Source organism: Amblyomma maculatum, chromosome 5, assembly GCF_055883805.1.
Source record: "Amblyomma maculatum isolate TAMU_Amacu chromosome 5, ASM5588380v1, whole genome shotgun sequence".
NCBI classification, from domain to species: Eukaryota; Metazoa; Arthropoda; class Arachnida; order Ixodida; family Ixodidae; genus Amblyomma; species Amblyomma maculatum.
In genome coordinates this window covers 100,182,438-100,759,153 of record NC_139348.1, presented here as the reverse complement: position 1 = coordinate 100,759,153, position 576,716 = coordinate 100,182,438, and the positions used below count along the sequence as shown (strand labels likewise).

General features: G+C 44.5%; 7 protein-coding genes across 24 annotated transcripts; 4 read left to right on the top strand and 3 right to left on the bottom strand.

Annotated features, from left to right (window-relative positions):
• The first annotated feature begins 54,206 nt into the window (after nucleotides 1–54,206).
• Cht7 (chitinase 7) lies at nucleotides 54,207–225,724 on the top strand. Its single transcript, XM_084603964.1, has 16 exons — nucleotides 54,207–54,816; nucleotides 159,736–159,829; nucleotides 189,101–189,373; nucleotides 194,253–194,431; nucleotides 196,524–196,772; nucleotides 197,293–197,478; nucleotides 199,021–199,140; nucleotides 199,951–200,245; nucleotides 200,829–201,138; nucleotides 206,294–206,417; nucleotides 207,091–207,215; nucleotides 207,727–207,850; nucleotides 209,632–209,817; nucleotides 212,438–212,557; nucleotides 214,212–214,404; nucleotides 221,412–225,724. The coding sequence occupies exons 1-16, from the start codon at nucleotides 54,814–54,816 to the stop codon at nucleotides 221,612–221,614; spliced, it is 2,784 nt and encodes a 927-aa protein (XP_084460090.1). The 5' UTR covers nucleotides 54,207–54,813; the 3' UTR covers nucleotides 221,615–225,724.
• Nucleotides 225,725–231,695: 5,971 nt separating this feature from the next.
• On the top strand, nucleotides 231,696–243,167 carry LOC146189027 (TNF receptor-associated factor 6-B-like). Its single transcript, XM_084603197.1, has 2 exons — nucleotides 231,696–232,049; nucleotides 242,058–243,167. Exons 1-2 carry the CDS (start codon nucleotides 231,762–231,764, stop codon nucleotides 243,165–243,167), a joined length of 1,398 nt encoding a protein of 465 aa, XP_084459323.1. The 5' UTR covers nucleotides 231,696–231,761.
• Nucleotides 243,168–254,113: 10,946 nt separating this feature from the next.
• LOC146189026 (uncharacterized) lies at nucleotides 254,114–316,761 on the bottom strand. Of its 2 annotated transcripts, none has more exons than XM_084603947.1 (11): nucleotides 316,371–316,761; nucleotides 287,183–287,351; nucleotides 284,804–284,925; nucleotides 279,199–279,373; nucleotides 274,608–274,759; nucleotides 271,311–271,566; nucleotides 265,673–265,836; nucleotides 264,985–265,076; nucleotides 258,255–258,413; nucleotides 256,942–257,011; nucleotides 254,114–254,276 (listed from the first exon to the last, which is right to left on the bottom strand). In XM_084603947.1, exons 1-11 carry the CDS (start codon nucleotides 316,417–316,419, stop codon nucleotides 254,164–254,166), a joined length of 1,521 nt encoding a protein of 506 aa, XP_084460073.1. In that variant the 5' UTR covers nucleotides 316,420–316,761; the 3' UTR covers nucleotides 254,114–254,163. The 2 variants fall into 2 exon arrangements, with proteins under 2 accessions (XP_084460073.1, XP_084460074.1); XM_084603948.1 differs by lacking the exon at nucleotides 316,371–316,761 and adding an exon at nucleotides 286,490–286,531 and having other exon boundaries at nucleotides 287,183–287,316.
• A 61-nt stretch (nucleotides 316,762–316,822) lies between these two features.
• LOC146189023 (2-Hydroxyacid oxidase 1-like) lies at nucleotides 316,823–460,134 on the top strand. Of its 13 annotated transcripts, none has more exons than XM_084603950.1 (10): nucleotides 319,140–319,305; nucleotides 320,468–320,618; nucleotides 321,320–321,471; nucleotides 324,894–325,149; nucleotides 326,072–326,241; nucleotides 328,713–328,804; nucleotides 346,317–346,475; nucleotides 355,825–355,894; nucleotides 436,043–436,190; nucleotides 460,098–460,134. In XM_084603950.1, exons 1-10 carry the CDS (start codon nucleotides 319,233–319,235, stop codon nucleotides 460,117–460,119), a joined length of 1,293 nt encoding a protein of 430 aa, XP_084460076.1. In that variant the 5' UTR covers nucleotides 319,140–319,232; the 3' UTR covers nucleotides 460,120–460,134. The 13 variants fall into 13 exon arrangements, with proteins under 13 accessions (XP_084460085.1, XP_084460076.1, XP_084460075.1 ...); XM_084603953.1 differs by lacking the exons at nucleotides 436,043–436,190; nucleotides 460,098–460,134 and adding exons at nucleotides 392,496–392,550; nucleotides 393,144–393,237 and having other exon boundaries at nucleotides 319,141–319,305; XM_084603951.1 differs by lacking the exons at nucleotides 436,043–436,190; nucleotides 460,098–460,134 and adding exons at nucleotides 359,762–359,835; nucleotides 360,978–362,168 and having other exon boundaries at nucleotides 319,141–319,305.
• On the top strand, nucleotides 336,241–337,707 carry LOC146189025 (uncharacterized). Its single transcript, XM_084603417.1, has one exon. The coding sequence runs from the start codon at nucleotides 336,241–336,243 to the stop codon at nucleotides 337,666–337,668; it is 1,428 nt and encodes a 475-aa protein (XP_084459543.1). The 3' UTR covers nucleotides 337,669–337,707.
• On the bottom strand, nucleotides 364,536–370,618 carry LOC146189024 (2-Hydroxyacid oxidase 2-like). Its single transcript, XM_084603963.1, has 3 exons — nucleotides 370,282–370,618; nucleotides 369,043–369,112; nucleotides 364,536–364,684 (listed from the first exon to the last, which is right to left on the bottom strand). Exons 1-3 carry the CDS (start codon nucleotides 370,468–370,470, stop codon nucleotides 364,617–364,619), a joined length of 327 nt encoding a protein of 108 aa, XP_084460089.1. The 5' UTR covers nucleotides 370,471–370,618; the 3' UTR covers nucleotides 364,536–364,616.
• A 16,645-nt stretch (nucleotides 460,135–476,779) lies between the features above and the next one.
• Nucleotides 476,780–540,627, bottom strand: LOC146189022 (uncharacterized). 5 transcript variants are annotated; one of them, XM_084603942.1, is made up of 16 exons: nucleotides 540,478–540,627; nucleotides 539,419–539,451; nucleotides 538,102–538,140; nucleotides 534,971–535,012; nucleotides 533,348–533,380; nucleotides 525,465–525,494; nucleotides 524,066–524,143; nucleotides 515,491–515,520; nucleotides 510,732–510,761; nucleotides 510,604–510,633; nucleotides 500,588–500,668; nucleotides 486,853–486,891; nucleotides 481,371–481,400; nucleotides 478,166–478,224; nucleotides 477,974–478,045; nucleotides 476,780–477,181 (listed from the first exon to the last, which is right to left on the bottom strand). In XM_084603942.1, the coding sequence occupies exons 1-16, from the start codon at nucleotides 540,518–540,520 to the stop codon at nucleotides 476,957–476,959; spliced, it is 894 nt and encodes a 297-aa protein (XP_084460068.1). In that variant the 5' UTR covers nucleotides 540,521–540,627; the 3' UTR covers nucleotides 476,780–476,956. The 5 variants fall into 5 exon arrangements, with proteins under 5 accessions (XP_084460068.1, XP_084460070.1, XP_084460072.1 ...); XM_084603944.1 differs by lacking the exon at nucleotides 486,853–486,891; XM_084603946.1 differs by lacking the exon at nucleotides 500,588–500,668.
• Nucleotides 540,628–576,716: the final 36,089 nt, after the last annotated feature.

Genomic DNA, 576,716 nt, shown 5'->3' with positions numbered 1-576,716 from the left:
ATTTATACGTTTTCCCGGGCGCACCAAGGCCCGCACCACAGCAGACAGCGATAAGAAACCGCTTCGTGCTTCGTCAGCTTAGGTATATCCGTTGCCTAGGTTACCTCTGATCGCCTAACTTCTCAAGGTCCTAGTAAGGCCTGAAAAGTTTCGTCAAGATATCTTCCACCGTGGTCAAGACAGATGCAACATCAAGGAGGCGCGTTAAGAGTTTGGCAAAATTTAGAAAAAAATTAAGAATGTCTTAATAAAATACCTTACCTCATTCATAAGCAAGTTATCAAAATGTCTATTCCTCTTATGTTGATTGATACTTTTTAACTAGTAGTAGTATAATTTCTCAGTCTGAGTGATTGGCCCCCCGACCTATGGCTATGCTGCGGTACTGCTAAATTGTAGTTCGGCCCAGCCATCGCCACCACTCTATATACTTCCGCCATGCAACAGGCAGCAGCAGCGATACAAGTATGGTAGGCGCTCCCAAAATGCGTGTTGCAAAATAATGGATTGGATTGGCTTGTTGCAGCAAGAGTGGCTTGCGTAATTTTGTTGCGAGCATCAATGCGTTTCAATTGCCAGTAAAATCGGAGGTTGTTAACGGTTGTACACATTGGTAATAACTTTTCAGTGCTGATAGTCACAAAATATAGCAATGTATTGCATTATGTATCTTGTTTTGCTCTCGATTGGGGGGGGGGGGATACGAATGTGTTTGAGCAATCTGAGTGTTTATCGCCAAACAAACAGAAGTTGCTAGTGTCGCCACCTCTTTCTTTTGCCCCATGGCTTCTATGAGATTGTCACCCTACTAGCGAAGGCTCGCTGTGCCAGAATAGGTACAGATCAAGTGCTGCAGGTCAACGGAGTTAGCAGGGCAGTTTGGGCAGCCGATCTTGGCTCGGTGACATCGACTCAAGATGTCTGGTGTGTACTCTGCATCAGCTCGCGCCTCTTGAGTGAGGACTTCAGCAAGGCGAGAAAGGTCGGAAGGAACTGGGGGAGTAATGTCGGGAACAAGGTCCCGCAATAAACCATTCCGCTCATATTTAAGCAGTGTGATGACAAAGTCTGTTATAATGAGAGAGATTGGAGAACAGTAAGGGTGGTCAGAGTTGGACGGGCCCACATCAAGGCTACGCCGGCGGCCTTCCTCTATCGGCGCGCCAGCTTCCTCGTGGGCAGTCCTGCTCCCAGTCCTTTGTGCGTGATGTCCAGGTATCCAGCGAACCCGTACAGGGGCTTGCAAAGTGTCTTGCAGGTAGTAGCAGTGCTGCTTTGTGAGGTGTTGCAGTGAGCTCTTGTAAGAACGAGCTTTTCGAGTTTTTATATCCTCTTGACTATCGGTATAGGTATGGATGATACAATGCTTCCTTGGTGCAGAGCTGAAGGGCCTCGTCGATGGCTATTAAAGCATGTTCAGCTCAATTTCCGCGTTAGAACAACGGAGGACAGCAGCAACGCCGACACCGGCGTTTCTGCGGCTCGGGGTCCTTAATGTTATAGCGTTAAAATATTCACGAACATCATCGGATCTTCTGTAGCCCCTAAGCACCCCTTGCCGTGCTTGTCAAAAAGAAAGGTCAGAGCTTGAAACATGGCGGCGAATGTAAGCACCTCCATGAGGCAGCAAACAAGCCATCCGCTCTTTCCATGCATCTGCAATGCGCTTGAGTGTTTGGGCGGATCCAGCTACTTTTTGTTCATTGGCCTTCATTCCAGCCGCTCACAGATTTTCGTCGGCGAAAAGGACCATAAAAAGAGTTTTAGTTTCACATTACGGTCCCCCCACTTTAAATAAAGCCATTTGACCTTTCTATTGTCCTTGGTATCTTCGAACACATGATGAACTTTTTTGTTACTGCAGGGGTTGAAGTAGGCGACTTGTTTATACTATCTACACGGCGTCTTTGGTTTCTGTAATTTTTATAATAGCCTTCTTTGCCTTTCTACAACCCTGGAGCTTTTTCGCTGCATCTGACTTCTACTGCATTCTAAATGAAAGCTCGTCGCCAGCATCGACTGACAGCAATCTAGCAAGGCTAACAAGCCCACGATTCCCTAAGCGCCGACAGTACAGTTTTTCCAATCTAGTCCAATGTCTATTCATTACTGCTGCTTGCATTCAGCCTGACCACGAGAAGATTCGTACCATGAGGGCTTTTCGCATTCCGCGTTGATCAATCATCTTAGAAGATTTATTGCCTGCAACATTGATACCTCACAGTTCGTCCACTCATTACTGCTGCTGGTGTTCATCCTGACCACGAAATGACTCGAGCCATGAGTGGTCTTAGTATTCTGTCTTCATGCATCATCTTAGAAGATTTGTCTGGTTGTACATTAATATCTCACGGTTCTCCACAAAATGTACGGCCTTTACTCGCCCTCTACCCAACAGCTGAAGAAAGACGTTTCTTTCCTAGGGGACCGGCACAGGTTGCAGCTTTCTCAGAGTTTAATTCTCTTCCCAACACTCCACCAGCTTTCATCAATTCCGCCTCCTGCTTCTCTACTTAACTTCGCATCGCCGTAAGTGGCCAAGGCACATCTCTCGAATGTGAAGCTGGCGCATACATCTTGCTTTTGCCGGCGTTTGCAGTATTGCCGACGATCAGCGTTTCGATTCTTTGCTACGTTCCTTCATCTTCGGTTTAACTACGTTCTACTCTTATCTTATATTCTCAATGTTCTTACTCCAAGGAACTGAAGTACATCACGGCAGTACGTCACATTGTGGTGCTTTGCTCTTGCTTGTCCTACCCAAACTCTGCCCTCCCAATTTCTTAATAGCTTCAACATGCTCCCTACGGCTGGACACGTTGGCGTTTTCCGCGCTTGCGGCAGCTTGCGCCAGCGGTTCAATATATCGCACCTCCGTAGCTCCTGTAAAATACTGTGGCCGTGTGCGAGTTGTGTGAGCGCCGTAAGAGCCCTCTTTTTAAGCAAAACTGTACTCTTCCCACTGAAACCCTCAAGGTAATCAATCACTTTGTTCTAATGCAAGTATACTTCAAAAATTTCCTTTGCTACCCAATTCTTGGCCGATCCCTCTCTGTGAATATGTGCCATAAGTTATTTGGTCAACAACAACAACTTGCGGCATCCACCGAGAAGTGAAAGCGACAATGCACCTTCCTTTTAACTGAAACCTTAAATTTTTATTTCTTGAAGGCACACTTTGCCAGTCTCTGTGGTAAACCGCCAAGCACAACCATGCCAAAAAAGTGCTTCCGCACATCTAAATCTACCCCGCCGGCGTGGCGCAGTGGTTACGGCGCTCAACTACTGTTCCCAAGGACGCGGGATCGAATCCCGGCCTCGGCGGCAGTTTTCGATGGAGGCCAAAAGCAAGGCCCGTTTGCTGTGCGATGTCAGTGCACGTTAAAGAACCCCAGGTGGTCGAAATTTTCGGAGTCCTCCACTACGGCGTCTCCATAGCCTGAGTTGCTTTGGGACGTTAAACCCCACAAACCAAACCACACCAAACATCTAAATCTGTTTAAGCGGAGTGCAACCGTCGCCGATTTTAATACGCATTTTTAGGTTACTACGTGAAGTATAAAGTTTGTTTTGCAGACAGAATAATAAAAATCTCGGATGAAAATATGCACGCAAACACAGGGACGTCTTGTTCCTCTTCAATGTCGTCAGCACTCAGGCGTAATTATTAAGAATTTACGGTCGACAATATCAGGTAGCAGGGAAGTCGTGCATTCCCATCTGCATGGAAATGTCATGAAAATAATGGTTTTGACTCACATTGAGTGGTACCTTGAGCCCTATACAACATACTCGAAAGGAATGGCCGGCATATGGCGGGGTTGCTCCTCTATTGACAACATCGTTGACTTCGTGTCCACAGTTCAACAGCAGAAACGAACGAAACGTCTGCCCGTGGCACTCTTTCTTGATGTCAAAAATGCCTACGAAAACCTGGCCCATGAAACCATCTTTGATGCACTGGAAACTAGGCATTGGTGGCCGGATGTTTACGTGAATAGAGAATTATCTGACAAGGTCGTTTTTTATTCAGTGTGAAAGTGGCTAGACTGCAGCGTATTATACCCACCGTGGTGCGCCCTATTTTGTTTAATCTAACACTCATCGCCTTCACAGAGAACCCCTCTTTCACCGTCCAGATATCAATGCACGCCAATGACACCTGCATTTGGGCTTCCTCTGTGACGCGTCTCCAGGTGCGTGAAAGACGTCAACGGGCAGCAGCAATAACTTCGTCTTTATTTATTTATTCATACATGCTGCCAATTCACTGGGGATTATAAAAGTAAGGGCATTTAACACAAAAGCATATGAGGGTGAAAAGCACTACAGGGCTAAAAATTTGCAGATGCAGAATGCGTTGCTTAAAAGGAGCTTAAAAGATAAGCCAATGGGAATACAGTGCCACACTTCATTACCCAGTTATACTAGAAGTTCGCCAACGCTTGACAAACATGATAGCACTGATAAGTTAGGCATGGCACACATAGCATAACGTAGAAACAATGATATGACCGAAAAATGCAGCATTGAACATGAAGTTATTTATTCAGGCTGACATTTGAAATATGTGATAATGACAGGAGGTGATTTCTAACAAGTTTCGGAAGACTATTTAGTAATGCACTACTAGTGATGTGATGAAGGTCATTGCACTCTCTTACTGAAAAGGGGAGAAAGGAATATTTCATGCAGTCAGTGCGGAAAGAGTATCCTTTTAGTGTTTCAGTTTGCTTATGCCTAGTCGGTCTCGCCTCTGAGATCACGATGTACTTAGCTTTATCAAGGTTAAGCTGGTTATGCCGCAGTTGATAAAGAAGCTGTAGTCGTGCAACGTTGGCTTTATTTTCCATGTTCAGTCGAGTCGTTCTCTGATGTGATGCATCATAGCAGGTGCTGCACGCCCTCTTATCACACTGTCATCAAGAAGAGTGGCTGAAAAATTGACTTTCAGACCCAGCAAACACAAGAGAAACCGATAGTTGGAGCACATCAGCAGTGCTCAATGGGTTCGGTTGAGTAATTTTCAATCTAAAGCCGTGTTTTCTCAACAAATTAGTCGGGAAAGTGGACTTAAGCCATATTACGCCTTCACAATTTCTAACAGCACACTGAACATGCACTACCGAGCGCAATGTCCATACAAATTCTGCATAAACATGCCCGAGGTAGGAAAAATTAGCGAACATTTTTCCACATGGCAGTTAAACGAAAGTTCAGTCAGCTTTTTCTGAACAAGCCTCCATGCCGGTGCTTCCCTTCAGTGCTTTCTAAGCACATAGCATCGCAAAGCGTACGTAAAGAGCTTACATGAGCATGACACATGAATCCAAGGTATATGTCTGCAACGTTCACTCGTGTCGCTGAAATGAGATGCGGAGCCAACGAGCGTTTCCGATTGAAGCGCACAACTTCTACATGCCAATGTCACGGGCGCATTTTCCTTACCTAAGATATAGGACGTCCAGCGAGAAGCACATGACAAAACGCCTGCATGAGAGGCAGCGGGCACTAAGATACAAGCAAAATAAAAAAACTCGAGCCCACGGCTATGCGAGTGCACATTGACACGCAATACCACGCGAGGAACAATCGCAATCACCGGGCTGTGACTGCGTTTGGCAAAAGGGCGCTTAGCATTGAGATATACCTGCCGCATACAGAAGCGCAAGTTTTCATCTTTACGTTCTTGCAACCTTGAAAAATTTCCTGCTGCTTTTAAAAAGACGTACTTAGTAAGCGCGAGCGTATTGTCCCACAACCATAAAGCAGCTACAACACAGCGCATGGCCCGAAGCGTAAGCTTGTCACTTTCTTTTCTGTAACGCACTCGATCCAACAGTATCAGCCACGTTTCCATCTCATGCCCACAGCGAGAAGCAATACGTCATGTGCTGGTGCACAGCTGAAAGAGAAGTCAAGGCCGAAGCCGTGCATGAAGCACATCTGGGCGGCCCACACTGCTGGCAGGCTATGAAGTAAAGGTGACTTTGCGCAAACGTGCGGCAACAGTAGCCCGAATAGCCGCAAAATGGCTTTAAAACATTAACAACGGCACATATACTCAGGCATTTGATGGGGAACCTTTTTCCTGTTTTCCACGGCCACGACACTCTTGACAGCTTCCACAATCGGGTGAACAAGGTCCCATACTCTGCGGAACAACCGGCGCCACCGTAGCCCTCCCGCCAAATCGCAAGCGCGAATTTCTTTTTTTTTTCTTTTTTGGCGCTGTGCTAGTCCTGTTGCATTGCCGCGACGAGATACGCATGGGTGTTCTTCAAGCGGGTATGTAGGAACCGACGCCGGAGCTTCGTCGTTACCGTCGCAGCACTCCTTCACCCTTCAGCTCTTTTTTTTCCTTCCCTCACAGAAGAGCTCGCGCGACGGACATATACAAGAAAGCGATGTTTCTTTTGGACTACAGCCGTAATGATGTAGTTTTTACGTTGTGCAGCGCGTAGAAAACACGGTACTTCTTACAGTGTATGTAAACTATTGTTCCTTCCCAAGAACTACCTTTTACGTTTCTTGTCTAAGTCATCAATCATTTTTTTCAGTTTATCCACTGAGTTATTTAGCGAGGCAGTGCCATCAGAGAATCGCAGGTTACTGAGGTAATCTTCATCAATCCTTATCCCTAACTGTACTTATTCCAAGTACCTAAATACTTCCTCTAAGCAAGCTGTGAATAGTACTGGGGCGAACGCTTCTCCTTGCCTAACAACTTTATGGGAAATTTGTTACTTTCTTTATGCAGAAGTACAGTTGGTATACAGCTACTATAAATTATATATTCCAGAATTTTCAGATACGGCTTGTCTAGTGCTTGATTTCACAATGCCTGCATGACTTCCGAGGATTCTCATGAAGTAAAAGTACTACGTGATGCTTTCATTGAGTTACGATTACCTAAAGCTGCAGCATTTATGTCATGTATTTTTGAGCGGATGGCGTTATTTTCTTGGCTTTGTATGCGTGCTGCAGATGCTGCCTGGAATGGCGGGTGGCGTGCGTGACGTCGCACCTTGCACAGCAACCTGCTCACCATCGTAGCAGGTTGCATCGCAGAGAACGCGCATTTGTTCTTTCAACGTGCCTTCATTTTTTAGGTCGCCTGCAATTTTCATGTATTTCGGGATTCCCTTTGCGAAGGCTGGCTTGAAAGTGTTGTTTCTTGCTCTTTCTAGGCGTTATGTGCTGCTAAATATGATGTTTGAGCTGCTGGAGGCCCTGTGCTGAGGATTACTACAGAGCGAAGTGGAAGATGCTACCCAATATCAAAGAAAATGGTGGAAGGACTTAATGGAGCCTCAGTCCGCAAGCCAACTCTTCAAAAAGACTTGCATTCGTCTGGGCGCACAGATGAAGACGCGCGCACACACACAAACACACACACACACGCACACACACACACACGCACATCGTGAGCGCGGTGCGCGAACTTTCACCTCTTTTTTTTTTCTGTGTAGACCGAACCATCATCATCATCATCACTCGCTTCTGTTCGGAGCAACACACTCTGTGTGCCAGGTTGAAGCGGGGGCTTATAAGTGGTTGAGGTGCGAGTCGTATTCGCAATTTCTTGCATTAGACCCATATACGGCACCTTCCTTGGAGCTCCGCTACAGCCTTCGCTTGCGTCTTGCCGCCTTCCGGTATGGTTGACGGCAACGATATTCGCCTACCCCCCGGCGTCTCTAGCTACTGCTGCGGCTCCTCCTGCCTGGACAATCACCAGCAGCCAATCGCGATTCCAGATGACTTATCGGCTTTCGCGGTGAAGATATCAATGACTGGTTCGAGAACTACAACATGGTCAGTGTGTTTAACCGACGGGATGACTCTCATAAACTGCTGATCATCGCCTTTTAAATGGCCGACGTCGCAAAATTTTGGTTTCTGAATAGTGAGGACAACGCCAGTGACGCGCCGACATTCACAGACCAGTTAAACATATTCGGCACTCCTGCTGGTTGCTCACAAATGGGCACGAAAAAACTCGATGCTCGTCTCCAGCAGTCAGGCGAGTTATATATATACCTCGTCATCGAGGACGTTGTGGTCCTTCGTCGCCTTAATTTTCAGCGACGCTATGCCGGAGTCTTAGCGTGTTCGAGAAACACTACAGAGCATCACTACTGTCGCACGGCTTGCTTGCAAAGAATCCGTCTTCTGTGTCTGATATTACATGGACCTATCAACGTCTGGACGAGTTTTAGTCGTGCCGCCTCATAAAGACCCCGGTGATGGCGGCGCCCTCATAGACAGGAGCTTGCGTTCCCTCATACGTAACATGATACGCGAGAAGCGCCACAACCACCCCAATTCAGCACCTGGACCTCTGACTCGCCTGCCAGCTACCGCTTTCGCAGCAATATCAAACATGAACTGGCTGGCCACTTTCACCTGCGCTGTGGCACCTGCTACGCCTCTTATTGCTTCTCGGTTGCCCACCTATGCCGCGGTTGCTTCGCGTCCACCCGCCCTGACTCCTACAACTGACTCCTACAAACGTCTTCGCGGTCATGGTGCTGCCGTGGTACAACATGAGCGCGTGTTTTCTAGTCGTTTTTGTGTCTTTCCTTTGCAGTCTGTATATTCTGAGAACTTGTAGAAATAGTTCAGTTGATATAGGCTTAAGATGTGCAACCAAAAACCAAAAGAAGGTTAGATGCACGCAGTGTTAGGCGCAGGTTAATCTGAAGGAAAGGCGTTTTGACTCGGTAGAGGAAGCGGAAGGCACTGACATTTTATGCCGGTGTTGCGTGCTGAGTGCGCGCCTAGACAGGTTTAAACTAGATAAGGACGGTCTAGTGTCGCTTGTGGAAGCCTTGGAAAAGGAACTAGGTATAGTAAGGGTAGAAAATTAAACTCCTGGGACAGCTTCCACAAATGGAAGGAAAAATAGCCGACACTGTCCTTGGAAGCAACAAGTACGGACATTCCAGTGCGGGCCACGTAGCTGGGATCAGCACTGGCATGGATGGCAAAAGCAAAGTAGGTCAGTCGGGGCCGAAGCGACAGAGTTATTCAGAAGTAGCTGCTAAGAAGTTGGGAAAGAAGGAAGAAGCAAAGAATAATGAAATGTCCAGATAGGACACAGATAACCCAAAGCAGGAGGCAGCAGTTGGGAGGGAGATAGAGAATGCCTGGGTGCGTATTTCCGGGGATTCCAATATGAGCAGGTGCAGTCGAGCTATCATGGAACGTGTATTTTTGTTGGAACCTTCACACGGAGGACAATTTACGCAGTGCTGAAAGGGACCAAGAATAAGTGGCTGTCGAAAAATTCCGCAGAGTGCAATATGGTTATAGTAGCAGCAGGGCTCAATGATGTCCTAAACGGTGACGCTGCAGGGATGGTGAAAAGTTTAGCTCTGGGAGTTGACACTTCAAAATTAGGAAAACCAGCTGAAAGACTGGTTGCACTGCTTAGAGAATGTCAGCAGGGATCCCTTGGGACTCTGCGGCCTCCAATGCGCGCAGAATGAGCTGGCGCTCTTGAGCGAGCTCGGTGGGAGGCAGGAGGGACTTCCACGCATCCACTGTAGCTGAATTGTCTGCGTTGTGTCGTGTAAATGTCCACATCATGTGAATGAATGTGACCGGTTGTGAGCAGTGTTTGCACGTAGGTGCAATAAGATTTGGGAAAAGTTTGCTATATAGCCATGGGTTTGGAAAGGTTCCTGTTTATATTCGCGCCAATGGACGGCCTCGCGCCGGGATAGTTCCCGGTGTGCAGGGTGGTATCGACACCGTTCGAGCCGATAATGCTGGAGGATGTGCGTGTACGTTACAAGGCGTAAATGAGTGCCTTGGGGAGTGTCAGTTGAATCGGCAGGCTGAGAAGGGTGCTCCGCCAGGTAGCTCAGTTCTCGGGCTAGAGCATGCGCCTGTGCGTTCTCGCTGAGCTCCTCATGAGCTGGGGCCCGTATATGAAGACGAGGTGTAGACGTTAAGGGGGAGATTGGAGGATAGTGTGCACCTGTCGGGATATACGACCTGCATCGAAATTACGAATTGCTTGTTGAGAATCGCTAACGACAAATTTGGTGAAGGGGTCGGTCAGAGCCAACGCGATGGCAACCTCTTCCGTGGTGGTAACAGTTGCGGGCGTTGAGGACGCTGCAGGCATTGTGCCAGTTTCGGTGCGGTGCCAATGCAACCGCAACCATAGCGGGGAGAAGGGGGTGGTGGGAGGCATCTGTGTATGTAACATCGGGACGACCGGCAAAACGTTTCTGGAGTTGCCTGGCTCGGTCGGCTCTGCGCTCTGCATGATACTCTGGATGCATTCGTTTCGGAAACGGAGGGAGGTATACGAAGCGGAGTTGACGATATCAGGGCTATAGCGCAGCAAGTGCATATGTTGTGGGCACAGTACCCGATGTGCTAGGAACGATGGGAAAGCTTGAAAAGGATGCCGTTACTGTTAATCATCCCATAATAAAGTTAATCCTGGGGAAGCGTTTTGAAGAGGTTGAGGTAAACAGGTAAGTGCATAGAGCAGGCTTTAGCAAAGCGTTTCAACAAAATGGCATTCATTTTAACATAAAAGAGGGAACAGAGATCGGATGGCGCCTGGTGGGCAGGGCTGTAGCTTTTTCAGGGGGTCCGTGAAGGCTCCGCGCTGAGGGGTAATTGGAAGTGAAGCAAAAGAAAGCATAATAACGGAGGCTGAGCCAAACAAAATGGCAAAGAGGTGGTCCAGAAAGAAAAGCTCTCGGCTTCAGGTTTCGCTCAGTTATAAGTCGGGTTTCATAATTTTGGCAACTCAACTGATCAGAGTCTTAACATACAAGGCCACGAAATACCCAGAGTTGGAGAATATAAATATCTCGTGGTATGGGTAAACCAAGGATTGGCATACATTGAAAAGCGTGAGCAATCACTTACGGCAAAAGGGCGAATAAATGCCGGGTTAATAATGGCTAGGAAATTGTTGGCATACAACAGGTACCCGATGCTGAGGGGCATTTGGAAAGGAATTATGGTGCCCGGGCCTACTTTCGGAAATGTGGTTTTGTGCCAAAAAGCAGAGGTACAGTCGATATTAAAAATAAATAAGACAGCCGTTGGAAGATTAGCGCTGGGTGCCCACCGCAAAACCACAAATAAGGTGGTACAGTAAGGTATGGGCTGGGCATCTTTCCAAGCACGGGAACCTTACAGTAAAATATTATATGACGAGAAAATTGGTTAATATAACAGGCGACGGTAAAGTGTTTAAATACCTATAACTCAAAAGCGTTTACTCACAATGGAGAAAAGTACTAGGAAACTAACCAGTGTGTATGCTGGTCCAAGGACGAAGAAAGGGCGTTAAGCAACAGGGTGAAAACACAGAAGGCAAAAAGTAATTAATTCTATGGAAAAGAAGCATATAGTAGAATTATAGCGAAAGTGGAGAAGGCAGATCAGGAAGGAAGCTTTCTTTGATAACTACAGAGGCAGTGCCCTACTTTTTGAAGCTAGATCAGGGTGCCTTAGAACACGCAGCTACAAAAAGAAATTTAACCATGAAGATGACACATGTGCAGTATCTGGTAAATCTATACAAAACATTTCAAACATTATACTCGAATGTGATGGTATTCATCCGGAAGTCGATGCAGGCGCAGTCCCGTTTCCAGAGGCCCTGGGATTTAGAGATACAGGTGGCCGGATGAATGACCCTGCGGTGGAAGCTAGCAAAAACCAATTGGAAGATTGGAGGCTTGAAAGCTGGAAAGGGACGTAATGTTAGTAATGTAGAAACAAAAATTCAATACACGGAATGACGGTATAGTTACGCGAACTAAAACAATACGTAAGATATAGGGAAAAAACGAGCATTATAGCAGGTATGCATGCATGCGTCCGTCCGTCCATCCGTCCGTCCTTCCGTCTGTCCATCCATCCATCCATCCATCCATCCATCCATCCATCCATCCATCCATCCATCCATCCATCCATCCATCCATCCATCCATCCATCCATCCATCCATCCATCCATCCATCCATCCATCCATCCATCCATCCATCCATCCACCCATCCATCCATCCATCCATCCATCCATCCATCCATCCATCCATCCATCCATCCATCCATCCATCCATCCATCCATCCATCCATCCATCCATCCATCCATCCATCCATCCGTCCGTCCGTCCATCCACCCACCCACCCATCCATTCATCCGTCCGTCCGTCCATCCGTCCGTCCATCCGTCCGTCCATCCGTCCGTCCATCCGTCCGTCCATCCGTCCGTCCGTCCGTCCGTCCGTCCATCCGTTCATACATCCTCCAGTGTCCCGTCATGTTCAAGCCTGGCGCCCTTCCCGTCCTGTCTGCTACTATTGTGAGATACGTGGCCACATTTTCCGTGTTTTTCTGCGCCGCTAGCAAAATGAGCATTGGAGTTATACCCCCTCAGGCTTTCCTCTGCGTTTTCCCGTATCCGGACTCCCACGATATTTCCCGGCCGTCACCTGATTCTCGATGCCGATTCCCTTCGTCTTTTTGGCGCACGTAACCGCTTTGTCCTGCCTCTTAATCCTTCGCACCAAGAGCGGAAGACAAAACGAAGCAGCTTTTGGAGGGAAAGCTGCATATACGTCATATCTTGGAATATGACGTATATGTCCCGTCATTCGTAAGCAGGCGGCCATCTTAGATTATGACGTATACATTACGTGAGCAGTAATGATGGCCGCCATCTCGGATTATTACGTAACCGTCACTTGAAAACTAAACTATGCCACCATCTTGGGCGGCGCCACGTGACATTAGGATGGCCCGTATGGTGGCCTCCATAATTGCGTGGCACGCCGTGACTTAATGTGGGCTTTCGAGTGGAGGCCATCTTGGGTGGCACCACGCGGCATAGGGTAGGCCTTAGGGTAGACGCCATCTTGGACTGCTAATATGGCAAACATCATACCATGCTGAGTACTGCTTCGAAAGGAAAATTTCAAACTTATCCCCTTGATTTATGTTATACATCCGCCATCTTGAATTTAGAGTCGCCGACAGACAGACAGAAATCGCTAATTGTGAAAAGTAAGAGCTTGAGCTCATAATATAAGGATATTATTTGTGCGCTCCGCTGTGTGATGCTTCCAGCTGAGACATGGTTTGAAACCCCTTTTGCACTTTTTATTCGTGACGTTGCTTAATTTGAGTGCTTGAAAAACAATCGCAAAGCCGAGAGGCCTAAAGACGGGCACTGGCTAGGAGTCTCACTATTATTACATTGCCACATAGTCCTGGTGCTTGACGATGTTGTTTATAAGACCTGATTTCCCGAAAATACGTTTTTTTTTGGCATTCAACAGTAAAAGGCAAGTCATGCGTGGATTTCATTAGTTCAGAGCGCAGTGGTATTGTGTAATGGCGCTGTAGGCTACGACGTCTAATCCTGAATTCAGCGGGAAGGGCTGGGAGTACCGGCTTTCTCTGCAAAAAGAAAAAATTTGGACTCCATAGCGTGGAATTCTTCTACATTTCCTTCTTTTCTGGTGCTACGCAGCGCGATACAATTTTTTCAGGTTAAGCTACGGCCCGAGTCCTATAAGCAGGGCCAAATGCAGTGCTATGCTATCGCAGCCGCGTAGAAGAGGCCGACGGCTCAAAGCGGTGGCTACCGTGCTTTCCGCGGGCGCTTAGAAGGGGGGTCGTCGGCGTGCCTTGAACGGGGTCAGCTGGTCTGGAAAGATCTACGCGACGATTTCCGAGGCGCGCCGCTGACGCCGTTCCATCACGTGGCGCACGCCGGGTCGGCGGCGGCCCGCGAAGGCGACGCAAGGCCGATAACGGCCGTGAGGGCTCGCGGCCGCTGGCCCACAACAGCTGCCCCGCGGGAGTACGGGGGCTGCTCCTTGTCTTCTGCCACGCGTCTTGCACGTGCCGTGTCCTACCGCTGTCTCGCTTTTCTCGAAAGAATGCCCCAGCTTAAGGGACGCAAGCAAGGGCATCGATGATCAGGAACTGCTAGACAGAATCGTAGTGCTACAGATGCAGAGTGTCGAAGATAGAAAAGTTTTAAATAACTTCACAGTGGCCGCTGCATGAGACCCAGCCTGATATCAATAATAAAAATGAGATCGTGTGCAGGGAAAGAGCATGTCTTTGCTCATCAATTATCAAGAACAGCAGTGTGATCTTAATTCCAGTTTCTGAAAACTTGCGCGGGCATCAGGAACAGCCCTGCTGGGCGCGAAAATTGGTTGCGAATGGTAAATAATAATGCGATATCGTTAAGGTACTCGTTACCCAAAATATCCGACGTTGGCATCAGCAATGGCGTCGGCTTTTTGAGAGAAAATACTAGCATGGCGCTGACAGGTGGTAACTAACAGCTGACATTGCCGAGCACTGGTTCCTGTTTGGCTTTTGAATTTGCGGAGACCTCATGATACCACAAAGCTGAGAGGAGCTTCCAATTATAGTTGCTAATATCAAGTGGGAAGGTAGAATAAGAATCAGCCTTCTAGTGTGCTCGGATGGCGAGTGAGTCATGCTACTCTAAGTCCACGCAGGCATGTTCGTACAGTTCGGTTGACGCGGGGCTTCATATCTCCGGGGCGCGCCGCCGTCTCCAAGTTCGAACGAACATACTCTCCTAGATACTCGCTGTCGTCGTTCGTCTCTACCAGAGTGGTAAGTTGTTGTTGTTGTTGTTGTCCAAATAACTTATGGCACATACCCACAGAGGGGGATCGGCCAAGAGAGTGGCAAGTACTGAGTTGTTATTATCAGCGGTTTCTTTGTCTTCTTCTTTTTGTTGCCGTTTTTTTGCTACAGCAGCGGCGAAACCGGTTGCTAGGCAATGGGACGCTCTTTCATGAACCAAGGCTGCACCGGCTAAATACTCAATTGAAGATTAGTGTAGTTTTCGCTGAAAAAAATGGAGCTCATAGAAATGCAAGTACAAAGCTGAGTATACTTCTGGAGCCCATGGTCAACTTTGGCTAGTAAGTCCGAGCTAGACAGTGTTTCACCATATTAGAATTGCCCATGGGTGGCCTTAAAAGCGCTCCTGGTCACCGGAATTAGCTTCTGGCACGAAGACTTAGCTACCTTCACTAGTGCGGGCCTATCAAATATTGTTATATTTCTGTTGTATCGCTCCCCAATGAAGGTGGAGAAGCGAACTCGGAGCTCATGCCAAACTGAGAAAATCAACAATCATCAGCAAATGAGTATTAATTTTTGTAAATCTGTAGTGATGACATTTTCTAACAGCTCCTCCCCTTCTTTTTTCGCCTACTCATGTAACAGCAAGTCACTAGAAAGGGTCTTTAATTATAAATATTTGGGAGGTATCTTCAGTACTAATTTATCTTGGTCCAAGCATATCGATTACATTTGTAGCAAAGCCCTCATGAAATTAGAATATTTAAGACGCACCATAGCCCTAGGTCCAAGTGATGTGAAGTTACTAATGTATAAATCATTAATCCATCTCGTACTAGACTGTGCATGCATTGTATGAAACCCTCACAAACTAATTGATATTACAAAGATCGAAAGAGTTCAAAAGAAAGCCATTCGTTTCATTTGTCACCATTATCACCGTGATTTTGAGATTCAGGCTGCTTAGTCCAAGCTATTATCGAAATTAGTAATGAAAGAAAGCCCTTCCTTGCAAGTCTCTGCATCATAGAGGCTAATTTGGCGCCACTTCTACTAATGCCCTGTGCCCCTTATAAATGCGATGCAGTAGGTGAAGAAACTTTGTCAGCGTGATTAAAATAATTCATGCTGTTTAGTACTAAAATATATGCTAGAATAAGTATAGTACCCTTGACTAAACTGCGGGGCAGCGGTACAGAGTAGTATCGAGAAAAAAAGAGAGTGGGGATGCACCCGATTCCGCTGTTGCGGGTCCACCAGTAGCAACGACAGGCGATGACGTCGTAGCCGCCGACGTATTCCTAAGGGACATCACCTCTTGAGGTTACTGCTTCATTCCGCCACGCATTGCTAAACGGAAAGTTGAAGGCCGCTTCTTGCTGCTGTTGGCTCGACAGTAACCACTGAAGAAGGGACTGAGTCGGTCCTAAAACGTCGGGTTGAAAATAAGTATTAAGGCGAAAAGCCTTTAATGGCTCATGACGCGTTACATGCCCATCCGAGCGTCCGCGAGAAGCGTCCCACTTCTTAGCGAGATTCCGGGGGATACCATGGGATTCCACTTGTAAATTCCTAGAATATTCCTTTTGTCACTTGTCGCGTCATTAGAAAAACAAAAAAATTCTCTGTCACCGGAATCGAACCTCCATCCCTCGAATCACCAGCCGAGTCCTTTAACCAACTGCCCACGCCTCTGATTCTTCTTGCCTACCTTGACGATGATAGTTGTGGGATTGCATGAGTGACTAATACTGAGCCCTTCATCATCATCATCAGCCTGATTATACCCACTGCAGGGCGAAGGCCTCTCCCATATTTCTCCACTTAACCCGGTTTTGTGCTAGCTGCATCCACTTGACCCCTGCGAACTTAATAATCTCATCCGCCCACCTAACTTTCTGCCGCCCCCTGCTACGCTTTCCATCCCTTGGAGTCCAGTTTGTTACCCTCAGCGACCATCGGTTATCCTCTCTTCGAACTACATGTCCTGCCCATGTCCATTTCTTCTTAATTTCCACTAGAATGTCGGCAACTTGAGTTATTTCTCTGACCCACTGTGCACGCTTTCTATCTCGTAATGTTACCCCTACCATTTTTCGTTCCATAGCCCTCTGGGTTGTCCTCAGCTTAAGTAGACCTCTCTTGGTTAGCCTCCAAGTTTCAGCCCCATAGGTGAGTACAGGCAAGATGCAACTGTTGTATACTTTCCTCTTGAGCGATACCGGTAAGCTACTAGTCATAATCTGCGAGTGCTTGCCAAATGCGCACCATCTCAATCTTATTCTTCTTGTTATTTCCTTTTCATGGTTCGGATCTGCGGTTACTACCTGTCCTAAGTAGACATATTCGTCCACTACTTCCAGTATTTCGCTACCTAATGTAAACTGCTGTTCCTTCCCGAGGCTGTTGAACATCACCTTAGTCTTCTGCATATTCATTTTCAAGCCTACCTTTCTACTTTTCCTGGCTAGGTCATCAATCATTATTTGCAGTTCATCCCCCGAGTTGCTTAGCAAGGCAATGTCATCAGGAAATCGCAGATTACTGAGGTATTCTCCATCTGCCCTTATCCCTAACTGCTCCCATTCTAAGTCTCTGAATACTTCCTCTAAACAAGCTGTAAATAGTACTGGGGAGATTGTGTCTCCTTGCCTAACACCTTTCTTTATAGGAATTTTGTTACTTTCTTTATGCAGAACTATGGTTGCTGTGCAGCCACTATATATATCTTCCAGCACTTTCACGTACGGCTCGCCTACCCCCTGATTTCGCAATGCCTGCATCACCGCCGAGGTTTCCACTGAGTCAAATGCTTTTTCATAATCAATGAACGCTATGTACAAGGGCTGGTTATATTCCGAGAATTTTTCTATCACCTGGTTGCTGGTATGGATATGATCGATAGTAGAGTACCGTTTCCGAAACCCTGCTTGATCCTTTGATTGATTGCAGTCTGAGGTTGTCCTGATTCTATTAGCGATTACCTTAGTAAATACCTTATACGTAACAGACAGTAAGCTGATTGGTCTGTAATTTTTAAGGTCCTTAGAGTCCCCTTTCTTGTGAATGAGGATAATGTTTGCATTCTTCCATGGTTCCGGTACCGTCGATGACATCAGGCACTGCGTATACAGGGTAGCCAGTTTCTCTAGCACGATATCCCCCCCGTCCTTTAGCAAATCTGTAGTTATCTGATCCTCTCCAGCTGATTTCCCCCTTTTCATAGTTTCTAATGCTTTCTTTACCTCGTCTTTCGTCACTGGTGGAACGTCGGGCTGTTTTTTCCTACCGCCAATCTCATTACGGTCCTGACTACTTTGGCTGCTGTAGAGATCTGTATAGAACTCCTCGGCTACTTTGACTATCTTGTCCATATTAGTGATGACGTTGCCCGCCTTGTCCCTTATCGCATACATCTGGTTTCTGCCTATGCCCAATTTCTTCTTTACCGCTTTAAGGCTTCCCCCGTTCTTTATAGCATGCTCAATGTTCTCCATGTTATACTTCCTTATATCGGCTACCTTGCGCTTATTGATTAGCTTTGATATCTCGGCCAATTCGATCTGGTCTGTTGGATTGGAAGCTTTCATACTCTGGCGTTTCTTAATCAAATCTTTCGTCTCCTTAGACAGCTTAGACAGCTATCCTACCGCCTACTTCTACCGCGCACTCAGTAATGATGTCTCTGAAATTATTGTTCCTTGCCTCTAGGGTAATGTCGCCATCCTCAGTCAGAGCTGAATACCTATTCTGTAGCGAGATCCTGAGCTCTTCTGCCCTCCCCCTCACCGCTAATTCGTTGATGGGTTTCCTTCTTACTAATCTGTTGCGTTCCTTCTTCAGATTTAGGCTAATTCGGGACCTCACCATCCTATGGTCACTGCATCGCACTTTCCCGATTACCTCTACATCCTGCACAATGACGGGGGTTGAACACATTATGAAGTCGATTTCATTTTTAGTCTCTCCGTTAGGACTTTTCCATGACCATTTCCGGTTCTTCCGTTTGCTGAAGAAGGTATTCATGATTCGTAAGTTACTGCGCTCTGCAAAGACAACTAGTAACTCCCCCCTGCTATTCCTAGAACCAATGCCATAGTCACCTACTGCCTTGTCTCCTGCCTGTTTTCTCCCTACCTTGGCATTGAAGTCGCCCATTAGTACTGTATACTGCATCTTTACTTTTCGCATTGCCGATTCTACATCTTCATAGAAGCTTTCAACTGCCTGGTCATCATAACTACATGTAGGTGCATAGGTCTGTACAACCCTCAGTTTATACCGCTTATTAAGCCTAATTACGATGCCTGCAACCCTCTCATTAATACTATAGAATTCATCTATATTACCCGCTATATACTTATTGACAAGGAAACCTACTCCTAGTTGTCGCCTCTCTGGTAAACCTCGATAACAAAGTACATGCCCATCCTTCAGTACAGTATATGCCTCATTCGGCCTCCTAGCCTCACTAAGCCCTATGACATCCCATTTCATGCCCTCTAGTTCCTCTAACAGCACTGCTAAACAGCTTCACTAGCTAGGGTTCTAGCACTAAACGTTGCCAGGGTCAGTTTCCAATGGCGACCTGTCCAGCGGAGCCAGGCTTTCTTAGCACCCCCTGCTGCGTCACAGGTCTGATCGCCGCCGTGGTCAGTTTTTCCGCAGCCGCTGGTGACTGAGGGCCGGGGCTTTATGGAACTTATCATAGGAGGTTGTGGCCAATTACTGCACCAGGGTGGCCAACTCTTGTTCTGGTGAGGGAGTGCGTTGCCGGAGGTGTTCACCGGCATCAGGTCGCACTCCAAACCTGTTTATGCAATTCCATCGACACGCGGATATTTTTTTTCCATCCGGTGGAGAATTGCGCGGCACCGGGATTTGAACCCCGGTCCTCTTGCATGCGAGGCGGATGTTCTACCGCTACGCCACCGCTGCATCAATACCATAATTGGCTTACAGGAAAGTAAAGGAATACTGAGCCTTTACTTTCCTGTAAGCCAATTATAGAACGTCGGTGAATTTTGATGTGTTCTACAAGGGGCCCGCGATGTACCGTGTGCTGCAGCAATGTTCGTGCTTTCGCATGTCTGCACTCCATATTCTGCAGTGCTCTCGGAATTTTTTTTGTTTGTTAGTATTTCTCAGACTTCTTTTTCAACAACGTGACCGGGCGATTTCCGCCAAAGTTCTTTTGAACTCATGCTTTCGCCACCGGGGATTCAACTAAATACCTCTGTATCCGGACAGATCTGCGATTAAAAACAAAATCGAGAAACTGTCATTGCAGAAGCTCTGTGGAGTGCACCGGCGATTGTATGACGTGAAGTGTAATCGTGGGATCGTGGGTTGAATTGGCTGCCATATAAGGTATATCGATGCTAGGTGGACTCTCAGATATTACTATATACGTATATATATGAATAATGACTGATTTCGCTTGAGGGCAGTGCATAGTAGTACGATAAGAACATAAATCACTAAATCACAGGCAATAAATTGTGTTTTAAAGTGCAAAAAAAAAAACCTTGTCTGTGCATATTGCTGCGCAGCGCCCTCTGTTCGTGTTGCAGGTAACATGGCAGATGCCTAGAATGAACCAATGAGTTTATGTTGGTACAGGTAGCTCATTTTGAGTTAATTTTATCCACGTGAGATTAAAGCGTCTAATTTTAGATGTTTGAACAAGAACAGCGGCTGTTAACAATCCTTCTTTGCTTAAATGTATTTAATATTGTTTCAAAGAATAATTCAAAGTATGCATGCAGCGGCTGATGAGGTCGGCCTTGCCGTTAAAGGCGGTTGCTGTCATTTATGACTGAAATACTTTGCACTATTTGTTTACAGTATTTCTGAAACTACCTTAGTTTTCTGAGTCACACTTTGATTAAATCACATGTGCAGTGTTTAATGTCACGCTTATTGATACCATTACCCGCCGCCTCAGCGAAGTAGTTGTGTTCATAATGTTGCAAAATAGTGCACTGACATGATTAGCGCGATAGCTACAAAGACAAAAAGGCGTTGGCGTTGCAATGAAAAATGTTTCACCAACACTGCCTCAGGGTTTGACTTAAGAGCGTTAGGTTCGGGAGCTTCAAGCAGCGCCATCTACTTCATGAATTTTGCGCCACTATGGCGAAGCATAGCAGCCTTCGCTATATAGGGTTCATTTATTCGTTATATGAGTTACTGAATTTCATAAACGTGTCCATCACAACACGACAAATCGTTTGACATTAACCGAAACCCTCTGCGAGAAACAGTTTAGCCGCACTGGCGGTCTGAAACTCTTGGGAGTTCAAGGTGTGGGAGTTAAAATATCGTCGATGCGAATCCCACACATTTTTCAAATCAAATTAAATCAAATTTATTTTTAAACAAGTGGATGGTCGCTTGGGCTAAAAGCTGTACAAACAGCTTGACAAAGACCTAGAAAACCCGTACACAACATAACAGGAGCAAGCAGCAAATTCCAGTAGTTCATTATTAATTAGGCTGTGCCATCCAAAAGTGTTATACAATGTATACTTCTCTACAGCAAGATATAAAAACAAAAAATAAAAAAGGTGATCAATAATAAATTAAATGCAAAAGGCTCAACAAGGCACCAAGTTCGTAAAGGCGAGTATAATATTTAAAGAACATCTGTATTGATAGATTATATTTGCACGAAGTAGGTTCTCAACTGCTTATGACTGAAACTAACAGTGTCTTTTTATTTGTTGAGAAAAACGGGAAGATTATGAGCCAAGGATTGCAATTTGTAGACTGTTCCAAAATGTGGTAGAGACCACGTGTCAGTGCATCTAGTGTTTACTATTGCAGTGCGGTGTTCAAGAGATGCACGTTTTACCAATACATTGCCCACACCTGTCGAATCGAAATAAGTTAATTGTAACAAGCGATATTCAAAATATTATCCATATGGATCATATTAAGTGATGTTATTATGAGTTGAATATTTCACGTTGGTTCTAAGTTTACGATGAGACGTATAATTTTTCTTGGCAAGACAAGAAGCTTGTTCATATTTGCTTTAGTTGTTGTTGCCCATACTAGAGTACAGTAGTTAACGTGAGAAAAGAACAGAGCATAGTAAATTTGCAGTTTAGCACTTATGGCGGGCAATGTGCGGCAGCGTGAGATTACACCAGAAACAGTAGAGAGCTATTTAGAAATATGGTTTATATGAGCGTCCCATTTAAGATGCGAAGAAAAGTACACACCTAGAACCTTATGCTCGTGAATTATCCCTATGTGCTGGTTTTGGAAAATGAGTGGACCTAGGGGAGGAACTTCTTTATTATGAGCTCGAAATATAATGGCTTTGGACTTAATAGGGTTTACATTGATTTTATTTGTTTTGGTCCAGGCAGAAAGTTTAGTAAGGACAGATCCTAATACTAGTTGGCTGATATTATTCACAAAAATAAGTAGGGTGCTATCATCAGCATAGATTACATATCGAACTGAGGTGCCAATGTGTGACAATATTATTTATATAAGTGTTAAATAAAAGGGGGTCCAAAACACTTCCTTGCGGTACGCCATATACTATTGGTAAGAGTGATGACCTTTTGTTACTGAGGCATACACACTGGTGCCTATTTTCCAAGTAAGATTGCAGTAGAGCCAAAGCTGTTCCACGAATTAATTCCATAAGATTGAAAGTTTATTAATGAGAATACTGTGATCTATGGAGTCAAATGCTTTGCAGAAATCAATACATATTACTGCTATGAGTAAATTATTATCAATATTTTCCAAAATTATTTCCTTCAGGGTTAGCAAAGCAGCCTCAGTCGAGCGACCCTTCCTAAAAATATACTGTGAGCTTGTTAAAATGCTTGGCTTGTGAAAAAGAGTTTGCAATACGAGAAAAAAAAATCTTTTCTAATCTCTTGGAAAACACTGGGAGTACGGGAATTAGCCTGTAATTGATTACAAGATTGTAATCACCACCTTTATATACTACAGACACCCTTGCACACTTCATAGCAGTGGGAAATATACATGACTCAAGTACCCTGCAGATTGAAAATATGAGCTAAAGGAGATGTTAGCAGTTCTAATACGTATTTAACGGGTTTAATGTGAATATTGTCAGCATCGAATGACCTAACTGTTATTTAGTCCCATGAATGTGCTGTATATTTCGTTTTCATTAGTAGGATCAAGAAATATGCTTTAAACACTATTATAAGCTAGGACAACTGCGTCTGATGGAGTACAAATTGGTGGTGCAGGGTTTGCGAAGTAGTGGTTGAAGTTGTTCTGCCAAGTCACGATGTATCAGATCACACCCATTAACGGTAATTGTTCTTGGAATGGGAGGAGAGCCATAACATCCAAGGACATTATTTATCATTTTCCAAGCAGCGCCAGGCAATGGTCTGTCAATATTTGCAAACAGGTTTTCATAACATGCATTCTTTGCCCGCTTAAGCTCCGCGTTTACTTGATTTCCTGTTTTTTTTAACTCCTTTAGCGCAGCTTCGCAGCTCGACTGGAGAAATGAATGATAGAGGCGGTTTTTATTTCGGATCAATTTTAAATGCTGCCGGTTAACCTATGGTTTTCTTGTTTGATTTCATGTTTTTACTGATACTAACGGAAAATGTTTTGCATATGTATTCACAAAGAGTTTAATAAATTCACTGTATGCCTCACTTGCATCTGTTTTGCTGCAGACCATATACCAATCACAAGCCATTATGTCTTGTTTGAACAATTCCAGACTATCTTTGGTGATGGACTGAGAGAGAGAGAGAGAGATAGAGAGAGAGAGAGAGAGAGAGATAGAGAGAGATAGAGAAAACTTTTAATGAGCATAATAATGAGTAAGAATTCGCAGGAGCTGGATGGTCGGTGCCCCTAGTCCAGGGCTCCGCTGGCAGCAGCTGACTTGCGGACTAGCTGGATAATCCAGGCTTGCTGGTCCAGGTTGTCGCTGGTCAGGGCCGCCTCCCACTGCTCGTTTGTCGGGCATGACACTAATAACGTTTGGTCAGGTTTGTCCTGGCATTCCCAAGAGATGTGATAGAGTGTGGGGCTTGCACCGCACCAAGGACAGTAACTCGTGTATTTTGTTGGGCTTATCTTATTTAAAATGTGAAGATTAGGCAATGTGTTTGTATTTTTCTCCAGTCTATAGCGTCCGAGGAGGGAAGTTGTTTGTGTGGTGGTGAGAAAATTCTTCTTTCTAACCGTAGGTGTTCCAGCCTGTCGCCGTTGGGGATGGACTGAACTATCAGCAACTCCTTGCGTTCCCTTGGGCCTTTGGATCTAGTATGATATGTCATAAATACAGGCCAATGGTCACTTATGTCAGATGTTAGAGTGCCAGAGCTGTAAATTACAGTATTATTAATCGTCAAATTGAAATCGAGCAACGATTGAGTACTGACAGTGATTTGTGTAGATGTTGTTATTATGTTCAGAAAACCAGAAGAATGCAACACGCTGTTAAAGTCCCGAGTAGCTTTAGTATCATCAAGCCAATTTATGTTGACATCGCCACCGCAGACAAAGCGGAAGTTGCTGCACACGCGTTTGAGCAAGAGACCAGAAAACTGCATGAAAGAACTCATGTTATCTCTTGGTGGGCGATATACAACAGAGATGGTTTCATTTTCACTCTGTAAGGTTATTACCTCATAATCGGACGTTACTTTAATAAATTCAGGTACAATTTCACAGCTCTTAAGCATTGTAACAAACCGCGACACCGTCTGCCTGTACGAGCTTCATCTCAATTAGTAATTTTATACAGCGGAGTATGCGAAATCGTTTGAAGCCACTTCGCACATTCCATGTCAAACGGGAAACATCCTTTAGAATACACAAGTAGCGCCATCTACGACGTAGATTTCGCCCTAATATTGCGAATTGCAAACACATTAGCTATATCGGAAACATTCATTCGTTATATTACGTATTACGTATGTGTGAAAGTGCATCTCAACTAGGCAAATCATTTGACACAACTCAAAATCCTACGAGACAAACAGTTCGACACTAATGGTCGCCAAGAGATGGGCCATATTCACAGTTTCCGGGCAGAAAGATCCTCGGTGTCACTCTCACACATCCTTTAGGCTTTTTCTCGATTAGCAATTTTATTATTTAGTACGCCCCGGATAATTTGATACCAACAGTAATATTCTGCTTCAAACGGGCGGCCTTCAAATTTTATCCAAATCGTGGTAATGCGATGGTCCCACATCAATGGCAGGTATACTGGCACATGTATAAGGAATCGAAGGTACAGTTACGAAAGCGCTGTGCGCTCACTGTTGTTATGCACCTTGGTAGGATAGCGTGACATCTATTTTATTGCATTTTCTTCTCAGTTTGACCTTCGTATCAGGCACAAGCGACTTTGAAAATAGTGAGCGCTAACGCTCTTAAAATCACAGGCAGCGATCAGGGCTAGTTCGTAGTTGACATGTCCGTGCACAGGCAGGTACTCGGGTTCTGTTACTTCGGAACACCACATGAAATGCGGGGTGGGAAAAAGCTGACATTTGGGGCTTCGCCTTTTAGGGGAAAGTACAAGATCGGTAGCCCATCCCTGGGACCCTTGTATTGCGTATTACTTGGCACACTGCCCTGGGTCGATTGGTCGATTAGGAGGGGGGGGGGGGATGGTGGCGGTTCCTTTATTCACTTTCACCAGCAAAAAAAAATAGGTTCCAATATGCTGTCTTGGTTAATGGTTACCATGGTTACTGTCAGCATAAAGAGCCGTGTATTTCACTACAGTTGAACCACTCTAAAACGTTTAAACATACGACAGGTGTTACAGCCTCCGTTTTTGCGCTTATTCTCTACGTTTATGGTTGCTGCTGAACTTTCTCGGTGAATTATCCTTTTTTGACGACAGCTTCTTTGAAGATAGCTGGTTTTGGTTCCTGCAGTTTAATGAAATGTGCATCAGTAACGTTCCACGCACTCTTTCGGAAATATGTAAACAATTATTACCTACGTCCCTCTCTTGTGGGGCTTCGGCTCGGCTATCAGACACAATGCTGTATTTCAATTAGGAGGAGGTAAACTACATAACAACATCGTTATAAGGCCCTTAAGTGGCCATTATTTATATGCTGTATCTATAGTGAGATTGTAAACCACTCCAGGAAGTGCAATTACAGACATGAAACAACTTTTTCTACGTGGTAACACACCGAAAAATAAACACACACTGCTTGCTTCACCTGCAAAATGTGATGTTTGTGAATTCCTTTCACGAGACACACTGAACACGAAAAATTGTTACGTTGGAATATGTGGCGCTTAAGCGAATAAAGCTAGTCTGTATAAAATTGTTTATATTGCAGTAATCTGGAAGAACTATACAGAAATGCGCCATAAATGCTAGCCGCTTTTTTGCTGCAAGTATCTGTTACACAGAAGCTTAGTTCTGTTTGTTCACATTCAAAGCCCCTGAGCCAAGGCTTTACTATATTCAGTTTTAATGCAAGTGCATCGAGTTTATCTGCATGGCGTAGCCCATGTCACTGTTTCTGAATTGCTCCATGTTGCTGTGATGCCTTTGTCGGCTTTGCACATAGGTTTCTTTGCCAGCTGAAGCATGGCCCAGAGCGGCATCCGTTCCATACTTCGACGCTGTCGAGCATGGTTCTTAGCGCGCCTGACGGCGAGATGTTTAATTTTTTTTGTGTGTAGAGAAGTTAGACTTATAAAGAATCAATTTCTGTGTCACACCCATCTGTACATTTCTTTACGATGGTGCTGTGACCACCAAGTAAAATCATTTCCTAATAACGGACCATTTTGTTAGCCACTATGCGAGGGCGCTGACTGGCTTTTTTTTTCTTATGTTCTGATCGCCTCTAGGCAGAGTCGCCTTGAAAACAACTGTAGACGAAGGGTACGCATTCATAGCATACTCGCTTCCTCCTGGAGGACACGGATTGCTAGTTTTCTCCCTGCAGTTTTTAAATTTGTTAAGTTTCTTGAAGAGAACCCACAAGCTTCAAAGTTTAACGTCTTCAAATAGGGCTCGCCAATTCCCCAATAAGATGTCCGCGTGCAGCAATATATCGGTGTAACGCAAAATAATCACAGGTGGTCTACGCTGATCCGGAGTTCCCAACTGCAGCCTCTACTCCAGAGGCCGCGGAGCTCGACTGCTGACGAAAGAACAGGGAGCTCATTTTCGGACCGAAAACCTCATAAAAAAAATGCACTGGGCTTGAGTGCTCGCGTTAAAACCTATCTAGAGGCTGCCAGGTTAAAGGGGGCTGTATTGTCCTGCGTTGAGTTTGTTCATTTCGTGAGAATCATCTGAGTATATTTGTAATAAATTAGTTCGGTGGCTCCTCAGGTCTTGGCTCTTTCGTTTCCGTGTCTTCTTTAAATGCCATGGTTATGCCTGAAGGCGCTGCTATTCTTCGCTAACATGTGTCGGTGTACAAAACCACCCAAGGTCCCTCGATTTCAGCTCAGCAGACGAGAGCTGCGAAATGAAAGTCGCGTTATTTGCATTGGACCAAGCCAGAACACTTAAAACACTGCACTGCAGAAACTAAAGGCGCACTGCAGAAACTAAAGGCTCTTCTCAGCTTAAACATAGAATTTATCTCTCTATATCAAAGACTATCTTTCCTTGCGGGTGGCACTTGGGTTTACGATCAGTCATTAGTATTTTAAATTTATTGCTATAGCTTTGCTATAAGACTAACATATCGAGGATCAGGATTTATGGTTGGTCATAGTAGGCGCCTCAGACCAGAGTTCTTCAGGGTTCAGGGTGAATAACTCTGGATTTTAAGCACGTGTGTGTTAGTGGTCACTTGTGATTAGGCCGGTATAAACTCGTCTCTAGCATCAACTTAATGTTTTGCTGAGCGCGTGTTTCTATAATTATGCCTTGACGAACTGCAGGAACGTGCTGACCAAGTGTGTCAGTGCGATCCCAAGTTAGAGATATGCTTAATTTAAAGGGCTTTCCCTCGTGTATAGCTCATAGGTACCTACGGTAGGCTCTTGACTCGTAGGGACATATTTTTCTCCCCCGTACGAGAGCTAAACGCCCGATTTGTGCGTACATGGCTAGAATATTCAATCAGTGCCGTCAACTGAATCTGCGTAAGGTGTATCAAGAAAGCAAGAAGTGATATACGAAGCTGAAAGCTCTTAAACAGTCCGTGATATTGTGTAGCAATAAGAACAGCGTGTGCAGCCAACGACGGACCGAAAATAAGTGGCAACTCCTGTGGCGTTCCACGAAACAGGCCAGCCTTTAAAGAAAAAGATATAAGCCATGTTTGGACTTATTAAACAAGAGTGAAAGGATGCAGTACAAAAAATTGCAAACGCTTGGGCTAACATGCACTCTGGTTTTGCATTTGCGTGGGAATAAATTCCCGTTTTTTGTGTTTCTCTAATTACTAGTAAGTGCTGGTAACCTGATATACATAAACATGTATTTTACCGTTATTTTATATCTGTAGCATTGCTTTCACCCATTCAATTTTGGTTTGGTTTAATTTGCCTGTCTTAGCCAAACTTACAGAAAGGCTGTTTTAGTCAAGCTCAGAAGATACAGGAACCTTGCTTTCAGCAGGCACACTCGTAGGCAAGGAATTTAAGGCACCTCGAAGCAGTGCCATTCGTCATCTAGAGCCACAAGGGCAAAATAATGACTTCATATTTGAGGTACCACGAAAATTCGTTGTGGTGTAACTGGCACGTGCGCCTTCACACGTGACTAACCGGCAGTGTGCAGAAGAGTGCGATCACTGGGGTGTGAACCGTAGGTCTCAGGCCTGGAATTCAAGCAGAGCCAGGTTTCCTACCCTCCTAGAGTTTTGTGGACACATTCTTGCCGCTGCACGAGCCCTCAAGCATGATTCAGCTTGATCATGATGCTTGTGCTCTTCAATCAACGGACACACAGATACAGATGACATACCGAACACCGTCTACTGCTCTCATTAATTTACACGGTATGTAGGTAATCTCGGTACCGTGAACATACCATGCCTCCTGTTCCATGTGTACAGATCGATGTGTTCTATTTAGTAGGCGCTCTTTTTAAAACAGGGCGATCCTATGGTAGTAGAGGCACATGGTACAGGCAAGACCAGTGTGAAGAATTATTCCTTTATGCCTGGTAGAACCTGAAAGCATCTTGTGTTACCTGTGCCACGTATCACATCCACGGTTGCTGAAAAGTGGCCAGGTGTCCTTATGAGCAGTATTATCGGTCATGTATGACACAGTGAGGTAACTAACCTTATCTGGTAAGTTTCCTTCTAATACAATGAGGTTACCTCAGAGGTAGGATCACACTTCATATCCCTCTATTATTTGGACACCACTCGTGCGACAGCAGAACCTGTGGCCTCGTGAAGGTGTGGCCAACCCGACACGCTTTATCTATTTGCGTGCTAACTGCTGCATTTCCGCAGCACTGTGACATCGCGAATTGCGAGCCTTCAGGGCTTGCGGCTGAGCTGACTGCGTCCAATCGTGTGCAATGTCTTCAAAGGCTGTGCAGTAGAAATACTTGAATGACCAACCTAATTTCTGCCAAGAGGTAGCAGAGACGATTAATCCAGTTTGGCCGCGATGAGGAGTTACGTTCGTTGTGCTTTTCCACGCAAGATAACTATTGTGTAACAGATTTTCATATCTGATGTACGCACATAGATGATTTTCCTTGTAGCAAGCACATCTGGGAGATAACGGCACGATAGACGACTTCCCCGCCCCCGCCCCCCTTCTTTTCTGCCCCCCGAAATAATTCAATACTGCATTCTGGCTATTCTAGGGCAGTTGTGATGTTCATCTGTCGTTCGGGGACATTCGTATGCACCCAAAATGTAGGCCTTAATCATTTTTTTACCTCCGATTAGCTATGCCCATGTCTCGATATTTGAAACTCCAGTAGTGTTGTGCTCCTAGATCCACTTGATTGGAAGAAAAAGGAAGAAAACTGTGCCAACATTCTGCAGTGGCCTTCACAGTGTTTATAAGGTAAAATGTGAGATTGCAATGTATTTTGAAGATTCTATCTTTCAGCGACTACAAGGTACACAACATTTACTCTGGACAGAGCTTTAGCCGAATATTTTAAATTATGCAAACACAGTTAATTCCTCAAAACGTCGATCGTAGACAGCTGCACCTGAAAGACCCACCCACCGGACTTAAGTGCATAGAAAAAGCTCTCGTCGACAAGGCGGCCACGACAGAGTCGATGCGTCCTTCCGGTTTTCCCTCTTCGGCGCCGTCGGCCACCGGAGACCGCGTTTTCTCGCGGCCGCGATGCCAACGTTCCATAGCCGCTCTACAAAACCGCCGCTGGCACAAGCAGGCGTCGGCACGTTCGCTCGCTAGACTCGGCGTCCTCAATTCGGCGCAGCGCTGCTAATACCATAGATCGGCACAGTCCACTCTGGAGGGCGACCAACTTACACGAGCGGTCTCCTGCGGTTGATTTTATATCAGCCATTTTTGTTGCTTTGAAAGAATCTGTAGCTTGAAGCTTAGATTTCGGCTAAAATATATATTCCTGATATGGCGCTCTTCGACCAGGGTAGACCTTACACGTGCCCAATCACCTACGACAACCTCAAACCGCATGAAAGCCGAACCAACTCGGTTGGTGTTTAGGCTCTGCACGGAAGTAGCGAATGAAATGCCAGAGAGCCTGATATGACAGCGATAACGTCCCTACAGGCCCACTATAGGGGCAAACGAGGTTACAGGTCTCTACCTCAGAAGAGAGGAGCGCTCGACTACACACTCTCACGAAGGCACAGTCACGCACAGTGTCACTCTCTCCTTTTCGTCAAACCCTTATGTGGTCTCGCTCTCCTGCGTCGAAGGCGGTGGTGTTGCCTGGGCGCTGTTCACTGAACGCAAGAAAGAGAGGGAGCAGCCGAACGCTACACGCGTCCGCTCAAAAGGTTCGCAATAGTGACGCCACCGGAAGGCAAATTAGCGACGTCCCTCCCGGCCGGAACGCGAAGCCTGTGACGCAAGCTCTCTGCCACGGGCGGTGTTTGGGGACTGCTGCCTTCGCCGCGACCGCCCGCCTCTTGCATTGAGCGCGAGGCTCCTGAGGCTTTGTGGAATTTATCCATCGCGATGCACGCATATTAGTTAGGCAACCTATTAGTTATTGTATTATTCGCGTTGTTAGGTAATATTCAAGTGTCTAGTGAAGGGGGTTTTTGATGTCGCTGGTAAAGCCAAGGCAATACAGGCATTTTCCATTGTAGTATTCGGGTTTCGCGGTGCTGCCTTTAACCGTGACAGCCATTAGACACCGAGCGTTGCGTCACTTTGAGAGGAGCGAGGAAAAAGTGTCCCGGATACATCCAATGACCGTTTCTCGCTAATATTTCGCGCAGTTATACCATTTGACGGCCATTTGTTTTCCATTACGTTTGGTTTATGTAGAGAGAGAACCTCTGTTGAAGAGAATAGATCAAAAGTGCGCTTTGTGTTCAACGATGCCGAACCAAAACTATAGTTTTGAAATAGTTTCGCAAGAACTGTACTGGTGGAGAGAGTTCTTTTTTTGGCGCCAAAATGTCAAAAGCGGATCAACCCTCAACGTGACAAAAAAAGCGCTCCCCAAATATTTGAGGAAAATTGGTGGCACTTGTGGTGGAGGTGCCAAAGGCTCTTTATTTTTCCGGCGTCACCTTATATGGTAGGGGCTATCGATTAATTCCCATTGATTCGTGCAAGTATCCGGCTAAAGGTTGGCAAGAAAGAAATATTGTCTATTACTACACTTGCAAGAAATTTAGGCGCCCCGAACAAATTAATTACTCAATTGTTTTTTCTGTGAGCGACCCTACATTCAGCACTTAATGGAAACAGCTTAAAACACGACGAACTTCGGACCGCTAGCTACTCCGCATTCGCATAAAAACAAAAATAGCAAATCTGCAGTGTAACTGCTACACTGTCTCTCGAGGCTTCCTGAAGCGTATCTTAAGGGACGAAATGTCACCGAAAGCTTTAGCTTGCCTTGACCCTAATTGAGGTGTCTGCATGGAGGAACTCTACTGTGCGTAAAATGAATGAGGTTGATTTCGAAATGGCACATTCGAAATGGTGGCATATGACTAGGCTCCGAGCCTCTCACAGAGAGTCTAGCATGTGCTTTGAAGCAACAATGGCAAATGAAGAGTCCGAAGAGGTGGTCAATGTGGACCTGAGCTTGTGGATTCTATAGGAATTACGAAATTCCCCATTTACTCCTGTACTGGTGTACTGCTGTCTGCTATGGCCAATACCAAGAGGCTAGCAGGGCGGCGGACCAAGCACAATATTCACTTTTTTTAGGAGGGAATAGCAGAAGAAAAAAACGTCTTCCACAGAGCCCAACCGTCTGGTAACCTCCGCAAAAGGAATAATAGATACGTTTAGCATTGCGGAAGCCAATAGTCGAAAACATGCGCACGGGCCCTGCTTAGCCTCGGCCTAGACACTGCGTCTGTGCAGCAGGTATCCATTAGTAGGTATAGCACTTTGCTACCACTTTCTAGAGAGAAACAAGAGGCCACGACCCATTGCACTTCAATCCTAGGCGCGGCGGCTTTTGATAAATTGATCAAATTGATACAAGCATAAAATGCAAGTGGTCTTCCATTTTGGGCCCTGAACCCTAAATGCCCTTATATTGTTGTTGACTGGGCGGTAGAATAATATTCACTGAATTCCCACATTGTCCGCGAAGCTTTGCTAACTGGCCGCAAGCCCGAATCAATTAGAGTTCCATAGAAACTGCGCGTCACCTCTTCGCAATGAAGCCGATGGAGCCACAATCAAGCATCAAACAAATTGGCTGTTTTTACGACAGTTGTAAGGCTTTAGGACTCCATCACTCATTACAGGTATTTTCACGCCTTTCAATTTTTTCACTAGGTTCTCTCTCCCCAAGTAGATTCTCCTTGCTTCTTTTCTCACCTTATCAGATGCGTTTGCACTAACGCCGACGCATGTGGTTACTGATTTCTTGTATATAGCTTCTCGACAATATCTTTCCCAATTCCTCTTGTTTTACATGCATTCATTCGGTTTGTGTTGCTCGTTTGTATTAACGTGTAATATAAGCACATTATCTATCGAATATTTATTTGGAAGTAGCCCGATTGCAGGTGTGTTCATTGAAGCGCGATTTGAAGGTTACCACCTTCGCTACGGCAATGCAGACAGAGAAGAGACGGCCGCTGAGTCCGGAACAAACATTGTGGTGGACGACAGAGGAATCGTTCGGTTATAACTATTGAAGTGTTCTTTGCCCTGCTCTTGTGGAAATACATCAGATCGAAGCAGATCAATTCGAGTATACAAAGCCTGGAATTGACAAGGCATGATGCATAAGGCAGGTCTGAGAGAGTGGCTCGCGTCCGCTTTCTTACTGTATCGCGACGCCGCATAATCGAGCAATAAGGGATTATTTAAGAAGTATAGATTGAAGACGTGCGCACATGAGACGCAAGATGCCTTGTACAGCTAGACCAAAAGATATCAATAAGGATGGCATTTTCTTACAATCACCTCGGCCCTTCGTCACACACAGGTGTAGGAGCCACAGCCCCCTGCGCATAACGAGAGCGTTCTCAGAAGGTGATTCGTGTGATAGTGTTGTGGATATCAGAGTCAATCATGTTGTATTTTAAGCGTTAAAACGTTTCGCACGATTCTTAAGACAAATTGAGGCACAATACGCGAGAACCCTAATTTTTGGCTAGTAAGCTGCTGCGCCAACGCTGGTTGCGCCTTTGCACTTTGAGTTTGTTGCTTCGTGTGTATTCTGGCTGTGTGATGCAAAGACACATATTCTGCTCCAGATTCGCAGACGATGCGAGTTCGTTACGGAGTTTATCATGGTACTGCCCGCTGAGCACAAATAACGACCTATGAGCCTGCCACAGCTGACCCTAATCGCAAGAGATATGAGCAGCCGACCGCACGACGCAATAAACATTCGCCATTGTAAAACGCTTTCTTTCCTTTGCATGAAGCTTGGCTCCAGGCTTTTCAAGACCAATGTTCACCATCAAGGTCACGGCGAAGCAAGAGAAATGACAAAACCGTCATTGTCCATAGATGTCCACATATGAGCGCACTTTTGCCATACTTGCGACCGTTCGTTGTTCGGTCGCTCTGATAATGCAGGATTCCATGTCTCTACGCATCTACCGAGATCAGCGCAAAGGAGACCCATGGACTTATAATGACGGAATCCTGACCTCGGTGGGGTTAACTAGGAAGTTGGGGGTTGAAGTGACGACAGCGGTCTTCAGCGCTAGTCGTTGTGCCCATGGTCCCGCCATTTATCTCAGGCCCCGACTGCCTTCGGAGTGTGGGTGCTATCTCACCAGAGGTCGCTTCTTTGGGGGCAGGTCGAGGTATCGCTTGGAAGCTCGTGCACTATCCGTTATTGAGACCGCATGAGTGAGCAATAGCCACGCACAAGCACGAGCTACGAAGGTACTACGGGGTTGAATATGGGTCAATGCGCCCTCGAGACGCGCCGTACGGCACACGCTCATCTTGGTCCCGTGAGACCTTGAACATTGTGCCGGCGGCGGCGGAGACGCGGTCGTGACCGACGCGAGCCGCAGGCAAATAAGCCTACGGAAGAAAGAAGAGCAGAGGTAGAACCTAGCTCGCATCTTTCGCACGCCACGAAGGCTGATCACATCTTGACCTCTTTCCTCTGGACTGTATGTAGGTTCAAGACAACATCCAGGAGGGGCGACGCATGCTCGAAGGGTAACGGCCACAAATGCAGTTATTGCCGCACCAGGTGCATTTAATTTGTCGTCTTTAATTGGACGTAGAACATAATTTATTCTTCTTGAAACTCGGATGCTTTATGTCCAAACTTCCCTTGAAGGTGTGCGACTGACAGAAAATGATTTGTCACCACGCACTCAAGAGTGCTTATTGAAGCTGTAAGTTAACATTGCTGAAACTCATTTGCTTTAAGACCGAAGATCATGTCCGAACATTGCTGACTAATCAAGCGTGATCTTGCACAAAGGACTCAATGTGTACGCCGAGCTAAATATATTTTTCGATAGAGCTTGAGCAAAGCTCTATGGAGGTATGTCGTGAAATTTTCAAGCAGCTACCAAGTTCAGCCAAGAACATTTACGCTTCGTGCACAAAGCGCCGTATCGCCTTAGCAATGACCTGCACTGAAATTTCATTTCAAATGCTGTGCAGTGCACTGCTCTATATTCCGGAATAAGCGTGCTCATCTATTTATTCCTGCAAAAACCACTTTCAAATTAGTAGGCAGGAACGTTGGCAGCAAGCATTATGGGCCCAATATTGGCAATGTGTCGACACTGGCAATGGCTAGTTAGGCGCAGCTTCATTTACTTCTCGTGGCAGCACAGGGAAATCTGCAATCTCCCTTTAGAAGCTGAAATAATGCCCGCACATCCTGATAGCTGAAGTTACAATACCCGCCATATCTCGCTACCGACAAATGTACCGTATTGTAGCCTCTATCAAGGTTAAATATACTGAAAGTATGGAACTCAAAAGTAGCGGTGCTTTCCTACATTAGGCAGGATCAAAAACGGGTATCTAATTACTGTACCAGCTAGTGTAGTCTCATATTTTTCGAAAGTGCTTGTGTACCCGCCGAATCTCGTTACCGACAAATGTGCCGTATTGTAGCCTCTATCAAGGTTAAATATACAGAAAGTATGTAGCTCGAAAGTAGCGGTGCTTCCCTGCATTCGCAGGATCAGAAACGGTTATCTAGATTACTTTACCAGCGAGTGTAGTCTTATATTTTTCGAAAGAAAGTGCTTGTGTGCGCCTTTGATTTTTTTCCTGCCGAAAAACAGCGCGAATTACGTTTATAGCTGGGTATATTCTTCGCTACATTCCTATATCTCATGATATCTGAAATGAGGAGGAGTGGCTAAAGTACTTAGACAAAACTGACTAATGGAAACTGTTGGTTGGTTGGTTTGTGGGGTCTAACGTACCAAAGCAACTCAGGCTATGAGAGACGCCGTAGTGGAGGACTCCGAAACTTTCGACCACCTGGTTTCTTTAACGTGCACTGACATCGCACAGCACACGGGCGCCTTGCTTTTCGCCCCCAGCGAAAAGCTGCCGCCGAGGCCGGGATTCGATCCTGCGTACTTGGGAACAGTAGCCGAGCGCCGTAACCACTGCGCCACCCCGGCGGGGTAATGGAAAATGTGTTTGACACGTAGCATATGTACTCGTCCTCACAATGCCTGTCAGTTGCATTATATGCGATTTTGCAGACTTTCTTCATAACCTTTGCATTGATTAGGATAATTTAGGATTAAGGAACCTAGCGCTCAAGTTTTAATTATGTAAGATAGAAGAAAAATAATAGGCCCATGGTGAATGGGACAATTCACCAGTAACACATCGATGCTGTCGTAATGGTGGATATGATCTGACGCTCCTGTGCTGCAGGTAAATTATTTACTGATAAAATTTAAGTAATGCAAGTTCTACCTTCAAAGATGGCGCACCTCTCAAATTTTGTAAAGAGAGTTACTAACAAAATGGTGCTCTGACATGTAGCAGGAGATCCTGCGCATGCCCGTTTTGCTTCATACAGCAGCCCATCTCGAATGAATCAGTCAAAAATTATGATTCTTTCCCGTTGCTAGAGTAACGCAGTAAAATGCATAGGTTAGACTCCACTTTTACCATCTTTGTTCCGTACACTTCTTTATTACAATTTATAACTATTGTATTCCCATTTAGATTGAAATTTGAGATGTTCTTTTATCGAAAATGGCCATAAAACTATTCGTGAACATAGCCGGTATTTGGTGTTTGACGATGCTCACATAATAGAATTACGTTCATCGTTACCTTGTGCCGCCTTCCATGGGTGTGTGTAACCTTTAGGTTGCATTCAGAGACGTTTATAAGTCGAAATTATGGTGTAACTCGACATGAGAAAACCAGTGAGGTGAAAGAAGAAGTTACGGGAGCCCACCATTGAGAGATCGGAATTACAACACGCCCCTCCAGACGCCTTTTAGGAAACTTCCAAATACTAGCAAGATGCTCCAAAGAAATGCCTTGTTTTCTTCGGGCAGACGTGTTGCGGCCCCCGAACGAAACCCTGAATCTATGGCTGAAAACGCAATTCAAAGGCGTCAGCCGGTTCTAATGATGTAGCATTATAAATAGATAGTGTAGTTATGTGACGCTGTATTTTATAGTTATCACAATTGTACCAAACACGAGACCTGGGCCAAAATATATAGAACGCATTAAGAAACGCAATAACGCATCACTTGTCATAGCTTTGCTTTCCAAGTCGGAAATATTGGAATAGACCACAAAGAAATGATAAACTACAAATTATTTTCGCTACAATTATATCGTCTCTCTGAACGAGAGAAAGAACACGTCGTATTGCGTCAAGCCTCGCACACCTATACCATCACTGCTCTCGGCGGCCCACATCGGCATGACGTCACCCCAGCCCTGCCAAGTGTGCCGAGAAAGGCAACCTCAAGGACCGCACACACACACAGGCGGATGTGAGATACTAATCCTATACTTCCCTTCTTTCATCGCCCCTTCGGGCAAGCACCTGGTATGGTGAGCCATTCACTGCGGCAGTTCGCGACACGCAGACACGTTGGCAGCCTCGCCGACGTCGGGGGTCGTGCTGGTGCTCCGAAAACGGGTTTCCTTTCAGCGAGCTCCTGGCTGGCGAGAGCTTGACCGAGGCTTTTCTTTGCTAGCGCGGGCCTCGTCAGCGGCGGTGGCGGACTGGCGTACTCCGCCGCCGGCACGCGTGGGGACCGCGGGTTGCGTTGCTCCACCATTGCTGCTACTCTGTCGGCGTGAGGGGCGCGATAGCATCGTCGAGTCTTCCTCCCATTCAGCGATGAACGGTGCGCAGATTCCTTCCGCGTTCGCAGCCACCACACCACGGCGCAGGCCGCACTCAGACAGCCGTGGTGCAACCGGTGGCGTAATAATAATGGTACGCGATGATTGCTTTGACAAGCTACTCTATGCAGGTTATGATAAACGATCGGTGCTTTAAGACTGGGACAAAGGCAGAAAAGGCCAAGCCGGGAGGTACAGTATATAACGATCTCTATGTTGCAGTAAAACGGGGTGTAATGTCTCGCGAACGCGGCAAGTGCTCTGGCAGATTGAAGATAGAGGGCCACAATAATGCACAATTTCTAGCTCTGCACTCGCCCGCCTAATGAAACAAGCAAGTAATTATTTACCACTTCGCTCCTAAGCTTTGCCACATGGCTAAAAGCAATACGTTGTATCTGCATGTCTAGTCCAAACTGCCACTACAGGATTACATTGGTCTCAGGTTTGACTCACCAATAAGGACAAGCTACAACAAGCTATAAGTGTTGTTAATATTCTCTTTTCTCCACAGTGTATGATAAATGCGAGTGACTGCGAGAAACGCGTATGGGAATGCTCGCACAGCCAGTGGGCATTTCATTGAAAGCGTGACTTATCCGAAAGCGGCATGCCGTTCCCAAGTCAAAACACCTTAATGGATTCAAATGTTCATCGAGCTGTCTAACGTAAAGCGTTTTTGAAACACAGTGTGGCCTGAGTTCTCGCTGTGCGTTTAAATATTTTGCTTCAACTGATATTTGCGCCCCCTGTAATTGTCATCGTGAACTGGATGTACATGTACATGGTTCAGTTGTCCAACCCAGTGATCAGCGAAGCTGATCCCGTTACCTCGGCCTGGGTTCGCAACTCACTGCAAATAATTATTATTGCGTCGGCATGTTAAAGATCAAAGGGCAAAGGTCAAATCGGCTTCAGACACATATCGAGAAAATGTGAGAATGAAGCTAGTATAGTGCTATCGAACACAAAGGACTTCAAATGCGTATGTTGATACCACCGGCTTTGAGAGCTTACGGTGCGAACAGTGTCTCTAAAAGGTAGTCGAAGCTATCTCATATACTGGCTTTCTATCTGTGAAATTATGATTTACCATTTCGCCATTCAATTACAAATAGTACGGCTACTCTGGCCGCTAACCGTAGCAAATTATAAAGGCTGCGACGAATGTGACGGTCTAAGCCCCTGACATAACCCGGCTTATCAAATCAAAAAGAACAAATATGATTCGAATGAGAAGCAATTATTGTCGGACTGTCTGGCCAAATGCCACGACGCCTCGATCATTTGAGACGTGCTAAATGAAACTTCTTAAATGATGATCCCAGAGAGCACGAAGACGGTGAATATGGTCTAGCCGGTGATTTCAAGGGTGTTGCGATGCAAAGAAACGTAGTTACGTGCTGGTACGCATCTGTGAGACGTTTGGCTCCACAAGCGAGATATGAAGATAGGCATAGCCGTGACCTTGACACTGCTGTTGCTGTTACATAGTGTTCCTCAATTCGAAAAGACAAGCGTGCCTTAGTGGCGAAGGGGTAGCATGATTGACTCGCGAGCGATAGGTCAATTTCGATTACACCGCTTGACAATACATTTTTCTTTTTACTAAGGATCCCTAATGGTGTTACTCGCCCAAAGAGAACTTTCTCTCAGTCCGACCTCAGGTTCGTGCCGAGAGAGGCCATTGACTGTACCGATTTAAAAAGTGGCTTACAATTTGCCTGCTGAAATAAATGTGACACGGCTGTTAGCACTGTCACTTTACTTTGTGCATGCTCGTTAAACTGTTGATCGTGCTGCCGGGATTTAATCGGGAGTTCAATTTGGGGTGAGCAATTTAACTGACGCGCAGAAAACGAGGAATCATTCACTCTTTAGACTCCGCTTAGTCAGTAATGAGGAGCACATAAAAGCTCTCATTTTATCAAGGTGTTCAATATATTCGATTCTTTGCCTCTCCCACCTCTTCCATACGAGACGGAAAGGCGGACTACCGTCTGTCTATTCTGTCTATAAGGCAACCTATCAACAATAGCGGGATGCGTTTTAGTGATTTAACCTCCCCGCGAACACGGGTTCCTTTGTGGATTCCTCCCCAGAGAAGACGTTTCTTTCGCTGGCGAAGCACTTACCCCAAATGCTAAATTAGGGCTCGAGCCCTCTGTTTTAAGGTGAAAGTTTTTAAGCGCTCATACTCGGGGTGACTCGTGTCTGGTGGCGCCGTGTCGTGAAGAAGAAGAACAAGAAGAAGTAGTAGTCGTCATAGGAGGCGGTAGCTAGCAGCTGACATGGCGGAGCACTAACTGGACGTAGGGCTTCCTCACATTACCTTTGGCAGGAGCTGCCAACTCGGGCCTCTCTTTTCATATGGGAAGGTGATATCACAATCAGCCTGCCAGGACCCTTGCATTCACTTTGTCCCTATGCCACTCAGGCACGTTAGTACTGCTCGGTTAAAACGGGGCTTTATGTATTGGCTGGTAGCTTACGCTGTCGCATCATCGCGAAGGTGGGAGTAAAAACAGAGCGAAAGAGGCGTCGTAGTGGAGAGCTTCGGACCACCACACAATAGAGGCTTTCATCTCCTCACAGTTTAATGATCCAAGGCGCCCCCTAAAATTCTTTTTCGCATTGGTTTCGGTTTACGAATCAATGGCAAAGGAATGGAAGTTAAAGAGGAGGATATGCAAAGCACAATTCAAAAGGGAACAAGAATCTGGAGTTTAGTACGCGTGGTGCTACAACTAAAGGGCCTCTATGAAAGAAACGACTTTCCACCGCACTAGTCTCCGCTACCTATTCTCTCAGCCTATTATTCTTTCTTTTCTTTCAGCCTAATGCAGCTTAGCCATGGGTTGGGCGATTTGCAGCGTTTATATTTACAAGGTCGTTTTTTAGCTGTTTGCAAACTTTTATTTGGAGGTATACGAGATACTTATTAACACAATAAGCCTCAACACAAGCGGTATGTCTGTGCGGTTTGGGCTGGTGGAGTTTACAGCAAAGAAGACACCATGTATGTGATACAACTTGACTATTAAGTGGATAATAACCTGCAGTTAGCTAATAATATTTGAAGTAAATTAAAAAAACTCCAGATACAAAATAAAAAAGAATCTGCAGGAACAAGATCTCGTCTTCGGCGTACACGTTATGCCGTGAATACCTCTAATTACTCAGCTAATTACCTAAAATCGACTCAATCACTTCTTATTAGCACAAACGTGCGGTTAGTATCAATAGAGAGTTCCACATGTTAATAAGATGATGCCATTTCAGCATTTCAAACGAACCAGAACTCCGTTTCTAAAGTCCTGTAGTGAATGAAAATTCGAGTCTCCCAAACTAAAACGAAAATGAGCGCCAGAGGCGCGCAGGGAGGCTAGTAGTGAAGCGGCGTCCGGTGATGACGTCATGAAGTGTCAACGACACACTCGATTTGAACTGCCTGCTCTACTGTGATGTTTCATACACTTTCTTTCGTTCCGTCCCTCTTAAATTTACCGACCATGCAGCTGGAAATGACCGGCCTTTTCATTGCTCTAAGATTTGAGGCCGAAGAATGTGCCCGATATGGCGCAGTACCAGTTGGAGTTCGAACTGAGTGCCATTGTCAAAGCTGACGCCATCACCGTACTTTTGTTTCTTTACCGATGTGCCTGCGAATTCTATGTGATTTTCCGTTGTTGGTTCTTTTGCTCTGTGCATCAGGGGTGCGCCGTCAGAGACGATATACCGTGTTGCAGCGGAGGTTCCCTGCGCCAGACGTGCCCCGTCGGAGACGGTATATAGCGATAGCTTGAAGACAGGAGGTTGCCAGAAGAATAAATAAATATTTATGTATGCAGAAAATATTTACAAGAACAACTTTTAAAACATAGCTGCAAGGTGGAACTGGCTAACAGGGAAATATTCCCACCTCAGCATAGCCGAATATGCAGAGCGTCTAAACCTAGCCCAGAACGCCAGACTGGGCCCTCGGGCTCGGTTTTACCCCCTGAGGTCCAGCCCTAATTTCCACAACGTCCAATCACCACAAACATCAACCTGATTGGCAGGTTATTACGTCCAGCTCCCCCTTCAACTTTAAGAGAATTAAACCCTCTCTGTCATTGAAAAAAAAAGGAAAAGCAAAACTCCTAGGCTCACGTCCTTACTACATTCCGCGGTACACGTGGCTGTTCACCTGGCCGTTGCAAAGTTCAAGTCCATGGGTACCGTTGCTAAAATAAAAAAAGAGAGGAGTGGTCCGTGGTTCTGTTACAGCTCGGCTGTCCTCACGAGTGACCTGCTTTTGTTAGTGCTCGCCACCACATTCAATCGGGCGCTCGCGTGATCGAACGTCTCACCTGCAGCCGCGAGGTCGAGACAGTGCGCTCAGCCCGGTGTACAAAAAAAGGGGGGAAAATAAAAGAGCCGTCAGCGGTCCTGGCACGGCTCGCATGTCGTCACAAGTGCAGTGCTATTGTTAGGCGCTCATCACTGCATATCATCCGGTGCCCGCGTAAATGTGTGTATCGCCTGCGACTGGGGGTTAAGATGACGCATGCAAGCTGGTGATCACCACATCGCTGACTGTCACTCAGCTCGTAACGCTCGTCATCCTAAATGGCTTTGCGGGCTTCGCCAGGTGCCTCTCGGCGCCCTCCTGTCTGCACACCACCTGCGTCCCCTCATGCTACGTGAACAAAGAGGAGCTGGGCTGATAGCCACATACTTTCCCCGCGCTAATCTGTTGTGCCCGTCGGTCCCTTACACGGCGGTCATCAGAAGTTTAACCCATTCGCACGAACATATGCCCAACAATACTTTGAAATATCTCGCAGTTACCTTGCAATTAAAAGGTGTTCGAGAATCCTGGACCTGTCTAGTGCCCTACTTATTTGCCCAAACAAGCTATCAAGGCCAAGTGTTAGTGTTAGAGAGGTTTTCTAAACCACAATGTCTCTGATGTACCTTACTAATTCAAGTGTGATTTCATATTCGTCATCATATTTCTTTTCACGGTGCGCAAATTTATTCGATATTGTTTTGAACTTCCTCAAAGTTATAGAATTAATAGACTTTTTCCCCAGAAGTCAATCATTGGCATCGGCGTTATTGGTGAAAAATCATGGGGGTACTTCTGGTACATGGTATTATGTTGAAATGACATAACTTGGCACTAATCGGTCGGCGCCTTGTTTGACGTAATGAGATCGTATGATATAACTGTGTTGGGTTTAGATTCCAACTCGGCGAGCTCATGTTGAGATAGAAATCTACCCCTCTGGGACTCTTGGATCTCGAGCCAACACGATATATCTAGGCGATGCCAGTACTTTCTCACGGCTTCGTTAAAGCAAGTCTTTATATCACGTCGGACAGTCTTCTACATAATGTCGTATCCTACTCCTGTGGGCCAATGAGTATGTGCAAGAAAACAGAGGCACAAAAAGGAAATAGTAAATAAGCGAGTAGCAACATGCACGTGCACGAACAAGGATCCGCAATCAGAGCCGTGTAGGAGAGCCACCAGCGCTCTCGCGTCATACTCTTAATGGAGTATAGGGACGCAATCTTTGGGTGGGTTTTATGCTTTATATTGATGAGTTATTATTTGTTAAACACGAGTATCCACGCAATTGTGCGTACGGCTCCTTAATTTAAAACGGAAAAAATTCTCTCAGCTGTTTCGATTTCTATTTCAACTGCCAAAGAATCGCTCTGATGTCTAAGTTCCATATTCGTAATGTGAGCAATGAAAACCAGCCTCGTTGCGTTTTCAATGGATGTGGTTCTGGCTCTTGAGACAGGTTATAGGTACGTTCTATGGAATCAAAGTAACAAAGGAGCGAGTATATTGCAAACATTCTTTTTTATTTCCTTACCTGACCTATACACTAATTCCGATGTCTTAGCTATCGCCCGGTTTTTAAACGAATGCCGAAACAGGATAGAGATAAAGCTAATTATAAATCGTTTAGGAGTTATACAGAAGTATCACAGGGCGATGCATGTGCGGTAAAGTCTTGTGCTTAATTAAGAAGAACCAAACTTGAAACCTAATTTTGAAATTTATGCTCTTGTAAAGGTGCAACTTTTGTGTCCCGCAATTTTTTTTTAGTTGCATTCGGAATTCGCGTGTTTTGGATCTACCATTTCTCGATCCAGTCTCCTAGCCTTCCCGTCTCCCATGCGTTTGTACACAGTTCAGTGTGCAGCTTGTGTGAAATACAATAAAATCCACCTTCCTACGCAGTTAGCCCCTTCCCCTTTTCAACGCGTGTTACTGTTTTCTCGCGTTCACTTTCGAAGCTTGCTTAATTCTTAGTGCTCTCTGAATTCCTTCTGTGCCATGCCATGCCTTTAGCTTATCCTTCATTTTAATTACTGCGTATCCTCCTTTCCCTGCAGCGATGCAGTCTTTTGTTAAAGTGACAGAACACTGACCAAAATGTATGAAGAGATTGAATATGGAGGAATGAAAAGATCTTGCCTCGTACCATACATGAGGCTTCACAATTTTAATTTGCTTCGAAAATTGCACAAAACCAACTGAGGCGCTATCTTGCGGAGATATCCTATTACTATCACTGTAGCCCCCCAAGTGGCTACACCTCAGCAAAACAGCGCTGACATTCATAAGGGCACACTGTTCCTTATTTGTCCAGGAGTGCATGCTATATTTTATTATATTTTGCGCTCTCTCAGTGAGTACTTAAATATACCCCCACTTCCTACTTTCACATCGCGAGAGGCATGCTTTCAGGTTCTGTCACTAGATGGCATCACAGTGTTTTGAATTCCGTCGATGAAGCGGGGATGGCTCCCACAAAAACATTCCTCTACGAGGCGTACATTATTATGCCGTAACCGCTTTGGGCTTTGCATCTATAACTGCCCTAATTAATATGTAATTACTGGCGCATGCACTGATCAAAATACTATCGCTAACATTTTTGTACAGCGTTGCAACCAAAACCGCTATGAAATCGATAAATTTACAAACTATTCATTTAACAGCGCGACAAAAAAAGTTCGGCACCTAAATTCTGTCTTTTTCCTTTTAGCACAGCAGAAGGAGAGGAGATGGCGTACTCTATAGCGAGGATATATCTTTCTGCGGTGAAGCATTAGAGGCTGAGCAGGAAAGGGAACGATATCCCTCGTTGCAAAGACTGGAAATTAGCCGCGAGTATGAAGGGCATTTAAGAATATAATGCCTTATATATTTCTTCTATCACCCATAATTTGTAATTAGTGAAGTTTGCAGACATTATACCCACATATCTGCCGCGTAACGTAGTTATAAAATGCTATAGTTAAAAGTCCCACTCCTTGGTCGCAAACCAGGAACGCTGCTCCTAAACCACCGAGGCGCGTTCATTGAGATGAGTTAAACATTCTGAGTAGTATAGCTCTCGATGAAAAAAAAAGGGTCCCTAGCGAAAAAACTCTATCAGTCACAATAACCTCGTACAGATGTCTCATACTAAACTCATTTTAAACGTGTATAAATCTCATAGAATCTCATATAAATACTCATATAAATATCGTTCAACATATTCCAAATATACGAGATGGTATGAGATTTGCATGAGTTTAGTATGAGAAATCTGTATGAGGTTATTCTGCCTCATACAGTTTTTTCGCTACGGGTATGTTAAGTCTAAGAGGTGGGGTTCGTCAAAGGACCCTCAAGAGTTCATAGCAATCGCTTAATGCTATTCCATCATGCTCTTTAGATGGGCCCTCAAATCGTTTCTTTCTTCGTCTGGTGTGGTCCAGTCCTTACGGTGCGAATGAGGCGCTTCACCTTTTCGAATCTGAACAAGCAAAATTCAGAGGAAAATTAAGTATTGCCAAAGCAGATCAGTGTACGCAGAAAAATCCTGCAATTAACTGATTTGTTTTCAGTCTGATGTGAAAGTTTGCTCAGTCGTCCGTATTGGCGCCATAAAGTGGGCAAGCTGTGACAAGTAGGTAGCCATGGCTCCGTACATCTGCCGCACAAAGCCAAAAAATTCATCCAGATCACTCTGAAAAGTAGTATGAGTCCAGCCGATAGTAAAGTTCTGTTGAGCAAACGTTGAGAAGTCTTAAGCATACATCGTTGAAATAACAGGAACACAAAGCTCTTTTGCATATTTCAACTTTGCGATGCATGAACCAGAAGATTGTTTTTGACTTTATAATATAAGGATTCTGTCATCCCATCCCGTTGACTAGACGGACCGACCTGCAGTATTTGGGATGACCATAGTAGGTTGTGGCAAGACGAGCACAATCTTTCTCCCATGATTGGGCAGTGTTAACAGTGCATGTGATCGGGTGCCCTCTTCGGCTACACTAAAGCTGCCCACCGGTTACGCTGACTACCAATTCGTAGATTTTTGTACTTCAGTTAAGCCTAACGATGTTTCTCTAACATTAGTAGTAGTAGAGAGTATTTATTCAGGGAAAATGAGATAGAAGACACGGGCGTGGTCAATCAAGTCCATAGTAAGGACTTCGCTGGTGGACGCCGGTGCCCGAGCTCTCACAATCAAGGATATTTCGACCGTGGGTCGAAAATGGACTAGGCCGGTAACCGATCCCTTGCGGCTTTCTTTCCCCATATGCTATATTGACCTTCAAAATATTTTAGATGTTTTGCAACACTTCTGAGGTAACCTGCGAAATATATCATTGTCTCTAATTACGACAATGCGAGGAATAGCAAAATTAAGGAAGTTGTCTAACGGAGAGCAAAAAAAAACAAACAGGACTATTTCGCACAGGCGGTGATATCAATAGCACCGTCGCCTCATAAGCTATGAAAGAAAAGTCTCAAGGATCTCTGTTTCGCACACTAGAACTTTGCGACTGCCCGGCTGTCTTATCCATGAGAACATTTCTTTCGGTTGCATTCCGGCGAGCGACACCAACTGGCCTACCGGACGCAGACACTTCCAATTTGCTTTGTCGCTGCTTTTGCGCTGGCTTATCATCATCGTGAAAGCAGTGTCTGTGCGAAGGCACATTTTTTAATTTCTTTTTGACGTTGCTCTGCAGTCACCGGTGCAGCGGTGGCCAAACCGGGCGACCTCGGCAAGCGTTTCTACGGCGAGCACTCAGCCGAAGGCGATTTCGTGAGTCAGCTGCTTGGACGGCGAAAAACCGCAGCATGAAAGAAAAGAAAAAGAAAAAAACAATTTGTTGACGGCGTCGGAGCATTTCCCGTTTGTGTCTGACACACCCTTGAGGAAGCTATCGACTGCAGGATCATTTTTATTATTGAATGTGCGTATCGCGTCCCTTTTTCCGCTGCCGCAGTGATTTCATAGCCTAGCGCGTGTGCAATCCAACTATACTGCACATAGGACGTGCAAACGTAACCACCAGTTTCTGTAAATGAAGTGGATGTCATGATCACGATTACTTTGATTCAACAGATAATACGAAAGCGTTTTGCAGGGTGACTTAGTTTCGGATAAATACCGGTGCTTTTCGTGGCGTCGTGGATAAGACGCAGTCACCCACTATACGAACACTAGCGCGATGTGTGCTATTTCACCGTGTTTTTATCCCAAACATTAACGCATGAGGATCGCATTTTGTCTCAGCACTTCTTTCGCTTTAACATTAGCGACTACTATCACACGACGATGAAGTGAATGTGGGATGGTCAGAACGCCTTCTTTAACGAAAAAACAAAACAAAAACGAAACTGCTGTATATATGGCACTGCTGCAGAAAATCTACCAAAAATGCATCTTACCTATCGTCCACAGAAGATTTCTTGCTCTCTAAAAGCTATCTCCATCCCTAAGCGTGGACAGCTGGGCTAGTTAGACGTTCGTAGCATTAGTAAAAGCGTTCTGAATTTAGTGCCCATGAAAGCTATTCGTTTGCAATTCCGTTGTAGTCCGACATCCGAGTAGTAATCGATCACCATTTATCGTGTGGGTTTTGTACACTGGAAAGTGGATTCATAGTGCTACCTTTATTGTTTACTTGTCTCTCCTCTTCCTTCTGTTCCTCTCAATCAATTTGATAACATTGGCAGCCTATCAACTTCTCAATCTGTTATTTTGGCCCTTACATAATGAGCTGTCCTTCAAAATGTAATTAGTTTTAATTATATTCATTCTGCATCTTAGGTGAGCATGCGAATGGAAGCTAATAAATGCTCGTGCATTGCTGCTGGTAATCAGTGGTAATCAATTCGAAACTTAGTGACTCAGCATTCAGCGTACGCTCAACAGATAGCACTGCAGTGGACGTGTAGCTACTCTTACTTTAAGCGCAGACGTCAGGGGGCATTTCTTGCAACAAATGCCCTACATACTTTTTCTTAGCGTTCCAAAGGAAGGCGGTGCAATCAGAAAAAAAAAATAATTAAATTGTAGACGGCACTTTGGACCACTCAAGTGTGATGAGGCGAAATCCTTTACAGCGTGATGGATCGGAGCCGTCCACTAAAGCATCTCTTTCTATCTCGCTTCTTTCACTCCCACCTTCCTCCTTTCATTTACGACGTGATACATGTGTCCACGGATAATTGTGACAGATACTGCGCCTTTTCTATCCTGTAAATCAATTTGAAATTCCGCTGATTATTGCTGTACTAATGCTTCTTCTGGGTCTGCTTCTGTTTGCTCGGTGATGCGGCATTCGAGAAACCGGCAAATGAAAGGCGCCACACAAACGCCTGGATCGGAGGCCCGGCGGGGTCAGCTTTGTACATGCATGAATTGCCTGATGACGTCATGACTAGTCGTGACGGCACATGACGCGCCCCTTGTCGAACACATAAGGTACGATGGAGTCCAAAGACAGACTGCTCCCGTCCTTGTCGAACACAGCCAGCATTCCATTGAATGCAACAAAGTTCACCGGCGTTCTACAATTCGTTTAAAGGGAATTAAAGGCGCAGTATCTGTCACTCGCGGAATCCCGCTATCGTAACGGTAGACAAGGGGAATTATGATGAAAATTTCACGAACCGGGGCGTGGCGCATTTGGTGAAGCGGTCTGCTGGGTATTCAAAGAACGGAGGTCTGATTCGCGGTGGAGACAAGGTTTATTTATTTATTTTTAACTATCTCCCTCGAAAGTGTGACACCTTCTGCCGACAGCTTCTGCTGACGACGATGAGACATTAAAAGCATTCGCCTTTAAAACACAGAATCTACGTGACAGCGCACTTGTGGGTTTCAATGTTGGTGGCACTCAGCGTGTGGTAGATGAACAAGACCAGCTGCAGCGTGAATGGGGCAACGGTGGAGCGAAGCGGTGTTGTACCGATTGCAGGTACCTGGAACCCTCCCTTTTTTTCCTAAGACGACACAGGTGAATAATCTTCCTAACTTAGCTTTCCTCCTTTAAAGCGGAATAAAAAAAAAAAGCAGTTTTCTTTTTTTTTTTACATTTATGCTTGGACGATTTATCGCTTCGAAAACTCTTTGCCGGCGCCCAAGACATGAACGTGTCTTAGATACCTGTAACAGATATAACAACCTGTCGTTTCGCCATGCCTATAATACCACGTGCAGCAGCCGATATTTTTCATAAAATCGTATGATTTAGAAGCGCTAAGTATTACAGATTCTCCACATCACAGGGAATTTTTTCCTGTTTCGCAGGCTTTCCTTCAAGTGGAAAAAGGACTACATGTGATATATTTCGTAGGAAACAATTCAATAAGCGCGTTCTGAGGGAGCTGCACAAAGCAAATCACATTACGGGTATGTAGCCAATATTTGAATTGCCTAGAATAAAACATATGTAGTTGGTTATCATAGGAAAACAAAATGCCCTGAGTGAATATGAGCTAGCGTCAACATCTTTCATCCGTTTAATTTGGCTCAGAATTCCCTGATGCTTTTGAACTCTTGGTGCAAGTTACGTGGAGAAACGTGTATTGGTAAACTCAAGCACATTGCAGCCTAAAATAAAAATGTTCATTGCTGCATATTTTTTTTTCTTTTTCGAGCACTTGACATTCCAGAGAGAAATTTAGTCATCTTTCTCGCAAACGTCGAGATCGCCGTAGATTTCTTCCTCTATTTGTTTAATCTCCGATGCTTTGTTTACCTACTTCCTGTGTAATGTTCTATGTATTTGGGTTCCAATGCTCCCATTCGTATATTAAACACAGGATTATATCTAAATGTTTTCAATTTCCCTCCCATGAACAACAGACTGGAGGTAAATCCTCATCAGGCTCTTTGTCCTTTGTTTGCTTTGTCTTCCACTTTAATTTGTTGTGTTACGTCATTGAGCCTTTCATTTTTGCTGTTGTGCTTTTTTGCTTATTATTAATTTGTGGCCTTTGTACTTTTTTTTCTTAATATTTGTACTTACCTATTTTCTGTATGCTCACCCTGCGAAAATTCCTTCCTGGGATTGCAGTATTAATAAATAATAAATTAATTAATAAATAAAATTTGCAATATTCTAACTCTACCTCTCCCTCAAGGAACAGTGCAGAATGATGCCATATCCTTGACAATGTAGGAAAGCCGCTGGAAGACCACGCCCTGCACATTGGTATTAAATTTTAAAGTTCCCTGCGGCATGCAAGCATTACATCCGGTGTTTAATCAGCCAACCCAGCGCTTTGCAAAAAAGTACAGAAGGATGTGCAAGAAAGAGAGACTGGACATGCGCACCGAATGTTGAATGTAAAAAAAATGTAGAATGCAAAAGAAGTCTGCGATTCTATTTGTAAAATTATAGATCAACTTCAAACCTCCTTGACGTGCTCGAAAACATACCTTGGCCACACTGGCCCGCGCATCATTGGTCCTCTATCAGACCATGATAGCAACTTAAACAATGTCAGTAGGCCTGACTGTCATATTATTTTAATACCTGTAGCAAATATATCAGAAAATATGTGAAGCTAAGCTCAGGAAAACCGATATCTGAAAAATGAGTAACGTCAAGATAGCCCGTGAAAGGCACGAGGCATTCCACATCAAAGAAATCAGTAGTGATTGTAGAACCACACCACCTGTTGCTATTTATAAGACTGAAAGTAGACTTTTAGCAAGGTTGACGACTGGGCAAGTTGGTAAGGGTTCATATTTAACCAGCCAAAGGACGAGACACAGGAAAGAAGAGGACAGGACAAGGCTGGACTAGCAACTGAATGTTTATTGAACAGAAGAAAACAACGAAGACTCCTTCCGAAAAGCACGCGCACAACCCAACCGGCGGAATGGCAGGAAATTGAGAAGAAGATGAAAAAAGAAAATTCAAAGCCGATTCAAAGTCAAGGCCTAACTAATGACTTTTCTAATAAATCAAATTCCTTACAATGAAGGCTAACCGACGCCTTAGCCACAGGTGGATGGCACACGCGTGTGGATGCATTTTTTTATCTGTATCAGATTATTCTCCCCGTCTGTAAAGTTTGTTCTCTTCAAAATTACTCCTTTTGCAATAGCTAGCGCAGAAGCGCAGTAAATAAATATTTGTAAAATTTACAATCCCCCTCTTATCTTCCCTTTCTGCTTTCTTTTTGAGCCGAATCTTTTTACGGAAACTTGCACCAAAAATCCCCCAAGTTAGAGCGGCTAAGTCGGTCCTTCTAGCGAGATGGCGAGGCTGAATTAATGGAAGCCGCAGACAAGTATAAAGTTGTACGCATTACACCCGGATATACCGACATGGCTGTGAACTTTGCGTCGGATGCCGTAGCTCAATGGTACGGAACTAAGTTGCGAAGATCCCTTAATATCCAGACGAGTGGCCCAGACATAACACCTTGCGACACCATCGTGGGTGGAGGATTGCTCTACCTCCTACTTCTAAACGAAACGGCAATAAGTCGCTTCTAAGTGGTTTGAAACAGATACTTACACTAGTTTCTATACCTTAATCAAAGTTTACCCTGCATGATGAAAGCCAGTCTCCTCATTCGGCGGGAATGTGCTGACACTTTGTTAGCCCGTGCAGATATGACAGTCCTGGAAGCCATTCATCAATATGCAATGACAATCACAGAAACAGTGCAAGCAAATGCTTTGCTCGAATTAATACATCCCATTCATTTATGCATTCATCTATATCACTTCCCGAACTAAACCACATCAGTCACTTTCAGCATGCCCCTAAAATGCTGAAGTCACTTGAGAAACGCTGGAGTGCTAGTATGCCAAGTTTGGCAGAAAAAGCTGCATTGTTAGTTACTTGGACAGCCTGAGAATTGGCACCGTCGCCTCGACTGAGAATTGTTCAGTCGTTTACTAAAACGTTGCGTTGAAAACAGGACAAAACGCTGGGAGATGATACGCATTCACATCATGTTGTTGTCTTGTTTACGATATAACGTATTATCTAATCATTATTTACCAGCTCGTCCAAAAAGAAGTTTAAATAAACAGTTTAATCACCTTGAATATATACATTGAGTTCTGTGATGACGGTCATTCCGCGAAAGAAAGCTGGCGAACGAACCGATTTTGGAACGTGAGATTTATCATACGCCCCATATACTCTAGGCATTGCTACAGTGGCGAAACATTTGCATATGTTTCGTTCAGGTAAGCAGAAATCAGATCAAATTGTGCAGAGGATAAGAATGATCCAAGGACGCAGCTTTCTCGGGTGCCTTTTTTTATCTTGTTTTTCTGCTTTCACGGGAAGATGCGACTGACTCTGAGCCAACTTAGAGCAGCCTGCTATCGTCACGTGCCAGAACACGCACCTGGAAATTCTACTTGGTTCTAGCAAACCTCGTAGGCGTCCGTGGAGGTTTCAGTGCGCTTGGTTGGTTGGTTGGTTGGTTCATAGGAAGGGAAAGGCGCAGTATCTGTCACACTTGCTCTGTGGACACCTGAACCGCGCTGTAAGGGAAGGGATGAGGGTGGGAGTGAAAGGGGATAGAGAGAAAGAGGAGCCGTAGTGGAGGGCTACGGAGTAATTTCGACCACCTGGGGATCTTTAACGTGCGCTGACATCGCACAGCACACGGACGCCACTTCGTTTCGCCTCCATCGAAACGCAGCCGCCGTGGTCGGGTTCGAACCCAAGAACTCCGGCACAGTAGTCGGGCGTCTTACCACTGCACCACCCCGGCGGGGCTCAGTGCGCTTGGCAGGGATTTAATGTTGTTAGCTGTATTCAGCAGCGGCGAATGTCGAGGCTCAGGAGAAGAGAGGGTGAAATACGTGTAACGAAAACAAAAGGCAGAGAGGTCGGCCGGCGCTAAAAAGATCCTGGCCTGCTACTCCGCACTGGGGAAAGGCGAAAAGGGAAATAAAAAAGAGTTAGGATACGAATGGACGGTGACGGTGTCATAACGCAATGTAGTTTATGGTCTTGATTCAAGTTATTCAGGAGACTTCGAACTTATTTGATGGCACTTTCATAAACATCAGTTGCCTCTGTATGCAAATCCGCACATTTCCAGAGAACATCTGTTACAGCACTCTTACAGCAGGATATACTGCGCTACGGTCTAACGCGTCAACGCGTAGGCTCTGTAGCAATCATGCCAGTTCATGCTAATGCTGTGCAGTGCATCCGCATTTTCGGAAAAATTATTTAAGACTCCATCAGAAAGCCTTGGCTCTAGTTTATATTTTTGGTCGAAAGTATACCGGTGAGTAGTTTTGCTATTAGAGCGTGCAGGGTGGCTCTGCAATAAACATGAGCCATAACTCAATATATTCACTAATTAGAGCTCGGTATTTCAGAACTATAAAGGCGCCGCTGGCGGTCATGTGGCCACCTCTTTAGGGCTCGCACAATTTAAGCCTTGGTATGCCTGAATGCGAAACACTTCCGTTCGAACATGTGAGCAGTGATTCAAAAGCACCCTTTCATCTCACAGCTAGGCATGAATTCACAGTAGCAAAGAGCAGATCTTTGCACTGTGTAAATACAAACTAAATTTGTGACCGAACAGCGGAAAGGAGAGACAAACGCTGCTCTTTCTTGTACCACTGCTCTACGCTTTTCCCTCACAAATGAATAACCAAGATGCCCGAGCTGCTGTGTTGAAAAATCTAAATGTAGGTACTTTCCAGCGAGGTGCACCTGGAAACCATCATGTAGCTATAGGAATGACGTCTACAGTTCAAAAAGCTCAGGATGACCAACGTATATCCGATTTTGATGAGTTTGTCAAGACTTTGTGCGGGGAGTTAGAAAGTTCCGACTTCCCAGGAAACAGCTGCGAGAGTTGTCGATTGGAAACTACAGAGGCATTAAAAACTCGGCAATCGGTTCGAGCCGCGCAAAGGCATGGTTGCAGAGGAGAGGCATGGCTCAGACACACACGAATCTTTATGAAAAACAAGAAAAGGTCGCGAACGAGGCAAGAAAAGCAAAGTCTAAGGAAGGGGAAAGGACCGAGCTGGGCGCAAGAAAGAAAGGAGAAAACTCGCGCGATAAAGGAGGCAGTCGGACCAGACTGCACGATGCAGGGCAGGTAGGTTACCTGGTTTCTGGTCCGCTGGTTGGGCCGGCGGCGCTCACGTGACCCATCAAAGCAAGAAAAAAAAACACGTTCTTGGACGATGGTGAGGGCAAGGGGACACCAGGGGAAATGAGCGAGGGAATGGGCGACGGAGTTGATTGTTGCCAGACTCCGTGTCGCTCCACCGGTTTCCGAGGGGGTGGTGGGGCGTGAGGCGGTGAGACGCTGGGACCCGTTACGTACGCGCAAAGCAGGTAACGGTGCTCGAGCAGGTCGGTCGGTCCGCTCGCGATACCTCAGCGCATCGTGCTACGAGTGTGCCACTACCGAGACAGCGCATCGTCGCTCTCTGCTTCAAGATCGTGGAAGGAGGCTTCGAGGGAATTCGTACTTCCACCGGCAGGACTAGCGCGACGCCAGCGCGAAGACGGTTCGCTCTTTTTTTTCTTAGAAGTTGAAGAAGAGCGGTCACTGCAAACCGAAACCAAAGAATCGTCGTCGGTGACGTCGTTTGCGTGGCTCCGCTGAGGGCGCGCGCTCTGCTTAACTTTATCGCCGTCTGCGAGTTGGTGTGAGCTTTAGGCCTGATCGCCTTCAACTGCCGGAGGTGCATTCTTTCTCCCGCTTATTTGACATTAAGCTGCATAAACTGCACACTTTGCTGCCTTTGTTTAGCATCGTCAGAAAAAAATATCGAGGAACATTTGGCGACAACTCGCCGGGCATACCAGTTTCGGAGTAGGACTACGGTGCCTCGGAGTGTGTGATATTCAGTGAATTCGGGCTACCACTGGGGTTATCTGCTCTTTCGAACAAGGACTACCCGTCTACAACTGGATTCGGAAGCCATCGTGCGCATTAACATTGCATCATGGTAAGTCTTCTTCATGCCTCGCAAAACTTTTATTTTTTTATCCTTGCTCGTGGACATCAGAGCACAATGGTATATGCCTTTGTGGCAATCTGCAGTGCTTCACATCCGGTCTACGAAGCATAAAACTGATGACGGTTGGCAAAAGGACTGTAATAGGATGTTTAGCTGAACAGCCCGGCAATAAATCAGCGACTCAGAAAGTTTCGTTAATAAATGCGGGATTTGGCTTTTATATCGCAATACCTTATGGTCAGCGAAGACTTTGTAAAGCAATGAAGGAAATGAAGGAATGTCAAAACGATACTTGAGGGTGCCAAGGAGGTGGTAGTTTGCCTCTGCGACTGTTTTGTGGAAAAGAAAATTAGCTCTATTCACAAACACCCTGAATGGAGCGATTGGTTGTTTCGATCACCACTTTACACAGAAGGGAATTACATACACTTGGTACTTTATGCTCAGTGCAGCAATGAAAACACACTGAAGTATTCCATCCATCTTTGCATAATAGACAGAATGAGAGCAGAAACAATAAGAAGACCACGTTTGCTATTCCGCATCGCATAAGTCGCGTCCAAAAGATACGTGACCGTAAGACACCACCAAAATGCTGCAATGCTGGTTTCTTCTCACAAGCGGTGCAATCAATCCCAGAACGCATTATAGTGCCATACGTTCAAATTATAATTCACCCCTCGATCACATTATCGAATCTATGCTCTGTATTTAGGTTTGCAGTTTCTGCGGGTGTTATTTAAAATTCTTCTACCGTAGAGATCTCTTAGATATAATATATTCTATTCCACCCAAGTGTACGTGGTTGAATAATGACGTATAGCACTTGTATTTTAGGATATCACTGGCAAGACAGGCATGTTGTGGATAAATCTGAACTCAGAAATATATTTACGTGACGTTCTGTGCGACTAACCTTGTCCACCGAACCTAGGTGAAATATAGCTTTTTTGCCACTTATGATACCTTACTATCACGCCCTATGCAATAGTGCACTCAACGTTTAGTTTAGACACACTGACAGGGTGTTTATGCTATACATGGTAAAGAATAAAATCTAGAACAATGAACTCCTGATGAGCTCTGGCCTCGCACTGGAGAAAATTCTAGAACCCTTCGCTGTTACGCAGGGTGACCATGCAGGAGTTCTGACATAGGGTTTGCCACTGCATCAAGTGTTCTTATTTTTTTATTGAGCTTCTGGCGGTTAATGAGAATATAGGTCAATATAGGTTTTTTATCTATTTGAGCCAGACATAAGTAAAGAAGCTTGCACAGCCTTTAAAAAGATAAAAGTACACACTGTCGGTATTTTAGACGCTGTAAGCGAACTATGTGTCGGTAGAAATCAAGCCTTATAACGAAAATGCTTCCGCATGAAGATAAGCTTCGAAGGCAAACTAACCGCCTCGTTAGTTGACTTAACTACCGGAATCAATCGCTGTGTGTGCGTGCAGCTCTGGCACGGTTGGTTGAAGGTGTGCAAAGGATCAGCCAGAATAGAACTTGACGTCATATCCACATGCGAACACTATTTAAGAAAAGCTGGCCAATGCTAGTGCACATGGTCACATGAAGAAATGAAGGGAAGCATTTTTAGACAACGAATTTTTTAAACGATCTTGATCTAGAGAATCGAGGTCTAATGGGACACGCAATGCAGTCTGTCGAAGAGGCTTGGTGGGCTGCTACGGGAATGCCTGTGCGGAATGAAAGACGTGCAATGGCGGATGTGGTTCAGATAAGGATTGCTTTTTGTTTTTCAAGGCTGCTGTCTGCTGTGTGAAGCAAGTGGAATTTTCCCTGATTGTTTCATTGCCAGGCCAAAATCGCTTTCATAATCATATTATAGTTAAGCAATGTGATACATGTTTTTGTAGAGTCATCTGTGGACCGTGTTCTGAATAATGAGATGCTAATGATCGTCAGGGCTGTGGTACATGCTTCAAAAGGATTTACGGATAAGCTTAGCCGTGTGCGAAATCAATGAGTAAAAATCGCAAACCGAAATAAACTACTTGGACGACAGAAATGTATTATTTCATGCTACCATGTAGTCTTTTTCTGCCTTAACATAGTGGTTAATGTGAACCACAGGCAACGCGCTTTGAATGCCATACCAAAGGCCCAGAGATTGAATCCTGACCGGAATCAGACGCAATAAATACGCATAACATGCCGGTGGGCCGGGTTAGTATATATAGACGACTGAAATTATCCCGCTGGCCTTCAGCTTTCTTGAAGTACATGTGCATCTCTTAGAGTAAAGCTGCGCATACAAGCCGATCCCACTTCAAATGTTCTTTACTTACGTGAATTTTCTTTACTTCTGTACATATCCTTACTTAATATTCTTAATTTCCGGCTGGCAACTCATTTGACCCACACTTCTCATGCGAATTCATTAGAAGGTGGCTTACCGTCTGAAGTCTGAAGCCCTGATGGAGGTGAGCGGCCTAATCGCTAAGCAATGTCACCGGTCAGACCTTGTGATAGCGGCAGGAGACTGCCGGATTGAGGTTAATTTTCGGACCGACGCAGCAGTTAGCCTCCTTGGTAGTTCTTCTCTCTTCTTTTTGTTTTCTTCCAAATGCGAAAAGAGCGCCGCTCCATGCAGGCAGCTGAGATGGAATTAGTGGACCTCGTTTTTGTGTTTCAGTGGAGCTCACTTTAATGACTAGGCTTTTTTGTCGTTTTCCGTCTCGCCAGCCTTTTCTTTCTAGCAGGTCAGGGTCAACGGCGACTCTTCATAACATTTATTGCACAAGCGGGGTTGAGATTTCTGGGACTGAGTTTTACTTGAATATGTTCGTGTCCTCACTGAACAGCTTACTTGCCCAACTGTACATGTCCTAGTTCATCTCAGTTACTGGGACAAGCGCACGTGTTTTCACTAGGTGCAAGCGCGGGGAAAAATACTCAGAGTAGCATGTGGCTACTCTTCCAACGCAAACACAGGATGTCTCACGAATAGTGGGAGGCATGGCACATACAGAATGGTACAAATTCATGGTGCTGTGTTCGCCGGCACGCAACGTGCCTTTATTTCGATTTATAAAGAGTGTATGCGTTTTAGGATAAAATAGGCTGCTCCCTCTACTTATGTCCGCACCCGTGCACTGTATACGTGACTGCGCAAACCTTCATTGCATAGGCATACATCGAATGCGTAGGTTCATGATGTTATCCATGCTATCCTCGTAAATGAAGAGGTGGACGGAGAACAACGAAGCTACCAAAGAATACGTGAACTTCTGTGGGCAGTCGCTGCAAACGTGTTTCTAGGAGCCATTGCACCAAGGTGCCTGTCGAGTGTGCTCGAGCTTCTCGCTGATAATGTAGCCGCATGCGAAACTCGTTCGGTCGTGCGCTTTGCATGTCATGTGGAAAACATACGCCGGACTCCGAGTTGTTTAAAAAGAAAGCCCTTGAGCTCCCATCATTGCCGAGGAACTAGTTCGTTGGCGATAAATGTGTGCCTCGATAAAGAATTCATTTCGGATGAAAGAGCGCATTTAATGCACATGTTTGTACATGAACGTGAATATAAATAGATGACCGTTCCTTCACTCCTCCAAGTGTGGTTATGCTCTAAATAAGCAAGGGGGAACAGCGCAAGCTAAACACGGACAAAAAGGGAGGACGAGACACACACAGCGCTGACTTACAACTGAAGGTTTATTTTAGACACGTCGGTAAATATACAGTAGCATCAAGGGATACAACAGCAACCTCCCTTAATGCTACTGTATATTTACCAACGTGTCTGAAATAAACCTTCAGTTGTAAGTCAGCGCTGTGTGTGTCTCGTCCTCCATTTTTGTCCGTGTTTAGCTTGCGCTGTTTCCCACTTGCGATGAACCAACTAGCCCGCAACGTTTTGTTCAGGCTTTAAATGTTGTCATTATAATAATAACATATAACTATTTTATGTTTCACCCAAAATGTTTGTACCCAATGACCCTGAAAGAAGATATATCAGAAAATAAAAATGAAACGAATGAAATGAAAAATTTTCAATGTACCGCGGGGCTCACTCCAAGGCCGCAGTAGGCTGCAGACATTGGATTAGACTGTATGACCTAATTTCAACATTCTGCAGTCTTGTTAGAGCATGCACGGCACAATTAATTAGTACAGAGACGTAATGACATGTAACCGCACAATTATCATCGTGTACCATTGACAACTAAAGGTATAATGTTGCATTCGGGCAGAGAGAGAGAGCGAGAGAGAGAGAGAAAGAGAGAGAGGAGAGCATGATTATAACTCCCGAACATCTGGAGATGTAGGCCACTGCGTTTAGTTTCCATACTAGCCATGTGACTTTTGCATGCAACTTAGATGCACCGCCCACGTGACTCAGTGAGTAGCTGCAAAAAAGGAGGTGCACCGCACAGACAACACTGAAGGAAGAAGGACGGTGGCAACTGTCCGTTGTTTGTGTTGTGCATCATCTTTTTTGAGACCATGCACCAACTAGCTCAAAGTGTATTTATTACTAGGCTACTTTTCAGTGAGTAGTTATTTGGAATGGGTAAGGCCTGAGTGAAGGGTATAGTTGGTGCTCGCATGCGCAGAATATACCTGAAGGCGGTTGCACTCGTCTTCCACAATTTGCTCTTTTGTACAGCTCCAAAGGCCCGAAATCTGATTAGTGGATGACACCGCATCATTCTGGTTTTGCATTTAGTAGACAGGAGCAAGCGTACCTGTTGCAATATTTTATCGCTAGATCCTGAAAACCTTTTTTAGTCGAGGTAAGTGAGCATGACGTAGCGCAGGTTGTGAATTACTAGGCGAACCACGGTAGCCTTTTCAAATCGTGTGATCAAGAGCAGTTGACATCTCATAGCGTTCAGCACTCATCTGAGTTACTGTAGACTCAATTCGAACGCCACCCCAGTGGACTTGTCTCACTGTAGATCTTTAGATGAAGGCAGTTTGCACACGATAGTATCTGCTGATGAAAGGCGGAAGAAAAAATAAATATAGGCGACTGTCACTGAGACTGAAGTGCATGTCAGGCATAAAAAAAGAACAGCTCCTAAGCAGCGCACGAAATCGTCTCCAGTAAAGGAACTGCACCCACGTCACTCATCCTATTAGTATGGGTGCGGCCTTTCGGACATAAAATACCCCACTGCACTAATTGTGTTTGTCAAAAGCCCCGGCGCAGCTTGTGCCAGTCTCTGCTGAAGGGAAGGGTAGTGGAAAAATTCCCGGTTACCATGCAGGGACCCTCCAGGTTTTCAGCGGGTGATCGGTTTTAAGCGGGTCACGTTCGGGGATTAGATGATTGCAGTGCATTTCGCGTACTTGATATAGCGTAAACATATAAGGCGCCCGTGTGAGATAAGATAAAAGTTTTGCCTTTTTTGTTTGCATTTCTTTATTTTACACGCTTTGTCTGGTCGGTGATGACGCACGATGTTGCCGGTGGCCTACTGGTTAAGCACTGGGTGCGCACTGGGTGCGCACTTTTGAAAGGAAAGTTTGAGGTAATTTTTGAAACTTACTCATATTAAAATCTGCCAATGCTCTCTTTTGTAAATTTCAGCTGTATTCTGTTCAGTAAATCATTTCGTACTGCAAGTACCACGGGAGACAAAAGTAGCATTGGGGATGGAGAAGCAACGATAAGGGTGAGTGGATGAGATTCGTAAGTGTGCGGGGAAAAATGAAGCATACATAGCACAGTACAGTCGGAATTTATGATTTAATCTTTGCTTTCTCAGATGTGAATTAGGAAGCGGTACCTGATTGCGGCTCAGGCTACTTTTGTTTTTTAGGAGACGAAGAAAATCATATTAGAAGGTCTGCTTTCGCCATACCCAATTATGGCTGCAAGGAATTATATTCGATATGAAAACCATAAGGGTGGATGTACAAAATACGATCGCAGACCTCCCAAAAGAAAGTTAAAGCTAGAATTAACTTTTTGTTTTAACTTTATTCAATAAAAACGCCTCGCATGCCACCCTATTCTTACTCAGGTTTCATTGTAGCACCCTCCACCACTGCCATGTGTACGTGTGTTGCAATTTTCCACCGTTGTCACGAGTAACTGTTTTGATTACAGGCGTGAGAGAAAATCCGTTAGCAACTCCCTGTTCATTGAGGTGGATTTCAAGAAAGGTTTATTAACACGACATTCAGGGGAGTTATACACATGTCGCATGTCTTCGCTTTATGAAACGGCTTAACACCAATGATAATATATGTGGCGATTGCTTGATCGAGATGAAAGCCAGTGCTCGTTACTTTCGGTAAATTGATGAAAGCCAACCTGTTTGGAAGCAATTGAACCTATTTAATGTTTGAAATTATCAAGACTATACGAAAACAGGTGACGTGTATTGATTCCTGCGTATATGTTACAGATGTTAATCGGGAGTAGGAACAGGCGCAGTGTTGATGAATAACCGGCTTGGCACGAAAGAAAACCTGGACACATTGATGACTTTTCTCCTTGGAGCAGAGTTGACTAGCTTATTAGGTGAGGATTAGTTAACGCCCTACTCACGTCACTGAACTGAATTGAACTGAAGTAGGCTGGTAAAGTCTCTTTTGCTTTCCTGCATGTATATTTCTCATTCTTGGTGGCTATGTAGCTGCCGTTATATCAGATTTTAAATTAACAATCAATGGCAATGATGTGAAGCATTCGCCCTTTCATCTACGCTTAAGTCCTAATGAGCAGAATATTACAACTTCATATCTGAGGTTTTTTCGCTCCCACCTCTCCCCTAAAATACGATAAGGATGAGATCCTTCTGTCTATTTTTACGCCTGCCCATGAACCGTGGCAGTTGGATGGTAAGGCTTGGTTCGCTTAGGTGTTGGATTATCTGCGAATTTCATGTGTCGGGACTGCATCTGGGAAGAAAGGCGTTGCAGTGGAGTGTTTCGTATCAGTTTTGGCTGTTTTCTAGTTTATTTTTGCGTACTCAGAGGGCGCAGCATAGGGACGCTTTCTCCTTTAACCTGCATCGAAATAGGATTGTCGCAGCCAGCAACATGAACCCGCGACCTCGGCTCAACTACAGAATGCCCTAGGGCCACGGTGGTGAATAGGAATGCGAAGTTCAGTATATATATATATTTATGGTTAGCAGTGTGAGTGTCTACTGCTAACAATTATCAGAATGTTTCACGTTTTTGCTTCTGCCCGTTGGAATGCTTCGGTTTTGTTGTTCAAAGACAAATAGGATCATATATCTGCACCATATATCTATCAAGAGTAGGATCAGAAGCAGCCAAATAGAGTGCACTAATTAAGACTTCGGCTCAGTGTTGTGTGAATTGTTCCTGCCGTTTAATTTCCGAACATCTTCCTGTAACCAAAACAATATTCTTCGTCAGATTCGTCTTCTTTAGCCTAACTGGAAGACACAAGGAATAGGCCATCGTTAAGTGCCAGAAAGGAGCATTCGGGTGCTTTTTCCTCCTGCGCTTTTTAGTCAAGGTGCCACGTAAAAACCTGCACGACGACTGGCAAACGAATGAGCAGTATAGATTGGAGTTTGCCCGTGCTCCGCATTCACAAGCAACCAGCTAATGACAGCAAAGGCACTGACGCCAGTCGCCGTGAGCGGACTCGCTCCTGAATCACAAGCCGAAGAAGCGCTGCTCCGAGCAGTCGGTTCATTTCGCCTCTCCGGCTCCTCGAAAGTGGAGCGCCATAAAACGAATGGCTCTGCACTCACCGAAAGCTGTACTCATATGTCACCCCCACGAATGTTTTTCCAAGCGAATTAATTTTCATGCTCCAAGATTACTGTGCGCTTTAGTGACGTCGAGGGGAAAACACTAGATCATCTGTGGGACCACCTCGATGCCTTGTGAACGCTAAATTCCTCCGCGAACTTACATTTTACAACATGTTTGCCCCTGTGAGCATTCCATGGATCTTCTTCTTTAATTTGTACATACCATCGTCATCGTCCCGCGGCGCCGGCTCTGGCAGACTTGGGTCCATCATCGGAATAAAACGTCGACGTGGCCTTCTTTCACACCTCGAATAAGTGAAGCTTCATTTGCTGAGAGGTTGTAAAACTCTTAGAGGCCAATAAATGCTAATATATTGTTACTTAGCTGTATTCGCTGTTCGTGATGAGGATGAAGAAGTGCAACAGACTCGGAGAAGACGACGATGCTGAGTGTTGTGAAATCGGTGCCCTCATCAGCGTTAGTTGTGCAAAAGGCAAAAGGGCTATGAAACGTTTACTTTTAAATTCAGTACCACCCTTCTGCACACTTAGCTTCACTAACTCACCATTTATTGATGTTTGCACGGGTTAGTCCCCCATGCCTGATTTGGCGGTGTGTGTAGGTGTCCACACATATAGGGAGCAAAATAACTCGACCAAACGAGCAGCGCATGAAAAAATGAAAACATGAAAAATTTGATCATAATCTAGATATGAGGCCCCCCGTTTGTAGAGGTCGCAGGTGGACGCGCCTAAAGAAACCGTAGAGTGAGCAATTATTTCTCGCAGCACATCGAAGATGCAACGCAATTCGCTAGTTTTCTTCACTCTAGTGGTCTGGAAAGTTTTGCTCGTCAAAATGTGTGCCACAAACATGCATCGATGTGTTGACGCAAGCACCACATAATAACATGTAGCAACACTGTCTCCAGTCGGCTTAGATTCGCGTCATCTGGATGCGCATACGTCAGTGAAGTTATGACCAGTAACTATTCAACGTCGCAGCCACCGGAATTAACTTATGTCCACTTAAATTGTTCTGACCTACACGCAACGTTCGGGCTATCTGCTAGATCCAACCTGTACCCCATACATGGCTGTAGATTCCGGTCACCAAGGAACGTCGTTTTTTCACCTGAAAACAAGGGAAATGATGTGGGTCATGGTCTCCCTATCGCACTTTCAAACACTTAGTACAGGGGAGATTGTTATGTATTTAACTGCAGTAAAATGAGTTAAAAGACATACAGTGCAGTATCTGTAAGGAGACTGCAGCAGGTCACTAAAGAGAGCTTGGTGGAAAAGCAACGGAGACCCCTTTCTTTCTGTTGAGGGTAGACAGCTGCCAACCCAGCCGAAAGAACATTGCATCGAACTAGAAGAAACAAGGTGAAGTATATACGCGCGCTGTCGGAACTGCTTCGGGCAACAGGAAATCTGGAAGGCCCTTTCGTCGCGTCAACCGGACAGGAAAGAAAAAAACTTCGAGGCGAGCAGGGAACAGAGGGTTGTCCGCTAGGAAGCCCGACTGTTCCGCGTCGTGCCAGAAGGCTGCCCACAATTATAGGGAAAAAAGTAAGAAAAAGAAAATAAAGCAATAACGGAGAGAAATCGAGCAGCAGAGGTCAGGTGGTCGCCGAATCTACGAGGCTTGCAAACCATTAGGGCTCGTTCGTGCCGTAGTTCTTCGCTCCCGAGGTATATGACTTTATGCGGGTGCCTCTAATCGCTCCTAATAATAGCGGCGCGAGAGGAGAGCTTGGATTCGAGCCTGTAATGGTGCCGGCTCGGTCTTTTCCCACATAGAAAAGGCACAAACCGGTCGCACAACAGCTAATATTTCTTCCTGTTGAGGCTACTGATGCCTTCTTGTGGGCAATATATGTTGACGTGCCACAGACTGCTTGAGAATCAATGCGCTGCTAGTTGGGGTAAGGTACACATGACATGATATTGCTTTCAGCTTTGGGTTCGACATCGCACTATAAGATGGATTTGCTCCGCCATGAACTAGTAAGCGTATTGCCCGTATCAATAGCGATTTGACAATTCTTGGGAACCGATTTCGTATTAAACAGACGTAAAACGCCTTTGTCACGGTGGGGAGACTAAATGAACCTTTTACAGTGACACGTTTCGTCTTCCAGTGATAACGAGCAAAGCTGTATACGAAACATTTCGCCTTGAAAAATCCTCTATTGTGCAGCTAGTTCTTCGTCATTATCATGGTAACCAGCATCTCGTTTGTATCCACTGCATGTCAATGCCCTTGCGGTCATTTCTCCATTTGACCACGTTTCGATCGTGCCTCAATGAAACTGATCCTCCGAAGGCTCTTGCCCTGTTTACATGGGTATCAATAAAGTATTACGTTACCGCATGGGGCCGTGTGTTATAACATAAAACACACGATTCCGTCAGGTAACTCAGTAATATCCTCATTCGTCTTACACACACTTGAATAAGATGCCCTACCAATGCATATTTGCTTATCTCGTCTTAAGCGATAACATCGTCAATAGCTTACCAAATTTTATGCTCAAGTAACGAAAGGAGAGTTTATCTTTACATTGGGCAAGGAAAAACCGATCGTAGCTTTTCGGTTTTTGACCAGCAAGAAACCGCCACAATGCATTACACGCACATCTGTCTCCTGGAATCCTGCACGGCCGGCTAATGGTTTAGGTAACGATGTTAACTGCTGAACACTCATGTCGACCTGGTCTACACGTGCTATGTTGCGGCGATGTCGAAGCGGTAGGCTGCACAAAGAGTCGGCCATCGGTGGCCAATGGGCCTCGCAACACGAGACTCCCACGAGTTTCGCTTTAGCGCTAAGCGCTTCCGTTCACCGCGGAGGTCCTTCCGCTCTTGCACGAGCCGGCGCACACTTCCTCCATTAGCGTCTCCAGGGAAGTAATCGCCTAAGGTTTTTCATTGCTGTGCGTTTGGCACCGTGAGACTCAGCTTCGTGCCATAATTTGAGGCCGGACATTTGGTACCGGTGATGACCTTCCTGCCTTCTCGGCTATTGGTCTTTCCAGAGCAATGACCATGTACTTGGAGAACGCTTTTGTCCTTGATGTATCCTATTCTAAAGATAGTAGGTAAATAATGCGCACGTGTCGTTTGCGGAGATCGTACATGAAACGAACATTTTCCACAAAATAAAAAGCAAGAGGTAGATTATGGTGCTTGGACTGCCCTGATACGGGAAGTTGGACGTTTTTGGTAATTACATATAAAAACATTGGACGGGCAAGTGGAAACTGGCACAGATTGTGCGTAGCACAACCCAAGCAGTGCATGTGCTATACGCAATGTTTATTCGTTTCCGGTGTCAGTAGAAAGACAAGGGGCTTGATAGAATGATAGACCTAGTGTTCTTTAATTTTCGAGCGCTCAAACCAGCATCTTAAGTGCTACAAAAAGTATTGGGGAAAACAATCATTTCTTAACGCCTCTTTTATTTCACTCAAACCAGCCGGAGTTTGCAGAACAGTTTCGCTTTCCGTTATCTTACATGAAAGCGGGTATGCCCTGGTTAAAAAACGGCGGAATGGCTCATAAGTCGCAACTATAATTCTCTTCAAACGACCCTTCTTTGGCAACCGTGGCTATAATGCAAACATTAAACTTCCTGTATTTTACTAAGGCCTAATAATAGATACAAACTGTCAGAAATGCACATTTAAGATTATGACTGCTCCAACAAAAGGCAGAAATAAAAATGCCCGGTAATAATTCTGTCCTATGCAAGCGGCTGCCCTAATGCAAGCTTGTAAACGTCATTTGTCTAACTTCTATTTCTTTAGCTTCTTTTAAGTGCAAACCAGTCTTATGATTCACACTCGCGGTAGCGGCCCGTTCCTACTTTTTTTTACAGCTGTAGTTACAGATTTCTCGAGGAAGTGGTACTAGCTTCCTCTTTGCATTGTGCGCGCCGGTGTTCTCAGGGAAGTGCTCGTTTTCCTCTCGGCACATCGCGCTCGAGAGTAAACTTACGCGAAGAAGCTCTGCATGTATTCCGAAGTTATCGGGTATGCAAAATCATTTAGATTTGCCGGGGCCATTCGCTTCTACACACAAGCCTTTACGCATAGGCTGCACTTAGGGAAACGGGAATAGCAGACGACCCCCTATACTTTTCCTGGGTTTTGTCGCAGACGGCGCCTTCGGTGGTCAAGTTGAGCGTCGTCTGCTGATAATAGAGATGGGTGAGCAGGTGGCTTTCGGTCGTGATACGAATTTGCGTTCTTTACGGGGTCATTCTAGATATTTCTTGCTTTTTCAAATGTAGCCCCATGCATTTCAAATTCCCCCGCGCACATTATATTTGCAACTGTGTCACAGCCAGCGAGCTGCGGCTGTGCACTTCCTCGACAGATACGTCGCCCAGCGGCACCTGCCGAAGCAGCGAGCCTGTGCTGCAGGAAGTTTTTATTTTCTTTTATTCTGTCTATCTGAAGCTAACGGCGCCTGACGGTGACACGGAACGTGCACACGCACGCGTGTTTGAACCACGTGTCTCTGACATCCATCACTGCCAGAACAGGCCTGATTGCTTCCTTCTAGTTATTCCTTTACTAATTAACCCATAACACAGGCGAAGAGGGAACATCACGCATTTATTTCGCGGTGATGAATCTTGGCTGCTGTTAGCGAAATCAGATTGCGTCACTGGGGATAAGAAGCTAGTGTTGTCTGAGTCTGCAAAAATTGTGCTAGCATAGCATTGGCCTTTGTAGGCCATTTGATCATGCCAGAGCATTCTGCGCGTTTTCACACTGACGCAATGAGTCGGAACTTAAATGTTCATTGCGAAATTATGTTGGTGGCGAACGCAACGGCAAAACTTATTCACGAAGATGTGACATAGCCCCAAAGTGCGAGCACGAGGGAACTGAAATGTGATTCATGGTTGGTACATCGCAAAACGTAACGTCGATGAACGAAAGAGCGACCCGGAGAACTGCTACCGGCTATCAAGCGCTTGTCCGTGCCGCTGTTTCGTGTCGTCCGCGTTTCGTTTCGCGCTTTACTAGCTACGCATCTTAACCAATGAGGATCTTGGTATGCGCTTTTCGTTCATAGTTCTTTTCTTTAGTCTAGCACAGTGCGAAAACCCAGGACACGAGAAGAAGACAACAAGCAAGACGGGATGGGCGCAGACTTCCAACTTTATTACATGATGAAGCATGATATATACCCTTTATTAGAAGTAGGACTAGTTACCTACTTGCCCAAATATCTGCTGTTTTTTAATGTGATCGCCTGACTTGACCTATCCAGGCCTAAGAGGCTTAAAGGCCAGCTCGTTTTCAGAATTAAAAATCAGAAAAAGAATTCATCTGCATAGCACGCCGTCAGGTAATCTCATATTACACTGTCCCCAAACCGGACGATTGTAGGAGTAAAAATATACTGGTAAATCTACTTCAGCTAGCAGCCCTTTAGCCATAAACTTGCACTCCTCCTTGAACGTGGCCCTTGGTGACACTGCATAAAAAACAGCATATATCAATCAATGCTATTGGTTTGCGTCCTGCGTGACATTGGCACAGACAAGAACAGCACTAGCACATTTCACTGAGATATGCCCTCTGCATGCCACATTCCTACTATGCCGAACTTTGTCCACTGGAAAGTCTGAAGAGGGATACTTAAAGCGAGGCCACATATAATGGCTGCATGAAGAAATTCGTGGCGGACCATCGAAGTCTATAATGTGCTCGAACACTGTGAGCACCGGTATTGTGCGACGTGAAAAGCTTACCAGTCAGTGGCTTCATTACGGGCTTGATTCATTTGGAGGCATTGTACACACATCCATTTGTGGGTGGCAAGAATAACTAACCAGACTTATTTCTGGTAGGGGAGGGGGGGGGGGGGGGCTTCTTAGGGCTATTTTTTTATTGATGAACTAGTGGTAGTGACTGTTCTTACTTTCATGCGCGTTCAAACGCGGCAACGCGCATCGGTGATCACGTGTCCAGCAGCACGGTTCGTGGGTTCTTCCGGTAGGCAACAAAGCAGTGCGGGAGTCGAAGAAAATAAATGGACTTTGATACCTTGAGGAGCTCCACATTTTTGACATTTCAGTTTTGCTCCAGGCAAGCTTAGGAATGCGGCTAATGATGATAAATATACCTTTCAGGAACAAACCAGCCTTGAGTGCCATAAAAGCTAAGTATGAGTGGAAAAAAATAACGGCTTACTACATATCTTGGCGAACAACAAAAAATTAAAAAAACAAAACTAAAAGTAAGGTAGACTGAAAGGAACAAAAGAAAATCATCAGTAATAGAAAGCTAGTGGCTAACAGAATGCTCAATCTACTAATTATCGTTCTTATAGGCAGCGAGGTTCTCGTCGAAACCCCCCTCTGCGCAAGCCACGATTCATCGTCGAAGAGCCGCAAAGAAGCATTCCGCATCATCTAACTGGAGACCGTTCTCTACTCTAGAAGTAGCGTCAGCAGTCGCGCAGCCTCTTGGCACGTCGGTACACGAGCCGATCGACATTCGCATATTTATATCGGCGTCCACCAATCGTTCTCCCGGAGGCCGGCCGCGTTCGTTTCATTTTATTCTGTTCTCTTTCTCGCTTTCTTCCTCAATTTCCTGCTCTGCGGCCACGACGCGGCAGCGGAGAAAAGCTTGCGAAGGGCGGACTCTGCACAAGTGTGGGACCTTGAAAAACAGTACCAAGGCTGTCGCAGAGCGACCGCTATTCATTGCCTTACTCTCGCGGAACGCATAAAGGGCCCCTAGCTGGCGTTGCTTCAAAGCTTGCTTTCAACCGTACACTATTCTCGAGGAAGGAGCGGCCGCTTGCTGAGGAGGTGCGGTCACGGAACGCGCCAGGAACGCGGCTGCGTCCACCGCGGCCAGCTAAGCGCGTGCTTCGGTAATTGTCGACCTATTTGGCTCGGCCGTGCACACGGTGGCGGTTATGATAATATGCGCATAACGGTCGAGGATAATGAAATCATCGCGCTTTCACTCTTCCTTTTAAACTAACAGCGCGCTACTCACCGTGCCTGAAGAAAAGGAACGAGGAAACAATGCTTTTCTTGCGTAATAATAATTAGTGGTGAAGGGAAGGGAAAGCGATTCATTCATCCACGGAAGCTGTGCTTTTGGCGCTTGGCTACTTCTCGGGTTAATTTGGCGCCATAGCCACCGCGTGTCTGTGAAGATTTCGATTGCAAAAGTTTCCAAGTGTTCTGTTTATTGTGTCTGTGAAACGAATTTTGTAGGTTCGAAGGCCCACCTGTGCGGCAGCCGCTTAACCGCGTTGCTATAGTGTAAGTGGCAGTTACCTCTGAAAAACCAATGCTCTGTTATATGTACCATTCAATATAGGTTGTATTGTTTTTGAGCGCTTCTATCGCGTAAAGCTTCGATAATCGGACAACACCTGGATATGTCTTTGTATGTAGTGAACGAAATCTAAGTGATTGGTCACGGTGATGAGGATGTTGACGACCAAGCTAAACTACGTGCCCTGTTATGCGACACTGAGCATTCATCGAACTCAACTACTTACATGAATATCTGCGTTATATAGATAAAAAGATATCGGCTGGACGGTAAGGGGTCAGGTGAACATTTTAGCGTTAACAGAATGAAGGACAGGCAGAACCATTGACTGCTGCGTTAGCCATTATTTAGCGCAGCCGGCAATCGCAAGAGTCAATGGTTACGAACTGCATTTCCTGCAGTGCGGAGAGCGGAGCACACTGTCGAAGTGAACAAGCAGAACACAACACGCCCTAGGGCGTCGACGGCCAACCAGGCACCTGTTATATTGTTATTTACTTCCTCCCAGCTATGCCTCGCTTTCGGAGGGATCTTTTCTTTTTGTGCGTGTGTTCTTCGGCGTTCCCGTTTATCTCTCGCGTGAGCGGCCGCTAATAGTCAGTTGTCAAGAGAAAGAAAAGAAGGGCGTCGGCGACGTCTGGCGCCTTTTGCTCGAAGGCCGTTGGCGTAAACGAGCATTCATGGGCAGCCTTCGCCCTGGCTTCGTTACGAACGCCAGCGCGGAGACGACTGCTCTGTTATACGGCCAGCCATTCACCGGAGGCGTTTTGTTATCCACTCCTGAACGTCAGGGACATACCGTAATACACTGACGGGCCGTAGTGAGGAGAAAGCGCTGTGAAGGGTCGCGAACGGAATTCCCCTCTTAACGTCGGACGGCTATTCACATCCGTGATTGATGATCAGCTGAAATGCAATGCAGGTTGTGCAGTAGACTTCTATTGTAAGGGCCCCTATTAGAATAATGAGTGCGGTTGCCATAGGATTAGAAAGTCCTCGAAATATTCTTCAGGCAATGCTAATGGAACGTGGAATTCAGAAGCACTTCATTCCTACCTGCCGCAAAAGAAGGTCGATGAAAAAATAAAATATAACGGGGATTAAATTAAAAGCTGCAGCGGCTTCTATGAGCGATATCAGCGTTTCTGGTTTCGCACTTTCGAATACTTCACTCACGTAACGTCTTGCATCCGCTACACACCATCCATAATAACAATTCCAGTAATTATTGCCCGACAAGCCTATATGCAAAACCAACACCTTACCTTTAAAAAGCGCTGTGGTTCTACGATGCAATGCCTTCCTAACCTGCCACCATTTTCGTGAACTGCTTGGCAACGTCGGCTCAAGTAAGGGGCGCACTCGAGTTGCTACGTCATACCATGGTCATTTTCAAGGATCGCAGCAAACTTCATGCCATAACCTTGTATTTTCAACTATGTGGTAATTTGTACTGAAAGCGAAAATATTCCTACGCTTGAACGGCTAGGACAAGTACCATTGCCTGATCAGGAACAAATAGATTCAAATATGTGAAGATAAATGCCATCACTACAACCGGAGTCGGAAAAGTAGATTCAAACAAATACTAAAATGCAGGAATTGAAATCATACTTATCATAATTTTAGTGAACCGACACTCTTCCGTAGATTCCCTTTCACCGATGGCTCATCTCGTAGCTAAATTTAGATTCACCGATTCTCAAGGGGTGGAAACCATGTTTGGCGGCTTGGCGCGTCAGTTTTCTCACTGTGTATACTAACCCTCGAATGCAGGACTCGACGACAAGGCTGGATGTGAAATCCACAGACAATTTCATTCGCGGAGGTAGGCACTCAGTGTCTATGAAAGCAGAACGAAAAGAAAACTATCATTGCTAGAACACGAAAGTGACTTTTCTGACGTGAAACGGGGCAAGGCATTGGAGATATTAAAGGCTGCTGGCTGCAGACAAACTCCAGTGCCACACCTTCCGTCGTTGTACCCGGTTCTGTCGCTTTCTTGGTCGTCGTTCAAGCTAAAAGCAACCGCACTTCGTCGGAATGAGTTATGAATGCGTCAGCCTCACTTCCACTGGCACCGAAATTCCCTTGAACGTACGAACGACTCTTTAAGGACCAACACAGCCGCGACTCTGGCACAGTCTCAACGGCCGTGTTAACAGAAGGCGTCTCGAAGACAAATCATTTCGCGCTGTGCGCATGCTTGCATTCTGATCGAAGCAGGGGGCCTTCGTTACCATCGATGCATAACTGCCGCTTTTTGCTGCAAAAATATTCCTGCAGAGGCAGCAGGGCGAAGTTGCGGCACACTTGAAGGGCGAGCGCCCTCGTGAAAGCCTTTGATTAATGAACCCATTGGAAATGGCCACTGCAGTAATTGTTCTGTGACTGAAAAACGCGCACTGTGAAAGGAAGTTGCGAACACACATGATTTTTACACCTATGAACGTTCAGGCTACATAGTGCGTAAATTATATACCTGGAGGAAGTCATTAAGTTTTCTTCGGTGGATCAAGCTTCACCACTGATAGATCGGTACGTATGGGGTCGAACGGGATAAAACGCTTGCGCCAATAAAACATGAGCTTCGAGAAACGTGCGAAAACGTGAATGCGAAATAGGTGCGAAGTTTAATTCTCTGTGTATTATGTGACTAAAGCCGGCTGCTCATGGTTCTTTGTTGTGGAGGAAAGAAAATAGCAATGAAACCTGAAATCAAAGCGCGAAAATTAATACGAATCATTGTTTTAACCTATACCAGTGTAACAAAACTCCAATATCTCCGATGGTGTTCTACTACACTAGTGTAGCTGGTGTAGGGCAAAAAAATGGCCCTATTAACGCTTTACGACTGAGACGCTCTCACAGATAACCTGAGTGGAAGAAACAAGAACACGCTTACGATGACGTCAGCCAACGCAAATAATGTTCCACATACGCAGTCTACTTCAACCGTTTCCTACGCCGAAATGGAAAGCTAGCCAAGGCTCTACTTCTCCCGATGCAATTTAGCACGGAAAATGCACGGCAGTAACGTGTAGCAAAAGTACTAAGCATGAAATTAGTTGATCGATGTACACGCCGCTGTATGTTAAATGGAAACAAGAATTTTAAAGAAAAAGTTCCGGGAGTACTGCAGAATTTGCAGTGAAGAAATCAGAAAGCCTGAGCGTTGCTGCTGCATGCATGCATACGCTACATCGCGCGCCCCTTGTCGAACACAACCAGATCTAAAAATAGATCGCTCCCTCTTTGCTGCTTTTCTTTGTATGTGCGCGGCAGTCAAAGCGGGGAAAACGTACTCCTAACCACGCACAAAACAGTAACCGAGAATAGGTGCGGGCGCAAAGGAGAGGAAGTCGGCCTTTAGGAAGCAGGAAGAACGAGACAGTGGGCGCACCTCAGACGTGTCAGTGCCATTCGTTTCTTATCCTGCGCGTGGAAACATACTGCGAAAAAATCAGGCTTAAGCGACTGCATTCATGGTTTCCACAACATAAATTCTCAGTTGAAACGTGTGGGATATTGAGTTAGCAGCTCCAACTATCAGTAGGCAGGAGTACTGTTAACTTCATCGGGCCTGGCTGTGGAAGTGATTGAAAGAGTGAGTGAGTGAGTGAGTGAGTGAGTGAGTGAGTGAGTGAGTGAGTGAGTGAGTGAGTGAGTGAGTGAGTGAGTGAGTGAGTGAGTTTCTAACTTACAGCACATTTAACTGCCGACAGCTGTAGTTTATTGAGGGATCAATTTCAAGGAGAAGGCAAAAACGTGCCGAAAGGCTTTCAATTAACTGCAGCTGCCGGCAGCTGTAGGCGCTGCAAGTTAGAAACTCGCTCGCTCGCTCACTCACTCACTCACTCACTCACTCACTCACTCACTCACTCACTCACTCACTCACTCACTCACTCACTCACTCACTCACTCACTCACTCACTCACTCACTCAATCACTCACTCACTCACTCACTCACTCACTCACTCACTCACTCACTCACTCACTCACTCACTTCCATAGCCAGGCCCGATTAAATTAAGAGTGCTCATGCATGCTGACACAGCTGCTAAATTAACATCCCGACATTTTTAATTAAGAATTTGTCTTGTAGAATTCATGAATGCAGTCGCTTAAGCCTGTTTTTTTCGCAAAGCCATGATTATGCCTTTTGCTCTGGGGTTCTGAGTTTTGGAAAGCAATGGAGGCTCTGGAAAGTGTCCCCGTTTTTCCCGACGCAAAGTTTCACTTCAGCTACAGACGCACAAATACCAACATGCTGGATCTGCACCTTGGAGATAGAACAGTGATATTAGAGACTTCGTTATCAGCACAGCGATTGAGCTGCCAAGCTTCCTTGGGCACACTCGCCAATTCCAACTGGTCATCAAACTCCTCCCAAACTCGCTATTATTATTGCAACCTTCCAACAACTAACCTGTCAGCAGTCAAGCCGCCTTCGCTTGACGGCAACGAATGCAGGAGTAGGAGATTGCTCGCACTACAAGAACGCAGCAAAATGTCCTCCAGAAAGAAAGGGCAGGGGTCCGTGGAAAGAGTGACACGGAAAAAACAAAAGGTCGCAGCATTACGAACAGCCGGAAAGAACCCTATCTGGGTCACTCTTCACAGCGGATGTCAAATTGTGGCTGCGAATACAGACGTTCGTAGCAGGGGCTCCGGATTCGAGATGTAGGATTTTTGTTCTCGCTATTTCAGGCCCGATTTGGGTGCTGCAGCCGTAAGTGTGATCAGTAAGACATTCTGTGACGAAGAAGCAACAAGAGGAAAACGATGGGAGCCTGACCTGAATAAAGCGAAGCTGCAGGATGGTGGCTGTCTTCGGGTATTAACATATCGGCGAACGCTGTGAACCTCGCTAACCTCTGGGTGCGAGCTGATTGCAGGGCAGTGGCAACGCCAGCATCGATGAGAACGGTTTGCGATAAACGGCCCGCGGGGCGCCGAATCTCAATGTGCCGTTGAGAAAATTATATGGCACTGGACTCCGTGAACGATGCATCCTCTGGTGGGTGATTATGGCTGTCCAAGGAGGAAGATCTCAGATGCTGCGGGTGTAGTGATAGGCACGTTCTCACATGTACCATGAACGACGACTTTGGAGGATGATAGCGAGGTAGATACACATGGGCGCTGGAAGTGGACTGGGGTTCAGCGGCGACACTCTCTTAGGTGATCAAGAAATGGCTTGATATATAGTTCTTCATATATGAAGCGCAAAATATTTTCACAAGGTTTCTGCTCTGCAGTTGTCGAAGGTACTCGAGGGAAAGCGAGGAAACCGTCAACAGAGTACGGAAGGTGCATCCGAGGGTATGCTGAACTGTCAGAATGTGTATCAGGAAAAGGCAATTATGATAGCAGGCGACTGAGTCACGTTGACTGACGAGCTCAGGAAATTCACCAGTGGGAAACTGCCGTATATTCAGCTATGTACACGCGCTTCGATGCCATTGGAAATGCCCTTTCATGTACATTACACTGTATCATATTATTGACGACGTTTTCTTTATTGTTTTTATTTTGTGAAGTCTGGTTCTTTATCGCCGGCTGACCAGTTCTTTCAAAATTAAATTTCGGTGTCTAGTCTCTGCCTAAAATAAACAGCCTAAAGAATTGGTGTACGAGCCCTGCAAGGGGACTCTTGAAAACACAGGTCAATACGAGACTTCTCGTAGACTGCAAAAATTCGAAGGCTGAAAATGATCAACGAGCCGTTTTGTTTTTTCTTAGAAACAAGCCCGTGAGAGTGCCAGTTTAACGGTTGGCATGGTGGTCGTTTTGTAGGAGATCAAGAAATACACGAATCAAAGAGGCTATCATTAGAAGTTTTTCTAGCACAGAGCGAAAGTTTCAGCGCACTGTCATTTTCACAGCTCGTGCGCTTAGCGACCAAGCCCCTGTCGGCTTCTAAGGGTGAGAACCATTCTTATCTTGTTTTTGGGCGTTGCCAGTTGGCATGTATCGGTCTTGTATTATTCGTGCTTCATAGAGCGCAAGGTTGGAGACCAAATAAAAGCCGGAATATATTCACGGGCAGAACAGCCCGCGATGAAGTGGTTAAAGAAATTATTAAAATGTATCACTGTTTATAAATGAACTAGCCCAAGAACCTACGACACCTTCCACATTTCTAATGCATGTAAACCGTTTCATATCTATAGCGTCTGGTCGCCTGTGTTACATCCCATATCCAGGCAGTGAACTAATAAACTAAGACAGCGTTATCTGAAGAGTGTGTGAAGGCCGGTTTTCACTTGCACTGAGCAGGTGTAAAAGACACAAGGAAAGGTACAGCAAACCTAAATTAAATTACTCTCCTCGAGGTGCAATCTTCCAAAGCCCTGAGCATCGCAAGAAGCAATTGGTTGGAACAAATTACCTTAGCCTTGCACTGCGACACCACTTGGACGGTGGAAGGCTACGCGGAGGGAGACGAGGCTAATGGTACCGAGGTGCCAAAGGGCTTGACACTTTCTGCCTGCGAGATAATTGGGTTCTTTCGCCGCTATCTGTATAACCGCCAGCACAGGGGCAGGACCTTGTCTTCATTCTCTTGAGTAGACCGCGCCAGATGACTTCCACAACGCATTTCTTTAACCCCAAGCTTCACGTCGAAAAAATAACAACGCAATAGAAACGAGTGAAGGGAATGGTAGGCAAGGGAAGAAAAAAAGAACGAAGCGAAAAAAAAGGTCCTCGTTCAACTCCTTCGCACGCGTCATTTAAGCTACACGAGGTGAGAGTTCAACAGACAGATCGCTATTGCGCGCGTGCGCGCGCAACGTGTTTCAAGCGTTCGGTCTTCGCTTCCCCATCACGCCTATTAGATCCAACGACTTCTGCGGGATGCTCGAGTGGTCTCGCGCGCGACGAGACAATGGGCACGAGGCGGCTACGGTGTGTGGTCCGTGGCAGGCCTCATTGCATGCAGCGTGAAGTGGCTTCACGAAACGGATCACGTGTAATGAAGCATTGTGTTGTTGGCGGCCGATAGCATGGCGGCCGAAAGGAAGGCGATTCCTCTAATTGAGCTGTTGCGGGGCAAATCGTTTCGTCGGTAGCGTTTCGGAGGATTGCGGCTGAAGAACAGAGGAGCAGGAGCTGTAGCCTCGAGATTAAAGAGTAGTAGGGATGGTAGACTGCAGTGAACGAATCATGTGTGAAATGGAATGCCTGAAAGGCCAAAACTGCATTACCAGTAGCTCTGAACGCCATTTACGAGGAAGCAAGAAGCTAGTGTTCTCAGAAGGTGCGTTGGTAGAAAATTATGCCATTTGTTGGCAACGCGACGCAGTCAGCTCGCGCTGTGGTACTTCATCCAATTACGTTAGTTTAATTACTAGTAAGAAAGACTGAAAACCTCCGCTGATACGACAAACTGAGCCTTCTAGAGTATCAATTATTTTTAAACATTATTTTTTGTTGCAAAGGAGAGAACCAGCATTATGAAATACAGACGACCAGGAGTAGAAAAAAGCGCATTTTATCACTACATTAAAGACTGCACATCTACGGAAATATTTGAGATGAGAAAGTTTTTACACAGCATGCTGCGATTCATTTTTCCAACTGTGTAAATCTGGGATTATCAACATTATCAGCGCTTTCGTGGTGCCTATTTCTGCGAAGAAGACGTGAACAAAGCCTGAATTAGATCTTGAAATAAACCTACGGCTCCCTATGCACTATTTACCGAGTGTAATGAATAGTGAAACAAAAGTTTACTGTACAATTACCCGCTGATAGCGACGCTGTATGACACTCGCTTTGCGCACAAATAGAGCCGAAGTGAAAGCAACGCAAACGTTCCACACTCTTTCAGTGTCGTGGTGTGGGTAGAAGTAACACAAAATATTCACAGGAACACCAATACATGAGAAAGACGATTCGAAAGCACAACCCAATAACATTTTAAAGGTAAATAAAAAGAAGAGCAAGAGTGGCTGAGTACGGGACTCTGGGTGAGACATCCTGATTAAAGGATGCGGAGTTATCACAATATGAGCTTACGGGCGCTAGCCGAGCTAAAGTGCTCCTGCCGTCCTAATCCTACGCTTACGTGCTCTAGGCTCATAGTTGCACAAGGTCTCCATGCATCAATTTAAAAGTCGCCCTCCCATCATGATTACTATGCGACCTGCGCGATCGTGCTCGACCCCGACATCTCAATAGAGAGAGCATTAAGTAGTGTGCCTCAACACCTGCCTATGGGAATCGGCTTGCATTCGGTCCGTTGTTTATCTGCAGACATCGCAACCACTGCCTGAGATAGCGGAATATCAAATCGCTGCCCGCTGGGTGAAGTCATGAGGCGGAGTTAAAAAGCGCCGCTCAGATAAAGTTCGAGCCCGCACGCTGGGCGTCTACAGAATGCGGGCACGATACAATCGAAGCGGTGTATAGGGGGCGAGTGGAACAACAGAACGATCTAACGCGCTCTAACTACCTACGAGCAATTTTGACGTGGGCGCGCTTTGCACGCAGGCCGCAGAGCGACGAGTCAAGTTGCGCAGGGACGTGCTCAGAATTTGAGATTGTTCTTTGCGCGTCTATTATGCGCGCGATAACTTAGCTTTGTCCTTACTCGGCACCGGGACTGCATTCGCTCGAAGGCTCACAAACAGTGACGAACACTGTGCAGTAGATGTCCGATAACGAAATTGCCGCCCACCAACAGGAGATTTAGTCCTCCTTAGTGTCCCGGAAGGAAGCTTTCTGGAGGCTGGCCATCCGGTGGCCGGGAAGAGGAATCTTAAATGGGCGATAGGAGCAGTGGTAGGTAGCCCCAAAACGTGTATATGGTCTACTAATGCACACTGAGAGATGTAAAGGGGAAGAAAAAATGGATGTAATGAAGACACAAGTGATGATGGAAGAAACGCGAGGAGCTGCACATGAGATGCGCGGTTTCCAAGGTGTAACACACACGCATCTCTCTTCAAATGTTCGCTAAAGGCTTGAGCGACGGGCAATCGGTTTAACACGTGATTATGAAGGCATAAAACAGGTACATGCATCCCAGCGCTACTCATTGTCAGGGCTCGGGCAAATATGAAATATCATGCATACATCATCACAAGTCTGACTACGTTCACACCAAGGCAAACGCCTCTCACATATCCCTCCAATCAGCCCGGTCCTGTATCAGCTACCTTCAACTAATCCCCACAAACTTGTTAATATCATAAACCACCTACTTTTCTGCCGCCCCATGTCATGGTTTTCGTTCCTTGAAATCCAGTCGTTCACCTTTAGGGACCATCTGTTATCTTTCCTTAGGATTACATGTCCTAGCCATTCCCATTTCTCCGTTATTTCGAGCAGAATCGCGTTAATTAGAGTTCGCCCTCTGACATCTCCTTCCTTGCAGCCTATCATTTTGGGCACTGATATATTACATAGAATGTTCAGGGGTTTTGTCAAGCTCAGTCTTCTAGAGATTGTGTTTGGTAAATTCCACAGGAAGCCCAATGTCCCCTGGTGTTTTTCGACTCTTGAGTCAACAAAAAGAAAAATTCGTAAGTAAGCCTGCCCATACATAGCATTCAAGGTACTTGGCCGACCATTCCAGGTATATTCCAAGGAGATATTTTCTAATTACGAGATCCCCCATTTAAAGCAGTCTTTATTGTCTCGATCCTGTTTTGAAGACGTAGAATGGTCTTTTATCGCTTGCAGACTTGAAAGATCGAGTCCGCTCATTCAACCAACATCGCCGGTCGTTCAGAACAGGTTTCGTGCACATAAAATTCAAACACAAGAAAAACAGCGCTCTTTCGTCTTAACAGTACCCATGAAATCTACTGGCCGTTAGAACCTAATGACTTACGAATTATAACAAAAATCAATTAAAACGGCTCGGTTGTAGTGGGATGCCAGACAAAACGACAACATATTCAAAAGGGTTGTGCACTCATGCTGCCTGCTCTGGCAACAGAGAACAGTACCCCCGAATATTGGGACAATTTTTTGCCGATCATTACGTGAAGCTGGGTTAAATGGAGTTCGGCAATCTCTCCTTCACGTACCACCACTGTTGGCTGGACTCCAAGGACGAACAATATTAGAAAACTGTTTGCGTTAATGTTGCTTGAACAGTAATGAGCACTAACGAAGCGACTGCTGTAGGTAAGACCGACATTTGGTGTTTCGGATGCAAATATATGAAAATACACGAGCAACCTTCACCACAACATGATTTTGTTTAGAGAGCTTGCAAATCGTTCGAGCTTCCTGTTGAGGAAATGCAATTAACAAAACCCGAGAGCCATGCCGCGGGTTGATAAACGCAAGAAGTCGGTTTGAGCAGCGTAGATCACTGCAGCGGCTATCAAAGAAGAACAAATTTGACCGGTGCTTCATTGACAAGAACGTTGCTCATCGAAGGCTGCGCAATTCAGTTTTTCTCTTATACAAAGCGAGCGGAGGCAAGCGGGGCATATCAATTTCTCAGTACCATGTGGCCGGAAATAAATGACCCCTGGAGCAAGAAAAAAGCAGTGCCAGTCGCCTTGTTTGCATTACGTGCATAGCGTGCTTCGCATGCTTCGGGCGAAAAAAGAATATGAAAACGAATGAAGGCCACGAGCTTTTCCCCGTTCTCTTTTGCCCAAAGCCCCGTTGCTGGGCGGCCTGTGAAGTCTATGGAGCGCAAGGTCACGAAGCTGAAAAGAAAGCGCTCGCGGGGCCATTCTCCGGAAGTTGGCTTTAATAAGGACGCGGACCTGGCGCCGTGTGTGACGCCAACGAGGATTTATACTTGCTGTTGGTCTGGAAGGTGATAGCGGGGCTGAAAGCTTAGTAACACCTCATCCGGGTCCTGGAGGTGGTATGCAGACGGAGCAGTGGTTTTGGAGAGGAGCACGGGAGTGGTAGCAGACATAGGCCAGGTATAAGCAAGCTTCATTCTTTTTGGTTTGCGTAAAGTTGTTAGAACCGTGGAATATACTATCCCCAAATGCTTTTGCCTGAACCAGGTTGGCTGCGGACACGCTCATGAAGTCCTTGAAAATTTGCAGCAGTCCTGCGGGGTATAGTTCAATGACAAGAGCAAACTGTTAATTGCTTTTGAAAAACCCGTATCAAACATTTTTTGTGAGCCATCGTCAGCGCCTGAAAACAGTTAGCTTTTTCTTTTCAAAGCAGCACGAGGTGCAAAACGTCCTATCTCAATGGGCGACTGTCCTAATGTCATTTTAATCACGTATCTCAACTTCTCAGCGCCTCAGCATGTGTGTCCTCTGTGCATACTTGCCTCGTTTTTTCGAATGTGTGGAATGCAAATTGCCCGCAAATAGACCAGGGCTCACATAATGCGATCGAGAAATACGGAGCAGAGAATGAAAAAAAAAAAAAAAGAACAGAAGAGCGAGCTGTGGTGCCTCGCGGCGTTTTGACCTTTTCGCACCTATGATTGTGTACCAACCGGACGTGTGCTAAGTAATGGGATACTTATTTCCTTCATTATATCACCCACTGCTTCCTGCGTACACGGGTAGTCGTCCGCGGTAATGAAGCGGGCGAAACTGCCTCGCACTTCCGGGCTGTCATACTATTTATCTATGTTTATCGGCTCATTTTCTCCTTCCTAAGTATCTTCTGTCGTTAATAGGCGTCGTTTAGTAGCTGTCGAACGGGAAATGGCGGGAACCCAGTGTGATAAGGGAAGCGGAATGATCCGGTAAACACGGAATGAATGTGACTGCAGAATTTTAAAAAAATCCGTGTTGCCTCCGGTACGTTCTCGGTAATAGCGCCTCATACCTTAAATAAGCAAAAAGCATTATAGGACTATCGGCATGCTCCATATGCAAATCTACGCTATTATATGCGAAATATCGCGTAGTATTGAAATGCGACATGTCTTTCGTTGTTATCAACTGCCTTTAATAATAGTACTCTTCGTAGTCTTATCTACATGGCACGTCACGTGAGACGGGATACATATTAGTAGGCATTATGGGTAGCTAAACGCCGCAGAAAATGTATCGCTTTTCCTAACCAAAGAGGGAATGAAGAAAATAAAATGAAGAAGCCAGGAACTTTCAAATATGTTGATACTGTATAATATCGGCGCATTTGTAAACGTGCGTCGCATGCGGACACTTCTCTTTGGAATAAAAGGCCTTTTTATTACGAGCGCTCTACCCAAAGCTCAGGGTCACGCTGGGAATTATATAAGAGCAATGGGTTTCTTCTCCGATCAGAATTAATATCGACCACCCGCGGGCCTTCCAATCGCGCGGTGAAATCTCACGTTTTGAGCATTTCGCAGACATCGTTCCGGTCTCCCACTGAGGCCAAGATTCGCGATGCTCTCTTTGGATGCGGCGCAAGTGTACCTCAGCCACGAAGGGAATGTCTGTCTTTTATTTCCCGTCTAGTCACAAATAAAGCCTAGGCTCTACGGTTCTCAATGGTTCGCTCATTCTACATGCGTAACTTTATGTAGTGAAATGGCGCGCGAATCCGAATAGGTGGTACGATATCTGATGTCTTGAGCTCCTGGAGTTCCTCTGGATTGTGAGAGGCGATGTAATGAAAAGAAGCCGGAACTTTGACTACCTCGGGAAGTTTCATACGGATTGTAATCACACGGCAAATCTACGCGTCTTGCATCCTCCTTCCATAGAAATGAACAACAAGCCTGCCACAGAGTTTGATTCCACAACTTTGGGCTGTACACCCGAAAGACACGTCCAGTGAGACAGCTTGTGAGCTGTGTTGCACGTGGCAGTGCTTCATCATTCGCAGAGGTCGTTCCCGTTAAAGAGGATGGGACAAAATATTCTTGCCTTTAGGATGTATTTAACCAATTCAATGCATTAGGAGTTGCACAGTGTGGCTCAGAAGGAAGCACATTGGGCTAAAATTTTTTCACGAAGACTGTACATTGATCAGTCGAGCGCCACTTCTGTATCGAACGGTTGCTCGGTTAAAGTACGAAAACTGTGCTGCACTGGGAACGGCAAAGCTACTCAACCAACGCTGTTGCTTAGCGGGCTCGAGTAGAAGCACTGACAACCCGCGCGAACCTCCCCCTTCCTCCGAGACCAGACAAAGAGGCTGTTGCCCCCGAAGCGCTGCTCCGCCACCACAAACAAGCCGGCAAGCACGCCGGTGGCCGAGCGCGCACCGCCGTGCGACGGGCTAAACTGGGTCAGCCATTCCTGCGGGGAAGCAGAAGAAATAAAGAACGTGCTCGCTCAGTCGCGCCGTCTTGGCTTCGGCGGCCGATTATTCGACTCGTGTAGTGCTGCCAGCTTGAACCGGCGGCCGTCATTATCCGGCGGCGGCAGCGGGGCACTGGGCAGGCGAGTGGCGATTCGTGTTGCTCCCGCTTCTTTCACTCAGAGCAGCAGCCGAGGCGCGAGCACTGTGCGCTGGAGAGAACTATTAAAGGCCGTTGCAGCTTGTGTTGCAGAGATTGCTTGGCGGCGATTTAATCCGACGTCTTAGGCACTCCACGGGCGTATTGTCCAAAACAAGGCTGGGGTCGTGTAACATGCTTAATTCGCCGTAGTACTTTGTGCCTCCTTGTGACGCCCTCAGCTTTACTCTATTGTTCTGTAGCTTTTAGTACGGAGCTTTGTTATAACATAGTTTAGAGCAGCACTCAATGTGTTTAGGCCCGGTGTCACAATATTGTTGTATAGAGTGTTGCAATGTCACATCCCCCCCCCCCCCCCATCTCACATCTCCCTCTCTTTCTTACCTTCGTCATTACTTTGGAACATCGATAGGCGGAAAGCACTGTGCTTCGTTATCTTTTCAATAGGGTCCGCTGTCTCGCCAGACTGTTTGACAAACTTACCACGACACATCTAGCTCTGCTTTAGCAGATGGTACTCCAAATGCAAAACAAATAACGTAGTGCGAGCTGTCAGCCAGGTATCGATCCTTCCAACCCCAGTGCTTCCATCTCTGCAATGGCTTGGTCGCACAAGAAACTAAATCCGTTAAGCTGCTTGTAGCACAGCGAAATGTAGCAGGCGTCTCGGTTAATCTGAACGGGCCGTAGTTCATTATTGTATCCCTACGCTCAAGTTGGCCCCGGTATAAGGATGCGGAAGGGACCCAGTCGTGCTGCATGAGTAATTCTGATTATCCCAGGCCGCCCTTACGTTTCGTGCTGCATCAAATAGCTTGTGAAAGGGAGGGAAAATGCGTTCGCGTTTTTGCATTCCTTCTACACAGCGGGATTGTTTGCAGTATATGGCAGCACGTTGAGAAGGATTACTACTCCCACTACCGTGGACTGCAGGGATGTACCAATGGCGTGGCTGCATTAGCTTCTCTGCATAGAGATAGAGGTTTAGGTATGCACCATGAGTTATGCACCAGGTACTCATATAAACAGGAAGTTCATCGATATTGAGCTCTCTTCCTAGCGATTGTTATAAGAATCGCTATTCTTGAATCAGCATGAAAAAAAGTCATTGCTGGGTGCAAGGTTCATGATGTTTGCGGCAGACTTGCGTCGAAAGACGAAACGATCTTTGGCCGGCTTCAACCACAAAACTATGCTTTCGACTATAGTGATCTGCAGTTAGTCACGTACTTTCATTCGCACCAATAAGTATTCTAGCAAATGTGCTCATCTTATTCCTGTTCGTACATCTCTGCCACCACAGGGAACATTTCGTATGCCCTAGGAATCCACTCTAGCATTCAAACTGACTAGCCCCGGATGCTGCTTCTAGACACCAAAGACCTGCGGCGAGGCGCAGGCCGGATGTACTGAGCGCAGAATTCGATGCCGGAGCAGCTGCACTGTACGCAGGAAATACGGTTTGCGCGTGATGGCATGAATACGTTTTTTGAATATGTTTAATTCACTTTTTAGGTTTCGTTTAGCAGAGGTATCCTCTGAGGTAAGATTTGTTCGAATTGACAGAAAATACAAGACGCGCAGTACAGCGTTACGCTGACGGCCACATGAGTGAGAGCTTACATTTCGAAAAGAAATCCCTGTAAAAAAAAATTGACATGATCAAAAGATAGTGATGCTGCCAACCCTGCTTGCTGCGGTTATTTCGAGCAATAACAAGAAAACATATGGGTCACCCTATCGCTCTCTAAAACTCATTCACACACCGGAAGCGATGTGAATCAATGCAGCTGGAAGTGCTTCTTACACTCCGCTTTTTCGTAGTTCTAATTTTCACACGAACAATGAACCGTTGGCCGCAATTAGTCAACCTGCAAGGTGCTCCCCCCTGCAGTAATAGACATGCAGACGTGCTCACATGCCCGCATTATCCAATGCACGTCACGGACAAATGAGTGTTATTTCTCATCCACGGATGGGAGCAGCACGACTGTACAACGAATAGAGCGCTATGGAAACCTGCATAATTTATGTTTACGGCTTAACATCCGTGCCGTCTCATCAACGGCCGCTGCTCACTGCCAGTGGGAGTTCATCCTCCTCCAGAGCCGAGTTCCGTGGGTTAAAGCCGGGAAAGAGTACATCATACGCTACACTTTCTAGGTGCCAACCTCTGCGCGACACCCTTGTAGCAACCGTTTAAGGTCGTGGCGGAGGTTGACGCAAGGTTTCGTATTACATCCAACGCTTGTCCATGTAGCATACCTACAGGTAACATATGCACGTGCCGTGGCTCGTGTGCGTGTGATAAGGGCACCTGACAGGTGCACGGACAGCCCGTGTCGCCCTTGCGGTCATAGGAAGGAAGAGGGGTCAGCAGCGTCCCCGGCCCTTCGGTGGAGGAGTTTCTGGTGAGGGCTTCATGATCAGCTAGGAAGTATGACCGAAGAGAACAGGCCCTAGCGCGCAGAGCTCCGGCCTTGTTTGTTCCGGCCCAGGTGGTCTCCGGGGGCGGCATTTTCTTTCCATCAGCCTGGAGCTCTCCGCCGCAGACAAAGGCGGATAAATGTTGGCGAAGTGCGCGGTTCTCCCCTCTGCCTCTCTTGCTCAAAGGTTTGAACACAGCGTATATAAGGATTCTCTTCTCCTCCTCAAACGAGCGAAAATACAGGGAAGGGTGCGCGCAACAAGGAGTGGTGTTGGCGAAGCGCTTTGCTGCCGGTGAAGAGAATGGACCGTGGGGTAGTCCGCGTGTTTTATTTCTTCGTTTCTTCGTTTATTTGTTTTTTCCTCCTTCTCCTGTGCCATTGTGTCTTCGTCTCCGTGCTGCAGCTGCAGGGGTTTCTTTCGTGACGGAACCCTTGCTCGCGCACTCAGCACAATGCCACTCAGACTTCTTTTTTTTTTATGCCCTCCTGTTTTTTCCGTGCACGAGTGAGCGTACACGACAGAGCACAGCTTCATTTCCCGTTCCAGCTCCCGTGTACGCATTACTGTCGTTGTTACTCTTTGAGGCTTGAAAGGAGCGGTGTGGTAGCACCCTTCAAGGAAATCGTGAGCAATGACGGTGGTGTAGGAGGATAGAAGGTCTGTTGGGGAATGTTTCGCAGCAGGCAGCACGAAAACCTAAAATCTTTTAATGTGTTCCGACTGACATTTCAAGAGAAAAGACGCTGTTATGATGTCAGTCGCACGCTTTATAGTAGGCTTCACGGATGGTGATTCGCTCAACGATCCCTGACTCGCTCATAGATGCAGTGCGGAAGAACGTATCCTGTCAACGCTTTTTCGTCATTTGTTCAGTCTTCTTCCTCCAGCGAATAAATATAAGCGTTTCTTTCCAATCAAACTGCACGAAAGCTGACCGTGTAATGACTGGGCGTGTATTGAGGAAATACGTGATGCCTTCATTTCATGACTACGATTACCGTTCGCTCTCTCCCACAATACAGAGCACTCATACTGCGTGTTAAAAAAGGTGGTCACATGGCGATATACTTAAACTTTCTAGTTAGCAGTTATATCCGTGCTAGTATGTCGGCGAGCTCTTCAACAAACAAATTCACCCAATGCTTAGACGGATATCGCATGAATTAGTAGACGAGTGCCTATTTCGATCCTGAGTCAAACTATTCGACTACCACGGATTAGAGGTAATAGTCAGCGTGGTCGGCTTGCTCTTTCTTGTGCTTGTGTCCGGAGCCCAACGGTGAATAAATTTTATCGACATGGCTAGCCGGCACAGCTCACGCATTCATCCCGTGCCGCCTATGTGCCTTATGCCATTCTCCATGTCGGCACTTCATGAGGCACATCTATTCCGCATACCTGGCGGGTATGACGGGCGGAATCCTCTAAAGACAGAAGATACGGGCTCCCACTCGACGGCCACCACTGAGGAAGGCGAAGAAGGCGAAGACCATTGTCCTGGCAAGGTGCTTTCTCGTATTTGCCGACCTCTGTCCCGCTTAGGAGGGCTGCGAGTCAGTTGTATCAGCATGTCTCTTGCCTCCGTACACGTCGCGAATACGACGGAAGCCGGGCCGGGCACGATCAGACCGCGGACTTTCCCCACCCATAACGGAAGGAACAATTCTTGAGTCCCCGGTCGGTGCGACACCATTCCGAAGCACATCTACTCAGAGTAGTCTTAGAATATTTCTCTCTTCTTTGCTTTAACATTTTCTTTCAGGAGGCGGGTTTTTTTGCGACCCAAGTCCTGCTCTGACGCACGAGACACTGAGGTGATTACCACATGTCAGAAATTCAGAATTCTGATTATTCAATGACACACTCCCGAATACTGTCACTAAACCCCTAAAACGTACAAAATTTCCAGCCGACCTACTCCTGTGTATTCCATCCGCGCCATCCTGTCCCACTCCTATCTGAGAACGCGGCACTGAGCACTAGCTCTTTACATGCACCACGTAACATGCCGTCCCGCAGAAACTCAAGAAACGACCACAGGATGTAGACGAGTGGACAATAGCGCCTCGTACAAGGCTGTTTGTAGGCTTACTTCAAGACGCCGACATGCAGCTATGTATGTAAAATACCGCTTTATGGTAAAAGGCACGATATCTCAATAAACTATTTATGTGAATGTCAAACATTTGGACTTCATATCGTATTTAATTGCTAATGCAAGTAGCTCTTACAGCCTGTCAATATTTCATTATTCGTTTGCCCGAAATTTGCGCTGTGCGACTTTCGTTCATTGCAATTGAAACTATTAAACAATAAAGCTGCAATTGCGATTGCTAAGGAAAGAAACATCCTATGATTGAGTGCTTCCCTTTGAAATTTGGCGATTTCTGATGCCCATTTTTGCAGGCTTTCAAGGCGATTAATGCCTAAAAAATACTTTCAGTGCAGTGAGTATTTCTGCGCTTGCTTTCTAGTCACGTCCAAAGGCTGATAAAAATAAGCCTACGAAAGTGATTTGTCCGCGCCTTCTTGAAAGCTTACAGGTGGAATGCCAACTTATATGAACTACACAGCTTGTATACAACGCCCGTCATCCAGAAATTAGTTGCATAGCCTTTTGCGTTTTCTAAGGCGACGGACGTTTACGTGCGGACATTTTGCGGACGTTTACGTGCCTGACAGCAGTGCCTCACCAAAGCTCGAGCACAGGGCTGGTAAATTGCACGGAGCTGCGAAGAAGAGCGATAAGTTTCTGGCACAAATATGAGTCCTTTCGTGTGAGGTCAATTGAGCTGAGCAATTCCCGAGTGCGAGCGCTGTAGAGGAAGCACTTAGCCCGTCTGGCGGGCCTACGAGCAACGCCTATTCGCTTCCGTCTCACATTCCATATCGGGTTCTCAAAACAATGCGTTCCATTGTTTTCAGACTCATTCTGTTTGCGTCCGCCGGGCTCTAGAGGTCACGGCCTTAGGCGACCTCACAACACCGGAATTATGCATGAGCCAAAGCAGCATGCCCTAAAGGGTCACTTCCGCGTTTAGGAGGCAGTGCTGAGAAGAATAGCTTTCCATTTTCGCGTTGTCTATCGCAGATTAGGGTCAAAGGTCTTTTGTCTTCAATAATGGTGGTGATGTCCAAGCTCTTGTTTCAGAGTAATAATAAGCCTCTGTGGAGAAGTTGCAAATTGTAACAATGGCACAAAAACTATATTGCATTGTTTGCAAAACATTCTGCATGGTGGGGCAGTACAATTGCCTCGAAGTCTCGAAGTTGTGTGCCGATTCATGATATGTTGTTATGAGATGATGCATGAATCATTTTGCAACTTTACTTGCTTTGGTGTGTTTGATGTTGGAATCAGTATGATGATATAAAAAAAAAACTCGCGAAAAAAAATCGTTCAAAGCCGCTTTCAAGCTTTGTCGATTAATGCCCATGGATAACTTTGTAATGCAGGACGTGGATACCCACATCATATGTCATTGGCTGTCGAGCAAGCAATTTTTCAAAATTATAAAAACGGTGAAGAGAACAGGTACAATTACATCACTTTGCATATATAGCGCTCTTATTTTCTCCGTTTTTATTTATTTATGATTGTCTGGCAAAAGTTTGTTTCTACACATTTAAGATGTGCGCATATATTGAGTTTTAGTGTTATTGAACAATAGGTTAAATACTTACGTGCAACAACCCATTCGCAGAAAATGTCCAAAGCATATGGGTATGTGAAAGCCAGTATAACTTCTTCATGGGCAAGTTGGTGCATATTGAGCATTATACAGTAGTGCGCAAGAAAACAACAACCACACAAAGACTAACGACACAGCATAAGCACTGTGCTTGTGCTGTGTCGTTAATATGTCTGTGTGTGGTTGTTTTTGTTCGCGCTCCACTTTATAATGCACAATATGTGAAAGCGTTAGCACATGGCTTTTGTGAAATAAATATTGTTCTTTTCAATTTCTCAAGACTGTATAAATGAAATAATTTTTTTCCTGGGCTCAACGAGAATGACCAGGCTGCATCAATGCCAGTGTACGCAGCAAAGAAATTTTGGAGAAATTTCGAGCCTGATCTCGCTGGCAGTCCGAAGCGGCTACGTGGAAAAGAAAATGTAAAGTTGTGACTATATGGTAAAATCGATCGTGTCCTGGCAAAACGAGAAATAGTCATGCTCGATGAATTGCAGCACGTGAATAGGACAAACGACCAGCAAATAGCGAAATATTGTGATGCTCTGGCACGCTCAGGTTTCTGTTATTTAACTGAGGTAGTGTTGCAAAGACAGCTACCGCAGTATGGCTCGTCACCAGTGGCCACATCAGCGTATGCTCACTGCTTCGCGCACTGGTAGATTTGCGCCATCAGTAAGTGATATTTTTTTCAGTTGTTCTTTTCTGAAACAATGATTCCAGCCCAGCACGACGATAACGTGCTCACCCCGGCTGATTCCAGATATTGAGGTCAAATACGAGCTAAGGTGACGTGTGCAGCCCATTAAAGAACATAAACACGAGAATTGCCTATAGTACACAGAGATGACCGCAGCTCAAACAAAAATTCTAGAGCTGATGAACGGCATGCGCATCGAAATGATGTCATGCTTGCGCCATAGAATGCGTAGCCAATTCGCCTAGCAAACTGCTTAGAATTTTGCAACAGCTTCTCTTTCTGAGCGAATGATGAAAAACTCGATCACAGGCGGACGATTTTGACGGACAGGCGCATAAGAAGAAAGGAACGCGGCGGTGACGTGATGATGACGCGAAACAGACGACGCATACGCTTGTGCGCAGGGGCGTCAGTAGGCGATTTCAAGGACACCGTATCGTATACTAGGCCTATGGCGGCGCCCCCTCGCAGCCGGCGTTGAGTGAGGTCACCGAGTTTGTGTTACTTCGTGCGCGTAATGCGCGCCCATTCGTCACGCGTCATTTGTGCTCACGACTACGCGCACGAGCGGATTAAACTGCGCGTGTGCATTCTCCCACGTCCGAACCGGGCACAGAGCGTGCGGGCAAAGCCGCCGCCGCCACTGCAGCGATGGAGGCGAAGTGGACAGCTTCAACCGGCGGCCCCAGAGGGCGTCCCAGATCTCGCGCTTTTATCAAGGCATTTTCTCTTGTATATTCGTCTCTCCGTCTGGTTGTCGGCCGAACGACGGGACGGTGCCCGCAGCCAGAGGGGTCAGGCAGATCGTTTCTCGAGACGCGTGGAACAGCTCGAAACAAGAAGATTGAGGGCGGAGGAGGGGATGGAATAAACAGGCGGCCAAAGGCAGATGTCGCTGGCACTGGAGTGCTTTACTCTGCTGGAAACACCGAGTAGCCATGCTAAGGTGTCCCCGCGCTTATTTATGGTGGGAAACAAGAAACGCTCTCGTTTCATTCTGTGGGAAATCCTTGTTGGCTCCTTGTCCCAACTTAATTGTAGGTCGATTTGTATTTCGCGCTTTTGCTGCCTCCGCTGGAGCACTGTTGCGTGACTTCGTGAACGAAGCTCGCTTAGAAGCGAAACCTAGATGGGGCGTCGACTGAGGATTAAAGGCAATGTCTGCCGTGTTGCTTCACTCATATGTCTTCATAGAGAAGAACTAACATCAGCAAATAAAGCCACATGTACACGACAAGGAAGATGCTGAAGATAAACACATGTTTAAAAACCATTCAGAAAAGATAAAAATGGAAAGCAGTCGTACTCTACGTTGTCCCCACACGACCTGAAGGAAAGATACTGTGGCGAGTTCAGAAGCAGCAGCAGCAGCGACTGACCTAATTTCCGTCTAGGTTCAGTTATTCACTGTAGCCGCTAGACGAACGAGCTCGTGAACTCTCTCCCGTCGTCCGTAACGGTCTCGGTCGAGATGTCACTGCATTGCCCTGGGGTAGACGCATACCTACAAGCCTCGCTCCGACAGGCGACCTCGTCGAAGATTTGGATGGGTTGCAGCCGCGCGCTCAGTAGAAGAAAATCTAAATAAAAATACACTGCGCTTTCGTTTCGGTGCAGCTGGTAGAGCAGCCCGGATGATTTATTTAGCAGCTACCGCACACCTCACTGCGTTTAGACACCGGGTCATGAATCAACCTGCGGTTCGCTGACCAGAAGATGGAACGCTTATGTAGCTTCCTTTGTTCTTCATGCGTGACAGCCTCCTTAGGAGATGGCTAACTGTTTTGTTCCTATTTTCTCTTCTTGTTCATGGTTCGGTTGTTACTAGAACTGCAGCTTCAGTCACCCCTCTCGAGATCAGCGCTTAACGGCTCGAAACGAAGTGCAGAACTCTACCACTGTCATCGTAAAAACTGTTTAGGATATCCCGCATTGAGAGCAAAGTTACAATTTTCAGAAAGAGGTTAGCAGTACGAAAATAAGCATACAGCTATTTCTACAAAATTTAGTACGCAGGCTGTATTCGTTCTGCTCTATAAAGACAATCTCTGACGCCGGGTTTATTTTAATGCAGACGAGAGTGCGCAGCTGTTACATATCGGGTCATTTATCAATGTGCTTCCTACAAAGATTACGCGACCTTGCCCACTTAGTATCGTCACTCCCTTTGAAGAGGCCCATTGGTGTGCGCTTTGTGAACCTGTCTCTAACTGACGCAAAACATTATCGCTTACCTAATTAAGACCGCGTACAAAAACGTACGCGTAGGAAGATCAGTGCATGCGTGCACAAGAAGAAATGTTGTTATCTCAACACAGCGTATACGTTGCTTCGTAGTGTTAAAAGCCCACATTCTGAGTGCATCTGCGGAGCATCATCTAATAGAGCTGGAGGTCCCAGCGCAATGGCCGTGAGGGCTGTTAGCATCAGTGGTGGTTAGCTCCCAATTGGTGGACGATGCGTATGAGGCCATAGCTTGCGTTATCGTCTGCTTGCACAGCATCAGAAGGAAATTGGTCAGCTGCACGCGATGCGGCTTCTCTTTGGAACGGTTGTTAGAGCCATCGCGCACCCTCCATCTCGGGTTGCTCATACACGACATAAAAACGGTCCCATGGAATGGAGATGAACAGGCGGCCATATTCTAAACTTCCGTAGACTCCTGGCGTCCGGCTGCATTTCAGAACAAAGGACTGCAAGTGGCCGGTGCGAAAACGAAGCGCAGGAGGTCATGCAAATGAGACACCGTTAAGGGATATGCGTAATCGGGTCGCTGTGTGTGTATGTGCAGGCACGTACGTTGGGACACGCGATAAGGCGTCCGCCTCCTCACGGACATCTAGCTGTGACCGCCAGTATACCCGTCGCCGCAATGCTGAAACCGGTAAAAAGGATGATTATGTTCGCTTTCCCCGACGCGTCGGTGGCTTCTAGCTTCCTGCCTTAGTCCAAGAAAGGCAGTGGGCAATGTGCCATGAAGGGCACGCAGGGACATTTCAGGCTAGCATTGGACATCCTGTTACGTTCGCTTGTGTGTACCAGAAAGCTCTCCTTGTAATATGTAGCAGTATGCCGTGCCGTTGGTGTCAGCTATTACGCACAATGTTTTATAGAAACCTTACGATATAAATTTGTTTACTGGTAACCAGATGCGTCTAGGCCGTTCAACTACACTGGAACAACGATTTATCAGTGGTGAGTGCGCGGCGCCCGGCGTGGCATTACGAATGGTGTCATCGCCCAGGCAGCACAGACTGTCGGCTTAGTATAGTGTGCTGACAGTGTACTGGCCCTATGTGGGGCCTTGTTTTGCCAACTAACGCCCAATAATTGGCTGATTGCGCTTGCGGATGGCGTCTTAATTTCGTCTCTTTGTTTGTAATTTTAGGAATTAACTGTTACCGCCATAATTGTTATCCCCCCGGGCACGGTCTCTTACAGAATGGGGCAGGGCCGTCAACATCTGGACAGGTAGGGTACAAGATGTACCAAGACCTGATTAATCCGCCTCCATAGTTCCTCTGGAACAACAAGCTCTGGTTTTCCCTTTCTGGTGAAAATTGAAAAATCTTGCCATCGTATCGATGCTGGCCTGATCGTCGTGCCACGGTTGAATCTACAATGCTAAATGCTTTTTAGTTCACTCGCAAGCGTGTACTCGCAAGTAAGATTCACTCGCAAGCGTGTACATTGAGGCCATTGTGTACTCATGCATTGTGGAAAAGCACAGCATATGCTAGATGGCGACGAGAGAGGGAAGCGTGAAAAACAATTCTTATGTACTAGGGCTCCTTCATACGTTTTTCTTTTTTTTTTTACCGGTATTTTGTGTGCGTTATGAAGAGCCAGTATTTGCGTATCTTCTCGCAGACGGCAGTAAAAAGCCCGGCACAACTAACGCAGCATGTATATTGTTAGTTGTTTACGGCTAATAGTTGTATCCATTAAGAAAAGAAAAAGTTTAAGCCTTCCGTTGCCTAGTCATTCGCTGCAAGCTCTACACTAGCCTTATCGGCATTGCTTCTAAAACCACGCATTCAAATCGATGTCCATGGAACTAGGTTTCTTACTGCTTGCCAGCCTTGGCACAGGAAAAGGGCCATGGTTTGATATTATAAAGGCATGAAGCGGAGAGCTCTCGCAGTGCGCTAACTGAAGCTACAGATTATAAAGACATCATGGAAATGAAATCTTGAAAAATAATGAAGAAAATAAGAACGTTTCATTCTACGCATATATAAAAGTGCGATTCGTGCGCATATTCGTCTCCATCCCACAGGCAAAGCTATGGTTTTTTGTAATTTATGTTATTTTCTAGAACACATCCGTTTCTTCGAAAGCTCAAGCGGGTTCACAAAACGCTCTATAACAGGATCGACTGCTCATTTTTCTTACGGCCGCTGGAACGCACATGCGCTAGGCGCGATAAGGGGTAGAGACAAACGACGCGTATGACGCATATCCTTCACGCAGATGTAGTCGCTGGATTTCTCCCGCGTTTCTGCACAATCTCCATGGCCTCGGGGAAACGGCGAAATCCACTGTGGCGTTTTCTGCCCAAGGCCGCGAACGGATTTTATGCCAGTAGACAGAGGAGGTCGGCACATCTTTGGAACGAGGCACCTATGATAACCCAAGAAGAAAAGACAGCCTCTCGCGGCAACAAGGCCACGCGAGTCGAAGTGCGCAAAGAAGAGCGTGCGGGATAATGGACTGTGCAAGCAAGGATTCTGCTTTGGGCGTAGACACGATACGGCTGCTGGTCTGTCACGGCAGTCCGAGCACGTTCTGCCGACGCGAGTGCAGTGTACCAGACCAGTTCGCAAAATAGGCACGGCGCAAGTCTCTCTACCCGTGGTTGTCTACGTGAGTATATCAATGAAAAGTAAAAAGTGCGTGGGACGCCATCATATCTGTTGAAGCAGTCTTTGCAGAGGAGGATGTCGCAGGTGATTAAAATTTTGGTCGTGCTGGGCGTAATCGAAAGCAGAAGAGTTACTCATACAGTATTTAATGAGCCGAGAGTAGACTAGAACAAAGGGAGCCGATAACGCAGCTTTTCTTAGACGTTAGCCTCGACACTTAACATTCAGGCTTGCATTTTTTTTTCTGTTCAGGAAACTCATTTGTGTTAACTGGCTCCTCCCCGACAGCATTATCTGCATGTGTATTGTTCGTGGTGCTGTGGGAAGAAGAGAGAACGAGCGACTGTTTGTATTCTAGCAAGGGCTCACAACTAATGGCTCTATCATGTGCAAGACAAGGAGGTGCTGGAGATACTTAGTATGAATGAAGAGGGAAAAGGGTGAGAGAAACAGGCTGAACCATATTGACGCCACACAGATACAGAGCAGCAGAATTCGTCTGTCCACTACCTTCTAGCTCCCAAGAATTCAAATAGTGAATGTTGCTAGAGTTCGTTGCTCGCTTAAGAAAAAATGAGAGCACAAGTTACACGGACGTGACATTACTTGATCTCGCTGTTGTCTTCATGTATTATTTTTATAAGCGAAAACATTTACTTCTCCCTTAATTAGATTGCTCGCCGTGTGCGTGTTTGTGCGCGTCTGTCCTTGAACAGAGGAGAAATCACATGGGAGCTACAACTCACTCAGCTGCCGCCAAAAACGAGGTAACCGCTCGCTCGCCTTTGCCTATAATAATGTGGCGACTATGACGTCACTAACCCGCAGCTACGTTAAAACTAGCTAGAACCATGGCGCTCGCTCTGGCTACATAGACTCCTCTGCTTCTTAGTCTGTGCTAACGGATCGCAACAGCTCACAACAGATCACAACAGCTCAGAACAGATCACAATTTAACGGCAGCGGTCGTCATGAATGATCCAGGCGAGACGCCTCGTGAAGTGTCTGCGCCTCAGAGGGGGTGAAGATGACAGGCCGAATCCGATAAATCACTTTAGGGCTTTTGCTTTGTTTACTCCTTTGTTCATTCACTAATAGGAATGGGAAGGTCCGGAAAGGTTCGATTACCCTAACCCTCCCGGCAGAATTCGGAAGCACGAGTGTGCAGCTGCTGAAAAATTGGCAGTATCACGCGACTGTATAAAGTCGCACAACCCTACGACCAATCAGGTCTGGTCATATCAGCCTCCAGCCATAGATATACACCACCTGACCGAGCACCGCTAGCGATTTTAAAGCGAAAGCCTTTCTTGGCATATGAGTGACGCCATCAGATGCTGTGCGCGATAGTGCGCAGAAAGTGTTCACCGTAGTGGCACTTGAATAAAATATATCTGTCTCCACAGGAAATGCAACCACTTCAAGTGTTTTATAAGCATTGAGAGTGCAATGCTTGGCCCCGGATGTCTAAGCCTCGTCAAGCATATTTCAAATGCCTTTTGCTGGTGTTGAATTGAAAGAATCTTCATCATGTGACTTTTCTTCATTACGTGCACATTTCCTCTAGCAATATAATTGCAAATTCAATTCAGCCGAGCGCGCGAGCTACTACTCCACACTGGGCTCGTAGGATGAGACCGCAATTTTCTAGCGGGAGGATGATAGTAGCGACGAGAATGAGCTTCAGTTAGTGATAATGGCAATTAAGATAGTAAAAACGAAAAATGTGGCTCAGCTAATGAAAGCAGTCCTGCAAAGTGGCTTTCGCATTTCCGCTCTTAAGCAGACTTAACCGCACGAAGAACTATATTTTTTCTCGACGTCGACGACGCAGAAGCAGTATTCTCTGGCGAAAAAAGCATTTAACTCCATCACGTTAAAAAAAAAAATCCCTCTTGGAATGTGCCTCTGATTAAAGCGCGTAGCGCTAGCATTTTACACCAAAGTCTTCGGTTTCGTGTAAGACGGGCTCGGCATTAGAATAAGAGCTTTTTTGTTTTTATTCCAGAGGGTGTAAACGCCACCGTGCATAAAATTCCAAAGGTGGAGTAATCCACTCATTTAATATGCCATTCCACGTCTTTGAGCCGGAGCTCTTCAGCGCCGCAAAGCGACTCACTCACATCCAGTGACGTAATGGCTTCTGCATAAACGCGCGTCCCCGGCGGAGCCATCCACCAAACGAATCGCTTTCGTCGCGCAAGCGCTCGGCCGTGTAGATGATGACGTCAGCCGAAACAAAAGCGACGTCCTACTATCCTCTTCTCATCTTCAGTATACGCTGACAATACACAGATGACTGCTAGCATTGGGTAGAATCTGTGTCATATGACTGCTGCTTCTACGTGGGGCCCATTAAACGGATCGGGTTCCAAGCATTCCGTCCCATGTGCAGCCTGTGTGAGTTCGTGACACGGCTGCGTCGTCGGTTGATGCCACACGATGACGCGGCCTGATGATGACGGCACAAGTATTACGGACGCAGTCGAGCGAAACGACGGTGACCTCATCTGTTCGTAGCGGCCGCTGGCTGTGCGTGGATCCGCTTGGCATATATTTGTACTATGGGGGAAGACAATGAACCGCCTCATCTGAACCGGCAACAATGCGGAGTCGTTACCTGCCGGTTCGCGAAGGCTGGAAAAAGGATTGCGTCGAGGACACTGCTTTTGGCGGCAAAGCGATGTTTGCTGGTCCCGTGATAGGATTGAGATCGCGTCTAGTTAGGGCTAACCAGGCAAGAGAAGAGTATGGGACAAAAAAAGGTGGCAGACGAAATGAATAAAAAACGACAGCAGGAATGAAGGATGGAGAAAGAAAGAGCGAGGAAGGTAGGGGGAAGGACGAAAAGAAATAAGAAAACAGAGAAAAATAAGAAAAAACGCAGTTAGAATAATGAAGTACGAGATGTAACGGTTAATGTATGGTTATCTGTGTGTTTTGGTCTAGCTCGATAATGCGTCTAAAAAAGCGTACTTCGATACTGCACTTCTCGCGTCGACAAATCCGTATCAAATTCTTGTGAGTGATTTTCTGTTGCAATTTTCGAGGCTGCGGCTCTTAAACACAGCCTTAAACAGCCTTTCATTTGGTGTCTAGCAAAATCTGCGCATTGAGGAGTTGTGTGTTTGCTTGCTTGTCTATACTTAGAAGGTACAGCCCTCCTGACCACTCCAGAAAAAAACGCTGGACTCGTTTCTCTACAGCTGAGGCCGGTCGCCTAGGGTCGTTTGGGATCCATTCTCCCACGCCAAGCAAACGCCTGCCTAACATGTGGTATTGGTCCAGCAGTTCTAGCTTCATCTATGGTCAAGTTCCGTGACCTAACCAGACGCCTAAAAGTACCAGACGCCGTGCCTGTGACCCCCATGTCGCCGATTGACCACAGAAGCCATCGTAGTCCCTGCCGATGCCACTTTCCTCAAAAACGGCCTCTCCGAGCTTATGCACGTTATATACGAGGAGAGTGGCTAGTACTTCAAGATCGAGGACAAAGGTCGTGGCCCGTCAGCGTTACGGCCGTCCAACGGGAAGTGGACATCACTCTCGAAAAGACTCAGCAGCCGAACGCACCCTCCCGCACAGCGCGAATGGTGACCCGTGAGCTCTGACCTCAAACAAGCATATGTCTCTCTCTGTGTGCATGAGACGTCGCCTGTTGGAGCGACGAGTCGTAAAAACTTTAACGACTGTTTACTCATTGGTCGTATGTTGAGAAAGCTTCTCCGTGCTCGTATGGCCAAGTTTATTTTCTAATACGGGATTTCGATTGCCTCCATCCTTCCTCCTTATGTCGAAACTGCACAACGTGGAATAAAAAAACTGAAACGCTATCAAATAGCAACACACAAGGCGACACAGCTGGCACACTAACTGGTAGCTATACTACTACGATCCGGGACCGATTGCTGGTTGGTTTGTGGGGTTTAACGTCCCAGAACAACTCAGGCTATGAGAGACGCCGTAGTGGAGGAATCCGAAAATTTCGACCACCTGGGGTTCATTAACGTGCATTGACATCGCACAGCACACGGGAGCTTTGCTTTTCGCCTCTATCGAAAAGCGGCCGCCGAGGCCGGGATTTGATCCTGCATTCTTTGGAACAGTAGTCGAGCAACGTAACCACTGCGCCACCCCGGCGGGGCGGGACCGAGTGTTACTTGTAGGTCATAATGCAGTAGCGAGACGGCAACTCCCTCCACAGCAGCTAAGTTGGTTTAGAGTTTCACTTCTTAGCACAGTATCTTGGGATCAAGACCAGAGTTATGCAGCAGCATTTAAATAACGAAGGAGTGTCAACACATCTCCCGTTTTTGTCATGCATATCCCTGCTATGCCCTTACATACATTCTGTGTACGGCGTGTTACCAGGCCGGTCAAAATTAATCTGAAGATCGGCACTTGTAACACGCTTGGTTGCTTCACTTTCTCATGGTGGGTCACTGTGAATGAAAATAACAGGCGCAAGTGGCGAAATTTTCGTCTTGTCCCGACCACTTTTCGAGGCATAACTAGCGGCCACTTCTATGGCTAAAGTATTATTTGTGCCGCGTACACGACAAAACAAACAAAAAAAAAACATTATGCGATGTCATTAGGTATTTACAAAGACTTCAAGATTTTGAAATGATTCATGAGCTGTACTGCGTCTTTTTCTCTAACTTTTAACAGCATACTTCATCCTTTTGAATATATGTGTTTAATATTAAAGCGATACTGCAAAAAAATAGCTTATTTAACTCCGCTTAAAGCGGTTAAAAAGAAATGTTTGGCACGGTTTTCCGTGGTTTTGCTTGGCGGTTTAGAATGGAAACACTAGCATAAAGTATGACAATGTCAAATGACTTAAAGGCAGGGCTTATATTTGCGGGCACATGCTTCATCAATTTGAACCCTTATCGCAAACTAGCCTGCAACTTGACTAGCAGGTGAATGCTACAGACGAGTGGGAAGCGGGACAGAAGCAACCTAAACGTTGCACAACAAACAGCTTGTAGGCGTTTCTATGCAAAAAAATTATATCTGGCGCAACTAGAGTTTCTTTAATGACGCCGTACGTCAAATGGCGTTTATGAGCGGATAAGAGGGAGGGTTCCTATCATAGGGGTACACCGTTTGTAAAACGTTGTGAGGCCAGGGTGTCTCGTAATGCATTCCGAGGTTTCCAAACTTAATAATATAATATATAATGTAATATATTAAATTTAGTTCACCACCACAAAGTATACATGGCGGCAGGATGCCTGCAGTAAAAGCTGCCTCTTGGGCAGCTTTACAAGGCCACAGGCACCCAGCCGTTGGCAGCAAAAGTAGTACATCATATTTAGAAAAAGACAATGCATGTATCACAGAAAACTACATAAGCACATGACAAGTATTGGTCACAAAAGCAAAAATAAAACCACATACATAATTGTTCACATGCAAAATAAAATCACCATGTAGAATTTTTACTTTCATAAGGGGGTGTCGTTCAGTAGGAAATATTCAAACAGTTTTTTGTATGAGGTATTTTCTAGTCGTATATTATTGAAATGAAGGGAATTCAAGAGACGTGGCAGTGTATATTTCAGTGTTTGACAGCCGTATGTTGTTCTGTATGGTTTAATATGCCACTTATCGATGTTTCTCGTTTCGTAGGCTTTGTAGCTGAGTTCAGTGTTAGCCAGCCCAGCTTATGTTGAAGGCAAGAGGATTTTTTGTCGCTGCCCTCTCCAACGGCTAAGACGTCCACGATTGCTAAATAAGTTGTTTTACACGGCTTAAAAGCAAACCTTTGGGCTCTAAACTTTTGACAAAGGATGTACCTGTTGTGCTTGCCGTCCCTCGCATGGTCGGCTCGATGATGGCTGACGTCAAACCTGCTAAAGCAAAGAGTGATGCACGCACATTTATTTTTGCTCGTTTCTGATGATCGTATGAGCGACTTGACACTGAAGTACCCTGGCCCCACTCTGCTTGCCAAATTGCTACAGCTCTGCTTGCTGGTTCGAATATGACACTCGGAATTCAGTGAACCCGACAGACACTAAACGGGCCTTCTGGCATAGTGCATGTACTGTGCCGGTAATATAGGTTTCGGGACCAGTCTCGACCGCGTTACGTCTATTCGCTACTGTCGCTGGCAAAGAAAGAATGATGGGCCCCTATAAGATAGGGGACACCATGTGGACATGCCCACTTCAGTTTGTGCTTATTGATCCGAACCCCGGTTTGGCGTTGGCTGCATGATGACAGGTAACTTTTTTAACCTATCAAACCACATTGTCTGAATTTGCTCTGGCCAGTTTCTTAAAGTGGGCAGCGCAACGGCACGATGCCTAAACAAGAGAGTGGGACAGACACAGCGCTGGCCACAGCATTAACGTCTGTAACAGAAATTTTATTAGCGCTGGAAGTATTATTGTTCACTCTTTTTAATTTAAAAGTGTTGCACATAAGACAAGGACTATGAATTTTGTAAAGATGCTGCCTGATTTTATGCTTCTAATGTGCTCTTTGATGGTGAATTCCGTAATGCAGAAACTGAATACATCCCTTCCGTACAGATTATTTTGGCCAGTGATATTCCCCCTCGCTGCACCTCCCATCCTGTTCTTAAAGTAGAGCGGTCAGGAATTGCAGAGTCTGGCATTCGCACGTCGTTGTTTACTTGAGCTCAATTTATCTCTCATTGCCTCCAGACAAAGATGTTATCAGACCATCGTACCGCTATACCCGCAATACCCACTCCAACGCTGTGTATCTCCCGCGCACGCGCGCTGTCACATACCAAAATTCATTCTTCGTCCGCACTGCCAATGATTGGAATCACCTGCCTGACCATATTGCCACCATCAGCGACCTGCCACGCTTCAATTCTTCAATCGAAGTCCATCTCTCATGCTTTCCCTCCTAAATATATTTGCCATGTTTGCCCACCCCTCATGTAATGTCCCGGCTAGAGACCTTTGAGGTATAAAAAATAAATAAATAAATGAATAAATAAATAAATAAATAAATAAATAAATAAATAAATAAATAAATAAATAAATAAATAAATAAATAAATAAATAAATAAATAAATAAATAAATAAATAAATAAATAAATAAATAAATAAATCTTTAGAAGTTGGCTTCATTTATGTAGAAAAAACAAATAAATATTCCCTTCACTACGCGCTCAGGGCATCGCTGTCGAAGCGATGTCGGACTAGTTAATTTGCGGTGCAAATTGCGCCTTCCACCTGAGCAGAAAGCTAAGGGGTGCCGGATAGTTCCTGTTAAGGCGTCAAGACGCCGGTCCGATCGTTTTCATTCGGTTAATATTGCATATCGCGCGGCTAATTTTCGTATTATTCGCTCTGATGTTTACAAAGGTCGGTCTGGCTTCTTATAATTGCGCTCCAGCTAGCGCGTTTAACGCAATTAGCAACTGCAGAAAGGAAAAAAGAGAATTGAACGTCGTTTAATACAGTAAAGAGGTCAGTGAAGCGCTTGTTCTTCAGTACAGAAGATAGGATTTGTCAAATGATGCATGTATAGTTGCATATTCAAAGATACCAGAGAGGAAGTTGTATACTTACGACCCTAACCGCTTGCTCGCCTGTCTGTGAAAGGATGTCACAGCATTCTTCTTAACAGTGTACTCGAGAACTCTGAATGATTATGTATGGCATTTTCTTTGCGACATCAAATCACTCCTAATCTTCTGGCTGAGAAATTTTCGAATGAGTGCTCTTCAAAGTTATACAAAGAAGGATGTTCTGATAGACTGTTTACATGACCGATGTCGCACTTTCTGTGATCCAGTGGAATAGATGCAGAGCTGTGATTAGGTAGAGTCAGATTATAAAGATATAGAAGATATTTTAACTTTTCACGAATGAATACTGATTCTCGTGTTCTTCGCCAATAAACAGAGCACAGTGGCTGGTATCGAAAAGCGCATCATTAAGCGAGCTTTCGCGCGTTTTCCGAGGCGTTGGCCGTTAGTCCAAGTAGTATACTAGGCTAACATTAGCATAAGTCATGATGGGCTTCAGTAAGGAATACAAGTAATAATTATAGAAATCATAACTGCAAGCCATGCTTCCGTAATATTGCTAAGAGCGATTGCTTTATTATAGCAAACGCTAGACTCGTGTGCCCGATCAAATCAATATTGTCGAACTTCTGACTCGAACGCCGACACACGAAAAGAGCTAAAATTGTTGGCCCAACAGGGGCGGTACTGAATGTTCATGGTTATGCGTTTCGTGAGCGTACCCATAGCAGAATGTTATGTATGTGAGATTTTTTACACGTATGTAAACTGGACAAGCATCTCATAAAGCCAAAAGAAAAAGCAAAACAATAAGTGTATGAATAAAGCTAAAATCCACATCTCTATATTAGATGTGGTTTTTCAAATTCAGTGTCCGCTTCCTCAAGCCTTGCATATGCTGCACTTTGGCATTAAATAATTTTAGGCATACAATATTTTTTTGATGATTAACGATTGGAAAACCGTCTCTCATTCAAGTCATATAGCCGGTACCAGTCAATGCCGCAGTGTGATATTTAATAGATCTTTGACTGATTTGATTCGATTGAACTTTATGCTTGTGCCGTGTCATTGCTTAGGCTAAACACTTTCAGGCCGACAGTAGAAATGGATTGATTAGTTACCGGAGGGTGCCGAAAAGCTGGTTGCACATATTCCTGATAGCAAGGACATACGTGCACAGTAATAAATATTCTCCTGGCTAGAAAGCGATAAAGGTAGCAGTGAATGAACTGTTTCTTTCAGACAACAACGAAAAGAAAGATTAAACCAATGAATAAATAAAGACAAGAAGAAAGAAAGAAAAGAATAAAATTGAAGGGAAGAAAAAAGGAAAGCAAAAAACAAAGGAAAGAAAGAGAAGAAAAGGAAGGAAGGAAGGAAGGAAGGAAGGAAGGAAGGAAGGAAGGAAGGAAGGAAGGAAGGAAGGAAGGAAGGAAGGAAGGAAGGAAGGAAGGAAGGAAGGAAGGAAGGAAGGAAGGAAGGAAGGAAGGAAGGAAGGAAGGAAGGAAGGAAGGAAGGAAGGAAGGAAGGAAGGAAGGAAGGAAGGAAGGAAGGAAGGAAGGAAGGAAGGAAGGAAGCTTTAATAAATGAGTAAGTACAGAGATCAACAAAGAAAGAAAGCAAGCAAGCGAGCAAAAAAGAAAGAAACGAAGAAAGAAAGAAAATCACAATAGACGAGACCACCCATCATAGGTTGACTCGATGTGTATATCAGCAGCAAGGGCAAAGGGATAGCCCCAGGGCTTCATTTGGCCACGACCGGACAGCTGCCGTGAAGCTTCCCCTCCCGCCCGCGAGTTCAATCACAGCTTTCTCTTGTCGATCTGCATGTTTCGCTCGTTCCACGCGAAACCCTCCGGCGTCGCTTCCACCACGACTTGCATAACCGCTCAGTCCTTGTCTTGTCCAGCTGCCTTCGGCTGCTGCGGTGCAGCCACCGAGGCGTGGTCAAAATCCAAACGGCATTCTGCGAGGGGGGCAGAGGGCAGGATGCCGGGACCGCTACCCCTTTCTTCCTGCTGCTGCTGCTGCTGTTTGCTCAGTGCCTGCACAAATGATATGCTCCACATTTCATTTCAGTTTTGTTTAGCCACGGTTCTTTTTTTCGGTTCGAGTGAGCGGCCCGAGCGTCTGGAGGTCTCGTTCCCACAGGGCGTATTATACATGCCCCACATTCAGCGTGTCCTTTCCGTCTGCGGTAGCACGCAACAGCGCGTTAAAACTTCCTCCCACAAGTTCCGGTTCCGCAGGAGGCGCGGCAGTTGCCGCTACGCAGCCTAGCAGCGATAAAGTAACACGGTAAGTTGGGGCCGCAAATTTAAAGACCAGAAAACCGCTGGAAACATGTAGATCGCATGGAAAGGGAGAAAAGAGTAGCGGAAGTGGCTGGTACAATGATGGCAGAACGCGTGGAGAACCGCATAGGTCATGCGCTTAACGGCAAGATGCAATGTGTTCAGCAGTGTAACACAGAAACCCACTAATGCAGTTGAAATTAGCAAGGATAAAAAACCAGTTACATATGCTCATTAATCCCCTGAATTTCTTGTGTACACCTGAAAGCAAGAAATTTTAGCGCTATGTCAGATTTTGGATACGGAAGAACGGAAGGTAGCGATGGCAAACCGGCTCAGTGGTCTATTGACTATTTAGCGGTCGCTTGGTTAAGGAGGAGATAAAGAAGAGGGAAGAATTGTTCATTTTGGTTATAGTGTTTATGTTCATGGTGGCCTTAGGGTGGGTAACACAATTGACGTAATGTGCGACGGGTGCCAGGGTTGTGGCATCATAGGCTCAGCCTTCGTCAGGTTCGCGTAACCTTGCGTATCAAGCAGCCAGCGAAGCTGTACATTAAGGTTGGAGGAAGCAACGCTGTCTAAACAGAACTTAGAGGAATTAACGTACACTTACCTACTAGACCTGCATAGCCGTAGAAGCAGCAAGTACCCTACTGACTAGTCATCAAGCCTGTTGAGACCCATATCGCAGTATCAAAGTTGTTTTTCTTTTCTTCATTTATTCATTTACTGAGCGCCAGACCGCACGAGAATGCAACGCTCTTCAAAGAACATCAGGAATCTCGTATCTCGTAATGCTGTCGGCCAGTCAAGTCGAACACTTCCTTGAGTGACCTGTCCCTAGAGGAACCATCAGCAGTGTGTTTCGCTTGAAGATGGGAGAAGTGATTGCGCTGAGTTCGACGAAATACACCTAGGCGTGCCTTTGTCATGTTCGTTTTCCCTTCACTTCAGCTTTATCAACTGCTTTCTGGCGCTCTATTTTTTATTGGGGGGTGGGGGGATAGCATTTAGCTCAGGCGAATAGGATACGATCATTCAGCGCTACCAGCAGCGGAAGATCCAGTTTCACTTTCATGCTGGATATCGGCCATTTAGTTTTCGAAGACTCGAAGGCGCGGCCATCAGGGAATGCCGCAACTCCCCTACGGGGGCATTTCGTGTTCGATGAAACATGTAGCGTGGTCTAAAGCGCATTTAACAACCACTTTCTTCTCGTCTCAAGGATTCAGTCTTGAGAGTCGGTCGACTAAATTCATTTCCTCCGCGGCTTTAGTGTCTGCAGATTCTCTTCCTTCAACGTGTTTTATTCTACTTTCAATATCTGTAGGCTGTGTCATTGAATCAGTTCCGACTTCTCAGCGTTGCTTGTCAGAACTGCGAGCGGGTCCGCCTCAAAATTGAGCAAGTGTAGGTTTATGTCCTGGCGGTGGTGTGACCTGAATTCCAGACTGCTGAGGTTGCACTTTAGTTACTTCTTTCCGCAGAGTGGAGATCTCCCACTTGCACAGTCGCTAGCTAAATTTCTTGTAACCTCGGGCTCTTTAAACAAAGCAAAGGGCATACGCGAATTTATGTTATGACAGCAGAATAAGAAAGAAAAAAAAGAGCCAAAGAAGTTACGTGCACTAGTTAGCACGGCTCAAGGTTTTGCTTGCACAGATGGATGGTGTCGCAGGTCATTCTTTTGTGCATGCAATGAAACAAAGAAAGGTAATGAAAGAATGAAAGCATTATAGTTTCTGAGTATTAGCTTTTGCTTGAAGGAGAAGAAAGCTTGATATCTCAGTACACTTAAGATGTGGGCGAATAGTTGTCATAGCAGAAGATTTTGAGTTCGTCCACCGTAAACACGAGCCATTTTTTGCCGCGCCCTACTCTGGGGAGTGTCACCGAAATAAGAGCATGCAAAAGTATCCTTCCCAGAAAAGCAATCAGGAAAGAGCGCTGGATTGATAACACACCTTTTAGGATGCTCCAGTTTTATGAATGGCTAATTTCAACCACAGATGCAGCGACTCTGAAGGGGTAAGAAACGCATGCCAGTCGAGAAGTAAAGAGCACAACTATTGAAAAGCGTTGGCAAACAGAACGTCGACGAGGTCACGTTCACGGTCACTCATGCGTCTGAACAAATGGTGGAGTGCTTAGAACTAATGAACTAAAATTTAGCATTCAGCGAGTCAGAACGATTACGGCAGGCATTGAACCTAGAGATAAAAAAGTAGATGAAGGTAATAAAAAAACTACACAAAAAATAAATAAAAACGTACATAACTTCTTACTCTAACAATGCATGCAATAATATAAAATCGCTTCAATGACCGCACCTGTATTATTTAGCTATACTTGATAGAATTGGCCCTTTATTGTCTCTGACGAGTTCGGAGAAGGGAATGGAGCAAGGTAAATGTAGAGAAGAGGGAAAGTTTTTTTGATGCCTTCAGAAGAAATATAGCATCCACGGTAAGCAGCCTTCACCGCGAGGGACTAATAGACCTGAAGGCACATGCGTACGTCATACGAGAGGTATCTTCCAACGTGAATACCAGTTATGAAGAGAAGCTGGCCTGTGGAGCCATGGGCATACTGTGTAAGATCCGGAAGCCGTCTGCGTTGGCCCAAGAAGTCACTTCGAGTTCGCGCCGTTATCTTTTATCCGCGACGAGAGACAAAGAAAGCTGGCGCTTTCGCGCGGTTCTCTCCGAGACAAAGGGGAGTTTCGCAGCGCCAGCGAGACAGCGCCGAGACGGCGTTTCGCTGGCCGTAAGGAGTGGGGATGCTACCAACATGATAGAAAACAAAGAAAGCGCATGCGTATTTCTCCGATACCGGCTGCGATGCCAACGCCGAAGAGAAGCTGATCAGGTGCGCGTGCGCTTGCAGTGTGCGATTCAAACGGTAGACTAACACACTGCGTTCTTTCGCTGGCAGTGACGGATACTGTGGCTTATGGCCTGCTGCCTCTTACAGTGGAATAGAACAGCAATGAGACTACAAAAAAAATGCTAGTTTTCTAACGAACGCTGTAGCTGCCGTTTTACTCGTAATCTTTAACCACATGAAGGTTACCGACAAGTTCATTAATAGTTCGTATTATAATTTTTCCTTGGCATAGCTAAGCAAACTGAAGTTCACTTGATTGCAGTCTTCTTCCGGGAGTGTCGAAAGTTTGCGGTGACCAGTCAGCACGAACGCTTCATCGTATTCTTGTGGAAGGTGGGGGTCATGACTATACAACCTCCAACCAATGATTGGTCAAGCTATATCCTTTGTTGCTTGTCGTGCAACCATGAGAAATATGTTTTGTTCAATATGTCCACGTGTGTAGTTCACATTCACCGATTGCTTAGGAAGCATCTACGCCAGGCTTGTCTCGGCCGTCCGTAGCTTTCTGCCTGTAATAACCAATAAAGTAACGCGTGTTGATGAGAAAGCACGGGTTAAGCTGGTATGCAGCAACGTTTTTTCCGAATTGCATCGGACTTCGAAAAATTTGTAGGTGTGCGGATCTCCGCATCGCACCTAATTTTCCTAAATAGTGAGATGTTTCACGATTTTCTTTTTTTTTTCTTCAAAAGCTTTCCTTGAAGTAACGAAGGAACGTTGTGAGACAAATGATTTTGGAGAGAAAGTTTTTAATATTACTTTGTACTTGGCAACACTTAACGGCAGTTCCGCGTACACTGAGAAAATGAATCACAATTCCTATACAAATGGTAATGGGGAGACCGCATGTTAGTCACGCTGAGAATATCGCAGAAACCAGGCTACCGATTCCATTCTCAGACCTCCGGCTGCCGCAATCTGCTAAGAGCAAACGTGTTGTTCTGCTCAAAACACTACAAACAGTACGAGCCCTCGTTTGAAGCTTAGACTACATCTGAATTAACTGTTCGAAGATTTAACCTTTACAAACATCGTGAGGTCATGTGTGGTGTTACGCTGCTTACGAAGCATCTACGTCAGGCTTCTCTCGGCCGTCTGAGGACAATCAGCAGCGTCCAGACAAAGCGGTTTGCCAGCTCTTCTTTTCCAGCTTTGCGGCGTAGTTTTCTCCGAGTAAGAATCTTATTAACGCTTGCTGTATGCGCTTTGCGGAAGTTTTGTTTCTCCTTTCACTTCCGGTCGACTGCTAGCGTGCCTGCCAGACGCAAACGGCGCGAGGTCGTGAAAGGCGTGTCGGTATCGGGTGCGCACCCTTAACTGGCCCACAGCCGACGGAGGCGCACTTGCAATACCGGCCGCGATGTGCTCGTTGATACCTTTTGTCATCTCGGAGGCGCCAGGTTGTGGTCCTAAACAGGTCGTTCCTCTTTGCACGTGCGACCGGCTGGTTGGCTGGCTAGAACTAGTTCTGCCCCGCTCTATTCCTGAGCAGATGAGCGTCTGCTTCCAAGTGCGTGGGAACAGGTGTGTGCAGACGACACCCATACGAGCATGGGCTGGAGCCGTTTCCGGATCCGCTGCTTAGAATACGCGTGGCTACTCTGGTAAAATAGAACAGTCGGTAGGTGGCATCTTGATCAGCAAGTAGTGATCTGAGCACGTGCATTGCAGCACACGATTTAACAATATACGGTGGTCACGCACCATCATCGCTCATCTCCTATCTGCGGCATGCAGGCGGCATTTGCATACAATCAAATTCTTTGCACTTTTACATGCATCTCGTAAGTATACCAGTACGTTGCACTCTTCCGTATATTCAAGAAGCCACTAATAGGCACTGAAGTGTGCTTTTCTTTCAGTGCGGAACTTTTGTACATTCTGCATTTTTCAAAGCAAAACAAAACAAGAAAAGAAACGTTCTGAGGCGGACGGGTTTCTGGTAGGCCTTCAAGCCGAAGTTTTGGTATCATCGCTTTATATCAGACGACTCAACACCGCTTGTCAGGCCCTAACATTTACCATGAGGTTTCCTGCTGGGAATCTATGAGAGCAGAATAAAAGCAGACGTAAAGAGTGGTGGTGGGCGAACTACGGACATGGGCGGTACATGTATACGTACACGCGATACACGGGCTGAGGAGAAAGCTGAGCTCCCGATTATCAAACAGTGATATACCACCGTTATATTCGTGCGAGGGCGGCGAACACGGTAACTAGTAAAGTATTTCTTCGGAAGCGCACAGGACCAGAACTTCCTGTTTCTCCTCCGAACCCGTCTTTCCGGTTGTTATACGAAATTTCAGTTTTATGAGAATTGCCAAAGATGCAAATTAAAAGCCAGCATGTACATCACAGCACTGTGAATTTCACAAAGATCCTAAATATATTATAGAAAATAACAGAAGATAAGAATTTCCTGAGAGCAAGAGCTGTTACGGGTTCATGACCACTGCTCTGATCAATGTTGTTAGATAACTTTTATTTATGACATTGGAAAGACTCGATTATTATGTAATGTATAGTTCTGCTCAGCGTATTATCTTTAACTCAGCGCTTCTTTTGCCGCTTAATTGAATCTGTCGGACTCTACCGGTAAAATGACTTAGTCGTGCTAACCATCAGAGTGCTTCACTGGTTACGCCGCAGTTGGTAAAATGTAAAAGGTGGAAGGAAGGTCAGAATTGAGCATAAAGTTGACAGAGGATTTAGGAAGAATTAATAAGAATTTAGCCTGTGCTAGGAAGTTACTTGACTTATAATCCCGAATGCAATCACGAAGGAAAACTGTATGCTACAAAGCTTCAGCAGTAACCTACTTGGTCGTCATCAGTGGACTTCCTCTTCCTCAACGTGAGAAGAAAGAAAAGCATTAGTGGAGAATAAAGTGTTTCTCTCTCGCTGAATAGACCGTAGAACATTCATTACGTTCTTCTATTTCGACAAGCCAAGGCACCTAATGCGTGTCTTGCAAAAACTCTGCCGGAAAGGGGTAGCTTAACTATAACATTCATCAGTGAGGGACGACGTCACATGAATGTTCATCTAGACAGCGTTATAATCCAAATTAGATTGCCTGCATTGTTCTTCTCAGTGGCTTTGAGAAAAATATTGAGCGTAAATTACCCCCCCCCCCCCCCCCCCCTAGTGCGTATTTCACTCAAAAATTAAGTCATTCATAAATGAAGTTGTATTTGAACGCGTAGTTTCAATTTCAGCGGCTGAAAAATAACTTTGACATCGGAAGCAATTTTGCCGTCACAAGAAGCATAGCCCGCCTAGTAGGAGCAGTGGTTAGGGTGCTCGACTACTGTGCCTAAGAACGCGGTATGGCGACCGCTTTTCAATGCAGGCGAAAAGCTAGGCGCCCGTGTGCTGTGCGATGTCACTGCACGTTAAAGAACCCCAGGTGGTCGAAATTTCCAGAGCCCTCCACTACGGCGTCTCTCATAGCCTGATCCGCTTTGAGACGTTAAACCCCAAAACCAAACAAGAAGCACAGAGCATGCACTGTGTAATATATACTCATTTCCTCGTTGCTTTACCGTTCCTACGCAAGAGTAGCCTTAGAACGGAAGAAGAATTAAAATCAGGGAATACATAGATCGCCGTTCTTGGATGCATAACATATGCTGGGCGTGTCTCATTGCCTGAGTCGCTGAGAGACGTTAAACCCCACATACCAAACCAAACCAAGCCAAATCATAACATATGCTCAACAGCGCTTTAGACGCCCCGCTTAGTTTTGCTGGTGAACCTGAGTTCCAAGAAAAAAATGTAGGTGACATAGTACAGAATATTTACCAAGTCATAGCCGACCTCTCTCGGTCATCCATTTTCTTAATACTTGCCTTTTGAAACAACGTACACTGGCCAAAAGTTTAGTGTTTTCCAACCGGATAAAAGACGAGGGAACTATACTGCGTATTCTTCGTTCTCCACACTATGATTTTCAGGATAAAATTTGCATCCGCTTCTACAAGTCGCTCCTCGGTTACTATAGAAAACGCGAGTAAGACTGCGAAGCCGATTGCGGAGGAAAAATAAGAGATATCTCGAGTTGTGCGTGCGTAATGGAAATGCGGTGCCGGTCGTCCTTGGCACGCGACTTTTGTCACAAGGACTGAACGCCTGATCAGGCCTTTTTTTACTTCTGTTTCTTCTTCGTAAGAGGACAGTAAAGCAACGCACACAGTTCGCAAGGACGAAACGACATCGGAGCGCTCGCACGCCTAGCGGAAGTGGTTGGGGGGCAAAGGAAGCAGGCACCTAGCGGTCCTTTTACGAAGTAATCGGATTTTAGCGTAAGGGCTGAGGAAGATGCTTTAGTAGACTGATTCGTTTTGGTAGACACAAGTCTTAGTTTAACGAAACTAATGCTGGAAATACGGTGACGGTTCGAGCAGATTTACTGAGTCCTAATCAACTAAACCTTCTCAACAAGAAATAATTGATTCTTACTTTACCCTAGCTTTTAACTGATTGATTTATTAAATGAATGATTGAAAAAATTTATTATGTGAAAGTTAGGAAATGAAATCAGTCAGTTCATTCCAATCTAGGTCGAAATTGTGAAAACCGTCTTTGCCTTCCTAACATATTCTGGCTTTTTAGTTTTTGTTCTGTATTGAAGAAGTGTACAGAAATATAATGTAATGATGTAGTTTTTCTTGCTGGCGTTATGCAGTTGTTACTGGCAGTTGTGTGCCTACGTAGTGATTACGCATTGCTCAGAGCAGCATACCTGTTATGATATGTAAGACATTCTGTATATTTTGCTGTGTCATTGTTCATTTTAATGTATAGATCCAGTGAGTTCGATATAGGGCGGATTGTAGGGGCAAATAATTAAAAATAAATGCAGTCCGGAAGATAACTCGTATTCGAATTATAACCCGTAGTCAAATTAACAGCATATCTGCTACGTCAGTTGTCATAACGAGGAGTGCCTGCAGAAGCTGTCCCTGAAGTGCGAGCACATCTAATCCTCGACTGTAGAAATGTTTATCACAAAGCAGAAAACGAACTAATAGATATTTCGACAGACGAAGATAATTGCTAAATAGGAAGTGGGCTGCTGGACGCACTTAAATCGATTAATCTCTACTAGCAGAGGGTAACTTTCTTTCTTCTCTTTCATCTTATCCGGCTTGTCTATCATGGAGTGCATTTTTCTACTCATTCATCTGCACGTCTCCCTTAAATTATTATGTCGGTGCACTTGTATTCCTTTTTACTCGAGTGTCCATCGAGAAGTGGTCTTGTGCTCACTCCTGTGGCACCTCCTCCTAATGTCTCATACATGCAGTAGGGTTTTCAGTGCGCCATTTAAGATGTCGCTACGTTGCGTTAAGTTTCCACATCGAATATCGGCTGTGTATGCAAGAATTTTATTACATTACTCGGCGACCGTTCATTGCACATTCTTACTACGCAAAATAACATTGTTCTTCATCGGAGTGGTAAAGAGTAGCTTAGATTTACAGCATCACGTGTATAGGTGAAAAACGTCTCAGTTTGTTAATGTATGCTCTTACGAGGCTGCGAATTTCAGCTTCGAGTCGCGATCAGTGTTAGCGGTCTACACGAAGTGCACAGTGACTTACTGAGCTTGAACCGCCAGCTTTAATAAATGTATTTCTGTAAATAATTTGAGCGGAAACTGCTTGAACTCGGAGCATGTATAAACACGTAACCTTATGAGATTTTCAAGAACAGCACCTATTTTCTTGCTGTACATACCGTGTACGGCCAGATGTCGCCATGTTTATGCTCTGTACTCGCAGTGAGATAAGAGCTTCTAGTTCATGTAAACCCCTGTCACGCGCGCCTTGCTCGCAAGTTAATGAGCTGGCGTGGAAAGCCCGTAAGAAATTGGGAAGCAGCCTGTTGAAACATGGCACCGAGCATCCACCCTCCCTGGTAGCGGCGAAGTGTTGCGACACGTTGTCGTTCCCGTATTGTAACACCTCCGTGTGTTTAGGCTGGTCCAAGCAAGCGCCCCTACTCCGCATATCTCCACCGGATCCCGTGCCTCATCGGATGCTCGAAAGCGAGCAAAACCCTTGCGCGCCCACTATCTTACTGACCTCTACGTGAGGAGCGAGCTTAGTTGGCAGCGCATAATAGCCTTCGCCGCAATTTTGTTCCTGGGTACCGGTGCGTGCACATAGAGGGAGAGAGAGGAGAAGGTTCCCGGTATTTAGATCGTGGGTGACGCAACGTCCGAGCCTTTTGACGGCGCAGTGCGCGGTGGCAACGGCGGGAGGTGACGGGCGTGACTCCGCCAGTGTTTGCGTTCGTTCGCACATTGCCTTGGCTCCCGGCCACGCGGCCACTTGCCAGCTGAAAGCGGCTGCTGGTCCCCTGCTTGTAGGCGGATGCTGCTCCATATGCTCCGTCCACTTCGTCGCTGGAGAACGGAATGCCGCTGACGTGGAGTTTTTGCGCGCTATGCGTTGACGTGTAGCAATATTCGTAAGACAAGTTTTCTTCAGCGTTTTGGAAAATGTCGCAGTATATATTTTTCTGTACAGCAGAAAGGGAACGAGCTTGGTTGATCACCCTGTTAGAGTTCACAATGACTGATTTATTTATTTCTGGGGTTTAACGTCCCAAAGTGACTCAGGCTGTGAGAGACGCACTAGTGGAGGGCTCAGAATATTTCGACCACCTGGTTCATTACTTGCACTGACATCGCAATGTGATTCCGTATCCTTTCAATCAATAAATCAATCAATCGATCAATCAATCAATCAATCAGTCAAAGCTATCTTTATTTACATGCAACGAAATAGATAAAGAATATTTGGAGCGATAGCCGTGGGGCTAGTAGACACACCAGTCCTTGGACACACCAGTCGAGAACCCTAGCCACTGAGCCGCCACGGCAGCGCAGAGTTAGCAATGAGGCTCGCCGAAACGGCGCTGACAATTTTTGAGTAGAAATAACATATAATAATAAAGGTAAGAAGTTTTGTTTAACTTTTTGAAAAATATTTCCTTTAACTTGCTCCCCGACAGCGGAAAGGAAATGGTTAAGCACCATGTCGGAGTTTATAAGGCGGTTCACCGTAAACTGCGCCTATGGTTTAGCATTGTTTCGGAAAAAAAATAACTTAAGCGAAATATATTCCAGCAGGTGAGCATGCAAAAGCGCAGAAGAAATAAATAGTCCGATTGTACGCAAGTATATGTCTAAGGCGGGATCCAGTGACCCACACATAAGAGAAGAGCAATAGAGCCTCAGCTGTAAAGTGAGGCTACCTGTCGAAGGTTCTTCGCAGAAAGGCCAGCTTGCAGGTGAAGCCTGGGAGCTAGCTGTAGGAGGGAAAGATGCAAATAGTACAGTAGTCAAATATGCGGAATTTCTTTACTCGCAGTGCAGTCACAAGTATATTATGGTCAATTGTCATGTGGCGATTCGTAATGCAGGAACCAGAGTTCGAATCGAATTCAACTCAAAAATGCTTTTTGACACATCGGACCTAGTGCGCCTACGCTGCAAACAACCGTGAAGACCATGTAGTGTTGTTGCTACGTTTAGTCAATCTAACTTGCATAACAAAACGATCCACCATTACTCCGGTCGTTAGCGTTGGTCCAAAGCAACAAGGTTGAAGCGAAGCGGCTAAATCTTAAGGCGAAATGGGGCAGCGGACGCGACAGATTTCTTGCGAGGGAATAGCGAAACAACGCCGCAAAACCCAGCGTGCCACTTACGCTCCTAGCCGGAACGGCCTTCAGGTAACAGGTGCTTGGACTAGGCCTATGTACACACCCGGACAAGACAGAGGGCCGGGAAACGCTGGAAGCAGCAGGCGTCCGCAGGGGCTGTAAGCAATGAGCGAGGCATTCTGTACGCGCACCCTGATGCATTGAAGTGAATGATTTGCTGGCACTCCACCCCGTTTGATACGGAGAATGGCGGGAATCAGTCATGCGCTACAATGGACCGAGTTATGGCGCGGCGTTCAATCAGAGAGGAAAACTAACTTTTTTGGCCAGCCCAACGGCGCAGAGAAAGCGGCAGAACGGATCGCACGCTTGGCAACGAAATTGATACTGGGGCCGAGTAGAAAGCGAGCCTCACTCAGATTCTTTTCTCAATGACGTTTAGCTGAAACCTCGGCCGGATCGCTCTATCGAATTCGGAGAGATCGGCGTTATTCTTTTTTGTTGTGACGGCTACGGCTAGCCGGTTCTTCGCACAGGTTTCCCTGGAATGTGGACCTCGCAGACGGCATCCCAGACAGAGTGGTGAATCAAAGAGGGAAAATAAAACAAGAAGAGTGTTGGAGTTACTCAGAATATTTCTCCGAAAATCAAAGAAGTTGCCATTTCATGGAACGGGCAAGAACGTTATCTTCAGACAGGAGCGAGCAGGCACGCAGCGAAAGAGAAGGCGCCCGCAGCTGTCAGGGTAGTCTGGGCAAAACAGCATTCGCCCGAGTGCGACACGGTCCTAACGTGGGAATGACTGCACGACACCCACTACGTCATCATTATCATCATCATCAGCCTGACTATACCCACTGCAGGGCGAAGGCCTCTCCCATATTTCTCCAATTAACCCGGTTCTGTGCTAGCTTCATCCACTTGACCCCTGCGAACTTCTTAACCTCATCCGCCCACCTAACTTTCTGCCGCCCCCTGCTACGCTTTCCTTCCCTTGGAATCCAGTTTGTTGCCCTAATCGACCATCGGTTATCCTCTCTTCGCTCTACATGTCCTGCCAATGCCCATTTCTTCTTCTTAATTTCCACTAGAATGTCGGTAACTTGAGTTATTTCTCTGACCCACTCTGCACGCTTCCTATCTCTCAATGTTACCCCCTACCATTTTTCGTTCCATAGCCCTCTGGGTTGTACTCAACTTAAGTAGAACCTTCTTGGTTAACCTCCACGTTTCAGCCCCATAGGTGAGTACAGGTATGTCAAACAGACCAAATACCTTTCAGAACCATACGTCAAATAATTCCGACAGACAACCCTTCAGGAATATCGAATGCTTGCTGACGTCAGCCTTCGATGTCGATTTAGACCCCTTCGACGTTCCACACACCGAAGGCCTTTGCTTACACCTGTGCGTCTACGGCCTCCGACCGACAACTATTGAGCGAAGACCGAATGAATGTTGACGGAGTGGCTTCCGGTGCCGATGTATGAAGGTGCAGACGGCGACTTCATTGGAATGAGCGCGTGGCATCCCATGATGCAATTGGAAGCCAATGACAGCGCCCATGCTCGATCTCAATGGTTATCTCAATCACTATTGTAGCTTCATGGAAGCCCTTGGGGATAACAGACACAATTTCTCTTCGAAGCCTAACAGCGCTACAATTTAAGAATGCCACACAAAAGAAATCAGGGTCAGACATGTCACGGAATTCCAGCTCTTCGTAATGCTAGTGAAATGTAATACTTTTCAAGTGACGCGACAAAGTTTGCCTTGAAATGCAGCATCGCCTCACAAGCATGAGCTTGGAATTTGAACTTCGTTATGCAGTACAATGTTTACAATATAACTGTGTTGCAAACATCGATATCAGAAGTCACTATTGTGTCAATCACTATTACGTTCCTACTGACCTTGCATTTGCTACCAGATTAAAATCTGTTCTCTATTCCTCCCGCTTATGTCATGAACAGTACTAAAAACTCATGCAGTATTCTTTTCAGTCAACGCCTTTGTAATTTTCTTTTTTTTTCTCTCGCCTTCCACTGGCGCCTATGCTTACGTGGGTGTGTATGTGTATGCAGCGTACAGAGGGGCTCAATTTCTAGGGCTCAATGTCTAGTCTGTAACAATATAGAAGGAAACACGGGGACACGGGGGCGCTAAGCAACAGCGCGAATTAGCGGCATGCGCGGGAAGAGCATTTAGCCGCACCTTCTGCGCACTCTGGTTTGCTGGTTACTTATATGAGCATTTGGGAGGCCGCGTGCTGACCTGTTCTGTGTCGTAGTGAACCACCTTGCAATGCCAGGAAGAAAGGAGCAGGATGCGAAGAAATGAGCATGCCTCCCAGTGCGTAGTTTACAGCGCCTGCCTGTCATCGTCCAATATAGCCAAATGGCTTGCGATAGGTTTGCTTCTGCTCTCTTGGACACTAGTTTTCACATTTTGCCCCTGCAGCACGACCAGACGCTGACAACACAGCGATAAGCTACGCAACCGAGCGATCTCAGTTCATTCATGAGAGCATGAGAGCCACAGCCGCTGCTTGCTGCTAAATATTGGTAATTAATTTGAAATCACTCGATAATATCATGTGGCTCTTGAAAGGCAAGTTTAGAAAGGAACATCAAAATAAAAAATTCTCGATCATAACTATTGCAATTCGGATTAATGCGCCGATCTGGTGCGACGACGTAGACAAGGCCTTTCGTCAAACACTCCGCTGTTCGAATTTCGTTTGTTACTTATAGTGCGCGGCCTGGATTTTTATAGAGTATACAGTGTACACATATGAAGACTTCAGGGACCTCCTTTGGAACCAACAATGCATTGTAAACAGGAGAGCTTCCTGGTGCACAAATGAAAGTCTGAAGGCTAAGAACGTATCTTTTAATTAGTTTAAGCTTTGCGCACTGGTATAAGTGGTTTATTTTTGACAGCAAATGTTTTGAGGCCATTAGTTTATGCCCCAACAGAGAGCCTTGACTTAATGCATACATCTTCAGTAGATGGGGAGATATGTCTGTCCTGCTGGGCGGATGAAAGGTCGGCGGATTGACAGCAGTATGAGGGTGCTGAAATAAAGGCCACAAGTAGATCTTCAAGCAGACAATGAAGGCTTAAGCTTTTGTCTCAAGTGGACTACACTCGTGGCGATTTCTGAACCGTATCGTATCTGTCCAGCACATACTTGAAGTCTTATGATGATGGCATCCAACGTCGTAATGAAAAAAAAAAGTGTGCACGTAACGCTCTTAGGTGACAGAACAAGAGCCACGCGTCTCGCACGAAGTCAGGGCAGCGTTTGAGCTGAACTAAGAAAGGAAAAGAAAGATACGAATGGGGGAAAGAAAACGAGATAACCAGAACCAAGACGGCAACTACCAAGAGTAGCGGGGTCGCCAAGGGAGTTAGGTGACAGTGTTGCCACGAGTAGACGACAGTCGGCGTCTTATATATCTTTCGCCGCGTCAAGGACCACCATCGATGGTGCGTGCGCCTCACGCGTGAGGTGCCGTTGGGCTAACAACGCGTTGCTCTCGAAAAGAGCCCCACAGCAGCGACGAAGGTGAACAACTCGCCGACAATCCGTGCCAAGGCTGCCTCTTTCGTCCCCTCGCTGGCGGTGGCAGTGGCTTACGACGGCCACCGCTCTCGGCTAGCTTCGACACCGCCACAGTCGCGTGCACTGGAGCTGTGCAGCGCGGTGGGGAGAGGAAGTTGTTTGCAGTATCCCAGCGAGTTGTGTGTATTGCAACGGACACGGAACTGCGTCAAATGTGCGACATTCACAGTAGACTCACGCACCCGCCTTCACCCAAGAAGGTTTATCTAATCGAATCATATAAATACATTAGCCGTTGTTAAGATATTCATCAAGATATATATTGGTTACGAAGTGTATAATATTCAGCGCGCTCGTGTATATTTATTCACATCTCTATTCTCCTTTGGTTAGCGATTGCGAGGTCCTAGCATGCATTCTATCAGTGATGCCACGTGATAACACGGATGGGTCAGTTGCATCTATTGACTGAATGTCTTGCTAAAAAAGATATTATATCGTAGAAAACACTATGGTTAACGTTAAGGCACACTATGTTGAGGTGGCTGAGATAAGCAATGGCTTCGTCGAATTTGAAAGATGTATATTTTAAGAAAGGTAGTAGTGGGCGCTTTTGGGGGCAAAGCAATTGATCTTCACTTAACTTCAGCGACTGCGTTTTAAGCTTCTCTTTTTTGCCTGCGTGGTGAATGCATATTATTTAATTTTACCAAATTAGGTTTTCTTCTCGGTCCATCATCTCGCGTTTGGGAAACCGAAGGTCGTAAGACTGCAGCATGAGGCTGATGAACAAACCATATTATCGGTCATTAATTAGCTGCCATAGGCTCTAACCGCTTTATAGTAAAGCTCCTGGTATCATACTCCGTCCATTACACACGCGAAATCTCGCGACACGATTGCATAACTACAAGCTAAGAGAAACTATTCGATATCACCATCCACTACAAGATAACTACACCTTCTGAAAGGCATATGTCTCCGCCATATTTCTTCAGGTGATCCAGTATTGGACCAGTTGCAGCTACCTTATCTCCAGAAACTTCATAATCTCCTCTATCCAATCTAACTTAATTAAAACAACAATACTCGTAAACGGCCCCATCACTGTGGTGCAGTGGTTAGGGCACTCGACTATCGGGATCAAATCTTGGCCGCCGTGACCGCGTTTCTATGGAGGCGAAAAGCTAGGCGTGCGTGTGCTGTGTGATGTCAGTTATTGTAAAAGAACCTCAACTGGTCGCAATTTCCGGAGCCCTCCACTACTGTGTCTGTCGCAGAGATTCTTTCTTTGAATGACTATTTCTATTTTAAGCATGAGTCGTAACTAACTGGCAGCTGAAAGAGCAATGTTCGGTTAGCTGTTGCGATGCTGGCTTCAAGGATGATTAGGTGCCAGGAATTACAGGAGCGAATTAAGGAAGATATTACCTCAAAACAATCTGGCCATAATAGTAAGTGACATGGTGTAGCAAAGGAAGGGGAACGAATCCTTGCAAGTATTGAATGGTCGCCATAATTAACGTTCCGCTTAAGTTTCTTTCATCACGCTGCATAGAACTAGAAATGGTTCCAGGAAAAAAAAAAGTAAACACGTACTGCTTTTTCCAGCCACTAGCAACACCCGCGCTAGAGGCTCTGTTGCGATGCACGTGCTTTCGCATGTAAGGCAGCTGCGACGTCAGCGCAGACAGGAACCGGAGTGGCTAGGGTGAGGAAAAAAAACAAACAAAAAGATAAAATGGCCGCTCACCTCGCTTGGTTCTTTTACACACTGATCGTGTGTGCGCACGTATGTGTGTATGTGAATATTCACTCCCAGCGGCAGTGCTCTGCATTAAGCCGCCACACCCTTAATTCTTCGCGTGCATGGCTCCCTGTCGGAGCAGGCTCGGCCAAGTAGGTGGGTAGCAACGCTGTCTGGGAACAGGAGTAGCGATACAAGGTAGAGCGTAGACTGCCCAGCGTAGGAGGCGATCTTGACGCCGGTCGCCAAAACTAGTTGTCCTTGCCGCCGAAGACTGGACAATAGCGCTTTTTAACTCTGGACTCCGAGACGCTATTAAGATTTAATTCCTTAGGAGCCACCCTTTTTTGTTCCTTTGAAAAGCGGAGCAGGAAAGCTGGATACACGAAGTAGAATGAAACTACTTCGTGGGTTAGCCTGGACTTAAATTGGACGGAACTTCAGTCTCGGTACACCGCTGCTAAAATGCAACAGAGCAGCGAAGAACAAACGGAACTAAAACAGATCGGGGAAGACGTTCAATGAATGAGCAGGACCGTGACTGATGAATGTCACATTTGCCACATCCGTTTAAAAGCAATGCCATGCTTGTGTAACGAATGTGATAAATTAAAAATAAATAAAAATAAACAAGCAGGCAATAAAAACTGAATAATTTGAAAAACAAAGACAGGTATATTATGTATATTATGGCATTGAAATTCATATGCCGAAGATAAAATGTTCTCACATCACACATAGATCACACAGATCACATATAGACACTTCGGTTGTCACATAATGCACTGGAGCAATTAGACGGTTCACTGACGAAATACCGGCAACGAACAAAACTGCAGTTCGAATCTCTATGCTCTCGAACATAGTAACGTGTCCTTTGCGCAGGGATAACCATCACAGACGTGACCGTTGTGCTTTCCTGGTCGCCTGGCGACATGCAGTAAATTGTGTCCCCTCATCGCCTCGTCATGTTGATTTTACATTAGACAACAGGTCTCATCTATCAAGCTGACTTTCGGCTGGTCCTCCCGCCTCGTCGGGAACGACACCACCCGCCACGTTCTAAACCCAACACCTGCTACTGCGCCGTAGCAGTCTCTTCAGTTACTAAGATATTTCTTCCGAGCTCGGAAGAGGCCCTTGAAATGTTTCGTTCGTTGGTTGGTTGGTTCGTTCGTTCGTTCACTCGCTCGCCCGCTTGCTAGCTAGCTAGCTAGCTAGCTAGCTAGCTCGCTCGCTCGCTCGCTCGCTCGCTCACTCACTCACTCACTCACTCACTCACTCACTCACTCACTCACTCACTCACTCACTCACTCACTCACTCACTCACTCACTCACTCACTCACTCACTCACATTCTTGCAAGCATGAAAGCATGATCAGCCGAATTGAGGATTTAAGAAAAAGGAAGTACCCATGCCCCTTGAAGACAGGAAGGTAGACCAAAACCGCACAGGAAGCCACGCTGCCTTCCCCTATGAAACGGTGGCAGCCCTGTCCTAGCAGCAAAGGAGCGGTGAAAGCCGCAGTCAGACGTACGGACAGACTGACACCTGGCTTGTTATGCGAGAGAGGTCATTCTTTTCATCGCTCTAAGGCGGACAGTAGCAGTGGCCGTCCTTGTCTCAGGCATACACCTGGCGTATGACAGGCGGCGCCGGAGCAGCCCACACGAGACGCTTTGTACGAGTCTGCAATGGCGGAAGCGCTGAGACGTCATTCGCGACAGCCGTAGACGAACTGAAATCCTTGCTCTATCTGATGCCGCGTAAGGTGGGAGCCCTGAGCGAGGGACGCCATCACCTGGCAAGTGCAGCCTCGTGGCTGTCAACGAGGAGAAAGCGACGCTACGCTATTAAGATGGAATTTATTTTGAGATAACGCGGTGAGAGTGAAGGCTCACGTTTCCAGTGTGTATGGGATGACTGACAGACGGGAGAAAAATAAATGAAAGTGAAAAAATATATTTTCCCAGGCATCGTTTCGAGAGGGTAACATGTTGTGCAAGCGCACGCGGCATAATTTGCTTTTGGTGCCTTTATTTTAGTTAACAAGGCAAAAAAAAAATGGACTAACGCAGCTATACGCTCATCCGTTTTTAAAGAATCGGGTTGAGCAATCTGAATGCCAGTGCCATGTGGACAAATATTCTGCAAAAATCATTACGTTATCGACGAAATATCTCTTCATGATTTCTTCTTTCTCGTAGGGTGAAGTAATTTATTTTACTCCTCACGGCCACCCAATTTCTGTGCTCTTGGGAGAATAGAGTGGGTGAGGCCTCCGAAAAAAAACAAAGACCTGAACGCGACAAAATGTACCGTGCTCTGTTACGAAGAACGATACAAATAAAATTCGAGATTGCAATTCACATGCACGCGTAGAACACGCTTCAGGCGGCGTCTTAAAGACATACAGATACCGAACTACGGTGGCATTTTTCTTCTCGCTGATGATACGTGATCGAGTACATGGATTACCACCTGGCTTTCGTCTGCAGCCGATAACTACATCAAAGTAAACATTTTTGCTGTGGCACCGAAGTGAAGTCTAGGTGATGCGGTGGAAAGAAAAAGAACTCGTTACGATAGCTTCTTCTTCACTCTTTGTGATTCTTATTCTTGAGACAAGTTTTCTTCGCATTGCAGTGACTAAGACGATAGAGTAGCGATTATATCCCAGTTTTTTTTTTCATCCCTTATGAGACCTATTAACTTTCACGTCATAGCCATTGCTTGGCTGCTGAAACCGAAATCGGAAGAGGTAAGGAAATTTAATCATAAATTATTTGTTGAGCTTAGGGCAATAGCACTTATAGAAATGTCTCAAACATCATTGCAAAAGATAATAAAACACGTAACCAAAAATTAGGTGTCTGTAGTCGTTTAAAATGCATGCAAATCTGGAACTGTCAGAAGGTGCTTGCGCGCACAGTAGATAATGGTCTAGGAAAGGTTCAATGTTATTTTTTGGCAGATATAAATCCTAAACTGAACACTTACCTTTCAGAGAGGTGGAGACGGATGGTTATGGTTATGAAAGAAAATGGGGTGCGGTAAATCACTAAAACGATTTTCGCATGTAATTCGTTTTCCAGCAGAAAAATGAAATTAGATCGAATACATGCCGAAAGACATTCCGTCCTACTGTTGTAGAACGAAACACATTGTCTAAAACCTTCCCTGGCATATTGTTCGAATGTTTAGGTCTGTGTGAGTTTCCCTCTGTATGCTATACTACCCTAGTTTAGGCATTTACCCTTGATCTGGACTGTTTCGCGGCCCCCTTCGTACAGAGACCGTTAACGTGATGCTTAGTGGAGAATGTCAAGGACAGCAAATCCAGCAGTCTCAGAGGTTTAGTGCAATGTTTGAGCTTTATCTGTTTCGATCATACTTTTACGAGTGGTTCGGCGAGCTATTGGCAAACTGAGACCGTGAGCCACGAAGACACAAAATATGAAAAAATCTGGTAATTATTGTGTACAAATATTTCTTTTTAATGACCGGATACTGATGCGAATGAATGGCTACACATGGACAGCACGCCGCATAATGATGTCCAGAGAGAAAGAACCCTGAACGCTCTTTACTTGGTGCAAACCAGCCATTGTTTCCGGTTTCTGCGTGAAACAATGCCAACATGCTAGACTGAAGCACGTTCTGGTGAAGCTTTGGAGAAGCTCTGCACTGCGGTGTTGCACATATGTCTCTTTATCACGAAGCAGCACGATAGAGGACCCATTGTCTGCCAGCTGATAGCTCTTGCGTGTGCCTTGCGTCTTCGGCCCTGTTGTTCCAAGACAGAAAACACGCGCGTCGCAAGACTTCTGAGAACAAAGAACCGTTTAAGATGTTACCTAACGTGAAGGAAATAGAGGAAGAAAGTAAACGGGGATGTTGCTTATACTGTGCAACTCAGCATGGTCAAACATCTGCGTTGTCGCAAAGCATCTGGCCGCTTGTGTTTCTTTTATTTCCTTTTTTTAGTTGTTAAGCCATGGAACTGGGAATGTTTTCTTGTTGTGCCATCAATTGATAGAAACTTGCAGTGCCTTACTGCCCGCTGTGCTCATTAAGATACGAAAAAGAGGCGACACGGTCGAATCGCAATCAGTCGTTCAGAAGTAACGACGGGGAATAACCGAGAGAAAAACCTCTGGTAAGATCAGCATAGCGAACGCGACATTCAGCAAAATGAATATCAACCAGTCAGCCGAATGTTTTTTCATTAAGAAACTTAAAACACATGAACTTCTTGTGAGTGAAGGCCACTTGTAAAAGGTTCCCAGCTACACGCGCAACGAACTACTTTTTTCCTGTTGACAGTCAATAAATAAAGATCAAGTGGGACAGTGCACACTTCGAGTGTATCACTACGTACGAATGTGCCTCAGTGACGTTCATTTCAACGCACCTGCCCTTGTAAGCGCTGAAAATGCGGGAAATGGATCTTAAATCAACCAATTTTCGTGCAAGTTGGTACGTCACACTTATCATGGCTATTATCTCTAAAAACACAGCACATTGATTGCCAAAGTAGGTTTTAAACACAAATGATTATAGGCGACCAAACACACTACCTATGTGTCTGTATGTATAAGGATGGCAAACAAAGATTGTATATAGGATACCTGTGCATACTAATATCCCGGAACCTACAATTTCCATTAAGGCACGAAAAAAGGAGCGCAAATTCCTTGCCCGAAGGTGAAGGAAAAGGGGGGAGGAGTACCGGAAAGAGCGCTGAGCGGATAACTAACACTTATTGAACAAAACGTACACAATATATATGAAGGTAGTGGCAGATGCAATAAGATGTAGCCAACTTCAGATATGGTGTAAAGGGCCATAAAACGTAAGAGGACAAAGACGACGAAACCTCACAGAGTGGCAAAAGAAATAAAGTATACAAGATGAAATAAATAAAGAAAGAAACCATGAATCGATAAGCCATGCACGGGTAACTACTAAAATTTAACGATGTTCTTCTATAAAGAAATGTTGACTCCAGGAAAACGATTGTGACGCATTACTGAGTCACTCTATCCATTTTCCTTGCACAAAGAAGGTTTCCTTCATTTCCTCCATTGTCGTCTCTTGGTTTCACCTACGGGCGCTTAGTTATCACTGTTTATTTCATGCCAAAATTAACCAAATAGTCAACCAAAATGTCCTACTTTCTAATAAATGTAAGGTAAGTTAACGGTAATTATCCTGCCATGAGCTACGCTTTTCCCCTCTCCTCGTTTCTGATTACTCCCCTTTTGAATCCGCTTCCTTCCTTGCGGCAGCAGGGAATGGAGGAGATCAGAGGTACCAATTTCGATCGTTAATTTGTCCGTCTCTTGTATGAGGTGCAATCTTAACGCACTCGCAGTGATTGACCGAAATTCCCTTCTGCGTGCACCAAACAGGTATGCCGAACGCTTAGCTGTCTCTGAGCAGTGAGTGCTACATTCTAACTTGCGAGCGTTCCTTTCGCTCCATCAGTCCTTGCAAATGGTTTCTGTCGTCCACCACCAGATAAAACGAGGAAATAGAAAAAAATGCGATATTGATAGACGACCTGTCACAGCAATCATTTTGCCCTTCTGGCAGCATGCCTTGAGCGAGGCATTATTTCTTCGCCAAGCGGAGTCTGCGAGGTAAAAATAGGAGCAATTACAAGGATCTTGCGTAAGAAAAAGAGAAAATATGTGCCTACTTCCATACGCGTGCATAGACCTTGCGCTCCGTCTCACTCAATGCGACTGCGACAAAATAGTTCGAAGCCGGAGTTGGTGTCAGTAGATAAGGACTTAGTGAGGCCTTGTGCCCGCTATTGTCAGAATCTACCTGACGACTTGGTCGGATATAAGAAGGCGTTATAATCACCGAAATGCTTAAATTGCGTGGACAATGGGGCCATTTGTAATCATTTATTCTCGAGGGGAAATTAGAATACATGACACAAATTCTATACATGGCGGCTCTAGTCTGCAACTCAACATTCACTTACTATCCCGCGGGCCCCGCAAGCTCGAAGACGTTCACGAACGGCAGCCAGTGGGTGGCAAAATCGAATGCAGCACCAACACTGCAGGATGCTGTTAATTTCTAATAAGTGAAACATCCGTGGCGTAACTTGCAGGGGTTCTCAAACTTTTTTGCTTGGAGGAACCCCAAAAGCCTTCAATAAGTTCCAGGGAACCCCCCCTCGTGCTTTCATTTACCAGCAATGTTGTCGAGTGCATTTTTGCAAAGAGATTGATTGATTGAATGTCCTTTATTGAATAGGAAGGCTCATGGCCATGGATGGGGATAAAGGGGAGTAGACATAATCTTCATTGTTTATTTAGGTCGTCACTCGAATCACATTGCTCTAACCAGGCCACTAAGCGAGCCATACTTGGCAAATATCATCTGTGTGTTTGCATCAGTTTCTAGAAGGGAACGGTAGTTCAGGCGGTAGGGCTCGATCTCGGGGCGTCCAGTAGAAAAAGCAGGGCATTCCCAAAGTAAATGAGATATGCCGCCGCAGGTTAGAGTCGTACAGTGGGGGCACGTAATCATTTTCTCTTTATACTGACGCCAGCGGGCCATAATACGTGGCGTGTAAGCCGCATGGGCGATGAGCTTATTCAAAAAGACTTCTTGACTTCGGGTGAGGTGGGTTCTTCTCGTAAAAGGTGGGTCTGGTGTGGCCACCTGCATGCGATGCTGACTGAGGCTACGAAGACTGGTCCGAGTATAGTGCATAAGGGCAAGAGAAGGGGTGAGTTGCCCGCCCAAGGTCGAATAAGGATGAAGCAAGGGGGGTGGGGAAGTAAATGTGGACATCCCACCTAACAAGGCAGCCGCGGCGTGTGCCGCCGCATTGCCCCCTGATTCGTCCGAGTGACCTGGGGTCCAGTGAATAGCGACAGTTCTGGTCGCGAGTTGGTGGCGTTTAAGGAGGCGCTGTATAGCCGTAGCTGTTGCATCTTGTGAACCCGGAGTAGCGATTTCCTTGTAAGCTTCAAAGGAATCAGTAAGAATACGTAGTAACCCAGTTCCGGTGCAAGGCACTCCTGACAAGGCTCCCCAAATCGCGAGGAGTTCAGCGTGAAGAGGGGTACCCTGAGGTAGATGGCAGGCATAAGCGCCTGAAAGGGAAGGGTTGTCATCGCATACCCAGGCCATAGATGCGAATTCGCTTGTAATGGATGCGTCGGTGTATATGTCAGTCGTATCGGGGATTCGCTCTTGTCGGTGATGGGCAGCTAGGAGCTCCCGGGGAATGACAAAATCGCGGTTTATAGGTCGGCGATGGACGCGTGTGACTACTGGCATCTCCCAAGGGGGAAGTGATGCATATAGGGCTGGTGTTTTGTCGTTACGCTGTTCATCCCAGGCCAGCAGGCGACGCCCCTGGACAGTGTTCTCTAGACGTATTCGATGACGCGTCTGTGACTCGGTAACGATGGTAGTGAGCGGTGGAAGAGCGGCCAAACGCTCAAGTTCGGCTATAGGAGTGTGCTTAGGTAGACCGGTAATAGTGCGTAGTGTAGCGCGATGAAGGCGTTCGACCTTAGCGAAGTCAGTCTTCGACAGTTGGAGGACCGGTGTACCATAGAGAATTTTTCCGACCGCCGCTGCTCTGGCCATCGCACGGCAGGCATGCTGCCGCGCACCGCCGTGCCGGTTGGACAGGCGACGAATAGTATGTAGCAGTGCTGGCCAAAGGCGTTGTAACTGACGAACCCATTTCTAGGGGCTGTTGCAGCTTGATATGGGCAGGCCAAGAATGCGGATTTGCCCATTTGAGGAGGTGATGGTGTTGCCTCCGATGTGAAGATGGATCTGCATACTGGGGTTGGTTTTATGTTTTCCGTCGATACTAATCAATTCTGTTTTATGTGGTGCGAGTTCGAGGCCAATTTTGGTTAGTGTATCTTCAAGACAAAGAAGGGCCGCCTGAAGTTCAGTCTCCATAGGATATTTGTCTACGTAATCCGCTGCCTCAGTCCAGACGGTAATATCATCGGCATATATAGCGAATCTTGCGCTTGTGCTGATTTCCAGATTCTCGGCGACGCGTGTCATGGCCAAGTTGAACAATATGGGTCCGAGAATGGAGCCCTGAGGTACACCCCTATCCAAGTAATAGGTTTTGGGCACCCATCCCGGAGCTTTGCCATGTAGCTGAATGGGTCTAGATGTCAAAAAATTGCGGATCCAGATTTGGGCACGATTACTAGGAAAGCGTTTGGCGAGTTCCTCCAGGATAACATCATGGCGAACATTGTCAAAAGCTTTGTGTATATCGACAGCCAGGAGATAGTCAGGTAGCGTTTTACGATGAGCTCTATTCAGAACTCTTCGCAAAAGCCAAAGGCAGTCATGCGTTCCAAGGTTAGGGCGGAAGCCGGCTTGAGCTGGATGAAATCCAGGACTGACGTATTCAATGTAGTGACTAATCCGGGTATGCAGCAGGCGCTCGATGAGTTTACAGATATGTGAAGTCAGTGCAACTGGACGCAAATTACTAGGAAGTCGAGGGTTTTTGCCAGGTTTAGGGATAGGAAGAATAAGAGAAAGCTTGAGGTTATCCGGTACCGTTCCGGTCTCCCAGTAAGAATTAATGATGTCGAGAAGGGCATCCTGGGCTGCCGAGTCGAGATTGCTAAGCTCCTGCCAACTAACTCGGTCGTGCCCGGGTGTGGCGCGAGCTCGGCCTCTTCCGAGGGCTGCTTGCAGTTCTCCCTTTGAGAATGGGCGATCCAGGTCTGGATCAGGGTTTCCGACTGGGAAAATGGAAACTGCTGGTGGAGGCATTAGGCTGGCGTGTGGGAAAAAGGTGCGTATAACTTCATCTTCAACATCAGCCGGGTTGCCATTGAGAAGGAGATCGGCGAGAGGTGGTGCCCCGCGTGCCTTGCCATTTAGGCCACGAAAGATGCGCCAAAGTTGTGATAGGCCCGGTACTTGTCCAAGACGGTCGCATGTAGAGTGCCAAGCCTCACTTTGCAGGTGAATCTGGTATGCCCGGATAAGCTTGAATTGTCGTCGAAGAAGCACGAGATCTTTGTGACGTTTTCGCGTGTCCGAAAACGTTGCGTGAGGTGATCTGCGCGACGCCAAAGGTTAGCCAGGTGAGCATCCATGCCAACTGTGGAATCGTCACAGGGGATATATTCGAGAGCTTGAGTGCGGGCATCTCGGAGTACAGACAGAAAGGAGTCAATATCCGAGAAGGGGGTCGTAGTATTAGCACGAAACTTGTCCCAGTTGAAAAACGAACGTGTTGTCCGAACGCGAAGACATTTACGATTGAGAGTGAGCAAGATGGGCAAGTGATCACTACCCCAAGAATTAGAAAGGACTTCCCAGCGCCGAAGAAGACGCGGTGATAAGAATGTAAGGTCCAGTGTAGTGTCTGCTTGAGAGGGATGGAGACCGATACGGGTCGGCACGTTAGGTTCGTTGCACAGGGTAAGAAGAGTTTGATCAAGGGCGTCATATAGGTGTTTACCACGTTGGTTAGGCTGAGATGAGCTCCAGGCTGCGTGATGTGCGTTGAAATCTCCGCCAATAAGAATAGGATAAGGGTGTGCTGCGTTTTCAAGGTCAGGGAGCCAGGAACAGGGTTCTGCCATGACGTTACCTGGCCGGAAATAGGCCGATGCTACGACGAAAGGTTTTTGGCCAGGGGGGAAGATTTTTACTGCAACAATCTCACGAGTGGAAGAGCAAAGGGATTGAAGCGAGAGCTGAGTGGAAGGACAATCGTTTCGGATTAAGACGGCCGCCTGTCCCTCTGAACGGCCGTTTTTATGTTGGATAGTAGGTGTCTGGTAAGGTTAAATGTTTATTGCACAGATTAATACAAATACTAATGTGATGGGTGGTACTGCTTCCTTTTTAAGAGCAAGTCAAAGCATGGCTCAGTAGCACTCAGAGCCAGTCTCATATCAGCTGCCGGGTCAAGACGGCTCCTGTGCTTGTTCTTCAGATAGGCGAGGGCTGAAAATGCCTGTTCACGTGCATATGTAGTTGCAAAGGGAAGCGAAATGTCCACTGCCCTTTCAAAGAGGCATGGACACAGTGGAGAAGTCCCCATCCAAAATGTCACCAAGTCTTCACCATTAAATTTCTCCTTGAGAGCAGTGCTTGCCCTGAGCTCTGAGGATTCTCGCGGAACACAAGAAGACAGCCCGCGGAACCCCTGTGTTCCGCGGAACCCAGTTTGAGAACCCCTGCTCTACATGGATGTTGTCTCTTGTTCTTGTTTTTTGTCGCTATCACATTCCTTTTTGAATATCCATCTCGAATTTTGTTATAGTTCTGCATTTCTAACAAAAAATCAATTTCATTAAACAACTTGAATTTTGACTCATTACTCCGCAAAATTATGCAAGTGTGAGTTGGAAAACTAGTGGCGATTTATAAAAAAAAATGGTTTACAGGAAGGGAAAGGTGCAGTAAGTGTCTCACTTGCTATCTGTGGACACCTCAACTGCACCGTAAGGGAAGGGGGAAGGTGGGAGTGAAAGTGGAAAGAGAGAAAAAGGAGCCGTAGTAAAAACTGAATTGGAAATTAAAGAGGTATACTGCAGAACGAATCTATGCGTAGCTATATTCAAGAAGAAAGAAAAAGCACTTAACGCCTCGTGTTTGTTTTCCTAAGGGACATTAGTATTTTGAAATAGTGAAGCTGCCCGTGCGATATTAGTGCGCCTTACCAAGATGCAGTGGTGAGGTAGAAAAGCATAGGGGTAAGATTTCCGAGGGTGCTTTATTTATTATGTATCTACAGATACTGCTAATCCCATTCAGGATTGTTGCAGGTGGGCATATGTTAGTACAGAGAAGTGTATATAGAGCATATAAGGAACACACAGTGACATGATCATATGTACAAAGCAAATCCAGAATGTAAAATTTATAGGGTACAAAAATGGTGAAACATATTATAGAAACAAAAACAAATATGAGGCAGATATGAACGAGAATTATACATGTATTACGACACTAGACTAAGAGAAGAAAAAAAAAATAAACGTACTGTTTTCACACGTATACGCGTAAATAGATAGAGCACGCCGGTGCCGCAATACCAGCCTGCGATGTATACGTCATAGAGTATGGGTCCGTGTTGTATAGCAAGATCATTTTAAGGCAGTTATTGCTGATCTATAAAGTTCGTAGTAGTGCCCTAGCGACTTTGAAAAACAAAACCAGAAATCAGCATGACCAATTCCTGGCGGTGGGGCTAGTAATGTAGCACAGCGTTCAAACAACACCGAAACGAAACATTCTGACACTCGTGTCAGACAGGGCACCGCTGGCAGCTCGGCCCTGACAGTGTGTCGGTAAGCCTCACCACGTTTAAGCATTACAACACACACGATAACAGAAGCACGTGCTAATTTGAGGACGGGCTGGCGGCCACTTCTTCCAAGGGGGAAAGGTGAGGTGCTGAACCCCCGAAACAGGTGTAACGGGGAGGCGAAACCAGTCTTGGAAGCTGCCAAATTTGTGCGAAGCTCCGCACCACAAGAATCCAAGAACAAGACAAAAGGGAATCGGTGGCTGCGAGCAGGTCCTCCCCGGAGAAGCCAGTAGGGCACGGCCGCCCGCAATCGGGGAGCTGGCTCGGAGGCGGGACGGTGTGACCGCAATTCCCTGTGTACACGGCAAGGCGCAGCGCAGAGGCTTGGAAAAGAGACACAACACAAAAAATGAAACTGCCGAGCATAAGAGAAACCAAAAGCACACCCTCATCAGCCTTTACGAACGCCGAAACGAAAAGTGGTTCCACGATTTTGTTCGAACGCGACGAAAATAGGAAGACAAGAACAGCTCAAAAGAAGCTCAAAAGAAAACTGCAAAACAAGCTTGAAGCAGTCGACGCCGAAGTTACTGCATCCTTCTCCCTTAGGGCAGATGATCGCCGCATCGAATGGAGTTGAGGAGTGGAGGTCAAGTCCGCGGCACGTGACCTGCATTTGACCTGGAGCTTTTGCGATTTTTAACATTCCAGGGAGCGCACTTATATTTGAGCCAAGTAAGACGCCAAGGTCAGGGACGTCGTCGACGACGACGTACCGAGTCGCCGTTACGATACGCTCTTCAATTGGACAATCCTGCGGGCACACAGTGCACATCCACGCGCAGGCACAACAAGCAGAAGCAGCATTGAGGCTGGCCTCCAACAATGGCGGAGAAGTGGGCAGGCACGAGTGCGTGCGTACGCGTCCCTTTGACCCGGGGCTGGCTTCTGGCTTGGCTTTCGCCGCCACTTGCAACATGGCGGCGGCCGCGTAGCCTTGTGATCACTGCAGAAATGGGGACACGACGCCGCTTTTCATGACCGGGCCCTCCTTGATTACTGGAACAAGAGTCAGTGGAAGGGGGGCTTGAAAAGGTCGGGGGTTAGCCGGCGACTATGGCACTACAGCAGAGCCAGCAGCAGCGAGATGCCGCGTACCCCAAACAGGAGCGCACAAGGGGTAGCGATGCGCGTGTCTTGTAATGGTCGCTTTGTTGTCCGGATCTGAATGGAAGGCTCGTTAGGCTGCGTGCTAGCCAAGGTCTGAGAGGTGCGCGCGGTCTCGACGATGAAATGCGTGGTCCTGGAACGATGGTGCTTCAGACACCAGCCGTCGCTATGGTTCTGGTAGTGCAGTCTCGGTCATAATGCAGTGATTGCGACGAATGGCTGCCAATGCCAAAACGATCACAAGGGCACTTGAAAAAACAAAAAAAAATGCATTCGCGGGAAAGCGAAATAGAAGCGCATGGTTGCTTCCAGTGTGGTCCCGGTGAGCTAATTTCGCTTGTTCAGGTAAGGGTAGGCAATCTTTTTAGACAGCCGTGTCATTTGGAATTCGTTTGAGTGGAGATAGAGGGCTCTTGATGCAATATATCGTCCTTGATTGTGCCTTGGTTGAAGACTTTTAAGGTTTCAGCGCTTCGCCTCCGCCCCCACCCCCCTCCCCTCTTTGGAAAGGGGAGGAACGAGTACCTGCGTGAGGTCACCACGAGAAGAGGTACAGATAGATCCAAACTAGAGAAACTTGAACTTGTTGTTGTAGATAGCTTCAGAATAGCCGTTTTTGCTCAAATTTCAACCATCGTTATAATATACTATGATGTTATCAGAGCTCTTTGACAGTATAAGTTGGGAAGCTTGAGCTCAAAAAGTGGCCAGTTTTAGAGTGCACTTTCTGGGTGCTTATGCACTCTACCGATATCTACATGTGGAAGAAAAAGCTATTTACTTATGTTATTTGCATTTTGAAAACGGCTTATTTTCTTTGTTCTTTTACCTACGTGATATTTATACGCGTTAACGACTGAACAGGTTATTGTCGAATCTTTTCAACTGCTTTAGTTTCTACGTAGCTGTACATTTATCTGAGCAGTATCAAATTTTGCAATTCGGTCAAAGTTTCCTTTAATGACCGCGGGCGCCGCTACTACCAGTAAGCGGCCAGATTTTGATCAACTCAGGAAACCGTTTTTGATGCACGTACTCCGTGGGCAGTCCCCCACTCTGTAATACTGAAAAAATAATTATGTTATGTTAACTACAGGGGTACGATAACTACGGAGAGTTCAGCGACTTGGTACTTTCTGAACGTAGCCACCTGTTGTCAGGAGCAACGTGTTGCCACCTAGTTGGTTTCTACACTGTACAGGGAGTAAGAACCTGCTTCTGCAGGCAACTAAATAAAGTGCAGAACGCAGATATATCCTATTGTTCAGTGTGGGGAGGTAACCATGGGATTTGTAGCCGAGAACTTTTCCTTTAGCTTTTGGAGGAAAAGAACATAAACATGCATCAATAGACGCGCACAGAAAGCCGTATTAAGTCGCTGTGCAGTTTTACTTTGCGCGAAAAAATGCAGAAACCGACTATAAAAGGCAGACCCAAAAAGTATGGTGTTTTAGCACCGCTGGTAGTACATTTATTCGAAACGCACGACGAAAGGCGAAACATGGGCCAAGGGAAGCTATGAAAGCAAAGGAGAATGATGACCTCACAGAAGGCTTTACGGTATCAGCGCTGTGTAAAAGCACCCTGTCGCCTCCCCCAGGGGCCAATCGCGCCTTTGCCGGTATGGGAACCTAGTTTATCATTCTTGTGTGGTATATATTGCCGGAGGCTGCCATGCAACCGACTAGTAGGCCGTCGACCTTTCCTCGTGTGCGGGGTCGGTCTTGACAAAGCTCGGAGACGACTGATGGGAGCTAAGAGGGATGTCAAAGTTTCTCCCGCCGTAAGAAATAAAGTGAACGTATTAGATGAGTGCGGGCGAGGTTTCGGGGAGTATTTGTGATTCGGTAGGCACATGCGGTAACGAGGCGTCATATTTGCGAAACACGGGCTCTGTTTCATTATAGGGGGCCAAGAAATGGCTCCGATTCATTTCTCTATCAGGTATTTTAAATTCGCCAGAGGTTTGAACTTGCCAGAGCAACACCGACATCAGAGGTCAGAACCACCTAATTTGGGCCAAGAAACTATTGCAAGAAAAGATGTAAGAGTGAAGAAGCTTACGTTTAGTTTTTAAGGGGCAATTTCAGTGGGTTTTCAGCATTTTTATTTTACAATAATATAGCGTAGTCTCCTGATCTTTCCCCGTTTGTTAAAATATATTGCTGTAAAAATGAGGGGCGAAAATTATGAAGACTTCTACTAGTAAGAGGCAGAAAGCGAAAAAACATTAAACATAGCGGCTGCTTCCCAAGACGCGCACATAAAATCACAGTTATTATGCTCTAAAGTTTAGCGTCTGATTACAGTGGCAATGAACTCGGTCATTAAACCGTTAAGATTATCGGAAACGACGCCAAGCTTCTAATTTAGCAGGCTTTTCTTCGAAACGTCGCTAAAGACATTGCAGGAATCGTGACCTTAAGACCATTTCTCGTCACCTGAAATAACACGCTTTGTCATCTGGCACGAATATTCATGTGAGCGCCCAGTAGCAACCATAAGATCTTGTAAATATATGGTATTCTAAAAATGCCAGGTGTTGCCCAACTGCCCATTAGATGACAAAGAGTGTATCTTTATCGCTGAAAGTGGCTTACAACACGAGCGTCTGTGGTAGGAATATTGTCGAGACCGGTTAAAGGTAGCGCCTAGGTTGAAACGTTACACACGCAAATCTCCGATAGTGATGTTGCAAAATTATCAGTGTGGTCCACGGTGCAAAATAGTTGCGTTGGGGTATTCTCAGTCGACATTTCATCAAAGAAGGCCGCATAGAGTCTCAGCTTTTACTGACTTTAGCACAATTGCCCCCTCATCCACTTTTTATTGCGATAGCAATACTACGACAGGTTTCGGCCCATTGCTCCTCTCGGGAAGGGCCACGTTTGACATTCAACAGCCACGAAGAAGAAGAAAAGGCTAAGTAGAAGAAGAAGAAGTAGAAGAAGAAGAAGAAGGCGAAGAAGAAGAAGAAGAAAGAAAAGAAGAAGATGACGACGAAGAGGAAGAATGCTCGGTCACCTGCAGCTAATGATTTCGCTCCACATTCGGTTCAGCAGCATTGAACCCTTCTCATTTATATGTGGGCTGGTAGCTTACGGTCTCGTGTCATACTCTTAAAGGATGAGCTTAAGCGTCCCCACCTTACACTGACAGGGCATGATAAGGGAATATTGTAGCAGGCAAAAGAAGTTTCCGCCGATGCTATCGCAATTCAACTAGGGTTAACCAGAGTTAAACCACAATAATTTTGTTTTGTCTCACAAGATGTTAAAAAAACGTCCATGAAATAAAATCACGCTACGAGACTTTCAGATGCCCATCTTTTCCTTGGAAGCAAGCTAATGAGAATCCCGAGCAGTTTCATATACGTGCGACCTGGCGCCCAGCATCGGGATATTTTTGGCTTCGACGTTTGCACCTGGCATCTTCGGGGAACACGCGTATAGACCGTGGAGAATTCTTCGTGCATGCACGCACGAGCGTCAACGTTTGTACGTTGTGGTTTTACTTTGTTTTGTCTGTTTTCATTGACCCTCTTGTATTTTCGTTCTTCAGCCTCTGCTCGCTCCCAAACACGCATGCGTTCCGGGACGGGCGTCAACCAAAGAACACGCGACCCCGCAAGTAGCGACGCGCTTTGCTTCGGTGACTCCTGAAGCAATGACTTCCCTGATCCTGCATAAATCCGCGGTGGGCTTAGCTAATTTTTTTTTTTCTATTTTCCCGGGTCGGAGATAGATAAAAAATGAACCGAAAGCCCAGCTTTCCTTTTCTATTCTGAGAATATCTAACACTTTCTTCGAGCCGAAAGCGTAGCCGGTTCCTGCAAGCGAAAACAAAGAAAACCACAGAGAATCGGCACTGTTGAAAGCCGAAGTGAAAAGTGTGTACCGTCCCTACAGAGTTCCTACTTTTTTCATTGTGTATGCTTCCTCACAATCGGCTCGACAAACTAAAGTGCCTGGAAAGGAAAAGACACGTCCGTATTTTTGCGTTTGAAACAGCCGCGTCTCAGTTATCAGATCGTCCAGCGACCTGTTTCCTTATTGAGCTCGTCCGGGAAAGCACAATGCCACTTTCCCACGGTATTCGCCACTCAGTGAAGTCGTTGAAAGAAGCACGGTTTGTTGCGTGCTCACGGCTTCTTACAGAGATAGTGTGAGATGTAACGCTCGAGAAGACGTCTCGGGCCCGGCAAGTTGGGCGATAGAGTTGGGAATAAAATGAGAACAGCGGTGACAAATTGGAATTGGATGGATGGATGGATGGATGGATGGATGGATGGATGGATGGATGGATGGATGGATGGATGGATGGATGGATGGATGGATGGATGGATGGATGGATGGATGGATGGATGGATGGATGGATGGATGGATGGATGGATGGATGGATGGATGGATGGATGGATGGATGGATGGATGGATGGAATATAGAAGCGTCCCTTTTGAAACGGGGTGGTAGCAGTATCTATCATGATCATTTTTCTCCCTATATCTTAATTATTGATTTAGATCCGTTAACTAAACCATCATACTATTTATTAAATTTTTGTTTCTACATTACTAACATTGTCACTTCTCTGCTTTTAAGCCACCAATCTTCCAGTTGTTTTTTTGCTATTTTCCACCGTCGGTTTATTCACCCGGCCACTGGTATCTCTAAACCCCAGAGCTTCAGAAACAGTGACTGCGCCAGCATCAGCTTCCGGATGGATACCATTACATTCGAGTATAATATGGTGAATTGCTTCACTGAAGGTACCACATACAGCACATGCGTCATCTTCATTGTTAAATTTCTTTTTGTAGCTGCGTGTTCTAAGGCAATTTGCAGACATGCAACACGACACCTGGAGGAAGGCGTCGTCCCCACGAACAGAGATTAAAAATAAGTGTTAAATGAGGCTAAAAATTACAAATATATTATTCTCATTTTACCAAATGGCTGTGTAGAGGAAATCCAGAAGAGTATAAGTGAAATTAAAGCAAGTAGATGCTTTAAAGAACTCGTGAATTTTGCTTATGATCACTGTTTTTTTGTGTTTTTTTTTTTTTTGCTGCTGGGACGGTGAGATTCCATGCCTAGTCATAAGGACAAAGGGTAACTATAAAACCATCGTCCCCCAGTTGGTAGATCACACTGCTCCAGTGCAGAGCGTTACATGTGTGCCAGATGCACTTCATTTTGTACGATGTAATTCAACAAACATTGCATTGCTTTGTAGGCGCATGTGATGCCCCGTTGTTTCACAACTTTGTCTTTGCTCACCACTTCTGGGGTGCCAACGACAAGTGCTTCCGCGACGGACGGAGTGGACTGTCTCATTTGGCCGAAAATACGTGGCCGTCTCCCGGAGTTTATATATTTCGTAAAAATGGATCGAAAAAAGATTCTGTCGTGCCGAATTGCGGTGACCAATAGAACTCTATCAAGACAATAAATGTCATTTTCAAAATGGACGGCGGCTGACTATTTTTATCTTGAAAGCGGATTATGCAGTTAAAACTTCGCGTCTACGCCGATATAATAATGAGAAAGCACTCCAGAAAGATCAGACCAATTTCGCTTCGTACCTGTAACATGGAGCTTAAGTGTCCGCCTAATTCTGGATAAACGCTATCACCTTCGTAAGAGAATGTCCTAAAGCAAACCAATCAACTTACTTCAGTACCTCAACCGGCTACATTTACAACTACTAACATTGTCATTTCGGGCTTTATGTGTGCATTTTTTAATTCCTGTTATGTTGGTATGATATGGTTTCAAAAAAAAAAACACACAAAAAAAATTAATTTTTACCTGCGGCTGACACACTCTGGCAATGCTTCATAAATTCTTCACTTGCTTGAAGGTGCGCACGTACAGCGCCTTCTTCGCACGCGCACACCTCTCTAACTCGTGGAGCGCGAATCACTCGGGTCGCCATTATACCACAGCTCCTCCCACTGCTTTCAGGCTAACGCAGAAGGCATTAATACCGCGCGCTGCTAAACGAGCAACCACAATGGGCCCGTTCTTCGGAGAGTCTAATTTGATGCGACCCGCTGCGATGATAAATCAAACCTGCATACAAAAACGCAAGAATTAGATCAGACATTGCGTTGGGACTCTGGGCAGTCGGCCTGCAGTCACCCTTGTATCTCGGACCTCTTAAGGCGTTGGCACAGTAGTCAAATTGAAAGGCGCGGGCCCTATACAGCGTAGCCAAGAGGGCGCACGATTACTAGGGCCATGATTCCGGCGCAGTCGATTATCCCGGCGTGCCGTATGTCTAATTAATAGGATGATACGAGCGGCACTCTGGAGCAGATGGAACATTACGACGCGTCCCTACTCGGATGCAACAATGATGAGGCCGCTGTTGAGAAGAGGATGAGTACACGGAGGCATAGGCCTTTGTGCATCGCGGTCACTGACCCAAATGGAAGGATGCGCGATTGGGGGCAGTAATTTGGAGGGTAACAATGAGCTTACGACGATCGTCGTCTTCGCCTCCGTTCGCGAAGCCAGGCGAGGCAATTTCAAGGCCGCCTATTCTGCATGCTGAGATTGCCTTCCTTTGAAAACGGGATCACCGCTGCCCGTTTCAAGTGCTGGCACGGTGATGAATGGCTCGCTCAGAACGACGTCGCTCATCGTGGGATTGAGAGGGCCGTACACCGAGCTAGATGGAGCTTGCCGTTTTCCTATAGTGAATGGTGACGGTGATATGACAAGACAGTTGCACAACTGGAGTTCGATACATCCGTTCTACAAGCTAGACCGTTTCTGCGTTAGACCTTGAGCGAGAAAAGAAAAAGGCACTCAGAAGTGCCTCGCAGAGTATTTATTTGTGCCTCTAAGGGGAATGAAAATATTAAAATATTAAAGGGCATGAAATGTACGTGCATGTGTCAACTGGCCTGTCCTAAAGTTAGTGCCACCACGTACCGGTTCTCCTCTTCAGCTCCGAAGAACACTATCATTGTTGTCCAATATCCTTCTGCGGCTGAAGTACTATGCCTTCAGATTTTATATACGCGACACATGCTGTCAGTTTGTTGTGCTTGTTCGGTATTCGTTGCCGGCAGGCCAGACAAGCATTGGCGAAATGCAGATTTTTTATTGGTAACGTCTAAGGACTGTTATTAGCAGAGAGGGAAGAGAAGAGAGAGGATGCACACGACACCGCTGGCATTCTCAGCACGTATGTTCACTTGCGTTTGCGTTGAGGAAAAATGTAGGAGATCTGTTTATGTAAAAATCATTTCATGGCCCATGAAGTCAAAATAAGCGTGCGCAAAGGGAAGCGTGAGAACGGTAAAGGAGATAAAGTGTCATTGCCTGGACAGAGGAGCCGAGGGCCGTGACCCGGGCGATTAAATTTTCCCGGTGATTACTTTCACGGATACGCTTAGCACGCACTTGCGCTCGTGATAAACAGGCTGGGAGAAAATAGAATTCGCTGCCCCAAGATCAAAATGCTAGCTGTGAATCACACTCGAGCAGGCGGCTGGCTTCTTTCGCCATCTCGATCCCACGACCGACGACCAGTCTATATATATATATATATATATATATATATATATATATATATATATATATATATATATATATATATATATATATACAGGCTGGAGAGGGGGGGCTCCTTGTCACTTTTGAATTCCAGACGCGTGTACGCATGCCCTCAGCGACGAGCTGCTACAAATTGCTCAAGACGCAGCATCCGGGGCTATCTCACAGCGCGCGCTTCTAAATATCAGGCAATTGCGTGTGGTGGCCTGCTGGCCCGTCCGGCGTAATGCTGGGACGTTCCAGCCGTTCCGTCTTATTAGATGATAACACCGTAGCCTATTTGAGTAGGCAGGGTAGCCTAGCCTAGGGTAGCCTATTTTGAGAAGGCGCACGCGAGGATGCGATTGGAACGTTTTCGTCTGCTCAGTGGCACGATTTAGACAATGCCGTGTACGCTCCGAACGAGTTGATCCCGGCTCTTAATTTACAAACGGTCGATGTCCCATCTTCGGAAACTCCTGCTCTCCTAAAAGAATCTACATTGAGAACACTGTCGATAATTGAAGATTACCGAATGAATACCGGCGAGCTTTTTTGAGCGACGAACCTATTTGGTGGCTACGAAGACACGAAGCTGTTCCTGGAGTTGTCTTTGAGCGTGGTGGTATCTGGGATGCTCCCTTTGAGCCTTGCATAATGAGTAAGCCAGCAACCTGACCTCGAAACACTGTCCCATGGAGGGACTCTTCTACGGACCCATTCTTCCTGTTTTGAGCTGTGTGGCAGCTCGCGATGTATACCTTCAAGACTTTCTGCCACGTTTGTTTGCGTCTGCTTTAAGGGGTGACCCATAAGCTGACTGTGAACTGGCCTGCTCGCATTGGTGGGCGCTTCAGCTATGGCTTGGCCGCTGGCGTTCCCACGTTCTAGAAATGGAGGCAAGGGTGAGTCAACGGGGCCTGAAGGGTGGGAGTTAAGGATCTACTCAGTGCACAACGAACAAGACGGGTTTATGTGGTTGTGAAAAAAGGTTGCCATGCTGGTAGCGATTTATTTCGAAAGAGGGTGCTTGATTTCTAACCTTACCGTTTTGTGTGTATGTATCAGTATGTGAAATTTAGGTCATTGTAGCTTAGTTTACAACAGTTTATGTTTTTGACAAATTATCTGCAGAGCTGCGATAGCGCTGCTTCTCTTCGGTACAGCCACATGTAGAGCTCATCATATTTATAATCACACGGTCACGTTCAGCGTTTTAGATCGTTACTGCTTAAGAAATGGGCCTTCTGTAGGGCTCACATAATACGACGGATGAAACTGGCATGACGACAAATATCCGTATGTGAATAATTTACCTGCATGCATAAGATACGGTCGAAAGGAAGCATCTTTTCACAATGCCATTAAGGCTGAACAGACTGTCACAATAAGTCACACCACATGCAATAGGACTTGAGAAAGCCTGCATTTTATGAGATTAAGTTCTCTTAACGTCCGTCACTAAATCGATAGCTTTAACGACGCAGTTAAAAAGTATGTGCGTCCTTCAACTGATGCTAATCATGTTTGAAGACCGTACATGTGAAAAGCGCGTGATATTCAAGCTTGGTAAACCAGCAGTGTTCCTTTTATTTAGCTTAATTTTTTTTATAAGAACTGGTATTATTGGACGAGAATTCCATAACAAAAAGCTGTACACAAGCTCCTCTGTCATTGGCTATAGTCCCTCGCCTTCTCCTCACCGGAATGATCAGAGGGAAAAAATTTTGCCGAGGCAACGCGCATGTCCGGAACCATTATAATAAATACATATACCAAGTATATAAGCAAAGCTTAATTGAAGTCCATCTGCACAAAAAGAACTCGGTTAGAGCGTTCAAGACGAAAATTATGTCTGGCAGTGAAAGAAACCAATATGTCGAACGGTGCCTGGTACCTTTTCAAACGAACGCTTATTCATCACACAGTAGCTTAGAAGCCAAGAAAGCCAAGGACGAAGGTGGCGTGCAAAGCTTCCGTGAGTTTGTGGAAACACAGGAAACTGCAACGCCTCAGCAGCATGGGAGAGAAAATTTTATGTGGAAAAAAAGAGTCGCTGCCAAAACTGCCAGAGGTCAAAGCCAAGCGATAAATGAAATGGGCTGGTGTCAACAGGGTATCGCGCATCGGTGCGCAGACCACAAAGGCCCATAAAGTTCTCGCTAATGGCAGTTAGCGGGTGGAAACGGGAACGCAAGAAGGAGAACGTAAGAGCGGTTGCCGGGCGATAGGTGAAACGGGAAAGTTGGTTCATGCAAGATTGGAAGTTTATGGAGCTTGGTTTTGGCAGCGAGCTCACTTCGTTGGAGACGTGACCTGTATTTGCAATCCTGCATTTACCGTTGCTCTTCTTCCGGTTCTGCGAGAGATAACGTTTCCCGCGCGTTTGTCACCAATGCCTCGGCGGACCTTCTTCGAAACGTTTTTCTTGCGAAATATTAGTTGCTGGCCGTCGTCAGCAGCCCTTTGCGAAGTCATTCGCGTTGATAAACACGATCCTGTAACGGCGTGTCTCCGTTATCGCGAAGAATGCTTAACACGTGCTGAATTCATAGTAATAGTCTAAATAGACGTTGTTCCCACAATTCTAATTTTGGCTTGCAGAACTATGTTATGATCTTTTTAATTTTCAAAAAAGCTACCAAAGAAGTGAAGTTGCAGGCCTTTAACCTCTTGAGTCTATCGTTTCTATAAGTATGCAAATATAACAATAAAACTACAGCGTAAATGACTAAATAGTCATAAATCGAATGTTGTTATTGGAAATGGTAGCAAACCTCAGGGAACAGAGATAACATATACATAGAAATCAAAGCTCTGTCCTGGATATTTTATGGCTGAATAAATGGATTGGCTGCTAAAATGATACCTTGGTTCATGTCCTGGCAGCACTGAAAAAATAAAAAGGCCACATGCTGTCTTTTGGGATGCAAACGTTTAGGTGGAAGACAGATTTTCTTGCTGCTGCCACCGCGTGGCGCAGTGCAGTAACGATAATTGATTTGTGCGGGAATTTAGAATGTTAAAAATATGTTAATTGCTATAGCCGTCGGAGGCAATCGATGTGAGTGGAGAAATCATTTTCAAATTAACATTTCTTAGCCCACTAGACACCAGTGCCAAGCTGATCGCGCAGTATTTTTTCCGCGCTGTCGGTTTCTTGGGATCAGGAGGTAAATCAACCTCACCGAGTTACGCGATGTTTGCTGCCTACGGTCGGCAGATGGCGCCAGATGGAGCACACTGAATTTAAGCATGCTCATGACATCTTCAGTGACCATGCAGACCCCATGCAGCTTTGAAGCGAGGGGTCAAATCAGGTGTCATCGTATAACCAAGGAGGAGAGGAGAACCAAATTCTGTGCCCTGGGCGGAGAGCATTGAAACTGGGTCGAATCCACGGAGCGCGCGTACTGAATATGAAATTTCCGACGCCTCGCTGATTCGAAGAAGACCGCGAGACATTTGAGCCTGCGGCGTTTCGTCGGGAATTTTGAATGGCGCAAGCTTGCGGATTCTAGACTAGCAAATCGCTTCGGGGACGTCCTTGCATGCCTCGTTTCAAACAGGGTGTGGTGGGGTGCATGAGAAGTGCCTGAAATTGAGAAATACATTCTGAGCTCAACTTTACCAAAACATTGAGTTGGGCTAGTTGGTATACATTCGTGATGAAAACAGTGCAAAATACAAGGGACAAGAGAAAAGGACACGGGAGAAGCGATGACCCGCAACCTAAGGTTTATGCGCCAAAAATTTTGTATATAAAAGCACAATCAGGGAAATAAAAAACGCAAATATCATAAAAACACAACGCTAAATTCCTCCTATGTATGCGCATAACACCACCAAGCATTCTCGAGAAAAGTAATCTCCCCCCTCTGCTACATGGAAAGCCTCAACGACTTCCCGTGTCGTGTGATCTGTGTGGTTGTAGTACACGCGTGTGATAAAACAATGCAGTGCCCTTCTTCATTTTCATCACTTTACACCCCAGACAATGCTTAACCAGATGTGACAGGTCAAGTACTTCGCTGTCATGTACTGAAGTATTTAGCTCAAATATTTAGGCTAATTTGTCCACACATTTCAACTGAATAGAGGATGCATTAATAGGTTACAAGACATCCCAGACGGCAAAGGCCTTCAAGAATGAGAGCTTCCGCTTTGAACGCTTCACAAAGCAGGAAGCCCATATTGCCAGTTGTAAAGATAACGGGGTTTGAGTTCAAGCCGCAGCGCTTGGCTACAACAACAGGAGTTGATCGCTACTGCTACTACAAGTACATGCCTTTGAGAAACAAACATTTTGATTAGTGCATGACCTGTAACAATTCGTTCTGATGCACAAACTAGTTTTCTAGCACTAACATGGTCAGTAGATTAATGCTTCGAGCACCCGTTCCTCATTCAGGTTTGCAACGAGGGGGGGGGGGGGGGGGGGCTATTAGCCCCCAGAGTTCATTAGTGCTTTACTCTGGCCCTCTACTTTGCCCTGCTCACGTGAAATGCTTGGACAATACGACTTTGACTCCACCTTGTTCAGTCGAAGAATACCTCGTGTCATAGTGCTATTCTTTTGTCAAAGCTGCCTTTGTGCCATTATTAACCATATTCATCATCCCCAGTGTTGCTATCAAATTTTATAATGGAGAATTTGGTGAATATTTTAACTTAATATACCAGTGGCCCTTCGTCAAAGATGCGGCTAATAAGTTTTGCGTCTTTTCCTAAGGTTGACTGAAGTGCCTCTCAGTATTCAACCGAAACTAAACAGGGCATGATGCCGGTGTAAAGCTTTGTCTATTTTATACCGGTGGCAATCCAGCAGTAAAGACAGTTTCGTCTCCGCCCATCCGGAATACAATGCGAACGGTGAAATCTCTAAGCCACCGTTAAAAAAACGGAAAATTAAAAAAAAAAAAGAAATATGGGGCCGCGGCTTTCAGTGTTCGGCGAAAGTTACGATAGGCATTCTGTGTTGCCTACCACATCACAGCGGCTCGCAAAAGATCAAGATAAGTGCACCGTGCTCACCGTTAACGGTGTAGAAGGCCGCCTTACGCTAACGAGAGGGATCGACAGTAACAACAGTGATCAAGTGCTGCGGGGAGCGAAAGGATAAAGCCGGGCGCCGCCGCACGAAGCTACGTGAGATTGCTTCCGGATTGACCTCACGTATCGGCTGGTCTGCAAAATTCGCGTTCTCCTTTGCCAGTATGCAGCGTTGAACGCGGAAATGAACGTTAACGGCCCAATGTGGCTTTAAAGGTATAGGCGCATGGCCCCAGGCCTTTAACTACTATTCTAATGGGTATCAGATGAGCGAGAGTTCGCAAACGTTTTTTTTTTTATTTTCTTTCCGTTGTTTTGATTTTTTTGTCATTCTGGACCGTGGGGCTTCGTTATGTTCATCTGGAATATAGAACTGATAGGCTCAATTCTCGTGCTAGTTAAAGGGGAACGATAAATGGGAAGCTGCGTAATCTTCCACTCCGTTTGCCCAGCGCAGGCTTACTGAAGAAGGATAGTGAACAATGTAGATCCCGAATGATGCGATTATAAAATAAAGGTCCTGGAAAGGAAGCTTTGAATCAGAAGCAGCTCGAACGTGCAGGTTACTTGTGGCAAATTCGGCTATCAGGTGCTTCCTGTATCCAAAATATGCATGAAAAAGCACGCAAGAAACAGAAATACTTACTTCTCTCCTGCCTACAGCTACACGAATTGTGCGGCGTGCAATCGCCGTCGCTGCAGAGGTATCTGGAGGTATCGGGTGCCCCATGAACACGCACTACCTCGTCCGCTTGTCACAGCTGCCTATCCTGGCTGAACATAGGACATGCGCTGTCATCATTAGCGGTCAGTGAGAACCTTCAGAATTACCCCGCCGAATGCTTCGATCTCGTTTTAACACTTACTGTACGGCTCACAAGAAGTTTAGGAATTAAAGATGTCTTAGAGCAAATCAACATCACGTGTAATTCGATAACCGACGTGTCCAACCCTAGAGATAAGGGTGAAAAATTAAGCAATAAAATGTGAAACATTATATCGAGGGAAATTCACGCATATGTAGTTCAGGTTCAAATGCAAAAATTATGATCGCTTTTTTGTTTGGCAAACGCTTCAGAAGCAGCAAGAGGAGGCAAGATCACCTCTAGGCCGAACAGATTTTACGTTTCACGCTTGCATAAGGCCTTAGTGCCTCCTTAAAGTTCTCAAATTAAGTAGTTTAACGTTGCCAAGCATAAAACGACGTTCGATCTTCGACTTCCGCATCTACAGTATGGTTCAGGACGGTACAAGCGCCTCCTGCTGTAGGGAAACATTCATTCCGCGTGCCAAATCGACTGGCCGGAAGCTTTCGCACAGGCGTTCGCATCCATTGTCGACAGCGACCCCAAGGCGCGTGGTGCCTGCATTTACGGCGCGTATTGGCTCGCTAGAGGATAGGCGTCCTTGGTGGTGCCTGAAAATTTGTGAGTAGCCTTGATCCCCGCCCCCCCCCTCCCTCTTTTTTTTTTATTTAAAGGCACAGCTGCATGGATTGGGTTACGGTTCGTGGGCTCACAAAAGCTTGAGCGAGCCCAAACCTGCCCTTCGGCGTCTCTGTTTACGGTTTGGGTGAGACATTAACAATTCTAGCAACCCATGCAACAAAATAAATTCTTGCTGCCTTGGGCATTGATGGAACGCCTCAAAAGGCTGCTTTCTCTCCTATTCGGATTGAAGTTGAAATGATTGTCCTAATTTGATGCATTCTAATTTGAAGCGGTGAATGAGAAGGAGCTATAGAAATGGAAAATTATGTTTTAGTAAATGCTCATGGTATTACACGAGCGCAAAAAAATGTTTGCCAAGTCCTACATACACTATCGCCGCTTTTGCTGTTTTAAGCGAGAGGAACCTTGGTTTCTCAGTTCATCACCCATGCTTACAAACTGCATCAGTAAGACTTCTTACTATCAAAATTTTCAGCTTGCGTGTCGGCTATTCGTGAACATATGGCGTTGGTGGTGCATCGTAGAAGAATTTCGGTGCACCCTGAACACACTACAGGCTCTCCAAAGCTCCTACCATTTCTACACGAGGCCTTGCGTTAATGATAGACCGCAATTAGGCTGCGAGAGAGATTCGCCATTGTGTGACCTCGTATATGCACCCACGTTTCATGGAACTCGGCAGGTGGAACACTGCAAAAACCCTATTAATCTCCCGGAAGCACAAAGATGAGCGTGGAGTGGCCTGGCTCGTTTCCCATAGTGCCCGTGGTCAGGAAGTACACAGTACAAACGCCGGTCCATTGCACCACCTGAGCAAGAGTAGTGATTTACCGTAGGACAAAATATGAAGAGGGTTAAAGGTCCCAAACCTTGCGTGGGCGGCTGATGGGAATCGAACGCTCAAGGCGGGCTTCCGGTTCGATCCAGTTATCTATATACAAAATACGCGAGGCTGTGCGAGGCACGAATTCTGGACAGGGAAATAAAACGCAAAAACGCACTGCGCCGCACAAAGACTTCGGCCGCTCATATTACATTTTCCCGGCCGAAGTCCTGTCAAAGAAGACGGGAGCGGAGGGAGATTTGTGAGGTGCGGTACAATTGCTGTTGTGGTTGGCGGCTTGCAGTTGATGGTGTTTCCACTGTAATTAGTGACGGCGACCAGCGGTTGTATGTCCGGTCATCGCGAATCGCCGTTCATGACCCTTGCACGTATGGTTGGTTCGTACCCTCGTAAACGCGCCGTGTACGGGACAGCCAGTCATCGAGAACTGGTTGAGCCGTTCATAGAAGCCGTGCCGTCGGCGGGCACATCTTTAATCCCCCATTGTTTCGACACGGTGAAGGGCATCCCCTCTCTCGAGGCATTGCGTAGTAAATACAACAACCGGTGCTCTTTGAAGTCTGTGAACTTGACGCATTCGCGACCGTCTGTGCGGTCGGGAAACGCTCAAGGGCGAGAATGTACTTTGAAGAATAAATGGTACGACGGTGATGCGGGAACCATGAAGATGCTGTGGCCCATTCTTTGCTTTTGTCCTGTTTATTCTCTTTATCCGGTCCCACAAAGGGCTATTCGTTGAAGCGAAGAAGATGGAAGGAAGAGGACGTGGTTCGAAGGTGAACAGACTTCCAGGTTGTTGTATAGTCTTCGTTCGTTGCTCTCTCGAAGGAAGCACGACGCGCCGCGTCGTGACGGGAACGGAGATTCATCTTCCGCGCGTTGGCGGCACGTGAGTCGTGCTGACAGTTCGAGCCGGGAGGCGTGACAGCCCGTTGAAAGAGGAAATGAGAGTAGCTCTTGTTCGCCGAGAGTACGTTTAGTCTCACACTGCAACCGTCATTTACTGGGTGGGCGTAAAGTGTCAAACCCAGCTTCTTAGCTCCCAGCACTGGAGTAGAACGACAAGGCCAGTGGCGCTTCTGAAGAGAAACAAATTCATATCTGCTCTCGATGGTTAGTTTAGTGCAAGCAATGGGAACCTAAAGTTATTTGTATCGCGAATGCTTATCAGAAAGAAGTGATCCCGAAGATTCTTGAAACTGAGTGACAAAACAGTGCGTGCCATACGCTTCAGACGTGTTTGCGACATGCGGAAGCCGTGAATATAGATTCTGCGATAGGATTATGAGTGTGTTTTGCGCTTCCAATTACATTTATTACTTATAAAGATAATTACAGTACTCAGTTTTACACTTATGGTGAGTGCCATTATAAATAAATTATGCCTTCTCTATGTTTTAGTGTGCTTCAGTTACTGTGGATTTATATAGTATGCGTACAGCATAAACAAAATGAAACTCGTAGCCTTCTTACCTTCTTTTGGATGTGACAAAACGTATACCTTTTGGCTGCTCCTTGGTGGAATAAATCGTTTGAAGAGAGAATTCGCTGTACATTCTCTAGCATGAGTGTAACCTATTAAAACCAACATGGACCTGGTGCCCTTGGGTCCTCTACAGCACCCTCATTCAGCTTCCCCATGGTTTATAAAACGGACGGGCTCTTTTCATTTTTTTTTGGCCTCGACAACTGTAATGCGATTAGCCATGTGTTTAGTCAGTTTTGTGAGGGAAGGAAAAACAAAGGAAGATCATAAGATAATTTCTATGACCAAAGCAGCTATTCGGCCTTAAGCAATCACACGTGATAAAATAGGACAAACTATATTAGCCAGCTAGGAAAATTTTCAGAGCAGCGAAATGTGTCGCATGATAAGCTAAGGTATCAAGGCGAGATCAAAGAATAAAGGGAGAGCTCCTTTACTGATCTTAGGTCCGGTGTGACTGATGAGGTATCGGGGTTCCCACCAGCGGTGGCGCTTGCAGAATCCGAGCAGAGATGATTTTCAGAAAACGATGCAGTCTGAGGGAAACGAGGGAGAAAATAAGCACTGTAAGAGAACGCTGAACACAATGAAATGATGCGCAGTGGTTACAGGGATGTGAATGAATGCGATTGGATAATCAGAACAAAGAAAAAAGCTTGTACGAGAGGTTTGGAGAGTCTCACGTCTCATAAAAATATATCTCAGCTGAGTTGCTTGAATTCAGCGCTGAAGCCCTCACACTCAAAGATGCGAGAAAAAACAAAATAAAAGCGCCTTTTCACGGTACTTAGACGAACAACACGAATACGCGTTTTAGTCGGTGCCGCTACGTTGGTGGCAACCGGTCTTTTGTATTGCGGCGCAGACTGTAAACCGTGCGCCTTAACTGAAAGCTGGTCCCGAAAGGTGGAGTCGCTGGAGTCACCCTTCCATGCTTGGCTGACGATCGAGGTGAAGTGGAGAGCCTGAGTCTGTTTCGACCTTTGTTGTTGGCCTTTGTACTTAAACGCGCTCTCTTGTAGGCCGCCGCTTCGGCGCATGAAGTCTCAAATAGGAGCTCACAGACTGGTTTCACTACTGGAAAAAGTTTGCGGGAGAAGCACTACAGAAAGGGAGTGTAGCAAAAAACAAACCACCACCGTATGAGTTATTTGAGGTCCCCTCAATCCACAGTGTCGTAGCGAGTAAGCTTCATAGTAGGCAGTGGTTTTGAAAACAGTACGTCGACCCTGCGAAAATGGTGCGTTGTTTTCCCGTTCACAAGAAGCGGCCTTCGGAGAGTTTGTGGACTATTGGAGGTCTACAAAACGAGGAGAGAAGTTAGTACAAAACGGCTTCATATATGTATTTCCTATTGCGGTCTGAGTCCAATATTTTCCCCGCTAGAATTTCCCATGCTGCGTATGGGGTGAACTTTATAGAATACGAAGCGCCCAATTAGCCTGATACTTTAAACTCTAACATGAAGGTCTCAAAACAGTGGCGATTTAAGAATTACGTCACTTCGCTCACGAGATAAATCCCATGGGTTGTTCGCAAGATCACATTCCTTTTAATTAGCCGTTAGTAATTGCGAATGAATAGAAACCACCTACTCTCAGTTTCGTTATTCCAAATCCAGGTGATCTGCCTTGTTTGAGCAGGATGTGTACACATGCATTTAGACCTGCAAGAAGCGGTCACTAAGGTGCACAGAGTGAAGCCGCCGATCACCACAACCCCTTTCTCTTGTAATGGGTTGATCAAGATGAGGTACAGAGAATGGCTTGAGAAGCATCCCACTAAGTTGTGATCAGGTGGGACCATAACATTTTTGCATCCTATGACAGTGTGTACCAGTATTCATACAGGACGTCAAACCTCCGGTTACTGTAAAACAAGACGTGAGTGCTGCCACTAAACTAAAAGAGCCCGCATTTTGACCATGTTTAAGAAACCGGATACGGGATGGCTCTCACGTTCACGACTGATAGGATGCACGTGGACCGGACTTCAAAATTCCCGCGCCACACCTCACGTATAGTTTTGTCTGGTTGCTCGTATCGATCAGTGCTTAATGATGAAACACCACGAAGATGGTGTCTCCTGGAAACAACTAAGTATTGTTATCAGGAGAGATGAGTTCCTACCACACAGCTTGGTATTTTCCGCCATCGCGCTCGCTTACGCCTCTTCGTTCTCTTCAGGAACGACTGGTTCAAACAGAAGGAAAATCTGAGTGTTGCGATGTAAAGGCGTCTTATTTATGCCAGCGCCCTCCTTTCTCTAATGGTTCGAGTTTTGGAGGGAAACATGCCGCTGCAGTAGAAAGGAAAGGAGATAGTCGTTCGGATGGCAAACTGAATTTAGGCGAGTTGTAATTGCGGAGGCCTTTGGGTGTCTCTTACTCAGATAGTCCACGTGGAGGCTACTTGGCACGACTTGTTTTAGGGCACGTGCCATGGCATACGTTATGTTTGTTCCTGCATCGGGAGCAGTTCTGGCCTGCCTATTTCTGAAGCATTTGTGTACGCCCTGTGGCTAGGCTATGAGCAAGAAAAAAGCGCTGCGATGGACGGAGACAATTTCTCTGGTCGCATTTCCAGCCAGCAAAGACGTCAGGCGTTGTTAACTGCAAAGCGAAATAATGGGATACATGTGTCTCGCAGACACGAATCTGCCGCCGCACCCGACGCAAAGTAACGTTGGGCACCTATAGCACACAACGTTGCCCCGGAAGAAAATACTGCCGGCCGAATCCATCTTTAGAAGCAAGGAAAGGAGGCCACGCAGGGCGTCAATTAGTTTTGCAGCAAGAGATAAACAAAAGCCAATTGGCATGCCAGCAACTGCGCTCGCCTGCCGATTGATTGTTGACCCTAGGCTGCTGCCGTAGAATTTTCCTTATTCGGCTGCTCTGAGAGAATGAGAGAGAGGAACGTGGCGAAATCTTGTAGTCTCTGTTTCGTTTGAACTGTCATACGTTTTCATAGATTGTATTTAATTTCCAGTGAGAGCGGAGATAGCGAACGGGTCTGAGACATGCAGTGAAGCGGGTCATAGAAGTAGCCTTATAATTAATAACAATTGGTTCACAGGAAAGGAGACGCACTGTAACTGTCACACTGTGGACACCGAAACCGCGGTGTAAATGAAGAGAGGAAAGTGGGAGTGAAAGTAGAAAGAGAGAAATAGGAGCCATAGTGGAGGGCTCCGAAGGAATTTCGACCACCTGGAGATATTTAACGTGCGCTGACATCGCACAGCACACGAACGCCACTTCGTTTCGCCTCCATCAAAACGCGGCCGCCAGCGGTCGGGATCGAACCCGGGGGCTTCGGCACAGTAGTCGGGCATCTTAACCACTGCGCCATAGCGGCGGAGCACAGTAGCCTTCAGACACCAACTTGTGTGTGTTTGAAAGTAATTGCCTCCAGTAAGGACGGCAATGAGTGAAAATTTAATGAACTACAGGGGATCTCACTTTTTCAAGAAAGCGATTCTTTGCAAAAGGGTAGCTTAAAAGAATAGAGAACGCGGTGATAGCTCAGTATCGACGTCATGCGCATAACCGCCAAGCAGGCGTGTGTACTATTTAACATTTGATGAAATGAGAGTAGCCGGTTCTTTCAGATTAAAGAAAGAAACGACTAATAGAAAACAGAGACAGGCATGTGATTTCAGCAACTTAATGTCTGCACGAGAATTTTCATACACGAAAAAATTATGGTAATAATAATGCAAACTGAAAAGAATCGGCGATTGGTGGTGTCATAAAGTGGAACGTTATGCTCTTCAAATAAACAAGACACGGCACATCAATGCATACAATAGCCATACTGTCCTCAGTTTCAGAGATGTCGGTGAAGAAATTTCAGCGGCAGACGCGGGAGACTTTACGTATATCTAGCTTCGAGTGAAAACACAGCTCTGCGGAGCTGTACGAAGCGAAGTACACATAACTGGAACTCGAAAAAGCCGCAACACTTCCAAAATATACTAAGCGCGTATACTTATTGTTTGCACTTAAGAAAAGTATGACGTGTTGCGCGGGAAAACGCTCTCACCGATTTGAAAGATCTTCATTCCGGCTTATATTCGCGCGGGGCTGTTGTCGCAGTTGCGGCTGAACTAGAGAGATTTGCGTTTCAATCACAGAGTAAGGGTTCAATCACGGAGAAAGATAGCTTAATCCGTGGTGTCAATTAAGACCGCCGCTTCACTCCACTGCACACACACGTGCGCTACACCTCTATTTGCCGGTGGTGAAGAATGCGAAATTAATTGCACCTGCGCACTTCCGTCGTGACCTGCTTCGCAAGAAAAAAAAAAAGAGAAAGAAAATTTGCGTCGGCGTTCCGTTTCCCTTCGCACCTGCGCGCACCACACGCTCTTTGTGAAGACTATGGTGGAGACGAACTGGACGCAGTATGCCTTGCATTGCTGGCGAATGAATGGCGCCATAACCTGGCATCTACGTAGGAAATATGGTGCCGGTTACTGCGTGTTTCTTTGTAGAAAGCTATCTTCAAGTTATTTATAGTCACGGCAAGAGCCGTTACATTGGTCGAATTCTTCCAGAGTTACTCATTTCAGGGCTTCTCGTAGTGGAAATCTGGCTATGAACTGATTGTAGACAATTTGTCCCAGAAAAGTGACCCCGGTGGTCAGAGAAGGCGGGAATAGAATAAACTATGGGAATTGTATGAGGAAACGAAATATTTTAGGCTACTTCTAGCGATAATAATATCAACGCATTCTTAAAAGTATATCATTTATATTTCTCACAAACATGTCCTCCTGTACAGAAGAAGTTCCCAGGTGTTCTAGCACTTCTTGTAGTGCATTGTTCACGATAACGCGACTCGAAACTTGCGATAAAAAAGCTATCGCTAGTGCACGCCAACTTATACACAAGTCACAATTCAAATGTGATTAATCGACAGAATCCGCTTTAACTGAATCAGCCTTTTTGTGGTTTGTGCCGAAAGTTACGTAAAGTGCACAAACCTCACATCTCTCGGCATTCCAGAACTGTATAATCGACAGCGTCATCACGACTACGTAACCACACAACTGATTTACAGGAATGTTTGCGAGCAGTGTTGCCCTAAATACGAAAGAACTGGAGCCATACATGTCCTGCGCAATCTCTAACCAGAGGATAACCAGACCGTATCGTCTGGTTATCCTCTCACGCATCAAAAAAAAAAAAAAAAAAAGGCGACCGCTCGTTCGCTGCCGAGTTTGTTCCTATTTTCCATCAAACTACAGGATCACTGTTATCAATATCAACTAAGCGCTCAATTATGCTGGGTCATGTTTCGCAACACTTGGCTTGACCAGTGATCTGACTAAAATAATCTCTTCTTCTGCAACCTTATGCCGTTAGTCTTATCATTAGCCTTTCATCTCCGTGCGCTGCACAGCATGACGAAGGCTGTGCAGCGCCAATTTACTTAACGGTGGAAGTAAATTCTCCGAAACTGAAATGAGTATCAGTGAAATGCGTAAACAGTTCTAGGAAAAAGAGCTCAGCGTAAGAGCGCTTATTCGCAGAGCAAGATATAGAAAGAGCAGGAAAACGAGAGCTTGCTCTATTGCTCGTGTCTCATACCGCACTTCGGCGTTCCCACATCGAAAGTGCTCGGCATCTTTCAAGGATACTCTTTATTGCGCAGGGCGAAGCAATAACACAGAAAAGAGACGCGAGAACGGGCCCAGAGGCAGGGGGAGTGAAAAGAGAGAAATCTTTATACCTGTACGGGAAGTGAGAGCTAAAAGGGATCGCGCAATCCATCCGCACTGATGCGCAGCTCACTACTATGCTACCTCGAGCCAAACTTCTCTCCCTCTGTTTCTCCCTGGCTTCGCGCTCTCCGTTTTACTTATTTCTTCTTACCGATCTCCTTTGCCGTGTTTGAGAAACACTTTCACGTATCCGCATCCCCGAACGAGGCCAACACTTCTTGCTCGCTGCGTCTTCGTTCTCCGGAGTGTGTCTGTGCATCTCGCATTCAACGCCAGCGATTAGCCTCCGGGTGTAGCGCTGCGTTTATAAGGAATTAGAAGGCAGCGGAGGATGCGGCCACCGTTCGAGCGCAAAGCGGGCGAGAGCTCAACGCAATTGGCAATCTAAAAAACAAAAACAAAGAACTTCACAACAAAAACAGCGACGCCCAGAGAAAGGCGATTGAAGTGAGAGTGAACGGACGTCGCAGCCTGGGCCGTGCGGCCTCGGTCGCTCCGTAAAGCAAACTTGAAAACAACTTTTATCGCCAGGCCGGGCTTTTGCCATGGCTTTTCTTCGCTTTTCATTTTGTTCGAGAGCGCGTCGTACCGGCCGGATAGCGATCTGCACCTAGGACCGCGCCGGACTGCTCGAAACACCAGCCAGACGTCTTCTTCGGTTGCGGTTTTATGAACGAGGTCGTGAAGGCGGCGCCCCGCTCAACGTGCGTGCGTTACGCCGAGGTGTGTTGCGTTAAGCCGAGCGGCGCGGTAACCTGGGACACTTTTTTAGCCACCAATCGAAGATTTAAAAAAAAAAAAAAAAAAAAAAAAACAAGAAAGAGAAGAGCACAATATCGTTGTCGCGGGGGGCACTTGGGCGGGAAATTTTTTTTTGTGCTACTTTTTGTCATGTGTTTCTGCGTTGGAGTGAGAGTAAAGTATCGGCATACGGCTGTATCGAGGGAAACCGCAGTTACGGGTGATTAGCGTTAAGCCTGTTTATGTTTTGGATGGTTGAGAGTAAGTTTTCTGAGTTCCACCTCTCCTCAGCGGCCGTAGGTGCAGGTTTGAGAAGAAATGGAAATATTAACGTCATTTTACTGGCTTGTTCATTTTTGCATGTATGGTTATTGTGACGTCATCGATTATTTATACGCTCAGTTGTACTCGGTGATGTGCAAGTGACAGTCGACGTCTTCTGCATGTATCCAGTGGCTGCGGCAGGGCTGGTGCAGACTGGATTTCTGGAAAGAGCAGTGTCACTCTGTCCGACTAACCATAGAGCTGATAACTTTTGCATGATTATTGAGTACTACAGCTGAACAGCAGTGCATCGTTTGCCCCGTTAAACGGCGCGCCATGTGGCAACTGCAATAGTAGCAAAACTGTGGACGGGAGCAGTTAAACCTGTTGCGCCATAAATTTAAAGCTAGAGCTTAAGTGTTCCCCAATTATGTACGCCTTCCTTGCCACAGTCAGCTCATCTAAAAATTTAGGCGGAGATTTAGTTGCGCCGCGAATGGTACTGCGCGATAGCGCTTCATAGACACAGATTATATTTTTGAGATTTTGATTCTTTCTTTTACACTGAAATTTAGAATCAACGAATATTGGTGTTCTAATCTGAGAAATTCGACACCATTGATTGCATTTTTTATTTTATTCAATAATTTTCATCAATTATTTCTTCAATTACACAATCTAAATATTCCTAATTAGCATCCTCAAGCATTGCGTTTCATTCTGAGCCTTTTGGCCCCTTTGCACTTTTTACCTTCTTTCAAATATCTCAATTAATTGAATTGATCAATTACACACTAAAGTTTCCTAATTTGCATCTTCAAGCATCGGTTTTTCGTTCTAACCTTAACACCTTTGAACTCTTTCCTTTATATTTGTGCACTTCTTCAATTTATCGAATAATCAATAACAAGGATCCCATTAACTCGTCGTCTCCTATTACGCAACAATCAATCATCAATCATTACAACCACAAATTACCATAATGCGATTTTTTTACGCTGCCCTCGAATATTTCCGACATGCTATGCCGAGTACTACTACTGCTACTACTACTACTACTACTACGACTACTACTACTACTACTACTACTACTACTACTACTACTACTACTACGACTACTACTACTACTATTACTACGACTACTACTACTAGTAGTAGCATTGCTATTATTACGCCGGCGGCGTTTCGAACAAACAAGCTACCTAATCTATATCTTACTAAATGTTACCAACATGACTGGATACAGAAGTCTTAGCACATACATCTCACATTAAAGTCTTATCTAAGTGCGCATTTTTCTCAGCTGAGTGCGCATTGCTTTCGAGCTATATTTGGGCCACCCCATGCTTGAAGTCCCAGGACACGGATCTGTATTAGCTGTTTAGCGATTGAGACATTTGCAGCCATGATTCGCAGGGCTAAAGTAGAAGTAGAATTGAGGCGTTGCATCCTGCCATACCAAGAAGGTAATGCTCACATTTCCACGTTTGAATCCAAAAAGTTTCCAAAATGCAGCAGCAGCAAGTTGTTTTCCTTTCTTTGTCTTGCTTTTACCTGGCCAGCTCCTCGTCATTACGTACTAAAATAACGGTCTGTGAGATTGTGAAACATCCCCCAGGCTCCAGGCACCTCTTGTCAAGAATAGCTCTCAGAACACCCCTTATCGCAACGAAGCATACATGTAGAAACGCAAAAGTCACAAAGTATCCGGCTAACGATCGGGAAGTATTGCGAAATACGCGTCCTAGGTTCTGGCAATCCCTTTACCATCGCTAGTGAATTCAATTCCGTTTCTTTGGAGGATAAAAAATGTATTCGACTAACGGACCCCAGGAGGATTGCGAAAGCTGCTAGATTTCGCCCATATATTTGTGCGTCGGTAGTTGCTCTACCAAGACCTCCTTTCTTAGATAGTAAATTATTCTGCCCCGAAGGGAATAGCGGCCTTGCGGCCTGGAGAGTAACTGTTCAGTGGCAGTTGTACCGCATCGTATCTTATGTGGGTCTTAATAGGTTTGTTTCTGTCAGAGGTTTGATGTGTGCGATTGTATATCTAATGGAACTCAACCAAACATTATAACTAGCTTCGATTGTGAAAGTATGTAAGAAAAATAATCGTTCGTGTTTTATGGTTGATTTTCTTCGTATGCATGATGCTAATGATGGAAAACCTTACCAAGCCGCTGTCTATTTCGCTTTGTATGAAAAAAAAACCGGGAATTTAGCCCAGAGTGAGACACTGAGCGCCACCACTATAGAAAGCCTAGAAAAAAAAACACAAATATGAAAGCAATCTGGTTTTTTGCCATCAATCTACCCACATCAGTCTTACGGTCCTTGTGCCGCTCTCTATCGGGGACAGGCAGCCATGATAGCTCCAAAATAAGCCTTGCATTGAACATGAATGAGCAAAAAAATTGTCGAGTCAAATATGCTGCACTCGTATGTTCACTGTATAGTTCAGCCCCAGTGTCGCCGTGTGCTTCACATTACTGCAGTGGCACCCACGTGTGCGGATAAAGGCAATGTGCCAAGGGGAAGCCACATAAAGGCACACAGTGGAGATATGTCCTATAACCGTTTGGAAACATAGTGCATAGAGTATGAAATGCATTTTGGCTGCCGTTTTACAGGCCTACGTGAGCGACCGATTATATTGTCATTCTCCCTCTACAGCAAAAGGCGAACAAAATACAAGGATGACATGGGCCAAAAGCATGTCATCCTTGCAGCTCTATACTCCATCTCAGAAGCTGTTTTCAGCAATACGCGAAAGGCAAGGGTGACCTGCCCCAATTCTGTTGCCTGTCAGCCTTGTGCATTATAATATGTAATTGTGTTCCTGCCCTCGCCCGGTCAAGTCGGGGGCAGGGAGGTCTAAAAGAGCACTATTACCTAGTATAGTGAGCACGGTCCTAATAGGGCCAGGCCGCCTATGTCTCTTGTAGTGCTGCAAACTGTTTCGTAGACGATGCACTTAGAGCTCCCTCAATCCATTGCTCATAATGGTATCCGCTGCAGAAATCAATGCAAGTCCGTTATACTATACACACGCAAGCTAAAAGATGCAGGATTGCGAATAATTTTGTGGGCTAAACATATTGTAAGAGCACCGCGTCGGTGTCATGATTGAGTACCGGGAGAAATATCTTTAAATGCATTTGCGTACTTGCATAAAAGTTCTTGCATGCAGATGGCACCAATGTGTTGGTGTATATATATGTAAAGCTGTTTTAATGATAAAGATTCGAAACGCAATGTTATTGGGGTCTTGTGTTGAAAAGTACAAAAGTGCTACCATGATATATCGGAAGTAGTCAAAAGATGTAATCACCTTAATTCTTAGCAGGAAATGAATGGATGGATGGAAGATAGGTGCGTCCCCTTTGAAATGGGTGGTAGCAATTGCTATCATGCTCGTTTTTTTCCCTATATCGTATTTATTGTTTTAGATCCATTAACTATACCACATTCTATGGTTATGGAATGCAGTGCCGTGGCGCTTCGTTTTTGGTTACGGGCACTAATAAACACTCGCTTCCTATTTTACAGAAACCGAGGTGGTTGTTTTTGGCCATACTGGCCACGTGGAGCGTCACAGATGCCATCGCTGCCAGGAGACCTCTCAGGAAAGTCAGCCTCACAAGTAAGTAGTCGCTTGCACTCTTCTCAAGTAATCCGAAGGTCTTGCTCTTCTTCATTGACATTAAGCCGAATATTCCTGCCATACTTAATTTCTCTGCAATTATAGTACCGTATAAATTAGATTGCATTGAAACTACTTACACGGGAAGAAAAAAAGATTTACTGAAGAAAGTACTACAATGTGCTGCGCGAGAAATGGATCGAAAGGATAGAACTCGACAAACGTGCATCCATAGTTCTCACTAGATTAAAAATGTAAACTTGTAAACTTCGCGAAAAAAAAACGGAACAATAGACAAAGCAACACAAACACGACAACACGAGCGCAGTGTTGGCGTTTTTTCGCTCAGTTTACATTTTTGTCTGCAATGAACCAACTCGCTCGCAAAAATATTCTACTTGCTAGATTGTTCACGGAATACTTAAAACTGACGTTAACTGAAATGGCCGTTTTTTTAACTCGACTGCGTATGAACGTGTGTACACCTTGAGGACGATACAAAAGAGACGCAAAGCAGTTAAGAAAATTTGTCCCTCTTTTATAAAGATGCGCTGAGACTCACCCAAGCACTCGTTATTGCAGAATTTTAAAGTAAGAACCAACTATAATATTTTTCGTTGTAGTTAATTATTTGCGCATCACAGCGAACCTGTTTTTGTAAGCAAAGGGGTGGGATTTACGTTCGATGGTGTCAGTGGCTATGTTTTTAACAGGATCACGACCACCACAATTTTCTTTCTTAAACTGCTTCGGAAACTGTCTACGTTACTCTCACTCCGAAAATGTGGACAAGCGCATGTAAACGCTTTCAATAGATGTCATTTTGGAACACAGCTTCTCACGAGCGTAAGATTTCAGCAGAGCAATTATTGGATCTTCAGATCATTGTTCTGGTGGCTTTTATTTTCTGTCTTTCGTTTCGAAAAGGTGCGCCTAATGTTTCTAAATGTATTTGAGCTCAAGACAAACTTTAAAAAGGAGTTTTTATGACAAATTGGGGACTAGGCTATATTTATTAACACGTTCATAGCAGTCTCGCACAGTATTTCGCAGCTCTCGAATAATTACTTTATCAAACGAAGCCCTTTGATTTTCTATAAGTGAATGCCTGAAACGAGCGCAGGACAAATTTAAAACCAATATTGGGCTAATTATCAGAAGATTAGACCGCTCCCTTAGTTATGAACCTGGCAGTGTCTTATTTCCCTGTCGCGTCAGAATTATAATTGATGTCTTACAAAGCTCCGCTTTCTTGTGAGCTCTGCAGTTATGCATAATTTCTGGTTAATATAGTTAACTACCCTGTTCTGTGTGGGCGCTTGCCATTCGGGCCCTTGATATTTTCGATGTAATGAAAAGACGGTCACTAAAACTACAGAGCGCACTTGGTGAGGTTTTTTGCCTTTGTCGTCACCGGACGCAAGTCTTGACGTATGATTGACGTCATTGTTATGCAATATATTCCAAAACCACAGCTCACCTACTAAGAAAGAAACAGGTCCACTATAAAAACTACGCAATGCCAATGGAATGAGTTGTGCATGTGCGTCATGAGGGAAGGACAGGGGTACAACCGGATGACCCTGTAAAAGGCGACTTCGCCGACTACTCATGGTCTTTCGCTGGCTTGATATTGATCGACTATTTTAGGTATTACGGTCCTAATTGTTGTATTCCCGTTCCTTGGAGTTTACGTACATATAGCAATATTAGTATTAATAGCCCTAACTGCAGGGTGATTGCGATGGGAACGAAGAGAGTAGTTGCTTTTGAACGAGAGATGACGGTGGCAGAGAACAAATGCCATAACAAAGCGCAGTTACCGTTGAAAGAGGAGGATATGAATGGAGTGGACGAGTGCCCACATGAAAGTGCTACATAACCGAAAGATCCGTACCGTACATGGCTATTGTATCAATGAGGAAGATACGGCGCAAGTTGTTTATCTTTCAGCGGGAAAGTAGTTATGGCTGGAAATGTGTTTGGTTCCGAAGGAGGAATGAAGTAAGAAGGCTTCGGTAAAGGTTTTGTAATTTCACGGACATCCACACAAACTGTGAAAACGAAATGGGACAGTGGTCGGTTGACGTTCTACATCGTATTCAGATATGGGGCGCAACAAACACAAACACAAGAGACGATACACAACAGACGCGCACACTACCAACTAGCCCCTCAAGCCGTTATTTTGACTTTCTACACTATACCGTGTTTTAATTGAAGCTTTATTCTTATGCTTTGCTTGTCCGAGACTTTTGCTTTGGTTGTAAATCCAATCCTCTCCCGTAAAAACAATACATACAAGAAAATACGAACAAAACGTAAAATAAAAACAGCCTTAGAGGCAATACACGGCCGTCAATCCCGGGCGTCAGGACAAGAATACCGACATACTGGTACTCGTTATAGCTCGACATCCTGTGAGGCTTCGCAACCGTTGCATGATTGCTGTTATCATGTCGTCACGTTGCAGACATCACGGTAATCATCGTGTCAACTGGGATCAAGTGAGGAGAAAGGATTTTATGCGCGTGTATGCATAGCCGCTGTCATATCTTGTTTTTTCGTCCGCGCGTAGTCGTCTCCGGTAGCTAGCATAGGACGGAAGGGACCGCTAATTCGGGCATCCGGATAATCCGCTGCGTCGCGCTATAAGCAGAGAGGCTGACGACGCAGCCGTCCCCTGAGTCCTTTGGACTAAGCTGGATTTGATGCGGTTGACGGAAGTTGTTGCAGCGCCCAAGCCTTCCACACTCGAAAGAGCGGTGGATTGAAGTCAAAATAAAGGCTCCGGTGTATTGAAGCGTGTAGGACGACGGCGTGCAGGAAGCGGCCGAAGTGAGCCATACTTAACAAGGCTCGTGTTACTTCATTCTGAACGCGAGGAAATGTTCTCCGAATGTTATCCGATGAACCAAGTGTTAGTTCAAGGGTTAATGTTTCTTGCGATGTGGTACGTCGTTACAGAAAGTACCGTCTCACCTGGGGAGTTAGGGTTTCTGAGATAGGATAACGTGAAGTTGTCATGCGGAAACAAGAGCGAGCGAGGTTGGCTAATAGCGAAGTCCACTTGTTGTCTTAAGGACGTGATTGTTCAGTTTTCTTTCTATTATGTTTTATGAGGTACCGAGAGTATCTTAGAAAAATTAGCTGCTGGGTGAGAGGGATTGTATGATAGCTGAGCTGGAAAGCTCGTCCGGTTATTGCGTTGTTGAGAAATCTAACTTTTTGACGTTCAATGGGACAAACTATATAGTTTTCATCCTGACGACGTAAAACGAAATGGGTCAGTAGCAAAGAAATCAGACAGTTTTGTTTCAGATATGGAGCAATATGACTATCGACTATAGAAGAACGCTTATTGGGCGAGTTGATGAATCATGACGAACAGTAATACAAGAGCGCAACACAAACGAGATAAAGAGAAGAAAAAGACAACAATGGTGGAGTTGTCCTCTTCTCTCTTTGTCTCGTTTCTATTGCGCTCTTATATTACTGTTCGTCACTATCTACTGCAAGATGCCTAAATGTTGCGCTAAATATGGCAATCATCGAAAGGGAGACGTTTCATGGCACGCTAAAGAATATTCCAAACCAACACAGAAAATGATGGAGACTGTAGCTCTCGGAAAGTGACAGCACGAAGGAAAAACGACATACGCAAATGTTCAACGTAACGTTTATTTAATGCACGTACATCTCTTCATGCAGAGTGAGTGCATCTAAATATATTCCCCTATCCTATCGTACTGCAAGTCACTAGCACACCACATTCTAACATTTCCTTTCTTCATCAAGTAAAAACAAGTGTTTTTTTTTATAGCGGTAGAAAAGGCATGTTCACACTCTTAATGCCTAGGCTTTTTATCTGTCTTGCCTTTATTGTCTTACACGGTAGCTACTTTCCGTCTCTTTTTATGACATCTATTAAATCGTGGAATACATATAGATCGCTTACAAAAGATTGGCTTTTTTAGTTGTTTGCCGTGTTCACGAAACCTGTCATGTAGGCACCTTTCGGTCTGACCTACATAACGTCTAGAACATGACATAGGGGGGGGTAAACAACTTCTCTGTACTCAAAAAACGTCTTCATTTGCTTCTTTGTGGAAGCTTGCTTTTATTAAGGAAACGGATTTGCCATCCGGCATATTTTTACAAGCTTATTAGGGACTGAAAACAAACTGCAAACACCCGCTACTTTGCCTATTTTTTTACATATTATGTGATACCCACTGCATATACAGATTTACTGCTACTTTCCTGTATCTTTCAGTCACCCCTTTCCGATCCTAGCAAATCGTCACTTCTGCTACCGACACGGAGATGTGTTAAGGGTAATCCGGTTCTTGTAGTCCTTTTGCTTGCTCCTGGAAACTATCTTCTATGAGGTGCACGCATGACATTGAACCGCCTTCTAGAAACCTATGGTTACAGTGCCTCTTTTTATGAACTTCGAGTGCGTCAAATGATATGAAATAAGAGATTTGTAGGGTACCACAGCTCGCGACGATTGGACTTACTAAAAGGAGAACAATATATGAAGCAGATCAAGAAGCAATTTATCTTCACTACGACTGTCAACAATCTCGGCCAGATCCTGAGTGGCGACGAGTTGAACGTGGTGACGGTTTGTTGGGATGTACCACAAGTTCGCCTCAACTTCCCAAAAGAGCTCTTCACAGAGCCCACACTGCGATCTGCACTTGCAAGAAACGACAAATTTTTCTAGTGGAAGCAGAGTTATTAAACCAATCTCTGGAGAGCGGTACTGAAGGGCACGTTCGAGAAAAGAAATGTCAAGGAAAGAGACCCGTGAGCGTAACAGCGACCAAAGTGTGTGAGGGTTCTGTGCAGACACACTTTTCGTGACTCTGGCGACAGCGCAAAGCGTCGCCGCGTCGCTCTCTTCCCGTCTGTGCTATGACTGTGCTCCTGCTGCTGATGTTTCTGCCTTGAATTGCCGCGACGACCGCGATTCGAGCAGGAAAGAGCAGAGTCGTACTGAGCAACTCTGCCTCTACAGTAGCACGACGCCGCGACGGCGACCACGAAGCAGACTCGGAGCACTCGGGAAGTCCATGCAGCCGCACGCTGCGCTATGTCCAGGTTGCAGAGAGCACGCGTCTTTGTCGTTTATTTTGTCAGCTTACAGTGTTCGTGAGCGCAAGAGGAAGCTCGCTGGGCCTGTCGCTGTCTAGGGACCAGCGTTGGATGTCACGAACAACGCAGGCACCGAATGCTGGTCCGACTCCCGCCTGTCCGTCACGCAAGATGCGACGTCGAGCATCTTGCTACTGGGATACGCGCGCAGGCCTCACGCGCAGTCGCGAGCCGACCGCTGTGAGCTGAGCGGGTTCAAGGCGCTGTGAAGAGACAGGAATCTGTCCCTTAGGACACGACGGGTTGCTTTGTTTGCGCTTGTAGGCACTAAAGTCTGTCGTTTTAGCGAGTGAGCCGAGAGCAGTTATGGGTGGGCTACGCTACAGCGATGCATATGATTTTACTGATTTCCAAAACCGCCTAGGGGCGCATATTGAGTTCAGACTGCTTCGTCACCCACAGACGGCAGAATCCAGAGGAACCCGCTAAGATTACTCTGACATCGGCGGCGAATCTGCTATGACCTTATTGCGATAATTTGTGTATACGTACAATCGCCGCATACAATCCCCGAGATGTGTTGCCGGATAAATGAGTCTCATGAGAGACGCGCATGAATTCTCCGCGAAAGAGCAGATTTTCTGCTAAAATGTCACAGATTTGCAGAGTCTCTGGCTGTAAATTTCATTGAACATGTGGTCACAGAAATATATCACCTAAGTCTTCGCTTGGAAGGATCAGGTGCAGGCTTTCTACGGTAGAAGCTTTGAGGAGTCGTTGCCTCAGCGGACGGGAAAGGGTTTGAATGAAAACAAGGCCGTTAACAAATGTGCCGAAGAAAATATTCACTAGGTGAGCTTGCGGGGGTGGTATGTAAGCAAGTACCTGTCAGGGCTCCTTTTCTGTAGGAAAGCTGCAGCGTCGATGGTGATCGCGTGTGTTTCATGTGATCTCGAAGGGGACTACGTTCGCAACACCCCTGGCGTGACTCTCTCAGCGCAATGCTTTCTTTAGCTGCCGGCATTTAGTTGTGCCGATGCTCACCGAAGTGTGATTTCGTGCTCTATTTGGCAGTCCTGTTTGGCAGTCGAGAAAGCAGATTTTTCTAGTCTATGGTTGTCTTTAAAAATGCCTTTCTGCAGGAATATTATTTATGCATATTTGAGGCTGCTCATCCCGACTTAACAGCTTTAGCTCTACACACTGGATTTCTTCTAGCGTGGACTATATAGCCGCTGTTCAGCAATGGCGGGCATGAACTGTCGCTTCAAGCGATGAGCTATGGCCAGACAACTGGTGATGAATTTTGTACCCGAAAGGCGATGGCAAAAGCTACTTCAACATGCAGTCTATTCTATGTTTTTTTTTTTCATTTACTGTGTGAAATGACTGCCGTTGCACAGGCCTTCTGAGAATTTCGCCCACGTGGCTGGTAGCGGCCGCTAGCCGTTGACCTTAGCCGGCCGTTATACGGGCGCTGGCCCAGATATGAACCCGTTCCGGAACGCACCTTCTACACAGTGCGGACGAGGGACGGAAGTATGTCGGTGTGTCTGGATTTGCCCGCTAGGCCCTATCCCAATGGTGTGCAATTTAGTTTCCGCTGACAATATGAAAAAATACACTTTCCATTTCTGCCTTCAAAATAATGCGACATTATTCAGGGGCAGTTTGCAGTTAATAAATTTGGACTACCTTGCCCTTCATAAACTTCTGTCCATTTACAGACGAGGCTAGTTTTAGGCGTCCATTGATTTCGCATCTTTTAGCATGCCTATACCACTATTAAAGCTGGTTGGAGGAGGAAATCTTGTTAATTAATTCCTAATTTGTGCAAACGGGACGAAATAGATTGCAGCTTATGAGCCGCTGGTGTGGGATGCTTAACCACTACAATCCATGCGAAAAAATCGTAGATTATGAGCCACAACCGACAAACGTAGCATCGCTTTAATCTTAACCGGCTTCTACACATGAGAAGAGAGGAGTCGCTGCAGAAAGATTTGATGTTGGGAAAGGTTGAGGGTCACCGGAGAAGGGGTAGGCAGCGAACGCGATGGTTAGATGGCATCCTCGAGGCGCTGCAGATGAAGTTATGTGATGTTAGGAAGATAGTGAGAGGCCGGAAAGCGTGGCGCGATATGGTCCATAGGGTCACGAAGAGTCGGACACGACTGAACGACTAAACTGACTGACTAACTGACACATAAAATCCTCCTGACGTTATTGTTTTACTTCTACTCATTAGTGCATGAAAAAAGGCGGAGACATGTGTTACTTTCTGTGTCGCTAGGAATTCGTTTTACTGCTGCTCAATAAACTTGAGAAATGTGTATTTTTAGCACAAATACTTGAAGGACAGCATTGTTTCTTGAGTGGGTGAACGTGTTGATAAGATGGAAACAAAAATATATACATCTAATAATTTTTTACGCGAAGGGTGGCGGAAGAGAAATCGACGGCAGTGTTCCTTTAAAACTGGAATTCATGTGAGCACGCATATATCTGTCGTATCGTATAGGACTCAATCAACTGCTATCGTAAGTTGCAGAATGCAAGTGAATCTTGTGCGTCTCATGCCGCACCGGTGTCTGTTGAGAGAACTACATAGGGCAGCGAGCTAGTTCAGCCACTAAGTGAGCTCTTTTCGGAGAAGAGGGTTTCTCAGGGATTTGATGTGCTTTGTTTAAATGTTTGGGCAGTGATGATACGTACAATAGTTTTGAGCGTACTCCTCAAGGCATCTTCAACGCATTTTCCTTGGGTAGTTCTGCACGCATTGCTCATAGTTATCGGTCAACAGAGAATGAGTTTGAGTACCCTACAGGCACGAGCTCTCTTTGAGTGAGGGGAGAAATGCTGTTACGGGACAATGAAGCCGGTGCAGCAAACGCGGGGCTATTCCAGTGACATGCCTTCTGTCTTAAAAACGGAAAAACATTGTTGCAAACGTCTGCTGCCAAGTAATGCTGCAACGGATCTAAGACTCCTTTTAGGCCTTTGGCTTCTGCTGGCGCACAAATACCATCCGAGCTTCCCACAGAACCATTTTTGCCAGTGATGCTATTTACCACCAAGCTCCGATAAGAAAGAATCGGGAGACATAACAAGATATACAAAAGAGGCATCCAAGAAGGTCGTATTGCAATTTGGCATGCGCAACTTCGACATCGTGGACAAATACTGAAGCTTATACATACGTGTAACGCCACGCCTCTTCTTCTGCTGGCACATTTCCCCTCACATTATTCGACGACCTTGCTCCGTAATGTTCCTAGCCAAATCACAGCAACTTGCTCCCTTCACAGTGTCTGCGATGGCATGCCGTTCGCTTTCAACCAGCCGTGCACTGCCGCAGAATAACTAATCGCCCCTTCTCTGCCTCTAATGGCACTCCCCTATAAACTGGGCGTCGTCGCTGCTTCTGTACTGCGATTGCTATGGCCTAGCTTCTCACGCTGCATATCGGATAACGAAATCGACTTCAATCGCTTCCCCGCTACGATGCATAGCCAATGAGTGGAGCTTTGCGACCTGGCAAAGAAGACAAGCTTTGTAAGCGACTAGCGGATCTCCGTTTTGTCGTCGTTAAGTAGCTTTGAGTCAGGAGAGAAAGTTGCCCGCGAGCTTTGGCTTTGAGACGTGAATCAGATAGCCGGACCCCTGCCATGATGCGGTGTTCCTTTTAATCCATTAAATCTATTGTGTATTGTTCGGGCTCTCAGGGTTGCGTATTTGCCCCAAATAACGAACTATCGCTTGAGGCTGGTAACTGCGCACTGAGGTTAGCCTAATGAAAATAAAACGTACTCAGAGAAAGACCGTGCCTCACTCGAAGGACGATAGAGCAATTGCTCGAGCGCATCGCTCAGGGGGAATCAGATGATTTCCTTATTCGTACTGGCGGTGGCTATTGGCATCTTGCGAGTCCTTCTTCAGGAGGGACATCCTGCAAAGAAGCACCATCTAGTGAAGAACCTAAAGGAAGGAAACATGAGTAAGTCATCAGAATATGGCGAAGCACAATTTTCGTGGGAACTCACGGTACAACATTGCTCGACGAAACAAGACTCCGTCCTCTTCGGCAGCATTAATGGGACTAGGGCCTTCACAAATGGGAACGAAATATAAAGTATATGTTTAGAGAAAGATCGAGTCCCAATAGAAGTGGAGTGTGTACACACTGGGCACATTATCGGCGCTGTAGCAAGAACACTTTGTATAAATGCCAGATATGATGACGTGTCATTGCAAAGTAATCAGTATTTCATTGGAGATAGAGTGAATATTAAGGAACTGGGAACACGGCTGAGTGGTGCAAAGGCTCAGAGAAGACGATAAGGCCGAGAAATTTGGATTCACTATGGTTGGCCCCTTGCCTAATACAGGAATAACAGAGTACACAGGAGAAAGGTAGTGCAATGTGCAGCAGAGAGCCTAATCGATGACAATAACAAATAATTTACCACTGCACGTATATTCAGGACTTTTGTCCTGTAACAATATTTGAAAGCGCACAGTGGTCGGGAAAGTTAGGGAACATTGGAAGAGCTCGTGCCACCTCATTTCAGGTTGTTATTTGCTGCAAGTAGATTTATAACCCAGCATCAGATAAGCCGGCTATTGCTCCATCTGCCAATTGTAGGTTTACAATACACCTAGATATGCATGAAATATAATTTCGGAGCAATGGGTATTCTTATAATTGTCGGTCGTTACTGTCAGATACGGCGTATTTCACAATGCAAAATACTCTGTAGCGTTTGCACTACTATTTAACTTTTTTTTAGCTTTTGCAATGCAAGGTTTAAGAAACAGATGCCGATGCTTTTGTAGTTATTTTGAGATTTCACTCGTCATAGAAATGTTTGTGTCCGGGGGGGGGGGGGGGGGGGGGAGGGGGTACTAGAAATGACCTAGAAGTGAGAAATGAGTATACCCTGGCCCGGATAGCGCAAAGGGACAGCGGCTTTCGCGCATCTGAACACCTGCCTTCTCGAGAATGCCCTACTTATCCCGCCTGGATGGACTCAATTGGTGATCACTATGCCCATTCGGAATAGCGTCTTCTTCACAGACCAAATGTCGTTACTGCTCAGCATGATATAGCCATAAGCAATATTGCCTGCGGTTAGAAGGTGAAAGCGGAATTTTCGTTACGGCATAGTGCAGCGCCGATGCCCTCTATCGTGCAGCGCACTCCCTGCAGTGCATTTATTTATAATAAGCCCTCAGACCGTAAAATGATGTGGTTTAATTTTATTCCAGACGCCGAGTTCGGAAACGTTGATTCGATGTGCACTTAGCCGTTTCATCTTATTAGCAAGCATGCGCGACCTATAGTGTTTGAGCTAAGAATGCAGAGTTCTAGCTAAATTAGGCATAATGGTAGAGAGATGACTAGGCGCCTTAAGACGAAATTTAGTATGGATAATTATAAACAAAAAATGAGCAAAAATTACAGTTTTGTATCATAGTTTTTCTATTCTCTACTCTTTTGCGTTCTGTTTATACTTGATAAAATTGGGTTATCTATGAAAGTAGTGAACACAAGACCATTAAGAAAGGTCCCGACAAAAGAAAAGGTACTCAATTTTGGTAATGATTGAGTTTTATCAAAGTCATTTACTCGAAGCCGAGGGCCGGTAATGCCGAAATTTGCAGGTAGGGCGCTGCCTTCGAAGGGATCCATGGATGTTACCTTTCGTTTGGAGCGCGTCAGACACACTTTTTATCTGCACTACATGCTATGAAAATTCGCACAAATACAAAGAATGAGTGCCGTGAGCCTTTGTACAAATTATTTGTTGAAGTTTAAAGCCGCTGCTACGTAACTTTATCACTTTTTTTGCAGCGCAAAATCCGCCTGGTAAGAACTCTAATAATCTCAGCTGCTTGCAAGTGCTCCCACATTTCTCCGGAATGGTTTCTTCCCATATAGAGCCTGTCGCGAAGTTTCCCGCCAAGCATTTCGGCTATTCGACGAGCGCAGAACACGCTAGTTGTCATCTCAGCATGAAATTAAGCCGAATAAATAGCTAATCTCCCTGCTACACCCATCTGTTCGTCGTTTTATGCTGATCGAGGTGTTACTACAAAATGACAATATAGAAGGATTATAGAAGGTGCCAATGTAGAATGTTTATGCTGAATGGTAACTTTATTCGTAGTGCTGATTAAGAAATTTGCTGTTAGGACTCACAGGTCACGTGTATTGAGATTGTTTATTGTTGCACTCATGGTACTTCAATCTTCAAAACGGAATTTAACCAAATATTTGATCTCAGACTTGTTTTGCGGCTATGTAGAACATTTTTGCGTCAGCAAGAGATACAAAATTTATCGTGCGATTTAAAAAAAAGGAAACATTTCATAGCTGCTGAGCTGGGATGGCAGACATCTTGGGTTGGTCCCTATTGGCGAACGATGTTCTGTGACCTGGGTGGTAAAGACGTTTACTAACAGTTTCCTGCTGTATAAAATACATTGCTTCTCCGTGAGTTCGGCCATGATAGAGATGTCTTTAAAACATCATTTAACCCTGTGTGCTCAATTGTACAAAATATTCTCTTCCACTTGTTATTGGCTCCTTGTAACACAACTGGTTTCACCTTTCTTGCTCGTCAAGGTGCCCTTATTCGCACAATGGCATCTTTGTCCCAGGTCAATAGCGCCATGGTACTGTCCGAGCATTACAGAAACACAATGGCTGATATAGGGAACTGATAAAAGCAAACCTTGTACAGCATACTGCTTGTAAAGAAGGACAATCCAGTGCATCAAAAACGTGACCTCTCCACATGGAGTCTATGGGGAGACAAAAGGATTATTATCTCGCATTGCGCGGCAGAGCCACATCACGAAATCTTTGCAGTCGAAGGCATCTGACGAAATAAATTCTTTGAGGCGAGTCAACATAACTTCTTCAATGCACAATGTTACGACCGTTTATAACTGTTAGGCCTGTTCAACTTGACCAATTAACGTTACTTCTAGCCCCGTGCAATCTATTCACGTTTGTATTCGATTGCACATACGTGACACAAGTCATGCTCTGTTCAATACTGCGAAAAAAAGAACCCCGACAAAGTAGTGTAGTTGCTTTGAAATACTGCACGTTATCGTATATTACTCGATCAATGTTGTAGATAAAAGAAACCATGAGGTCATGGATGGGGCTTGAAAGCAAAAATTGTTTTGTGCAAAATAAAAAAAATGACTATTACAATGTGGTCGTCGCAATGCAGACCTCTGTATTTTAAGTTTTCATACAGTGTCTAGGTCTAGAACGCATTGTGAGATATTTTGAAGATGTAAACACGAGTGTACTGTCCTCCTAAAGTAAAGAGTAGAGCTTGGTCTCGTGAATATATATCAACGCCAGACTGTCCAGGAAAGCGTAAAGAGAGAGGCTAAAAGGAACACTAAGGATTCGCATTCGATATCCATGTTCATTTATGGAGCATAAATTTCATCTCCGCTTTTGCCTAAGCATGTATATTCCCCGTACAAGCACGCAGTCCGCGCAACCATGCTTCACGCTATGACTGACTTGTGTAAGCCGAACGTAAAGATCGAAGCCTGAAGAACAAACTTTGAAAAGGCAGTCCCACTGACTCCAATCACTAACCTCCCTCTTATTATCGCTAGTCAACATTCTGCAGAGCCAGCTTCGCATAACCGTTGCAGTCGCGTTACTTTCTCTCCCCCCCCCCCCCCCCCCCGCGCCAAAAAAAAAAAAAGAATGAATTAAATGGAAAACGCACTGCCCGCTTCGTTTCTGTCGCGTGTTTTTCTACTCCTGCCTTCGAGGCGCCGTGGGACGACGACGTTTCGAATCGATGACACTTTCTTTTTTCTAGAGGCGTGCCACTCTCCGGCGAAGAGTAGGGAAAGTGACGGCGGTCGCCCTGGATGGGTGGCACCGCATAGGCAAGTCACGCAGGAAAGCAGGGCGTGGATCTGCTGGCGCGCACAAGACGTGCAGTGGGACACGCCTGCTCACTTGCCCACTATCGGCAAGCAGCGACATCAACGAGTTAAATGTATTCAAAAGCTTAAAAGTCGACACAGTCACCGTGGTTGCCTTGACGTTACTTTTGCTGCTCGATTTAGTGGCGACATACTTTAGCCGCTTATTCGTGCTGTCTCGTGCCTTCTACTTTCAAGAATGCGGGTCGCGCCGATTGAAAACTTATATGTATTGTCACTCTTTGCGCTGTATTGTATTGCATTGTATTATGATATTTGTTGCTGTCTCAAATGGGGGGATGATGTGACCTCAGATCTAATATAGAAGATCTGCATTACGAGTTATAATAATTTAGAGAACGAGGAGGAGCTCAAGTCAATGATGGTCCCCGTTTTTCGCAACAACGCCAAGAGATACAAAATGAAATTAATGTGTCCTTTGGGCACCAGGAGGAGAGAAAGGAAATTTAAGCAACAAATAACCCTCTTTCTGTAACCAGCTTCGAAAGGGGGGCACATTATTCGGTTATTCCAGAGGCGATCCTAAATCCATGGGGTAAATTCCGGCGTGGCGGCAGTGATTCAACTGAGACTAAACGGTGAAACCCCAGGTACCGGCTACTTCTCGATAAATGCGCAATAATACATTAAAGAATGCTGGCTGTTCTGAATTACTGCAGCCCACAACTAATGTTGCCCATGTAAATCATGACAATTTGGGACGTTAAACGTTATATACCAGGGGTCTCGATCACTCGACCTGCCGGCACCAAACATTTCAACTTTTGTTCCAAAAGCACGGGCCAATCTCAAGTCGCCTTTACCAAGAGATTCGTTTTCAAACTAAAACAAACTAGGAGGCCGCATCCTCAACACGGCAGACTTTCTTAGTGGGAATTAAATCAAGTATTGGACCACTTCACCGGCGTGAATTCTGCCCAGACCTCAGCTGCATTCAATACCAAAGCGTTAGACAACCCGTCTCTCTGTAGTCGCCAGGTACACATTTTTTGTATTGAGGGTTACTGACTGCGATATTTTCTGCTATTAGAATCCATCACAGGCCAAGTTTCTTTTCCTGGAATATTCGGAAAACGTGGTCCGGGAACGAGACGTTTGGGCTGACTTTTATTTAGTTTATTATTGGAATTCTTATACGCTTTCAAGCTTCGTGTTTTTTTTATAGGTTTCAAATGTTTTTATTTAATCTTTATGTTAATGTTTTTCGTTTTTTGGATGACTGCAAAGTGGGTGACAATTTTTGATTGCGGTCTGCATAGAAAAATGAGTTTGAGCTCCTGGTATATAACTCTCTATGACAACAAAACAAAATAAAAATCCTACGCGAAAAAAACTACAAAACATACTGTGGAATGTAAGTGGCTGTGTTTTGGAAGCTACGCAGGTGTCAAGTTAAGCTTGGAGGCAGCTAAAGCTTGGGAGTTCGCGCGTGCGTTGAAAGCCACAAACGTTTGAAATAGCATATCATTTGCAAAGAGAAATTTCGAAGAACAGTATTCAATATGCGGGAGTGCCGCCAGGAAGAAAAACTTGCGCTGAGAATGTTTAACTGCATCATATTCTTCAGGTAGAAATAAGTCACGAAGATATTCTCATATGCACTTCCTCGGGACATCGGGGTCACTGCAAGAAGAGAAGAAATAGAACCAATTTATCAAAAGAAGCAATCTGAGTTCGTCTCTACGAGGTGAATTTCGAGGTGTAGAGCAGCAGTGGCACGTACGGCACATGATACAGCCTGAAATAACACTTGATTCTACGTTGTAAGACGAGGCTCACATAGGGTGAGCGTTCAGTATATTTTTTTATCCATGAGTGTAATGTTTCTGCATTTTGGTTCTGTTTATTTACAGGATCAGAATGTTGATGAGAAAGGCTTCGATTCGCTTCTTTTGTGGTCGTATCACCTTTCCTTATCCGAATCAGCAGCAAACACTGGCTTGTGCGCCGTCTCATGGCTGCATGGGGACATAGAAAAAATTCTTGTTTTCGACAGTGACGGAGGGGTGGGTTTTTGGCGCGAAAACTATAATTATTGCGGCTGACACTAAAGACATATTTAGATGTGACCTTTTCGAAAAACGTGTAAGATGCACTTTTTTGTTTTATTGTCGTCTGGAAATTAAAGAAAGAAGCACGGAAACATAGCGAGGCGGCCCTAAAGAGAAGAGCTTTGCGCTGTATGAAGTATGAAGGTACACAAACGTAAAAACGACAAGTGATAATTAAGGGCGTAATATCGGTGTGATGATATATATCTTTGCAAACACCCTGGAGTGGCATTCTATAAGGACTAATTTCAAACGAATATTCGTTTGCCATTTTCCTGTAAGAGATGTCAGCTGGAAGGCAGCTTCATACGAACGCGGCGAGCGACCATCACAACTCTCACAGTAATCTGCCTTATGGTCTGGAATTGTTTTTGCCACTGGTCGCACGCACCCACTCACCATCGGCTGCATGTCGAAGCCAATGGGAAGATCTGATTGTCATTAAGCCAACGGGCCGGTTCTGTTCGTTCTCAGTGAAGCTGGGCAGTGTCACTGAACAATGACCAGTATGCCACAAGACCTAGAAGTTAGCCGAAAGTCAGCACGGCTTGTATTGTTAGAATGCTAAAAAGCAGCGACAGTTAGATTTTGTGACATAGAATGCCTGAGTTCGCAAAGAACAAATAAATACCTCTGCTAAACATTACGATGGAGACAATAGGCATTCATGTTCGTAGTTTCCAGAAACCCCAGCTTGTTTATAAAATCGCCTACTGGCAGCAACCCGAACCAGAAGCATCAAAATTGACACACGGGCTTTACTGTAGTTTGGGACAGTTTGATTACACTTTTGCGCCCAAGCATTTAGCGCCTTTAAGGCAATGAATTGACCAACTCATTTGAACACTAATTTTGTTGTATGCTCAGCATGGTCAGCATCTTCTGAATGTTTTATTTTTCAAATGCGAGATCAACTGATGATATTTTTGCTTGAACAAATTTCTGTAATATATTAGCGTTTTTTGTTTTCATTTGGGATGTCATTTGTGCCACTTTCTGTGCCACTGTCGAAGCGAATCCTTGCGAAGATTGCGAGTTGTGATCCTGCACGGTGTAGATGGGAAAGATACCGCCGGAATAGGTGCAGAAATTTCCTTTCTTGTTTTTGCAAACTTTTCTAGAGAAAAACTTGCGAACTGGAAAAATAGAAGGTATTGTCAGTTGTCTCCGAATCACGGAAGCGGACGTGGTGTACCTCTATAGGTTGTCCCATTGGAAATAGAATTACCGCCATCGAGCAGCGGTGGAAGACCGGAAGTGGGAACGCCACTTTTCTCGAGGACTTGGGAGAATATAGATATCTGAGCGCGTAACGTGGGGCTAGGACGGGGATACGGATCTCAAATTGCTCTCGCGTGGATTACACCTTGTCGTCTGTCGGCGCTGATGTCGCTTATCGTGGCACAGATATGCCGTTACACCGAGATCTGAGCAGCTTGAGGAAAACAGATACACACTATATGGAATTACTAAGTGCTTCGATCACGGATGTGATCATCAGCTGCCGTATACTGCTTTGGAAATGTTCCGCAATTTCCCAAGACGACATAATGATGGTGTTTGAGATGAATGTGGAGTGTGTTTTTTATTTATTTGTCTGATTGAGAGAGCGAGTTTGAAAAGTTGATCCCAAGACATTAAGTACGCGTGCCTTCGACTGGTTATTTTTATATTTGCTTCCAGTAACTCAGTCATCACTATCGCCAACAGCCTAGCAATATCCACCTGAGGACCAAGCCATCTCCCACATCACAGTAACTTATTAACGAGGCGCTGCTAAAATAGCATCCTGCCACCTTCGTATTCTTAAACGCAACTCTTGATTATTATGACTTTGTTACGGTTATCAGGTCCGAAGAACATGAGCAGAAAGACTCCATTTGCTAACGATCTATAGCTACGTAGGAAAGAGAATAGTCGAAATTCGAGAGGGAATAGCAGATTTCGTTTTTTGATCATTCCGTTATTTCCTATTTATTCGTTTCCAAGAACATCACAGCCTTTAAGATTGACTTATTGATTGAAAACTTTTTTACCACGGATTTAGGAAGTTCCTCTACCCCGTAACTCAGGTGCACAGACCCGTATAGGGGCTGGCTGGGACTCCGCAACCAGAAGCGCGAAAAGATACATTGATTCTTCACTACTTCAGCCGCCAGGCGGACAAGCTACAAGAAGGATTCACAAGCACTGACGACCATATGAATGCAAGCTAGCAACCAACTTATTTTTGACACCCTCCCCCATGTGCATTGTGCACTTTGAAAAATAAAAAAAGAAAAAACGTCCATACACAGCGCGTCAGATCCGCTGAAAAGAAATATATAAAGAGCTCTGTTATTTTCCAGCTGAATGGCTTCATTCCTTCCAATTAAAAAACAATATCGGCTCTAGTAAGTACGCACTCTCATTTGCTGAAATATATTCACTAGCTGCCTCCATTTTACTTCGCCTAACGCAAATATAGTAGCCTGCGTTTCGTCTACGCGTCATTACAGCTCCAAAAACATATATGCTACCACAGACAGACATCTACCGCTCAGGCATAACTCTATTACGCACGTTGTTACTGAAGTCATTTTTTTCCTTCTCCCCATTTCTTTCGTGTGATGCTGAAGTCACGCCCTTGTATCTCAGCGCGGACATTCCTCTTCGCCCATTAGCTCCTTTCCCTGCGAGCCCGTGAGCCAAGCCAGATGAAACCGTCAATCACCCTCGTCTTTCAGACGCCCACCTCACCAACGCCTTTCAGTCAACTAAGAAGGTAGAGGCGAAAACGCAATGCAATAGCACTGAGCATACGGAGGAACAAGTACGCCAGCCTCTTGGTCCAGTCGCCAGAAAGGCACCTCGCGGCCTGTGAAGCCCCCTCCACATTCTTCCAGGACGTGTGCCAACATCGTGGGCGCGCATAACACGTTAACAGGTGGCATCGACAAAAGAGCTTGCGGCTGCACCGCCTCCCCCCCCCCCCCCCCCCTCCCCTGCATCGCGCTTGGCCACTGAGTGGGACAAAAGACCACCGCTCGTTTCTAAGCCGTCGCGGCATTTCCACACCGCATTGGCGTTGCCAGCGTAATGTCAGCCTCTCTATAGCAGGGCCAGAGCAAACCTCGAAGAAACAAAAAAGAAATACGAAAAGAGGATAGCGGTGCTCCCTCCGCTCATTCTTGATACTGTGCGGCAGCGGCCAATGCTTTCACTTAGTCTCCGGCAGCTGGAAGAAAGGAACGCGATGCTCCCAATTAGCCAGGCGAGGGAATGGACGCCTGGACGCTGGAAGGGCTCGGTCGTTGGGACACTGTTGCGTACTCGTCTCGATGACACGGTCCTTCACAGAAGCGTGACTGTAGTTACGTCAGCGCAATGTGGGGGTCGAAAGAAAAGACGTGATAACCCCGGTGGTCTTGGAGGTTGGCTTTTGTTGTAGTAGCGCAACAGAATGCCGTCGACGTCTACGACGGCAGTGCATTCAATGCCTCTCGTCTTGTACACTGCCTCCCTCAGTGCCTCAGGCTTTGAAGAGCAAGACCCTGTCAGCGAAAGGAAAGAGGGGTAGAGAACGTGGCAAACAATAAAACCAAACGCCTCGAGGGTGGCGGTGACGGCAGCGGCGTGCCGGCACCGGACTTGAAAAGACCGGCGGCGGGGAAAAGATTGGCAGGCAACCCCGTTAACGAAGATATAGGTCATTCGTCGGCGCCGCGGCAGAGCTGGGCCTAACCGAGAACAGTTTCTTTACCTCGTCATCAGCGGCAGTACTCTGCGCTTCTCTGAAGCCTCTATGCCCACTTTAGCTTCCTTCTTGTTGGTGCGTTCAAGTGCTGGTTTCGTTTTCGAAAACCGATTCATACACTCGCAGAGGCCTAACCACAAAGCTGGCATACGGTGCTCGCTCTAACGGTCAGTTAACTGGCTTTGACCTCGCATATGAGCTCCTCTACTTGAAGACTTCCCCGGCTTACGTGGTACTTAATAACATAGAAAGTATTCATCGCTGCCTGGAATGAATTTTATTTTCCTTAACGGCAAGCGCTGAAGCTGAAGCAAAAAAGCATCGCAACCGCAGCGTTGTTTCTGCTGCATTCCGTCTGCGCTTTTGGGCCACCTGCGGCGAATCGTGCTCGTATGGGTCGTCTGCCGGTTGCATACCACGGATTCGTCTGCTTCCCGAGCGCAGGCAATGGCGGTGACCGGCGGTGAATTAATTCGGCATGCGCGGTATAGGCTGTAGCGACCTCGATACAGACGACATAGGATTGCTTACGCTTCGGTAATCGTCTTGCTCGCTTCGTGCTCATATTTGATTGCAAGCCCGGCGATGGATCTATTTGTTGAGAAACACGTCTATTCGTGCTGGTGGCCACAGCATCCAAAGCGTATGCAACTAGGTAACGTGTGTTCATATTCACGATGTCGGACCATGACACGGGAATGTGGCTCTATTTCCGCTAGTGCCTTGCGTGACATCACAGGACTGTCTAGTCACTACCCAGAGAAAAGGTATAGTTTTGCTGCACGGCAGTGTCGTTGCTGGAGAATATAGTTTCGGAGGCCAGCTTGGCTTAGATTGTCGCGCATAAATTGTCACGTACAAATGCATGGAGAGGTAGTAGTACGCGTCAATATCGGTGGTGATCAGCGAAGCTTAAATGCGCCCTACTTACGTGATGTCGAATGAAGGTGTGACTCATCGCAGGTGCTGTGGGATGTAATTTACAGCGAACCTGATCGAGGACGAAGTATTCAGGCACGAATGGAATTTCTGAGGAGAAGGGGACAGACAGCTTCATATAGTGATGATAACAATTTTTGACTACGACGTTGATTTTCGAGATCGAGTTTTCAGTAGACGAAAGCATTCGAGTACTTATGATGGAAAATAAATCTGTCAGAAAATCACCAGAGAGTATTAAGCAATGTGTGACTGATGAAAGCAGAAAATGTCACTATGAAATTAGAACAAACACTTAAGAATCTTAAGTAACTTACCAAGTTTGTGCGTTGCCTTTGAATGTTTAAAATGGGCGTCATTGTTGAGGCGTCATTTTAATTAGTAAAGCAAATTAGTAGTACCACGTTATAGTTTTACGTAGCTGCGGGAAATATATTATTTCTAAGCAGTAGTGCTACTTTATGTTGCGCATTAGCGGCCCTAAAAGTAAACAGTGTTGTAATAGTGTAAAATGTGGCTGCTATCTGCTCTACAGTGGTATTCTGTTGTATGTGGCCCATAAAATTTCGCGTTGAACTATTACCGTTCCTTAGTGAATTAGAAGCTGCCGAGAAGTTGAAAGCATGAAATCTGTGGTTCTATTCCCGCTTGACCGCATCTCTCTTCAGTAAGTGTTTCTCTTTATACGAATGGCACCTCATAAAAGCACATAAATGACATCATGACTCCTCATATCATCACTTGGTCGACAGTTCAGATAATCATGCTTTCATGATCCTGGTGTTTTCAGTACGCATGAGTTCTAACTTCTCAGTATAAATAACAACCAGAATCGAGGCAACACAAGATCGTACGAAATCGGCACAGTATTGGAATCTTTTGGCAACGTACAGGTTCTGTGCTGGGCCGGTCATTGTCAACATAGTATTAATATTGGGCCCTTGACTTGTGCTGCCTGGGAAGGTACTAGCTCCACAGGGGCAGGGAAACGGCAGCAGCTCTAGGGAAGGCGTCTGAAGAAAAGTGCCCAGTACGAAACCCGACTGCACGCGACACATCCATCGGAAATAGATAGGGGAAAAGAGGCTGATTACTGATATTCAAAGGCTTAGGCCCCGATCAACCGATTAAGTCTAGGTCAGTGCTGGTTAATGGCGGAAGATCACTGCTGTGTTAGCTGCTGCAAATTACATCGACTTCATCTAGAAACTAAGCATTGGTGCTTTGAAGAGCCGATAACACTTTACTAAATAAACAGTCCACAAAAATCTTCAGACCATAGACATACTTCTAACCAGAGTATTTGAAACTTTTTCTATCCATTGCCTTCAAATATAGTAGTTGCTCGCATGGATCAGCCGTACCTCTGTTCTCTAATTCGCGCAGCTGTTTCAAAGGAAGCGACCTCTACACGGAGAGCGGTGGCCATAAGAGCAGCCACAGAAAGTAGCCCACGCATCAGGTAGCTTTCACGTATGACAAAGAACCTTCTGTATTTTCTGCATATGCTCCTCGAAATAGCAGGTGTTAAATACACGCCGATTCTCGAGGCAAACAACACTGTGTCCACCCTTCAAATTTGAGCAAGGCGTCAATTATAGAAAACGATTCCTATTGTGGCTGGACAATCAGATGAAAAACCAAGCTGCTAAAAATGGTTGCCATGCGGAAGCTTTCGCAAGAGAAAGTTATTTGCAAACACACTGGTGCTGAAAATTTTTTCTATGTTCAGAGCTGCGCTCTATGTAAAAGTCAACTAGCGGCGGTCAGAATCTCTACGAGCTTTACGAGTTCTATAGAGCTCATCCTCAATGTCAACCTTCGAGTCACGTCATAGCAACCCGAAATTTATGTACCTGTGCAGCTTATGTCGGATATAATAGGAACGCAAGGGCTATATCAAACGACAGATGATGTCAAGTATAATTTAGCCTTAATAATTACGCGTCATACTCTGCACAGTTTTAAATATTTACGTAAAAAACCTTTTATGCTACAGCACTGTGGTTAAAAGTTTTACGATTAACAATGGTGTCGTCTGCTTGAAACGAGCCAATTTGCAGATTTAGTATTGCTGTCCTTAATAGAAAATTACATCGCTTCCAAATATTTGTCGTTCATTACAAGGGTGCAGAAAACTGTTCTAAAAGTATTGCAAATGTAAACCTTCAGTCAGTTTCAGGCAAATAAGCTAACACGACGATTCTTCGCCTCCCTTCATACTACAAAAAAATTAAAAAAGGCAGAGACAGATCGATAGTGAAGTCATGTGCAGCAAGGAAAATTTTTATATGAATATTCATATACATGGCATAATATGAAAAAAAACAACAAAAAATGTGCAGTGGCTTAGCTCACCTAGGCCAGGTTATATGTAAAGAAAGGTAGGGGTTGGCTTGTTTGAACCAACCCCTACCTATATGACTAATATGTTAGGCTACACACTGAAAGCAACTGAAATACTGTCGCAGTTTTTGGATGTGTGTAAAGCAGATGTTTATTCAATGTTACACATTTTAGAGACGAAGAACGATCTGTGGTCTGTAATTAGTTTTCCACCGTTTAAATTTTGGATACACAGTGTCTAGACGTTACCGACCGCCTTCAGCAGACAAGATCTACGGCGGCTCCCCATTCGGTAGTGTGAACTTGAGGATTCGATGCCAAAATTATAGTCGAACTTAGCCTTCATAAATTCGCTGAGTTTCGACTTGTTCTTTCTGTAGCCGAACAGAGACTTGGTGCAGCTGTTTAGCGATACGTTCTTTCCGCTCTTTAGGCCTCTCTGATGCTCGCTTAGCCTTCCTAATTTAATTTTCATGTGGTCATGCGGCCTCGCGCCATGTTATGACTTATGTATTTGTCGACGCTTCCTAGCATAGCCTCCGCTGATGGCGTTGTTGTCCTCATAAAAATGGCGCATACCCATAAGGCGCATTGGCCATGGCAAGGCGGTGATTACCTTTTCTTAGATTTAATACTGCAGAACTGAGATAAGTAAATTGAGCAAGTCAGATCCACCTACAATGATGCTTGAAGGTGGTACTGGGGTTTCCTAAGATTTAGCGTTATGGTATTAAAAAAATAAATTAATAAAAAAGGAAAAATAATTAGGAATAACAGAAAAGAATATCGAAAGTAAATGACAAAGAATTATAACAACAAATGATGATGGAAAAGATTTTGATTCTAGAAGAAATTTTCAATGGCAGAGCAAACATTCCCATCGGCACGTCTCAGCATGGCAGCGGAGAGAGAAAGAACAACCACTGAAGACAAGCGCAAACTAAATTACTTCCCCGGAAGATTCTCATGACCTTCTATTCCCTTGGAGGAGTACAGCAATGGCCGTTTGGAAAACTTGAGGTTTCCTTCACGCGACTTCGTTACCAGTACGTGCACTCTTTTTCCGCCTCTTAATCCCCTGCACGTATATCTAGCGAGCGCACGTGCCGCTGCTTGCATTCTGAGCTGTGCAGTAGGCAGCAATTAAAGTTGCTTAGCTCAGCTAGGCCAGGATCATCCCAATGACAATGATCCCTCAGAATGATCACGATGAAGACGACGATGGCATAGCGAAGCATGACGTCACGCGCCGCGCGGCGGTGGGCCGGCTGTCAGGGGCCGTCGCGCTCGGCTGCGATCCGGTTTTCATGGTAACAGCGCATGCGTAGTAGCGGCCTTTTGGACGCACCACTGAAATGCGCAAACCTTGACGAGTGTCACTAAGCTCCTAGCTGTGTCAAGCTTGCGCTACAAAACGACCCATCAATTGACACTGCAGCATATCAGGAAATCATTCGAGAGCAATGCATTATTTGCACGGGAGAAATGTGAGAGCTAAAGCGTCTAAGCGTGGCTATAGTGGACTAGAAATATCTTGTACTCTAGTTCACTATAGCGTGGCGCAGAGGGGAAATTTCATTACCTTGTCGCACCTTCGTTGCAGTGCTCCTGCAAGTGTGGGATTGGTGGTAGGGTTTCACTCGTGGCTGCTGCCCCTACATTGTCATGGGGATGGCAGGAGCGCTAGTTAAAGAGAACACGTCTCGCGGAATCTTGCTAACAAATCTCGCGCACATGATACTTTCACCATGAGCTAAGAAATGCTTTCGCCTTAATAATAAAGACCCAATATGCAAAGGAAGCGCAAAGATTATTTAATAACAGCGTTTGAGGAATATGTGATGCATGAACAGAACACAAGGGGCAGAATGTTCTGTATTCTATAATTCTTCAATAACGCCCGCTGCGATGTCTCAGTGGCTGCTATGCTCCACTGCTGAACGTAAGAAAGTGGGTTGGATCCCAGCGGCGGCGACCGCTTTTCGAATAATAAAATTAGCTTGGGTCTAGCTTTAGTTAAACCCGGTAGGTAGCGTAAGCAAAATCGATGTAGCTTCTCTTTCTGTTCTTTCTTGTTCTGTGGCACGGCGTGGTTACCGACTGGGTTTACCCGACGGCTTGAAGAGGGGCCCCATCTGCGGTTGCTCAAAAGCCAAACGTGGCTACCGGCCGGGTTTACGCAACGGGCTGAGACCTGGTGTAGTATTAAGCAATAAAATAATAAAATAATTGGTTCATCTAAGGGAAAGGCGCAGGATCTTTCACACTTGTCCTGTGGAAACCTAAACAGACCCGTACGGCAAGACAGTAAGGTGGGACATAAAATGGAAAGAGAGAAAAAGGTAATGTAGTTGCGGGCTACGGAGCAATTTCGACCACCCGGGGATCTTTAACGGGCACTCCCCTGATAGGGCTGGGACAGGTAGGTCACTGCCGCTTGCGGCGGGGGCTAGCCTGTGCGAATTTTTACCTGTTGTAGGCAGTCACTGCACCCGCCACCTCCGGTGGTAGACGACAGCTGTTTTTGCGGCGCGCGTCTTTCTCTCTCTCTTCCTTTTCTTTCTTTTCTATTTCTCTTCTGTCTGCACGAGGTAGCGGTGGTGGCTCAGCTACAGAGCCAGTGGCACGCCCGTGCATTTTCTTTTATTTCTTCCTACAGCCAGAACAACAACAACTACACGCTTTGATCTGACATCACACGACTCACGGACGCCTCTCCGTTTCGCCGCCATGGAAACGCAGCCGCCGAGGGTCGGGATTGTACCCGGGTACACACAGCAGTCGGGTATCTTAACCGCAGCACCACTGCAGTAGAGCTGGAGATAAAAATCAAGGCGCCAGTGTGTTGTGCGTTGTCAGTGTACATTAAGAACCTCAGGTGGTCGAAATTCCCGAGGCCCTTCACTACGGTGTCAATCATAGCCTGACTCGTTTTCGCTCGTCTTTTCTTCCTTTTTAGGACATCTCATGGGCTTTAGACAACAACCCAACCTTCTTTTTATACCGTGTGCGCTGTGGGATCCTGACAAGGATGCCAGTTAGGGGAATATTTACCCACCTAATCATATTAGACAATTCAGACGCGCATATACTATTGTAAGCTGGAGTTTAAAATAGAGTCGAAACGTTGCCTAATGCAGTAACTCTACACCAGATGACTGCGTGGTAGAGTTAAGCACCCCTCTCTCTCTCTCCTGCACCTCCTTACCTCTTCTCAGTTACTGATTTCAAAATAACTAGCAGGGTTTCAACTGAGCTTAAACTGAATTCGACGTTAGAAAAACCTGTTGAATTCGGTTTAGTTGTTGGTCAATATTTGTTTTCTTTTGCTTTAAGTTCTTATTTGGCTACGTTGTAGGATATACACACATTAGACAGCGTCTTCAGGCTTACCTCGTCTTCCCTGCCGTTCCGATTCAGCCCGCTGGACATGGCGCACTTCGTACATGAACTGGAGGGCTAGTTGGTCAGACATCTTCAAGTAGTACAGCGCAACGGCAGGTGGCCTAGACTATTTTGTCCGTGGCCTAGACGAGTTTCTCCTTCTCTCGTCTAGGCCTTGTGCCGTTGCGCTGCACCGCCCGACTACTGTGCTGGTGTAGCCGGGTTCGAAGAGGTGTCGTGTGCTGTGCGATGTCAGCGCACGGTAAAGATCCCCAGGTGGTCGAAATTACTCCGTAGCCCTCCACTACGGCTCCTCTTTCTATCTTTCCACTTTCACTCCCATCTTCCTCCCTTCCCTTACGGCGCGGTTGCGGTGTCCACAGAACACAAGTGAGACAGTTACCGCGCTTTTCCCTTCCTATAAATAAATCAATAAATCAGAACCCGACCTCGGCGGCTGCGTTTCGATGGAGGTAAAACGAAAAGGCGTCCGTGTGCTGCGCACGTCAAAGATCCCCAGGTGGTGAAATTACTCCGTAGCCCTCCACTACGGCTCCTCTTTCTCTCTTTGCACTTTCACTCCCACCTTCCTCCTTTCCCTTACAGCTTGGTGGAGGTGTCCACAGAAAACAAGTGAGGCAGTTACCGCGCCTTTCCCTTCCAATAAATCAATCATAAATCAATCATTTGAAGATGAGGCACTACTTTTGTCGGTACAGTTGAAGGACGCGACTAACTCGCCATTCGGCGTGGCCTGGTGTGCCATAGCAATCTTCGGTGCCCCTATGCACGCAACAATGGCGCGCAGCAAGATGTTATTTCATTTCACTCTCTTATTATTTTTAGTTTTTATTTTATTCTCTTTTATTAATATCAATAAATAATATTTATTAGTATTTGTTATTAATTATCATCCTCACTATAGCTATTTTACGTACCCTACTGCCCTTGTGCTGGGGTGCAGAGGTTAATGTGCCCGACTACTCCGCTGGAGTACCCGGGTTCGATACCGACCAAACGGAGTGGCGTCCGTGTGCTGTGCGATGTCAGTGCGCCTTAAAGATCCCCAGGTGGTCGGAAGTACTCTGCAGCCCTGCACTACCGCGCCCCTTTCTTGCTTTCTGATTTCACTCCCGCCTTCCTCCCTTTGCCTTACGGCGCGGTCACGTCTCTACAGAAAAGTGTGAAAAATAATTCTGCGCCTTTCCTTTCCGATAAAATAGTTATAATACTCTACTAATGCTTTCATTAGTAATTGGTTTACAGGAAAGGAAAGGCGCAGTATCTGTGGCTCACATCCTGAAGGTCCGGTGTATACCTCATGAAACAGAGAATTACCTATAAAAGCCGCATTGGGAGAGCTCCTTCGCTTGGGTTACCTTGTGTGTATTTCTCTACAACTGAACATTCGTCCCTACCAGTTTCAGCAGCACATAATGAGAACACTACCTTTCTGGTGGTAAGACACTACTGTGCCGGAGTACCCGGGTTCAAACCCGGACTCGGCGGCTGCGTTTCGATGGAGGCGAAACGAAGAGGCGTCCGTTTGCTGTGCGATGTCAGCGCACGTTAAAGATATCCGGTGGTCGAAATTACTCCTTAGCCCTCCACTACGGCTTCGCTTTCCCTCTTTCCACTTTCACTTTCACCTTCCTCCCTTCCCTTACGGCGCGGTTGAGGTGTCCACAGAAAACAAGTGAGACAGTTACTGCGCTTTCCCTTCCTATAAACCAATCAGTTTTTTTTTCTGCTGTTGAAACTTGTGCTTAATGAACAAATGACATACGAACAATCTGTATAGAGCGTGGGGTGACCAAAAGAGGGACTGCATTTCTTTTCAACTATTTATACCACATTCCATAACTTTGTAATACAAGCCGGGAAAGAGATAAAATATAGGGATGTTTTACACACTTAACGATCAAAGTCACAACAATTCTCCTAATCGCTAAAACACAAAATGTCGCAGAGGAGAAGCGTCCTGTAGATCGCGTTCATATAGTTTCAATTAAACCATCTCTTCATATCCAATTCTTATACTGAGCCCTCTATTTAAGGCGTTCCCGAAGCGGAAGGATTATTGGCAGCCAATGTGAAGTGCCAGCGCATGCTCTGACTGCTAGCTACATCATTATTTAAGATAGCGCCTCTCTAAACAAGAGGTCAGAGTGTACCGATACCTGCAGGATCCATTGATGTAGGTGTTTAGACAGATATTCCTTTGAGCCAATAGCTATACGCTCGCTTTATGAATAATCGCGACCAATTTCGAAGGAGAACAAACAGATATATACGACATACACACTACGGCGGTGCTTACGGTTTATCTAGCACCCACTATTCAATGCATGTAAGCAGCTGTCTCGCAAAGAGATGGACCTTGGAGCGTAGGATGAACACTATGTTCAGCCAAATGCGTGACACCAGAAACCTTCATTAGCGAAATAGCTACTATTATGATAATGCCACCGAGGAGAAGTGCACTTTCTAGCGGTCGTTGTTAGATGAGGAGTTATTGGACGAGGGCGGGATTCATTGTTGTTCGGCACCACGTAATAAATCACCCAGGATCGAAGAACACAATGTTTTTGTTTGACTCCTCTTAAGCTTTTGCATTCTTGCTCGCAACGAGGACTGCGAAGGGACGGTTTTCGAAATAGGATGTGAATATGAGATAGCGCGTTTTAGGTGACAAAGTAATCACGGTTTAGAGTTGCTATGCTAGTCTAAATAGGCGTAAGTATACTTATATCAGGGTAAGGTAATTCACACAGGAAAGGCGAGACAATATTCTAGATGTAAGCTTAAAGCTTTCTTTATCACGTCTACTGCAATTTAAGGCTGGCATGCTTGCTCAACAATGCCACGCCCCGTTGAAATTTTCAGTTTTTCAATGCTTTCTTTTGATTGACGTCAGTGATGTACCACGCCATTAAGAAATAAAAGAAAATGTCCTACATAATTAGCAAAGAACGGAGCTGACTGAAAACATATTCATAACGAAAATGAATATAATAAGGAATAGTTGCAATAGAAAAATATATTAGGCAAGGAATAAAGCTTAACTAAAACTTATCAATAAAACAAACAAATATTATGAGACACTAAATAAAATATACCCACAGAGCTATCTGACTCCCCTCTTCAGGAAAATGCCTTGTAAACTCCCCTGACAGTTATTGGTGATGAATCCCTTTAATATTACATTTCTTGCGTCAAGTTTAAATGGAGAACTGCCAAATGAGGTGATGCTTATTATATATCTTGAAAACGGTTCAGCTGCTAGCTTTGTTCTTTTCTAGGAACAGGTGCGCCCCTTATATGTTTGGTGTCCGAACCTTCATGACCATGTCTGCTGGATGCCAGTTGAGACTGCGTAACTCAACCGGAGACTGAAACGAATGAACACCATCGATTTCAACATGTTGTTCTCCTGCAGGATACGTTTTCAGCTTAAAAAGGGCAGATTTCTTTTTCTCTTTGTTATTTCGTGTGCAGTATCAACACACAGAAAAACTGAACAATTATTACTCAGGCATAATTTCCACCCTGTTTATCCAGACGTTGCTGCAAATAGGAAATATATTTACGCAAAGTGCGGTGAAAAATGGCAGCCGACGGTAGAGAAAAAAAAACACATTTCGTTAAGGATATATACGGAAGAACAATTATCGGTTGGCATTCATGTTAACAAATTTGATTTTCTTTTATTACTCGCAGGTCCCACTGCACCAAAAAGTGGCACAAGCAAGAAGATTGTTTGCTACTTCACCAACTGGGCCCAATATCGCCAGGGTGACGGCAAGTTTGTACCCGAGGACATTGACCCGACGCTGTGCACACACATCATCTATGCCTTCGGCTGGATGAAAAAACACAAGCTCTCCTCCTTCGATGCGTCCGACGACACCAAGAATGGCAAGAAGGGCCTCTACGAACGGGTCATCGAGCTCAAGAAGAAGAACCCAAACCTCAAGGTCCTCCTCGCTGTCGGTGAGTCCACTAACTTAATGTGATTCCTAGCAGAAGTGTTTTGCGAGCTGCGCAAGTGCGGAATCAGCTCGAAGATCAGTATACGATGGCGCCATATTGCGGTCGTGAACGCGTTTTGCTGGCTGACATCTGTTGCGCGCTTTCCTCAAATAGCCTGAGGGATGGAAAAGTTGCGAAAGTGTGAAAGCCGTGTTTCTTGAACAAGTTTAGTCGTTCAGTGCTCGATCACAAGAAAGTCAAACTTTGTAAAATTCAAAGTAAGAATTATTGCTTCTTGTTAACAAAACTTGTTTCTTGACCAACGTCCGAACCGTTCAAAGATAAGCGCCGCCTTTAGGAGAGTTTCAAGCGAAGAGAAGGCTTTCACGATTTTAAATGATGAATAAACAACTGTAAAATCGCACGAAATGTTTGTTAAATCAATGTAAATGAAAAAAAGGAGTGTAGACCAATTTTTGACGCTAATGTGCACTCCTGACAGTCTCACAAGTGACTACAATAACTTTGAATGAATACTACTTGTTTGGTGGAACTGTCGAATGCCCCGAGTGCAACTGCTCATTTGTCACGATCCTGAAGCGCGAAACAAGCTTGCAACTCTTATTGTTTTTCCACAATTTCTTTGCTGGGCATTTGATATCAACTTCACTTCACCCCGTCAGTGAATGTTTGTGTAGGTAAATGGGGCGGATTATGAGTAGCAGCTTATCGGTATCGCCCAAGGGGAAAGTATACAATAGTTGCGTCTTACCTGCATTTACCTATGGGGCTGAAATGTGGAGGCTAACAAAGAAGGTTCTACTTACGTTGAAGGCAACGCAGAGGGCTATGGAACACAAAATGGTAGTTGTAACGTTAAGAGATAGAAAGCGTGAAGAGTGCATCAGAAAAATAGCTCGAATTAATGACATCCTAATGGAAATCAAGAAGAAGAAATGGAAATGAGCAGGACATGCAGTAGGAAGAGAGGACAACCGATGGTTGGTTAGGGTAGCAAATTGGATTTGAAGGCAAGGAATGCGTAGCAGGGGGCAACATAAAGTTAGGTGGGGAATGAGGTTAAGAAGTTCGCAAGGGTCAAGTGGATGCAGCTAGCACAGGATAGGGTTAAATGGGAGAGGCCTTCACCCTGTATTCGGTTTACTCTGTCTGGTGATGATGATGAAGCGGGGAGAAAAATCTATTTATGCCTGCACAGTGTGCACCCACAATGTGAACACCATCGGTGCACATAAATGAACAAAATTAAAACAACACGAAACGTTGCATCTCTGTTTCCCTATATAAGTCGGTCTTTGTGCGTCTCCCTCCATACCTCAAGGACGTGTGGCGAATGAGTTCTCCTCTTCGTTGAAAAGCTCGAAGCAGATGGAACTGTCGCATTTGTAAGACAGTAGAAAATTTGAAAACCGTCAACACGAAGAAGTGATGAAGACACTTAGAAAAAGGCGAAATTTTGGCTTTTTTGATATACTTGAGTACCTCTAATGTTCAGTTTTAACAGGGGCAGACTTTCGCTTCTTTTCGCCATGGCTGCTGGAAGTTTCCGGAAAAAAGGCAATTCCTGACACCACAAGAAAAGGAAAAAGAAAGGATTCTTTGGAGCTGCTGTTAAAATATAGCGGTAGCAAAAGGAGGCCGACTTATCATTTTCAAGCGATAGGTTTAACACGGTGTGAACCAGGCGGAATCACCCGATGACATGAAAACGAGCGCGACAAAAAAAAGAAGTCCGCGCGATAACGTGTAGCTCGTTTTACTATACATAGCTCACCACCAGGGCCTTCAATTTAGCACAGAGTTGGTTGATATGCGCCCAGAAGAGGCAACCGCATTCTTCTTAAGGCGGCGGCTGAGGAATCTGGCACACGGGGAATCTCACGAAAGGATCTCCGGAAAGACCCCTCTTCTCTACTTCTCCGGTATAGGAGCGATCGGATATCAGCCATGGCGTTGCTGAAACGCATTCTCCCGAAGCTGTTAGGCACTTTTGCGCAAGCAAAGTTTCCGAGGCGCGTCGGCCTCGAAACGCCGTCGACTTTCTTTGCAATCGAAACGCGCCATCTTCGCAATTCGAGGACAATATGCTTGCTAAAAGCTGCTCTGATGATCGTTTTCTTTTATTATTAGCAATGGAAACGTCGCCTAGTTTACACGGGTATCTGCCAGAATTCAAAGAGCCAGTAAGTAGTCTTGTAAGCAAAGAGTTGCTTAATATACAAGCGTCGCACTCCACTGTGCCGCTTGAACAAATATACAGCAGCAAGAGTATACGGCTTGAATGCTGTATGCAGCCTTCAGAAAGCTTAGGAAGCAGCATGGACCTGCTTAGTGTATGACACGCTTCTAGTGATGACATTGTAGATCGCTTCACGTGGAAGCTACTTCGCCTTGTCTAGCAGTATTTAAAACGGAGTAGAAAACTGTTAATACGCCAGGAGGTTATTATTCGTCTCCGCACTGTATGCAGTTCAAAGTGGCCCTTGATGATGAGACGCGAGGACAGGTCTTGCCTGGCCAGAAATTTAACATGACCTAGGTCAAAGTAATTGGCAAGAGTTGCTGTCTATATTTACACTAGGTATACAAGATTTGATTGCTTGGCTTAAGATCAACCCTGAATTTGTCTCTGAAATGATTTTCAGCGTTGCCGGCTCATTTAATTGGGGACCTATATAGAACACATATCAGCCTTGGATACACAAGGGTGATTTCTTTAAAGTGCAATTAAGCATCGTTGATGCTTCTAAACCTTCATTAACACTAAGTACTCTTCACCTAACTTGGATTATCAGAATACTTTGGGCCTTTCTAGCGCAAGAAGGCGGTTGCAATAAATCGAAGTGAATCACCAGGTAATGATATGCTAGCATTGAAGAAAAGTAATCTTGGCGCCGATGAAGAACTCGAGGAAAGAGCATGGTGTTGTGTAAACACGCAAATATACACATAGTTTGAAGCTTCTTAGAGTGCCAGAATTTAATAATAAAACAGCGCTACAGCATACTCGCTGGCTTCGTTTCTTACCTGCCTCGAGTTAACTACGCAGTAATGACAGCGTCGATGATGGCCAGTTAGGGTCATTATAGAAATAACACCATGCGTCACAGCATGTGGAAGGTCTATGCTGCTAATTAGTTACGCAGGTTAAAGGCCACCTGAAATCGGCATGTGAAAGTGAGTGAGGCCTATATGCTTAGGGCGACCTTGCAAGAGTCCGATCTGATACCTGAGCCAAGGTGAAGTGAAGAATAAATGTTCGCAACCTTTGTGTTCATTTTTGCATGGAAAGCGGCGCTGTCCACATTGGCGCGAGGCTAATTTGTATGACTCGCTTACAGAGTGCACGACAAAGTCGAATCGGTTGCCAAGTGCATAGAACGCCCAAGCATTCGTGCCAAAGGCTCTGCAGCGACAAGCTGAAGACTAGCGGCATCATCTCGCTGTCGAGAGCTGTTCGATTCTTGGAGTTGTCTTGCCGTTACGGTGCAAGTACCGATAGAAACGATTGGATATTATGTTTCATGAAAGCAATTAGGGAAGTCATTTTTAGTATGTCGGAGTGCTTACTTAAAATTGCGAATTTAACTAGTTTGAACGGACTCATACTTTAAATAACCAGCGCGAGTAGCTTTTTTTTTTTTTTTTCACAGAAAGTTGAGCGGTTAAGGATTAGGCACAAAATTACCTGAAGCAATGCCATGATGCAACGCTTCTTGACCGAAGCCGCGACTCGGAGCCGGATACACGGAATACTGATGGAATGTCTATAGAACTCTATCAGAGTGTTTGGGAGATAGCCTTTGCAGCTTGTTGTACGGAGATAAAACTTATAAAAGTGAATAAGAAATAAACAAGTTTTGAGGACGGAGCGGTAGGTATGAAGTGTCGAAAATGCTTAGATGTACAATAACAGATGCCAGTAATGTCAGTGAGTTATTATAAGAGTGGCTTTTGAATTCGTTAATTTGTAAATCACTAAAATGTGGTGCTTTTGCAGGAGGGTTTGTGCGGAAGTAAGGAAAGATGAAAAGATTTCGTTCGCTTAACACTCACATGATTAAGATTCTATGCGCCGTATTTAAGAACGGAATATATGCGCCGCGCGAATATATGCGTATAAGGCTGAGGCAAGTTGAAGGCTCAAATTTGAATCCCTCTTCAACTGTGCCTAGACAGAAAAATGTTCATTTTAATACCACAAAATTTGAATTGAATGTTTCAGCGGTTGTGTAGTACACAAAGCGACACAATCCGCGCGTCCGTAATCAAGCAAACAAGAACTTAACTCGTTAAGGATTCCTCTTCACGCTGCTTTGCAGGTTCTGCGCTTATGTGTACCCAACATCATCCCCTAAGCGCAATTTTGATTTCTGTTGCTGCTACGAATACGTAGCACATAGTCGCCGAGGAAATAGCTAGAAATGAGAGTGCAGAACAACAGCAGCTGTTCAGCAATGCTCTATCAAGGAAAAAAAAAAACATGATTGAGAATGGGCAAAGTGTAATTTTCCAGCCATCGACAAGTTGTCCACGTCACTGTACATTGTGTAGAGAGGAGAAGCGACCAGGCGTCCAGCAAATTGTATCAAATGCAATGTTGGCAGATACAAATGGCTATACCAATTATGTAAAAACACCTCAGAAGGCTACTACAGGCCAGTCTCCGTATCGACTTGAACATAAAATGTAGGTAGTGAGCGTACGTACTTTGTTTTCTTGTGGCAGTCCTGCGAGATGTGTACGTCCATTAATGAAAATATTCGTGCGAAACTTCATATAACATGCCGCTGTGCATGTTTCGAAGAGGAGAACCTGACAAAATACGCGTCGTTAGTCTGAACATGCTGATGTGTGGCTGTCTTTCTTTCCTACCCAGGCGGCTGGTCGTTCGGCACTCAGCGCTTCAAGGAGATGGCGTCCAACAGCTACAACCGGCGCCTCTTCATCTTCAGCGCTCTGAACTTCTTGCGCAGGCGCAAGTTCGACGGTCTCGACCTCGACTGGGAGTTCCCGCGTGGCAACGAAGACAAGAAAAACTTTGTCGAACTAGTCAAGGTCTGTGATATGGGCTGGGCTAAACCCAGGTGCTAAATGTAATTCGCTGTCCATGCACCAATAACCCAATACTGATGGAATGGCGTTTTATTTCTTTCGGCGTGCATCATATCTTCTTGTTAGCAAACACTGCCGTGGTTGTCCCGCTTATTCCCTTCTTTTGAACGGTGGCGTCCAGCATTTATGCATGCGTCCTCTACCTTCTGTGCTTAATGCTATCGGATGATGCGATCTTTCGACAAACAGTGTCAGTCTCATTAATCACGAGGAGTTTATTAATTCTTCTCTTTTCACAACTGCAGACACAGTAATTAATTTTGCATTAGGGCACATTATACGCATCATCATAGCTATTAATTTTGGTCTGTAGCACTGCTTCTCATGACGGGCTGATTAGTAGCCTAGAAGACGAACTCCTGACTGACTGAGAGCATGCTGGATTGAGCCTTGGAAGAGTTAGGTAATATTAAGCAACATGCAGGACTCCAGCTCATGGAAATTAGAATTAACCCCTTCCTTGTGACTATGGAAGCGAAACGTTGAATAAAACCTATGGGCCCTATCTTTTATTATCTATACTGGCTGGAAAGTTCTAACGCCTCGCCTCTCAATCCTATAGACTTCAAATATTGATTTAGTAACATCAGGAGGCATACAAATACGACGCCAATAAAGTCCTCGTTTGTATTCAAACTATTCGCCTTCAAAACATGATTGCGCTTCTGTGCCATCAGCCGGTCTTGCCTCTGATGAGGCTTAAACCAGAAGTTGGTTGTGCTTACTTGCTGTTATGACCTAGACAGGAAAAGTAGAAAGGTAGGCTTGAAAATCAATATGCAGAAGACTAAGGTAATGTTCAACAGCCTCGGGAAGGAACAGGAGTTTACATTAGGTAGCGAAATACTGGAAGTAGTAGGCGAATATATCTACTTAGGACAGGTAGTAACCGCAGATCCGGACCATGAAAAGGAAATAACAAGAAGAATAAGATTGGGATGGAGCGCATTTGGCAAGCACTCGCAGATTATGACTAGCAGCTTACCGGTATCGCTCAAGAGGAAAGTATACAACAGTTGCATCTTGCCTGCACTCACCTATGGGGCTGAAACGTGGAGGCTAACCAAGAGAGTTCTACTTAAGTTGAGGACAACCCAGAGGGCTATGGAACGAAAAATGGTAGGGGTAACATTAAGAGATAGAAAGCGTGCAGAGTGGGTCAGAGAAATAACTCAAGTTAACGACATTCTAGTGGAAATTAAGAAGAAGAAATGGACATGGGCAGGACATGTAGTGCGAAGAGAGGATAACCGATGGTCGCTGAGGGTAACAAACTGGATTCCAAGGGAAGGAAAGCGTAGCAGGGGGCGGCAGAAAGTTAGGTGGGCGGATGAGATTAAGAAGTTCGCAGGGGTCAAGTGGATGCAGCTAGCACAGAACCGGGTTAAGTGGAGAGATATGGGAGAGGCCTTCGCCCTGCAGTGGGTATAATCAGGCTGATGATGATGATGATGATGATGACTTGCTGTTATGAGCACAGAAACTGGACCCTGCATCAAGTATCAGTCGTTAAGCAAAATAATAAGTTATGTACAGAATATTTGCAACATGCTGCCAGTGATTAGCTTTATATCAAGATATTTAGAAGGAGGAATTGAGTATTATTAACCAAATAGGTTTTTTTATTGCATATGCTGCGCGGGGAAGAGGAATGAGAGGCTTAAAAAAGGGTAGAGAGAAGGGGTACGTAACACCGTCAGAATTGTTCCCTTAAGCCAGTTGCTCCCAACAAAAACTTTCTTGTAAGCGTAACGACTCGCAGGAATAAAATGTGAACAGCTCGGCGCTCATAGGCACCGCTATTTGAATTACGTCTCTTCAATCTTGTCCATGAATGTGAACCAAAAGAAGCAGCAGTAGTAATGCGCCCATGTAAAACTCTGGAATGTATTTTTTGCTACCCGTGAAAAAGAGCAACCACAAAGAATTCGAGCTGCAGAGTTCGCCGGTGCCTCGCTCTTCGCATTTATATGTATCACGAGTAATACATATGGACACTATTCTCAATGTACGATTTCTTCCTTCGTCGCCGTAGGAGCTCCGCGAGGCCTTCGAAGCAGAGTCCAAGGAAAAGAAGCTGCCGCGACTTTTGCTGACCGCGGCCGTCTCTGCCGGGGCGGAGACCATCCGCGGAGGCTACGACGTGCCCGCCGTTGCTGCCTACGTCGACTTCCTGAACGTCATGTCCTATGACTTCCACGGGAAATGGGAGAGCATGACTGGACACAACAGCCCGTTGTACGCGCAGGCCAACGAGACCACGTGGCGGAAGCAACTCTGCATGGTAAGTGGTCGCGCAGTCGATTAATAGGACGTGTATGAGTCGTAAGAGCAATGGCTGTAGCATTAGCAGTGGCCTTGGGGATAGCAATACTAGTAGCGTAAACGCCATGTAACAGTAGAAACTTTAATTCCGAAACTCTGTTTAGTTATTCCGCATGGTGCCGCCTCTAGTATGTACAGAACGCCGACTCGACCAGTTATCGTCGGGCAGTGACAGGAAAGGCGATCATCCGTGCCACCCATTAGACTAGTGCGAAGTTAGGCCCTATGAGCTTCAAAATAAACAATTCGTCAATGACGCAGTGTCCAACACGTGGTGTTATGAGAAAACATTATTTTATTGAAATTTTTATGGGCTAGGATAGCTCTCGATTGAATCTTACCTGCCCCATCTGCCCTCATGATATACAACTTCCGTCCATAGGTGGCGAAGAATATCTCTACATGTGGACAATGAAAGTAGTTCTCAGTATGACATTCAGTGTGACTATATGCACTCATGGTGTGCTTATTTATAACAGGACTTCGGTGTGAAGACGTGGGAGCGCCTCGGTGCGCCAAAGGAGAAGATCGTCGTGGGCACAGGAACGTACGGCCGCACTTTCACACTCGCCAATCCAAAGAAGAATGGTATGAATGCACCATCTTCGGGCGGAGGCGATGCTGGGCAGTTCACTAAGGAGGCTGGCTTCCTTGCCTACTACGAGGTAGGTATTCTTTTCTGCGGACTGTTTGCCCCTGTGAAGAATAGCTACATCTTGGGACTGTGTGCTTGCATCCTTTAAAGAGACAATTCAATATAGTGGCAATGAGTGCAAGATTTCATGAAAAACAAAACAGAAAAGAAATAAATATAGCATTAGTTACATAATTTCAGGCTACATGGTCACATAGTGTTAGTAATAGTCTTCGGTACGTTTGTTTTTGGATAGCTTGTCTAATTTTTTGCTTGGATCACAAGGCTCGTACTGTCAACATCCATGATTTCTTCCGGCATGTGAGGGGCACTCCACACGTGACGTTCATGATATAAGTGTGAATGCATTTTAGTAAAAACTTGTTACTTAATGCTAACACACAACGGTTCCGAAATTTGCACCTGATAGTTGTAAATATAACGGGCAGCCAATCGCGATAACACAGGTGTAAACAAACGGCTTAGAGCTAGTTTGACAAAAATCCCTGATTTTAATCCCATGTAGTCAACGCATTATTGCAATCTGTCGCGGCAAATCTTCAATTTATTGTAATGCTCAGTGTTAAATGATCCGAAAAGCTATATATACACAGAATACTGCCATAGAGAAATGATCCGGTAAAAGTTTAAGCACTTGGAGTCAGGTATCGTGTACATACATTCACAGAAAGCATGGGCGTCTTTTGCTGCGCTTTCATTGAAATGCGGCCTCAGAGACGACTGAAATTAACGTTGTTGATCTCGGCATTAGCAAGTGAAAGCCGCATGCAAATGAAAAAATAAATAACTGCCAATTGCAACAAATACATGGTGTTTAATTCATCAATAATGTTTTATGCGACTTTGTAGTAATAATTATTGATGTTCAAGTAGTTTATAATTACTCTCGTATGCAGAAAATAATGGTTATCTGCTCAGTTACTAAGGCTAACCATCGGTTACAATAAATTAAAGCTGTAGCCAGGCGCTCACTTTGTGTGAGGCGAGTTACATAAAATATGATTCACTAACCCCACATGGTGATGAAAAAATCGTACGATGCTTCGACACCTTTGGACAAAGCTGACTATCCACTACTAACAGTTACGCTTTTTTAACGCTGCCTCGAAGAATTTAAAGCCTGACACACAAATTGCATCAATAATAAATAAATCAATCAATTAATCATAGAAGTTTTTACCTAAAGTATAAAGAAAAAGTGTTACTGAAATTCCTCATGGCTGTGGATTCACTGAGGTCCAGTCACCCATCAGTAGTGACGAGCGATGCATTTCCTTGTGTAGACACAATAGTATACGAATGAAGTAGTTAGTTTCGCACTCGGTTGTAAGAACAAATAAAATTATGAGATGACAAAAGAAAAACTGAACATTCTAAAATGACGAAATTAACCCGATTCTCCTAACTGATTGCGTCTTCTGATGGTTCTTCCTATGAGCCTATTAAAAGTGGCCTGTATTTCAACTGGGCATCATATCGATCCACATTGCTTCTTTGCGGGATCGGATTAAATGTTGTTAAACCATGCATTTGCGCTGTCCTACTTTTACAGATTTGTGATATGCTCAAGAAGGGAGCCGAGTATGTTTGGGACGACGAGCAAGTGGTGCCTTATGCCTTCCTGGGCAACCAGTGGGTTGGCTTCGACGACGAGAGGAGCATCAGGGCAAAGGTGCGACATCGAAAGACATTTGCACTTCGTCGGCTTCATACATAGCTTCTGCCGTCGAGTTTCACCAGGGCGTCGGCCTTGAGGAGCCACAATTTTTTCTTAATCAAATCTTGCGCTACATGAAGCCCACAATCGCTCCCTTGCTTTCCTAGTACTGCCGAAAAATCAAACGGCTTCTCGCATTACCCGCTTACCCCCTCACGTCTTTTTTACTGTGTCCTTTGGCAGCTTAATGCGATATTTATAGCTCGCTGCCAGCCGAAGAGCGCACTTTTCAGGATCTGAAATGAAGCTTCTGCGCTTCCGATAAATGCATTTTGTTTAGATGTGGCTTGTCGATGATATTGACTTATATGCCACGATCAGATGGACAATAGCAAACTGCTTTGCTGCTACAGGAGGCTTTTATATTTTATATTATCTATTCGACCATGTATTTTCCCGTGGCTGATTGTCCACAACATATTTTGCTCGCCGCCTTTGTTAAAGGGCTACCCGGCATACTTTACAGGAACGCTACATTCGCCCCTGCGCTTATAGCCAAAAGACATTTGTCAGTTTCTGATAAGTAAATAAATAATAAATAAATAATGTAAATAAATAAATAAATAATTAAAAGTAAATATTTAGTCATTTATTTTGCAACAATGTTCGCCGATCTCAACGAAGCACGTTTTGTAAAATTTCGCCTTTGAAAGTTGCCTCTAGTTTTGGAGCTTAATTGCAGCAATTTCGCACTCTTTTATAACCGACCGCGATTCTCGGCATAATCAAAAGGCATACATTTTCTCCTTGCCGCCTTCACTACAGATGCAATGGATCAAGACGAATGGCTACGCCGGAGCCATGGTGTGGACCGTCGACATGGATGACTTCCGTGGGCGCTGCACAAAAAAGACTTGGCCGCTTATTGGGGCCATGGCGGAGGAGCTGCTTAACATACCAAGCAGAGGACCTAAGAACCTGCTGCCAATCGTAAAGAAGCCGCGAACCACGGGAAGTAAATCTGCGACGACCACTACGGCGCCTAACGCCATCAAGAGGAGTGACACGCTCAAGGCATCACCGTCTACGCTGCCTGCCAAGGATGAGGCTGCTGAACCAGGTCAGTTTAAAACCACGCTTTTTGATTGCGGCTTCAACATTAACCGTAGTCCAGTATCTTCGATTTGCTGAGTAAAGTATTCAAGAAAACTGGTTCTCTTACATTTACAATCAACGGTAACACAAAATATTTTACAGGAAATAATTAGTAAGCTGTAATTTTTTGTGATGTACAACGAAGTTATAAATGTGATGCTTTCCACATTTGCTGAATTGATGAACGTAAATGATATGAAATAAAAAAAAATGTGCCTGCTCAGAAACGTCTTCAGACCTGCCTTCTTATGAGAACAGAAATTAGGAGTACATTTATTCATGTCTTGAGAGTCATAAGTTCCGGCATGTTAAACTGAGCCAGAAAGAAGCAAGGAGCGGCAATAAAAGGTTTAATAACACAACACTGCACTAAGTTTTGTACCCCGTGTGAATGGCAGCCCACTTCCATAATTCATGCCACAATTGGCCTAAAATACCTACGACTGAAGAAAATTCGTGTAGGCACGGGTTTCCAAAGCACCGTAGTCACGGAAGTACAACTGTCTCGTACCTTTCTCTCGAATTTGCCAATTTCTACTCTCGCGCAGACACCAACGCTCGCGTTGTGTGCTACTTCACCAACTGGTCCGCCAAGCGAAAGGGTAAGGGACACTATGAGCCGGAGGACATCGACCCGACGCTGTGTACGCACGTCATTTACGCGTTCGCCAACATCAAGGAGTACAAGATCGTGTCTACCGAGCCCGTAGACGAAGGGGACGGCAGCGCCAAGAAGGGCTTCTGGGAGCGTATTGTCGCACTCAAGGCCAAGAACCCGCTGCTCAGGGTCATGCTGGCTGTCGGAGGCTGGATGCTGGGATCGGCACCATTCCGGGAAGTCACTGAAAATTCATACAGGTTAGTTTTCGCAAGGCTTTGCTCTTTTCGCGTTGGAAGAGTTCGTTCCACAATGCCGAGGTTTCTGAACTATTAGGATGCAACCTTCTCTTTGCCTTGTTACTTACTGTGCCATTTGGCGGATAGTAATTACCCGAAGCTGTTATTTGAAAAAAGGCTTTCGAAGTTATTGTTTCTAGATTTCATTTTAAAGCTGAATATAAATCATGTAACATGCGTTACATAGCCCGTAAAGGTAGGTAGTGCTATGCCGAAATCCGAAATCCCCTACTAGCAATAAGCAGGGCAACGAGGGACCTTTCTCAGAAGTTGTCTTGAGGGATAAGTGCGTTGTTATTGACGTGCTCATTTACTTTCCGGAAATATCGGCCACCTGGGATTCTTTAACGTGCATTGACATCGCACAGCACACGGGCACCTTGCTTTTCGCCTCCACCGAAAATTTCCTGAGTCCTCCACTATGGCGTCTCTCATAGCCTGAGTTGCTTTGGGACGTTAAACCCCACAAACCAGCCAACCATTTACTTTCCCGAAATGCTTTCGTACGAGAATGCCTCGTGCGTAAGTAGCCTCGTGCTTGTCAGGTATTGAACATCATGACTTCGCATGCTATTATGTGCTTGCAGAAGAAATGCTGACCAAGACAATTATTTCTTTGTAAATATTCTAAAAGGCACACCAGAGTACATTCCTCTAAAAATGGCAGTGTAGGAGTATGTAGGTGTATAAGACATTGGCGTCGCTAAGAAAAAGCTACTGAGAATTTATGGGAGTAAAATTAGGCACACCATTTAAGGATTTGACATGAGAGCGTGGCCCCCGTGTAGGCTTCCCTTGCTGAGCTTCATTCGCATGCCTGCACATTGCAACGCGCTCAATAACTAATCTCTGTAACCGAGCCTATATTATATATCGCACACACATACATTCTTTAGCACCTGCTTGTAAGGTACCATAATCGGCTCGAGACCGCCCGACATTGAAACAAATTTCTGCTTAACCAGAACGCACAAACGCACCTGCAGGGCTTATACGCGCATCGTGTCTCAAGTTGGATCTAAGTGTCACGGAGTCTTCGACTCCCCTCTTCCTTCCATTCCTAAAATCTTCAAATTGTCAAATACTTGTAAAGCCGCCTACCCATATGAACTCGTTACGTCGCATGATCTGACTATCAATCAGTGCCAAACCATATCAGCTCTTAATTACATTTCGTTCGCGATGCCGACCGTACCACCGCCAAACGTTCTGACAAAATTGGCCTCTCTGGATGTTACGTTTTAAATTCCGCAGGATTTGAAGGAATGTATATTTTTAGATATGTCTCAGACGCCTAATGGCCAGATGCCAAGCAAGGGCGTGCAGCGAAAAAATACCCTACATCGCACCACGGCCCGGATATACTGGCGAGGGGAAAACGTTGACGTAACGCTGAGACCGATTCAGCGTGCCGCAGTGCAAATTGTCGGCTCACGACTAATATACGGAAACCTTAGGCACGAAGAGGCCTTGTTATGGCAGTGTGCTTGGAGCGCTGAAAACAAGAGGTCAGCGCGCATCAAACAAGGGTCAAGGAGCCAGACAGCGTTGACTTCCAGGCCGTGATAGTGGCGTGACGACCCACACGCAGTGGCGGGCGTTCGTACAGGCTTCAACGGAGACTGCACGGCAAACCAATTCCCTTCGGTTGTGCGTTTGCCAAGGCCCTGGCAGCCGCAAATGCTGGGAACTGCATATTACGGCCGCCAGCTGTCGTCTCGATATAGCGCCAGAACGGACACTATGACGTCACGCCTGCCTTTTCTGCACGCTGCCATATATCCGAGGAAATTATCTCAGAAAAACATATAAAAAGGGAAGATAGGCCTTAAAGGTACCTTCCGCTGTTGAAAACATCCGACAGTATATTTTCAAAGAATTATTTGTTGTTTGTGAAGCTTACGTTTCCGCATGCGCGAGTGTCTCTCATCAATTCAAAATAATAGTATATACGCACCTACATGATAAACGTGTCGAAGAACGGCTTTAGGGATCTCACGGCCAAAATATCTCTGAATTACACGACCAGAAAAAAAAAATATTTTGGCTATATGAGCAATTGATAACGTTTCATGGCACTTCGCGGTACGTTTGAAAAACGCTGAAACAAGATGACGTGAATAAATGTCTAAATACCAGACTACTTTAACGAGTCAGATCCGGATTAGAAACTGCTCCAATATTACATACTCAAGTCATCGTCTACTCTCCCTCCGCCTGAAATTCATTGAGAAATAGGGTGACACAAATTATCGCAAAGTGCTACAAATACGAATTTTTGTTTGCTTCTAGTACGGCCTGAAAAGCGATGCACTCTACGAAAATTAACGGTATGGTATCTCGCTCTCAAGACTCATAAACCAACGTTGAGATTCACTTTGCGCGAAATCCACTGCTAGCAGAGAGAGCTGGGCGGCTATAGAAGGGCTGTTTGTCATCCCGTGTAAAAAGGCAATAGGACCACTTGCAGCGACAGATACATTGTGGATATATGCATATGCACATATTTACATATGTGCAGATACGTTTTCAAAGAAAGCGCCATCCCTGTTGCATGCAATAACTAGGTGTCACGCCATTACGAAGGGCTCGTTCAAGAATCGAATTGAACGGCACTGCATATCTCAATACAAAAGCGATCGCGACCTCCTGTTTCTTATTTGGCTCGAACATACTTCCCTGCGCTTGAGAAAAAAGAATGATTATCTTTTATAAATCGGTCATTCTTCTGCACGGCCCTACTTTGATCTTGCAGCCGGTAAAAGTAGAAAAGATGAGTGAACAAAACAGTATTCTCCATCATTTTCTCTTTTAGGGTCTCAACGTTCGGGATGGTATTTTTTGCAAATTGCGATGCCCGCATTATACTCTTTTTTTTTTTTTTGGTGTGGGCGGTGACTAGATGGTTTTCATATCAACGCAGTTTTGCTTGAAGTAGAGTGAGGGCGATGCCTCAGGGATAAGCATCGTTTGGTTCATAACGGTAGTAGTTTGTAGTACCATGGTTTCGGGGCCGTGGCCTTCTTTGCTCCCATTGACTCATCTGGATACAGACGCGAATTGTTCTATAGGGCAGGGCTTCTCAGAGTCTGCCACTAGGGACTCCAACAGCCGTCAATATGTGCCAAGGAATTACCATTAGGAACAATTCCTAACAAGGTATAAGATGCAGCAACAAAACTTGAAAAGCTTGAAATAGCTAAAGCACGTAGTTCATAGCGGACAAACAGCACAGTGGAACAGAGCAAAAAAGAAAAGAAAAATGAGGCTATAGTGTGCTCAAAAACAAAAATGTTTAGCTCAGAATGCCATACGCATAAATAATTCTGCACGAGTAAAATCCAAATATTAAAACAAAGAAAATCAAGAAAACAAAGCATATGCGTCCTACCGACGTGCATAAAAGAACGTGCGAGTGAAACGAAAGCAAACACGAGTGAAAAGTATTTTTATAGTCTATTTATGTTCATGAAGTGCTTAAAGTAGCTGGCCGTTCTCAAGGTTGACATAGCCGTCCTGCATTGAAATATAAAGCGCTGACGTGAAACGCCGTTCTCATTACCGCTTCATAGCAAAATATCATTTCTGCTCTATCTTTGAAGCAGTGCCAACGTTTGCGACAGAGTGAGAAAGAGGTATATTTTCATGATCTGAATGGAGGGTCACAATATTGGCTCTGGCACCGTCTGATGTACGTTGCCAGCGCTGTGCATCTATGACGAGCGACATTGAACAGCTCTTCACCGCAGCTGTCTTCGAAGGACGAACATAGACGCGGCGCGGGGCAATGGGGCGCACGCATCCAAATATTTGTGACGAGGATGGTTATAGGCGCAGGAAACGACTCGACTACGTTCACAAACAGAACCGACCGTGAACAAAGCATGGAGAAGCCAATATCGCACACGCCATTCGCTCGTCACGAGTCGCTAGTGATGCTTTCTCACGACCCCTGGTCGGCTTGGGCGCGTAGGGTCGGAAGATAGCCAATTGAGTTCAAAGGTGAAAGGCCGACGTTAAGGAGGAAGGAAGTATAGACAGCGTGTCCAAAGCGCAGCTTTCTCAAGCCAAGGTTACGCAACGAGCCTCGTTTCCTCTGGCGTAGAGCGCGAAGGCTGCCCTTGGCAACGAGTTACGGCCTCCTACGCTATGGTGCGCGAGACACGGAGGTCGCGAAGCTGTGCACACCGCGCCCGTGCAAGGAGATTGTTTACTCGGCGGATGCTCAGGTGACCCCGTGGCACGACACGTCGTATGAGTGTTGAGAGGTCACGTTATGTCAGAGAACTAGGTAGGCGTAGCAGTGTTCGAAGGTCATTCGCACGATGAGAGATGCAATAAAGATGTCTAGAGAGACTCGAAGCAGTGCCTTGTTGACTTAGCAGCGAAGTGTTTATGTCACGTTTGCTTTGCGCAACGCTGCTTGCAGCGGAAACTGAAGTGGAACACCGGCCACGATGAAAGGCGCCAATCACATAGACGTAATTGTGGCAGCCGAGTGCGTGCATCGCAGAGTCTCAATCAGAAAACATTAGCAATGGGAACCCATCTGGACCTTGCTATGGATCGCCAAGGGTCTACTAAATTGAAGTGAAAGCAATTCTCGCCTTCACTTCGGCGAAGCTCACGCATTATAATAATCCGCACGAGTCTCATTACAGACCTTAAATGCGACCTTGAAGTTTTATTTCTATACCATTCACAATGTCTTTATTTGGCGAGTAACCTCTATCTAGTTAGATGTTTAAAATGTATTTACCGATGTAACAATGGAAAGACATATACGAAAAACACATTCACTGGCCGTATTCACAAATGTTTAGACATTCGTCTTATATCGTGGATGCACACATAATGTTAGGCTAGCAGTAGCCAACAGCAGAACCACTGAATCATCTAAAGAGAAAGGAAAGTTTTGCCTTCTACTGCTAGTCACTTCTAAAAGCGTATGCCTTTAGTCGGTAGATTTTGTGTTTTCAGCGAACCTATTTGCACTCGACGCCGGTCTGGAAACGAGAGTTCAGCCTCGCGGAATTCTTGCCTTTTTTTTGCATAATCAAAGCTGCAATGGTGCTGAGGGTATCGCACTTTAAAATGAACGCTCTTCCATTCACAGGCAATCGCTGTTTGTGTTCAACGCCATCGACTTCCTGAGAGAAAAAGGCTTTGACGGGCTGGACGTAGACTGGGAGTTCCCTCGCGGCGTTGACGATAAGAGGAGGCTGGCAGGCCTGATCAAGGTTTGTGCATATTTCTCTCTATTTACTACACACAGAAGTTACACGGGAGGTCATTCTCTCATAAATAAAAATGAGCCCGAAGAAGCCAAACCCTCTTTCTTGAAAGCACCATGTTCGTCACAACAAGTGTACATTTTTCAAGTCGCATGACTCATCTGCCTCGAAGCCTGCTAATGCTATTTCGAAAACGCTCGATAATTGATGCATCTGCTATTTCTGACTTTATTGAGAGGACAGCTGACGTTTTTAGATAACGTCGTCTTTCGTTTAGGACAATTAGGATCAAACGCTTTCCATGCCAGTATTTCTTTATCTATAATTTCGCAATATATTTGGTTCATTCTTACCGAAATACTGCGAATTTTGATGTGAGAAAAAATGTCTTACACATGTTTTGTGTTGATTGCACATTTCGACGCCCTGATAGGTCGCACGTCTCAACAACGGGAGTGGCTGCCAGCGGTCGTAAATATGGCGTGGACGTTTCATCACGATAAAGCAGCGCAATAATACTGTGATTCAACTGACACTCAACCACAAAACTGTAGAAAATGAAACAAATGCCATTTAACACTGCCCAAAAAAACTAAGAAAGCATCGTTTTCGAGTTACCCGAATAGACTTCGAGACGTTTCTACATTGCTAAATATGTCACTGTACATTCTTCCTTCAGGAGTTGAAGACAGCCTTTGACGGCGAGGCACTTGCTTCAAAGAAGCCCAGGCTCATCCTATCTATGGCGGCTCCAGCCAGCTTCGAGGCCATCTCTGCAGGTTACGACGTCGAGGAGTTGAACAAGTGAGGGGGCATGCTAAAAATTTATTAAAAGCTGACATATTCTTAACTTGGTTAGCTTTGAGATAGCGTGAGACCAGCTCCTTATGATGTCCGCCTCACTTCACGCTCTTTGAATATTGGTTAATTGTATCAAAATGTTTTCCATAAGTACAACAGAGATTTATTACTGACAGACGTAAGCGAGGATGCATTGCAAATTGTAGTGATGTTAATTAGCAGCTCTCGAACTGGACTGGAAAGGAATTTTCATGCCACAAACTTCTCGGTCGTACAAACTAAAACCATTTGCACCAAATACATTCTTTAAATGGCTCATTGGAAACTCTGAAACCGTCATGAATGTCAGAAAGGTGCGGGAAAAGTGGTCAGCTTTGCCTTTCGCTAGCATAAACATCCGTTGAACAAGGCGTACAGGGTAGTCAAATAATATTTCAGTTCGTGTAGTACAAAGAATTAGAGTCAAGTTCAGCATTTAGTTTGTGGGTTGCTTCACCCCAGTGTTTGATCGCAGGCATGTGGACATGATCAATATGATGACCTACGACTTTCACGGTGACTGGGAACGTCAGGTGGGGCACCACAGTCCGCTTTTCCCACTGTACACAGCCAGCAACTTCCAGAAGAAGCTCACAGTGGTAAGCACACGCTCTCCTCATTACGATGTAGATTAGACGGTGATTAGACGGATGCCATTCTATATCATTACAAAACATGCTTTGTCAGAAACGTGCAGGTTGCTTCGTGACCGGTTCATGGTGGTTGGTGCTTTCTCTGAGTTGTTTGTTACCTTTTTACCTTCTACTACAACTTTGTCCTCCGCAGTCGCTGGCAAACAAGAAGACTTGTTCCGCGATTATTACTATTCATAGGCGGCAACAGGGCAGCCTAAAAGAAATGTTCGAACACCAGCAACATATGTCGTGTAAGAATGTATGTCACGGAAACTGTTTAACTTACAGAGAATGCATGAAATATAAGTAGAGGAAGGAATAAAAGATTTTGAAAGTGGACAGATGGAACGATATACCTGCACCTGTAGCGGCAATACAAACAGAACCCCGGAGCATTTTTTTAACATTGCTGATTAAACGAGAGAGAGAACGGCAAGTTTTGCCCCTTGCAATAATAAATTCTCCTTTGTTAATCGTTTAATTTTAAACGGTGTTTTATGCGTAATAAAGTAATTTGTTTTAGTAATGCCGCTACTAATAATTTTCCCAAAAGTGTGTCTTGCGGGATTGCATAAAGGATGGGCTTCATACCAAATGAAAAGCAAGAAATATCTTGCCGGATCCAAATGCAGAAAGAGAAATAAATCTTAGCAAATGGAATTGCATAAAGGCCGGCTCTAACAGAACTGTGTTACAATGAACCGAGGGTATCGAGAGGTATTGCAAGGCGAATAGAGTGCTAGTATTTATATTTCGTATGATTGAAGCTATTTTCCCACTAGAGCGGTTTTTTAAATCCTCCTAAAGTACGCCAAATGTTTGAATAAATTAAGGTTGCGTTGCTCCAATGAACTTATTTTCCTAAACGAGCAATCGTAACCTGCACAAAACTTAAACAGCACACAATACAGTGTTGACTTCAGTGTTGCCATCCACATGTTAGAAGGTAGATATAAAGTTAGGTGCTCGTTGCTGCGCCCACAAAAATGGGGTTGCTGCTACCCTATACGTTGAGAATAATTTATTGCTAGAGAAAGCATTTGTCGCTAGTTATGTAATTATAATTGAAAAGAGGGCAGTCGACCAAATTGCTTGAGGTATGAAGCAAATTTGTTGGCAAGCGCAATGATAACTAGGAAGCTTTATTACTACTGGCGAGACGAATCTGCACTTCACCGCATTTATTTCAGTCGACCAGTGTTCAAAAACGCTGGAAAGTGGACTCTGAGGCACCTTGAAGATAATTTTTTTGTTGGTCCGGGGCTAACAATAGCTTATTTGAGAGGCTGCGTACGCAAACATGGCATGGTGAAAAGACGCTCGCATCTGTAATGACATGAAAGCTTAAATTCATGAGAAGTAATGGGTTCTAGAGAAGCGCCGACATGAATAGATACGGTAAGCTAAGCTTCCGTACAGCTACACAATGTGACGACGGCCTAATCACGGCAATTGCTTGAGATGGAATTCTACAGAAATAAATTCAAAGCTCAAAGCCGATGCTAAACAACCTCTTCATTCTGGCGAAAGGGTAATTAAAGGACTCATTACAAAGTTGTGTACTCCATGCATAGAAGAAAACAGCTCCCCGCTTCATCAAGGTGATATTTTAAAGTAGCAAGGTGATATTTTGGTGTCTCTAGGAGATGGCAATTATAACTGTATTCTCCACGCCAGCAATATGGCACAAACCATTCGATTCAAACACGCCTAAGAGTGACGCCATATTTTGTTTCTACAATCAGGACTACAGCGCGGGAGAGTGGGTTCGCAAAGGGGCCAGCAAGGAGAAGCTGCTGGTGGGCATCCCCACTTACGGGCGCACCTTTACACTTGGAGACAACAACCTCACTGACATCGGAGCGCCATCCACGGCGGGTGGCAGACCAGGCAACTACACGGGGGAGACGGGATTCCTCTCCTTCTTCGAGGTGAGCTCAGCTTGGGCATTTTTTAGTATGGTATGATATTAAATGCTCGTTTCCAAACATACCGCATGAAAGCGGCTGTTGGCAGGATGAGACCTCATTGGATGTCGAAACTGGTTGGAACTGGTAACTCGCGTAGCACCTGCGAGAGGGCAAGCAAACTCAAACTTTAGGGACACGTTATGCTACGCTAGACCTTTCGCGCGGATTCGTTTAGGATTATGCACGTGCTAAAAGGGGCGCAAATTTAGATAGTACTAATTAGATGATAACAAAGTGTATGCACGTGATGAGAACCTCCGAGGATAGCCGTAGATTGGATTTCTAAATCTCTAGCGTCATCTAAGGGCGCAGCTTTAGTTTCTTCTAATTGCTAATTTCGATCCTCATTTGTTTCTAACGAAAGAACCCAATGGAAAGCGCGGTGTCGCTAACTGAACCTGGGCTGCATTATAACGCATAATGTACAGAAAGCACGTCAGAAGCAAACATAGAATAAAACTTAGAATGTTCTTGCAAGTATATAAGTAATAGGTATGCAGTTTTCACGATTAAAACCTTAAACGGATATGCTGAAGGCGTACACAATTAGTTGAATGGCAAACACGCGGACGAAATTTACTTCTGGCGCACACTGTGTGGCGCATTTCATATCTTCAGGTTAACGAAGTAAGCATATTTGAACTCCGCCAGAAGACCAGCACTGAAGTTATTTGTTCCAGAGTCGCTAAATCTCCCAGAGCTTCACATTTTTACTAGTAGAGTATACTAATAGCAACGGTCGCTTGCAAAAAGTCGGAGTGTAGAACACAATAACCTTTTTTGTGTCCACGTACATACTGTGACGTGTTGAATTAATCTCCTAAGAGATGGGAGAAAAAAATTGCTGCCATGCATTCTGGCATAGTAGTTCTTTTGACGTAATTTGTTTTGAGACTGGGGATCTCAGTATATTCAACGTTAGCACAAGTACAACCGCCTGATTATTTCGCCGAACTTCCCTAATGTGTATGCATTTGGTTGTTGCACATGTGGGCCTTCTCAACTAGTAAATAATAAGAGAAGGACGTGTGCAGTGGATAATTCAAACCAGATGAAGGAATTACATGCTGTATCTTCTTTCAATTAAAGTTATATTCACTAAGGTGATTGATTTGCTTAAACTGGCGACAACTACAAGCATGAGAGTAATAAAAAAGAATAACGTACTGTCCAGATTATGACTAGCAGCTTACCGGTATCGCTCAAGAGGAAAGTATACAACAGTTGCATCTTGCCTGCACTCACCTATGGGGCTGAAACGTGGAGGCTAACCAAGAGAGTTCTACTTAAGTTGAGGACAACCCAGAGGGCTATGGAACGAAAAATAGTAGGGGTAACATTAGGAGATAGAAAGCGTGCAGAGTGGGTCAGAGAAATAACTCAAGTTACCAACATTCTAGTAGAAATTAAGAAGAAATGGACATGGGCAGGACATGTAGTGCGAAGAGAGGATAACCGATGGTCGCTGAGGGTAACAAACTGAATTCCATGGGAAGGAAAGCGTAGCAGGGGGCGGCAGAAAGTTAGGTGGGCGGATGAAATTAAGAAGTTCGCAGGGGTCAAGTGGATGCAGCTAGCACAGAACCGGGCTAAGTGGAGAAATATGGGAGAGGCCTTCGCCCTGCAGTTGGCATAGTCAGGCTGATGATGATGACTGTACAGAAATGCTTGCATCCAGATTGCGCATTTCTCGTTCCTCTTTAGGCTTAGCAAAATGTTTTTATTTACCTGAACTGTCTTAAATGTACCCCGTGGCATCCTGCTAGGCTGGTACAGATGACATGGCGACACCTAGTAGCCCTCCAATGCCATCAGTCTGAAACGCCACAAATCACAAGAGCTTATCTCCGTAATTCACAAAGCGGCTATTCTTTAATTCGACTTCGGATAACCATGAAGGTTTTTTGAAAACAGAAATGTGTTTTTGTCAATCGCAAAAAAAAAATTGCGCGTGCGTCCGTGAGTCCACAATGTACAGAATTGCAGTTTTCAATTTATTTAACCGGACATCAACATGCATGAAGCTTTATTACGGCCAAGAACACAGCTAGATCACAAAATAGCATGTCCCGCTGTCGGTGAAAGAAATTGGAACTGGCCACTCGCACCGGCACACAGCGTGGGTAATAATCAGCCTATGGTTCGGTGAGATACTTCAAAGCCAGGTGTCTTCACCTAATAGCAATGGCCAAAACCACGAGACCAAACACACCCTAAATTAAAATATTTTTTATATAGAAATATATGTCTGGTCCTCGAGAATAACCAAAACATATCAAAGCCAGGTTAGAAGAGCATTTGGAAACCTCGCAGGAACGGCGTCTTACTCATGACCTAAGGTACGGTGGTCGTTACAGGAAGTCATGAGAGACAGACAAATCTGAAGCATCAACGAAGCCCTGGCCTGAAGCTTGCGCAGCTTACTGAATCTGGCCTTTTATTTTTTGTATAAACAACCTGCAGTGTGCGATTTCTTGTCAACAGACTTAGTTCATTGATTGCGGACTATGTTGACGGAATCTTGGTGTGATGCCTCGCTTTGTACATATTTCAGTCACGTGTTTCCTCGCGTTTTCTGCAGATCTGTGACCTGTTGCGTTCGGGAGCGACGCTTGTCTGGGACAACGAGCAGATGGTGCCGTACGCCTACAAGGATGACCAGTGGGTCGGCTTCGACGACCAGAGGAGTCTCAAGCTTAAGGTATACATACGATGTGGCCCCACGTGTAAGCTCTTAAAATGCGCCGTCAGGCTTCCCGGCTGAAAACCCTTAAATGTGACGTGACGAAAAGATCTACATTCTTACGAGACACCGACATGTTAAGCAGCTTCCCCCCCCCCCCCCCCGAGGCCCAGTATATGGAACCCTTTAAAGGGATTAGGTTCTTATTTCGCCAGCCATCACTTATTGATGAATATCCGAATGAGAAAATATTTGCTGAATTTTTACACCTCAAATGACCCTCTCCTGAAAGGATGGCGGTGCTGCCTGCAGTATTTTCAAATAAGTATCTAACTAAATAATAAATAAACCCTGCCAAATGAGAAGCAGAACGATGCAGCAATCGTCTTACTATAACTGCAAAAGGGATAGATAAGTACATGCGCGGAAAAGACGTGGTTGCTCGCTCAGTTTGTCCTCACGCCTAGACGACGTTGTGAGGAATGCAATGAAAGAAGGTAAAAAAGGAGACGAACAGTGTCCTTACAACGTGCGACATAAGGGGTCTACCTACTTGTATCATTCAGTGTCATTGTTCAATGCACATTTGCCAACCACTGGAACGTTACTGGGCAGACGACTGCGGCGAGAGATGCAGGGTAAAGAAGAAGGGCAAACACTAGGCCACCTTTACCTAAATTTAATCCCCGGCTGCCCCCATGGCTGTCAATATGTCTACATGGCCTCAATCTCTACCGCGCGCCCCCCAGCCCCAAATCCTTGTCTTCCTTTTCGTTCTGTTTGCAGATACTTGAGTGAACCTGCAACACAGGGTACGTTAAATATCAGGAGATTTTTGCTTCAGCCTGAGCGAAATTCTTCGCAGTGGCACCGAGTCTAGTATTGCTAACTTTATTCTGTCTGTATAAATTGAAGGAACTTACTATCTTTTATTTTACCACATCGCTCGAGCAAATCGAGTAAAAGTAAAGTGAAGACTAAGAGAACGAATTCCTAGATGTTTGTGCATGATTAGAAACGTCGATTGTTACGCGCCTCCATGCCACTGGTTTCGCTAGGCTCATTTTAACAGCGTGCGTTCGGCCTCTCCTTTCACATGGTAGAGTAATACCAGAGTCAGCCTACTATGACCGTTGCGTCCTCATTACTGCTAGGCTATGTAGGTACGTTCACAGAACTTTATTATGTTAGGGTATTACATCTAGGCTGTTTGCCTACTCTATCACGTCATACCTGTAAAGAGAGAGCATAATTGTCGTTTATAGTTTTTTTTTGTGTGGTGAATGGAGCCGAACATTCTAAAGCTAAACAAGTATAAATAAACTAGTGCAGTGCCGATATGTTTACTTTCGTTAAAGACATAGAGTCACTCTTCCTCTTTCAGCCCTTCATTTCGGTTCTTCACTCTTTAACTGCAATAAATTTTTTCTTTCTTTGCCCACTCAATACCCGGCCTGATCAAAAAGTCTATCTAAGCAACTTTCGTGCATCAAGTTTAGCTGTCTGCCTTCTTTTTACTTGATGCTTCTCCTGCAGTCTTGCCTATTGCCTTCAAGCGTTCTAACACGTTTCTTCTAAAGTTATATAAACGAACAACACTGCACTATTTGTCACGAAGTTTGCGTTCCTTTCTTTTGTTGAGCTGACACGCACTGGAAATCGACCCTTACAGGTTCAGTGGCTGAAACAGGCCGGGTACGGCGGCGTTATGGTGTGGTCTGTCGACCTGGATGACTTCAAGGGAACGTGCACGGGCCAGAGCTACCCGCTTCTTACCGCCATTAAGGAAGAGCTCAAAGGCTACAAGGTGGCCAACCTTGAGGTGGCTTCCTCCAACGTCTTCAACTCATACGGACAGCTCGTCGGTAAGGGCGTGTTATCATCGCAATGCTGTAGACATCTAGATAAGGGCGGCTTCGGTGAATTGACGACCTACTTACGTGTTCCAAACGAAATAATTGCTCTGCTCGGCTAGCATCAGTCTGAAATAAATGCAGCTGATTATGCTCAAATGATGGTGAATATGGGAATAAGTGGCTAGTTCTGGCTACAAAATGGCACGTTCGAGCATTAATCTTCGAGCTGCATAAAAGCTCAACCTTGCTAATGTGGAATAGGTCAGCAATCAAAACTGCTATCTCGAGGCTGACGTCACTGTAACGCATAGGAGTAAGACAATGTAGCCTTGTTGCGCTGTATTACAGCGCAGATTTTTCTTTAACCCCTACATTTGTCAAGCTTGTTTATTCCTCGAGAACGTGGAATAGTACATCCACACTTGCGATCTGGAATGCAAAAAATGCAACTAAAAAAAGTTATATCCTTCGTGTATCTTGCATGCAGTGCGGCATCGACGCTGTGGCGCTTGGTTAAGCGCTCAATTGCCATGCCTAGAGATGCGAGGTCGAATCCAGGCCACATTGGCCGCTTATCCATAGAGGCGAAAAGGCAGCCTTCCGTGTACGTTTCGAAATCATTGCACGGGAAGGAACCTCATGTGGTCGAAATTTCCGGAGCCCCCCACTACGGAGTATTTCATAGCCTCAATCGCTATAGAACGTTAAACCCCATAAACCGAACCAACCCGAGTTAGAATACAACCGTTGTGAGCTTACAAATTTCCTGCATAAACGCATGCATTCCAAGTTAGAATCGAAGGTAAGCCTTGAAGTACACATCTTTGGTTGTTTGGTTAACCCTCCTTGGATATACCTGTTTTCTCGTTAGGGTATTTCGCAATGCTTACCTAGAATGATTCTTCATGCTTTCAAACATATTTCACCCTGTTTCCCAACATTCTCGCCCAAGATAGCCCGTTACCGTTACGATTCCTGGTACACTGACGTGACCAGTGAGGAAATGTTTCTTCTCTGTTTTAGGAGATATATGTGCACAAATGTGCGGATGACTTCTTCACAATGAAGGAGGGTTGAAATCTGGGTCAGTTGGTACATAGTCAGAGAATAAAAACCAGCCAAGGGACGAGGACGAAGAAAGACGATGTACACACGGAAGCTGGAACTAACAACTGTGCTTTATTGAAGTAATAACATTTCCCAAGAAACCTTGCAAGGCATGCGCAGCTCGACGTCCAACAACCAGCATAAAAGTGACAAACAAAAAGCAACGCTTCGGAGATAGCCAAGATACTAGGGTCTTTGAGATAAATAACTTATTTCTTTCTGCATCAATGATATGGATGCTGTGCTAATACAATTATCTCCTTGCATACTTATGTGATACGCTTCAAGAACTTCGCGCTCTACCTTACCCCTGCCCCTACCAAGAAATGTGACATTTGAAAACAGCGGATAACAACCGCAATCCCTACAATGGCGAGACAAAGTTTTAGTTCCACTGATGTGTGACAAAGAGTTGTGACGCTCTCGCAGCCTATCATTAATACACCGGCCAGTTTGGCCGATGTAAACTTTTTCGCATGTTAGAGGGATCTTATAAATAACACGTGTGGCACAAGGAATATAACAATCGTCATGTCGCGTCGAGCATACAGGGGCCTTAGATCTGCCATGAGCAACACGAGAACAAAGACTTGATAGCTTGCAAGGAGCAGAGAAGACAACTTTAACGCCTTGCCTCGCAGCAACTTTTTTGATATTATGGGAAAGTCCATGCACGTACGGCATCACCTCAAGATTCCTCCATTCAGCTTCAGTAAGCTTGGCCACTTTTTCATTGCCCCTTTTAACTCTTTGTAGCAGCGATTCTGCCACAGCATTCAGAAGTGCATTTGGGAATCCTGCGGCCAGCAGCCGGCCAACCTGGTTGTCAAAGCTACTCTTTATTTGGTGGTGGCAACTTTTCTCTAGAGCACTGCGAAAGCAATTCATAACAATACCTCTCTTAACGATTTTAGAGTGAGCGGAGGAGTACGGTAACAACGCTTTCTTGCTTCTCGGTAAAAAACACCAGCAGATATGCCCATCGTCAAGAAAAGTTAGTTGAAGTTCTAAAAATCTTATCTTTTGGTCATTGGGTAGTACGTACGTAAAACAAAGGGCGTTAGTGCAAGCCTTAAAGGCCTTCAAGACGTCGTTCACAACCTCATGAAAAGAGTCATTCGGTGGAAGTTTTAAAATAACCAAAAAATCATCAACATATCTAAAAATTTTGCACACGCGTTTGTCAAGAAGACAGCCTGATAGTAAGTTGTCAAACTTTGCTAAAAAGATGTGGCACAGTACAGGAGCTACACTAGCCCCAATACAAATTCCCTTTTTCTGGATAAACAGAGCGCCCTTAAAAACTACTACGGTGGATGAAAGGTAGACTGTCAGCAGTTCCAAAAACACGTCAATCGAGACACCACATGCATTTTGGAAGGCGATCACACCGTTCTGTTCAATTAGTTCACGCACTGCAACAAAAAGTTCGTCATGAGGGATGCTATAAAACAGGTCTTCGATATCAATAGAGAAGCCGCAGTTGGCTCCAGGTAAGCCGTTGCCGAGCACCTGAACCACTTCAGCCGCGTTCACAACCTTGAAAGGATCCTGTACCGCGAGGGACTGGAGATGTCGCTGTAAGTACTGGCCCAGTGACTTCTGCCAAGTATCAGCTTCTGTTACAATGGCTCGGAAAGGGCAGTCTATCTTGTGGGTTTTTGCCGAGAAAAAAATTTGCAGGTGTTTTCCTTTGCTAGCCTTCACTCTCTGAGCAAAATAATCCAACTTATTGGCTTCCAATAGTTTTACAGCTACAGTTTTCAATTTTGACGGCTTGCGGTTTGTAGGCTGGAAATTCCTATCAATAGCTGTCAAAGCATTCTCACCAAACGTGCTAGTGGGTAAAACCACGAACCCTCCCTCCTTGTCTGCTTGAAGTAGAGTCAAGTTATTTTCGATGAAGTGGTCGACAACCCGTTGAAAAACTTTGCTGCTATTCATCCGTGGCTTCCTATCTACCAAATGCAGAACGTCAATGCCTTCAGACAGACGCCGCTGCTTCTCTTCTTTGTCAGCTTTCTCTGCTACACGATGCACCGTGGCTAGAATTTCATGACTGGTGACTCTTGGCTCCATGCTATACTTGGGTCCATGATGTAGCAGCTCATCAATTTCTTTAGGAACTGAAGCCCCTTGCAGATAAGTAACTTGTTGTCTGTGCAGCTTTGACTGTTCCTTTCGTGGCAATTCAGCTGCGGCGGCGGTGGATTCAGCTGCGACGGCAATTGCCACGAAGGGAACAGTCAAAGCTGCACAGACAACCAGTTACTTATCTGCAAGGGGCTTCAGTTCCTAAAGAAATTGATGAGCTGCTACAGCATGGACCCAAGTATAGCATGAAGCCAAGAGTCACCAGTCATGAAATTCTAGCCACGGTGCATCGTGTAGCAGAGAAAGCTGACAAAGAAGAGAAGCAGCGGTGTCTGTCTGAAGGCATTGACGTTCTGCATTTGGTAGATAGGAAGCCACGGATGAATAGCAGCAAAGTTTTTCAACGGGTTGTCGACCACTTCATCGAAAATAACTTGACTCTACTTCAAGCAGACAAGGAGGGAGGGTTCGTGATTTTACCCACTAGCACGTTTGGTGAGAAGGCTTTGACAGCTATTGATAGGAATTTCCAGCCTACAAACCGCAAGCCGTCAAAATTGAAAACTGTAGCTGTAAAACTATTGGAAGCCAATAAGTTGGATTATTTGGCTCAGAGAGTGAAGGCTAGCAAAGGAAAACACCTGCAAATTTTTTTCTCGGCAAAAACCCACAAGATAGACTGCCCTTTCCGAGCCATTGTAACAGAAGCTGATACTTGGCAGAAGTCACTGGGCCAGTACTTACAGCGACATCTCCAGTCCCTCGCGGTACAGGATCCTTTCAACGTTGTGAACGCGGCTGAAGTGGTTCAGGTGCTCGGCAGCGGCTTACCTGGAGCCAACTGCTGCTTCTCTATTGATATCGAAGACCTGTTTTATAGCATCCCTCATGACGAACTTTTTGTTGCAGTGCGTGAACTAATTGAACAGAACGGTGTGATCGCCTTCCAAAATGCATGTGGTGTCTCGGTTGACGTGTTTTTGGAACTGCTGACAGTCTACCTTTCATCCACCGTAGTAGTTTTTAAGGGCGCTCTGTTTATCCAGAAAAAGGGAATTTGTATTGGGGCTAGTGTAGCTCCTGTACTGTGCCACATCTTTTTAGCAAAGTTTGACAACTTACTATCAGGCTGTCTTCTTGACAAACGCGTGTGCAAAATTTTTAGATATGTTGATGATTTTTTGGTTATTTTAAAACTTCCACCGAATGACTCTTTTCATGAGGTTGTGAACAACGTCTTGAAGGCCTTTAAGGCTTGCACTAACGCCCTTTGTTTTACGTACGAACTACCCAATGACCAAACGATAAGATTTTTAGAACTTCAACTAACTTTTCTTGACGATGGGCATATCTGCTGGTGTTTTTTACCGAGAAGCAAGAAAGCGTTGTTACCGTACTCCTCCGCTCACTCTAAAATCGTTAAGAGAGGTATTGTTATGAATTGATTTCGCAGTGCTCTAGAGAAAAGTTGCCACCACCAAATAAAGAGTAGCTTTGACAACCAGGTTGGCCGGCTGCTGGCCGCAGGTTTCCCAAATGCACTTCTGAATGCTGTGGCAGAATCGCTGCTACAAAGAGTTAAAAGGGGCAATGAAAAAGTGGCCAAGCTTACCGAAGCTGAATGGAGGAATCTTGAGGTGATGCCGTACGTGCATGGACTTTCCCATAATATCAAAAAAGTTGCTGCGAGGCAAGGCGTTAAAGTTGTCTTCTCTGCTCCTTGCAAGCTATCAATTCTTTGTTCTCGTGCTGCTCATGGCAGATCTAAGGCCCCTGTATGCTCGACGCGACATGACGATTGTTACATTCCTTGTGCCACATGTGTTATTTATAAGATCCCTCTAACATGCGAAAAAGTTTACATCGGCCAAACTGGCCGGTGTATTAATGATAGGCTGCGAGAGCATCACAACTCATTGTCACACATCAGTGGAGCTAAAACTTTGTCTCGCCATTGTAGGGATTGCGGTTGTTATCCGCTGTTTTCAAATGTCACATTTCTTGGTAGGGGCAAGGGTAAGGTAGAGCGCGAAGTTCTTGAAGCGTATCACATAAGTATGCAAGGAAATAATTGTATTAGCACAGCATCCATATCATTGATGCAGAAAGAAATAAGTTATTTATCTCAAAGACCCTAGTATCTTGGCTATCTCCGAAGCGTTGCTTTTTGTTTGTCACTTTTATGCTGGTTGTTGGACGTCGAGCTGCGCATGCCTTGCAAGGTTTCTTGGGAAATGTTATTATTTCAATAAAGCACAGTTGTTAGTTCCAGCTTCCGTGTGTACATCATCTTTCTTCGTCCTCGTCCCTTGGCTGGTTTTTATTCTCTGACTTCTTCACAATGACAGCGTAAAGCTTATGTAGTTCAGGGCTATCAATCAGTGTGCAGCTACCAGGAGGTGATGAATGTTTAATTTCTTGTGGTGAGAATTGATTAGGCTACTCGTGCTTGCTCACAATCTTCAAATAAAATAGTGATGACGCTATCTTCTTTACAAATTAAAAATAGGAATATGCTCCTAAAAAGGACAACCAATTGCTTTCGTAGTGAAGTGCAAACTTGAACCCGGAAAACCGTTTTTTTTTTTCGGGGACGAACAACTACATATTTATAACCAGGCAGCACGGGGATCATATGTTCGAATGTTTGCACAAAGTTTCGGAAACCCTAATAACTCCTTAGAAACATTATTAATACCATGATATAATCCCCTTTCGTCATACCCGAGACTTTTGTAGGCACGTGTGGGTTAGAAAACCAGTGACACAGATTGTCGTACAAGGATGATTCCTGTAACCGAACTTATTTACACTATGTACGACTTTGAGTTAGACATTGGACTAGATACAAAAGAAAACATGTTGCCATAACAGAGGCTAATAAACTTCTGATAGGCTTAAAGCTCTATAACAAGGACCTCGACAGTACAAAACGATGAGCACAAGACAAGCACGCACAGATGATTGTTGTTTTGAGAAAAAAAAATGAAAATAAGAATAGAGTCGACGCACATGCTGAGGTCATTTCACGCAAGAAACGCATCACACCAAACTTTTTTACATCAGTAGACTATCATCGCTTTTCTAATAGTTTCCCCTTTTCTACCATTAGTTTAAAATACCTAGCAGGCAGTTGCGGAATTTTCTTCACCGGATATCAATAACTCCATTGCCTTTTTTAATCCTTTTTCATTCTTGCCCTGCGCAGCAGGTAAGGAGCAGGGACTGTGCAGGACCCGAAACTAATAAAGAACGAACGGCATGGTTATGACACAGCCGGATATAATGAGTAGTCTCAATGCACTGGCCTAAGCATACGCATGAAATTTTGTTTTTCAATGCATCCCAGTTCACATTGCCCTCTTGTCGTGTGTTTTACGTTTACTTGTCTAACGCTACTTGTGTTGATGCGCTAAATCATTTGGTATATACCACAGGTAAGCCCTGATGGCTGTCTTGCTCAGGCTGCAAAACTATCATATATTTTGCAATCGCTACTCGCACCTTCTTTAACATGGACGTCGAAAACGCTCAAGCGTGGGGTACAATACAAAACAAATCATCGCATTTAGGTTTGCCAACAATGTGCTCATGGTTGAGTCACATTCACTAGATAACAAAATATAAGGCTTACACCATACTTCTCGTTAAATAAACCGTCTGGTCTTTAAGCGCAAAATCTACTAAAACCACGAATAATATCAGCTCTCTGATCTACAGGCAGAATTGCCGGTAGGTCTTTCTTCAGGGCCCAGTTACTGCCTCACTACGCCTCACTGGGGTTCCTAAATGGCTTTACTTTCCTCTCTCCGCAGATCCCGATGAGGTGGTGTGCGACGAAGAGGACGGTCACATTAGCTACCATCTGGACAAGAAGGACTGCACCATGTACTACATGTGCGAGGGCAAGCGGCGCCACCATATGCCATGCCCTACAAACCTCGTGTTCAACCTGAACGAGAGTGTCTGCGACTGGCCCGAGAACGTCGACGACTGCAAGCACGTGGCCAAGACGTAGTGAGCCCGCCTCGCGGACTATCTCGCTTCCCGACCACTGCGTCGCCGCCTGTACCGCGTTGTTTTCCCTGTTTTAGTTTGTTGAAGGGCTGTAGCGCTTCTCCAAGTAGACGTGGTAGTAGAAGAGATGAGCTGCCCTTCACGGCAGCCTCTATTGCGCACCAGGACCGTGGGGCGTCCCCTTGCAGAGGCTGTGGAAGCTCAGCTCACTTCACCTAACACAATGTAAACGTCGCTTATCATCTCTATCATTACACGCACATGTTGAAACGCTGCACATAGCCCTGGGAGCTGTATTCTCTGCTACGGCGATGTCGTGTGTGCAAGAGAAAAGTGACATTTCTAAGTGTCTACTAGGCGGCGGTGAGATCTACAGCTACGTTGACGTTATGAAGCGAGCTCGCAGTCTTAAAAGAGAATAGTGTTAGCACTCCTTGCATAAATAGAACATGGATTAAGATCAGCGCGTTTTTTTTAAGCAAGATCGCGGCATTTGGAAATCTGGACCTTCACATCAGGTAAACAGCAGCACATTAATCAAAATAATGTGGCTTTTCAAACATATTAGGCAAGAACCCATATCCGACATTGTTTCACCTAGTTTGAAATTATGCGCCTTATCGAAAGGGATTGATTGGCTGTCTCCGTATGTCGTTTGCTCCGTAGCCCTGATATTGCCGCTGCAGTTCTAGAGATCCAGGTTCTCAACTGCATTTGAGAGTTATAGAATATGGCTTTGTATATTTCATGGTATTATGGTTTTCGTCTAGCTTCTACTGTAAATAAAAAAATGAGATAAAGTATTACGTTAGCATCGTGCAAAATAGAGAATATTGCGCATGGCGCTTAATAAGGAAAATGGAAGATATGCATCAAATAATCGTGAGACAAAACTGTCAATATATCTGCCACCGCAAATGGGGAAATGAAAATACATTTATTAAAGATAACTTGCTACATGAAAGCAAAGCAGTATTTTTGTACCCAGTGCCTTAGCAGACTACTGTAATATTCTTGAACATTTATCATAGGGAAGGAATCACAATGGAGTAAGTGTTGTATTGCATAGCTGCTCAAACCAGAGAGGTAGCATAATAATAACCCTAGGTCGTAGTTCTCAAAAGACAGTTCCGTTAACTAAACATGGTGTTTTTGTTACGCTTAGGAGGGATCTGAGCCAGGAAAAAGGTGATATCAAGCCAGAGAAAAAAGCACACAGAATAATGGAGCAGTGTGTTTCTCAGGTAAAAAAAAAAGAAAAATTTGTTGAGAAAGGTTCTTGTTCACAACCAGCCTCTTCCTGTTTTAAGAAATGCGCAAAGAAACGCGCTCTAACCACTCTAATCAACTTTATATCAGGAGTTACTGAAAAAGATAAGTGCGACTTGGGAAGGAACATTGAGAAAGTCGCCAATCAGCTTGACTTATTTCCTACGTTCGATACCCATTAACTGTAGGTGACTTACAGACCCTTGAAACAATAATATACGATTACGAAAGCAACTGCCCTAACTAATGTTTTCACTTTATCACATTGACGAAGTGCAGGTTAAGCTTTATATAACTTGAGAATAAGCTTTGCTGTTAATGTGATTGATCTTTTTTGTCGCGCTAAAATCAATGGGACTGTGCCCAGACAACGCGTAATAATAATGGTATATACTCGTACGCCATATTGGTTTTAGAAATATTTCGATGACTTCAATACTGCCAAAAATAAACGACAAAATGAAATGTTCGGTCTTAAACAGAGAGTCGTAAATTGACCTCTAGAGATAGTGTAACGGTGCTATAATATACATGTGCCGGCAACATATTATATAGTTTCATTATTTCGCGATAGTATTTTGTGGTTTACAGCAGTGTTTGTGTTGTTAGGATGTATGCAGTGTTATCCCTGTGCTTGATGCAAGAGAACGTGAGTCTGGTGTCAACGTTTTGGGGGACACCATGTTTCACCAACACATCTTCATTTATATTTTCTTTTATGTTTTTATTTAGCTTCGGATATCGTTTGTGTTCTCCTCTATGTGAAACCTGCAGCCATTCGTGGTATCGCTAATGATAGGCTGTTGTGTCTATAAATATTATTATAGTTTTTTTTCATGTGTTAAGCGATGCTTGATGTTTCCTTATCTCTACTTTAGCATACTTGCCAAAAGACGGGTAAGCATGCTTACCAGCGAGAAGAAAATTAATTAATGCAGCGGCCGATTATCGCCTGCTATCAAAACTGCCGTTATTATCTTCACAAGAGCTTTCGTATATGATCTTGCACTGCAGATAAAATACCTGTTTGTTTATATCCTAACAAGCAGATATAACCTAGGCCTTCACACATATACACAAACACAAAAGCATATAACATCTTATGTTTACGCTACACTAAGAAGTTAGAGTGCATGATAGCCTCACTCAAAACAATTAGGCTGTCTTTTTGCTGAAGGGTCTCCAGGAAACATATTTAAGTTGCACTAACGCTCCTCTTTTGAGTGTCTGGATTAATCTACACCTTCTGTCATGCTCGCTACTACGAAGGCATTCGCAGGAAAAACTACGTGTGACACTGCATCATTTCTTGTGCTAGAGCCCCGCGATTACACTGACACCACAGCGCTCGATTTTGTTAATGTCTGCTTTGTAGAGTTAATTGTTTGCGAAGGGGTATATCATGCTTTGTGGTAGCAATTAATTAATATGCGAGTGAACTATACACCAGCTGCACGAAAAAAATTGTTCATATGCATCAGTACTCATGGCTTGTGTACTTTTCACCGCAGCAAGTATTGCCTCGGCAAGCATGTACACTAAGCTAGCCATGTCGTCTTTTATTACGATAAAAAAAAAACGCTTTGCACACCATATGCGAGCTTATAATATACCTAAAATATTCAAGTATCGCACGAAAACTCACAGGCTGGTGTCCAGGTGGAAATTAGATAAATAAACGGAAGCAAAACTAGCTTCTATATTTTTCAATAATAATTTCTACAACAGATATTCATGCAAGAGCTAGCGTATTGAAAAGAACTCTATGAATTACTGTTGTTCTATGAAAGTTGTTTATCACCCTTCATGCACGCGGTGTTTTTAAATATTCAAATGAGATGAAAAGTATATTCGCATGAAGGGTGGGCTGAATTATCCCGAAACCTTAGCGTCGCGTATATGAAGAGCGGCTTTAAACTAAAGGCTTAAATTAATAAACCCGGTTCTGCATTTTAGTTGGAGCAAGGTGGAAAAACATATATAGGAATGCGAGAAAATAGCAGACAATAGAGTTTAAAGTGGCAAGAAATCGAGATTGAAACTTATTAGGCTGTCCCGAACATTACAGAAACCGGAAACACCATGGCAGCCTTGAAAGGGCAAACTCACAATTGAGTGCGTTATCGCTTTTAAAAAAGGATTTTCAATTCGGTCATGTGCTGTGTAATGCACACTTTATATCAAGGAACGAACTAAAATGCACTAAAAGTGTACTCTTTTCAATGTCCGTGTTAAAGAAAGTGAATTCTTACGCTTTCGGTATATGATATTTTAAAATGCGCTGACGTCTTTTCCTTTTCCCCTCAGTCCCGGTCGAGGTGATTTAGTAATGTTCACTGGACGCACAGAAGGCTAAAAGCGCTTTATCGAAATGACATATCCTCTAGAGGACGCAAGCATAGGTACCATGTGTAAGGCGATGAAAGGCTACCATTTGTGAAGAGCACAATAGCGTCTGTTATGCGGGCACATGAGTTTTGGTTTCATGCACACTGCTCTACGCGCCTAAGACGTCGTCACGACTTGAACTCTGACGCAGATGTAGCTGTACAGAGTTGAGGCTCGGCGGGCGTCCTTCTCTTTCTTATTTATTATCCCGCATAGAGCCTATGACACTTGCAGATCGGGTGTGCTTATGTTTTTATCCCTGTTTGTGTTTCTTCCTTCTTACTTTCACTTTCTCTGCGTTGTCCCTATCCACGTAGGACTGTGTGCTCCAAGCCGCGTGAGCGGGACTCCCCTCGACAAAGGGTGTTGGTTCCGCCCATTCGAGCTTCTGTACAAAGTCAGCTGCCATCTGAGAGAAAAAAAAAAGAAAGCGAATAAATACAAACAAAAACAACCAGAATGTGACTACTGTTTCGCCTCAGTGTCTTTTTCTTCCACGCATTCCAGATGACTAAATGGAACCCTGACTCCTTCTCAAACGGTGGCCGCACTATATGCCAGTAATAGGACAGAGCAGTCAGCGTATTTGTGCAGAAGTTATTTAAAATAAATGTAGATTGTACATAAACACTCTAATCCAGTATTTTATTGGTTTTATAGGGAACAAGCCATTTTGTGACGAATTGGGTTTTTGTTGCCTTCAAGAATGCCCCATATATAATGCGAGCCAATTTGTTACGCTGCCTTGCTTTCCTCAGTAGCTTTACTGAGCATTGCCGACCACGAGGCGTGGAGAATGCTTGCACCCAGTTGGTTTTGGACAGGCGTGGATGATCGAAACCACCAGACCGCGCATAAGTAGTGGCGGCTTGTTCAGTGATAAGCCCATTACTGAGGTAAAGCCCTATGCTGAGATAAAGGCGTCGAATGAGTACATGCTTTGGACAATTTTTTTTTTCATATTCTTATGGACGAGCTATTGTAGCCTGCTTCTCACCCTTTGTCACCCTGCAAGCCACCCTGTTTGTTCTCGCCATTGGTACAACACTTTCTTTTTTTGTACATTAAATAAACGTCATTATCCGACGAATACATTAACTGAACTAAAGAGAGAAGATATATTAGTTGCTTGAGAGAATTACAAAACAAAAAAACAATACTGAAGATTGGCGTCTTCCCGGAACAATGATGTGAGTGCTCTCCAAAGCACACTGGGGGAACCGACAGGCATCGCTTGGTTCCAAGAACTAGTTCTTCGCAGTTCTTTCACTTGTCTCCGACCAAGTTCATGGCGTCCAAAACACTTGAGTGCAACGCTGTGCACTCAAGTTTTCCTTGGCGAATGCAAAAGGCGCCATGGGCGTAATCTCAGAGCTTCAGCATGTCGACATGTAGACTTCCACCAGAGGAATAAAAAAAAAAGATTATATAAACCATATTTAGAAGGCCGAGAGTAGGCTCATTGTAACCTTATCTTTGAAAGGCCATTGATGTAAAGAACTGAAAAAAGGGCCCATGAATCAGAGACCTTCTTGCAACCTAGATGTCGGTTAATAGATAGATGGTATAAATTACAATCGCATAGCCGCACAAAAACTTGAAGCGAGAAATTTGTGCCGAGAAACATGGGTACAAACTTGGTACCAGAAAATTTCACTAGTCACAAAATTGGCAAGAGAGAGCGAGAATGGGTTGGGAATTTCAAGAACTAATTCAAAATTATGGCTATTCTTTTAACAATATTTATTGCCTCAGTGCATCAGTAAGGTATGAGATGAAAGTTGAATAAATGATTAAATGAATGGAAACATGTTGGCTGATTTTATGAAATTTAGGAGTGAGCGATGATGAGGACTCTGCATCCAAGCGATATATGAGACAGAATTGTTTGCTGAAAGGCCAGCTATCGTCAGGTGCCAAATTCGTGTCGGTTTAAGCGCTGGGCAGCCTTCTTTATCATCTGCCACAAATCTTGCATAAAATGACATCTAGGTAGCAAAGACGTCTCTGATTTATTGTCTATTTCTTTTGTCGTGGACATCAAAGACCTTTCAAACTGTGAGTTGCAGCCAACCTAATCTCTGGCTCCTAAATATAGTTTATTGCATATAAAACCTTAATCTCGCTGCCGAGAGTCTCCATGTCGACATGCTCAATCTTCACGATGGTGCCAGATGTCTTACCTGCAATTATCGAAGAGAACATGAACCCAAAGCTTTGCTGGCTGCTACGGAAAATTTATCTTGTCTTAAGGAGGTGAGACGAAGAGAATGTGCAATGAAGTTTGACAAAAAAACTTAAATTGTGACGATATTTTTAAAACTCTTACTGTAGGCAAATAAAGGCTCATAGAATAGTACGATGTACACAAACAAAATGCAAATGTGAGAAATGGCAAAATGCAAAGCAATCCGTGCGGATGAAGGAAGAATGACAATGTTAGGAATATAATACATAACAATGGCATTGTTCAAAAAGCACTCATGCTGAACATTTATGAACTTGTGCAGACTTTAACCGCTCAAAATAATCAATAAAAAAATGACAGCGGTTCGGAACGTGCGAATCGGATGTCCAGCGATAGCTCAGTTTATACAAGAACGGAGGTTGGAATGTTTATGTTATTGATTTCTTTCACTTGTAATGATTGTGAACAGAGGTTTGTGATCGCTGCAGTAAACAGCCGGATTTTCAATGCTGATTACAGGCTTGACATGACTTTGTCAGCACCTATCGCACTGGTAGAATTGTGAATTCTCCTAGAGGAAATAGAAGGCGCATTATATGTCACCCTTCTGGCTGGAAACATGAAACAATAAAAGAAAGGAGGAAGGTGGGGGTGAAAGAAGAAAGAGAGGAATAGTTACCACAGTGGAATGATCGGGAATAATTTCGCCCACGGTGCATCTTTAACGTGCCCTAATATCACATCACCAGCTAGGGAAGCCAACTACGGCAGCCGCAGTCGTCCATGTGCTGTGCGATGTCAGTGCACGTTAAAGATCTCCAGGGTGTCGAAATCATTGGATTGTTCTCCAGTACGCTACCTAATTCTCTTTCTTCACGGGGTACATGGAAAACAAGAAATTGCCAATATTGCTTTATAGTGTCCAACAAAATCCGTTATTTGGCAGAGCAGAACCTAATCTCTTAATCCTGGAAGCGTTAGGGCAGGCGACACGACATTGTTCAGATCATATGTGTCTTTTTTGTTGCAGTCTATTTTGTACTTCAAGACCAGGGCCGGCTTGCACGATAAAGTCCGAGCTAAGTCCAGACTTAAATGGTGTCTTTAGAAAGACCAAGCTTATTTAAGACGGCTCGTGTTCCGAACGTCGAACGCTTCGGGTTCATGTTCACCAGAGGGGCTACCCAGAACGGCCTCAGCAACCACTTGGGGCATTTTTCCTCGTAACACAATCTTAAGCCGCAAAAAGCAATGGCACGGATTTTACACAACGCAAAATTGACGGAATGTGTACATCTTACAGCAGGGACAGTTCCAGCGCATCCCTGTATTTCCCTAATTTCTCTACTTAGACACCTGGCGTCCTTGTGTCTCAACCAAGACAGCACTAGAGTCGTAATCATACAAGCGACTTATACAAGTCAGGACTAAAGCCCAGTCTTGACTCCAGTCTTAAGCGTCCATGCTAGTGGCCTATTCTTTAGACTCCAGTTAAGTCTGGACTTAGCTAAGACAGTCTTAAGATTGTTTTGTGCAAGCGGGCCCAGGTTGGTGGTCGTGGAAGAACGATTTTAGCTGTTCAAAGAAACTAACTTCCACACCTTGGCAAGCTGTGATATTTAGAGTGCAATACAGCGAATTTTATTTATTTATTTGAGGCATTCTTTCAGACACAGTTGGCCTCGGATGACAGGGTAAAAGCAAGATAATCTCTGCCTGATGAGGGCCCTGTCACCCATACAAAGGAGGGCAAGCACAAGGATGGATTAAATGGTTATACACGTGCTAATGAAAACATAATTTTAAGCCGCCTTTACATGAACAACCTTCGCAAAATAAGATATATTATTGGATGTCACAAAAAAATCATCGTTCGCGTATGTGTACACTCGAACAATAGCTGCCATTGAATAGGCAACCAGGGAGGCACTTTACGTCAAAACGTATGACATTTTATTATTTTCGTCAGCTGCCTTGTATACATATGGGCAGTGGCACTCCGCGAACAAACTTGCTTACTAGGAAGCGTCACACCAGGGGCCGCACCAGCACCCTCTGCTTTGTTCACGCTGCACGCGTCTGAAGCGCGATGTGATCAGTGGGTCCGAACATGGCGCACGCCGTAGCAGACGACTCGTTATCTTCACGCCAGCGGGTGCATTGAAGCACCGTAGACAGGTGAGCCATATGGAACCTCTAGGCGGGTCCGACGTACCTGGCCCACGCAGAGAGGCGTGGACGGACCCAGTTGTCGATCGGTAGGCTGTCTGCTGGTGCTGGCTATCTTCTGTACAACTGGTCAGGTAGCCTGGCCTACAAAGCGCTCAGGGTACAAGCCGCCCCCTAAGCGGGAGAATGACGGGCTAGCGTGCTTGGAATACAAAGTGTGCCGTGTGCAGCACGCAAGGCAGAAACCAGTGGCGCGAAAGATTGTGTCGTTACTTTCAGGATAAAGGGGTTTAATTGAAAAGAGGTGGTTGTTCCATATTCGGTGGCCGCATACCAGTACAAGCAACAAGTGCTCATCAGTACTCGCTGCCAGCTTTCGCCATGGGTGGCGTGTCGGTTGGGCCCTCTGTGCGTTTGCTTCAGAGCAAGCACGAGGCCAAATTTGATCATTAAACGGATACAGTTTGAGGGCAAGCCACTTTCACTAACTGCAGAAAACGACGCCAGGTATTTCAAAGAACATAGACAGTATTCGGAATAATAAAAGTTTCGAAGCATTGCCTTGATGTTCGCAATAAACTAAGGATTCATAAAACGTATATGTAGTTACTAGTAAAACCAAGCATAACCGCGCTTACGCTATTGAAACAGTACAAGGATAGGTGAACCTTAAAAACGTTTCTTCTATCTCCAACCGATATTGTGGTACTGCATATTAGAGGCTGTCTTGTGTCTATCAGAGCATGTTCTTTACTACGAAATGCACTATCAATACCTCACAATGTTTAAATTTCTCTTCATAATCATAGCCTCCCAGGAAGCAGTTTACAGGGAAACGCGCCTGTTCGCACAACGAGAGAATGCGCACAATATCTGCACTCAGTAGCGAAGGCACCTTAGACGCCCATAGGTTCAAAACATGGTGGCTCATGCATGGCCACCCCGGCGCTCTTCGTATGCTGAGGGACAAATCAATTTTGGGACAGTGAATAACGTCACACTACGTGCATGTTATTAACGCGAATTATAAAGAGGTCTTTTTCCGGATTCACTTTGCCGTGTTTATGATGCCGTCCTTCTCAAGAGGGCCTTTCAGCGCTGGCCAAATACTTTGCCATGCATTTGGGCTTGGATCCTGCTAATCGAGAGCAGTTCAGTCAAACAAATGTTGCTTCCAAAGAAGAGAGCAAACCTGCACCTCTTCCTGAGAAGCAGACTCAACACACATTACAAAGTTTGCGCAGATGCATTGCTCGCGTAACTGCTCAGTTCGCAATAGGGTCTCGAACAACTATGGCTCTTATACATTCGTCCTTATTATATCAAAACCACACAAATTAAAAGATAGAGCGTACAAATTAAATTTGCAGCAAAGCCAGCACCGTCCCACATGTATGAGTACCGGCATAAACAGACTGCTGATGCAGAGGAGAGCTCAGTGTTTAAGTTCAGGGGGGAAAACAAGATTAATCTGGCAACAACGCTATAGCCCTCACTGCTGCACGGCGCGCAGGTCGTTAGCACGCCACAATTTTCTTTTCAAGCGCCAAACGTATGAAAGCAAAGAAAACCCTGTCATAGCGGCAGAACAAGAATTAGCGTTGGCCACACGTGGAACGAGAAGTAGACGGGCTATCAATACTAGAAAGCATCCTATCAAATAGCAATGACTAAGAAGCACTTGCATAGAAGACGAAAACTTCTAAAAAGTCAGGTTCATTTTGAGTTTAGGCAGTCGAGCTTACATCGGACCATTCGCGGGAACACCGACGCAGATAGCCTGAAAGCAGCGATAAAAAAAACTGCTTCGTTGTCTGCTTCGCATGCATTTGTATATTTACAGCTTATTTATTGGAGCGTTTTTCTCGCCACATCATGGGTATGCTGCAGTCGCCTTACACCGCTTTTGGTCAACCTTTGCCAGTATTTTGCTTCCGCCATGTAATGGAAGCAAGATGGCAGATTATGATAACGGACGGGCACATCAACGACATTGTGGGAGTTCGGCTGCGGATGCAGCTGTGATTATTTCCATGACGACCGAGAAAGAGAGAGCGAGAGATTAGTGCGCTTAGCGAAAGCTTTGAACAGCAGTTCTTGAAGCGACCTTGGAAGCTAGCGCATGCAAGCTGCAATGCCTCACGGAAGTTTGCGGTATACTCTCGTGGGCTTCTCTCAAGAACTTGACTGGAGACCCCTCACCTTTATTAGGCCTCTTCCTTCCAATCGCATATGCAGTGCTTGCGGATTGGTGCATAAGAGAGCAGCCTTGCTTCCCTGCATGCACTTGCTGTGTGAATTGTGCTATGAAAAATGCTCCGAAAACGGCGTTCACGCTTGTCCGCTGGACGGCTGCGAGTGTCAGGATGAAGATGACGTCGACTGGAAGGACTTTTCTGCGGACCAGCTGCTGAGGAGAGAGGCAAGTGGGAAAGGAAATTGAACTTGATTAAGCCTCTATCTCTCATTTTCTAGAGTCTCAGTTTTGAGATTACGAAAATTAATCGATCAGCAGTTACACGTTTCGCATCTGGAATATAGACATACGAGTCGGCAGTGAGCGTATATCCTCTGTAGTAGGGTGACGTCTCTTTTTTTAAAGAAACAGTTCTGTAGGTTTTTACAATAATTAAGTCTGTACCTGAAGAAGGATTTGAAATTTAAAGTTAACCTAAAGAATTCGGAGACGAATCCTGACCGCGACGGCCACTTTTTGATGCAGGCGAAATTTAAGCACCTGTATATTTTGCAACGTTAGTCTCAAACGAGGAATTCCAGGTGGTCGCAATTTTTTTAATCACCTAATACAGCCTCCTACATACACTTATTCATTTCGGGACGTCGAACCCAAACGCAGACGCAAGTAATAAGTCCAAAGCACTATTGTTGCTACCTGCACACTATTTAAATCGAAACGTTTTTCCGGCCCGCGAGAACCCTGCCCTGAATAATTTCGAGTCAAGAGGATTCGGCACTGGTGATATAGGTTGCGCTTTGCAGGTTGTCGAGCACTTTCAATATAGGGTATATTGTAGGCGAAGGAACGCTTTTACGTTGAGCCCCGTCGCGGGGGGGAGGGGGGGGGGCAGTGGTTAAAGCACTCGGCTACTGTGCCCAAAGGTGAGAGATCGAATCCCTTCAGCGGTGGCCGGTTTTCGATAGAGACGAATGCTGAGCGCCCATGTGGTGTGCGATGTCAGTCATGTAAATAACCCCAGGCGATCAAAATTCCCATAGCCCTCCACTTGCAGTTGTCCATAGCTTGAGTCGCTTTGGGGCGTTAAACCCCATAAAGCGAACCATCCTCGTATCATGAATGCAAATTGCACTATGCAGCTTGAAGTTAAGACGTGTGGAGCCTCTTGAGGTAGGAAGATACTATCGCGAAAAAAAAAAATGAACGCGGCCGATGGTGAGAGTAGCATTATGCACAATCAATTCAGCCTTGCGCCCGCGGGCTCACTCGAGCATGCCTGCTCATCTCCGATATATTTTGGCTGCCGCTTGCCAAGCTGGTGCTGTTGGTCGGAGCCGACGTAGCGACTAAGATATGTTCTAGCTGGCTGACGACATTGCGTCGGGTGCGTGTTCGGAGCGTTGCTAGTGACTGAGCATTCTGAGTGCTTAACTTATTCCAGCAGACATCATACGCCAAACGTTGAAAAGAGCTCAGTGGGTGGCCTGTAAAGCAGGGGTAACAATTTTGCGTTTTTGCCTGACTGCTTTCGTTCTCATGGTTTTATTATGTCTTGAAGCTCTGTACACACGGAAGCGTTGAGAGCCCTGAGAACAGATATCATTTGCCTGTGCTGTCTCGCAGCTCTTCAGCTGTTTCGCCATTTTGTCAGCGCGCCTAAAATGTCATTCTATGGGGCCCTTTAGGCTACTTTGTTCTTGTGCAACGTTTTCAGCAAGGAGCAGGGGCAGGCAGTCCCCTTCAGTCGGGACACTTCGAAGTCGGGCACGCTCCGTTCACGAAAGCACCACGTGATTCACGGCTCGTTTGCCTACATTTAATAGGTTACACGCCTGCAAGAAGATACAAATGCGCATGGCGTCGCTCTGAATGAACTACGCCAGGGTTCGCATTGTCTGCTGCAGCAGAAAAAAACGGGCATGTACTGTAAGGGGAAAGGAGAAAGAGAGACTGCAGCAGCCCCTGGCTATGACGTCACTGTGACGTAGCTTTCTAACAAAATGGAAGCCAGGATCGGTCAGCAAGTGGTACGCGGAATTCGAAAATCAAATTTGAGCAACTGCAGCCAGGGCTAAAGCCTCGCTACCCGGGAGATTTCAGCGCCAAGAACAGCTGTGACTATTGAAAGCTTCGGATCGTCTATTGACAGCCAATGCATATCGAGTTGGGCGCGGATCAATCGTCTTGCGGGCCAACGCTTGACCGGGCTGACTGCGTAGAAAAGAACATGCTCCAAGGTTCTAATTTTTCTTATGTAAAAAGTAGCTGCTTCGCACTAAGGATAGAATATGCATTCACGCTTTACTTTGATAACGGCCATAGGAGCCCTAAGATAAAATAATTTGAAACAAAAATTCATTGTTAACAATAAAAGCATGTGAAAGTTAGACTTTATGCACTCATGAAAAATTTTCGAGATAACGATGACATATTCTAATTTAGCATTTGAGACACGAAGGTGCACAGCACTGGTAAACAAGCTACGCTCACGATAGTGAAAGGTTCCCAGAGGGCGTTTCGAGTTTACGTTCGTAAAAGATTTCAATAAGCTGCGTGCCACACCTGAGGGAAACCGACCACACGTCTCCTGCCACATGGTGGTGTTCAGAGTGTTTTGTTTTAATACACATAGCTTGCTCAAGTAGCGATACAGTGGTTAGGGCACTCGACTGCTTTGCACAAGAATGCCGGATCGAATCCCGGCAACGGCGTCTCTTATAGCCTGAGTCGCTTTGGGAGTTTAAACCTAAAAACAAGAAAAATGAAATCCAAATAATTTCTTTCTCGCAAAAGAGTATGTATGCAAAATTTGTACTTGAGGATCAGGTGCATTTCGTTGCATCTCAGAGGGAGGTTATTTAGAAAGAGCCGATCGAATTGTTTTCTGTACGTCTTCGCTAAGTGCTTGGTCGTTTTCCCGTAACACGCAGAAAACATACAAAATGAGAAACCCGCAAGTGACGGTAATTCTTCCACCGCCGAATAGTAGCGCTTCCAAACATGTTTGAACGAAGTATGTGCTGTTGCCGTCTCGAAGCCATCGGCGGACGGCACTACGAGCATAGCACAGTCTCATTTAATACGTCAACCCAGTCGCCCGAGACACTGCGTGCGCTATTATTTGCTTTATAACTAAAGGCACGCCACCGATAGCCATTTCAGAAATCTTTACTGAGCTCTTTTGAACGAAAACACACAAAAAAAGCGAAAACTGAAAACTGTGAGTCACGTAGGTGATGTTGCTGCCTCCGTTTTGTTTGTATTATTTTGCTGTCCGTTTAACTGACTGGCGGTGGCTTATCTCAGTGCGGTTAGCGGCCACTTTTCGTTTATTGAAAACGCGCAGATGGGAGTGCTCCTATATGGCTGCGAAAGAGTGGTAGTGACATAGTAATACGTCGAGTGCCTTATACGATTAACACAAGAGCCGACGTCCACTGCTCACCACCCATGGCTCGAAATTCGGTTATTGTTCTATCAGGAATGCGATGCTATCTTCGCACAACGGGCTCAGGAAACGGCGTCGAATTAGAAAGGCTTCCTTCACCCGCATGATGTGACTAAAGTGACATCATCAAAGTCTCGACCTACCTTCCAAGAACCTTGGCCTGGGAATGAAATTTGCCAGGTTACGAGTTTCACGAGCGAGCTACTTCGCCAGCACATTGCAATTCCCGAATGTCCAGGGATCCATCGGAGGAAGGCGGGGCAGGGCTACACCGCAACAAGTGCGGCCTCGAGCTCCGTGGACAAATGAGGTGTGAGAGGTTTAGATTGAATGACATGGATAGCCGCCTGGCAGTGAGTGTATATAATTTACTGAGGCACAGGTAGGAAAGAAGGGAATTGAATGGCATGAATGATGGAGAGGACCTTAAGCGAGATAATATCCGGAGGGTCGAGAAAGGAGCCGCTAGTGTGAGTGACAGGGGTAGATAGACGAGGTTGAAAGTGTACCTGGTTTCCGGACCCGCGAGGAGCCACATAAGAGGCAAGAAAGTACGCTGAAATATGCTGAAGTATGAGGAAAAGATCCTGTGCAGATACGCGGGGACGAAAACCAATGAGGGTACGAGGGAGCGAGTTCGAAGCCTCCGAATTCCAACTAAGCCTAGTGCGTGCCATTCTTTCCAATGTCTTGCCGATACATGAGGTCAGAGAAATGGGCCGGAGATTGGAAAGGGCTTGGAGGCTTACCGGGTTTAGGAATGAGAGAAATACGTGAGAAAGTCCAGGACGATGGTAGAGAGACTTCTTTCCAGGCGATGCTACAGAGGTTGAGAAGGTTCACTTTTGCGTTACCGGAAGATTGTGAACAGCGGAGTAAGAGATTCCGTCTTCACCGGGAGCCGACCGAGTGGCTTTAGCAAAAAGTGCCGAGGGGCATTGAAGTCATTGCTTTCACAGCCTGCATATTCAGGGTAAAGGGGGGACAAATGGGGTGGGAGATAAAGATATGCAAGAGTTGCGAATACTTCATCGGGATACTTTGTGGCTAGGGCTATAGCAAGAGTCGGGGTAGGGGCAGGAGAGTACGAAGCAGGCTTCGAAAAAGACACCAGGTTGATTTCTGCTGGAGCGCAGTGTCAAGATTGTTGCATAGTGTATGCCATCATATCGCCTCGCAACTTTGAAAGGGAGGTCTGCAATTGGAGGTAGCGGGGTTGCAGCCTGACAGCTCGGAGGAGCCTTTTGCGATGCTTCCATAGCTTGATAAGATGGGGGTCAGGATCAGAAGTGGGAGATGCAGTGGTCTCCGTGCGAGTAGAGGATGAAGTCGCTTGTAAAAGCGCATTAGTCTCCTCATCATAGGACGCGAAGGAGGCAGAGGAGAGAAGATAGTGAAAGGCGTGCCAGTCGGTATGTCGAACGCGCTGCTTTCGTGTGGGTATCCGGAGAGGAACAGAGATGGAAATAATGTAGTGGTCACCGAGAAGGGTATTGTCAGTGGCTGACCACTGAGGTGATATATAGGACCAGAGAAGTAAGTGAAGTTAGGGATTGTGTTGCGGGTGGAGTATGTGCTCGCACTAGTGGGTACTCCGGGGGGTGATGAGGAGGGTGAAGTGAGCTTGCTGGGCCATAGAGTGGAGTAAGTTGCCGGCAAGAAAGGTGTGCGGATAACCCCATAGTGTGTGCCGGGCATTAAAGTTTCCGCAGAGAAGTGTAGCCGTATGAGAGGGCAATGTGTCAAGAAATTTACCTAGGATCGTGAAGTCTGTGGCGTGAGTGGGGGGGGGGGGGTTGTAGAAGGACAACAGTGCCAGGCTAAGGTTAGCCTGAGGACTGAGGAAGATAGTAGAGGGTGCCTACCAGGTAGCATTGGAGCGATGATTGAATATCAAGGGCTGCTACCGAGAAGTCACGGTGAACGTAGATAAAAGATAGGGGGTTAGTAGCTATACAGGGAAATTCTCGGTATCCAGGAACGTTAGCGGAGTAGCGAGTTTCCTGGAAAAGTATGTGGGGCTGAGAGGGGAGAGAAATAAGGTTCTGGTGTAATGGAGTGCGGGTAGTATTATGATTGTGGTAGTTCCACTGAACTATATTGAGTTCCTCCATGTTGACATCTAACTAATTTGTTGGCGATGTGGCAAGCCATTGCGTTTCTTTGGAAGAGGGGGAAGAGAACCCGTGATGGTTTGCAAGGAAGTAGGAAAGGTGGAGAGCAAATTAAGAATGCATTAGAACTGAACGTTGACGTGAGTATTCAAGCGATTGAGTTTGGCAATAATTTGGGTGATAGCCTTCTCATGCTGTTGGAGGCGGCGGTCAAAGTCATACTGGTGTTTGAGACAATCTGCGACAATATGCGCTATGTTCGAAAATTTGGAATCGATTGTACTGAGAAGCTGATCCATGCGAGCCTCAAGAGCGTCCAGGTGGTGATCAATACGGTCGAGATCTTGTTTGAGGGGGCCAATGGCCACTTCCAAATTAGTCACACGGAGATGAGGGTATGAAAGCGTTGTTCAATAAGGGAAGGAAAGAGGACGCGTGGGAAACGAGTGACTGTGGAGATTATTGGAGAGAGTAACAAGGCTTTGCAATCGGACGCGTCGGAGATTGACGAGATGGATTGCACACGACTCTGTGCTGAAGCAGGGAAGGTGCCTGTGCTACTGCTGCGTAGGAGCCTGGAGGGTAATAGAACGCGGGCTCTGCAAGAGGAGGACAGCCATAGTTTATAGAGGGCTGCGGAGGAGCCCAGTGATTGGCCTTGCGAAGGTTGACACGATGTTGGTAGGCGTTCTTGGCACACTTTTTATTTTTATGATTATAGTAAGGGCAAATAGGGGCGACTGTAGCATGCTCCTGACAGTGCCGGCACCAGGGCCTTGTGCAATCGTGGACAGACGGTGGCGGGGAGATGGGAGAAGTGCAATTGATGCCATTAACAGTGGCACTAGAGCACTGATGTTTGCAGTGGCCAATCTCCAAGCAGCGCGTACACGTAGGAACGCGGGGTTTGTGAGGGCGGCATCGAAATGCTGCTCGCCGAAGGTAAACAGTGCAGCGATGACAGTACCAGCAAAATAGATTAGTACCGTTTCAGTGGACCACATAAGGCGCGCGGTTATGATATCGGATGTGTAGGTCTCCAGATCCTTCATGAAATCAGCGGTGAAGAGGTCGCGTTCGACATCATGAATGACATGGAGGCAGCAAAGAGGAGGTTTGACAGGGTATGGATGGACTTTTACGAGCTCGCCGGAGAGGTTGATGCAGGTGATATGCAATAGAAGGTTGGCGGTGAGGTCAGAGGTTTTGTTTTCAGAAGGACCAGGTTCAGCACTGGCTTGGTCTCGAAGGTGAAGTTTTTACTGGAGCGTTCAGAGAGGTTGGCAGCGTGGATTATAATTTCAACCAGTTCATGAATAAATAATATTCATTGGGCATGCCAATTAAGGACGCTTGATAAAATATAAGCAATAATGTCTGCATAAGACTCTCACAAACGACCCGTTAAGTTCTCTCAAGAGGCCCAAGCACATTACCTCACATGGCACCTTAAAATCCACACACCAGTTCCCGCTAGAAAACACTTCGTGTACAGTGTAATACATGCGGAAAAGGGAAGTTGGCACAGCTCAGAAGAATCAGATGAATCTACCTCCTCATGCACACCAAAACATTGCCATTTTAGTCTAGTGAGCTTTACTGAAAGAGCTCCAATTCTTCCTCTAGGACACAGTACAATCCTTCGAAATGAATTATTTGGTAAAATGCTGTAGCTTCGTTCATTATCCCATTGGCATCTCCTAAACATTTGTCCGTCCTTCCAAAGATCATGATATCAGATCAGCTGATAGACTGGGTCTGCGCATTAGCCATGGTGATTGGACTTCTGAACTGATAAGGATACCTCTCCCATACGCATCTCCTTTCAATGTCAATAAAAATTTTGCTCTTCCTTCTTGACGGGAGAAATTAACTTGGCATTACACGGGGCTGGCTTTGGCAAATGATGCTGGCTATTACATAAATGCCGGAAGGCCCTTTATAACAGGGTCCAAAACATACTACGAGAAATAAGGGAGGAAAACTTTCTTGTTTTTTGCTTGGACTCATGAGAGGCCTTACGTACTGATGGGGTCGACTCAGACCTCCTTCGTCCGCTGAGTACGTTATTGAGCCCATCAGCAAAGAAATCAAGGGAAAGGAAGCAACAGCAGCCACTGAAAGAAAGTAATGCATAGGTAGTTTTATTTTTGTGTTACTCATTTTGGCATTTATGCAAAGTGCGACTTACCCTTAAGAATGTTCGCCAGCACCACCCTCCTCCGTAGCGATGGACGTAAGCTGTGTTCTGAAATCAAACAGCGCTGCGTAGGAACTTGATGTAGCGTTAGGGAGATGACTGTGTAATAACCCTCTTAAGTTACCTAGAACATTAACACAATCAGATTTGAAGCTCCGATGAGCTTATCAGCAAAAAAAGAAATGAACGAATAACGAGGGCCTTCAATTCTTACATAAACCCGGCATGACAGTCCCCTCGACACTACGCGCTGAGTGCACCGGTCTTTTTAGCGGCCGCAATATATGTGCACCCTATTAGGTGCTGAAAATTCTGTATCCTTGCTTGCAAGCAAAGCCGTCAAAGCTGCGTGTTTGGAAAGGTATGGACTTATGAAGTGTAGATTTCAGGGCCCATGCATCGCGTGATTTTGGCATGCGATAGAAACGTCTGTTGTTGCCCTTTAGCGCAAGGACCACTTTGTGTTCACTGTGGTTGTACGAAATGTATTGCGAGTGCACTTCAGATAGGCTGCTCGTGAATATGGCTGTAACTTTGACAGGCAGACAAGGGAAAGTGAAAAGCCACACAAAACAACTTTGAGATTTTTCAGTTGATTCGGGCTATACGACCCCAGGGCAAGGCAGGTTCAGTGAATGCCACAAATGTTGCAACACTTACTTTCCAGTTCTTTGTCGCTAATATTTGACACATAATTTCCCGTTCAATTTACCGACTTCTGTGACCAAAATTTAAAAAAAGGAACCGCAAACCCTGAATACGATTGAGCAGACGCATCCTTGTAAGCAGTGGCGAAATGCTGGAATAATTACATTGCTCACAAACAGCTTATATCAAAATACTAAGGATTTGTGCACTAATAATTGCAATTCCTGCAAATGCAAAGCGTCTAAACATGTACAAAAACGCTAGGTTTTTTAGTTGTCTTATCAAATACTCAGACCGCATAGATTACGATCTCATGTTATACCTAAAAAAAAAAGAAATTGTCGAGTCACAAATGCGCCTTCTAGCAAACGTTGCCATATTAATTATAAGAGAAGGAATTTCGCGGCTGAAAGCTGTAATAACGAATTAATACGCTTAACGCTAGCCTTAATAGTGTTCGTGATAGCATCTTTAGAACCGCTTTGTCATGCTATGAGTGCGTTTTATTGTGTGGGTTAATTTATTTATGTATTGTTACTCATGCGCACCACAAGCCGTTACCTTGACGCCCCTTTCGCATGCCTGCTACTAAGTACTCAAGAGAGAAAAAAAATAGTGAAAAAAAAAGACCGGACGAGCATGCGGACACATACAGGCGCTATCCGACAGAAGCCACGATATAGAAGATCGAATTGAAGAATAAACTCTTGGTGTTTTCTCGGTTTTCCTTGCTTAAGTGTTCGTTAACACAGGCTTCGTACAGCTAGCAAAGGAACCTCTTTCCTAAATATAAACGTACTTTCGCTGCTTTAGTCGAAAAGCCTGGGAGCCTTTCGTCTTAGTCTTAGGCACGACCGCATTCCGACATTATTCGAGGCGACGAACTTTCATCTTTCTGCAGAGTACCCATGTGAGCAAGTAATAAACTTATTGCTAACATTTCTGGTAATTGCTAGTGAAAAACGTAGATGAGCTCAGACGTACAGAAATAAAGCACTCGCGTGTTCCGAAAAAAAGAGCTGTACGCGTGTAAACAATTTATTTCTCGACGCTCTCGAAACTAGTTTGACTGATCACCGTCATGCTCTTCATCGCGTCTGCTTCCGGGTAAAGGCCTCGGCCCTACCACTTCTGTCCACCCATCCTGTGTTAGCTCCTGCCACCTAATTCCCTGTAACTTCCCAATATCATCTAGCTACCTTCCTTTCTTCGACCCCTGACACTTTTGTCTTAATGCTCATAGAACTCCTACTGTTTCACTTTATGACATATAGTTCGCTTATCTCCGCCTTACAGTTCATTATTGTGCCATGCAATACATTTCAGGTAGAATTCGCTGAATCGCATTGGTTCCCTTCACCGTCATGCTCTTTTTTTTTTAAAAGCCGAGAAATGAGCACGGAAATCTTTCCAAATAACGCAGGATAGCTGAACCTAGTTGCTAAAAAGACAGAAATTTTCAATTTGTATGCTTTTCTGTAATGTTGCCTACTCGCATCTAATCACTTTCACGTTCGTGCTTTAGGCATAAAACACTTCTCCTGTTTTCCCAACGATCACAAAGAGGAGGAAGAGCTCTAATGAATGCGGCAGGTATTTACTCAGGTAGCCCGAGCTATCAGGTGTTTTACAGTTTGTTTGAAAACCTTAAATATCATTCTCACGTGAGCAAATATGACATGAAGCGGAAAATAGAAGCTTGTCTTATCATGGGCATATACGGGACAAATATTTCTTTCGATTGTTTAAAACTATAGTGAGGAGATCAGGGCTCAGAGCACCAAGATGTGTTTGTCTCTAAACGGCTCTCTTTATCCACGCAGGTCAAATGCTGGAACGCAGACGGAGGCTGCAAGACTGTGTTGGCCGCTTCAGCCATCTCCCGGCATTTTCTGAATGAATGTGGACATCACAGTGTTTCCTGTCCTAAGTGCACTGCTACTGTCCTCTTCAGTGACTTGTGTTCACATCTAAGATCAGGCTGTCCGACAAACGTGATGCCCCCTGAATCAGAAGCCGAAGTATATTCAAGGGGCGAAGAACGCGTGTCTTGTTTTACTCCTTTTCGAGCATCATTAGAAACGCAGACGGCAGAAATGAAGCCCTTTCTTCAGCGAACAGCTACTGACACTACCTTGCGTGGCGACCAGCAAAAGGAACTTTCTCAAGATGTAAACAATGTCATTGAAAATCTCATGCACGAACTTTCCGCTCAAAGTCAACCCAATCGAGAAATTCTGACAAAAGGCTCGTGCGACTTCGTCGGATGCAACCAAAAAGTTGAAGAATGTTTGACAGTATTGAGCGATACAGTTAACAGTCTTCTGGAAAGAATGCGCAAAGCAGCGGAAACGGTTACTGGTCAGCTTGCCATTGAAACAGAAGCAGCTCAAGAGCTCTCATTACAGCTGATGGCAATCATCAAATCTCATGCTAAGGACCTCACTCAAATACCAGCGGTGGAAGTAAGAGAACTCTTAGCACTGCCACAACTGCACCTAACTAAATGCATTTTCAAAGTAGCTGGTGTCAAAGCACTTCAGGACAAAGCTTTGAAGGAAGGCAGAGCTGCGTTTTGTAGCAAAGCAATGTACTTACGTGGGTACTGCATATCACCTGGAATTCTCCTCAGAAAATGCGAGGGTTCTCTCAAACTCTTCGCAAGCTTGAAAATATACGAGGGAAACATGGACGACTATGTTAAATGGCCGTTTGACCACAAAATCAGGCTGAGTGTCCTGCACCCAAAAGATGGCTCCGTGCGAGCGCTAGAGTTCGCGACGACTTCCTCTTTAAAATTTTATCAAAGACCAACATCACCCTGCAACCCAGGTGCCGTATTTGTGAAAAGTTCGCTTTACTTGAGCGATCTGGTGCATGATGGTCACGTGGAAAACGACATGCTTCATATCAAGTGGAAGTTAGTGCCTTGAATTCTTCTTACATACATGATTTCGTTTCTTGCTGAAGCATTCGTTTATTAAGGTAACCCTAGTCGCTCAGTTTTGGCCGTAATCGCGCAAATCAAACATTAGCCCGGGAAATATATAAATGACTTCTGTTTTGGAGCTATCTAGATAGGCTTTAATGCCTTCCGCATACGGACGTTGTTATGACGTACTGGTGCTGACCACGAAGTGCCAGGTCTACTCTCAAAGGCAGTTGCTACACTTAGTTGAAGACTATCGAAAGAGATGTGCAGTCTAATGTTCGGAATGGTAAGGAATTCATTTTACTTGAAGGTACTCACGACTAGCCGAAAAAATGCCTACTTTAGTGTTAACACAGATGCAGCGTTGGAACTCGGAGATTTGCTAGTAGATGCATTTTCCTTTTGTGCCCTGTCTTCCATTGTGTCAGTGCTCTTTTGAACTAACACTGCTGGTAAATGATATTTCCATAACGCACGAAGAGGCTCTTGAAAGCCTGCAGGACGTCATCGTAGAACGTGGTATGGTCGTCTATCAACCCGATGGTAGGCTTAACATCTTCTGCGATATCACTCTCTAAGCATCATTGCGCGGAGTCGCCATTTGATACGCTTTGAAGCAATGCCGTTAGGTACTCAGAATTGAACGAAAGATGCCTTCTACCGAAACTTGTAAAGCAGGACTTTTAAATTTTTTGTAAATGAGGCGCAATGTTCGCTTAGTTCTTTAAAAAAAGGTCGGCTGTAGAACTTTGTATAAGCCATTCATTATGAAGTGAAGGATAGTCACGCGTTCCCGAAACGTCCCCCATACTCATTTTACTTCAAGGTCTTCTTTTACGAAGTACCATATGTATCACCTTTCCTTCTATGAAAAAGCACAGGAGGCGCACGCAAAGAGCTACATTGCATAAGCCTTTGGATTCCTATACACGATTCTTTTCAATTGACGCAGCTCTGTGACAAATGTAGCTCGTTAATACCCCTCAACACCATAATGTCTCACAATTTGCGCTAATCGCAAAACAATTACATGATTGCAAACTGCTCAAGCTTCTAAGATCATCTAATGCAAGTTTTCACCAATTACCGCAAAATAATGTTTTGTTTAGCAATACATGCCGACATCTTTTATTTGAGATAAAGACCTACTTATTTTTACAGCTCACGTAGCGGTTCACGAAGCCATTTTTTTAGCTTGCTGCTTGTAAAAACCTGAGGGTGGCTGGCGTTAGACGCATACAAAGTCATTATATTCACCATTTTTTATGTTATTTTTTTGTGGCGCAAACTGTCACCACATCAAGCTGAGTAATCCTACGTTGAACTTTTGTATTCTTTTGTTGAACCAAATGTGCAGAAATGGTGTGGCAATTATCAAAGTGTGCCATTGGGGTAAGCTGGCAGAACAGTAATGTCTGTCCCATGTCACCATGGACGCCTTCTGTGGTCTTATGCTTTTGTTTTGTATTGGATATAAAAAGGCTCCAATAAATGCGACCTTCTTGGTCATACCCCCCATACCCCACATTGTCATTTGACTCTAAGGCCCTCTGGTTCTGCTGTACTTGGAGGTTGTTCGTACTGTATGCTGCCTGCCGAAACGTATGGTATTCGGAGGCCTTAAATTCAACACGCCTTTGTTAGGGTTGAAGGTTGAAGACTGAGCTGGATTTCTGGTTTTGACGATTTAGTGCACTCTTAGTCACAATAGCCCTAAGAAGCTCAGCTGGTTAAATAAATCTGACTGCCGCCAATGGCTGTGGTCGTTTGAGTACCAATTCCTTAATAAAGCAGTATATCCCCTCAACACCTAGCCAGCTCTAATGGCTTCTAATATGCTGTCGTATTGAAAGCGTTTTTACTTTAGCATAATTAGAAGAAATCTACAAGCTTGATGTGACTGATGACTTCCTTGAGCACGCAGGCTGATGCTCTTGTATGGTCACCTTTGAAGTGGCCAACGGAGTCGCACGTGCATAGGCCACTACCGCGCATGAGCCGTAACCATAGTAACTAGCGGCGCGATTACACCATAGAAACATATTTACGTAAAGAGCGGACACTCCCAAGTACTGGTGGCATTGCTTAGATCATTTTGCGTGTTACAAGCAAAGTGATAAGGCTATATGTCTGCGGCTGTTCGCAGAAGTTGATAAAGATTATAATAGTTCACGTCAGTATTACCTAGAGCCTACCGTACAAGAATGATTTGGAAATGACAAGCAACGAGTTAAGTAAAACAGGTGCTTGCAAACCGGCCAAGGTGCTTGCATCGTTCATACACAGCAAGGAACAGCCTTCACAAAACGATTTGAAGTGCACAATATACTGTTCGAGCAACGCCATTCAAAACGATTAGGCTACGATACGGGCCAGCCGCAGGTATCAAATTGTGGTTTAAAGGGTAGGTGTTGCAAGGGAAATTTGGAAAATTATGCTTTGGAAGTGCAGCGCACATGCTCTTTCTATAAGACGGTGCAAGAACAAACGGATAAATTAATCATAAATCTCCTTCGTGGCTAATATTTAGTTTTACGCGTGCAAAACACGTTCACACAATAACAAACAATTTCCTAAGATGTCCTAGCTCAAGAAACAGCAAAATTATTTCTACAAGTAAAAGAAAACTTACCGGGAAAATGAGGTGGCGCTTAAGAAAGCGCGCTGAGGTGGGTTACACAGGCAGGACATGACCGGCGCAACACCAACGTCTATATAGCAACGGAACGCTTGGACACAATCCGGTCGACGTATGATGGGCTGTTGTGATGGCTCGTGCACGTGCACGAGGCCGCGAAAAGGCTCGAGTGTCTGCCCTGTACGTATGTTTCTCTATGGTTTCACAGGCGTTCCGCCGCTGCGCCACGCCGGTCTCCGCCGCTGCGCTGACTTGTGACGACGTGCCTCGTTATGCACCCTCACTACGCATGTGCAAATCTCCAGACTGACACCATATGATCACGTGAATAACTGCGAAGCTGTAATATAAGCCTGGGCGTATGTGCTTGCTAGTTAGATGCCCCATGGTCGAAGATACGGACAATGAGCGCAAGCGCAGTGTGCCACATCTTTGGGTACTGCGAGAAGCTGCCTTGTACGGCCCGGGCATCATCGCTTAGCGGGAGGATGACCAACAGCAGCATGCAAATGAAACGTGAAAGGATAATCGTGCGTCCGAGAATCTGTAAGAGCGATAAGAACGTTTCGCCAGCGGCAGGCGTCAAGACGCGGAGCGCCAAAGACTGCGAGCTGAGCTTTCGATACGTGTATTCTGGCCTAGCTGAGCTAAGCCACTGCTGAAATGCTTCTTTATGTGACTACATAAGTTTGAGCAGAAAGTTTCCTTTCTTTTTGGAGGTAATACTTTCTTTGAAAAGGCTGGATCTCGCATTTTGTGGAACTAAATGACAAAAGAAGCCTATTGTATTTTTGTCTACAAAGGAGCATTTGTCCCTGACATCAATATATTTTCATTCGGCAGAGAAACACTGTAGAGGGTTCCACTGGGCTATGATTCTGTACTTAATTTTCTCAAAAGAATGTTTCATAGATTCTCGCTGGAATCTGCGAATAATGGACAGTGAAATCAGCGACTTATTGTAAAGATTGGTTAGTTTTTTACGTATATGGAGTGTTTCTGCAGCTCCGTGCTGCCAGTTTTGGCCAATATTGGGACAAAGGTGAGTGCTGTGAGGTAGCAATGCTGATAATCGATTTTCTGAAAATTCCTTTTTGGCACAGTTAGGTTTTTCAATAATGCATTACTAACTAGACACTCATCGCACTCTATTAGATTTCATCCCTTCAGAACTTCTCCAATTAGGCGCCTGGTTGAAAAAAAAGGAGAATGGAAGCCGTTTGTTGGAGTGACCGTTTTAATGTTTAGAATGAAAAAAAAAACAAAAACAAAGCCACTTTATTTCGATGCTGTGGCTGAAAAGACTTGCCGATTAACAATTCTGCCACTCTTAGCGAACTTGCTGTGACGACAATCAACCGTGTGTTCGCACAGTGAAATTCTCTGTCCCCCGTGGGACAAAGAGGGAAGCCCGGCGGGTCTAATAAAGTAGCCGAGACAGTGTAGCACTATAAAGGGGTCGGCCTGCAGCCCGCTCCCACTCTGCGGATGCAGCCTCTTCGCTCGCAACCTGGGGACGGGAACAAAGGGAAGGATTAAGACTGTAAACACTCGGATTCAATTTATTTTACTCGTAGTAATACGGAGCATGCTGGCTAGCGAAAGCAAATCAAAGGTCTCCACGGAAGGCTATGAAGAAACGACTTCCGACTCAGGTGGAAAAGGGTACACCATCGGTTGAGAACGCTCAGATCTCTCTTGTATGCAGCAATCTTCGAGACATTTTTAAGGAGTTTATTGAGGTGGGCGTGGTCGGCAGCATTGTGACAGTAGGGATGCTCACCGCCTATTAGCGGCGAGGTGAGGCGGCTCTGCACGAAGCAGAAAGGACGAAAACTGTCGGAAGACTGAACAAAATTTATTTATGGCCAAGGTACAAGAAGCACGTATACATAATTGCAGTTTTTTGTTTTGATGTATTTGTCTTTTGTCTAAAAATGTATGCTTTCAAAAGATATTTAACTCTATGTTCGGCGATCTTATAGATAAATTGCGATACAATGGTATGCATGGCCCACATTTAGAATGATTTAAATCTTACCTTAGTAAGCCTTCACAGTATATAAGCATTAACAATCCCCAATCATAATCGAAGAAATTTGATTCAGGTGTTCCTAACGCAGTATTGTGTCCACGTTTATTTATATATATTAATGACAGCAGAATTGACCCTCGAGCCAAATTTGTAATATACGCAGAAGAAACAACGATATTATTCTCTTACGACACGTGCTGAGAGCTAGAAAATTCGCAACTAGGCAAGGGCAAATATTTTTAATAATAATGAAGCAAAGACCAAAGCGATCATTTTCCGCTAAGTATCGAGTAGCTCCGCAATAGATAAGACTTGATGTGAACAATAACCCTTAGTTCAATTAGTATCGATATTTAGAACACTAGGTACAACGGTTCCCAAAACCTTGCCTTGGGAGGCACATTTGGATCACATCATAATCATCATCATCAGCCTGACTATATCCACTGCAGGGGGAAGGCCTCTCCTATATTCCTCCAGTTAACTCGGTCCTGTGCTAGCTGCATTCACTTCACCCCTGCGAACTTCTTAACCTCATACAGCCACCTAACTTTCTGCCGCCCCCTGCTACTCTTTCCTTCCGTTGGAATCCAGTTTGTTACACAAGCGACCATCGGTTATCCTTTCTTTGCGCTACATGTCCTGCCCATGCCCATTTCTTCTTCTTGATTTCCACTAGAATGTCAGTGACTTGAGGTATTTCTCTGACCCACTCTACACGTTTTCTATCTCTTAATGTTACCCCTACCATTTTTCGTTCCATAGCCCTCTGCGTAGTCCTCAACTCAGGTAGAACCCTTTTTGTTAGCCTCTACGTTTCCGCCCCTTATGTAAGTAGAGGTAAGATGTAACTGTTGTATACTTTCCTCTTGAGCGATACCGATAAGCTGCTAGTCATAATCTGGGAGTGCTTGCCAAATGCGCTCCATCCCATTCTTATTCCTCTTGTTATTACCCAGTGCTTCGCTACCGGCTGTTCCTGCTGTTCCTTCCCAAGGCTATTGAGCATTACCTTAGTTTTCTGCATATTGATTTTAAAGTCGACCTTTCTACTTTTCCTGCATAGGTCATCACTCATTCTTTGCAGTTCATCATCTGAGTTACTTAGCAAGCCAAAGTCATCAGCAAATCACAAATTACAGAGGTATTCTCCCTCTACATTTATCCCTAACTTCTCCTATTCCAAGTCTCCGAATACTTCTTCTAAGCAAGCTGTGAATAGTACTGGGGAGATCGTGTCCCCTTGCGTAACACTTTTCTTTATAGGAATTTTGTTTCTTTATGCAGAAATAAAGTTGCTGTGCAGCCACTCTATATATCTTTCAGCACTTTGACGTACGGCTCGTCTACCCCCTGATTTCGCAATGCCTGCATCACCGCTGAGGTTTCTACTTAGTCAAATGCTTTTTCGTATCCAATGAATGCTATATAAAAGGGCTGCTTATATTCCTAGCATTTTTTTCTATCACCAGGTTAATGGTATGGATATAATCGATAGTGGATAGCGTTCTTCCATGGTTCCGGCACCATCGATGACATCAGGCATTGCGTATACAGGGGGCCAGTTTTTCTAGCGCAATATCCTACCCGTCCTTCAACAAATCTATAATTATCTGATTCTCTCCAGCTGCTTTCCCCCTTTACATAGCTTTTAATGCTTGCCTAACTTCGTCCTTCGTCACTGGTGGAGCGTCTCACTGCATTTCCCTACAGTCAATTTCATTATTGTCCTGACTTCTTTGTCTACTGTAGAGATCAGTATTGACTGTTTTGACTATCTTGTCCATATTCGTGATTAGATTGCCCGCCTTGTCCCTTAGCGCATACATCTGATTTTTTTCTATGTCCAATTTCTTCTTCAACGCTTTAAGGCTTCCCCCGTTCTTTACAGCATACGGAATTTTCTCCATGTTATACTTCCTTATATCGGCCACTTTGCGCTTATTGATTAACTTTGATATCTCTGCCAATTCTATCTGGTCTGTTGGATTAGAAACTTTCAACCTTTGGCGTTTCTTAATCACATCCTTTGTCTCCTTAGACAACTTATCGACATCATCTCTAACTATCCTGCCGCCTACTTCTACAGCGCACTGAGTAAGGATATCTCTGAAATTATTGTTCATTGCTTCTTGGATAATGTTGTCACCCTCGCATAGAGCTACATATCTATTCTGTAGCGAGATCCTGAACTCTTCTGCCCTCCTCCTCAGCGCTAATTCGCTGATGAACTTCTTTCTTACTATACTGTTTCGTTCCCTTTTCACATTTAGACCAATGCGAAACCTTACCATCCTCTGGTTACTGCATCGCACCTTCCTAATTACCTCTACGTCCTGCACAGTTGCGGGGTTAGAAAACATTATGAAGTCAATTTCATTTGTAGTCTCCCCGTTAGGGCTTTTCCATGTCCACTTCCGGTTCTTCCGTTTGCTGAAGAAGCTGTCCATGATTCTTAAGTTATTTTGCTCTGCAAAATAACTCCCTCCTACTGTTCCTAGAACCAATGCTATAGTCACCCACTGCCTGGCCCCCTGCGTCTTTTTTCCCTACCTAGGCATTGAAGTCGCCCATTAGTACAGTGCACTGCGTCTTTCCTTTCCGCATTACCAAATTCTACATCTTCATATAAGTTTTCAACTGCCTGGTCATCATGACTGCATGTAGGTGCGTAGGTCTGTACAACCTTCAGTTTATAGCACTATTAAGCCTAATTATGAGATCTGCCACCCTCTCATTATTGCTATAAAATTCGTCTATATACTTACTCACAAGAAAACCTACCCCTAGTTCTCGATTCTCCGGTAAACCTCGATAACACAGCACATGTCTGTTCTTCAGTAGAGTATATGCCTCATTCGGCCTCCTAACCTCACTAAGCTCTATTGCATCCAATTTCGAACCCTCTAGTTACTCTAACAGCACTGCCAAACTAGCTGCACTGGCTGGAGTTCTAGCGTTAAACGTCACCAGGGTCAGTTTCCAATGACGGCCTGTGCAGCGGGAGCCAGAGATTCTTAGCACCCCCCGCTGCTTCACAGGTCTGACCGCTGCCGTGGTCAGATGATTCGCAGACGCTGGTGACTCAGGGCTGGGGTTTTGTAGGACTAATCATGGGAGGTTGTGGCCAATTACTGCACCAGGGTGGCCAATTCCTGTTCTGGTGAGGGAGTGCGGTTCCGGAGGTGTTAATCAGCATCAGGTCGCACCCTAAACCTGTTGATGCAATTACATCGACACGCGGATGTTTTTCCTTTTTTTTTTTTTATCGAGCGAAGAATTGCGCGGAACCGGGATTCAATCTACGATCCTCTTGCATGCGAGACGGATGTTCTACCTCTACGCAACCGCTCAGTTTGCGTTCAATATTGACAGCTGTGCATTGTAAAAATCCTGACGCAGAGGGGAACGCGACAAATAGAAATGAATATCGACTTTCGCTTTTTGAATGTGCGCGACGAGAAAGAGGCCCAGTACAATTTAAATATAAAATCTAAAGTATATGTATCCGTCTTATTTATATTCGTTTTGACGAAGAGGACTCCAATAAAGTCGAGGATGGAAGGTAAGGGACAGGCTTCTTTTCTGATGCATTCCAATTCGCTTATAAACGCATTCTTCGGGAGCTTCATCTATCAGGTGTCACACCGTGTAATGATTTGGAGTAGCCAACCGGCGTCATCATCCTTTTTCTCACCATACTGTATTCTGCACGTGAGAGGAGACTACTGCATACAATCCTCTCAGCCGAACAGTGATATTTTAGGTGGTGCCCACAAACTAAGTTATGACATTTCTAGCCTATTGTCGTATGTACAAAATGGAAAGCGACTCATTATCGTAGCAGGCATGAGTGAGTGGAATTTCGCCTTTTAGTTGATACTTTATAAATAGCCATTTTATACTGGGGAAATTGAACTTCTTTGCGTGCCACGTTTTTTATTTACATCAAAGGCAGTAAAAGTCTCCCTTATCCAGCCACGCAAACTTCCCTGATTTCTTTCTTTTTACCGAAGTGTTATTCATACGGCAAATAATAGCGCATTTTCAGGTGCAGGCTCATTCAGAGGTCCTGACTGCTGTACGGGATCGCTTATCCCGCTCTGGCGCCAACACCAACAAAGAGCTCAGCCTCGGATCCTGTGCTTTCTTCATCGGCAGAGCGACGCTTTGGGCACTCGCTTACGACGTATGTCTCGGTATTTTTATAAAAGCGTGTTTGGCACTGGGAGCCTGGGGCAGAGCCCGTCTTCAACTGTGTCCGCCCGAACTGTCAATCATCGGTTGTGTGGTATCTTGTATCGTGAATGGCCAACTCGATGGGTATCTCATATCTGGGCCAACACTAAAACGTGTCTCTCTGGGACTCCGAAATTGGACAGAATGTAACTAAAATATTTGTCTAACTTATATCGAATACGACGAATTGAGAGGTGATGCCCTAACCTTCATGAGTCACATCTGAAATTTGACCTCCGTGGAGCCACAAAATTTGCCTTCATCCTAATTTTAATACACTGTTGTCTAACCAAAGTTGAGTATGGCCACCTCAGTGCTTACTTTCCAATCTATGTGCTGTGCGCCCTAAATTCGGCCCTTCTGGACCTCCGAAATTTGACCTTGTCCGATGTTTTTAACAAAGTTAATGTTTAAAGTAATTTCAGTATGTTCGCTTGAACAGTGGCTCTCAAATTTGGAAGGGCCATTTCGATAATTTGGTCCCTTGACCTCCATAATTTGACTTCGTTCGAGTTTGATCAGAAGAAATGGCAAATACGTTTGTGAATGAAGTTACTTATGAAGTTTACTCCTGAATATGTCTAAGCGAATCATAGGCAGAAAAATGCGCTAGAAATTTATCCAGCTTACAAATTGGAACATGAAACCTTTGGTGCCTCAATGCTGCCTAAACGGAGCTGAAATAGACGTAACGCGCTTCACGTATTTGCTAAAATGTAAACAGAATTGTGAGTGATTGCGTAGTGCACAGGCCAAACTATATTTGAGTTGCCCAGAACTACTGCAATGGGCATAATTTTATACTATGTTTCGTATTGCGGTGGGTTTTTTCTGCACAATATAGATGTATAAGTACGTAAAACATGTGGCGAAAAAATGTTTATATATAAATCACTATTTTGATTACATAAAAACAAGGAAAAATCAAGCACATACCGTTTTATTCACATAAAACAGGAAGAAATGAAAACTAAACGTTCTTTATCAGGGAATAAATAAACGGCCCTACAGGGACATTTCGTCTAAACGCTTGAAAACACTTAAATAGGTACGAGTGGAAATGTCTAATTTCTTGCAGATATATCGATAGATGTGAAAGGTTGTCTTGATCGCCGATTACAACATTCTATGAATTACTTGATATATATTAGTTTTCATCGAGCAATCACCGCATCTAAGTGTCACCGAATATGCTTCTTTCTCAAAGATGCTCATTGGAAGGCCTGCGCCACGCACCACTATGTAGAGCATCTCCATTGTATTCTTTCAATAAATCTTATAAATATTGTGAAGAGAACATGCTGCGAGTGAACGTAATGTCCCTCAAAGCGCGAGACGCGGGCGCACGGACTAAAAGTATAGAGTGCTGATTGCTGCCTCGCTCTAACTTTTCAGATTATCATCGAAATGTGCGAAACCTATAGGGATACTTATATTTCTTTTTAAAAGATGATGAGATATCGTGCGTGCTCACTACATCACACTTTTACTTTATTTCGCTTTCCTACACCCGCCACAGTCCTCATCAATCTAACTAATCCACTCTAATCTCCTTAATCTCTCCTAATCGCCTTAAGCCAGTTATCCCACCTAAATAACCCTAGTCATCCTTAATCTAACTTAAGCCAATATATTCCACCTAAGTCCAATTTAATCCACCATACGTCTACTATAAATCCATCCACTCTATATCCAAATATTCTATTATATTTTGCATTCATCCAATCGAATATACTCTAATTACCTTTATCTAAAACAATCCTGTCTAATCTAGCGGTATTACCTTCAGTTCAGTAGAATCTACCATAATCATTAATAAATTGCATCCAATCAACCTACCTCTGTCCCGTATAATCCCTACAAACAACACCATTACCTCAAGCGAACCATTCTATACGTGCATAATATTTCAGATAGGTTTTGGATATCTTCTTCTCAAACTAGTGTATAGCGACGGCTTTTGAACACAACGTGCCCAATAAGCTATTGTGTATAGGTTTTATGGCAAAGTGAACGTTGAATCACAGGTGGCGGTGTCCTCAAAGCTGTCCTTCGTTTATTTGGTGCCACGATACAGCTATGGAATCAGTGCAGCCTCACGTGTGATCTCTTCGGTTTGCAAGTGCTGGGTAGTGGCTCAGAATACCGTCCCTCAGCAGCGATGTACTCAGTGCACAAGTCATCGGAATCTCGGCAACCTGTAAAGTGCAGATACAATCCTCATAAACTGAAATAACATAGGAATGATGTTTAGCAGCGTTCGCCTCTATTTCATTGAGTATATGTCTTCCTTTTTACTCGAGTAGGCTATGTATTATTTTCCCCTCTGGGTAACTTGCGCTAGACGTCCCCGAAAGGCGTAAATTGCGCATCGCGGTTCTTACGACTGATATGCTGCCGTTAACGGCTCTTAAATGATCCCAACTCTAATATACTACAGCAAATAAAGAATTTTGCTTCCGCGGACAGCGACTCTGAAGTTATAGCTAGTGGGTTGGTGCGTGATCTAGTTTACCGGTGTTTATTAAGAGACGGCTGACGCTTCTGCCGTGAAGAGACGCCGCGTAGAGGTTTAATGTGGGTGCCGTGTACATACACTCCAGTATCCGAAACTGGAACTCCGTTGTGCCCGGCAGTTTGGTTCTTCGACTATATGCCAACCGACTCATGACCATCCACAGTAGAGAAACGAACGCCGACATTCCTCATGACGCAACCTTGCAAATGGGCACACTTGTTGTTCGCTGCCAGTGACGTCAACATCCGGCTAACGATCTGTGAGCGCGTATTAGAGCCCTACTCATGGGAAACTGCTGCCATGCTTGCTAATGCAATTTCATACATGGCGGGTAAGCGATTTGGGTAAATAAATAAACGATGTCCATATAGTTATACATTTAATATGGCTGTTGGTTAATGGTGCAGGCGGTTCCGCGGCACGTTTGTTTACTGAGGATATATGGTGAAGAACTTGAATATGAAATATACTTTCTTTTGCTTGTTAGTTATCCTTTGAGATATATTTGGTATTGTAAGTGTTAAAAAGGTAGCAGATAAAAAATATTGTGCGGTGTTTTATTACTGAAGGGTAGGCTGAAAACGTAAAAGTTCAAGATTTCCTTCTTTATTATAAAACTATGATTGTGTAACAACAGTATACATATATTTTTATAGCTCCAACTCGCAACGAAAAACGAGCACTCGCAACGAAGTGCAATGTGAACACCAAGGTTTTCTTTTTAGAGGAATGCGGCTTGATACCTGCTACTATTACTCTCCGACTCTTCGAAACATCTCTGTGCATAGTCTGAAACGGTATAAGATTCTCACGCAGAAATATTACGCACTTTTAGTTTTTGCTCCCCGAAAAGTTGACTTTGTCATGTTTTTCAGGCGGCATATTAGACGACAAAGTGCGTAAAATTATTAAGTACAAATGTGTGTTTGACTAGCTCCTAGATATACGCCGGTGGAGTCTGTTTAGCTGGATGGCAAGGCAAGGCTGTTGCAATAAATAATTAGAGCTGGATGATCACGGGAATAGTTAAAAAAAAAAAACTAAAATACATTTTTTTGTTCGGCGGTTTTATTACTTGCAAATAGTAATGGTCGTGAGCGTAAAAAGTCCGTTTTCACTTTTTTTTTTGTTCGGCAGTGTGTGTTCAAATATCAGCATAAAATAATCACACGTGAGAGCTCGTGTGGTTGTCTTTCACGCTTCGTACAAAGAAGCTTCGGATTGTCTTCTAATCTCGCCAAAATCATTTTTACTTCTTCCTTATCAATATTTACAAAGCTGGTCGCACACGTCGACATCGCCTTAAAGGGCATGTGGCGCCAGCATTAACAGTTCCCTTTTGCTGAATTCTCCTAGGCTCACATTCGTTAACAATCAACTTGCTACTGGAGTAAGGCATTTTGTTTGTATCCATACTATCCCATACATGATCATTAACATGCAGTCTTAAAATTCCGCAATATCTGAAATAGCAGATAAACAGAGATATAAATGTTCACTTTAAAGAACCGTGCAAACGTATCTGTGTGGCTTAGGTTAGAACATCTATCTCGATATGCAAGGATTCTAATCTCACACCTTGATCACAAAAGCTAAGCCCGACTAGGCAGCTCCTGGCCTCTCGGCCATGTCACGTGGTCTTAGGACGTCACACAACTTAACGACCAGTCAGTGCGCTGGAATCTAAGCTGCCAACAATTACCTACCAGAGTTATATGGCATGAATGTTCGCTCACAGCCCGAGCAACGCTGACAACTTTCCTCTAACGCTATCGAGTCAATCATCAAGCCACTATTTATCGCATGAAGGTTGCATACGGTGCCATTCTATGTGCCGGAATGTAACCCCAGCTCACCGAGCTTTGAAATGCTCTTTTACCCAACTTTAGATATTTGTACTGATGCGTATACAAATAAGGAAATCTTTAAAAGGTGTTCGACGCCCAAAAAGTTGACATGCTTGAACTTTGTAACATAATATTGGTACATGCAATTGGAAATGATAATAATGATTCTTTATTTATTTAAATATTCTTGTAATCATTAAGCTCAACAGTGGACGTAATGCCCACTTTCCTATGTTAGCTACCTGGCTTACTTGTACTGATGTATCTTGTACAGCTTTATTATCACATCTGTATTAAGTAATTTGAAACAGGCGGTACATTACCAGTTAAGCAAAGTAGCATATAGCTTTTACTAAAAAATAAATTGCTTTTAGCATTTACATATTTATTGATAGAATAGGACGATGAGTTTTGCATGGAGACAATTCGACACTAAAGTTTATTCACGGGCAAGGATTGTGGTCTATATCTAAGTTGCTGTTAGGACGAGTCGCTTACCAAGATCTTGGAGAGTCCGTTCCAGTTCATTCTTGAATATGTGCAAGACCTCATCAACTCCTTCCTTGCCCTGATAAGGAACAAGACTATCAAAACAAAGCACACAAGAATAAGTATACTTAAACTAAGGCCTCTGCACCGAATGTGCCGACAATTTTTGGTGTGTCTTAAAACAATTTGACAAAGGGAATCATTTCAACATTCTTTGATTGATCTATTGCTTCTGGGGAAAATACTCTTTGAAGAACAAGACCGCAAACATTTTAAAAGTATTCACCAGGCTTTTACAAAGGCGTTTGAAAGAGGCTGAAATATATATGTATCTCCATTAGCTCGTATTCAGCATGATTTGTTTGGTTATATTAGGCAAGGGTATTGTGAGCCGACTTTGAACAGTTCGTTTGTAGCAGGCCTTTGCCCTCGTGCAGAGCTAGCATAAGACTTGCGTAATGACTGTGTGCGAGTGTCCACGTTATGCGACAAGTAAACAAACATCCACCTAGTGAAATTATTGTGGGGTGCAGTTAGAAAGGTGCATGTATGCCAGCAAGCCAATAATTATTATTCACTGGAAGGAAAAAGCTCAAAATTTACTATTTTATAAGGAATACAGTTGAAAACTTGCCCACAAAAAAAGTTAAGTGAACGCTATCTGCTGTTTATGCCTTTTTCACCTGGCAGGAATACTTAAACCATGATTGATGTTCGTTGGGCTAGTTGGTTAATCATGACTTCAATAACAGCGCAGGTAGAAAGAAGAAACGGTAAGGAACAAGAGAATAGAGCGCCGACATTGCGTTGTATTCTCTTGTGCCTTACCGTTCCTTCTATCTACCTGCGCAGTTATTGAAGGAATACTGAATTGCCTGATTCCATACAGTTTTGAAAATTCAATTTTGCGTCTTTTGGCACGAATCTGTAAGCAAAATTCGCAAGGTAAAAATGGGCAAATTTAACTTCAAAAAGACTAAAGTTTCGAAATGCACGAAAGCATATTCATACACGTTATGAAGTCACCCCTGCCTTAAACACGAAATTATGTATCTCAAAAACAATTATTTTTGCTTGTTTGAATTGTGCTGTTAAGATGGTGCTAGCATCAGCAAAAATTTACAGGGTGCATGTTCTGCAGCACAACATTACGATGTAGCAGCATGACTTATTAGCATCAGATGGAGCACATCCATCTCTAATACCTTTGATCACGAGATATAATTAAGTGACTCCGCGGAAGTACATTTCTTTGCACACAAAATTCACGAATATCTTTAACGAGGGCAGCCACGTGAAAAAGGAAAGTGGATGAGGCATACGTTGTATGCGAGTCCCCATAACACGGGCCTGCCCAAGAAGACTGCACGCGCTCCGAGGCTGAGAGCCTTGGTGACATCAGCACCTGAGCGCACGCCACCATCCAGGTATATCTCCATGCGGTCACCAACAGCGGCCACAATCTCAGGAAGAGCCTCAATCTGCAAAAGTGCATATGTTTAACGACTTAGGAGGGTTTTATTCAACTGACCTAAAAGTGACGAACTCCTAAAGGACGATTCCCCTTTCTCTCGCTATATTCAGCGACAGTGTTAAAAATGGGCCACGCAAGATACTCAGCAAGGAGGTATAAAATATTTCCAAATATAACTTTCTTAATGTTCACCTCGCAATGATATTTCACATACTGGAGTGCCGCTGACCTGATAGTACGTGGCTTTTCCTTTACGTGGTGTCCTAAGACAATTACACCGCACCCGCCTTGAACTTTGGGCAGGACGGGGCTGTTTATACCATAATCTACAAGCGAAACTCAACTTTAATCAGAGTCATAATCGAGCAACCACTGTTCCCTATTACTTCGCAAACCGCCCCACAGGGTCGGTTGACCTGGGTCACGAAGATTGGACTCGACGGCGATGCACGAGCAAATACCAGTGGCATCAAGTAGAGAAAAAAACAAAAGCGCCAAAATTGTTGATGAGGAAGGCAGAAAAAAAAAAGGAAACTGAGGTCTTGCATTTCCGTTGTTTTTTGCCACTTGAGGCACTGCAATACTTACTTGTGTTAAAAATGATTTAGTTATGCAACATTAGCTGAAACGCAAACTGTTATTTAAAAACGTATATGCTTGTTTTCTAACAGCAGCTAGAAGCTCCTCTTTGCTACCCATCGTCACCAAGGCCTGTGGCTATATCGGTTTCAGCCTACGCTAACCGACCGGTGCATACCTAGTCGTCTTTTAATTTCATTTAATACGGCTGCGCGCTTTTTATCAGCGTCCGTCTCAAATGTTATCTCACTTTCTGAGTTATTGCTACGGCCTCATCTGCTTCATGATGCACTTGCTTTCCTGATATTAATGCTGCTGCTACCACTGAAAGGACTCTGCTGCACGAGGCAGATACCACACAACGTGCGAAGTACGATTATGATGGTGATGAAGAAGAAATGATGTTCACCACGCAAGGGCATCTTTAGGCAAAGAGCGCCAAACGCAAGGTAAAAGGTCAGCTCAAATAAAAACATTTGTTCAGTGTGAAGTTTAATGAAGTGTTGAAACAGTGGTGTATAGGGCCTAAAGTCCATCGCTGTGTATAATCTGTAAAAACAGGTTTGTGTAGGGCACAAAAATTTATTTGTGTGCGGAGTGCTGATGTTACCTTGAAAAGGATAAAAATACAAATTTGCCCGACGGCATAGCGCTGTGACGACTGAGTAGTAGAGTCAAGTGTGCAGCTACGACCGACTGGTGGCCGACCGTAGTAAAGAAGGTGTATTGTGACGTCTGTTTGGGAGCTTTCAGAGGCGAGTTGGGATTATTGCTTGTAGTGTGTAGGTTAGAGCAGGAAGGTGTTCTGTGGTTTGGTCTAATCATTCCTTGAAACTATAATAGCATTCATTGATTAGGCATTTATTTTCAGTACTAATAAAAAAATATCATACATACAGTACGATAATGTACGAGAGTCTGCGACACTTCTATTATATTTGGTTGACGCTGCATCGCAAGGCATATTTTGGTTATTGCATCACAAAGTTTCTTTAGCAGAGTTATTAACTCGAAAACTTATCTGCACCATTAGCGCAGAAGCCGGTGGGGTTAGCGTCCGGCGTCCATGCCTGAATATCGTGAGCGCGCTTCTGGCATCTGGTGTTAATATGGGAGGTTAAAATAAAACCAGGGTGGCGCCCGCATTCCTAGCACGAATATCACTAGAATGCGCCTAGCTGGTGCTAATTGGCTGGTGACATGGCCGGGTACTGTTTTGTCGCCAGAGGCATGTGACGTCACGAGAAAGCACGTCACGTCTGAGTTTACAGGAGTTGCCTACATGGTGAGCACGTTTGAGCTGGAAACCGAACCCACGGCGATACTTGGATCTCCTGTGAGACACGCTCCTGCCAAGCCTTGCAGGCACGTTTGCATGGCTTGTTTGTAGTGGGCTTTTTACATGGGTACAATCCCTCTCAGCTTGGGCAACACACATCCCAGTCCTCTGGCCCAGGGAAATTAGCAGGGGACATGACAACATACTCATTGGTTTGGCAGAGCATGAATCAGCGCTTTACACAATGACGTAGTTATAAGGTGCAGAACTTGTACAAATGTTGCGCGTAGGATTCACTCATGACAGATTGCCGTTACGCATACTACCATGGAATAACATTTTACAGAGTAACGTAATGTTTTCGCATTTGCCCACGTAAGAGACCACATATGTCTCCGAAGATATTTCTGAGCTCCTCATACACCAATACCTTTTCTTAGTTGCCCGGAGTGTTTGCACTTGAGTCTGCTTTATTTAAACATTTTACCTCATGACTGTATTACGAAAAATGTGTTATTTTAGTAGATTCAAAATACAGCCCTAATTTCAATCTGAATGTGCGATGCTATTTATTGGACTCGTAACAAATTAATGCTCAGCCACAAAGATCTCTATCGCATTGTGCATGCACATATTTACGTAATTGTCTCAAGGGACCCGTTTTCCAGAAAATCTGCCATCGATGTTTAGAGCAAAATTTACGGACATGTTTTCGGTGGGTTGAATGAGCGAGGTGACATGGCCATGGATTATGTAGGTATTGTGTTGTTATGTAGTTAATCGACAAAACGCAAAATGTATCATATGACCGATTTGGTAGACGGGCTGCACTATTGTGATGAGAGGACGAAATGGGAATCCAACCTTACGGTGCCCTTCGATCCACAGGCAGACATACTGCGCCTAGGCATCCTGCCTCTAACCGCAAAATGAGCCGTTATTAACAACGTGGAGTAATTTAATTATGTTTAAATGCGAAGCATCAGTGTTCCGCGAGTGATTTTTAACTTATGTTGACGTGATAGCTTTATAGAGGCTCTTATTCAGATTCCGGCGCCGGCGTTGTCGGTATTGTAAGCAAGAAATCACAGGCGTTGCTCAGGTGTATTAGTTGACAGGTGACATTGTCGTGCACTGCGTGGTGGTCGGCTTGCGCGAAAAAAACAGACCTCTTGTAGAAAATATGGTACGCGCTTCAATAAGGATTTCACTTTGAGATGAAGGCATGACAATAGAATCCAGGATTCAGATGTCACTGAGGTCTATGCTAGACAATCTGCCCCTAGGAAACGTAGGCGCAATCGTGCGGTTTGGTTAGGGAACGAATTTATATCTTTATCGGCTTGCCTTCCCCTAATAGTGATTTACGCCTGTATGTTTATTTGTATGTGGAGGTAACTGAGGCAAACAAATAGGCACAATCGTGCGGTTTGGTTAGAGCACAAATTTATATTGTAAGAGAAGGTTTAATCTATATGTCGAGGACGGCGTCGAGGTCGGCAAGGCAGCGCACGATGATCAAACCAACACGATGACCTGCGCGATCACAATTCCACAGACTGCTTCCTCTTCATCAGCGTCCAGCAAAAAGGGCTCATCTTCTTCACAATGCCCCCTAGAGAAAAAGGAGCCATCCTGGCGACTTAAGGGGACGAAGGTACAATTGGATCGTAGAACGGCTTAAGACGCTGCACATGTACAGTCTCGCGGCCACGGCGTCGCAAATCGGAAGGTGGCGTAAGCGGCTCAAAAATATAGTTCACTGGTGTAGTGCGCTCGCCGACACGATAGGGCCCGTGATACATTGAGATCAGCTTTGCGGAGAGACCGGGGCTACCGGGTGGAACCCATAGCCACACAAGTGAGCCGGGCTCAAAGTGCATTCTCCTGATCGGTGTCATGGCGATATTTTTGGCGCCACTGAGAATCGGTCGTAAACGTGCGAGCAACCTGGCGGCATTCTTCGGCATACTTGGCAGCTTCTGTCACTGTAGGGTATTCTGATGGATCAGGGTCGTAGGGGAGGACAGTATCAAGGGGAGCAGATGGATGCCGACCGTAAAGCAAAAAGAACCGAGAGAAACCCGTGCTAAATTGCGTAGCACTATTGTACGCATAGGTGATGTAAGGAAGGACAATGTCTCAATTCGTGTGGTTTGATACGACGTACCTCGTGAGCATGTCGCCGAAGGTGCGATTAAATCGTTCAACAAGGCCATTAATTTGCGGGTGGTAAGCGGTGCAAGTCCGGTGAATGATTTTGCACTAATCGAGCAGGGCTTGAACGACTTCGGATAAGAAAGCACGGCCTCTGTCGCTGAGCAATTCACGAGGAGCACCGTGACGGAGAATAAAGTTCTTCAATAAGAAACCGGCCACATCGCGAGCTGTTGCAGCTGGGAGCGCGGCAGTTTCGGCATATCGCGTCAGGTGGTCGACGGCGACAATGCCCCAGCGATTGCCATCGGGTGTGTACGGAAGAGGGCCATATAGGTCAATTCCAATGCGGTCGAATGGTCTAAGCGGGCATGTGAGAAGCTGTAACTCACCAACCGAACGGGGAGAGGCAGGTTTGCGGCGTTGGCACGTCAAGCGCGATCGAACGTACCCGAGAACCGAGTTGTACATACCGCGCCAATAGTAACGAAGACGGATTCGTGTGTACGTCTTGAAATCTCCGGCGTGTCCGCACTCTAGATCGGCAGGAAAAGCTGTACATATTTGGGCCCGTAAACGGCGCGGAATCACTAGGAGCCATTTCCGTCCACTTAAGTGGTAGTTGCGCCGGTAAAGGAGGTTATCCCGAATCTCATAGTGGGAAGCTTGACGGCGAAGGGCGCGTGAAGGGGTAATCGCTGATTGGTTTGAAAGGTAGTCAATAAGTGAGGCGATCCATGGATCCTTCCGTTGTTCGGCAGGCATGTCACTGACGTCGATCGAAGATGCCACGGAGTCTAAGACGGAGAAGCTGGCAAAGGGCGGCTGGAAGCGATGAGCGAGATAAAACGTCGGCGTCTTTATGTTTGCGACCAGATCGGTAAATAACGCGGATATCGTATTCTTGCAAACGCAGAGCCCACCGTGCCAAGCGGCCGGATTGGTCCTTGAGCGATGAAAGCCAGCATAGGGCATGATGGTCCGTGACTACGTCAAAAGAACTGCCGTAAAGGTAAGGGCGAATCTTTGTGATTGCCCAGACAATGACCAAGCACTCCTTTTCCATTACAGAGTAGTTCGCTTCGGCTTTGGTGAGAGTACGGCTGGCGTAAGCGACTACGTACTCGCCGGAGCCAGAGGGGCGCCGAGCAAGCACAGCTCCGAGACCGACACCACTCGCGTCTGCGTGCACTTCGGTTGGCGCCTGGGGGTCAAAATGGCGCAGGATGGGCGGGGCAATGAGGAGGCGGCGCAAGGTGTTGTAGGCGTCGTCGCATGCTGATGACCACAGCGAAATGTCTGAGTTATTGCCGAGGAGCTCAGTCAGCGGGGCGAAAATGGAAGCAAAGTTCCGTATAAAACGCCGAAAATATGAGCACAAACCCAAAAAACTCCTTAGTCGCTTGATGGTAGTAGGTTTCGGGAATGCAGTTACAGCTCGTAGTTTGGCGGGATCACGAAGGATACCATCTTTGGACACAACGTGGCCCGAAATGGTCAGCTCACGAGCAGCGAAACAACACTTCTTCAAGTTGAGCTGCAGACCCACGTTCGCAAGACATGTCAAGACCTGCTTCAGTCGAGAGAGGTGGGTCGCAAAGTCCGGCGAGAACACCACGATGTCGTCAAAGTAACAAAGGCACGTCTTCCATTTTAGGTCACGCAGAACTGTTGTTGTTGTTGCTGTCGTTGCTCTCCTCTAATTTGATGGCACATACCCACACAGCGTATCCATCATACGCTCGAATGTAGCATCTTCTTCACAATATCTTTATCGGCTTGCCTTCCCCTAATAGTGATTTACGCCTGTATGCTTATTTTTATGTGGGGGATAACTGAGGCAAACAAATGAAATGTTACTGACTAAACCAGTAGCATAGCTAATGAACGCTAATGAGAGTGCGCAAGGGGTCCGCTCGGCAGAGGGGAGTAATTAACGCTGCCTCGTCATACCAATAAGGCGTAGCCGGAGGTGTCCATTGAGTTCAGCAACCTCTTCTGCCCCTGTTTCCTCTAAATCAAGTCATTGTTTTAGGAATCGATATGAGAATTTTAATGAAAATTGGCTTCAATATGTATTGTGCGAGCGAAACTAAAACATAATATTGTCACAGTCTAACCTCCCGAACATATGGGCTCGGATAAAACCATGTATCATTCGGTGACTTAAAGAAGCTGTCGTGTTAAGGCTTTAACAGACTAAATTTACGACCGACGCACGGGTAGCTGATGAAAAAAAAAAGACCCAACTAAGATTGTTATCCAAATATTCTCTTGCTCATGAGGACACGTTGCGTCTTCATGTTCACCTTAGTGTTCTTTCTACAAATGTTCGCCGAAACATCCTAAGTTGGCGCGTTGACATAGATCAGAACTTCCAGCCTTTCAAGCCTTACTTTTTTTTTTTCAAAAGGTAAGTACTAAAGCGTCCTCACAAATACGAAGCATTGTTTTGTATTGCTCAATTTTTTCAAATAATGTGCATTGACAGAATTCAGTTAAAAAAAATGTCCCTTCGATTTATTTGGGAGAAGACAGCATTTATGATACTTGAAAAGCTTACCGTTGCCGGAACCCCGTCTAGTATTCGGCCTCCGTGGTTGGAGACAAGTACAGCCGCCGCTCCATATTTCAAAGCTGTCAGTGCGGATTCCGCTGCAACCAAGAATATGTTTTCTGTTCATTGTAAATAGGCTGCGCAGGGCGAAAAGGGTAAATTGCTTACGAACCTCGAACATTCAGGGAGTTGGAAATGCGGTCACTGGTAGGAATCATTCACAGCGGATTACCAATGGCATAATTTGGTTAAATACATACTAGCAAACTATTTTATAGATTCAAGAGCATATATTACCTGCATTTCATGGAAGAACCGACTCGAGTGAAGGTATGGCAAAAAGCTGCACAGCCGTCTTTCCTCAATGTATTCAACACTAGCGCCACAGCAATCAATAAGCACTTTGTGCCCTTTATTATGCACGTTTATTGACGTTTTCTCCCTGTGTTCAATGCCATAATTATAATTAAAAAAATAGAAAGCAGGAAATCCTCAGCGAAATTTGTTACTTTTGCTTGCAGCTGTATTCGAAGCTTTAGTAGAGGGGAAGCGATTGACGCACTTGCAAAATACCTACATGTCTCTTCTCAAAGTTTTAGTTTCTGGCGAAATAACGGTAATTAGGTATGCCTTTTTTAGTAGGCAGTTAGAATTTAAAACATACAGATGTCAATATTTTCTATTGTTATCTTACCAGTGAGAACACCTTTGACGACGATGGGAAGACCGGAGACATGCCGCAACCAGCGGATATCTTCCCACGTGGCTGAAGGTGAGTGGAGGTTGCCTATGGAGTCTGCACTTGCTGGATCATATGTCAGTGAGCGGCCTGGCATTGATGCCTCCAGGTTGGCAAAGCTAGGTGTCAACAGAGACGAACAATCTATCTCTACTGTTATTGCATATAAAATGTTTTAAAGCAATGATGCTTTGTAGCTGTGCTTCTCGCCAAGAAATTCGTAATGGCGTGGTCATGCCAATTTGAAGCAAACGTACTTCTGAAATTGGATGAAAGTTCTACCGCGAACTGTTGCCTCGAAACGGGTAAAGTAGCTAAGTCTAAGCAGAGGAGAAACGAGTCATTTATTCAGCAGCTGTCTTTAGCACCTCAACAGGAAATGTCGTGAGACAATGGTCAGTCTTTCAAAGTTAGCATTTGATAAAACATGCAACACCCTGAGGGCCGTGACGTTCTTCAGTACCATGACCAATTCACCGCGGGGCTAACGCGGTAATGTATATTGTTACGACTCAAGGAGCCGCAGACGGGGGAATAGGCACTGTGGGGACGTACAGCGAGGTGCAGACAAATCCACAAACCGTTCTGCAAATATTCGAACTAAGTCCAGCCCAAGCGTTCTCCGCGCGCCAACAACCACTTCGTAATCTTTGCGGCCCAGCGCGGAGGCTACGCAGTGCTAGGTATTGGACATTATTCCCCTCTACCAAAAAGTGAGCATCGTTTCGATGCGAAAAGAGTTATGTACAAATGAAAAACGAAACAAAAAAAACCCACACAATTACTGCATAAAAAAGCATTGTACAGCCTGGGAAAGATGGGAAACAGAGAGATACCTCGTAAACACAGTGTCGATGACGCTTAGTCATGCGGAAGTATGGCTTCAGCCTCACCACGTGCACGAATTCCGACCGCTGACGCCGATGACCCACGGTCGCAGTTCCATCAGGCACAACTTCGTAGTTCACGTTGCTAAGGTGGTGAAGGACTTTGCACGGCCCAAAATACCGATGCAGGAGCTTTTCCCACAGGCCCTGAGACGAAGGGGGTCCGCACCTACACCTTGCCACCCTATTCATAGCGCACGCCAATGATGCGAATGTTGTAATGTCGGGCATCGGCAGCTGGTTGTCCCTTGATGTGCAAGTGGGCTAGCTATTGTACATGTTCCGCTTGATCCACGAATTGGCCAGCATCGGATGTGATGTTTCATTGCCGCACGGTAACATGGCGTCTAACATCATGCGCACTTCGCTACCATGCACGAGACGAAACGGGGTAAAGCGTGTTGTTTCCTGCCTCGCGATATTGTAAGTTAAGGTGATATAAGGCAGGACTTTAACCTACGTCTTGGGTCATCTATGTGCATGGATATCATGTCTGCCTAGGCCTTGTTGAGCCGTTTTGTTAGGCCATTCGTTTGTGAGTGGTCTTGTTGAGCCGTACTGTTATGCCATTGGTTTGTGAGTGGTAGGCGGCGGTTATTCGGCGTTGAGTATGGCTCAGTGTCAGGATATCCTGCAAGAACTTTGCGGTGAATGCCCTTGGTCAGTGATGATGCCCGATGCAGCGCCATGTCGAAAAAAAGATGTGCATTACGAACGTAGCCACTTCGGCAGCAGAATCACGTTGCAAGGTTCTTGAGAGTTCCTTGGACTGCCAGAAGATCAAATTTATTTATTTATTTATTAGTACCTCACAGGCCCCGAAGAGCATTGGGTGAGGGGGGCAAATCGGTACAAGAATATCGTACAAGAACGCGGTACAAGTCAAATACAAGAAAGGAACACGAAATTTATACAAAACCGAGTTAAAATAACATCAGACACGAGACACGAAAAACAACGTTAAGTCGATATTGTCGACCATAAACCCTGCTCATTGGAGGGTCAAATTCTAAAGTTAAAGCTCAGCTACTTTGGTCATCTGATGAGAAGAGAGGAGTCGCTGGAGAAAGATTTGATGTTGGGAAAGGTTGAGGGTCGCCATAGAAGGGGTAGGCAGCGAACAAGATGGTTAGATGGCATACTCGAGGCACTGCAGATGAAGTTATGTGATGTTAGGAAGATAGTGAGAGACCGGAAAGCGTGGCGTGACATGGTCCATAGGGTCACGAAGAGTCGGACACGACTGAACGACTGAACTGACTGAGTCAGTGGCAGCTACTATCTAGCTGTGGGCGGTCGATGACAGCTGAAAGGGCCCAGCCCGGAGGCCGTGCGGTGCTAGGCATGAGACATTATTCTGAATCTGACGCCCTTGCCTGTATCGTCTTGTACTGAATATGTGTTTGTCTCGCAAGTATTGCATTCGGCAACTTCCTGCACGAGTCTATATATGCTATGGCTGTTCAGCGGAATAGATGGCGATGCTGCAATTCTTTATGAGCACTTCTGCCTAATCATCATGGAAGAGGCCAAGACCACGGGCTACAGAAACGCCTAGAACAAGTAGAAGCTATTTATTAAGCTCGACAATTCTCAGTACTCGCTGAGGCTTGTCGCAGGTAACTGTCGCGAGGGTACTGGCTCGTGGGGGCACTGTGGCGTTTCGGCGATTCGCAGTGCAGATCAAAACCCACTGACCTCTGGCTTCTCTGTCACCATTTCGGTGACAGAATTTTCAAATCTATCGATTTGAAAACTCTATCGTGGCACCATGATCGCGGAGAAAGTCAATGCTCAGGATAAAAGGTCGACTCCATTCGCGCAGAATCAGAAGTGGCAACAAACCCGCAGCCACGCACCGTAACTCGGATCGTATACGTACCACGGAGGGTGACAACAGGACCTCCGGCCTAACGTATGTGGGGATCATCCATCGGCGTTGTACGTTTTCAGGGTCATCGTAAGTCGTCAACTAAATATAGAATAATCTGCACCAGTGCCTATTAACGCACTGATTTCCTGTTTGTCGACGAGAGCAGGGACGTCCATAAAGGTCCGTCGTTTGTAGAGCCCACCGAGGGCGAATAGGGATCAAAGTGGTTTACTCGGTGCTGCGAAAGAAGCTGTTCAATGATGCAATTGTCAGTTGTAATGCAATTCAGTCGGTGCGGCGGCGAGAGATGTTCGCGGTTGCGGCGGTCCGCTTCGGAGTGATTCCTTTGGATGGATGATGAATGCTGATTGGTGATACGGCGGCTGCCGGGGCGATGCGACAGGAGCGGCAGTGGAAGCTATTCGGTGAACGGTGTTCGGCGGTCTCTCCTTCAAAGGCCATATTAGGCAGTTTTCTCGACCGGGGCTGAAAGACCCATGTCATGCAGGGGCATAAAAGAATCCGATGGCGAAGAACGACGTGGCGACGGTGACCGCGATTGGCGGCGTGGCGACGAAGGTGCAAAGGCTTGGCTGGTGACGTACTCGGCAGTTTTATATGGCCTCTGACCAGGCCGAGGACGAGGGCTATAGGGGAAAAACCCTGTTAGTCCTAGTTCGCGGTAAGCGCACCGTTGGTAAAGGTGACCGGCCTCGTCACAGTGCTAGTAGAGAGGGATTCGAACTGGAGTGCGTCAAAAGTCCCATTTACGTGGCGCCTGGCGCCACTCCGCTCAGTAGGGTACCGATGGAGCAGCGTGCACTGCAACCACCGAAGGAGTGTACGTCGATGGAACAGAAAGCGGGGCTGAAAGGCGCAGCATGTTCGCATAGGTAACCCGCTGGACGGGTGCACCTGGACTGACCGGACCAACTGATGCCTGGAGTGCGTGCTGGAGTTCTTCGCGGATTACATTACTCAGGAAATTCATAGAAGTCAAAAAGATCCTTGCAGGTTCTGGATCTCCTCGCGGACTATGCAGCGGATTAGTTCACGAAGAGCGCTCGGATCGTTCAGAGGGTCACAGTCAAGTGGGTCCATGGTGGATAACGTGGACACTGGGGTCGTTGGACGGCTGCAGCATTTTTCCATAAGAAAAGCAGCAGTCAAAAACGCCGCGACTGTAGTAGATGAATTTCTAATAAGGCCGCAAAACAACCGTTCTTTCACACCACGCATCAGGTGCCGCAGTTTATTGTCTTTTGGCATAGAGGGATCGGCGCGACAGCAGAGACGCGTGACATCCTCGACGTACATTGCCATTCCCTGGTTCGGGAGCGGGATTCGCGATTTTAGAGCCCACTCGGCATTCTCCTGGCGGCCGCTGCTATTGTAATTACTCAGGAGCTGACGTCGAAAGTCCGGCCAGGCGGACAATGTGGCCTCGCGTTTCTGGAACCACGTCCGGGCAGCATCCTCAAAGTTGAAATAAACGTTCCGGAATTTTTCCAGGTCATTCCAATATAAACAAGCCGATAGTAGTATTATTTAGTTCTGGCTCTAAACAATGAAAAGGAGAAGGGTATATATTTATGGCGTTGACACTTTCTCGATCCCCGTCAGCGTCCCTTTCGGTGTATGCAATTGTGGGCGCGCCGTCGGTTAACGAGTGACAGTGGGTGGGTAATGGGCAATAACTTCCATACATTTTTCTAGTGCTTCTGATGAGAACCCTTACAGCAAAACGTGGTTTAGTGACGGTGAAGAAGTTATTGCGCCTCGTCGAAGCGAAACAGTTCAGGAAAACGCCAAAATGTTCGGCCTGATGTACAGGAAGATAGCATTCAAAAATTTAGGTGAAGTATGTTGCAAAACTATGTCGAATTGTGATCAAAGCATTGAACAGGTTTACTTTGTTAAGAAGAAGGAAAAAATTAGCGAATAAGAAGTGAAATTACCACCATTATTGCTTTTTTTTCTCTTTCTTCTTCCCACTAAAAAACGTAGATGTAGCTTCAGATAACTTTGTCACGCTTAATTATAGGGTACATAGTTAAAGCTGCATTTTTGTGGAGGAAATGCTTACAGTAACTGGCGCCATGTTTCGTGCACTCTTTTAAACTGCAAGCAATTTCTTATCAGTTGCCACTGGTTGCCCGTCTCAGATGAGAAGTTGTGACAATTTGCGGATGCTACCCCTCCGTGGAAAGGATAGTCTGCTGCCTTTTCTCATGCCTTTTGATAGCGATCACAGAAAAGCTAAAATGAAACGAACTGTTTTCTTACCGGAAGCATGGCCTTATTTTCATAAGATTTCGGGTATTTCTCAAAACCGTGACAGACGCAAAATTCCTTTTTGAGCTCTGTCTGAGTTTAGTGGTTCCCCTTCTATTTCTGTTCCTCGTTATGATGCTATATGGTATCTGGTACGTTATACGCCAGAAGGAAAGCGGTAGCTCAGAGCTGCACCTGTTCTCGTTTGGTTTTGATCTCCCTCTTCAAGGCTCGGCGCTTGCGGAAAATTGCTTTATTCTGGCTTTTATTTCATAAACGTTACTTTCTACACCTTTCAACTCTCTTAACTACCAACATTAAAAATTCCTATGCGCAGGGTTCCCTCTAAACGTAAGTGCTGGCCACGTACTTGACTTCGTATACTCAAGCATCAACCGTCCGCTTGCATGATCATAAACGACTCATCTTTGACTTGGTTATATTTATCTAATCCATTTGTTGTTTTGTCAAAGAAAGAATGTTTGCATATCATTTAATTAGCCGGAAGTAAAGTATATGTTTATAACAGTGAGAATAAGATTCGCCTGTGAAAGATTACCTGAGGCCCTTAGAAAGCCGGAAGTTGGTTTTCGTCAGGATGGAGGCTTGTCCAGATATTGGGGAATCCACGGTAACGACAATGGCACCGAAGTCCTGGATGGCAGCTCTCCTCACCAGTGACTCCGTGAGGGACCGGTTTTTGAAAAGGTAGGTCTGCTGCCACAGCACGGTGTCAGGCGCGCTGGCTCTTATGTCTTCAAGTGTTGCAGTGCTCATGGCACTTACGATCATCGCCGTGCCAGCATCACGTGCGGCTGCATCAGAAAAAGGGTTGAAAATGCGAGACTCTCCTTATATTAAGAACTCCCGAGAACACTTGCGCAATGCCTTGCTCTCTCAGACGACGAAGTTAGTTACGTTGTCCAAAGAAACGTTGCTATTGAACTATTTTCCCCACAATGTTTATTAATTACACGGAAAAGAGTTACGTGACTTAACACAGGAGCAGGTAGAACGAAAGGAAGAAGATGGTTTGCATGGTATAAAAAAGAAGAACTGAACAAGGGTAAATAGGGTACGCCTCAGGTCGCAGATGAGCCAACGTTTCGACAAATGGACGTCTTCGTCTGGGCCACAGGAGCGTGTAACAGCATATTCCAACAGATTCACGGGGAACGTTAAGTGGAAGGCACATTTATATTGCATCTCCTTACCGGTAAGCGCCTTAAAACATTATTGTGAGAACATTTTAACCAATTTAGTGACATTTCTTGCGACATATAGGTTACCTTAACCGTTCCACGAAATACGGTGAAAAATCTGCTACACTATGTCACGCTAAATGCCTTTTTAGGACCTGTTCGGACCTGACTTTATGGAAGCTATTCAGAACTAAGGACACTGTTGCTTCCATTTCTCTCTTTATGCACCCTTACCGTGTTCGTAGTCATTTTTGTCCACTAAGTGTGGTAATAACTTTGCTTTCAATCACTGCACGAGAATGGCCTCTGACAGGGACCTGTCTTGGTAACTGCTGCGACACTATCCCAAAAAATGTATCTGTTCTGAGGACACTTGTGGCACTGAAGAATGCAAAAACAAAACACTACGAACTGATTTTACGCTCAAAATGGTTTTAATGCTTTGAAGAAAATAGGCGGACTGCACCAAGACCAGGTGGTTTATAAAATGTTCTAAGGTCAACACGACACTTGGGAGAGAGCACAAAGGTGGCAGCGCCGCAGTACAGTCACCAGGCGAGATTGTGTGAGTGGTGCGCGCGCTGCAGCAAATAGATTGCGTGCATTAATAATCCACTTTTATTCCTACTTTATTTATTGACTTTCACTCTGTGTGCCTAATAAGTAAAATAAATTCCTTGATGATAGTCCTTGAAAAAAGTGCACTTATTTATCACAACAGCCGTCTTAGAACTACATTTTAAGCTCGCCCCACGGTAACACGGACTATAATTGCGCTATATATAGAGTGCAGGACGCGTGATCCAAGTCTGTTTCTTCGTGTTAGCACTTCTGTGGTGATTCAGATTGGACGAGTGATAATTAGAAAATTTTCTGCCCTATTTGAGCGAATATAAGCGGGCACCGGCGACTTATTCAATTATTGAGTCCGCGGACAGCGAGTCGCGGACGGACGAAGTATCATCGTCACCGGCTTTTTCGCAACAGTTACAGAAGACACAGAAGCTTACATTCTGTTTCCTCATCTTGTCCAAGCGGTGCGATCACCAACTCAAAATACCAAAATTTAATTGTCGGAGCAATGTCTTTCGTTACTATTTTTTCCACACACTATCAGCGAACGGAATCGACTTCCACAGGCAATTGCTGAATGTCCCAGTGAAACACTGTTTGGGCTTTGTTGCCAAATGTGTAGCTGTTTGCTTCGTTTAATTTGAATATGCATTCCTGCGATTTGTTTTCCTTTTTTATTTGTTATTGTGGCGTCATTCTGTTGTTTTCTCGTTTACTACACAAAATAGCATCTCGCAAACAACATTTATTGCACCCTGCAATTATGCCTTCGGTATATGCAGGCCTTTTAAATAAATAAGTAAATACAATATTTTAACCATTTTTGCATACGTATCTCCATGAATTTCCGCACACATTGACAGTCTTTAGATGGGCAATGCTCCGAAAAGGGTATGAGCTAGCAATCAATAGTACATCTCAAAACATTGGAGATATTCTCTATTTATTTCTCATGTGATCCCTGAAACTTTTTCATGAACCGAGAATATCAATACTGTAGTGGCAGGTGCCAAATCTTGTCGGATTTATGTAATGCAACATAATAACCAATGAGTTATATGCTTTCACTAGTCTTTGGGTCACACAACCACATTAAACAACTGCAGAACTAGTCAGAATCGAAAATAGCGGTTGTTGAAAGAATTATTTAACTTGATATTATACTCAATGGTGTGTTTCTGGTAGGTAGAACGCGCATTGCTTTCGGAGCTTCCGACTACTCTCGCTTCAGCAGTATGGGTCTTTAATTTCTCATCCAGACACATAGCAATGACGCCAATGGCTCATCATGAATATAATACGCCCTAAATTCAGAGTTCAACGATGGCTTAAAGAGTTCTTCATAAAGACGTCTTTAGGCTGTAGTATATGTGAGGAAGACTGCAGTAGCCGTAACCATCTGCCACAGACCCCATCGCTGCGCCGCTCTACAATAGATATTTGTGCTCTCAGCAAAGAGTTTATTGTCACATTACCAGCTTTGATAGCACACAAAATGCAGTTGATGTGACGCTGAAAGGGCGAGAATGCTTCTGGTCACCGCCAGCGATAAGACATAGACACATACATATACGAATCGGTCAGAGGCTCGATGCGAGTGCGCCCATAGAAGCGTAATCCTAAATTCTTCGCAATTCCATTTTATGATGAGAGCGGCATTTAGTTTGAACAGGCTTTACAGTGCTACGTTTGGAAGGACAGAGGTAGTGCTTCAAAAATACTCGAACGTTTCATAAGATCTTGAGTAGGTATGTAGACTGCGGATAATCAAGAAAAACCAGGACTTTTACCATGTAGGAATGCGGTAAATATTTTGCCGCACTGTGCATAGAGCGCTGAGTGGCAGCGTTGGTGGCTTGCGATGGTGGAAATATGTATTGGACTGACTTCTTAACTTTAGGCATTGATCCTTGTAAAGGAATACTTTCATTTCCCTATATATATCTCTGAAAATAATGCCTTTCGGACATGAAAGCAGGAGAATATTCGTCGACCTTGGGATGGACTGTGTTAGAAACGAAGCGATTGTTTCCACTCATTTTGCTCAGATTACACCACATTAACCACTAAGTGTGGATCACCTTTCACTGTTCCCAGCTCTCCAACCGGATGCGCCATCATGTGGGTGGCCGATGGAGAAAGTCCGATTGGGATGGATATCCTGCGGCCCAATACGGTGGTGGCAGTGTTCACACGGGACAGATCAACCCGAACCTGGCATCGTAACCGAAACCTACGTTTGAAGGAAGCAAACAGCAGGAATGTAGGTGATATCGAATTCTTCTGAAAAGAAAACAATATGTAGACTGATACTAATCTCTGTGTCAATATCCTCTAACTTTGGTGTCAATTTGTTTGCTGTCCTATACTTTAAATCAAAATTATGTGGCATCCATGTGATGTGCGACGTCAGCGCACGTTAGACATACCCAGGCGGACGAAATTACTCTGTAGCCCTCCACTACGGCTCCCCTTTCTCTCTTTTTACTTTCACTCCCAACTTCCTCACTTCCCTTACGGCGCGGTTCAGGTGTCCTTCGAGCAAGTGTGACAGATACTGCGCCTTTCCCATCCTGCAAACCAATTATTATTATTATTATTATTATTATTATTATTATTATTATTATTATTATTATTATTATTATTATTATTATTATTATTATTATTATTATTATTATTATTAAACTAACACTTTAAAATTACGCTCATTCGAAACAGAAATAGTTTCATTGAAGTTAAGGCTGTACCAAAGAGACTGACGTTATTAAGGGAGCTAAGTGCCTCGAACACAGTGGTCATTGGTATCTAAGCACTTGAAACCTTATTAAGGTCAGTTGGTGATATACTACAGCACAGCCACGTTGGCCGGCCATCACCATCCATCGCTACGTCTGGTTACGCTCACCATGGTTTTGCGGCGAGCTGCAGAAGTTCACGTGTTCGTTGTTCGCTACCCTTTTCTGGATCCTTAATAAATTAATCGTTTGAAGGATTTTGTTGCTCGAAGGTGTGTATATATATTAAACAACATTCGCTCGTGATTTAGTGGCAAAAGCCGCATGCTGTACATTAGGCATTCTGGACTACCCTTGTTCCTTTTTAGTATCTAGCATATGTAACGTGGATAAAGTGGTGATGTAACTAGATGTGGCCTGCCGCAATAGCCAAACTTTAACTCTAGCATCTCACGTTGTATGCAGAGTACTAGGAGCAAAGTAAATATCTTTTTCATAAACACTTCATGAATTTTAGGTACTCGTATGACGCTATGTTCGCTGCTTGCATTACATAATGCGTATTATAAGATTTATATACTCACTGACTTGCTCAATAGCGAAAATCGCTCTTTTTTAAAGGTTCTGAGGATCATCTTAGTTGCGTATTCTGCATATGGCTGTATTTTTATACCTTGCTTGTCAGGGTCAGTAGACGTACTTTACAAGAAAGCTAGTTATCGTTTTCATATCATATTGGTTTAAAGGTAATGCGAAGTGATGTTAGAATTTTATTATCTGGCTGCTACTTCATTGAAAAATTCAAAACATTTAAATTGCTGGGCACGCCGTGTTGTCTATACTTGCTGCGATTATTTAACAGTAAGCGAGCAAGGCGAGGAAAAAAAATTGCCAATGATTACGTTACTTCCTAACGGGAAATTTGAGCGCAGCTCATCAGCTGTCTCACCTTTCCGATAGATTGAGGCTGCGATTTGGAGCAAGACATGTATGTAAAGTTAAAGACAATTGTTTTATTTTTCGTACATATTCCTTCTCGAAATACTGCACGAACTATTTTTGACTGTCATGAAGAAAGCTTTGTGGTAGGAGAAACGAATAGAGCAATTAAGTTATCGGGAGGTTGCGGGATGCAGCGTGTGGGCCATTAGAAACGTTGCCCGGTGGAGAGATAGCAGCGACTGACTGATGCCGCTGACGCCGCTAGCGAATCAATTCAACGTGGCTCTGGGTTTCGTCTTGGGATGCACGCACCGTGATTTCCTGATACCGAGCAGGCGCTTCGGCAACCAGAGAACACTATCGCCACCACGTAGGGAAGAGGGGGTGGGCACCAGGAGCACGCGCAGCAATCGGAGAACGCACGCGGTCACAGCCACGGAGTAAGAGGGAGGGAGGATGGGAAGTTGCGCGCGCTGCCCCGGCTGCGGAGCAGGTCACGAGGGACAACGCCAACGGCGATGCCGGCGGCTACAACGACGCGAAACGCAGGAACGGGCGCCAAAGAGCGGCGCTCTAAAATGATGTATGACATGAATAAAAGTATGTCTTCTTGCCTACTTTGACAGAGGCGAACTGTACTTGGTCTCGGAAACGGCGACCGCATTTCACTGGAGGCGACAATCCACACTCACATGTATATAAGTCGTGCCTCGTTAATACGACCTCCAATTATATGAACGCTTTGGATTATGGAGAGTTTTTGTGGAGACCAAGCATTTTCCATGCAGTTACGTCGCTTTAATATGGAAACTCGCTGTTCGGATTATGTACAAGGAGAAAATGCCCAAATTTCATTATGGTCCATGTATTCATGTCGAGTTTATATGGCCAGTCATGAAAACCAAATAGTTACACTGCTATTAAAGATAATTGTTCTTCTATACTTTGTTGACAGGCACCACATGAATGTAGTTCTAGTCACTGATTGATTGCCTTTTTTGCTAGTGGTTTCATATTTTGCCCTGCGAGGGTAAGCAGTCGATGAACGTTGACTTTTTGTACTGGGTGAATTCACTTGAACAAAATTCTGACAGCAGCTTGCGCATTGTAGGAAATTGGATTCAACAACTTCCAGCTGACTAAATGCTGGTACGTAGCAGGGGTTCGTTGGAGATGAAAAGTAGAAGTCAAGTAATTTATTAATGAAATTCCACCGAGAACAATATGCAACTGCATAACAATACTTTCAACTTCTTCGCTTTTGAAGCATAATGCTGATTTGGACTACGGCTTGTAGCTCCTAATGCCAAATTTGCTGGCCTACATTATGCTCTAAAGCAGAGGAGACCTTATCCTTAAGGTTTTTTTTTTTTTCTAGTCAGAAAAAAAATTCGATTCGTTATTACGGACGACTAGTTTTACGGACAGTTTTGTGCGGAAACCAAAGTGTTGATATCAACGAGGCACGACTGCTTTAGCCCATGTTGTTGCGCGTTAAAATATCCCACGTTGTCAAACTTTCCCGGTAATAGAGCAATATCAGTAGCACTATTTTCTACGTTAGTTTGTTTTTCGCAATGGCGTGGTCTGTGATTTCTTGGTACAAACCTTCTGTGATGTATTCCTCATGTTGGCATTTCTATGATACGGAATAGGCAGTATTTTTGCTGTCACAATGTTTTATTTCCGAAATTGGCTAGAACCGATGTTACCGTTGTACCTGGGCAGCTCAAAGAAACAATTATGACATAATTTATCACTATTGAATCTAATATAATAACCATATTATAATTACTACCTGTACTGCACAACTACTAGTGCCATTTACAAGTATTCTTACTTTTATTTTTACAATAATAAGACTGATTACAATAGTCCTGGTCCTATACTGCTTCTAGGACATCTTTTACTGTAACTAGAATTAGTGTCATTATTGCCAACTTGAAATTGACCATGATTTTCACTCCAACGAGAATTTCCAAAAATTACAAGAGCATTGCAGAATCTGCAGTGGAGAAATGCCAAATAATGAGCGTTTTTGCTTCACACGGTATACATCGCGAACCCCCTGGCGAACACAACCAGCGTTCCCTTGAACGCATGAACGCTTACCGGCGTTATATAACTGTTTTGAGAGTAGAGAAAAGGGAGGGTGCAGTATCTGTAGCTCGCGGGATTGCATTACTACCATTCTCGCAATAGACAGGTACAATTATGATGTGCGTTCTACAATCTGGACCGATCCCTTGCGTGGCACAGTTGGTTAAAGCGCTCTGCTAGGGATCCGTGAGATGAAGGTTCGATTCCCAGTGGAGACAGGACTTTTCAGTATTGTTATTTTTGTGATTATCTTAATGTTACCCCTACCATTTTGCGTTCCATAGCCCTCTGGTTTGTCCTCAACCTAAGTAGAACTCTCTTGGTTAGCCTCCACGTTTCAGCGCCATAGGTGAGTACAGGTAAGATGCAACTGTTATATATTTTCCTCTTTAGCGATACCGGCAGAGTGGGTCAGAGAAATAACTCAAGTTACCGACATTCTAGTGGAAATTAAGAAGAAGAAATGGACATGGGCAGGACATGTAGTGCAAAGAGAGAATAACCGATGGTCGCTTAGGGTAACAAACTGGATTCCAAGGGGAGGAAAGCGTAGCAGGGGGCGGCAGAAAGTTAGGTGGGCGGATGAGATTAAGAATTTCGCAAGGGTAAAGTGGATGCAGTTAGCACAGAACCGGGTTAAGTGGAGAAATATGGGAGAGGCCTTCGCCCTGTAGTGGGTATAGTCAGGCTGTTCATGATGATGATTTTTGTGATTACGGCGTCAGGATGATTGACAAGTGGAGTATCGTGGTATCCCGCGGATTCTCGCGAAGGAGTGGGATGCTTCTCGCGGACGCGCGCTCCTAACGCACGCGCGGACACGCTGGCGAGCCATGAGCCATTAAAGGCGTTCGCCTTAATACAAGTTTCATTGGTAAAATGCGAGAAAACTTACCTAGTGAAGGCCTCCGTGTTTTCTCTCAACGTCTGCTCCTGATCTACGCCACTGGCTATGTAACGCCTTGTGGCATTTTCTACGTTCGCCTCTCCAAGTCGCTGGATATCTGCTATGGTAGCCACAAGATCACCTTCCTCCTCGTGCTGCTGGGCATGGACTCGGTGACAGGAGACTGCGCAATATAAATGCGGGTACAGCTTCGGTCGACGCTGAGCGGTTAAATTAGTCGTCGAAAATAGTCCCGTCTTTAAGACCCTCTATACATATTACAAGTGCGCAGCAGATGTATTTTTTTTTCCATGGAGGAAGGGCGGAACAAAAAAGAAACAAAGCAGAACAAACTTTCTCAGGTACATCGCCGATTAGGTCATACAAAACATATGTAAATATATGATCAGGTACTAAGCGATGACGTTTTCTATGGGCTATTGAGGACAACTTCGAGAAATACGGCCTATTGAACGACGCTGTTAAGGACGAGAATTGTGTTTTGCTCAAGATGTGCATCTGAAATTATTCTATTTATTTCGAAACTTGCTTGCAGAGATCCCTTAATGTGACAATTGTGGTTTGGTTTGACAATGTCACAACGACCCTTTCAGTGAGAGAAATGGGTTCTCATAGGCTTGATCTGTTCATGAATCATCTTAGCTTGCGCTCAACGTTTTGAGAGCATTCAGCAAGCGTTGAAATGAAAGCATGTTTGTCGTAATTCCTGACCTCTTTCGTCAAGGATTTACGGTGTGAGCCTCTGCTTATCTACGTTCATCACTCAAGCAACCCTGCTGAAGTATCATGTCAATAATTCCTGCTTCATATCTCAAGTTTCTTCTTAATTACTAGAAAAACGTTACCTTTGCGGCAGCTCATCCGTAGTGCAGAGGGAGAAAAATGCTGGCAGATAAGCTTCCTTATTTTGCTTGATAATTCTGTGACAAAAAGTCTGGATTCATTCGGAGTATTGCAGCACGATTCTTCTCGACGACAGTTCAGTTCAGTATAACTTTACTGTTTCAAATGGCCTCCCTTTCAACCCTCTCCGGCACGGCAAGCTGGCCTCCGGGACAGGAGTAGGGGGCTTATTTACTACTAGACTAACACCTAAATGTTAGTGATGCTGCAGCCGTTAGTTGGATCAGTTCCTTTTATACCATAGGATCTATATTCTCAATGCTTCATTCCATACTCTATCATTTTCGTGCTTGCGTTTTTCTGCAGCTTCTTCGCATATTCTGATGATGTGATCCATGTCGGCCTGTCCTCCACTTGCTTCCCGTATATATTGTAACTTAACGTGACCGTACTAGATTTAAAGAACGTTTGAAATGTCTTTTTGCATCATAATCGATTGTATCCCCTTTCTTTTTTATTTAAAGCGCATCCTTCACTTGAATTGTCGTATTTGAGCATTTTGACTTTTTGTGGATATGTTTAGACCATGAACAATTGTTATGTTTATGTGTTACCCCCCCCTCCCCCCCCCCCCCCCGGGGGGCCTTTAAGGGTATCATAGGCACCGTGCAGAAACCCAGGGGGCAGCACTCGCGGCGAACAGGCAGCGCCCCGAGTGAGCGCCGGAACAGTTTGATAGGAAGACGCGCGGCCGCCTAGGCAGGGCGCGCGCTTGAAAAGGCGGCCTGCGCAGCGAAATGGTAGCAGTTTCAGCCAGCTCGAGCGACGTAGCGAAGCACGAACGATGCGAGAGCCACACGACACAAGACGCAGAGACAGAGACGAGCCCTGGCCGCCCGCTGGGCGTTTATTTCTAGGCTGGAAACACGCGAAACGGAAGACGACAGGAGAAGCGCGCGCAGCTTGAAAAGGCCGAGCAAAAAAACGAAAGGGGTGGGAGGGTGGGGGCGTAAAAAACACGGTAAAAATGTAGAAAAATACAAAAAACATTTGTGGCGAACGCCCCTCCTCCCAAGTGTGGTACAGCTTCACAAAGGCCAGCTCGAACGCCCCAAGCTGGGGTAGGTGAGAGAAAAAAAAAAAAAAAAAAAAGAAAGACAGATTCAAGGAATCGAGCGGCCGAGAGGGGTGGAACGAGTATGGGAGAAGAATAGGAATGAATGAAGCTGTAGTCGAAGAAGAGAAAAAACCTAAAAAAAGGGACAAGCCTAAAAACTCGAGAACGCGATTACCGGGGCCTGAAGATGCCGCAGGCATTTACATTGCGCAGACGGATTTTGAAGAGCTTAAGCTGTTTTCTGGTGAGGTGGTTGCCACTTTTCTCGACGATAAAGGAAAGGATGGCAGATAGCACGTGGTCGCTGATACAGCTACACAGCTATGAGAATGAAAACTCCCTTACAGCACTGCACGAACGCTCTACAGTTTCCAATACACATTCATGTCTTCCTCTCTGTCACATGTCAGAATTGTAGCATGCTTAATTTTCTTTTTCGTTGAAAGAACGTCCTACCTCATCCCAACTTGAATGCTAGTTTTCTTTCGTTTTTTTTTTTTTGACGATCCTTAATGCCTCTTTAACGGTACTTTCAAGTCCTCTGCCACAAAATTAAGTTTTGACAGGGGAAGGTAACAGGTGGCAGCCAGCCGCCCGACAACTTGTTTAGAGCAGGATGGCATGTAATGAATGCAAGATCTGTTCAGAGTGTCCACTAATAAGTAAAAAAAAATCAAATTTTTTACTTATTTTTTATTATAGTCTTGATTGAGCAGTATCGCATGAGAAACAGCTTATCATTCGAGGTTCAACAACTCAGTAGACATCGAAATGTCATTAAAACAACTAAATGAATAAAGCGTATGGAATGGCAACTCCTGAATCACATCTACAGAGGAGGGCGAAGTGGACAGCGAAGGATGGCGAGGAAAAAAAAAATATCAGGCTGGGGGACGGACAAAGGAAGCCGCCCAAGAGGAGAAGGAAAGTAGCGGCATAAGCGTGGAAGGAAAGGGTGTGGAAAGAAGAAAAGGAACGAGCTGAGAGGAGGAAAAAATATTGAAAGCAAGCAAGCAAGCAAAAAAAAATTGCCAAGGCAAATTCGCGAAACTAATGCGCAAGACATAGTAAATGCGCCATTTAAACACTCCATTCCTGTTGATTACTTTCTGCATTGTACTGGTGCTTATGCAAGCTATCGTAGACAGGGAAATATAGACCACAGGACAGCATAAATAAAAATTATGCAATGAACAACTGCATCCACGAGCGCGGCCCACAGGCGCGCACGGCGGTCCCAGTAGCGCTGATGCCTAAGAGTTGCCCAATTTCTTTAAATATTATTATTTGTTTTTTGCGGGTTGAGAAAGGATGCTAATGCAGGTGAAGGTATAGTCTGTCCTCTTTCGGGAAAAATGCTTCGCGGTAAATCTGGACGCGGTAATACCCGGGCATGATTGCCAGCTCGTTAGAAGGCAGCGATTCGCCTTAGCTTCGCTTCGCTTCGTAAAGCTTATTCGGTGACGCGAAAAATATTTTATCAGGCAGGTGAAAATGTGTGCAACAGCAGCAATGCCAGGACTACAGCCTAGCAATTCATTTGTGACCATAGAATGCCGCGAATCGAAAGAACGAACGGCGAATGCGTCCCACGCACAGCAGATCCGCCGCGTCTCCGCTGCACGGCCGGGCGCACGTCTCCCTACCAAACTGTTTTTCCCGCCGCGAGGGGCGCGCGCGTCGCACCGCGAGTTACTCATGCACGGTGCCTATACCTGATGAATGATGAAGACATATTTTTCTTCTCAGCGCACTGCTCTTTCTTTTTCTTTCTTGATGGGCTTGGTCCGTGGTCTTCACCTTGGGGAGGGGTAATTTCCCACCTGTAGTCTTCTTAGTATATTACACTGAGTAGTTCAGCTCATTCCGGTCTATAACGGGATGCCTCCTTCTATTCCCCCTTCCCTCAGCCATATTCTCCCATGGAGGAGAGTATTTCTCTTCATCTGTCTTGCTTGCGTGCCTCTGCCTACTTGCAAAAAAGGCTGTAAATCTCCACACGTACAAACCTTATAGAAAATTTGCTCTTAGCGTAACATTTATTGCCTAATTGTGTATTTGAGAGGAGTGGATTATACTGTGGTCAACCATTCAAATTCCTATCTGTTTTTTTTTTTTTCGGCGTCAACAGGCATGCGGCCTAGTCACTGAGATTATAGCTCATCGATTGATTCCGTACTATTTGCCCATGCTCGCTTCCGTGATAGGCAGCTTTATAAATTATGTCGTCCATGATGCGCCCAGATGTACCTTAAAGGATTCCGGTTCCTCGCGTGTGTTTCTAGAATGTTCCAGGTTAAGCTAGTCACCATTCGCGGCTTTATCTAGGTGTTTCTTCGTCGCCTTTAATTTGAGCATTCAAGGATGCGATGTGCACTATCTGTTCTATGACAAAGCCCATTTCTTGCTTTTGCCGCCGCAGTGTTGCTTTGTTCTTTCACGGGCGCATGCCAGCCCAATATGGAGTTCGTTCCAGTGTTATATTTGCCTGTTCCTTTGTGGCCTACGGCTTTGCCCCCCATACGTGGCAACATTGCATGGAATTCGCGTTGATTTCACATTGCACCTGCTTATGCGGCTAAAACTGACGCGTGTTTTTGCTCAAGTATTTTGCTTCATCGCTCCTAGCTGTGAAGTAAGGCAGGATTGCTGGATCCCTGTATATTAATCTGAAATTCGGAGCTCAAGGATTGCTTTCAGGTAAGGAGGTACTACCTCTTAAACAACGCTTTCGGAATAACCATTAGACTTGAAGCAGGAAATTAGCTTGTTATGTGAATAAAGGGCTGTTAATTCTCCATCGCAGGTGTCACCTTTTCTTGTCCTCTGCGACTCAGCACGCTCTGAGAAGCACCCCGCCGTGGTGGGCAGTGGTTAGGGCACTCCACTACTGCCATCAACGATGCAGAATCGAATCCCCGGCCTCGGCGCCTGCTTTTTGCTGTAGGCGTATTGCTAGGCACACATGTGATGTGCGATGTCAGTTCACATTAAAAAACCCCAAGTGGTCGAAATTTCTGGAGCCCTCCACTATGCTGTCCCATAGCCTTAGTCGTTTCGGGAGGTTAAACACCATAAACCAACCAATTAACGTTCTGAGAAGTAGACTGATTTTCATGGAAAGACGTCACGCGTAACGTCATCCAGTGCAGAACAATTAGGATGTTGTGTTACACGTTGCCGCGGCAGCCTTACCAGCTTCAGTGCTGATGCGGCCAAACCTAACACTCTAAAAAGTTGACACACAAATGACAAGGGGGAATGGTGCCGATTTACTGTACGCCTTCTTTTCAGCGCCTTGCAAATAAAGGTAAAAACAAAAAACCCGTAATGCCAAAGCAAATCTGAATGTCTTCTACAAATTGCTGCCGCTACACCCCTAGGCAGCGTCTTGCTGAAGGTGCTGGTCAGGATTAGAGATGACGTGTTACTAGCACAATATAACTGCCATTTTATTTGTCGATCAGCTTTCGCAAGTGTTCAACAAAAAAAAAGTACTCTGGTCGAAAAATATTCTTCCGCTCGTGCAACAGACGGTTCGTGCAACAGACGCTTACTAGTAGGATAACATTTATCTGAAAGCGAGTTTTATCACAGAGCAAGCTGTATAAAAGTGATATTTGAGGTACTCACAACAAAGCAAGAAGGAGAGTAGCAGGTGTGGGGTGACTACAGCTCCCTCTGACGCATGCCGTCTTAGCATTCTTATTCTCACAGATCTTCTGGCTATGTTTTTCGCTGGAAACACGTTATTTCTGCGAAAACAATAACACAAGAGGAAAACAAAACAAAAGACAAACAATATACAAGATGTAATGAAGTATTCAATAAATATTTCCATGTGAAAGACCGTGATAGATACGCCGGTGAGGGCTGTACAGGCAGATATTTCTGCTAGGCGGACATTGTTTGCATGGTACAATAAAATAAAAGAAAAATAAATGAAATACTCAGTCTTTTCCATATAGATCTTATTACACATCATTGCAATGGCGAATTTAGGGGCCTGAGGAAATGAAGCTGAGTCTGTTTCAAAAAATCGAAATCGGTGTTTGTGGTTGAAAATATGGAAGATAGAACATACGATTTCCATAGCACACTGAGCTTGCTTACTCGGAGTTCGGGATGCTAAAGGGGAATCTATTTGCGTGGCATAGTCCCGGAAGATACACAAATATAGTATATGCACATAATGTGCATAAACTGCATCAGTATTTCAATAAAGTTGTGCCACTTTATCACTGAGTGCAGGAAAGGCAACTTGAAGCGCTTGCAAAGCCGTGCTGTTTTATTTCATTACCATAATCCATGATGCGGCACCTGAAAAGTAAAAATCACGGCCTACATTGCAGTTTTTATAGCCTTCAGCTTCGCAGTTTATTCTTAGGTCTGGAAGCGTAAAAAAATTTACACCATAATTTTATTTTTTAATATTCTCTGTACTGCCCTGTGTGGACTAAAGGTTGCCCTTCCTATCGTAAATCAACCTGCACTGAGTGCACTAAAGTATTCCGTATGAGTTTGAAAATATAACCCCGTTTATAGAATTTTTAATAAAAAGGAAGGTAACAGTGTTCACCAACGGCGTGCCCTCCGTGAGACAAAAGCCGATGAAAATGCCTCTGAGAGTGCCACTGGCCAGGCTACAGAGTCATTCCTTTCGAAATGATGGTCACGGATGTCTTTTGGGCATGAAGGTCATGAATTTCAATCGAATTGCGTAAAACATCTAAACGCGGTCGTACCCGCTTTGATTGGCGTTCCATTGCCGAAAACGAGGGCCATCACGCAGCTCGTACCTTTCTCTCTAGGTCATGTCATACGTGAGCTTCGCTCTAGAAGAAGACATTCTTAATCCACCGTTGTGGAGGAGAGTGGCGCTAGCGAACACTCTTAAGGGTTGGGTACACACAATATATGCACTTATAGGAAAACGAAATATTAAGCAGCTATAGCCGACTCGCCGTAGCCCCGGAGTAAAGCGCCACACGCGAACGTCGAAGGTCATGGGCTCAGACCCCATTTGTGGAATGAGGTTGTTCTTTCTTCTAATTTCTGCCAGCTATCTGAATGCTTGCTAATACTACTCAGAGAGGAAAAAATACCCCCTTTTTCGCTTGTGCCTGTGGCTCTCAGCTCCCGTCTCAGGTATAATCAGCTCTTATGATATAGAGTTTAAGACCTCGATGGGAGTGAATCGATTAGCTTGCTCATAAAATTAATTCTACTGTTAAAAATACAGGGGTATCACCCTGAAAAGCGTCGCATATCAGCGGCCCTTTAGAAACGTGCAAGTCTATTTCTACACCAAACACGTACCTTCAAAAGCATGCGTCAAAGTTTTGTATCGAAGTGCAGCTTCTGTAAGGAAATTGTATACATGTGAGAGATTCTGTAGCATTGAACGTTGATAAGCGTCTCATTCTCGTAAAAGCTTTTAGTGCGAAAAAGCTTACCCTAACGTAAGCGTGCTAGTCAAATAATTCAGGCTTTGTTATTCCAATAGTTGCGCATTATATCGCTGTCCTATTCCTCCGCCAAATGTTTTTTTAGCTAAGGTTCACGAAAGAAACAGCACCTAAGTGCATTTATGACAACGAGGTAAACGAGTGGGATGAACCGCATGTGCGCACTGAGATGCGGCAAAAGGAATGCAAAATGAAAAAGGGATCACCTTGAGGAAGGCTAGTATTCGTTCCGAGATAAAAGAAATCCCGACGTTGTTTACAAAGAAAACTAACTTATCATTATTCTACCTCGAAATGTTTACCTCGGGGAAACTACCCCGCAGGTATACAGTTGGTTATTTAAGGGATGAATAAAACCCCGAAAGGTATATAACGAAAAAGTAAACAAATCATATCGCTTATATTTACACAAAACGTACTACGTTTGACGCACCATGTTTGGATCGAAATAAGTTCAAGTTATGAAGACTTGGCTCTTATTGTGAGAACAAAATGTTAATTCAGAACTGCGTTATAGGTGCGCAAATTGGTTACGATCTCTCACCTGTGTAGCAAAAGGCGACGCTCACTGAGCAAGTGTGGAAATGTTGTTGCGTGCTTGTACGGCAGCTCCGTACTATGGAGGGCAGAGCGGCCGTTGATCCGGGTGTTCTGATAGACGCACTTGTCGACCATTGCTCTGATTTCCGAAATGAGGTCCAACTTCCGCTTTCCTGGCAATTACGAAATATAGTAGTAAAGGGTGTCGCGATTTTAGCGGCGGGCTCAGATTCGACAGCTGGAACAGCCTTACCAACATAAAAATCGTGTGCAATTGGCATGAAAACCTTCAACACCTATAACAATGAGAAGAACCACTAGTCAATAATTAGCGCTTGTGTCCTTATTACTACCGAACATATTTTCTCTTACACACTGTATTGTCTGCACCTGAATTACCTTTGAAATGCATGCGGTGCTTTAACATCTGCAATAACGCGACGTAAAATTCAACATTCGTACTACTCTGTACTACCGGACAACGTTTTGCGGCTATGCAGTTGTGGCTTATCTGGCCTGAGTTTTGCTTTGAGTTTCAGCTACGAATTTAGACGAAGTAACACTTTTCGATTTTCAAACGACGCAAAACTTTATTTATTTATTTATGCAATATTACAGGCCTCGTTGCTGCCCAGGCGGGAGGGACATACAAACTGCAGCGTAATTACATTACCAGACATATATGTCTTTCTTTAAACTACTTAAGGCCTAAGTGTGCGTAAATTCACGGTTAATGAATATACCTCGCTAGTTACGTTGCCTAAACAAGCGCACTACAAAACCAAACAGAAACTGGCCGATAGACGCGGCAGAAGCAGCCGACGTATGCTTCGGGATATTCCCGATAGATCTCCCAGTCATCCTATTTGTTCAGCGTAGTGTCCTGATTTGAAAATGCACTAGAGTAACGTTGTATTAAATAGTATTGTAGTAAAATCAACATGCAATAGTAAGGTGATTATTTCCAGAGCGTCAGAATATTCCAGACCACGATATGCGAAATTTGTCAAGAGACTACTTTCTGCTGTGCAGTGAGCTGATGCGTTTCGGCTCTGTAGCTTTGGCTGCCTAGCCAGAAAATGCTATCTGGGAGTGCTGTGTGCACTTTTAAATTAAATACTATCAATGGTATTGACTGCACAGGTTTCTGTTCAGTGCACAAGGTTGTTTACAATGCTTGTTGCAAAAATATTTGAATGCATGTTATTTGTTTCTTGTCTCTTCTCATTCACATTGAATCTGCTATACAGTACGGTTAGCTAATTAGACAATGTGACGACTTATAATGAATTGTTTGGTAATTTAGAACTTTTGGTGAATATAATGAACACCCTAAGGGACTATATTGGAACTGTGGGCTTCACTGGTTAGGTTTAGTACACGAGGTCGCTTACAATGCTCCGTTGTTACAAAAACGTTTTCATTGCATGTTGTGCACTTCTCTCTTTTCATTCATTGTGAGCTTCTTAGAAAATATAGTGGCTGAGAATTAATTCTTAAACAATTTAGAACTTATCTGGAATATAACGAACAACCTAAGTGACTCTTCTCATGTCTACTCAATTGTCAAGGGCAATAAGGTAAGTGAAGGAAAAGGCTAGTAAAATTGACAGTGTTTCAAGCAAACATATGCGTTTCTTTATCACTTCACAGGATTCGTATTTGAATAGTACACAACGGTTCCCAGAAGACATATAAATTTAGGTGACACGAACGTAGGAGGATTTAAAGGCATACTGTGGTGAATGTCGACAGGACACCGATGCATAACGCCTAGATGTGGGGTGATCGCGATTTACGACCCAAATCTTACTTGTGGTAGGCATACTCTCAGATGCCTGAGTGACGGTATTTTTTCGAACTTGAGCCCTAAAAAGATCCTGGGCTCCACTACACCTATTTCATCGATAGTGCGTGTTCTGTTACCGTTCACCAAAATGTCTGGCAACATTTCGGGACACTTCTTTCGAACCCCCAAATATTTTCTTGATTTCTCTACTCCCCTTGCTATGAAGTTTGATTTTGAACTTTTCCAGCCTTCTTGATTTCAAGCGTGCCCTTCTGCCAGCTTTTTTATTCCAATAGTTTACTGGGTTTTGTTTAAACACTATTGCGGACTTTGGCCTATTCCAAATTTAACCTTACCGCCACGCTTTATAAAGCTCTCGTCATCCCTTTTCAATCTCAATGTGAAGTCATCACCACGAAATCTATGAAGAGCAACTCGTCTGCCCGGACTGCAGGATCATGATGTTTTTGCACTTTGCCCTACCGCTGCCGCGTGTTCCTGCATGGGACTGTTTGAAATGCTTTAAGAATAACAGCAACTCCTTGATTATCACCAAGATGCATTTTTTAATGCGAAATAATTTCTTTCCTCATGACTGGTGTGACCATGAACTGTGGACAGAATATATCACCGCGAGATACCAATAACTGAAAAGAAAAAATTCCAATGCCGGGATTACAATCACAAGAATAATTCCGTGTCCCAGTCTGCATACTAACCCCTACTCCATGCCAGATTGCTGCGAATGTGTCTGTAATTTTATTTGCCATTCGTAATAAAATAAACCGAAAAATAAAAATCAGCAAGGAAGAAAACAGATGAAAAATTAGTAAAATTAAACATAGTGATTAAAACAAAGTACTGAAAGCAATTGGTACACAAATGCTGCGCACGTCGAAAAATGTAAGGAACGCAGAAAGGCCTCATAAAGGAACTAAGATCGGGAATCGCAAAGCTTTCGCACTTCGGCACGTAAATAATATTTAATGCACCCTTGTAACTTTCATTTAGATTAGAGCAGAAAATTTTATGAACGGATATTGCACGAAAGCTATAGCTTGATTAGAGAGGAAATTTTTACACTGGGGCTGCTTGAACAGAACCTTTCGGAAAGGCTTGCTCAGGTGTCAAACACTATAAAAGCTGCGTCGTTTGTAGAGAGCACATTGTAGATTACTTTATTACTCATTTACGTTCAACACTTAAACCTTTTACACTCTATTTTAGCCCTTCCATACGTGTCAGCGTGAAGCCGCCCAAACTTTTAAAATATAAGAAAATATTCAAAAAGAAGTGATTAACTGAAATCAACATCGGGTGCCTTGGCGTCCAGTCAGTAATCCACTTACTTCTCAATAACGCTTTCATCCATTCGTTTTTACTTGCGTGCTCCAAGGTGTCAGCTAGCTGGATATGCAAAGCCCAGTAATACTGAAATACCATCACACTTGATTGTCCTAATACGGTGGTATATTGGGCTAGTAAGGTGTTTCTGTGATTAGGGCCCCGAATGCCAAACCCAGCAAGGCGTGTTCAATCCCGGCGCAGCGACGGCTGCTTTTGAATGGGGCGAAAAGAAAGGGGACCGCCTATTGGGTGATATAATTGCACCGTAAAACAACCCCAGCGGGAATAAATGTTTGGAGCCTTCCACTACGGTGTCTGTCGTAGCCTGAGCCGATTTGAAGCGTTGACCCTCATAAACCAAGCCATTATATGAATATCTTCAAGGTATACTGAGCCCACACAAACAAGGACGAGAAGGGTACACAACAAGCGCAGATCGCGACTGGAATTCATATGGAAGGAAACACATCTTGAAATTAATATGGAAGGAAACACTGCGCTTGTTGTGTACCCTTCTGGTCCTTGTTTGTGTGTGCGCAGTATACCTTGAAGATATGTCTGACCGACTCTCCCAGCAATGCACTCTTTTAAACTATCATATGAAACCTATCAGCTTTACCGGCATAGTAAGATGAACATGCACAGTGGTCGAAAAGAATACTGCTGTGTGCTATTTATTAAGAAATAGTTTGGTGACCTTTGACACTGTCCCCCAATGCCCCATCACTGCTAAAAAACCGGAAAGGCGGAAAAGAATTTCCTCTATTTAGATCTGGAGCCGACATGATCCATTATATTAGAGAAAGAAATCGCTTTCATCACAAGTTTGCAAAGTTGTGCAACATAGGGTCCGTTCAATTTACCACGAACTACGCGAGCTAGTTCATGCAGCGCCACTTTAGCAACTGGTGTAGTGGGATGCTAGTGCCGAATTGAAAGTATCTTGCCAGTCTTTGCCGCTTCGCCAGCCGAACGAGGAACTTCTACAACCTACTTATTTTACCTGTACGCGGTTTAGAGAAAATGGTGTGAAAATCGTGTAATATCTAGTTAATGTGGTGAAAAGCGCTATGTATTGCAACATATCATGTTCAGCCGTCGTTAAAATTATTGAGCTCATGAACTCGGACATTAAAAATCAGGAAAGGGTTCGCCGTTGTTGTCAGAATTCTAGCGCTGATGCTTACTGGACTATAATGCAATGAAATTTGGAAGTACTATGATGAAGTCATTGGTCGGTGCCTCGATTTCGATTCGGAAAACATTTTCACCTATCACGTTAGAAGCTTGAGGGACATGTCACCGGATGCAGAGCGTCACCGTTCATCCCGAGAGCAATAAAAGGGCTTCTTAGGATTTGCGTCGATTTGTGTTACGAGCGTGGATAGTTCAGTGTCGAGTGCTTTCACGTGCTGTCTAAAGTTCTAATCGCTAGTGCCAGCGATAAGGCAGCTGATTGTCCTGAAATGCAGGAGAAGGCGTGCAACTTGCGTTGGTCGCTAGCGAAAAGAGGTGACTAGGTTTCCGAAACATAGTAGGCCGAGTTGACAGAATCGCCTCATTCCTGCTACAACAGTAGGATATGGCCTTCACTTGTTTTGCAATGGATTGTCAATAACAGCAACAAGTTCCTTGGTGTATTTGTTTGGTTCCTGGGTTTTTGCCCCTTGAAGAACCCGCGTTGATATTCTGCAATGGACATGTTCATGGCTGTTTACCCCATTTAATTACTATGGCTGATGACACCTAACCGACAAATGGAGGCTTCTTTCTCACAATGGAAGAAACAATTCAACAGGGTTCATCGCAGCAACCTTCTCCAGTTAGATTGCTTATGGAGTGGTGAAGCATAGTTTCAGACAGCTATATCCTTAAAGTGCTGCCAGCATCAAACAATGCGTGTGTTCAGCACAATTTATGCACCGGCAGATTTTTGAAAAACTGCACCATCTGCTAGTTCAAAGAGAAGTTGAGTAGGATGAAGGCACTGATATCTTCACTGGCAGTGACGGGGTAGGTTTTAGTGTGCAGGTGTGAAATGATATTGCACAGAGTCAATGCTGATATTGTGTAGGTTTGAGTAAACATTAGGCACCCTTTGATACGAGTGTGTGCGCACAGGTGCCAGCGACGCTGAACAGTTTATAATTGTAAAACAGCCCGTCTATATCTGCTACCTCCATAGCTTATACAGTGCTTTCAGATCACTTGCAACTATTCTTGCAATCAGTGCAGGTGTTCTCAATATCAGCAGCAATGCACGGGGTGTCGAAGCGCAGATTTTGATGAAAATAAATAAGAGCATTGCTGAAAGTTTGCGTCATTAGTTTCGACACTTTAAAGCAGACAAATCGTTGTAACATTGGGTGCTGTGTGTGATTTTGTGCAAGGGAGAAATGTCAGTAGGCTAACTAAAGATAAATTGTAAGGCACATTGATCGCGACAGTACGTTTCAAAATGCACGTTCGATATTTCCCGAGGCTAAAGAACCACTGCGAAACAACTATGCGCCCAGTAAAATGCTTTGATCATCATAGTTATACGGCTGGTGAGAAAGCCTTTTGTCATTCAACATTTTTGGCAATTTGTTGTTCCAGCCTGCATTTCACCTCAGCTCCTATTACAAGCTGCTGCAGCAGAGCCGTCTTGTCAAAGCACTGGGCTCTTTCCTCTTTAGATCCCTGCAAACTTTCGAGGCAGTGTTGATGGGAATATGTGCCTAAGGCGGCTCTTGCTGCGCAGTTCTGATAGGAGCTGTTGCGAGGATTCTTCCTCAAAGTCATAACTGGCCTCTCTCTGCTGTTGTGCTGAAACAAGTATTTTAGGTTTGCAACGAATTTTGAAATTTGTTAACAATGAATATAAACTGTCTTACTTTCAATATTTTGTCCGTGAGTTAAGAATGCTAAGAATAACGACAGTGTAATAGAGTGATGAGCCTACAGTACCTCACGAAGTTCCCTAAAAAATGTTTGAAATGTTGATAGTGGTAATTGAAGTAATTTCACCGTGTAAAGAAACTCAGAAGAATGGAGGATGCCGCACAAAAAGCAGATGAAGGATATGAGCAGAGGACTTCTGCTGGGCCTCAGGTTCCAAAAACACTTTTCAAGAAAGCTCTGTTTCGGCGTAGATAGGCACTCTTGTAAAAATACCGGATGCCAAGTGGAGGCTGTCCTCTATCCCTCGTCAAGTTTGCCGCGCTTTTGACCGCATTTAAATGTACTGACCAATAATGGTGGCCGCTCAGGAGCGAATGGCCAGAGAAGGTACTTTTATATTTCGCTCATTTATATATCCTTCTAAGGATCTTTTATTAAATTTAGCTTGTATTGGATTAACATTGCAGTTAACGCCTCGGTTTCTACGTTGGCAAGGGCTTGCGTTGTGGTCGCCTTCGTCCTAAAGTGCCAAGAATCATAAACAAATATCATTTTCATAGAAACAATGGCACATTACCGGTTGCTTCTCGTGGTGTTTGTATGGCCCTTGGCAGTTGATGTCCGCGCCGTCGGGGGCACTTCACAGCGATAACTTCGAGCGACGACGCCCGCGGAGAATGGCGCCTTCAGTTTTCCCGACGGGAGCTAAGCGATAGTCCAGGTGCCCACATGAGAAAGTCTGGGATAACGCGGAGAGGCGGCAAGGAGGAGAAGATCGTGACATCGGCCGATGAAAAGGTATCGACTGTTCAGTGACGTTGTTCGGTTTCCTTGAGTCGTGATCCACAGGGTAGTCGTCGCACGTTGGGGGGGCGAGGGAAGAGGCCTAGTTCACGGTAGGGCACTGTCGAAAGAGGTAGCTGGACTCGCCATATTGAAAACAGACAGGCTTTCGATCGGGAGTGCGCTCTATATCTCACCTGCAGCCAGGTACTCGCTGATTCGAAGTGTATTAGGCCAGCGGGACACATGACCGAGGATCATGAGCCACGGGCGAAATTGGTGCCAGAGATTGCGCAGTAGACGAATGCCGCTATGGGGCTTGTTGTACAGATAGGAATGGTGCTGATTGTGAGGCAGAACATCCCAAAGCGTCCGCATAAGTTGGAGCCCTGCATTCTGATGGAAAAGACTGTAGGTCATCTCGGTCGTGGTGTCTATTTCTTTGTCCCGTGTACTGCAAATAAACGTAGCCAAAATAGGCATGTGCCTCGGTGGATACAAGTAACGCGAATGCGCCTGCAAAAATTGTGGCAGATGTTTCGCCTAAACTGAAAAACATGGGCACATCCGTACCTTGTGCTAGGGTGGCCTGCAGAGTCTTCGACGCAATAAAAAGTGCGTTGACGAGACAAGGACCAACGAATGACTAGACGCACACAAACGCGAACTGACAACTTTATTTCGTGAAGTCTTTCCAGCCTTATTTTATTTTATTTCCAGCCTTTACTTCGTCCTTGTCTTGTCAGTGCAGCTTTTTGTGCATCAAATTATCAACCAGCTAGCTCGAATAGTTATTCTCAGAGCTTTCGGTTAGCTTGTTGTGTACCGAGCCCACCCTTGTGCAACCTTCACGGCCACGCGTAGTAAACGAAATGAATTTAGCGTTGCTTTTCAAGCATTCTTGCCCAAGTGACCGTTACACAAGATATGAATACTCATTTTATTTTAAGATAGCATTAGGGATTTCATGATAAGTTGTGTGTGCTTCCGTGGTCTGTTTATATGTATAGAGTGCCAAATCAATTAATTAGACACTTGCTTATTCCATATTGCAGGGACCACTACGGGCTATTGAGAATATTCTTCCTTTTCAAGGAAGGTTACCGAAAGAACGATAGACGAAGCAGTTAAAAGACATGCCGGACGGGTTCTCAGAGCAAGAATTATTGCGCATCAGAATGCACAGGATGCTCAGAAGCACACTGTAAGCGGATACAGGAGTCTAAATCACAGAAGGTTCATAATGATCTGATTTGCAAGGCTGATAAATCCACCATTGTTAAAGCGACCTTTGAAGCATCGTTCTCTTAGGCAAATTATATAATACTGCTGCTGTGCTCTCATCAAATGGGACTGTGGTTGAAGGAACCTGCAACTGCCGAGCTGGAGCTGCAGGTGTTTGCAAACATGGCGTTGCGTTATTATGGTTTGTACTAGAACTAAAGAGCTCTGGGACAGCCTACGTGCAAGGAACACAATCGTGTACAGACAAACCAAGCGCATGGGGTACTGGGTCCAAGAAGGCCAAAGTGCACACGCACGAGTTCTCACAACTACGTTTTATGAAACATGCCAATGCAAGATGGCAGGCATCTGACTCAAGAAAGCACAGTTCGTCTGAGAGTGACAGAAGACCGTATTAAGATAATCAGGCACAGAATACTATTCCAAATGCTATGCTGTGCAAGACGCTGGAGGTCAACCACTTTCTGCCCGTACCAGCAAAAATAACACCCAAAGAGGAGGCTCTTAGCCAGATTCCAATCAAGCTATCGATGCAAGCCCTGTGGGTTGATCACGTGGTATCTGGGTGCAAATACGGATCCTGTGAGCTTACTTTAGAAGACTCATGGACTCTTGAGTAAGCAACTAGGATGCAGAGCGGCTCTAGAACATATAGCTTCGAGAGATCAAAACTCCTCACTGCTTCACATTTAGGAGATGTGGTGTCATGACAGAAACCAACTGACGGGAAGTTTTTTTAAGTGGCTGTTCGGCTCTAGTTAGATACAGACCAAATACATGACTGATGCTTTACGGAATGAAGATGCAGCCGTGCTGCGTTACATAGAAAAGAGAAAAGGCCCTGGCTAAGATCTACTACTACGGGTTGTGCGTAAACCGTGGAGTCCCTGGCTTTGGTGAAATGCCTGACCATGTGGTAGAGGAAGGAAGAGACTTTGGTCCCCTTGAAGGTAAGACCCTCTCAACTGCCAAGGAAGAGGGTGATGAATTAGAAAATGCTGCGAATATGGCATCCTGCATAAAGAATAGAGTTCTTAAGGCAACATACAAGTACTTTTACTAGGTCCAGGGGCGAAGCGCTTTGACTGAACCCTCTTGGTGTGATTTTGTGGTTGATAATGACACAGGCTGCACTTTCCAGGGGATAATTTTTGACAGCTCGCTTTGCATTTCCAAAATGCTGCCCCGTCTTCTGGAATGTTGCAAGAACTTTTAAGAGCACTGAGCTTGTGTGTGAATTTCAGTAACTTATTTCAGTTACATTGGTCTGCAGAAGAAAGATGCTCGGACGCATTCCATGCTTTCCCATGTGTTCATACTAAGATACATTGTTTTTAAATTATTTATATTCCCCAAGCTTATTAAAGAAATACAAAAAAGAAATGCAGAAAGCGTTTTCCTGTGCAACGTCATTATGACCGAGTACATGTGTTGCCACGACCTATTTCAATGTAACAACTAATAGGCATGTAAAAAGTAAATGTTATGCCCCACACGTCTTGCTGCTCTGTCAATGAATATGTACATAAAGCACTCTAAGCCCCATGAACCTGTGCAGATACTAACTACATTGCTGATGGTAGCGGCTTCACATTGGTCTCTGCAAGGAAATCGCATTGCAAGACGCAAACTCTTTGCAAAGTGGATAGGGATTTCTCTGTACTGTAGGTACTGCTACACTAAATGCAGCTTGCAACCTATGTGAAATGAACCAACGAAGACTTATGAATCTCACAGAGCGCCCAAGGTGCACATTCAGCATGCTTTGATCTCTGCATTTAGGGGTTATTGCAAAAGTTTCAAATAGCACTGGGCTCGCACTGCTTTGAAAATCAAGCTCAGGCCTACCCCATCTAAAGTGTCGCAGGTCCTACTGAGGGCGGTGGCAATTGTTTATTTTTGCTCTGCCTGAAGGGTTCCACGCAGGGCATTACATGAGAGTTAGTATTAAAGCTCTCAAATTTTATTGGCATGAAATATTATATATATATATACAAATTTCTTGCATATGCAGTACATACATATACAAATACATAAGCATATCACATTCTTTTTGAAAAATAAGAGCACGTAACAAACACATGTAAAAATAATTAAAATTATTTACAGGATTCATTTCAAAAAGTTAGTAAAGATAATGTGGTTGAAAATATAATGGCTGCAAACATCAACTTCCATCTTGCCTGTGTAGCTCAGCAATGAGGTTCGTGATTTGGTTCTAAGTCACGAGTCGTATATAGTACTGCCAAATTCTATGCTCAAATCATTCGCGCAACACAGACAAGGAAATAATTGCAGCCCTATAGTGACATCTTATAAGAAATCGGATATAGTGACATCGCAGAGTAAGAAATGCTGCTCTAGTGTGCTGTACATGAAGAAGTGTACTTTAACATAAGTTCAGTGCCTTAAACTGCAGCAGGTATTCTCAAACCGAGTTTTGTGGAACTCTCGGGTTCCTTGTAACGCTTCTTGGAATCCCCAAGCACCTACGTTCATGCATATCTTCACCCTCTTTAGCCAGTTATTTTGTGACTATACTGTAGCTGAGCAATGGCGGGTAACGAGACTTCGTGCCCCTTCATATTTTCAAAGTAAATATGTGAAATTGATTTAAGTATTTAAAAATTCTGATAGTTCAATCTAGTAAACTCTTATTTGAACTTCAATATGCTTTACGCTCAGAACATATCATTCGGTTGAATGAATGTCATTTAGTCTCTTCGGTGACACACACGCGTAGTGTAGGAAAAGCTAGCGCGAAAACACATGGATCAAACGTATGCGTACGTTGTACTGACGCTCATCTATGACAAATGGTTTCACTTATAGACAGGGAACAAAATTTCAAGACCTATGCACGTATTATAAAGAAGTGAGGAGGGCGGCAAACAAGAAAAAAATAGTTTCAGAAAGTTGGATATTTTTTAAGCATTCGCAGCGCTTCATGTACATACTACCTGTGGAGGGAAGGTGCACACTCGGGGTAGGGAGACGGAAGTGATTCTGCCGTTTTCATTAGTTATTATATGGCAAATGGGGAGATGATATCAAATATCGAGGGGTTCGTCTGTGGCAAGTCACGGCGTGGAGCAAATGACTTCGCCGACTTTCGGTTTCTTTATAAACTTGACCATAATCCCACTTCCTTCTCCGAACCATTATATAAGCCCGCTACACGTACATTTCGTCGATTCGATCACGACAAAAAATTCAATCTCTGTATGCACCAACCCACGCCGTCAATTTTTCATTGCTACCCCTAGCGATATGAATGGAATGCCCTGCCCTTTTTGTAGTCACGCCATCGTTCAGCCTAAATGCCGAACGGGGAATATTCGCATTTCTATTCGTTTGTTTAGTGTTTGTTTTCCTTTTTACTTCGTGTGAATCATGCGTAACGCATTTTCCCTTACATATGTTAGTACCCGCGGCCGTGTCGCAATCAAAACGTTGTGCGCTGGTTTTCGGTGTGTATCTTTCTTTTTTCTCTTACATTGCCCCATTACTCCTTCTCTTTGTTCATCGCATCTTTTGCTCTATGCTCTGCTCATTTCTGGGTATGCCTAATAGCCACTTTTTTTCTTGTACCGGCTTTCGTCGCTCGATGCTTCTCTCCCTCTTTTCCCTTCCCCTCTCTAGGTAATGTCCACTCGGCGCTTCAGAGTAAATAAATGAGAACTGGTCCAATGCTGCCAGTTTCAAAACAAGGCTAGTCCGATATAAGGATGGCACAGGACAACCTGGTCCAATGTCGCCAGTGTTTAATACATGTAGGCCACTATCGCGAGGATCCAGTGTAAATAGGCCCAATGTCACCTGTATTTGAAACGAAGTCGCCAACGTTGGGGACGTGAAACTTGGCTCCTCATTGGATATGTTGCGTGCTGTCAGAACCTATTCTGGGAACACGCCGGTAGTGATGGGCCATTGTGGGATCACTGTTTGCCAGTATATTTCCCACACCTGACCGATGCTTGTGCTGCCTGGGTTTGCATTAGTTGTTCAGCATCTGGTCGATGTTTTATGGTCAATTTTGTGGCGGTCGCTGCTTGGAGTAGTACGACCGCGTACGTCGATTCTCGGTTCTTCACGCTCACTATAGCTGGTCGGCGCTGCAGAACTTTTTATGTAGCTCAGTTTTCTCGGACTTCCCTCTAAACTGAGTGCCGCCAAGCGCGATCCCTTCCACATTTTATTTCGTCCTTTCAGGTGCCTCTCTAAGGCTATGTCGGCGTTGCTTTGCCGCCTTTATGCTGGGCAAGTTTAAAACACCTGCTTTCTGTAGTTTAAAAAATGCCGTTCACGTTTTCTGCTATTTCCTAGCACCGAAATGTGCTGTGCTTTTTTTTCAGGCGCAACTCAGCCTAATAATAAGTTTCTGTAGGAATCCCTTGATTGAGCACCTAAGAGCTTTACTGCCACGACGGCTACGTGAAATGGTTTCAATGTGCGCATAGGAACGCCGCCTACGTTGAAAGTCAGGCCACGGATGGTGATAGCGCGCGAGGGCAGGGGGTGGACAGTAGGCTAGAAGCAATGGAGCCGAAAACTGGCTGGCGACACTAGCGGCTTGTGCTTTCGCGCCGGTGCACACTCGGATCGCTAAAATGCATTCGTACGCACCCGGAAGTAGAACAAGGCATTTATTGAAATAATTTGCTATATTTTCCACTATAAGCACATAAAAATGCATTACCAATGTGTACGATAGGTAAAACCTTCATATTTTACCGACAACTGAAACGCATTGATGTTCTCTTCCACAATTGCGTAAGCCACCCTTGCCGAAACAAGCCAATTCAATCCGTTAATGCAGCGGGCCCGTTGCGAGCACCTGCAGTACATGTACCCCTGCTGTACGTGTTTTGATCCGTTTTCTCGCATGCTGCTCACACTCAGCACTTCCACATATTTTGTTGAGCGCCCACATCTTGTGCGTATCGGTTATTCTCTTGTAGTACCTCAGGCGGCGTTAGTAAAACTGGAACAGAATGCGGCTTGGCTCGCAGCGCAACCGCGAAAACGGTCGTGCGCTAGCCAGGTAGCACCACAAACTATTACGCAGGAACTGCATAATTTATTCAAGCAGAACATCTCTCTTGACATTGCACATACAAAAATAAGGCATTTGTGCATGAGACACCATTACGGTAGCGGCTAAACATATCTGAATTCACAACGAAGAGACCTCAACTGACTTGAAGAGACCTGGCACGACCGCAGTTTCACTGCAATCGTGTTAACAAATTCATTAAGAGCACACAAAAAACTCACCTAACGAAAACACAATAAAGCATTCCTGAATGTTCAGTTCTACCGTAGCGGCTTCAAATAGCACCTGTCACCAGCCTAAGACAGTTAACAATTTCGCTGGCTGTTGTAACGGTTTCGCTAACGTTTTAGATGAAGTGCGAAAATTACCTCTGGTAAGCAGGAACTGTAGAATTCGCACAATCCTTAGTAGCCAATTTTGTCGCACAGCTTTTTTACGTAATACTAGCCCATCAAGTCTTTTCACTTCTGACTTTCATAAAAACTTCCTAACGAACACGGTATCTTGCGGTGGCCGCATTCGCCTGCCGCCCCTCTCTCCGCCGACGATTCAAATGAATGGGATGAGGGGTATGTCACGTAGGCAGATAATTGTTTTGCAACTACTAAAGGCTTGCAACGGTTTGGCTAGTTTTGAAATTATCCTCGGAACATAAATGTATCGTGCTCTATGCTTCTCTGGGTTAGGATATTATATTTGTATTAAGCCCAGAGAAACCGGCGGTTTTCCTCTGCCACTAGAGCTCTGGCATTGCTCCGACGGTGGCGGCTCCTATGGCGGGGGCGCTCAACTCGCAAAAAGCCACTGTGATACGAGTTTGCGTGATATCAGTGATGAGTTTCTTGCTTTCCCGGATGTTCAACATTCCACTGACAAGCAGGCGCACTGAGCGTGCTCGCGCGAAATGCCGGTTGGTTGCCGTGTATCTCGAATCTTCCCAGTGACATTGTGCGCATGTGCGAGCAATTGGGCTCTGATTGCGCCGGCAGCAGCTGTCTTCGTGTCTCATCCGAGATCTGAAAGCGTCGCAAATGCAGATTAAATAACGAGATGTGACAGCGCAGCCTAGTCTCACGAGTGAAGAGGAACCTCAATGAAGCTGCGCCGGCGTTTACTTCCTATCGTATGGGCTACTTATCCACGTAAGTGGTTAACGATTAATTTATAGGCAAGGGGCGACGTAACTCCGGCGCCGACGGGAGCGCCTCTCAAGGCGAGAAGCGTAAGCGCTGCAGGATAGGCTCTCCGCCGCGCGTGCGGAAATAGCTGCAATCCGGCTGCGGCGAGGGCGCTACTGCCAAGCAAAAGGCAGGTGATTTCAAGCAAGGTCTTTTGCGTTGTCAATTCCGCAGGCATGAATATATATTTCTCTGTGAATTCTGTTTGACAGCTTGTACTAAACATTTGATGGCGGCTGTCTCGCGGCATGCGTTAGCTGAGGCAGGATACAGCTCTTATCGGTTATCTGGGGATGTATGTTATGAATGTAGCTGTATGCAATATCAATCTAAATTTCTTCGCCAACCGTCAGTCAAGAATAGGGAGTAAGTATTTTGTTTCCGTTACGAAGGCAAATGAAGATGCCCATCCTATGTGCTATAAAACCAACACTCGGACATATTCCTTTAGCTAGAAATGTTTAATAATGTAGGTACACTATCGCTTTATGACTTAAACTTTCTAGAAAAAAAAGTTTTGCAGAACGGCTGCCTCGTTCTACGTCTATTTTAAAAAATATTTCTCTTTTACCTGCCGCAAATAGCTTTGATAGCAAATATATGCTGATTTCAGAAAACGGAACACGGGGACGACTGTCTGCTGCACAACCAGATTTTACCTGAAGCATGCTATTGAGCCCCCGTCGTACGCGCTCTAGGTTAACAGATCTCACATTTTTGGGCGCGTCGTTAAATTGTGAAAAAAGAAACAGTATACGAAGATTTTTCGAACATGCATGTTTATTTCACCTTGCTTGTAAGAGCATAATTGTTTAATTCACTAATGGATGAGTATATCGACCCACGTGATTATCACCCATCTACTCTAAGGTGAAAATATATTCAATTGTTGAAGTGTGTGAAGGAAATTTATTACAGCCTTAGTTCAGCTGGAATGAGCTGTGCGCCAACTTGGGATATATTTTATTTCAGCTGAGCCAGATGTTAACTGATATTTTCATCCATTTGCATGCTACTCTCTTCATGTTCGACAATTCCGCCGGTGATCATTTTCTTACCCGCAAAACACAGCAAACTTAGCTGGTGCGTAATCAAAATTTCGTGTCTTGAATTAATAGCGCTATAGCCGAAATGTGTTCAAATTTTATAGCGTACTATACTAAACACGGTCAAATCCAAATACGAATCTTCATTCATAAAGCCTCTGCTGAGCACAGTAGGAAACGCCGCCGAAACTGAGCGGATTTGAACTAAGGAATTTCTCGTTGGAATCGTGCGTGAAAAATGCAACACGCTACCGCTCTGTTCATTCACGTCATCGTGTACATTTCCTTTCTGTGCGAAAAAGATTTCGTTTGTGGTACTCGACCAGTTAACTATGTAAAGTCGTAGCATTTTTGTTGTTCTTGCTGTCCTGCACTAAGCGTCAGGACGTCGGAATATTGTGGTGTCGTGACAGAGTCCTAGAATTTTCGTGTATGAATACGCTAATTACGAAGCAACTATAAATACGACATCGTGGTATATGTGGCCATAGTACGCGGCTCATCATCATTCCGTTTTCTCAGTGAGACCGTCCCAGAGCTTCGAAATAAGCAGATGCAAAGTTTAAGTTGCATTCAACACATGTTTTAGCTGAAACCAGTGTTTAAAGTGCTGACAGTCGACCATGTATAGGAAATTCGGGTACCGCATCGTTTAGACATCGAAATTATGCCTCGTCACCATGCGATAACTGATACGTGCAATACGGCACTGGGCGTACTTGTCATCAAGAACACTCTCTAAACGGAGCCAGAACTGTAAGCCCCAGTAAACCACTGTTTATTAAAAAACATGTTGCAGCACGTTCATTGTCGGAGGCGATCAATTTACAACTTACCCAGAGGAGCCGGAAATCACCTCTTCCACGTGAAATACCCGTCTTTGTTTCTTCAAATAAGTGCGCTCTTGCCTTGAGCAATTCCATGACAAGGCAAACATCGACAATGGCTGACCTCTCTCCATGGGAGATCACTATTATTACGACGAATAAAACGACTATGTTGCGTAGTAAAGGTAAGCCGGCGTCTCGCCCCCAGGCTCATGTCCAGAGGTTCAAGTACCGTGCAACAATGTCCAGGGGTTAAAGTATCGTTACCGGAAATCAGAGCTCCACCCCTCCAGTTATCAGCTGTGACACCGCTTGCTGTGCGTCCAGTTGACGTCCTACGTTGAGTGAAAAGCCCCATCAGCTGCTCCTCATATTCTGTAACAGTGACACTCTCAATGCCCAGTGCACTGATGCTTTCATTTGTTTCTGCTGGTCCTCAGGCGTTAGGCTGCCTTTTTAAAGCTCCAGCATGCTCTCACTCTTAATGGTGGGCGCCATGTAGGGCTCGATGACGCCAAGGTGGAAGCGTTGGCGGTACAAGGAAAAATGCGCAGACTTGGACGATAGCTGGTGAAGGAGCCCTCCCCCCGTCATGGATTTGTATGCACAGCTTGTGAACAAAAATCTCATGTCAGCAAAGATTCTGTTCTGACTTCGTCCCGCTTCACATTAAGCATAATCGGAATTGATCTTGCTTACCTTCCTAACATGGTGAGTTTATTGCACAGCTCAAAGTTCTAGACACCCATTCTTGATGTCAATACTGGCAATACTCACGCACAACACAGAATGACACTTTGACACAACCCTCGGTTTTCACCGTGTTCCTTTCCTGCGCACTGGTCTTTGTTTCTTCCTGTGTTAGTGTAACAGCGGCCACCATTTTGCCGGAGTTCTCGATGGCCGTTTCTCTTCTCTAGACGACTGTGGAAGCTGCATAAGTGCTCGCTGTGTTACAGTATGCACTTTTGGCGTTTTTTAATAAGATTAGAAGTAAGCTCTTCGTTTTGCAGCTCTGCTGTTACGTAGGGTCTACAGAGGTCGCAGTGTCAGCTCGAAATACTGCTGCGGCATCTTCCTCTTGCATGTACTTCCCAGAGGTTGCAGTCGTGAGCTCTTCGAGAAACGCTGAGTATCCCTGCTGTTTGCTGCATTTCTCGCCTCGTTTACAGGCACTGTGTGCACTTTCATCATCCGCTGTTGATAACTTCTCCCGGCCATGCGTGAGGTCATTCTCGCTACATCCTATAAGCTCCTCTTTGCGAGCCTTGTACCTTCCCAGGCCTATAAAGTCGTTTCCTTTGAATGACCGTTCCTTGTGTATGTTGTCAGGTGCAGGATCAACATGTTGAGCTCGTTCACTATCTTCTTTAGTTAAAGGGCCGAGATGAATATTGCTTTTATTCAGCACAAAAGCCTATGTTTCACTTTCAACGTTCGTAAATTGCCTCGATGCTTTGTTTACTGGGTGACAGCCTCATCTGGATCGGTCCCTAATTGCAATACGTCTCACCTAAACGTCTTTCCCACAGTACGGCAGGCGCTCCTGGATAACTGCTGACATCCACCTGTGCCTTAAGATCATCACTCCTATCAATGAATTTCAGCGATGTCTCGTTGTACTGTGCTTTCTGCGTAAATGCCTTTGAGGAAGACTCGAATAAACGGAAAGTGGGCTTCATCGTCAAACCAATGGCACTTACGACTTGCTTCTCTTTAAGCTCAATAGCAGAATTGGTGGTTATTTCAAAAGGCGGTTCGGTGAAAAAGTCCGCTAAAGCTGCATTCATAGACTGTTCAGCTGCTGCAGGGAGCCCATCTACTGCCTTCGTAAAATGACGGGTGTGAACAGCAAAAGTAGGCGCCTGAAGGCGCTCGAAGTGGTGGTTGAGGAGCGTCATCGTTCATGGGGCAATCTCATCATACCCATGTAAAGCTTTGACGTCTTCTGCAAAAACGTCGACTTTGAAAGCACCCATTTTCTTCTTCAGCGCGCGCAGACCATCATTGCAAGTTTTTAGTCGGACATGAATGAGCTTAGCTCAGCTCATTCACGTCAGACTAAAAACTATTCTTGACGTGAATGAGCTTTAGCTCATTCCCGTCAAGAATAGTCTATTAGTTTAACAAAACTTGAAGTTGGGCTAGATGGTGCATTGTAATTTGACTGAAGATAAAGCGCACGGGAAGACGCACACAAGAGAAGAAGAAGAAGAAGACGTGTCCTGTGTCTTCTTCTCTTGTGTGCGTCTTCCCGTGCGCTTTATCTTCAGTCAAAATAGTCTATTAGTTCGATTTAAGTAGATTACTTGCTTGGTGGCTGAGCTGGGCCTGAAAATCTCATTGAATCACGCGCTTCGTTTTGATGTGTTCCATAATGTCTCGCTGAAACCCCCTTCTTCTCTCTCCGGCGGGGTTCGTTGGTGGAGCTCCTGGTATCTTCCTGGATGGTCGTTAGATTTCTTGTAACCTCCCGGAAGGATTGTTAGAGAAGCTCACGTTACATTCCCTGGTTTCAGCGAAAAAATTATAGAAGAAGCAGGGAAGACACCAGGCCGTCTCTACACTGCATTTAATTCCCGGCAGTCCCTGGCTATCGATGTGCTGACATGGCGCTCAGTCTCTTTCACGTGCTAATCGTCCTAAAAATCCTCTTCTTATTCATTTCGCTTGCAGATGAGTACAAATGTGCAACAGGACTGTCGGCGACAAGGGACGAGGATTTCTCCAAATGGCTAATGAACAACACTAAAAGTGAAAGCCTTCTCCAGTTTCTGGCAGAAAACGATTTGTATGACTTTCTATCGCATACCTTACGACAAGTTAGAGAAATAAAATACTGTGTCCCAATTTTAAATTGCTTCTGCAAAATATAAGGACCCTTAATTAAAACCTCGAAGGCATAAAACGCGGCCTGAACATCTATTTGTTCGCATGCTTTGTTTTGTGATGCCTTCGGTTTCACGCTACGCTACACAGCCTCGAAACCGACCTGCGCCGCTGCGATCCTGTAATACTCTAACCGCTGCTCGCGGGATGGCGCTGACTTGCTAGGCGTTCGCGGCGGCTCCTAGCGAATGCCCGTTGCCTATAGCCCACAAAAAGCTCAAACAGAAATATCTCTTCAAGGGAGTTGAGTGTTTTCCCATGATTCCCGGTCACAAAAATGGGGACCGTAGCGCTTACCGCAACCCTCTGCCGCTACCGCTGGCCCTCAGTGGTGCATGTACTGATTGGCCCCTGCACGCCGAAATCGCCGGCATTGGACAGCAACATGGCGTCATCTGTCGTTCGCAGGGCGATCTACTTATGCTTACCGACGCTAGTGCGGTAACGGTGCGGTAAGCGTAACGCCAAAAATAATAACTATAATCCGGCTGCTGTTAATGTGAGGTGCAGGCAATTAGGACACGGATAATGTCCAACAGGCCAAATATACTTCGGCTGTAGACTGGCCAAAATTCGAAGCTTCTAATGAGCTTAGGTGTTAAATGACTACCATGGGCGGCGAGCGGAGCTTCGAGGATATAGTATTCTACAATCAAAAGAATACCTGCCATATTGGCTGCGCTTGCCACCGGTGTTTCGGAGCATACGTATGCCGATAAAAACGAGTGGTACCAACTATTCCTCTAGTGCAGCAAATAAAATTGTTACAAGCGCATGCTGGATGCGGGTCGAGACCATTCTATAGTATTCTACCCGGATGTCGTCGTTTGCGGGAGGTAAACCAGATCGCGACTTCCTGCACTTTGCAACCTGTCATTGGGCACATCATGAACGGCATTACTCCGTCTACTTGTCTCAGCCCGCCCAAGCTAAGTGTGTACCGCACTCAGAATGTTTCCTCAGAGAAAAGTCGGAACAGAAATGCTTGAACATGCGCTTTATACCACACTATTAAGAGCTTTCTGTAACGTCCTCTTCGAGCATTGACGCGCCGTTTTGAGACACCCTCTTAAAGATGGGCCCTTGTATTGAGTGCAAGGCACGAGACAGGCGGGTTGATAATGAAGCAGTAGTTAACGCTGAAACATTGGTGCTGCGTCTTTGTTGACATAACTGTCAACAATCGCTTTCGCGCTAAACCTGGAGGCGAACGTTCGTTTCTAGTGTCTGCTGTTCACCTAACCTCATAGCACGAAAAGGCCAGATACATTTTCTGGTGATGGCTTCCTACCGCTCTCATTTCACCTCTCACACGGGAATGGCATGACCCATCACTGTTATTTCAAGCCAGAGTTCACCTGGTGCTTTAAGTATCACAGCAGCGGCAACCGGGCTACACCCTGCGCTTATATAAAAGCCAGGCGGGTCCTGAAACATAAACAATTCTGAAGGCCAGATGCCGCAACCGGCTTCGTGCCCATCGGGCAAAATAAGGACAATCGCGAGCCGGTTGTGATCCGACAGGTGGCTAGCGGCTTTTGGGAGATTTAGCACACTATACATTCTGCGATGCTGTTCGGTATCTATTCTACATGGTTTACGACCATTTTCGCTTGTTATATGTGTAATAATTTGCAATGCTCCACATGCTTGGGCCAAAGTATGGGAATGAACGCAACAAACACCGCAGCGCTGTACAAATGGAAGCATGCAAAGTTCAAATTATAGTTGCTCTCAATGTTCAGACTGTACTTGCCAAATGCCGACGCATCTAGTCATGTGCACGTAAATCTTGCTCAAGATAAAGTGACCAGTGAAATTATACGACAGGAAAGAACTAATGGCTATCTAAAAAAAAGCGATGCTAAAGAAGGAAATAAGTCGCTGTTCTGTCAGCAATTATTCATCATCATTATCATCGTCATCAGCCTGACTAGGGCGAAGGCCTCTCCCATCTTTCTGCAATTAACCCGCTTCTGTGCTAGCTGCATCTACTTCACCTGTGCGAACTGCTTAACCGCATCCGCCCGCCTAACTTTCTGCCGCCCTTTGCTGCGCTTTCCTTCCCTTAGAATCCCGTTTGTTACCCTAAGTGACCATCGGTTATCCTCTCTTCGCACTACATGTCCTGCCCATGCCCATTTCTTCTACTTGATTTCCACTAGAATATCAGTAACTTGAGTTATTTATCTGACCCAATCTGCACGCATCCTTTCGCTTAATGTTACACGTGCCATTTTTCGTTCCATAGCCGTCTGCGTTGTATTCATTTTAAGTAGAACCTCTTGGTTAGCCTCCACGTTTCAGCCCCATAGGTGAGTACAGGTAAGATGACTGTTGTATACTTTCCTCTTGAGCGATACCGGTAAGCTGCTAGTCATAATCTGCGAGTGCTTGCCAAATGCGCTCCATCCCAATCTTATTCTTCTGGTGATTTCCTTGTCACGGTCTTGATCGGCGGTTACTATCTGTCCTAAGTAGACATGTTCGCCTACTACTTCCAGTGCATCGTTACCTAACGTAAACTGCTATTCCTTCCCGAGGTTGTTGATCATTACCTTAGTCTTCTGTATATTGATTTTCAATCCTACCTTTCTACTTTTTCTGTCTAGGTCACCAATCATTCTTTGCAGTTCATCTCCTGAGTTACTCAGCAAGCCAATGTCATCAGCAAATCGCAGATTACTGAGGTATTCTCCATCTACCCTTATCCCTAACTGCTCCAATTGCACGAAATTCACTGTTGCAATAGCAAAAAGTGTTACAACTCGTCCTTCGGTGTTCAACATGTCGCGGCAGCCATGAATAATTCTGGCTCCTATACTATGCCCCTGAGTAACCGCAAACGTAGGGCAGACTGAATGAGAAAGATCTCTTAAAAATCATCACAACAAGTACAGCCCCCACGTGACGTTCCTAAGAAAAACATGTATGGAGGGCTGCTTACGAAATCGGGCTGCGAAAACATGTGCTGCAATCGCACATTATGCTCCACTCTGCCGCTCTTAAAGATGTTCTATTAAAGACTTTTCAATGCACCGTTGTAGCTTATGGAAACGATCATGATCATAACACCACTACTGCCTGATTTTGTCACCATTGACTATCTCTATCGTTAACTATGACTGCTACTGGCTACAGAGGTTCACTAGGGGCACCTTTATCCTGCTAATGATAATGCGATGGCTGTGTATATCGTGCCTGTCGCGCAGTTTAAAAACCCTGAATTTTTTTATCATCTTCCTGAAATGCATTACATTTTCAGATCAATTTCATTTGCTTACGGAAATGTGGTTGAGAAAGACATGTTCGTTTCCGTTCCGTTTCTTCGAGTGACTAGCGCATCGACAGCAGCATGTACAAGAGCGGACATAAGAAAGCGAAGCGCGTTTTACCGTTCAAATTAAAATCGCACTTTCTGCACAGAAGATAAGAAAACGACATTTATACAAGTAAACCTGCACTGGCCTCTATTACAGGTTCACACATACCACGACTGCCATTGTGAAACCCTTGAAAAGGTTTAGAACCAAATAGCGTGTTCCGTATACTTTTGTCTGCACCGGTACTTACAACCAACTTTGCTCAATATTTGCTCTCCTTGCCTGAGAAAGTTGACATCAATTTATTCTGTTACCGTTGTTTCACACGTAGCACCATACCATATTTTTCCTTCGAATGGGATAGGTAACTTCTTTGCCTAATAATAAATGGCCTTTCTGGGCACTCGAAAGATGCATGCCAACGCTCTGTTTATCCAGTTTACGAAACACTCAAAGCTGATCATAAAGATGATTAAAAATTGACAATTAAAAGAAATAAAATTTGAGCCAATCATTTTGCGTGTTGGAGAGTGCAAAATTACATCGGCTCTTCCGGGAATATAGTGGTCCTACTCTGTAATTAATTAAGAATGTCTACGTAGTTATTTGTTGTATTACCTGCCCTAACTCGCAACCATTAGGGGTTGGACCTCAAACCAAAATACGCTAAAGGCAGCATAATACTAAGTGTACTTCAATTGGCAGCATGCAAATAATTTTTCTTGGTGTTGAAAGGTTCGTAAAAGTAACAGCATTATCATAAGCTGAGAGTTTTGCACGCTTGCCGACGGAAGTGAAATTGCGTCAGATGAAGCGCCCGTGTCGCTAGGCAGAGAGTTATTTTGCGGGCTTTACTTGGTGTCAGTGACCTGGCCTTCGAAGAGGTTATCAGCCAACGAGTTGTGCTAGTCACCAAACCAAGTTATGGAGTCCCTAAGAGATATATTTTCGGAGACCATCTCAAGCAGCAACCTCCCCCCCCCCCCCCCTCATGTCAGTCGGTGCATCGACTTATGCACGTTAGGCCAACAATCATCTCAGGTAGCAACAGCAATAGATGTCAGCGATTGCCAAAACCGCCGTGCTGGAGGTGACTGGTGCAGGCAGCAAGCCTAACTAGGTCAGCATCATCATCCTCAGCCTGACTATACCCGCTGCAGGGTGAAGGCCTCTCCCATATTCCCCTAATTAACCTGGTACCTGTGCTAGCTGCGTCAACTTGACCCCTGCGAACGTCTCAACCTCATCCAGCCACTTAATTTTTTGCCGCCCCCTGTTACGCCTTCCTTTCCTTGGAATCCACTTTGTTGCCGTAATCAACCATCGATTACCCTTTCTTCGCGCTTCATGTACTGCCCACGTCCGTTTGTTCTTGGTTTCTATTAGAATGTCATCGACTTGAGTTATTTCCCTGGACATTCTGCATGTTTGCTATCTCTTAACGTTATCCCTACCATTTTTCTTTCCATAGCCCTGCGCGTTGTCCTCAACTTAAGCAGAGCACTCTTTGTTAGCTTCCACGTTTCAGCCCCATAGGTAAGTACAGGTAAGATGCAACTGTTGTATACTTTCCTTTGAGTGATAGCTAGCTAGGTGTCAGTAGTTTATCTGGATGCGGCTCAAGTTGTCCAGCCTATATGAAGTAATGTAGTTCTTTCTTTACTTCAACACTCATCATATCATTCTCATGCTATTTAGACGATATAAATGTTAATTTTATGTTCACGCAATTGCACTTTCTCCCAGATTCGTGTTTCTGAAGTGACTGCGCTTTTATTGACTTGCCACTGCATAACCTTGATTGTCATAACATTTACTCAACTATGATTGTCTGGATTCGCAGCTTTCTTCCTAACAATGTACAATCGTTCCTACTAACAGCACAGCCTCTGTGATACTAGTAGTATCTAAAGGATCAAACGCCGGCCCTCTCTTGTTTATAGTATACGGAAGTGACTCACCCTACGCAAACGAATGTAGGGGAAATGAGTTGGTAATATGATACCCACTGAAAGAGCCAAAAGCCACTAACCGAATGAAAAGCATAGTAAATTTGTTTCTTATTTGTTTTTATTGCAGTATAGTAATACGTTACACAATAATATTATACAATGGATTTTCTTCCAAACATGATGGAATGCAGATTCTTGTCTAATATACCGCGAAATAACCGTCGACGCTACAACCCCGAACCTCGCTCTCTTGCTTGAAGACAGCTTCAGAAGATGGTAAACTTGTTATATGAAGGTCAGTATTAAGCTTAGTTAATTTCCTGCTGCCTCCACCGTGCTCACTCCATAGCTGCTAAACAGCCTTTCTTTATAATACGAACCCTAATACCGTTACTTTGGTTTCAGATCTCTTACGCAATGTAGTGGAAATGACGTTCTTCAATTGTAACATCCGAAGCTAATTGAATTCTGGGATGTCTTAGGAATGATTTTATTTTGCACCATCATCATGCAAATTTAAGCAAGATTTATTGACCCCAGTTAGAGTATCCATTGTCCTAATGGGACCTATGTCGCACAAGCTCTAAATAAAGGCGTAGTAACTGTACATGAACGATGGGTGAATTTTGTGCTAGATACCTATAATCACTCTGAAAATGTTACGTATATGGGGGCAGCTACAAAAATTAGACTGTTTCCTTGCCGGTTGATATCGCTCGCCTGCCTTTTATTGTAGAAGAATCGCTGCCCGCAGTTTTATATTTCTCCGCGTTGGCTGTGAAGCCTCGTGCGAGCAATCGCACGAATAAGGCTCGCCGCTGGGGGTGTTTGAAACCCAAGCCAAAGCAGAGCGATCAGATTCATTGGCCACTGCTTTATACGAGTGCGCCGCCTCTGGAGTCGGTTTCAGCCTTCATCGCTTTCACTTCCTGTGGTGACTCTAAAGACCTACTAAGAGCTTCTTTCTAATTTAAGAGTAAACCACTCTTTAAAGTAGCATATCCATGTCAAAAGATGTGAAAATGAAGACAAAGCAATCGAAATTTTGCTAGACGAGTGGTAAATTCTACTGCATGTACAGTCTTTGTCAAAAGTCGCCGGGCGTCTGCGTGTGAGCCACTTCGTGGGGCTTGTAATGCATTTTCAGTGTTCCGAACATCTTGATGATAAAATTATTGGTTTGTCCTAACTTCTCTAATCGGAAGGACCTCCAGTAAGGCTTAATCAGCGTCACTACACAGCTAAGAAGTAGAGCCCCTGGGCTCTACACTTTTGAGAAGGTCTTTACATCAGTAATTTGTGGAGCTATAATTGTTGCTTAATTTCTTTCACTAATTTACCATGAGCCGTTATTTTGGTCCCCTTGGCAGACTTGGTCTCATGTTTCGCTAATTTCTATGCGCACCAAAATAAAGGTCAATAATTGCTTTGCAAAACTATGAGGTTCGCGAAATCGTTTCTTCCCAAAACTTTAGTGGAATCAAGTACATTGCCCGTATCATTAGTAATCATTAAAAACGTTCCATTAAATGTGATAGGGTATGTAAATCTCAAATAAGTTTGCAGTGATTGTACTTCTTTGTTCTTGCGCATAGGTACATATCCAGACAGTTTTACCGTTCGTGTTTTCTAGTTCGAGCCTTCAAGCTTTTGCTTGTTCTGTGTCAACTATCGTATACGTGGGTCGTTCTGTGCTAGTTCTTTCCTTCAATTACTTGAGAACCTTTTAGGCTCATGACTTGCCTCTCGTTATTACCACGCGTATTTCGATATTCGTTTCTTGTCTCTTTTTATTAACCATCGCTCTTCTATTGAACTTTACACTTGTAAGCTACTCAAATATTAAGTAGAACAATCGATAATCAATCAACACCTACTTTCTGTGTCAATTTTTGTGGTTGTTGAAAATACATAAAATATATTAGTATGTTGAACAAAAAGCTGCGAAGAAAGTGTATTGTTTAAGAATCGAGTAAAATAGCGCTAGGGGAGGCGAAGCACGTGAACGAGATACACATGCGCTGTTCACGTGTTTCGTCTCCCCTAGCGCTGTTTTACTCTATTCTTAAGCATGTACCAACCAGCCCGTATTTGCCCTCTTCTGGAAAGTGTATTATGTTCGTTCTTCATTTGATGCTTAGTTTTGCTGTTTACAGTTGATTATATAACCATTGTAAGAGTGCAGTACTTAATGAAGCTTTTAGTTGCAAATTGCCGTCTCTGTTAGAGGGGAATCAACTATTCGCATTATTTCGTGGTACATGTTTATATAACAGTCCCCAAAATAGAAATAGTGATCAATGTACACGGCTATACAATCTGAATCAATCAGGGTTTCTGTACGAGTCGCTTATGCCACCACAATAACATTTCCTATAGCGCGCAGTCTTACCTTCTTATATCTCGGAATTATTTTACCTGTAAAGTATTAAAAATCTGCTCTTAAGTATTTATACCAAGGCACGGGGATTCAGTTTTCCGGCTTGAGTGGCAAACATCAGTCATCAGTAGGAAGAAAAAACAAAAGAGAACAACTTTTGTTTCGTTTATTAGACAACTCCTCCAAAAGTTAGGTATTGAGGGACATCGTTTTATCCACGCAGTTGTTTTGATTGCGTAGTGACATCACGTTTTCACGGCAACCTTTTGTTCTATTGCCACTGAAACTCGTCCGCCACGGTTAAATAATGAGGTCAGCAAAGGTTAAATTATATTTACTCCTACGATTTGGATTAACAGAAAGAGAATATATGATAGTGTAATGGGTGACATCGATAGTAAGAAAGGGGCCCTACATTCCAGGACGCACAATACGCAACAATAAACTCGAACATGAATAAACTGCTTGCCCACTAGCGTCCTTGCTAAAGTGGTTCGACATACTACGCTAGACCTGAAGTGAACATTCGCCTCCAATAAGCTGATAAATTGCGGGGAGCAGCTCGAGTAGACAGCTGGGGTAGATTTTCATCCCACAGAAAACGTTGTAGCTGTGGCTAGCAGCTGCAGCTGAAATGTGGAAAATGTTTCACCCCAAGGTTTACGGAGTGGTTGCCACTACCGACTGGAGCCGCCCTTCACCCCAAAAATATAGAAGCGTGACCGCGACCTTCATATCCTCAGTGAATGAGGCTTTGTTGACAACAAAAGAGAAAAGAGTCAGTGATAAGGATATAAAGTTTGCGGTGATTACGTACACGTACAAGGTTTCACATAACTTTTGAATTATAAGAAGATGGGTTGGAATTGCCGTATTTTCAGCTGGAGATTGCTCGTCAAATCACCGCAAGCGCGTTGATGAAATTGTAAGCCCTTCGTAGTCACTATATATCATCGCGATCGGCTTGTTTACTACGCTGAACGCATCCTGTATTCCATCCCGTTATTTTAGGCCATGCGTATGTAGGGCCAAACGGGCAGATGCCTTAATTGTCGGAGCACTACTACAACGTGACACAGCGAATCTCAGGCCATTTGGTCATTGTAAATTTACTCCTGTCTTCATTGAACTTGGTGCACCCAGATACGTATAGCTTAAAGTCGCTTAAAGTCGCTATTCTCGCTATTCTCTACATGGAGCTCTACTAAAAATAAAACTAATGCAAAATAAATACCAATGTACACAAGTACAATAACTGCATATGCAACTTCATTGTTTCTTCTTGTAAATAGAATCCACTTCAAGGCGGTTTTTATTTTGTCATGCCATTAAGAACAAAAATGGTCTGAAATAAAACGTAGCACACAAAATAATAGGAGGTCTGTGTTCTGCATAAGGATTCTGAGCGTAGAAAGAAGCAGTTGGCAAATATACCAAGAAGCCTATTTTAATACAAAGCGGAGTATTTAAAACACATGAATAAAAATGAAAATACAGAAATGTGAGCAAAACAAAATTTAAAACACAAGCAAACATGAACGGGTTTGGCCAAAATTTGAGCCCCCACATGAAGTGTTTTGACACGTTTCATACAAAACATATGGCGCTTTCTTGGTTCCATGATATAATAATATTAGCTAAAAAATGCAGCAGATGCTTAAGAATTTTGTTCGGTATGTCGTAACAACAATTTCATAGCAGAACTTCACTCCATAATGTTTTCAATTCATCTGAAGAATGACTTTCCGCCCGAACAGAATGAGTCCACATAGAACGAAAAACTTGGAAAAGAACAAGGTCGTGAGGAAATAGCTTTATTTTTTCAAGGAAGGAAAGGCATTGATCCTTCCCAATTATGACTTTGAAGTGTAACTAACCAAATTTGGTTGCGTGCCAAATAATTAGCTGGAACGTCCAGAGAGTAAATAGCAATTTGAATTTCTGAACACATTTGTGCGTGCACATCATTTCCAAAGCCACGAGAACACAGTTAAGTGACACCGGGCAGAAAAAAACGAAAAACAAAAATGGTTGGTTTTCACGCGCTCGTTAGGAGGAAAGATATCATATTCGGGAAAAAAGATCCGTTGAAAGCAATACATTCACCTGATACTTTTACCCAGCAATGCGATCACGCAAGCAAGTTGCCAATAGATGCATATATTACATGTAACCATAGAAACAAAACAGAGGAATGTCCTGATTGAGAAATGTTGTATAAAAATCCCAAACATTATCTCCACGCGCCGAAGCAAACAAGGGTGAAGGCGGCAGTCTAGCAGTCAGCAATCGAGCTCTGCTTCTCGTCTCGGCGATATCTAACTCACGTACTTCAACAATGCGCCGCTCGAACCGAGGCTTATGTTCATGAAAATATAAAAAATAACGTGCCCTTAATGCAATATACGTACAGTGATATTTCTTGTTGTTCAGCCCGCTGCTTCACTGCTATAGGCTGCAATTCACGATGCTATTAAGACGCAAAAGCACTTACGATGTCGTTTCCTGTTGCAGCCCGACGCATGACTAGGCTTCACTTGCATATCATCGTGCACTGCTATATCATGGCAAATTATTCACACGTCAGGGTGACGAGAAGGTGAACACGAGCACTTGTCTCTGTGCGCGGAAAACGGCGCCGAGTCATAATGAAGCCAAAGCCTACAGAGGTTGAGAGCATCTACTTTAGCGGTCATTCGTGCAGGCGTCTTTCAATCGCGGTCAAACTTCAAACTGTTGGAAGCAAACGGGAAGGTGCCACTCCCAGCATCCGTTTCAGCAGAAGCAGCAATCAATCCGTACAGCCTGGCAAGCTACAATCTGCTGCAAAAATGAGAATTGCGAAACCAAACTTTTGCGCTGTGTATGCGACACAGATGAAAGAAAAACGCATGGAAGCTCATTCTTCCCGCTGGCATGTGCTCATGAAACATGGTAGAATTTCTGCCACGCTCGATATCATTTATCATGCACAGTTACACCGTTATTGAAACAGTAGATTTAGATGTGCTGTATTGCTTCGGCTACGTGGAAGGGGAACCGGAGAATCTTTCTTCACGAGGTCCTCTTTTCTTTATTAACTGGTGTTCGAAAACTGATGGCTGCTGTTGCTCCACCAATTGTAAGTAATCCTTATTTATTGTATAAAGTTGCGAATTGAACACGCTGCCCTATGTAACTGAGGTCAGCAGGTTCGTAAGGCTAAAGCGACGATTTACATATACAATGGGTGGTAGTATATTTATTTATTTATTTATTTCAAAATACTGCAGGCCAATATTTTGGCCCAGGCAGGAGTGGATATACAAGGCATTAACAACAAATAAAAATAAAAATCAAAACACGGGATTAGAGTAAATGAACAAGTCAAAATACAACACTGTATCATTCAAAAAAATATAACTCAAGAGCTTTATTGAAATTGGAAGACTGGAGAATGGCCTCAGGAAGACAGTTCCAGTCGGAAATGGTCCGTGGAAAAAAGCTGTGCTTGAAAGAGTCAGTCCTAGCAAAAATGGGTTCGAGCAGGTTACTTTTTGAATGATGTGTCCTGCGCGACAATTGTTTAAGGATTTCAGGGCGAGGTATGTTTAATTTGTGTGTTAAGAGGTTGTGCATAAACAATAAACGGGACATTTTTCTGCGTAGTTCAAGTAGTGGAATATGATTAGCTTTCATTAGTGTAGTAGGTGAGTCTGACCTCTTGTATTTACTGTAAATGAACCTAACCGCTTTCCTTTGCACCATCTCTATTTTATGTATGTCTTTTTTTAAATAAGGATCCCATAAACTTTCGTGACATACTAGCCATATAGGCTAGTATGTCACGAAAGTATTCTACTTCGCATGATTGGGATAATCGACACAAAAACAAAATATTACTCCTTAAGGAGCGGCAAAATTGATGCGTGCTAACGAAGGGTTCCACGATTAGTTTTCAGATGGAAGCTATTAGAGGTTTTTAGTATAGAGGATATGTACTCGTATAGATGTATACCAGCTTACGGGACGCCCGCTGCGAACACCCAGTGATCGGGGTGGGGCAGGGCACGCACACTGTGCGTGCGTAAGACGCGCACTGCAAACCGCTTACATCTAAAACTACTACATTTTCGTTTTGTGAGATCTGCTTGTTAAAACTGTCGCGAAGTTTCCTTAACAGCAGATCTGAGTGTCCGCACAGTTTTCGTCTCATTGCTTCTGTATAATCAGCAGGTGTTACAACGAGCTGAACATAAGAGCATTGATTTGCAAATATCGGATGTTTAGTGCTCCGTCAAGTAGGTGGTAAATGCAAACAAAAAGGTCATGATTGATACGCATGGGGAGAAACTGCCGCGACAATAATGCAAGGACCGGGTAGGAAGGTGACAAAGAAGTTTTATTTTGTGTTCACCGGGAAAATCGCTTCTTGATCCACTGAATATCCTTGTGTGCGGCGCCATAATCGGAAAACCACGTTGTAACCATGCGTTATGTGCATTACATAGGGAACAAGAGGTGATGGAGGGGGACGATGATAAACAGGCTGGTGGGGAGACATTAGGCGTGTGGGCAACCCTTTTGGTATGGTTGCCCACACGCCTAATGTATCCCCACCATCACGTCGTAGTTTTGGCCCTGCAAGCTTTCCTTCGCCCTTGCGCCAAAGGGGCCTACCACGAGTGGGCGTTATGTAATTTTCGCGAAACAGACACATGTAAGATATTCTATTTATTAATTTAGTGTTTATTATTACAACGCAAGGCGCAGGAAAGTAGGTGAACAAAAAGCTTGACTTCGATGTCTTGAGGCGCACCTGCCCCTTAAAATGATTAGCCGCAAAAGCCAATCCATAAATGATAGCGTATGATTGTGTGCAAAACAAAGAAAAATAAATATTTTACACGCAGTTTTGAAAACCACAATACCCTGGCGGTCTATAGTTATCTTGCTGGTGTCAAATAAAATATTATTTTAGAACACGTGGTCCATTTCTACTTTCACAAGGTGGTCGTACAAGTATTGTTGCGTAATTGTATTGTCTGAAACGATTCTAAGGTCGCACGTTTTGAGACAAGGCTGTTTTGTGCCAAGGAGGTAGTAGTATGCAAATTTGATGTAAAGACGAATTAAGCAGTTGGCGGAAAGAGGGGCGGAGCCATGAACAATAATGAATTTCGAAATGCGCCATGCAGGACTGACGTAAAGCGTCAGCGTGGCATTTTAATTCATTACCAACGATGCATTCTCGTCTCCATTTCGCTATATATATTAACTAGAGTTAGTGTCACACATTCGCAGAAAAATCCGTGTGCTATATTTAAGCTGAAACGGCAGCATTTTCTTTCTCAGTTGCCGGAGATAATCATCAGAAATGCCGTGGAATATTTGGAAGCTCACGCTTTTTTCTATCTTCATTTACGTTGTCACATCGGAAAAAAATGACGGTATGTTTTTCTTTTCTCATCTGGTTACTGAAAGAAACATGGTGTGAGCCTTGGACTTTCTGGACTGAATATCCAACCACTGGAGTAACTTTAGCTACACCATTGCGCGTGTGTGTTGGCAGCACCACCTGATTTCTGTAGCTAAGCTATACGTATTCGTTAGGCTTGGTCGGATAAAACATACAGGAGGGTGCCTCTTGAAGTGTTAAATACACCACAGCATGCACTTTAAATAAAGCAAACTTCTCAGGCAAACCTCTGGTTTGGAAAGAACTTTATGTGCGGCGAGTTGAAGTGTCTTGCAGCGTCTGCGATAACTTTAGCGTCACATGGGGCTTGAAACGCGTTCAAGAGAGAAACAATCTGATACTCTCAGCTTATTTCGCAGCTGTTCTTAAAGCTGAATGATGTGTATTATCACGAATGTCTATATGACACAATAGGCGTTTCTGAACGATTATTTCAATGTCTGGCTGGCTCATCGCAAAAATAATTACGTCTTGGAATTAACAATATTGTAAGAATAAAATGCTATATCCGTTCTCCATTATGCACTTCTAGGCTTAATTGTGACCTCGTCTTGTTCACTAAATCATATCCTGCCCAGCGTCTTCACACCCGTCATGATGGCAGGATAAAAATACCACAGCTAAATTGGCTATCTAATTTCCAAGGTAGGAAAACCAGAATTTTGACATGCAAGTGGGCGAGTATGGAATAGCTTCTTTGCATTCTAGGCTACGTGTAGTAATTCGCAGAGTTGGCACCACATACAACTTACTGATCCCAAATACGTGATCCCTCTGCCGGCAGAACCGGAAGTGAACGTTGGTGAGCCTCAATTGAGGGAAAATAATGAAATAGCTATGGTACTTTTATCCTGCCATCATGACGGGTGTGAAGACGCTGGGCAGGATACGATTTAGTGAACATGACGAGGTCACAATTAAGCCTAGAAGTGCATAATGGAGGACGGACAAGACGCACTGCATAAAGAGGGACGCATGAAAAGCGCGTGCAAGAGTTATCACTAAGAAGGAGGGAAAATTTCAAGGCACGCTGTTGTCTGTGAATAGAACTTACTTTCAATGTGTACGACTAGTAAAACATATCTAGGTTTAAGGGATACCTCTAACAGTTCTGAACTGTTTGAACTTTTCAGAAGTCAAGGGTATTGGCAAGAATAAGGTAGTCACTTTGAAAGACTTGGAGCGATTGGGAGTACGAAAACTGAACCAAACTGTGGCCGACTACTACCAGAGCGGCGCAGACCACGAGCAGACATTGAGAGAGAACGTTGAGGCTTTTTCAAGGTAAGGGACTCTGAGCAGACTTTCCCTCGTCGGCGCATTTTGCGGTGAACAGTAATCATTAGACTATTTTTTATTGTTTTGCGGCCGCTTCACCATGTTGAGAAGATGGTAGTTGTAAAAGTCATTGCGACAGCTTGGTTTCAGTTGACGTATCCCGATAATAATATAATTTGGCGCCATCACCCTTGACCACAGTCACAGGTCTCTATTTACCGCCATGGAAAGTTTTTTGCTGGAGTTGAATAATTTGCCTTGTTACATTTTTTAGTATTTCTTGTTCAAAAAACCCCACTGTCAATATCCCGTGTCCAATATTCTTCTTCCTTTTCCTTTTTCATTTCATTTGCTTCATCTTTTCGTTTCTTTTTCTCTACTCCTCCCCACATTTTCTTTTTAGGTATGTAAGCATAGGTAAGTGTGTATACAAGTAGAGCTTGCTGTGCTGCCCAGTTAGCCAATCCTCCTGTGTGGGTATGCGCCACATGGTATTTGGTAAACAACGATTATATTCTGAAGACGCGAACAAGACGCGTCGAATCGTCGATCATACCATACTGTTTGCATCCAGTGCATCGGCGAGAAGAGTTCGAGTCGGACTTTCTGAGCAATTCGTTTGGTGGCTTGTGCTACCCATATTCAGGCTTAACTGAATTGAGAAGCCGACAGATTTTGTTTCTTTTTCTTTTTCTTCATGCTCACAGGTGGCGGCTACCCTTCCACGTGTTGGTAAATGTAGTTAATAGAACTCTGAACACCACAATACTTGGAAAAGATGTTGGCATGCCCGTTGGCATCTCGCCGTCGGCCATGCAGAAAATGGCCCACGAGGACGGTGAGATAGGAACTGCAAAAGGTGAGGCAGGGACAGTTGGTATGAAGATGCTGGGACATTATGGGCATGTATAGCGGCTTCTCCTGTATACGATGACTTTCTATTGAGACAAATATGATGCGACTTGACTCTCGTTTAGCTTTTGTCATTGACAGGCAAAAAACAAGAAAAGAAATCGAAAACAGCTGCTCTTGCAGTGTGCACCCTGCTGGTTGCCGAGGTTGACGGAACCCGCACCCCGACGAATATGAAGGTTGCAGAGCAGATGATTGCGCTTTAACGAAAGGGAGCTTGCTGCCATCTGTTTCGTACTTCAAGATACATAGGTAAAGGCGGTATCTGCACAGCCATTGCCGACAGAAAAAATTTATTTATTATCTATGCAATTAATGAGGAGAATAACCCGGTAGTATAGATTCCTACACATATCTCGTCTTGTGTAACGAAACAGATTTTGCTCACATGGACGACAGTTTAAACTTGTTTATGACCATGTCCTGCCATGGACATGGGCAGGACATGTAGTGCGAAGAGAGGATAACCGATGGTCGCTTAGGGTAACAAAGTGGATTATAAGGGAAGGAAAGCGTAGCAGGGGGCGGCAGAAAGTTAGGTGGGTGGATAAGATTAAGAAGTTCCCAGGGGTCAAGTGGATGCAGCGAGCACAGAACTGGGTTAAGTGGAGAAATATGGGAGAGGCCTTCGCCCTGCAGTGGGTATAGTCAGGCTGATGATGATGATGATGACCATGCTGCAGTGGCTAAAATCTATCATGCAGGTGACTCGATGATGAAGACTTCAGGGCACGCGCTAACCTCGAACATATTTTTTATAGAAATGATGTACATCTTTTTATGCCGAGTCAGTGCGTCAGAAAATGCCCCCATGCCCATCACACTGCAAGCCGCTAGCGTTATAAATTGTAAATTTGTTCAGCGCCATCAACGAAAACTACTCATTCTTTGATAGCTAACAGAAGACACGCTCATATATCAACTTTTTTGGCGTTTTCTCTATATTTTCTCAAGGTATCTCTTGTTAGTTCTTTCCTGTTCCTGTTAACGCCTTGACATCCATTAAACTCTAGGGTACATGCACCTGACTTGCACTCTACATGTTGTTCAAATAGACTATCGTCATCGTTTGCTTTCTGTTTCGCGATGTTCACGAAGCCTGTCATTTAGGCGATGTCCGGTCTGGCCTACATAAAGTTTACTACATGACGTGGCATGCAGTAAAAAACTTCCGTGCACTAAACAAATTTCCGCATTTGCTTTTTCGCGTAGGTTTGTTTCTTTATAGGGAAAATGATTTTCATCACAGAGCTTTTGCATTGTTATTAGAGGCTGAAGACGTAACTTGAACACCTGCGCGTGTGCCCGTTTTTTGATTGTGTGATATGCTGTGGAGCCGCATGTTCCGCAGATTGTTTCTTCCTGGTTTTATTTTCATAGGGGGAAAATGGGGCACATGTGTGCACCTGGTATTGCGTTTGGAAGTTTTCGTACAGGAACTACCACGCCTTTGAACATGCATGTGCAAGTGGGCGCCCGCGATGCCGCTTCGACATGCTACTGTCTTGATCAAAGCTAGATAAGAGAACAGAAGTCAATGCGCAGCACGAGGGGACGGCAATTTTAAGCTCGAGCAGATCTGCTGCGGGGATGAACGAGTGGTCTGAGCAGCGACAGGAGTAGGCGATCTGTCTGCGTTGGAATATCGGAGAGGACCGAGTATGGGCAATCGTTTAACTGATAGCTTTAAAGGTCCTGTTCAGCCGAACATTTAGCGTTGTCAACAAAAAGCACTGGCTAGACTGGTAAGTTGTTGGTAGTTGGCGCAGCCGACCGTAAATGTTTCGATTGGTTTTGTGCCGTAAAGACCCCGCATGCGGTCCCAAAGTTGGGATGTGCTGAAACTGGGGTGCTGATTTGAGGTGAGAAGGTTGGATAAGATTCAGTCTTAAATGCCTCTTCGATGGCGATCAGGCAGGTTGCTTCATCAGGCAGACACACTGGTACTGCGGAGAATTAGTAAGGGCCCGTGATTTACATCCATGTCTGGCGGCATGTTACCACCGGTATCTGCATAACGTGGAGAGCTCATCTGCATCCTAATAAGCTAATAAGACGATATGCGATAATAGAGACATAATTAAAGGGATTCACAAGTAAGAAAGCAGAGACTACATCTACAGCCGCCAAAATTATGCCCCACGGCCGCCATTTCGATGCTCCCGCGGCTTAGGACTGATTAAAGTTGCCCGAAGTTCACGATTAAGCAAGAGCTTGGTGAGCCCTTGCTTATGCTTGGACATACGCAGATTAACGCCTCTATAATTTTCAGAGTGACTGAAAATTCCGCCTTCATGAACGCCAGTTAATGATTGGGCAGCTGTATGCTTACAGGGAAGAAGAAATGGGCTTCGGCAGGACATGTAGTGCGAAGAGAGGATAACCGATGGTCGCTTAGGGTAACAAACTGGATTCCAAGGGAAGGAAAGCGTAGCAAGGGCCGGCAGAAAGTTAGGTGGGCGGATGGGGTTAAGAAGTTCGCGGGGGTCAAGTGGATGCAGCTAGCACAGAACCGGGTTAAGTGGAGAATTATGGAGAGGCCTTCGCACTGCAGTGGGTATAGTCAGGCTGATGATGACGATGACGCTAACGGGGAACGGCAAAGTGTGCCGCACATAGGTATCACTAATAAAAACACGTCATGCCCTTTTAAGAAGAGCCTAAATGCTCCTATAATTTTATCCCGCTTTCTCGTACTTTATTTTTCTTACGAGTAATATTGCTGAATTAGCGTCGAATTTTTGTTTTTAGGGCGTTTGAGCGGTGCTCTGCAGAAGGCTTACCGACTCAACGAGGATACTGAAAGTACAAACGTCAGCACTTAGTTAGCCTCTGCTTTTGCTTAAAGGTTTTGAAAGAATACTGTATACATGTATTTTCATATATATCCTGAGGTGAAACAATAGCTGACGGTTCTGCGGCGTTCGTTTCTTTCTCCAATTTCTCTTGTATGTTTCCACAATGAAGACCATTCATTTCAACCGAAAAAGGCAGGAAAGAAATGTCTATTTATTTAGAGCTCGGCAGTTGAAACGGCTGATATTTCTTAATACAGCTATAAATCTAATTTTCGTTGCTATTTCTCACAATGCTTTTTGATCCGGTAAACCTGTAAATGTTCAAAGACAGTCATGGGGACAGACAGGCATTTTGATACAAAATAATAACGAAAGTTATGTTAGAAATTTTGGACGCCGAAGGGCTAGATAGTGATCCTAGAGCGTAAACGGTTCCACAGAGGAGACATAAGACAAAGTTGAGTAAAAAATTAAATCATTTTGGCTGCCCGACTGCTTCTTAGAAAGAGGAAGTAAGTGACTGCACGCAGGGCGTTTAAAACATCTAAGAACTAGTGACGATTCTGTGCAGCATCCCAAGCAGCCAGGACGGTGATGATTCTCAGCACTCTGAGCTCCATCTCGATCGAGGATATTAGAAAAAATGCTTCCCATGCGATGCTCTGGCTGCAGCTGTACGTCTTCAAGAACAGGACCATCACGAAGGAACTTATCCGGCGAGCGGAGCAAGCGAAATTCGATGCCATCGTGCTGACTGTAGACGCACCTGTGTGGGGTCAGCGAATAGTGGATGTTCGAAACGCGTTCACAACGCCAGAGGGAATCAAGTGAGTCTGTTTTACTGTTCCCCACGTACTGGGTCTCACTAGGACGATTATGCTGAAAACGTTGCGCGTTCATTTTAGGGATGGTAAAATGTAAATTAGACATAAAGCAAGATCCATTACTCGTTTTGTTTAGGTATGCATTGTTTTAAAAAAAAATGTCTAGTAAAATCCCGTTTTGAAACAAAAGCAGTCGCGTCAATGATATCACTAAGATAAAATGACAACGTATGAAGCAGGATTAGCAAGAGGTAAAACTCATAATGCCTGTATTCTTTTTGATTCCGTTTTGCGTATATGCGCTGCTCAATGCATTAGGTCCAGCTGTAAACTATATATTAACAATAACACTGTAAGTGGTGCATAAAGATGCATCAGTGAGTGCCTGAGGGTTGCAAGTTTTTGTCGAATGCCCATAACAGTTTCTTCACTGACGAAAAGTTTTACCTGTCAAAACTGTTCATCATATTCTTGAACCTAATGTTCTGTCATGTTCCCTCAATATTTTTAGTTGCTCCGTCTTGTCTACAACTTGTTTTAGGCTATCACTCACTCACTAGATCACTCAGAGACAAAACATACTCTGACGTGGTCTGCTCGGCTGGCTTTTGCGCAATAATGACAATATCGGAAACGGAGGGCTGCACAACCAGAAGCTAGAAAGGCAGGACGACAAGGAAACTCTTACGGTCTAAATTACAGTACAGGAAATACGACGTTCGTTAGCTGAAGGTCTCATGCGCATCTAATAAAAACTGCACGTTTAACACCATCGTCTAGAGAACAACTAGATAGAATGAAATATTAAAATAAAAGTCTTTTACGGCATTTGGAAGGGCAATGTATATACCGAATTATTCATTTACTTAATATATTCGCTTGCGAGTTCTCGTTCCGTTATGCCAGTAGCTGTATTTCATTCTAGGCTTGCAAACTTTGCCGGCACCGATTATGAGGTGTTCGAGAAGGGAGTGAAGGGGTCCGGACTCACAAAGTACACCAATGACTTCTTCGATCCTGCACTCACGTGGAAGGACGTTACTTGGCTCAAGAACCACACCAAACTTCCCGTGGTACTCAAAGGAATTGTAAATCGTGAGTGACCAACACTATTCTGCGAAGTGCAACCTATTGATCACACGAAAATTGAGCATCACAAGCTGTGATCAAATCAGTATCACAAAGCCATAGTTGCGCATACCATGATAGCGTTGTCGGTACCGCCATTTTCATACCGAAGCTCGTGTGCTTAATCCCATTTTTATATGCGTCGCCTTTCCGATTTAGTTACAGGCCTAATTAGGTAGCACCGCGTCAAATGCTAGTGGAAAATAAGTGCGCTGGTCGCTAACGTGACTGATCGACTGGCCTGTGGTGAAGCTAAATGACGACGTCTTATGGGGACAGAGACCATTCATTTTATCTGATGCTTACATTACGAACAATAAAATAACCAGAGCGGTAGAAAACAAATATAACGGAGTATTCTAAAAGAAACGCAAAGCATTCTTACAAAAAGGAGGAATAGGTAGGAGAAAATGACCAAGAGATGCCGAGATAACGAGCATAACGCAATCAAAGCCGTGCGTGTATAAGGTGCTGAGATGTATTTTAAAGAGAGTTATTGTGCCATGGCTTACATTCTGGAATGCGGATGTGTACTCAGGCTTGAAATACACTACAGGTAAGGGAGAACTCACAGAGCTGTCAGGAAGCATGCACTATCTGCCCACGGCAAAACCACAAATGCGGCAGTACATGAAGATATGAGCTGGCCATCATTCGAAGTACGGGGAGCTCAGAGTAAAATATTTTACGAAGAACACGTCAGAAACTTTGAAGAGAACAGGTGGTTAAATAATGCATTTATGTAGTCTGCAGAAAGAGCGCAGACTCAAATTGGCGGGAAAGACCTAGGAGCCTAAGCAATAAGCCTGCAGGACATCTGGACAGAAAATTTAAAAGCTTGAATGGAAGTACAGAACACATAAAATAAAACCTGTGTCAGTTAGATGCTGACTATATACAACTACATCTATTTTAGCAGACAGATAAGGAAGAAATTTCCCTATTACAAGTCAAGAAGCTGTGTCCTGCTATTTTATGTTAGTATAGACTATCCTAGAACAAGCCGGTAAAAGAAAACTTTGGCCGGCAAGATGACACACATGCAGCTTCTGGGAAGTCTGCGTAATCAGTTGAACATCTCACGCTCGAACGTGTTGCGTCCATCCGATTGACGATACATGCACAGTAACTCTCGGTGAGGCCATATGGCTTAGGTATACTGATGGTCAGGTGAATAAATCTGCGATGGGAGTTACCAAATTGCCATTAGAAGATTTCTGGCTGAAATTAAGGGAGATGACATAAGGTTAGTAATTTAGGTTTAAAAATATACTTATAATAGTGGCAAATTATAGACATTTAAAGCTGCAATAAAGAAACAAAGGAAGAATGGTGATCATGGTGATATCTGCCACCCCCATTTGCAAAAGGAAAGCCTCTTATCTTATCATTATTCACACAAGGGCTGCTATGAAGAGGAGAACGATGCCCTAAACAAAGCATCACGCAAGACTACATGTCCTTTCACCGTGTCAATGTGGCTATCACTTGTTATGATACAAGTTACCTCTAACTGAAATGTTTGCTTAAAATATTCGATCGCGGGATACCGCCGTCCTCAGTACGCATGCTAGAGTCTCCAAACCACCATGCTTGTTTTATCACTCTCTCGTATAAGAGCAAAGTGCGCTTACTGTACGATCTTGAATTGCTCGGGTATTATTCCTTTTTACTATATTTAATTGAGGTCCAACAAGTCGAATAGTTTTACCCAGGCGCATAGAGACATCGCACTTGCGGCTTCTAACCAACAAATATTTGAAGCACCATGTTTAGGGAGGTCCGCAAAGACACATTAGTTTGCTTTATTACGTTACCGCGCGGTCTGGATTAGGATTGTGGATGAACACCCAGGACTGGGATGTGTACATCATCTGGATCGCCTGAAAGGTACATTAAGTACTAATAAGAAAAGCACCGTATGTGATTCGAAAGGAGCGTCCACGCAATTGAAATGCAAATATTAAAGCATAAATGGTCTCCTCTTGATATCTGGCCTACGTTTCGAAGACAGGCTATCCTATTGATTCGCCTGCTCCCGAAATTGTTTATATATGTATACACTGAGAAGGGTATCAGCACATGGGAAGACATATCGACCACTAGGGTCAATGTCTGCGCCTTTTGATCAGACCGGTCCGACTCTCCATGGGAACCATCCACTGTTATTTTACTTAGCTATCTGCGCAGAACTGGACATGTGCTCAATGCGCTAAAATAAAAGAACCGTGTCGCACTTGAAGCAATGAATACGATAAAACGTGTATGTGACTGCTGCTGTTAATTATAAATATATTATCGCCAGGATCCCTCGTAGCTTGTCAAGCTGTACTTCGTAATACGTAAAAAAAAAATATGACAATGAGCATCTTAGAAATACAGTTTCCTATAACTAATATGAAGTCACTTGAGAAGGCGAACTGTGTTTGGCTATGCAGCGAAGGACGCATCTCTAGCTGTCCGGTACGGCGCGAGTGCCATAATCGTATCAAACCACGGCGGGCGGCAGCTGGACGGATCGCCGGCTACGGTAAGCTCCTGGAATTCGGAACGTGGATCATTGCTTTGGGTGCCATCCCTTTCATTATTCGGGTATCGTGGCAAACCAGGTTTTAGCTTTTAATCCTCCTTGCTCGTCCAGTATCGATCTCATGTCAGCGCAACATGTCCCTTTTAAAACTTGGGCATGTTTATATTGGTCTTTTATAGCGCTAAATTCAGACAGGCCATGTATGGCTTGGAATAAAATACCAACGAACCGGTCAAGTATGGAGCTCAAACCGGAGCGACTATGTCCGGTTTGAACTCGAACAGGACGTGCAAATCCGGTGTGGACTTCAAACCAGAGACCATGTTCGGTTCGGAACTACGTCAGCACGATAAAAACATATACAGCACACATCACTACTTTCTGTATATTTCAGTTATGTTTAATTTTCTAGAAACACAGCGACGCTGTAAGGCCATTCGAGTGTCATAACTGCCACGTAAGCTCATCTCACTGTGAGCTGTGCGTTCTTCTTTGCGAGTGTAAGCGTTTATTACGAACTGCCGCAATCATTGCAGTGCGTTCAATCCTGTTGCACCCTTTCAAATCCCTGACTCCAAAAGAGCCTATGATATGAAAGGCAAGGAAGAATGAAACATTCCATCCGAAACACGGGAAATATTCCGCAGCATAGCTGTACACTCCTCTGACTAGGGAAATAGACATTGACGGTTGCATACCAGGAGATGTAGTATACAAAATAACTTTAAAGAACGCTCTACCTTATTACAACCATGAAGTGAAAAAAGCACGGCAAAAGTGATAGAAATGGCCTATATTGAACGATTTTCCTACTTCTTTTTCTGGTGTTGTTTTTGATGTGTACCTATCAAGACGTCATTCACTCAACGCTTCCTTGAACATTTACATGCTAAAAGTGCTCAGTAAGGGTTCGCAGCTTCGCTGGCATAAAATTAACGTAAGAGGTGCAACATGTTATCTATTACTGGGCTGGAAATTTCTCTATGCAGGAAAAAGTACGTGCACTTATACTACCATTAAAAAGGAGCCAGCATTCGTAATTCAGAATATTCTGGCATTTTTCAGCGAGAAAAGCCATGCGTAATAAAGGAGTGGGATGATACTGACACTTCCTGATAGCCAGGAAGCATATTCCACCTACTAACAGGGCAATCGGCTAGCTGCAACTGAGGGCCCTATAGTCCCCAGAAAATAAAATGGGAATGGCAGCACAGCAGAATTATTCAGAAAGAGATCCGTGGTTGGTCATCCTGTAGTCGATTTTATATTTTCCGTTTTCCTGCAATTTTGGTGCTACATGTAGGGTCAGTTCAGATCAGTTCAGTCGTTTAGTCGTGTCCGACTCTTCGCGACCCTATGGACCATATCCCTCCACGCTTTCCGGTCTCTCACTATCTTCCTAACATCACATAACTTCATCTGCAGCGCCTCGAGGATGCCATCTAACCATCGCGTTCGCTGCCTACCCCTTCTCCGGTGACCCTCAACCTTTCCCAACATCAAATCTTTCTCCAGCGACTCCTCTCTCCTCATCAGGTGACCAAAGTAGCTGAGCTTTAACTTTAGAATTTCACCCTCGAATGAGCAGTCAGGGTTTATGGTCGACAATATCGACTGATTTGATCTTCTGGCTGTCCAAGAACTCTCAAGATTCTCCGCCAGCACCACAATTCAAACGCGTCAATTCTTCGGCGGTCAGCCTTCATCACAGTCCAACTCTCGCACCCATATATCACAACTGGAAAGACACGGGGTATACGGATCTTGGGTGGCAGTCTAATGTCTCTGTTCTTTACTAGGCGGTCAAGGCTAGCCATGGGTCGCTTTCCCAGAAGCAGGATATTCCTAGTTTCATGGCTGCAGTCACCTTCCGGGGTAATCTTGGAGCCCAATAAGAGAAAATCTGTCACAGCGTCCACTTCCTGTCCCTTGAGGCACCAAGACATGATAGGACAAGATGTCATGACATTTGTCTTTTTAATGTTCAGTTTAAGCCCAAACTTCTCACTCTCTTCTTGTACGCGCATCAGAGGTCTCTTGAGCTCCACTTCACTTTCTGCCATTAAAGTGGTATCATCCGCATATCTAAGGTTGTTGATTCGTTTTCCAGCAATCTTCACTCCAGCTGAAGACTCGTCCAGACCGGCCTTCCTCATGATGCGCTCAGCATATGGGTAAATAGGCAGGGCGACACATGTAGGGTACAGTGTGGATTTCTGTACCGTGAAATAATAGTCCGTGCAAACAATAAAGAGCTTTGTTTGATATGAATAAATAACATAATGAGAAAAACTCTGGGTAGATTACTGTTTAGGACACTCAGCATCTGAGCCAAAGAATGCTGCTTTGAAACATTGTGTAGACGCACCGACATGCGAAGCGTACTGGTCTAGTTGACCGGACAACATGCCGCAGTACCCCGGTTTTAGAGGGAGCTTTCAAGGTCGAAATAAATGAGACAGAATTCCTCCGGCAAAAATATTTAGGTGGCGCTGTCATGCGGCGGTCACCACCACCAAGGACTGGTTGAAACAACATGCGGTATAATTGAAGGACGCCTTGTAGGGAGGATATTATATATGTTGTGTTGATTGATTCGGGTGGTTGATAATAAGACTGTGGGAATAAATAACAGTAATTGGTGAGCGAAACTAGCGCGGTGTAGATGTAGATCTTGCGTGTGTGCTGCTGATTTTGAAAATGTGTGCTGGAACCTATGGCAGGTAGTACAAACCGTTTACCGAGAGCGAGCCGGAGAGAAGGAAAATACTCCCCAACCAGGCTCATTGTGCCGGCTCACTGTTGCCAGTCCCGAGTAGGCTGTGCATTCGCAGGCTTTATGTATGGCCGAGCGGCCTTGCTTCTAAGTATTTTGTCGTTTAAAAGAAAAATCTCTTCATTATAGGGCTATTCTTGGTGATAGCTTCATTGGAGCAGCAATGCACGATCCTGGACTGCACAAATATTCAAAGAAATCGAAGGCTGAATGTCAGAGCGTATGCGGGAAGCATGCAGGGACAGTGTTGGCGCAGCTTGCATGTTTTTGCTTCAACGCTTTCCAGTAGATCCTCGAATAAAACGCCTACGAACTTCTTTTTATTAACCGACCAATCTTTTGTACCAACGACAGGCTTTCGTATATGATGGCCATTTCACTTGCTCCGCCGCAGTAAACACGTATAGCAATCCGCGCCGGTCGTGCATCCCGCAAGGCCCACGCCAACGATATGGTGCACCCCTTGCGGTAACGTCAGAAGAGCGTACTAAAATTTGTTGTTTCCTTAACTAATAAGTGACTTCCAGAACAAATCTTCCTTGAGAAGCGTTGACAAGCGTATGTTGTTGTTGGTAGGAAGGATGGCTGGAGTACATCCAAGTTTCTGCTCACAAGAATGCTGCCGCACCTACGGCGCGGCTCATCGTCTACTTTCACGCATGGCTCCGCTATACTGGGACTTCCCGCTAGGGGGCCGAGCAAGGCAGACGTGCTTCGCACGGGCTCCGCATTCCACAGTTTTTTCGAGAACTAAAACTGCTCTTCTGGTGCGAAAGTGGTTTCTATGGAACGCTGACACCTCGCCGTAGCTGCTGGTGAGTGCCTTGGACCTCTACGTTTTCCGGAACTTCAAGAACTTCTACTCCGGCTGCGTGGCTACATGCCGCCTCGCTAGCCCTAACGCCATCTGCACCGGCGTAGGGCTCGCGTACGAACGCGTCTCTTCAACACCCAGATGGAGTACACCGTGAGCGGCCAGGATCTTCCCGCCGCAGAATTCAATCCGGCAGAATGGACTGAAGTCCTCAATGCTCGAAAATGCTTGCCTGTACAGCAATCTGAGAAACCCGACGAGAAGCAGGCAAGCGAAGCTGCGTCAGCTGATGGAACGCACGCAAGCAAAGCGGCGTCCGCAGCAAGCGTTCCTTTAAATGTCCACGAGACAGCTGCGACGCGCCTCCGTACAAGGCCGCTGCCGCGGCTGCCAGTTGACGACTTCAAGATTGTTTTCCGCCCTAATGTGGGTGTCAGTCTAGTCCAATACAACGAAGGAGAACTACGGGCGGCTGTTGTCGCCGGCAGCGGATTGCAGCCTACTGTTGCCAAGGAGGACCTCATATGTACCAACCTGGCCAAGAATATTTTCACAGTGTCAACTTCTTGCGCAGACCGAGTTGCCAATTATGCCAAAATCAGACAACTCACACCTCGTGGCAGCAAACTTATGTTCCACGCATACGTAGCTCCTCCGGACGGGGCACGGCCAGGAATCATCTACCGCGCCTGGAACGGTGAGTCGCCGCAGGACTTGCTCAGAGAACTACGCCGGGCGAATCCTGTCTTACCGATTGTCCAGGCCAGGGACATGGGGCGAACCTCGCGTTCTGTGCTCATTCACTTCAAGGCTGAAGAACTTCCGCCATCGGTGAAAATGTTTGGCGTCCTTTACGCAGTATTACCCTTCCGCCCCAAAGTGGAGGCCTGCCTGAACTGCAGACAAATCGGCCACAGACGCGATGTGTGCCCTTTGCCGAATCGCCTCACCTGCCCAGGCTGCGGACAGAAGCACCAAGCGGACCTCCCCTGCATTCCGACGTGCGTGGTCTGTGGGGGCGCCCACATGACGGGCGACAGGGCCTGCAAGAAACGCTACCAACGCCGCTATAGTCGTCCCTCCCGTCCACAACAGGCGCAGCCGCAGCAGGAGTTCAACCTCAAGAAGGAGTCCTTCCCGAGAATCGAAGACGGCCACCATCGCAACAGGAGCAAAAGTCCTGGACGAACTGGATCCCAAAGCCGGGACACGGGGCCCATTACCAAAAGGTGAGCTGGGCAGAGCAAGCCTCCCGCTCCACTAGAACCCGATCTGAATCAAAAGAAAACTCTAAAACTCAGGAAACTATCGAACGTCTAACTAGAGAGAATCAGAAATTAAAGCAACAGTTGGCTCTGGTACTGGAACGCTTAAATACACTCACACCACCTACTCCTAAACCTTCTCCGTTCCTTACTATCGCCCTCTCCACCTCGGAGTCAGATATAGCAGACCAATCAGAGAGCGATCCCATAGAATCCTCCCCCCAGCCCGCGAAAAAGAAGAGGACACAACAGCCCGATTTAGCTGACGAGGACCCCAAATGCGCATTTCAACAAATCCGAAAAGAGCACAGGGGGCTCAGACAAAAGGTTGATTTAGGCTTTACCCAAATCGCCGAACGCTTTACCAAGATAGAGAATATTCTCGACATGCTAGTTGCTCGGCTCTCCCCCTTGGACGCCCTGCCACAATCCTCCCCCTCTCAAGCGCCCTCCCAGCAATAACCCCCCTTGCACCCTTGCCTCCTCCTCCCCCTCTTCACTCTGCATATGGCAATGGAACTGCCGCGGGTTGCAAGGGAAGAGAGACAATCTCTCTCTATACATACAGAAATCTACACCTTCCCCAGATGTCATCTGCATACAAGAGCCTTTGAAGGCATGCAAGCTTCTAGGCTATCAGGCTATACACTCCCATTCTACTTCCCCGTGGGTTACCACATATATCCAGAGAAATATCGTGTATGTAGCTCACGATCTGTCCGACCTCTATTCCGACTGCACTCTTCTCGAACTCCTCCCCCATCGTAAAAGACAACTCTCATATTTCATTTGAAATATCTATTCTCATCCTAGAGATAACCTTACTGCTGTATTTGAAGCAGTTGACAGGGCCATACAAATAGCAGGCTCCGCTCCCATAGTGGTAACGGGTGATTTTAATGCGCCACAAGTAGACTGGGGATATAATAGGAACACTCGCAAGGGCACCGGCCTATCTCAGTACATTCAGCAAAATAGGTGCACCCTAGTCACTGGCTGTACACTAGCCACACGCACTGGCAACAGTGTGAGCAGAAATACCAGCCCAGACCTCACTTTTACTAAGAACGTCCGTCAGGCTAACCGGACTCACACGGGAATCAACCTCGGCAGCGATCATTACATCCTAACAGTTACGCTGCCGTCTGCTAGTTTACGGCCTCAGTTTCACCTTAAACCTATTGTAGACTGGGACAAGTTCCGCAAAATTAGAGACCAAAACCCGGCACAAGAAATTCATGACTATATCGACTGGGCTTCTAAGCTCCTACGGGATGTATCCCTTAGCGAAAAATTGGCCCCGGCAGAACATATTGGCGATCCAGTTGACAGCAGACGACTCCACCTCTGGGAGGCCTATCAGAATTTAGAGAAACGATGGCTCAGGCAAAAACATAATCGCAAATTAAAACGGAAAATGGCGCAAACGCTCCAGCTCATCACCGAACACGCGGCCGAGCTCTCGTCACAGCAATGGAATCAGTTATGTAACCGATTAGACGGCACTCTACACAGGAAGAACTCGTGGTCCCTCCTCCGCCATATGCTAAACCCATGTTCCTCACGGTCAGAAAATAATAAACAAATCACCAAACTACTGCACGAGGCGGAGAAACAGGGGCAAGACGTTGAAGCAGCTCTTAAAGCCACATACTTCCCCGACCTAAAGCAGGAACCATTACCGGCTTACAAAGGAACCCCCAATTCAGACTTGGACGCTCCCATCACAGAGGCGGAGGTATGGGCTGCCATGGGTAGGCTCCGCACCACGTCCGCACCAGGTCTTGATGGAGTAACTAACAAAGCGCTACGAAATTTAGACGCCAAATCATTAGCCTCTCTCACTAGGTACATGAATCAACACTGGGACCAGGGCACGCTGCCCCCGGAATGGAAATCGGCCAAATTAACTTTCATACCAAAACTTAACAAACCTTTAGACCTTAAGAATCTGAGACCAATCTATCTCACCTCCTGCACAAGTAAAGTCATGGAGCACGTAATCCTAAATCGACTTAACCGATACATGGAGCAAAACCAGCTCTTCCCCACCACCATGCTTGGCTTCCGCGCGGGCCTGTCAACTCAAGACGTCATGTTACAACTTAAGGAGGATGTGCTCAATCCCGTTTTCCCTCACATCACCAGAGCTATCCTTTCATTGGACCTGACGAAGGCCTTTGATAATGTTGCCCACTCCTCCATTTTACAATCACTGAGCGACCTAAACGTGGGCTCTCGCACGCATGACTATATTGCTGCCTTTCTCAGCAACCGATCAGTCTGCCTACAATTAGGCACAGTAAAAACTTGCCCTTTCACGCTAGGCAGTGAGGGAACGCCCCAGGGAGCAGTTTTGTCCCCATTTCTATTCAACATTCCTCTTATCCCGTTAGCGAGGGATCTTGACAAAATTCCTTCCATGTACCACTCCTTGTATGCGGATGACATCACCATCTGGGTCAATACCGGCAACCATGGCGAAATAGAATCCAAACTTCAGCTGGCCGCTGACACTGTTGCGACGCATGCAAGCAGCATTGGTCTAAGCTGCTCGGCAGCTAAATCTGAGCTCATAGTCATGGACCTAAAAGAACGAAACCCCCCTAATATTCAAGTCACATTAAACGACACCCCCATCCGCAGAGTCAATAAAATCAAAATTTTAGGTCTCAGTATTTCTGACAACGGCTCCAACGCCGAGACCATAAAATTAATTCGTGCTGCCATTTTGAATACAGCCTCACTAATTAGGCGTATCACCAATCGCCATCGCGGCATGAGGGAAGCAGACACACGTCGCCTCATTCAAGCATTTTGCCTATGCAGGATCACCTACTCCATCCCTTACCTTTACCTCACACCCACGGAGACCGAGCAACTCAACAGACTTATCCGCACAGCTTACAAAAGCGCTCTCCTCCTTCCTAAATCAACGCCTACTGAAAAACTACTTAAACTAGGGGTTCACAACACCTTGGGACAGCTGGTAGAAGCTCACCTCATTAGTCAGTACCACAGACTCTCACATACCGAAACCGGCCAAATTCTTCTGCGCCGAATTGGGATAAACCTAGCCGGTCATACCTCGGCCACGCGCAATCCTCCCACCGCTGTTAGCAACAATCTTTACATTCCGCCTCTTCCCAAAAATACCCACCCGGAGCATAATCGTGAGAGACGGAAAGCTAGAGCCAAGACTTTGCACAAGCACTACCCTCCTGGCGCTCCGGCAGTTTACGTAGACGCGGCCGAATATTCAAACCGACCAGCTTTCGCATTAGCCGTCGTGGATGGATTCCATAACACGATAGTCAGTGCGTCCATTCCAAATTTGCAGGATTCCCTGCAAGCTGAAGAAGCAGCAATTGCCCTAGCAATCACACACTCCTCTGCTGAGTATATCTTCTCAGACTCCAAAACAGCAATTAGTAATTATGCCCATCGCAAAATCCACTCCCCGGCCGCAAACCTTCTAGCATCATCCCCTCCACCGAATCACCTCATCACCCTCCTCTGGGTCCCTGCGCACAGCGAACACCCAAGCAACACGGCCGCTCACTCCCAAGCCCGAGCACTCGTCAACCGGGCTGAGAGCGACCCGGTCCCTTCGTCTCGCAGTGCCAGAGATCGGCTTCTTAACTACCACGACCTCACCGTATTTTATAAAAATTCCCGCCTGCTGTATCCTCCTCCGCATAAATCTCTTCCCAAAAGCGACCAGGCTTTCTGGCGCAGACTTCAGACGGCCACAGTCATGACCCCTTTCCTTCTCTCTATTATAAACCGTGGCGAAACCTCTCCTCACTGCCACTTGTGTCCTAGCACCAGAGCCGACTTTACTCACGTCTTCCTGAACTGCCCCAACAAACCCAAGCCCCCGTGGCCAGGGCCAAGACATCAGGAGCGATGGGAGGCTGCTCTACGCAGCTCGCTGCCGGAGGTACAACTTCTGACAGTGAGCTGGGCCCGAGGGGTCGCCGAAGCTCAAAAGTGCCCGGCCATCTAGAACGGCCTGAGGGCCCATCGTCGTCCTGCTCCCTCACTTCCCTTTACCCTCCCCCCCCCCCTCACCTGGTTCCTTTTTGAATCATTAAAGTTGCTACCTACCTACCTCCGCTATACTGAGTCGTCACCGCAATTAAGCATATATTTATTTCATTATTTGAGACAACGGTATTGGATGAGCATTTCCTCTAGTAATCAGCATATCCAAAGTGCTACCCCATGTGCCTTCGATTTGAAACAGTTTAGAGCGACGATACAGAGTAGCGCACGGCGAGGTGCCATCGTCCGCCTCGCCAGCGAGCGGCGCCGCTTTGGTAAGCTCGCGGCATCCGCTGCTGTAAGCGTTCGGAACTTGTCGTTTGATTCAATGGTGCAGCTCAGACCGCACGTGTTTCGACACCTAGCTCAACAACACGCCGCGGAAACGAGCGATGCTACGGAGCTGTGGTGTGGCCGTGCAGTCGCGCATACTCGAAGTGAGAATAAAAACATATTTGGCGAGTACTCTAGACACAACCTGTTTTATGTAGGGTTCTTGAAAAGTAATTTAGCGTAAAAAATAAGTTATTCAAGCAGGCCAGCTCGATCGTAATCTCTTCGTATACTCGGGAACCGGCGCGCCTAGACGGCTACATTCGACAAGTGTGGTTCGCGGTAGCGGCGGTTTGGTTCGTAATCGTGACAAACGCTGATCATGTATAACAAGTTTCGTAATCGTGACAAACGCTGATCATGTATAACAAGCCTAAAATCCTATAATGCGATGTGAATGCAGCAAAATTTCGAATAGGCGCTGTCTGGAGAAAATACAGGACATGAAATGGACCGCACTGCACGGTAAATCAGTGCGGTGGTAATTGGAAATATTATTAGTAAATGCTCCCGCGTTCGGTAGCTGCCGATGCAGGCCATTCGCTGTGCGTTTGTTTCTAGAATTATCGTTACAATCGTGAAATATAACAAAAAACAGAGAAATCCACACAGCTAACTTTTCACTAATGCGGCCTATCGAAGCGGAGCGCATTCTTTCGCAGTCCCCGTGGCCACTGAAGTGCTGGTGCCAGCAGCTTCCGCAATGCAAACGGGTGATATAGTTTCCCGGCAGGCTCAAACAAAAAACTAAATAGCACTACAATGCCGAATACCTTCCACGAGTAGCGTGGAGTTGCCATTGTACACTGCTGCTACCACAGCACCAATAAAGCACGCAAAGCTCAAGATGGCGTCGAGTGGAATCGGTCCGGACCTCACTCTTTCGTTCATACGGGGCGCCACTATAAATTGCAGATGGCGGCGCCCAGGCATCAAAACTAAAATTGTCTCTACTAGCGCGAAAACCTCATTCAATACTGTACCAGATGAGTGCAATAGGATGGCGCTATGTTCAAGGATGCGTCTGCTTGTTATAGTGGTGTGGTTCTCGAGGACCAGAGATGCCAGGAAAATAGAGAAGAACGCTCGGTAAGAGGCAGGTAGATGATTGTGGCGAAGGTGGGATGCTCAAGTATTATTATTATTATAAACAGTAGCGATGCGCTGTAAGTGTGCGGACGAAACTTAGCCGTAGCGTCAATTACCTCTTTTCCCCGCTCTCAGTTTTTATTTTGCAGTTTTACGCAGTCGGAGCATTTTATAGCTGAAATTTTTTCCAGCCCAGAAGTGCTCGTTTCTCCGCAAATGTGAGCTGTCTATGCTCATATAGTGCGGTCCTGAATGACAGCTTCAAAAGGATCTTACAGCTCCTTCGCGTACAGCAAATTGATACGCCGAGTGCTGCATAACTTTTATACTAGAAATGTATGTACGGTGTTTTAAAATAGGTAAGAAGGGTGATATGGCACAAGAATTCGACAAGAGGAGATTCGGGAACTTGAAGCGCTGTTTTCCATTACTGAAACCACTCTACGTTAACAGTTTGTGTGCCGGACTAGGAGCAGTGCTTCTTTGCATGGATTTCCACTTGCCAATTTCACTAAATGGACCAGCGAAGGTCATTCCAGAGTAGGCTATTTCGTAATCAAGTCGGCAGGAAGAAGAAAAAATCCTGAATGCCAAGAAGCAAAGGTGTGACGACAATGTGACGTCACTATTCGCACTTCAGTGCCATTCTATTTTCTAAGCATGATTGAATCAGAGGTGCTGCTACATAGAACACTTAAAAGTCTTCGAGGTCGTGCTGGCAGGTCTAGCCTGATCGCTCAGCATGAAATAGTGCTTTCACTATGGCAGTACCGCTATATTTAGCCCTTTTGCCTCCATGACAAATTGCAAGCGTACTTCGTGCCGTATTATTGCCTGGTCTGAGTTTCCTGTTCTAATAAATTTTTGTTTCTGGGCAGCTGATTGACCAAATGATGCTATCCTCACTATACAGTACATGAGCCAACTGAAGCGCAACAAAAAGTCTGCTTCGGTTAGCATCAGCTGTTAGCCAAGAAATTCGCCCGAACACGCAACAAAACCTGACTTTTTATGAAATGTTCCGACTCCTGCACGTGAATTGCAGACCTAGTCGTGAAAGTACGCACAATGAGCAGAAGATATATTTCAGCGCTCGCAACATCTTTCTCCAAATTTAGAAAGGTTAGGCAAGCTTTGAGAGTGCAGGAGTTTTCATTTTAGGCGGTGGAATCAAGTCAAACAAAACAGGCTTACGTGATAGCCGCATAGCCATCTCCAATCGCTAGTTCTTGCCTTGGTTTAATGACCTCTGACTCGGTCACCGAGACCAGACAAAACCGTGCGAGTGCGATAGGAAATGGCAGTGCGGCTCCGAAATAGGCAGGTCTTTACATTGGTTATGTCGGGCCGAGCCTCGTGAGTTACAGTGTTTATATGCTACGTCATAAGCTACGTCAAGTGCATAAAAAACTGTCCTAAAGCCGTCGTCTATAGGATAGTGCGTAATATTCGAAAAATGTCCGTGGCTGTACCCTAGTTTACTTTGGGGACCAAAATATGTCGGCCACTGTGACGTGTATAATCAGTTCAGTTCAGTTCAGGCCTTCAGTCGTGTCCGACTCTTCGTGACCCTATGGACCATGTCACGCCAAGCTTTCCGGTCTCTCACTATCTTCTTAACATCACATAGCTTCATCTGCAATGCCTCGAGAATGCCATCTAACCATCGCGTTCGCTGCCTACCCCTTCTCCGGCGACCCTCAACCTTTCCCAACATCAAATCTTTCTCCAGCGACTTCTCTCTTCTCATCAGATGACCAAAGTAGCTGAGCTTTAACTTTAGAATTTGACCCTCCAATGAGCAGTCAGGGTTTATGGTCGACAATATCGACTGATTTGATCTTCTGGCAGTCCAAGGAACTCTTAAGAGTCTTCGCCAGCACCACAATTCAAACGCGTCAATTCTTCGGCGGTCAGCCTTTTTCACAGTCCAACTCTCGCATCCATACATCACAACTGGAAAGACCATAGCACGGGTTATACGGATCTTGGTTGGCAGACTAATGTCTCTGCTCTTTACTAGGCGGTCAAGGCTAACCATTGCTCTCTTTCCCAGAAGCAGGCGTCTCCTAATTTCATGGCTGCAGTCTCCTTCCGAGGTAATCTTGGCGCCCAAGAACAGAAAATCTGTCACAGCTTCCACTTCTTGTCTATTGATGCTCCAGGGCTTGATAGGGCAAGACGCCATGATCTTCGTCTTTTTAATGTTCAGTTTAAGCCCAAACTTCTCACTCTCTTCTTGTACGCGCATCAGAAGTCTCTTGAGTTCCACTTCACTTTCTGCCATTAAAGTGGTATCATCCGCATATCTAAGGTTGTTGATACGTTTTCCAGCAATCTTCACTCCAGCTGAAGACTCGTCCAGACCGGCCTTTCTCATGATGCACTCTGCATATAGGTTAAATAGGCAGGGCGACAGTATGCAGCCTTGCCTCACCCCTTTCTCAATCGGAAACCAATCAGTAAGACCATGCCCAGTTCTGACTGTGGCCTCTTGCCCTTCATAAAGGTTCCTGATGAGACAGATGAGGTGAATTGGAACTCCCATCTCTTGGAGAGCTTGCCACAATCTGCTGTGATCTACGCAGTCAAACGCTTTCGCATAATCAATAAAGCAGAAGTAAATGGGTTTCTGGAACTCTCTTGCTTTTTCCATGATCCAGCGAAGGTTGGCAATTTGGTCTCTAGTTCCTCTGCCCTTGCGAAACCCAGCTTGCACGTCCGGAAGCTCCCGATCCACATACTGCTGCAGCCTACCTTGCAGGATTTTTAACATCACCTTGCTAGCATGCGAAATAAGCGCGATCGTGCGGTAGTTGGAACAATCTTTGGCACTGCCTTTCTTTGGAATGGGGATGTAAACTGACCTCCTCCAATCCTGTGGCCACTGCAGGGTTGTCCAAATCTTTTGACATAATGTATGCAGTGTGTTAACAGCGTCGTGGTTGAGGTTTTGAAGCAACTCAGCTGGAATACCATCAGTTCCGCTAGCTTTGTTCTTAGCAAGGCTGGCTAAGGCCCATTCAACTTCACTCTTCAGGATGCCCGGCTCGAGATCAGTAATCACAGCTGGCTTATGTTGGGTTTGCACATCCGCGTCCTTCTTGTACAGTTCTTCTGTGTATTCCTGCCACCTCTTCTTTATCTCTGAGGCTTCAGTGAGGTCCTTGCCTCGTTTGTCCTTTATCACGCCCAGCTTAGCACAGAAGCTTCCTTTGATATCTTTGATTGTCTTATACAGAGCTCTTGTGTTCCTTAATTGGCTGTTGTCCTCAACTGCTTGACACTGTATGTTCAGGAAGGCATTCTTATCTCTCCTTGCTATTTTCTGAAATTCCGCGTTGAGAACCTTGTATCTTTCTCTTTCCCCCATACCTTTTGCCATCCTCCTTTCCTCAGCTATTTGCAAAGCCTCTTCAGATAACCAGTTTGCTTTTTTGCATTTCTTTTGCTTTGGAACTACCTTAGTAGCAACTTCTTGTATTATATCACGAACATCGGTCCACATCTCTTCGGGCTCTTTGTCTTCTAGATCTAATTCTTGAAATCGATTCCTCACTTCCACAGCATATTCTAATGGAATCTGATCCAGATCATACCTGAAAGGCCTTCTAGTTTTCTGCGTTTTCCTCAATCGAAGCTTAATTTTGGCAACAAGAAGCTGATGATCGGTGCCACAATCGGCCCCAGGCCTTGTTTTTACTGCTTGTATAGCGCTTCTCCATCTCTGCCGGCAAATAATATAATCGATCTGATTCCTGTACAGACCGTCCGGTGAAATCCATGTGTACAGGCGCCTCTTGTGCTGTTGAAAATGAGTATTCGCTATGGTCAGGTTGTTTTCTTGACAGAACTCTACTAGCCTCTGCCCAGCTTCATTTGGCTCACCAGGACCGAACTTGCCTGTAATTCCGGATATTTCTTCACTCCCGACCTTAGCATTCCAGTCTCCTATGAGAAAAACGACGTCTGATGATGGGGTGCGGTCTAAAAGGCATTGTAGGTCCGCATAAAATCTCTCAACGTCAGCTTCTTCAGCAGCAGTGGTCGGTGCATAGACTTGGATAACTGTTATGTTGAAAGGGTGACCTTGGATCCGAAGTGAAATCATTCGGTCGTTTTTGGGGTTGTACCCTAGCACTGCTTTGCCCATTCTTCTGTTTACTATGAGAGCGACCCCATTCCTTCTCTTGGATTCGTGCCCACAATAAAAGACATAATGGTCGCCGGAGTTAAATTCTCCCATTCCGGTCCACTTGAGTTCGCTGATACCCAAGATATCAATGTTCAATCTGTCCATTTCTCGCTTGACGATATCCAGTTTACCTTGCGTCATAGATCTTACATTCCATGTTGCTATATGTTATATCTCCTTGCAACATCGGACTTTCCGGTCGCTTCCCGACACATCCACAACTGAGCGTCCTTTTGGCTTTAGCCCAGCCGCTTCATTCGTCCTGGAGCTACTAGGAATCGCCCTTTGTTCATCCCCAGTAACATGTGGGACGCCTTCCAACCTGGGGGGCTCATCTTCCGGCGCCATATCGATAATGGTATTGTGACTGGCCATAGGGTTTTCTTGGCAGGAAATACTGGAGTGGGTTGCCATTACCTTCTCCAGTGAATCACATTTTGTCAGAACTCTCTGCCGTGACCTGTCTATCTTGGGTGGCCCTACACAGCAGAGCTCACGACTTCATCGAGTTTCGCAAGCCCCTCCGCCACGACAAGGCAGTGATCCATATCATCGCACTCAATATACGCCTTTCCTAGCGCTTATCCGAAACACGGTGTACCGAGGTTAAGCTTGGGCATTTTGTACGGAGAGCATATTTCAATGTCTACACCTATAGAGCACAAATCAAACTATCCATCGCCTTCATGTGTGGTTATTATCTCTCGTGAGTTCAAAGGTGCCTTCAACATCGCTGGAAACCATTTGTGAATAGGTTCTGCAAAATGCTTTGGAATATATAAATTGGCGGGAAACTGACATCGCGCACACAAAGCCCTGCTTTTTGTCATCTTGCACAATAGAATGTCTTAGAACCACGCTAAAAGGAACACTGGAACGTCTTACCTATCAGACTGATTTGTCGGATATACCTAGTTGCAGCCAAGATCCAACTGAAGAAATATAAGACATAACATTGCATTTTTCATGGTGCATTCATCATTCAACTGTCCCGCAGTTTCCAACTGTTAAGTGCCTAAGGTTTCACAATATGGGGAAATCACTAGACAGAGGAAACTGGGCGGGAGGTATGCTGGCGTCCTTTTTTTTTCGATGTTCATTGCCTCGGGGCATGAAAGAAATTTGATGAAGTATAAAGGGTAGGTTGGTTGATGTAATGTAGTCCAGGAGTGAACGATGGTGCGCTCTCTGTGTCGAAGCCGCACATGATGACGGTTTGTAGAGGGAGCGGCCAGCGCGTCGACGAAAGCTTGATGACTCTACCACAACGGCGCAGCAACGCAAGGTTAACGTATTATACTGCTGGATATGTAGCTACAAAAAAAGGCGATGATTAGAAAGTGTGACGAATGTTTTGAGCGGCTGTGAACACCTGCTCATGACGCGGAGGATGTTCTGTCCTCCTTTACTGCCTTTTCTGATAAAGGAGGCCTTCTGTAATTTTCAGCCCAGCCATTTACGATTGTAGATATTTTAGAACGCGTGCTTATAATGTGATTCAGTGTGAACAAACTTCAGGAAGGCTATATGCAGAATTTCTTGACATCATGTAGAATGTGAGGGTTGTCGGTCTTGTGGGGTTTAACTTCCAATAGGAACCTACGAGAGACGTCGTAGTAGACGTGCTTCGAAACTTTCGACTAGCTGAGGTTTTTTATAGTTCACTGACACCGCACAACACATGGTAGCCTTGCATTTCGCCTCCATTGACAAATAGCCGCAGTGGTCGGAATTCGATCCTGCATCCTTGGGAACTGCAACCTACCGCCCTAACCACTGAACCATCAAGGCGCGTCTCATAAAGAATATGCCTTGTGGCGGGTGTCAGGTACAAAAGGACGAACTAAACAACAACAAAATTGAGTAGTTCCGTTTTACTCTTGATTTTTTGACCCATTCCCTCAACAAATATCGACTCATGTTATGTAGACCCAGTGGCATCCCAATTGTTTTATGCAAAACAAAACTTTAAATACGTGCTAATTATGTTTCACGATGGATAAGAAGCGTTGTGTCGACTGTGTTTTGTGAGTTTGTTAGATGCTTTGGTGCAAATAATTTGTGCAGTAAGCATGACTAGGTCAGCAGATATTTGTTTGCCGCTGATGAAAGAAAAACATCCAGATACGTCAAACAGATAAATATTCAAACAAAATTTGCAACAATTAACAGATCGCACGTCACAAATTAGGTTTATCCTAAGGATCCTTCCATATTTCCCTTCCTGTGCGTTGCGCGCTCATATAAGTGCGCCACCTTTGGTAGCTCGCGGGGCCATTTCGGACATGCAACAAACTTTGTGGTTTCTGGGATTTCAGTTCATGCTTACTAAAATGAGGAGAGTGGCTACTGAACGAGTATTTTATCTGCAATGTAGAGGAGACATAGAATAGATAGAAGCACGCAAGGTCTAACAGCAATTTGAAACACTGAATTTCATGCAGGAAAAACAGTACATTGCGAAAGTATCTGCTAAAACTGGCACGACACAGGTGGCTGGTAAACATGGTAAGCAAAGGTGTTATATGCACGTGAAAGTCGCAGTAAGAACAGGCAGCAAGGAGCGGCACTCAAGGGCATGCCGTTACAGCCAAACCTCTAGGCGCTGTAATGTCATCGAAATCGGCGATTGACTAAGCGGCTTGCAGACGGCATTGCAGCAAGTTGTGTAAGAGGGTCCCCGTGCCCCCTAGAATTCTCGCTGGAGCATAGCGGAGGGACTTAGAGCTAGCGGCGCGGTATGCACACATCCCTATTCTATCCATTGTATTTCAACTTTGCAAGTAATGATATCTCACCACAGACGACAAAGAGTCCCCTTGTAGAAGGTTGGCTTGGCTAGCGAACTGAAGCTCCCCCTCAACCCTTGCTAATTTTCTTTTGTAATTAATGTTAGTCTCAGATTCATGTTACTATCCTTATTGCTGCTGCATGAGGCAAACTACGCCGTTACTAATGCAACTCCGCTGACTATTTACAACGCTGGAATGCAGATTGAGGCGTTGACAGAGGTGGTCCAAGCTGTGAATGGCTCCCTGGAGGTGTACCTGGATGGCGGCGTGCGCACTGGTACTGACATTGTCAAGGCACTCGCTCTGGGTGCCAAGGCCGTGTTTGTCGGGAGACCTGCACTCTGGGGACTCGCCTACAATGTAGGTACCGCCTTTGCCACAAATTGGCGATGATTACGTTACTTCCTTATGCGAAATTTGAGCGCTGCTTACCAGGTTTTTCAGGTTTTCCGTAGATTGAGGCAAATAATTCGAGTTAGACATGTATGTACGATTACAGACTTTTTGTTTTACACATCTTCCATCTTCAAGAAACACTCCACTGGGAGTTCTTGATCTAAACGAATACGTGGCCTGCGCTACAACAGGAAAGACGACGGTGGCACTGGGAAACGAAACTGTGCACGCAGCGGCATACGAATGACTTCCACGGCTTGCTTCGCTCATGGCTTAATAACAACTGGCAGATAATAAACGATTTATATAGGTAGGCCGATTGAAGTGGCGAACAGCGGCCGCTATGCGTTTTCGGCTAGGGCGGTGCGGGCTACCGAGAGTTGCACGGAACACAAAAAACATTCCGTTAAACACATGAAAGTTCACCGGCGCTTGAAGCAGAATACACAAATAAGCCTGGAGCATGTGATGCCAGCAGGCGCTTTCCTGCTCCACTCGGTCTGCCCTCCGCGGTGGCGCGCGCATGCGCAGAACAGAACCGGTTTACGAGGGACAACGCCGATGGCGACGCCGCAACACGCACATACCGACGCCAAAGAGCTGGCATATAAAATTATTTGCTCCACATGGTTTCCTGACAGTCAGGCAGAGGAGCATATAAGAAATTCTTCAAAATGTATGCTGCTAAGAGTCAAAAAAAGACTCAGTCTTTCGACATCCTTTCTTGTTCATCTTCGAAATGTATGCCTCTAAGAGTCAAAAAAAGACTCAGTCTTTTAACATCCTTTCTTGTTCAAAAATGATTGCGGCTGAAAAACACCCCGCGTGAATCGACTAACTTAGTTTGACCTGCACGTTTGTGTATTCGCACTTGTTAACTCAAGCATCAAGACTCGGCAAGCAAGCAGGTTGACGTAAGCGTTTGACCAAGGTTTTGTGCTGCCATGGTGGCCGTACCTTCGGCGCGGACGAATAATTTACGGTAAAACGTACGTTCTTTTTTAAACAGGACATTTCAGCTCATCTAGCGAGGAGAAATTTAAAAAAAAAACATGCGATGGCACAGACAGTAAAAATGCCGCTATGACCTTCGGATAGGGATTAGCGTCCGAAATAGCGCACCTTTCTAATATGCTGAGAGGGGCGTGGATCGAAATCTTTATTGTTGTGCAGTAAAATGAAGGGCAGCAAACATGTTGTGGAATCTAGCTACAACGCCCTTTTGAAAATAGACATCTCGCATTGAAAACAGTGAAAGATTAATTAATGTTTAATTTTTAACGCCAGAATCTGTGTGGGGGGCAGGGACCTCTGTCAGGCTTTCACATAGCCTTTAGGCCTTTAGTCCCTGCCTCCTCTCGCTTGTGCGAGGAATCAATAAACAAATACCAATTTGTTGTACTGTACGCACACGCAACTAGTGCATTTTGTTTCCAGTTTGTTATAAATGCATATTTGAATGTAAACGTATATATATATATATATATATATATATATATATAATTATATATATATATATATATATATATATATATATATATATATATATATATATATATATATATATATCAAGGAAAGAAGCGAACAGTCGGCGAGGCCAAGGAAAGCGTTGGGGATGGTTACTTTATGTCTTTTTTTTTTTTTTAAATATTTACTTGGATAATCACAGAAATTAGTAATGTAATCTGTTTAGGGGAAAGATAATTAGACACAAAGTAGAAGAAAAACAACGTGCCGATGGTGGGATCCGAACCCACGACCTCCGAATAACGCATCCGGTGCTCTACCAACTGAGCTACATCGGCCGCTGTCCCCCTGCTACTTTCTTGGGTATTTATGTTGTCTGTATACAAACCTTGAGAGTGTTCACCAGCGCCACCCTCAGCCATAGCGGCGGACGTGGGACGTCCTTTGTTACCGCCAGCGTCACGTAGAACGTGATCAAGAGCGAGGGCGAAAGCTGTGCTAGAGCCCTCTTACGCTACCTATGGCTTCAAGACTGCCAGAACCGAGACCCCCGTAAGCTACAAGCAGATCAATCAAGGGGAAATGAGGGTGCTCGTTATAATACATCAAGGAAAGAAGCGAACAGTCGGCGAGGCCAAGGAAAGCGTTATGGATGGTTACTTTATGTCTTTTTTTTTTTTAATGTTTACTTGGATAATCACAGAAATTAGTAATGTAATCTGTTTAGGGGAAAGATAATTAGACACAAAGTAGAAGAAAAACAACGTGCCGATGGTGGGATCCGAACCCACGACCTCCGAATAACGCGTCCGGTGCTCTACCAACTGAGCTACATCGGCCGCTGTCCCCCTGCTACTTTCTTGGGTATTTATGTTGTCTGTATACAAACCTTGAGAGTGTTCACCAGCGCCACCCTCAGCCATAGCGGCGGACGTGGGACGTCCTTTGTTACCGCCAGCGTCACGTAGAACGTGATCAAGAGCGAGGGCGAAAGCTGTGCTAGAGCCCTCTTACGCTACCTATGGCTTCAAGACTGCCAGAACCGAGACCCCCGTAAGCTACAAGCAGATCAATCAAGGGGAAATGAGGGTGCTCGTTATAATACATCAAGGAAAGAAGCGAACAGTCGGCGAGGCCAAGGAAAGCGTTGGGGATGGTTACTTTATGTCCTTTTTTTTTTTTTAAATGTTTACTTGGATAATCACAGAAATTAGTAATGTAATCTGTTTAGGGGAAAGATAATTAGACACAAAGTAGAAGAAAAACAACGTGCCGATGGTGGGATCCGAACCCACGACCTCGGAATAACGCGTCCGGTGCTCTACCAACTGAGCTACATCGGCCGCTGTCCCCCTGCTACTTTCTTGGGTATTTATGTTGTCTGTATACAAACCTTGAGAGTGTTCACCAGCGCCACCCTCAGCGCTATATATATATATATATATATATATATATATATATATATTTATGTGTGTGTGTGTGTGTGTGTGTGTGTGTGTGTGTGTGTGTGTGTGTGTGTGTGTGTGTGTGTGTGTGTGTGTGTGTGTGTGTGTGTGTGTGTGTGTGTGTGTGTGTGTGTGTGTGTGTGTGTGTGTGTGTGTGTGTGTGTGTGTGTGTGTGTGTGTGTGTGTGTGTGTGTGTGTGTGTGTGTGTGTGTGTGTGTGTGTGTGTGTGTGTGTGTGTGTGTGTGTGTGTGTGTGTGTGTGTGTGTGTGTCTAAGTAGTGTCTACTCTGTTATATATATATATATATAACAGAGTAGACACTTCTTAGAGACACATTTATTTGCTGTCGAGAATTCGGTCTGAGGCCGACCTTTATCAAGATAAAGTGTCTACTCCCTTCTGCTTGTAAATACGGAAGCCAACGGAAACTACTTCGTAATAGTATATATATATATATATATATATATATTGTCACGCCACTGACGACGAGGAAGAATTGTGCTGATCTGGGAGAAGAAGAGGAAAAAGCGTTGGTGCCTGGGGGCTAGTAGGCTTCACCTTGTCCCTGATCCCATTGCCATATCACTGTAAATAAACACCCCTTTGCTATTTCACCGTAACAACTTGGTGGAAGGTGCTCCGTTCAATCCCTAAGTACGGCGCAGCAAGAGCAACTGGAGTTTCGACGTAGTCGCCGCCTTGCTGGACTGCCACCGCTTCCAACCATCATGGACAACACCGAGTCTAACCGTGCCATCCGCGACGCTGCAAGCCAGGCTGGTGACAGGCCTGCCCCCTCCAGCTCTACTATTTCCTGCCAGCCTTACCGGGAACCACGACCGTTTGCTGGGGAAGAAGGTGAGGACGTTAAGAAGTGGCTGCTTCATTATGAACGAGTTAGTCGGTGCAACCGGTGGGACCCATCACCATGCTCACAAATGTCATTTTCTTTCTAACTCACACGGCTATGACATGGTTCGAGAATAAAGAAGACAATTTGACAAATTGGGAACGGTTTGCCACCGAGATAAAACAGCGTTTTGGTCGCTCTGTACCGAGCAAAAAGCGGGCTGAGCAGACCCTTGCTCAATGAGCTCAATTGCCGGATGAAACGTGTACCACTTATACAGAAGAGATCCTCAGATTATGCAAATGTGTGAATTCCGACATGCCCGAAGAAGACAGAGTCGGCCACATTTTGAAGGGCATCGCGGCTGACGTGTACAACTTTTTAATCGCCAAAGACACCCTTGAAACCGTCTCCGATGTTATTAAACACATACGCGCTTTTCAAGCTCTCAAAACGCATCGTATTGCGCCAAAATTTGGGCGGCTGGCCAACGTGCCTACCGTGGCCAGCCTTGATGACCATGCGCAACTAGATCTTCCGCCGACGATCCGACAAATCGTGCGGCTCAATCCACTTCCGCTGCACGAATCTGCTGAGGTCTCTGTCCAGAGGGTATCCAGACGGCCGCCTTCACCACCACAAGTATAACAGTGCAGCCTTTCGCTCAAGCTCCTGAAGTTGCAGCTTCTATTGACTACCCTCCTGTGCAGTTCGCCAACCGGAATGCGCCGATGCCTGACGCCCCAAGGTATGACGTCGCCCCAAGTGCACATAGATCTTCCATTCGATCTACCAGGATTCCTGAGCAGTATGAGCATTCAGCCAGACCTACGACGCGCCCAGCTGTTCCTTGCTCTTATCCACAACAGCATTTTCTACCTTCCCCGCCGATATGCTACCGCTGCGGCGTCGAAGGTCACATCGCCAGGTACTGCCGCAGTAGGTTCCCACCTCGCTATAACCGTCCGACGCCTCCAACAGCACCCGACAATCGACAATACGGTCAAGTTTTTCAACAATCCAATACTCAGCGTGGGTATTACCACAACATGCATAACCGGAATCTCCGCGACCACTCCCCTGCATCTGATAGAAGTGTTACTCCTACACCCGCCTTCCGTGCGCGTCGTTCTCCATCACCGCGGCGGCGCTCCATGTCGCCTCAGCAAGAAAACTAACCAACGCGACCAATGGGGGTGAGGCCGCTGGAAATGTGCTGTGTGCCAACATCCCTCCAACTACAAAGCTCAAAAATAAAATTCGTGTATTCATTGATGGTGTGTGTACATAACTTTGGTAGATACGGGTGCGATTGTGTCTGTGATGAGTAATCAGTTTAGGCGCTTGTTGGGACACAAAGTGATGTTTGAATATGACCGTGCTTCAACGTTTTGTGGTGTTAGTGGAGAGGCATTGCCGCCACTGGGTGTGTGTAGTGCGAAAGTGTCTGTGGGTGGTGCAATTTTTCAAGCCGAATTCGTAGACTTACCCCACTCTACGCAGGACATCATTTTAGGAATGGACTTCTTGAAGTTTTGAAGCGCTACCGTGGACTGCCGAAGTCAAGAGGTTCATTTTGACGGCTCGCATCTGCAGACTCTTTTTGAAAGTGGCCGTAATGAAGAAACAGTTTTTAGTATTACCGAAGACACAGTAGTTCCACCTTTGTCTGCCATGTTCGTCCCCGGGTCCGCTCCACTTCTTGACCAGGTTTCATTTCAGGCCGTGGTGCACCCAGTTCACTCAGCATGCCTGAAGAAAAATGGTATTATCCCTCACTGTATGATCTCCGTGCATCACGGTAGTGCCTCGTTATGGACAATCAATCCATCGTCCTAGCCCGCAGTTTTACCAACGGGTTTGAAGCTTGCCTCCTGTGGACCCGATGCGCCCCACGTCGTTGCTTTGGTGACAGATGCAACGAGTGCCACCGTACCTCTGCCTGCTGATGAAACTTCGATCTTCCGCATGATCAGCGCCGATCTCAGCTCACCTCAACGCCGTACTCTTTTGGATATTCTTCTACCTTTTTCGCCTATGTTTGACTTTTCTGAAACAGATGGACCAACCTCTCGCCCTGCACATCGGACCCATCATAGCATCGACACCGGTTCGGCTCGTCCAATTCGTCAAAAGCCATATCGCGTGTCCTCATCTGAGCGCAAAGTCATTCATGAGCAAGTGGAGGACGTGCTACGGAAGAAGGTGATACAGGAGTCATCTAGCCGCTGGGCTGCCCCTGTTATTCTTGTACGCATGAAAGACGGTTCGTGGCGATTCTACGTCGATTATCGGCGTCTAGTTCTGTTACTAAAAAGGACGTCTATCCTCTTCCTCGCATAGACGATGCCCTCGACTGCCTCTCTGGTGCGTCCTATTTTTCTTGTCTTGATCTCAGATCTGGCTACTGGCAAATTCCAATGGACCCTGGGGATAAGAAAAAAACAGCCTTCGTAACGCCAGATGGCCTTTATGAGTTGAATGTTATGCCATTCGGGCTGCGTAATGCGCCAGCCACATTTGAACGCTTTATGGACACTGTTTTGCGCGGCTTAAAATGGGACATTTGTCTTTGCTATCTGGACGATGTCGTCATATTTGGGAAATCTTTCCAAGAACACAATGACCGTCTAGTACGCATCTTGAAGTGTCTGCACAACGCCGCCCTAATTCTAAACTCCAAAAAGTGCCGCTTTGGAGAGCGCCAAGCGCTGATGCTAGGACACCTTGTCAATGGTGATGGTGTAATGCCGGATCCCCAGAAAACCGCCGCTGTTGAGTCTTTTAAACCCCCGCAGACAGTGAAGGAGTTGCGCAGTTTTCTAGGGTTGTGTTCATATTTTAGACGCTTTATACATCACTTTGCTGACGTTGCTTACCCATTGACGTGCCTTCTCCACAAAATCTCTACTTTTGACTGGACACCAGACTGCGACGCGTCATTTCGTCAACTGAAGTTTCTTTTAATATCGAAACCCATCCTACATCACTTCGATCCTGCTGCAGCGACAGAAGTTCACACGGACGCTAGTGGAATCGGTGTCGGGGCAGTCCTTGTCCAACGGTCCAACGGCACGATGAACGAGAGCATGTTATCGCGTACGCAAGTCGTACCCTGAGCAAGCCGGAGCGAAACTACACAGTCACCGAACAGGAATGTCTGGCTGTAGTTTTCGCTGTGCAGCGTTTCCGTTCATTTGTACGGGCGGTCGTTTACTATCGTAACTGACCATCATTCACTTTGTTGGCTGCGGAACCTTCGAGACCCATGTGGTCGTCTCGCACGCTGGGCCCTCCGGTTACAGGAATATGACTTTGCCGTGGTGTACAAAAGCGGGAGGCGTCATACAGACGCAGATTGTCTTTCTAGAATGCCAATGACCGCGACTGGACCTGACAGCGACGATTTCGACGATTATATATCGACCCTCGAGCCAGCGTTCCCCGACCCAAATATTTTCAAAACGGAACAGCAAAATGATAGCAGTCTGCAGTCTCTCTTTGCCGCCGCCCAAGCCAGTGTACCTGCAAGCCGTTTTTGTGTGCGTGATGGCCTCCTATGGAAAAAGAGCTATTCGCCTGTCGGCCAGCGATACCTACTCGTAGTTCCCAAGACGCTGTGCACGGACGTATTGCGTGTTATGCATGATGATCCAACTTCCGGGCATTTGGGATCGGTTCGAACACTCCACCGTGCTCAAGAAAGATTTTACTGGCCCAGAATGCGCTCGACGATTGAAAAATACGTTGTCAGTTGCAAGGAATGCCAACGCCACAAACGTCCAACTGCAACTCCATCTGGCTTGCTGCACCCTGTGAAGACCCCGACAGCTCCGTTTGATCAAGTAGGCATTGACCTCATAGGTCCGTTTCCGAAGTCCATGGATGGAAATCGCTGCATTGTAATCTGCGTGGACTATCTCACACGTTAGTGTGAAACCGCCGCTCTTACATCTGCTACGGCACATCAGGTGTCGCTTTTTTGCTGCACTCAGTCATCTTACGACACGGGCCGCCACGAATTGTCATCGCTGATCGGGGCCGACAATTCACTGCTGATGTTGTTGAAAACCTCATGCGTTTATGTGCCGTAACTTTCCGACACTCGACGCCATACCATCCCCAGACAAATGGCTCGACTGAGCGCGTCAACAGAACGCTTGTCAACATGCTAGCCATGTATGTGGACGCAGTGCATAAGAACTGGGACACCATACTACCCTTCATCACGTACGCATTTAATACCGCCACGCATGAGACGACTGGGTACACAGTCCATTTTTCCTGCTCTATGCCAGACCGCCACGCTGCTCCCTGGATACTATCCTGCCCTTCACAAGCCGTGAAGACCCCTGCCTGGCTGAGACCCTCTGTCTCGCCGAAGAAGCTCGGAGAATCGCCCGATTACGGTCTGGTGCTTCACAAGAACGTTCTAAAGTGCGATACGATGCCAGTCACCGGCGGGTCACGTACTCTGTAGGTGATTTATAGTCTGGCTGTGGCGTCCAATTCGGCGCCGTGGCCTACATCAAAAACTCTTGGCCCACTATGACGGCCCTTATGTGGTTGTCAAACGCATCAGTGATTTAACTTATGCAATAGCCCGCCTGACAGCATCGGGTCGTCTGTCTGCCAAAACCGAACTATGTCATGTTGGACGCTTGAAGCCGTGTCAGCCTCGCACAAATCACGAACACGCCCAGAGGGCTTAGGCTGAAGAGGGGGGAATGTCACGCCACTGGCGACGAGGAAGAATTGTGCTGATCTGGGAGAAGAAGAGGAAAAGCGTTGGTGCCTGGGGGCTATTAGGCTTCACCGTGTCCCTGATCCCATTGCCATATCACTGTAAATAAACACCCCTATGCTATTTCACCGTAACAATATATATATATATATATATATATATATATATATATATATATATATATATATATATATATATATATATTAATATAAAAGTATACGTTCCTGAAGTGAATCGCTGTCCTAGCTTTGTGGCAAAGCTACATAGTGCAGCTGTGTTCTAGGCGCTATGGCGATGCTACTTAAACGGATTGGCCCTTGAATTTATCTACTCTTTTACTGCCTCGGCTTGTTGCTCTGCGTGAATACGTAATAAAGGTTTTCGGTAGGGTTGTCCACGTTAATCAATCTAGGGACCTGACCAATATTTGAATCCCGTCGGTCAGGCAGACCACAGATGTATTTCATAACAAAGTCATATTTTACGTTTAAATTTTATTGCTGGGCTCGTAGTGCTTAAGCGCTTCCGCTAAGGTTCTTTTATTGATAACTGATGATTTACGTCATCATTGGGTGAATATAAAAACAGCACTTGTTTATCCCTTTAAACAATGAAAGGTAGGCCCTTACCGCCTGCGTTTATGTTTCCGTATGACATCTGTGCATTGTGTAATTTTCGTTTGCATAGCTACAGGATTCGGTTTCATTTCCACAGGTAGGAAGAGCGCCTATTTGAGGCCATATAACGAGGCTTCTTTATCTTAAAATATAGTCTCATAGGTACTGCGCCGCCATATTTTATATACAGGGTTACAGAGGTGTTACGAGAATGCTTGAAATCTTGAGGACTGAGCTGAATAGAACACTGGCACTGATGGGTAAGTGACCGCAACATGTTTTGTCCCCACTTTTCATCACTGAGCAGGAGACGTTTCAAAATACATTTATGAACGAATTACAACAAGAAACATTAGCTGGGGTTTAGCTTTAGTTAAACCCGGTAGGTTGCGTAAGCAATACTACATAGCTACGCTCAGGTTCAACATGTAGGGTAGCCAAGTGTGGTGCGATATGTTTAATCTGCGGCGCGGCGTGGCTACCGACCGGGGTTACCCGACGGCTTGAAGAGGGGGCCCATCTGCAGTCGCTCTTATTGCTACGGCAACGACGCGCCATCTTCGGCGCGGCGTGGCTACCTACCGGGTTTACGCGACGGCTTGAAGAGGGGGCCCATCTGCGGTCGCTCTAAAGGTCGAATGTGGCTACTGGTCGGGCTTACGCGATGGGCTGAAACCTGGTATAGTATTGTTTACGCAATAAAAAGTTTTAACATTTACGCTTTTAGGCGCTGGAATAATTTTCAGTTGCCTTTGTTTCGATATGATTTCAGTACAGTATATAATCTCGGCCAGACCAAATGGCAATAAACTTAAACGGCGTGAAAAAACCGACTGGGACGCGACTCAAGCGACTAGCGGGCGTCCAACAACTGCGCTTTAAAGCGTACAGGTACAGACAAAAGGAAAATGAGCACGGTATTTTCTTCTAACAATGCTTACGCATTGCACAGTTAAAGCTCACAGCCGTGGTATGTGCAGGCTGTCAGCTGACATCATTAGGAATTCAATTGAACAACGATTTCTTACGTCAAATTCATATGACGTTATTGTAATTTGAACGAAAAAGAGAGCTGCTTTCCCTTATGTTCGCGCTCTGAACTACCATTTGCAGTCATGGAAGCTTCTAAAAAGACGTCGACAACACGAAAAGCGCCTGAGACAGTAATTACCGCGTGAGGCAACTATATCGGTTATGGAATGACACACACATGGACGCACTCCGGGCACTCAGATGCTGCGGTTCGGCAAACGGGTTGCGATGAAGCCAAACTCCATTGACTCAGTACGGTCGATGCCATTGCATCTCATGAGTGAAAATTAACCAGGGCCCTACTGCATAGCTTCACTCGTAATGCTTGATTTCGGGGCGTTAAACATATCATAATGAACCACGCAACGTCACAATACAAGGCAAGATAACATGGCATGGTTTCATGCGCGACGTAGAATACGCAGCATACCGCAAATAAGGCACTAAACTATTTTATGTAAACAGAGCTTAGGTAACAACATAAATTATTTAAAAGAGCCACAATATCGTCGTTCAAAGAATCGTGAAAACCCTGCGACAAAGCGGAGTCGCTAGGCAGACTATCGAAACTAAAACCTTGCGCTCCCAACTTGCTGTTCTAGTCTCCATCCCGCGTCACTTATACCCCACTGTATTATAGACCTTTTTTTATATGCGCGATCCTGCTAAAGAACTAACCGGGATAACTGAGTTAAAGTAATGAATGACATGGTAATGTTTAAGTACGTCTTTAAAATGCCTGAATACCGATTGTTGTTTCCTGCATCATATAACGTACTTTTTCTTACTATGCCATATCATTGCTAGCTCACGAACACATTCTTAGCTTTCATAGGATTTAGAAATGTGGCGCAAAAAACACAATCACAAGAGAAGAGACCCAACACACGCGCACACTACCAAATGTAATAAGGATCTGAAAACACTTCCTCTTCACCACTCCTCTTCTTGTACACTCAAGTACATCTGCTCATCTTCCTCTTCTTTGCCAAGGGGATATTGGCACTTTCTTCCCCGCAGAACATAAACATCGTCCAAGCATGGCAGTCACTTAGTCTACACTTTCTTGTTTCTCCACACCTCTGCTTTGCCCAGAAACTCATTCCACGCTGGACAAGCAAAGATCACCACATAGTCACATAGTCACACACTAATAACCACCACCACACATATACAGTAGGAGATGTCCATCCCCACCACATCACTTATGAAGTCCCTATGGATTGAAAAACTTTAACCTTCCAACGTCTACGAAGCCACGAAGTCCATGTACTTGAGGGAAAAAGATTCTTTAAACTACCATGGCCACAAAACGTAAGAGGTGTCCAAGAATAACAGCTTTCGGCCAAGAATAACAGCTTGAGGCACGATAATAATCTCGTTCTTTGCATTGCTCAAGAGGATTGCTCAATGAAAGTAAATTCCTTTCTACGTAAACTCAACGAAGCTTCACTAATACATCTGTCTTCTTTCTTCTGTATCAAGTACGCCTCTAAAATTTCGCGCGCCATCTTATCCCGACTCTTCCCTAAAATGTTAAGCCTGCTAAACAACGGCTCACACTTGCACTTCTGACAGTGCAGGGGTAAATTTGACCCCTTGCCATTTTCTATGGACTTCTCGTGTTCCCTCATTCCATCATTGATACATCTTCCAGTTTGCCCTATATATACTTTACCGCACGTCAGTGGAATCGCATAAATCACTCCCACCCGGCATCCAATAAAACTCTTTACATGCTTCTTATCTCATTGTCCTTTCTCTCTCCTCCCTATTAATGCACATAACCCACCCAGTTTTTCGGGGGCAGAAAACACAACTGGCACCTCAAACCTACCTGCCACCTTTTTCAGGCACTGTACAACTCTATGTATATAAGGGATCACTTGTGGTCGTTTATTTCACAACATGTCTGCCGTTCTTTTTTTCCCTTTCATTTTCTGAAGCAGAGACTCTGCTACCCCACAAATAATCATAACCGGGAAACCGGCCACCTCAAGCCTTTGTATATGATTATTGAAGCTTTCCTCTCCCATTTTGCCATATGTACACATGATTTTAACAAGGCCGACTCCAAACAAAGGGAAGCTATCCCTCTTTTAACAGTCTATGAATGAGCTGAACCATATGGAAGTAGCTCTTTTTTAGCCCTGGGAAAATACTTCCAACACAATTCCCCATCACAAATTTTCATATTTAAATAAAGAAACTGCAACTTGTTATCCACCGGTAGCTCATGAGTAAACGTAAGTCCTTTTCCTTGTATCTAAAACATAGAAAGAACACTTTCTACACTTTCATTCACTGCAGAGCCCTTATCCACAATGACTAAGAAATCATCAACATATCTAAATATTTTAATACCTTAACCATTGAGGGATGTATAAATTGATCTGTCAACAAAGGATAAAAAGATGTTACATAGAACTGGGGCAACACATAACCCTATACGAATGCCCCTTCTCTGCACATACATATCGGACCCAAATGACACAACAGTGGACTTAAGGTAAAATTCAAGTAGGGCTAGAAAATTGTGAACAATGACACCAGCAGAGTTCTGAAAGTCTATAGTGCCATTGCTCTCAATGCATTCCCGCGCCGGTTCAAACAATTCTAAATGCGGCACCGAATAGAACAAATCCTCTACATCAATAGAAAACAAGTACCCAAGATTGGTTTGATCTTTTAAAGAATTGATCACTTCAAAAGAATTCTTAGTAGTAAAGGGATCATGAACTTCCAAACCTTTTAAATGTTTAAGAAGGTACCGGCTGATCTGCTGCTGCCACGCATCACGTTCACTCACAATACATCTGAAAGGCGAGTCCGGTTTATGAGTCTAACAGTGAAAAACACATCCAAACAAGCCTTCTTGCATTCAATTCAGTGATCCTCTTTGCCAACCTGGTCAGCTGCATATCATTACATAACGCAATAGCTTTTGTTCTACAAACTTTCTTCTTCACTTTAACGAAATTTTTCTCAATTGCAATTGTCGCCTTCTCTTCAAAGAGTCCAGCCGGTATCACAGCAAAACCCCTTTTATTTGTCCGTTTGAAGTAATCGAAGATTATTCCTTTCAAAAACTTCAGCACTTCTGCAGTACATTCCTTTGGTGCCAGGCCCTACTTCCAAGACATCCTCAGGATACCATCAAGTCCATCCAGTAAGCATCGGTCCCGATCTTCACCAGCTTTATCCGCTATCTTTCTGTTCAAGGACAGAAGCTCGCAAGCTGGTACCTTGGGCGGTACAGTATATTTCGGGCCCTTCTTTAGGGTATCAGCAACTTTTTCTGGAATAGAGATATCCCCCAAAACAACCAACTGCCTAGGCTTTCCATTATGCTATTCCATTTTTGTTGACAACAAAGCCACATAACGTAGCCACAAAAACTCTGTTGTCTGGGTCACTAGACGCCATGTTTCCTTCAATTTTCTTTCCGCAGCCCACACAGGGTGTATTGTGTAACATATAATACGAAGCCAGTCTTTGAAAATCCGAATTTGCCTCCATAACTCTGATTTCAAAATTCGGCAAATCCTCTTAACGTGCCCAACGGACGGCTGAATCACACCGAAAAAACCACTCACTTCTGCTGGAACCAAACCCTTTCGAAAACAGAAGGTAATGCATCTTGCCAGGCATGTCGACGAAGCATTCCGAGCGATGAGCACATGTACTTGAGCGTAGTTAGGATGAGAACACATAAAAAGGCCCGCAGTACAAGAAAGGTATCTCAAAATAACGGCTTGAGGGGGTAATTGGTGCTGCATAGTATTCAGAAAGGTGGCGAAACAAACACAAACACAAGAGAAGAGACACAACACACGCGCACACTACCAACTGTAATAAGGATCTGAAAACACTTCCTCTTCACCACTCCTCTTCTTCTACACTCAAGTACATCTTCTCATCTTCCTCTGCTTTGCCAAGGGGATATTGGCACTTTCTTCCGCGCCACATTTCTGAATACTGTGCAGCACCAACTAGCCCCTCAAGCCGTTATTTTGAGAAACATTCTTAACTGGAAAGGTGCCATCCTGAATAGTCGACGAAAAATTAAAGAATAAATTTGCTGGGATTTAAAACAAGAACGCAGCCTTTCAAGATGGTTTGGTCTACTACGCATTGCTCTTGAGGCAAATGTCCTTTGACATTGGGCATCGTAAATTCTAGGAACAGTGCCATTTTCCATTTGTGAATGCACAGTAGGAGTTAACATTTGTCTGCGTTCGTTGTGCTACACTGAGAAAGTTGTGTCATCTGTCGGTAGTGTTGCTCCTAATTAGGACTTTACTTTTGCAGGGCGCAATTCTGTGGAAGAACTGAAGCCGGAAGATGTTGTTCGTGAAGAGCATTACGGGAGACTTTTAGAACGATGACCTTGGCCTTTGCACTCCTGAAAGGCAAACGAAGCTTTGCGGTGCGCAAAAACACTGACCACAAATGATGGCAAATTGGATGTTTGCCTTGATTCAGTTTTAATGTGTTTTCACCTTCGTAACTATACATAAACGTATGACACTAGCATGATCACAACGCAACCAGGAGACTCTAGTTACATCTCGAAGGGAAAAGTGGTAGGGTCACGGACCACCAGAAAAAAACGAGTGAGCACACCGCGACGAAAATAAATCTTTCTTGGTGTTTTGCATTTCAACACGGAAGGACATAAGTGATTTACTAAACGTACTACAGGTGAGAAAGCAGAGAGTGCCACAGAATTCAGAATTCTCGTATAATGGGACGCCATGCAGTATTACCGGAATTTAGTGAACGTACTTGCTTGGCGCGGAATACGCAAAAGCAGCTGAGCAATCAAATGTCAAAATAAACTCGCGTATATCAATATACTCAGAATGTGCCTTTTCCTCGTTTCAACTATTGCAGACTGAAAACTTATTGCGCCTAAATATTGAAAGAGGCAGTCTAAATTACATATTCTCTTTTCACACACTCGGCAGGACGTGCTTGCTCTGCCTGTTTCAGAAGCGTCAATGGCCTGCCTCCTATAATGGAATGTTCCTCTGTGTCTCCATTCGCATAGAAACAGTGCACGCGTGGTGCGTTCTCGCCCTTACCCTTCCTTAATTTCGAATAGGTAAACTGATAACTGATTATTTATATTACTTTATTCTCGTAATTAAGTTTTTTATGTCTGTGCCAAAGGACATTTTGATGAAGACCAAGGCACAAGATGAAGGATAAATACTTGGTACTTTCTGCCGCGAGTGGTTACTGGGAGCTCCAGATTGCAGGCAGCAGCCACGCTGGGTACGATAACGAGTGAAGTAAAAGTACAGTAGATCGCACAGAACACACAAGACATCTCATGCGATGCGATTCCGCCAGATACAACTGCTGTCGCATTCACTGTCTTCACTCGAAAAGTCAGAGGACGACGACTTCTACAGGCTGACTACGTTTACTTATTTTCTTTTCGATTCAATAAAAGAATTCTGCAGCGCATTCTACACAGCGACGCACTGGCATTCAATTAAAGAAGATTTATTCATCAGTGTCAGCCCAAGAGTAGGCACTGGGCTATTAGCGAAAGCTAAAAAGCTTTCAAAAGAACGTTAAAACTGTTTTGAAACTCGACTGCCGGCAGCTGGGTTTCGATGAAGACGAAATGGAATGCCGCCCTTGTTTCGTGCGATATCAGTGCACGTTAAAATTTCCAGAGTCTTCTACTAGGGCGTCTCTCATAGACTGAGCTGCTTTAGGGTTTTAAACCTTAAAAACCAACCAATCAAGCTTTACGTTAGTCCTCGTCATTGTAATACGAAATCGAAAATGTTCATTTTAGATTAAAAGAGGAATAAGAGTAGCAAAAATATAAATAGTAAAAACAGTGATAAAAAGAGAAAAAGGAGAAAAAAAAAAAGAAAAATGCAAGCAAATGAATGAAAAAGTGGCAAATGAGTAGAAATTGTCGAAGGAAAGGCTTCCGCCTTACCGCTCTTAAGAGAGATCTAAATGCCTTCAACGATATTTTTTCTAGTTGTTTTTGTAAATTGTATAAGAAAGCAAAGGCACAATATCCATCAAACTTGACGGAAGGCAAGAAAGTGGTAGTGAAAGCCTAAAGAGTTACAGATCTTGTCGATAATTTCGACTATCTTGGCTCAGCCTAAGCTGACATCGCACAGCACACCGCTGTCTTTTCGTCAGAGTTTGGGGCAATGAAGGCAGTGTTTAAATTGTTAAGCTTATAGTGCAATCAGCGACTAATCGGTACTGCTGCGTCGAAAGGCAAATGGGAGGAGAAAGCATGCGACGGCATTCATCATCATCATCGTCAGCATAACTATATATACTTCTCCAATTAACCCGGTTCTGTGCTAGCTGCATCCACTTGACCCCTGCGAACTTCTTAACCTCATCAGCCCACCTAACGTTCTGCCCCCCTGCGACGCTTTCCTTTCCTTGGAATCCAGTTCGTTACCCTAAGCGACCATCGGTTATCCTTTCTTCGCACTTCATGTCCTGCCCATGTCGATTTCTTGTTCTTAATTTCCACTAGAATGTCGGGTAACTTGAGTTATTTCTCTGACCCACTCTGCCCGCTTCCTCTCTCCTAATGTTACCCTACTATTTTTCGTTCCATAGCCCTCTGGGTTGTCCTCAACTTAAGTAGAACTCTCTTGGTTAGCCTCCACGTTTCAGCCCCATGGGTGAGTACAGGTAAGATGCAACTGTTGTATACTTTCCTCTTGACCGATACCGGTAAGCTACTAGTCATAATCTGCGAGTGCTTGCCAAATGCGCTCCATCCCAATCTTATTCTTCTTGTTATTTCCTTTTCATGGTCCGGATCTGCGATTACTACCTGTCCTAAGTAGACATATTTGCCTACTATACATCCAGTACTTCGCTACCTATTGTAAACTGCTTTTCCCACAGAAGGATTATATAGGGACAAAAAACATGCCCAGAGCAACCTTGAACATTGTGGACACGTACACGAATGCTTTGAGTAATTCTGAGTACATCTCGAAGCATCTTGCGCGACCTAGAAAATGATAAAGCCTCGTAAGGCGACAACAAACATGAGCAAACAAAGAGTAAAAAAAATTTCCGTATGCTCCATTCAGCCGACGGCTGTTGAAAAACAACAAATAAAGATTTGAATGGCGCGCCAATATTACAATCACGAAAAGTGATATTATGTGTTAAAAAGGTGGCGCTGTACTGTCCGGCTCAGGTGACCATCCCTCCGTTTTTGCTTTCGTGCGTTGTGGGATCCTTTGTCGGTCTCGGCGCCCTCCCCACATTTAAGACGCATTGATGTGACCCCACTCTACCGTTTTATTCCATCGTAATAAAACAATCTCGAACGATGTGTTATACGTAATATGCATGAGATGTATATTGAATTTTTAAATAAGAATACCTATAATAATTTTCATCAAGTCCACCGACGTAAATGCGATCATAAGAAACAGTGAGTTAAGCAAGACCTACTGCGTAAAATAAAGATGACTGAGAAAATCACAAAATTGCGGCAACCTTTCCAGCTTGAGGAATGGAAAAAATATCGAAACCACATAAACTGAGAATTGAAGACTGCTTGGCTAACGTGTTTCAATTATGCGTTTTAAGAGGCGCTCACTAAGAATGATGCGCACTGTACCGAAACATTTTCTTTTCGTATCGTTTAACTATGATGCTCTATATTTCCGAAAGCATAAGGACTTGAAGCGTTATGCTGCTTTCAAATTCCTTATATTTTTAGCAAGAAGGAGAATGCGTTTCAAAATTAAAAATGATTATTTGAAATGTGAACTCTGCTTGATGTGCATAGCCAAGGCCATGGTTGGCCAAGCTTCTATGGACGCATTGAAACCAAATCACAACCACTTTAATGATGCAAATTGGTGTTTATTCAGCTTAGTGTACGTTTTGTATCTCTGATGTGTACATATTTCCAAGGCTTTGTTCTCAAACTCTCCCGTAGTGCTCTTCACGAACGACGTCTTCTGGCTTCAAGTCTTGCACCGAATTGCGGCCTGTAAATGGGATGTATTGAAATTCAAGAACACGTTTGGTGAGGACACTCTATCTTTCTTGCAAACCAATTTCTAGAACTCAGGGAAACAATCTTAACTGTCACATTGCACAAGCGTAAATGCCCTCATCGAAACAATGCACACATAAGTTCATTTCCCTAGTGAAAGTTAAAATATCAAGACCAATTGCCGATGTCCAATACGTAGTGCGTTCTACGAACCTAACGTGAATTCAAAACAAGTGAAACTTGGAAATACTTATTAAATATTGCTTATTTAAAGTTGGGCGAACAGTTCTTGTTAGGCTAGAATGAGGTGCACATTTCTGTCGTAGCAACAAAAATGCTTTTTCTGGTGTATTTGCGTTCTACTTCTTGCTTACGAATTCGAAATATTTGAGGAGTTTTGTTGTAGTTTCAGTCTCTTATGTTTATGATTTCACAGAAAACCTTGAACTCTCATTGACTTATTAGAGTTTGTTCCCTAATTATTTGTGGCATTTTGTATGCATCCAGTGATTTTTTTATTAAGCGAACAGGCGTAACGACTACTCGTTGATATTGCTCAGGCTGGAAGTTTTACCCTGTATGTATGTACATCAGATAATGAAGTGTCCTTAACAGGCGGGTTTAGGAAACCTTAGACAAGTCGTTGTTTATCCTGATGCAATAAATCGGCAGCTCAGATATTACAGTGGACTTTAACGAAATACCAATAACAATGTCCTCTCCGCACCGTCTAAACTTATTGTACGTCCAAAGTACATACATACTAAAAATTTAACTATACAGATAAGCTTAACATGGCCCCTGTAGAAAACCCTCCATGGTTTACCGCGAGCAGTGATATGTGAGTGTCCCTTTCCTTCCAATTCCGACTTCGCATACCTGGCTCGACATCTCTCCAGACCCGCCGTCCCCGTTATCCTCAACCTCACTATTAATCCTCCTTATCTTCTTTGGATCCCTCATATTCTCTGGATCTCTTCTCAAGAAGATTGTCACACCCGCGCTTCATCAGTCGTTCGTGTCGGAGTTGGAAGCACGGCTTCTGTCGTGGAACTGTGCATTGCGCGTGTCAGCATTTGCGGTAGCATTACCACTGTGCTCTTCATTGGTGACGACCGCTGCCCTCAAGATGTGATCTTTGTTATCCACATCTTAATGGCCCACACTACCCTGAGTCATTGTTCCGCTGGCCTTCTTTGTTTAGAAAAGCCGTTTTGCTTCAAAACCGCAGTTAGCAAGCCTCGCCTCCGATCTATCGAGGTTGTTTGCCGAGCGCCCGAAGCTGTCATCTATGTTTGTTTGGCCTCGTTTCCTGCCATTCCTGATGGTACCTGTGCTACTTGCCTAATCACAAATATTGTTCTCCACCGTAAGGAGATCCTGCCTAACAACGTCGTGGCTGTCGCTGGTAACCGGACCTATCTTCTCTTCTTAAACTTCATCAGTTCCGTTCAAGTTTTAACCCATGGCATTGCACTCGCTGCCCTGTTTCCCTTGGTTGACTGCGAAGTTTCTGTTCTAGCTCCTGTGCCTCTGTCTGAACCTCCCGTATTGTTTCTTCTCGTTCGACCCAATATTTCTTGCATGATAGCAGCGGTTTAGTACCTGAGCAAGCCAGTACTATTTTCGACGTTGTGCTTATCTACCGTAACATATCTGATTTCGGAGAACAATCTTTAGGCCAAACATCCTTTGTTACCCAAAGCATCACTAGGAGGGAAACCAGCCCCATTCACCGACGGCCTTATCGGCATTATCGGCCTTATCGACGAACCGGATCACGAGAAAACCTGGTTTGTCACCCTTGACAGACTACATCAATTCACGGTCATGCAGTTTGGCGTCTGCAATGCTGCTGCGACGTTCAAGCGCATGATGGACTCGCTCCTACGCGGCTTCAAAAGGACGGCATGTTTATGATGCTTGGATCACCTCGTCGTCTTCTCTCCCATCTTCAAACGATACCTTTATGAACTTCCTGTGATCTTGTCCGCACTCCGCACACTGGTCTCCAACTAAACGCCAATAAAGAAGCTTTCACTACCGCGAGATTAAAACCTTGGGTCATTTAGTTGATGCAATTGGTGTGCAGCCCGACCCTGATCATTTTCGGGCAGTGCGCGAATTTCCCAACCCTTTTAAATCAAATGATGGGCGATGTTTTGCGGGGCTCTGCTCCTAACTCCGCCGTTTTATAAACAACGTTGGAACTTCGCAGACATCACGCGCGCACCCTTAAACTTCCTTCGGCACAAAACGTGAATTTCACATGAAGCCGTCTCCAAGCTAGTTCCTTCATAACGCTTATTTCCATTCTCAATACTCCGGCTATCCTGGCACACTTCGACCCATCTGTCAACCCAGCTGCGAACCAACGCTAGTGGCAATGCTCTTGGCACTATCCTTTCTCAGAACCGGCATGGCCACTCTGGTGTGATAGCCTACGCCCTCCGTCCGAGCGAAATTGTTTCCTTACGGAGGACAAATGAATCGCACTTGTTTGGGCGTTGACTAAATTCCGCCCTCATTTGTTTTGGCGGCCCTTCTGTTAGTGACAGGCCATCATGCCTTAGTCAAATATTTAGAATTTGTCATAGCGGAATTCATTTATAAATAAGGGAGTAGTTACTCCTTATCGTCCACCCAAACGCAGCCATACGTCTGCAATGAAAAGCTATACAGCATTCTATGAAACTTCGTAGTTAAAGACAAAATTGGTCGCAGTTCGAAGATTGAACCCAGGACCACCGCCTTTCCGGGGCAATCGCTCTTTCAATAGATGTTACCAGGGTGATCAGCCGAACGGATGGTAGGACGAGAGCGAATATATCAATAACTCGAAGTGAGAGTGATGTTAGAGTGAATTAATAGTAAATAAGGGAGTAGATGCTCATTGACATTTACTCAACCACAGCGCATACATCAATGCTCTTCCTATACTATACGATCTGCTCTGCTCACCGTCCCGGTTAGCGCTGTATCTAGAACGATTTCTCCGGAGATGCGGAGGTCGCAGGTTCGACCCCAGACCGGAGAGAATTTTTATTTAGCTGCACAGATTGTGAAAAAGCTGTACAGCTTTCTTTTGTAACCATATGGCTGCGCTTGGAAGGATGTCAATGAGTATTACTTCCCTATTTAACATCATGTCTTTTGTTGGCTGCCCTCACCTAAGGATGCTACCGGCGGCCTAAATCGCTGTGCCTTGCGATTGAATGAATACATGTTTACTTTTGTGTACAAGACTAGTTGACTACATCAAGACACTAATTTCTCATCAAACCATCCCATTGATTATCCCAACTGTCTTTCTGTAGTGCCGACAACTGTGTTTTGTCCATCTCGCAGTTCCTCCACATTGGGGTCGAACAGGATCGTTATCCTTCACTGCTACCCATTATTGACCAGCTACGCAATCACAGCTCCGATTCATCCGTCAATGCTTGTGCTGCGTAACATAACCGACGCATCATGCGACGTAACATGCATGACCGACGCAAAATGCGCCCAGGTGAAGCGGACTTTTTCTCGTCGACCCGAGCCATCTACGCTCTACTGTTCCTGCGTACCTTCATGACTCCCCTACAGTAGAGCAGCTGGGAGTGTTACGAACGTACTACAATGTGCGACGGCAATTCTACAGGCCTGAATTTTACCGCTCTGTCCGTGGCTACGTCACTGCTTGTGAGCTGTGCAAGCGTATAGCAGGTGTTGCACAAAAACAGGCCCATAATTTTTCATTTAAAATTTGTTGAGATATGAAGACGGTGGCGCCGGGGTAGACGGATGACGGAATAAAGAAAGTAAGGGTAATTGATATGCAGCTTAAGTAATTTCAGGTGGAATTAAATGCCTCTGAGCAACCCCTATCAGATGCAGTCGATGGTTTGACGGCATACCGTCTGGTCAGGAATCATGGTTGAAAATTCAATGGTCACTGACCAAGGTCTGCCCATTGCCCTTGGCCAGTGGCCATTGAATTTTCAACCCTATCAGATGCGTGACAGCAGTTGCTAGAACCGCTATGCAATTATTAGATTTATTCTGTCTTTCATCGCATTAATCACTGTTCACGTCAGTTAGGTTGTTCTGGACGTGGTAATATGTAGCAAATCTGTGCTCACGTGCTCTAATACTTAGCCTTCAATGCTGAAGTAGGCTGGCATGGCCAAAGAGCAGTGATGCCGGGATTTCGGATGGCAACGTAGGCCACAAAGCAATGTTTAAATAAGTAAGAGCTAATATATGATTAAACATTTTTGACATTTCAGTTTTTTGTTTTTGCAGACCACATGAAAATACTCCACAGTAATGAGGGGTTGGGAGCGAACAGTGGTTGGCGCCACTTACCCATTAGCGCCAGTGTTCTGCTCAGTTCATCCTTGAATATGTCCAGCATTTTCCTTACTCCATCCGTACCCTGCAAAAACGAATATGAAGCACTGGGGATACTACACGTTTAGATAGCAGAATCATTGTCGCGCACCTTCGCATAGGGGCTAATTTTAACGACTCTACCATTCACGCGCTACTCGTTCACGCCTGCATGCAAACACAAGCGGCATCTGTAACGGCGAGATATTTTTGTTTAACACAAAGTCTTAGTTTGAAAACGTCTACAGGCGCATGCAACGAACGGCGCAAGGCGTTGAAAGCTCAAATTGTGTTGTGCCACAACACATCTAAATAGCCGGTTCAGGCACTTGTATCCTCGGTCAGTCATACCAATATTTCCTTTGCAGTCATCGATAGCAATAACCTCATATTATCTGGTACGCTGTTCTATACACATTCTCATTGCAGATAATGTAGTTTCATGAAACATTTAGAGCATATGTACGAGTCAACAATTCGCACTGTCGCCTATGTGAACGCCAGTAAATGATTTAAACATTTGAAATATTCAGCACCTACTTCAGAATGTGTTATTTGATCCTCACTTAAGGGCCTCTGCTGCCTGCTACGTGACTGAAGCAATGCTCTGAACCATTTCCCTGTTTAATGCAGACGTGCAAACTTCGAAACGATGACACCTCCACAACGGCTAATATCCTTTTGTCATTGTCGGTATTATTGCATTCGTTGCATTTTTTTTATCTCTCTTATAAATCACAATCTCTCATATTCTGCGCTTATGTAAACAAATCGTGCATGCCCCCCACCTTGTTGCAACCCTCTGCCACGCACCGTCATTGCCAAAAGTAACCACGCTGCATGTTTTGCTTCTCGCTTGTATATACAGCTTCAGAAGTGGCACGACTTCTCTACTATTCGACTGAGAAGCAGAACAAGCAGCCTGGTTACTTTTGACAAAGACGGTACAGCAATAATTTTATGTTAAAGAACGAACTCCAATGCTGATTTGGTCTATCCTGCTGCCTTCGCCAAAGCGCACACAAGGCAAATTAAGTTGCGCTGACAACCTTTGTGTCAACCGATCTTCTTTTCAGCAGCACAGCTTTCAGCAACAACTAATCTTACTGTTGTCCTTTAGAACTTTACAGCTTGGCGGGTGCTTGGAATGCTGCGCTACTTGGTTGAGTAGTGAGTAGTTGAGAAATGAATAATTGTTACCGATGTTGCACTTACGTTGTAGGCGAGTCCCCAAAGCGCAGGTCTTCCAACAAACACGGCCTTTGCACCAAGGGCCAGTGCCTTGGCTACATCGGTGCCAGTGCGCACGCCCCCGTCCAGGTACACCTCCAGGCGACCATTTGATGCGTTGACCACCTCCTTTAAAGCCTCAATCTGCGCTTCAAGCATAACATATAAGGGCATGTTACTCGTCGCCAAAGGGATTATCGGCACGTAAAATCAGAACGCATCGTAGAAGCGTTATACACGGTACTCTATTCTTCACCTAAATGGAAATGAACAAATCGTTTGCTAAGCACTATAGTTTAGTTATGCCGATCCTCGTTATTTTCAACATAATCCTCATCATTTATTAGCCCTTGAAGGTCTCGTCTGAGATATTACATACATTCAACAGTCATATGCCGAAATATAAAAATCGAAGTGTGAAAATTGGATCAAAAAGAAAAGTCACAATTTCGACTGATATAGTTATAATATAATGCGGGAAAAATATACAAAAAAAAAAACAAATTGCTCTGGCGGAAGAGCGGCAGGGTAGTCAGTTTACAGGGCTTGGTAGCTGACGCAGGGAAAGGGGAAATTTTGATTTTTGGTCAATATGGTCGAATTTCGAGCTGTCTGAATCTGGAATAATTAACCTGAATGCAAAAGTCTTCGAGGTAATTATTCCAGTCCGTTATTGCAGTGGGAAGAAATGAAATGAATGAGAAATGAATGGTGCAAGCTACGCATGCTTAAAAAGTTATATAAACGACGAGATCATCGTACTAGAGCTCGTATAAGGTTTTTTTTTTTTTTTAAGTGCTGGAGTGGTAAAGTAAAGTTTATGGAAACGCCCAAATTGTAATTCTTCTGCAGAGGACTAATGACGTGAAGCCGAGAGATGATTTCATGATTGTGTTGCTGAACTGCAGTTTATACTTTGAGGTGATGAAGCAAGCTGCGCCATTCTGGGTGGCTTTGAGCGATTCTATCAAGTAGGACCCTTGAGTATTTCATATTGTTGAAGCGTATTCTAGTTTATTCCTAATGTACGTTTTATATGCATGCGGTCCGTCGGCCTGGGCGGATGTGACAAAAGTCCTCCTGATGAATCACAGTATCTCGAAACATTAGCAGACAGTTCATTAACATGGTTAGCCCAGGATCGGTTGGTTGTTATCTCGACACCAAGGTATCTGTGTCAATTTGATGATGAAGAGTGAAATGGCTCGAGTGCATGAGCCATTTCCAAAACGATAGGCAAGAAGCATATACACATTCATTCTTCAAAATAAACAGTTGCGTTTAATTAGTGTCGAATTATACCGCAATACTGCAGTAATAGTAATCACAGGCATACCTTTTGAGAAACACAAACGCTGGCAAAGCCAACGACGGACGTGATTGCCTTAGCGGGGAAAAAGTCTAAAGTTTAAAGCTGGAGCGTTAAATTTGGATATATTCTGCAAAGAATTCCGCATCAGTGTTGTCGGCGCTGTCAATGCTGTGAGCAAAAGATACGGGACTTTGGCTTTGGCGGGTAACGATGGCGTACTGTCACAAAATTGCGAGCAGCTGCCAACTATGGTTGCGCATTTGAGGTCGAACGAATTAGAGTAATAAGATGGACTTGGTTAAAGCGCGGTTTGTATTTCCGTCGACTGGTCGCTTATCACCGGTAGCCAAAAAGTGTGGGAGCTTGAGGGCGTACGCCTAAGAGAATGTGTGAGACATTTCATGCCAAAAAAAAAATGGGAATTATGAAAGAAGAAACTGCACGCACTCGTATAGAGAAGCACGGGGGGAGACTCAGGCGGTAGCCATTCACTTTATTGCCTATTATTCTGAACGATTAAGTTTTAAGTGTCCGTCATAATCTTATACGAATATTATATACTTTGAACGTACGGAATCGCAGAGTTGAGATAGGTCGCTTTATTACGCATCGAATTGGTAGCCGAAGAGAATGCAAAGAGAAAAAACTTTTACCTCAAGCTCACATTTTTCTGTGTTTCGCGTGTTCAGGTTTCATCGTGGGTCCAATGAGATCATAAGACTCCGTAAGCGATAGCAGAAGTATCTGGCAACTGCGGTGGGACAACATCAAGGGGAGAGCTGACAAATGAGGGCGCCTATAAACCCGCCCAAGCTTCACGTACAGAGTAAAACGGAGGCGTCTTCAGCCGGCAGTTGATGCATAGAAAGCAGAGCGCGATTTATTCGCGCTCTTCCTGACTTCCATTCCTTACTTTCCTTACTTGCAATTCCCTACGTTCAAACGTAATTTTTCTTCAGTGCATATAAGTAACAAAGTCCCGGCTTCTGCGTTTTAATTATGCCCCATAAATATACGGACCACTAATTATCCGATTCATCCCTACAAATATAAAGCCAGAACGTCTATTTCCTGTGTTTTTTTCGCTTCCAACACGCGCAAAAGGCTAACTCAAACTGACGAAGTGGATATACTAAAAGGGAATGACAGAGTGTGATTTCACTAGCATCGCAAAGCTCGAAGTATTGTTGCCTTAATAGCAAAACATGCTAGTATATTGCGAAAACTTTGGAGCGAATATTCGGCACATGTGATATCGTCGGTGTCTGACAACACCCCGCTATGGGTTGTTGTCAGACACATGATAGCAACAACATCACCTGGAGCAACGGTTGAACGCCATTCAACTCTTTGCCGCAGATGCCGCCAGTGCAGCTGTATCGAACTAAAGGACAATCGCTCATCGCACGTGCCTACCACGGTGACTTTCCATCGCACGCGCCAGGTCATGCAGCGTAAACAGATCAGCACCTCCTTACTGAAAAACGAAAAGTTCTACGGGGCAATAACACCACACAATCTCATCAAATCACATAGACTCTCGCATGGTGCACATTATTATCAGAAAATATCTTCCATAATTTATGTTAATGTAAAATAAGCTATGAGATCTTACGCAATTATATGCGACTTGTATGTGATTTCTTACCTGAATTGAGTGAGACTGTTGAGGAAATGTGAGGTTATTGCCTCATACAATTTTTTCATTAGGACTGGCGGCATTGCCATCAATTAACTGCCGGCCGCGTAACTGGCTTTCCTGTTGACGTCGATCATACATAATGAACCATCATCAGCGTGTTATTACATTTGGTAATAGCGACATGCCTGCAAATATGCTTGAGCGCAATTCTACTGTTTGGCACAGGTTACCGCATGAACATATATCTGTCCTGCACTCAAAAACGTGTTCTTGCGGGTCGCAATTGGAGAAACAAGAAGAAATGGAAGTTCATGTGGTAGGTTTATGGGTACATCTTTGCGAATAGAACAGAAGAGTCGAAGATTAAACACACAACAGGGGAGCGCGACCTTTCAAAGATACAGAAGTAAATAGCTCGGAAATAACACCTTAGATGCACATGATGGACGTATGAAGCCTTTACCGTTTTATCAGAATATATGATACCTGTTTCTTTATAAAACGCTTGACTCCTACATTTGAATACTCGTTTATAAATAAATAGAGACAATACCATTAGTAATATTTTAAGTGAATTCTACTTCGAAGTAGACACCATAATGTTAACTGAATTCTAGTAACACGAAAACTTTAGCCATCTTATGCTAGATGGCTGCAAAGGTTTTTTTCTTACCCACCTGAACAGAAAACAGGGCGCCACTGCAATATATAAGGATACTTCTAAAGGTATCCCCCTGCGTCAGACCATAGCAAAGTTAATGTGGAATATGAAATGCTAGCACTGCGATCCAAGACTGGAATTGTATCTGTTGTATAGCGCCGACCAAAGGGTAGTTAGCATGCTTTCTATGTTTTGAAAAATTTTTGGAAGCCGTCTCTGATAATAGACTCTGTCTTAGATAGTCTGGTGAATTTAACATTGATTTTTAGGACAGTATTACAAGTATCGATTTCATGACGAGGCTGTCTTATACTGATTTTAAAAACGTGTTTCTACACTCACTCATGGCGTGTTACTGACTTCATCTGCACTAGGTCTAGAAAGCGCAAACATTGGAACGAATGTTTACTATGCGGGTACAATTTTATCAGACGTAATTGTTTATTGCCCTGTATTTACGTTGTATTGTCGAGAAACAAACAAGAAATCCGCGATTCGTTCTCTTTTTAGTGGATATCACTTGATCCCATAGACTTATGCAGAAATGAACTAATTACATTGCACTGTCACTTATACATAAAATGAAAAGCGCGGATGCGCCGTATACTGTTTTTATTAAAGCGTTTGTAGATATCTATACACAGCACTTTCCCTTCAAAACAAGTAAGCCATCGAACAGTATTAGGAAGCAATGGATAGCGCAATTCGCATGCCAAAATGGCAGATCATAAAAATCATTTGTGCCATCCGTTTTTGCGCATGTGTACTTTAGCCTCACTTGAAAATTTTAAAACGACTCTGAATAAAGTTCATAATGAAATAAAACGCGCTACGTTTGCTATCACGTTATTTGCCAAAGCATCAAGAAAACAGGCGGACGTAGCCTGAAAAATAAACTTAGTCTTTGGCATATTGCACAGCTAGAAAAACGAATAAATATACACATAAAGCCAAAGCAAGCGCTGAATAACAACTGAATTTTTTATTTAGAACTCGTGCCTGAAAAGGTTGAAGGTTTGCCTCACGCAGGCGCACAAAGCATGAGGAAACAGAAAACAGAAATAACCTTACAAGCCAAACCACACGTGCGCACAAACGCATTGCACTGATAGAGTACCATGAGGATAATCCACTTCTATCTTGTGTAATGCCACCGAATGTTTTTCGACACGCGGGGTTCTCGATGTGACTATCCAATATGCTTGCACTATCTGCTGGCACACTTGATCTCTGCGCCAAAGGCGACATCAGCATGTCCAAAATTCGGTGCACATATTTTCTTTGCTCCAGAAGCGACAATGAACCGCGAGTTTTGAAGAGGCAGCCGAGGTCTCCAATAATATTTCATGTTCCCTCAGGCGCACATTGAGACACCATCCAGTTTGTCCATATACTTTCTCACACGAGAAGAGTACTTTGTGTACGACCCCCACGTTGCACGACACGTATCTGTTGGCGTGTCTCACAGCGCACCCGCCCCGAGTAGGCCTCGGCTGATCAAGATTTTTTCTCACCGCAGCAAAAACCTTGCCGACCTTGTTCTCGGCTGTAAAGGCCACCTCTATGCCGAACCTTCCAGAAACATTTTTCAGACAATGTGAGAGGCCATGTATATACGGGATAAGGGCAATCCTTTTCCTTATTCCATTGCCACTTTTTAGAACTCTTCAGCCAACCCCTTTCAATTTTACCAAGAGCCTCTCCGACAGGCGGACCAGACTCTGGTCGAGAAACCCAGCCGCTTTCAGCCTTTAAACATATGCGTTGAAGCTGTGTTCTATCAACTTTGGGGACTACTTGTTCAGTGACGACCCAAGGCATGTTATGGCTATGTCATCCTTTACAAGCCTCGAGTGACCGGAATTGTGGTTCAAAAGGGGCTTTTGTGAACGCGGTGCATATTTTCAATATACGTGCTCTTCTTTAAAGAGCAAGTTAATGTCAAGAAGCTGGGTGTACCGATTATCGGGCAACTAACACGTAAACTTCTGGCCCCTTCTCTTTTCCTTGAAAACGTTCAAAAATTTGCCGACGTTCTCGTGTCACTTCCTCCTCTAATGAACACCAGGTAGTCGTCTACGTACCAGAACATCCTGCTTGCTAGACGCTTGATTTTGTATTCAAGGGCGTTGTCCACCATACCAAGGAAAATGACGCTGAGGATTGGGGGCACCGCTGAACCTATACAAACTCCGGACCGTTGCACGTAGGACCGGTCGCCCTACTTCACTAAGGTCGAAGCCAGGTAGAAAGAAATCAGTTCAAGAAAACTATCAACAGTGACACTGCTGGCATTCATGAAGGCGACCTCGTCGTTGTCCTCAGTTATGCTCTGTTCTGCTGCTCTCATCAAGCTGTAATGAGGTAACGAGCAGAAAATTTCCTCTACGTCAATAATCAGCACAGAGCAGGTTCCCGGTTCATGCTGCGTACCGAACTCAACAACGCTTCTGGAGCCTGGAATTAGGAAGAAATCCAAAATTGATAGGGACTTCAGTTGCGTCTGCAAAAACCAGACACCTCATACCTTCACGTTGACCGTTCGGAGACGATGGCAGGAAACGAAATACTCGGTTTGCGCGACTTGGCTGCAAAGAAAAGGTCCAGTAGGCCGCGCTCTGTTGCCTTGACGCTTGCGTATAACCGCTTCAAATTGCATTCACACAGTAGAGTGAGTGCTTGCCTTCTTATGGCTGCCTTGTTCACCTTTACTTCTCTGTACTTCTCCACGGCTTGAGAAGCCTTCAAGTTGAAAATGCCTTGTGGACACACAACGAAGAACTTTTCTTTTTTGGAGACCAACGATATCAGTCTACCGGTAGTAAAATAATCAACCAGAAGCATCCACGTGGCGTGGCCTAGTCTGTAGTGCTTAGGCCTTTCACAACTTTCGAACACTGCAGAGCACACCGAGACCTTTCAGCCTCTGGAGCAAGACGACATACGTGGTGAGCAATCCCTAACTGGTTTAAAGTTATAGTCTTTGGCCCTAGACAAAGCTTTGACCCCATTTCTAGGATACGTAGGTGCTTGGGATCCAACTCCACCTCCCCCGGAACCAACACCTTCCACACAGGTGGTCTTCTCCCTGTTGGTCTAGGCAAAGTTGGCAGAACAGCCGTCCAGGTGAATTTTGTTAGGGAATGCGCCATCTTAGTCCACTTAGCACACGATGATGGCGTGGTCCGTCACAGGATTCAACTATAGATCCTGAGTTGGTTTTTCCACAAGTGGGTTCGCCTTCGCCATTGAGATGCCAAATTATGGCAGATCCTTGTCATCGGCCCAAGAGATGGCTGCAGCCGCACAATGTTTTTGTACATCCGTAGGATAACAGCGGTGCTTGATATCCCAGGAGGCCGTGCTTACTCGACACATGGAAACCGCATTGAATGCGTTTAATATTACTGAAGAGCATTAGAGAGGGAAAGGAGGCCAATGAAGTAGAAATGAATTTCAACAAAACCCAATACTGGGCGAGTTGTTTGGGTTAATAAATTGTACAGCGCGAAAAACACCAGGAAATAAACACACACAGACAGACCAAGTGCTGACTAACAACTGAAGTTTTTATTAAGAGATCGCGCTTGAAAATGTTCACCATTTGCATGGAGGAGCACAAAACATGAAGAAACAAAAAACACAAAAAACCTTACAAGCCAAACCACACGTTCGCACGACCTCATTGCACTTGTAGATTACCATGATGATAATCCATTTATCTAGTGTAATACCACATCCCTTATCAGTTTTGACTCTTTCAGTCAAATAAGTTTTGAGTCTTTGGCCGCAACAGCTCAGAATTTCAACGATAATGAGGACAAGATTCAGAGCAAGACGTATAATCTTCAGCCCCTCAAACAGTTTTTTATGGACTCCAAATACGAAACAGAAGTGTACACAATGTTCAATAACCTAAAGACTAGTATTGTGTTGCACTGCATAGCTTGCAAATTAAGCCGATAATGCACGTGCTAGACCTCCTTCTTCCCCTGCTAATGCACATTTATATCCTGATTTTTTAAACCAGCACATCTCCAGCTGAAGTGAAGTGTTCCTTAGTTTCGGTCACTTGCAGTTGTGGTGATAAAAGTACTGACTAATCTGCTCAAAAAGGCAGATAAAATATCTTTTCTCGTCGCACGAAATATTTTTCAGTAAAAATGTTTTCTGCCGTGACGTACATGCTTTTAAAACTGGGTAATAACCTAAACTGCTGCCTTAACGCCTGAAGAGTTTCTACCTGATAACAGCGATCTGAACTACTTTGGGCCTTTTTGTGCACTTCACGAAATCCTTCCATTGGTTGAGCCATCGCACCTCGCAACTAAACTGTCCTGGTATGGAGTGCGGGGCACAGTTATATAATTGATTAAACCGTACCTAAGCAAAAAAACAAATGGCGTCTTTGTGAAATCACCGATCAAGCTTCTTTCCGATTATCAATGGAGTTCCACAAGGAAGCCTCTTAGGGCCTCTATTGTTTGATGCTTGAGTCCATGATATTTTCCTCACTGAGAGATCAGTAAAATTCTTATTGTCCGCTGATGACTGGTCCATACTTATGCTGGGGCTAGATGCAGGTGTGCTTGTAAAGCAACTTCAGAACTTTATTTTAAAATTGTCCTTGTGGACAAACTCCAAACGTCTGAAACTCTGCCCATCTAAAACCAATATTATCGTTTTCAAAGCCAACAAAAAAAATCATTTCAGGTTGATTATCCCATACCTTATGAATACCAGGCTAACGAAATCGTAGAATCACAAAAAAAAAAAAAATACTTGGAGTCACGTTGAATATAACTTGAACTGTGACTTTTATGTCAGGAGCATAAGCGAAAAACATTATACAGCAGCTGGGGCGATCTCACGCTGCCGAACACTCCTACCAACGCAAATAGTGATCAATTTCTATCCCATATTAACTGCTCCCTCATCAAATATTGTAACCTTGCATGGTGCACCACTGTAAGTATTAACGAGCATAAGCTTCTTACAGCCCAAATAAGAATCATCCGTTACATTGGAAATCAACCATACGTCTGAAACACTGGTCACTTTTTCTCAACATACAAAATTATTCCTGTCACATCTTTCCATGCCTTTAAAATTTTACGTACGATTGATTCAGAAAACATCCCATTTCGTGTGTTTCTAATTGCAACAGCATCACCAGAGCGCCACCAACATATTGTCTCTAGTGGAAGCATAATAACTGGCACATTTCACAATTTCGAATTAATTATAAACATCAGTCATTAAAATATAATCTCACTTCAGTTTTTTATAACTCTGTATTTCACAATAAACCTATCATTATTTAGTTGAGGCAGCAATTCCTTAAAACAGTATAACAAAAACCTTTAGAAACTGCTCCTAAACGTTGTTTTTCTGAAAATGTTGATTTCATTGTGGGGTGTATTTTTATTCTTTTTCAAGTATCATGTACAAGCTATATTTCCTTTCGTCACTTTACATGCAACATGGTTTTTCGTATGCACGCCATTAGATATGTATAACTTCATTTTGAAATTTTGGTCTAAATATTGAAATTTCAAATTATGTCTCTTTTTCATTTGTAATGTACACTAACCATACAATCACACTACACGTACTGATCAGGGATTGCGCTGTTCAGATACTTATTACGTATCTAGCTAGTTGTTTTATATTGCATGTCCTTGTGTATCAACATGCTAGTTTTGTTGTTATATCTGCTTTTTTTTTCACGGAGTTTGCCACTTAAGTTTATAACCTAATGCTGCTTTATCCTGCTAGGGTCTCTTGGGCAGCAGCCAAGCCCTATCGAGTAAATTTTGCAAATATTTCCTATCATGTGTGTGGCCGAATAAACTAATTTTACTTATAATTCTTAGCACAATATGACAACGTTTGATGATAGTGTGAGACAAATACAGATGTCGGAACAATCGCCCAATTTTAGCGGCGATTAGATATACGGAATAGTGTCAATTTGAATACGGTGGTTTTCTGGGGTACTCCTATTCGGTACTGTTACCGTGCGTAGACGATCTCATCACTGAGTCGTTCAGCAGTTCCTGAACGGTGACTCGCAAAAATATGTCAACGTTAAAAAAAATTTAGGCGCTGTGTGCCGCGACCTATCACGCAGTAAATATCGCGAAACATTTGCTATCTAAGTACGTGCATTCCGTGAGCCAGGTTCATGACCTTCCTGATACCATCAGTACCTCAAACTCTATCTGGCGACAGTTGTTGCAACACAAACACACACCACCTCACTAGCGATGTCCTGTCGACGGTGCTCTATTTATTCATTTCCAAATAGGGCTTTTATACTGAAGAATTCACCCCTTTAGTGCATCTAACATGAGGGTTCTTCCCACACCGAAGGCAATCCAGATGGCTACGGCGATGCTTGTGACAATGTTACTTCAAACCGAAATAATTAGCGGTCAGCTTCACTGGCATGCCATTGTGCATAGATGTCTATCTATTTATTATTGAACTTTTTATCGGGCCCGTTATGTACATTTTCTTATTTGTGTCTTTAGGAGCCATAGACAAATATTTGCGCTTACCGTAGCCGGCGCTCCATCCAGCTGTCGCCCGCCGTGGTTTGACACGATAATGGCACTTACGTTGTACTGCACAGCCAGTTCTGCATCTTTCGCTGCGATCACAAACACAGCACCTTGTGTCAGACACTTTCGTTTTGCAGAATTTCAAAATTCTACTTGTCCCATTTTTACATTCTCTGTTCTTCAGTTAAAAAAGCGAGCTTATTATTCCTTGTTGTAAAGTATTATTTGATACCCGGAGATTGATTCCAGCGAGCATAAATATATGGTGGTTGCAGTTCTGGAAGTAAGAGGAGGTCGGTACGGCCAACCCGTACACGATTCATCTATCAGAGGCGCTTGGCTGCCATCGAGCTCTTTTATTTCATATTTAATTGTACTCTTTGTTTTCTAAGTAGCGCTATACATCCCAGCGGAAGTAACGTAAAAAGATTCGACAGTTCTTTGCAGCGCCTGTTTTCTTAAGGCACAGCAGAATCAGAAACATTTTTAATAGCGAAACATCAAATGATTTTAAAATGTTATATGACAAGTTACTAAACTACGTATTATTTCGCACATGCATTGTTTTCTACAGGAATACATAAATGTACCCAAAATTGCACTACTTATGAACATTTCTCAATAATAATCAATATATTCGAAGATCTTCATACACGTTTATACTTTTGCGCGTTTGTTTCTACAAAAAATGCACCCATTTTGAAATTTTATGCCATCTTTTCGGTGCAATTATGGGACAGTAAAAAAAAAAGTTTTGTTCCACACTTCGAAAAATTTAATGAGTGCGTTTTTACTTTTGCAATATTTTCTTACAATATGCCCTATTGCCTTGCAATGACAAGCTGTGTCCATCAAGCTTACAATTGTCACTAAAAACGCAATTACATTGATCAAGGTAATAATAGCAAGAGCCACACAGCATATAAGAAGCAGTGAAATAAAGAAACATTTATTGTGATGAAATTGGCTGCGTAAGCAATAAAACACAATCACATGCCTTACAGCTCCGGAATAACACTATAATACCGTATACAAGCAAGTTTAGTCCTCATATTGGGGCGAAAGCCTAAGCTGACGGGTGTGTGCAGAAAGTGTGTGACCGTGCGAGGAATAAAGATACAAGAAAAGAAGCCATTGCATGAGATACAGGAGGGAGATGAAACTAGAAGCAAGGTTTCATGACAGTAGAGTAATTAGGTATTTATTTAGTCATAAATGTGAAATTAGCGTCGCAATAGCGCCGGATGTCATATCGTGAGGGGACGTGAAAACAGCTCGAATGTCAAAATAGTATAAGGAAGTCAAAATTGAATGAAGCGCCGGATTTTAGTCGAATAAGTTTAGGAACTTGCAATTAAGGGCAATGTACACTTAAAATCACCAAACCACCTGAAGTTTTTGTCGAAAAGCATAGAAATTAGGTGAGGTAACATCCGGCGGAAAGACGTCGAGGCAGTCTGAGATGTCACAAAATGAGTAAAGACGATCGATTTGTGCCGAATTAGAGAAAAACATCTTAATGTCACCAAATGATCTGTGTGAGCTAACTCAAGCTTTCCTTTGACATATAAAGAGAATGAAGTACTGAAAGATTGGTAGGCCACCAATCAGAGTGCATGGAGAGACATCTTGAAACTTTTGCTGCCATCTTCGAGATGTTGTAGGGGCATATGGACATAGGTTCTATTTATATATGCGTAAAGTACTTGACGCACGCAGACGAGCACGCCCAATCTTTTCTAAGGCACAGAGCTGATCATAATAAAGCTGCTCTGTTCTGAGTCCAAAAAGATGCCGACATGGCACTTATTTATCAATACATCATTTACCATGCTTACCGTTATCAATACATTTATCATGCTTACCGTTTCTCTGTGACGCCGGATATGAGCGATTCACACTTGCGCGGCTTGTAAAGAAGACACACTAATAAAGCTGAGAAAAACAACTAAGCATTATAGAAATACCAGCGTGCTATTCAGTCCCCGAATTGTCGGTTGACATGTACCTCCTTTTATTGAGCTAGCATAAACAAGCTCTGCTTTCAGTAGCCCCATTTAGTCATCTTTTAGAGATATGCGGAAAAAGGGTCCTGCTAGCGCATGTGACACTTCAAATGTACAGGGTAGCCTTCAAAATATTCAAAATTTTCACTGCAGCAACGTGTTTCGCCACTCTTGAATTGTTGAATTAGGGCGAAAAAAGGTACCAAAGGGTAACGAATACTCCGTTAATCTTTCGTAACCATTACCTCGTGACGAAAGAGTCCTCTAACGCTTCGCGAGATCCCCCCCCCCCCCCCTTGTGTTTGCTGAGCATTTCTTTGACATCGTTTGGGGGAGCCAATTAAATCAGAAAGAGCTATTTCAAAACACTGTACCAAATTATTCGGAAAGGAAGTATATCAAAATTACGTTATGATTGGGGTATAAAGGCTATGCATATTCAATTCACGTGGCATTGGGACAATTTTTTATGCTATATATAATGTACAATTTCACCAGCCTTCTTCAGTTCACTCGGTTCAATCTAATGCACAAACAATAAAGACAATTCAATATTAAAAATTAAAAGAACTTTGTTACAACAAGCAGCAAAAACTATCCCTCGGTTTCATCAGCAACAAGGTTATGCGTTAGAGGCTTGTACAAGGAGAAGGGGTGACAGCTCCAGTATCTGTGATGCAGTAGGTCCTCTCCGGGAGGTAGTAGCCCAGGGTCTGCGTCGCAAGCCGTCAGATCCCAGGATTTGTCGCTTATGGTGACGTGCGCGCCTCCTCCCATGCATTAAGTCGGAAAAAACTACAGAATTGTTCTGCTTTCATGACAGAATGTCTGGATGATGTTCTGACAGTTAACCTGTTGTAACAACTGGAAGTTTTGTAGTAAAACCAAAATTATCAGTAGTTCCAAAATAAAAGTAATATACAGCTACAGAATAAGAGCAGCACTATATAGGTACTCAAAAATTATTATAGTATGGGGCGTAATATAAATGTCTTTTTCAAGAGTCCATTGAAGAATGTCCCAAAAACACTGCATCACGGCGAAACACAAGGCAATAATCTATAGTTTCCGACTGCTGACCAAGGCGACAGTTCACTGACCAAGGCACAAACGCCCCTTTTGTACGAAGCCACGTTTTGACGGGAAAGGTTTACATGTGAAGTTTAAAAAAGAAAATCTTTGCGGCTGATTGTATATGCAACCCGTGCATCTGTTTTTATACACTGTTGTCTAGAAAGGGGAGGTAATGCTAGCAATACACCGGTACAGGAAATAGCATCTCAATCAGAAATTGTGTCATATGTCTTCTGAATAGCCTGTAAGATATTCTAAAGAAAACCGTAAGGCGAGGAAATGGAATTTGTTGGCAACTTTCTTAAGAAAATCCCCCAAATCCCTGAATCTTATGGCCAGTGGGAGCAAACAAATTATGCGAATTGGCCCTTATTCGTCTATTAAACACCACTAGGAAGAAGGGATGGCTTGCTGTTTTAAAAAAGAAAACCTTTGAAAGACGCTGATGAAGAATCAAGTGCTGAAGGCCCGGTCCACCAGCCTCCAGAGGGAGGAACAAATTGTCTCGACGCATAGTCTCGGGAAGCGCACATCGCAATTCTCCTTGTCTAACCGTGAGGATTGTAGTAGCGATGAAAATGAGGCTGCTGAAAATGAGGCTGAGGTTCTCGAATTCTCCGGAATCAGTGCACGCGCGGTCTTCCTCAATGATACAATGAAAGAGGTTGACCCGGTACGTGAGATGGGGTGCAGATGCGGGCGGTCATCCTTGCTTCTCGCTTGTGCCGCCGCGGCCCTGTAGGCATCCTGGTAACATTAAGCTAAATAAGGAAACCTTTTAGGGCGAACCATGAAATTACAAGAATTCGCTCAAATTTGTTTCAGAGCGAAAATTGCGAAAGGGTCTTTACAGCGCTCTTTTGGCTAACTGAGTCGTCATTTTCATTCCTACTGTCATCATCATATTAATACTACTAGCACTACTGCCATCAATATCAACTAATGAGTGCTATATTTCTCATCAATTACCACCATTATCACTACCTGCACAGCCATTTTCATCGCTACTAACGTCCTCACGTAGGACAAGAAGAATCGCGATCAGTTTTTCACAAGCCCGGCCGTTGAGTTCAGTTAGAAGCTCAAGGCTGAGCTCAATAGTAGCGCCCGCAACCATCATTCACATCCATAATATTTTTCATCCCTTTTAATTATCAGTGCTTATTAGGCGCTTTAGGGCTCATTTGCCCTATACAGTCGCACCGACTCGACAGGCGAATGAAGAGACTCTATGTGAATTCCTTAGGGACATTGCGGACGCCTTCAATTTACTCGCCACGCGCTTTTCTTTAAATTACTTTATAGCCGACCCAACCCAGAAGACTGATGAACGATGTTCGTACTGAGTCTTTGTTCCACATGCCATTGTATAGGGAATCTTCAAGAGTTTCTTGCCACAACCGTTTTAACGCAAATGTTAAGCGCCTGTGAATTCAGTCTCCTGCATAAACTTTCTTTTTTATGGCATACATCAACGCTCCCTGCTATCTCATGGCTTCACTCCAAGGATATTATTGTACCATGGCCAGTGAATTACAGCTTGTGTAACTCGTCCGAGTCCTTTCATCCCTGCTTTATTGAGTGCCGTGATTTTGTATGTTTTGGAAACATAGTGCAGCGGACGCTTAAGAATGACATTGAAATCCTGCGGTGTAGCATTTACTTTTGCCTTATCGTAAAAACTGTGATTTGCGTTGTGGTTTATTAGGCTGATGGGTATATTTAGTTTGTGGAAGAGCCGAATGGTGGACAGTCAAGCTTAATGACCACGATCATTGAAGTCTTTATTCTGAGAGCTGTACGCTTTGATACGCGGAGTTTATGCTATACCCCGGGAAAGCCGCCTGATATGCTATCGCTTCTCAATTCTTGCGCGTGTCTCGCTGAATTTTCTAATTGGATAAAGTGGGGTAATCCTGCGTTTATCGGACTTCCATGTTGCAGCACGGTGATCAAAGACATGAGCTGTATTAGTTTCTCCTCCTCGGAAGGTTTCTCGCGAAATAAAGGAAAAATAGAGGCCGATATGGTGTAGTGGTTTGCACGCTCGGCTGGGAACTGAGGAATAGAAGTTGGACACATGGTAGCGACAGATTTTTTTATCCTGCTTGCTCAGTGCCGGGTACTTATTAAGTTCTACTAGGACGTCCAGCAAGAGTCACTTACGATGCATAATTCCTTTGAGTACAACTGGAAGCTTGGTATGGTTCTTGAGCCAAGTGACATCCTCCCACGTGAGTGCAGGGTCGAAGAAATCATTGGTGTACTTTGTGAGTCCAGAGCCTTGGACGCCCTTCTCAAAATTTTCATACTCGCTTCCGGCAAAATTTGCAAGCCTGCAAAGGAATTATATTCGCTGGCACAACAGAATTTACATTCTAGCTTTAAATAACAAACCAATAAATGATAAGTACATAAATCCAGACAAGATGCTGAAGTGCTGAATGCAGTAATTGGAAGCATTCGGGTGGCACTTGATTTTCTAAAAACCGCCTCATTGCTCCCAGACAAGGTTAGCCTGGGAAAGATGGTTTGCGTTGAAATGAGACATAGTTTAACTCCGCGAACAACACTGCACGAATAATTAAATCAACATAGTTGGTGTACAGCACAGTGCTGTCTCATTTGTTGTCCATGGTTTAGCGCTTGTAAAATACTGATAAAAATTTATAAAAGATGAGCCCGGTGTACGTGATTTACCATTTCAGTATGTTTTTATCTTGTCCCTGGCATGTTTGGGGAGGGGAGGCGGGGTGTAATAAAACACATAACAAACCGCTGGTTTAAGTGTGTAGAAAACATAGCACCAAGAAGCCTATAAGATATAGACATCAATAGCAATTAATGGCTTGGTTTATAGCGTTTAACATTCCAACCCGACGCCTTAGTGGCGTCGATGAGAAACGCCATGTTGAAGGACTCCGGAAATTTTGAACACCTGGTGTTCTTTAACATGCACTTACACCGCACAGCACACGTGCTCCTTGCTTTTCGCGTTCAACAAAAAAAAAAAGGCCGCCAGGGCCAGGATCAGTACCAATGGAGTTTTAAGGCCTAATATCATTAGGCATGGTACCATACCTAGTGCTACAATATCTGGTAGACAGCTCTTAGGCTAAAAATGTATAAACGGGATGTTTTGGCTTGCGGACTTTTGTGCCTGCTGGTTATGCACCGTTTGTATTTCGAGGTATGGTGTTTCTTGAATGGTGCATCCAAACCGATCCAAGTTAACGTACAATGACTATATCCCGCGTGCCTAATATGCGGCGGGTTTGAAGAATGTTGTAATACTAATTTTCAGGAAATGTTTAGCTGTACGCACAAATCATCCGTATAGCACACAGTTTGAAACGTTATGATACTTTATTATTTGTTTGTTCAGAACACCCACAAATGCCATAATTCCCTTCGTCTCACAGGGCAAGGAGCAGGAAATGGCACATTAGACAAGTCTAAAAGTTAAAATTCATATAATTTGATTCTCTAGGCATTCATATAATGTGAAAACCATGAAATGAAATAAAAATAAATTGCAATTTGAAGCGCCCAGGTTTTGAAATGAGTAAAATGGAAAACCAAGAAAAGCATCGCACTGTACAAACATGAAGCATGCACGTAATTATCAGCCGGTAATGTGTCTGCTTATGCGTTCGTCGAACAGGCAAGAATAGCAGTTGCCGTATTAGACGCTATTAAAATTATCGCGTTAAAACCACCCTTATAGAAGAACATAAATTAATGGGCGTCCATCCAGGTGGGAAGTAGCTAGCTTGAAAATTAAGCCAAAATCTATATGAAAGCAATTTCGGTATGCACAAAAGATTTTTTGTAGCGAAAAACCCTCCAGCCAAGTCACACACGCAGCAAAAAATCTGAGATCTTCTCCATCATCTCGAAACTCTTCAGCGCTTCACTCTAAAATGATCAGGTGTGTACAATAATTATGACATAGGTGTTAATATTAATTTCGCATTAACACCTATCGCATCGTGCTGCTGTAAGCAATCAACGAGGGGGGGGAAGGGGGGGAAGAACTATAAAAATGAAGTCCTGTTTTTCTGTAGCTTCTTGATTGTGCAGTTTTTGCTCGATGTTTTTTGTCATAACCAAATATTTAAGACAGTTTCCTGGTTATGATTTCTCTTATTGTTTTCGTATCGAAGCAGTCGATTGTATCATGCGTTTCTGCGTTAATGTAAAACAGTGAGCCGAATTAACACGGACAACAAAAGCCCCTAACACTGGACGGTTGTTAATGAGTAATTATGGCTAAATGTGGAATAAATATGCAAGTGACATACGTTATGTTCTATTTCTGCGCCGGGTTTGCCCTGTCGACGGGAGCTTTGAACACTTGGGAAGCGCAGCTTACAATGGGTAAATAGCGAAATACCAGAAATGCTACCATGACATCCATAGTGAGTTGCGCGTTAACAATGAATCAACCAACCTAGAAAAAATATTTCTTATCCAAGCTATTTAAATCACCTAAAATCTTAAACAAACTGTAAGAAAGAAGATGATACAGCGCCGACATTAAAGAGCTGGCGCGCGCAGTGTGAGCTCGAACTGTCTTGTTCAGACGAGATTGTGCTTCACTCTAGGATCATCTTGTCTCACCGGTCGCCGTCTCCACTCCTTCGAATAACCCCCAATAAACCCCTCTTCATTTGGTGGAACGTGCCGGGGTACGACTCTTATACGATCACCATGGAGCTCCGCAGCCGTACGATACCTATAACGACAAACGAGGTAGGCCAACAGCCGGTGGCAGCCCCTTCGCAGTCCATCTCATGCTCCGGTGCCATTCGGCAGCGAGACCCCGCAATTTTCAGCGGGCAGGGCGACCAGGACGTTAAAGATTGGTTGCCCTCGTACGAGAAGGTGAGTCGCCATAACAACTCCTCTTAATCATGAGGCCGACATGCCAACTTGGTCCAACTTCAAGGAAAAGCTCACGGACGTTTTCGGTCGTCTCACAGTTCGGAAACTACGCGCTGAAGAAGCCCTGCACGTACGCGTTCAGCATGAAGGGGAAAGCTTCACAAGGTAAATTGAAGACGTTAATTTATGCAAGCATGTCGACCCGTCTATGGATAAGGCTGCCAAGATAAAATACATAATGAAGGGCATTGATGCCGATGCATTTCACATGCTGTGGGCAAAGAGCCCAACCACGGTGGCATCAGTATACAAAATTTGCCAAAGTTTCGACAAAATGCTCAAGCAACGCCTCTGCACTCGTCGCTCTCCCGCACCTGCTGCCTCCATCTCTGGCCTGGCTGTGAGCAGCGACCGTTTGGCTGACATCAAAGACTTCGTTCGGGATGAGGTCTCCCGACAGCTTGGGTCTGGCCCACGCCCGTCATCTACAGCCCAGCTGCTTAACCCTTCTATACGACACACCATCACGCAGGAGGTTGCTAATGCCATTACCAGTTTTCGCCAGCCAGCGCCTGCCGCACCTCATGCCGACCCTGTTCCACTGCAGCCCACGGGTCTTGCTGCACCATTACGTTACAGCCCCCCTCTTGTCGTGCCGCTTCTACCTGTGCAAGTACAGGTGCCTCCCATGTATGCACAAGTTACCGCCCGCCCACCGCCGCCACAATCCTTTGCGTACGTGCCGACAATGGCGCAACCATCTGTCGCCCGACGGTTCCGATCTACGACGCCTCCCTACAATCCTTAGCGCACGAATAACAACCGGCCTATTTCCTATACCTGCGGTATTCCAGGCCACGTCGCCCGCCTGTGCCGTCGCACTCTGCGCTCTGCCCCTGCACGCACTATGGATAACTGTAAATATCAATACGACACCTTGCGCCCACCTTCGGTTACATCTCCAGGGCAGCCGCACAACTCGTCGGGCCGCCAGCACATTCCACTGCACCGCTCGCCGTACCCTTGCCATCGTTCCGTGTCTCCAATGCGGCGTCGCACTGTGACACAAGACTCGGAAAACTAGCCGCCGCAGTTCCTGGGGCACGAACTGCGCACATATCGCCTACCACAAGTCCTCGTCTGTCTCCGCCGAACGTTCTCGAAGTTTTTGTTGATGGTGTTCGTACCCTTGCACTCGTCGATACAGGGGCCACTCTCTCCGTCATTAGCGAAAGTTTTTGTCGCTCGTTTCATAAAGTCACCACACCGCCTTCTGGACTCTCTCTTCGCACCGCCAGCGCCGATTCCGTTCATCCGTCTGCTGCTTGCACAGCGCGTGTCGTTATCGCGGACGTCTTATACATCGTCGAGTTTTTAGTGCTTGCGTCATGCTCGCATGACTTAATTCTTGGCTGGGATTTCCTGTCCCGCCACAATGCTGTTATTGACTGCGCCCGCGCCCACGTCGCCTTCTCTGCGCTCTGTGATGCGGTTCTTGACGATGCGCCGTCTTTTTCTTGCGTCAAACTTGTTGTCGCCGACGACACCGACATTCCGTCCATCTGTGCTGTGATTGTTTCCGTGTGTGTACCCTTTTCCTTAAAGGCGACTGTTCTTTTTGCGCCTTCTCCCATGTTCGCTTCTCGCCGTAAACTCCTTCTTCCCTTTGCTATCATCGATATTAACCATGGCGCCGCTGACATTGTTGTTGCGAATGCCTCAACCGCTGTGCTCCCGCTACTTCGTGACAAATGTCTTGGCCATATTGAAGTTGCTGACCTCATCTCGCCGTTTGATGTTGACGGGTATTTACCACAGAGTGCCCACGTAGCCTACCTAACGACAATTACTGCGTCCTCCGATATACCGAGTTGAGACCTTTTTATTTATTTATTTATTTATTTATTGAATTATTTATTTATTTATTTACAAATACTGCAAGCCATTACGGCCCATGCAGGAGTGGTGCAAAAACTAGCTGCCAGCTTGATACATCATACACATCAATCACCTGTGGCCAGTGACCTCGACCCGACTCATCGTGAGCAACTGTTTGTTCTCCTGAACCAGTTCCGTTCTTCGTTTGACGTGCAGACGACTTCCTTAGGCCGTGCGACCGAGGTTGTTCACCACATCGACACCAGCAGTCATGCCCCTCTTCGCCAGCGGCCTTACCGTGTTTCGCCTACGGAGCGCCGTGTTATTGCTGAGCAGGTCGACGACATGCTACAACGTGGTGTAATTCAGCCTTCATCTAGTCCGTGGTAAACTCTAGTGGTACTTGTGAAAAAGAAGAATGGCTCCATAAGAGTTTGCGTTGACTACCGCCGTCTTAACAAAATTACACGCAAAGACGTATACCCACTACCCCGTATTGACGACGCCATCAATTGTTTACAAGGAGCCGCGTCTTCCTATCACAAGTGGTCCACGAGCTGTTGGAAGGTTGCAAAATAATACATCAAACCACCACAGCTTACCATCCTCAAACCAATGGCCTCACAGAAAGGTTCAACCGAACTCTTGGTAACATGCTCGCCATGTACGTTTTTCTGACGCGTCTAATTGGGATCAGGTGCTTCCGTACGTCACCTATGCCGATAACACAGCGTCTCAGGCAACGACTGGATTTTCCCAAGCTTTCTCCTCTACGGTCGTGAGCCTTCCTGTCTACTGGACACCATACTTCCTTACCACCCCGACAGTTCAGAGTACGCTTCTTTTTCTGCTGTGGCCCGTAATGCTGAGCAAGGTCGTCAGTTGGCTCGTTCATTCACGTCGGGCATTCGAGATCTTCGCCGACATGAGAGCGATCACGGCAAGCCCGCTGCTGACTTTCCTATCAACACCCTCTTTGCCTCTGTGTTCCGGCTGATTCCCAATTCTCTGCAAAGTATAATGGCCCTTATCGTGTATTAGAGTGTACATCACCAGTTAACTACGTCGTGGAGCCGGCAACGCCTCCTTCGGACCACCGTCGCCGCGGCCGAGAAGTTGTTCACGTCAGTCGACTACGATCCCATTGTCATGCCCTCGCCTTAAGTCGCCAGGATGGCTCCCTCTTTTCGCTGAGGCAATTGTAAGGAAGAAGGTGATACAGCGCCGACACTAACGACGATGAAGACGCCGATCAGCTGGCGCGCGCACTAAGAGCTCGGACTGTCTTGTTCGGACGAGATTGTGCTTCGCTCTAGGATCGTCTTGTCTCACCGGTCGCCGTCTGCAGTCCTTCGAATAACCCCCAATAAACCCCTCTTCAAAACCTATTTACTGCCTAATATATTTTATAGGGATTTAAGCAGAGCCGGTTCAGTGGAAGTATTCTAGAAGTCTCACAGACTACTCAATAGTGATGTGAACTCACGTGATTCCAGTCGGTATGGTAAATGCGTTGTGTATGTCGACGATTCGTTGACCCCACACAGGTGCATCCACTGTGAGTACGATGGCCTGGAACTTATTGTCCTCCGCTCTCTTAATCAACTCCTTCGTGATGGTCCTGTTCTTGAAGACATAAAGCTGCAACCAGAGCTTGGCACAAGGTGCCTGTTCTCTGATCTTCTCGATTGCGGTGGAGCACAGAGTGCTGAGAATCATTACGGTCCCGGCTTCTTCGGAAGCTGCGTAGAATTTGCACTACATTAGCACAACATGCGCATTGCGTTTACATTTTTTTACTTATAGACGTCATCCAGAGATACTGAGACGAGAATAAAAATCTTTCCCAAAGATAGGGGGGATTTATTTGAGCATATTACCTTCCACATGTTCTATCTAGCACCGCAAGCTCTGCGGTTGTTTGCTAGTTTTTGTTTTGGAATATTTAATTATTTCCACCCAACTTTAGTCACATCGTTCGCTGGGAAAGCGTAACGACCATTTTCAAACCAGAGCCCATACATAGTTTTGTTTGAAATGTTTAGTAAAAAGTCGCTTGAAAAGTTAGATTTGAACACGCATTAACGAAGCCTGAATAGTCAACTTACAGAGCTCTAGGTTGAAAGCAATTTTATTCAGTGACTTTCCCGGGTGAATTTCGCACTTCTTTCAGGCAGAAGTGGAAGGAGGAAAGCCACAGAAGCGTTCACTTCAGTGCCACCTCCAAAGTAAGATACACTCTTTAATTGAGATACACCTCCTTGCTGCACTGATAGCATATTACGCTATTAGGCTATATTAGCATACACGAAATAACAGTTCAGCATAATAACGGACCATACGAGAACATTCCAGAAGTCTAATTACGCTCGTTAGATGTCATGCGCGCCTAAATAACGACAGCATCTTAGTCCATCAGGAAACAAGAACCCTCATGTCCCGAAGCGTCTCAGAATTGTAGCCTTTACCTTCAGTGGCCGACAATTCGTTCGTTGCTCTCAGTTCTTTTCTTTTGTGATTCAAAACTAGGCGAACAATTTAGCTGACTACTTTTTCCTGCGTGCCTGATTGTCAGCGACCAGCCTCCGCGAAACCAGAAAAGAAATTGTGGATGACATTTAAGCTCCGCCTTGAAGGGTCCTCAACGTTATTGGTTGACTGTTTCCAGCTATATTTTCAGATACACGTTCACGTGCATGATAGTTTGCAATCGTATATCGCTAATACTTTACTTAGATAGCGGAAAATGCTCCGTTTTGGAAACAATCCGGCGTTTCTGAACAAAAATCAGGGCTTGAAACTGGCTGCTGATTGTTTGCAGGTGATACGGCCGCTCTGATTTGTTGATGGGAAGTGCGATGTATATCGAGACAGCGGATATCGCAAAACAGGAAGGTGCTAACAACTCTGGCGGCTGATTTGGGGTACAAGGGTGAGATAGAAATCAATCTTCCAAAGGTTTTGAATACCGAATAATACCTGTGTCGCACTAACACTTTGATCCTCACTGAACTCGATCTCCGTTCATCTCAACGCACATCGAGGTTATCGCACGGCAACGTTTAAGTGCAATCGAGCTTGAGCCTGCTTATATCGAAGCCGCTTTCTCAAGCTGTCTTGAGTTTTTAAGCACATTCGAAAGCGAGTGTCGACACCTTTTTCGTCACCGAGTTCTAAAAATGAAAGTGAAGTGATGAAAGAAAACCTAAAATATTAACAATATTAGAAAGCGAAAAATATTGGAAGGCATTATAGAGCATTGTTAAAGCATTATGCATGCATATATAAAGATATTTTTATCACCTAGACACCACCTAACGAACCCGAAGAAAACTTCTTAATGCTCATTCAAAACTGCCGTGCGGCACTGGATGCTTCAATCCTTCTTGAGAACCGCAATGTTGATAGAGCTCAATAAAGAGTGAACCTGTATAAGATGCTACTCCGAAAAATATAAAATACGCTACTCCGAGGACACACAGCCGCATCTGTACGGTTCGGTTAAAACAAAACTTTATGCTGCCAAAGACAGGTAGCTAAATAAAGTGGCTCCTGTAGACAGCATACTAATACCAATTTATTGAATCTTTTGCATACAGACTGTGAGTCGGCATTTAAGATAGCCGCTGCTAATTGTAGGCGAACAAGGAACCGCAGGATAAGCGGCGGACGGCCGCTACAACGATATCGGGTCGTACCTTAAAAGCTGAATTTTACTGTCTCCCCAAATTTTCATTTGTGCTTCGATTATTGCTCGGATACTAATTATCATACGATCGTAAACGTTTAGATTATATGAAGGACCATTATGCATAGATATGAAGCCTTAATTTAACTAAGCAGTAAGAGCGTAACTGCGTGACCTGGCAACACTGTGTCTAACTCGACATTCAAGAGGAAAGGAAGGCTGCATTGCGATGTCAGCATCTCATCTAAAACTGGTAGACTGAGTTGTAACACCTGTCGAAGAGGACATTTCACGTGGCTCCTTGGTTTCACCTAACGTGTCGGCCATTCATGCTTGGCCTCATCGCTGGCCAGATACCTTGCAAGAAGGATCCGCATGATTTTTTTTTGTCGCCGCTGACAGCTCCAACGCAGTCTTAAGTGGGAACGGTGCCTTTAACACTACTGGGCTACAATTTGGTACAACTATTATGAATGCAACTCCGACACGGGCCATCGCAAAGAAATCATTTTTACTTGAACCTTATTTTCCCCCTGCAATCTTTCTCCTGGCGCGTTGAACGGCCAACGTCTCAAGGTTCACTCTAGAATATTCGTCTCCGTCAAATCTTATCTGCGCTGTATCAGTTGAAACGCTACTTCATGCGGCCAGTTGTAGTGAAGAGCCCACATTAGAATCCATGATCACCCTGCACGGCCACGTCCGAAAGCAGGAGTAGAGGGGCATTTGGATGCCTTCAGCCCTCCCCTCCCTCCCCCCCCCCCCCCTAAAAGAAAGAAAAAGGTTTAGTTTTGTGTGCTTTAACGGGATTAACTTTCCAAAGCGATTAATGCTATAGAGAGGTAAATAAGGCTCAAGAAAGCGCCATCTGACGCTATACAAACAATCCAAGCTAGATACTGAAGTATTTGAAGAGTTTGTCTGAAATAACAAGCATTATCAAGACAAAGCGCTGATAGTATTTCAGCCCACTTGGTAACGCATTCTCAACTCATGAGAAGTGGCAGCCGAGAACCAATTTCTGGTTGCGTTGGTTCTGGAGGACATCGTCTTCTGCCTGATAACCTTACTGACTGGAGTATTTTCCTTTGAAAGCTAACCAAAAAGCAATACTTTACGCTGCAGTATTTCTCGCAGTCTCGTTCCGATTTTCCCCGGCCTCTCCTTTTCACGCAGGTTACACAGCTGAAAGGGCAGCTGTATTTCATTTTCTATCCGCAGCCTTTCCTCCGTTCCTGCCTTCCGCTTGGAAGCTGTGACGTGCGTCATAATTGTCTCGTTAGAAGATAATCTTTTGAATGAGAAGCTGCTAAGGCATATACATCTTTAAAAATCAATTTCACTAATTTTCCTGGCTCACCTTTGGCAGTTCCGATTTCACCATCTTTGTGGGCCATCTTCTGCATGGCAGACGGCGCTATGCCAATGGGCAAATCCACTTCCTGTCCCAGCATTTTGGTATTCAGTGTTCTATTAACTACATTTACCAACACGTGGGAGAGCAGCCGATACCTGAGTGCACGCAAGAAAGAGAGAGAAAAAAGAAAAGGCACTTGGAGGTTTGGTGAAGAAGATTTCTGGTTATTTGGCTTAATCTTGTAGTACGGTGTGTTCGACTGCGAAATCAATTTGTGTAGGCATTTCACGAATGACTACGTATAGCACCCGCTAAGATGCGTCAAGTGTGTAACACTTTGGGAGCTAGTCAGCTCTGTTTCGTGATTGACGAAGCGTTCTCTGTTGGGAAACAAGGCTGCCTTCATCATCACTATCACCGCATTTATAAGCAATTCAGAGGCGTTTCTGATCTATTCACCCTCCATTTAGCTCGGTCCTAAGTGCCTACTACGACAACCTCGTCCTCAGAAGCTTTCAGAATTGCGTTCGCTCCCATGGATCTACGACACCTCGGCTATGGTGTACGTCCCTCGGTGTCCAGTCTTTTAACCTAGTTTAATAACTGTCCTGCACTCGCATATACCCATCTAAATTCCTTTCTGATTTCGCCTCTGACGTCATTAAGCATATTTGTTCGCTAATGTACTCCGTTCGCTTCTTCTATCTCGAAATTACAGCTGTCATTTTCCTTTTCTATGTATGATTGCGTTAATTTCAATGTGGCATTGTTCTGAATATCTTTTCTGTGAACAACTGTCGCTGCATATATAGCGATCTCTTCTCATCCTTTCGATTAATAGTTGTGTCGAACTTTTTCATTTATTGCAGGATTTCATGTGTTTTTTCCCAGATTCAATATCTAATAGTTGTATATTACTAGCACGAGATCAGTGGCCTCATTGCCTATAATGAAACCTTTCTTATTTTTGGAAATGTAAGGATCCGAATGTCTCCCTTTGCTCAAACAACTGTTATTAAGAGTACGTTTGTTTCCTTGAAACCCAGCTGATAATATTTAGCATGCAAGAAAGTGGGAATACGTGGCTGTATTATCATTTTGCTGAGTTTTTATGAGATTATAAACTGCATTATTTTATTTTACCCTTATTTCAATGCGTAGAAATTATTAACAGCAAAAAAAATATTTGTACAGCACTTCCCTAATAGTGTGTCCAAGTGAAGCATATCTTATTTTTTTTTATTTTGATCAATGTTAAATAAGCAGAGTCTCATAACCAGCACTCTCATTTAAAATGCATTTTTGTTGACTGGGTACAATGATGAGACTGTAAAGTGTTTTATGCAGATGTACCATACCACCACGCTAAGCGAAGGATGGGTAGGCGGAAAAGACATGGATGAGGCACACAGAAACAGAAATAGAAGCTTGTTTGCATGTGTTGTTCTCTCACGCACGTCACTTTGGCTGCTCTATGCTTCGCATATTAGGTAAGTGTGATTCGCCCAAGCGTTTTAGTTTCATAGCAGCATGGTTTTATTAGGTTGACATAAAAGAGATGAAATTTTAAGGTGCGGTTCAAGACTTTTCAAGCTGCAAATTGGTTTTGTTGTTTATTGAACTTGGTGCTTGAGTGATAAGCTAATATTATTCCTAAGTGAAACTTGAATATTCTCCAACGATCACTCTGTAATTTAAAAGAAACGCGACGTTTCGAAGTCGGATCGGCTCCTTTTTTAGGGCGCATGACGCGGGGCTTGGTGCATCTATTAGTAAAGGAATGAGGAAGCGAGAAGGGGGGAGCTGAGATGGGATAAAATAAATGAGAACGAAGGGTCCGGGGGTTACACCTAGGATGGTCACGGTGCCGCAGGTTCAGGTATGCTCCCTGGCGTGTTTTTTTTTCTTTTCTTCTGTAAAGTGGCTAGAAAGGAGTGAAGACCCTATAAATATACAGCAAGAAGGTCGCCTATTGTCCGTTGACATTGTTGGGGGTCGTGTGTATATGCCATCATTATAGAGGCGTCCTTTCTGATAATTGGTGTCGGTCTCCAGGAGTAAGTATTCCTTGAAACTTATTCTGTTGTAATAGTCTGAATGTTCATCTAATGAGTTGCGTTCTCTTCAGATGGTTCGTACATCATTTTTGTGTTGCCGATCTTTTTCTTTTAGGTTTTTTGTTTCGCCAATGTAGCTATCGTCCAAGTCGGCGCACGGAATTTTGCAAACAATGCCTTAGGCTCTTTCTCTTGGCAGTCAATCTTTGGGAGAATGTCGTTCGCTCCCCAAAATGTTTCAAGGCTTGTGCGCCACTCGGATTTCTTCTTCTCCTACTACACGAGCGATGGTTTTGCTGGCGTCTCGTTCATACGGAATAGTGACGTACTTTTGAGCTGCAGTTGCTTGCTGCTGACTATTTTCTTCCCGTACCCTGTTGTCGCGCTTTTAGAAAAGAATGACTTTCCGCATAAAAAAAATGGAGATAGCCGTTCGTGGCTAGTTCCTTGAACATGTAGCGTTTTTCTTTTGCTTTGTGGGGTCTGTGGTGCAATGTGTTTTGACACTTAGTAATAATTAAGGCCTTCACAACTGATGTCTTATGGCTTGTCGGGTGGTCCGAAGTGAAATGCTAATACCGGCCTGTGTGGGTTGGTTTGCGGTAGACATCCCGCACAAGGGATGGGGAACACGAATGCCCACGAGACCGCTGGCGCACACAGCTAAAGGAACCGTCGGCGTAGCCTTGACGTGAGCTTGTCCAACTCGACCTCCCCTCACCCATCCCCGTATTACATACGCGATACTGTCATCACACGCCTTAGACATAATCCGAGGAATTTGTTGCGGGAATGTGTCCCCGACATTACTAAGATTCGTACACCATTGGATGGATATCAATGAGTAATTACTCCCTTATCAGAAACCTACTCCATCTTGGGGGATTCCCCTAAATATTTGACCATCACTAAGGTTCCTTCTGGTTTTTTTCGCCCTGCCCAACTTCTCACTCACAAAGTGGGAACCGTTGCTGTATACCCACTGAGCTTCCTAAGTCGCTTGCGCCGAACCAGGATCGGTTGCCCTAACTGCCCTACTGAATCCGTTGACCTGCAGTATTTTATATGGACTGGTCCTGGCACAGCGAGCCTCCACACTCACCACACCTCTGCTCACCACATTCAGGCATACGAAGAATGGAAAGCCCCCAGTACCGATGCCAAGAGAAAGCTCTAGATCTTCTAGACTTTATTTCGTAGTCTGGTACCCTCTTCCCCCTCTCCCCCAGTGCAGGGTAGCAAACAAGTTCCTTTAACGGTCAACCTCCCTGCCTTTCCTTCTCAGCTTCCACCTCCTCCTGGAACCTTCACCCTCACCTAACTCAACCATGTCTCCTGTAGGCCTCAGGTTATCCTTATAAATAAAGGTTTATGAATGAATGGATAGGAACCCTATTGCAAAAACCAGTGTCTCCAGTGCGAAACCAGTAAGATTTTCGCGCTGGTTTTGCACTGGATCTGCTGGGCACGCTGGAGGTCTGCGATATTCACTGGAGCAGTAACGGGAAGACACTGGCTGCACTGGTGCGATGGGAGAAAAACGCTGGGATTAGACGTTTGACGCTGGGTGTGTCGCTGGCATCCGCGATGCACTGGGAGAAGCGCTGTATGTGCGCTGGGCCGCACTGGTCCAAGTGTCCCAGTATAGCCGGTGCGGCCTGCGGCGTCAGCCGGAGTAGCATCCCTCAGGGGCCAACAGGGCAACAGCGTACTTTCAATCGACCATCGGGGGGCATATGAAAAATATGGTTCAAGCAAGCGCTTTTTGCTGCAAAGTCGTTGCGCATTTGTAAGAAAACAAAGGCAGTATCTTTTTTCTAGAGTTTCCATGTTTCGATAGGTCGTTTCGAGCGTTTCGAGAGCGACAACGATCGCCGCGCCTCGATCTCATGACAGACTGACGATTAACGCACTACTAAAGCTGCAATTGAATAATGTGGGCTACCATGCATAACCAACTTCACAGCTGATCTTAAGGGCACTCTAACACAATGATTACTGCCAAAATGTTCAATGCGGGCTCAATCGCAGGCGAGCGTAGCCTGCACCACGGCCCAGTATAAACAGCAGAAAGAAAAACTAAAACGAGGAAGAGAGTAGTTTACCGAGCGATGGGTCCATGAGAGAAAAAGCAACAACATACAGCGCTTGTAATACATAATATTTGGCGTGTTTCTCAAGCTTTTGCGCTCCTTCTTACTCTGCGTATCAAGCAGCCGAGCCCTCGGTCATCGCAACGCTTCCCGCAATGTTTACATACAAATAAGGTTTAGTTACACGCAATTAGGGTCATCGCTGCGACGCTTGCCGGTATTAAAGCTTGGTCGCACGTTTTTCCTTGAAGGCTTCTGCTAAAGCTCCGTGTTCAGCGAAAATTACGCCCACGGTAGCAGAGCACCACCCAAGAGCCGGCGTTGGTAAATTTGCCAGCGATGTCCAACTACACATGTTAAAATGATTCCAGTGCACAAAATAGCGCGCATAGGCACCCAGAACATTAGTTGCAAGTCGTGAGAGCAGACAGCAAGCTAAAATGGTCAAGAAGTTGCAATTGTTAGAACGGTAGCAATGGCCTGTAGACATGAAGTCCCAACCTTATAAATGCGGGTCATGACATAAAATGCAAAAATGTTTAAAGGAACTCCAGTTCTCGGCGTGGCCGAGTGGTTAGCGTGCTGATCTAGTAATTGGTATGTGCCGAGGGACTTAGTTCGAGGCACGCTTGGTGCACTAATTTTTTTTTCTTTTTTTTTTTACTTCTTTTTAGGTTTTTTTATGTACCTAACTTGTTTCGTTACTTTTTACGTTTTAATTTTTATCCCACGCCTTTTTTTTCCGGGCGAACACTGCCGCCAGCGCGGAGCGTCCCAGTATGCCGCGTCCCAGTATGCCGCGTCCCAGTGCGCCCAGTGTCCAGCGTCATACTGGGACCATAATCAGGTATGGCGCTGGGGCGCTGGCTCCCAGTGGCACTGGTTTTTGCAATAGGGAATAGCAGGTATTCCGGCCGCTAGGATACATTTGCAGAGCAGCGGAAGACGATCAAGCCTACAACATCAACTTGCGAAGCGAAACGTGAAAAAATAAGAGCCCTGACAACTGGCGGAAGAGGCTTCCAGGAGGGCACCATGGTCAAACACAGTGCCCAGGTATGCTGGTCCCTTTATCTCGGGCTTAGGCCGAATCCGGCTGGCGATGAAGATTTTTACGCTCTCGGCGTTCGCAGACGTCAAATAATAAATTTTCTTCAGAGAAACTTATGCGCTTTATGCGATCATGCGAGTAGTACTGCTACTGCGATGTAAACAGTTCAGGCATGCCTAATGTAACATCGGGTTGAATAATTGGTCTTATCTTGTCTGCCTTAATGGCAAGGCTCTTTACGCGTGTGTAAAAGTGTTGAGCTTCATGTGGGCACTTTTGCCGCTTCTGTACAAAGTAGTCCCCCCTCTTGCCTTGGTCAATGTCACGAATCATACATTCTTTCTAAAATATAGACCATTAATAAACACCTCAACAAGACAACGCATTCCATACGACCAAATGGGGATTCGTTATACAAACATCCAAGCAACAGTCGACGTACCCTCCTGCCATGATGCCCATTTTACCTTTCGTAATAGAAACAATTATTTTCAAAGAGCACTCACGACGGCGAGAAGAGGTTACGACGTTTGTTTCCAAGGTTACTGACCTGTATAGCCCCTAATTATTGTTTTCAAGCAGAACTGGTCTTGAAGCTAGCATTTCTCTTCTGTTCATTAGTACAAAAATGCTGAAAAAAGTTAATTTGATTTGATTATGTGCTCTAATATTTCGGTGTCAGTTCTGGACAAAATGTCATGCGTCAACAGGATTAGCTGCTTGTGTCATGAACGATCTCATGTACTGTGATTCTTTTTTTGTAACACCCAGTCAACAAGAGTGCCCTTTACTAAAATTACCCATATATTAAACTCACCATGACTTCACCCCTACCGCGTTCATTATGCATGGTAGCCTCACATTCAGCACCAGGAGAAATTAAATAAGACAGTGCTAACTTACTCATACGAAGCTGCAGGCTTCGGCACCTAAACCCACTATCTACACAAAACAATATGATGCCGCTCTAATTACACTCACATCCTCACTTTTGAGGCTATGAGAGGCAGAATATCTTAAATCAGCAACCAAACCAAGCATGCAACTAGACATTATTATATTGGCCTTGAAAATCAAGATGGACTTATACCCTCTCGAAGATTGCGTTCTTGAGAAGCTTAAAATATTTTCGCACAAATCACTATTGCCTGATTAGGAAACTACTACATTTATACTTTCAGAAGTTGTCACCTTGAGAATGCTTTCACGTTCTCCCTTAGCGTCTGTTCCTGATCAGCACCGCTCTCGTAGTAGTCGGCCACTGTCTTGTTCAGGTTTTGCACACCCAGGCGCTGCAGGTCGGCCACGGTGACTACCTTTCCTTGGCCGGTGTCCACGTCTTCTGCATATTTCAAGAGCGATGTTTATTCAACACCAGATATAATTATTTGTTGATATTGTGAATGTGTTGCGTGCGCCTTCCTTAGCGCAGTCTTATTATGTTCGCAAACATCTGTTACGTGGTAAAAGGGACTTTTTCTTCCTGCTCTAAATTAGTCCATGATGACTTCAGAGGTAGTGTATCCTGCTCGCGCTTCGCATTTTGGCGATTCGCGATCTCATTGTGGTACAGTGAATGCACTGAAACTTACCGAGCCACTAAACACCTTGTACATTGTCAGCTGGAGAACAAAAAACTTAAGTTTATTTAATTTAGGCTACTCATTTGCGCTCCTCCGTGTCTACTTCCGGTTCTCCCGAGCAGAGAAGGGCTTTTTAGGCTGCGAACTTGTTTATATGTGCCAAATTATATCATTTGGCAAATCACACAGTGGGCCTTGTGATCGGCAGAGCCCACTGCGTGATTGTCACCCGTTATCATTAGAATTTAATAACGATGCGCCACTACATGATGTGCACATTCGCACACACTCTTAAAATGTTAGGAGATAGCTGTGCCGGTCTCATAAGGAAATGTCCTCGTCTTGCGTGCTAAGCTCACACTGAATTCAGCTACCTGTATGGAAAGAAGGGGATAGCCATTTGGTGCTTAGCTTTGGCCTGATCAAGCCAGAGTAAAGGTCGGAGTCAGAACTAACAAGCAAAACAAACATTTACTACAAAAAAACGTTATGCAGAGGAAATCACCCTAATAAGATCATAGAGACAACGAGGTTCAAAGTCATGGAAAGGCACTGCAAAGCATGCGGCCGAAGATACTCAATTAGTAAAGAGGCTTTGCAACACCCAATAATACACGAGATAGTCAAAGAAAATAAACACAAAATGTTCACCAGGCACTAACGCAGATCGACGTCTGCAGAGTCACGATGTGGCTGTCCCGTCGCCGAGCGCCGCTCCCTCGCAGATCATTGGGCTTGCCGAGCAACGGGCTGACCCAGGAAGCCCAGCAGTATCACTTGCTAACTCGCAGCAACACTGGCTCTCTGGCTGGAGCGATGCGACATTAATAAATAGGGCACGCTCCGTCTGCCTGTTACGACGCTTTAAGGCCGGCGCAAACATACACCTAACTTTTGCCCTGAAAGCGCTCTCTCTTGCTCCTGCGGAGCCGCGCGTCGTCATTGGTTAAACACGGCAAGACTTCCTAGAGTTGACCAGCACCTTCTCGGCCGGGTGAGTCACCTTCTGAGCCGAATAAGGAGGAGGTGGTGGCGCTAATGCACGTCTTGCAACCGTCTCTCCTAACGCGGAAAGGAGACATTTCTACAGTATTATGGAACTTACTATGCAACGCCACGCGCGCGCTTCCTTCGCACGGCTCTGATTTGACCAAAATGTGTGCTAAATTCATGACACTGATATTCAGCCAATTGTGCGCCTACCTCAGCATTATTGTGGCATATCAGCAGTGTACACTCACCTACTGCCTTACTCAATGCCTATACGCGTAGTTTGTTGCGCACACGCAACTGAAAGTGAAAATAGTTTTAGAACAAATTAGTTGGGCTTTAGCTCTGGTTAACCCTAGTTGAATTGCGAAAGCAACGGCGAAAGCTTCCTTTGCCTGCTACATTATTCCCCTGTAATGCACTATCTGTGTAAGGTGCTACATTATTGGGGACACCTAAGCTCATTCTTTAAGGGTATCACGCGAGAGTGTAAGCTACCAGCCCACATATAAAGTCACGCTTCAATCAAGCCGTAAGCACGTGCCTGCGGGTCGTAGGGGTAACGAGAATGCAAACGATTCTGGCAAGCTGATTCTAATAGGACCCTCCCATATGAAAGGAGAGACCCGAGTTGACAGCTCCTGCCCGTGGCATAGCGGTAACGTGAATTGAAATGGCATGACAGGCTGAAGAGACCGTAGCTACTCCTCTTCATGACGTACTTGCGGCCACTCGAGGTCTTGAAAATCTGCCGCAGTGTAGCTTTCGCTACAAAAATCCAAACCCTACGTACCTATGAATTACGAAAGCACTGTTCTCGACACTTATCACTCAACTGCCTATGAACACAACGATAGCATAAGAGTATCACGCAATGTCCAAGTTGTAAACGCGTGAAGTTCGGCATGAAGCAAAGGCTGGTGGAGAGGAGGTCTGAAACTTGAAGCTGGTCTCGCATGAACTACTTCGCAAAGTGTAGTCACCGGAACCTCCAGTTTGTCGTTATGTTTTACGTGGTGTGGTTTATTCAGAATTCTAAAATGCGATTTTCTCCCATAGTCTATGCGACAAATGCAAATGGAATGCAGCAGTAACCTCCAGAGAAGGGTGTGCTCGGACGTTCATTACGGCCGGCATTTCTGAGCTTTAAAGGCTGCAGGGCACACTTCGTTTAGTATATAGCTCGCAGCAAGAAACAAAACTTACCGCTCATTGTTTCCAGCGAGGCAGCAGAGACGGCGGTCCAAACGAGCGCGATCTGCCAGATATTCCGTGACATTTGTTGCGATTATTCCGCTATAAAAGAAGAAGGGACATTAGAGGGATACATAGCAGCCATTAGCGCTTTATATCTGGTGTCACTAACCGTAATGAACCTATTTAACAAAGAGGGCGAGATGGTGCCATCGTTTATCAAACTGGCAATTTGTGAAGGAACTGCTCGCTGATTTGATATTTCTTCAGCGGATTGCATCGGAGGCATGCATTGAGTTTTATGACACCACACGCTTTGCTCCACCTAATAACCTCACGACGTGCTCAGGTTTGCGGTCTTACCACGGTCCATTGCACCTGAGTCATACTGCGCCCACTATGAGTTTTCTTCGTGTAATTTCCATGAGCCAGCCTCATACTTCTAGATACTAGGTGCAAATACCAGTGTATTACAATGTAACGATGACAACGCTGTCGAAATTTCTATTTGCAGTCAGTAAACGTTTATTGCTTATTACATTCCCGTAGGTATACGTGCTACCATAAACGGAATATCTTCCGAACTCCGCTTCAGCAGTATGATCCTCCATTTGTGATTGGGGACAATACTGTTTCTATGAGAGAGAGAGGTGTGTGCATTATTGGAAAGAAATATGATGTCTCATTTATACACTCGGCTGCTCCCCATTTATGCGTAATTCTGAAATTCTGAGGGAACTACGGATGCGAAGTGGCAAAAAGAGAATTGCGATGTGAAAGTGAGTTGGTGATGGCTTGGTGAGCAATCTCTTAACTGGGATGTAGAGATTGTTGACTGAATAATGCGAGACGCATGCGTAAGCCAGCAGGTGCTCGCATACAGGAAATTCAAGTAGCAGCCATAGTTTATTTTTATTTTACTCACACCTTAAAACCGACAAGAGATACGTTGTAGAAGTAGGGAAAATACATAGGTTGAGGTGCAGTTAATTTCGAAAACAAGGACCCACTCAAAGTAAAAATATAAAACAACGAGAAATAATTGGTAGAGCAATGCATCGTGAATTAGCGCATCAGGCCGCTTGAGCTAACTGTATTTCGGGTAAAAATTTGTGAACCGTGAAGAGGCTACGGTCCTGCCATCCAATGATTGTCCACATCTATGCAGAGAACCAACTTGGTTTTGCCGTCTCTTTCCCGCTATTTCTCACACCAACGACAAGCAAGCATCCGCAGCCGCAGCACGCCTGCCGAAGTGGATCAGGCTAGGGGTACTACGTACAGATTCAAAACCCTTGGTATGTGCAAAGGCCGCCGCTCTAGGGCCCGCGGGGAAAGTGTCGCGTACTCGTTCTCCGGCTGCCACACCGGTGGCCACAGGCCGGTGGTGGGAAGGAAGAAATTGCGCTCGAAAACGTGGCAGCGCGGCTGCTGAGTGAAGGTTCAGTTTTAGGCTGGATTTTGTTAGAAAAAATGATGTCTGGTCGTCCCATCGCAGCAACTAAACTGGGGCCATATGCGTGTCTTGTAGCTATGCTGTGCAGGGTACCTTTTGCTCGGAAATTTTATTTCTAAATGTCACGTAGAATCATGGCATTCTGTTCAACAGAAACACCTAGGCCACTAATGTTCTTTATTTATTTATTTTCTGGTGTGGCTTCATTTCATGGTTTTCCTCTTAGCCCCAGCAGGTCCCGTTAAAACCATTACAGCTGCATCTTCACGCTTCAAAACGAGATGGCGCCACTGCTGTTATCGCTGTAACAGTGGCGGGGACCGTCGCGCATGCGCGTAACAATAGACGTTGATGTAGCGAATGTTAGAAAAGGCTTCAGTCTACGCATTTGATTGAGTTCTTAAGGAGGGTCCCCTCCAGCCATAAAAATACAGCTGCCTCTGCAGAAAAACAAAAACAAGTGGGCACAGGTAACACATAGTTATTGAGAAAAAAGTTACATAACGCACACGACAACCGTGCTTTACGGTATAAACACAGTGTGAATTATACAAATTACCACTAAAAAAAACTTAACGTTTCAGTCATATGTGAGAAAGCCGAACATGAACAAAGCTAACGCGGTAATATTTTGATGCAGCTGAAAACAAAACTATATGAATCACGAGTACAGAAATAACCTACTAACATTTATCGGTGAAATGTTCTAATAAGTGTTTGCGAAATGATGCATGATTGCGTTGCAGGAAGATGTAGTTCGGAAGATTATTCCAATAGCGGATGGTGCGCGGGAATGACGAAAAGTTAAAAGGCTGTGTACTAGCAGAAATGAGGGCGTAGCCGTATTAATTAATATTGCAAATACGAGGGACGCTGTAGATGGGCTAGTGGCAGATTTGTCGCGTGAACGTGTTTATTAAACACGGCTAAAAGAGCAATTTCTCCAAAAACATTTACGGATTGAGGGAAAGGTCGAGCGTTGACTAGGTTACGTTGGACTGATAACCATAATTTCGCGAAGTTACAGGACAAGCTATGTTTTATAGATCGATCCCAACTTCTCAGTTAAATATTTTTAAGTGAGGAAGTGATTCAAGCAGACTTTGTCCCCTCTCACATATAATATCTTAGACTTGTTTGCTCGCCCAAAGCAGCCTGAAGAGAAGAAACTTAGCTGACTCAGTGCTTAGCGAAAATGGTGTTTGTATGTCCAGACCTAGTAGTTGTACTGTAAAACATTTATATGGGAAACTGGTTTATACGGTTAATGACTGGTTGGTCCGATTTCCTGACCCGGACTCCGGTGGTAGAAGCCGCTGGCCTAATTGCACCCCTCTGTGCACTCTCATTTCACGTGATTAAATGTATTTCACCAACACCAAAGCCCTCATAACCAAGATCAGTTGTGCAGCGAGGTCAGGAGATGGACAGGGCTACCTCTAAATCTACCCGCATAAGGTTTTCTTTACGAGGTACTCGCTGATTTTGTTGCAAGCTCATATATGCATACTATATGTAAAAGAAAAGGTGTGCTTTCGGACCGCAAAATCTGCAGTCAGCTGCGAAAGGACACGGGCTTAGCGTGCAGACTTCCTAAGCTTTTTTAAGGTTCTCCTTCGACCCCTCCTCATCCTCCTCTTTCTTCTTCTTCTTCTCCTCGTTCTCGTCCTCCTCCTTTTTCTCCTTTCTCTTCTTCTTCTCCTCCTTCTCCTCCTCCCTCCGTTCTCCTTCTGCTCCTACTTCTTCTTCGATTCCTTCTTCTCCTCCGCCTGCTTCTCCTTCTCCTTCGCCCCCTACTTCTCCTCCTCTTACTTCTCCTCCTCCAACTCTTCCTTCTTCTCACGGTCAGGCACGGCGAAATGGCAAGATTGTAGCCAATATAGCTTTCGCAACAAAACAGGACGACCACGTTCCACCTCATATATGGCAGGAGCCCTATCAACTCTGGACGCAATGCTTCCGCACATCACAGAAGAGAACAGCCTCGGTGTCGTGCTGCCTACCTCGAAAGCGCTGATGAAGCCAGGCGATTATACAGCTGCTTATTGAAGACAAGCAACGCACCGACGCCCGACACTAAGATTACGACGGCGTGACGGGCGCCACAAGCTCGAAGGTGACGTCAGTGTTTGAACTTCGATTCGTCGACGCGCACTATCTGAAAGCCGCTACGCTAATATTCCAGCCCTTGAAAGTCCTTCACCGCATCAGACCACAGGACTGCGATGTCATTACGCATAGCACAATAGCATCCCAGCAACGCCGCAGATGCCTAGAAACCGCGCATGCTGTGCGCCTACAGAACTATTGCACGAGCTAGGGCTCTTTGATACTTTATATGCTTGTGTTTTATGTTTATCATCTTCTATTGGAATTTTGGAATTGTCGAGGCGGCAATTTTCATGAGATGGGTAACGCTGTGAACCACCATCTTTATTTAGTTCTGCAAGCAACCTCTGGCATGCAGTCCTATCGTTTTTCTTCGAGCGCTCAGAGGGATCTTGTTCTCGTTCTTTGTTCACTATTCATGTTGCCAGGGCGTGACTTCACGTTTTTATTTGGAGATCATGATACACTCAGATTTATTTTGAAATCGCAACACCTCGTGGCATGTTACATTCCTCCCGCTTGTTCTTGTCCCTTTTCGCGGTTTTATTTTGATGTTGCGTTGGCGCCTTTAACTTTATCATGGACGAATGATAGGGGCATTCATATTTTGGTTACTGATGACCATACCCGCTGTTATCGCCGCCACCGTGTCGCTTAATTCTTAAGCGGATGCAAGTCAGCGCAGCAAAGAGCTCACTTTGCTTGTTGCATTCGCATGACCATTACAACGCAACGCTAAAAGGGGCCGCAATATTTCACTTTAGTTTGGGACTTGTATGCTGCAATAGCCTCTCATAGGAGTGAGAAGTCTTGTACAGAATTACCTTTCGGTACTTTGGTATTGAATGCAACAGATTGGCTCAGACTTAATGATTCATTTTAGAAAAATGTTCGTATACTCTTGTGCTATGATACATCACGCGCTTATTTTTTTTTAGAGAGACACATGCTTTTAATTCGGCATGTGCACTGGGCTCTTTAAATAAATCAGCCATTGAAACGTAATAGGAAGAATTGTCAACTTAGTTGTTTAATCACAAACATGGTTTTGAAACACATATGATGCTACATAAAGGAGATATTTATGTTGACAAAATGAAAGCGCCTGTTTTACTACATAAATTGAGAATACATGAGCTCAAGCTTTTCAACCGAATCGATTAATTTTAACACCTTAATGCGTTTAACTTACAGCAATGTTTATGCGCCTCCATCTGGGATCTAAGTATTAGCTTTTTTGTCATTACCGTTTATATTTTACTAGTATTTTAATGAGCACTTGTTCAGCAATACAGTCAGTGCAAGTTGGCTAGCTTAAGTTTTTAAGATGTTGACCTGCACAACACATACCTCCACCATGCATACCTAGAAGACATTTTGGTACTTCAGATATGTTTATGAGGTCATTCAAGGAAGTAATTAATAGCACCCACTGTGCTCTTTATCGAGGTTCAGAACTGCTAGAGTTATTTGCAGAGAACGACCATATGCAAAAAAACGTTTGAACCACAGTGATTTCCAAAGAGAGAGGGCGAAAACTCACGACGCTGTGACTTTTGCAGTATGGAATAAACAATTACCTGTTGCTAATTTCTGATTTAGGAATGTTTTATCGACCACTTTTAGATAAAAGACAAACGAAAACAAAGAAGAGCAAAAGGGGTAAACGCAAGGAGCACATTGGGGGACTTGTGTCTTCTTGTGAGGTAGGTTCACAAGTACAGAGACGCTACCGAGACGTTAACCCGGACGGTCAATGCCTTTCAGACGGCCTGAGTGTTGCACTGTGGCATCAAGTTCATTGACACTTGAAATTTTCCTCAAATGAGCTTTTTCGATTGCTCTTTATTCGACCTAAGAGGCCATTGCATATTTTAAGCTTACACAGAAAGCTTCCTTGGCAACATGTCTACTAAGGTGTTTAGGTCACACTGATACGATTCCTAGAGTTTGCGGGCAAATATGATGCACCTAAATTAGGAGGAAAGGATGTCCACAACTTATAAATGCCGGACTTTGAACTAATCTGCGTTGATGTACACAGTTAATAGTTTCTGGCAAAACCACAACCAAGCACTTGAACTCAGAACTCATTTTTAAAACCTAAATAAAGTAACTATTTCTGCTAATGCAAACCTCATCCTCTGGATCCGTTCTTGCAAGAGCTGCCCTGGTGTCATGGAAACAGCGCTATGATTGCATTTCAGTAGGCATTCCTAATTTATTACAGATACATGAAGTGCACAGATTCGCCAGTAACTGTCATTGTTATTCGTACGCTGAGTTGGTTGGTTGGTTGGTTGGTTGGTTGGTTGGTTGGTTGGTTGGTGTTGGTTGGTTGGTTGGTTGGTTGGTTGGTTGGTTGGTTGGTTGGTTGGTTGGTTGGTTGGTTGGTTGGTTGGTTGGTTGGTTGGTTGGTTGGTTGGTTGATTGGTTGATTGGTTGGTTGGTTGGTTGGTCGGTCGGTCGGTCGGTCGGTCGGTCGGTCGGTCGGTCGGTCGGTCGGTCGGTCGGTCGGTTGGTTGGTTGGTTGGTTGGTTGGTTCATAGGAAGGGAAAGGCGCAGTATCTGTCACACTTGCTCTGTGGACACCTGAACCGCGCCATAAGGGAAGGGATGAAGGTGGGAGTGAAAGTGTATAGAGAGAAAGGGGAGCCGTATTGGAGGGCTACGGAGTAATTTCGACCACCTGGGGATCTTTAACGTGCGCTGACATCGCACAGCACACGGACGCCACTTCGTTTCGCCTCCATCACGCTGAGTTTTACAATTATCAATTTATTAGTCAATTTATTAGTAAACTCTACATTGCAGTATAATCAATCATTAAGAATAAACATGCCTTATTTCACTGTAAGTTACCACTGTGGGACACGACTGAACGACTGAACTAAACTGAGTTGACTAAACACAATAATGCGGAAATGTTGAAAAATCCAGGTAACTCGATAAGAATCCTATTCATGCCTTAGTAATTTGCTTTGTCATAAATTGAAGCTAATTATTTGATCAAGTTTTAGTAGGTGTCAGGTGTATGCCGTAAGTGTGACAGACTACTCAGAGATCACTGTATTTAGCACATGGTCTGACAGGCGCGATATTACCAGCGTGTGTCGTCAGTACGAGGTTAATAAAATGAGATGAATAATATTTTGTAGTAGGTGAGGAGCCGTGAGTAAACAAGTGATAGGTGCGTGGTCAAGGAATTGCTCTGAGTGGTTTGCTCTCCTATTAATTACATTGAGAGATTATTGTGTACTTTTCCACTCAACTTGTGGTCAGTGAAATTAGTGCTAGTGAACGGGGACAGACTTTGATTATGGGCTGGAGTGAACTTCAAAACTGCCCCAGAACACAGACATCACTAATCTGATGCAAGTTGAAAGAAATCACAATAGGGGTGGGGGGGGGGGGGGGGGGGGGGGGGGGGGGAGGATACATATTCTGGAATTTAAAATGATCTTTTCTGAACAGGAGGTAATTATTTCGACGTAGTATACCTGTAGGCTTTGTTCAGTTGTACTCAGAGCAAAGCCGACTCCTCTGTTCTCGGAATTGTTAGGGACGATGTTATGTTTCCGGAAAGGGGGGCAATAATTCAGAAATTAAAGAAAATGCTTAGGTTTGTTTTAAATAGTGAGGCGAAAGACATAGAAATGAGACTGAAGGACGTCTCCATAAAGCATGCGACTACAATCGGCCCAGCTGCATAATCTCCTGAAACACAAGGCGGGTTCCAGTATATACTACCATTTTACTTTCTTAGGAAGTTTTTACCCACAGTGCATATAGGTTTCGCAAAATTTTGAAGTATCAAGGACACGTTTTTTGTTTGATACATTTTCTAACTAGATTGACGTTTGGAACAGTTTGGAAGGAACCATCCGCAAGTCTTACCGTATTAGTATAAATAGTTTGTTTCGAGCTTCTCAAAAATTTGTCCTCCAATCTCGTGAAAACGATCAGACATTGGCGCAGCAGTCGACTTCGTAGTAATTATTCCGTTATCAAAAAAAAAAACGGAACTTTTTGTTCGAGATATGGCCGCTCCTTTTCTTTTGAATGCGAAATTTTTAAACTTGTTGGTCTATTTTGATTATCTACTTAAACAACAAGCCGCTGTGCGAAAGTATTGGTAAGGTGGGTGAAAAACAAAAACGCTTTTGTTTCGAAATGTTGTTTAAATTCTTTTCATACCTTCCTACGTTGGTTGTGCTGCGTCATTCCAAAATTTAAAATAATCATAATTACAGCGCTAAGCCACTTCTAAGGATCATACCTTTTAGCGATATAGATGGTAAATTATTTTGCGCTGACATTTGCAATTGTTGTCACGTGTGTAACTTCGGCATTTATTGTGAGAGAATGGATTACTTCCTTTTTAACTTTCGGTGAGTTTCATACATTGCCTCTTTATGGTGGTTCCCTTTCTTTTTATTACGTTTAGAAGAACACCTAACCCAAATTTTATTTTATTTTGGGTGACCATTATGTCGAAGCCGCTTGTGATGATGTGAAACAGGGGTTTGGGTTCGGGGGCATTCCTTCTTTCGTATCACCGCAGAGTTCATAATTGTAGTGCTCATATGTAATTGTTCTTATCCTGAGCAGTTTATTTTTATTCTGTTTTTGTAAATGTTTAGGTAACCAACTCACCCAGCGATCTCATTTAATGTACCACCAGACAGAGAAAGCGGGCCCCAGACAAAGTGTACACACTAATAGATAACAATAAATGATGAACGCGGGCTCGGCAGCGCCAACAAAAGAAGAATATTCATGACGAATAAGGAAAGCTGAAAGGCTACCTGCACGATGAGCAGTGGAGGGATATTAGCAAGTGCCATTGCGTGCCTGCTGCCAAACCCAGAAATGAAAGATTTAGTCTTTAGGCCAGACTTCTGTGACTTTCGCGACCATTTAGCTGACTCGAGTTATTTGCTCGGTGGTGGTGTAGTAAAGACCTGTTTAGGAGTATGGGCTGTAATTCTTGAACGATTAATAGGCACGAGACAAGCGTAAAAGGTGTGACCGTCGGCTGGTGGCGGTATCAGAAGGCAGCAAAAGTCACACGGACAAAGAGTGTGGAGATATATATATACATATATATATATATATATATATATGTATATATATATATATATATATATATATATATATATATATATATATATATATATATATATATATATATATATATATATATATATATATATATATATATATATATATATATATATATATATATATATATATATATATATATTTTAATGGCAACAGGAGATGTCTGCCTAGAGTGTGGAGGTGGTATCATATAGTGACGGTTTATTAATTTTAATGGTAAGATGCTCAAAAATGATCATTTTTTATTACGCAGCACATCACCCTTGCATGCGTAATTACTGATACATAGTACCTTTAACTAAATCTTCTTATGTTAGTTTACTTTTTCAGGTTATTTTGTTGCGTTTCATATCCAGTTACGATATCCAAATGCTTTTGAATAACAAAGTATGTTAAAACATAGTCTTAATTGTAAAGTACCTGCACTTAATTTCGCCGAGATCAACGGCGTGCGGAAGGTTGATTACCGAAGTACGATCCCAGACACTTAGACCAGTTGGTGCGTTTGAGTGACTGATAGCAGCATTGCAACTAGCGTGGAAAACACGATTGACAGTAGCTTGCTGTCCGGTCACTTGCCTCCTTACGCGTTTCCTTCTCTTTTTTCACTCTAATTATTTTGTTGCAGTCACTAGTCTATATAAACCATATTCACTGCTATATGCGGTGTATATATTGGCAGTATCGTATTTGGAAATAGGACTTATGCTTCATCACTTGAAGCGCGGAATATTACGCACTATAAAACGGCTGTTTGACACGAAATATAGGCGCTTAAAAGGAAATATTTTACAAATAGTTGAGAACACTAGAATCATAAGCAAGAGCCCAAGATGCAATGACTATATAAGATTTCAGCAATTATGCGCAATATATACCGCAAGTAAAATTTGATGCCATGGGATCATAAGAATGCAAAATACAGAGGGACAGCTTTTTAAAAGACGTTCCACAATATATATGAAGGACATTCCACTCACGCACTTCAGCAAAGGAAAGAGGCGTCGGGTTGTTCTGCGCGAATCGTTAGGAAGAAACGTCGCTGCGAGTCTATTTATCACCCTTTTCGTGCTCCTCGCACAAGAAATACAACGCAAGTAGTTAGTAAGTGGGCTGCTCTTTTCTAAATAGCACAAATTGGACTGCCATTAAAGAAAACGATACATACATGAAAGAATAACATCGTACTGAGGACGACGTTTACTTAGCAAATTATACAATAGGCCTCACGTTCAAAGTAACATGCATATAAGTTCGAATCCTACGCGAGATCTGATCGTTATTAAAGGTTATTGTTACGGTGCGCCTTAATATGCAGGAAGTGCCGTAACATCTGCTTTTTAAGCAGAGGAAGCCGGATAACTGAATCGTCTGATAATATCCTATTCGTGACAGGAAAAGTATTTAATCTCAGAGCAGGCATATTCCTAAGCATGATCACATTGTGAGCAAAATTCCATAAACATAACTTCCTTTCTCTAAGCAGTCACCAAAGCACTGCCAAGTCAGCATAATCGCGAAGCGTAGGGATGACCGAAACTTCTTATAGTGCACTCGACAGCTTCAATGAAACAATGTTGTTCAAGCGGAACAGCTGCTACTCATGATGTTATTAAGCCATTGCACCAAAAACTGAAGCGGACAAACGTTGCTAGCGAAAAGGCTAAAATGCTGAACGGAAATTGAAGAAGCGCATAATGCCGAAACCATGATCATCATAATTAGCCTAACTGACTACCGCTGACTTGCCAAAATTTATCAACCTGTGCAGCTTCACAAGTCGAATTACGGCCGTGTCCAATTTTACAAAGCCTCTGGTTAAGGAGGGCCGGAAGATGTCTCCATTACTGCACGAGTGTAGCCAAATGCTGATCTGGTGCGACATCTGTCATAGCCCGAATTTCTTTGGGACGCTAAACACCATAACCAAAACAAACCCTTCTCTAATGAGGGCTAACGTAGCCATCTGGGGTGTCCGTTACTAGGGTGAAATTATATCTGGTTGTGCAACTCCATCGACACGTATTTACTTAACATAATGGACACATAATTGCAATTATAGTTCATTTGGCGTCCGGTCGGTTAGCAATTGAAGGAGGCGACGGCACAAGTTGGACATTACCGCTACTCTAATAGGTGGACCCTAAATGTAAGCTGGTCCTAAACAAAAAGTATAGTGTAAACTTAAAGTATGTAGAAAGTCAAAGAAAATAATAAGGTAAAGATGGACTTTTTTACTTCATCGTTAGCTATAATGAATAGAGACTTATTTAAATCCTAACTTGGCCTGAAACGTAAGCTATGGTAGTAGAACTGACAATGTAACAGTAACAATAATTTGTAACGTCTGGGCACAAACGCTAATATAATTATTCAATTTGACCTAATCTCACAAAACCATAAACTATTTTGCCGAGTACTTTGATGCATACATGGAGGTAATCGCAAATTACTAACGATGCACCTAAAGCATTACAATAAGCAGTTTCAAAGCTGCGCTAAAAGTGACAAACAATCGACGTTGTGTCACATGAATTCTTCCGAATTTCGAGTGAACATCTATATTTAATTATATTACTTTCAGGTCTAGTTTGGGGCCAAGCCAGCAAATTTAAGGTAACGCTACGCAGGACATAAAGAATGACAAAATCTGGGTTCCAAAAACATTAGGAGGGCCCCCCAAAAGCCTACCCCGCCCATGGTTATCAGGTTTTAGACTTGACGCGTTTTAGAGTTTCCTACTGAAAACACATATTTACTCGAGGAATCTGCGTACTGAATCTGAGGAATGAGCGTCGCCTGAACATATAATTACGCTATGGTCACGCGGACAGACAGGAAGCTTGAGCTATTCTCGGAAATTAAAGGACACACAACATTCTTTCTCAGAAATAAGAACACACATTCGTGACAAATAAATTCTTCGAGTGGTTATTTTCTTGGCTCATTAGATAGGTCAGGACGATTGGCTGCTTGTGAGCACAGATGTTTGCAAATTCGTGCCGCAGATACGCTACGAGTAATTTAATAAATTTGTGAATTCATTAACCAAGATGAAGTCTTGCCCACAAGCTGTTCGAAGATTACGACCGTAAACTAGCTACAAATCATCTAATATATTTGGGAATTCATACATCAAGACGAATCAAGCTTGCCTAATGCAGCGTTTCTACGAAACTGCGATATCATATTCTATATGCTGACCTAAAGTAAAGCAAGTAATGTTTATTACTCTAAACACTGTCATACTGCGGGGAGCTAATCTTCGAAGTGCCGGCGTCTCTAGAAAATGACGTCACTACTGAACTGACAGAGAATGAGTTTTAACGTACTCAGCATTCAATGATTATACATTTCTATTGATACAGACTGTCCGCGTTTAAGGATTCTGCATATTTACATTTGGCGCACGATTCCCACTTTTAAAGGAGCGGAATTGCTCTTTCGTCTATGACACACCTACTCGGCTTTCCATTTTCAGCATAAGTTTACATTTTACGAGATAGAATATGCAGGTCGTTCCACCCAGACCTCGCCCCCGCTGCTGTAGATGGCGGTTGGAAAATGTAGGACAGGCACTGAAAATAGGGTGGATAAAAAAGCCCCGCTTTTAAGTGTATTAAGGGACTGAAGTAATGTGAGGCTGGGTTTGGGATTAATCGCACGAAGCTACCAAGAGCTTTTGAAGCATTCGACGTTGCAATACATCAGCTCCAATTTTAGTAATGGGAAATCAAGAAAACTACTTGATTCTTTTTCGAAACAAACTTCTCAATCTGCCATTTTTCCCTGCGGTGGGGGGGCCCCTGAGAATGAACGGCCCGGTTCATTTGAACCCTTTGCATGCTGCACAATACGACCGCGTGACTAAGACTTAATCAAACCGTGTCACAAATTTTAGCACTCCTAAAGATTGCAAAGAGGTAGCCTTATGCAGGGATCCATCGCGCACGGGTGCAATTTAGTTAACACATCATAGTAAGCACAAAGGAAGAGGGTGGCAGTGAATCACTCAGGGTAGTCGGCTGCCGTGGTAGCTAAGAAGTTCCTTACCCACTTCCAACGGCAAATTCGATGTTTTCATGGGACGAGCTCCGAAGTGCTTTTGTCCTCGACCTCGGAAGAGCCTTCAGAGAAGAATCGTGGTTGGGGTTGATACCGTTAATCACTGCTTTTACACTAGGAGTCATGACCCGTCGTGGCAGGCATACGTCTCATTGAGGAGATTTTTTGTGCGAAACAGCGAAAAAACTCGGTGAGCTGCTGGCGCCAAGTACGGGTATTATTCAGATCTTGCTCGGTGAAAGTTACAGCAGTGAGACTTTTTGCGGCTCGCAGATAGACCGATGAAAGGCTGAGTAATCAAAATTCATTGGAGCATGCGCACGTTGCTCGGGTCAAAATATACAAAAATGTAAAAATATATTACACACGTGGCTAGCAGTTGAACAGCTGTTTTTCGAGATATGGCCGGAATAAGCCCCTTGCTCAGATGTGGAATTTTTGAAAATAACGTTCCGTTTAAATCCTCATGAGCTGGTGCGCTGCAGAAAGCAAAACGATGCTATATCTGGATACCAGGTGCAGACCTCGTTGAAGTAATCATTGTTATATGTTTCGCTATTGTTTAACCTTGTTTAAACCACCATTTCTTGTGAAGCATTTTTTCTGCTTCGTTTGATGCATTCAAAACATTTGTACCATACACATTTTACCAAGAAGCCCAAGAGTATAACACGCGACAACTTCAAAGGCCACAAGCAGACGACCTGAACTGAAATTATTAGAGTTCCCTTTCGTGTAACTCCAAGAACTGCTGTTGTCATCTAGTCATCTAGAGGGAGGTAAGGATTCTATGCAAAAGGACACACAGCTGGAGAGCTTTTCTTGATCACAGGCGACAATATGAAGGACTGCCGGCAGCTGCCGTCGACCTTTGTTGCTATTCGTACTTTTCAGCGCCTGTAGGTGGCGCGGTTGTATCACTGTCATGGCGAGCGCAGGGGTGATGGAGGTTTCACAGAAGCACGGACGTATGGAGTATGCAGCTCCCGGCCGGGTTGTGCGTCTTGAGACGATTTTAGTCATGGCAAATTAAACGCGGAGGTGTGTTGTGGGGAGTGAGGCAACATTTACCGCACGAGGGGACAATCCTTCGCGATTCGTCGCGCGGCGACGCCAACGCCTGTCGTTGCCGATGGTGCGCATCGCACGAAACGGCGGGACTCGGAGACAGAGCAGCACGTTTTCAGCGTTGCTCTGTTACCGCGGCCGCGTAGTTCGCTCTAGGGGAGTACAGTTAAGCTAGTATCCAGTTTCTAAACACTAAACAGCCTGAAGTACGATACAACACTGATGAAAAGTCTTGTGACGCATTACGTTTCTAAGGGACACAGTGCAGCGGTGTGCTACTACTCGGCGATATAGACTGCCATTGTAAACAGGGCCTTTTTCCCGCTTCTTTCGAAAATTAACAGTACCTAGCCACACTATAGCCTTCCATTTCCTTAATTACCCTCCGAAGCTTTCACTGAACTAACTCGATGCCCTCGTATATGCATGGACGAGATGAAGTGATCGCCTGCAGGTTCTGCCTTTGCTCAAACCGGACTAGGAAAACAAACTTCACTCGGAAAAAAAAAAAGAAAAACCCAGAATGCCAGGCGAGTACCTAAAAGCCTTCTGCGATTGGCTACCTTGCAAGCTAATTCTGGTCAATGAGCAAAATTTTCTAAAAACCCTAAACCTGAGCGATATCGACGAGCAGCATTGGGGGCCCTCAGCCCATCGCTCGACGCTGTCGCGCGGCGTGTTGCCGCTAACTGTCGCCTCATGTTAGTGTTTTAATGCCGGCTATATGATATGCTGCAGCATAAAACCTATGGTGGAAACCTGCATTTGCATCTAGTCGCTCTGCCTGCAAACAAGCTGGCTGAATGCCCCACCATGTAACGTTATCGTGGAGATCTGTCGCAAAACAAATGCCGTAAAGGCAAGCAACAGTGGCATGCTTTCTCTTTCCGCACGTGCAAGATTTTCGGCAGTGTGACTCATGGTGCAAACACCCCGCCCATGCGCAGTGCGCATGCGTACGCTTCAAATGCGGCAGGTGTGAACAAACAAGCAAAATTCAGCCGCTTGACTGATTTACCGCTGCAGACAAACAGCGAATGCACGTGCAACATTTAAGCATGTTTTTCAAAGGTCATACATGCGCTTTGAAGACACGGACAAACAAGTCGTGCCTTAATCGTACAAGTACGACCTACTGGAAGGAAGCAACTCGGCCAAGCCAACTATTAATTGACGCGCGTTTTTTGTTTTGCTTTTTTGCGGACATGCACCTGGATTGCAATATATATAATATTGTAGCGGAAAACAGGCCTAGATTAACCTAAAAGACAGGGCGAAGCTTTATGAGCAAGCACCATTCCGCTGGCAGCATGCGAGCGACCTTGAGCATCCTTTTCTTTCAGGCGCCACCTGAGAACCCCAGGAACACTAGGAGGCAATATTATGTAGACATGATATGAGCCAAAGCTTATTCTGGCTCGCTTGGGCATAGCACATAGTCCACAATACACACAATCTCATCACCAAATTTATTACCCCTTCCATACAATAAATTCACCCCATGCCGCCTCCCCCCCAAAAAATCTCACATTACTCCAGCAAAAAATCCTTTTTTTTTTCTTGACGGGCTCACTGCATACAACCATGCACTCAGTCACTTTCTGCCCGATTCGGAGCATCAAGTTCCAAAGCGACTTCAGTTTTTTGTCCTTGGCAATGTTGCGGAGGTTTTGTTGACGTAAAATTGCGCGGTTTCTGCGCTGTGGAACGCTACACACACGATTGCTTTTCGCTTTTCGTGGCAGCATTATAGCAGCATGTCCATCAAGCAAAAGGTTGTTGCCAGCACTGCGAACGCCGATCGCCTGAGTTCCGCTTCCGAGAAAAGCCGCGTGATGGCGCCAGCGTCACTGAAAAGTTCGAATAAAGATTGATTATTAATATAACACAAGACTTCACTTAAGCGGAATTTATGGCACATTGTAGGTGAGTCAAACAGGCGGCTTGGAAACAATAAGTCTTTGCAAAGTATCTGGCATTGGGAATATGCTGCTTGCTTCGAATACAGAGGTCACAATTACGATATAAAGGAGGTAATGTTGCTCCTTCACATGGACTTCAATATACGTTCCTGAGTATGGTGACGTAAGGTATTGCTGTGAAATACAGTGGCGTAATTACCGTAGCTGCGGAGCGAACAATAATAATTGCTGAGGGGCTAATTGATACATGTTCCCTTGAAAAGTTTAAGCGCCAAAATGGACTTATGTAGACAGAGAAAGACAGGAGACGCGCACCTTGCATCTGCTTATTCACCGCAGATGAAAGGCAATATAGGATAAAAAATACCAGAATGGAGGAACAAATATCATGTAAGCGAGGAGTAGATAACCTGAGCTGCATGCAGAATCTAGGCACGCACGTGTCTATTTTAAACGCCCTCTCATTATCGCACATTGCAACAGGTGGTGTTCTAGCACAATCACACCTTTTTTTATTAATATAGCATGCCTGATGCAGTTCTCGAGCTATTTTATCCGTACTTCTAAGAGTTTTGTTTCATTCAGCCTTGTCTTGCAGAATTAAGTTCTTGTATTTTCCCATGCAGGATTTACAGTGGCGCGACACATGTGATCCAGTTTCATTCTTCCAATCGCGTTTGCGCTCCGCTGGGCGATCAATAATACATCGGCCAGTATGATCAATGTACACCTTTGCGCAAGTCAAAAGTATCTGGTAAACGATGCCGACTGGACACTCCACAAATGAATTTATATGCCTTTTTTTCGTATTGATATTTCTTGATCTTATCGGAGTAAGTTCCACAACCGAGGTAAGCAAGCTGTTTCGAGGCGGAAAGCACCACAGGCACTTTGTAATTAGCTGCAATTTGCTTCCAATTATGAGCTACATTATTTGTATAAAGGATCACGACTGGTCTAAATTGTTGTTTTATGTCCTCATCATGAGTAATATGCCTAATTGTTTTCCCCCAATTTTTTCATTAAAGCTTCAAGGGCTGTATTTGTCATCGAAGTTAGATACTCAGCTCGTTCCAACTTGCATATTTGTGCCTGAAAGCTTTCCTCTACTTTATGACAGCATGACTTCTTCAGTGAAGCGTCAAGGCACATTTCAACGATCGCGCGCTTAAAAGCTTTTGAATGGGCAGGCCCATGGGCCAATACTTTTCTGCAGGTGAGGACAATACATCCAAAACGCTTTTTTCAATGACAGTTACTGAAAATTATTGCCTTGGGAAAGTTTATGGGTGTATTCCAAACAGGTTCGAACTGTTTAATACTAGATAAAACTTATTGCACTATCTGTGGATAGAGCGAGGCTCCCTGTTCCTTTAAAATAATTAAAACGTTGTCAACATACCTAAAGGCCTTCAGCACTATAGGGTCTTCAAAGGCTTCTATCAAAGCTCTGTCCATTTCAGCTAAAAGTACATTACAAAACACAGGAGCCACACAGCACCCAATGCAAATTACCTGTTTTTGAACAAAAAGCTGATTTTGATATGATACAACAGTACATGGTAGGTAGTACTTAAACAGCGCGATTAAATTGGCCACAGAGACAGGAAGCCCGATTGTGAAAAGAAATGCTACCATTGTTTTCAATGCAGGATGAGACAGAGGATAACAACTTATGCTATAGAATGGAGTAGAGCATGTCAACGACGTCAACAGAAAAAGATGCACTGCAAACTTGTTGCCACGCGATATTTACGCACCTTCAAGCGAGTTTCTGCAATACAAAGGATCACCAACCTTAAATTACGGAGGTGTTTGAACAGATAACAACAAATACAACTCCGCCATGATCGTTTCCCGCTAACAATGCGCCTTAACGGTATGCTTTGTTTGCGTGTTTTGGCAGTATAAACCACATTTAAACGGTTACCTTTACGTGATACCACTCGCTATCTTTTCCAAGCAAATTTTCTCGCACAAAGAAAGTGCAGTCGTCTTTAGCTTGCCCAGTTTACCTTGGTCTTCTGAAAAATTTTTCCATAGCATTAAGTGCTTTCTTATTGAACTTACCAGATGTATGGCGACGAATCCACCTTGCATTTCAGTCTCAGTCGAAGCTGATTGTCGGCTAAAAGCTTATAACCCTTTTGGTGGATGATCCTGGTCTTGCTCTGTTGATAGTAGTTGTCCTGTGGAGGCTGTCGACGTCTTCCAGAAGGCCCCTTTGTCTTCCTGCTCAGCCTTACTGGGGATTCTTCGGTTGATGGTTAGCAGCTCACAACGTAGTATCCTTGGCTCTATTCTAAACATCGGCCCTTCTTTAAGACACTAAGACCGCCTGCAAAATTTTAGCACTCCCCAGAACCTGGAGTGATATGCTGTAATCTTGTTTTTTTTTTTTCTTTCTACATCTTTTGTAAATTTTGGAAGCGTCCTTTGCCACAGGAATTCAATCGCCCCGTCACCAGACTTCGCAGGATCTGAAGCTTCATCCCGGCAATGCACTGGGTATCTGCGAAAAATATGTCGAAAGCAGTCAATCGTACAGCAGCCGTACTATACCTCCTATTTGTGCATCCTACAGAAGGTCGCCTGAAATCAAACAAGCGGCCTCGTGCGGTACTGGGCCTTTCCTGTTGCAATAACCGATTACCCACACGCGGCATGGTATGAGGGCGTTATGACTGACTAAAACGGAAGGATGCAATGGTCTTGAAGAGACACATGAAAAGGGCCCAATGTAGACTGAGGGTAGCTCAATAATACTTGCTGAGGGGCTAGTTGGTGCATGTTCTCTAGAAAAGATATAGCGCAAGACCGAACAACAGGCAGGTGGAGATAGAGATAGACAGGATACGAGCCACTTGAAACTGTGGGGAGTAAACAGAATAAACTGTCGTGAATAAACAGCAATGCATAGTAATTAGAGGACGTTTTTAGATAGACATGTGCATGCCTAGGTTTTGTATGGAGTTGCGATTATGTACCCCTCGCGTGCATGATGTTGTTTCCTCCTTTCCGAACTTCTATGGCATATATTAACTTCCATCAGCGCTGAATAAACAGTTGTAAGCTGCGCCTGTCCTGTCTGTTGCCTCTGTCCTGTGTGTTGTGCATTTTGGCTCTGCATCTTTTCGAGACGGATCGAACCAGGACCCCCAGCGTGCCGTAACAGCAGGAAGCAATAGACACAAAAACCTTGCTATAGAGCAAGCGCGGTAGAAAGAGGCCTACTTGCTGCTTTTAAGGAACCTGATATAGCCTCTCTTGTGTGAGTATTGTAATGGTCTTGTTATGTCGTGTAGTGCAATTCGTGTATGGTTACCGCTGCGAGGTGATCTGTCGTGTAGAGCAATTTGCTCATGACTACTGCTATAACATCATATGTCGCACGGTGTAATTTAGTTTAGACCCTAGGATGGTTTAATGCGTATTGTGTAGTAATTTGGGTATAAAAATGCAGCGAGAAGTATCTGTGACAACTTCTTGTAAGAATACTTTGTTAGTGTTGTATGTCATGTAATGCAATTTCTCTGTAGCTACTGAGTGGCGTAGATTGCCTTGCATTGTAATTTTATTATCGTGCAGTCTAACTTCGTAAGAAAATTATTACGCGTTTCCTGGTGGTGATTGTTTAAGCTTAGGTCCATGCCTTTTGGTTTGAAGACAGCGTCTGCAATATTTACTAAGCTGATGAGAAACATTTTGGAGGTGCTTTCAATGTTCAGCATTAAATTGATTACATCCTTGTTGGTATAGAAAGGGGGAAAGAGTACGTCACTACGCTGCAAAAGTTGCCTAATAAGATTCTGGAAGCCCAGTTGACCGTAACACATACAAAATGCGAGGCAGGCTGCGATGCTATTCCATTTCTCGGGCAGACGTTAGGAATCGGTCGCATCGCAACGGAAGATGATATCCTTGGCAAAGTACAAAAATCAATTCCGAAGAAACATGTGCACTCGTTTCTTTTATTAACAGGGCATTACAGGGAAGTTATTCTCGGTTATCCTCACGTAGCTGATACAGTCTTCGAGGCGACTAAACAGGGAGCTAGAAATAAGTAAAATTAGATGGCTGATTACGAAAATGCATTTCTTGTTGCGAACCATTAAGTGGCAAGACCACCCATTATGCTGGATTCGAACTGAGAGGAGAAAAATTTGGAGACACTTAAGATCCTCCATTAAGGGTTTAGACGCAATAGCGTTTCAGACACACTATAGTAGTTTTTTTAGTTTATATCTTTATTTTTATGCATTTTTTCTTGTTGCCTGCGATGACGCCGCTTTTTAAAACTTGGTGCGTCGCAGTCCGCGTTCAGCAGAACGTGCAGTTCTTGGTCGAGGCAACGTTGCAGGAACTCTACAGCTAATTATGAATAGCGCTTCATACACAGGCATGATCGTTTTCCCTTTTTATTCTTTCATTAATGCGTTACAACAGACCACAGCGCCGACACAGGCTTTTCTGCGACAAAGGGCCGTTACGCTCAAGTGTGAAATTTCCCAGCACAGACCTAAATTACTTCTCAAAAAAAAAAAAGGAGCGTTGGGCAGTCGTGTGGGCTATAAGCTAATTTGCATATACGTATACGGAATCCCGATTATAGTGCAAACGTATCATCAGCCAGTCGAATATAATACTCAAGCCAAGGTGACCAACAGTACGGTCATTAAGAGAAGATCGGCTTTTAATGAGTACCGTTTTTGGCAAAGGAGACATTTGCAATGATTTGTGTGTTTATTTTTGCCCACAATAGAAATGTGCACCAAAAACACTGGCCCTTGTTATCGGAAGGAGGAGGAGCAAAGGCTGGGCAGAATGCTTCCTGCCTCGCTTCCTATGCAAATTTTAGATTGATTGCTTTTGAAGATTCATAGGCTACACTAGGATAGATTGACGTGCAGTTAGTCTTGTAGTGAATTTCATTGAGAAGCTGCCGCATCACAATGAGATACCAGGGCACGTATTCCCAGTTTACCCAGATATCAAAAGTGTCGCTATCTCAGTGACCTCGAGTTCTCTGATTGGTGGACACATTAGAACCGAATGCCATGATCAATTCCGCTTCCGGTGCTTCCACCAATCAGATGACTCGAAGTCGGGGAGACAGCGGCACTATCATAAAGACGCAAACTCGAAATACAGTCCCTGTTGTTGTCTTTTAATATTTTCTCTTAATAACGCTAACATATCTACTTAGCTTCAACTGCTTTTTACATGCCACTAATTATTTCTTTTTTTACTCAGACCTTTCCTCAAATCATTATTTTTGGATGGCATACTAGCTTTGTATTATTCATTGTTAAAATAAGACAGGAAACACTCAAGTGTAAAGTGTCACATACGAATCAATTGCGCGGTAATTGCCTAAAATATGCAATGAAGTTTTAACTTGTAAATATTTCTTCTCAGATGTTTCGGCATCCTATGCAGAAAACGACAACATCTTTGTTTGTTTAGAGGGCCCCGCCATGTTCTATGGTGCAGTTCGAAATAGGAAACCGCCAGTTATACCCAAATATTTTATGTTAACGTTAATTCCCCGCTGCTAAAGACACCGAAATGGTGAAGCACCATGAACTCACCAATGAATTTCAGCAAAGGAAAGTGCAAAAGCAAGAGGTGCTCAATTATTTATTTTTGTTATCTTTTCCTTTTTCAAATCATACAAAAGCAGCATTATTCTCCAGAGCGTTGCAATGTTTGTCTCTACTTTACGGTTAAAATTGAAAGTGAAAGGAGGAATATGTGAATGGAACGATCAACGTATTTTTAAACAGTAGTACTAGTGTTTGGAAGAAATCGATAAGAAACGTCAGCCTTACGCAATATAATGCCAGTTGGAGGTAGTGCCTTGTGGAAACTTGAAGGTAGTGCCATAAAGGTAGTGCCATGGAAGGTAGTGCCATAAAACCCCCGTGAAATGGGGCTGTGTCTCCAGTTGTGTGCACAATGAAAAGGTGCTGAAACAAAAACAAATTATGAAGGATATCCTTAATGTTGGGATGCGAAAGCCGCAAAGAATTTGTTCTGACGGGTGCTGTCCTTCGTTTTTTATAGTGAATTTACAGCCACCGTTTTGGAATTGTTTTTATTACTTCGGATACATTAGTGATTTGGCCAACGCTTCATGTGCAGTTTTTTGTACTCATTAGCGCATTAGAAAACGTTTATTGATGCCAAGAACACTATTTTAGGTCTCTAAGGAGATGTAGAAGAGCCAGATAGAATGTTTTTGCCTATTCATAGCATGCTGTCAGGGAAAGTGCTAAAGCACACTTTCTCTATAGAATAAAAATAAAACCTGAAGGCGGATAGAGAAGTATTGTATAGTGTACCTGTACCTCGCTGTGTGACACTTAACATTGAATGTAAGAAATGCGTAATGCACATGATTGTATGATAATACCGCAATGATAAATACTTGCTCGCATCGACATGTGGTCCAGCTAGGGATACTTGCGCGCGGTCGTCTTCATGGCTCTGGGAGCTGCTCGCGAGTCTATTAGTCAGCTGTGTTTTCTTTTGCCGGTGTTTGCTTGATGGTGCCAGTAAACACATTTACTTAGCACTACCGCCTTGTGTGATATTTTGGTGGAGTTGCTACGGTTACCTAACATATACGAACAGCTTTTAGGTGCCTCCAACTACCAGCTACACACTGTGGACACGACACCTGTGCACAAGGCGAGTCGCTGCTTGAGAGATTAAGCTTTTGAAGTTTTCTTGCCTCCCAATCGCGAATCATAACGACCACGGCGACAAGCCAGAACGTTCATACTTCACGTACGCTCACGTAATTCTGCGGCGACAAATTTAAGAACGTTGAGTACTGGCTGACCAGCTACGACCGGGTCGCTGTGCTTGTGCGTGGGAAGAGGAGCGCAACTCTGGAATCTTTATTTTGCGCTTGAAGACACCGCCAAAATGTGGTTCGAAATGCACGAGGATACCATCAGCCACTGTCAAAATTTCCTGCGCCAGCTGCTCGGACCTTACGACATTAATTTAAGGAAAGAGGTGGCCGAACTGTCTCTACAGTCCCGAGCGCAGCGGGCCTATAAGAGCGTCGCCATGTTCATGGAAGAGATGATTCGGGATTTCAAGGACACAGATCCGTCCATGTTGGAGGTAAAGAAGGGGCGCCATCTTAGACTAGGCGTCAAGGAACAGCTGATTGCGTGTACTCTGGCTGAGAGAAGCGGCAAACATGGATCGTGCCCTACAGCAGCGATTTCTTTTCTTTTTTTAGTCATTCAAACATCTCTGCTGTGGGCTTTCACTTGCCGATGTCCGGGAACGAGGGTGAAGCCCTTCGTGAACTGATCAGAAGCATCGCGCGCGAATAGCTGCAAAATCTGCCTTCTTTCCAGCAACACCCGCGTTTTGGAGGTATCTCGGATGTTGCGCCTCAAGACCTCCACAAAGCAGTGCCAGACGTGCCATCCCCAAACTGCCTGTGCCGTATGTCATGACCTGCAGCAACGTGTTGCGCACCCTTGCGCTAGTCCCACCGGCATTCTGCAGCTCTGTTCCTCCAGCTTCTTCCGCACACCCGTACCGATATCCGGTTTCGAATGGTGTGCCTGACACTCGACCACACGGCGGCGCCAGCAAGGATTAATTACAAGGAAATTATTACATATCAATGTTGCAGTTACAATAGTTCCTGCTTAATCAGTTGCGTTTTGAGACGAAATAATTTATAGGCTCAAACTAGCGGTTATGAACCTGTCCGTCCGGCCACGAGAAGTGTCACAATTCTTCACGAGATTCCGCGATATTCTGAAGGAAACACCTGGTGACGTCATCGCCATTCTTCGGTAAAGAAGATAATAAAATATATAAATAAACCTTGTCTGCACCGGGAATCAAACTTTCATTCCTTGGACCCAAGCCGAGCCCTTTAAGGAACTGCGCCACGACAGGGATTTTTCTTTCTTTATTGCATTGAAGTACGTCAAGCCCGATTAAAGCAGGTTCCATCTCGCAGCCTGGCATACACAGTCGCACCAGCACTGAGCTCTCACTGTGCCCACATATCGAAATTTCGGGAGACATACACACGCATCGAGTAAAGGTAACCAGGCAGGCGGTTGATCCTATGCAGGATATGAGCCCGCACCATAGCAGACCTGGACGGACGTGGTGGCTGTCCATGGCGATCTGTCATGCTGCGCTTACACATGCTAACAGTCCCATGAGCTCCAAAAGATCACATGGAATCTTAGAAACTTCTATTCTAGACAAAGGCCTTATAGTATAGAGCGTAATATAATGTCCTTCTTGAGATTCCGTTAAAGAATGTCTCAAAGGACTGCATCTCTCTATTGAAAAAGGTGTGTACGATATTTTGTATGACCTCACTAATCAAGTAGTCCGAGGTTATTGCATCAAACACATATGACCCATATGATACTGTCTGATCTATACGAGATCAGACAAATGTGATCTATATGATCCATATGATACTATACGATCCATATTGCCACCTGGTGATCTCAGGTTGCGCCTGAAAGAGGACGTTGAAGTGGGTTCGCGCGCTGCCGGCGGAACGCTGCTTGTTGATAAAGCTCGCCTGTCTTTTCCGTCAAGTTTACACCTGCTTTCTGCGACATATTCGGCGCTGAGTATCGATCCCAGTATATGTCCAGTACACCTCCGCATGCCTAGGACTCCTGTACCAGTCGACACCCCTGTGGACCGTGCTAGCCGGAGGAATCTATGCCTACCCCCTGATTACGGGCCGTTGGATTTCAGCACCGCAGCCACACCCGACCTGCCATGCAGGCTCCAGGTTACTACACCTTGCAGACACCGAGACTGCCTCCGCCCTCCCACGGCAGTCACAATGAAGACGTCCAAGACTGGTTCATCCAGTTTGACCGAGTCGCCTCATTTAATCAGTGGGATGACGTCGCCAAGCTTAGAAACATCTTCTTCAGCCTGGAAGATGGCACTCGTACTTGGTACGAGAACTGAGATGGCGCCTCAACATCATGGCGCGAGTTCTGCCGACACATCATCGAGACTTATACCAGCGCGGAGCGGCGAGAACGCGCACATGCCGAACGAGACTGTAACCGCGTACGTGGAGGACATGACCCGGCTCTTCCGACAATATGACCCGGCCATGCCTGAAGACAAAAAGGTGCGCCACCTCATGCGCGGCGTTAAACAACAACTGTTTGCTGGTCTCGTGCGTACTCCACCGAGCACGGTTCATCATCATCATCGCATTTATTTTCAATGTTAGATACATGTACATGGTTATCTGTATTACAGAAGAGTGTCCCGAAGTAAAAACTGCCCGGGGGACCTCCTATGACAAAATGAATAAAATTCGCGGGTAACATACTAGGCAGTTATAAGAAAAGAATGTACAGGCGTATAGAGAACAACTTATAATACTAACAATAATATATAATACAATGCAAACTGCAAACAATATAGAAAATCCTAAATAATCAAGAACTGGAAACAAAATTGCACTAATTGCTGAAATCTGAGAATGAAATTTGCTGAACAAATAATGAAATAAAATAAACACAGAAACCTATGATCCAGAGAAAGATCTTTTGTCGGAGGAGCAAAACAAGGCAGAAAATAAGTAAGTCCTTGAAGAACGATGAAATGAATGAAGAGTACGCTGTGATTTCATTTCGGAGGGGAGGGAATTCCACACCAATATGCCTGAAAAGTCTGCAGTTTCTTTGCCATAATCATTCCTGATTTCGGTTTTCTATTCAAGCAGAACTCCAGCACTGTTGACTGAGCGCACCTCTTCGTAGTGCCAGCCGACCTACGTGTTGATATCCTTTTTGTTTGCCATTACGAGCCCACCACTGGCCATTTAGGCTTTGCGCGCACACTCGCCTGAGTTCGTCTAGCCTATTATTGGCCTAAGCTTATCGACGCCGTTCATCGCTATGTCAGAGGCTGTCGTGAGTACCAAAGTCGAAAGGCGCCGCCTATTAAAGGGGCTCAAAACAGCTATAGCGATACAGTTTCCCTATGCCTAGTATGTTAAAGAATGACGATGTAAGGTAACCTTCCCGCAATAATTTTTGAAATGCGGTATTTGGAAGCAGAGGTATTTACAATCAAAATTTGAATCTCTGCGCCTTCGCGGCCTTCCTCCTCCTTTCAACTTTTTAGTACGCACAAAGGCTGGTCCTTCTCCGCGGGCCTCGCCCACTTACACGTCACAACTGACGAATTGGCGCTTGTACTTTTTTGCTCAGCGCCGCACGCCGCAACTTCCGCTTTGGCGCGCTTGCTTGCCGATGCGCCGCCGAAGGCATCTCGTCGTCCGCTTCATCGTCATCGCCATTCGGCGCAACTCGGAAGATTTGTTGCCGCGCTATACATTCCTGGACTTGGCCTCACCCTCGATTTTGTGTTGCGTCGTGTACGCGACGGACGAAGGACAGCTCTGGGCTATACTGCCCACGAGTTCGCGAAGGCAGTTCCGGAAGCGTGTAAAGTCGTTTTGGCAGGACATTAGCGGGAGGTTGCTACAGTGTGCAGTCACTGGCTGTGAAGGTATTGCTAGTGATGGCAGGAAAATCATTCTGCATAAAGTGTCTCAAGACGCTAGCCTCCGGAAACAGTGGCTACAGCTCATCGAATAACCAGCATCGGTGAAGAAAGAGTTGATCTACATTTGTGGACGGTATTTCTCTCCCGATGCGTAAATGTTTACCCGGATGTGGTTCGCTATTTGGGATCCCAACAAGACTGCGTCTGCGTGAAGGGGCTGTACCAAAGCTGTTTCTTCTAACACTGTCGGTAAGTGTAATATGACAAGATTGTGTTAATATTAGCTTCCGACGCGTTATGAAAGTACAGTGTGGAATTTGTTTTTAACTCAGACGATCTTGCTCGGCGTTGTGGCGTGCATAAGCGGGATTTGTCATACTCACTGTGAATTACACTACTCAAAACAAACCAGTGGCAAGCTTGCGACTGGTTTTTGATATTTTTTCTTGTTACGCTAGTCGACTCCACGCACCAATGCACACATAAAAGCCGTATACTGTCATCGTCGGAATTCAGCACCAGAATTTTAACTTATGAGGGTCGAGTCCCGTCTCGTCATTCATTCTCCGAAGTCGCTTTCCGAGCTCGGGGTCCATAATATCCGAGCTGCAGCGATGGTATGAGATGTGAGCCAAAAAACTAGAAATTCAGAATCGAGATCGCAGAGAGCTGTCTTTCGGGCATTTCGGAGAAAAACTCGCTCGTGCACTTCGCTCGAGCCTTGAAACCTTCGCGTTTAGGCTCCCCTTGCGTCTAACTCTATACAATGCCCCTTCGTGAAAAGAAATAATTGATACTAAAAAAAAAAAAAAGAAAGGAGATGAGATGAGGAGAAGGTAACTGCGTAGTTGTGCGCAGCAGTGCGCGGTTCAGCGTCAGTTGATAGCGGGAAGACGGAGAACGCGCGCGCCGCCAGGAAGTAAACAAACTGTGTTCGGTGCCAGATTATGATCGCAGCATGACTGCCGCTCTGTAGTGTTTTTCTTTTTTTCTTAATCCGTGCGGTGTACAAGCGCACCCTGAAATGTCACGCGGATGGAGCCGCGTCCAAGTTCACAAACTGAAGCGGCCAGGAAAGAAACACGTGAAAACCGAGATGGGCGGTTGATAAAAGAACGAAGAAGGAGAAGGAAGGAGGGACACTGTCAGAAATGAAGAGATGGAAACAAAAAAAGTGCCAAGGGGCCTTACCCTTCCGCCGGAAGGGGGGGGGGGGGGGGTCGCGAAATAAACGTTACCACTCGCGTGAACTCGCTTAGTCGCTCAAAGTTATGCCTCTTAATCCTTAAGTAATCAGCTGCCGATGGGACGTGTAAGCGATGGTTGACAAGAGTTATACACAGCTAGGTTTTTCCTGCGGAAAGGGGGGAGGGGGAAATAACTGGGAAAACCAGCGCGCGCGAATGCAGCAGTGCAACGAGTGACACAGTTTGGCGCAATGTTACAAATGGCTCATAAATGCGCTCTTAGTTTTGTCCCAGCGTTCCCGGGAACAGCAGGTGCACATCATCAGCCAGCTTGGTGCAATGGAAGTGGACCTCGCAGGAAATGGGCGTTGCGACTCCCCCGGCTGCAGTGCCCAGTACAGCACGTACAGCGTTGTTGTCATTCAGACTGACCATATCCTACATTGCGGACAGGTAAGAATAGGAGAGGTAAGGCGATGCTGCGATACGAAAATTGGCAAGCTGCCATTGATATAACTGTGTGCAGTCAGCCGCAGTGCCCAATAGCGCGAGAAGGGGGAAGGAAGGCCAGGCCTCACCTTAACGAGTCTCAGTGCAGTCTTTAACAAGTGACACTTTTTCAGCATATTATTAGGAAAAGTTATTTTCAACCTCACCAAGTGTGCCCTTGGCAAGTGGTGCATGCATGCCTATACATAAAAAAAAAATCAAATTCATCATTATACAAAAAACAATTGAATTACAAAATGTTTCATCGTTGTAAACCATTCGGAAAGAGGTACATTTGTTGACATATATTATTATGTTACAGACATAATAAATCGACCGACCGCTACCCAGCTATCCGGACATATTGCAAGAACAGCAAATCGCTCATACAGCACTGCTTTGATGCCTGGCACATTAATAAAGCTGTGTGCAGTTGCTTTCTTTATTAATTAGTGCAAACATACGATCATAACACTATTCTGCACTGGATTTAAGAAGTTGAAAGCTGCGAGCAGGTCGAAGGATTGTGAAGCAATAGAACTCTGGATCCAGAGAATCACAAGTCATGTTTACTATGTTGCTGCCCTGGGCTAGAGTGATGGTGACCTGATCATCAGCATGTGGTACAGCCTGTTCAACCACATATGCAATAAGTATGATAGCCATGATGGACCATACAGCAAATGCATCCATGAGCTCCTTGCCAACAGGGAATGTATCGGCAGATGTAATTGCTTTTGCACAGGTTTTCACTTTAATGTTGTTTGGCAGGTGCACGGTCCACATTTGTGGCATTTGTCAATCAATGATAAATTTAAGGGATAGATAATTCAAATAAAACTTCACGGAAAAACCTTTCTACACATCTGCATATAACAGCAAGTTCACATATCACATAGCCGAGAAATAAACTCATAATGAAGTGAAGAAACAACATAATGTAAATGTGAGGGCTGATACTGCAAGATATTTTAATACTGAGGCAGCTTGGTTACACATGCCAGTATGGAATACAAATACAATGGGACTTTTCATACTGTCCTATACTGACAATTTTAATGGAGACAAAGTGCAGCATGTTTGCTTGACATCTCTTAGATTTCTTTTCACAGTAAAATAGTAGTACAAGACCTGGGGTGTTTTTATGTATATGATGGTAAAACAGTTTTCAGCTGCAATGCAGCAGCTGTATGCAGGGTCAGCAGATACAACTGACCAGAATACACACCAACATTGCAACTCATATATATATATATATATATATATATATATATATATATATATATATATATATATATATATATATATATATATATATATATATATATATATTTTAACAGATTCATGTGCTTTCAAAAGTCTGAACTCCATTCTGAACAAGTCCTGGTTTCGAAGGACATTCGACAACTATCTCCCAAACCCTGAACATCTTCACTTGAATCTTTTCACAACTTGGTCATCAGGTTTCCTCCCAAATCAATTGCATACTCAGATGGTGGGGTGCAAGATAAGTTGAATGAAAGAGAAGACTAAGACATTAAATTCTTCACTCTAGTGTGACTATGCAGTCCAACTTTTCTAAATGACATGTGCAAACAATAAATCCTTGCATGAAGCTTTTAATGCATTGACATAATATTGTCATTATAAAGGGAACAGAGGCCAGAGGAAATAGAACACAGTGCGAGAAAAACAACAGAAGTTCATCTATGAAAGCTTGTCTTCTTTCATTTCATTTCAAACACTTGGCTTCTTGAAACGTCACCTGCGGGATGCCACTCAACATGTAAGACTACAAGCATACATTTCACTCATCAGAACTAAACTGGAATTCACATCGGCCATCTGGAACCCTCACCAAGCCTATCTAAAAAACGCCCTCGAAGCTGTGCAGAACAGGGCCACCAGATTCATTCATTCCTCGTATATCATCTCTAAAATTGCAGTCAGGTCTATCTAACCTTTCTGCTCGCCGTCGCACTGCCAGTCTCGTCTTATTTCACAAGTTTTTTTATTCGCCACTCAGACAAGAACCCTAAATCTGCGCACCCCCGCCGCGCAGATCCCATCGCGTCAGTCACCCTCTTCAAGTTTTACGCCCACGTGCCCGTACCACTGTTCTCTAAGTCATTTTTTTGCCGAGTAGCAGCTGACTGGAACGGCCTTCCTCACGATATCGCTGCCATCACCTGCCCTGGAACATTCATGACTGCATTGAACACCTGTACTTCATAAAAAAACCCACCCCTTATGTAACACCCCGCAAGGGGTCTTTAAGGAAAATAAAGTGATGTGATGTGATGTAATGCTTGTGCTTTATTTGCTCCATTTCTTTTTGCTCCTTGTGATTGTTTAACTTGCTAGCAGCCCATCGGAACTTACAACTAAGCAGATCGCTTTTAGTTCATCCTATGGAATAGCCCTGGAAGGCTGAAAAACTGCACTGTGACCAATTTAAAGCACTTCAAAACAGTCTTTCTCATGGTGTAGTGCTGCAGTCTGAAGAAAAAAAGAAAACTAGTTGAAGTGTTTTTTGAATGTGAGGAGGGTGCAACTGCTCTTTTACTGGATGCATTGGGTGACTTCTTTTATGGAAGTTGGGCTTGACTTCAGTCTCCTTAGTGCAGTGTTTGATTTGGAGCTCTCATGTTATCAGGTCAGGTAAAGTGAGGCCCTACAATTGCTATTCACAGGAGTCGACTTTGACACCTGCCAAGAAAAAGTGCCCACTACGTAACTCAATTCCAGCTTGTGTATAAAGTAGGAACCACCACGTCACTCAATCCTAACTTCTGCATTAAGTAGGCACCCAATGCACCCGATGAGCCAGTTGCCACAATCCTTCCATCCTGATAGTAAATACACTGCTGTAAAATTAGCTGAACCTAACTTATGTCTTTCTTTTCGAAGCTTGGAACACTGCCATGTCAAAGATAGTTTTCATACATTTGGAGAAGACTTCGGTGCAAACTTCTGACATTCAAGGATGCTTCATATAATATGGTAAAAACATGTTTGCTAGAATGGGAGTAATAGTGATCCTGTAATCCCCTTCCATGGAAAAAGTGAGAAAAGAGGCTATAGACATACTTTACAGGCCACCCAAGGGTCCTCATGGAAAGTGATTGCTGCTATGTTAGAATAGGCAGATGAAATGCGATAAAGAACAGCGCACCAGGACTACATAAATACAGAAAGTACAAAAGCTGAGACACTGCAATGATACAAAGTTGTGGGCAAGCGTGGAGGGCTGGATGGAAAAACAACTCGTCGCTCTTTTGTGCTCCTCATCTTAGTGCAATCCCAAGACAAAGGTAGTTTTAAACAACTGGAACTTATCAGCGCAAATTTTCGACCCCTCTAGAACCGTCTCAAATGTTCCGATGCTACTGTATTGAAACTGCAATAATGGTCAGGGTTCTATTGATTACTTGGACTAATGCTGATCGCAAGAATACAACAGCAGGGAGAACACAGGTGATTCACGATATGATATTGTATAGCCCATGTCATACTTTATTTTGTTGCTTGGAGATCATTGCATCACATTCCTAATCGATATAAAGGCGCTGGATATAGAAGCTATAACAGAAGGAATCTCTGCTGCAGGGCTGTGAAAATAATGCATAATGGTTCGTTACGGTAGCCTCTACTTGGCATAATTTTGCTAGTAGGCAACAGGAAAGACATGTTCTTATCCAAAGTACGAATTATCCATTCATATTTACCTTCTTTTTAGGTCACATCTGCCTGTTATTCACTGCAATGAAAATTTCTCAAGGCTACAGGCACAGCAAAAAAAGGCGAGGTACGCTAGAAAGTGAAAATGGCAAAATCAAGAAATGGACATTTCAATGCGACTCCAATGAAAAGGAAGCCTACTTTTTGTAAGTTGAAACTTTGTTCTACTTATAATATTACACGAAAACCTAAGTGAACTGTTGTAATCTTGATGACTATTTCACGCAGCGTACCTCCACAGGCTCCTCCAGGATGCTGAGAAACAGTCTCGGGGCTCTTCACACATAGAGGCAGCGGCAAGCACAGATTCAGATCGCCACTTTATGACTGATGCCTATGAAAAACCGTCAAAAAAAAGAACTAATTGCTGCACACAGCCACAGATTTGCGTTTCATCATGACTATTCAATTGTACAGTACAACTGTTAGCATACGTAACCCAAATGCCCAACAAACTGGCATCTGCGCCGCAAAGCATTGGCTGTTGGAAACAAAAAGTAGGAAAGGCAGAGCAACATAGGGTTCAGTGTGTATGTAAGGCTAGATTGCGAATAATTATGCCGGTCAGAGTTGTTCAGCTTCTTGAGGCCAAGCTAGAAGCTAATAGAAGTAATTAAAGTGAGCCGACTTCACAAGTCGCTTTCCAAGGAAGGAAAGCGTAGCAGGGTTCGCCAGAAAGTTAGGTGGGCGGATGAGGTTAAGAAATTCGCAAGGATCAAGAGGATTCAGCTAGCACAGAACCGGTTAATTGGAGAAATATGGTAGAGGCCTTCGCCCTGCATTGGGTATAGTCAGGCAGATGATGATGATGATGATGATGATGATGATGATGATGATGATGATGATGATGATGATGATGACGATGATGATGACTTCACAAGGGACCATGTCACATCTCTCTTTTCACGGACTTGCTGTTCCCCATCCGTTAAGCTACGTAGTTTACAAAGCATAAGTGTAATTGTGCTGTTTATTATTATGTGCGCGAAATAATACTGCGTTCTTAGCGGTAATTTATACTGCTGAGCGACTAAGAAAGCACAGCGCTTCGCCGAGGAGAGACTTTTTTTTAATAACGTTGTTTATTGCCTCAGGGCAGAATGGAATATGTTCTAGGACGTATCTAGAGAAATGCGGTAGGACTTCTCTCAAAGTAAAGTTGTTGTCTTTGTTTCTTCGGTGCCTCCTCCTCACTGCACGTCATGCGAAACCTTGCAAGGGGCAGATAAAGCATGCGTATCTTAATACGTGTTTACCTCGGTGGCTTGTATCTTTCCGGCTCAACCGCTCAGTCGCTTGTGATGAAATTGCACACAGAGCTTTAAAATTACGGTAGTTTTTATTTGCTCGTAGTAAGTTAGGTAATGGTGCTTAATTTGTTGCTGCTGCGTACAATGCGAAACCACAGTCTGCGCCGGCATCAGGGGCCGAAATCCGCCAACGCCGGCACGTGATACCGCGGGTTCGCGCACGGCCGCGCCAGGTAGGTACAGTTGTCTTAGCTAACTTCATATAAGACAAACGTTTATACGCTACAAACTTACTGCGAGACAAAATGAGTTTGACGCAATCAAGTGAACAGTTGAGACGGTAGGATTTTAAAAGCCGCCACAGTAATGATGCATCACAACAATGACTAACTCATTGCACCTATGAAACCGTCTTTTATCTGTGCGCTGTATTCAGGCTATTAAACACATCACTTACCAGCATATGCTGTCGCCTTGACTCAATCAGAGGTGCGTATTTTGGTTTGGTGGACACGGGAACGGGGTAGTTGCCTCCGAAATTTTGCTGCACTACGTAGGGCGAGGTGCACTGGGACACGGCATTTAAGGCACCGACCTAATGTTGGAGACGGGTAAGCCGGCTTCGAAGTCCATTTCGCTTGGAAGACACAAGAAACGAGAACATACACAGGTGGAAAGCGCCCCGCAAGGAATTGAAACACGGTCGCCGTTGCCGTGGTGCCCGTGCGAAGAGCAAAGGTGCGCGCGCGAGACCAGAAGTGCAAGAAAAAAAGCTTTAAAAAAATCTTTCTATCTACAAAACGTCCTAGTTTTCTTTCCTGATAACTAAACGTTAAGCGTAGTTTCATATATTTTAGCATAAGTGGTAGTTTAATGGATGCGTGACGTCGCAAAGGAGCAAACTAATAATCATTCGAAAACGCATATACGTAGTAGTGTTGCACAGAGGAAAAGGAGAATGGCAAAAGTCGAAGGAAAGACAGCGTCAACTTTCGAATAAGATTGTGGGACCTGTACTGCGCGTAAGCGTGTGTTATTACGTTCAAATGTTCGTTCAAATGTTCGTTCAAATGTTACGTTTAACCGTCTCACAACCACGTCGACCGCTGCATAGAGGATGGCGTTCATGTTTACTTTGTGAGCGCTCACAAACGAGTTGTGATTGGCTCGCGTCGCTAGCAACCCCGCTAACAATTGGCCCGTGGTAAACGTCGTCACTTCAAAAGTGCCTTCATGACGTAAACAGCTGACGTGGATGACGTGAAGAAAGACCACTCCCAGCCTAGTCGCTGCTGGCTAATAGGAAGATTGTGAGTGTGAGTGATTATGAGTGTGAGCCGACTGTAATATGGCCCCAGGACTCGATTGAGAAAATTTTAAAAGAGGGCTCACTTGCGCTGTTCACGGCTTGCAATTCAATGTAATGTTCCCCTTAAATAGAATATTCATTAGCATGATATCCTGATATTATCGCCAGCATGGCTTCCGAAAGGGACTGTCCACAACTACCTAACTGATAGAAATAGTTCATGACCTCGCAGAAGCAATAAATTCACGTGGTCAAACAGACATTATATACCTTGACTTTGCGAAAGCATTTGATAAAGTTTCACACCAAAAATTGTTATATAAGGTTAATGCGGTCTGTAAAAATCAAACACTCACACAGTGGTTTTCCGCGTATATATCCTTTCGTGAACAGTATGTATTTGTTAGAGGTTGTGAATCTAGCATTCTTCCTGTTGCTTCTGGTGTGCCGCAGGGTACCGTTTTAGGCCCACTCCTCTTTCTCATCTTCATTAATGATTTGCAAAGTAGCATTGATGTTCCAATAAGACTGTTTGCTGATGACTGCATGATGTACAGCAGCGTAAATACGATTGATGATCAGATTAAATTAAATTTAAACCTGCAAAGAATAGTTAATTGGTGTAACGACTGGCAGATGGAGTTAAACTTAAAAAAGTCTGTGTTCATGTCAGTAACTAGGAAAAAGAATGTTCTTAATTTCAATCATCAAATAAATGATTACATGCTCGAAAGAGTTGATCAGTATAAATACCTAGGCTTAACTTTTACATCAGACATACGATGGAATACCCACATTGAAAATGTCATCTCCAAAGCTTTTAAAACACTATGGTACCTGCGGCGCACAATGCACAGTGCTACCCCTGATGTAAAGTGCCTGGCTTACAAAGCCCTAGTCAGACCAATTATCGAATATGCCAAAGTAGTATGGGATCCTCACACAGCAACTAACATTCAAAAGCTAGATAGGATTCAGCGGATCGCTGCAAGGTTTATATATACTTAATACCGCCGTAACCATTCTTCAACAGACCTCTGCCAACAAGCCCAACTACCAATGTTAGAAAGCAGAACCAGGTATGAAAGACTAAAAACTATTTACCTCATTATCAATAATTATCTAAAAATTAATAAATCAGACTACTTTGAGATCAAAACTAATGAGACATCAAGGCATCGTCATAGTAGGTTCATTCCATTGCCGGCTATAAAAATTAATTGCTTCAAGTTTAGTTATTTTCCGCGAACTTGTAAGGACTGGAACTCTCTTCCAGATTCTGCTGTTCGATCATCATCATTATCTGAATTTGTACGCCATTTAGAAAATTTCATCTATGGCACTACCACAGGGTGATGAGATTCTATTGCTGTTGTGCAGGAGGGCTGTTGTTCCGATTTCTGTGTAATTCATTTTTGTTTTGTTTGTGTGTGCGTTCAGAGACAATTTTTGATTGACTTTTGATTTTCATCGTGTTCTATATTGCTCATTTTTTCATTTTGTATTTTCCCCTCCTGTTACAGCCCCTTATGGTAGCTGACAGTATTAATAAATGAAATGAAATGAAAACATTATAGCCTAATCATCAATTGGTATCACGCACATAATGTCCGCCTCGCCGCAAAATCCGTTTGCACAGACTGGACGGACAGTTTTCAAAACAAGATGTGTACACGTGAAAACAAAAAAAAAAACACCCCGTATACACTCTTAAAGATACGAAAACTGCACGAGCAAGCATGGGTTCCTGCGAGCAGAAGAGACGCTATCCGAAATATATGTGCAAAGCCGGGCGCGTAGTATCTTAAAGAACCCCAGGTGGCCGAAATATCCGGAGTCCTCTACTACGGTGTCTCTCATAGCCTGAGTCGCTTTGGGACGTTACACCCCAAAAACCAAAACCAAACGAAGTGATTGCTGCGCGCCGCGCACTCAAGACAATTTCCGCAAATAGCTGTCTCGAGCGTTCAGTCGGCTTTGGTGGCACGCACACTTGTTATGCACGGCTGTTTAATTTTCAGCGCAAATGTTGTCTATATCTAAGCCAACAAAATAAGTCCACGCACTCCCTTGCGTGTAACCCATGCTTTGCGCAGTTATTTCGAGCCGGATACGAAAACAGAACATTTGGTATTGGTAGGAGATTATACAGAGCCCAATATGTGCCAAAGGCATGCTGCAAAGATTTATTGTCACGGTGTGAAATGGTCACGTTTTCTGAGTACGGCAATGGCGATGGTGTTCCGCCGTTAATGTACTCCGTCCGTCGGTGATATTTCGCAGCTCTGCTATTCACAAATATGTAGCCAGCACAAACCGAAGCACATGTTACATGTATAAGCGCATAAGAACAAAATTATACATAGCACGATGTGAAAGGAAAGCTAACGAAGGAAGAAATTAAAGGAATTCATAAGAAGCGGTCACAGGTCTTGTAGAGTCTCTAACAAGCTGTGAAGTGAAGTGAACGCTTATGCAGGAGGCAACGCAGCCGAGCAGCAACAGCCACAAGCGCTTGGTCTAAAGAAATAAACTGCCTCCCATCCACCCTTCAACGTTTTCTTTTTTTTTTCCACATTGTTGGCTTCACCGACTGGGCATCGCGGATTACACATCCCTTCATACTGCATTTACCCCCGGCCTCTGAAGCGAGGGCAGCCTGAGAGCTAAAAACACACAGGAGAGAGGCAGGGCGTCAGCGAGCCCCGGTACCACAGTAAAGCCCTTCATGCTGATACCTGCCTCTCCTGAGCGCGCCGCGCGTGCTGTAAGAGCCCATCCTGCCTGCCTGTCCCCTCCCTACCCTCTTTCAATGAACTAGTGTGACCAGCCGTGCTGCTAATAAAATCCTGCGCACATCTACCAGTATTATAGAGCTCCTGCAGCAGCTTGAAAAGATAACGTTTTCACCTTTGTCATGACCAAAATGTTTCGCCATGCCTTCAACCACGTTATATTTTCTGCCAACGCAACTAACTTGTCTGAACCCATATAGTTTCGTGCGTTCACAAACAAGCGGACCTTTTTCTCCTCTTTCGCTTCCCGCTCATATTAACTGCTCCTTCTCACTAATATTTGTTTACTCCTTTTCCACCGCGTAGCGCGGTTAGAAATATAAACACGTTTATTGCTTAACCATTATGATGTATGTGTTGTGCGCCATATACACGTGCCGAGACTTGTCATGCTCACAGCATGCGCGACTAACAGCCGTTATTTTATTTTGGGGGCGGGATTGGGGGGGGGGGGGGGATGCGTGCGGATGGAAAAAAAACTAAAACGGTAACCCCGAGAGTATTCCTGCGTTTCATTTTGCACATCATATGTCGAGAAAGCAGGCACAGCACATTCGGTAGGTCTTTGCCCCAAGTAAACAGACGATGCGGCGCGAAGTGCCTTATGGATAATACATCGTTAAAAACAAGTGACTATGCGTACAGACATTTGTTCGATCAACTTCCATTGAGGCAACGTCTTCTTCCTCGGCAATGAAAAGGTTACTTCTAAATGAGCGCATGATCATGCTATGATCAGTTTCGTTTAGTATGTGCTTTCTCACTGACAACAAAATTCGTACTTGAGTTTAAGTACTCCAGCTGCTATTTAATCGTTGTAGTTGGGTCATTCCATCTCAAGCATCCTAAGTGTACGGAGCATCTCAGCACGGGACTATCTCAGATCTCCAAAAAAACGTCCCTGGTAGTGGGTATAAGTATTCGTAATCTCCCAAATATTTCTCGAGAAAAAAAAGAAAGCATCTTGGAGCGCGTGTTGAAATATAAGGTTTGGTGCCAATGCAAGGATCAGAATTTTTAATACTTAGATTGATCACAATACGTTATTTACATATTTTCCTACATATTCACATGTTCCTTCACGCTCCAGCCTAATGCATAAATGAAAATGTTCGTCACTAAATTTTGTTTCTTTCAATTCCTCGATAATGATGTCATTTCTCGGATTCATCTCAAAATCAGTGCTCACATTGGGATTGAATAAATTGTGTTCTGTAATTGTCCAGATGCTGTGCTTTAAAGAAAAGCAAGTTGTGCTCGTGATCTGTATTTCTGTTTGCAGGACGAAATAGAAAATGCGCTACAAAAAGGTATTTCCAAAAACATTGGCTGCAGGATGCACGCACCGGGTCTCCACCTAAAAATATTACTCTGCTTAAAGTAAAATATTTCTGCTTCTAACTCGATATAATTTATTCGAATAATTTGTTTTCAGCTATAAAATATACACTTTTTTTTTAGTTGAGCGGCATTGAGGCGCAGGGTACAACTCACCTGGGGCACTTCACAATTCTGAGTGCGCTGATGGTACTATTCGATTGATCGATGCTATAATACGCACAAAAAGAAATTGGTGCCATATGTGCGCGCGTGGTGGCACGCACACACGCGCATAAGCATACATTCAAAAGCAGACGGTCGGCCGGCGTACAGGGCGGCGAAACTGCGCGGAAACAGGTAAGGACCGTCTTTGCCAAATGTAACCAGGCTGCGTGTTCCCCTTCTCAGTCGGAGAGCAGAGAAATTATAAGCCTTCTGAATCTGTAAATCGGTGTAAAGTAAATGAGAGCTTCTGTCCTCACTTAGCGAAAAGTTATGATCCTCTGGGGATTCATGTTAGCTTTAGAATACAAACGAGAAGAAAAACATGCAGCCTGGTTATGTTTGGCAAAGACGGTACGTCTCGGGGTACCCGCTTCGACTCTGGCGTTTTTCTTGTTGTTCCTGACGCAAGTAAGCCGCGGTTTAACTCTGTATAAATCGATCAACACATGTGAAAGCTCTGTTTTTGGGCATGGTTTGGCATGGTTAAAAGAAGTTGACTGTTATTTGCACTGCATGGCTCGTTAGAGTAAATTGCCCTAATTTTTTTGCACGCAGTGCGTGGTCCCTTATTAACAATATAGTGTGCAGTAAATGTTCTTTTACACTTACGTTCTGAATTAATTTCGGCCACCAAAAATGTACGTCCAAAGCTGTGCAGCGATCTGTTAAGTTATTTACATTACTCAGTTCTCTTCGTGATACATTTTACAAAATTTATTATGCCCGTCAACGTATCCTTATGTCTCAAGCACTTTGACACCTTGCTAATGTTGTCTAGAAAAAAGATTTTGTGTAATATAACACGAAAGTCATGGCGAATGATTTTGAATTATGGGATATCACGCAATTTTTGTGACCTCAAACACCAACTGTAAGATCCCGAATGAGATGGATGTTGAGTATCACACAGCGTGTATGATATCAACGTAAGTTGTATGAGAGCTAAATGAGATGGATGACATACGATGTTTTATGACTGAAAATATCAAACAACATATAGGATCTGAAACATAAATCATTCAGCCGTTTTTATGAGATTGTAGAAAAATATTATCTTTAACGTACATATATTGTTCAGATCATACACATCAATCAGCTATCATACATTTCTCATACGATTTTTTCAATAGGGACCTAAAGATAAAAGGCTGATTTGAATTTAAGAAACGTACACAACTTCGATCTATATCGAAATTTCTGGAAGCAATGCTAGGTACATTGCTATTATCAGTCATTAAAAGTATTGCATTATGCAAAGTAACAATATCAATAAAAAACGCATGCTGTTATTCTATATGTGCTTATGGCTTTCCCTTTATGAAGTAATTATCAAAAATTCGATTTAGTACTTGCTGCATTTATATATATTTTATTTTAGGTAATTAAAAAAAGCCTTCTCAGTGCTTGTAAAGTCTTTTTCTACTTATTGGCAAGGTTTGAAATCAGCTTGAAATGATATAAATTCGTTTTTGTATGGAAATGTCATGGCAAAACGCAAGTGAAAGCTTATTGTTTTCTCTATCCTGACTTCTTTTTTATTGCGATGCGCAGCAGTATTCAATCCAGTTTAGTAATTGTATCATCCCGTTTCTCTAATTTGGGAATAATTAACAATACTATATTTTTGAAGACAATTTTTAATGTGCACTTTAAATATACTATCATAAGCAAATCGCTTTGGCTCACGTGCTTTGGTGGAGTTGTGAGAAACACATCTAGCCGTCTAGAGCTGCAAATTCTCCCTTAAATTAACTATATAACCTGCGCAATAAACAAGAAATGTTTTAGTGCAATCAACGCAAAGCATTATGCCAGTATGTAAGGTTGAAAATGAATATATTTGTAGCGCACAGCTCCCGAACCAATGTTTTACAATTTGTTTACTAAAACATGCCTAAAATTTGTGCATGTTTGTGCACATGATTTTTTTACAAAACTCATGCACACTTCTGCCAGTATTATAGAAGGAATGCAGCAGCTTGAAAGGATAACGTTTTCAGTTTTGTCATGACCAGAACATTTGGCTCTGTCCTCAATCACGTTATAGTTTCTGGCAACACAGCAGACTTGTCTGAACCCATATAGTTGCGTGCGTTGTAAAATAAGCAGATCTGTTTCGCCTCTTTCGCTTCGCACTCATAGGAACCGCTCCTTTCCTCTAATATTTGTTTACTCCGTTTCCAAGGCGTAGCACGGTTGGAATGATAAACAAGTTTATTGTTTAACCATGATGATGGATGTGTTGTGCGTTACACGCGCCGAGACTTGTCATGCTCATAGCACATGCGACTACTGCCATTAGTTTATTTATTGGTTTGTTAGGGGGGGGGGGGAGCGTGCGGAGGGCAAAAACTAAAATAGTGACTTCGAGAGTATTCCTGCGCTTCATTTTGCACATTATATGTCTAGAAAGCAGGCACAGAGCAATGGGTCGGTCCTTGCCCCAGGTAAACTGACGATGGGGTGCGAAGTGCCTTATGGATAATACAACATCGTTAAAAAACAAGGGACTATGAATGCAGCGATTTTTTTCGATCAGCTTCCCTTGAGACAGCGTCTTCCTTCTCGGCGATGAAAAGGTTACCTCCTAAATGTCACATGATCGTGATACGATCAGTTTTGTTTTGTATGTGCTTTCTCACTGACAAATGAATCAGTCCTAGAGTTTAATACTCCAGCAGCTTTTACTTCGTTGTAGTTGGGTCATTCTATCTCAAACATCCTGAGTGTACGGACCATCTCAGCACGGGACTATCTCACATCTCCCACAAAGAAAAACGTTCCTGGTAGTGGGTATAAATATTCGTAAACTGCTGAATATTTCTCGAGAAAAACAAATGCATCTTGAATCGCGTGTTGAAATATAAGGCTTCGTGCGAATGCAGGGATCAGAATTCTTTAACGCTTCGATTGATCACATTAGCGTATTTACACATTTTCCTACATATTTACATGCTCCTTCATGCTCCAATTTAATGCAAAAGTGAAAAGTTTCGTCACTAAATTTTGTTTCTTTCAGTATCTCAAAATTGGTGTTATTTCTCGGATTGATTTCGAAAGCAGCGATCGTATTGCGGTTGAATAAATCTTGTTCAGTAATTGTCAGATGACGTGCCTTAAAGCAAAAATAAGTTCTGCTTGTGATCTGTATTTCTGTTTGCAAGACGAAATAGAAATTGCGGTATACAAACAGCTATTTCCAAAAACATTGGTTGCAGGATGCACACACTGAGTCTCCACCTAAAAATATTACTCTACTAATAGTCCAATTTATCTGCTTCTAACTCGATGTAATTTATTCGAGATAATTTTGTTTTGAGTTGGAAAATATATACTTTTTTTAGTTGAGCGGCATTGCGGCGCAGTGTACAGCTCACCTCGGGCACTTCCCAATTCCGAGTGCGCTGATTGTGCTATTTGATTGATCATTGCTATATTCCGGGAAAAATGGGATTTGATGACATATGGGAATGAGAACAAACGTTTCTTTGTTGTCGTTGTCGTCTATGCATTGGGTTGTCGGCCACAGAACAAAACTCCGGTGAAACTTGACAACGCGTATATCTGGATACACGAACAAAGAAAATTGTACAGAAAATTCTGTGGACGACCGTTTGGTTTGGAGTCTCGAATGCCACTGTCCCCGCTGCCGCTTGGCCTTACCCAGCTCCCTCTTCAGAGCTTCCTTTATCTCCTGTTTTTACTTCCTTCGCACTCGCCTGGCCACGGCCGGTCTCGAGGAAAGAGCGCGCGCTCTCTCCCTCGAGACCGGCCGTGGCCTGGCATACAGCCTGCGTGGTGTCTTCGAAGTTCGCTTAGTTGTGGCGGGCATATGGTTCCTTTCAAGAACGGCGGCGGAAGCAGGTTCCATTCATCTTGTCGCCTCGTATGCGCCCCCTCGCGGCACCCTTGCCGGTTTCAATGTCGTTGAAGTTCGGTCGCCAGCGTGTCCACACACATAAACACGCACGCACACACGCAGATATACATACATTCGCAAGCAGCCGCTGGGCCGGCATTTAGGGCAGCGAAACTGCGCGGAAACAAGTTCGTACGTCTCGGGGTACCCGCTTCGTCTTTGGCGTTTTTCTTTTTGACCGCGACACATGTTAGCCGCGGTTTAACTGTATAAACCGATCAACACATGTGCAAGCACTGTTTATTGGCATGATTTGGCATCGTAAAAGAAGTTTACTTTATTTGCACTGCATGGTTCTTTTAGTAAATTGTCCTAACTTTATCGTATGCAGTGTGTGGTCCCTCTAATACATTAATTATATATTGTGCAGTACATTATTCTTTTATACTAGCGGTCTGAATTAATTTCGTTCACCAAAGATGTACGTCAAAAGCTGCGCAGCGATCCGTTAGGTTATTTACATTACTCACGTTTCTTCGTGATACATTTTACAAAATTTATTAAGCCCGTCAGCGTATCCTTATGTCTCAAGCCCTTTGATACCTTGCTCATATTAGCAACAAAAAAGATTTTGTATAACGTAACCCGAAATTCAGGGCGAATAATTTGGAATGAAGGAATATCACAGAATTCTTGAGACCTCAAACACCAACTGAATGATCACGAATGTGATGGACGTTCAGTATCACACAGAAAATATGATATCAACGTCAGTTGTATGAGAGCTGAATGAGAGGGATGACATACAATGTTGTATGACTAACGATATGAGACAACTTATATAATATCAAACAGAAATCTTTCAACATTTGTATGAGATCGTACAAAGTATCACCTTTATTGCACATATATCGTCCAGATCCTACACATCAATCAGCTATCATACATTTCTCATACGTTGCTCATACGGTTTTTTCAACAGGGCCCGGCAATACACAGAACATTAACCTATAGTTTCTGGCTGCTGACACAAGCGACAGTCTACTGATTATGACACCAAAGTTCATATTAAACGAAGCCACGTTTTGACAAGTAAAGTTAAGGTGTGAAGTTTAAAAAAGAAAGCTTTTGCGACTGATTGTATATACATTCGTTACACGCGCATTACTACACCGCTTTTTGATGGAAGCGAAAAGCTGAGCGCCCGTGTGTTGTGCGGTGTAAGTGGTCGTTAAAGAATCTCAGGTGGTTGAAATTTCGGGAGTCCTCCATTACGGCGTCTCTCATAGCCTGAGTCGCTTTGAGACGTTAAAACCCAAAACCAAACCTAACCAAACTATTGCCTAGAAAATTGAGGTGAGGCTACCGGTACATCGGTACAGGAAATAAGGTCTCAATCAGCACTTTTGTCATCTGTCTGCTGGATAGACTGCATAGGTATTCTAAAGAAAAACGTACCGTGAGGAAATGGAACGTTTTGGCAACTTCCTTAAGAAAACCTCACAAAGGAACCTCAATTTTATGACCAGTGGACGCAAAGAAATTAGACAAATGGGCGCTTATTCTCCCATTAAACACAGCTAGGAGGAAGTGTTGACTTGCTGTTCTAAAAAAGAAAAACCTTGAAACAAGCTGATTAACAAACAAGACCAGCTCCACCAGCCTCCAGAGGGAGAAGCAAATTGTTTCAACATATAGGCTCCCATGAAGTGCACCCCACAAAAGTAGGAAACAATTTATGTATGAACTGTACATTATTGCGCAATGGAGCACCTTTATGACGTAGATAAGCTTCGTAATCAAGATGACATGAAGATGATACTTGGGCTCGTGCAAAAGAGAGACAGCTCCGTGCTCATCCAAGCCTGGGTTTGTCGGCCGAGATCTTGTCTACCGCAATACACAACATTTTGATTCAAGGAGCACTGCTATCAACCGGTAACGAGAAGAGAAAGCATCAGTGTTAAATCTGGAAGTAATGTTTACTCGATTTACTAAGGTGTAGCAAAGATGTGCCGTTGCATGTTAAGAGCCTGAGGCGCAAATTTATGCAGCATATTCATGCTCCAAGAAATATATATAAACTTATCCAGCAGTTAGTTTCCACAGGTATGTGAAAAACATTGTCCCAATTTCTCCGATATAGATCATTATTTAGGACTTAGGGATAGTAGTTATAATTGTGGAAACAGCGGCAGCGTATTTAAAACCACCGATACTTCAGAGATGTAGAGATGCGCACGTAAGTAAATGAACCACGCTTTTTCGTTCAAATAAAAATCACGACTTCTGCAAAAAAAATAAGAGGACAATGTTTTCAAAGTGAAAGGGCAGAGGGGTGCTCTAACTGTTCGCACATACCACAACTACCACTTTCAATTTGTCTCCGCGTGAAAAAATTTTGAAGCGAATTGCACGCTCGGTGTACTTGTGTCCGCACCGGTAGGTCATACTTCTAAATTTCATATATATCTTAGCTGCTATTATTGCTCGCGAAATTTGCTTTTCAGGTTATACGCTGTGCATATTAGTTAATATAAATTATTTATTATTTTCACTCTATTCGGTCGCAAATAACTATATTGCCTATATGCAGGATATAAACTTCGCTTTTTTTTTAACGTAGATTACCTTCGTAGCCATACAGACGTGCTTTTTGTGGGTGCAAGCGGGTAATTTTATAATAATTATTACTAAATTCACCTCAAAGAATAAAATCACTGATGTAGATAGCGATGTGCGAAAGACTGTAGAGGTTGAGAGTCCGCGACACGCCATAGTACCAAATGCCATTATGTAACTCCACGTACCCGTAGGCATTCTTTAAAGTAGTGTGTACTTAGAGAATTCGCATTAAAAACACTCATGCGGTTTTTAGCACCGGACTCTGTGAGAAAGATATCTCTGGTAGTTAGCACTGTGCGGCAGCCTCACCTTCATGTGGCGGTCTTCATGATGATGTGATCTCTCATGTCCATATTCCTTGGCCGGGTCATTTTTCCGAGCTACATTCCGGAAGGATTGGTAATCGCGGCAGAAATGTCAGAGCCGTCTTTCTTTTGTACTTGCACCTATTGCGGTGGCCATCGATAGGAGAAGGGAGAAGCTAAATTAGGATTAAGCATTTTGGCAACTCATTCACTTCAATTTGCTGGGCTAAATGACAACAATATTGTCGATGCTCCACGACGGGTACGTGAAACAGATATAGAGGTTAAAACATTGCAAAATTTCTATCTGCAGACCATTAATGGTCTTCGTGAAATTTTTCGATGAATGGGATAGGGTATTTTCATAATTATTGGAAAGGAATTGAAAATGCCCTTCGGGTTTTTCCCAAGAATTCGATACAACTGGCACAAGGTCGAAATAAGGCCAGCTGGACTTTACAGCGGACTGTCCTAAAAACACTACCCGTTCCATTGCAGAAGACCACTCTCCAATCATTAGTACGTGTCGGGCCAAATCCCCCAGGGCCGTTTATAAAACTCACAAACGTCATTCTAGCAGCGCGGCAGGGCTCAGGCAAATTTCAGCGAAGCTTCCTACCGATTTAGAAGGGCATAATTTTGTTACGAAAGCTACACTGCGATAAATTTTCAAGCTGTCAGCGTGGCGGCGTGTTATTTGTAGCAACGTGTTGCCGTTGCTACAGATGCTACAGGAGCTGCAGATGAAGTTATGTGATTTTAGAAAGTTAGTGAGAGACCGGAAAGCGTGGCGTGATATGGTGAATAGGGTCACGAACAGTCGGACACGACTGAACAACTGAACTGAACTGAGCTGAGCTGTTGCCGTGGTAACATGAAAAACGAACAAGAAGACGAAGAACACTCGGTCACCAGCAGCGAATTATTTCGCTCCACATCCGATTCAGCAGCGTTGAACCCTACTCAATTTTATCGCTTAGCCGTTATCTGCATTAAATTCTGAGCTGTACCCCTGATTGAATCAGTTTTGCTACTGAGCGCAAAAGGTAATATTACTACCGTATCACTTGAAACCCAGAGCAATACTTATACCTTGCGCTGCGACCATTTTGTAGAGATCTGTGCTGAGCCATTTGATGTCTATATATGTTTACCTTCATAAGCCGCAGCACTTTACTTCCGCGCTGCCGCTGGCGCATAGCTCGTTGGATGTGAAATGAAGAATAGGCTACAGATATTTTGTTTGTATCAAGTTTTTTTTTGTTCTTTATTATTCTCTTCGTAGGTGATTTCCTTATAAGCTGCAGTGTTGGTGTTTGATTCTATACCAAACAACAGTTTTCCCTCAGTTTCAAAATTATTATTTTCGTACACCCCTTGAACTAGGTACGCGTATATCGAAATAAATGTATATTCACGGTTGAGTATCGTTGCCATCTGTTACAAAGCATGGATTGGCAGCTGACTGCTGGAACGCCATGTGGAAGGCTATTCCAGCTCATATATAGTGTTCATATCTAGCGCGTGATGAAGCCAAATAGTCTTTTCGGCAGGTTTCGAAGCTGCCCATGCACACCGCTGCAGTATCCATGAAAGACTAATTAAAACACGAAGCCGCACGTATTGAGGTTTATATATAGAAGAGATTGAAGCCTCGGCAAAGGTCCTCCTAATTGCCACAACTTCGAATTCTTGAAACAGAAATCGGCTGCCGCTACCAACCATAATTACATCGTTTTTAGAGTTGTTAAGCACCATCGTAACAGCTTTATCAACAAAACGCGTTGTCAAGAGCCGATCTGAGCTTTGATGTAGGGAGCGCAGAGAGGGAAGAGGATGGAGAGAAAGAGGAGGGACACAGCTCTGTCACGTAGAACGTGCCTACCTCTGGCCAGTGTTTGTGGTCTGGCGAGCAAAACCTACTGTTTCGTGCATGAGGGAGAGGAAAGGTTGCCATGTGTGCCGACTGCCGAGGCGTCTCGAATCGGGAATCGATAGGACGATAGAGGTGCTCAACATGTACCAAACCGATTCAAAAGTGAATCTAAAATGCTGAGTGGCGTTGCATCGATCGCAACCGGCACTTTTCACTGAACGCGCACTACTACAGATCATAATTTCTAGCCTAGCGAGGCGTTCCTGCTGACTGGCAATGTCATTAAACGGCAGGCTAGTAACAGCTCGTTGGCAATAAACGTTAGCTTCTGGGTTTTGGGCTGAGGCACTGGTGTTAGAGTCTCTGAGAAGCATATGCAATGTATTGTCAAGATATAGAGTTGTCCATCAGATTAACTCATAAAAAAAGTTTAATCACACAAACACAACAAGCATAACCACGTGAAATTGTACTGCTGCAGCACAATATTCTGTCATTCACCGAGGTAAACCGTTTGAATGCTTTGTTCGTGAAGACAAATATTACCCCAGTGCTTGAGCAGTATAAGTATACCCTACTGTAGTCAGTCAGGTAGCTCCGCTCAGTAGTTACGAGGCTCGACTGCTGAGCCCACTGCCGCGGAAAGAAATCAAGGTCGCAGCGGAAAGTTTTTGAAGTAAAAAATAAGACTCTCATGTGCTGTGCGATGTCACTGCATGGTAAAGAATCTCAAGTATCCAACATTGCTGGATCACTCAACTACAGCGTCTCTCACAGCCCGAGGTTCATTGAGACGCTAAGCCACAAAATAGAAACTAAACCCTTCTTTCATAATTCTGATAAGGATATTCGTGTTTACAATGTAGCACGTATGGCGTCACTTCCCTCAGTGAATGTGACTGCGTTTGGTGCTAAGTGACGCAAAATTATATTTACCACGGTTAAGTTCCGTGGGATATTAGTTAGCCTTCTCCTGAACACAAATCAGGTTACATTGAAAAGCTAACTGAACCAAGTAGTTGTACGGTAGATGATGTTTCTACCGATGGAGTAACCTACACGGTAGATGGCGCAGTGATCAATATGTTAGCCAAGTTTATAAGATACATTCGTAAATATGTTGGTCAAGTGTTTAATGTCACTTCTGACTGTAAAAATATTTCTTACAGAAACTGAAAATACTCCTGTATCTTAACGATGATGATAAACAGCTCCAGGCTTTGCGAACAAAGGTCACGGGACAAGTTATTAACATTTCATCGCGAAAGCCATTCCAATCTGCGCCGGTAAAAAAGAAAAATGAAGCGGTGAAGGTCATGGTTCGCGCACGTTAAGGACTGATCTAGAGCTGTTGGAGAGTGCGATGAGATATGCATGCCGATGAGATCATATAAGTGCAGTTCGTAGGAACTTGTTTGTTTCTGTAATTTTGTTTTATTTCTTCACTCATCATTTATTAAAATATTATAATTTCATCAATTTTTTTCATCGCCTATTACACACCACTCAATTATCAATCACTAAAACCACAAATTACCATTATACAATTATTACGCAGCCTCACATTAATTTCGATCCGAGGTTGCAACAAATAGGACGCCGACGGCTTTTTGGCCGAACCAGCTCTATAAGCTAACACTTAAAATTTTTGGAGCGTGCTCCCAAATGCGTACGGTATTTTTATCCGTGGACCTGAAAGAAAAACCGCCAAATGAAAAAGATTCTGCGTGAGACCGGCACCAATTCTCAGTCCCAGAAGCAGGCGCCTCATGAACAAGATTTGGATTCTTCTGGGGTATTCTTACTTGTATGGCTCGGTCTGCGACGACTGTAAGAGAATTATGTGACAGTAGGAAGAGACGTGGCACCGCTACAGGAGCAGGGTGAAGCTACACTATCGCGAACATTTAGTAAGATGTTCTTCAATACAATGTAGAAATTTTTAGATACGTACCCCTCTGCGGTGGTGCAGTGGTCAGGGTACTCGACTATTGTGCCCAAAGTAGTGGGATCGATGTTAACAGGTATGCCATAAATTATCTTTCTTTCTATTCAAGGCAGTTCTGTGTTTCGTATACAATGTACTCTAGTTTTGTAGTTGCGCTGTATTTTCTCAATGTGTAATATCAGCTCAAGTTGTTCATTAAAATCTTCGCAGAAGGGTAATCGGTGCCAATATCAGCCGCGGAAGCCTCCTTCTGGACCAACACAAATAAAACAAAAAATCTCTCCATACATCGCACAGGACACAAAAGGAGACGCTTACATCGTGTCCTCGATCGCCATGCTATGTCACCTTCGCTCACTATTGATCCCATATACGACGATGATCAACGTCAACATCCACATTGCAACTTAAAACCAGTAATGGGCGATTACCACCTTTTATCTCTTACCTGTGTTTCTCTTTGACAGAATCGAAGCATTTTCTTTGTACCGTCACTCGTACGTCAGCATCTTGCTATTATTCAGAGCGGCGTTCGCACTACGCTTCATGAATTGTATCGATTACCGGCGGCTCAACAAATTTACCCACAAGGACAATTACACCTTCCGCGTATAGACAACGCTCTTGATTACCTCCAAAATGCCGAGTATTTTTCGTCTCTTGATTTACGTTCCGGTTACTGGCAAGTGGCCGCCTGTGACAAAGAGAAGACCGCAATTGTGACGCCGGATGGCCTGTATGAATTTAATGTGATGCCCTTCGGTCTGTGCAATGCGCCCTCCACATTCGAGAGGATGATGGATAACATCTTGCGGACGTTCAAGTGGCACATCTGCCTCTGCTACTTGGACGGCATTGTTGTCTTTTCCACCGACTTTGCTACGCACCTAGAGCGCTTGCGAAAAGTCTTGGTTTGTCTTACTGACGCTGGCCTACAACTGAATCTTAAGAAGTGTCACTTCGATGCCCGGCAGTTGACAATTTTGGGTCGCATCGTCTCTAAGGAAGGTGTTCGCCCTGATCCGGCCAAGCTGCGCGCAGTCGCAGAGTTTCCTATACCGGTCTCACTCAAGCAACTTCGAAGCTTCCTAGATTTGTGCTCGTAGTTTCGGCGCTTCGTACGGAATTTTGCTTCTATTATTGAACCCCTGACGAAACTACTCAGGAGAAACAGTGAGTTAACTGCCTGGTCGACCGAGTGCGACGAAATGTTCACGGCACTGCGCCATCTTTTGACATCGGCACCACTCCTTCGCCACTACGACCCGCCAGCACCCACCGAGGTCAAAACTGATGCGAGTAGCGTTGGCTTCAGAGTTGTCTTGGCTCAACGGAAAAACGATGTTGAGGAATACGTCGTTGCGTACGCGAGTCGTGTCCTCTCTAAAGCTGAATGCAACTACTCAGTTAAGGTAAAGGAGTGTTTGGCAATTGTCTGGGCACTAACGAAATTGCGACCCTCGTCACGGACCACCACGCGTTATGTTGTCTGTCCTCTCTTAAAGACTCGTCCGGCCACCTCGCACGATGGGCTCTCCGCCTTCAGGAATTTGACATCCGCGTTATATATCGCTCTGGCCATTAACACATGGACGCCGGCGCTCTGTCTCGTTCTCCCCTATCCAGCGAACCTGCTTTCTCCACGGCGGCTGATCCCGTCCTCTAGTCTCTAACCACCGCTGATATGTCTGCAGAGCAGCGCAAAGACCCGTGGCTCGCATCTCTTATCGACATCGTGTCCACTTCTCCCAACGCTGTGCCTTCTCGACTTTAAGCCGACAAGCACCACACTTTGCCCTACGAGACGGTCTTCTCTATCGCCGCAATTATATACATGATGGTCGACGGTGGTTTCTCGTCATTCCTCGCCATTTACGACATGAAATTTGCGCCTCTTTCTATGCTGACCCTCAGTGTGCCCATCCTGGTGTAGTCAAGACGTTTCAAAGAATCGCTCAACGCTACTATTGGCGCGGCATGTACGGTTATATTCGCAAATATGTCCGCTCCTGCACCGCCTTTTAGCGCCGCAATTCATTCACACCTCGTGCTTCAGGCCCCTTACAACCTCTTCCATGCCCGGCCCGTCCTTTTGATCGCATTGGCGTTGATCTTTACGGGCCACTTCCCTGCACGGTCTCTGGGAACCGCTGGATTATCGTCGGCATCGACCACCTCACCCGATATGCGGAGACCACCGCCCTACCTGCCGCTACTGCCCGTGACGTTGCCTTGTTTCTGCTTCATCATTTTGTTTTTCGCCACGGCGCGCCGAGTGAGCTGCTGAATGACAGAGGCCGAGTCTTCCTTTCCAACGTTGTTGAAGCTCTACTGGCTGAATGTCGCACTATACATCGGGCCACCACAGCCTATCACCCTCAAACTTACGGGCTGATGCATGAGCGCTTAAATCGTGCTCTCGGATATATCCTCATGATGTACGTTGCCGCCGATCAGACTAACTGGGACGCTATTCTTCCTTTCGTACGTGACGTAAGCTTACAACAACGCCACGCAGTCAACCACCGGATTTAGCTCTTACTTTCTCCTTTATGGGCATGAGGCGCTCTTCAGGACACTGTATTACCATATCGTCCCAACTCCTCCGAGTGGACTCCACCTTCCGAGGCTGCAAAGCATGCGGAGGAATGTCGCCAGCTGGCCCGCAGTTTAACACCGGAATCTCAAGGCCGCCAAATGCATCGTCACGACAAAAATCAGACGCCACATGCTTTCCCTGCAGGATCCCTCATTTGGCTCTGGCTTCCTGGCACCCCACCAGGATTGTCACCGAAATTTCGAACTGAGTACCACGGCCCCTACAGCATCGTTCACCAAACCTACCCTGTAATATATATCGTGGAACCACTCACTCCCTCTTCTGACATGCGTCATCGCGGCCGCGAAACTGTGCACGTGAGCCGCCTCGAAACGTACTACGACCCGCTCATCTTGCCCTCGTCATAGGTCGCCAGGGTGGCTCCTCTTCGCTCCCGGGGAAATTGTAGTGAACGAAGAGTGGATATCACGAAGACGAGGAAGAGAACGACGAAGGGCCGCTGCGTTGCTCGATCTCGCTGGTTTGTGCTAGACGGACTGTGGTCTTGTGCTGTTCGCCGTGCAGCTTACAGAGGGCTATATTCTCTGTTCGACCCTTAGTAAAACCTCTTTCGAACCCTTCTAATTGGTATATGATAACCACACTTGGGATGGTTTCTGTGATAACGACCTTCTGCTTGGCCATTGCATTTATGCATCAATTCATCCTTCTAAGGTGCCGACCCCGACCCGGTGTTTAACATGGGGAAGTGCTCAGCCCGTTACGCTGGTCCCAACTAACACTAAACCGATGAGGCTAAAGATAAAGGTGCTTACCATTCATTAGTGTAACGAGAGGTGAAGTAGAAGGGCGAAAATAAAGTGGTAGTAGAAAGATAGGCTAAAGGTCGAAAGTCCGCTTAATGAATCCACACTACGGTCTCTTTTTTATCGCAAATATTATCCATCTATTTTCCAGTTTCACTGCAGCCATGCCGACTGAAGAAAAACTTATTACGGGAATTGTGAAAGGTCAGCGTCCAAACTGTTTGAAGGCTTGAAGAGATTCTCCCTCTATTTTGTTTCATTTAGGATATGATTCTGAAATATATAAATGTGTGAGTGATGACCACGAGATATGTTGCGTACGGATGCACCTTTTTAAATAATAATATTCTTAGTTCAAACATTATTTGCTCTTACATTGATGTAGCGTGGCGGTACACGTTATATGATCCTTGTCATGAATTTTATTTTCTCTTACACACCCAAGCAATTTCTCTTCTTCAAGCAAGCACTTCTTGTTCTAATTTTGCCGGCATTTCCGTGAGCAGCTGCGATGTGGTCTCATGAAACGACCAAGCATTTGTCTCACCACGCTTCTAAAGCCCAGCCTGTAGCTGTAAAGGAAGGACAATGCCGATTTCCCTTTTATTTGAGAAAGAGCTCGAGTATAATTCGGCTGCCTGCGCTCCTATGTATTGAACTGCAAAAAAAAAAGAGATGTGAGCATTGAATTTGAAGGCAGAGTGGACGGCCGGAAATTTGAGTAGCTGGCCTGCTACACTGCACAAGGTAAGCGAAAAAGAAGAATGAGAGGCTGGTGATAGGGGATTATGAGATCAGAAGATGTATAAGCAAATAGGCAAGCACGCTAATTTGGCTCACAATGGAGTGTTGCTTAAGAAACAGCAAAAATGTCGGATTTTCTGTGGAGAATTTCATTTGCGCGCCCATGCGCCTAATATTAAATCACGGTTGCCTATAACGTTGTCTGCTCTTTTCCCTGATGGGATCTTCTGAAAGCCATTCTTGAGGGCATAGATATTCTGCAATATATAAAGTTTTCTTTTCTTTCTCACCGTATATGCATAGCGCAAAAATAAGTTCTCTTATTCAAACAAATGGGCGTTCCTGGTTCCGAGCCCAGCCTCATATTTGGAAACCTCCTACGAATACAGAGAAGAGCAGGTGAATTGTTTGAAACAGCTACGAATTTATGTACCAAAATTCTTGCTCACCTAATACAGATTACTTCCTTTGGCGAAACTGGAACAAAACCCAATCTACATCCTCATGCTCATTAAGAATCAGTGCAGCCACACAACGTGTCGTTATGGAAGAAAGCTTTCAGTTTGGCAGAAAAATCTGTATAGCGCATTATTTTGATATTTTATGCTTCGATGCAGTGACGCTTGTCTCACATTAATCGTAAATGACGAATACAAGTGACTCGTGCGTTTTGGGAACAATAACTAAGTGGTTCTAGCGCTTATGCTTTACATATGTGCTTCAGGGTATTCCCTCACTCTCGTCAGAATCTGAATAGATAGCAGGTCATGGCTTACCAGATTACCGTAACTTTATGATTTCTTCGCCGATGTGAATTTCCTTTTGTTACACTTTTTTTTATGCAGCTTTATTTGCGATGTTGCTTCCAGCTTCGCTACCATAATATATTTTGTGATAATCTGTGTTTTAATACTGTGTCCTTGCTTGTTTTCTGCCTTGAATATGATTCGTTTGATTGTTTTACAATGCGCTACATTGTAATTTCAGCAATTGGTTTAATAAGGAATACGGACAAAACTATTATCAGCTTTCTACGAGCAAGTTTCTGTGCTAAGAAAAGGCGCTGGCGCTGCTTGCGAAACGATCGCAGTGGAATTCAGCTCAGCTCAGTACAGAACGGCAGCAGTCATGCACTACTACTATATCATTAACAAGACGTAATTAGCCTCTAAACGGTCTTCGAGAATAGACTTCATTGAAATGCACACATGAAGCCCAACAGTCGACTTTAATATTAATGGGACATATGGCGCCCAATATTTCTGAGTCGTATATATTTTTTCAGCTCCAAGCCTGACTTTTCATTTAGCGTCAATAGCATGTCCTTAGGAACTTACTTGTATCATGCTTAAAATTTTAGTGAGAATTTAGAGAATCAATTGCGTATCTTAAAGATGAAGACAAATTACATTATCGGCAATGCGTTGTGAATTTTATTTTGAAGATTAAAATCTTTGTATTTTGATAAAGATCGCTGTTTTTTCTGCAGGGCGCACTCATAAAATGCAGAGGTATAAAAATCTTGACTTTATAAAAGTGATAAACAAAATTATATACCGCGGGAGGGCCCGGCCTTCCACCCAAATGAATCTGTTGTCATTTTGCTCAAAAAAAAAAAGAAAAATAATAATGGAGGTACGCAGGCGCGGAAAAAGAACAAGAATGCATTGTAAAATTTAATACAGTGATGATTGCGTCTACTAAAGCCCATGTCTAGGCCTTGGGTGCGTAAGGATAAGCTCGGTACATATACCTCCCATCCAGCATGAGACAGAGGCGCAAAAGAATAAGTGCACAAAGTCAAATGAAACTGAACAGTGTTTGACGAGTAAACTAGCAAACTTAGCCAACGTTTCGACAAGTTAAAATTTGTGCACCTCCCGACTGACAAATTGCCCGTGTCAAAACGACGGTTATGGACGGATTCTCCCTGTCAGCCTTCGTTCTGTTGCCTTTGGCATAAGACCTATGAGTTGAACGCAACTTTTGTGGACAGTAACTATAAAGTTTTATTGCTTCAAGTCTTGCGTCTACATGTCTGTGTTAAAGATCGGCTAAGAGCTTATTGTGCAAGCCTGTGTTGGGCACATCAAGCTCTGTGGGTAGCTTGCGTTAAGAATTGTCCCCCAGCCTTCTTAGAAGGATTCCTGAAATTCAACCCTATAGACTGTACTGTGATACCGTCGAGAAGCAAGCAATATTGGCACACATTAATAATAAAAGCATATATTGGATGTGCAATGCCACATTCTTGTCGATGTTAATTTTTTCTAAATCTTTAAAAGTAGATACAATAGCAAGTGCGTTTGCTTGGAAGGCATCTCAAGAAATGACACTGACAGATTATTTCGACCAATAAGTCGGCGACTCAGAATCCTGCAGTAAAAACATCACGTTATGTAGCAACGTATTTCATTTCTTTTATTCCTAGGTTTTGGAAAGATGCGGGTTAATTGTCAATTCAGAAAAATGGCCCGAAGCGACACGAGGCAGCCGATGTTCGAGGTGAGCTGAGTTCACATATTACCATGCTCTATGTCCTCCTTGCATAGACAAACCCCAGCTCGAAAATAAACTCTTTGTTTGTCTCATTTCTCTTGCACTCTCTTGAATTATACTGTTCATCCACTGAACTTCAATTTCTTATAAAGAAAAGCCACATTGTTCAAAGAATGGATAAAAAAGGTATGGAAATATATTTGGGTAAGTTTTATATTTCATTCGTTCAAAGCAATTCCCTCCATTCGAGAAATTATTATGGCGGAAATGGAGAAAATAAGCAAGATCACAAGTTAATACTTGCAACTGATACAATGAACAAATACGGCCGTCGAGCATGTAGGCATAGAAGATTTATGATCACGTGTGAGTTGTCATTGCAGGCAACATGATGGTGTCACGAAACCAAGTTGAGGTCCATGCAGACAACACGCACAATTCATTGGTTTGGAAATAAATGCAGATGTCATGACATGTGTTCTTAGGAATCATCTGTGTCATTGTTTGAAGACATCGAGGGGAACACACAAGCTTTGCCTTCAAAGGTGCGACGCTACTCCGTTAACAGCTTCCGTCTGCTTCTGGAGTCACAAATGCTCGTTCGCTTACATGTAAATAGGTCCTCGCTTAATATGATTCCTTAATTTGTGTCTTTGCTATCTCGCACTCATTATATATTATGTTATTGTAAGTTACTGCTGTAAATGAGAAAATGACCGACACATGAATCTCCGGTTTAAATACGTTGTTAGAACATACCTGTGGATCAAAGGGGTAGCATGTCTTCCTGTGTGTTCAAGGCCCGCTAGTTCGACTCTAACCATCTTCAAGCTCCCATAATGTCCACCACGCCACGCAGTTCTTTTATGCTGCACAACCCGCCACCCAATCAATTGTCTTTCATAAAATCGGATAACTGTCCCGTGCCGGTGGCTTCAAGCGCACTTAGCGGCTTTGTCGCAAGTTTGCGACTTGCAGCAGGAATGTTTACGCAATGTTTAGCTAATTTACCACCACAAAATTAGATGTTATTTAGCTTCTGGTTAGACCTCGATTTACGCAAAAATAACTTGCATGGCTACGCTTAAGATCGGCTTCAGGGTAAAGACGTGGGTTTTGCTCATAGTAGTTTATGGTTTCAGCTTTATTTATGACCTAGGGGAATGACTTCACGTATGAGCACCGCTTGCCTCTCGTCTTTGACTATTCCCATTTGGGTGTAGAAAATTTCTAGCAGTATGACATTGTCTCTACGTCGAACTTCGGGGCACATCACCGTCACAATGTACGAACGAACCTTCTGACCTAGCAACACGCTGTTGTCGTTCGCCAATACCAACTATCGAGCTATCTGTCTTGTTCTTCGTCTTTTTCTTTTTGTTCGCTTCTTCCTTCTTCTTCCTTTATTTTTCTTTTTTCCTTTTTCTTCTGCTTCTTTTTTCTTCTTGTTTTTGTTCTTCCTCTCCTTATTCTTCTTCTTCGTCTTTCATGGTGCCACTGTGCTACGGTAACACGGTGCCACGCCGACGTCTTTAAAACCTACCGCAGTGTAGCTTTGACAACAAAATGCTTGCATATCTGCATAGACGCTCAGCCACACGTTTACATCGCAGCGTTTTGCTACAGGCTTGAAAAATGTGGACCAAGAAGACTATATGTTTATATACATGCTGTGTGTGCTTGTTGTGTTTATTTTGTTTCTTTCTTCTCCCATTATAAGTAGTTCGCGTGCCTGCGACCATAAACAATCGAAGGGTGCTTATGCTCTCCGCTACCTGTGCTAATATATTTTTCCTAAATTATTGGGCGCATATTTGCGTTAGCAAACGCTTTTTCTTCGGAGAGATTATAATAAAGAATAAAATGCACAGAGTAATATTACAATATGTGCAAAAACGTTTTAGAGTGCAAGATTTCAGGATTTGTCATCATATACCATTCAATTTCGCTCTTTCTATACACAGATTTAAACTCTCCTTGACGGTCTCTCTTACGAAAACTTCGCATTATTTCTATAGGCAAAGCCACGCCCCTTAGTAACTGGCACTTAAGACCACATAACTGTTTTATTTATTAGGAAAGCTCGTCGTTAAGCCGCGTAGGCTGCCCTAAAATACAATTGCAATTAGCCTTTGCATGAGCATGCTCCTGCTCTGGTATCTATTAGAGAGTTGGGATAAAATATTTACATAATTTTTGTACACCCAGAATCTTGTTCCTCAATTAAATGTAGTAGCCAATAAGAACGATTGATTTGAAAAGTTGGTACGTGGCTGAAGAAACAATACGGCGTGCCGAACGAAGAGAATTAGCCACGCTAGATGACACGACCATTGCTTGTCATTTGTGGGTTTCCTTTTCGCGTGCTTCTTATTCTTTTGAGGTAGGCAGTTGAGAAACTTAGCCTAGCGCAATCGAAGATCCGTTAGCGTGATCCGACACCATGCGTTCCATTTCGAATGCCCAGATGGCTTTTACTCTATGTATAAAAAGCTACGGCAGAAAAATTCCCGATGCACTGTGGATTCTATACTGCAGCAATGCGAAAGCCTAAGCATACCGTTTGCTCTCATTGCAATTGCTAACTGAATTCACCGCAACTATCATAGCTAATATTCATCATTGTTATTATCACTAATTGCTAAGCCATTGTAATCGCTACTATCATCCTCACGGCAGACAAGGAGAATTATGAATTGTGTTTCACGATCCCGGGCGTGGCGCAGTTGATTAAAGTGCTCGGCTGGGGATCCGAGGGATATATGCTGGATTCCCAGTGGAGAGAGGATATGTTTTTTTTTTTTATTTTTATCTATCTTCCTCAATGTGGACAAGGAGTATTGTGATTAGTATGGTTAGTTTACACTTATATTGTGTCCGGGTGGACGCCGACATTATGAGCCATTAGAGGCTTTCGCCTTAAAACAGCATCGTTGTTTTTTACTGCTATTTCTGTCAATGCCCCATTGCTTTGTATGGTTGAGGGCGCTGTGGCACTGTATATTCAGACACTCGCATACCGGACGCTGGGGCTTTTGCATACTGAACATAAGATGCACGAATAATGCACGGGGTCTTCCATACGTACAAGATGCTGAGAAACCTGCATATTAGATGCCTGCAATCTGTAAATTTTACACCTTGCTGTGATATACACAGGCTCAAACCCTGGCACACTTGGACCAGCCTTTCAGGCTAGGCCGTCATTTTCCTCGCCAAGCTTTGGCGGCAGTACTTACTCAGAAATGGCTCTTTGCGGTTGATTTCAGATGTTTAATGTTCCTTTCACACGAACTTCGTTCCTTTTCAACTGCCTCCTCGAAGAACCTTCATGACATTTCATTTTGGCTTCGGCGGCGACCGCTTATTTTGTGCCTTTCTTCTGGTTTAGTCAACATTATTAAAACCAGTAAATATGGCAGGACTATGACCTAGTTAAACCGATTAGAATGTTCTAAAGCTTTTGCGTACATGTAGAACCTCATAGAGACGGAGAACGTAGAATGAACAACGTTAGAGCCTTGTACAGCTTAGCACACTGGTAATCTCCTGCGTGAGCAGCAACAATATTCGGTAATCATTTCCCGCAAGGATATCTTCGGTTCGCATCTAGTTCGCTCCGGCGGTTTATTCACTGGATGGCGGTCACACAAAGCATGAAAACACTATGCTCCGGCAGATGGCTAAGCCGAGATCGTTTTTAGTTTTTGATCGTTGACGGCTGGAGAATTACTTTTGCAGTTTTATAAAGCAAGGTATATCCGCGCTTTTTTTTTATCTAGTTTAAGATATCTCAAGAACTAATCAAGAAATGTGCACAAATAACGGAAACGAGTACTGCATTTTCACAATTGCCTGATTAATAAACTGCCCGAATTGACTTCATGCAATCTTAGATCCAAAACCGAGAAAATACACTATAACGTTCCAACTTTTTATACTCCTCCTTGGAGCTTTCCAGCTATGTCAAAGGTGCTCTGTGAGGGCTTCGAATCTGACGCCTTTTTTCACTCTGTGACGACGTCTACAAATAACGCGTGATATGCCTTGCAACTGGCACCTATATCTGCGCTTTTACGAGAATAAAACTTTTTCGGGAACCTTGAAGGCATATTTGAACTGAACATCAAATTACACCCTTTACACATTGCATTAGTAAATGAAATGCAAACTACAAGTATACAACAAAGCGAGTTATAGAATTCAGGCTCACAACCCCGATTGCCAAATAAGAACTAATGCATGGGACAGTCAGTTTTCAAAAAAATGCGGTGTTCCAAAATCTAGCTTGAGATTATATAACGCTATGATATTACTGTTGCTTCAAGAATTTTTTATTAGCACTGGCATTACAACTGCAATAAGCGCGCTGTAAAAGATGTAATTGCTGGGTCATATCGGGGTTTCCAATTTGGCGCCCTTTTTATATGCATTCCTGCACTGACGGCCAGGAGACGAACATGACCACGTAAAAGGGAGTCCCATAGAGCGCGCTGGGTGTGGGGGTACTTCTCATGAGACTAAACAATTTGAAAAAGGAATATTGCACGAGCATACAGTAGAAATGGCAAAGGAATAAATACGAACTGCGAGAGATGTAGAGGTACGAAAATAAAAAGGCAAAGCTGTAATTTACATGCACTGCATCTGCAGTTATGTAAACAGGTTACAGAACCCCCCCTCCCCCGCAGGCCACAATAACTCTCACAAACCAGGCAGAAGGGTTGTAGAGCCTTGAAGCGTGGGTGGAATGTGTGTGTGTGTGGAAACCTTGTGAAACTATCCGATAGACAGGAAGGAGTATTTTAATACTCTATGAAATGCTCGTGGATAAGAAGTCCTCTTGGAGCGGGTTTGAGTAACAAGAAGTCAGGCTTGGATATAATATACGGTTTCACTCATCCGCCTATCACACAATGCCAAAGGATATTCAGGCTAGCTGAAATACTTTCCATGAGCTAGGAATAAAGGAACGGTGTCACCCGTTAATAATTAGGGGGATTATTATTAACGATGCGCCCTTAACGGTGCGCACACTCCCAGACACCCTTTGAGTGAGTGGGGGTAGCTGTCCCGGTCGCAAAGGAGATGCCCTCGACCTGCGTGGCAAGCTCAGCCGGAATCCAACTACCTTGTAGTGACAGAAGGGGGTGGTCGTTTGGTGCCCAGCTGTCGCCGGTTCAAACCAGAGTAAGGATCGGAGTCAGAAGGAACAAACAAAACACAATTTATGCACAGCAAGAGACGATACAAACGAATACACAAGATCACTTGAAATACATAGACGAGAGGTTCACAGAATACAAACGCTAAGCATGCAACTACAGAATGATTCAATGACACAGAGGCTTTCCAACAGATGAAACACGAGAGAGTACATAAACAAACACCAAATTGTTCACCGGGCACTGTTGCAGTCCGACGCCTCAAGAGTCACGATGTGGCCGCCATACGAGACGAGCGCCGCTCCCTTGAAAGTCCGTGGGCTTGCCAGCAGCGGGTGATCCCCGGGAGTCCAGCCGAAGCACAGGCGAACACGTCGCAAACACCGACGAACTGTCTGACTGTCTCACTGACTGGCTGGCTGACTGACTCAACAAGCGGCGCGGTCGCTTTAAATAGGGCGCGCCGCGTCTGTTTGTTAACATGCGCCAAAGCTAGCGCGCACACACACATAGCTTCGCTGGTTATAGCTCCCTCTTCTCCTCCCGTCGAGCCGCGCGTCGTCATTGGCTAGGTCCCATAGAAGATGCTGGAATTTTCTGGCTGATTCCAGTCCGATGAATCACCGTCCTCCCCGGGCAATGGGAAAGAGGGTGACGGCAACGCGTACAAAGCTACGCGCTCTCCCGCGCGGGGAAGGGGGCTTTTCTCTACATGCTTTCCACGCGACGCCGCGCGGGCCTCGCGCCGTGCCGGCTTGATGAAAATGGGCGCCGATTTCGTGACACTGCCCCTCCCTTAAAGAATATTGTCCCACAATATTCACAACAACCACGAACATCGCGCGCACATGCATGCGCTCACAAATATATGGGGCAAATGTCCACATCACACACATTGCACAAATTTCACAACTGCCATAACACATTACAAAATTCACACATCAATGCCATGATGTTCACAAACATAGCACCACACTGTCGTCACATACACCTAGGAATCAACAACACAGAAACGCACAGCTATTCAAATGTGAAGCGTACAAACCCAGGGCATGTTTTCGCCTATATTTCCAAAAACGGCTTGTGGCTCTTCCTTCGAACAGGTGAGCTCTTCTCAAACTGCCAGTTCTCCTTCTTACGAAGCACTGGCGCTTCTTTCGTTCGCGCGTCCGGCTCCCTTTTCTGGTTCTAATGGTACTTCTCATTCCCGATTTTATCTCGCTCCTCCCTCTACTCTTGAGTTCTGCTTTCCTATCGGAAGCTTGGCCAGAACTAGCGCTAACATGCCAAGGACCGCTTCTATTAGGCAGTCTCATTCCTTCCCGGCTGGTGATACATTCTTTGCGCTTGCGCTTCCAGTCCTTCATGAACTTCTTCCTTGTTTTTCTTTGGGACTCTTCCCGCTCGACTTTGCCTACATCAGCAGTGTTGAGTTTTCTTTTCTTTCTTACTTTCGCCCGCACAGCTGACCGAGGCGCGTTTATTCCCGTTTTATCAGAACATTGTTGTCTGGAAGGAGCGTCTTCTTGAGGACTTTGTTCTCCCTCAATCCTTTTCATTTTCTTTCTTTTCTTCACGATCTCCAGTCGTACTTTCTCAAAGCAGGACTCATTTTCAACTGGGAGTTCTTTCTCTTCACATTTTTTTACTTCTTGTTCCTCAAGATGTTCTTTGAATTCTTTCATCGCAGTGCAGTCTTCGCTTTCTTCCATTTCTGAATCCTCAAGGTTAGGATCTGCACTGCCACCTTCATCCAAGCTTTCGTGCTCACCGCTATTTGAAAGCTCCTCATCCCGGTCACTCCTGTACTCAGCCATGGTGTCATTTATTAAGGAGCTACAATCCTGCCCTTCTTCATCTTCAGGCGTAGAGTACATGAATGAGCATTCTGGCTCGACAACTGCCGTTGCAGCTTCTCTGCAACCTGTCGTCTCGGAGGGCACAATCTCATTTTTCTGAGAATTCTGAACTCCAGTTAGGTCATCTGAAGTTTCTGTTGCAGGAACACGCTGATCCACAACCCCATTCTGGCTGCTGGAGCCAGTTTCTACAGTACCTGTGGCTGTCAATGTATCGCTCGGTTCGCTGTACTTTCTAATATAAGGAAAGGTAACCTCCGGAGGCTCGGTAATACCTTTCAAACGCCGAACTTCAGCCAGCTTTTTGAGAAGGATCTCTCTCTCTTTTAAGAATTCTTTTTCTTTTTCTGCCTGCTTCCTCAGCCATTCTTTTTCTCTTTCTTCTTGTCTCTTTGCCTCTGCTTGTTTCCTCTGCCATTCTCTCTCTCTTTCTTTTCGTTTCTTGAGCCATTCTCCCTCTCGTTCTTCCCTTTGCCTCTCTCTTTCTTTCTCAGCCTCTTCTCTTTCCTTCTTAGCCTGTTCTAGAACCTCCCTTTCTTTTCGGTCCACCCATTCTCGCAGTTCAGCTCCTTTAAGACCTTTCTCTAGGCCCAACGCAATAATATCCTTGAGATTCATCTTCAATCTGAACTGCCTAACGCTAACACATAGCACTCTCAATGGACCTTACACAACCGCTTCAGCGCGGTACCTCTCGTTATCGCTCTGCTGTTACACTGTTTACGACCTCTTCGTAAACTGTTCCAACTCGTTCACCGTCCTCTGGGCTTGAGTGCACCAAACGTCCTGTCGCGGATGCCAGATTAATTGTCACCCGTTATTAATTAGGGGGATTATTATTAACGATGCGCCCTTAACGGTGCGCACACTCCCAGACACCCTTTGAGTGAGTGGGGGTAGCTGTTCCGGTCGCAAAGGAGATGCCCTCGACCTGCGTGGCAAGCTCAGCCGGAATCCAACTACCTTGTAGTGACAGAAGGGGGTGGTCGTTTGGTGCCCAGCTGTCGCCGGTTCAAACCAGAGTAAGGATCAGACTCAGAAGGAACAAACAAAACACAATTTATGCACAGCAAGAGACGATACAAACGAATACACAAGATCACTTGAAATACATAGACGAGAGGTTCACAGAATACAAACGCTAAGCATGCAACTACAGAATGATTCAATGACACAGAGGCTTTCCAACAGATGAAACACGAGAGAGTACATAAACAAACACCAAATTGTTCACCGGGCACTGTTGCAGTCCGACGCCTCAAGAGTCAAGATGTGGCCGCCATACGAGACGAGCGCCGCTCACTTGAAAGTCCGTAGGCTTGCCAGCAGCGGGTGATCCCCGGGAGTCCAGCCGAAGCACAGGCGAACACGTCGCAAACACCGACGAACTGTCTGACTGACTCACTGACTGGCTGGCTGACTGACTCAACAAGCGGCGCGGTCGCTTTAAATAGGGCGCGCCGCGTCTGTTTGTTAACATGCGCCAAAGCTAGCGCGCACACACACATAGCTTCGCTGGTTATAGCTCCCTCTTCTCCTCCCGTCGAGCCGCGCGTCGTCATTGGCTAGGTCCCATAGAAGATGCTGGAATTTTCTGGCTGATTCCAGTCCGATAAATCACCGTCCTCAACGGGCAATGGGAAAGAGGGTGACGGCAAGGCGTACAAAGCTACGCGCTCTCCCGCGCGGGGAAGGGGGCTTTTCTCTACATGCTTTCCACGCGACGCCGCGCGGGCCTCGCGCCGTGCTGGCTTGATGAAAATGGGCGCCGATTTCGTGACAAACGGCAGTAGTCCACAACCAAACAGGAAATGGCTAATAGCAAAAGGCAAAACGGTTGCACTGGCAGTGAAACAGTTTAGGTAGTAAGTACTGAGAGGAATATTTACCTGCTAATGATTCCAGGCATTCACATAAAGATTTCGATTTTAGGCAGAGACCTTAAGCTCGTTCAGGGAAAGAAATACATAGAAAAATTGTTGGTAGGTCAGCACAAGGCAGCCACGGTAAAACCGTAATACAGGCACTACAATGGGGCATCGGCTGCTAATCGGTTGAAGTGGGGGGAAGGGCTACAGTAGAGAACAGCATGGCAACCGCAGGAGAAAACTGAATTTTTGCAGGTTTACGGGCCAGCAGATAAGGCATTCAAGTAATTATACAAAACTAGCCTTGACTCAGACTTGCGAATAAAAGCAGTTAATATATATCGAGCCGGCAGTCAGGTGTAAGGCAGGGGCTCTAGGCGACTCAACAAAAATGTAAAGATAAACACAGCCGTAATTCTTTGGGGAAAAGGGAGATGGAATTTTTGTAAGAAATCACAGGGCATCTCAAGATATCTCCTAGATGAACGAAGAAAGCCTGCTTTTACTTTGTCTTGCCTATTCTCTACCTATTGCTCTTTCCTTTCTTCTCTTGGCATCTCATTTAAACCATTACTGAACATTTTTAGTAATTTCTAATCAGCTGTAGTTGTTGTAAGTTGTGGTTAGACATGTTGGTCATTTGCCGTCATTAGTATACATTACATGTCATTAGTACTTCTTTCAGTCACTACTCACTGTTAAACACTTTCAGTCATTTCTAATCATTGTAGCTTTACAAGTCATTGTTTGACATATAGAATATTTTTACTCGTTGTAGTCATTTTAGTCATCTCTAATCAATTCTAGTCGCCACATGACGTTGTTAGAAATAATAATTATTATAGGTCGTAATTAGTCATTTTAGTAATTACTACTGATTGATAACCATTCTAGCTCTGCCGCTGCGGCGCAGGGGTCAAGATTCCATGACTACGGTGCCGGAGTACCCGGTTTCGAACCAGACCGCCGGCTGCTATCTTTCAACGGAGCAAAACGCATTGGGTGCCCGTGTGCTATGCATTGTCCGTGCCCGTTAAGGAACACCAGGGGGTCGCAATTTCCGGATTCCTCCACTACGGCGTCTAGGATAGATTCAGTTGCTTTGGAACGTTAAACTCTACAAACCTCAAACAAACCACTAATCATTGTAAGCATTTCTAATTAGCTGTAGGCGCAACGTGTAGTCGTTAGATATACTGGTCATTACAAGTAATTAGTAGCCATTTTAGAACTTTCTACTCATTACTATGCATTTTTATTATTTTTGATCAGTTGTAGTCGCTGCAGGTAGACATATGTCTTACTACAAGTCATTATTAGTCATTAATTGTAATTATAACCTGTACCGATCTCTATTATAACATCTCTATCACTATCAGTCATTTTTCTTTTTAATCTGTCTTTACACGGCGGACATTTCCTGATGATGCGCCTTGCGGCCACGTGCAGCCGGCGCAGCATGAGCCTACCTTCGTGACTAACCGGGTGCATATTCTTACGGGGCAGCTATACGATCAGCAAGGTGCTGCATGCACCTGCCTGGGACAGCGCGTCGTCGGCTCGACATTGATGCCTAGCATTAAGAAGAGAAAAAAATTCCCGGATTTGTGCCCGAGAGTATTCGGTACTTTGTTATTACTGCGCTTCCTTGAGTTCATTATGTTTGTTGTGCCTTTCAAACGCTAGCGATCAGTTGGTGAAAGAGTTCCTCGATATCCCTATAGTGCAGTTTTCTTGGCTTGCCAAATAACACAATCAACGTTTTCACGTGCATCATTTCGGTAAATTTATAGATAGCGAAGTGTGTTGACTAGCCTGTTGGAGACGAAAACTTTTTCGAGTCGACAGTTGTCGCGCTCTTTCATTCATGTGCTCTTCTTCTTTATTCGCTTGATCAGTGTCGCTGTCTGGGTGAATGTTGTGTGAATGTATTCAATGTTGCCATTTTCTCTGGTTACTCTAAGTAAACATAAACAAAGGTTCCGCATGGCGTCTACTTATTTGCCTGGTGGTCTTTTACCTACACCCAGGCTGTAGGAGGCGAAGGTCTGTTCCTTCGATTCGGGCCTTCAGCGAATAACAGAGATTTGGATTGGGGGTATGAACATTCAAGACCCTCTCGTAAACCACACGGCCCGCTGCTGTCAACTGTTTCCCGAAACATTCTTTCGATATTGGCATCGCTTCCCCTGTTGAACAACCGCGAATGTTGTCCGCTTAAACTGTATGCTGTAGTGCATCGATGGCGGCGAGTCTCGGGTCAATGCTATTATTGCCAGGCTGAAGAGGAATGGTGACAGGACACAACTCTGCGGCTTTTCGCTTCCACACAGAGACCTGGTCGCGCGGAGTGTGAGCTATTCCCTGTCAAACCAAAGGAAGGACCAGAAGAGCGATATGTGTTTCTTCGCCTTCTGAGAGACGTTCTCTAATGCTTTACAGAGGTGAAGCTCCAATATCGTCCTAGAGCCGTTACATTATTTTGCATCCTGAGTCGAGAGGTTAGATCTGAGTATCACCATGGTCGTCGCAATGATCGCATTCACTTAGATATATTCCAGAAACCTGCTGAGAACAACGTGATCAATAATTGCCGATAGATGAGGTAAATAAATGGTTTTAAAGTTTTTTAAATTAGGCTTGACTGGTTTCGGTGTAAATGTGACGCTGGTGTGTGTTCGTACCTGCGGTGCCTCTTATTTCCCCCGTTAGGTGTTTGTCTAGTCTTTTTGAGCGAAAACAGCCGATATATATAAATTCCGGAGGCTATTGTTCTCAACTTCTCACAGTCCCGCAGCCGAGGTCACCTGGAGTTGTCCAATTGCGTACCACGTGTTTGCATCCGTAAGGTCCTAGGCCAGCTGATCGCTGGAGATTCCCCGTGTATAAAGAGTGGACTAGTGTTTTGTATCGTGTGAAGATACCTCTGGTGGAGTTCGACGAGGAGCTTCGCGTCCGTACTTTCAGCTAGCGTGAAATTTGCGCGAGATGATCCCGCGCAGTGCAGCTGATCTGCGTTCGTCCAGGCTTTTTTGTGGCCAAGCTGTCAGTTCATTCCTTCACAGCTTTTTTTGTTCTGCTTTCTCTCCAGGTCACTGGTGTGTGCCTCCAATCACCTCTTTAGTTTTGCATTGCGTTGGTGCAGCATTATGCTTTTTCACAAGGGGAACATTCTAGAGAGAACTTCCCACATCTGCAGGAGCCTCGCATCCACGGTTTTATATTGTCCTGATCTGTCTTGCCATTAGACTGTAGTTTTCTGAAGGTGATTAAGGAGTGCCCTGACCGACACTTTTAGGTCCGTAATGTTAGAGGGAGCCGTTTGGTTCCTTACTTACCCGAATATGTCTTAGTCCGTAATTGTGCTTTCGTGGTCAAGGCTTTGTGTGGCGCATTGTTGAAGTTGATAGAGATGACATAGTGGTCACAACGTAGCCGGTGTTCTGTTCTGTTACAGCGCGCGTCGCAAATGTTGTTGGTCAGCCTGAGCTAAGGTAAGGTGTCCCCACTTGTTGTGTGACCTATTCTAGTAAGTTCCTGTTGATCTTTTATTATCGAGAAACCAAAGACCTGTACTGATTTCCAGATTCTGGCGTCTATTTTTGTGCTTTTATTGTATCCCCATGCGTGTGACATGCGTTAAGAGCGCCCGCTAGCAGTAACTTAGCCATGGTTTCAAGGTCTAGGACATTGGCTACAGACTCGATATATCTATGATGCGTCTTTAGGCGACCAGCATAAATTGACGACGAATACATTTGTATCGTTTTTTTTCTACTGGAATGTTTTCTAGGAAGGTATATGACGCTAATGTCTTCGAATGTGTGCTGCATCGTGGTCATGTTTCGCTGAACGGAAGTCCCGTTTAGCTCGTCTCGCTTCTTTTCATGCCTGATTTTACAAATGCTTTGTATACTGACAAATTGATTGGCTCACTATTCTCTTCGGGGGTTATGGCATTTGGTTTGCTAGTTTATATTTGATTATGAGGCAGCAGGTGACCCCACTTTTCGTGAAACTTCGTCCAGACACAATAGCATATTTGAGTTCTTTGTAAAGGGCAATCATTAATTTTACTGGCAATTTAACGAGGTTGACGGATTTAACGGTAGCATCTCATCCAGAAATGTGGCGCAACAAACACAAACACAAGAGAAGATACACAACACACGCGCACACTACCAACTGTAATAGGAACTGAAAACACTTCCTCTTCACCACTCCTCCTCTTCTACACTCAGGCACATCTCATCCTATTACAGTTGGTAGTGTGCGCGTGTGTTGTGTGTCTTCTCTTGTGTTTGTGTTTGTTGCGCCACAAGATGCAGCACCAACTAGCCCCTCAAGCCGTTATTTTGTTAACGGTAGCATGTTGATGGTTTTATCTTGTCTGGTCAATGTTCACTCTTGCAGTTCCTATAGTTACCTGATTGCTTTCTACGACTATAGCTGGAATACAAATTTGCCCTGGTGTCCATACAGACTTATCAAAATGTATTCATATCGGTATGACTGGCTATGCTGTGATAATGTTGACTTAGAGTTTACTGATATCTCCCCTCCCCGCCTGGTTTGTTCCTTTGAGGTCCGCTCCTGGATGCTTCCGCTGGTTTTTTTCAAACTGACATCTGGCTCACTGTCTGAGGATACCAAACATATATAGCAACTGGAAGTTTCACCCTCTATACGCCATCGCGCAGTCGCGTTAACGACCCATAAATAATAATGATAGTAGGTCGCAATAGCTTCAGTCTCGCCATTTGGCTTCGTGCTCGAACTGGCACTCTTAGTGCTCTTTCGAGGTTTTCAAATTCATTCTTCTTATATGACAACTGTCCTAATATGAGTTAGTTCTCTGCTGCTATCTGCTTCTCGAGAGGCAGTTTGGTCGACTATTATATCAATAGGGGTGGAGCCTGTCCTTTACATGCGTCCTGGTAGGCTGTACGCGTGATTTAAATAGAGCAATTTCTCTCGATTTTAGCTTTGCTCAGCTATCTGTAAAGACCTGCGCCTTACCATCTCCCGCGGTGCCGGGTTAGCGGTGATTAAGTGTCTACTTCTGCATGCCCAGAGCTAAATTTCGACACCGGGTTTGCGTACAAAGCAGTGTCTTTTATATGCCTCCTGTCACCTTGAGAGTTCGAAAACATTTTCGTTTGGCATGAGCTATCTTGCCCAAATAGGCAGAAAATGCTAGATTTGATGTTATTTTTACTGCAAGGATTTTACTAATCTTTTACTGCCACACCGTTTTTACTGCACTGTAAGGTTTCTTAATTTGTATCCGCCACTACGCATTCTTAAATGACTACAGCCAGTTAAATACGTACTTAGCAGTTTTCCTTTCTGTAGCCTTCCGAGGTCACTCATAATAATCCCGTGTTTTCATTGACCATGACAGTTTTTCGATTTAAAGGAGCCTTAGTTCAGTGCATGAGCCATCGACACATCATACAAAGTCTGTGATTCTACACTGAAAAAGAAATTGTTGGCAAATAGAAGCATTCGCGTGCGACAGTCTGTGCAATGAGACGTGCAATCATAGTGGGTGGTAGCATCTGATGCTCGTGATTGTGCCAACGCTTTTCAAAATTTACTGGTCTCATAAATCGACCAAAATCAGTACTTGCTCCTCAATTCAAAGTGAGAGAGGCCGTTCTTATTGTGTTCGCAGACGGGAGGTGCCAATAATAATGATTTTTGAAGTGTTTGAAAATATTATTTACAATAATTATACATTGCGCCTCAGGTAATGAAATAATAAATAACGTATAGTTCTGATGTTCCATCGTTATAATTATGCATGCAATATATTATATTATGGTGAGTTTGTTATGGTGTCCTCCTTTTGAAAATTAGAACAAAGTCGTCAGGTGTGTACGAAGTTTTGCAGTACAGCACAACTAGGACTTGACCGTTTGACGTGTCCCTCGTTCTTCCGCCATCTAGGTTACAGTACCATATCATACATTTCGTTAGCGCGCTCATCCACTTATTATACTGTTCATTCTGTCTTCTTCAACTCTATGCGAAGCAATATTATGGGAGCTAGATATACTTAAGCTTCAAAACTGTACTTTATAAAAGTAAAATAAATTCTACAATGCAACTGTTCTCATTGAATTCAATTCAAAGAAGGAATTCAATTTAATCATTTGTATTAAGCATAAATGCATTTCTTAACGATTAAGGGAATACAATCATCTGCACAACCAATCTTCAACATTTTAGCATATGAAGAGCTGTCCTAAAGAGAATGAAAAAAATTTAGGCTGGGTTTGCCTGTCTGAAAAAACATAGGGATGTAAAAAATGTTAAAGGGTCTCTTAGATATCTCTTAAGGGGAGAACGGCTACTCGGACCAGGTTGTTCTCCTTGTTCCCATAACTAAAACTATTTACTCGCTTCCAGTCAGTTGTGGCCATTGCAAGTGAGCGTTTGACATATTGGTCTTTCCGTTGTCATGCGGATTCATGCTGAGTCATGGCTAGTTATTGTAGTCTTTACAAATCATAGAGAATGACACTAATTTCCTGTCAGTTGCAGCTATCACAAGTTGTCCTTTAAAATACAGCTCGTTTTTTAGTCATGCTGAATCATGCCAAGTCAATGTAGCCATTATCACAGATAGCTAAGCATGTTTACTCGTTTTCAGTCAGCTTAGGTTATTACAAATCGTCGTTTGACATATTAGTCGTTTCGTTGTCATCCTAAATCATGCCTAGTCATTTTAGTCATTACTACTCAAAGCTAAGCATACTTACTCATTTTCAGGCATTTGCGGACATCAAAAGTCATCGTTTGACATGCTAGTTGTTCCATAGCCATGCTGAGTCATTTTAGTCATTACCACTAATTACTAAGCACGTTTGCTAATTTCCAATCACTTGCGGCCATGACAGGTCGTTGTTTAACATATTAGTCGTTCTATAGTCATACTGAATGATGCTTAGTGATTGTAGTCACTACTTCTCATAGCTAAGCATATTTACTCATTTACAGTGAGTTGCAGTCATTACAAGCCGTTTGACATATTCTTCGTTCCGTACTCATTTTAGTTATGTGATAACCTTTTCATTAGTCATTATCATGATTCCTTACATGCATTAATTTCTATTATATAACTTTTATTCATTACTAATTACCATCAGTCATTTTATTCCTAACTTCTGTCCTCATTCATCCGTTTTAACAGGTGACACGTCATTACACAGATCCGATGCACAGATCCGACGCACATTTCCCACAACTCTCGCGCACGGAATTTCGTTCTGTGAGCCTTGACAGGCTTTCGCTTTCAAAATTTATAATCAGCTTGAATGAAGCGTTGTGTAGGGGCTCTGAAAAAGGCAATATATGTTTGTTATGCAATCAAATTATCACGAGGTATTTTTCCCTTATTAAAAAAAGATTGTGACTAATCGATAATTTATTCGTAATCCCATTGGGTAAAAGAGGGAAGTGTCTAATTTCCAAACATCTTTTTCTTCGTTCCGTCTATTAGGTAAGCAAGGCGATTACTTAACGAAAGGGAGTCTATACATAATAAATATTTTCTCGCTGCTAGAAAACGAAGAGTCTGGGTGCCTGTAATGCAGCAATGCTGCAATACAACTGAATGACCGCTAAATTTATGCTGCTTGTAATGAAATAAAGGATGCTTTTTTTAAAGGCCTCAGTTCAACTTTTCTGAATACTAGAAAATAAAATAACACTGGCGAAACTGTAACGTAACTGCATTTTTTAATCAGGAAAATAGCAAATTCAGTAAATATTTATTTAACAGGCAAATTACCCAGCATACAATCTACAAATTGTACAACGTCATTCGTAACCATTTTTTTGGTAATCACGGTTGTTCGGGTAGCTGTCATGTCCGAAATAGTCATGGTTTTCCTAATATTCCTGGTATCCGTTGTAATCTTCGTAGCTGTAATCGCTTCCGTAGACGTCCTCATAATATTGTCCATTGCCGGTATTATCATCATAATGATAAATGGTTCCAGTGGGGGCGTCACATGGTACTTCTCCGATATAGGGACCCAAACACTGGCCTTTTTGGCAAAATCCCATTGTGCATAGCCTTCCTCTTGTGTTAAACCTCGGGCTTCTTCGAAGGTCCTGAAAAAATATAATTTCTTGAAAGCCTGAACCATTACCTCAGATGCGCATGCAGAAATTATGTGATGCTACTCTCGGACTCTAGATTTCTTGGTCTTTTTGTCTAGATGCATATACCAAGGAGCCCGAACACTCTCCTCTGTGGCGCAGTGGTTAGTGCAATGCACTGCTGTGACCAAGGATTAGGAATTCAATCCCTGCCGCGTTGATCTCTTTTCGAAGGAGCCGAAAACTAAGGCGCCTGTATCATCAGTGCATGTTAAAAAAAAAATAAGGTGGCCGAAACTTGCTGAACTCTCCACTACGGCGCCTCTCACCCTGATTAGCTTCGGGACGTTAAAGGACATAAACTGAACCCAAACCAAACTGTCGGCAGCAAATTCAAGTTATGATCTTTGTGAGCGCACATATGGCTTACGAAAACAGACTGGAAGACGGATCAAAAATATATTCAGTGGAGATGACCTTTTCAAAAAGTATGTGAAAAAAAACACTATAAAACCGCCCGAAAAAGAGTTGTGCTGTTTTATTTCATTACACGAGCGCTTCAGCGTGCAGTCCTGCCGCAGCGACACCACACTTTACATACTTTCAGCAACACAATGATACAAAGTTATGGCTTATTCTTCTCAACAGGAACCTTGTGAAAGTTTTCTTTAAATAAGGTGGATATCACGGGAGTCACTTGTCAACATTGATTGGCCCAACATTTGCGGTACATACAAGTAAGTGGTAAGCATCTTTGTAAACCTTAAAGCATTGAGGTAGGGTGCCTCTTCTTTTAATACTCACCCGAAGGCAGGGGTTGTTGTCTCGTGAATTGTAGTAGTGGTTACGGCACATTGCCTGACAGGTTGCTGTGTACTGCAGAAAGACGTATACAGAGCGCCAGTAATGCAACTCGAGTTCTCTCTACAGCAATAACAACACCACTCAGTAGGTCACGTTCATTCACTAAAAAAAAATGAAATATGCTCTACGTACGAAATTGCCGCTGGCTTGCAGTACTTTATGGTGGCAGCCATATGAGTCAACATACGTGCCTGCAATAAAACGTAGCATCTCTTCAGCAATACAAAATACTGGTAAATATTAAAATATTATTTTTAGTTAAAGGATATCTTGTTGTCCAAAACTGTTCGCCTGTACAGTAACGGTTTTGGTGAATGTTAGCGCTTGACGGACATTTATTTTTCTCTTTATTTTTTTGTCCTAATGCGGTATGTTGTACAGAAGGCTCAATCTTAATCTCCAGTAGTAGCATAGTTATAAATGTATGGTTGGCCAAGGACTAACAACTAGAACGAATATATTGTCTTTACACCCTTGAGATGTTAACTATGTTTTTAAAAAATGTTCTTCTTTTGTCCTCTATACTTTCAGAGCAGATGTTTTCCGCACCCAGCAAGACGCGAAAATGAAGCTTGTTCTCTCTGACGGCCTATATAACTATAACTATGTGAAGAAGACTAAATGCTATAACAGCAATGAAGTTCCAGGCAATCACGTAAAACTAAGGCTAGAGAAACGATATATTTCGCCTTCAAAATAAGCAGTATCCACCAACATGCACTTTTTACTGCAAGGTGCTTATGGTAGTAGAGAGTAGAATAGACAAGCCTGCTACGAAAGCAAATAAGGCAAATAAACACGGCGTTCGTATAGCGTTAAAAGCTCACACACAATTTGCATCATTACTACACATTTTCATTACTACACCTCTGCCAAAGTGGCACATTGCGTGCTCTCTGAAAACTGGCTACGGTACAGCAATGGAGAACAGTAGCCTGGTTTTGGCGAGAAACTAATATGTTTAGCAAATAAAGCCAGTACATTTAGGTCGAAGGTCATACTTGAGAACAAGCTTCGTGAGAAACCAATATGCAATGCTTATCCTGCAGTTGAGTTATTTACTTGGGAATGACAGTTAAAACCTCCCCGCATTTCAATACCGCACCTTAGCACTATGAGGCCTCTTCTAACTGGTTAAGATGCATCTCATGTACTGGCGAAAGTGAGCGGAATCCGCAGCCGGAGGCCTGCGTCACTTATTCGTAAACGCAATTTAGTAGGATTCAATGGGCGTGCGCTACCACTTCTCATATCTAACTTCGCTGCAGTTGCGATTAGTACTGCAATAAGCATAAGGTATCAGTTATATATTAAGACCAAAGCCTTTATTGGCTCATGCTGTCGTGGACAAAACGTGTGCCACTGTTGCGGCTGCTCTGATTGGCCGAGGCGGGATGACGTCATAGAGGTCTCGACTAATCACAGAGCAGCACCACAGTATGCGCCAATGCGTGCCTTATATGACCATGTGCCTATCAATGCGCAATTATTAATTGATGAATAAGAAATAATTATAACTAACAACGTCTCATTAGTATTGTATCATTTAAAAATTATTAAAATTATTTAATAATTAAGTGATTAATTTTTTACCTGCTTATTTTCTGACTATTTACTCATAATTATTGACTTAATATTTAAATAAATAACTGTTAATTAGCGCCAGTTGCGCAGCGGGCTGCGGTACTCAGGCTATCGCCTTTCACTACTTTAGTCGCTAAAATCCCTCGTAATTTTTATTTTTAGAAATAAAACACACAGTATGGTACTGCAAATTCGTACTTTGCCTAATAAAATTTTGTATAAGCTTTTGGAACTTAAATATCGAGGTCAACTTCAGCTGTCGTCTTCAAAAAATTGCGTCAATATTTAGCCGGAGCGCAAGCCTGAACAAAAAGCACTATTCTTTCGTGAGAAATAGTAAGTGCGACCCACGGGATGTCAGCAGCATGCGTATCACATGCAGCATGCGGGTCTCTTTCCATTTCAAGGTGAGGCGCTGGACACTGCACGCCAGTCACGCCCACGCGAGGAAAGAGCGAAGATCACGTGCCAGTAATGCAGTCCAGGTACATACATGCGTTGAAGTGTTATTTTGCTCCTTCAAACGTGGGCTTTAATAAATACGGGTATTTAAATGTTCCGAAACTGACATGGCTGCAGTTAACGGCTCGCTTAAAAGTAAGAAATGCAATCGACACTGCCAGTAATAGAATAGCTCTCATGACTCAGCTCTTCTCGATCTAACCCAATGCCTTGTTTAGTATTCTGCAGAAGTTACCAATATTATTTTATGGAGCCCTTGATTTTTAGAAAATTGGTGATAAACTTTGTGAAACATTTGGAGCCCACTTAGAATACGCGTCTGTGGATCTGATTTAACTGCGTTGGTTTCGACAGCTGTTACCCACACCCAGAAAGGCACACTGTTTCCTGTCCCGCTACAGTTATCATTACCCGTAAAACTGGCCGAAGTACGAATAAATACTAGCGCACATCATCTTTGTCCGACGGTTAATAGACGGGCGCTATCCACAGCGTGCGACGACTCTGTTTTTGGTGCAGACACTACCAACCTTACTGATCTACATGCTGCTCCAGATTTACAGCTACAGATCTAGACGCGTGCTGCCTCACGCACCTGAAGCCGCGCCTACACCATCGTGAGCGCAAAGAATAGAGCGACTCGTTTTGTCCAGCAGACAACGACCATTCAGCGTTCTCCGTTCGAAAGAAGTTTTCACACACGCTGCTGCGGGGATGACGACGGAGACGACGTCATGTTATCGATATCACGACCATCTTACACCGTCGTGTAAGGCATTCGATAAAGAAGTATCATTACTTTTTAGGGCGAGCTAAAAGAGCCTTTGGCATTTCTAAACTATACATATCCTCATTTTTTGACTATGGCGTCATGCATTTGGCTGCACTCGAGTCACAGAAGTTAACAGAAAAGAACCAGGTTGCAAGAAGCAAAAAGAAAAAAAAAAGAAAAAGAAAAATACCAGGGAAAGCGCAATCATCTCTTTGCGTGTGCAGCTGCACTGGGGACCAAAGCTGCTAAGAGGCAATGCTTCGCAGTCGAAGAGCAGATAGCCCAGCTAGCTCATATATATAGTGCATATATATATATATATATATATACATATATATAGAGCGCAGAATCTCAGATGGCCAGCGCCATGCTCACGCATTCCCTTATCGCGAGACCTTGCTGCGGCTAACGCGGTTTACGCGGTCGCATAACAATTGGAACTTGTTGCAAAATTACTGCTGTCTCATTAGTGCTTTGTTCTCACTACTGCAATAAAGTGCTTCCTATATTACAGCTTACCATATCGGCCGTCGTCAGCAGGCTTGGAGGCTATGAGTGGGGAAAAACGTGAAACATTAATACACTAGCCAACATGATAACAGCGTGTGCGACGCAGAGAAAGCATTTTGTAAGCTGTTTTGTTGAGGTTTTGTGCAGAGTTCTCGATGTTACTATAGTCAAGTTTTTAAGTGAGACGAGCAGTGCACAAAATTCGCTTTGTAAGTTGCTTTTGTCCAGTGCTTTAGAAGATGTGGCTATAAATAATAGTGTAGAGCTGAGTATAGAAATTTAAATATTTTTTTTTTTGCATTCGCCGCTACTGTGCTTCAGTCATTTCGGCGCTTGAAAAGTTAGCCAAGATACTCAGGTTTGATGCTAGCCGCGGCGGCCGCTTTCAACGAAAGCAAACAGGCGTCTCTGCTTATACTATTAGAGCAAGTTAACGGGTCCAGATAACGGATATTTTTACCGCGCACCTCTATAGTGTTTTTAACGGCAGGTTTCGGTTGAGGGCTTTAAGCACTCTAAACAAAGCAAAAATAAATCAGCTTCAAACTCTGTCGTCCTTGTCCTGCTTCCTTTCCACGCTGCGGTGAATATGTCATGAACAAACTGCGCTAGCGCATGCAATACGTATGGTAATCTGTGAAGTCGTGGATTGATTATAAACTTTCTTTAGGGATCTGGCTCTACTGCGGACGTGCCTTATAAAAACATTTAATTGCGACGACACATTCTTAATGCGCTAATCTAACAGGCACTGGTAAATCGCTGCGGCTTGCTCTACTTGACAGTCTAGACAGCGTCATTGATAGCTGCGCAATTCGCAGCGCAGCAATTAGGGCTTGCCAATTCAATATGTGTTTAGACACTCAATGTACACGAAATATTTAGGCTCTGATCCTTTTTGTACAACTTGTTTTATATTTTTTTCTTAGTTTGAGATACAGATCACGTTTAAGAGTGTACCGTATAACGTCGCCTAAACAGGCCTGGAACTCGAAATTAGTCTCCTAAAACATTCGGAATACATTATCAAATAATTGCTGCATACCACTGAGCAGGCGCAGGGTAGGCATGCTTATATATTCGACTTATATGTTATTGGCCTTTGTCTTGTTTTTTTTTTCCTGCATAATACAAGCAAAAGTACTTTTTCAATGCAAAATGTGAAGCCATTCCGCCAAAAACATTATTGATCCTGTCCGGCTCAGATGAAACATCATCAAGATCAACTTTTAAAGGCGCTGCAGAAAAAGTGCGTTCAATAATCTCATAGTTCGTGGACGACGCTCGTGATGATAGAAAAAAAAATTGCTGCGATTTTAAGTCCAACGACATGAATTTAACTCGGTCCCAACTTGGACACACGGAGACCATCACTGCGCTATCCTCTACTTGATTAGATCGGCCAAAGTTTATTAATGAATTTAAGACCCTCTGCATTGTTTTTCAAAGCAATTCTCTTTCTGCATTGAGGCATTAAAGAAAGTTACAGGAAAGAGGACGTGTAGCCCGTAGCGCAGATTATTAACACGTTTACTAGGTTTTATACTTCTCTCTCATTAAATCACATGTCAGCATCAGCCAATACCCACACATTAAACGAATAAAAAGAAACGCCGCTTCAAACCACTACCGAGTATATTTCCCGAAAAAAATCTAATACTTCTCAGCTTTAATTTTGCCCTTGCGATACTTGAGCGCTTCATGGACACGGCCGTCAGCTGTCAGATGACAAGAAATCATCCAAGGCAGGTAGGCTTTGCTTTTCGCGCCGATTCGAATAATCGTGGTAAAGTTTGCACTGCAACCATACATTCAGGCTTTTTTCTGAGGAACACGTTTTCATCTATCAATTATTGAAGAAGGGCTCCTAGCCAAGAATTACTTGGGTAATGGCGTACGCTGTATTTCATCATCATCATCATCAGCCTGACTATAACCCCTGCTAGACGAAGGCCTCTACTATATTTCTCCAATTAACCCGGTTCTGTGCTACTTCACCACTGCGAACTTCTTAACCTCATCCGCCCACCTAACTTTCTGCCGCCCCCTGCTACGCTTTGTCCCTTGGAATCCAGTTTGTTACCCTCAGCGACCATCGGTTATCCTCTCTTCGCACTACTTGTCCTGCCCATGCCCCGTTCTTCTTGATTTCCACTAAAATGTCGGTAACTTGAGTTATTTCTCTGAGTCACTCTGCACGCGTCCAATCTCCTAATGTTACCCCTACCATGTTTCCTTCCATAGCCCTCTGCGTTGTCCTCAGCTCAAGTGGAGCCCTCTTGGTTAGCCTACAAGTTTCAGCCCCATAGGTGAGTACAGGTAAGATGCAACTGCCGGTAAGCTGATAGTCATAATCTGCGAGAGCTTGCCAAATGCACTCCATCCCAGTCTTATTCTTCTTGGTATTTCCGCGGGATTTAAGTCCTCTAAAATATCTGGCATCGTGTTCTCTAAGGAATTCATAATGTCACAAAATCGAATCTATTGGTTTTATCGAGTAGGCTGCGCACATTTCTTCAGCTTAAGATTTGCTGAAGCTGTATACTGGAACGAAACGCCGCGAGGCCATTTTAACTAAAGGGCGCTGATGTTCTCATTTCTCCTGCTGGCATTCTGCCCCAAGGGCAGACACCACCAGCGCCTTTTGTGGACGCTGGAGCTGACATCATCATCATCATCATCATCAGCCTGATTATACCCACTGCAGGGCGAAGGCCTCTCCCATATTTCTCCACTTAACCCGGTTCTGAGCTAGCTGCATCCACTTGACCCCTGCGAACTTCTTAATCTCATCTGCCCACCTAACTTTCTGCCACCCCCTGCTACGCTTTCCTTCCCTTGCAGTCCAGTTTGTTACCCTCAGCGACCATCGGTTATCCTCTCTTCGCACTACATGTCCTGCCCCTGTCTATTTCTTTTTCTTAATTTCCACTAGAATGTCGGTAATTTGAGTTATTTCTCTGACCCAGTCTGCACGCTTTCTATCTCTTAATGTTAACCCTACCATTTTTCGTTCCATAGCCCTCTGGGTTGTCCTCAACTTAAGTAGAACTCTCTTGGTTAGCCTCCACGTTTCAGCCCCATAGGTGAGTACAGGCAAGATGCAACTGTTGTATACTTGATTGATTGATTGATTGATTGATTGATTGATTGATTGATTGATTGATTGATTGATTGATTGATTGGTCCACAGGAAGGGAAAGGCGCAGTATCTGTCGCACTTGTAGCTGTGGACACCTGAACCGCGCCGTAAGGGAAGGGAGGAAGGTGGAGAGAAAGTGGATAGAGAGAAAGAGGAGCCGTAGTGGAGGGCTACGGAGTAATTTCGACCACCTGGGGATCTTTAACGTGCGCTGACATCGCACAGCACACGGATGCCTCTTCGTTTCGCCTCCATCGAAACGCAGCCGCCGAGGTCGGGTTCGAACCCGGGTACTCCAGCACAGTAGTCGGGCGTCTTACCACTGCACCACCCCGGCGGGGCTTGTATACTTTCCTCTTGAGCGATACCGGTAAGCTGCTAGTCATAACCTGCGAGTGCTTGCCAAATGCGCTCCATCCGAATCGTATTCTTCTTGTTATTTCCTTTTCATGGTCCGGATCAGCGGTTACTACCTGTCCTAAGTAGACATACTCGCCTACTACTTCCAGTATTTCGCTACCTAATGTAAACTGCTGTTCCTTCCCGAGGCTGTTGAACATTACCTTAGTCTTCTGCATATTGATTTTCAAGCCCACCTTTCTACTTTTTCTGTCTATGTCATCAATCATTATTTGCAGTTCATCCCCCGAGTTGCTTAGCAAGGCAATGTCATCAGCAAATCTGATGAGCTGACATACTAGGCTCGATTTCGAAGTTTTCGAATTGACACTTCTGGATTATATTGTTTTTCCTGCATTTGATGTTATATGTAGAAACTGTTATTCCTGTAACAGCAGTTCTTAAGCAAAATACTCGAATTTTATGTGTACTTGAATAACATAAGATATGATGCTCCTCGCATTACCGGTGGCCGTGGCCAGTAGTTTAGCCCAGAGACCGTAGAAATACTATAGTTGTGTGCGGGCGACTCACGCATCCTTAGGACTAACTACGGACAGACTAACAGTCTCAATGAGTGCATAGTTTTTTATCCACAGCGCTAACAGACAAGGACAAAGAAGGAACTATGCAACATCGACTAGCGCCTCTCCATGTTGCATCGTTTCTTCCTTTGTACCCATCTGTTAACGTTATCGATACGAAACTATGAACAACCAAACAGCCAGGCCAATCTGTCGTTTTATTTCGATGAGCGCGCAAACTATATTTTCCCCATAACACTACAATCGTGATACAACTCATCCGCCGCTTTTCGACAGGGGATGAATGCGAAACGTCTATGGGCTGTGTGATGTTAGCACAAATTAAATAACCCCAGGTGGTCAAAATTTCTGGAAAACCTCCACTGCGGCGTCTCCCATAACCAGATTCGCTTTAGTGTGATAAACGCTATAAGCCAACGTAACCAACCAAATTGTGTAAAATACTGTCAATGTATGTCGCATCATTCCCACAGAGCTGAGACGATGTTTAGGTATTTAAAACATAGGCGTGCAACACCGTCACGGGCCGCTAGGTATTACGCTTGCTGACTTCTCTACCTTAGACTTCCGCTTACTTTTATAGACATCTTCCTATTACTTTATAGTATGATTTTTCACTATGGCAATTATAATTTCGAGTTGAAGTTCGTCACTTGGCAGTCTTGTCCCCTTTGACTTTTCAGCACGGGTGTAAAGTTCGCAATGAAACCCGTCCCCTTTCGGACGCATATAAAGCTGGTGATTTCATTTCACTCTGTTCTACACTGCGCAGTTATAATATGTGCAATAGGCTGTGGAGCACTCTAGCCATTTCGTCGCCATGAATCGGATTAGCAGCGTCAAAAACGTCATCCCGAAGGCTTTCAGGCAGAGTGGGCGCTGCCGGAATACCCAAGAGGGCCATGTGAATCGCCTCAGACGCTGCCATCGAGGCTTACGCAGAATACCTCGCAGAGGACGTTATTCTGTCACAGGAAACATTGGGAAGCTCAACGGCAATCGCCTCGGATGACAAAGATACTGAAAACGCGTGAAAAAAGCGTTTGCGGGGCGGCATTCTCAGAACTTCTTAGACCGGCCTGCATTGCCTCCAATATAACCTTCTCACTCACTACCATTTAGATATTGTTGCTAACTACAGGGAAAACAACTGCAATTATGTAAGGTTATTTAGTGATGAAATTTATCCTCGCAGTTCGCGTTTGGCTGACAGCTAAATACATGTTTAAAAAACCATGTTGTGTACTGCGCTTTGGATATCTATTTTTGGAATCTGGTATGTCTTTTAGGCAGCAGGTATATCAATATAGTATCATCCTTGAAGGACTGCCTCCATCACACCTTCTGTGTATGCAGTATTTACGAAAATCACGAAATGAAAAAACGCGCGCTAGGATGTACATACGTGTTGGTGGTTTGGTCGGTCGAGTTTTCCTTTTTGGGTCTGAAAGAGGATTTTAAAGTTGTACAGATTTCTGGCTCAGTTATCATTGGGCGGTTATTATGACAACTACCATCTCACAATATTGTACTAAAATGCAGTTCGCGTCACCTAGCTTGTTCGAGCTGCGTAAGATGCGTTAACACTTTTTTTCATGTTTCCAGCGTTTCCCGCGTGTCAGGCACTTTCATACATTTCTTTGATTCCCGCAGTAAATACAATGATAATATGAATTGTTTATGTGCTAACAATAGCAAACATAATAAAATCTTAGACGGTTTCCCACTGGGCCGAAATATGTGTCATTATGTCTCTCGCAGGAAGCGGTACTATTTATTGGAATTGTTGAGCTCTTCGGTAAGAACGGCGCGTGCGTTACCGATGGTGCAACTGAAGAACATATATTTGAATGGCGTGAAAAGGGGGTCACAACATAAAAGTAGCTCGTGCTCATCGCGAGAAGTGGCCGTCATCAGCAAAGAAGCCGGCGAGTATAATCCTCGGGAGCTGCAGACTCGGCGTTGAGCGCTATGAGTTTCAAAGATCTCATAGAGTGAAGTAAAAGCAAACAGTCAATGAATATTTTGGCACATGTCGAAGGGTTCTGAAAATTCAGAACATATAAAGTGTCGACAGATAGGTCGCCATCAGGAACACAAGGGTACAACAGGTGGTAACTATCATTGAGTATATTTGTGTAAAATGTAACTAATGCAATAATAAATGGAGTGTGCCAGCAAAAATGACACTGTGAACTCATTGTAGTATAACACCCATCCCAACTGCTTCCTGAGCATGCGGTGCTTCTCTGAACTTGCACTTTAGGACGCTTATAAACAGCTCTAAAAGATTTTCTTTTGAATCTTTGAAACAAAATGCTGGTTATTAGTCATAAATGCACAATCGCTAAGTAGAGCGAATATCTCGCTCCTAGTGAACATCTCGGCTTGTTCATCAATGTTCTGGTAATGACAAGTCTCCCTTTTTTGTGATTAGAACAAGAATCTTTTAAACTTATTGAACGCGGTAATATCTTGACGCCCATTCATATTCGCACATACTGGCAATTTCAAGGTCTAATACCTGCATGTTTTGCTTGTTGCGCCCAGAGCAAAGAAGTACTCATGATAGCTATTCAAAAGACCTCTTGAAATACGGACGACATTTACCTCTTCGATGCAAGTGTACAAAAAGCACTCACTACAATAACATGTAGATATTTATCCTCGGCTTTCCCGCACGGATAGCCACGTTTTTTTTTTTTTTTTTTCTGTCGCGCTACGATTTACGCCTTTAAAAAAATGCTGTCACGTGATCTGCTGTTATTTGAAATCATTCGCAAAATGCTTATAACCAGATTCAGCGGAGAAAGCAGAGCACACTTAAGCGGATGTTAAATCGGACACGTCTATGAACTTTAAAGTAGCGCTGTGGTGACAAGCAGCCATTTTATCGCGCCAGGAGTCGTTTTCGGCTGGTAAAAATTACTTTAGGAAGCACTAGTTCAATCGAAATAACGTAGCTAGCCATTTTTCGAAGTCTATAACTTTTGCATCATCACGTTTTTTCTCGAACCAGTAATTAACTACCGCTAATTAGCCTTTGCTAGGTAAATATATTTCATGAACGAATAACTACTGCGTATTTGCATAGGCGACTCTGAACAGCTCTTAATTGTCGCACTATATATATATTGTGAGCCTTCCGTGGATGTTCTTTAATTTGTTCATTCCATGATCTTCCTCTTTCATTTGTACATACCATCATCATCGTCCCGCGGCGCCGGCTCCGGCGCGCGCCTGGGCTTTGTCATCGGAGTAAAACGCCAGACTCGGCATCCCTTACTTTGCCGCCTCGACCTTGCCGTCTTGCAAAGACTATTAATCCTAAACTCACGCCGAACCCACGCCAAGAACTGCTGACATTGCTTCGACACCACCAAGCGATTTTTGATGCCACTTTCACACCACTGGGACAGACTAGTGTTGCGCACCATCGCATCATTACTGAAGGTAACTCTATCGTTCGCCAACGGCCTTATCGGGTTTCCCTCTCTGAACGAAAAGTAATTGAAGAAAATGTAAATGACATGCTCCATCGCAATATAATTCGCCCCTCAACAAGCCCATGGTCCTCCCCAGTAGTGCTAGTTAAAAAAAAGGACGGCTCGGTACGCTTTTGTGTTGATTACCGCGCCCTCAACAAAATTACCCGCAAATATGTATATCCGATGCCACGAATTGATGACGCCCTTGACTCCCTCCAAGGCTCCGAATATTTCTCGACCTTGGACCTCCGCTCAGGTTATTTGCAAATACCTATGCACGAGGACGACAAAGAAAAAACCGCTTTCGCAACACCCGATGGCCTTTACGAATTTAATGTTATGCCTTTCGGACTTTGTAACGCACCAGCGACATTTGAAAAAATGATTGATACTGTGCTTCGTGGCCTAAAATGGAGGACCTGTTTGTGTTACTTGGACGACATTGTTGTCTTTTCGGAAACCTTTAATGACCATCTCACGCGCCTGAATGAAGTCCTCACCTGTCTCGCTTCGGCAGGCCTTCAGCTCAACACCAAGAAATGCCACTTTGCACAGATGGAAATTAGAATATTGGGACATCTGGTCAGCCATGACGGCATTCGCCCAGATCCTGAAAAAATAATCGCGGTCTTGAACTTTGCTAGTCCACAACGGACTACAGATTTGCGCAGTTTCCTCGGCCTCGCCTCTTATTTCCGGAGTTTTATAAGGCATTTTGCAGCTATTGCTGCACCACTTCATGAGCTACTTAAAGCACGCAGCCCTTTCGTATGGACGGAACAGTGCGAAACTACTTTTAATGACCTAAAGCACGCCCTCACATCAGATCCTGTTCTTGCCCACTTCAGTGACAGCGCTCCAACTATCCTGCACACCGATGCCAGTGGTCACGGTCTTGGCGCTGTACTTCTGCAGCGTGATACAACATCGCGTGAGAAAGTGATTGCCTTTGCCAGTCGGACTCTGACTCCAGCTGAGAAAAACTACACCATTACCGAGCAGGAGTGTCTTGCCGTCGTCTGGGCTGTCCAAAAATTTCGCCCTTATCTATACGGTCGGCACTTCACAGTTGTGACCGACCACCATGCTCTTTGCTGGTTGTCTTCACTCAAACATTTGACAGGCCGACTTGGCCGCTGGATTCTTCGCCTGCAAGAATACCATTTCGACGTCACTTATAAATCTGGTCGCCAACACCAAGACGCCGACGCTCTCTCTCGCTGCCCACTTACGGAATCAGCCTGCTGTTTTTCTTCGCAACGCATTTCTACCTCTGACCACAGCCGACCATCTCCTCCCCCGACGCATATCACAATAGTTTCTTTTGACGATTCTGAGCACAAACACGCACTCCGCTCGCAGCAATTAGCTGACGCCTACTGCCATCCTATCATCGACCGCCTTATCGGCGCTTCGGACCCGCCCAACGCTAGGCTTCGCCGACAGCTTCGCAATTTCAAGCTCGAAGATGGCATCCTACTCCGTTACGTGTATTGCCCTGATGGAACTCGCTGGATCCCAGTCGTGCCGCGTGTGCTTCGCCCACGTATACTGACGGCTCTCCACGATGACGCTACTGCAGGCCACCTTGGTTTTGACAAAACCTACGACCGCGTGAGAAAACGATTCTTTTAGCCTGGGTTATCTTCCACCGTTGCCAAATACGTCGCATCCTGCCCTCTGTGCCAACGTCGCAAACGACTGACTTCTTCGCCCGCTGGCCTTCTACAACCTCTTCCTTGTCCCGCCACGCCATTCGACGTAGTCGGCATCGACTTATATGGTCCCCTACCTCTCTCCGATGGAGGTAACCATTGGATTATAGCGGCTGTCGACCACCTCACACGCTACGCTCAGACAGCACCTGTACCGACTGGTTCCGCTGAAGAAGTAGCAAATTTCTTTTTGCGATCAATTGTATTGCGTCATGGCGCTCCTCGGGTGCTCCTAAGTGATCGCGGTACAGCCTTCTTATCGAAAGTCGTTGCCGAAGTTCTTCACGCGTCATCCACCCTTCATAAGACAACCTCAAGCTACCATCCCCAGACTAACGGTCTGACTGAGCGATTTCATCGCACCTTGTCAGACATGATATCCATGTACATCACACCAGATCATCGAAACTAGGACACTATTCTACCATTCGTAACATTCGCCTATAACACAGCAATACAACGGACTACCGGTTATTCTCCATTTTTCCTCGTTTATGGCCGTCCTCCCACTACCATTCTCGACGCTTCCTTCTTCTCTACGCCCGACTACTCCACATCAGTACCTACCCATTTTTTATCTCGTGTGGCCAGATGCCGTCATCTTGCCCGCCTCAACACGGCAGCGTGCCAGGAAGACCGCAAGACTCGCTATGATTCTACACATCGAGTGGTCTCTTTTCGTCCTGGCGACGAAGTACTGCTTTATACACCATTGCGCACCCCTGGCCTTAGTGACAAATTCCACCACCGCTACGTAGGTCCCTATGAGGTCATAAGCCAAACTTCCCCAGTGAATTACAAAGTGACACCTGTTGATACCCCAGCTGATCGACGCCACCGTGGAACTGAAATTGTTCATGTGTCTCGCTTGAAACCGTTTGTGCGCCGCGATGCATCGCTTAGTTAGGAGCGGCCAGGCTGGCCGCTTCCGACCCCCCGGGCAGATTGTGTGAGCCTTCCGTGGATGTTCTTTAATTTGTTCATTCCATGACCTTCCTCTTTCATTTGTACATACCATCATCATCGTCCCGCGGCGCCGGCTCCGGCGCGCGCCTGGGCTTTGTCATCGGAGTAAAACGCCAGACTCGGCATCCCTTGCTTTGCCGTCTCGAGCTTGCCGTCTCTGCCTGGCCTTCTTCCACAAGATATATATATATATATATATATATATATATATATATATATATATATATATATATATATATATATATATATATATATTGTACTGTGATAGCACTTCAGCCATCGACATATCGACATGCACCAGTGTGTTGTGCGACGAAGACAAAGAAGAAGTACGCTGGGCTCGCCGTTACAAGATCCTCTCCTCACAGCTCTCAATCTGAGCGTGAATAAACGCCCTATTACAATTGGCGGAGGTGCCGAGTACGATCCCATCCAAACTGGAACTGCGAAGCCGTACACTACCCTCTACGACCGTCATGCAAGAAGAGTCCACTTCGACGCTGCCCGCCGTTCCACCCACGATCATGTGTTCTGGCGTCGTGCACCAGCGTGACCCTTGCTTCTTCAGTGGCACGGCCGATCAAGATGTCGACGACTGGCTGTCATCGTATGAAAGAGTAAGCAGCTACAACAAGCGGAATGACTCATACAAGCTCAGTAACGTCATATTCCATCTGACGGACGTGACGAACCTCTGGTTTCGCAACCATGAGGCTGACCTGTCATCTTGGTCGGAATTTAAAAAGAATTTCGTGGAAGTGTTCGGCCGCCCGGCAGTGCGTAAGCTTCGTGCCGAACAACGTTTACACGATCGTGTTCAGCGCGCTGATGAGACCTTTACCAGCTACATAGAAGACATCGTTGATCTCTGCAAACGAGTCGACCCGGCCATGCCGGAAGCGAACAAAATCAGCTACATCCTCGAGTGCATTACTTAGGACGCCTTCCAGATGCTGGTAGCGAAAGATCCCACCAGCGTTAGTGAAATCGTGAAGCTTTGCAAGAGCTACGACGAGCTCCACAGGCGGCGCGCTTCTAGGCGCCGCTCCAGTGTGTGCGACGAAGGCGTATCCGCATTAGCCCTGGGTGGTTCGCCAACTTCCGAAGGGAGCCCGCTGAATCAACAGATCAAAGATTTTATTCGTGAAGAGGTCGCACGTCAACTCTCACTCCTTCCCCATTTTCAAGACTCGGGCCGCCTCGTTCCTGAGCTGGCTCCATCTTTGGCCCCTACTATAAGCCGTGTCGTGCAAGAACACGTCGCTGATGTCTTGCCGTCCAACCCCGTGCTGCCGCCTGTGACGGCACCTCTCACGTATGCCCAAGTAACGGCTAGGCCGCCACCTTCGCCCACGTCTGGCTCCTATGTGCAGGTCCCTGCCTACCGTTCACCGCCGCATGCTGAGCCTTCGTTCCAAGCCCCACCCTCAAGGTTCCGCCCACATCCTATGAAACCTTGGCGTACTACGGACAACCTTCCGATCTGCTATGCCTGCGGTCGGCCGGGTCATGTTGCACGCCTTTGTCGCCAACGCCTCCAACCTTCACAGCCTGACATTCGACTTTACCCGTACGATACCGACTCACGCTCGCAAATGATTCCGCCCGGTTCTCAATTTGTCTCACAAGATCGCCAAACCTATACCACTCGTCGATCACATTCTCCTCGGCACCGATCGCTTTCTCCAATGCTGCGACGTCCTACCAGCACCGTTGAGGGAAACTAACAGTCGCAGTTCAGGGGGCAAGAACTGCGCTTGTTTCGAATTCCACAAGTCCTCCTTGTCGTCCCGCTAATGTTATCAAAGTTTCTGTAGAAGGCGCCACAGTTCTCGCTCTCGTCGATACCGGTGCAGCCGTCTCCGTCATCAATGAAGCCCTCTGCCGTCGAATTCGCAAAGTGACCACTCCGATTTCCGACTTTTCGCTCCGCACCGCCTCATCACAGCACATTCACCCCTCCGCATCTTGCACAGCCCGTGTGCTCATTCAAGACGTCTTGTACCCCATCGAGTTTATTGTTCTGCCGAACTGCTCGCATGATATCATCCTCGGATACGATTTTCTATCGACTCATCAGGCCGTTATTGACTGTGCTCGTGCGCAAATTGCCTTCGCCCCCCTCTCTGATGCCCCCTTCTGTGATACCCCTCCCCGCACTGCAAAACTTCTCGTCGCCCATGACACCGACATTCCTCCGTTTTCTGCTGCCCTCGTACCACTGTCTTGTGAGTGTGTAACTCCTTTGACTGCGATTTTTACACTTTCCGAAGCCGCCTCCCGTCATCCCTGCCTCCTTTTTCCGTTCGCAGTTCTCGAATTCAAGACGGCAAGAGTGCACTTTACGCCTCGAACCCATTTTCTTGCCCAGCAGTCCTGCTCCGTGGCGAATGCATTGGATGTCTTGAAGAGCTTGATCCCGGTCATATCACCACTCTTGCTGACTCAACCCCCTCCTTCGACGTTAGTCTGTGCTCTTGCGATGTTGCGACCTCTTCGACGCCCTCCGACGTTTTCCAACATGCTATTGATGCTGATCTTCCACTTGCGCAACGTGATCAACTTGTCACCCTCTTGCAGAACTTCGCTTCTTCATTCGAACTTCCTCAAACTGACTTGGGCCGCACGTCTGTCGTAGAGCACAACATCGACACCGGTAAAACCGCACCTTTGCGCCAGCGCCTCTCTCGCGTGTCGGCTTTGGAGCGCCAAGTAATTGCTGATCATGTGGACGACGAGCTAACGTGGTGTCATTCGGCCATCCCACAGTCCCTGGGCATCTCCAGTTGTGTTGGTACCTAAGAAAGATGGCTCCTTCCGGTTTTGTGTCGACTACCGCCGGCTCAACAAGATCACGCGCAAGGACGTCTATCCTCTGCCACGCATCGATGACGCACTGGACTGCTTGCAGGGCGCCGAGTTTTTCTCCTCGTTGGATTTACGATCTGGCTACTGGCAGGTGCCAATGGATGATGCTGACCGCTCTAAAACTGCCTTCATCACACCAGATGGATTATATGAATTCAACGTCATGCCCTTTGGGCTTTGCAACGCCCCGGCCACATTTGAACGCCTCATGGACACTGTGCTTCATGGATTCAAGTGGCGAACCTGTCTTTGCTATCTCGATGATATCGTAGTCTTTTCTACAAGATTTCAATCCCACCTGCTCCGACTGAAAGACGTTCTCACTTGTCTCGCTACCGCCGGCCTCCAACTGAATCTGAAGAAGAGCCGCTTTGCTGCTCGCCGACTAACTATTCTAGGTCATGTCGTTTCTAAGGATGGCATTCTTCCCGATCCCACCAAACTTTGTGCAGTTGCCGAATTCCCACGCCCAAAATCACTGAAGCAGCTAAGAAGTTTCATCGGCCTGTGCTCCTACTTTCGCCGCTTCATCTTAAATTTCGCCTCTATTATTGCTCCTCTCATCCAGCTCCTCTCCGGCAGCTCTGACCTCTCCGCATGGACACCTGCTTGTGATAACGCCTTCAACACTTTACGCCGTCTTTTGGTTTCGCCTCCCATCCTCCGCCACTTCGACCCGAATGCGCCAACTGAGATTCACACTGACGCTAGCGGTATTGGGATAGGCGCCGTTCTCACCCAACGCAAACCCGGTATCCGAGACTATGTGGTGGCGTACGCAAGCCGCACCTTGACCAAGGCAGAGTCAAATTATTCTGTTACGGAAAGAGAATGCTTGGCCATGATTTGGGCCATCGGCAAATTCCGTCCGTATGTCTGTGGCCGACCATTTTATGTGGTCACTGATCATCACGCTCTGTGCTGGTTGGCGTCCCTCAAGGACCCGTCCGGCTGCCTTGCTCGCTGGGCTCTTCGCCTCCATGAGTATGACATTCGTGTCATATATCGCTCAGGCCTCAAGCATACTGACGCGGACGCTCTTTCGCGCTCACCGCTGCCTCCCTCTTCGTTGTCTGATGAGATCTGCGCCTACGATTTGTCTTAGCTTGCAACTATCGACATGGCCACGGAACAGCGGCGCGACCCGTGGATATCTACACTTCTGGACTTTCTTTCAAGTCACTCTCCAGGTCGTTTGTCTAGGGCGCTTGCCCGCCAAGCTCACCCTTTTTCATTTCGTGACGGGCTGCTCTATCGCCGCAATTATCTTCACGACGGAAGGAAGTGGCTTTTAGTCATCCCCCGTCATCTCCGCGCCAAAATTTGTGCTGCTTTCTATACTGATCCCCAGTGCGCCCACGGCAGAGTGTTGAAAACCTACACGTGCTTGCGTCTACGCTTCTTCTGGCGTGGAATGTACCGCTTTGTCCGCCATTTTGTCCGCTCTTGCCAGTCTTGCCAACGCCGAAAAACTCCTCTCAAGTCTCCTGCTTCGTTGCAGCCGTTGCCCTGTCCTGCCCGTCCGTTTGATCGTGTCGGCATAGATCTATACGGTCCCCTTCCTACAACTTCAGCTGGCAACCGCTGGATTATCCCAGCAGTGGATCATCTCACCCGCTACACTGAGACATCTCATTGCCCTCTGCTTCCGCACGCGACGTGGCTGCCTTTATTCTGAAAAACCTGGTTCTTCGCCATGGTGCCCCTCGCGAACTGCTCAGTGACCGCGGACGCGTTTTCTTATCAGACGCTCTTGAGGCTCTCCTGAAAGAATGCCGCATCATACACCGCACCGCTACCTCCAACCACCCTCAGACGAATGGACTGACAGAACGTTTCAACCGCACTCTCGGTGACATGCTGGCTATGTACGTGAACACCGACCATTCCAATTGGGACCAAGTTCTACCGTTTGTTACTTACGCATATAACACCGCGACACAGACCACTACTGGATTCTCTTCATTCTTTCTCCTTTACGGGCGCGAGCCACCCTGTACTATGGACACACTTCTTCCCTACCGCCCTGACGTTTCCGAATCTTCCCCGCTATCCGATGCCGTCACGTACGCAGAATAATGTCGTCAGCTCGCCCGCTCTCTCACAACAGAAAATCAGTGGCAAGAAAAATACCTCCGTGATATCGGCGAAGCTTCGTCATATCTCCCGATCTCTCTGGTGTGGCTCTGGGTGTCCTCCACAACCCCTGGCCTTTCAAAGAAGTTTCTTGCTCGCTACCACGGGCCATATAGGGTCCTCCAGCGAACATCTGCAGTCAACTACGTAGTTGAGCCCGTCAGCCCTCTGCGGACTTGCGTCGTCGTGGTCGTGAAACAGTTGACGTGAACCGATTGAAACCATTCTATGACCCCGCTGTGCTTTCCGCGCCATAAGTCGCCAGGATGGCTCCTTTTTTTTAACCTGGGGGGAAAATGTACTGTGATAGTCAGCACTTCAGCCATCGACATGCACCAGTGCGTTGTGCGACGAAGACAAAGAAGAAGTACGCTGGGCTCGCCGTTACAAGGTCCTCTCCTCACAGCTCTCCATCTGAGCGTCAATAAACGCCCTATTACAATTGGTGGAGGTGCCGGAAACGATCCCATCCAAACTGGAACTGCGAAGCCGTACACTACCCTCTACGACCGCCATGCAAGACGAGTCCACTTCGACTCGTCTGGACAGAGGGACAATTGGACAGTAACAGATGGGCAGCTAAGGTATTTAAATACCTGTACCTAAAAAGCGTTGACTCACAATGGAGGAAAAGAACTAGGAAACTAACTAGTAAGTATGCTAGTAACAAGGACGGAGAAATAAAGAGCATTAAGCAACAGGTGAAAAACACAGAAGGTAAAAATTGGATAAATTCGATGGAAAAGAAACGCAGTGTGGAATTATACCGAAAGTGGAAAATGCAGATCAGGAAGGAAGATTTCTTTGATAACTCAAGAGGCAGTGTCCTACTTTTTGAAGCTAGATCAGGGTGCCTTAGAACACGCAGCTACAAAAAGAAATTTAACAATGGAGATGACGCATGTGCTGTATGTGGAAACTCCAGTGAAACAATTGACCATATTGTACGCAAATGTCCACCCGGAAGTTGATGCAGGAGCAGTCACTGTTCCTGAAGCTCTGGGGTTTAGAGATAACAGTGGCCGGGTGAATAAACAGGCGGTGGAAACTAGCAAAAAACGGCTGGAAGATTGGTGGCTTAAAAGCAGAGAAGTGACATAATGTTAGTAATCTAGGAGCAAAATTTAATAAATAGAATGATGGTTTAGTTAACCATTCTAAATCAATAATTAAGATATATGGAGAAAAATGAGCATGATAGCTACTGCTACCACCTCGTTTCAAAGGGGACGCTCCTATATTCCATCCATCCATATATATATATATATATATATATATATATATATATATATATATATATATATATATATATATATATATATACAGGGTGTTTCATCTAAGATTTTACCTATTTTTTAAAAATAGGAAAGTTAAGTTTTATTGTCGATTCTTCTTTTAGCTGTTGTATTAAGAGTAGAGAAAAACCAGGAGCCTTAAAGTGTACTAATTAGCTTAATAATTAACTAAGATTACCTAATTAACTTTTTATTTATACCAGCTAGGAGCTGCTTTCAAATTGCAACAGTGAGCTACCGGTGTGAGAATGCCAAGTAGTATTTTAAACGACAAGAAACGCGCATTTCTTAAGACTGCAGCGCTGGCAATTCTGGCCGCTTTCGACGCACGAAAACGAAACCTAGCAGTCGAGGCGCGCACTTATGCACGCCCATGAGTGACGCAGCCGTGACGTCACCGAGAGAAACCAGCCGTCTGGATGCGGCTGCTGCCGCCCACGAAATACGCGTCTGGAGGCGTCATGGTCTGGTACTTGAGATATCACCAACGCATTGCGGACGAAGCTTGTCATGGTGCGGGCGTAGCGCTGACGGTATGGGCAAATCAGCCCTCCCTCTCGACTACAAGCTTTGGCTCCCAGAGGGTGAAATAAAAAGAAAAGCAGAGCATGCACAGATATTGCACCACTGCATGTGATAACGCAGCGCCAGACGAGTAGTTCACGAGCGGCAGCAGGCGCCTTCAGACGGCTTGATTCGCCCGGCGACGTCACGACTGCGTCACGCGTGGGCGCGTACAATTCCGCGCTTCGTCTGCTAGGTTTCGTTTTCGTGCGTCGAAAGTGGCCAGAATTGCCAGTGCTGCAGTCCTTAAGAAATGCGCGTTTCTTGTCGTTTAAAATACCATTTGGCATTCTCACACCGGTAGCTCACGGTTGCAATTTGAAAGTAGCTTCTAGCTTGTATAAATAAAAAGTTAATTAGTCAATCTTAGTTAATTATTAAGCTAATTAGTACGCTTTAGTACTCCTCATTTTTCTCTACTCTTAATACAACAGCTAAAAGAAGAATCGACAATAAAACTTAATTTTCCTATTTTTAAAAAATAGGTAAAATCTTAGATGAAACACCCTGTATATATATATATATATATATATATATATATATATATATATATATATAATGTAGCGTCACTGAACACTAAGTAGAACACGAGCTGAAGGAAAGTTACACGGCGGTGGTCTGTACTCTTGCTTCTTAGGGGTGACCAGTGAAAGGTAAAACGTTCATTTGAAACCGGATACCCGTCCTGAACAGCGCCAATGTCGCTGTGTGGTTGGCCTTCAACCATTTGTGCCTGCAATGCCTATTGACGCCGACGGCGCTCCTGAAAACCGACCCTAGTAATTCACGGCAGTATTTCAGGAGCCGCGTGAGACTTGTGGACTCGTTCGTAAAGCTGGTCAACGTTGTTTTCTCCATTCCTGACATGGCCCTAACTTTTCACGTCCACAGCGAGGACAGTTGCACGACATGGGACCGCTTCGCAGACAATACGCATTCGGTGGCTCTGATCGGAATAAACATCGAGCTGAACAAATCCTTTCTCAGAGAGCTCAGCTTCCAGGCGAGATGTGCATAAAATGTATTCAGGAAATCTTAAATCTCGCATGCTCGTCAGTCCTGGCATCAAAAAAGATCACGGAGTTAGACATCTAGTGAAAGTGTCCACCGATGATATTGATAATATCGTAAATGGAAAGACAACCCTCAACCCCATCTCACAAGTTATTCACCCTTGCCATATGTTTTAGACGCTGAAAATGAGTAGCATCCTAAACAACGTTCAGTCATCTGGTTGACATGACTTCGGTGGCCGCTATTGACGTTGTTTGCGCTACTGACGTATCGTGCTTTTCACCTGACTCAGCACCCTACATCTAAAACAGGTCTAAAAATTTTCATTCAGAATTCACTTTCCGACTGCAGCCGATACTGAATCAGTGAACGACTGCGTATAGCCTACCCAAACGCAAATTCCAAAGTCAACATGAATAAACCTATCTCGATATATACAAACTAGCAACTGATAAAGAAGGGAGTTTCATAACGAATTTATACGCTGGTAATCTGCGTCTCTACTATTCCCTCAGCAAATATGTGGAAAATGTTCGTTACTTCACGAACACCGAAAATTACAAAATAGTGAGGGAAACCGGTCGAGAGCTCTATGCCGAGAATATTCTTCCGTTATTATGAAAAAGCCGCACGTATCGCTGATGTGCCAAACCTTGGTTTTATTGCTGTGCAAAAATGAACAAAGTCGACAACTAAGCCCCGCTAAGACCACCTCAACATGAGCGGGAACTCTTACCACATTGCATCCATGGAAGTAACATCCTTTAAAATGCAGAATGGGAAAAGTACACTTACATTAAAATGCTCGGTGAAGGGAAAATAGTAAAATATTTATCGATCACTATATTTTTACATACTAGGAAATATATGCATAAGCATCTTGATTCGGCACACAGGAGCTTTACACCGTTGATCATTTAGTCTTAAAAACTGGGTCACGAACAAAAATTATTTTAAATTTTTACGTGGGTTAAGTTACGCAAACTATTAAAAGCTGGTGCACAGACGTGGCTGCAATCCAGACGTCGAGCATGTCGCGGATGTCAAACCGAAAACGACGCACAATAAAAGTGCAATAATTCTTAAACACTTACTTTTGCTGGCAGTTTCACTCGTTGGGACCGTGGTTGTAGAAATAGTCGTGCTAGCAGTGGTTGTTGGTTCTGTTTCTGCGCCTGTAAGGTTCATGAAATTGTATTACTGTAGCTCCGAGATAATTGAAAGTATTTTAATTCTCGTCTCTTTCTCCTTAGATCAGTTTTTACAACACTGAACTGCAATCCTTGTGTAGTTCACCCACTACCTGGTATTTAATTCAGCTACATTCACATAAATTCAGTTCAGGTGCGCGGCGGCTTGTGTTTTTTCGGTGTAAGATTTCAGGAATACGTCTCATGAATGGAGTTGTATTTTGTGGGATATTCTTATAGAGTTGAATTTCGGTTGCAGTTTAGGAGCGTTTAAGAGCCCAAAACACGAAAGCTCGCACTAGAATCCTCTACATTACCGGCCTCGAACCCACAAACTTAACGGACTAAATACCTTACGTTGATATCCAATTTCGATTATTATCATCATCACTATCTTAGTCGGACTTTCATTGCTATTCTCGCTATCACCATTGCTGCATCTGTCATCCCATACCACTATAACTAATCATGGCACTATTATTTTCTCTAGCACTATCACCTACCACGATCATTAACTATCATACTATAACCATCACTATCCCTATCAGCTACCATTATCATTAACTATCGCTATATCTGTTACCACTTCTCCTACTATTGCCAGTACTCCGTTTTTTTTTACAATTACTATATATATATATATATATATATATATATATATATATATATATATATATATATATAGATATATATATATATATATATATATATATATATATATATATATATATATATATATATATATATATATATATATATATATATATATATATATATATATATATACCATCACTGCTGTGCTAATACCATCTACATCTCTATCACTGTATATCATTATCCACAATGATGATCACCGCTGTCACTATGTTTATATCGCTAAATCTCACTGGCCGTTACCAGCGTCGCTATGCCTATCACCTCGGTCATTCAGCACCAACACTGAATAATATACTTATTTAGCTATCTCCCGATAATTAAAACTTTTTTTATTTAACCTTGCAGTATAACTAGTATTCATTACACATCAACTATTACTCATTAAAATTTTAACGAAATATCTTTAATCATTGTTGTGCATACAACATATTGTCACGTAGCCGTTTAGGCCCGTAACCAGAAGGTTGGTTTTAATAGGGGGGTTGACCTAGAAGGCACAGAAGAGTAGGTCCAGAGAGCACTGAGAGACAGCAGCCGACTTCAGCTTCTTCTCGAACGCCACGAGACCACTTCTTCCAGTCCGCGCACGAGACTCTCGATGAGCTGCCGCCTAGCGGCTGCTGTTGCACACGCTACATTACCCCCCTCTCTAAAAAAAGTAAATGCGAGTTTGATGAATTCAAAAGCAGAAAGAAAAAAAAATAAAGCAAGAAACATGCGGTAGGCGGTGCGCTAATTTTCTCGCGAAAAGTACGGTTTCATGCGCACGACATGAGCAACCTCGGATTTCTGCTGACGACGAGTAGAAGAAAAGCCGTCCGGAAGCACTTCGTAAGTCACGTCGCTCAGCTGACGGAGCACTTTGTATGGGCCAAAGTACTGTTTCAGAAGTTTTTCGGATAGTCCCCGACGTCGAATCGGAGTCCAGAGCCACACCCTGTCGCCCGGTTCGAAAGTCACTACACGGTGGCGGTGATCGTACCGCTGGGCGTCTCGACCTTGCTGGTTCCGGATGCGTGCCCTCGCCAGCTGTCGCGCTTGTTCTGCGCGTTGAGTGAACTCCTCGGCGCCAACTTCGAGGTCACGGCCGTCGTGGGGCAACATGGCTTCGAGCATTGTCGAAACTTCACGGCCATACAATAAGGAGAAAGGCGTCATTTGCGTTGTTTCCTGCTGCGCCGTGTTGTACGCGAACGTGACGTACGGGAAGACGTCATCCCAAGACCGATGTTCAACATCCACGTACATGGACATCATGTCGGCGAGAGTTTTGTTCAGACGTTCCGTCAAGCCATTAGTTTGTGGATGGTAGGCTGTTGACCTGCGATGGGTAGTGCCGCTTAGCTGCATGACAGATTCCAGTAGCTTGGCAGTGAAAGCAGTGCCTCGGTCCGTTATTATAACTCTCGGGGCGCCGTGCCTGAGGACAATGCGTTCGATGAAAAATTTCGCTGCCTCGATTGCCGTACCACGCTGGAGGGCCTTCGTTTCAGCGTAACGCGTAAGGTAATCTGTAGCGACAATTATCCACCTGTTGCCGGAATCAGAAATTGGAAAAGGACCCAACAAATCCATGCCAACTTGTTCGAATGGGTATCTTGGCACTTGAACAGGATGTAGTAAACCGGCCGGTTTCACAGGCGGTGTTTTTCGTCGCTGGCAATCATGGCATGTTCTCACGTAATGGCGTACTGCGGCCGCAAGGTTTGGCCAATAATAACTCTTCTTAATTCGGGCCAGAGTTCGAGCATACCCCAGGTGACCCCCGCGGTGGGCTCGTCATGACATGCCTGTAAGATTTCTTCGCGAAGAGACTCTGCTACGACGAGGAGATAATCTCTTCCCGTCGGAGCGAAGTTGATCTTGTATAAAACATTGTTTCGCATGCAAAACGACGAATGCGTTCTGGCGAAGAGACGGGGAATTTCTGTAGTGCGCTCTTCTAGAAAACCAATAAGTGGTGCGAGAGCCGGATCATTACGTTGCTGCTGCGAAACAGTGAGCGCGTCGACGGCTGCAATAAGGGGAAAGTCTGGTTCTTCGTCTTCCCGCGCAGCCTCGACAGGTGAACGGGACAAGCAGTCAGCGTCGTTGTGCTGACGTCCAGACTTATACACGATGGTCATGTCGAACTCCTGTAGCCGTAAGCTCCATCGTGCAAGGCGTCCGGAGGGGTCTCGCAAGTTTGTTAACCAGCACAGAGAGTGGTGGTCACTCACAACCCGAAAGTGCCGGCCATAAAGATAGGGTCGAAATTTCATCACCGCCCATACAACGGCCAGACATTCTTTTTCGGTGGTTGAATAGTTTGATTCGGCACGGGACAAAGTCCGGCTTGCGTATGCGATAACTCGCTCGGCACCGTCTTGCCACTGGACGAGTACAGCGCCTAGACCCACGTTGCTGGCATCTGTGTGGACCAGAGTCTCGGCATTCGCATCGAAATGGGCAAGTACAGGTGTTGTCTGCAAGCGGTGCCGTAACTCGTCGAATGCCTTTTGCTGTTCGTCCGTCCAGGTGAAGGTGACATCATCCCGGGTGAGACGTGTCAACGGAGCGGCAATGAGTGAAAAGTTTTCAATAAATCTGCGGTAATAGGCGCAGAGGCCCAAGAAACGGCGAACTGTCTTCTTGTTACATGGAGTAGGGAATTTGGTGACGGCAGCTGTTTTAGCGGGATCGGGACGAACTCCTCGATGGCTGACGACGTGGCCCAAGAACATGAGCTCTTCATAGCCAAAGTGACACTTTTGTGGTTTTAACGTGAGGCCGGCAGATCTGATAGCCCGTAGCACAGCGGAGAGACGTTGGAGGTGTTCCTCGAACGTTGGTGAAAACACAACAACGTCGTCCAGGTAGACTAGACACATCTGCCATTTAAGACCAGATAGAACTGCGTCCATCATTCGCTGAAATGTCGCTGGAGCGGAGCACAATCCGAAAGGTAGGACTTTGAATTCATAAAGTCCATCGGGCGTGACAAACGCTGTCTTCTCGCGATCACGTTCATCGACTTCGATCTGCCAGTAACCGCTCTTGAGATCAAGCGATGAAAAGTAGCGCGCATGGCGCAACCGGTCTAGTGAGTCATCAATGCGTGGCAGCGGGTAGACGTCTTTTTTGTGACCTGATTGAGCTTACGGTAGTCCACACAGAACCTTAAACTTCCGTCTTTCTTCTTAACGAGGACAACAGGCGAAGCCCAGGGACTCCTCGATGGCTGGATGACACCGTCATTTAACATCTCGTCGACCTGTTGAGCAATGACTTCGCGTTCCCGCGGTGACACTCGGTAGGGGTTCTGTCTGACTGGTCGGGTGCGGTCGTCGGTTATTATGCGGTGCTTGGTCAAGGGCGTCTGTTTAACCGCGGAGGCGGATGAGAAGCAGTCTTGAAACTGAAAGAGTAGCTCAACGAGTCTGTCCTTCTCTGCCGGTGATAGAGCGGGATTCACATCAGGGTCGAAGTTGGGCGTTTGGCTGGCAGACGTGTTGGTCTCAAGAACAAATCAGCCGTGGGCTGCTTCTGCGACACCTTCAAAGTAAGCTACCGTGGTGCCTTTAGCGATGCGTTGCCGTTCGTTCCCGAAGTTCGTAATCAACACGTGAGCTAGGCCATTAGTCAGATGAACTATACCGCGTGCAACACAGACTCCATGATGTAACAGAAGCTCTATGTTCTGTTCGGCAACACCGGCAGCACAGGACTGATCGTCGCACCTGACTGCGACGAGAGCAGACGAACGCGGCGGCATGAATACATCCGCGTCAACGATGCGTAAAGGTGCGTGGCGTCTTTCTGAGTCAGCGGTCATCGTTTCAAGCGTCGAAAACGTTACAGTACGGCGAGGAACATTAATAATTGCCCCATGCTCACGTAAAAAGTCCATGCCGAGTATGAGATCCTTGCAGCAGTGTGGCAGGATAACAAAAACGGCTACAAAGGCTGAATCGGCGATGGTTACTCGGGCAGTGCATCGTCCGATCGGCGTCATAAGATGACCGCCAGCAGTACGAATTTGCAGCCCCAGCCATTCAGTTTTCACCTTAGAGAGCCGATCTGCGAAATTTTTGCTTATTATTGAGAAGTCTGCTCCAGTGTCTACCAAAGCTGTTACTGGGTGTCCGTCGACGAGAACGGAAAGGTCGGCGCTAACAACTTGATCGGCTTGAGGTTGATTGGGAGTTTCGGATTCATGTGGCGGCGGCGGCATCCTAGTCACAGCATCGGACTGAGTCGTCACGGGGGGTCTTCGGGATATCGGTTCCGTTCGTCAGCAACCTGCCCCCCTGAGGTCGCCGCCTTCAGTTTCCCCGGTGTGGGCTTGGCGACCGGCGCCTCGGCGCATCATTAAAATCACGGCGGCTAGGTGACGAGTAGCGCGCGGGAGAAGACTGTGTACGGTTGCTTGAAGAGGTTGCACGGGTTGCGAAGTATTCCTCGATTTCTGGAGGGCGTTCGCCGACCCGGGGACGCGGGGAATCCCGAGAAAAACCCCGAAGACCGAGCTCACGGTATGGACAACGACGGTACAAGTGGCCGGGTTCCCCACAGTGGCAGCACAGCGGCCGTTGGCGAGGAGTGCGCCAGACGTCTGCCTTCCGAACCGGTGGCTGCATGACGGGGCTCTGCTGGGGCGGTGGCTGGTAGGAAGGCTGGTAGTATAGTGGCTGAGGAGCGGACGGCTGTATGACGAGGCTCTGCTGGTATGGCGGCTGGAAGGACGGTTGGTAGAACGGTGGCTGCAAAGTGGGTGGCGGCTGTGCTTCGAATCGAAGCTGTTGCGCAGGAGGCACTGCAGGCCGACGAAGAGCCGCTACGTAGTTCATAGAACGTGGCTCCGACGGTGACTCAGGCGGGGACAATGTCTGACGTATTTCTTCCCGCACGGCTTCGGTGACAGCCACGGCAGTCGGGTTAGGCGATCCAAGGTTGAACTTGAGGAGCTCCTCGCGAACTACCTCGCGGATCAGCTCACGCAGAGAGTGATCGTCAGTGGATCCGTTCAATGTGGCCACACTGCTGAAGGGCTGACCACAGGCAGACTCCGTGCGCCGGTATCTTTGCTGCAGGGCTCGCTCAATGAGGGTAGCTTCATTGATGAAGTCCGCGACGGTTTGAGGTGGACTTCGAACCAGACCAGCGAAGAGGGGTTCTTTTACGCCCTGCATCAGGTGGCGCAAATTCGCTGATTCCGTCATGTCGGGATCAGCCCGTCGGCAAAGACGCGTCACGTCCTCAGCGAACATGGCCACGCTCTCGTTTGGTAGTTGCACACGAGCTTCTAGGAGGCGGCGTGCGCGATCACGGCGGTCATGGCTGGAAAAAGTGTCCCGCAGCTGCTGGCGAAAGGAATCCCAGCTTTGAATTCTGGCTTCCCTATTCTCATACCATGTTTTTGCGCAGTCCTCAAGGGCGAAATACACATTGTGCAGCTTCTGAGCAGGGCTCCACTGATTGAATTGCGCCACTCGCTCGAACTGGTCGATCCAGTCGTCGACATCTTCCCCAGTAGCGCCATGGAAACTGGGGGGCGTACGAGGCTGCTGAAGCAGCAACTGGTGCTGACTTGCCTGTGCCATTACAGAAGTCTGGAACTGCTGATCAGCTGGCGTCGGTTCAGGTAGAAGAGCGAATTCCGGCGCCAGACCTCGGAGGCGACGGCTGCAGCGATGAACGGGTGTCGACACGAGCGGAAGCCGGGTGGGACTCGATGAGCGGCTGCGAGAGGCCCGAGACATGTAATTCAAGGCCTCACCTCCACCAGTGTCACGTAGCCGTTTAGGCCCGTAACCAGAAGGTTGGTTTTAATAGGGGGGTTGACCTAGAAGGCACAGAAGAGTAGGTCCAGAGAGCACTGAGAGACAGCAGCCGACTTCAGCTTCTTCTCGAACGCCACGAGACCACTTCTTCCAGTCCGCGCACGAGACTCTCGATGAGCTGCCGCCTAGCGGCTGCTGTTGCACACTACAATATCATACACTTCGATGTCACACTTTTTGTGGACACTGTTCCGGCTACTCCACTGACTAGCCAAGAAAGGGTTTCGCCTTAATAAATATTCTCTGTTAGAAATAGCTCACTCAAGAAAATGGAAATTATCTACAATATCCTCGACACTGTGCTTGCGCAACTGAAAAAGTATGTTATACATTTTGTTCACAAAATATAAGCCAACTGAAAAAAAAAAAGACCTGAATTGGCTCACATAAAAAAAATTTGCTTAATTAAAAATTACAAGGCAAGTAGCTGTTTGCACATTTAGCCTTATAAGGCATCTTAGGAATTACTATTTAAGCAATACTTTATCTATGCATTGGAGATGTGACTAGAAGCAAACGTAGTCCACATCGTGTTACCATCGCAGGTCTAACCATTTATGCAGCTTTTTCTTAGATTTTCAGGGCGTACGTTGCAATAATAAGAGCCGCTTAGTTTGGTTCTGTTTTGCGCGTTATGCAGTGTGCGTTATTTAGCCCAAATTATATATCTGCGTTTCTACAGTGGTCTATTTTTCATCGCGCTCTATGCAAGCATAGTTGTCAGTCTACATCGTGCAAAAGTCTTGCATACAAGAAATTGCAGCAGGTACAAAAATCTCATTCTACTAAACCAAAGATGGAAGCGAAATGGTAGGATCGTGAATCGGATTAGGCAGAACGAAATTTGGATACTGGCTTTGAAGACGATTTATCATCATTGAGTTCACCGGTACCGCATGGTATGCTAAGCAATCTCAAATGTAACTTCCATGGGGTACTTCGAGCTTCTTTTTCCGTCCATTCGGAACATTGAAGCAAAAGACAAAGCAACGTTCGACCTCTAAACACGGCAAAACAATTTTTATGGGTATGTCCCATTAGGATTTGTAGGCACATCGGTTATTTTCATTATGGTTATGTCCAGTTATATTTCGACGTCGGACAGGGAACATGCCTCGGGCTAGTCAGCGAACTTGACTAATGCAAATTGGTTACTAGTAGCTAGGCACTATTGTGTACAGACAAAGAGTGCCGGCAGCGTCAAATATTTTCCGCAGATGTAGGGTTGTTAGCCCAAAAACATGCACTTCGGTCGCCACAATCTCTCTTCACAAACGATTAACTTCATTCGCCTGTAAATATGGTTGCAAAAAAATACCTAAATCTTTTTTTCACATTGTTAATGAGTGTAATTTCTATCGCACCAATATCTAATGCAATTTCATTACAATAGTTCTTGTGCCTTAAGTATACTTACTTACACTAGCGCTACTTGCAAGAAAACTGAGCTCATGCACCGAAATAAATTTGATATTTATTTTACGTGAGGCCACTTCTGTTGAGCTTATATAACTGCAATGCTTGCCTACACTGCGAACACTTTCTAGCCATTTCGTAGAAGGATCGGAGGTGATTCTAACAAAAACTCACTATTCGTCATGATTTCTTGTATATCAGGAACGTTCTTTGTGGTCGTTGTCACATTTACAGTATCTGCCGTAGCTTGGGCATGTCTGCGCGATTTGTGAAATTTTTAATATGAAATGTATTGCCACATTCATTTAATAGTCAGGAAGGGGCGAGTGGGCAGTGGCATTATTCGAAATATTAGATGTAGCCACTGCCTACTTTGCATGACTGAGGCAAGTACTAAATTGAAACCTACGGTGCTTCGGAAACATAACCGTTATATAATCACGGGGTAGTTTCGCGCAAAACACAAAATCGTAAAAGAGCTAACCCAATAATAAAAGGGACTCCTCACATGCATTCACAAAAATGTACAAAGTGCTTGCCGTCAGAAAAGCGAAAAGCGCGATACCCTTGCGACGTTCCTAAGACGAGCGTGAGAGACATTCCGAGTGGCTAGCCAAATTACAGGGTGAAACTCCAGCTTGAAAATATACCAGGGGTAAAGCTATGCCACATGCTTTGCGAGTTCTGGACTTAGTTTTCTTAAGAGCTTGGTCTGCATTTCATCCGTTGTTTTTCTGACGTGTACATGTTGATTTTTGCTTTACTAAATTTATTCTGTTGAATCTATTTCTCTTCTTTTTATTTCCCTGTTCTTTTTAATTTTATTTTTGTTGTTGCGTCAAGTATTATTGCTTGCAGTTTTCAATTTTTACTACGCACTTATTGTATCAGTGGTCAGAAATGTAATTTTTTCTTATTCCTAGTGCCCCCCCCCCCCCCTCCTTTGCATCCTTAAGTTAGCAGGTTTACGGAGACGTTCGTGTATCTAATGTAATGTTTTTACATCCAGCGTTTTCAAACAAAATTTGGAACGTTTATTTCATGTTAATTTCTTCCGTCGATCCTGTTAGTGCAGAGCACTTGGGTATAGTTCACTTGTTTGTGAGGCAGTTATTTTTCCGCTTTTTCTTCTGCCGTGACTATTTGCATCCCACTCACGCAGTTCTCATCTAAGTTAAGCTAATGACTCCGCTTCCCTAGCTCAATCTGCAAAACACTTATATGCATTACCGCTGTTTGTCGTCGTACAAGAAACTGAAGCAGCCAACTAAAAAAGGCAGTAAACGCCGGTATAAGAATCAGAAGTTTTTTTGTAAGGTCTACTGAAAGGCACTCTCACTTTTCTTAGAAAAAAAACATCTGGGCGGTGTCTAGATATGCCGCTAGATAAACGCTTAAGCTCCCACTCGAGTTTTTAAGGAGAACTTTCCAGCGTGGCTGACCCCCACTCATCACATGAAGCAGATGTCTAAAGTAACCTTGCAACTCGTTTATATGCGCAAAGCTATGGATAGAAATCATACTTCAGTTGAAAGGCAACATTTGTGTTATACAATTTTACACTGACAGCGTCAGAAACAAATTGAACCATGAATATAGCTACGCACCTAATCAAATTCTAATAGGCAACTTATAAGGTTTCCAATAAATATATGATTTCAAATAGATTTTTTATCCAAACCTTGCTGAGAGAATCGTTTTTGAGAAATCTGAAAACGCCATTGTACAGTCATTATGGCCGACCAAAATAGTCAATTTAGACCGTATAACAGATCGCTGGCATGCGGTGTGCACACAGCTACATCTTTTTTCCGGTGGCGACATGTTATGCAAATCTCATGCGAATTTATCTCTCTCACCTCACCGGTGATACCTGGCGCTGCTTCTTCCCAATGTGAAACAGGCGCGGAAAATTGAATCATGGCACTTGTGCACGGAGGCCATGAAGAAAACAGTACGACATAAGAGAGAGTCCTTGAAAGCCGATTATGATAGTTGTCTAGTCAAAAAGCACACGATACATACCTTCAGTGCCATTCACTTCTTTATCGAAGCCTGAAAGCAAAACAAATTAGAGTAAGTTTGACCAGGGGAAGCCCCGAGTGCAAAATTTATTTAGCTTCATTTCTAAAAAATAAACTTTGGAAGCTTACCGTCGGTTGCTGTGGCTGGAGTCTCGGTTCCTAAATAAAAACGTAAATAATATAAATTAGCATCACGCTCAGATACAGTTAGGGCTGAACAGTAGGCACGAGCGAACGTAAACTTTGCCTATTCCAAATAGAAGCAAAATAGAGTAATATTCTGGTTGAGACAGAACATGCTTAGTAACAATAGTCGTGTATGTTAAGGGAAGTCTTAGATTTCCAAAGAGCCTTAAAATGACTTACTGTGTCTAACGTTTTAGTAATTGAGGATTCAAATCATAAAAAGCTGCTGACGTTTGTTTAGACAAAGAGTATCGGGGATCGAAAAAGCACTGAGAAGCATATTGACCTGAAATAGGCTTCTTATCGGAAGACAAACTATGGCGGTGGTAAATGGTCCGTAGAAACTTTGAGGTTCAACTGTTCATTCATACGGTGTTCATTTACCAAAACCAAAACAGTTTCTTGCCAACGACTGGTGAGTCATGTTTTTAAACAAATATTTCAATAGAATTAGGTACGATTTATTCCATAGTGAAAAGAAAACACACAAATGCTGACCGGTTCTGGGATGCTCAGTAGTGATATCTTGTAAATCAGCACTAATGGCCCTCGTTATATTGGGGAAAACACCATGGTGCAGAGAAGCGTAGTTCAAATTTACTGAAATGCTTTAGCACCACTATTAGATTGAAGGGAGAGAAAAAGAAGATACTTCGGAAATGCCGAAAGGGAATGTTAAAAACTTTGCCGGTGTACTTGAGCCTCTGAGATGTAAAACCCAGACATCGCTGCTATGTTCAGTGCACCAGGGGGCAGAAAATACAGTTGTTGTTTAACTGTGGTTAAACTGAGTTGAATTGCGATAGCAACGGCGGAAACTTATTTTTTCTGCTACATTATTCCGCTATTCATTTATTTTTTTTTTTCATTGCATACTACCAGCCTGAATGTCAGGCTATAGGCAGGAGGGGGGGGGGGGCGATACAGAAGAATACAATTCACGAGAATAAATGTACCTTCAGTCTTTTGAAGGACGACAACTCACACTATCAGTGTAATGTGCTACATTATTGGGTACACTTAAGCTTATCCTTTAAGTGTAAAACGCGAGAGCGTAAGCTACCAGGCACAAATATAAATAAGAAGGGTTCAATGCACCTGAACCCAATGTGGAGCGAAAGTATTAGCCGCCGGTGAGCGAGCGTTCTTTTTCTTCTTCGCGGCTGCTTAAGGTCGAACGTGGCCCTTCCCGGGACGACGCGACGGGGGCCCAAACCTGGCGCAGTATTTCTATCCCAATAAAAATTGACAACGAGGCAAGGGAGAGTCGACGCTCTCGACAATTTCATTCAACTGCTACGGATAGTGGCCTGTTACGTCGCGCTCCTACAGGAATTACTTGTTGCGGAGGAACCGTAGAAGCCTCAGACATGTTTTTGAAGAGAGTGGAAGATGCATGTAAGCGCGGATACACGACAGCCTCCTTTCGGGAGAGTGCGCGGTGAAGCAGGGGATATGCGACGACCCTTGCGTGCCCGCTTTCAGGCTCTTCATAGAAAGTTCCTTCCTTAAAGCGAGCCCTTAGACCTGGGCTGAGCCCTGACCCTCTCGAAGACAACTTGGCAGTTTGTTTCCAAGTAAGCGCGTGAGCGCGCTCATTCTTAAGGGTAGCCGACTGCCCTGTCTCCAGGACGACGCGGTAGCTTCAAGAGCAAGTGGTATGCTCACAATGTTTGACCACTGTTATGATTGAGGGGCGTCTAGCTAGTTCATAGCGTCTACACACTCCCTGTGATTCTTTGAGGCCTAGCGCCGTGCAAGTCTCATTATTTTTTCAATAAATAAATATTTTCATTATTTTTTCACAAATATTGCTGCCGATGCATCGAAAACACTCAGCTTTATAAGACGTCACCTAAGTTTTTTCCCCTTCTTTCATTCGCAGCCTCGCCTACAAAACTTTCGTCCGTAGCAAACTAAAATCTGCATCCCCAATTTAGAACCCACATTAAGCTTACTTAATTAGTAGCCTAGAAGCCGTCCAAAACCGCGCTACCGGCTTTATTTCCTCCATGACACCCGGTATATCATGACCAATAAAATATTACCTGTCGAAATTGAGCTTCTCGCCCAAAAGCGTAAAATTGCTTGTTTAATCATTGTTCCATAAACTGTACTATTGTTTTTCCTCACTTCGAGACTCCCTTTTGCTTCCTCCACTCCAAACATAGCGCCGTCTTTTCAACTCTGATAATTTAAGACTCCATGGCTCCTCAATTGCATTTAACAAGTCAATCCTTCCTCTTGTCATTCAATAATGGAATTCAATACTGGAATGTATCGTAATTAGATGAGATGCTTCAAAATTCCTGCAAATGCTGTCTTTACACGTGCAATTCTGATGTAGTAACAGTTGGGTTTGCGTTTTATTTTAGTTGGTTTGGTTTGTGGGGTTTAACGTCTCAAAGTGACTCAGGCTATGACAGGCGCCGTAGTTGAGGCCTCCGGAAAGTTCGACCACCTGGGGTTCTTTAACGTGCACTGACATCGCACAGCACACGGACGCCTTGCTTTTCGCTTCCATCAAAACGCAGCCGCCGAGGCCGGGATTCGGTCCCGCTTCCTTGGGCACAGTAGTCGAGCGCCATAACCACTGCACCACCCCGGCGGGGCCGTTTTATTATTATGTTGTCATCGTATGATTTACTGCACCTGTGCTTCATTTATGTAATACCCCTCGTAGGGGTCTTTAAAGGTCAATAAATGATGATGATGATGAACTTGGCTGCTTGAAGTCACAATGAGTCTTGGAAAAGTCCTGTCTATTTGCAAGCTTTCAGATTTCTGGGCTGTGGCTATCGGAGGTTGAGTAGCGGCAAATATGCGACAAACGCAGCCGGTCATCAGGTGACCGCGAAAACAAAGCCGTTCTCTTTAAGAGCTTCTGGCCTGGAGATGCCTGGGTGTCGGCTGCTGTAGTTGTTCCCGGCCTGTACAGAGGTTCATGTATGCGACTACCGCCACTGGGCCCGTCTTGTCGAAGATAGCGTTATTCAATTTGATATTTTTATGGGAAATCACCACATTGTATGGGGATATGCGGATGGGGCGTTCGTCTTAATGAGGCGGTTGCTATATCATAAAAGAAAGGCTCGGTCACCGCGTAGTAGAGGTTCTACGGAATTTTGAAATTCTACGTAATTTCACCAACAGCGCTGTTTTTTCTTCCCTGTGCATATCATTCTTGGAGCTCGTTGTGCATGCAAATGTTAAGAAGTTCATTCGTGTGTGCGAGTATTGGTTGCCCTTTATTCGTTGACTTGCATTGTGTATAGCGGCCGTCAGCTTCTGCCCTATTTTTTATTTTTTATTTTTTGATCGTCATGTGCCACGGGATGTGGTAGGCGAGGCGCGTATCAACTAAGGCTTAACTAAGAGCACGAGACTTCTCTCTCTCGGTCCGTGTCCTGGGGGAGTTCGTTTTACGTGGAAGGCGTGAACACGAAAAAAAGCAAAAATGAAAAATCCAGTATGTAAACAAGATGAAGCGGGCGTAACAAAATTTAAAAACAAAATCTTATCAATGATTCAAGTCTCTCTTTTGTCCGTATTTAAGAAGATGAAAAACGGAGAAAGCAGATCCACTATACTATACCTCGCTGACAAGCCGACATAACAGTGTGCATATTCGTGCTATCACTATCCGCTAACGATGAATTTGCGTTGCGTTCGCAATTTCGGTAATATATTATAATGAAAACCGTTACCTAGTTTTAAGCCCACACGTGACCGCAAAACAATCATTTATGGCTCGAAAAATTTATAAGATGCACTGACTTCTTTCATATGGAAGGATGAAACAAATGTATGAAGAAAATATTTACATTGTGTGCTTGTGTAGTTGCGTATTTATGCGATTATCATTGAAGGCAAGATCAGCAGGGACGGATTTATTCAGGCTCTAAGGTATATTAGCGATCCCTCTTGCGGCTATGTCACCTTTCTGTTGCTTGTTAAGATAAACACGCGGTGAATGTAAAGGAACAATGCCGATGGACCTGGACTGGAAAGGCAGATATGGTAAAGGATATTCCCTTTATGTTTATGTTTATGTTAATGTTTATAAATTATGTTTATACCTAAGTTTTGCTTTGTTGCTTGCAGTTTCAGAGACCTGAAGCCCAAGGAGATTCAAATTAGGGTGACAGATGCATCAAACAAGAAAATTTATAGTTAGCAGCATCAGCAACCATAATGTATAGTTCAGAGACTCTAGAATATCTGTACAGCTGAATACATGCTCGGATAACCTTATCTAAATTACAAACGTCAATTTCGGCGAAACATATTGGAGAGATTTCCAGCTAACAGTAATTTTCGCTTTTTGCATCTTCTTGTGTTTCGGACAAACATTGTTTCTTATGGCAGAGGACGCGCTTCGTGTATTCTAAATTTATAAGATTTGAGATTGTGGGGGTAAAAATTGGGCTTGAAGCAGTGAGTAGATTGCAACGTTGTGGCTGATGCGAAAAAGCGTTCTTTCTTTTCCCTACAATCCTTAGAAGACAACCAAGTGCATTTGTACTGTATTAAGAGTGTACGTTTGTGTGTATTCGGGGTTTTGGTGCCTGTTTATTCCGTTCAAAGTGCGCTAGTCCAAAAACGGAAAAAATCTAGGACAGAGGCAAAGAAAATGAGCGGCGGAGCGAGCGCGTGAGCGATGCCTTTAATTAAACGCTATAAAAGTAAACCTTGAACTTACCTTCAGGACTGAAGGTTTCATTTCTACAACCTTAAACAAATGAAAATAGTGAAGCGAATCGAGATTAAGGCAAGCATAGTGGCCAACAACAAAAAATATTCGATATTCATTGCAATATTATTATTCAGAGAGAACCTGTGATTGGGAGCATTAAAAAACTAACAGTTTCAGCCATGGATTTCTGGTAGAACATCCGCTTCTTATTCGCAAGAATTATATTCTATCACCGTAAGCGCCGGGTGGCCTACTGCTTCTCTAAATTACAGCAAGTTGTTCCCAGCGTGTCAGACAGTTCTTCATTGAAATACTTTAAAATGAGCTTTTTTCTTCCTTTCTCGAAGCTAGAGGCTTAGAGGCAAAATTTTTGATCTCAGAAAAAAGAATTATTTGAGACCAGCGAGTCAATGGTTACACCTTAAACAATAAAACAATTTACATTCGCACCACTTCTTTAATTCGTATCTATAAAAAACCATGAAAGACAACACAGATCCTGTAAACCGAAACTGTGTTACGCCTTCAGCATGTCCACGCTGCATGTGATCTTGCAATTTGACGAAACAGGAAATCAAGAAAACGAAAGCTTTTACAGAGAAACGATAAAAGAACTACAGTGCGACGATGCCTCATGGTCGCGTGCCATGTTATTTCCCATTACCACGAGCGTCTTCTCTACGGCGCCCCAACCGCTCTACGTGGGGAAGAAGCGGGAAGGTTAAGAGCGGAATAAACACTTTTCCCGCGTAGAGTGAGGAGGGTCAGTCTGTCTTCCGCTATCGATGTGTGCGGTCAGCTTTCTGAGCGCCTGGGCCCGCGCCCTTCTCAGGGCACGTTGATGACCCGTACATAGGCGTCTTGAGGCTCGGCTTTTACAAACGCCATAGTGAATATCAAGTCAAGTATGGGTTTTGAGTAGAGCTCGGTGAAGTAACCTATACTTTCAGAGTGTAGAACTGCTCTCAAGGCAAGCTCCTAAATGTTAACGAGTAACTTTTGCAGGTAAATGCGATTTAGCGGGGTATGAACACCGTAAGCCCCGATAAATCTTTTTTTCTTATCTATAATGGGTGATTTTAGGCCGTTACTTTTATAGGATACTTCTTACATCACATACATAGGAGGGTAGTGTTCTGTCTAGACATATATGAACCAATTATTCTTGTAAGGGGGCCTTGCGGACTTTACTTACAGTAACATATATTTTAACTTTAGCAACTTTTTCTTGAAAATTCAATATTGATTACTAAGCAACAGATTGCGGGTTGGCATATATAAGCAAGTGCATGGATTGTTCACTTTGTCAGGAACGATGAAGTAAATAAGTGCTAATAAATCACTACTGTATTCTACAACTGAAAAGGATGAGATGATAACCTCTATAGAGAAAAACAAAATTCCTTAAATAGACTGTTGCACCGCCGCCAAATTAAATGATCACTGATGTTCACAGTCAGATGAACAGACTCACAACGCGAACAGCGCGAACACTGTAACGCTCGCATACGTGGTCTTTAGTCTAGTTATTTTGGCTTTCGTTCTCCCCTGTTACAAACAAGAAAGTATACACAGGGAAATGAGAGAAGCAAATGAACGACCCTATGCGTATGAAGTTGCTACTGTTCTTACAGCTTGCCGTGACAGCGTATCCTGCAACACTGACAGGTCCCCCCCAGAAAAAAAAAAAAAAAAAAAAAAAACTCGAACTTTTTCCAGCCTTAACGAGGGATGACAGCAACTTAGATAAGCGGAAAAGTGTTACTGGAATGCGGATGATATTGTAGGGGAAATTCGGAATTTCCGAAGAAAAATAGATTGGTTCTCTTAAAATCCTAATTTAGGGTATAAAATCACTCGTTCACTTTTAGCAGCTTGCCCGGCGAGCAGCCCTACACTCTGCATGTGTACGTTACTTCACAGCAAACCCTATTGCTGATGCTCCTTCGCACTCACTTGATCTCAGCGATATGCAGTTTACGGGTGGCTTACTGTTCTCTCAACTACTGCCAACTACCGCCTCTACGCTCTGACGTCTACGCGTTTTGTAAAAGTCCGAAGCAGCCAAATTACGTGAAAACGCAAGAGGGGTTGAACGCTGCTGCACCGAGTATCGAGCTATAGTTCTGTTTTTAAATGACATAATGCTGATTCAATGTTTATGTTATATATTCACGCTGCATGACGAACACAGTTTTATTATCACTGAAATGAGCTGTCAAAGTTTCTATGTTTATTATAGGTTTAATGCAAGACGATGGGAATAAGAAAGAGAGAATAAGGTACCTTACTGGTGGCCTTCGTAATAATTTAGACCAACTGGGCATCTCTAACGTGTACTGACATAACTTCGTCAGCACCCACATTCAAAACCGACTTCAGCGGCCGCGTTTCGACGGAGAAACGGAAAGACGAAAGTATTCTGTGTGATACAAGAGCTCGTTTTACATCTACGGGTGGTTTAAAACGTTCCTTTTCCCTCCAATGCGGCAACTCTTCCTCTTATCTTCCTGCCATCTTCCTCGCTTCTTCTATAGCGGGGTTCAGGCGTCCACCTAGAAGTGTGACTCGATGCTGCGCATTTCCTTTCTTATAAGTTATTTGGAGATTTTGTGAAAAAGGGAGGCGTCCCGCTAGAGTTAGTGACCGCTGTCCAGATAGATTGGCTAGCCCACTAAATCTGGCACCCACTGGAACCAGCTTTTTACTGGAACCACCCTAAGAAGGGCGTTAGTATGGATGCTCCCTAGACTACCCTTTTCACAGCAGCTGCCGCGCGCGCCGCACGTAGCTAGGAGCACCTGTGAGTCTTTAGAAGTCAAATCGCGAAGCCAAATATCATACGCTGAAGCCGATTGGAGGTAAGCCATCATAAAAGTAGAGAAACCATACGACATAAATGCAATATCCGCTTTAAGCAAGCCATATAGGTTACGTTTTTGGCTTAGGAATGGCGTGCTTGACTAGTGATTCAAGATAGTTGCTAAATGTTGTTTAAGCGCAGCTTACCTACTCTATCGACTTAGATGTAATAAGGACACGTGAGTCCCATTGCAGAAGTATAATTATGCGTTAATTATATTCAATTTTACCGCTTGACGAGTGACGTCAAGTTCTCTGTCTCATGGTCTGTCCACGCCAGGCTCCGGTGGCGAATCCTTCGCTAAACGGAAGACTAATGCTGTAGAGTTAAGAGAGGTCTCATTATAGCCATGCAAGGTTACGTAGATGAAATGAAATCGTTTTCAGGGCTTATATGCTGGCTTTCCAACCAGCACACTTGTTCAGCATGTGCCAACGTGAAAGTAGGGGTGCCGTCTGGTTCTTGGAATGGGAATCTTTCTTACTAACAAACCTAGGGTTTGTTTTACGAGTAACAGTATCAGAATGTCCATTGAAATCAAGTTATAAAACGAAAGTATTGTTTAAACGTTCTGTTATATTCGAGAAGAAGCGAAAGAAATGTCCAATGCCTCATCTGTGGCCAGTGAAAAAGTCTATATACAAATAAAAATAAGGAATTCATACTGCAGAAAACGGCCCTGTTTCAAAGAGCATTTCTATCTTAAAATCAATACTGCGGCCTGTGCAGGGAGCAGTCGCTCGATAAATTCCAAAAGCAGAATACGTAGTATGGACGCATGTAGTTAAGGTTTGATTGAAAATCACATACAACGCCTGCTCATTTTAACGAATGAGATTATTTATCGCACCCTAGCATGTGCTTATAGCTGCTGAATGAGGAACAGTGAATGAATAACATGAATCATTTGTGCCCAATTTTTACCAATGTCTAAAATTCAAGCAGCGCTTGTCTTTCATAAGTGACAGAAAATTTAGTGCCTTATGGCGTGGAACTTCCCCCAGCGTGTCCTGGTTCAGAGAGCTCGGGAAGCAGCGGCGGCCAATGGCGTCCCGGTATAGGATCTGCCACTCAGCTCCACAACCAAACACAGCTCCCTTCCCAAATCATATCATCGTAAATAAATGTTTTCTCCTCCTCCTCCTCCTCCTGCTACTCCTCCCCAATTTGAACTCGTTCTTCAGTTAGATGCTTTGAGTAATTTCCACTATTTCGTTAGTTCGTGGACACTGTCAATGCGTGCCCCAGCCCATTGCTGGTTGTACTTCTATTGAAAAGCCACCACGAACGCTTGGATTAATGTCCGCAAACTCTGACTGAACACACGTGACCTGCCTCCGCCGCTAAAGTATCCAAGGTCGACATCATGTTTTCTTCTATCCCAGACAAGTCGAATCCTCAGCGACTGCTACACTTTTGAAAAGGGCATCTATCCTTTATGTTCTTGCACTTTTCATTTTATGAAGATTACTGAGAGGTTACTGTTAAGACCACAAACAGTCAATATTGAATTCGTTTGTGGTAAGCGGCAGCAAATCACATCAGAGAACTAAATAACTTCTGACTGAAGCTTTGAAACGCACCTTCATTAGGGACACGTTCACCTAGAAGAGAGAAAGGTTAACGCAAAATTATGAGGGGTGCGAAAAGAGAAATAATTCTTGTGCGGGTCGTGTCTTTCTGTGAAGTTAAATAACAGATCAAATTTATTTAGCCATTCTTACGAAAGAAGAGGCGGTTGGAAGGATTACTATAGGCTATTCGACGTTCACTGAAATCAGTAAGAAAACGTATATTGAGATAGCAAACGTGAACGCTGCAGCATTCGTAGCCATATAGAGCTTAAGCATATTTATCTGTTGAAGCATTCAGAGGGAATTGGCTGCCCCAATCTTTCGATGCCGCCAGCAACCGCTCTTTTAGTGCTCAGGACACCACAGGCAAGGCAATAAGTTTAAAATAAGAATACAATCCTCGCTCGCAAACGACCATTGTTGTGAAACTTCTTTTCGCTCCGCCCGACTAATAATAACGGCTTCCATTTACGTTTGTAGTAATCGACCTGAATGTTTCTACGGACCGAGAAATACAGCTCTATCACGGCCAGTACGCGCGCAACACACCATGTGGCCGTATTTGTACATTATGTGACCCGTATTTTTCTTCGAATTCATAATACACTAGCTAGTTGTAGTGGTTAAAGTAAAGTTGAGCTCTGAAGCGGCAGTACCATTTTAATAGCTACTGACTCGCCAAGTTGGTAGTACATAAAGTTGAATAGAAGCGGTAAAAATGCTGTAAATAAGTCTGTGTAAGTTGTGAGCTTAACAGTCAGAACGGACATGTGCGGCTTGTTTCTCAAATTTTACATGAATATGAATTTCAAATAGCATATGCCATTCGTAGCGAGGCCTAAAAAGTGTTGAAATTTATATTAGTCTGCTATATCCTCCAATCCAGCACTCGCTAAAAGGGAGGCTGTTAGAACCTCAACTCATTTATGCCTAACCTATTGTCTCGGAGAAAAGACTATTTTATGTGAAACATTCGCTACCGAATCTGTACAAATCCAATGTCGAAGCGTACCTTTGAAAGCTTAGATTGAATGCGAGCTCGATACAGCCCTGCTGCAGATATTTGTCTCTGTCTGTTACCGCGTGCTGCTTATAAAAGCCATTTTGTTGTCTCGTCGACGGGACTGATGTTCTCTTTAGCTCTGGCCTTCTCTCAATACTCCTGCCGTTGGTATATATTTCCACACCATGGTGTTTAAATTCCTTCTGAGACATTCTCCCCTTAATAATTATCCTTATTTCTTCGAAATAAATCTAAAAAATTCAAAAACACTTCTTCGAGGAGAGAGCATGAGTATGGTAAAGATGCAGCAACCGGAATTGGCAGCCATGTGCGACTTAAAAACATTATTACTAAAAAGCATGTTCCCAACACGAGGCAGGGTTCTATTTATATTTTTATTCCTCACTGCCAGCCCTGGTAGAACTAGGCAGGAAGGACAACACAATGCGATAATAAACAACGTAATATTCAGCGCACAACTTAAAAGATAAACCTAAGGCTACACGTGCATGATTCAAACACCTAAAAAAATAATAAGCAAATTGAACACAGTTTATCGCCAGAACTGAGCATACAGCATTGAAAAGTATTTATGAATAACTGGCAATGCTCTCAGTGGCTACCAGTGCACTCAAACGAAGCTGTTTCCATTCATTTATTGTCAATAGAATATAAGAGTATTTAAACAAGTTGATTTTCGTACGATAAGGTGTTAAGGATTGGGCGTTGCGATGTCTGGGTAATCACGTCACTTGAGGTTTTATGTAAGAGTCCAGGCACATTACTGGCACGTTATTTTTCAACAATAAAAGAAATTTTTTTCGCAAAATATCTTTTTTATTTATTTTCTAGTGTTTTTTATGCAATTGCATTCATTAAAAGTGTAGGGGAATTGGTAGTGTGGAATTTATCAAAATAAAACGAACTGCATTCCGTTGAATCATTTCTAATGCATGGATGTTGGGTTCAGTGAAACGATCCCACACTGTACATGCATATTCTAATTTCGGTCTAACGATTGATGTATAAGCTACGAGCGTGGTTACGAAAGGGGTGTGTTTTAATTTATATCTACGAAAATGCAGTTTGCTGAAGGATGAGGCACAAATGTTAGATATCTGAGCATTACAAATTAAGGCTTTATTTACTGTTACTGATACACGGTACTTGTACTGCGTTACTTCTGTTAGACACCGTGATAATGGGCGGTCCTGATAAAATAAACTCTGTTTTTTATTAGATTTTCTCATGTAAACTGATTGTTCAGTACTTAGTTTCTATATAGTATCTGCAGCACCAATCGTTAATGCTGTTGAGGTTAGAGTTAAGCCCTACTTCGTCCTCCGAAGTTTTGATTTCGGTGAATAAAAGGCAGTCATTTGCGAACAGCCTATTTTGAACTTGATCTGTGATAACGTAAACAAAAACGTTTATATACATAAAAAATAATAAAGTGCCAAGGACGCTTCCGTGAGGGACTCGAGATGTTACCGGGAGGGAGCGTGAAGAGTCACCACCAGCAGAAACAAACTGAGTTTTGTTAGTGAGGTATACGTTAATACATTTGATTAACAAATAAGGTAGACCTGCGAAGTTGAGTTCAAAAAATAGTTTGTTATGTGAAACGAGGTCCAACGCTTTGGTAAAATCTAAAAACAAATACATCTATTTTGCACGGTGTATGGAGGATTTCTACGAAGCTGTGCAGAACTGAACCTAATTAAGTTACAGTTGAGTATAATTTCCTAAAGCCAAGCTGAAGTGGGGTTAGAAAACGTTTCTTATTCAGATATTAGCAACGTAATTGGCAATGATATGTTCTAACATTTGCAACATCATTATAGCAACGAAAAGGGGGATAACTCTAGAGGAAGGTGGAGTTGCTTTTTTTGAGGGACTATAAGAGTTGTTGGTCAGCCATCAGGAAGGTTTGCCTATGAAATGAATGCTCGAAAAATAACGACAAAGAAATTTGATAACGTTTCAACGTAATGGTAGAGGAATATATTGGGGATGTTATATGGCCCTAGAGTCGATCGCAGTTTTATGTTCAGAACCATCGTACAAACGCCAGTTGATGACGCCAAGTCCCACGCATCATTGTGTTGTTGCTGGAGAATATCCCTTTGCGCATATCTGACAGCAATGGAAAAAAAGAATCTGGAAATATTCATTAAATGATTCGCGATAACCTCCATGTCACAAATGATAACATCGCCATGCAGTGTTTGATCCACTGGCTTTCTCTTTTTGGATAAATGGCTCCAAAACACCTGATAATAGTGCCGCTTGGTACTGCTCGCCCGTGAACGATCAATGATTTGCTGGCAGATGCCACTTGGCTACAAACGCTTCATTTTCCATTTTATTTTTAAGATACATCGTGTAATTCATGGTGCTACTTATCTACACCTCCTGATTTTTTTTGGTACAAAATTGTCGAGACAATGATGGCGCTATCTCCTTAAATTGGTGCCATATATAGTGCAGTGACGTCAGGCCCGTGAAACTCTTAGTCACCGATGAAGATAGTCTAGCACGCGTTCGTCATTTGCATATCAAAAATCTGTCACAGTTTCAGGTCGTACAAACGGAAAAATATGCAGCATTGAAAACACATGCGAAGCACACCATTTTGTAATCAGGTATGCCATACTCAGCAGTAACTGCAAAATGTTCAGTTCAGCTGCTAACAAAGACTAAATTCAGTACAGAACTAGAGTCAGTAATACGAGTAGGCTCGTTGACTACTTGTATTATGTTTTTAGGAAGCATTTTGTCAAACGTATGCTGAGAATGATTGTTCAGAATGCTGTCAAGGAGAGGTTTGTTCCAAACACTGTCAGGCAAGTTGAAATCCTCTGTCAAAATTATTGTGTCGTGCATAAATGTGACCCTATGGTCACAAAAATGTTCAAAATGATTCAAAAATTCGGAATAACGTAAATATTTCTACCTATAAATGACTCCGGATAACAATTAAGCAACACCGGCAGAAACTGCCGGCTAGAAACTAATGAGCTGGTGCACTTTACCTGAGATTATTATAGAGACTTTGTAGTGAGAACACCGAGATTATGGTAGAACAATAACCAGTTTGTGTAGCGGCTCAAAATAACAGATCAATCTTCGAGTGCTCACCTGGAATCTCTGGTGTCTTGGTAACTTCATCAGCAGAAGAATTGGTGTTTTCCGCGGAGGGTGCTGGAGGAGTAACTCCTGTAAAGTTCGAAAAGCCTGCTATAAGGGTACCGTGCTGGAAAACGCGATTTCCTATGAGAATATAACTAAAATAAAAATTATCAAAAAGCGGCTGTAGGCACGTGTTCGTGTGCAGTCATGAATTAACTGATTTCATCATAATCAGAAATAACATGGTAAAAACGCTGCATGAATATAAATGGCTCCTTAAAACGACACATTATTATTGCGTAGTTATTCTAGCCGTACATCAGCGACGTGTATGATGGCATCTAAATTAAATTCTATTAACAGCCGGAAATTGCGTACTGTTCGAAGAAATAGGCCGTGCAAGAGTTGTGCAGATCATCCAAAGGTGTGGAACCTGACATATAAGACTAAATACAAATAAAACTCCGTATGCATTTACTTGGAATAAACACACGGGAAGGGTTATGATCTGAATGGCATGAAGTTACGTCTAGTTAAAGAATCTAAATTCCTAGGTCATTCCTTCACATTTCAACTAGGTCAGCAGAAAAAGGTTAAATAAGTTGAATACAGAGCTGCGAAAGATCCGCTTCGCATAACAGATATTTTCGTTTACCTAGTGAAAATTATTGGTCTTTTTAGGTAAATCCTTTAATATGCTTGAAGAATTCGAACCCTCGAGAGCGAAAAAAGAATGTCTACTGACGTCTTACGATATCTCTGACCGCACTGATCGCAACACTAATGTGCGGGAGATTGCTTCAGAGCGAGCGTTTTCGGTTGTCTTTTTTCCCAATTAGTATGCACTAATGAAACATAGGTTCCAGGAACTGCGTGTGTTAAGATGATTGCTATTCTCATTTCTGTGTTACAAGCACAAAATCTGTTATTTGGTGCTGTGAGATTATACTCTTTCTGCATTTTGATGCTATATTGTTTTGTTTTTTGTGGTTGGCGGTACTTATGTTTTCCTTCATATAGGCTTTCCCGCTTCTGTAATACTGCTGGGGGAAGTGAGTAAATAATATATATTATTGTCGATATGTATACTCCTTCTTTTCATATATGTTTTAAAACCAGCGCTCTTGATGGGCACTTGATAACTATTTAATGAGACGGATCACCTCGTCATGCAGTTATTTCAGGGAATCAAACAAGTATTCCTGAAGAGTCCAACGTTCGTGGGATGATCGACGAAATGGAATACACGAGTTTTCAGGCAAAACACCATGCGACATATGGTCTTACTGCTGGAGGCTTCTGGTAGGATGCCTGCTATATTAAATACTGTGGCATGCCATGACTGCACAAGCCCGAGAAAGAAACATTGACTGGAATTTATTTGGGTAAACCAGCGTACAAACCGCACCTTCAGTTTTGGTGCTTTCAGCCTCAGGCCCTGTAATGAAAAAAAATTAAAACATATTACATAGGAACATTGCCTCTGGCGCTTAAAATTGGACAATAGGTGCGTCTGAAGGGTGCAGGTTCCACTCACAAGCGAAAAGGAGGCAAGATTTCAATGAAATGCTATGTACGCTTTGCTTTCAGACATATTGCATCAATAAATGCTTTCGTATATAGCTAATTTTAAGACTATAGAAGAACCCTCAGACATAATTAAAGGGCTTGCTCTTTAACTTTCTTAAGGGGATTATAAAGACTATAGAAAGCATTTATTGGCGTAAGCTTTAAAATGAAATAAGGCAACTTAGAAGACATTCAGTGTATTGAGATGTGTTTGACAGAAGAGAGAACTTTCCTTGCTGGTAAAGGTGCTGTTCATGCTTCTCATTCCGTAACAAAGGCCAGCACCGATGTCTGTATGCAAACGTGATCCGTATGCGTCCGACAACGCTCCGTTGCCCCCTTTCTGCAAATGTGCAGTCGCTTGTGCGTCTTGATACACCTCGCATGCTGCGGCCATGTGCCTGTGACCTCGATGCATAAAATTTGAGTTTCAGATCAAGGCTTGCGTTCAACGACGAGGAGGGGGATAACAATGAGGAATGGGAAAGACTTGTTTTATGTGGCTTAGTTTATTAGTTGGCTTCCTGCGCTTAAGCTACAACAACCAAGGCAGTTGTATTTAGACCTAGCGATGCTCTTAGCCGCAGCACCGAGGTTTCTCCACGGCGATGACACATCTAGGCCTGAACGTGGACGTATCAGCTTCACATTTAATTGCAGTTTCCGCGGTCGACAGAGAACGTGTTTAAAGGAACCTGGGCACTCACAGGTAGCATTAAACCGAGAAGCCCGCGATGCAGCACAAACAAGTTCTCATAACGATTTCGTTTACAACACTAAGCGAGAAGCCATGTCAACAGGAAGATGTGTGCACTTCACGCGGACTACGAGATGGCCAGCCCGAGACTGGATGCGGCAAACCGCTCTATTAGACAACAGATCACATAAGGAGAATAGAATTTTAAATGGAAGTCCGCATAATTTCACCTCCTCACACCGAGAAGGCAGCCGAAAACGATGCGATGTTGGGGAGAAATGATGCAGAAATTTCAATTATGGCACGGCTGACGGAACGAAACATTTTAACATGCAAACTGCAATCAGCCATTCACGCCAGTTATGACCGCTATGATTCAGTGCGTTGTTTTACAGAAGAGGACAGCCTTCCCTCTGGTCAATAGTGGCTCACAAGATTCACTCGTCTCGCCGACCTTTTGTAAATGTTCAGAGCACCAGAAATAAACACTCCTCCAGTTGAAGGTAAATGTTGCTTTTCGTGACTGGCTGACAACAGCTACTATATGATGTCGCAAGTTCAAGACCAAACTAAGAATGGGCAGTTCACCTTTCAAATGTATTTTAAAATTTTATATAGGATGGCTGTAAAGAAGAGATCTGGAATTGATTTTGATGACAATAATTTTACGAGGCATGGGTATTTAATGACGAACAGGCGGAGTGGCGCGCTTTCGTCACAGCTGTATTGGCGAAATTTGGCTATGAATTACCCAAACATAGTATTTATAATTAGCAGAAATTTGTCGGCTTTAATTTGTGCATGTTTTTATTTGTTTTAGTTGTTTTTGGCGTTCCTGAGTAGAGTAGATATTTTTTTAATGTCTCACAATATCTCCGGAAAGCGAAATTTTACCTACTTTGCAGGCCTTTATCTCAAAGTTTGTGGCAGAGGGGCAATAATTACACACTACGTTCTCAGCATACTTAACTATGAGCCTACTAAAGCTTATATTTATATATCATTTATACACAGAGATATGGTGCGCTAATTTCAAGAAAACAGCGAGCGAAAATTTCTAAAGGCAAGGAAACCGTTTTAAATTTCTGAAACGTTTTCCACATACACATTTCAGTTTTCAAAAGGATTGGGAATTGTTTGAGATCCGACGTTTTGCCAGTGTCAGGTCGTTAAAAAAGCCCACCAGCAGTACGGCACAAATGTCGGCGGCAGTGAGGATGTTAATGTCGAGATTATTTAGTCACATGAGCGGCTATCGAGGGCCGGGGGGGGGGGGGGGGGGGGGGGGGTGTATGCCGAAGAGGGGCGTGCACCCCAGATGCTTGCTTTCGCAGCGCCCCATAGGGCGCCGTAAGAGCTCGCTTTCGCGTCTTCGAACCGAGAGAGTTCGTAACAGTAGGACCTCTCAGGTAGTTGAACGCTTGAGCACTGGAGCTTCGCTATTCTATTCGATCTTTGTTCGAACAGCAGCCAGATTCCGATAACACGTACGTCAGTGAAGGAAGTAAGATTAAAGCGCTGTCCTGGATCTTTTTACGGCCGCTTTACCCGCGTGAGCGACAGCCGCTGCTGCATGAGAAACTGCGCTGCGCCTAATACGATCGGTGGAAAGCAAGAACGGAATGCTCCAGTGGCAAAGCGATGTGTCCAACGCCAAAACCAAAAGTAAACCTATCGGTAACTAGTTGCGAGCGCCTATCTTAGATAATGGCTGCCAGATGGGCTGAATTGTACCTTTTACCACATGCTCAGTTTTGTTCACACTTCATGCCGGCAATGTATAGCCTGTACTGCATGGAAAAAACTGTGTGTACAGGAATAAAGGCATGCGCATTGTCGAATCATTCGTATTAAAAATCGCAGCGCAGAAACGCTGTGTTTTCATCAGGCATGACCTTACACTTTCTCCTTTTCACTAAAAATTATTTGGAATACGTTGCTCGTTCACTGAACATTATCGTCTCTTTGTGAACTCCGCGTTTTGCTGAAGCTTGAATGGGCAAACGTCTGTATGCTGTCAATGCCACAGTGTATCAGGATCTCAGCAAGGAATAAACTAATCACGAATCCTTCCCTACCGTGTCTCTGGAATCAAATTCGAGGCATAAATGACTGGATACAATATTATGACAAAATTTAAGCATCGCATGCCATTCACAAATATCAGAAAATGTTCAGACCTGCGTGGGGCATTGAGCCTTGAGCAGCGACCTTATTGACGCGACCGTAATTACCATGTATAACAAAATTAGGCACTATGTTTTATGTTTTTGAAAATTGAAGTGCAGGAGATATGTGGACAAAGTTTACGAAATATCAAAAATCTGTTTGTTTGTTTGTTTTTTTGGGGGGTTGAATTGTCCAGACATTTTCACGGTTTATTGTTTTCTTGAAGTTTGGTTATCGTATTTCTGAATTGAAAGATTAATAATATTAATATCAGCTTTAGTAGTTTCATAGACAAGTACGCTGAAAACATAGTACATAATTATTGCAGCCCTTTCACAAACTGTTTTTCAAATACATGCCTGCACAGTAGATAAAATTCGATTTTGAGACATGTTTAAAAACCTCTACACTACCCAGAGAACCAAGCATTAACTAAATACACATAAAAACCTGTGTATGTTTACTCAAACAAGCTTCGTGTACCTGATATTATTATATTGTGTGTAATTCATAACCAAACATGGCCACAACACGAGAAAAGGTAAGCACGGCACTTAAACTCTTTTCCACATTAATAATTCCATGCGCCTCAAGAAAATGTTTTTGCCAGTGACCCCAACTGCAGATCTCTTCTTTCTAGTCACCAGGCAACAATAAATGGACTTTTGAGGTAAATGTAAAACGTTGACTGACTATAACGTGTTTGGTTTTAGATGAAATCACCTAGATTTGCTTACTTTCTTCAGATCAGACTTTGTCATCATTGCAAGCATCTCATCTCTAATAAATGGCAGAACACTTATTCTGTAGCGACGAAGAAATCAAGAAATCCAAAAGCGAAATAAAAAAGTGCTCCAAATTTATGTTTAAACTATCTACATAATCACCTAAATGCTCAGGCATCCACGTACGACAAAAATGAGCTTATCGATGAGAGACAGATGCTATCTACACATTTGGAAAGGCGGTTATACCATTTGACCTTTGGAAGGCATTGCTGGGGGGCGAAAAATGGAGTTCTCTGCAGCGCGACAACGGAATTGGAGGAAATTGTGTAAAATGCGATTTTCAGTAACATCCATTACAAACACGCAGAATTCAACTTCAAAGTTCATGCAGCGAGTGAGGGGGCTATCTCTACGTGATTACCATAGGAAGGACAAGAAGACCTGCGAGAGCCCGAAAACACTGCCAGCAGGGGCTGTGGGAGAACGCTCCCGCTTAATTATTCGAAATGTCACCCTGACTGGCAAAGTGGAAGGTGATGTCCGAAATAGAAAATACTCGCAGCGGTAACTGCACAAGTGAATGATACAGGAAGACTTGCGAAGTGTTTCTTGCTGGTAGAGAAGCTTTGATTGCGCGCTCGGAAAGGGACGTCAGTGTCACTGGAAATAAACTATTTGCGCTATAAGCCTCGGCAAAAACAGTTTTCTTTTTTTGTGCATTCACACGTACTGTTACTAAACAACAGTCGCCCCAAGCAGAGATGTACGCCCGTATTCAAGCTTGCGTCCTTTTCTTGATTGGTGGAAATGCTGGAGCCGGAAGTCCAACAGTCATCTGCTTTTAATATTTAATATTTGCAACAATAATCTCATTTAAGACGCAGGCAGAAGATGGCACTTTAGAATGCGACACAAGCTCAGAATACGATTTACCACACGTGTTGGCGACATTGACCTGCCGGTCGTAAATATTTGCGCCCTACTGTTGGTTTGAAATCTTCGACCTAACATTGTTACTGGCAACGACGTCATTGATTTTTCAGATCTGCTTCGCGTTAGTATCCAAGGCCACACCTCACACTCATCATCAACGAGAGACGGGAAAACGATCAGGGCTTCTTGGGAAATTGACAATGGATAAGAGTAATTCTAAGCTGTGAAAGAGCTGACATTTTTCTACGCGCAGTTCATGTCGTATCGACACTGTCATCGCAAGTAGAATGTGTGTGCGCTCAGTCTCAGTGAGTCCAACTGCAGTTAGCTTCAACTGAGAGAAGGACAAAGGCTTACACACACAGCTGTTCTCTATGCTGATAGGGAGCCCATATTTGTTAATGGAAAGTCCAACGACTATTCGTTAATACTGGTTTAGCAGACTAACATTATCCCCTGCACTCCGGATGAAGGAAAGTGCGAACTGGTTAGTCTCTTGGGGAAGCACAGGATGCTGTTTTTTACACTGCTTGATAGAAGTCACTTGCACTGATATAACGAAAACAGAAAGTAATGGCCACCTAGAACCATTCCGGCTTTCTTACACTATGGAATTCACACTATCGAGACCGGAAAAGCTGAAAGAAAGAATTGAATAACTGAAGTGCCGCAAAATAATTCGTGATAGCACTTCACAATTCAGCAGTGCTGCCCTCCTTGTGAGAAATAATGATGGAGGTGTAGGGTGGTTACTGACTACCACCGCATACATAAAACAAAGGATGGAGAAACGTATCCGCTGGTTCGCATTGATGGGATTAGTATACATCTGTCGGAAAAAATATATTCGCGGGCTTCGTAAACCGAACAGTATTTGCAGACTCCACTTGAGTAAGGCTAGCGACAAAAGAAAGCGTTCATCACTTCAGACTGGCAATTTTAACCTGCACAATGCTGGCTTTTATCAATAGTCCTCCGTATTACAGGAGGACGATAACGGAATCCCTAGTCTCCTTGATCTGTACAGCAGCCAATCGCTACTTAGATGGAATTTTCATAGTTGGCAAAACCCAGCCAGACTAGACGTGAAAGCCACAGTATGTTTTGAACGCTATTAGAGAGACGGTCCTGACGTTCTGTATACAGAAAGGCGAATTCCGCTATTGTAATCGTCGCGTACACCAGTTTCGTTCATACAACAAACAATTTCCCCTTATCCAAAAATAACTGAGTCAATACAGGAGTTAAAAACACCTGAGAACGTGCCGGGAAAAGCGCTTCGCTTGCCACACTAGATTGATGCGAAGGTGTGTGAAAAGCAGCGCTTTCGGTGTGGCTCCCTTGCATTGGCTTCAGAAAAACGAAGTCGAAATACTGTAGAGATAACAAGATAATCAAGCCTTCCAGAAGCTGAAATAAAATTTTTTTGATGAAGAAATTGTTTTACCACTACACGGAGGGAGCATAGCTAGTCACGTAGCTCTAGCAGTAACGTTATTCTAGATGTACAGTGAGGCGGCTGTCATCTCGGCTAAGTCGTCATCCGCCGAAGCACCTCTGCTACAGAAAAGAACCACGAAAGCAGGCTTTAACTCCTCGCTCTTCTTTTGTAGCCCAGGAGACTAAGACACCTACTTTTCGTAACATTCGCAGTAATAATAATCACCTGCTCATTATCCAGGGCAAGGGGAAGGTCTATGCAATATTTCTACAATTTCTCCGGTTCTGTGCCCGCGGCATCTACCTCATCCGAGCAAACCTCTTTACCTCATCCGCCCAACTTACTTTCTGCTGCCCCTGCTACGCTTTGCTTCCATTGAAGTCCAGTGTGATACCGTTAGCGATCATCGGTTATTCTGCATTCGCAGCACATGTCCTGAGTTCTACTAGAATGCCAATAACTCGAATTATTTCCCTGGCCTATACTTCTCGCTTCCTATCTCTTAATGTTGCCACCGTTAACATTTACTGGCGCATCTGAACTACAGCACAACTTTATAGCCAGGGGCAGCACGACAAATCGGCCAGTTTGAAGAATACGACTCACGTTCATGCATTGTTCTACGGAACAACCCCCTCCCCCCCCCCCCCCCCCCCCCGCCCTCCACCCTGCCGTATTTTACGGATTTCATGAAATCTGCACTCACGTACGGCTCAAAGTACGAAGTATAACCCCGTGAATCTTAAGGGATTTCGGACATAACGATGCATTTGCCTGTTCCACAAAACAGCTAAGGCCAAGATTGAAGTACAAGACTGAATCTATCCTACTGACCAAAAATGCTACACAAACTAAGAAATGAACGCACTGTGACCAGATGAATCGCTTGCACGAGGTAACAAACTAAGCTATAGTCTGCTACTACACATAAGGGCGGCCTGCAGAAGCAAGATCTGTTTTCTGTACGCAAATCATTGCAAACGGCGATGCTAAAGTTAATTTTAAAAATGTAAATCTGCTTATAAACAATTGGCAGAATTTTCCCCATTATTAGATGGACTCCTGAACCATTCCGTAAGGTAAGGGATGTAGGCAGAAATGAAAGAATAAAGGGACACGAGGTGCTATAGCGGAGGGCTGCGGAATAATTTCAATCATCTCGTAATCTTTAAACGGCAATGACATCGCATTTCATAAGGACCCCTTTGCCAGTCACCTCCATAAAAACGCGGCCGCTGCTGTGGCGTTAGGACCTGGTTCCCGGCTAATTAAGCGAGGTCTTTAACCACTTAGCCGCAGCAGCCGGAGTCAGGTTCTTCTGAAATCACAACTCGGCAGACAACATAGGCTAGAAAAAAACTGTCAATTATGTTTCTTCACAAATATATACTGCCTTCCGAAAACGTTTGCATCTTTAAGAAAAAGATCAACTCATGCACGAATGTCTTTGCAACAAGCAGCAAGGTGGAAAGCGTGGACGGCATGGCCAAGTTCTCTCTACATGGTAGAAAGCTCTTCGAGGTCATCCTCAAGGGTCAATTGGAACCCCTTACAAGAAGCAGCCGGCGTATCACGTCCAGATCAAATGCAGACTTATTTTCATATGAGCGCTTTTATTATAAATCAGGTGTAAATATATGCACTATATTTTATACCTTGATTAAAGAGAAAAAAAATCTTCTGGCACACAGCGCAAAAAAAATGCGCCCGAAACAGTGAGTAAATGTAGTTTCCTTTCGAGACTTGGGGCTCACCTTTTGTTTCATTTTTCTGGCTGGCATTGAGGCCTGAGAGAAAAAACAACAGTTATTCGCAATTTCACGCCTTAGAACTTCAAAGCAATCGCTGATGATATACAAAGACCAAAAAATGTTTGTTTCGTTTTAATTGGAATAAAAAATCATTTCGTTAAAGCGGTTATTTAATCTTTAGTCTAAACTGCCAGAAAGAATCGGAAATGCCTTGCAAAAGTTAGGCTTTCATGTTTTCTTTACTGAATATACGGTCAGAGTAGAGTGATCTTTAAACGTACCAGAAATATTGAGTGCTACATCGCAGAGTATTTGTTTTCGCGTCCATGCTGCTTTCACTTAATGATCATTTTCTAAAGCAACAGTTTGTGATGTTCAGTGGTTTTGATAATATTTAGTGGTGTTTATTTTTCTTTCTGTTGTGTTTTTAACGGTTTGTGTGTTTTGCAAATTGTTCCCCATTCTTATGAGCCTGTAGATGCTTTCAGAAATCGCAAATGATTCGTTAATGTTAATTAAGAAACATATGCTGAGAAACAGGAACACCGTTGTAAAGCTAAGTGGATTTCAGGTGCAGGCTATACGTGAACGAGATCCCAGATTTTTCTAGGCATAATGTGCTTAAGCGAACTGGCAGTGAAACGAAATATATTTTTAAATACTAAGCTCTAGAAGACTATAAAAAACAGAACTGCGCGAAGGCAACGGGACAAGAAGGCACGAGTACCCACACGTGCCTTCGTGCCTTCTTGTCCCGTTGCCTTCGCGCAGTTCTCTTTTGTTATAACCATGAACCGACTAGTCCAACATCACGTCTTTCTAGGAGACCAGTGAACAAGGTAAATACGGTCTACCCATTGTCACCTACGTAAGTGATTTACAGCATTGAGGTATTAAAGAAGATAATACAGCCCTAACGATATGAGGATAGGGAAGTCATTTTTCTGTAATAATTTCAGTTCATGCAAATGCGCACTGGCATTACGCAGTTGTAAACGGTGATTGTTGCTTATGTTGTATACCAAAACTATCGATATAAGCCCGTGGATGTGCTTGTTCGAAGGTGACTATAAACAGTGCGACAGTTATATAGGTAAGACTTGTTTTCATTAAGGTGCTGGTATATAAATTACAAAGTGCTGGTAAATGCACAGTTATTGTGGATGTGATTTAACGGCAAAAAGTCACCTGGCTAGCATATTTGGCCCTCACCCTGCAACGGCTTTTATCGGTCAATAGTAATGCAAAAAATATGTAAAAATAAAATGTGCGACACCATCTTCCAAGGCTGCGAGTTTCTCAGATCCTTGAAAGCTCACCGATATATGGCGGTAAATGGGGCCTTGAGGAGGCCTCTATCTAAGAACCGTTGCTGCAGCCGTCAACGACCGCGCATCTTGGTAACAGAATTCGCCCTCTGTGGCGACTCATTCACAGTGTCGGGACTGTTTAAAGCCCTGCTTGAAATGTGCGCCGTAATACCAAGAACGCGTAACCACGCAGATGGTGCGCAGGCGCTATTCAAATGCTTCAGCCGACGAAAAGATAAAGTACTGGGAATGATTTCTGACATTGCGACTATTATTGCAAAGGAATGCCTTCCTAAGGCCAAATCAGGCATCTTACCTTCACTGCTCGTAGTCGCAGCAACTTCAGTTTTGTTTGAGTCTAGGAAACAAAATAGAGGAAATACTTCGCTACAGCAACCCAACATCCGATGTCAATATTCAAGTGCCAACCACGATCTACGTTACAGTTATTCGCAGTCAAATGGGAATTATTGCGGGACACTTTGGCATTTCGTTGAACATTTCCTAAAAATAATGCATAGACGACCGTCATTTATTCTTTTATGACGTGCTTTTCAGCAAGTGAGACATTTGGTTGCTAAAATAAAGCATGGGTGGCGAACAGGATCGGGGGCGCCAAACGGCGGCCTATTTACTCAGGAGCGGTCTTAAATATATATGTGCAGAAAGTATATTATTCTTCAAAACTGCGCGGGAAACCAATCAGGGCATAAAGGCTGCGCGAAAAAGACAACAAAAGACAGGATACGGGACGAGCGCCACTATTATGTCTGAAGTATGGCGCCATATATCCCGACAACACATCCTACTGAACCAATCAGGAGCCGAAAGAAAAGTCCAATACTCAATACTCAGCGTTGAAATTCCACTCACGAACGTCTGTATGAATCTGTAAGTTTGTTTAAATCACTTTATTTCATGTAAATCGCGATATAAACCAAATTTTCTATAAATCACTGTACACTCAGTCTTCTGCGGTGTTTGTTCTACTGAATGGTTACAAGGGCGGAAAGATTACAACGAATTTAGCCGCCTAGTTGTTAAAATTAACCTATGCGCAACGCGGTCAAAGCAGTACAATTGCAAATTTAAAAAATAGTATTTTTTCGCTGCTTCACTCCAAAGTCGTTTTACTCAGCCTGGATGTCTTCCTAAACTACTACTAAACTGTGAATTAAACTAGTTGACAAAAAAGGCTAAGTAAATGCTTACTGGGTATTATTTTGAAGCTAGAAGAAAGAAATTATGTTTTCTGCTACGTCAGTTTCATTGCTGCTGCCAATGCATATACCCACAATTGAACCGCCAATAGTGACAGACCCCGCTGAAAAAGCTGTGCTCATGTTAGCCGCATCACAGGTAAACGTACAAGTTACGGAATAATAGGCCTTGCGCGCGATGGGTTTGGCTCAGAGGTTGCAGGTTTTTCTTTTTCACTAGGGAACGAGAATGTACTGTGAACGGCACACGTCCTATTCTCTCAAGCGTTTAAACAAAGAAAAGATATTCATTTTACATTACGGTAATTTCTTACATTCAATGAATTGAAAATTCTGATTCATCGAGTAATCAAATATAAAAGCAAGCTACGAAAGAGTAAATCATGCTATCACCATCTTCTAGTTACCCTTTGTTGAAAAGAGCACCTAAAGTTGGGGTGCGGACAACGCTCGCAGTTTCCAGCACGTGCTACATGCATAAATAGAATGAGGGCTGTGTGTGCTTTGATACATTCGAGCCGTTATTCCTTAATGTTAAAACCAGCCGCCAGGCTCTACATCACAGCATTCAGTAATTCCAATATATTTCATTATCTTGCGCCTTTTGAACTATTACATGCCCCAATATGACATTTACAATAAACAATTTCCTTGCCAAACATTATACTAAAAGGAAGAACGTTTGTCTAGCCACTCAAATGAGGACGAAAATTGTTAAACTATCCTTCTCCATCATTTCAGATACGCTGAATGAGTTTCCGAAATTCGAATTCCTAATGTGCATTGCATGTGTGAATTCATGTAAAATATCATCAATATCTGAGTGTTAATATATTAGGTTTGGGACTGCTGCTAATAGTCTGTGTTAAGTGCTGCACAAAAATTGAGGTTAATGAAGCAAGGTCTACTTGTTAATAAACTAAAAGTCGTAACATGCATTAAATTTATGAACGTATAACATAACAATTTCATCATATATTTCCTACTCATATAGTATTTCTCCTCTCACGGCCTGCCTTTTTCTATATAGATTTAGTGAACTAAAGGGCATATTAGTGAAGAAATGAAACAATTACGGGTGTTGAAGGGGAAGGCATGCACATGCGAGACGTACTCCTTTAGGAGTAGTTTTATTTTCATACGTCTTGTTGCTGAGAACGTGAAAAAGCTTTAAAATGACATGATTATTGCATGCATTTACTTCAGTATCATGTTAAGCGACTTTATCGCTTGTCAGAAGAGTGTTTTATAATGATGTTTGTTGTTTAAGAAAAACGACACATTCAATTTTACTAAGGAGTCAATGATTGCGAAATGTTGCTTCCGAACATATCTTTGGTATATTCATGCAATGTGTGCGTTTTGCTTGTATTTCTTCATTTCAAGAGTTTACTGCAATACCGCACAGCAGTAGGTTTACTAATTTATGAAAATTAAGCAAGCTTAATTAGGCCGCCTATATTTATCTCATTTGTAAGGTCGAGCGCCTTACATGACAGCTTATGTTTGTTTTCATGGAGGCCTGCAGTGAACCTATAGTACGCATTTATATCAATGGTACCTCTCACAAAGGTTGTGTAGCAGTGTAGCAGCGGCTACAGGCTAGCAGAGCGGTGCATAACTATTATTTTTCAATTTTGCTAGAAAACTGATAAATTTGAGTTTCACTGAAGTGCACCCTAAAGACATGCTGCGACAGCGTTAATGACTCCTATGCTAGCTTTGTTAGCTAATTATTCCTGTACATTCGAATTTTGGCTATTATATCATTAGTCGCCTGTTCGAGCCTCACTTGTACGAGAAATACCTATTTGCACAAAGTCCTAACCTCAAAAATATGCGAGAATCCACCAGACATGGAAACAAGCCCCCGATTTGTTCAAGCCGTGCTAAAGCCCCTGCGTTATTAAGAGTAGCTTGTCTGGTTGCAGATGCAAGAGTCCTCGAAGGCTGGATTCTATTCCTAAAGCCTCCAATTGAAAGTGAAAGCTGGCAACGTTACACATTTTGACCGTGTCAGGTGGTCTCGTGACATCCTAAAAATACAATGACCAATCAGTGCATGATGTTGCCACTCGCCAGGGTGATGCCCGTGATTTTTCGCTCACAACATTCTCGCAGAAAAAAAGAAACTTTGGGTGAAAATGGCCTATACCACCATCGCTTCAAACAGCCCTGAGCACAACAGCACAATTTTGTTTCGATAAAGAAGTTGTGTTCTGCTCACCAATGCTGGTGTTGTTCGAACTGATGTCTACAGGTGGCCCTGAAAGGAGAATTTAGGTTGATTAAATGGAATTTGGTGGTGTGAAAAACACATTCAACTTATGTTGCCTCGCTGAGTTCGTAAGAATAGCTGCTCCGCAGAAAATTCAGCATGAGGGCTGACAGCATATATTATTTTTGCCTTACACCCCAGCCTGGAAGGTCTTGATGAAGGTTTTCCTTTGTAGGCTGTGCCTGTAAAAGCAACGCTTCATGTCATACCTATGAACAAAACTCACATAGTTTAGACGCACTAAGAATTGCATCTAGACCACGTTAGCTAGTGCCGTTCAAAACTCAGAATAAGTTATTGCCTTCATTTATTGCATAAATACCAACAGTGCCCACCTCGGAATAAAGTACAGCTAATCAAATTTGATGATTGGAATGCCAATCCTCAAATATTGTTCATACGGTACGGTGTCAGTGCATCCTGACGAGATCTCGATATCACCTCGTTTTGATGAGAGGTGATGAAGCACATTCAAAGAGGCACTATTGAAAGAAGTAATTCTCTCGTTCTACCAAACTTACAGTACTGTATCACTCATATGAGCTTCTGCACTGCCTCTCCCCATTGATGGAATGAAATTTCTGAAGCGAAATATTTACAACTTTCACAACCCTAGGTACATTTTGGCCCCTTAGATGTCTGTTACTGCATAAGAACTCCTCGATAGTTGTTCTGCAAACATGTACTACTATTGGTTGTAAAACGTTGACTCTAATGTATTGAAGAGTTTTCAGATACCGTAACTTCTATACCGTAAACCTTTTATTTTGGTGACATCTCTTTTCATGCGGAAAAAGCAATGCTCAGGGACTCTTTTCGTCATTATACAGTCACTCGTATATTTCGGAATAAAAAGCACGAATGAATGGTGTTGTTTGTTTGAGAGAATGAATTAAGTATTTTTTTGCAGAACGGCTGAAGGCTACGAAACGATTTCTATCCAAAGTACGTATAATACTAAATTCAGCGCGCAAAATTTTTAATGAAGATTAGTCTTTTGATAGCTGCTGACGCCTTGTTGTCGTTAATGTTAGCGCAAAAAAGCCGACTGCAGAGTAACCAACAGCACGAGACAAAATCTTGTGTAGTCCTGCTGTGTCGTCGTTTGTTCTGTTGTCGTTCTTTATGCGCTTCTTTGAAACTCAACAAATTGGTTCGGTTTACTTTTGAGTATTATCCTGCTCCAAATTTAAAACGGCATAGACAGGCATACGAGGTACGCTCACATTGGTAAGCATAAGGAAATGCGTTGATGTAGGAGCTTACCTTGCTCCGGGCCAGTTTGAGTCCTGGTGGATCCTGCATGAGAAAACTACTTTTTTACGATGGACCGCGCAGAGGAAGCGGATGGCTTCTTTTTGACTAAAACAAAGCTGTGGGTGCTAAACCACAACACTCAAGCAGTCCAGAAGCAAGAAACTACATCTAAATGCTCAAACATTCCATATATTAGGCGGCCTGCCTGAAACTCAATACACCAGACCGCTTTCTTAAATGCCTTCTTTCAGCATGGAGCTCGAATTGCTACAAAATTTTCAAGAGAAAAATAACTAAGGTTTTTCCGTGGCGTGTGAGATGTGTCATTTGTTTATGAAGGTAACTGCTAGAGATTGTTTTTTTATTTCCAAGGAAGAAATTATTTACTGCACTTTTGCAAATAGGCAAGAGGACATACCAGTCACGGTTTCCTCAAGCAAGTTGATAAAAACCTTAATAAACCTCTACTGAGTAATGAAACTGTGGCACTATATTACACACAATTGACTTGTTTACAGTAAATGCCAGTGGGTCAGAACGGCATTTCTACACAGCTGCCCTCTCACGTTCAACGTAATAATAACCTTGAGTAGATTATATGTTTTAATGTTTCTGGAAGTACTTTGAAATTGGAAAAGTTTGCAGAAATGGCGATATCAATCGCCTAATTTTCGCAATTCACTTGCGCATTGCGTCATATTTGTGCCGCTTCCAGAGCATTCTTCCTTTTCTTGCAAGCTACGCACAGTCGCAGCAAAGCATTGTTATTGTCGTGCTCAGGAGAAAACAAATCATTCCATTGCTTGAAACAATTTCCACCTAGAATTCACAGTTCCAGACGAAGCATGCATTGAACTTTTCATTTCAGCATATATTTAACATACTCAGGAAGTGGCAAGCATAATTTGCGAAAGTGAATTCTTTCATTCTATTTCTATTTCAATTTCCACCTTTAAGACTTTCATTTAAACGTTTAATATAGTTAAGCAAAGTAAAACCTGCCATAAGGAAGCTATCAACCGATTATAAAGAGGAAGAATTGTTGTAATGAAGTTAATTTCGACTTACCAATGGAACAAAGTAAGCAAAAGATCCAAACTTCTAACCGCATAGTGAGATGAATTCACCCCTACGGCAGTTGAATAGAGAGGTTTTCTTTCCGGAGAAAGTAGGCTTTTGTACTACTTTCTGCGATATTATATTTTTTCTAGAGTGATAAATGTTTTTTATAGAAACCGAGATAAAAGAACCACAGTTCAGGAGCTGCTGTCCATGTCACTCAGTTTGCAAAGGACACAAGGCATGGGGAAAATATCACACTTTTTAAGATGAGTTTATTTGCGTTTTGACGCAGGAAGGATGAAACTACGCAGTGGCCAACCTACGTCAGAGGTGTCGCGAAGTACACGTAACATTTGATAGCTTGTGGACAAAAGGAAGAGTTTCATAGAGGCGTAGGAAGAAGTTGCCCATCGAAATTGAGGCACAAAAAGTGTCGGCATATACGCGGACGCTCGAATTCCATATTTGTCGATCGATTTTGACATTTGGCATTTTAAATATTATAGGAAATGCGCAGCATATGTATTTAGGGACAAACCGTTGCACAATAACTTTATTATTATTATTTTAAAAAGTTCTCCCTTAAAAGGAAGATCTGGGACGGGCCATCAGTAATGACTACCGTAGCGATGCTTTTTGGTCTGACACGAGTTCATCAAGAGCTATTTACAATGCCTTTTAGCGAAATCCAATATTCTGGGGGCCTATTCCCACCCGAAAACCCCACATTGAAGCATTATAAAGACGCCGCATTTCTAAATATTACAGACTATTGATAACTGGGAAAGGATATCATTGGGTAAACGAATGTATCAGAGTACGCCACGAGATTGTATGGTACACTAATAGAAAACGCATTCTCAAATTTTACTATCAGTATCGAATATTATAAAAATAGAAAGAAAACCGTGAGTCTAATTCCGCTGAAAATGAGGCTTTTCAAGAATCTATTTCTAGAAACGAAAAATATTATCAACATTTTATAATCTATTACGAAGGCATAACGTTTTGTCAGCTTCTAATGAGGTTACTTTCATTTAAAATCCCTCAGTTACTTTAATGAGCCATCCGGTATTTTCTTCCGTTTCATACAGATCTGACAAACTTAGTTTCTTGTTTCAGATTTCAACTTTGATGATTTTCCCTCAAGTGTTGTTCCAAAAGTTAAACAGCCCTTAATTTATCCTTATTTTTTCTTCCCTTGGATCGCTATGCTATTCTCAATACTATCACAGTGTTACATTCACGAGCTGCAAAGGTCAAAACATGCAGTATAAAACATTTTGTGTTGTCCTAGATAGGAAACAAAGGTTTGTATCAAAACGGCGAGAAAGGACTCTTAAATTTTAAATGGAACTATCTGGGTTATAAGCATAACTTTTATGCCGGAAAGAGGAAGAGAAGGAGCAACAGCTTTATGTAATGCAAATTCAGTCAGACACATTTAACAGGGCCCCTTAGTCAAGGAGCTCTCTAGTCGTTCCATCTCACTCTCATAGGATCTATGTTGGCCCGTACTGCCACTGGCGGCCGGTCAAGTGACAACAAACTCAAAAATTTCGTGGTATATGATTTTTCTAACATCGAAATTGGGGCAGAAGTCTCGCTGGAGTTCATTTAACGGTAATTGTTTTACCGATTAAAACTGTGCCCTTGTCTTGTTGATCAGCTCCTTTTAACGCAGTTTTTACTGTTCGCTTCAGGAATATGTAGACAGCTCCTTCTAAGGCAGTTTTTACCGTTAACTTTGGGACTATGTACACGTGGTCATTTGGGCGAGTCGACATATGCGTATAAGGCGGGGGCTGCTCTGTGGCGCTGTTCCACTGTGCTGACAGCACAAAGGCAGCAAAGCATATCTCGCCCTTTATTGCGATAGCTGAAAAAGACATTTTAAACACACCAATGAAGCTGTCTTGAGTTGTCAGTGTGCTAAAAAGAAAGTTTTTCGCTAGCAAACTGAAAAGTTGACCCATCAAAACGAAGTAAATGTTATTCGTTATAACTGATGTACACCTAAACTGCTTTGTGAGGCAAAACTTGCACTAGGTTGTTATTGCAAAGGCCATAGTGCTTACTGACATTTCATATGTAGCCTAATGCTTCAGGCCTACCTATCGGAAATACGATGGGCTAACTGTGAACGCGCCTGGACAAGAAAACGATTTCAGCTTGATTGATATAAAAAACTACACTTGTTAGCACATAAGGAAATATTGAAATAGATTGTTATTAGGGACTCTGCAATAACAATGCATGATAAGTGCAAAAATACAGAACAAGAGGTGCAAAATATAGATGTAATTTAAATAATTTTTATAACACGTGAGTGAAGAAAGTATAGAGCAGTTTATTGGTTACAAAACTTTCAGGACATGCAAAAAGGCTAGTCGGGCAGGTTGACAAAGAAGTATAAAAGAAGAAAAAGAAAATTCTGAACAATCAAGGTAATTTTAGAATTTATTGGTTGCTTATTAGCGCTTTGTATAGGTGATCAAGGCTGATATAAAGATAACCAAACTAAAATATGGCTTGAAAATTTATGGGTTAATACGTACTTTCTTGCAAACTAAAATTTAGGACGAGATTGAGCTTCGTATATACCAATATAGGTGATGATAATAGATTCCAGATCATTATGTGGAAGAAAAGTTTGCTTTCCGGAGTGCTCGATCGCTTTCGGTAAAAACCAGTTATGTTGACAGAATTTCATGTTTTGTTGTTGTTGCGGGAGGAATAAACATTTATTTTTATGCACATACCGATGTAGTAAAATAATTGACTTTATTTATTTTAAGCATGTATTGTAGCCGCAAAACGGTACGCTCAGGAGGCAGAGGCGAAGAGACTCTATGAGTGGCATATTAACGCTCTTTTTTGACAGATATTCAAGCACATGATTATGAAGATGTTGGTTTGGTTTCGTTTATAGGGTTGATCGTCCCAAAACGACTCAGGCTATGAGAAACGCCGTAGTAAGGATACTGTCTCACGCCAGTCGTCTTCCTTGGTAGGTACCGACCACTGACGACCATAAGAACTCAATGGCCTTCTGCCTTTGAGGAAGTGGCCAGACACAACTCACAAGACCGCCGAACGCCTATAGCGGTGTCTGCACCTAACAAGAAAGAGAACAGGCGTGAGACCAAGCCAGAATGTTATTCTGCTCTGTGATGCTCAGGCACCACAACAGGATATGGAAGCGTTGAAGTTGGGGAACAATGTTTTGCCTGGAGCCTTCACTGCCACCGCCCGAGAAGTTGCCCCTGGTGATGATGATCGCGAGTCTGGTGGCGAAGTATGATTGGTGCTGTTGTTCTTTGGAGTTCACCGGCGCATTAGCAACGTCCGTAAGTAGGCCGCGCAATTCTAGGAACTCGTATTCAACTATTGATATCTTAAAGAAAGGTAACCTGTTATTGTGAGAAAGTAAAGATTTGCGCTGAGGAAATATTGAGGAGACCGAACCTTTTGTCGCTCGCCTCCAATGTCAAGAAGGGAGAAGGGTTGCAATTAGAAAGTTATGCAATTAGAAGCTGGGAATACCGTTCCGGACTATAGTTTCGGAGAGTAACACTTGGTCACATGTGATTTCGGTACATCTGCAAAATTATCTTGGCTTTTTGAATATTGCGGACCTTTTTGTTGTTGGAATCTCCCAGACAGTGAGGACCCTTTTGTTGTTGGAATCTCCCAGACAGTGGTACAGTAACAGCGAGGGGTGAGCCCAGGGGGCGTGTTCTCGCTTTTTTATTGATGCTAAAATTTATATCACACTCTGCCCCATGGCAAGGTCATGAACACTGTGAACGAATTTGTCACCGAGTCAAGGCGCTCATCGTATGCGTCATGGAACACGAAAATCTGACTTCAGGTACTATGTCTTCCGGGTTTAGAGAGCATTTGACCGAATGCTGTGGGAAAGCAAGAAGGGATGCAAAGCATTGCGCAAGACAGCGATAGTGTACCGGAATCGTGATCAGCGGATGCGATAAATTATAAAGCTCATTTTTACTGAAAATTATAAAGATGTATACCGTCAATGACGCTGTAGAATAAGGAAATATACGCTTTTAGATTATCTGGAGATTTGGCAGAGGTTTCGATATTGGCTTTTGTTCGGCTAATTATTATTTGGGCTTTTGCTTTGTGTCTCCTGGTTGCGCCCTACATACATTGCGGGGTTTTTCTGCGCACGCGCTGATCATCTCTATATTTACGTATTTTCCTTCACATTAAGGGTTAACTGCGAGACAACGCTTGCGAGTACCCTCGTCATTTGTCTTCGTTCGTGTGCGCTGAGTATATCCAAATTGAAATGCAGAATTACCTTCTTTCTTTCGCTTCATCACAGGCGCACTTACAAATAAATACACAAGCAGTCGTACTCGCAAGCGCGCTCACTTAAGCACAATCACGCACGAAAAGGCCAAAACTCTCACGAAAAAAAGCAAACCGGTATTATTTCCGCATAGACATATTAGGACAGTTTGACAAGTTTTATTGCCTATTTGCCAGCTCGGCAGTATAAAACTTTAACAATCCTGATACTTACTTCTAAATAACGATGAGTATAATATATAGAGCCCAAGTGTTCTTAACAATTAAACGTATATTGCCAGAAACATATCTAAATATGTAGGCTAAATTTTACTCTATGCATTTTTCTTTGTCCGTGCATTACCACAATTGATATATTGAAATTCAAATTAGCCAGAAACAGCGCGACAAGTATTTTGACAATTACGCATTGCGACAACTGAGGCATAATGACAAGAAACCTGAGCAAGTGGCAAAGTGTCCAGCCAGCACTGAAAGCGTTCACCACGTGCAGTTGGCAAATTGAAATACGATAACACTTCAGCAAAAAACACCAGTTGGTAACAATGGGCCATCATACTCGGTGTCCTCTAAACACTTATTTATGAATGAAACAGAAAACGATATAGTTTTGTTTGTTCATCATTTGAAACCATCGAAAAGTCTCAATCCTTTTAGGCATAATTTAATCAGTAGTTTAGCTCATTATTTCAGCACTAAACGGCATTAGCAGTGGGCGACATTTTGTACCTAAGGACTTTTATACAACCTCTACGTCGTAGGTATTTTATATCACACTCGGCACTTGCTCCCGGCCAAGCTCGTTTTATACGTGAAAGAAGTAGGACGTAGTGGAGGTATGGGTGGTGGAAGTGGGCAACAGTGACAGGGCATTTTAATGCACTGTGGAGGTAGTATACCTGCACATTTTTCTGAGCCACACTGAGCAATCTGAGGATATCATTCATATCCAATCTCGTTTGATTTTTTTGCACATAAAGCGGTTTTCACAAGTAGCTTGCGGGGCACATTTATGAAGACTGTTCCATGTTATACTGACGTTTCTTGGGGACGCCGTAATGTTGAGCGCTCTATGGTCGAAGAGGCGCCGCTAAACAATCGATATCGCTGGTAGGATGTTGAGGGTATTCCTCCACGTTAGGTACTCTGATCTAATCTGCAAAGGAAAATTTTGCCATTTAAGAATAATCTATTTCCTTGTCGCGGCACTTTAAGAAAAGCATGGATGCAAATGGCTTTAAGTGCTCTTGTCTAAGAAAGCTAGTTGTCAAAAATAAGCATCCTAATCCTACGCAAATGTATAGCAAATAATGACGAGGTGGCCAGTCGTGAAATGACTAAAAACGTTGAATATATGGTTACCTTTCTCAGCACTGAAATCTCATTTAATGAGCATATATACAGAAGGCATCACCTGTATTGTATTACTGAATGTGAGTATATATACATATTAATTAGTTTGATTATTAGCACAAATTTATACAAGCATAACTAAATCAGAATAAATATATTCGAAATTTATTATTTAAAAAAAGGCTCGTTGCCAATTTATAATACTCTAGAGGCGCGCACAAAAGCAGTGAAAGAAGGAACATAGCCCACGTAGCTATGTGTTCAACAGCTTGCATAAAAATAGTTCAAATGATAATGGTAGTGATGAACAACATAACTGTGTCATGACGAGGCACTATGTGCGGGTAAGGGCTTTTACTAGATATAAGCAGTTTATAAGCAATATAAGCAATTACTAAAAGGCAGAAACGACCAAGGATGCGCTGAAAGTAAAAAGTGTACCAGGAGAAATAAATTCCCTGTAAAAATGCTTCTGGAAAATGTGCGCGCATGACAATTTGACAAAGCTGTAATGTACTAGCATCAAAACTACAATCACCGGGGTCTTACGTTATACCACATCTCTAGAATAAATGATGAAACCCTTGGTCTGAGCGTAAACCTGACACTCTCAGTGTATTAAGGACAGATCCATAAAAAGAACCGGAACCACACTACCTTAGTAAAAGCAGGTATAAAATGAAAGATTTCAAAATGGTGTTAGAGGCATATCTCATACTAAGTTTGTCATTATACTTTGAGAAAAAAAAAGAAATTTGGTAATACCAGCAGCTACATAATCGCGAATAATGTGACGAAAAAAGAAAGAAACAAGCTAGAAAACCAATCCAGAACTACAGCAGCGCAGATGTTGAATGACACACTTTGCCTCTTCGTTCACCCAGCAATGTGAGAATATTTATCACAGAGCAAAAAGGGAAGGATCCAAAGAAAGCTTTAAAAGGATGGCGTTAAGATGTGCAAATGCTTTCAAAATAGAACTGTCTTCCTGTTTTCTGAAAGAACAGACAATTTTGATGCTTGAAAAGATCAAAATATGTCAAACCATCCTTGTACACAATTTTACCACATCAATTGATCATGTGAAACTGTAAATAAGGCTTCATGAGAAAAAAAAAGTGCGACTTGTGGGCGCATGACGTCGATGACCAACTGCCCACCGAGAACACAAAAGGTCAACAAAGAAGAGCGAGTAACGCAGTCTTTTTCTTTTTTTTTTTGAAGAACAAGATGCCTGCTGCGCTGTGACACACTCTCTAATGAACTGATGCAGCCGCGTAAACAGATGATATCACTCTACAAGGCAGAAATGCGTGAACCTGCTTCGCCGCTTTCTCTTAATCCTGAGAGAATGAAAAACATAAGCGAATTTCAGCATTTTACAATAATCCCCAAAATCAGCAGGCGAGACAATGGCGGGGACCACATATGACTCAAAGTTGTGATTAGGTATATTAAACACCCTCAACAGACAAAGGGTTTCACATTGATTTATTTTGGCGAAGCTGTTTGGCCAGGTTGTGGGCAGTAAAGACTTAGTGTGTGCGCGGTTTTTTTTTTTTTTCCGCCCTTCAACTTGAAAGCCTATGCGAACTGGTTTGGTTTGTTGGGTATAACGTCTCAAAGCGACTCAGGCTATGAGAGACGCCGCAGTGGAGAACTCCGGGAATTTCGACTACCTGGGGTTCTTTAACGTACACTGACACCGCCGCAGCACACAGGCGCCTTGCTATTTGCCGCCATCGAAAAGCTGCCGCCGAAGCCGGGATTCGGTCCCGTATTTTGGGGAAGAGTAGTCGAGTGCCGTAACCACAGCGCCACCCCTGTGGAGCCTACGCATATTGTCTATAATATGCGGTTTAGCTTCTTGTCAATTCCGCCGGCACACAAAAAATGTAAGGAATAAGTCTGAATCATTTCCTCATTATATATGCACACAATGGGTATCGCACTTACATGTAACCGAAGTTTCGAAAAAACAGCTATCTTTAACCCAGTGAAGCCAGAAAAACCTGTTCAGAGTCGTTTTATCCCACACTGAGTAATTCGTCACTCGCCAAAGCGAAATAATTTGTAAAGACAAATCAAATAAAAACTTATTTATGCTTGAATGAAATAAATGTGAATTCAGAAGTTGGTCGCGTCAGAAAACCGCTAGTTACGTTATTTCCATCAAGCTACAAGTCACGTAGCTTTTTATTGGCCCTCAAAAAAGCTGAACCGCGACCAGCTGCCACCTTTTCTCACCCACCAAGTGCTCACAAAGAGTTGTGTGGTAAAGAGCTCTGCATAGATAAGTGGATATTGTTATGTCGGAAGCTTTTCGAGACTTCGATGTTGCGCCGCTGTGAGAGGCAAGCATTTTTTTATTGCGCGAGGTAAAATTTCGGCCTGTAAAAAAGCAAAAAGAAATGAAATTTCATTTGCGCTATAGTAACTCCGTTGACGGTAGCCTTCTTACGAAGGCTATCGTCTGCTGTTTTGTAGAGTATTCAACAACATACTACTCGTGGACACTTAGATGGTTCTCTGGTGCAAATTTTAAAAGAGATTTGTGTTGTGTTGCGTTCAGGTTTTTGACACATAAGCAAATAAGGCCTTTGTTTTTGACGCATAAGCAACCTTCCATGATCCAAGACGTGGGTGGTTTGTTTTTACTTTCTGAGAAGGACAATTCTAGTTTTAAAGATTTTATGTCTTGTTAAGGGGCATTGCTCCTTTTAAGAACACAAAATTCTGAGAAATTTCATCCCGTGCACCCTTTCCTAAAAGCAGGCTGGGGTGGAAAGGAATCTGCTCATTGTATAACGTTGCAAAATATTTTTCTTAATTTCTCTACTTTAGCGCATGAGAGTAAAATGGGATTTATTATTAGTTGACCTCCACACCTTTGTTTGTTTTGTTTCTTTAGAATAAAGCCATGTGTTAGGTGCGTGTATCCGATGCGCAGGCGAGATAGAACGACTTCAACAAATCGTTTTGGATGTCTGCACGATGTCCATTCCTCGACGATTGGTTTAGCAAAATGTAATTTATTGTTTGTTTCATTGTGCCATGAAGCGTGCCGTTTCTCTCTCAGTTTTTTCTTAGTTAGTTTTATAAAATATCTATGTGGCATGTTTACGAGATTTATTCCAGCGTTACGGGCTGCTGCAGCATATGTGTCAGCTCTCTCGTCGCAGATTCCAACATGGCTTAGCACACAGGAACGCTCTATTGACTGCCCCTCTGTTTCTGCATTGATTGCATTGTGTATTATGTCTACAATTTAAGGTTCTGTAGCATTCTTTGACCCCTTCATGGATCACTGCCTTGTCGTGGCGGAGGGGCTTGCGAAACTCGATGAAGTCGTGAGGTCTGTTGTGTAGGGCCACCCAAGATAGACAGGTCACGGCAGAGAGTTCTGACAAAATGTGATTCACTGGAGAAGGTTATGGCAACCCAATCCAGTATTTCCTGCCAAGAAAACCCTATGACCAGGCACAATAGCATTAATGATATGGCGCTGGAAGATGAGCGCCCCAGGTTGGAAGGTGTCCCACATGTTGCTGGGGATGAAGAAAGGGCGATTCCTAGTAGCTCCAGGACGAATGAAGCGGCTGGGCTAAAGCCAAAAGGACGCTCAGTTGTGGATGCGTCGAGAAGCGACCGGAAAGTCGATGTTGCACGGAGATATATCACATAGCAACTGAAATGTAAGATCTATGACGCAAGGTAAACTGGATGTCGTCAAGCGAGAAATGGACAGATTGAACATTGATATCTTGGGTATCAGCGAACTCAAGTGGACCGGAATGGGAGAATTTAAATCCGGCGACCGTTATGTTTTTTATTGTGGGCACGAATCCAGGAGAAGGAATGGGGTCACTCTCATAGTAAACAGAAAAATGAGCAAAGCAGTGCTAGGGTACAAAACCCAAAAACGACCGAATGATTTCACTCCGGATTCAAGTGATAACTTGGATAACTGTTATGTTGAAAGGGTGACCCCTTTCAACATAACAGTTATTCAAGTCTATGCGCAACCACTACTTCTGAAGAAGCTGACATTGAGAGATTTTATGCTGACCTGCAATGCCTTTTAGACCGCACTCCATCATCAGACGTAATTTTTCTCATTGGAGACTGGAATGCTAAGGTGGGGAGTGAAAAAATATCCGGAATTACAGGCAAGTTCGGTCTTGGCGAGCCAAATGAAGCTGGGCAGAGGCTAGTAGAGTTTTGTCAAGAAAATAACCTGATCATGGCGAATACTCATTTTCAACAGAACAAGAGGCGCCTGTACACATTGACTTAACCGGACGGTCTGTACAGGAATCAAACAGATTGTATTCTTTGCCGGCAGAGATGGAAAAGCGCTATACAAGCAGTAAAAACAAGGCCTGGGGCCGATTGTGGCACCGATCATCAGCTTCTTGTTGCCAAATTTAGCTTCGATTGAGGAAAACGCAGAAAACTAGAAGGCCTTTCCGGTATGATCTGGATCAGGTTCCATCAGAATATGCTGTGGAAGTGAGAATCGATTTCAAGAATTAGATCTAGAAGACAGAGAGCCTGAAGAGATGTGGACTGATGTTCGTGATATAATACAAGAAGTTGCTACTAAGGTAGTTCCAAAGCAAAATAAATGCAAGAAAGCAAACTGGTTCAAGAAAGCAAACTGGTTATCTGAAGAGGCTTTGCAAATAGCTGAGGAAAGGAGGATGGCAAAAATTTTTGGGGAAAGAGAAAGATGCAAGGTTCTCAATGCGGATTTTCAGAAAATAGCAAGAAGAGATAAGAATGCCTTCCTAAACATACAGTGCCAAGCAGTTGAGGACAACAGCCAATCGAGGAACACAAGAGCTCTGTATAAGACAATCAAAGATATCAAAGGAAGCTTCTATGCTAAGCTGGGCGTAATAAAGAACAAACGAGGCAGGAGCCTCACAGAATCCTCTGAGATAAAGAAGAGGTGGTAAGAATACACAGAAGAACTGTACAAGAAGGACCCGGATGTGCAAACCCAACATACGACGGCTGTGATTACTGATCTCGAGCCGGGCATTCTGAAGAGTGAAGTTGAATGGGCCTTAGCCAGCCTTGCTAAGAACAGAGCTAGCAGAATTGATAGCATTCCAACTCAGTTGCTTTAAAACCTTAACCATGACGACGCTGTTAACGTTCTGAATACATTTTGTCAGCAAATTTGGACAACCCTGCAGTGGCCACAAGATTGGAGGAAGTCAGTGTACATCCCCATTCCAAAGAAAGGCAGTGCCAAAGATTGTCCCAACTACCACACGATCGCGCTTATTTCGCATGCTAGCAAGGTGATGTTGAAAATCCTCCAAGGTAGGCTGCAGCAGTATGTGGATCGGGAGCTTGCGGACGAGTAAGCTGGGTTTCGCAAGGGCAGAGGAACTACAGACCAGATTGCCAACCTTCGCTGGATTATGGAAAATGCAAGAGAGTTCCAGAAACGAATATACTTCTGCTTTATTGATTATTCGAAAGCGTTTGACTGCGTAGATCAGAGCAGATTGTGGCAAGCTCTCCAAGAGATGGCAGTTCCAAATCACCTCATCTGTCTCCTCAGGAACCTGTATGAAGGGCAAGAGGCCACAGTCAGAATTGGGCATGGTCTTACGATTGGCTTCCGATTGAGAAAGGAGTGAGGCAAGGCTGCACACTATCGCCCTGCGTATTTAACCAATATTCTGAGTGCATCACGAGGAAGGCAAGTCCGAAGGAGTCTTAAGCTGGAGTGGAGATTGCTGGGGAACGTATCAACAACCTTAGATATGCGGATGATACCACTTTAATGGCAGAAAGTGAAGTGGAACACAAAAGACTTCTAATGCGCGTACAAGAAGAGAGTGAGAAGTTTGGGCTTAAACTGAACATTAAAAAGACAAAGACCATGGCGTCTTGCCCCATCAAGTCCTGGAGCATCAAGGGCCAGAAGTGGAAGCTGTGACAGATTATCTCTTCTTGGGCTCCAAGATTACCCCGGAAGGAGACTGCAGCCATGAAAGTAGGAGACGCCTGCTTCTGGGAAAGAGAGCCATGGCTAGCCTTGACCGCCTAGTAAATAACAGAGACATTACACTGCCAACCAAGATCCGTATAACTCGTGCTATGGTCTTTCCAGTTGTGATGTATGGATGCGAGTGGGACTGTGAATAAGGCTGACCGCCGAAGAATTGACGCGTTTGAATTGTGGTGCTTGCGAAGTCTCTTGAGAGTTCCTTGGACGGCCAGAAGATCACATCAGTCGATATTGACGACCATAAACCCTGACTGCTCATTGGAGCGTCAAATTCTAAAGTTAAAGCTCAGCTACATTGGTCATCTGATGAAAAGAGAGGAGTCGCTGGAGAAAGATTTGATGTTGGGAAAAGTTGAGGATCACTGGAGAAGGGGTAGGCAGCGAACGCGATGGTTATATGGCATCCTCGAGTCACTGCAGATGAAGTTATGGGATGTTAGGAAGATAGTGAGAGACCGGAAAGCGTGGCGTGATATGGCCATTGGATCACGAAGAGTCGGATACGACTGAACGACTGAACTGAACTGAAGTGAAGCCTTATTTGATAAGGTGCTGTGATTAAGCTCAGGGAATCTCTGTAAATGATGCTTTTTCCAGTACTTTTCTTTATTGTTTCTTCTACAGCCATAGAAATGGCAAGACATTCAGCTGTACAAATCGATGCACACTTGGGCAACCGTACTATTTTCTTCTATTTCTCTTGTACTACAGCACATCCAGTGCAAAGTGCTGTCTTTGAACCATTTGTATATAATGATGTATAACATTTGTATTTTTTATTCAATGGGAAGAACTCTTGTAGTATGTGTTCATGCGGTGTTTGTTCTTTACGAAAGTTAGCTAATGTCATGTCACATACACAGGGAAATTGGTACCAGGGCTTGTACTATGTGTTCATGCGGTGTTTGTTCTTTACGAAAGTGGGTTAATGTCAGGTCACACAGACACAGGTAAATTGGTACCATGGCGGCAGTGGGCTTAGTCTCCGGGCTATATATAGAAGTGGATCGAGTAAGTTTAATTGCTGGCATGCCCTGTGCAAAACGTAGGATTAGTGGTTTAATTGATTGGGGTTTGTTATTAAAGAGTGCTCTAAATGGGCAGCCTGTGACTATTGAGTGACATAAATGTTTCTGTGGGGACCGCATTTTCAGTACATATGCGCATGCCAGCAATTGTTTGCTCTGTCAGCGAGGGATGGCTCCTTTGTTTCAATATAAACGCTACTTATTGCAGATGATCTATATGCTTCAGTAGTGCTAAAGGCTAAAGCAGATCCGTTCGTAGCAAACAAGCTTCGGTGATGTATGATATTCTGTAAACCTAGTCTCTAAATCGTCTCCCGCAATTCGGTTTAAACCTGTAATCACTAATCAACTGCGGCCTATTTTATACCTCCCTTAAAGTTACTGCGAGCCTGATAGGTGTGAAGCAGCTGATCCATGCGATACTCAGAGCCACAGTAGTGGGTGTTAAACGTTCTAGGTTACCGAACACCTGCATTAAGGAATTTGACCTCTGAACACTTACCGCGACAAAACCGAGTCTGCCTCGTCTAGCAGTGTTATTGAATATACTGTCGAGCATTGAATGCCGTATAGTATAGTTTGTCGCCTCAAAGCCGTTGTTAAAGATGACATACAAGGCGATGTGATTGTGATGTGTCGGGCATGTCTTCTGTTACCAATGAGGGCAGTATACACTCGCTGGACAGTCAGCAGATAGCTCTCAGGTAATAACGATACTGTCTTTGTAAATAGGACAAGAGTTACTACTCTCACTGGCATGCGTCCAGTTTTGACAATGAAGTGGTTAAAAGGATTCTTGAAGGTGTCAAATTGGATTGAGTAAAGTAAAAGATCTTTGACTGCTCGAAACTCTTCTTAATAATTTAAGTTCACGGTGCAGGATTTGAGGTATTTAGACTTCAAGATAAATCGAAGCAAATTATTGATTTGACGCAAGTGTGTATCGCCGACAGAGAAAAGATAAAAACGCAACAATGCGACATTTATTTTTTTAAATTTGCCATCAAAGCCAACGTGTCTCGTGAATGTGTGCCGTCAGTACAGTAAATTGCCCGCGCATCGAGAAAGAGAGCCGGATGTCTCCCGGCGAGCGCAAGCAGTCAAGCGCGACCTCTAGCCAAAAGTTTGAAAATAACCTCACCTCACAAGAAATAAATGCTCATGTTGTCATTCATGTGGATATAGAACGCACAAGCGCTTAGGCGTCACGCAACGAAGCGTCAACGTTACCATATGGCTGCCTAGTGATGCCAAAGCAGCTTCAACAAGCTGCTCCGGCAGCTCGCAAAATCTTGTACTTGACTTCACTTCTTCGACCCAATCTGGATAACCAAAGGTTTCGATAGGTACCACAGAGAGATCAAATATGCAACTCCGTGCACGCGAAGTGCCCTAAGAGAGGCTGTACACCCTCCTTTTGTGGCTATTCATTCTGGTGGTTACGCTGACACCTGCACTCCACCTAAAAAGACAAGCTCTTGCAAAGCACTCGTCTTCAGCCTCAAGCTACATATCTTCTCTGAGCCTTTCTATCAACTGGTTATGATGGCACCCGTCGTAGTCAGAGCGAGCCTTAGCTTTACTCTCTATATGCAATGCAAGCCACTATGCAACGTAACAGCCGTTCTCACTCAAGCAATGCTAGCTTATGCTGTGGTTGATATGAGCACTGCCTCGATGGTTTACCCGTAAGTTTTCATAGCGCTGCCTGGAAGTCATTCATGGTAAAGCACAAATACCCTCAGAGGCTGTAGTTCTTTCTTTCCCTTTGACAGCGCAAGGACTGAATCAAACCACCAGGTAAAAAAAAGAGAGAGAGAGAAAACACAACTATCCTTCTGCCCCCTTCCAACCATGCCTCGAAACTCGACACAAGCGGCTGATTCAGAGGCGTCTGGTCGGCCACACAATCCCCACCCGCTCGAGCTGCTCGAGCTCCGGCAGCTTTGGACAGCAGAACTAAACCTTCTAGCCTCTATAGCAGAACCGAAAAACCAAGCCTTGTGAAAGTTCCGATTCGTTTTAATGGCCATGCCTGAAAGAGGATATTTGTGAGTACCACCAGCATTTTAAGTTGTTTGTTCATAACTGAGCTCTGAGATTATTTCTTGCTTTGTCTCCTTGTAAGATCGCTACTTTTTCTCACCAGGTGTATAAAGCATCAGATCCCTGGGATGTACTTGAAGTGGCAACATTCATTTCGGATTGTCGCAACTGAGGTCTGCGAATCTGCGCTAGCCGTATGGTAAGATACTTTTTTTTTTGCATGATTTGGTGCTGTTTGTTGTCAGCCTTGATCATCATGTCAATAACCGATATGGTTGCGAGAACGGAAAGTCATTTATTTCGACCGCACCACGCCAGTCAGTTCTGAACTGTATTTTCAGCGCACTATTTTGTATGCATAAACTCTGGTCATAATGACAAAATTTACGGCGCAGAGGTGGCCAATTTGTATTGCAAAAGAAAAACGTGGTCCTGTAAAACATGACGCGTGGTTTGTGTGATTTTCAGGTTACAGCTTCATCGCGCGTGTGTTGAGTGTCTGAAGTGATCAGTTTCTTTTAGATACTATATTCAAAACTCAGAGTTAAGTTGAACTTTCTGGGACATGATTTTTAGTTGCGAGCGAATATTTAATATTTTAATTTGCCGAATGCGCTATTGGAATGGTCTAAACGACGCGTAGCTTATTCACGTGTTTGATCTTTCTCGCGCTAATCCCGAGTAGTAGAAGTGTCATAAAATAGCCGTTTAAAATAGGTTATTTACAGTTGCTACCATAGTTCTTATACTTTACCACACGTACAAACGTGTTCCCACAACAAACGTGATGCTAAGCTACGGATTTCTTTATTTTTTCAGTTCGAGTGTATCATACAAACCCGAAAGCATCTGTGTGGTACGTTGTTTTGGCTGCAGCTTTGAAAACTTTTAAAATGTTCTGTTTGCAGTAATGATGCGGTGCACACCAAATTTAGCAGCCGCGGTTGGAGTGCGACTGCTATTTTTTGTGTCTGTTTTTTCCTTTGTAGTTTCTTTTTAGTTCTTGCGGCAATCTATTCTAACGAAAACTATTCAAAGGAAAGCTATTGATTTGAAGCTTCCAGTTATGAAGATGTCTTTCTTGTACAGGTGGTCGATCACAAAGGCACTACAAGTATAAGGGGGCAAGCACTGACTACCGTTTAACGAATAGATAACGGCAAAAATCATTTTGTTTTATGTTTCCAGCGTCAAAAACACATCCACATGGGAAGCCGTGCACTGCCAGATGTCGCAACTAATGTAACCAAGTTAATATGACCGGCCACACCAAGCATGCAGCTTATTTCAACCTGAGTAAACCAGACAAGAAAGTTGCCTGAGGGCCAACAGGTAGTGCTTTATTTTGCATTTTTACTCCACGGTCTAGCTGTACTTCCACTTTCCAAACGTTTTCTGTCTTAATGGGATTTATGAATGTTGCTTTTATTTCCAGGTGCCATCTGCGAAAGGAAATACATTGTTATGCACGCTGCTCAAGTCCATATCTTTAAAGGCTGCAAGGAGCTGGTGCCCCCACAACCGACCACAAAAGAAGCTGCGATGAACGCAGCGCCTTCCTCCATCCTGGGACCTGAGAACACCTTGCCAAGGAACGCAAAAACAGGCGGAGCACTGAAGTCTAAGAGTTCTGCCTGAATGTTTCTATGCCCTGTAACACGTGCACACCTAATAAATCACCATGCAGTGAACCTTTCAGCTGTATTATTTTCTGTGCATGGATATTCGCAGCATGCTTTATTTAAATAAAAAGCTGCATGAAAAATATCTGCACTGCATAAGTAGGGGATGGCTTTGCAGTTGCCTATTAGTCATAGCACGAAAAAGCAACTAGCCGTGGTGCCGGATTGCCAATTGCTCTGGCTGGATGCCAATAATGCAAAACCAGTGGGCAAGATTGGATTGGAAATATTGTGTAGCCGATAAATCTGGCTGGATGCCAGTTGTGAATATCCAGTGAATAAGCATGGATACAAGATATTGGATGGCCAGTGAGCTTGGCGGGATGGCCGTGATATAACAACCAGTGAGTGAGCTTGGGTGGAAGATATTGAGTAGTCATTGAGTGCCATTGAATGCCAGTAAACAAGGTAGTATGCCAATACTGGTTTTGATAGGAGAGCCGATCAAATTGGTTGGCATATATCTTGGCTCTTTGCGCGCCCCATTCAGACGCCAATATTGACCAATATTGGGACCAATATATCCCAATATTGGACCATTGGCGGTCCATTGACGGCGTGCTGCTTGGGTTTGTTCCCGTTCCCGAGGGAGGCTACATTGCGGCGGCTATTCTTGCCCTGATTTTGACACACAAAGTTGCACTCCCCCTTACTAATGCAACCGCGTAACTTCACGCCGTGACTTCCCAATCCCACATTCAAATAAGGATACCGTGTTCCGGTATTGTACAAATAAAGTCATAAATACCGAGGACGTTCCACTTATGACGGCATTGCAGGGAATAGAAGTATAGACTAAAATGAATTTTCGACATTTTGGTTCTAAATCGGACGCTCTACGTTCCAGGTGGTCACGATAAGCTTAAGTATTAAAGGGCCTTTGTTAGTGAGAGTGTTACAGAGGTACCAAGGGAACGCTTGGCGATTCGTATGACTCATTAACATGCGCTCTAGTCAAAATTGATGTTACAGCAACAATTTTAGAGCGTCAGCTCTGTTACTAGGTGTCCAAGTTCGGATTTTGGTGAATGATATTGAATAAAGAGAGATTCTGCGCCTACTTTTCTCTAAATACCAACATAAACAAAGATGTAAAAAATAGCCGATTGAAAGACGTGTAAAAATTTCTGTCGCGGCTAGGCTAAAGCGAATACTGAGTGTACCCCTAATTGAAACCGTGCATAATGCTGCTAAACCATACAAACTGTGCATAACAGATCTTTCGCTCATATAACTACTTTTTTTGTGATTTTTAACTAGCAACCATTAAAATTTAATAGTTTGAACAAGTATATAGCTAAAAACTGAAGAAGGAACAAACATGGGCATGAAATGTAGGTCGAAGAGGGGATAATTGATGGTCGCTTGGCGTCAGAAAAACATTTCCAAGGGAAAGCAAGTACCACAGATGGTGGACAATTAGGTTAACGAATTAGTTTATATGAAGTTTGCGCGGGTCAGACCAATGCAGCTGCCCAAGATCAGGTTAATTGAAGGAATATGGGAGAGGCCTTCGCCTTGCAGCGAATATAGTCTGACTGAAGACGATATTATGATGGTGGGGATTTTAAATAGTCAAACACAACAAGACGGTGTTTAAAGATGTTAACTCGTCTACTGTTAAGGAGAAGCTTATGAGCCCTCCTAATGTTGCCCTATGTTTCCTTAAGTTCTGAGGCACCTGTGACAATCGCGCTTTTGCATGCCATGCTCGGTCACCCCTAATGGCTTCAGAGCGTTTCGACACGATGAGTGTGGCGACTAATGCATAAGGTTGCCCATTGTAATAAACCTAGGATATCGAACAAAGCCAAGTTAGAGCCTCCAATTATTTACTGCCCGCTGTTCAAAGTCTGGTCGCGCAATATTGCCAGCTTGGGAAGAGGTCTCAAACGCCGGTAGTATCACATGCGGTAATTTGCTAAACTCCGCGACACACCACCAGGTAGAAGCGCAGGTTTCTGCACACGTCTTAAAACGCTTATAAGAACACCCACTTCCATTCATAACAATCAATAAACCTCACTACGATTATTCTGCAACTCTCTTATAACACTACCAGGTAACTTAGCCAAGGCCAACATTTGTTGCAGCTTGCCTTTAAAGACACCGGTATAACATGGGGATAGTCAAACCTTATTAAAGCTATAAAGCGCTACTCAAAGGTACAATATGGCTAACTCAAACGGAGCAATTTACTTCTGAGGGACCTGCAATGGATTGGTGCTCGGGCAGAACAAAATAACTATAACAAAAGAATATGTATCTGGGGGACCACAGAATCATATCACGATGCAAAATTACATGTTTCGAATAGGTTGCTCACAGCTGGCCCGAGAAAGCGAGGAGTGATTGCAGTTTGAAGAGCTCCTTCTGCCGGAAGTGGAAACAGATTTTCATTACTCATCAAAGCCCTTCACTGACGTCCCAGCAGACCTTCTCTCTTTGCAGATATCCATTTTCTGCATGTAAATTTTGTAATCTATAACATGAATCTCTGCATTCACATACCACCCGCCATTTTGCGGGGATCCTAACAATGGGCTCTCGACAATACAAAGACCCAATGCGAAACAATGAAGTCTAGGGCTCCCACTATTAAAATTACATTTGGACGTAACAATAATTTTTCTGTTCCTTTGTCTTAATTCCAGAAGGTTTATTTTTATCTGTCGTCTTATTAAGAATTTGGTGCCTTACACGTGAAACTAAAGCATCTGTTGAACTGCAAAATAATTCACAGAAACAATTGTTCATTTCTACGCTGAAATAAAAAATAGATGGAGCAGAGCAATAAGGTATTGTGTACTCGAAATCTGCCAATGTGATGTAACACTCTAACATTTTGTTTAATGGCAGTTTCCGCGAACAATATCTTACTACCGTCGTGTCGTGTGATCGAGACAGCATTTTTCAGCGAAATAAAAAGGGGGCCTATTTTGTCCGGGCTCGTACCTTTTTACTCGTATTTCCCGGAGAACATCGATGTGGCAGATAATTGCCGTCGCCGCTGTGGCCGCTTTAGGTGAGAACAGACGATATTTCACTACGGTAATTTACGAAGCAATTTTCTCTCAAAACGTCGATAGTGATAGTGATTTTGCATTGTCGTTAGAAGTTGATAAATATTTGAGGAAAATAAAAATCCAATTGCGACTTCTTCAATGTAAAATTCGCTTTGAAATCACGTCAGAGAACGGTAATAACTTGAAAGCTTTTTCTGCAAAATTCGCCAGAACTAGAACCTCTCGTGAAGGAAACATGGGATTGATGTAGTACCAAGATCATACTGCCGATAAACTCTATACAAATGGCAGCAAAAGAAAAAAAAAGAAAGTGACAATAATTTTGCCGACAAAAGTTACGGCGCATGACCCTGGTACTGAGAACTGTGGTTTATTTATTATAATAAATTAGATAAACCGTGGTTTTCTATATTAAGATATGCATTTAGGTGATATTTGCACTACGTCGAGATAATGACTTTAATCGTGTCTCTTCGTCCTCTAAGCACTTTTCGCAATCTAGCAAAAAAGGCGCTGAAAAGTAGACATTTTTTGCACTGCTGGTAGAAACATTTTTTAATGTAGGCAAGCTTTTTTTGCAATTTCACTATTCTTCGTTTTTTTATTTATAAGAAGTGAAGAGCTGCTTTTATATACATATATGTAAAGCTTAGTGTGGATCACATGGATCACATGTAACTCCCCAGCTTGCTTAGAACTAAAAATAATTATACCTTTCCAGCATCCTTTGCCGCGGAAAGCGACCTACACGGACGTAAGTTGCTATTTCTCGCGTGCCTTCAATGTGTCGAGCTAGATTGCACTTAAGCCACTTCATTTTTCTGCTTGATATGGAGCATTTTGAATATTTACGCGTTTCTTGCAGCTACGTGTGGAAGTTCATAATTTCCACGTTTTCTCATATAGCGTCAAAATAAAGCTTCATTTTCTATGTTTAGTGAAAATCCTCGCGTCTTATTCCGGTTAGGTCTACTTTACTATCAAACGTTATCATTCATTAAAAAATTCTTATGCACTTTGCACTTCTCTGAAATAGTAAAACGAACTAAAGATGGCTGCACAGTCAGTGGTAAACTTTAAATGTTCTTTTTTTTTTCCTTCACATTTTCTTAGATTCAGAGGCAAGATGTTCAAAAATCAAATTATTGAATTCGCACAAATATTCTCAGGTGAAGGAAAAATTCCTTTTTATTTGTGTATATCTTCATGGAAAAATTCCTTTTTATTTGTGTATATCTTCATTACCCCATCAAAATGCGAAACAGGTAAAGCTAATTCGTTTACTTTGCTACGGACCATCACTGTCTTGCTCATCGAGATTCGCAAAATATATTTCTAGAACTTCGAAACAGCGGAATAAACTATATAGCGTGCTAAACCTTTAGTCATGTGCATTTTTACTACAAAGAAAAAATTTTTCATTACAATCACGCCTCTCTTGGCTTATGGCATGAATTTCGTTCTATTCTTCCAGTATTTAGCACGAATGAAATCTTCTGTCCCCATGATGGCCTGAGAACACCAAATGGATCGGTTGGTACTAGAATTGTTTTATTTCAAAATGTTTTTAGCGAACACATGCATACAGTGACAAATTTTGCACGGATGCCTCACTCAAGGGTCTTTGTCCCTTTGGTATAGTTTTGCCAGCGAATTTGAAGCAATAAGAAAAAGGTAGTTATGGTTGCAAAGAAGCCGTTAGTATTTTAATTTCAGTGCAATAAAATAATGCCTTTGCTTAATGACAATGTGATTGAAATATAGCGGAGGGTCTCTACATTAGGCAACCTTGGATCAGCAACGTACACCTCAGAGCGTAAGAATAAACACGACTAAGTGGAAAGAGATGTCCTTCAGGAGATAGGGAAAGCCAATTGTAACTTATGCACAGCTTAAAAAATATATTTCTTGTACCTATCGTTAGTTATATACGCTTGGAGAACAAAGAGCACAAACAAGGAATCTGTTGGGAACATGCAAAAGAAGAAACAACACCTGCATAGGAAGCCCAGCAATGGCGAGTATTCAAAAGGCCATTGCATTCAATTAGCCATTCCGATTTTCCACTGTCGGCAGGTAGAATATAACTCCACAAAATGGTGTTTGAGTGACGCAGTCATGCGTTGTGCATGGAGGCATGTGTAACACAGATATTAAGGGTATTTCCTTTATTAAATCTGCTCTTGTTCCAACAAAAATCCTAGCTGCCTTCTGGGAATGTGGGAGAGTGAAATGTCAATGAGAATAGCTACAAAAGGGTTTTTCTATAGTTTTAGAGGTGGCGTTGTTGGACGAGTGTGTCAGTCACAATGAACAAAGGGTGCGGCGCACATAGAAAGTAGAAGAGTAGGATACAAGGTCTAAGCTCCAGCTTGCTAGGGCCACGCGATAGAAAAAAAAATGTTGTTGAGGCAAATTGTGAAGCAGAAATATCGGGCAATTCATTCCTCAACTCGATTATTATTTTATATATATTTTTTCCGACAGCAAAACATCCTACAACCTAAAGTGTTTATTGGAAATCATAATCCCGGTCAATGGGAACTGGTCGCCAGTCACGCTCAGAATGAAAACGATAATTTCTCACTTACACCGTGAAATGTGAAACAGATACTGCACGGAAGGACTGAAAGTATATAGAAGATAAATAATAAAAGAGCAGCACCTGTTAAATTGGTAAATTAAGCTAAATTAGGCAAATATTTCTGTGGCGAGCGGATCATACAAGCACTTCTACATTACTGGTGAAGAAATTGTCCCATCAGTTACTCAGATCGTAGCATTATTTTTGCGCACTGCTTCCACGTACGATGATCCCATCAAGAGCTGCCAAGAAGGCATACAAATTTCGGGTTTAGAGATAGGGCCGCTCCCGCATAAGGGCTTCCATGCCACTGCACGAACATATCTAATTCATTTTGCATAACCACCAATAGGCGTTAGCCCCGGCGATGGAAGTGAATGAAAAAAAAAAAGCATTTCAGTACACAGACTTAGGAGAGAAAGTAATTTTTTTTTTTTTTTTTTTTGCTGTAGAGCGATTTTCTGGGAAGTCGACGCATGCGGCTACCTAAATCCGTTTTCTATACCTTGCTAAGGACACATGAAAGAACTAAAAAGCACACTCTAACACATTCTAAATTGGCCCTTTCTTTTGGATCCTTGAAAATAACTTTACATGTAGGTTACCTCTTATGCGTCATAAAAGAAACCCTACTGATAACGCCGCGTTCTTTCAAAGATATATGATCTCGTTTTCTTCATCAGTCTTAAAGGTAGCCAAGGGAACTCCGTTTACGCTAACGATGTCATCATTAGTGTGTGTTAAAGCTAGAGTGGTTTAGGCCAGGAAAACTGTCGCCTCTAGGCGTGAGTGCGACTTTTAAGAAGCAATGTAGGAACCTCCCTCTAAATACTTAACAAGTAGGGGACATCAAAATTTTCTTCCCTCCCCCTTCCCCGGTCTGCACACCGATAACGTTTTGGGGAGAAATGTAACTAATGATGCAGTAAATAAAAAATGGAAAGACCCCCAAAACAATGGACAGTTTTCTAGCACGTATGTCCCCTATATTTGCACTGCCATATGAAGCACTAATTACATTATTTAATAGCAGTGGACTATGGCTACCACAAAGAAAGATAATACAGACTACAACCCGTGCCACTGGTTTGCATGAAAGAAGGACATGAATAATAATATTTTAGAATAACAGTATGCCCTAGCTTCGACTTCAATGTTCAGCGAAGCGATTACCACGTTTCACATAAAGACATTCCTATAGAGAGACCTTAGCAAATATCGTATGATGATGTGATCGGTTGACATTCAGTGACTTAACAAAAACAAGATACGGCTTCGTAACACCACTGGTAAACCTATAAAAAGTTATGAAATCCACTGTTTAAAACACCCGTAGTTAATATTTGCCATTGAGGAAGCCTACGAAACCGCATACCCGAGGAAAGAAAATCATACTTTCCTTCTCACCTCTACAGTTCACATATCAATGCCTGCAAATGTGCAAGGGCAAGGAGCAGTTGTTTGGTGATGGGAAGCCTTGTGTTATAGTAAGTATCGTCTCTTGTGTCTCTCCGTGCTACCGCCTGTGCCGTTTGTATGCATCAGACTCTCCTTGGAAACACAATGCGTCCATTTGTGGCGGTGTTTGTTTTTGCTTATAGGGTTCGACGTTAAGTACTGACTCAGGCTATAAGAGACGCCGTAGTTTAGGGCTCCAGAAATGTCGACACTTAAGGTTAACTTGCACTAACGTTGCACAGCACACAGGTGCCTTGCTCTTCACCTCCATCGAAAAGCGGCCCCAGCGGCCGGGATTCGATCCCGCAAACTTGGGCACAGTAGTCGGCGCCCTAACCACTGATCCACCACAGAGAGCTAAAGTCATTTCTGTAAGGTTTCTAACTGTGTTTATTGCCTCTCCGAAGAGCCGGGAATATTAGGTGGAAAGTAATGCCACAGCTATAGAATACGAAAGCACCATTTCAGAAGAGCTGAATAAGAAATTAAGCATTTCTCCTGCATTATGGTACTGAGTGCATCGCATCATTGTTATCTAATAGTGGCAGGGTCATGCTGATAACATAATTCCCCTTCAGATGTTAGCAGGCATGGACTGTATGATTCAATATAAGATCATAGGTTCTGTAGGTTCGTGTGCATTAAATGACAGCGAACATTCCAAAAGATGTCCAGAAAAAAAAATTCAAAAACGTCAGGCTTGAGAAAATAGGTCTTCGCGAGCGGATTAAGGAATCACAAAAAATTAGGAGTTTGAAATAGTAAAACAGTACTTTCCGATCGAAACCCTCCGCCGCGCCGAGGGTAATATGCTGAAAGAACACAAGGCTCGAAAATATTGGAGCCGTGAACTAAAATTCTCGTTTTCATTTTTTATTAATCCAGTTGCATGCGTACAGCCAAACGCGAGTTTAAAGCCTTGAAGTTGAGAACGCGATATCTCTTTTGAAGCCCGGTATGGAGCATAAATCCAGCGCCTAACTGCCCGCACGAAACTGAAGCCGAGGGAACGGGTCGAGCAGGAAGCTGGATAGAAATGGCATATGCGCTGCTGAGGTATTCATTTAAGCAGCGCGCAGTTCAAATTAAAGGCAATAGGGTGTCGCGTCACACATATTTTTATCGTTTAAGCAATTGCTGTCAGTCTATTTATACTGTGAGATTTCCATCAGATTTCTACTTCAAACTACCTTTCTTATTTATTTTTCGAAAGAGTTTGTTAAAACACCCGGCATAAAAGCTGAAATATTGTGAAGGGCTCACAAAGTTAGATTTCATTAAGACTAATAAGCAAATTTTGACCTCTAGCCCAATTTGAATAAAATCTTCACTTTCATTATCATTTAGGCAGGTTAATTCGGTTTCATTTTAAGGAATGTTTTGTAAGTTCGCTCATCGCCAGGCAGACGTACTGGTTATCGTTGCTGGGAGAAACTGGATGGATTACATACGTGAGTTCTCGCCGAATATAAATGATGACCTTGCTGTTTCCCTGGTGCGTTGGAGATGCAAATGCCTCGTAGCCTGACAGTCGTAATATCTTTGGTACATTCGGCTCACAAATAACAAGGATGGGAATGCAATTTGCATGAACATATTGTCGAATATCTGCAATTCGGGATTAAAGCCCACGGCATTTCATTGAAAAATAGAGGAGTCCTTGAGTGTTTTTCCAAATGTTAATGCTGGGACAGCCATTGTGTCTTCTACTGTAGAGTCGCTAGAACTGGTGTTAGCCCGTCCAGAACCTTTAGCGCATTCTGTGCTGCTGGCGTGTAGAAACTAGATAGCACAGCGCGGATTGCATTCATCATGGACGTGAGAATGGCAATTACCTGCAGGTCTTGGCCATGTCCCACATCCTGACTTTTCTTTAGTTCGGCAGTAGGTGCCGATCATTCGGGTCGCGGCAAGTTTCCTGGCCCAGCGGACGTGGAAGGTTTTGGTAGAGGCGGCCACAACGTCTGAGGCAGCACCTCCAGCTTCACCGCCCGTCGAGGTCCCTTGATTTAAAACTGCAGGCACAGGAGTAGGACAAGATGCAGGAGGCCTTTCTATCGACATTAACTGCTTTCTTAGATGATTTTCGGCGACGCGAACGACGCCGTGGCCGCCAGAATATTTGCTTCTATAGCCGCATCTATGTGCGACTTTCCCCAATTCCACACTGTCTGAAAAATTCAACTGACGACCTGCGTCGTGCAGGAGGTTTCCCCTCATAAGAGCAGAATGTAGCCAGAGTAATCTAATATTTCTGAACCTCTTATAAGGACACTGCAGTTAACGCGCTGTCATCAGTCTGCAGCGGCTGCGGAGCAACTGAGCAATGCGGTGCTGACGTCTAGAATGCACTGGAGGGTGTTAAGAAAACTTAGCTTCTGTGTCACCTACTTGGAAACTGAATTTGAGAAAGCTTGAGGCAAGGACCTTATTTATTCAAGCTGGTGTATCAGTAGTGTTTGTGGAACCAGCGTTTATAAATGGGATGTAAAAGAAATTTGTGAGGGTAGGAGGGCAGATCAGGAATATAAAGCTAAAAAGCCGGCTCAGCTCCTACTAGGAGATAAAGGTAGGCATGGGAGAATAACGGCCTGGGGGGCCGTTATTCTCGCCCAAAAAGCTGAGCGGATTGTGCTCGAAAATCGGGCAGAAGAAAGAACCCCTGTGCGAAAAGAGGCACGGTAAGCATTACTGTACCTGTGCCGTCGGAGTGGTCTACGAAATCCCAATGACGTGTGGAGGGGTCTATATAGGCCAGACGGGTCGCTGTATTAACGACAGAGCACGGGAGCATGAGAAATCGTTAGAAAACGGAGGCGGGTTAAATTTGTCTACCCATTGCAAAGATTGCAACTGTGAGCTAATGTTTAACGGTATAAGGATTCTGGGCAGGAGTCGCGATCAGGTGGCACGGGAAATTCTTGAAGCCTTCATGATCAAAAAGAAGGGTAGCATTTGTGTTAGCGACTCGTCTGTATCCCTCCGTAGAAATGAAGTTTCATTCCTTGATAATTTTTTGTGACGGCATGCACTGTGCGACTTTAAGCCCGGAATTTTTAACGGCCTTGTGGCGGGTTGTTAATTTCGTCGCTCGTTTGATCCTGCATTTGCTACCAGTGCTTTTTGTTGCTGTTGTTTTAGGTTTGACCGCTGTTGTTTTCTTTTGTTTTGACTCTGCTTTTGCTACGATTGTTTTCAGTTGCTTTTAGGTTCCTGACTGTTTTTGCTCCCCTTTTTTTGACTATGCCTTTGGTATACGATTGTGTTTGACTACTTTTGCTTCATTTCTTTGACTCTCCTTGAGCTACAAATGTTGGTGTTGGTTTAGGTTTTTGACTGCTTTTGCTTCCTTTGTTTGACTCGGCCTTTGTTATGATCGTCTTTTGTTGTTGTTGGCCTAGTTTCTTTTACTGCTTTTGCTTCATTTGTTTTGACTCTGCTTTTGCTACGATCATCTTTTGTTGTTGGCTTAGGGTTCTGACTGCTTTTGTTTAACTGTTTTGACTCTGCTTTTGCTACGATTGTTTTATCGTTTTATTTTTTATTTGTTAGGGTTCGGGCTAGTCGCTTCTAATGTCTTACTCTGCTGTTTTCGGTCCACACTGCATTTGCTATGAGATATGGCCTGCCTTCCGTTTAAAAAAAAAAAAAGAAAAAAAATGCGTTTTTTTTTTCTCCCGTTTTTGATAGCTTATCTACTGAGGTTAGAAATATCTTGTCTGATTTCCTGTTGGTGCTGCTTGGCGTTCACGTGTTGGGATTGGAACGGACTGTGGCAATGAGTGTGATGCTTGAGATGGACGTATAAATATGCCACCTTTCCGTTTAATAAATAGTTGGTAGTGTGCGCATGTGGTGTCTCCTTCTTGTCTGTGTCCGTTTCCGTGTTGCGCCGCCGTTCAATTCCAACTCCGTAGGCATGGGAGTTTTTATCAATTAGCCCATCTTTATAAGAATTTGGTACCATTAACGAAATTACGAGTGTGATCGTTGTCGATAAATGAAGCCAACTCAAGTTGTTAGAAATCAGCTCTTCGACATCCAGCCAAGATAGGTCGTTACAAATTGTTTTAATGAACACGTGAAAACGACTGTGGGCACAAAGAAAACACAGTAGCGTGTGCCCGCTGGCGACCTCAGTGCCAAGAGAGGCAAGGCACACTGTTGGAACTAGGCAGCGGGTTTTTGGCATAGGCTTAAGGAACAGAAACAGTAGTATTAAATCAATTTCGCAAATGCAAAATAAATCATGGATTGCCAATTCATTACTTAGCAAATAGAGAAATGGAGAAAACAAGGAACAAGACTAGAAAACCTCCATTGCCCGAGCGTACTGCTGTACGCTAAACCGAGTATCGTGCGGTCGTCCACGTTAAATCGAGATGTAGTGAGCATAGGGTGTTAAGATTTGAGATAAGCATACAATTAAAGACAGAATGGAAGCAACAAGCAAGGCAGATCCCCATGTACGAGTCGGTGCCAAGAGAGAATAACGAACAGTTCAGGGAATGTCGTTGCGCAGTAGATAAACAGTGTTATCCAAGGCGGAGTACTTCTGCTATATAGAAGTGAATGGTAGTTTTGACGTTACCTTTACGAAGTGCTAAGTAGAACGCTTTGGTAATGCAGTTAGGCAGGATGTTGATTTGTTCACCAATGCAGCGGAAAATATGACTACGAAACGCGAAACCATGAAAGACGATCACCCTAGAGATAAAAATAGCAAAGTATAAAAGACTACAATACGCCAAATATTGACCATGCAGTAGAGAACAAGGGGTAATCTGGAAAGAAATTAGAGCGCGTTATGAATAGACGAAAGTATATATATGCGCTAAGAGTCAAAATGGGCAGAATAATAATGTGGTAAAATGGTCCTCTGTAGAACTACTCAGTATTATAAGAAATGTGAGCAATATTAAAGGAGCAACATTTCAAAGCGAATGCACACCCTCCGACATAAGGAAGTATCAAAATCTATCAAATGAATGCAGGAGAAAAACGCAGCTGGCAGGAATTAAGAACCAATCACATGTGCTGAAAGAAGGTTAGGAGGCTGGACTAGAGAAAGTAACTTTATGTACGCAATGTCTCGTAACATCAATTGTCGCTTAATTCTTGAACGAGACCGTAAATGAACCCGCAACTGCTCCGGTGGCGGACGACGGCTGTTGCGACGCGCGTTTTTCTCTCTCCCTCTTCTTTTTTCTTTCTTCTTCTCTCCTCTGTCCGCGGCAGCGGAGGTGGTTCAGCTACAGAGCCAGTAGCAAGCCCGCGCATTTTCGTCTCCTTCCAACAGTCGCAGCCAAAACAATTCTTGAAAAATAGTCACGTTATAATAAGCAATAAGAAAAGCTAACTACAGGACTTTAATAGGTTTGTTTCATGTGGTTCAACCTCCTAGAGGGGAGCAGGCTATGAAAGACACAGTAGTGGACGACTGCAGTAGTAGTGGTTCACCACCTAGGGCCCTTTACCTTTCACTGGTATTACACAGCACGTCGGCGCCTTGCTTTTCTTCATCAAAAAAATTTGTTCTGAGATTAAAAATACCACGTTCTCGCACGCCTCACAAAAAAAAAAGAACTTATTATTAGCTTTGCCTCACCGGTACACAATTTAAAGGCAAGAATGCGGAGGCTAACAAAAGCACTCAACTCAACATAGCGATGCCTTATAAATCTACTTGGGAACGTAACAATGAAAGAAATATTCAGCAAGCTCTGAAAAAAATAAATAAAACGTTACGTGTAATGCATTTCACAAGTACGTAGACAGCAAATTGTATTAAAAAATTTTATTGGGTTATTACTATGCTGAACTAAATCAACAATAAGAATTAGTGTTCGACAGAGCATTCAGTGCGAAGGTAATATAAGGGCTGACCCTCAAAGGCAATCGTCTATGATGCGGCTGAAAGTCGGATGGGCGACTAACATTTAGAATTGTGCGAGGTTAATGACCACCATTGACAGAGGCTAGTGTATCATGAAGCGATGGTGACAAGATCTTCGTATTTCGCAGTGAACGTAGTATGGACATAAACTGATGATAAAGGAACAGTTGTCGAAACCTCCACTGAGTCTATAGGTATTCAAATATATTCACGAGTGAATATTTCTGCGCATTCCAGAGCTCTAAGATAGTTCTTGAGCTACAGGTCTTCGTGCCTCGACGCGCAAAAGGTGTTTTAGAAAAGGGGGTCTTCAAGAGACACTATATTTCACAGGGTAAAAGCATTTCGAAGACGAATAAATGTAAGAGGGCCTTTTTGGCATTGTTGCAAGACTCTGCAGAGCATAGAAATTGCGAAATTCTGAGCTAACAGCAGTCATGAGCTACTCCGATCGATACTGCGCTATCTAAAGAGTAGAGGCCTTTCAACTTCTCCAAGGAGTCGTCAGAAAGCACCTAGCGTCATATGGCACGGTTACCGCTTGAAGCGAACAGATCTTTCTACTGGGGCTACTGCCAAACTGAATGAAATGTGAATTTTTAATAATAGCTTAGCCTGCGTTGAGATTGGTAGAAGATTCTGTACTCTGTATCCAACAGCAAATATAGTACCAGGTAAGGTTTACAGCCAGAGCAAGAAGGACAATCAGCAAGGCATAGAGAGAAGCGTACCAGTGACGTATATGGCTTCTTACTACAAATAATTTCAAACAGACACACCCGGGTCCCGAAATAATTGCTCCCTATACTACCTGGAGCAAGACGCACTATATATATAGCCCCGAATGTATTTAAATACGGAAGGTGCGAGAAGCGTCGATATTTCTTAGAAGCATTGCAAAGAAATGCTTTGCTCCTAACTGACGTATTTTTCTTCGTGATACGCAAAAAATGTTTAACCAAAAATCCCGCAGGCTGCACATGAAAAGCCAACCACTAGGGAGCAAAGATATATTTACATGTTTTATTAGGCACTGTAATGCCGGTTTCACAATACATTGCTTTCGAAAGCATTGTATTTAGAGCTCTGGAACGAGAAATGGTAGATGTAACGTTAAGAGATAGGCAGCATGCAAAGTTGGTCAGGGAAATAATGACACTTAATGACAGGCTAGGGGAACTGAAGAAGAAAAAGTTGGTATGGCTAGGGCATGTAGTACCAAAATAGGCTTACCGATGGTCGCTAAGTTAACAAACTAGATTCTAAAGGTAGAAAAGCGTAGCAGGGGAGGCAGAAAGTTAGGTGGGCGGAATTAGGTTGCGTTCGCAGGAGTCAAGTCGATGCCTCTAGCACAGGACCGGTTTACTTCGAGTAATACGGAGGAAGCCTCCGAATAGCATGGGGTACAGTTCGGCTGATGATGATTTTAATATTTTCCATTATCAAAGCTGAATTTTTTTTTCACTACGATATAAACAGCCCCTCTTCTCAACTTCTCAGTTATGTTCAAACTCCACGAGAGTGGCGATGTTGGAAGCTCTCAAGCAGCTTCGTAGATATCAAGATTTTTTGTAAACATATACTTTCTTTAATATATTTACATTTCTTATATTTTCTTGCAGCCCCTGACTTCCGTTCACAAAATGAAACCAAAGGAGAAATATAAATGTTTGATAGGGAGCTGCCATGGAAAGGTATGCATGGCTAAAGGACGAAAAGTGAAGTGCTGGCTACCAAAAGCAAAGTAGTGTCATGACATAAAAGAGGTAACATAGAGGTGAGGCAATAACTATGGTTAACAGGCTGCCTACCGAACACCTCTCGTTATTAAATCTGCTGAGGGGCCCACAGCAGCAATAAAAGAATCCGAGGTAACTGCGACACCGTAAATGAGAAAGTTAACTGCCAATAAAGTAATTTATTTACCTATTTTCATTGTCTGCTTTAATTATTTAGAGCTGTAGCCGAGTGTCTTGTATAGTATATGCTATAAGTAACCAGGAGTACAATGAATGGTGTAGGTAAAGAGAAGGCAGATAGAACGGGCATAAGATTCTCCCGATCGATCGCGATAACGTCGGCCAAATACACAATTGCTAAACGCAGAGAAAGAAATAAAAAGAATAGAAGACACTTAGTTCAGCAGTTAAGGGCATGGCGCGATAACGTTTCACAAAGCCGGATATTTTTTCAGTAGTTTTTATCGTTTCTATTTTTTCACTTACAGCTTGCCGTGCTATGACGCCACCGTAAGCTTGAACGCTCTCTTGAAATTTGACGTGTCCCAGTGTACGCTGAGTGGAATTCCCACAGACATGCTTTTCGGGTCTTTATATTTTCCCAATTTTTTTAAAATAATTTCTTTTACACAAAGATACTCATCATCAGCAAACATTGGCTTTCCAAGTGTAGTATTTTGACACCTTTTTACTCTCCTGTTTTTCAAACTTTCATTTTTTTATTATTTCGATGAATTCAATTATTGCAATCTAAAATTTGAATTAACATCATCAAGCATTGGTTTCTCAAAATAACCTTTTGACAGCTTGGATCCCCATTTTTAAATTCTCATTTTAATTTATTCACAAATCGCTCTCTTAGAACAACAAATTTGCTAAGTTAACATCATGAAGCATCCATATTTTATTCCTATAATTTCAACCCCTTTAAACCTTTTGCATTTTTTTTAACTATTTCCATTTATGAATTCAACCATTACAAAAGCCACTTTTTTGCTAGCAGCATTCAAAGTTGGCATTTCATTGCGCAAAATTTGACAGATTTTAACCCGCTTTCCCAATTGTTTATTTCTTCTTCATGTATTCAATTCATCAGGTAATTACAGTTATTTAATAAGCTCGTCATCCATCGCATTTTACTCAATCGTCAAAAACCAGAACCGCAAATTACCGTGATACGAGTTCTTTTACGCAGCGACCGATCATTTCCAACACACTGTTCTCGAAACAGCAACTCCAATCATTACTACTACGACGCCGATGGGATTTCGTCCGAGCGAGCTGTATAAAGTATCGCTTAAAAATAGTGACCTTAAATGAAAGTAATAAAAACCCGAAAGAGCTTCAGAAGCGTTCGGAAGTGGCAGGCTTAAGGATTGGAGACTTCTCGTTCTTATGTAGTGCATAAGTGGCTATCTCTGAAAACAGTCTCGTTGCATTGACCATTGCAACTGCGGACCAACTGCTCCTACAGTATTGCATTCGAATACTCGACGTAGAAAACATGCATGCTGCGAAGTGACAAAAAAATTGCTGATGTATACGTTAATTCCTAATGCGAAATTTCAGTGCAGCTCATCAGCTGTTTCAGCTTTTCGATAAATTGAGGCAAAGAATTCGAGCAAGGCATATATGTACAATTATAGAGAACATTTAGGCAGGTGGTTCGCAGCGGCGAACAGCGGCGGCTATGCGTTTCGGCTCGGACGGTGCACATATCTAGATCTCTCGCCACTGGTCCGGCGCTGTGATTGCCGCCGCAGAGGAGGGAAGGAGGTAGGGGGCATCAAAGGAGGTGCGAAGAGGGCGAATAAGTTATCGGGAGGTCGCGGAAGGCAGCGCGTGGGCCCGTATTAACGTTGCGCAGCGAAGAGATAGTATCGACTAATTGCTGCCGCTGACACCGCTGCGAGTCAAGTCAACGTGGCTCTGCGTTTCGGATTGGGATACACGCACCATGAACCGCTGATGCCGAGCCGGCGCTGCGGCAGCCGGAGAACGCCGTCGTCACCACGCAGGAAAAAGGGGGTACACGCAGCGGCGAACAGTGGCAGCAACATCGCGCGCATTAATCAGAGTGCATACGCGGTCGCCACCATGGAGAAAAAAGGAGGGGGAGAGTTCACGCAGCAGCGAGCCGTGGCGGCAGGAGAGCGTTCTGTGCTGGCTGCATAGCTGTTTATGAAGGACAACGGCGACGGCGACGACGACGCGAAACACAGGAACGGGTGCCAAAGAGCTGCGCATTAAAAGCGAGTACTCGCTCACACTGGATGCTAGAAGGCATCCAACACATTGGCAACCGCTTTCACGCAGAGAAACGGGGATGCAAGCACACTAGCACGCTTGCGCCAGGCCTTCGGAATAGACCGCCTTACCAGGTCAGGTCCAAACAGAACAAGGTGCTTCGAAAGGACTACTTGTGGTTGCTTTTGCAGTTTTTTGTTCTTTTCCCACAACCTTAGTCCAAGTACTTTGTCTGGTGGCTCCGGTGCAGGACCTTACTGACACTTGATTTTGGCTTTGCCTTTGGCTGCTTTATTTCATTTTTTATAGATTTGTCAGCCCATGAATACAAAAGTTTCAATAATTACAATACTTAAATTACGAACCACACTCCGATGAAAATTCAGGAGACGACGACAAAGAATGTCCAGTGCGAGAGTATGTTGCAGTTTAGCGCCTGGTGTTAGCGCCTGCAGCGACAGCTACGGCATTCACTACCAACTTTCCACCAGGCTTTCCGTTGTTTGAATCCGCTGCGCTGAGAATATTTCCCTTCAATCCAGTCACGCATGCCAGGAATACACGCTGCTGCTGCAACTAAACCGATAGAAAAGGTTACTGACAACTTGTTGCTCTGGTTAGTATGGTGGATTATTTCTTTCGCTCTTATAAAATGAATACTACATTTACATTAGACGTTTGAAGAAAACAAAACAAAAGAATTTCAGTTAAAACATTGCAACAATTTCTGCAATTTCTGAATTTCCTGCCTGTATAAAATATTCTCAAATTTATTTTGCGAAACTTTACCTTAAGGCCAGGCTGATACTTTCAGCTTCTTCACATTGTCACGGGGCCCGGACTTAGAAGAAGTCACCAAGTAGGAGTCACATCGGCAGCGAGCTAGGTTAGGCCAGTGGCTTAACATCATAACTTAAATCATAAGTAATTTGCATCTTTGAGTGGAGAAAACAATTCCATCTGTACCGCGCTGTTTCCCCTGTGTACAAATTGTATGGGGCTCATAGCCAGGTCAGGTGCAAGTACGCACATTTTTTTTCGGGGTCCTTTAGTTTTCATATAAGGAAACTAAGAATACACTTCATACTTCTAACTTCTAAGCGTCGGCCTTGATCTCGAAGACCCAAGCGCTCGTGAAAGCACATAGCGACGACGAGGAATGCGCCGTGTCATTGGCCCCCCCGGGTAAATAAGCATCGTTCCGATGCTGGGAGGTTGAGCTTGATCAAAAGAAAAGTAGCACTGAAGGCAGTCGCTGGGCTCACATACGTGCACACAAACACAAACACAAATGTCAACTGTTTCGGTCACAATAGGGTTTCAGGCGGACCACGTGAACCACCTCCGGAAGCGCGCAGCGTCGAGACTTGGAAGCCATCCGGAACAACCTCGTAATTTATGTGCCCAACTGGTCGCAGCCCCTTGTATGGTCCGAAGTATCGGCAGAGGGGTTTCTCGCGGAGGCAACGTCGGCGTATCGGAAACACGACCCAGACATAGTCTCCAGTTGCGTACCAAGCACCACGGCGTCGGATGTTGTATAGTTGGGCATCTAGGCATTGCTGGTTTTGATTCGCAGCCTGGCTAGCTGACGGGCATCTTCTACGAGGTGTAAAAATGTATGAACATCATCATGCTGACTGCCGTCGTCCAGATGTGGCAACATAGGGTCATGCATTGTGGTCACTTCGCGGCCGTGGACTAGGCGCAAAGGGGACATGTTCCTTGTTTCCTGGACCGCCGTATTGTAAGCGAAAGTGACGTACGGTAGCAATTCAACTCGTGTTTTGTGCTCTGCGTCGACGTACAATGGAGCATGCCAGCGATTGTCTTGTTCAGCCGTGCGGTCAAGCCGTTCATTTAAGAATGGTATGGTGTCGTCTTCCTGTGTTCTGTATGAGTGTGACGCAAAATCTGCTGTAGTACTTCAGCTATGAATGCAGTACCCCTGTCGGTGATCAGAGTATCCGGTGCGCCATGACGCAGAACAGTCTATTGGATGAAAAACTTTGCGACTTCCATGGCTGTACCGTGGGGTAAATAAGAAGTTGTCGCTAATCGTGAACGGTAATCTGTAACACCGATGACCCACCTGTTACCGGAGTGCGAAAGTTGAAATGGTCCCAGCATGTCCACGCCAATCTGCTGGAAGGGCATCAATAGGGTATCTATTGGCTTCAAACACCCAGTGGGTTTCGTCGGTGGCACCTTGCGACGCTGACAGCCACGACACATTTTGATATTGTCACGTAGTGGTGACGAGGTCGACGACACAAATGAAGGGGTCGATAATTGCACTAAAGAAACTCTTTATTTGGGGCTGACTTGCGCCCGCAAAAGAACTAAGCAACTCGGCGCCGGCGATAGCAACAAAGGTGCTCGTCGGTCGTCGAACAAAGAATGCCCGTCACACTCGGCAACGCTCAATTTAAAGGCTGCAAAGAACAATCTAGATAACGTCGCAAGCAGATACCAGCACGGGCTGGAACATTGTGGAAAGACACCCGAGTAGCCGGAACCTTCGAGACAGATCTCGGTGCATCTTGTGCTACAACAAAACTGATAAAGGTGTGACTCGCGGCATCGAGCATTAACAAACAAAGATTACGGAACTGATACGCGGTCCAGAATCAGAGTGATAAGCCTGTATGCCGGCGGCTGTTAAAAAACAACAAATACTGTTTTGAAGGTTTCGCGGCATTACTCCCCTCTTAAAAAAAACATCGCCTCGATGTTCCAAAACAAAGCAACTTAAACATAAGCACTGCAAATTTTAAACACCACACATTCTTTAACGCGCGTAATATGGCTTCA

Coding starts and splice junctions, on each gene's coding strand:
- Cht7 (XM_084603964.1), top strand. Junction 197,479..199,020: donor GCTTCCTTGCCTACTACGAG/GTAGGTATTCTT, acceptor CTACTTTTACAG/ATTTGTGATATGCTCAAGAA. Junction 209,818..212,437: donor GATTCCTCTCCTTCTTCGAG/GTGAGCTCAGCT, acceptor CGTTTTCTGCAG/ATCTGTGACCTGTTGCGTTC.
- LOC146189027 (XM_084603197.1), top strand. CDS start 231,762: ATGCCTCACGGAAGTTTGCGGTATACTCTCGTGGGCTTCTCTCAAGAA. Junction 232,050..242,057: donor ACCAGCTGCTGAGGAGAGAG/GCAAGTGGGAAA, acceptor TTATCCACGCAG/GTCAAATGCTGGAACGCAGA.
- LOC146189026 (XM_084603947.1), bottom strand. CDS start 316,419: ATGCAAGTGAAGCCTAGTCATGCGTCGGGCTGCAACAGGAAACGACAT. Junction 287,352..316,370: donor CTGCAACAGGAAACGACATC/GTAAGTGCTTTT, acceptor CGTAATTGCCAG/GAAAGCGGAAGTTGGACCTC. Junction 254,277..256,941: donor ACGGACTCTCCAAGATCTTG/GTAAGCGACTCG, acceptor TGCACTTTACAG/GTTGCCGAGATTCCGATGAC.
- LOC146189023 (XM_084603949.1), top strand. CDS start 319,233: ATGCCGTGGAATATTTGGAAGCTCACGCTTTTTTCTATCTTCATTTAC. Junction 328,805..346,316: donor TGGACGGATCGCCGGCTACG/GTAAGCTCCTGG, acceptor GCTGGAATGCAG/ATTGAGGCGTTGACAGAGGT. Junction 346,476..355,824: donor TCTGGGGACTCGCCTACAAT/GTAGGTACCGCC, acceptor TTTTATATACAG/GGTTACAGAGGTGTTACGAG.
- LOC146189025 (XM_084603417.1), top strand. CDS start 336,241: ATGGACCTAAAAGAACGAAACCCCCCTAATATTCAAGTCACATTAAAC.
- LOC146189024 (XM_084603963.1), bottom strand. CDS start 370,470: ATGCCCTTATATGTTATGCTTGAAGCGCAGATTGAGGCTTTAAAGGAG. Junction 369,113..370,281: donor TTTGGGGACTCGCCTACAAC/GTAAGTGCAACA, acceptor TCGTTTTTGCAG/GGTACGGATGGAGTAAGGAA. Junction 364,685..369,042: donor CAGAACACTGGCGCTAATGG/GTAAGTGGCGCC, acceptor TCCCATTTACAG/GCCGCAATTCGGTGCAAGAC.
- LOC146189022 (XM_084603942.1), bottom strand. CDS start 540,520: ATGCGGTTAGAAGTTTGGATCTTTTGCTTACTTTGTTCCATTG. Junction 535,013..538,101: donor TTCGAACAACACCAGCATTG/GTGAGCAGAACA, acceptor TTTGTTTCCTAG/ACTCAAACAAAACTGAAGTT. Junction 515,521..524,065: donor CAAGACACCAGAGATTCCAG/GTGAGCACTCGA, acceptor CATTTGTTTAAG/GTTGTAGAAATGAAACCTTC.